The sequence below is a fragment of the Somniosus microcephalus genome, chromosome 12 (assembly GCF_052327205.1).
Source record: "Somniosus microcephalus isolate GS21.2 chromosome 12, FLI_Smic_1.0, whole genome shotgun sequence".
Taxonomy (NCBI): domain Eukaryota; kingdom Metazoa; phylum Chordata; class Chondrichthyes; order Squaliformes; family Somniosidae; genus Somniosus; species Somniosus microcephalus.
This window is the reverse complement of record NC_140998.1, coordinates 25,734,787-26,311,502: the sequence shown is the minus strand read 5'-3', so window position 1 is coordinate 26,311,502 and position 576,716 is coordinate 25,734,787. Positions and strand designations below refer to the sequence as shown.

Genomic DNA, 576,716 nt, shown 5'->3' with positions numbered 1-576,716 from the left:
CTCTAAATCATTCTGAGAGGAAGGAATTACTTTAAACGCTGATATTTCATTTGTCAAAAGGTTTTGACAGATGAAATATCAATCTGTGACATCACTTATTGCCGGGTGGCCCTTAATTGGCCTGCTGAGCCCGCTGGGTGGGCTCAACAAGGTCAATCAAGTCAAAATCGCATGGGTTGGCTAGAACTCGATGGAGGCGGGACTACAACCCCGAAAGTTGTAGTTCCGCCTCCTACCCAACTCCTCAAAGAAAATCAAGCCCTATGACTCTATCTGTTGAAGCCAAAGGGGTAGCACCACGTAGAAGCACACGTAAGAGAAAGCTGCCACATAAATAGTCACAAGGGTACTCACTTAGGTGTTCTGCTAGAAATCACTGTTAAATTTATGTACTTTTATTCTGTTGTAATAAATTACTGTCCTCTGAATGTTTGAACTCGTTGCCATATGTGTGGTCACAATTTGAAGTGGCACAGTGAAGGGTGAGGATGCCTTTTATGTCCAGCAATGATAGTGACAGTGCAAGGAATGCACAGATCATTGTAGAGATGCTCTATGGTGTTGCAGTGTGGTCATGGCAACCTTCATGTGCATGTGGCAGCCACATGTCTGTGCTGCTTAAATGTAGGTGAATCTGGCATTGATCAGGCCATCCCTGGCATCACAGGCAACAATGTGCTCGCGTGCTGGTCGCAATGGGTCAGGCTCCTCCTCCAGGTATTCCTCATCTGGGACCTCATTCTGCTCCTCCTCCTCCACTGAAGAGGCTGTGCGCTTTGCGCCTTGTTCCTCACCCAGCGCTAATCCTCGCTGCAGTGCGATGTTGTGCAGGGCACAGCAGACAACGATGATTCTCGAGATCCTGGCTGGTGCATACTGCAGGGCTCCACCAGATCTGCCCAGGCATCTGAAGCACTTTTTGAGCAACCCTATTGTTTGCTGTTTGAGTCTTCTGGTGAAAATGTGGCTTCGATTGTAACACTCCTCAAACTCGTTTGATGGCCTCCTAAACAGTGTCATTAGGCAAATCTTCAGGGGATAGTCGTTGTCTTCAAGGAGCCAGCTGGAAAGTTCGTTTGGCGGAGCGAAGAGCTGAGAGACAGTGGACTGGAGCAGGATGTAAGAGTCATGGCAGCTGCCAGGGAACTTGGCGCACACATGCAGGAAGCTCTTCCTATGGTTGCACACCAGCTGCACGTTAAGGGAGTGGAAGCCCTTGCGGTTGACAAATACTGCTGGGTTCTGATGGGGTGCTCCGATGGTCCTCTGCACCCATGGGAAGTCAGACAGATCGACAAAGCCTAGCACCCGCGCGGTAACACTTGCCTCATCAGTGGAAAAGTGGATATAATTGGTGGACTTGGCGAAGAAGGCATCGCTAACCTGCATGATGCATCTGTAGGCAGCCGACTGGGAGATGCCGCTACTGTCTGCTGTTGATCCCTAGAAAGAGCCTGACACAAAGAAGGTGACAGCCACTAGTAAGGCGTGTCCACCTGCTCCTCTGGGCTGCAGGTCTTAATCTAGCAATGTGCAAATGTCTGCGACTACCTCTCGCAAAAGTCTCAGCCTCCTTTGGCACTGCTGTTCAGTCATGTTGAGGAAGCTCATCCTCTGCCTGTAAACCCTGTGTTGAGGGTATCTCCTGCGGCGCGGTGCAGCCCTGCGCTGATGGCCGCTGCCCTGCGCAGCATCAGGTGGTTGAGGAGAAGGTTGGCACTTCTGTTGTTGGTGCCGCTGGTGTGCCTTGTTCTGCTGATGCTGCGACTGATCCTCTTCAGGTTCTGAGGACCAGGATGAGAGAGTATAAAGCGTTCCCATTCTGCTGTTATATAGGGCAGTTGAGGATGAGATGTTAGAAGCAGTCAGTCAATGAGGAGAAAGGTTATTCCAAGCAGGTGACAGAGCATATAGATTAGCACCACACACTTACAGCCTCAAGACAGATCAAATGTGTCTTCCAAATCCTGAAATCAGCAACCTCTGACATTTGAAAGTGAATAGATGTGAGAGTTCAGCTTTTATACTGCAGTTGCATCTGTGAACTATTCAGCTCGTTGGTACTCCTGACATACTCACCTGACGTGATCTCCGAACATCATGAAACCCATTGAAAATGTGGGAAATAGGAAAAGGCTGTCAAAAAGGCCTTCGATAAGGTCCCACACAAGAGGTTGGTGAACAAAATTAGGGCACATAGAATTGGGGGTAATATACTAGCATGGATTGCGAATTGGTTAACAGACAGAAAACAAAGAGTAGGGATAAACGGGTCTTTTTCAGGATGGCAGGCTGTGACTAGTGGGGTACCGCAAGGATCGGTGCTTGGGCCCCAGCTATTCACAATCTATATCAATGATTTGGATGAGGGGACTAAATGTAACATTTCCAAATTTGCTGATGATACAAAGCTAGGTGGCAGTGTCAGTTATGAAGAGGATATGGAGAGGTTTCAAGGGGATCTCGACAGGCTCAGTGAGTGGGCGAGAACATGGCAGATGGAATATAATGTGGATAAATGTGAAGTTATCCACTTTGGTAGAAAAAACAGAAAGGCAGAGTATTTCCTAAATGGTGAAAGATTGGGGAATGCAGATGCTCAAAGGGACCTGGGTGTCCTTGTACATGAGTCACTGAAAGTGAATGTGCAGGTGCAGCAAGCCATTAGGAAGGCAAATGGTATGCTGGCTTTCATTACAAGAGGATTTGAGTACAGGAGTAAAGAAGTCTTACTCCAATTGTATAGGGCCTTGGTGAGACCACACCTGGAGTACTGTGTACAGTTTTGGTCTCCTTACCTAAGGAAGGATATACTTGCCATAGAGGGAGTGCAACAAAGGTTCACAAGATTGACTCCTGGGATGGCAGGACTGTCGTATGAGAGTAAACTAGGCCTTGAGAAGAGATTGAGTAAACTAGGCCTGTATTCTCTTGAATTCAGAAGAATGGGAGAGGATCTCATTGAAGCATACAAAATTATTACAGGGCTTGATAGGGTGGATGCTGGGAGAATGTTTCCCTTGGCTGGGGAGTCTAGAACCAGGAGCCACAACCTCAGGATAAAGGGTAGGCCATTCAGGACTGAGATGAGGAGAAATTTCTTCACACACAGGATGGTGTATCTTTGGAATTCTCTACCCCAGAGGGCTGTGAAGGCTCAGTCATTGGGTATATTCAAAACAGAAGTCGATAGATTTCTGACTAGTAAGGGCATCAAGGGATATGGCGATAGGGCCGGTGAATGGAGTTGAGGCAGAAGATCAGCCATGATCTCATTGAATGGCGGAGCAGGCTCGAAGGGCCGAATGGCCTACTTCTGCTCCTATTTCTTATGTTCTTATTAAAATAGCAGTTAACAAGCACTTAACAAGGAGTTAAGTATCTTAAATCTCTCACCCGCCGCTTGGTGTCGGGTCTGTTCTGAAATCGCAGACCCGACACTTTGGAAACTCACACAGAGACGGGATTGCAGTGGGTTCCCAACGCGTCATCAACCAAATCGAATTTAGCAGCTGACCCACCTCCAAACCCGCCCTCTAAGCACCGGCAAAATCGTAGCCTTCATGTGTGAGCTTGGAAGGTGGGTATAGGAAGGCTATGTGACCACGGGTGGCATCACAGCCAATCCCAATTCTGCCCTCACCCAACGTCCACACTTTCCACCAGGAATGGCGATCGAGAGCAGGAACGCCGACTGATTTTTCTTTTCATGCTGCTGAGGGATGCAAAGGTCGTTTTGACATCTTAATTATAGAGAGTAGATAACACGGGACAGAGAAATAATCAAAGCTGGGACCTCCCTGCCCTATATAGTTAGAATGTTGTGGGTTCAAGTCCCACTCCAGAGACTTGAGCACAAAAATCTAGGCTGACACTCTAGCGCAGTACTGAGGGAGTGCTGCACTGTCGGAGGTGCTGTCTTTCGGATGAGACATTAAATCGAGGCCCCGTCTGCTCTCTCAGGTGGACGTAAAAGACGTAAACTAATTGAAGAAGAGCAGGGGAGTTCTCCCCGGTGTCCGGGCTAATATTTATCCCTCAATCAACATAACAAAAAAACAGATTATCTGGTCATTATCACATTGCTGTTTGTGGGAATTTACTGTGCACAAATTGGTTGCTGCGTTTCCCACATTACAACGGTGACTACACTTCAAAAAGTACTTCATTGGCTGCATAGCGCTTTGGGACGTCCTGCGGTCATGAAATGCAAGTTCTTTCTTTTCTAATAACAAAGGCGATACCAAGCAATCAGGGTGTCCCAACCCACCACAATTTAAGGGGTGATCTAATTGAGGTGTTTAAGATGATTAAAGGAGTTGATACGGTAGATAGAGAGAAACGATTTCCTCTGGTGGGGGAGTCCAGAACAAGGGGGCATAACCTTAAAATTAGAGCTAGGCCGTTCAGGGGTGATTGCCAGGAAGCACTTCTTCACACAAAGGATAATGGAAACCTGGAACTCACTCCCTCAAAAGGCTGTTAAGGTTGGAGGGGTCAATTGTAAATTTCAAAACTGAGATTGTTGCTTTTTGTTAGGCAAGGTTATTAAAGAGTTACGAAATCAAAGTGGGTAGATGGAGTTAAGATACTGATCAGCCAAGATCTAAATGAATGGTGGAACAAGCTCGAGGGGTTGAATGGCCTCCTCCTGTTCCGACGTTCCTAAAAGGTTCTCAGTTGATATCTTTAATTGAGAAACCACATGAAATGCCCTGGTTTCGAATCCAGCCCAGTTAGGACAATGATCCTTCTTTGTAACTACAGCACAGCGAGCAATAAATGTGTCCTTTTACCTCTGGGGTTTGGGTTTGAATCCAGACTGATGGACCTGAAAATCTTGCGTCTGCTAGGTGTTAAGGATCCTAAGTGAAATAGGTTTGATCAGTCTCAAGCCAGGTCCAATCAGAAATTCCTCACGACATAGTCCATTTAAAATGTATGAAATTGACCTGAAACTGACAAGCGGGTCGTTGGGGAAAAATGACTGCAGCTTTTAACCTTGGACTGAATAGTGCATTCCACCTCCGCAAGTAAGCTACTGATAATGGATGCTACTGTAAAGTAAAAACTGGGCAAAAATGTATTAATATTTATAACACTCGCATTGCTCCTAAAATGTAGAAATAAAAAAACATGTTTCCATTCAAAGGGGTGTCATTATGGCTCAGTGAAGTCACACAACAGTTAAAGCCAAACGGAATATAACCGTGTATTTTGTGAAGCTGCCATACAGTCTTTGCCACACACAAATATTTTGTGGCTGTCGGAACAGTTGGACCTGTGGTGGGAACAAAACTGTTCTGATGGGTCAGGTTGATTTTGCATTAACTCTGCGTTAGGGAGATATCAAGACTTCAGCCCACACAGAGAGGAATATTGCAGGAGTTGGCTGTTTCCTAACTTCAAAGCCCCATCAAGCAAAGGAAAGTTACTGTTATACTGATAGGATAGCAAAATACTGCAGATGTTGGAAATCCGAAATAACAACAGAAAATGCTGGAAAAACTCAGCAGGTCAGGCAACATCCTTAGAAGGGTTCGACCCGAAACGTCAACTCAAATTTCTCTCCACGGATGTTGCCTGACCTGCTGAGTTTTTCCAGCATTTTCTGTTGTTATTACTGTTATACTGAGACTGCTTGTAGTTGAGCCTGTGCGCTGTATTTTGGGTGAGTTCTGCGTTGAATGATCGGGAAGATTGTTGCTACTTGTAGAATAATTATATACACAGGATTTTATACAAAAGATTCTAATACAGAGATCTAATGCACAAGGCTAATAATACACGGGATTCTAATACACACGATTTGAATACACAGGATTCTAAGACGCGGGATTCTAATAAGCGGGAATTCATTACACAGGATTCTATTACACAGGATTCTAATGCACAGGAATCTAATACAAAGAGTTCCAACAGGCGGGATTCCAACAGGCGGGATGCAATTTTCTGACGTCGAAGGAGGCGGGTTTGGATGCGGGAAAGGCGGGAAAATTGGAAACAATGAGCGTGGGTTCGGAACCCGCCTCCGTGTGATTTTGCAGGGCGGGAAACGGTCCCACCTCCAGCTGGCCAGAACGCTTGTTAAGAGGCTTAAATGCTCGTTGAGGGCCCCTCTAAGCCTAGTTTGAGAGGCCCTCGTGATTTTTCGACCATTTCGGCGTGTTCCACAACCCTTCTAAACCACGCCAGCTAAACCTGGCGGGTTGACAAGTGGGTGGTCTCCTCACAGCTGCAGGTCCAACATTAAATCGTTTATTTCATCAGGGATTAGTTGCAGGTGGCAGAACTTTGCTTTAAAAGGTTTTTGAGCACTTTTAGCAGCACTTGCCTTCCAAAGTCGGAGGTGCTGCAGCTTGAATCTATCAACTGTGGGACCTCCTTGGAAGACCCTCTTCCCACTTGGACTGAGCGCTTCCCTAACGGAGGCATCTGCCAGCAGCATGGGAACCATTCATTTTCTTTCACCATGGATCTCAGATTCGGATGAGGAGCAGCCACGGCAGCAGCAGAACCGGGCAGCTCAGCAGCAGGAGCCCAAACCTCCTGCTCGCCCACCTGATGCTGCACAGGGCAGAAGGCACCAGCGCATCGAGGCACCTCACCGCAGGAGATACCCCCGACAGAGGGTTTACAGACAGAGGATGAGCTACCTCAACATGAGTGAGCAGCAGTGCCAAAGGAGGCTGAGACTTTCGCGAGAGGTTGTCCAAGAGATCTGCGGACTGCTGCAGAATGACCTGGCACCCAGAGGAGTGGGTGGACACCCCTTACCAGTGGCTGTCAAAGTCACCACCGCACTCAACTTCTTTGCCTCAGGCTCCTTCCAGGGATCATCAGCAGACATCAGCGGCATCTCCCAGTCGGCCGCCCACAGTTGCATCATGCAGGTTACCGATGCCGTTTTTGCTAAGGCCCACAATTACATCCAGTTCTCAAGGGATCAAGCATGTATAACCACGCGTTCAGTTGACTTTGCAAATATGGCAGGCATGCCAATGGTGCAGGGCATCATAGACTGCACACATGTGGCCCTTAGGGCACCCCATCAGAACCCAGCTATCTTTGTCAATCGCAAGGGCTTCCACTCCCTCAACGTACAGCTGGTGTGTAACCTCAAGAAGGAGTTCTTGCATGTTTGCGCCAAGTTCTGTGGTAGTTGCCATGACTCTTTCATCCTGCGGTACTCGAGTGTTCCTTCACTTTTCAATCTGCCAAACCAACTTAACAGATTGCTCCTTGGTGACAAAGGCTACCCCCTGAAGAAGTGGCTAATGACGCTGATCAGGAGGCCAGCTAACGAGGCTGAAGAGCACTACAATGCCAGCCACACTTCGACCAGGTCCATCATCGAGCAAACCATTGGGTTGTTGAAGATGCGATTCCGATGCCTTGACCGATCAGGTGGAGCCCTGCAGTATACACTATACAGGGTCTCCAGAATGATCGTGGTCTGCTGTGCACTGCACAACATGGCACAGCGTCGTGGCTTGCAGCTTCCTGATGAGCAAGTGGCTCAGTTCCAGCCCTCCTCAGATGAAGAGGAGGAGGAGGCTGAGGAGGAGGAGGATCTGGAGGAGGTGGAGGAGCAGGAGGAGCAGGAGGAGGTCAGAGTGCCGGTGTATCGACCAGCAGCAGTGGCAGCACGCGAGCACATGGCTGCCCGGGATGCAAGGGATGAACTTATCCTGGCCACATTTGCATAGGTTGCCCAAGTTGGCACATGTCCTTGGCTCCATCCTAAGACATCACTGACAACGGACATGACTCTCTGGCCTCCTTTCACTCAGGCCATTAACCTAACAATGCAAGTGTCGTGGAGCCCGCAATGTGGAGCTGCCTAAGGCGAAAGAACAGATGCCGTAACGCCAACATTTTGGCATCAAATCATTTTAATACTTTCCAACAGTGTAAAGTCTGTGGGTTGTGCAGTTAATAAATACACAGACTTCAGAAGTAACAAACAAACAGGTCTTTACTATTCGAAGGTCCGGGCAAATCTGCCCCAGCAATCATGCCACAACACTTATATACTGGTGTGGTCACTATCGGTATTACAGTATACAGAAGCCAACCAAATAGTGCCACCCGAAAGTAGTCCTCTTAAAGGTGAACGGTTACATTCAATAGTTCCCTTAAAGGTAGACGGGTACATACACTACAATCCTCCCTTTTTAGCTTATTACTTACTAAGTCCATAGTGAACATACATTCTAACATATATACAGGTTTATGTAAGACAGTTCATAGATTCAGTCTTTCTGGGGGTTTCCGGATTCTGTCAGGATAACGCCGCAGTGGTGTCGTCATTTCAGGCGGGCTAGGAGGTGCTTCTGGCAATGTCGATTCGGCTTGAAAAGCCGTGTCAGGTTCAGCTGACTCCAGTATCACTAGATCGGAAGTAGGTGTTCTGGGTATCTCAGTTTCAACATTCCCCGGATAAGGTGGTGAAGTCGGTGGCCTATTTGTGGCGGACCCTATGATTTGGTCAACATGGCGCCTTATTATATTGTCTCCAATGTCCACGGTGTACATCAATGGCCCCAGCCTTTTCCCAATAGTTCCAGGCTGCCATTTCTCAGTACGGTAGTCCCGGGCCAAAACTCGTTGACCGATCTGGAAAGATCTAGTGACCCTGTCGTTCATGCCCTGGAATTGCCGGTTCTCTACGTCTCTTCTGACGTTTGGTTTTAGTAAATCCAGCCGGCATCTTAGGCGTCTATTACAGAACATCATTGCGGGAGTTTGATTTGTGACCGCATGTGTCGCATTTCGGTATGCCAACAAAAAGCTATCCACCTTATGTTGCAGACTTATATTCTCATTACTCATGGCCTTTACGGCCTTCTTGAAGGTCTGGACAAACCTTTCAGCCAATCCATTTGAGGCGGGATGGTATGGGGCTGACGTGACACAAATTGTGGTCCATTATCAGAACAGATCTGTTCCGGCAGGCCATTCCGAGCAAACATAGTCCTTAACACTGCGATGGTTTTTTCCGTCGTGGTGGTGGTCATCTTAATTACTTCCGGCCACTTGGAGTGGGCATCCACCGCTATTAGAAACATCGAGTCCATAAATGGACCAGCAAAGTCGATGTGTACTCTTTGCCAAGGCGATGAGGGCCACTCCCATGGATGCAGAGGAGCCTGGGGTGGCGCGTTCTGAACCCTCTGACATCCTAGGCAGTTCTTCGTGATCTCCTCTATGTCTCTATCAATGCCTGGCCACCACACAAACGCTCTTGCTAGATTTTTCATCTTTACTCCCCCCAGATGTCCTTCGTGCAGCTCCTTTAGCACCTTCTTTTGGAGTTTGGGTGGAATCACCACTCTAGATCCACACATCAGGGTTCCTCGACACACTGACAGTTGTTCTTTCCTCTGTGCAAATGCTTGCAGTGTTGGTTCGCTCTGTGCTGGCCATCCCTCCACCGTTACATCATAGACTCGTGAAAGAGTCGGGTCATTCCTTGTCTCATTCTCAATCATTGAGTTTGTTATCGGTAGACACTCCACTATGGATGAGTGGAACAACTCTACTGGGTCCACTATACTCGCTTCTTCTACCATCGGCAATGGCAAACGTGACAACCCATCAGCATTTCCATGCTGTTTAGACCTTTTGTACTCAATTTCGTATTGGTGTGCCCCAAGTAACACGGACCACCTTTGTAACCTTTGTGCTGTCATGGTGGAAACGGCCTTATTTGGGTTGAATATGGACACCAACGGCTGGTGGTCTGTCAGCAATGTGAACTTTTTACATTGTAGGTAATGGTTGAATTTCTTCACGCCCCACACAAGACTGAGGGCCTCCCTATCTATTTGGGCGTAATTTCGCTCCGCGGGTGTCAATGATCGGGACGCGAAAGCCACTGGCCTTTCCGAGCCATTTGGTAGCCTATGCGAGAGTACTGCCCCAATTCCGTACGGGGAAGCATCGCAAGCTAGACGAAGGGGTAATGCTGGGTTGAAATGAGCCAACACTTCTTCAGAGGTAATCAACTCCTTGCTTCTGCGAAAAGCCTTTTTGCATTCTTCACTCCACTTCCATGGTGTTTCTTTCCGCAACAGGTCATTCAGCGGATGCAGTACCGTGGATAAATTTGGCAGAAACTTGTGATAGTAATTAATCAACCCCAAGAATGATCTTAACTGTGATACGTTTCCTGGAGCGGGGGCCTTCACAACCGCTTCTATCTTTTCGGGTGACTTATGCAGTCCCTCTCGGTCAATGACATGACCGCAGTATGAGATCCGTTTTTGGAAAAACTCACACTTCTTGCGATTAACCCGAAGGCCATACTCCTTCAACCTGGTGAGTACCAGTTTCAAATTCGTGAGGTGTTCTTCCTCATCTTTTCCCATGATTAAAATGTCATCTAAGTAGCACTGCGTGCTTGGAATTCCTTGTAACACCTGTTCCATGGCCCTCTGCCAAATTGCTGGCGCCGAAGCTACCCCAAAGACCAGTCTATTGTAGCGATACAAGCCTCTGTGAGTGTTGATGGTGAGGTACTGGCGTGACTCTTCCTCGACCTCCATCTGTAGATATGCTTGAGCCAGATCTATTTTCGTGAAATGTTTCCCTCCAGCCAACGAAGCAAAGATATCTTCAATCCGCGGAAGCGGGTATTGTACCGTGTGAAGCACCGGATTCACAGTAATCTTGAAATCTCCGCAGATACGGACCTTCCCTGGTCCCCCAGGCTTATTACTCGGTGAGGACTTCATGACGGGAACAATGGGCGTGGCCCACTCACTCCAGTCCACTTTTGACAGAACCCCTGATCGTTCAAGTTCTTCCAGTTCTGCCTCCACAGCTGGTCGTATTGCGTAGGGAACTGATCTGGCCTTAAAAAACTTTGGGCTTGCATTTTCTGCAATCTTAACCTTTGCTTTAATACCTCGCAGCGTTCCCAGTCCTTGCTGGAATACCTCCTTAGCTTCGTCCAATATTCTGGACAACCGTTCAGGTTTGACATCCTCTTTTTCGGAATCCACCGTCATGGTGTTTAGGGACTGCCAGTCCAATTTTATTTTTCGGATCCACTCCCGTCCCAGAAGTGGTGGTCCTCCCTCAGGCAATACATACAGGTCCAACCGGTGATGATCTTTATTCTTGTATCTCACCTTGACTTCTATCATTCCGATGGGGAATACTTTGTGCCCCGTGTATGTCTGTAGTACTAGTTCCGTATCCCGTAGTGGAATATGCTTGAAATATTTCTTATAGTCATGCTTATTCATGACCGTCAACGCCGATCCGGTGTCCACTTCCATTTTTACTTGGACCTTTGCAATCTGTAGCGTTATCCAGATAGTTTGTCGGTCAGCTTCATTGCTCACGTTGTGAATTCTCAGACTGTCCAGTCCTTTGCATTTGGAGTGTGAGACCGACTTCTGTTCCCTCAGACTCTTCTTAGTCACCTCTTGTACCTTTCCGTACCATTTTTGTGATGACTTCTTATTGTTGTACGTTGCTCCTGACCGGCATACCTTAGCTATGTGCCCGACCTTGCCACATTTCCTGCATTCTTGGTTTTTACCCCAGCATTGATTCTGGTCATGTGTTGTCTTCCCACAACGGTAGCATTTTATTGTGCTCGAAGTAATTTGGTCCACCCCTAGTGCCGCCGCCTTTAGCTGCATTTCCGCCGTTCCTTTCGCTGCGGCTTCATGCGATGCAGCTATGAGGACAGCCCTGTCCAGTGTGAGGTCATTTTCTTCCAGTAGTCGCTTCTGCGTTCCTTCTTTGGACAATCCGCATACGAACTTGTCACGCAGTGCCTCTGTCAGATTCCCTCCAAACTGGCAGTATTTCGCCAGCCTACGCAGTTCGACCAAGTATTCCGCATTGCTTTCGTCTTTCCTCTGCGTTCTTGCGTAGAATTTGAATCGTTCAGCCAGCATCAACGGTGTGGGGTTCAAGTGATCCTTCAGCACTGCTACAATATCATCGAAAGTCTGATCTGCCAGTTTAGCTGGTGAGAGAAGATTCTTCAACACCCCGAATGTTTTCGCACCCATCATGTTAAGTAAGGTTAAAGCTTTTTCCTTCTTAGCTATTTTGTTAGCCTTACAATGTATCTCAATACGTTCTACGTACGTGGCCCAGTCTTCTATCTCCGAATTGAACTCGTTGATGTCCGCCCGCTTAGGCATCTTTCTTTCCTTGGGTACAACACAAGTATTTCTTCAAGTATTCTTATTTATTTGTTTATTTCTAAGATGGCGGTTTCCCCGCGAAAATGGCGGTTTCCCGCTCTTTCCTTCTCGCCCCGCCCACTTCAATCGTCTTCCCCGCCTAATGGCGGCTTCCCGCGTTTCTTCCCTGGTGGAAGGGGTACGCTTTCCCCACAGCGGACAGGTTCAGCCGCTGGGCTGGCTTCCGCACAGCTCCCCTTACTCGGCTCTGTCTTTTCCTCCCGCCCGCACGGCTCTACCGGCGCTGGGTACACCCCGTTAACGGAGGACAGTTCAGCCGCTGGACTGGCTCTCGCGCAGTCTCTCACCCCGTTTTCGGCTGTGTCTCTCTCCCACTCCCGCACGTTCGGTTTTTGCCGGCTCTGAGTACCCCGTTGGTGGAGAACAGCTCAGCCGCTGGACTGGCTCCTCGCAGTCTCTCTCTCCGCACCCGGCTCTCACCCGCACGGTTCCCGTTCGCCTCCCCAGCCCTCTCGCAGACCGGTGTTTCCCTCCCCGGCTGCGGCTGGGTTTCTCTTCCCGCGCCTACTCGCAGGCTCAGCGCTTCGTGGCTGCGGTCGCTGCCCGAAGTTTTCCCGCCGATCGCGGTCCGGCTGTCACCCGACGCCGTTGGACCCGACTTTTGGCCGGCACAGCTCCCCCTCGACCGAGGTCGAGTGCTCTGCCCTTATCCTCCAGATACTTCTACACCTTCCCCTACTCACAGTCTCTTCGGCCGCCTTGTTTCTTGTTGGTCGGCTCACTCCGCACTGTGGCAGAAGGGTAGTCAGTGCCTGTTGCTGATACAGCTTTTGTTGTTAGTCTTCCTGCTTTCTGTTGTTGCAGCCTCGTGTTTTCTTTTGGTAGCACGACGAGGGCGGTTGTCTCTCTTCGACGCTCTTCATTGCTTTTGGTAATCTCGCCGCAGGGTACGATCGGACTCGTCGCCACTGTAAAGTCTGTGGGTTGTGCAGTTAATAAATACAGACTTCAGAAGTAACAAACAAACAGGTCTTTACTATTCGAAGGTCCGGGCGAATCTGCCCCAGCAATCATGCCACAACACTTATATACTGGTGTGGTCACTATCGGTATTACAGTATACAGAAGCCAACCAAATAGTGCCACCCGAAAGTAGTCCTCTTAAAGGTGAACGGTTACATTCAATAGTTCCCTTAAAGGTAGACGGGTACATACACTACAAACAGGGATGGCATTTCATCAATACACATAAACATTCACCCAATCTGCACACAGATCTGGAGGTTACATCCCTTGCCAGCTGTACCCACACAGCCTTGGTTTCTTTGGGAGGCCTCTTCCTCCCAGATGAGTGGAAGAGCACCTCCCCGCTAGCTGTCACCCCCTCAAACAACATTTGCAGCGCATCATCCTGCCTTGGAATTGGACATAGTGGTTTCTCAGAAAATGTTGCAGGTGGTGCACCATAGGCGGAAATCCTGTGGAATGATCCAAGGCAGCAAGAAGCCATAAAAAGAAACTGAAAAAGTGATGTCGGCAGAGGCGGGTTTCAGTCCCAAAACACTAATTGACCAAGGGCAACCCACACCTCTGAAATCAAGTGACTAATCATGGGAAAATCGCAATTTTTTGAAAACTATCAGTGGAGGCGGGTTTCAAACCCACCCAAACAGAAACCCACCTCCATCTTGCCTCCATTGGTAAAAATGCCCCCACAGGATTCTAATACACAGGATTCTAACGCACAGGATTCTAACACACAGGATTCTAATACACAGGATTCTAATACACAGGATTCTAATACACAGGATTCTAACACACAGGAATCTAATACACAGGATTCTAATACACAGGATTCTAACACACAGGATTCTAATACACAGGATTCTAACACACAGGATTCTAACACACAGGAATCTAATACACAGGATTCTAATACACAGGATTCTAACACACAGGATTCTAACGCACAGGATTCTAACGCACAGGAATCTAATACACAGGATTCTAACACATAGGATTCTAATACACAGGATTCTAATACACAGGATTCTAATACACAGGATTCTAATATACAAGATTCTAATACACAGGATTCTAACACACAGGATTCTAATACACAGGATTCTAACACACAGGATTCTAATACACAGGATTCTAACACACAGGATTCTAATACACAGGATTCTAATACACAGGATTCTAATACACAGGATTCTAACACACAGGATTCTAACACACAGGATTCTAATACACAGATTCTAATACACAGGATTCTAACACACAGGATTCTAACACATAGGATTCTAATACACAGGATTCTAACACACAGGATTCTAACACACAGGATTCTAACACACAGGATTCTAATACACAGGATTCTAACACATAGGATTCTAATACACAGGATTCTAACACACAGGATTCTAACACACAGGATTCTAATACACAGGATTCTAATACACAGGATTCTAACACACAGGATTCTAACACACAGGATTCTAATACACAGGATTCTAACACATAGGATTCTAATACACAGGATTCTAATACACAGGATTCTAATACACAGGATTCTAACACATAGGATTCTAATACACAGGATTCTAATACACAGGATTCTAATACACAGGATTCTAACACATAGGATTCTAATACACAGGATTCTAATACACAGGATTCTAATACACAGGATTCTAATACACAGGATATTAATAAAAAGATTTCTAATGCACAGGGATCTAATACACAGGATTCTAATACAAAGATTTCTAATACACAGGATTCTAATACAGAGGATTCTAATACACAGGATTCTAACACATAGGATTCTAATACACAGGATTCTAATGCACTGGATTCTAATACACAGGATTCTAATACATAGGATTCTAATACACAGGATTCTAATACACATGAGTCTAATACACAGGATATTAATAAAAAGATTTCTAATGCACAGGGATCTAATACACAGGATTCTAATACAAAGATTTCTAATACACAGGATTCTAATACAGAGGATTCTAATACACAGTATTCTAATATACAGGATTCTAACACACAGGATTCTAATACACAGGATTCTAATATACAGGATTCTAACACACAGGATTCTAATACACAGGATTCTAATATACAGAATTCAAATACACAGGATTCTAATATACAGGATTCAAATGCACAGGATTCTAATACACAAGATTCTAATACACAGGATTCAAATACACAGGATTCTAATATACAGGATTCAAATGCACAGGATTCTAATACACAGGATTCAAATACACAGGATTCTATTGCATGGGATTCAAATGCAATGATTCTAATAAACAGGATTCTATTGCACAGGATTCTAATACACAGGATTCTAATACACAGGATTCAAATACACAGGATTCTAATATGCGGCGTTATAATACACTAGATTCTAATACACGGGATTTTAATAGAGTGGATTCTAATATGCAGCATTCTGATACACATGATTCTAATACACAGGATTCAAATACACAGGATTCTAATATACAGGATTCTAATACAGGATTCTAAGACACAGGTTTCTAATGCACAAGATTCTAATCCACAGGATTCTAATTCACAGGATTCTAATACACATCAGTCTAATACACAGAAATCTAATACAAAGATTTCTAAAGCACAGGAATTTGCTACACAGGATTCTAATACATGGGATTTTAATACACAGGATTCTAATATGCGGCATTATAATACACTAGATTCTAATACACAGGATTTTAATAGAGTGGATTCTAATATGCAGCATTCTAATACACAAGATTCTAATACGTGGGATTTTAATACAGAGGACTCTAATACACAGGATTTGAATACACAGGATTCTAATACACAAGATTCTATTTCACAGGATTCTAATACACAAGATTCTAATACACAGGATTCTAATACAGAGGACTCTAATACACAGGATTTCAATAAACAGGATTCTAATACACAGGAATCTAATACACAGGGTCCTAATACACAGGATTTTAATACACAGGATTCTAATACACAAGATTCTAATACACTGGATACTAATACACAGAATTCTAATACACATGATCCTAATACACAGAATTCTAATACACATGATCCTAATACACAGGATTCCAATACACAGAATTCTATTACACAGGATTCTAATACACAGGATTCAAATGCACAGGATTCTAATACACAGGAATTTAATACACGGGATTCTAATACACAGGATTCTAATACACAAGATTCTTGTACACATGATTCTAATGCACAGGATTCTAATACATAGGATTCTAATACACAGGATTCTAATATACAGGATTCTAATACACAGGATTCTAATATACAAGATTCTAATACACAGGATTCTAATACACAGGATTCTAATATACAAGATTCTAATACACAGGATTCTAATACACAGGATTCTAATATACAAGATTCTAATACACAGGATTCTAATATACAGGATTCTAATATACAAGATTCTAATACACAGGATTCTAATATACAAGATTCTAATACACAGGATTCTAATATACAGGATTCTAATATACAAGATTCTAATACACTGGATTCTATTACACAGGATTCTATTACACAGGATTCTAATACACAGGATTCGAATACACAGGATTCTAATTCACAGAATTCTAATACACAGGATCCTAATACACAGGATTTGAATACACAGGGTTCTAATACACAAGATTCTAATACACAGGATTCTAATACACAGGTTTCCAATACACAGGATACTAATACACAGGTTTCCAATACACAGGATTCTAATACACAGGATTCTAAAAACCAGAGTTCTAATACACAGGATTCTAATTCAAGGAGTTCTAATACACAGGATTCTAATACACAGATTTCTAATACACAGTATTCTAATAAACATGATTCTATTAAACAGGATTCAAATATACAGGATTCTACACACACATCATTCTAATACACAGGATCCTAATATTCAGGATTCTAATACACAATAATCTAATACACAGGATTCTAATAAAGTGAGTCTAATACACAGGAATCTAATATAAAGATTTCTAAAACAGTGGATTTTAATAAACACAATTATAATACACAGGGTTCTAATACACAGGATTCTAAAAACCAATGTTCTAATACACAGGATTCTCATACACAGGATTCTAATACACAGGATTCTAATACACAGGATTCTCATACACAGGATTCGAATACACAGGATTCTCCTACACTGGATTCTAATACACATGATTCCAGTTCACATGATTCTAATACACAGGATTCTAATACACAGGATTCTCATACAAAGGATTCTAATGCACAGGATTCTAATGCACAGGATTCTAATACACAGGATTCTCATACACAGGATTCTAATAAACAGGATTCTCATAAACAGGATTCTAATACACAGGATTCTCATACACAGGATTCTAATACACATGATTCTCATACACAGAATTCTCATACACAGGATTCTCATACACAGGATTCTAATACACAGGATTCTCATACACAGGATTCTAATACACAGGATTCTAATACACAGGATTCTAATACACATGATTCTACTAAACAGGATTCTCATACACAGGATTCTAATACATATGATTCTAATACACATGACTCTAATACACAGGATTCTAATATACAGGATTCTAATACACAGGATTCTAATTCACCGGATTCTAATACACAAGATTCTAATATGCAGGATTCCAATGCACAGGATTCAAATACACAGGATTCTAATACACAGGATTCCAATACACAGAGTTCTAACAGACAGCTTTCTATGACACAGGATTCTATTACACAGGATGCTAATACACAGAATTCTAATACACAGGATTCTAATACACAGGATTATATTACACAAGATTCTAATACAAAAGATTCTAATACAGAGGACTCTAATACACAGGATTCTAATACACAAGATTCTAATACACTGGATACTATTACACAGAATTCTAATACACAGGACTCTAATACACAGGATTCTAATACACAGAATTCTAATACAGAGGACTCTAATACACAGGATTTGAATACACAGGATTCTAATTCACAGAATTCTAATACACAGGATCCTAATAAACAGGACTTGAATACACAAAATTCTAATATACAAGATTCTAACACACCAGATTCTAATACACAGGATTCTTGTAGACGTGATTCTAATGCGCAGAATTCTGATACATAGGATTCTAATATATAGGATGCTAATACACAGAATTCTAATACACAGGATTGTAATACACAGGATTCCAATACATTGGATTCTAATACACAGCATTCCAATACACCGGGTTCCAATACACATGGGGTCCCAATGTACTGGGGTTCCAATAGCTGAGGGTCCCAATATATAGGAGTCCTAATACACAGGGGTCCCAATACACAAGGTTCCAATACAGCGGGGTCCCAATACAAAAGGTTCCAATACACAGGAGTCCCAATACACAGGGTTCTAATACACAGGAGTCCCAATACACAGAGGTTCCAATACACAGGAGTCCCAATACACAGAGGATCCAATACACAGGAGTCCCAATACACAAGGGTCCCAATACACAGTCTTCCAATACACAGGGGGTCCCCATACATAGGGGTCCCAATACACAGGGGTCCCAATATACAGTGTTCCAATACACAGTGGTTCCAATACACAGGGGTTCCAATACACAGGATTCTAATACACAGGATTCTAATACACAGAGATCTAATACACAAGATTCCAATACACCAGACTCTAATACACAGGATTCTATTACACAGGATTCTAATACAAAAGTTTCTAATACACAAGATTCTAATACACTGGATTCTAATCAACAAACATCTAATACAATGGATTCTAACACACAGGATTCTAATACACAGGATTCTAATATACAAGATTCTAGTACACAGGAGTCTAATACACAGGATCCTAATACACAAGATTCTAATACACAGGATTCCTGTACACAGGATTCCTGTACACAGGATTCTAAAAACCAGAGTTCTAATACACAGGATTCTAATACACAGGATTCTAATACACAGGATTCTAAAAACCAGAGTTCTAATACACAGGATTCTAATACACAGGATTCGAATACACAGGATTCGAATACACAGGATTCTCCTACACTGGATTCTAATACACATGATTCTAATTCACATGATTCTAATACACAGGATTCTAATACACAGGATTCTCATACAAAGGATTCTAATACACAGGATTCTAATACACATGATTCTACTAAACAGGATTCTCATACACAGGATTCTAATACACAGGATTCTCATACACAGGGTTCTAATACACAGGATTGTCATACACAGGATTCTAATACACAGGATTCTAATAAACAGGATTCTCATACACAGGATTCTAATACACAGGATTCTCATACACAGGATTTTAATACACAAGATTCTATTAAACAGGATTCTAATACACAGGATTCTAATACACAGGATTCTAATACACAGGATTCAAATACACAGAGTTCTAACAGACAGCTTTCTATGACACAGGATTCTATTCCACAGGATGCTAAAACACAGAATTCTAATACACAGGATTCTAATACAAGGATTCTAATACACCGAGTTCTAACTGACAGCTTTCTATTACACAGGATCCTATTACACAGGATTTGAATACACATGGTTCTAATACACAGGATTATATTACACAAGATTCTAATATAAAGGATTCTAATACAGAGGACTCTAATACACAGGATTCTAATACACAGGATTCTAATACACATGATTCTACTAAACAGGATTCTCATACACAGGATTCTAATACATAGGATTCTAATACACATGATTCTAATACACAGGATTCGAATACACAGCATTCTAATACACAGGATAGTAATACACAGGATTCTAATTCACCGGATTCTAATACACAGGATTCAAATACACAGGATTCAAATACACAGAGTTCTAACAGACAGCTTTCTATGACACAGGGTTCTATTACACAGGATGCTAATACACAGAATTCTAATACACAGAATTCTAATACACAGGATTCTAATATAAGGATTCTAATACACAGAGTTGTAACTTACAGCTTTCTATTACACAGGATTCTATTACACAGGATTTGAATACACATGATTCTAATACACAGGATTATATTACACAAGATTCTAATACAAAAGATTCTAATATCGAGGACTCTAATACACAGCATTCTAATACACTGGATACTATTACACAGAATTCTAATACACAGGACTCTAATACACAGGATTCTAATACAAAGGATTCTAATACAGAGGACTCTAATACACAAGATTCGAATACACAGGATTCTAATTCACAGAATTCTAATACACAGGATCCTAATAAACAGGACTTGAATACACAAAATTCTAATATACAAGATTCTAATACACCAGATTCTAATACACAGGATTCTTGTAGACGTGATTCTAATGCGCAGAATTCTGATACATAGGATTCTAATATATAGGATGCTAATACACAGAATTCTAATATGCAGGATTGTAATACACAGGATTCCAATACATTGCATTCTAATACACAGCGTTCCAATACACTGGGTTCCAATACACATGGGGTCCCAATGTACTGGGGTTCCAATAGCTGAGGGTCCCAATATATAGGAGTCCTAATACACAGGGGTCCCAATACACAAGGTTCCAATACAGAGGGGTCCCAATACAAAAGGTTCCAATACACAGGAGTCCCAATACACAGGGTTCTAATACACAGGAGTCCCAATACACAGAGGTTCCAATACACAGTGTAAGGAATGACCCAGACTCTGCCTCGCCTCGCCACCAGAGGGCTCCATGAACTCTCTTAATTGTGTCCTTCTTTATTCATTATTGTATTCACCTGTGCATTGTTAAATGCCTACTATTTAAGTGGTATTCACTTTATGTTCTTTGCTCAGTCTTGGGTTGCACTGCCTGGAGATACCGTGTGCTGGTCTGCTTGCCTGTATTCTGTACTATTGTTATTTTGTTTATGTCAAGTAAAGTCTACCTTTATTTTGCAACCTTACCTCTGCCTCAGTTTGCCTTACTGCAGTTGGGTCCACCGAGTTCCGATCCTCACAGCAAGACTGAGCCAAAACATGGACCCAGCAGAGAAGGACCAATGGCCAAGACAAGTTTCTGAACAGCTACAACTTATTTTGAACGAACTGCAGTGTCTTGCCACGGCAGTCTTCCGAAACCAGAATCTGCTGGAGGGCCTCGTCATCACTTTCCATCAGAGCCAGAAACAGAGTCAGGTGATCCAAGCCGCTCCTGCACCGTTACCCGCTCCTACGGTTTCGCCTTCTCCTCTGAGAGAACCCCGATTACCTGCACCCGAGCGCTACGACGGTAACCCAGGAGGATGTCGAGGTTTCCTAATCCAGTGTTCCCTGGTTTTCCAACTGCAGGGTTCATTATTTCCCAGTGACTGTTCCCGAGTGGCCTACATCATTTCGCTACTTACCGGCAAGGCGCTTACCTGGGCTACAGCCGTCTGGGAACAGCAAACGCCGGTATGTTCGAACTACCAACTTTTCTCGGAAGAAATGAGAAGGGTTTTTGATCACCCTGTCAGTGGGAGAGAAGCATCTAACAGACTACTTCGGTTTCGCCAGGGGGTTCGTAGTGTTGCGGACTACGCTATTGAGTTTCGCACTCTCGCTGCTGAAAGCCAATGGAATTCGGAGGCGCTCATCGCCACTTTTCGCCACGGTCTCACGGATGAGATCAAGGACGAACTGGCTTCCAGGGATCCGGTGAGTGATTTGGAGTCTCTTTTTGATATCTCCGTTCGTGTGGATAATCGGCTCCGTGAGAGGCGAAGAGAACGCCACTCCTTTTTCACTCCGTTTCCAGAGACCAGAGCTTTTCCTGCTTCGAAGCCATCTGAGAACCTCCGAGCCATCCCGAGTCCATCTTTGACCGATCCAGAGGAGCCCATGCAGGTGGGAGTAACCCGCCTCTCGCAGCCCGAACATGATCGCCGAATGAGAGAGGGATCTTGTCTCTGTTGTGGGAGAGCTGGCCACTTCCGCTCTTCCTGTCCTGATTTGGTGGGAAAAGCCAGGGCTCATCCAGGACGGAGGGACCTGAGATGAGCATAACCATCCCTTCCGACCACACTGTTTCTAGGGTTTTGCTGGCATCCTCCCTTTTCTGGGACAATCAACAATATGATCTTAAGGCCATGGTGGATTCGGGGTCTGATGGTAACTTCATAGATCTGGGGTTAGCTAAACAGCTCAAGATTCCCCTGACCCATCCTGATCACCCCCTCACTGTTGTTGCCCTGGATGGAAGACCCCTGGGTTCTGGAACCGTTCACCATTATACTGCCCCTCTGTGTTTGGGCGTGGAAGGACAACATTTTGAGACCATCCAATTCTCCCTTATCCACTCTTCCCAGTTTCCATTAATTCTGGGTTACCCTTGGTTGGCCTGCCATAATCCTCGCTTAGATTGGGCCACCGGCCGGCTTACGGAATGGGGCTCCGCCTGCCATACTACCTGTCTTCGCGCCAAGTCTCCTTCCCAGCCCCAGGAGTTCCCATCACGCTCTGAATTGTCCCGAGTGCCACCCGAGTATGAGGATCTAAAAGAGGTCTTCAGTAAGGTTCGAGCCACATCACTTCCCCCTCATAGGCCATATGACTGTGCCGTTGACCTCCTGCCTGGGACATGCCCACCTAGGGGTAGGATCTTTTCCCTTTCTGCTCCTGAGACCGCCGCCATGGAGGAGTATGTCCGTGATGCCCTCACCGTTGGCTTCATCCGTCCGTCCACCTCTCCTGCTGGTGCCGGTTTTTTCTTCGTGAGTAAGAAAGATGGAGGTCTCCGTCCCTGCATCGACTACCGTGGCCTTAACCGGATTACTATAAAGAACCGTTATCCTCTTCCACTCATGTCGACGGCCTTCGAGCTACTTCAGGGAGCCACGGTCTTCACTAAATTGGACCTCCGCAACGCCTACAACCTCATCCGCGTCCGCGAAGGGGACGAGTGGAAGACGGCATTCAATACACCCACTGGGCACTATGAGTACCTGGTTATGCCCTTTGGATTGACCAACGCCCCTGCTGTGTTCCAGGCGCTCATCAACGACGTTCTCCGAGACATGCTGAATCGCTTTGTTTTTGTCTACCTGGATGACATTCTCATTTTCTCCAAAACTCTTCACGATCATGTCCGGCATGTAAGACAAGTCCTGCAACTTTTGTTTAACAACCACTTGTTTGTCAAGGCGGAGAAGTGTGAATTTCACGTTTCCACAGTTTCATTTCTGGGCTTCATCATCTCCAGCGGTAACATCCAAATGGACCCTGGCAAGACCCAAGCTGTCCGAGATTGGCCACCACCCACCTCTCTCAAACAGGTGCAACGTTTCTTGGGATTTGCTAACTTCTATCGGAGGTTCATCAGAAACTTCGGCACCATTGCTGCCCCTCTTAACGCCCTCACCAGGATCGCCTCTACCCGGTTCAGTTGGTCCGCTGAGGCTGCGCAGGCTTTCGAGGATCTCAAGTGGCGCTTCACGTCTGCTCCTGTCCTCGTTATTCCGGATCCCTCACGCCCCTTCATTGTCGAGGTGGATGCCTCGGATATAGGAGTGGGCGCCGTTTTATCCCAACGGTCTAACGACAACAAACTGCACCCTTGCGCCTTTTTCTCTCGCCGACTCACTCCCGCTGAACGAAACTATGATATTGGGAACAGGGAATTACTGGCAGTTAAGTTGGCACTGGAGGAGTGGAGACATTGGTTGGAGGGGTCTAAACACCCGTTCATTGTCTGGACTGACCATAAGAATCTGGCCTATATCCAGGAGGCCAAACGACTTAACTCTCGTCAAGCTCGCTGGGCACTGTTTTTTAATCGTTTTGACTTTGTCCTATCATATCGTCCAGGTTCCAAGAATCTCAAGCCTGATGCTCTCTCCAGGCAATTTGATCCACCCGAGCGGGAGAGACAACCAGAACCTATTATTTCTACTTCCCGAATTGTAGCACCAGTTTGCTGGGGAATCGAGACGCTGGTCAGAAAGGCGCAACAGAGGGAGGCAGACCCTGGCAACGGCCCACCAGGTCGCCTTTTTGTTCCCAACACGGCACGCTCACAAGTCCTGCAGTGGGGGCATTCATCGCGACTCACCGGTCATCCAGGCGCATCCAGGACGCTGGAGTTTCTTCGTAGAAGGTTCTGGTGGCCCACCATGGAGAAGGACGTAAAGGCGTTCGTGGCAGCTTGTGCCATTTGTGCACGAAACAAGAACCCTCGATCTCGCCCCCAGGGTTTGCTGCATCCTCTCCCCATTCCCACTCGTCCCTGGTCACACCTCTCGGTGGATTTCATCACAGGCCTTCCACCATCTCAAGGCAACACGGTCATTCTGGTCATCGTAGATCGCTTCTCCAAAGCCTGTCGTTTTCTGCCCTTGCCCAAGCTTCCCTCAGCCCAAGAGACAGCCGAGCTCGTGGTCCAGCATGTTTTCAGGTTATTCGGTTTGCCCCTTGACATCGTTTCTGACCGTGGTCCACAATTCGCCTCCCGGTTTTGGAAAGCCTTCTACAAGCTCATTGGAGCTACTGTCAGTTTTTCCTCGGGTTTCCACCCTCAGTCGAACGGTCAAACAGAACGAATCAACCAAGACCTGGAGACGACCCTGAGGTGTCTCGTGTCCGCTAACCCTGCGACCTGGAGTCGTCACATCGCCTGGGCTGAGTACGCGCACAACACGTTGCGCTGCTCCCCCACAGGACTGTCGCCGTTCGAGTGCCAGTTCGGTTTTCAACCCCCACTGTTCCAGGAGCAGGAGCTCGAGGTGGGGGTTCCGTCCGCGGAGAGGTTTGTCCAGCGTTGTCGGCGGACCTGGAGGAGAGCGCGGCTGGCCTTGCAACGAGCTTCTCGACAACGGCAGATCCAGGCCAACAAGCGGCGCAGACCGGCTCCTTCATTCCGTTCTGGTCAGAGGGTCTGGCTTTCTACGCAGGATCTCCCGCTGCGAGTGGAGTCCCGCAAGCTGGCGCCTCGTTTCATCGGCCCCTTCATGGTGTTGAGAAAGGTCAACCCGGTGTCCTACCGTCTCCAGCTACCCCGCTCCATGCGGATTCATCCTACCTTCCATGTCTCCCGGCTTCGGCCAGTGGCCAGCAGTTCCCTGGCGCCCGCCACGAGGCCTCCTCCTGCTCCCCGCATCATCGACGGCCAGCCTGCTTACACGGTCCGTCGCCTGATGGAATCTCGCCGGGTTCGCGGGGGCCTCCAGTTCCTGGTGGACTGGGAGGGATATGGTCCGGAGGAACGCTCTTGGGTCCCGGACCGAGACATCCTGGATCGCGATTTAGTACGGAATTTTTTTTCGTCGTCACCATGGACCTTCTGGGGGAACGTCAGGGGCCGTTCCTAGCGGGGGGGTTCTGTAAGGAATGACCCAGACTCTGCCTCGCCTCGCCACCAGAGGGCTCCATGAACTCTCTTAATTGTGTCCTTCTTTATTCATTATTGTATTCACCTGTGCATTGTTAAATGCCTACTATTTAAGTGGTATTCACTTTATGTTCTTTGCTCAGTCTTGAGTTGCACTGCCTGGAGATACCTTGTGCTGGTCTGCTTGCCTGTATTCTGTACTATTGTTATTTTGTTTATGTCAAGTAAAGTCTACCTTTATTTTGCAACCTTACCTCTGCCTCAGTTTGCCTTACTGCAGTTGGGTCCACCGAGTTCCGATCCTCACACACAGGAGTCCCAATACACAAGGGTCCCAATACACAGTGTTCCAATACACAGGGGGTACCCATACACAGGGGTCCCAATACACAGGGGTCCCAATACACAGGGGTCCCAATATACAGTGTTCCAATACACAGTGGTTCCAATACACAGGGGTTCCAATACACAGGATTCTAATACACAGGATTCTAATACACAGAGATCTAATACACAAGATTCCAATACACCAGACTCTAATACACAGGATTCTATTACACAGGATTCTAATACAAAAGTTTCTAATACACAAGATTCTAATACACTGGATTCTAATCAACAAACATCTAATACAATCGATTCTAACACACAGGATTCTAATACACAGGATTCTAATATACAAGATTCTAATACACAGGAATCTTGTACACGTGACTCTAATGCGCAGGATTCTAATACATAGGATTCTAATATATAGGATTCTAATACACAGGATTCGAATACACCAGATTCTAATACACACGATTCCAATACACAAGATTCTAATACACAAGATTCTAATACACAGGATTCTAATACACAGGATTCTGATACACAGGATTCTCCTACACTGGATTCTAATACACAGGATTCTGTTACGCAGGATTCTAATACACAAGTTTCTAATACACAAGATTCTAATACACTGGATTCTAATCAACAAAGATCTAATACAATGTATTTTAACACACAGGATTCTAAAACACAGGATTCTAATATACAAGATTCTAATATACAGGATTCTAATACACAGGTTTCTAAGACACAGGATTCTTGTATATAGGATGCTAATATACAGGATTCGAATATACAGGATTCTATTATACAGGATTATATTACACACGATTCCAATACACAGGGTTCTAATACACAGGATTCTAATAGACAGGATTCTAATACACAAGATTCTAATACACAGGATTCTAATACAAAGGATTCTAAAAAACTTGATTCTAAGATACAGAGATCTAAAACACAGGAATTTAATACACGGAATTCTAATACACAGGATTGTAATACACAGGATTCTAATACATTGGATTCTAATACACCGGGTTCCAATACACAGGGGTCCCAATGTACTGGGGTTCCAATATATGGGGGGACCCAATATACAGTAGTCCTAATACACAGTGTTCCAATACACAGGGGGTCCCAATACACACAATACACAGTGTTCCAATACACAGGAGTCCCAATACACAGGGGTCCCAATACACAAGGGTCCCAATACACAGTTTTCCAATACACAGGGGGTCCCAATACACAGGGGTCCCAATACACAGTGTTCCAATACACAGGGGGTCCCAATACACAGGGGTTCCAATACACTGGATTCTAACACACAGGATTCTAAAACACAGGATTCTAATATACAAGATTCTAATACACAGGATCCTAATACACAGGATTAGAAGACACAGGATTCTTCTATATAGGATGCTAATACACAGGATTCGAATATACAGGATTCTATTATACAGGATTCTAACACACCAGAATCTAATACACAAGATTCTAAAACACAGGATTCTAATACACAAGTTTCTAATACACAAGATTCTAATACACTGGATTCTAATCAACAAACATCTAATACAATGGATTCTAACACACAGGATTCTAATACACAGGATTCTAATATACAAGATTCTAATACACAGGAATCTTGTACACGTGACTCTAATGCGCAGGATTCTAATACATAGGATTCTAATATATAGGATTCTAATATATAGGATTCTAATACACAGGATTCGAATACACCAGATTCTAATACACACGATTCCAATACACAAGATTCTAATACACAGGATTCTAATACACAGGATTCTAATACACAGGATTCTGATACACAGGATTCTCCTACACTGGATTCTAATACACAGGATTCTGTTACGCAGGATTCTAATACACAAGTTTCTAATACACAAGATTCTAATACACTGGATTCTAATCAACAAAGATCTAATACAATGTATTTTAACACACAGGATTCTAAAACACAGGATTCTAATATACAAGATTCTAATATACAGGATTCTAATACACAGGTTTCTAAGACACAGGATTCTTGTATATAGGATGCTAATATACAGGATTCGAATATACAGGATTCTATTATACAGGATTATATTACACACGATTCCAATACACAGGGTTCTAATACACAGGATTCTAATAGACAGGATTCTAATACACAAGATTCTAATACACAGGATTCTAATACAAAGGATTCTAAAAAACTTGATTCTAAGATACAGAGATCTAAAACACAGGAATTTAATACACGGAATTCTAATACACAGGATTGTAATACACAGGATTCTAATACATTGGATTCTAATACACAGCATTCCAATACACCGGGTTCCAATACACAGGGGTCCCAATGTACTGGGGTTCCAATATATGGGGGGACCCAATATACAGTAGTCCTAATACACAGTGTTCCAATACACAGGGGGTCCCAATACACACAATACACAGTGTTCCAATACACAGGAGTCCCAATACACAGGGGTCCCAATACACAAGGGTCCCAATACACAGTTTTCCAATACACAGGGGGTCCCAATACACAGGGGTCCCAATACACAGTGTTCCAATACACAGGGGTTCCAATACACTGGATTCTAACACACAGGATTCTAAAACACAGGATTCTAATATACAAGATTCTAATACACAGGATCCTAATACACAGGATTAGAAGACACAGGATTCTTCTATATAGGATGCTAATACACAGGATTCGAATATACAGGATTCTATTATACAGGATTCTAACACACCAGAATCTAATACACAAGATTCTAAAACACAGGATTCTAATACACAAGTTTCTAATACACAAGATTCTAATACACCAGATTCTAATACACAGGATTCTAATACACAAGATTCTAATATACAGGATTCTAATACACAGGATTCTGATACACTGGATTCTAATACACTGGATTCTAATACACTGGATTCTAATACACAGGATTCTAATACACCAGATTCTAATACACAAGATTCTAATACACAGGATTCTAATACACAGGATTCTAATACACAGGATTCCCAATACACATGGGTTCCAATACACAAGGGTCCCAATACACAGGGTTCCAATACACAGGATTCTAAAAGACAGGATTCTAATATACAAGATTCTAATACATAGGACTCTAATACACAGGATTCTAATACATAGGATTCCAGTATGTAGGATGCTAATACACAGGATTCAAATATACAGGATTCTATTATACAGGATTCTATTACACACAATTCCAATACACAAGATTCTAATACATAGGATTCTAATACATAGGATTCTGATACACAGGATTCTAATACACAGGATTCTGATACACAGGATTCTAATACACAGAGATCTAATACACAAGATTCCAATACACCAGATTCTAATACACAGGATTGTAATACACCAGATCCTAATACACAGGATTCTATTACACAGGGGCCTAGAAATTCAGTTGCGTTCGCCAGCCGTTAGCGCCATAAGAGGGGTAGATTTCGAGCGCTAGGCACTTAGCGCCCGGGCGCAGACCGATCTGCGCCTACGCCCAACTTCAGTTGACATTTAGCGCCGGCGCAAAGTGTTTGCGCGCGCTCAGCTGCGCGCGCAGCTTATGACGTCATTTCGTCGTGCAACACCGTTTGTGCGCCCCAAACCGGAACTTCAGTGGCGCCCGCCCAATGTGGGCGTGACGCTGTTAAGAACTGTGAAGTGGAACGCAGCAGAGGCCCTGCGGGCCTTGGGGAGCGCTAATTAAAGGGCACTTAGACTGAACTATAAAGGGCAGCCATTTTGCTGCAATGACTTTAGTGCTACGGATTTCTGGACAGAGACCAAGGAAGAGACCTTACTGAATTGGGCCAACATAGGAGAGGTATTTTTGGCTTCTGGCCAGAGCTTGCAAATTTGTCTCATTGTGATTTCACTGTTTGCAACTGTATTATGGGGGCTGCATGGGGTTCCAACCCTCACTTCCAGCATTATGTGCGAAGGGCTCGCAGACGCTGTGTGAGAGGGGCAGCCATGCCTAGACACAGAGGGGCCATCAGGCGTCGGCAACATAGGCCTTACCCACTCAGGGAATACCGCCAGCAGGTGTCCTATCTCACCATGACTGCCGCGCAGTGTGCTAAGAGGCTGCGCTTCAGAAGGGAGGTGGTTGCAGAGATCTGCCAGCTGCTTCACAGAGATCTGCGTCCACAGCTGATGTGCAGGACGTCTCTGTCGGTGGAAGTGAAGGTCACGGTGGCTCTGAACTTTTATGCAAGCGGCTCCTTCCAAGCCGCTGCTGGGGACATAGCGAACATCTCCCAGTTCGCCGTGCATCGCTGCATCCGGCAGGTCACCGATGCCCTTTTCGCAAGGAGACACCAATTCATCTCCTTCCCCATGACCCTAGAGAGGCAGGAGCAGCGTGCAGTCGGATTTGCGAGGATCGCCGACTTCCCCATGGTGCAGGGCGCCATTGACTGCACGCATGTGGCTATGCGGGCACCTATCGACAGTGCCGAGGATTACCGCAGCCGGAAGGGCTACCATTCCCTCAATGTACAGCTGGTGTGTGACCACAGGCAGCGCATCCTAGCTGTCAATGCCCGCTTTCCAGGAAGCAGCCACGATGCATTTATCCTGCGCCAGACTACTGTGGCTGACATGTTCCAGGCACAGCCTCCCCCAAGAGGATGGCTTATCGGTGACAAAGGCTATCCTTAGTGTACATGGCTCATGACCCCGCTCCGCGCGCCCAGGACCCCTGCTGAGGAGGCATACAACGAAAGCCATCAAGCCACAAGGAACATCATAGAGCAAACGATTGGCGTCCTCAAGCAATGGTTCCGCTGCCTGGATCGTTCCGGCGGATCTCTGCAGTATTCGCCGGATAGAGTCTCCCAGTTCGTCGTCGTTTGCTGCATGCTGCACAACCTGGCTATCCGCAGGACTCAGGCACTGCCACCTCACGTTGGACCACCACCTCAGGAGGATGAGCAGGAGGACCATGAGGAGGAGGAGGAGGAGGAGGAGGAGTACCAGCCCAGGAGGGAGCCACAAGGTCCAAGGGCCGTCCGTCGGCGGCTTATTGAACGACACTTCTAGGCCCCCTGTCAGGGAATGGCTTGTGGCAATGAACGCACCTGAATGCAGCCGCTCCGCAAGCCCTCAGCCGGTTAACGCAACAACCACTTGAAACATCACACATGGACAAGCTGAATAAATAAAAAGCTTTATTTAACAAACTCAGGGCCCTTCCCACATGAAACCCAAAAACAGACAAGACCCCCAAAAAACAGTCAAAAACATATCTCACTCCCACAACCTGGGGAGGAATAACAAAACTTGTCCATCCAAATGGCCTTCATCCTCGGCCTTACCAAGACAAACCCCCCCATAGAGAACACAAACACCCCCATATAAAAAAACATTTGCCTTCATCTTCGGCCTTACCAAAATAAACCCCCCCATAGAGAACACAAACACCCCCATATAAAAAACATTTGGCAACACACTCTACTTTGTGTGCCGAGAGGGCGAGTCCTTGTCCAGGCTTTTCCGGCCCCTGGCCGACCTGCTGCTCCGCCTCAACCTGGGCCCTGTGGGTGTTGCAAGGCTGGGGGAAGGCTCCTGAGGGGCACAATGCGTGATGGCAGATGCCCTTGGGGGTCGGCCTAGACGAGCTCCGGCCCTGGAGGGGCCGGCTGCTGACTGCTGCAGCTGTGGCTGGGCAGCATCAGTCTCTCCAGCAGCTCGTCGCAGCTTTGCTGGGGGAGTGGCAGTGGCGGCTGCAGCAATGGGGACAAGCTGGCTGATGCCAGGTGCTCGCTGGTCGCCAGAGACACTGGCAGTCGGCCGGGCTGGCACTGCAGCAAGCGCAGCAATCTGGTGAAGCCCAGACCGCTGTGCTGCAGCAGCGTGGCGGGTGCCCTGGCGATGCGTGCGTGACATAGCGAGTGTGGCAGCAGTGAGTGCCCGTACTGCCCTGGTCTGTGCCCGCATCAGACCAGCCAGTGACTGCACGGCACCACTCATCAACTCTGCACTCGCTGCCTGTGCTGCCCTGAAATCGGCCCGACTCGCGTCCTGTGATGCCCTGAATTCTTCGTGACCCCTGGCCTGTGCTGCCCCGAATTGTTCGTGACCCCTGGCCTGTGCTGCCGCGAGTTCTTCTAAACCCCTGGCCTGTGAGGCCCCGAAATCGGCCACACTATGAGCCAGGGACTCAATGGCCTCAGGCAACCGTCCCACAACCCCCATGAACTCGGTGTGCCGACGATCCGAGTCCGCGGATATTTGATCAAGGAGGCGCACCTCCTGGGCGAGGACCGTCTCCGGACTGGAGGCCGGACTCTCCCTCTGGGGAGATGGCCGCCGAGCTGCCCGACCCTTCCCGCGTGGCTGGACGCCACTGGGCACAGGAGCTACACTCCCCTGCAACACTTCCCCCCTCTGGGGAGAAGGCAGCCGTGCTGCCCGACCCTTCCCGCGTGGCTGGACGCCACTGGGCACAGGAGCTACACCCCCCTGCAACACTTCCCCCTGGCTCTCCTCCAGGCAAGACGTGTCCCCTCCATTGCCATCCCCTGGCCCGGATGAGGGTTCCCCCGATGTGCCGCCTTCCTCTTGCTCCTCGTCGTCCTCCTCTTCCGAGGGACTGACACTCGCAGCCTCAGGGACCTCCTCCTCACCAGCTGAAAGCAGGAAGGCACAAGAGTAGCTTTAGAGTGAGGACAGGGCGTCAGCGAGGGAGGCATGAGTGGTGGCATTATGCGCATTGGTCGGACAGTGGCAAAGGATGTAGATCTGAAGCGCAAGGGGAACGAGAGAGGTCCAAACGCTCATGTCCTTACCATTGGGGCCCAGCACAGGGTCGGCATCTCCAATTGCAACGGGGGCCAATCACCCGGGCACCCATGAGTCGACCCACGCGCTCCTCCAGGTCACTGAGCTCCTGGAACTGGGCACGGCCTCCCCCGGTGACAGTCCGGCTCTTCAGATTCTGGGCCAGCTTGGCCTGCAAGAGAAAGGACGGCCTCTAAGTACAGTGTGGTGCCCTGTTGTTGTGTGCACTGCCTCCCATGGTCGAATAGCTTGGCCAGTGTGGTGCCCTGTTGTTGTGTGCACTGCCTCCCATGGTGGAATAGCTTGGCCAGTGTGGTGCCCTGTTGTTGTGTGCACTGCCTCCCATGGTCGAATAGCTTGGCCAGTGTGTAAAGTGCAGAAAGTGCTATTGATGTTCATGCCAGTGCCATAGCTGCTGGAGGAGGGCTGGCCATTAGGCCTTTGAGGCCCCTTTGCCCATAATGTGAGGTGCACATGCAAGGATGAGGAGGACAATGGAAAGGGTACTCACCCTGACCAACCGAGTGAGGTCGTTAAACTTTTTCCGGCATTGGTCACCAGTCCTGGGGACATCGCTGTTGGCTGTGACCCTCTGGGCGATTTCCCTCCAGGCTCTCCTGTACAGCCTCTTGGGAGCCTTCTTGCCACTGTCCGGGCACAAGATATCTCTTCTCTTCTCCAAACCCCTAAGCAGCACCTTCAAATCATGGGCAGAGAAGCGCTGCGCTCGCTCACGGGCCCTCTGCATCGTTGCTGGCGCTATTTCTCTCCAGCAGCAGTGTTTAGGCCTAGCTGGAGGGCTGCAGTATCCAGGGCGTGGCAGCAGACCAAGTCAACCCTTCCCCCTTTAAGAGCTGGCCGGCGCCAGGGTGTCTGCTGTCAATCAAAACATGACCGCACCTGCGCTGCGCCCGGCCTCGGCGGTATCAGTCCGTACCGCCGGCTTAGCGCCTAAAGATAGGGGTGCAACGCCAGTTTTAGCGCTCGAGCAAACTCCTTGGCCAAAGCTACTGAATATCGGCGAAGTGGCCTCCACTTTCCGGCGGGCGCAAACTTTAGCGCCCGCCCGACTTTACCGCCCCAAAAGTGGCTATACTGAATTTCTAGGCCAGGATTCTAATACACAACTTTCTAATACACAAGGTTCTAATACACTGGATTCTAATCAACAAAGATCTAATACAATGGATTCTAACACAGGATTATAATACATAGGATTCTAATATATAGGATGCTAATACACAGGATTCGAATATACAGGATTCTATTATATAGGATTCTATTACACAGGATTCTATTACACATGATTCCAATACACAAGAGTCTAATACACAGGATTCTGATACACTGGATTCTAAAACACAGGATTCTAACACACAAGATTCTAATACACAGGATTCTAATACAAAGGATTCTAAAAAACTTGATTCTAAGACACAGAGATCTAAAACACAGGAGTTTAATACACAGAATTCTAATACACAGGATTGTAATACACAGGATTCTAATACATTGGATTCTAATACACAGTGTTCCAATACACCGGGTTCCAATACACAGGGGTCCCAATGTACTGGGGTTCCAATATATGGGGGTCCCAATATACAGGAGTCCTAATACACAGGGGTCCCAATACACAAGGTTCCAATACACAGGGGCCCCAATGTACTGGGGTTCCAATATATGGGGGTCCCAATATACAGGAGTCCCAATGCACAGGGGTCCCAATACACAAGGTTCCAATTCACAGGAGTCCCAATACACAGGAGTCCCAATACACAGGGTGCTAATACACAAGAGTCCAAATACACAGGAGTTCCAATACACAGGGGGACCCAATACACAGGTGTCCCAATACACAGGGGGTCCCAATGCACAGGGGTCCCAATACACAGGGGTCCCAATATAGAGTGTTCCAATACACAGGGGTTCCAATACACAGGGTTCCAATACACAGGATTCTAATACACAGGATTCTGGTACACTGGATTCTAATACACAGGATTCTAATACACCAGATTCTAATACACAGGATTCTAATACACAGGATTCTAATGCACAAGATTCCAATACACTGGATCCTAATACACAGGATTCTGTTACACAGGATTCTAAGACACATGTTTCTAATAAACAGGATTCTAATACACAGGATACTAATACACAGGATTCTAATGCACAAGATTCCAATACATTGGATCCTAATACACAGGATTCTGTTACACAGGATTCTAATACACATGTTTCTAATAAACAGGATTCTAATACACAGGATTCTGATACACAGGATTCTAATACACAGGATTCTAATATACAAGATTCTAATACACAGGGTTCTAATACATAGGATTCTAATACACGAGATTCTAATTTATAGGATGCTAATACACAGGATTTGAATATAAAGGATTCTATTTTACAGGATTCTATTACACATGATTCCAATACACAAGATTCTAACACACAGGATATTAATACACAGGATTCTGATACACTGGATTCTAATAAACAGCATTCTAATACACCAGATTCTAATACACAGGATTCTAATACACAAGATTCTAATACACAGGGGTTCCAATACACAGGGTTCCAATACACAGGATTCTAAAACACAGGATCCTAATATAAAAGATTCTAATACACAGGATTCTAATACACAGGATTCTAATACATGAGAGTCTAATACAGAGGATTCTTGTACACATGATTCTAATGCACAGGATTCTAATACATAGGATTCCAGTATATAGGATGCTAATACACAGGATTCGAATATACAGGATTCTATTATACAGGATTCTATTACACACGATTCCAATACACAAGATTCTAATACACAAGATTCCAATACTGTGGATTCTAATACACAGGATTCTAATACACCAGATCCTAATACACAGCGTTCTATTACACAGGATTCTAATACACAAGTTTCTAATACACAAGATTCTAATACACTGGATTCTAATCAACAAGGATCTAATACAATGGATTCAACACACAGGATTCTAATACACAGGATTCTAATATACAAGATTCTAATACACAGGAATCTTGTACACGTGACTCTAATGCGCAGGATTCTAATACATAGGATTCTAATATATAGGATTCTAATATATAGGATTCTAATACACAGGATTCGAATACACCAGATTCTAATACACACGATTCCAATACACAAGATTCTAATACACAGGATTCTAATACACAGGATTCTAATACACAGGATTCTAACGCACAGGAATCTAATACATAGGATTCTAATACACAGGATTCTAACACATAGGATTCTAATACACAGGATTCTAACACACAGGATTCTAACGCACAGGATTCTAACGCACAGGAATCTAATACACAGGATTCTAATACACAGGATTCTGATACACTGGATTCTAATACACTGGATTCTAATACACAGTGTTCCAATACACAGGGCACCCCAATACACAGGTGTCCCAATACACAGGGGTTCCAATACACAAGGGTCCCAATACACAGGGTTCCAATACACAGGGTTCCAATACACAGGATCCTAATATACAAGATTCTAATACACAGGATTCTAATACACGAGAGTCTAATACAGAGGATTCTAATCCACAAGATTCCAATATACCGGATTCTAATACACAGGATTCTAATACACTGGATCCTAATACACAGGATTCTATTACACAGGATTCTAATACACAAGTTTCTAATACACAAGATTCTAATATACCGGATTCTAATCAACAAAGATCTAATACAATGGATTCAACACACAGGATTCTAATACATAGGATTCTAATATATAGGATGCTAATAAACAGGATTTGAATATACAGGATTCTATTATATAGGATTCTATTACACACAATTCCAATACACAAGATTCTAATACACAGGATTCTAATACACAGGATTCTGATACACAGGATTCTAATACACAGAATTCTAATACACTAGATTCGAATACACAGGATTCTAATACACAATATTCTAATACACAGGAGTCTAATACAAAGGATTCTAAAAAAAACTTGATTCCACAACACAGAGATCTAAAACAGAGGAATTTAATACACACATTTCTAATACACAGGATTGTAATACACAGGATTCTAATACATTGGATTCTAATACAAAGCGTTCCAATACACCGGGTTCCAATACACAGGAGTCCTAATACACAGGGGTCCCAATACACAAGGTTCCAATACACAGGAGTCCCAATACACGGGAGTCCCAATACACAGGGTGCTAATACACAAGAGTCCAAATACACAGGGGTTCCAATACACAGGGGGACCCAATACACAGGTGTCCCAATACACAGGGGGTCCCAATGCACAGGGGTCCCAATACACAGGGGTCCCAATATAGAGTGTTCCAATACACAGGGGTTCCAATACACAGGGTTCCAATACACAGGATTCTAATACACAGGATTCTGGTACACTGGATTCTAATACACAGGATTCTAATACACCAGATTCTAATACACAGGATTCTAATACACAGGATTCTAATGCACAAGATTCCAATACATTGGATCCTAATACACAGGATTCTGTTACACAGGATTCTAATACACATGTTTCTAATAAACAGGATTCTAATACACAGGATACTAATACACATGATTCTAATGCACAAGATTCTAATACATTGGATCCTAATACACAGGATTCTGTTACACAGGATTCTAATACACAAGATTCTAATACACAGGATTCTAATACATAGGATTCTAATACACGAGATTCTAATACACAGGATTCTTGTACACATGATTCTAATGCGCAGGATTCTAATACATAGGATTCTAATTTATAGGATGCTAATACACAGGATTTGAATATACAGGATTCTATTATACAGGATTCTATTACACATGATTCAAATGCACAAGATTCTAACACACAGGATATTAATACACAGGATTCTGATACACTGGATTCTAATAAACAGCATTCTAATACACCAGATTCTAATACACAGGATTCTAATACACAAGATTCTAATATACAGGATATTAATACACAGCATTCTGATACACTGGATTCTAATAAACAGCATTCTAATACACCAGATTCTAATACACAGGATTCTAATACATAAGATTCTAATACACAGGGGTTCCAATACACAGGGTTCCAATACACAGGATTCTAAAACACAGGATCCTAATATACAAGAATCTAATACACAGGATTCGAATACACAGGATTCTAATACACGAGAGTCTAATACACAGGATTCTTGTACTCATGATTCTAATGCACAGGATTCTAATACATAGGATTCCAGTATATAGGATGCTAATACACAGGATTTGAATATACAGGATTCTATTATACAGGATTCTATTACACACGATTCCAATACACAAGATTCTAATACACAGGATTCTAATACACAGGATTCTGATACTCTGGATTCTAATACACAGGATTCTAATACACAGGATTCTAAAACACAGAGATCTAATACACAAGATTCCAATACACCAGATTCTAATACACAGGATTCTAATACATCGGATCCTAATACACAGGATTCTATTACACAGGATTCTAATACACAAGTTTCTAATACACAAGATTCTAATACACCGGATTCTAATCAACAAAGATCTAATACAATGGATTCAACACACAGGTTTCTAATACATAGGATTCTAATATATAGGATGCTAATACACAGGATTTGAATATACAGGATTCTATTATACAGGATTCTATTACACACAATTCCAATACAGAAGATTCTAATACACAGGATTCTAATACACAGGATTCTGATAAACTGGATTCTAATACACAATGTTCCAATACACCAGGTTCCAATACACAGGGCACCCCAATACACAGGAGTGCCAATACACAGGGGTTCCAATACACAAGGGTCCCAATACACAGGGGTCCCAATACACAGTGTTCCAATACACATGGGTCCCAATACACAGGGTTCCAATACACAGGGTTCCAATACACAGGGGGTTCCAATACACATGGGTCCCAATACACAGGGTTCCAATACACAGGGGCCTAGAAATTCAGTTGCGTTCGCCAGCCGTTAGCACCATAAGAGGGGTAGATTTCGAGCGCTAGGCAGTTAGCGCCCGGGCGCAGTCCGATCTGCGCCTACACCCAACTTCAGTTGACATTTAGCGCCGGCGCAAAGTGTTTGCGCGCGCTCAGCTGCGCGCGCAGCTTATGACGTCATTTCGTCGTGCAACGCCGTTTGTGCGCCCCAAACCGGAACTTCAGTGGCGCCCGCCCAATGTGGGCGTGGCGCTGTTAAGAACTGTGAAGTGGAACGCAGCAGAGGCCCTGCGGGCCTCGGGGAGCGCTAATTAAAGGGCACTTAGACTGAACTATAAAGGGCAGCCATTTTGCTGCAATGACTTTAGTGCTACGGATTTCTGGACAGAGACCAAGGAAGAGACCTTACTGAATTGGGCCAACATAGGAGAGGTATTTTTGGCTTCTGGCCAGAGCTTGCAAATTTGTCTCATTGTGATTTCACTGTTTGCAAGTATATTATGGGGGCTGCATGGGGTTCCAACCCTCAGTTCCAGCATTATGTGCGAAGGGCTCGCAGACGCTGTGTGAGAGGGGCAGCCATGCCTAGACGCAGAGGGGCCTTCAGGCGTCGGCAACGTAGGCCTTACCCACTCAGGGAATACCGCCAGCAGGTGTCCTATCTCACCATGACTGCCGCGCAGTGTGTTAAGAGGCTGCGCTTCAGAAGGGAGGTGGTTGCAGAGATCTGCCAGCTGCTTCACAGAGATCTGCGTCCACAGCTGATGTGCAGGACGTCTCTGTCGGTGGAAATGAAGGTCACGGTGGCTCTGAACTTTTATGCAAGCGGCTCCTTCCAAGCCGCTGCTGGGGACATAGCGAACATCTCCCAGTTCGCCGTGCATCGCTGCATCCGGCAGGTCACCGATGCCCTTTTCGCAAGGAGACACCAATTCATCTCCTTCCCCATGACCCTAGAGAGGCAGGAGCAGCGTGCAGTCGGATTTGCGAGGATCGCCGACTTCCCCATGGTGCAGGGCGCCATTGACTGCACGCATGTGGCTATGCGGGCACCTATCGACAATGCCGAGGATTACCGCAACCGGAAGGGCTACCATTCCCTCAATGTACAGCTGGTGTGTGACCACAGGCAGCGCATCCTAGCTGTCAATGCCCGCTTTCCAGGAAGCAGCCACGATGCATTTATCCTGCGCCAGACTACTGTGGCTGACATGTTCCAGGCACAGCCTCCCCCAAGAGGATGGCTTATCGGTGACAAAGGCTATCCTTTGTGTACATGGCTCATGACCCCGCTCCGCGCGCCCAGGACCCCTGCTGAGGAGGCATACAACGAAAGCCATCAAGCCACAAGGAACATCATAGAGCAAACGATTGGCGTCCTCAAGCAACGGTTCCGCTGCCTGGATCGTTCCGGCGGATCTCTACAGTATTCGCCGGATAGAGTCTCCCAGTTCGTCGTCGTTTGCTGCATGCTGCACAACCTGGCTATCCGCAGGACTCAGGCACTGCCACCTCACGTTGGACCACCACCTCAGGAGGACGAGCAGGAGGACCATGAGGAGGAGGAGGAGGAGGAGGAGGAGTACCAGCCCAGGAGGGAGCCACAAGGTCCAAGGGCCGTCCGTCGGCGGCTTATTGAACGACACTTCTAGGCCCCCTGTCAGGGAATGGCTTGTGGCAATGAACGCACCTGAATGCAGCTGCTCCGCAAGCCCTCAGCCGGTTAACGCAACAACCACTTGAAACATCACACATGGACAAGCTGAATAAATAAAAAGCTTTATTTAACAAACTCAGGGCCCTTCCCACATGAAACCCAAAAACAGACAAGACCCCCAAAAAACAGTCAAAAACATATCTCACTCCCACAACCTGGGGAGGAATAACAAAACTTGTCCATCCAAATGGCCTTCATCCTCGGCCTTACCAAGACAAACCCCCCCATAGAGAACACAAACACCCCCATATAAAAAAACATTTGCCTTCATCTTCGGCCTTACCAAAATAAACCCCCCCATAGAGAACACAAACACCCCCATATAAAAAACATTTGGCAACACACTCTACTTTGTGTGCCGAGAGGGCGAGTCCTTGTCCAGGCTTTTCCGGCCCCTGGCCGACCTGCTGCTCCGCCTCAACCTGGGCCCTGTGGGTGTTGCAAGGCTGGGGGAAGGCTCCTGAGGGGCACATTGCGTGACGGCAGATGCCCTTGGGGGTCGGCCTAGACGAGCTCCGGCCCTGGAGGGGCCGGCTGCTGACTGCTGCAGCTGTGGCTGGGCAGCATCAGTCTCTCCAGCAGCTCGTCGCAGCTTTGCTGGGGGAGTGGCAGTGGCGGCTGCAGCAATGGGGGCAAGCTGGCTGATGCCAGGCGCTCGCTGGTCGCCAGAGACACTGGCAGTCGGCCGGCCTGGCACTGCAGCAAGCGCAGCAATCTGGTGAAGCCCAGACCGCTGTGCTGCAGCAGCGTGGCGGGTGCCCTGGCGATGCGTGCGTGACACAGCGAGTGTGGCAGCAGTGAGTGCCCGTACTGCCCTGGTCTGTGCCCGCATCAGACCAGCCAGTGACTGCACGGCACCACTCATCAACTCTGCACTCGCTGCCTGTGCTGCCCTGAAATCGGCCCGACTCGCGTCCTGTGATGACCTGAATTCTTCGTGACCCCTGGCCTGTGCTGCCCCGAATTGTTCGTGACCCCTGGCCTGTGCTGCTGCGAGTTCTTCTAAACCCCTGGCCTGTGAGGCCCCGAAATCGGCCACACTATGAGCCAGGGACTCAATGGCCTCAGGCAACCATCCCACAACCCCCATGAACTCGGTGTGCCGACGATCCGAGTCCGCGGACATTTGATCAAGGAGGCGCACCTCCTGGGCGAGGACCGTCTCCGGACTGGAGGCCGGACTCTCCCTCTGGGGAGAAGGCCGCCGAGCTGCCCGACCCTTCCCGCGTGGCTGGACGCCACTGGGCCCAGCAACTGCACTCCCCTGCAACACTTCCCCCCTCTGGGGAGAAGGCCGCCGAGCTGGCCAACCCTTCCCGCGTGGCAGGATGCCACTGGGCACAGGAGCTACACTCCCCTGCAACACTTCCCCCCTCTGGGGAGAAGGCAGCCGTGCTGCCCGACCCTTCCCGCGTGGCTGGACGCCACTGGGCACAGGATCTACACCCCCCTGCAACACTTCCCCCTGGCTCTCCTCCAGGCAAGACGTGTCCCCTCCATTGCCATCCCCTGGCGCGGATGAGGGTTCCCCCGATGTGCCGCCTTCCTCTTGCTCCTCGTCGTCCTCCTCTTCCGAGGGACTGACACTCGCAGCCTCAGGGACCTCCTCCTCACCAGCTGAAAGCAGGAAGGCACAAGAGTAGCTTTAGAGTGAGGACAGGGCGTCAGCGAGGGAGGCATGAGTGGTGGCATTATGCGCATTGGTCGGACAGTGGCAAAGGATGTAGATCTGAAGCGCAAGGGGAACGAGAGAGGTCCAAACGCTCATGTCCTTACCATTGGGGCCCAGCACAGGGTCGGCATCTCCAATTGCAACGGGGGCCAATCACCCGGGCACCCATGAGTCGACCCACGCGCTCCTCCAGGTCACTGAGCTCCTGGAACTGGGCACGGCCTCCCCCAGTGACAGTCCGGCTCTTCAGATTCTGGGCCAGCTTGGCCTGCAAGAGAAAGGACGGCCTCTAAGTACAGTGTGGTGCCCTGTTGTTGTGTGCACTGCCTCCCATGGTCGAATAGCTTGGCCAGTGTGGTGCCCTGTTGTTGTGTGCACTGCCTCCCATGGTGGAATAGCTTGGCCAGTGTGGTGCCCTGTTGTTGTGTGCACTGCCTCCCATGGTCGAATAGCTTGGCCAGTGTGTAAAGTGCAGAAAGTGCTATTGATGTTCATGCCAGTGCCATAGCTGCTGGAGGAGGGCTGGCCATTAGGCCTTTGAGGCCCCTTTGCCCATAATGTGAGGTGCACCTGCAAGGATGAGGAGGACAATGGAAAGGGTACTCACCCTGACCAACCGAGTGAGGTCGTTAAACTTTTTCCGGCATTGGTCACCAGTCCTGGGGACATCGCTGTTGGCTGTGACCCTCTGGGCGATTTCCCTCCAGGCTCTCCTGTACAGCCTCTTGGGAGCCTTCTTGCCACTGTCCGGGCACAAGATATCTCTTCTCTTCTCCAAACCCCTAAGCAGCACCTTCAAATCATGGGCAGAGAAGCGCTGCGCTCGCTCACGGGCCCTCTGCATCGTTGCTGGCGCTATTTCTCTCCAGCAGCAGTGTTTAGGCCTAGCTGGAGGGCTGCAGTATCCAGGGCGTGGCAGCAGACCAAGTCGACCCTTCCCCCTTTAAGAGCTGGCCGGCGCCAGGGTGTCTGCTGTCAATCAAAACATGACCGCACCTGCGCTGCGCCCGGCCTCGGCGGTATCAGTCTGCACCGTCGGCTTAGCGCCTAAAGATAGGGGTGCAACGCCAGTTTTAGCGCTCGAGCAAACTCCTTGGCCAAAGCTACTGAATATCGGCGAAGTGGCCTCCACTTTCCGGCGGGCGCAAACTTTAGCGCCCGCCCGAATTTACTGCCCCAAAAGTGGCTATACTGAATTTCTAGGCCAGGGTTCCAATACACAGTGTACCAATACACAGGGTTCCAATACACATGGGTTCCAATACACAGGGCTCCAATACACAGTGTTCCAATACACGGGGTTCCAATACACAGGATTCTAAAACACAGGATCCTAATATACAAGATTCTAATACACAGGATTCTAATACACGAGAGTCTAATACAGAGGATTCTAATACACAGGATTCTGATACACTGGATTCTAATACACAGGATTCTAATGCACAGGATTCTAAAACACAGAGATCTAATACACAAGATTCCAATACACCGGATTCTAATACACAGGATTCTAATACACTGGATCCTAATACACTGGATCCTAATACACAGGATTCTATTACACAGGATTCTAATACACAAGTTTCTAATACACAAGATTCTAATACACCGGATTCTAATCAACAAAGATCTAATACAATGGATTCAACACACAGGATTCTAATACATTGGATTCTAATATATAGGATGCTAATACACAGGATTTGAATATACAGGATTCTATTATACAGGATTCTATTACACACAATTCCAATACACAAAATTCTAATACACAGGATTCTAATACACAGGATTCTAATACACAGGATTCTGATACACAGGATTCTAATACACTAGATTCTAATACACAGGATTCTAATACACAATATTCTAATACACAGGAGTCTAATACAAAGGATTCTAAATAAACTTGATTCCACGACACAGAGATCTGATACACAGGAATTTAATACACAGATTTCTAATACACAGGATTGTAATACACAGGATTCTAATACATTGGATGCTAATACACAGCATTCCAATACACCGGGTTCCAATAGACAGGGCACCCCAATACACAGTGTACCAATGCACAGGGGTTCCAATACACAGGGGTCCCAATACACAGGGTTCCAATACACAGGGGTTCCAATACACAGTGTTCCAAGACACAGGGGTTCCAATACACAGGGTTCCAATACACAGGGTTCCAATACAAAGGATTCCAATACACAGGGTTCCAATACACAGGGGGTTCCAATACACAGGGTTCCAATGCACAGGCGTCCCAATACAGAGGGTCCCAATACACAGGGTTCCAATACACAGGGTTCCAATACACAGAGGTCCCAATACACAGGGTTCCAATACACAGGGGTCCCAATACACAGGGTTCCAATACACAGGGGTCCCAATACACAGGGTTCCAATACACAGGGGTCCCAATACACAGGGTTCCAATACACAGGGGTCCCAATACACAGGATTCTAATACACAATATTCTAATACACAGGAGTCTAATACAAAGGATTCTAAAAAAACTTGATTCCACGACACAGAGATCTAAAACACAGGAATTTAATACACAGATTTCTAATACACAGGATTGTAATACACAGGATTCTAATACATTGGATTCTAATACACATCGTTCCAATACACAGGGCACCCCAATACACAGTGTACCAATGCACAGGGGTTCCAATACACAGGGGTCCCAATACACAGGGTTCCAATACACAGGGGTTCCAATACACAGTGTTCCAATACACAGGGGTTCCAATACACAGGGTTCCAATACACAGTGTTCCAATACAAAGGATTCCAATACATAGGGTTCCAATACACAGGGTTCCAATACACAGGGGTCCCAATACACAGGGTTCCAATACACATGGTTCCAATACACAGGGGTCCCAATACACAGGATTCTAATACACAATATTCTAATACACAGGAGTCTAATACAAAGGATTCTAAAAAAACTTGATTCTACGACACAGAGATCTAAAACACAGGAATTTAATACACAGATTTCTAATACACAGGATTGTAATACACAGGATTCTAATACATTGGATTCTAATACACAGCGTTCCAATACACCGGGTTCCAATACACAGGGCACCCCAATACACAGTGTACCAATGCACAGGGGTTCCAATACACAGGGGTCCCAATACACAGGGTTCCAATACACAGGGGTTCCAATACACAGTGTTCCAATACACAGGGGTTCCAATACACAGGGGGTTCCAATACACAGGGTTCCAATACACAGGCGTCCCAATACACAGGGTCCCAATACACAGGGTTCCAATACACAGGGTTCCAATACACAGAGGTCCCAATACACAGGGTTCCAATACACAGGGGTCCCAATACATAGGGTGCCAATACGCAGGGTTCAACTACACAGGGTTCCAATACACAGGGGCCCCATTACACAGGGGTCCCAATACACAGGGTTCCAATACACAGGGGTCCCAATACACAGGGTTCCAATACACAGGGGTTCCAATACACAGTGTTCCAATACACAGGGGTTCCAATACACAGGGGTCCCAATACACAGGGGTCCCAACACACAGGGGTTCCAATACACAGTGTTCCAATACACAGGGGTCCCAATACACAGGGTTCCAATACACAGGGGTCCCAATACACAGGGTTCCAATACACAGGGTCCCAATACACAGGGTTCCAATACTCAGGGTTCCAATACACTGGGGTCCCAATACACAGGGTTCCAATACACAGGGGTCCCAATACACTGTTTCCCAATACACAGAGTTCCAATACACAGGGTTCCAATACACAAGATTCCAATACACAGGGGTTCCAATACACAGTGTTCCAATACACAGGATTCCAATACACAGGGGTTGGAATACACAGGGTTCCAATACACAGGGGTTCCAACACACAGGGGTTCCAACACACAGGGGTCCCAATACACAGGGGTCCCAATACACAGGGGTTCCAATACACAGGGGTTCCAATACGCAGGGGTTCCAATACACAGGGGTTCCAATACACAGGGTTCCAATACACAGGGCACCCCAATACACAGGATTCCAATACACAGGGGTTAGAATACACAGCATTCCAATACACAGGGTTCCAATACAGAGGGGTTCCAATACACAGGGGTTCCAATACAGAGGGTTCCAATACAGAGGGGTTCCAATACACAGGGGTCCCAATACACAGGGGTTCCAATACACAGTGTTCCAATACACAGGGGTCCCAATACAGAGCGTTCCAATACACAGGGTTCCAATACACAGGGGTTCCAATACACAGGGTTCCAATACACAGGGTTCTAATACACAGGATTCTAAGACACAGGATACTTGTATATAGGATGCTAATACACAGGGTTTGAATAGACAGGATTCTATTATACAGGATTTTATTACACACGATTTCAATACACAAGATTCTAATACACAGGATTCTAATACACAGGATTCTGATACACTGGATTCTAATATACAAGATTCTAATGCACAGGATTCCAATACACAAGATTCTAATACACAAGATTCTAATACTTAGGGTTTTAAAACACAGGATTCTAATACACAAGTTTCTAATACAAAGATTCTAATACACCAGATTCTAACACACAGGATTCTAATACACAAGATTCTAATACACAGTATTCTAATACACAGGATTCTAATACACAGGATTCTGATACACTGGATTCTAATAGACAGGATGCTAATACACCAGATTCTAATACACAGGATTCTAATACACAAGATTCAATACACAGGATTCTAATACACAAGATACTAATACGCAAGATTCTAATACACAGGATTCTAATACAAAGATTCTAAAAAACTTGATTCTAAGACACAGAGATCTAAAACACAGGAATTTAATACACAGAATTCTAATACACAGGAATGTAATACACAGGATTCTAATACATTGGATTCTAGTACACAGCATTCCAATACACCGGGTTCCAATACACAACGGTCCCAATGTACTAACATTCCAATATATGGGGGTCCCAATATACAGGAGTGCTAATACACAGGGGTCCCAATACACAAGGTTCCAATACACAGGAGTCCCAATACACAGGGTTCTAATACACAGAAGTCCCAATACACAGGGGTCCCAGTACATAGGGGTCCCAATACACAGTATTCTAATGCACAGGAGTCCCAATACACATGGGTTCCAATATACAAGGGTTCCAATACACAGGGTTCCAATACACAGGATTCTAAAAGACAGGATTCTAATATACAAGATTCTAATACACAGGATTCTAATACACCGGATCCTAATACACAGGATTCTAATACACAAGTTTCCAATACACAAGGTTCTAATACACTGGATTCTAATCAACAAAGATCTAATACCATGGATTCTAACACACAGGATTCTTGTATATAGGATGCTAATACACAGGATTCGAATATACAGGATTCTATTATACAGGATTCTATTACACATGATTCCAATACACAAGATTCTAACACACAGGATTCTAATACATAGGATTCTAATACACAAGATTCAATACACAGGATTCTAATACACAAGATACTAATACGCAAGATTCTAATACACAGGATTCTAATACAAAGATTCTAAAAAACTTGATTCTAAGACACAGAGATCTAAAACACAGGAATTTAATACACAGAATTCTAATACACAGGAATGTAATACACAGGATTCTAATACATTGGATTCTAGTACACAGCATTCCAATACACCGGGTTCCAATACACAACGGTCCCAATGTACTAACATTCCAATATATGGGGGTCCCAATATACAGGAGTGCTAATACACAGGGGTCCCAATACACAAGGTTCCAATACACAGGAGTCCCAATACACAGGGTTCTAATACACAGAAGTCCCAATACACAGGGGTCCCAGTACATAGGGGTCCCAATACACAGTATTCTAATGCACAGGAGTCCCAATACACATGGGTTCCAATATACAAGGGTTCCAATACACAGGGTTCCAATACACAGGATTCTAAAAGACAGGATTCTAATATACAAGATTCTAATACACAGGATTCTAATACACAGGATTCTAATACACAGAGATCTAATACACAAGATTCCAATACACCGGATTCTAATACACAGGATTCTAATACACCGGATCCTAATACACAGGATTCTAATACACAAGTTTCTAATACACAAGGTTCTAATACACTGGATTCTAATCAACAAAGATCTAATACCATGGATTCTAACACACAGGATTCTTGTATATAGGATGCTAATACACAGGATTCGAATATACAGGATTCTATTATACAGGATTCTATTACACATGATTCCAATACACAAGATTCTAACACACAGGATTCTAATACATAGGATTCTAATACACCAGATGCTAATACACAGGATTCTAATACACAATATTCTAATACACAGGATTCTAATACACAGGATTCTAATACATAGGATTCTAATGCACAGGATTCTTGTATATAGGATGCTAATACACAGGGTTCGAATATACAGGATTCTATTATACAGGATTCTATTACACATGATTCCAATACACAAGATTCTAATAAACAGGATTCTAATACACAGGATTCTGATACACTGTATTCTAATACACAGGATTCTAATACACCAGATTCTAATACACAGGATTCTTATACACAAGATTCTAATACACAGGATTCTAATACACAGGATTCTAATACACAGGATTCTAATACACTGGATTCTTGTATATAGGATGCTAATACACAGGATTCGAATATACAGGATTCTATTATAGAGGATTCTATTACACATGATTCCAATACACAAGATTCTAATACACAGGATTCTAACACACAGGATTCTGATTCACTGGATTCTAATACACAGGATTCTTATACAATCGATTCTAATACACAGGATTCTAATACACAAGATTCTAATACACAAGATTCTAATACACAGGATTCTAATACACAGGATTCTAATGCACAAGATTCTAATACACAGGATTCTAATATAGAAGATTCTAATACACAGGATCCTAATACACAGGATTCTAATACACAGGATTCTAATACATGAGATTCTAATACACAGGGTTCTTGTACACATGATTCTAATGCAGACGATACTAATACATAGGATTCAAATATATAGGATGCTAATACACAGGATTCGAATATACAGGATGCTATTATACAGGAATTTATTACACATGATTCCAATACACAAAATTCTAATACACAGGATTCTAATACACAGGATTCTGATACACTGAATTCTGATACACAGGATTCTAAAACACAGGATTCAAATACACAAGATTCTAATACACAGGATTCTAATACAAAGGATTCTAAAAAAATTGATTCTAAGACACAGAGATCTAAAACACAGGAATTTAATAAACAGAATTCTAATACACAGGATTGTAATACACAGTATTCTAATACATTGGATTCTAATACACAGCGTTCCAATACACTGCATTCTAATACACAGGGGCAGCAATGTACTGGGGTTCCAATATATGGGGGTCCCAATATACAGGAGCCCTAATACACAGGGGTCCCAGTACACAAGGTTCCAATACACAGGAGTCGCAATACACAGGAGTCCCAATACACAGGGGTTCCAATACACAGGTGTCCCAATACACAGGGGGTCCCAATACACAGGGGTCCCAATACACAGGGGTCCCAATACACAGGGGTCCCAATATAGTGTTCCAATACACAGGGGTTCCAATACACAGGATTCCAATACACTGGATCCTAATACACAGGATTCTATTGCACAGAATTCTAATACACAGGATTCTAATACACAGGATTCTAATACACAGGATTCTAATACACTGGATTCTAATACATGAGATTCTAATACACAGGATTCTTGTACACATGATTCTAATGTGCAGGATTCTAATACATCGGATTCTAATATATAGGATGCTAATACACAGGATGCAAATATACAGGATTCTATTACACATGATTCCAATACACAAGATTCCAATACACAGGATTCTAATACATAGGATTCTGATACACTGGATTCTAATACACACTGGATTCTAATACACAGCATTCTAATACACAAGATTCTAATACACAAGATTCTAATACACAGGGGTTCCAATACACAGGGTTCCAATACACAGGATTCTAAAACACAGGATTCTAATATACAAGATTCTAATACACAGGATTCTAATACACAGGATTCTAATACACGAGAGTCTAATACACAGGATTCTTGTACACATGATTCTAATGCACAGGATTCTAATACATAGGAATCCAGTATATAGGATGCTAATACACAGGATTTGAATATACAGAATTCTATTATACATGATTCTATTACACATGATTCCAATACACAAGATTGTAATACACAGGATTCTGATACACAGGATTCTGATACACACTGGATTCTAATACATAGGATTCTGATACACAGGATTCTAATACATAGGATTCTAATACACAGGATTCTAATACACAAGAGATCTAATACACAAGATTCCAATACACCGGATTCTAATACACAAGATTCCAATACACCGGATTCTAATACACAGGATTCTAATACACAGGATTCTATTACACAGGATGCTAATACACAAGTTTCTAATACACAAGATTCTAATGCACCGGATTCTAATCAACAGAGATCTAATACAATGGATTCTAACACACAGGATTCTAATACATAGGATTCTAATATATAGGATACCAATACACAGGATTTGAATATACAGGATTCTATTACACACGATTCCAATACACAAGATTCTAATACGCAGGATTCTAATACACAGGATTCTAATACAAAGGATTCTAAAAAAAACTTGATTCTAAGACACAGAAATCTAAAACACAGGAATTTAATACACAGAATTCTAATACACAGGATTGTAATACACAGGATGCTAATACATTGGATTCTAATACACAGTGTTCCAATACACCGGGTTCCAATACACAGGGGTCCCAATGTACTGGGGTTCCAATATATGGGGGTCCCAATATACAGGAGTCCTAATACACAGAGGTTCCAATACATAAGGGTCCCAATAAACAGTGTTCCAATACACAGGGCGTCCCAATACACAGGGGTCCCAATACACAGGGTTCTAATACACAGGAGTCCCAATACACAGGGGTTCCAATGCACAAGGGTCCCAAGACACAGTATTCCAATACACAGTATTCCAATACACAGGGGTCCCAATGTAATGGGGTTCCAATATATGGGTGTCCCAATATACCGGAGTCCTAATACACAGGGGTCCCAATACACAAGGTTCCAATACACAAGAGTCCCAATACACAGGGTTCTAATACACAGGAGTCCCAATACACAGGGGTTCCAATACACAAGGGTCCCAATACACTGGGTTCCAATACACAGGGGTCCCAATGTACTGGGGTTCCAATATATGGGGGTCCCAATATACAGGAGTCCTAATACACAGGGGGTCCCAATACACAGGGGACCCAATACACAGGTGTCCCAATACACAGGGGGCCCAATACACAGGGGTCCCAATATACAGTGTTCCAATATACAGGGGTTCCAATACACAGGGTTCCAATACACAGGATTCTAATACACAGGATTCTGGAACACTGGATTCTAATACACAGGATTCTAATGCACAAGATTCCAATACATTGGATCCTAATACACAGGATTCTATTACACAGGATTCTAATACACAAGTTTCTAATAAACAGGATTCTAATACACAGGATTCTAATATACAAGATTCTAATAAACAGGATTCTAATACAGAGGATTCTAATACACAGGATTCTAATACATAGGATTCTGATACACGAGATTCTAATATGCAGGATTCTTGTACACATGATTCTAATGCGCAGGATTCTAAGACATAGGATTCTAATTTATAGGATGCTAATACACAGGATTCGAATATACAGGATTCTATTATACAGGATTCTATTACACATGATTCCAATACACAAGATTCTAATACACCAGATTCTAATACACAGGGGTTCCAATACACAGGGTTCCAATACACAGGATTCTAAAACACAGGATTCTAATATACAAGATTCTAATACACAGGATTCTAATACACAGGATTCTAATACACGAGAGTCTAATACAGAGGATTCTTGGAGACATGATTCTAATGCACAGGATTCTAATACATAGGATTCCAGTATATAGGATGCTAATACACAGGATTTGAATATACAGGATTCTATTATACAGGATTCTATTGCACACAATTCCAATACACAAGATTCTAATACACAAGATTCCAATACTGTGGATTCTAATACACAGGATTCTAATACACCAGATCCTAATACACAGCGTTCTATTACACAGGATTCTAATACACAAGTTTCTAATACACAAGATTCTAATACACTGGATTCTAATCAACAAGGATCTAATACAATGGATTCAACACACAGGATTCTAATAAATAGGATTCTAATATATGGATGCTAATACACAGGATTCGAATATACAGGATTCTATTAAACAGGATTCTATTACACACAATTCCAATACACAGGATTCTAATACACAGGATTCTGATACACTGGATTCTAATACACAGGATTCTAATGCACAAGATTCTAATACACAGGAGTCTAATACAAAGGATTCTAAAAAACTTGATTCCACGACACAGAGATCTAAAACACAGTAATTTAATACACAGCATTCTAATACACAGGATTGTAATACACAGGATTCTAATACATTGGATTCTAATACACAGTGTTCCAATACATCGGCTTCCAATACACAGGGTGCCCCAATACACAGGAGTCCCAATACACAGGGGTTCCAATACACAAGGGTCCCAATACACAGTGTTCCAATACACAGGGTCCCAATACACAGGGTTCCAATACACACAGTTCCAATACACAGGGTTCCAATACACAGGGTTCCAATACACAGAGTTCCAATACATAGGGGTCCCAATACACAGGGGTCCCAATACACAGGGGTCCCAAGACACAGGGGTCCCAATACACAGAGTTCCAATACACAGGGTTCCAATACACAGGGTTCCAATACACATGGTTCCAATATACAGGGTTCCAATACACAGGGGTTCCATTACACAAGGGTCCCAATACACTGGGTTCCAATACACAGGGGTCCCAATGTACTGGGGTTCCAATATACGGGGGTCCCAATATACAGGAGTCCTAATACACAGGGGTCCCAATGCACAAGGTTCCAATACACAGGGGTCCCAATGTACTGGGGTTCCAATATATGGGGGTCCCAATATACAGGAGTCCTAATACACAGGGGTCCCAATACACAAGGTTCCAATACACAGGAGTCCCAATACACAGGGTTCTAATACAGAAGAGACCAAATACACAGGTGTTCCAATACACAGGGGGACCCAATACACAGGTGTCCCAATACACAGGGGGTCCCAATACACAGGGGTCCCAATACACAGGGGTCCCAATATACAGTGTTCCAATACACAGGGGTTCCAATACACAGGGTTCCAATACACAGGGTTCCAATACACTGGATTCCAATACACTGGATTCTAATACACAGGATTCTGGTACACTGGATTCTAATACACAGGATTCTAATGCACAAGATTCCAATACATTGGATTCTGATACACGAGATTCTAATACACAGGGTTCATGTACACATGATTCTAATGTGCAGGATTCTAAGACATAGGATTCTAATTTATAGGATGCTAATACACAGGATTTGAATATACAGGATACTATTATACAGGATTCTATTACACATGATTCCAATACACAAGATTCTAATACACAGCATTCTAATACACCAGATTCTAATACACAGGATTCTAATACACAAGATTCCAATACACAGGGTTCCAATACACAGGATTCTAAAACACAGGATTCTAATATACAAGATTCTAATAAACAGGATTCTAATACACAGGATTCTAATACACGAGAGTCTAATACAGAGGATTCTTGTACACATGATTCTAATGCACAGGATTCTAATACATAGGATTCCAGTATATAGGATGCTAATACACAGGATTCGAATATACAGGATTCTATTATACAGGGTTCTATTGCACACAATTCCAATACACAAGATTCTAATACACAGGATTCTAATGCACAGGATTCTGATAGAGAGGATTCTAATACACAAGTTTCTAATACACAAGATTCTAATACACCTGATTCTAATCAACAAGGATCTAATAAAATGGATTCAACACACAGGATTCTAATACATAGGATTCTAATATATAGGATGCTAATACACAGGATTCGAATATACAGGATTCTATTAAACAGGATTCTATTACACACAATTCCAATACACAGGATTCTAATACATAGGATTCTGATACACTGGATTCTAATACACAAGATTCTAATACACAAGATTCTAATACACAAGATTCTAATACACAGGATTGTAATACACAGGATTCTAATACATTGGATTCTAATACACAGTGTTCCAATACACCGGCTTCCAATACACAGGGCGCCCCAATACACAGGAGTCCCAATACACAGAGGTTCCAATACACAGTGTTCCAATACACAGGGTCCCAATACACAGGGTTCCAATACACAGGATTCCAATACACAAGGTTCCAATACACAGGGTTCCAATACACAGGGGTTCCAATACACAGGGGTTCCAATACACAGGGTTCCAATACACAGGGGTTCCAATACACAGGGGTTCCAATACACAGGGTTCCAATACACAGGGTTCCAATACATAGGAGTTCCAATACACAGGGCTTCCAATACACAGGATTCCAATACACAGGATTCCAATACACATGATTCCAATACACATGTGTCCCAATACACAGGGGTCCCAATACACAGGGTCCCAATACACAAGGATTCCAATACACAGAGGTCCCAATACACAGGGGTTCCAATACACAGAGGTCCCAATACTTAGGGCGGGCCTAGAGCTGCAGGCTGAGTGCAATTGCATTGAGTTTAAGCAGACTTTGGTAAGTGGCAGAAAAAGTCTTTTAAGTGCATTTACTGAATTTTAGTGAGTAAAAAAGTGAATTATTTGAAGTAAGTTTCATTTTTTAGAGTAAATTAAGCTGTTGGGGAGTTGAAACCGGAAGTAGAATCCGGGTATAAAAAGGGGCGGGCTTAGAGCTGCAGGCTGAGTGCAATCGCATTGAGTTTAAGCAGACTTTGGTAAGTGGCAGAGTTCGGGCAAGTGGGAGATGAGGGGGTGCTTGTTGCTCTGTTTTGCTTCCCTCTCTCAGGCTAATCCAATGCTGCGGATGTGGAGCAGTGAGACAATTCAACCAGACAGGTCCCCCAGACAGCTTCCACGAGGGAGGTTGGTGATCAGCTGGTTGGTAGGTTCTCTTCCTTCTCTTCTATACCTTTAAGTTGGTAAGTCCTATTAAATAGTGGTGTAATATTATCATCTATATCGGGGCAGAGGGTCTTCATAACTAATAATAAGAAATGTAATTAATTACACAGATATGGGTGAACAGGTGATGTGTCACTGTTGCGAAATGTGGGAGCTGGTGGACCCCATTGAGGCTCACAGTGACTACATTTGAGATAAGTGTTTGCTGCTAGAGGAACTCAAGCTCCATGTTAAAGAGCTTGAGAGCGAGCTTCAGACACTGCGACACATCAGGGAGGGGGAGAAGTTCCTGGATTCTATGTTTCAGGAGGTGGTCACACCTATGAAATTAATTACTGCAGATGTAGTCCATGGTCAGGGACAGGACGGTGTGACTACAAGTGAGGAAGGTACAGGGATCCAGGATGTAGTGTTGAAGGAGCCGCAGCCCTTGCTCTTATCAAGCAGGATTGAGGTTCTTACTCCCTGTGAGGGCAGGAGTGGGGACTGCAGGGAGGATGAGCAACCTGGCCACAGCACTGTGGTACAGGGGGCCATTCAAGTGGAGGGAGTAAAAAGAAATGTTGTAGCGGTAGGGGATAGTATCATTAGAGGGATAGATAGGGTTCTCTGCAGTCAAGAGCGGGAGTCCCGAAGGCTGTGTTGCCTGCCCGGTGCCAGGGTTAAGGACATCTCTTCTGGGCTGGAAAGAAACTTGGAGTGGGAGGGGGAGGATCCAGTTGTCATGGTCCATGTTGGTACAAACGACGTAGATAGGACAAGGAAGAAGGTTCTGTTAAAGGAGTATGAGCAGCTAGGGGTCAAATTAAAAAACAGAACCTCAAGGGTAATAATCTCTGGGTTATTACCTGAGCCACGAGCGAATTTGGCTAGGATAAATAAAATTAAAGAGTTAAATGCGTGGCTCAAAGACTGGTGTGGGAGAAATGGGTTTTGCTTCTTGGGACACTGGCACCAATACTGGGACAGGAGGGAGCTGTTCCGTTGGGACGGACTCCACTTGGCCAGTGCTGGGACTAGAGTCCTGGCGAATCATATGACTAGGGCTGTAGAGAGGGCTTTAAACTAATTAGTGGGGGGGGGGGGGAGGTTTCTAGAGAGCAAATAACAGAAATGACAACGGAGAAGGTCATAGACTTAGGTAGCAGTGGGGAAATTAAAAAACAGAACATGTCAGGAAGGGACAGAAGGTATGGAATAAAAGGTAAAGTAGTAAAAGGGGAAAAAACAGGAACTAAGTATCACAAAACATATTTGAAAGTTCTTTATCTGAATGCACGTAGCATTCGTAACAAAATGAATGAGTTAACGGCACAAATAACTACATATGGGCATGATCTTGTGGCCATTACAGAAACATGGCTGCAGGGTGACCATGACTGGGAATTAAACATACCAGGTTATTTAACAATCAGGAAGGACAGGCAGGAAGGAAGGGGAGGTGGGGTGGCTATGTTAATAAAGGAAGGAATCACTATAATACAGAGAAATGATATTAGGTCAAAGGAGCAGGATAGTGAAACAGTTTGGGTAGAGATAAGGAATAATAAGGGGAAAAACACTAGTGGGCGTAGTCTATAGGCCTCCAAACAGTTGCAACTCTGTTGGACGGAGTATTAATCAGGAAATAGTTGAGGCTTGTAATAAGGGAACAGCTATAATTATGGGGGGTTTTAACTTTCATATTAACTGGACAAATCAAATTGGGCAGAGCAGCCTTGAGTGTATTAGGGATGGGTTTCTTGAGCAGTATGTAACTGAACCGACCAGGGGGCAAGCAACCTTAGATTTGGTCCTGTGTAATGAGACAGGATTAATTAAAAATGTCCTAGTAAAGGATCCCCTTGGAATGAGTGACCATAACATGGTTGAATTCCATATTCAAGTAGAGGGTGAGAAGGTTGGATCTCAAACAAGCGTACTGAGCTTGAATAAAGGAGACTATGAAGGTATGAGAGCGGAATTGATTAGAGTGGACTGGGAAAATAGATTAAAGGGTAAGATGGTACATGATCAGTGGTGTACATTTAAGGAGTTATTTTACAACTTCCAAAAAATATATATTCCACCGAGGAAAAAAGGGTGTAAAAGAAAAGATAGCCATCCGTGGCTAAGTAAAGTAATTAATGATAGTATCCGACTAAAACAAGGGCATGTAAGGTAGCCAAATCTAGTGGGAGGATAGAAGATTGGGAAGTCTTTAAAAGACAGCAAAAAATAATTAAAAGATTGATTAAGAAAGGGAAGATAGATTATGAAAGTAAATTAGCAAAAAATATAAAAATGGATAGCAAAAGTTTCTATAGTTATATAAAAATAAAAAGGGTGGCTAAAGTAAATGTTGGTCCCTTCAAGGATGAGACTGGGAAATTAATGGTGGGAAACATGGAGATGGCAAAAACGCTGAACAAATATTTTGTATCAGTCTTTACGGTAGAGGACACTAAGAATATCCCAACACTGGACAAACAGGGGGCTCTAGGGGGAGAGGAGCTAAATACGATTAAAATCACTAAGGAAGTGGTACTTGGTAAAATAATGGGACTTAAACCGGATAAATCCCCTGGACCTGATGGCTTACATCCTAGGGTCTTGAGGGAAGTGGCGGTAGGGATTGTGGATGCATTGGTAATAATTTTCCAAAACTCCCTGGACTCAGCAAAGGTCCCGGCAGATTGGAAAACTGCTAATGTAACACCCTTATTTAAAAAGGGTAGTAGGCAGAAGGCTGGAAACTATAGACCTGTTAGCCTAACATCTGTGGTTGGTAAAATGTTAGAGTCCATTATTAAGGAGACAGTAACGGGACATTTGGATAAACATAATTTAATAGGACAAACTCAGCATTGTTTCATGAAGGATAAGTTATGTTTGACAAATTTGCTTGAGTTCTTTGAGGAAGTAACATACAGGGTGGATAAAGGAGAACCAGTGGACGTAGTGTATTTAGACTGCTAAAATTATCGACAAGAGGGATTTCATCACTCTCGTGTCTTGCATTCTGAGATCCTCCTGGTCCTCTGAGGATGGTGATAGTTATGTCAAAGGGACAAAACTGTCGGGGGGTGGGGGGACGGGGGGTGCTGGGTACCATAAGAGGCATGATCAATAATTCAAGATATACCTTTTATATCCAATGGCAGTAACCCTAATGATCAATAGCTTAATGACACAGGTTATTCACCAAGTAGTCAACCGTTAGTATTGCTCATTATGGCTACTGCTGTTAGATGCACAAGGTATATCTTGGACTTTAGTCATAGTTACTATCGTACTCCCCCCACCCACCATCCCGCCCCCCCCCCCCACCACCACACCTGAACCACCAACTAATTCTTCCTTTGCATTACTCTTGCCACCTTCTTTTTCTGGGGTACAGTATTCTGTTGACACCATCCTAGGTTGACACCAAATCTTCCCTTTTCTACCTTACCCCTGTGCGTGAACTCAGGAGAGTTCTCCCAAGGAGCCTAGGCCATACGCCCACAAGCAATATTCATGAAGTCACAACAGGCGAGGCTCCACACAATATGTAGGTTCCTTCCAGACAGGAAAACAAAATACAATAACAAGAGATTACTGAGAGACACCAATTTAGCAATGTCCTGATGGGTAGGATGGGCTTAGCTGCATGGGATGCTTAGCAGCATTCTGCAGTTGTTTTAAACTAGTTATACTCCAGCAATACCTCTGCACAGACTTTCAATTCTGCCAATCTTTGCCTAAGCTGGTTGGACTTGGGTACGTAGGATGTGCCCCTATGGGGAGAGAGTGTCTAGGTCAACAGGGATTCTACAGTTTGGAAACTCGGAAACATAGTGATGGGTTTCTGCGCCCGTCGGATATCCAGCTGACCAAATTGGCCAGTAACCAATTATAGTCCCCTTTATAACAGTAAAGATCACGTGTAGTCCCGGTGATTTGTTACCACTTAGATCTGTTCAGAAAACTAGTAATTTCACTGCCTCTGGGACTTATGCAAATTTGTGTTACTTGAGTGGTAAACAGTATTACACCCATTAAGTGTAGAAATTTCTTACATTTGTTATGGGCTGTCGCACTGCACCAATCACTTGCCCTAACAATGTGACAATTTTAAAGAGTACATTGGCGCTTTAACTAGATGCTGTATTTTAAAATTTGAATTCAAGTCCATTCTGACAGGCTGCAGTGTAAACGATCACAGCACATCTCCCATCTACAGGATTAATAGGGGCTGTTCCTTCTACAATATCTTGCACAAATTCATTATTTTTCATTTCCAGCTTGGAGGAGAGAGAAACCTTCAGGCTTATACCAAAGTGGAGCAGGAATTAATGGCGCTGATAATTCAGTGTGAATTCCTATTTTTTTTCTGAAACATTTTTGTTGTTTCAGCTCCATTTTTAAGCCTTCCCCTCTCTGCACACCATGAACCACTCTTTGGCCCGGAATGAAGTACCCCCCAGGCATCTGTCAAAACCACTCTGAAGCTGATTACTAAAGGGGAGGACCAGTAGCCTGCAGTTCTCCTCCATCTTCCCCCTGAGGGCGGAGGTGACTCCCACCAAGAGAAAGAAAGAAAGAACTTGCATTTATATAGCGCCTTTCATGACCTCAGGAGGGCCCAAATCGCATCACAGCCAATGAAGTACTTTTGAAGTGTAGTCACTATTGTAATGGAGGAAACACGGCAGCCAATTTATGCAAAGCAAGCTCCCACAAACAGCAATGTGATAATGACCAGATCATAGAATCATAGAAATTTGTTTGTTCCTGTTCCCTTTCCCCATTTCCTTATTCTTGTTCTTTTCCTTTCTGGGAGAGTGCAAGGAGGAGAAGAAGAGTCCTTTTCTTTTTCTTTTGACATCTGATAAGTGTACTCCGCTTCATAGAATCATAGAAATTTACAGCACAGAAGGAGGCCATTCAGCCCATCTTATCCGTGCCGGCCAACAAAAAGCTATCCAGCCTAATCCCACTTTCCAGCACTTGGTCCGTATCCTTGTAGGTTACGGCACTTCAAGTGCACATCCAAACACTTTTTAAATGTGACGAGGGTCTCTGCCTCTACCACCCTTTCAGGCAGTGAGTTCCAGACCCCCACCACCCTCGGGGTGAAAACATTTCTCCTCAAACCCCCTCTAATCCTCCTACCAATTACTTTAAATCTATCCCCCCTGGTTATTGATCCCTCTGCTAAGGGAAATAGATCCTTCCTATCCACTCTACCTAGGCCCCTCATAATTTTATACACCTCAATTAGGTCTCCCCTCAACCTCCAAAGAAGTTGTGTTCCAAAGAAAACAACCCCAGCCTATCCAATCTTTCCTCATAGCTAAAATTCCCCAGCCCAGGCTGTGGTGTATGTGCTTTTAAGAGCCCCTGGCCTAGAAATTCGGTAGGCTTAGCGCCGCTTTTGAGGCGCTAGAGGGCCTAGCGCCGGAGTTATGGCCAGTTTGGAAATTGAGTGGGTCCCTAAATCGGCGTTAGGCCATTAGCGCTGCGCCGGCACCGATGACGTCATCGGTGTGCGCAGCGTCCCGGTTGCCATGGTAACCCGCCCGAACTCCGAAATTGACTTGTGGCCGCCTCGCCCGTGGCAGCCGCAAGCAACGTTCTGGCAGAGGTGCCTTACTGGACTTTGCGCCGGCGCATTAAAGGCCCCGCGGCGGCCGGCCGCTTTCCTGCCGGCCGCCTGGCCGCAGCTCCCTCCCCGGACTTCTCCCCCCCCCCCCCCCCCCGGGACAGATGCAAGCCCGGCACTTGTCCGAGGTGCCGGGCTCATTTTTACAATGATTTTCGCGGGCCGCGGCCGGGTGCAGGCAGCTCCTCCTTAAGGGAAGGAGGAGGCCTGCACTTCCCGAACCTGCCGCACCGCAGCGGGCGCCGCAGCGCCGGAATAGCGCCGCAATTCAGCGCGTAGCGCCAGTTTTCAGGCGCAAACAGCTTTCAGCAGCGCCGGCAGCCGTTTGGGCGCAGAACTAGTGAATTTTTGGCCCGCCCAGCGCGACTTAGCTCCGGCACTAACTTCCGGCGCTAAAGCCGTCGCTGCGCCAAAACCCAATTTCTAGGCCCCTGTATACTGTAATGCCGGTAATGGCCACTCGGGCTATATAAGCCTATATAGTGTCTTGTATCTGTTAGTTCACCTCCAGACTTTGTTCAGTAAACACCTGTGAAACCTACTCCTGCATTCCGTGTCTCCATTAACACACGGATACAACAGTGGCGACGAATTGGAAACGGACTTACCTGCAATTCGGCAGCACCTCAAGGAGATCGATTCCTCAGACGAAAGTCGAAGAAAAACAAGAAAGAAAAGAGAAAAGGTAAAGGCTGTGGTTTCACCGGCTGGCCGAGCTGCTGGCAGGTACTGCAGTGGTCCTTCCTGGGCGGCGGGCTGGGGCTCCATCGGCTGGCTCTGCAGCGGAGCCGAGCAGTGAAGGCGGAGGTAAACAGAGACAGAGGGGCGGAGCACTCGGGAGACGGTCGGCGCTGCAAAGCAGGTCGGCGTTCGGACCAAGCAGAGGGAGGGAAAAGTCCCAGAGAGTCCGGCGGGAACGAGACTCCACCGATTGGAAAAAAAAACCTATGTAAATAAAAACCGCGGAGAACAGCGTTGTCAGCAGCAGCAGCGGGAAAGCGCGGGAAGCGCCATTTTTTTCTGCAGGGAAGAAAGGAAAGCGCGGGAGGCGTGATTTTTTTTCCAGGATGCCTAAGGCTGGCAATATTAATGCTTTCGATAGCGATATAGAGGATTGGACCACATATGTGGAAAGAGTGGAGGTATATTGCACAGCAAATGAAATAGAAGATAATAAAAAGGCATCAGTACTTCTAAATCTAATGGGCGCAAGGACATACGGGCTGTTACGAAACTTAATCACTCCAGCCAAACCAAAGGACAAGAATTTTAAAGAGATTGTTGATACCCTACAGGAGCACTTAAACCCAACACCGCTGCTGATAGCGGAACGATTCAAATTCTTCAAGAGGAATCAGCACAAGAATGAAAGTAACACTGATTACCTCACCGAATTAAGGAAGCTGTCAAAGCACTGCCAATTCGGGGCAGGACTGGCAGATTCTCTTCGAGACAAATTCGTCTGCGGTCTCTCAAGTGAAGGAACACAGAAAAGGCTACTTTCTGAGAAAGATTTGACACTGGACAAGGCTTTCAGTATGGCTGTATCATACGAAGCAGCCACAAGAGGAGCTGCAGAGATACAGCAAAAGCCACAGGACTTCAGCACCCATGAAATGACACAGGGTTTCGAGAGATGTTATCGCTGCGGCAGATCCACCCATGACCAGAGGGACTGCTGGTTCAAGGACAAAGCATGCAGGCAATGCGGAAAGATTGGACACATTGCACGTGTATGCCGATCTGGACACAAAAAATCCACGGACAGGAAAAAAATCAATAAGGAAAAGTACAGAAAGGTACAAATGATGATGGACAGTAGCTCCGAAGACCAGAAGAGCGATAGCGACTCCGGAAACAAGAGACTAAGCTGTCTCAAATTACATAATGTAATTGCCAAAGAAGATTACCAGACCATTTGGGTTACCCTCACAATAGCGGGGTCCCCAGTTAAAATGGAGCTAGATACAGGATCAGCTCTGACCGTCATAAGTCGACGGGATTACGAGCGGCTATTTCCGCATATACCTTTGAAAGACACATCCATTATCTTGAAAACATATACGGGGCAGAAAGTATACCCCAAAGGGAAAATAAAGGTGCCTGTTGTATACAACGGCAAGGAAATACAGAAGTTGTATTTATACGTTCTGCAAGATGGTGGTCCACCGCTGTTGGGACGTGAATGGATCAGGAAGATACGTTTAGACTGGCACTCCATTCAGGCACTGACTGTGACCAGTAAGAAAAAAAATGATGATGACGTCATACCTGAACGATTAAAAGACATCTTGGCCAATGCCAAGGAAGTGTTTCAACAGGAACTAGGAACCTTGAAAGGCGTCACCGCCTCAATAAAAGTGGAAGATGCGACAATTCCCAAGTTTTTTAAGGCAAGGCCGGTGCCATACGCAATTCGTCCAGCAGTCGAGGCAGAGCTGGAGAATTTGGAAAAGGCAGGCGTATTATCCAAGATAGATTGGAGCGAGTGGGCAACACCCATCGTCCCGGTCATGAAGAAAATGTTGAATAATGATAAATCTGAAGAACAGAGAAAAATTCGCATCTGTGGGGACTTCAAGGTGACTGTAAACCCGGTCCTTCACACGGTACAGTATCCTCTTCCGAGGATAGAAGATATTTTCGCCTCACTATCCGGAGGAAAACGTTTCACCAAAATTGACTTGGCTCAGGCATATCTACAGATGGAGGTTGAAGAGGCCTCTAAAAAGTATCTCACGATAAATACACACAAAGGCCTGTACCAGTACAATCGACTGGTTTTCGGACTGGCATCAGCTCCAGCTATCTGGCAAAGAGCTATGGAGCAAGTCCTCCAAGAGATTCCGGGGACTCAATGCTACCTAGACGACATCCTTGTAACAGGAGAAAACGACAACGAGCACCTTGCCAATTTGGAGCAGGTGCTCACTAGGTTGAGAGAACGGGGCCTACGAGCAAATCGCCCCAAGTGCGAATTTTTCCAGAAACAAATATCATATTGTGGCCACATAATTAACGAGGAAGGGTTGCATAAGTCACCTGAAAAAATTGAAGCGGTCATAAAAGCCCCAGCACCTGAAAATGTCTCACAATTAAGGTCGTTCCTGGGATTGATAAATTACTATCATAAATTTTTACCGAACTTGTCAACTCTTCTGCACCCTCTTAACGAACTGCTACAAACGGGAGTAATTTGGAAATGGAGCGAAGACTGTAAACGTGCCTTCCATAAATGCAAAGGCTTGATCACGTCCAAGGAAGTTTTGGCTCATTACAACCCATCACTGCCAATCAGACTGGCGTGCGATGCATCCCCTTACGGCGTAGGAGCGGTATTATCGCATAGATTCCCTGATGGCTCGGAGCGGCCGATAGCTTTTGCGTCACGCTCATTGAACTCAGCTGAGCGTAACTATGCCCAGATCGACAGGGAAGCACTTAGCCTGGTATGGGGAGTGAAGAAATTCAACCATTACCTACACGGACAAAAATTTACCTTGTTGACTGACCATCAACCCCTCGTCTCCATATTCAACCCTAAAAAGGGTGTTCCCATTATGACAGCGCAAAGGCTACAGAGGTGGTCCCTTTACCTAGGGGCACACCAATATGACATAGAATACAAAGGATCAAAACAGCATGGGAATGCTGACGGTTTATCGCACCTACCGTTGCCAACGGTAGAAGAGGCACCTACAGTGGACCCAGTGGAGATGTTCCACTCAACCATAGTGGAATGTCTACCAGTAACAAATTCTGCCATTGAAAAGGAAACAAGGAATGACCTGACTCTCTCACGAGTCTACGATTTAACGGTGAAGGGATGGCCAGCACATGGCGAACCACTGTTGCCAGCATTCTCGCAAAGAAGAGAACAGCTGTCAGTGTGCCGAGGAACCTTGATGTGTGGATCCAGAGTGGTGATTCCACCCAAACTCCAGGATAAAGTGCTAAAGGAGCTTCACGAGGGGCATCTGGGTGGAGTGAAAATGAAGAACCTAGCCAGAACGTTTGTGTGGCGGCCAGGTATCGATGGAGACATCGAAGAAATGACCAAGAGCTGCCTAGGATGCCAGAAGGTCCAAAACGCCCCACCACAAGCCCCTCTACATCCATGGGAGTGGCCCTCATCTCCATGGCAAAGGGTACATATCGACTTTGCTGGTCCATTTATGGACTCAATGTTCTTAATCGTGGTTGATGCACACTCCAAGTGGCCAGAGGTAATAAAGATGTCCTCCACCACCACGGAAAAAACCATCACAGTATTAAGGACCATATTTGCCAGGAATGGGCTGCCTGAACAGATCTGTTCTGATAATGGACCGCAATTTGTGTCCGAAGAATTCAGGAAGTTCTTAAAAAACAATGGGGTTAAGCACTGCACGTCCGCCCCATACCATCCCGCCACCAATGGATTGGCTGAAAGGTTTGTCCAGACCTTCAAGAAGGCCATAAAGGCCATGGGTAATGAAGACATAAAACTTCAGCATAAGGTAAATAACTTCTTGTTTGCATACAGGAATGCAACACATGTGGTTACAAACCGAACTCCCGCCATGATGTTCTTCAATAGAAGCCTAAGATGCCAGCTGGATTTGATCAAGCCAAACATCAGAAGGGACGTGGAGAACCGGCAATTTCAAGGTATGAATGAAAGGCCAACTAGAACCTTCCAGATAGGTCAACAAGTTTTGGCCCGGGACTACCGTACCGAGAAATGGCAGCCTGGAACTATTTGCACACGACTAGGACCGCTGATGTATACCGTGGACATTGGAGAAAGCATAATAAGGCACCATGCTGACCAGATCCTAGAGTCCTCCGAAAAGGGACAACCTACACCACAACTCTATACGCCTAATGATGAAGCAGAGATACCCATAGTATCTACCTCCGATCCAGTGATACTGGAACCAGATGAACCCGACACTGGCATTCAAGCCGAATCGACCTTGCCAAAAGAACCTACTACACCACCGAGGCGTTATCCAGACTGAGTCAGGAAGCCTCCAGAGAGACTGACTTATAATTGATTAACTGCAGCAAATGTGTAGATTATTGTTCTTGTAATATGTTAATTAATGATTACTTAAAATATTATGTACTGGTTGTCTAAAAGGGGAGGAATTGTGATGTATGTGCCTTTAAGAGCCCCTGTATACTATAATGCCGGTAATGGCCACTCGGGCTATATAAGCCTATATAGTGTCTTGTATCTGTTAGTTCACCTCCAGACTTTGTTCAGTAAACACCTGTGAAACCTACTCCTGCATTCCGTGTCTCCATTAACACACGGATACAACACAGGCGACATCCTCGTAAATCTCCTCTGCACCCTCTCTAGTGCAATCACATCCTTCCTCTAATGTGATCAGAACTGCATGCAGTATTCTAGCTGCGGCCTAACTAGTGTTTTATACAGTTCAAGCATAATCTCCCTGCTATTATATTCTATGCCTTGGCTAATAAAGGCAAGTATCCCCTATGCCTTCTTAACCACCTTATCTACCTGTCCTGCTACCTTCAGGGATCTGTTGACATGCACTCCAAGGTCCCTCTGATCCTCTGCACTTCTCAGTGTCCTACCATTTATAGTGTATTCCTTTACCTTGTTAGCCCTCCCCAAATGCATTACCTCACACTTTTCCGGATTGAATTCCATTTGCCACTGTTCTGCCCACCTGACCAATCCATTGATATCTTCCTGCAGTCTACAGCTTTTTTCTTCAGTATCAACCACACAGCCAATTTTCGTATCATCTGTAAACTTCTTAATCATACCCCCTACATTCAAGTCTAAATCATTGATACATACCACAAAAAGCAAGGGACCTAGTACTGAGCCCTGCGGAACCCCACTGGAAACAGCCTTCCCGTCACAAAAACACCCTTCGACCATTATCCTTTTGTGATGAAATATTCCATTCATCACTGCCTGTGACTGTGGTCGGTTTCAGGTTTCCCCTCACCATTGTATTGTATATCATCACTGCCTGTGACTGTGGTTGGTTTCAGGTTTCTCCTCACCATTGTATTGTATATTGGAATGTATGGAATGTACTGTGTGTAGGGCTCCGCCCATACCTGGCCTCTATGTAAGCAAGCAGTCTGGCCTCATATCCAGTACTGCTGACCTCCAGATGGAAGACACCTCTCTCCACTGCGTGTTATCTTCTAAGTTAATAAAAGCCTTGTTTTGTTTCGCTAACATCGAGTCTCGGGGTTATTGAGGCACATCAATTTTATTAACTTATTTTTCAACACAATGGATCAACTCCTGAAACCCGAACGTTTGGATTTGGATCAGCATGCTCCGGACGCATCAGCATGCTTCGGACACTGGTTTATGTGTATGGAATTCTTCCTGGACAATTCCGCAGCCGTCAAAGACGCTACGGACGCTGCGAGTATGAAACTCGGAATTCTGCGGAATTGGGTAAGCCACCGGGTTTACCCCCTCATCCAAGACGCCGACACGTACCTGGCCGCCTGCGACATCTTAAAGGCGCATTACCAGCAGCCTACGAATGAGGTGTATGCTAGGCATCTGCGCGCCACTCGCGCACAGCGACCTGGGGAATCGGTGGAGGAGTTCCTAGGCACCCTGAAAATGCTTGGCAAAGACTGCAAGTGCCGAGATGTAAAAGCCGCAGTGTACACCGACGAGCTTGTTCGCGATGCCTTTATCACAGGCCTCAGCTCCACTTACATCCGGCAAAGACTGCTGGAAAAAACGGGATTGGACCTGAAACAGGCTGCGGACACCGTGCGATCCCTGGATGTGGCCCAGAGAAACTTGGACGCCTACTCTTCAGCCCGCGCCGTCCACGCCGCCACGTGTGCACCAAGGGCGCCGCCATCTTGGAAGGCATCTTCCCCGCCCGGCAGCCCGACACCGTCGGGGCCCCGCTCTCCCCCCAGAAGCCCTACGACAGCCGCGACGCGTCGGGGACCCAACTGCTACTTCTGCGGGCAGCCAAAGCACACCAGAAACCTGTGCCCGGCGAAAGGCACCACCTGCTTTAAGTGCGGTAAGAAGGGGCACTTCAGGAAGGTGTGCAGAGGGAACCCCGCCGGAAAACCAAAACCCGCCACCGCCGCGTGTGCGCCGTGGGAGCGGCCATCTTGGACGCCATCTTGCCCGACCTCGTGGGGTCCGCCATCTTGTGAGCAGACAGCGTGGACGCCATCTTGTCTCGATCAGGGCCCTACAGTGGCATCGGTCACAGTGGACCAGACCAGGCCCCACCCGCTATCCAAATCAATGGTGGACATCGAGGTAAACGGGTGCGGGGTTAAATGTTTAATTGACAGTGGAAGCACGGAGAGTTTTATCCACCCTGAACTGGCACAACAACTCTCCCTAAAGGTGGTCCCTACTCGGGGTACCATCTCTATGGCTGATAAAACCCAGACATCGACCATTCTGGGTTACTGCACGGTACAATTGTCCGTTAACGGGACGGTATACGATAATTTTAAAGTATTAATCATGAAGAATCTATGCGCGAGCGTGATCTTGGGCCTGGATTTCCAGTGCAACCACCAAAGCATCACGCTCAAGTACGGTGGGTCCCAGCCGCCCCTCACAGTGTGCGGCCTGGCTACCCTGAAGGTAAAGCCGCCTTCGCTATTCGCAAACCTTACCCCTAGCTGCCGGCCAATAGCGACCAAAAGCAGGAGGTACAGCTGGGAGGACAGGCGGTTTATCGCGACCGAGGTAGACAGGCTCCTGAAAGAGCGCATTATTGAATGCAGCAATAGCCCGTGGCGTGCCCAAGTGGTGGTGGTAAGGGGTAGCGAGAAGAAACGGATGGTGATCGACTATAGCCAAACGATCAACAGGTACACCCAACTAGACGCCTACCCGCTACCCCGCATATCAGAAATGGTGAACCAAATCGCCCAATACCGGGTGTTCTCCACCATCGACCTCAAGTCAGCATACCACCAGCTCCCGATCAGACCAGAGGACCGCCCGTACACCGCCTTCGAGGTGAACGGACGCCTCTACCAATTCCTCAGAGTCCCCTTTGGGGTGACGAATGGGGCCTCGGTCTTCCAGAGGGAGATGGATCGCATGGTCGATGACCACCACTTGCAGGCAACCTTCCCCTACCTCGACAACGTCACCATCTGCGGTCACAACCAGCAGGATCACGACTCGAACCTCGAGAGGTTCCTGAAAACCGCACAAAAACTCAACCTCACCTACAACGAGGACAAGTGCGTTTTCAACACCACGCGCCTCTGCATACTAGGCAGCGTGGTGGAGAATGGGGAAATCGGACCAGACCCCGACCGATTGCGCCCCCTACGGGAGCTGCCCCTGCCCAACACTCCCAAAGCCCTGAAAAGGTGCCTGGGGTTATTTTCATATTATTCCCAATGGGTCCCCAACTACTCCAACAAAGCCCGCCCCCTCTTGAAAGCATCCTCTTTTCCGCTCTCTGCTGAGGCCCACGCCGCCTTCAAAAGCATTAAGCAGGATATTGAGTGGGCCACGCTACAGGCAGTGGACGAGAACACTCCATTTCAAGTGGAAAGTGATGCGTCTGACTTTGCCTTGGCGGCCACCCTCAACCAGACGGGGCGGCCCGTAGCTTTCTTCTCGAGGACCCTCCAAGGGCCCGAGATCAGACACTCCTCCGTGGAAAAGGAGGCCCAAGCCATCGTGGAGGCAGTGCGCCACTGGCGCCACTACCTAGCCGGCAAACGCTTCACCCTACTTACCGACCAGCGGTCGGTAGCGTTTATGTTCAATAATAAACAGAGGGGGAAGATCAAAAATGATAAGATTCTTAGGTGGCGGATCGAGCTCTCCACCTTCGAGTATGACATCATTTACCGGCCAGGGGCCCTTAACGAATCCCCAGATGCCCTCTCACGAGGGATGTGTACCAGCGCCACCGGGGATCGGCTACAGACCCTCCACAACGACCTCTGCCACCCAGGGGTCACGCGGCTGTTCCACTTCATAAAGTCCCGCAACTTACCCTACTCGATTGAGGAAGTTCGGTCTCTGACCAGGAACTGCCGCACTTGCGCTGAGTGCAAGCCTCGGTTCTACCACCCTGATAGAGCCCACTTAATCAAAGCTACACGGCCCTTTGAGCGGCTCAGCTTAGATTTCAAGGGCCCCCTCCCGTCCGTCGACCGCAATGTTTACTTCCTGAACATTGTGGATGAATACTCCCAGTTCCCATTCGCCTTCCCCTGCCCAGACATGACCAGCGCCACGGTCATTAAATGCCTCAACAGCCTGTTCTGCCTGTTCGGTATGCCAAGCTACATCCACACGGATAGGGGGGCGTCCTTCATGAGTGAAGAGCTACGCCAGTACGTGCTGTCCAGGGGTATCGCCACGAGCCGTACCACCAGCTACAACCCCCGGGGTAACGGTCAAGTGGAGCGAGAGAACGGGACAGTATGGAAAGCAGTCACTCTAGCTCTAAGGACCAAGGGCCTCCCTATCTCCCGCTGGCAGGAAGTCCTCTCAGATGTGCTCCATTCGATACGGTCGCTATTGTGTACTGCCACTAATGCCACGCCTCATGAACGAATGTTTGTCTTTCCCCGGAAATCCACCTCAGGCGTATCCATGCCGTCATGGCTCTCCACCCCAGGTCCGGTATTCGTGCGAAGGCATGTGAGGGGCCATAAGACGGACCCTCTCGTGGAGTCAGTGCACCTACTCCACGCCAACCCCCAATACGCGTATGTCCGGCACGCCGACGGAAGGGAGGACACCGTGTCAATAAAAGACGTCACCCCAGCCGGTAACGACAACAACCACGGCAATAGCAGCAACAACGACCACAGCAACTCTTACCCACCCACTACTCTTTCATCACCCCCGGAAGAACATCGACCAATGGCACCCCTACCAACTACCCCTTCAACAACCCTGGCGGCACCCCCGGCAGAGACCCAGGAGGCCACCGGGGACACCCAGCCGACACCCGCGACACCACAACAGCCACGTCGGTCGCAGAGGACTACCAAACCCCCGAACAGACTAAATCTATAGAAGGGGTGAATGTGATGAAATATTCCATTCATCACTGCCTGTGACTGTGGTTGGTTTCAGGTTTCCCCTCACCATTGTATTGTATATCATCACTGCCTGTGACTGTGGTTGGTTTCAGGTTTCTCCTCACCATTGTATTGTATATTGGAATGTATGGAATGTACTGTGTGTAGGGCTCCGCCCATACCTGGCCTCTATGTAAGCAAGCAGTCTGGCCTCATATCCAGTACTGCTGACCTCCAGATGGAAGACACCTCTCTCCACTGCGTGTTATCTTCTAAGTTAATAAAAGCCTTGTTTTGTTTCGCTAACATCGAGTCTCGGGATCATTGAGGTACATCACTTTTATTTCCTGCCTCTGAGCCAATTTCGGATCCAACTTGCCATTTTGCCTTGGATCCCATGGGCTTTTACTTTCGTGATCAGTCTGCCATGCGGGACCTTATCAAAAGCCTTGCTAAAATCCATACAGATTACATCAAACACACTACCCTCATCGACCCTCCTTGTTACCTCATCGAAAAATTCATAAACAGATAATCTGCTTTAGTAATGTTGGCCAGGACACTGGGGAGAACGCCCCTGCTCTTCTTCAAATAGTGCCGTGGGATCTCTTACATCCATCTGAGACCTCGGTTTAATGTCTCATCCGAAACATGGCACGCCTGAAGTGTGCGCCTAGGCTACGTGCTCAAGTCTCCGGAGTGGGTCTTGAACCTACAACCTTTTGACTCAGAGCACTTTTAACATAGAATAAAGTCCCAAGGTGCTTCACAGAGGGGTAAGGAAAACTGGGAGTCAATGTAGGTCAACAAGGGCGAAGCGTAATGAACGAGCGGGATTTGGTACAGGCTAGGATCCAGGCAGCAGAGTTTGTTGCCGGTTTGACTCTCTGCCCCCTTGTCACCTTCCCACAGAACTGCCCACCCGCCCCCCTATTTTCCGCCCTGGCGCCTCCTCTGGATCACACACCTCCTGAACGGGTAGTTCGGGCAGCGTGTTTCTTGCACAGCACAAATCCCGCTCATGGCTGGTTGGTCACCAGAAGACGCACAAGAACACCCCAGCTACAGATTCCCCGGCTGATTTTTTGTTGTTGCTTCCCTCAAAGGGCGACAGGTTGGTGCCGGCTCTTAAACATAAACATTTTTAGGGGGATCCCCCCCACCCGCAATCAACCAAAATAGACAGAACAAAAACGACATTCGAAACCATTTAGTTTTTTTTTTAGCAGAGGTCCCAGCAGTGAGACTGCCTCTTTAAAATAGAGTCACAGGAATGCCGTCTCCTTTTGGAAAGCGTGTGAATTAGAACAGCAATTAGGGGCTTATTAGGGGCCTGATGCGATGCATAACTTGTGTGTTGCTGGTCTTGGCCAAAATGGCCCAGGTCTTCACCGCAAACCCCAGCTGAGAATAGACCGAGCCATTGTCTTGTCTAATTATTCTGAATGGGCCTTCTTTTTTGTTCTCGTTCGGCATGGCTGTCCGATTGCTTTTACCAGGCCGCTCGTTGCATCCGCGTTGGAAGTGTGCTAATTAAAGGAGAAACAGCCGCAGTAATTATGTCAGGTCTGGTTAAAATGACAACAATGCGGAATATTATTTTTATGCAACGTTTGTGTAAGCCCCCGGTTTTAAAATCTCATTAAGTGAGAAACGGTCCGCGCAGGGAAGCTCACTGCACGTCACACTTACTTACTTTCCTGATTTAAACAAGTGCGTGGAATAAACCTTGGCTCCTGGATGGTGTGGACATGCTGTTATTGTGCTAATTACCACTCTTCATACGGACCACTGCCCTTGCTCGATTGGCAAGTGAGGTGTACGCCTATCTCTTTGGGAAGTCTTGGCTGGGTCGTGGCAAGGTATGTCACTTCACACAGTTTCTTTTTAAGTCACTGACATGTTTTTGAAAGCTAAGCTTATTTTCTGTTTTAAGTCCCTCGGGTTTATTCTTTAATTCAAATCTCTGCTGTACAGCATCATCAGTGTTCCCGTTCGGTTGTGAGCCTTGAGGGATGTTCAGAGTGAAATATTAATCCAGTGAATAAACGATTTTCTGGCGACTTGACTCACCTATTGGAATATTTCCAAGGCGCAATTGAGATTTCCCACAAAGGGAGTTCACGATCTGAGCTGAGCAGTTACTTCAGTTGCCTCGGCCCTAAGTTCTGGAATTTCCTCCTTTTAAGGCGCTCCTTAACACCTACCTCTCTGACCAAGCTTTTGGTCCCCTGTCCTAATATCTCCTTACGTGGCTCGGTGTCAGATTTTGTTTGATAATTGCTCCTGAAGTGTTAAAGGTGCTATGTAAATGCAAGTTGTTGTAGCAAGCGGTGCCCATTGTGTAAGATACCACCAAGAGGGAGAGAGTGCAAGGGATGAATCAAGCAGTATTAGTTAGATAACACTAAACTTGAGCTTTAAAGGCAGCGGATCGTAGGAAGAAGGTAATTAGAAAGCTCTGTGGCTTTGAGGATTTGGGGGGGAAATGGGTTATAGTAAGAGTGATGTGCCTCAATGAATCCGAGACTCAACGTTAACGGAGCAAAGCAAGGCTTTTATTAACTCAGAAAGTAATACACAGTGGAGAAGTGTCTCTCATCCAGAGATCTGCTGTACTGCCTGTGAGACACGCTGGGGCCTGCTCAAGTAGGGGCCAGGTATGGGCGGAGCCCTACACAATACAATACAGGTAAGGAAATGAAACTGAAACTAAACTCCCCTGCTTGTCACAGTCACAGGCACAATCAAACACAGAGAATACAGAGTGCCTGATGAATGGCATATTTCATCACATTCACCCCTTCTACAGATTTAGTCTGTTCGGGGGTTTGATAGTCCTCTGTGACCGACGTAGCTGTTGTGGTGCCGCGGGTGTCGGCTGGGTGTCCCCGGTGGCCTCCTGGGTCTCTGCCGTGGGCGCCGCCAGGGTTGTTGAAGGGGTAGTTGGTGGGGGCACCGTTGGTCGATGTTCTTCCGGGGGTGGATGGGTAAGAGTTGCTGTGATCGTTGTTGCTGTTGTTGTCGTGGTTGTTGTCGTTACCGGCTGGGGCGACGTCTTTTATGGGCACGGTGTCCTCCCTTCCGTCGGCGTGCCGGACATACGCGTATTGGGGGTTGGCGTGGAGTAGGTGCACTGACCCCACGAGAGGGTCCGTCTTGTGGCCCCTCACATGCCTTCGTACAAATACCGGACCTGGGGTGGAGAGCCATGACGGCATGGATACGCCTGAGGTGAATTTCCGGGGGAAGACAAACATTCGTTCATGAGGCGTGGCAGTACACAATAGCGACCGTATCGAATGGAGCACATCTGGGAGGACTTCCTGCCAGCGGGAGATAGGGAGGCCCTTGGTCCTTAGAGCTAGAGTGACTGCGTTCCATACTGTCCCGTTCTCTCGCTCCACCTGGCCGTTACCCTGGGGGTTGTAGCTGGTGGTACGGCTCGTGGCGATCCCCCTGGACAGCATGTACTGGCGTAGCTCTTCACTCATGAAGGACGCCCCCCTATCCGTATGAATGTAGCTCGGCATACCGAACAGGCAGAACAGGCTGTTGAGGCATTTAATGACCGTGGCGCTGGTCATGTCTGGGCAGGGGAAGGCGAATGGGAAACGGGAGTATTCGTCCACAATGTTCAGGAAGTAAACATTGCGGTCGACTGACGGGAGGGGGCCCTTGAAACCTAAGCTGAGCCGCTCAAAGGGCCGTGTAGCTTTGATTAAGTGGGCTCTATCTGGGCGGTAGAACCGAGGCTTGCACTCAGCGCAAGTGCGGCAGTTCCTGGTCAGAGACCGAACTTCCTCAATCGAGTAGGGTAAGTTGCGGGACTTTATGAAGTGGAACAGCCGTGTGACCCCTGGGTGGCAGAGGTCGTTGTGGAGGGTCTGTAGCTGATCCCCGGTGGCGCTGGCATACATCCCTCGTGAGAGGGCGTCGGGGGATTCGTTAAGGGCCCCTGGCCAGTAAATGATGTCATACTCGAAGGTGGAGAGCTTGATCCGCCACCTGAGAATCTTATCACTTTTAATCTTCCCCTTCTGTTTATTATTAAACATAAACGCTACCGACCGCTGGTCGGTAAGTAGGGTGAAGCATTTGCCGGCTAGGTAGTGGCGCCAGTGGCGCACTGCCTCCACGATGGCTTGGGCCTCCTTTTCCACGGAGGAGTGTCTGATCTCGGGCCCTTGGAGGGTCCTCAAGAAGAAAGCTACGGGCCGCCCCGCCTGGTTGAGGGTGGCCGCCAAGGCAAAGTCAGACGCATCACTTTCCACTTGAAAGGGAGTGTTCTCGTCCACTGCCTGTAGCGTGGCCCGTTCAATATCCCGCTTAATGCTTTTGAAGGCGGCGTGGGCCTCAGCAGAGAGCGGAAAAGAGGATGCTTTCAAGAGGGGGCGGGCTTTGTCGGAGTAGTTGGGGACCCATTGGGCATAATAAGAAAATAACCCCAGGCACCTTTTCAGGGCTTTGGGAGTGTTGGGCAGGGGCAGCTCCCGTAGGGGGCGCAATCGGTCGGGGTCTGGTCCGATTTCCCCATTCTCTACCACGCTGCCTAGTATGCAGAGGCGCGTGGTGTTGAAAACGCACTTGTCCTCGTTGTAAGTGAGGTTGAGTTTTTGTGCGGTTTTCAGGAACCTCTCGAGGTTCGAGTCGTGATCCTGCTGGTTGTGACCGCAGATGTTGACATTGTCGAGGTAGGGGAAGGTTGCCTGCAAGTGGTGGTCATCGACCATGCGGTCCATCTCCCTCTGGAAGACCGAGACCCCATTCGTCACCCCAAAGGGGACTCTGAGGAATTGGTAGAGGCGTCCGTTCGCCTCGAAGGCGGTGTACGGGCGGTCCTCTGGTCTGATAGGGAGCTGGTGGTACGCTGACCTGAGGTCGATGGTGGAGAACACCCGGTATTGGGCAATTTGGTTCACCATTTCTGATATGCGGGGTAGCGGGTAGGCGTCTAGTTGGGTGTACATGTTGATCGTTTGGCTATAGTCGATCACCATCCGTTTCTTCTCGCTACCCCTCACCACCACCACTTGGGCGCGCCACGGGCTGTTGCTGCGTTCAATAACGCGCTCCCTCAGCAGCCTGTCCACCTCGGTCGCGATAAACCGCCTGTCCTCCCAGCTGTACCTCCTGCTTTTGGTCGCTATTGGCCGGCAGTTGGGAGTAAGGTTCGCGAATAGCGAAGGCGGCTTTACCTTCAGGGTAGCCAGACCGCACACTGTGAGGGGCGGCTGGGACCCACCGTAATTGAGCGTGATGCTTTGGTGGTGGCACTGGAAATCCAGGCCCAAGATCACGCTCGCACATAGACTCTTCATGATTAGTAATTTAAAATTATCGTATACAGTTCCGTTAACGGACAATTGTACCGCGCAGTAACCCATAATGGTCGATGTCTGGGTTTTATCAGCCATAGAGATGGTACCCCGAGCAGGGACCACCGTTAGAGAGAGTTGTTGTGCTAGTTCAGGGTGGATAAAACTCTCCGTGCTTCCACTGTCAATTAAACATTTAACCCCGCACCCGTTTACCTCGATGTCCACCATTGATTTGGATAGCGGGTGCGGTCTGGTCTGGTCCACTGTGACCGATGCCACTGTAGGGCCCTGATCGAGACAAGATGGCGTCCACGCTGTCTGCTCACAAGATGGCGGACCCCACGAGGTCGGGCAAGATGGCGTCCAAGATGGCCGCTCCCACGGCGCACACGCGGCGGTGGCGGGTTTTCCAGCGGGGTTCCCTCTGCACACCTTCCCGAAGTGCCCCTTCTTACCGCACTTAAAGCAGGTGGTGCCTTTCGCCGGGCACAGGTTTCTGGTGTGCTTCGGCTGCCCGCAGAAGTAGCAGTTGGGGCCCCGACGCGTCGCGGCTGTCGTAGGGCTTCTGGGGGGAGAGCGGGGCCCCGACGGTGTCGGGCTGCCGGGCGGGGAAGATGCCTTCCAAGATGGCGGCGCCCTTGGTGCACACGTGATGGCGTGGGCGGCGCGGGCTGAAGAGTAGGCGTCCGAGTTTCTCTGGGCCACATCCAGGGATCGCGCTGTGTCCACAGCCTGTTTCAGGTCCATTCCCGTTTTTTCCAGTAGTCTCTGCCGGATGTAAGTGGAGCTGAGGCCTGTGATAAAGGCATCACGAACAAGCTCGTCAGTGTACACTGCGGCTTTTACATCTTGGCACTTGCAGTCTTTGCCAAGCGTTTTCAGGGTGACTAGGAACTCATCCAGCGATTTTCCCAGGTCGCTGTGTGCGAGTAGCGAGCAGATGCCTAGCGTACACCTCGTTCGTAGGCTGCTGGTAATGCGCCTTTAGGATGTCGCAGGCGGCCGGGTACGTGTCGGCGTCTTGGATGAGGGGGTAAACCCGGTGGCTTAGCCAATTCCGCAGGATTCCGAGTTTCATACTTTCAGCGTCCGTAGCGTCTGTGATGGCTGCGGAATTGTCCAGGAAGAATTCCATACACTTAAACCAGTGTCCAAATCGTGCCGATGCGTCCGAAGCATGCGGGTCCAAATCCAAACGTTCGGGTTTCAAGAGTTGATCCATTGCGTTGAAAATTGAGTTAATAAAATTGATGTGCCTCAATGAATCCAAGACTCAACGTTAACGGAGCAAAGCAAGGCTTTTATTAACTCAGAAAGTAATACACAGTGGAGAAGTGTCTCTCATCCAGAGATCTGCTGTACTGCCTGTGAGACACGCTGGGGCCTGCTTAAGTAGGGGCCAGGTATGGGCGGAGCCCTACACACAATACAATACAATACAGGTAAGGAAATGAAACTGAAACTAAACTCCCCTGCTTGTCACAGTCACAGGCACAATCAAACACGGAGAATACAGAGTGCCTGATGAATGGCATATTTCATCACAGAGATGGTGTACTGAGGCTCGAGGGCCTATTCCGTGCGGCCAGCCTGGCGAGGCACTCGCAGGGAGCGCCATGACGAGTGCACTGCCCGCCATTTCCGTCATGCATTTCCTCCGAGAGACACTCCCTGCTGGGAGTACAGGAACATGGAATCAACCCTCTCATTTCAACACAGTGAGTATGCAGAGCGGACACCATGTTTGAAGCTGATGAGGAACAAGAGGGAGGGGGGGGGGGAGTCTCAGTTTAAAGCAGCAATATTGTTATCAAAATTAAAAGTGTTCTGCCAAACCCATTCTCTGGGGTTTTAATATGACAATGCCAATCTGAGCTAAGCACTGCTTCACAAACCAATATTGTGTGCAAGGGAACTTATCATGGCAAAAATGCTGTACTATTGTTCCACTGTTCCCTATTCCTAGGTATAGTGCCCATTAAAGCCGTACTATGCAATAAAAATTTAAGCGGCATAAAACTATTTTATGTATTGGCTATCTTAATTCTTCTTTAAGCTCCTTAAAAAGATAATTGCTTAATGACTGTTGTAATGCTTCAAGTATTTTAATTAGACCTTTTCCCATTGCCCTCCTTGAGGGGTCAGGTCCAGTAACAACAACAACAGCAACCTGTATTTATACAGCGCCTTTAACATAGTAAAACATCCCAAGGCGCTGCACAGGAGTATTAAAAGACACAAAATTTGACATCGAGCCACATAAGGATAAATTAGGGCAGGTGACCAAAAGCTTGGTCAAAGAGGTACGTTTTAAGGAGTGTCTTAAAGGAGGAAAGAGACGGGGAGAGGCAGAGGGGTTTAGGCAGGGAATTCCAGAGCTTAGGGCCTCGGCAACAGAAGTCACGGCCACCAATGGTTGAACGATTATAATCAGGGATGTTCAAGAGGGCAGAATTAGAGGAGCGCAGATATCTTTGGGGGGGGGGTGGTGGTTGTGGGGCTGGAGGAGATTACAGAGATAGGGAGGGGCGAGGCCATGGAGGGATTTGAAAACAAGGATGAGAATTTCTAAATCGAGGCGTTGCTTAACCGGGAGCCAATGTAGGTCAGCGAGCACATGGGTGATGGGTGAACGGGACTTGGTGCGAGTCAGGACGCGGGCAGTCGAGTTTTGGATCACCTCAAGTTTACGTAGGGTAGAATGTGGGAGGCCAGCCAGGAGTGCGTTGGAATAGTCAAGTCTAGAGGTAACAAAGGCCTAGATGAGGGTTTCAGCAGCGGATGAGCTGAGGCAAGGGCCGAGACGGGTGATGTTAGAGGTAGAAATAGGCGGTCTTCGTTATGCTGCGGATATGTGGTCAGAAGCTCATTTCAGGGTCAAATATGACACCAAGGTTGTGAACAGTGTGGTTCAGCCTCAGACAGATGTTAGGGAGAGGGATGGAGTCAGTGGCTAGGGAAGGGAGTTTGTGGCGGGGACTGAAAACAATGGCTTTGGTCTTCCCAATATTTAACAGACATGATACTGAGATAAACACATCTGTTGTTGAAACTTCACGAAGCATACCGCTATAGCTCCAATTCTCCTCTCCATTTCCTCTCCTTTAATCATAAATGAACCAAAATGACCAGGGTCTAGATCCAGGAGCAACCCTATCAGCTTCCATTAGTTTATTTCTAAATGGTTGTAAATTGGGAGGTTGGTGTTGGATTAAGTACGAGAACATAGGAATTAGAGTAGGCCCGCTGCCTGCCCTGATCAATTGCCAGGTTTTCTTTGAGGAGCCAAGTAGGCCATATCTCATTTTTTCTCTTTCTCTATCCTCTGCTCCCTCCTGACTCAAGAATTTATCTAATTTCATTTTGATTGTTTTAACTGAATCAAGATTTACTGCACTAGGCAGCAGTCTATTATATAAACCAACTCTACCCATGAAGAAGTTTTTCCTTAAGTCAATGGCTTCAAAACGGCTAGTTAGATGCAGTCTGAAAGCAAATAGGAAGAGGCTTAGGCCATTCAGCCCCTTGAGCCTGTTCTACCATTCAGTTAGATCATGGCTGATCTGTATCTTACCTCCATGCACCCACTTTAGTTCCGCAATCCTTAATATCCTTTCCCAACAAAAATCTAACAATCTCAATTTTGAAATTTTCAGTTGACCCCTAGCCTCAATAGTGTTTTGGGGGAAGAGAGTTCAGATTTCCACTACCCTTTGTGTGAAGTTCTTCCTGACATCACCACTGAACAGCCTAGCTCTAATTTTAAGGTTATGCCCCTTGTACTGGACTGCCCCACCAGAGGAATTATTTTGTTTCTATCTACCTATGGACTAATAAAGGAGAGCCAGCACGGATTTGTTAGGGAAAATCGTGTTTGACTAACTTGATTGAATTTTTTGATGAGGTAACAGAGAGGGTGGATGAGGGCAGTGCAGTTGATGTGTATATGGACTTTCAAAAGGCATTTGATAAAGTACTGCATATTAGCTTGGTAGCAAAATTGAAGCCCATGGGATAAAAGGGGCAGTAGCAGCGTGGATACAAAATTGGCTAAAGGATAGAAAACAGAAGTTGTGGTAAATGGCTATTTTTCAGACTGGAGGGAGGTTTACAGTGGCGTTTCCCAAGGTTCAGTACTAGGGCCACTGCTGTTTCTGATATACATTAATGACCTAGACTTGGGGTACAGGGCACAATTTTGATATTTGCAGATGACACGAAACTTGGAAGTGTAGTAAACACCGAGGAAGATAGTAATAGACTTCGAGAGACATAGACCGGCTGGTGGGATGGGCGGACACATGGCCAATGAAATTCAATGCAGAGAAGTGTGAGGCGATACGTTTTGGTAGGAGGAATGAGGAGGGACAATAAATGGTAGAATTTTAAAGGGAATGGAAGAAGAGAGAGACCTGGGGGTGTTTGTCCACAAATCTTTGGCAGGACAGGTTAACAAAGCAGTTAACAAAGCATATGGGATCCTGGGCTTTACAAATAGAGGCACAGAGTACAAGAGCCAGGAGGTTAGCCTAAACCTATATAAAACACTAGTTCGGCCCCAGCTAAAGTATTATGTCCAGTTCTGGGCACCGCACTTCAGGAAGGACATGAAGGCTTTGGAGAGGGTACAGAAGAGATTTACTAGAATGGTACCAGGGATGAGGGATTATAGTTACATGGATAGACTGGAGAAGCTGGAGTTGTTCTGCTTGGAGCAGAGAAGGCTAGAGCTGTTTAAAATCACGAAGGGTTTAGATAGAGTAAATAAAGAGAAACTGTTTCCAATGGCTGAAGAATCGATAACCAGAGGGCACAGATTTAAGGTGATTGGCAAAAGAACCAGAGGCGACATGAGGAAAAACTTTTTTACGCAACGAGTGGTTAGGATTTGGAACGCGCTGCCTGATAGGGCGGTGGAGGCTGATACAATAGTAGCCTTCAAAAGGGAATTGGATAAATACTTGAAGGAGAATTTTTTTTTAGAGATATGGGGAAAGAGCGAGGGAGTGGGATTAACTGGATTGCTCTTTGAAAGAGCCGGCACAGACTCGATGGGCCGAATGGCCGCCTTCTGTGCTGTACTATTCTATGATTCTATCATTCTATCCTATCAAATCCTTTAATAATTTTAAACACCTCAATTAGATTACCTCTTCACCTTCTGTACTCAAGAGAATACCAGCCTCATAATTTAACCCTTTTAGCCCAGGTATCATTCTGGTGAATCTGTGCTACTTTATAAATACTTTGTGCAATGCCTCTCCTCTAACGTCACAAAGTTTCACCCACTGAAATCATGAATGGGGATCTAGGGATCTCTGCCCAGTACCCAGTCTCTCTATTCATAATCTCAGTAACACACTCTACAGTACGTTCCAAGGTGGTGGCATATCTTGGGATTCATCTTCACAAACCATTGAACTCTGCTCTGAATTTCTGATATTATCCCAAATCCTCGACGTGTTCCAGCTTTGTTGCACATTCCATAGTGTGTGACATCCCATTTAAATCACACTCATCCTTGTACATCTTAATCAAAGCATGCAGGGAACTTTGTGTAAGCTCCGTTCCTGTGCGGAGCCTGACCACTGGTGAGCATGGCAGCAGCGAAGATGGGGCTACATTATCGGAGCTCCAACTTTCCGATGTTCGCTCACTGCTGGGAGTGGAGTCTCACCAAATTACCCCTGATGTGTGAAATATTAACTAGATTTAAAAAAAAGAAATTCAAGGCGTCAATCATTTATTTCTCTCCAGATTACAATCACATTTTTTTCAAAATTGTATATATTTATAAACTGCTTGAAACTTTGCTGTTAGAGTTTATGGCAACTTGCAAATATGTTTTATTTATGTACCATACAACAACAGCTTGCATTTATGTAGCGTCTTTAATATTGTGTTTTTTTTATATTCATTCATGGGATGTGGGCGTCGCTGGCAAGGCCAGCATTAATTCCTCATCCCTAATTGCCCTCGAGAAGGTGGTGGTGAGCCGCCTTCTTGAACCACTGCAGTCCGTGTGGTGAAGGTGCTCCCACAGCGCTGTTAGGGAGTTCCAGGATTTTGACCCAGCGACGATGAAGGAATGGCGATATATTTCCAAGTCAGGATGGTGTGTGACTTGGATGGGAACTTAGAGGTGGTGGTGTTCCCATGCACCTGCTGCCCTTGTTCTTCCACGTGGTAGACATCGCAGGTTTGGGAGGTACTGTTGAAGAAGCCTTGGCGAGTTGCTGCAGTGCATCTTGTAGATGGTACACACTGCAGCCACGGTGCACCAGTGATGGAGGGAGTGAATGTTAAAGGTGGTGGCTGGGGTGCCAATCAAGCGGGCTGTTTTGTCCTGGATGGTTTCGAGCTTCTTGAGTGTTGTTGGAGCTGTACCCATCCAGCCAAGTGGAGAGTATTCCATCACACTCCTGACTTGTCCTTTGTAGGTGGTGGAAAGGCTTTAGGGAGTTAGGTGAGCTTGGTCAAAGAGGTAGGTTTTAAGGAGCATCTTAAAGGAGGCGAGAGTGGTAGAGATGTGGAGAGGTTCAGGGGGGGAATTCCAGCACTTAGGGCCTAGGCAGTTGAAGGCACGGCCGCCAATGGGGGACTGGGCTGTAACTATTTGCAACACCAGAGTTCTAATTGGTCCCCTTGGAGGACAAGACCAGATTTCTGATTGATTGGTCCCCTTGGAGGACAAGACACACCCAACAGTTTTTCTGGAATGTGTAATTAGATCCTGACTGCTGGAGTAATCAAGATATTTGCAACGTGCAATTTGATCCATTCATTGTGACAGCCAGGCTGAGGAAGCCCCTACTGTTTTCAAAGAACAGACCGGGCTCACCCTCCCGGGTGAGGACCTTCTCTCCCCCCACCAAGAAGTTCCTGACCTTCTCCCCCCTTTCATATATGGGGCATTGTGTGTTACGGATTGTTAACAGATTTATTGGGTATGAAGTCAATAATGACAGTGTCCTGACTTTCGGATTTCAGACAGTCCAATGATGTCACTTGCCACACACGTGCCGGGCCTTCTGAAAAATCAGTAATGTCTAGGGGGAGGAGAGGGAGAACATGGTGCAAGTGAGGTTGGAAGAACGTCAACCACGTCTAACGGAGGGGGGAGAACGTGATCCGTCTTCCCATCTGGATCATCATTCTTGTTCTCATCCCATCCACCCCCTTTGGACCTGGATCACATTCTTCCCCCATCCCCATTGTGCTCTCTGTGCTCTCCCCACCCCCGCTCCCCCCCACCTCCGAGTTCCTGACCTTCTCTCCCCCGAGTTCCTGACCTTCTCTCATTCCCCCCTCCGATCCCCTCCCCTCCCCCCTCCGATCCGATCCCCCCCCCTCCGGCCCGCCATTTCCACCCGGGGGGGGGGGGAGCGGGCGCGATCGCTCCAGGAATACGCACAGACAGTAAGCGGCGTAGAAGCTCCGGCCCCTGTAGCTGCAGAGCCCGAGTCTGGTCCCCACACCCAGACTCCCACCCCGAGGCCGCAGCCGACTGCTCCCTCTCCGATAGGACAAGGGCCCTCTGGTGCGCGTGCGCGGCCGCAGCGTTGGGCGCGCATGCACGGCGCCGGTGGGAGCGGGTCGGTGTTTAGGCTCCGCCCCCATGTTTGTGCAAATAATCACTCCGATTAAAATTGGAAGAGGCCAGAATTGGAGGAGCGCTGATATCTCGGAGGTTTATGAGGCTGCAGGAGGTTACAGAGATAGGGAGGGAGGCGAGGCCCAAGGAGGGATTTGAAAACAAGGATGAGAATTTTAAAAATCGAGGCATTGCCGGACCGGGAGCCAATGTAGGTCAGCGAGTACAGCAGGTTCATCAACATCTGTAAAGAGACAAGGCAGGTTAACACTTCAGGTGTACACTCTTCAGTAGAACCGGAAACTGAGATAATTGAGGCCCTTTATAGGACTGAATGGAACAAAGATGGAGAGGGGAGAACAGCAAGTGAAAGTATCTGCTTTCATAAATAAACAATTAATAAGTGTATTCGTTTTTTGTTAAATGCTGGAAAAAGGTGAAGCAGCACTACATGATATACAATAGTCACCGCAGTCAGACAGTGAAGATGCATTGGAAAGACGAGAAGGACATGAAAATAACTCCAAAATCAAAGACAGTGAATGGGAGAACTGGGAAGGAAAACGAGGGAGATGTGAAGTTGTTCAAGATAGTGTTCACACTCGAGGGCTGCAGATTGCCGAGGAGGAAGATGAGATACTGCTTTTGAACTTGGTGCTGAGTTTGGTTGGAACATAGCAGGAGGCCAAAGATTAACGGGTTGGGTAGAAAATGGGAGGAATAGTTGAAGTGGGGTGCCACAGGGTTTCAGGATCATACTCGGGGAGAGAATAGAACTGGTCACTAAAACAATCACCCAAACTACATTTGGGGCTGGATTTTGATACTGGAGGCAGGACTCCCACTTTTGGGGTTGTAGTCCCGCCTCCATCGAGTTGTGGCCAACCCACGCGATTTTCCCTTGATTGACCTTGTTGAGCCCGCCCAGGGGCTCAGCAGGCCAATTAAGGACCACCCGGCAACAGGTGACGTCACAGATTGAAATTTCATCGGTCAAGACCTTTTGACAGATGAAATATCAGCGTTTGACAGCTCTTTGAAGCTGTCAAACACTGACAATCTGTACACAAAGTTAATTCCTTCCTCTCAGGCTGATTTAGAGATCTCTCCGGAACAGAAAGCAGAGGCTGCAACTTTTGACAGCTCGCGGCCATTCTGCTTTCTGTGCCGGTGAGATGAGGGACTCCCGAGACCTGAAGGAAGGAAGGCTGTAAAGGTAATTAAACTTCTTTAAACACTTTACACACACCAAACACACTTACCTCTGCACTCATGCACCCATCACTCACCTGAACACCGGACATCTCGAACCCTCCAAGCCCTTCAGCCCGACGGTCTGCTTCGCTAACTTGGCGTGGTTTGGAGCCGTCGGGAATCCCACACTTCAGGGATAAAAATAGGGATTAGGCTTAAAAACTACCTGTTAACCGGCAGTTAACTGGCACCAATCCCCTTCCCGCCTCGGGGAGGCGGCTCCCAGCACAGGTCGGGTATCCGCCTCCTTTGAAACTGGCATGGTGGCGGGTTGGGTGCGGGATGGGTTTGTGCCCCCCGATTTCGCAATTTTAACCCCCCACACGCCTCCAATCCTGCCTCCACGGCCCAATGAAAATCTCCCCCCCCCCCCCCCCCCCAAGAGTAGAGGAGACCTCCCCACGAGCAGTGAATACAGTATACTGGATTGGAGGAAGTACACATGAACTGAAGGAGTGTTAGGGGCCCTGAACGATGCTGTGGAAAGAGGGAAATGGGCAGCAGTTGCACAGAAAATGCCAGGGTGTTGGCAGAAAGAAGCGACGGTGATGGAAGAGCGAAAGGAGAGCATCGTGGAGGAAATAGTTGCCCCGGAGAGCAGAGGGGAAGACGTGCTAAGCCGGTGGGCTTGGGTCATAGATGATAGAAAAGGCTTAAGGGCTAGGTTAATGTGAGTTTTACTCAGGGTTAGTTTTATTCTAAGCTAAATACAGGAATGTGCCACGGAAATGGTTAAACTGTACGATTTCCATTGGTAAGTCACTAGCTGCAGAACTGATTACCGCCACAGTGTTAGAGCTTGTGTGTGATTCTATTCCAGATTAAAGATCAGACAATTCTCGGTAGGCAGTTTAATCCAGATTTTCTATTTCAGGAATGCAAAGATCGAGCGCCACAAATGCAAACGGGTTATCTAGGTTTTGAACTAAAAGTCGAGATTAAATTGCCTCGCCGTGCATATTTCTATTGTTTTGTGTGAAACGTTTAAAATAAATTAAAGCAGCGATATTGGTAACACCTGTTCATAAAACTTAATTTTTAGATTTTTTTTTGCTTCCCCTCCTCTCCTGAAGACGGTACGGTTGCTAAGACAGTCACTGGCCCGGAATTCGCAGTCCGGATGTCGGCGAACTGGCAGCGTTCGCTGTCATTCCACCTTTGAAACTGACCGCAAAGTCGGGATTTGGCGCAGGCGGAAACCCTGAAGTTGGGTTCTGCCATTCACAGCTCCGACACAGGCTGCGCTGTGCCCCTCCTCCCCCCGCACCCCCCACACAGACCCGGCAATCAGTGAAATCTCTCAAATCAGGGACACTGACGGAAATTTCGGCTCTTCCGCAGTAATTACGCTGTTAAATTCCCCACTAAAAGTCAGACCCAAAGGGATTAGATGTAACTGGAGTTTTAACAGCGTATTGACTGCTAAACAAAGGTTAGGGGCCTGAAAAACAAATTTTAATTTTGTGTAGTGTGAAATTTGTCCATTTTAATAAAAATTTATAGTTTTAAGAAACTTTAAAAAAAAAGTGACTTTGATCCCAATCCAGAAGAAGCGTGAGGCTATTCCTGGAAATTTCTGAATCTCCAAACCAGCCACTCACATATTTCAACCAGTACGTTTGAATACCTTCCTTCTCCATTCCCCTTTGGTTCTCCCAGTGAGAATCCTCAGTCTCCTTATCCATGTTTCCCATTCACCCACCAGTAGAAACAATCTTTCAATATACCCAGAGTAAAGTCTCCAGGTTTCACTCCCCGCTTTACTGGCTGCTCCTCTCGGTGCCGCTCGCACTCGCCATGCTGCTGCTGTTCCCAACTCTGCAGGCGGTTCTGGGCCCCACGCCCACCCCCATTCCTCAGTCTCCCTCTCCCCACCGTCGCCTCCCCGTCCCGCCTGAGCCCCAATCACCCTGATCCCCAGCCTCCCTTTCTCCCCCACCCCAGCCCTAATCGTCCGACCCCCAGTCTCCTTCTCACCCCACCTGAGCCCCAATCACCACCAGCCTCCTCCCCGCCCCCGACTCTAGTCTCGTCACACTCTCTCTCTCCCCCTTGAGCCCCCATCCCACTACCCTCAGTCCTATCTCCCTCTCGGCCCCGAGTCCTGTCACCCTCTTCCCCCGGCCCTGAGCGCCCTGTAATCCCCTCTCCATCAATGCCCCAATCTTCTGTCTTCAATCCCCCTTTACCCTCTACCAGCACAGCACCGCCAATTTCCCCGGCATCTCTCTCTCTCTCTCTCTCCCTCTCCCCCTGGACCACTGGCAGTTTCTCCACCAGCTGCTCCCACTTCTGGAGGTCACCCCTATCTGCCAGAAATGACCTCTTTAACCCGTCCCCACCACCCCAATATTCTTCAAGCTGACATGAGGTGGGTCCTGACACGGGGTGAAGTCACCGAGCAGGAGATACTTTGGAATTCAAAAGTGAGGAAGTGGTGCTTCAGTTATACAGAGCCTTGGTCAGACCCTGTATGGAGTACTACGATCAGTTTTGGACAAGAGTCTCAGGAAATGTTTATTGGCCTTGGAGGGGATATGTAGGAAATGCGGCAGCCAAATTGCACACAGCAAGGTCCCACAAGCAATGTGATAAATGACCGGATATTGGCCCTCAGAAATTCGGGTTGGGGGCTTCCCGCAGGTGCAAGCCCCCGATCTGCACTTACCTTGCGCGCCGGCCGTTGAGCTTAGGCCCGCGTGGGATTCCGATCCGGGGCCTGGTCCAGCTGCCGGCACGCAGTGCTTGCGTATCCCAGGGGCGCAGTTAGTTCGATGCGTCCCCTGGGATCACGTGGGCCATGGGGAGCCAATCGGAGCAGGGAAAAAGCAGGTAATTACAGACCTGTAAGCCTTACATCAGTTGTGGGCAAAATGCTGGAGTCCATCATTAAGGATGAAATAGCGGAGCACTTAGCAAATGGGGACAGGATAGGACAGAGTCAACATGGATTTACAAAGGGTAAATCGTGCTTGACTAATCTATTGGAATTTTTTGAGGGAGTAACTGGTAGAATAGATGGGGGAGAGCCAGTAGATGTGGTGTACCTGGACTTCCAAAAGGCCTTCGATAAGGTCCCACATAAAAGATTAGCATGGAAAATTGAGGCTCATGGGATAAAGGGGAAAGTTTTGGCGTGGATAGGGAACTGGCTGTCAGATAGAAAACAGAGAGTTGGAATAAACGGCTCATTTTCTGAATGGCAGGCAGTAACAAGTGGGGTACCACAGGGATCTGTCCTGGGCCCCCAGCTGTTCACAATTTACATTAATGACCTGGATCAGGGAGTCAGATGCAGCATTTCCAAATTTGCAGACGACACTAAACTAGGAGGTGGGGTGGGCTCAGAGGAAGAGACCAGGAAGCTCCAGAGCGATTTGGACAGACTGGGCGATTGGGCGGATAAATGGCAGATGCACTATAATGTGGACAAGTGCGAAGTTATCCACCTTGGGTGCAAGAACGGGAGGGCAAATTATTATTTAAATGGCAATAGATTGGGAGAGGGGGAAGTACAGAGAGACCTGGGTGTTCTTGTACACCAGTCACTGAAGGCGAGCATGCAGGTGCAACAGGCGGTCAAGAAGGCAAACGGTATGCTGGCCTTCATAGCAAAAGGGTTAGAATACAGGAACAGGGATACCTTGCTGCAGCTGTACAGGGCACTGGTGAGACCACACCTCGAGTACTGTGTACAGTTTTGGTCGCCTCATCTGAGGAAGGATGTTCTTGCCATGGAGGGGGTGCAGCGGCAATTCACCAGGCTGATACCAGGAATGGCGGGAATGACCTATGAGGAGAGACTATGTAGTTTAGGGATGTACACACTGGAGTTTAGAAGATTGAGAGGGGACCTCATAGAAGTGTATAAAATTCTGACAGGTCTAGACAGACTGGATGCAGAAGGAATGTTTCCCTTGGCGGGTGAGAACAGAACTAGAGGACATAATTTAAGGATAAGGGCTAAACCATTTAGGACAGAGATGAGGGGGAATTTCTTCACTCAGAGAGTGGTGAACCTGTGGAACTCATTGCCACAGAGGGCAGTGTACGCCAGCTCATTAAATATATTTAAGAGGGAATTAGATATATTTCTACGGGCAAAAGGGGTTAAGGGTTACGGAGAGAAGGCGGGGACGGGATACTGAATTAAAGGATCAGCCATGATCTCATTAAATGGCGGAGCAGGCACGAAGGGCCGAATGGCCTACTCCTGCTCCTATCTTCTATGTATCTATGTATCTATGTATTCATAAGATTGACAGAAAGAGCTGTCAAGACTTATAAATACTACGGCCCCAAAACAGCACTAAATCTTCAAATAAATTTTTAAAAAACATCACATTTTTTAAATAAACTATAAATTACATGAAATAACTATTTTAAACAATAATTTAAATTTTTGAAAAAAATAATTTTATTTTCTAACAGGGCTAAAAATAAACTTACCTTGCTTTAAAGTATTTAAAAATAATAAACCTGTGGAAAAAATGTTTTAATTTTAATTAATTCACCACTGACCTTGTAAAAAGCAGGCCTTACAACTGCTTTTTAAATGTCTAACTTCTGCAGACTTACCCTCCCGGGAAAACCTGCAAAAAACCCCGAAGTTCGATGCGCACGTGCAGCCTCTCCTGTGCACGCGTTCGAACTCTGAACCCCTTCTTTCAGAGGATCGGAAGTGCCGGTTTCCCGCGCATCCGCAGTGCATGCAGGAAACCGGCACTTCCATTGGGCCTACGGGTGAGTACCCCGTGCGTACTCACCCGTGGAGACCCGAATTTCTGGGCCAATATGTTTTAGTGATGTTGGTTGAGGGATAAATATTGACCAGGACACTGGGGAGAACTCCCCTGCACTTCTTCGAAATAGTGCCATGGGATCTTTTACATCCACCTGAGAGAGCAGATGGGGCCTTGCTTTAACGTGCCCTTCGAAAAATGGCACCTCCGACAGTGCAGCACTCCCCCAGCACTGCACTGGAGTGTCAGCCTAGATTATATGCTCAAGTCTCTGGAGTGGGACTTGAACCCACGACCTTCTAACGCAGAAATGGGAGTGCTGCCACTGAGCCACAGCTGACAGTGACAAAGTGTATACACAGTGACAAGATAAATGACCAACCTGCAGGCCAGTGTAAGTAACCATGCACTATGCAGCTAAGTTGTATTATAATAGCTTGAGGTCTGAAGCTGTGCGGCGAGGCTTTCAATTGTATACTGAATCTTAAATTTGTTAGGACTTGGCATGGGTGACCAGTAAATATGGAACCAGTTGACAGGTAACATTTTGTGGTATACAATTTGAGTCGTCTACCACATAGTTAAAGTGCATCACTCTCTGTATCTATTCCCAGATCCTCCAGCTAATGTACACAGCGTTGAACCGGGTCATGACCTTTTTCCAATAATGGTACACTACCCTGGAGTGCCTTAAAAAGGGCAACCTTCCTTATCCACCTCATATTACAGCACTTCCACTTTGCCAGCCATGGAACAAGGGGTCAATGCTGCACTGCTCCATCACTTGCCTCAAGATCAGATTTCCTTTCACTCCATTTTTGCCATGCAGTTCTCCTGCTTAAGTAAAGCTTATTAAAGGGTTGTAATGCAATTTCAGTATGTCTAAAGTCCCTAATATTACCCCCGACCTATATGGCCACTTATCTGTATTGTCAGATCTATATTGTATTGTGATTGTGACAAAGGTAAACTATCCCTCCTTGTCCTTCTCGACCTGTCTGCAGCCTTTGACACGGTTGACCACTCCATCTTTCTCCAAGGCCTCTCCGCCATCGTCCAGCTGGATGAGACTGCACTCGCCTGGTTCCATTCTTATCTATCTAATCGTAGCCAGAAAATCACCTGCAATGGCTTCTCTTCCCACTCCTGCATCGTTACCTCTGGGGTCCCCCAAAGATCTATCCTTGCCCCCTCCTATTTCTCATCTACATGCTGCCCCTTTGGCAACATCATCCAAAAACACAGCGTCAGTTTCCACATATACACTGACGACACACAGCTCTACCTCATCACCACTCCTCTCGACCCCTCCACAGTCTACATTGTCAGACTGCTGGTCCGACATCCAGTACTGGATGAGCAGGAATTTTCTCCAATTAATTATTGGGAAGACCGAAGCCATTGTTTTCGGTCCCCGCCACAAACTCCGTTCCCTAGCCACCGACTCCATCGTCTCCCTAGCATCTGTCTGAGGCTGAACCACACTGTTCGCAACCTTGGTGTCATATTTGACCCTGAAATGAGCTTCCGACCACATATCCGTGGCATAACTAAGACTGCCTATTTCCACCTCCGTAACATCGCCCATCTCCACCCCTGCCTCAGCTCATCCGCTGCTGAAACCCTCATCCATGCCTTTATTACCTCCAGTCTTGGCTGACTGGCCTCCCACGTTCTACCCTACGTAAACTTGAGGTCATCCAAAACTCTGCTGCCCGTGTCCTAACTCGCACCAAGTCCTGTTCACCCATCACCCCTGTGCTCACTGACCGCCATTGGCTCCCGGTTAAGCAACACCTTGATTTCAAAATGCTCATCCTTGTTTTCAAATCTCTCCATGGCCCATGGCCTCACCCCTCCCTATCTCTCTAATCTCCTTCAGCCCCACAAACCCCCCTCCGCACCCCCCCCCCCGAGATATCTGCGCTCCTCAAATTCTGCCCCTTTGAGCATCCCTAATTATAATCGCTCAACCATCAGTGGCCGTGCCTTCAGCTGCCTATGCGCTAAGCTATGGAACTCCCTCCCTAAGCTTCTCAGTCTCTCTTAAGTCTCATACCTCCTTTAAGATGCTCCTTAAAACCTACTGCTTTGACCAAGCTTTTGGTCATCTGCCCGAATTTCTTCTTATGTGGCTCGGTGTCAAATTTTTGACTCATAACACTCCTGTGTAGCGCCTTGGGACATTTTACTACATTAAAGGTGCTATATAAATGCAAGTTATTCTTGTCATAAATGTCATCCTTCGGATGCAATGTTAAACTGAAACCTCGTCTACTTGTTTAAGTGTTTCTGGTCTATGTTAAAAGATCACATGGCACAATTTGAAGCAGCACAGGGATTTCCTGGCCAACATTTCTCCCGCAAGCATCATCGCCAGGAGCAGAGTAACTGATCATTGATCTCATTGCTGTTTGTGGGATGTTGCTGTGTGAAAAATGGCTGTTGCTTTTGACAATGTAATAAATTACTACACTTCAAAGTATCACATTACATAGCATTTACAGCACAGAAACAGGCCATTTGGCCCAACAGGTGCATGCCGGTGTTTATGCTCCACACGAGCCTCCTCCCACCTTGCTTTATCTAATCCTATCAGCATATCCTTCTGTTCCTTTCTCCCTCATGTGTTTATCTAGATTCCCCTTAAATGCGTCTACACTATTCACCTCAACTACTCCCTGTGGTAGCGAGTTCCACATTCTAACCACTCTCCGAGTAAAAATATGTTTCTCCTGAATTCCCTATTGGATTTATTAGTGACTACCTTATATTTATGATCCCTAGTTTTGGACTCCCCCACAAGTGGAAACATCTTCTCTACATCTACCCTATCAAACCCTTTCATAATCTTAAAGACCTCTATCACCCCTCAGTTTTCTCTTTTCTAGAGAAAAGAGACTCCGCCTGTTCAACCTTTCCTAATAGGTATATCCTCTCGGTTCTGATATTCTTACAGAAATGGTTTGCAACTTTTCCAGTGCCTCCATATCCTTTTTGTCATATGAACAGAACTGAGGACAGTACTTTAAGTGTGGTCTAACCAAGGTTTTATACAAGTTTAACATAACTTCTCTGCTTTACAATTCTATTCCTCTAGAATAGTAGTTCATTGCATGCGAAGTACCTTGAGATATTTAAAAAGCGATAAGGTGCTATATAAATGGAAGTCAGTCTTTCTATCAATGGAAGAGCTGGGAAAAAACAAAAGTGTTTATCTACAAGGTTTGTAGAGGAGAATGGACACCCACTGAATTTTAAGAGATTCCATCAGAATACAGCAAAGATTAGTTGTTTGATCAAGTCATCATGATAAATCGTCAAACCTTTCACCTTCTAATCCTTTGTACTAAGTAAGATCTACTCTTGGGAGAGCAGCAAATCCTGTGCAAATTTATTTCCACCATAAAACACAGCATTAGCCTCAATAAATGATTGGGCGGCTGACTGCTTAACTGAAAAACCACTGTAAGATTCGAAAATTTTCAGCAAAAATCACGCAAGAAAACTGGATAAAATAAGACTGTTTATTGACCAAAGTAAGCTTGCACAGAAAAACCTTTGATAAAAGGGCATACAAAATGGCCGCCAGGCCCCGTGATCAGTTTCTGAACCAGTTTATTTCTGTTACTGCAAGCTAGACAGGCTTGTGCATTGAAGACCGTAAACCCGCGAAAGCCAGTATCTGGGAACCGAAACTCAGAGCAACAGCATACATATTCAATGGATTATAAGTACAGGATGGGGCCCATCAAGATATGGGCGGACAATGTAAAAACACTTATACCCATTTATTGTACAAAGGAAAAACCGTTTAGCAGCCATCAAGGAAAATGTCCGGACCGATCAATATGCGAACCGAGCCGCGGTGACAATGCAAAGGACATTAACAGACATTATCGGCCAGGAAGGCCAGTTCAAGTTATCACCGGCTCCGTTACAAGACAAAGCGCCCCTGCAGAGATCTCTGCCCGCCAAAATTAATACAAAGACAGGACTATGATTTGGCGGGAGATAAGACTGTCCCAAAAGAGTATAACTATGGATTGAAAGTCCATCTAAGTTACTTCTTCACTGCTACGGCTTCTTGTTGGGCGACTTCAGGCTTCCATTTCTTCAAGAACTTTCTTCTACGAGGAACGAATGAAGGGCGGACGGTGCCCGGATCGGCGCCTCTTCCACTTCGGCAGATCGATGAAAACGTTTTCGTCTTTTTAAAGACGGACGGTTTCGGAAAAAGGACAACGTGGCCGGTGTTCAGCCAAACAAGGCTCGGCCACGACGAGAAGACGACAAGGGTGGCCCGGGTACTGGGGTCGGGAGATCATCGACGACCCAGGCCGACGGAAAAGAAACCCTCTGGAGAACCGGCGATCGATGCCACAAGATTCTCCCATGTGCATAACCTGCATCTAGGTCTACTCCACGAACAAAAATCCACGACAGGCCTAGTGGATCTCAACCTTGACGAGCGCTCATCGAGGCTGGGTCTACCCCACCGCCTCGAGGGAGGAGAGAATATCGACTGCGCCAGAAGCTTCCAATCCACGTGACGACGGGAAGCGGTGCCAAAAAGGCTGCGAACCCCTTTTATTCGATTTCGAGAGTGGTGAGCATGATCCCAAGTTCCCCAGGTCGAAACTTAGTTTAGGTATAGGGGAGGGAGTTAAGGGAAATCGTAATGTGTTTCCCCTTTTTCAATGTGCCGTGTGTTCCCCATTTCCATAGAGTCAAGTTCATAAATTTGTGCATGATTGTAGTTACTTTAATCTGTGCCTATGACATGTATTTTGTAATGCTTCAAACTGTTCAAAAATAAAAGCATCCATTTCGTGCTATTCAGCCTGGTCTATTGAGTCCTCTTCTCTGCACTACTGTTCTCTGCATCTAAGTCCAAGGTCTCGAACCGTAGGGGGGGGTGGGTCGAACCACTCAAGGGTAATTCTTGCACGAAGCCTGGCAGGGGGCCAGAACGGGCAAGAGAGCAGGAAAAAAAAAACCTACACTTAGCAACAGGTGCAAGAAGCCCGGCCACAGACCAAACGTCCCTGTTGCTTAGCAACAAGTGCACGAACCCTGATTACACAGCCACAAATCCAGGAACGGCCACTAATATGAAGTAAAACTTACCTGAACCTACTCCTGAATTTTGCCAGTTAACAGAGATTTCCGGTTATTTAGGTGCCGGTAAATCGAGAGTTTCCTGTACTACACTCTCAACCATTTTAAACATTATTCAGACTTTAATTTCAAATAGTGTCCGTGGGTTTCCAGAAAGGGAACAATGAAGCTGTGGAGTCTCACTCCCACTGGTATTAAATTGTTCCTAGAGGTTTTCAAAAACATTTTCATTTAGCTTAGCAGTATTTTTGTGCCAGTCTTGACATCCACACTCCTGTTAGTTGTATCACGCAACTAACAGGACGGTAGAAGGCGATCTCGGTCTTTCTTCATCTAGCATTGGCCAAGTTCCGATGAAAGCCATTCCACTATTCTTGATCATGTTGATCATGCTGGTTCACTACTTCATGGCTCAAGAATGTTTGTACATTTCGCACACCTACCCTGCCATTCAATCATAACTTCTCAAAGACCAATACAAGAATTCCCAAACACAACCGAGTTACAATGCCCTCTTACTCTGCTTTTTAAAAAAAAATTTGCTCACATTTCCTTTGTCTTTTCTTCTCCCTCTCTTAATCCACTCCCTTTCTTTCCCTCTCTCTTAATCCACTCCCTTTCTTTCCCTCTCTATTTCTATTTCTGTCTCTAATTTGACTCTAATTCACCAGAGTTGCTCGCCGCTGTTTGCTCTGTTTCTTTCTCTACCCTTTTGTTTCAATGGTTAAGGAGATAGACCGTTGGGCACAACGTTCATGAGGTTCCTGACTGCGCCATAATCAATTTGCATTTCCAGCAATTTGCAGCGCAAACAGTGCGATCTGAAGGGTGAGGAAAAAAGTCCAGTTCAAGTCACGAAAATTGCTGGAGTGGTACCTCAGGCTACAGGACGATATAGACAGGATGGTTAGATGGGCAGAACAGTGGCAAATGGAATTTAACCCTGAAAAGTGTGAGGTGATGCATTTTGGGAGGACAAACAAGGCAAGGGAATACACAATGAATGGTAGGATCCTAGGAAGGACAGAGGATCAGAGGGACCTTGGTGTGAACATAAGAACATAAGAAATAGGAGCCAGGAGTAGGCCAATCGGCCCCTCGAGCCTGCTCCACCATTCAATAAGATCATGGCTGATCTGATCCTAACCTCAAATCTTCTATCACTGTGCATCCACCCGAACCCATGTGATCTCCCAGGAGAGGCGAAAAACCAGATAAAGACCCAATGGCCAATTTGGGAGAAAAAAATCTGGGAAGTTCCTCTCCGACCCATCTAGGCGATTGAAATTCTTCCAGGAGATCACTCTGTCCCTATATTTTCTACAGTACTTACCTTCTGTAAAGGCGACCTCCACCCCAGCCAGGAACAGGAATAAAACCATCTCCTGAAATCTAACACAGAATTAGAACACAGTAGGAGCAGAACCAGGCTACACGGCCCCTGGGCCCACTCCACTACCCACAGGGCCATGACCATTCCGAACCTAGACTCATGTCCAATTTCCTGCCCGCTCCCCGTAACCCTTAATTCCCTTTACTTCTAGGAAACTGTCTATTTCTGTTTTAAATTTATTTAATGATGTAGCTACCACAGCTTTCTGGGGCAGCAAATTCCACAAACCTACCACCCTCTGAGTGAAGAAGTTTCTCCTCATCTCAGTTTTGAAAGAGCAGCCCCTTATTTTAAGATTATGCCCCCTAGTTCTAGTTTCACCCATCATTGGGAACATCCTCACCGCATCCACCCGATCAAGCCCCTTTACAATCTTATATGTTTCAATAAGATCGCCTCTCATTCTTCTGAACTCCAATGAGTAGAGTCCCAATCTACTCAACCTCTCCTCATATGACCACCCCCTCATCCCCGGGATTAACCGAGTGAACCTTCTTTGTACTGACTCGAGAGCAAGTATGTCTTTTCTTAAGTATGGACACCAAAACTGTATGCAGTATTCCAGGTGCGGTCTCACCAATACCTTGTACAACTGCAGCAATACCTCCCTGTTTTTATATTCCATCCCCCTAGCAATAAAAGCCAACATTCCATTGGCCTTCTTAATCACTTGCTGCACCTGCATACTAACTTTTTGAGTTTCGTGCACCAGGACCCCCAGATCCCTTTGTACTACAGTACTTTCCAGTTTCTTGCCATTAAGATAATAACTTGCTCTATGATTTTTCCTGCCAAAGTGCATAACCTCACACTTTCCAGTATTGTATTCCATCTGCCAAATCTCTGCCCACTTACTTAGCCTGTCTATGTCCCTTTGCAGGTTTTTTATGTCCTCCTCACTCACTACTTTCCGTCCCATCTTTGTATCATCTGCAAACTTTGATATGTTACACTCGGTCCCCTCCTCCAAATCGTTAATATAGATTGTAAAGAGTTGGGGACCCAGCACTGACCCCTGCGGAACACCACTAGTTACTGGTTGCCAATCTGAGAACGAACCATTTATCCCAACTCTCTGCTTTCTGTTAGAGAGCCAATCCTCCACCCACGCCAGAATATTACCCCCAATCCCGTGATTTTTTATCTTGAGCAATAATCTTTTGTGTGGCACCTTGTCAAATGCCTTTTGGAAGTCTAAATACACTACGTCCACTGGTTCTCCTTTATCCACCCTGTATGTTACTTCTCAAAAAACTCCAGCAAATTTGTCAAACATGACTTCCCCTTCATGAAACCATGCTGAGTTTGTCCTATTAAATTATGTTTATCCAAATGTCCCGTTACTGTCTCCTTAATAATGGACTCTAACATTTTACCAACCACAGATGTTAGGCTAACAGGTCTATAGTTTCCAGCCTTCTGCCTACTACCCTTTTTAAATAAGGGTGTTACATTAGCAGTTTTCCAATCTGCCGGGACCTTTGCTGAGTCCAGTGAGTTTTGGAAAATTATTACCAATGCATCCACAATCCCTACCGCTACTTCCCTCAAGACCCTAGGATGCAAGCCATCACGTCCAGGGGATTTATCCGCCTTGAGTCCCATTATTTTACCAAGTACCACTTCCTTAGTGATCTTAATCGTATTTCGTTCCTCCCCCCCCCTAGAGCCCCCTGTTTGTCCAGTGTTGGGATATTCTTAGTGTCCTCTACTGTAAAGACTGATACAAAATAATTGTTCAGTGTTTTTGCCATCTCCATGTTTCCCACCATTAATTTCCCGGTCTCATCCTCTAAGGGACCAACATTTACTTTAGCCACCTTTTTTCTTTTTATATAACTATAGAAACTTTTACTGTCTGTTTTTATATTTTTTGCTAATTTACTTTCATAATCTATCTTCCCTTTCTTAATCAATCTTTTAGTTATTTTTTGCTGTCTTTTAAAGACTTCCCAATCTTCCATCCTCCCACTAGATTTGGCTACCTTATATGCCCTTGTTTTTAGTCGGATACTATCCTTAATTACTTTACTTAGCCACGGATGGCTATCTTTTCTTTTACACCCTTTTTTCCTCAGTGGAATATATATTTTTTGGAAGTTGTAAAATAACTCCTTAAATGTACACCACTGATCATGTACCGTCTTACCCTTTAATCTATTTTCCCAGTCCACTCTAATCAATTCCGCTCTCATACCTTCATAGTCTCCTTTATTCAAGCTCAGCACGCTTGTTTGAGATCCAACCTTCTCACCCTCTAATTGAATATGGAATTCAACCATGTTATGGTCACTCATTCCAAGGGGATCCTTTACTAGGACATTTTTAATTAATCCTGTCTCATTACACAGGACCAAATCTAAGGTTGCTTGCCCCCTGGTCGGTTCAGTTACATACTGCTCAAGAAACCCATCCCGAATACACTCAATGAACTCATCCTCAAGGCTGCTCTGCCCAATTTGATTTGTCCAGTTAATATGATAATTAAAATCCCCCATAATTATAGCTGTTCCCTTATTACAAGCCTCAACTATTTCCTGATTAATATTCCGTCCAACAGAGTTGCAACTGTTCGGAGGCCTATAGACTACACCCACTAGTGTTTTTCTCCCCTTATTATTCCTTATCTCCACCCAAACTGTTTCACTTTCCTGCTCCTTTGACCCAATATCATTTCTCTGTATTATAGTGATTCCTTCCTTTATTAACATAGCCACCCCACCTCCTCTCCCTTCCTGCCTGTCCTTCCTGATTGTTAAATAACCTGGTATGTTTAATTCCCAGTCTTGGTCACCCTGCAGCCATGTTTCTGTAATGGCCACAAGATCATACCCATATGTCGTTATTTGTGCCGTTAACTCATTCATTTTGTTACGAATGCTACGTGCATTCAGATAAAGAACTTTCAAATATGTTTTGTAACACTTAGTTCCTGTTTTTTCCCTTTTTAGTACTTTACTTTTTGCTCCATACCTTCTGTCCCTTCCTGACGCATTCTGTTTTTTAATTCCCCCACTGCTACCTAAGTCTATGACCTTCTCTGTTGTCATTTCTATTATTTGCTCTCTAGAAACCTCCCCCCCACTAATTAGTTTAAAGCCCTCTCTACAGCCCTAGTTATATGATTCGCCAGGACTCTAGTCCCAGCACTGGCCAAGTGGAGTCCGTCCCAACGGAACAGCTCCCTCCTGTCCCAGTATTGGTGCCAGTGTCCCAAGAAGCAAAACCCATTTCTCCCACACCAGTCTTTGAGCCACGCATTTAACTCTTTAATTTTATTTATCCTAGCCAAATTCGCTCGTGGCTCAGGTAATAACCCAGAGATTATTACCCTTGAGGTTCTGTTTTTTAATTTGACCCCTAGCTGCTCATACTCCTTTAACAGAACCTTCTTCCTTGTCCTATCTACGTCGTTTGTACCAACATGGACCACGACAACTGGATCCTCCCCCTCCCACTCCAAGTTTCTTTCCAGCCCAGAAGAGATGTCCTTAACCCTGGCACCGGGCAGGCAACACAGCCTTCGGGACTCCCGCTCTTGACTGCAGAGAACCCTATCTATCCCCCTAATGATACTATCCCCTACCACTACAACATTTCTTTTTACGCCCTCCACTTGAATGGCCCCCTGTACCACGGTGCTGTGGCCAGGTTGCTCATCCTCCCTGCAGTCCCCGCTCCCGCCCTCACAGGGAGTAAGAACCTCGATCCTGCTGGACAAGAACAAGGGCTGCGTCTCCTTCAACACTACATCCTGGATCCCTGTACCTTCCTCACTCGTAGTCACACCGTCCTGTCCCTGACCACGGACTACATCTGCAGTAATTAACTTCATAGGTGTGACCATCTCCTGAAACAGAGTCCAGGAACTTCTCCCCCTCCCTGATGTGTCGCAGTGTCTGAAGCTCGGTCTCAAGCTCCATAACATGGAACTTGAGTTCCTCTAGCAGCAAACACTTGTCGCAGATGTAATCACCGTGAGCCTCAATGGGGACCACCGGCTCCCACATCCCGCAACAGTAACACATCACCTGCTCCATTCTATATAATTAATTAAATTTCTTATTATTAGTTATGAAGACCCTGCCTGGATATAGATGATAATGTCACACCACTGTTCAAAGGACTTACCAACTTAAAGGTATAAAAGGGAAGAGAAGGAAGAAAACCAACCAACCAGCTGATCACCAACCTCCTCCTTGAATACTGTCTGTGGGGCCTGTTTGGTTGACTCGTCTCGCTGCTCCGCCTCCGCAGTGTTGTCCAAGCCTGGGAGTGGGGAACAAAACAGAGCAAAAAACACACCCTCACCTCCCACTTATCCGAACTCTCCCACTTAGCAAAACTCCAGCACCACTCAATGCACAAGGCACATGTGCATGTACATAGATCCCTGAAGGCAGCAGGACAGGTAGATAAGGTGGTTAAGAAGGCATATGGGATACTTGCCTTCATTAGCCGAGGCATAGAATATAAGAGCAGGGAGGTTATGATGGAGCTGTACAAAACGCTAGTTAGGCCACAGCTGGAATACTGTGTGCCATTCTGGTCGCCACACTATAGGAGGAATGTGATTGCATTGGAGAGGGTGCAGAGGAGATTCACCAGGATGTTACCTGGGCTGGAGCGCTTCAGCTATGAAGAGAGACTGGACAGGCTGGGGTTGTTTTCCTTAGAGCAGAGAAGGCTGAGGGGGGACCTGATTGAGCTGTACAAAATTATGAGGGGCATAGATAGGGTAGATAGAAAGGAACTTTTCCCCTTAGTAGAGGGGTCAATAACCAGGGGACATAGTTTCAAGGTAAGGGGCAGGAGGTTTAAGAGGGGATTTGAGGAAAAACTTTTTCACCCAGAGGGTGGTTGGAATCTGGAACTCTCTGCCTGAAAGGGTGGTAGAGGCAGGAACCCTCACAACATTCAAGAAGCATTTAGATGAGCACTTGAAATGCCATAGCATACAAGGCTACGGACCAAGTGCTGGAAAATGGGATTAGAATAGACGGGGCTTGATGGCCGGCGTGGACACGATGGGTCGAAGGGCCTCTTTCTGTGCTGTATAACTCTATGACTCCGTTCGTCATTTCTGGGCCATTACATTTGGAATTAAGGTTAGCAAATTCACCTAAAATTTTGCTCCAGCCTATCCTTTTTTCTGTACCTTTCACTTATTCTCCACCAGGTTCTTTGCCTTCACTCCTCCTCCTCCTCCTCCTGAAGGCAGACCCTCATATTGAGATACATTTCCCCAGATGCTGGTAACCCTTGCTACCTTGTCCACACGGCTCTTCGCTAGGAAATACAAGAGAAGCAAATCGGGTCGAATGTGTATATTTCTAAGGGCTGTGTTCAAATGATCAAGAGAAGTGTTTTTTTTTAAATAATGCACATTTATTAATTCAAAAATAAAATATATAGTAGAAACATTCCACTCATTTGTGCACAAGGCCGCTCATGAAAGTAGGTCCTGTTTCACATTTCTTAAAAAAAAAACCTGGAAAAAACTAAGCTTGAGACTAATACTTAGAACATCAACGGTCTGTTAAAGATCATTTGAAGGGGTGGAGGGAGGCCTCAATGATTCATACAATCGAGGCAAAGTGTTCAATCCTTTTACAAGTAATCACTTAAGACCTAAGCTCCTCGTGTTTGGGATGTCTCCAGACCCCTTCATAGGTCAAAGTTTCCAGCAAGTTTCTCCAGTCTGGTCCTATGACTTCATGCCAGCCCTTAGTCCTAAACATTAGACTTCAGCTCAGCCTTGTGCATCACTTACCAAGGCTGCAATTACATCCTTAAAGGATGGTCTCCATTATACCAGAAGCCTGCAGTGAGCAAACCCAAATAATGAGGTGATGAGATTGGGCTGAACAGAATCGTTTGCAACAATGTTTGAAATTGGATATGAAAAGTTGGGCTCCCTGCGCCCCCCTCCCCGAAGTGACACCTATCTCGGTTGTGTGACAATGTCATCAAGTATATCACTTGTTTATCTGCATGTCCTCCACCTGAAATATAAAATCTTGGATCAAAATTTGGTTTAAAATATATTTGCTTTCTTAATACTATCCGCCCCCCTCCCCCCACCTAAAATTCAATAGTCCACTTACGCAATTTGCACCCCACCTGAATTATACCTCCTGCGGGTCAATCACAGGGCATAACTTTGGTAGCCATGAAGAAGGCAGATGTGGCCCAGGGGAGGAAAGGAGAATAAAAATCAAGAAAAGTCTTCCATCTCAAGTTATTCAGTTACTAATTAAATGAATCTTAATGTTTACTTGTGATACCGAAAGAATAAAATTCAGTGGGATATTGAAAGTTATTCCCCTTGCAAAGCAGACATAAACCCTTCATCTAATCAAAACTGCTTACCCCACTGTCACTGTACACCAATAATGCACTCTTAGATATCATTACTGCTTCAGAAAATCTCTCACCCGCTTTCTCCAGATCAAAAAAGGTCTTAGGCCGAACAGAATTAATTTTAATTGCTTTGTAATGAAGCTGGGTATGTTATTTGTTCACTTTAAAACAAAATGTCATCAAAGTTTTATTTTGTTTGGTAGTCACAGTTCCGCAACATTTAGGTGGGAAATGTAATTAAAGTCAGCACGAATTATTATTTTTGGACCTTTCAATCTAAACCTTTCTCTGTTGATCTATCATTCCTTAGGGTACCACTGCGGTACACAATCCTCTCAACAGAGCTTTGATATACTCTATCACTATATATAGATAACACATACACTGCAATGTGTTACAGTACAAGGCAGCAATGCAGTAAAGGCTTGAGATGGCCTTACAAACCACGAGAGGGAATTGTGATTGGTCTACTAACATCACCTCAAACCACGAAGCTCGTTACATCTTTCGAAACATGCTCCATTTTGCGTTATTCTGTATAATATACACAGGTGGGATTCATGGAAAGCAGTTTTATTCCATCTCCAGGCAATTTTTTTTGTTATTCTACCCCCACCAGGTGTACTATTATTTATTACACAAAGATGGACATGTGCTGATAGAATCACATGTCTTGAACTAAAGTGCTATTGTTCTGCGTAACCTCAACTGCAACATCAGGATTGACTTCACTGCATGTTACAGGGGAGTAGCAGACCCTATATATACTATGGGAAATACATCTAGATTAGTACACCACAATATAATGATCTCGCTATTTGACATTCACATGAGAAACCAAATCCTGTCCCTTCTACATCAGCCAAGTATCAATTGTAGTCTCCATTTCCATTTAAAAACAATTCGCCTTATAGGCTAAAAGATAAGTTCTCCGCAAAATGTGATCTTGTGTTGCTCTATTATATAGGCAGTTTGAACAGATGACACGTGGGGGATTAGCCGATAAAGGCATCTGTAGATCGGCAACGGACAGTAACTGTCTCTGAACAAGTGCTTGGTCTGCTTGCAAAAGCAAGTGGTTGGAATGTTACAGCTACTTCTTGGGCCGCTCCAAAATGTTTAAGAATTTTCCTCTGGTCATTTCTCGTGCTGAAAAACAAAATTTTGCAAGAACGTAAGACCCACAGATTAGTCAAACAATAGCCTGACATATGTTATGCTCGGAGTCATATCGGTCAGTCAACATTCCAGACTCCTGTCCCACCAGTAGAATCGACCCAGAGGTGGTATACAGTTAGGTGGGCTTGGCCCTGAAAGACCTCAAATTGGACTGTAGCCCTTGATCAAACAAAGCTAAAGAAGCCTCCTTGCTGATTAGTCAGTTGGGAGGGAGGAGGGTGGTAGGTAGTAATCGGTACTCCTCCATATTCACAGTGTCAGCTCCATTCCAAGCACCTCTGATAATTATGCAGTCCACGTCAGCTTACAGGAGGACCTGGTCAAGATTTAGGCTTGGACTGATGAGTTGCAGGAAACATTCACGCCACGTTAATACCAGATAATGACCATCTCCAACAAGAAAAAGCTCAATCACCTTCTGATCATCAATGGCACCACCATCGCCAAGTGCCCTAGCATCAACATCCTGTGGGTCACCACTGACCAGAAGCTTAATTGGACCAGCAATATCAACAACGTGGTTACAAGAGCAGGGCAGAGGCTGGGTAATCTGCAGCAAGTGAATTACCTCCTGATGTCAAGGCTTCTCCATCAAGTCGGGACAGTGATGGAATTTTTGTTTTGGTTCCTGGGATGTGGGCGTCACTGGCAAGGCCAGCATTTATTGCCTGTGGTGGTGTGTCACCTACTTGAACCGCTGCAGTCCGTCTGGTGAAGGTACTCCCACAGTGCTGTTAGGGAGGGAGTTCCAGGATTTTGACCCAGCGGCGATGAAGGATCGGCAATATACTTCCAAGTCAGGATGGTGTGTGACTTGGAGGGGAACTTGCAGGTGGTGGTGTTCCCATGCGTCTGCTGCCCTTGTCCTTCTAGGTGGTAGAGGTCGGGATTTGGGAGGTGCTGCCGAAGAAGCCTTGGCGAGTTGCTGCAGTGCATCTTGTAGATGGTACACACTGCAGCCATGGTGGAGGGAGTGAATGTTTCAGGTGGTGAATGGGCTTTGTCCTGGATGGTTTTGAGTTTCTTGAGTGTTGTTGGAGCTGCACTCATCCAGGCAAGTGGAGAGTATTCCATCACACTCCTCACTTGTGCACTGTAGCTGGTGGAAAGGCTTTGGGGAGTCAGGAGGTGAGACACTCACTGCAGAATACCCAGCCTCTGACCTGTTCTTGTTGCCACAGTATTGATGTGGCTGGTCCAGTTCAGTTTCTGGTCAATACTCACCATTCGCCTGGAAAGGTGCAGCCACGACACTCAAGAAGCTTCACATGATCCAGGATAGAGCAGTTCACTTGTGCAGTCCCCCCGCCACTGCATTCAATATCTACCCCTTTTGCCACTGGCGCATTGTGGCTGCAGTATGTGTTATCTACAGTTGCATTGCAGCAACTCAACAAGGTTAGCTTGACGGCATCTCCCAGCTCCTGACCTCTCCCACCAAGAAGGACAAGAGTAGCACTGTTACGGGAACACCATTACCTGCAAGTTCCCCCCCAAGTCGCATACCATTCCAACTTTAATATATACCACTGTCACTGAGTCAAGCTGCTGAAATTCCTTACCTAACACCATCAGCACACGGACTGCAGCAGTTCAGGAGAAAACCCACCACCACCTTCCGAGGGCAGCTACGGATGGGCAATAAAAATGCGGCTTTGCAAGCACTGCCTTTTTCTGGAAGGAAAAAACCCAATATAATCTGTATAGCAGGAGGTCTCCGTAAATTAATTCCCAAATTCAAGGGGGGTGCTTACCAAGAACAGGTAAGATCTCCAAATGCAGAAAATTCCACAATTTCTCTCTCACTGTTTTGCAGAGAAGTCAAAGAAGCTCCAATCACAATCTTGCAATTATAAATTTAGACCCTCAGACTTTCTAACTGTAGAATTATAGGCTGGGTTTTTCCACTTCTGTGCAGATCTACCCATTAAAGTGAATGAGCAGATAATCACGAGCGACGGCACAAAAGCATACAATCAATCATAGAATCTCACAGCACAGAAGGAGGCCATTCGGTCCATCGTGCCTCTGCCGACTCTGAAAGAGTATCCAATTATTCCCACTCCTCTGCTATAGATTCAATCATAGAATCTTACAGCACAGAAAGTCCTGGCCACAATGTATACTTTTCCTGCTCAAACCTTACATGTGAACTGCTCTCCCACCCCCCCCCCCCCCACCCCCCATCCAAAAAAACAGTGCTATTTTACTAGTCACTTAATGCTGTACATCTTCTGTTCCCATGTCAGTCTGAGCTATTTCACTATTTCACCGACATGACATGGCTTCTGTCATAGTCAACAGCACCAATTACACAACGATAAGACAAAACATAAAATAACGATAAAACAAAAAACCATACAGAACAGAGCAGAGGGAGCTTTAGTGTATCAGCAACCTAAGAATACCTGCACAGGGGAGTACTCCATCCAGCACTGGGTGCAAGAAGTGGAAAAGTCTTCCATTCCACAGCACTGACATACCTCATTTTCAAAGGCAAAAAAAAAAATCAAATATGTCTTCTGTGAGGGGAAGATGTTAACTTACCTAATCGAAGATATAGTAAAATTAGTGATTTTATTGCGGCCTTACTACTTCTTCAGTTTAGGCCGCCTTTCAGGTTGCTGTACAACTATCTGAAATTAGGGGTTATTGACAGGCAGCTTTCAAGTTCCCAGCACGAAGAGGAAAAGGTCAGCTTGTTTTTCAATCAGCTGTCAAGTGTTAGTCAATAATCGGACTCCTGCCACTGGCACCTGTCAACAAACATGGAGGGGACAGTGTTGTATCTGTCAATAACTGCCAACACCAATTACATTGGTGTGGAGTTTCCTCAGTGCGCAGGACAGCTAGAGCTCCAAGGTGGCCTTTGTAACCACCAAATCTCTTCCCAGTCTGACGCTTTCAAGGCAAAAACTTTAAATAATTAACAGGTAAATGGGAGCAAGACGCAAGGTGAAAATATGCTCGGAGGCTTTGGATGACATAATAAACCATAGTGGCGAAATCTGAGCAACCTAGTGTCATTAACTAAACCCAAAGAACGTGTTGCATCTGGTTTACTACCAATGTCTTCTCATGCAATAACTTTTCAATATAGGGTACAGAGTATGGTGCTTCTGGTACTGGGCTTGCAAACCACAACACAGCAATGTAATTTGTGGGCTGGCACCAGAAGAATGACCACGAAAGCTGTCGAATTTTCACAAAACCTCATCGGGATCACTAATGTCTTTCCTTCAGGGAAGGAAGGCTACCCCCACCCCACCTCCCGACCAAGTCTGAACTACACGTGACTCCAATCCCACACTACCTGATTGAATCTTAATGCCTCGGAAGCACCCTAGCCATTTGTAAACACAATCATTAGGCACGCAGTGATTCAAGGTGGCAACCTGCCACCACCTTCTCATGGCAACTAGGAGTGGGCAATAAATGCCGGCCTCGCCCACATCCAGAGGAAGAGAAAACTGCGTAGAATTTGGTTTTGTAGTTGTGATCAGGTACCTGCAGCACAGCCAATCACTTACTCTACACCAGGAGGTTCTCAACCGCGAGTTGATTTCAGGGGTCCACCAGTTGGTTTGTCCCATCAATATACAGGGGAGACTACTGATGTTTACGGCATAGACATCAGCAGTCTCTCCTGTTATACTGAGATGGGTGGAATAGTCTCGGCGATACAAAGACTGTGCATGTGCAGTCAATTCAGGTTCTTCCTGTTGGACTCCATATGTTAGGTTAGACAAGTCCCTTTGCGTGTTACTGACTTTTACAGAGAATGCGCGCGCCATGTGGCCTTCGAGGAGGGGAAGAGGGGGGGGCGGTAATAAAGAGACTTCCCGGTCTCTGGGCCTGCGGCAAAGCCTTGATAATCGAGACTCTCTCCTTCAATGTCTTCAGTCTGAGTTAATAAAATAGCTGAAGGCGTTATCACGATTTTTAGTTCTCACCAGCAACAAGTTTCACATTAAGTAAAACAAAAAAAATATATATGCTTAATTGTATAACTAATTTTTATACAGGAAAAACACTTTTGTTGTATTACAGGTGGTCTGCAAAATTTTTATAACAGGGGAGGGGGGTCCTCGGAAGCAAAAAGGTGGAGAAGCCCTGTTCTACACCATGTTTCTGGTCAGTTAAAAGCAGAGAGGGCAATAAGCAGGTGTACGATTAGAGTACAATTTCTGCACGTGGTTTATTGTTTTATGTAGCCATTTTAATGTTTGATTTAATTGCTCCCCCCTGTACCCTAACATTCAAAATCTTTGACTTTCTTTATAAATCCCTGCATGCCTATGGGTTTGCCTCACCCCAACTCTGCCCTATGTTTCTGCCCATGCAATGTGATCCTCTGACTCTGCCCCCATGTGCATCCCTTGCCTTCTAGGGCTTCTCATTCAGCGACAGAGCTTTCAGCCAACCCTCTGGAACTCCCTCCCCCAAAGCTCTTCATCTTGCTACTTCTCTCTTTGTCGTTAAAAGCTTCCTCAAAACCTATTATTATTAATCATAGATGCAGTCAACTTTCCAAATCCCTCTACTACCATTCGTTCCACTCGCTCCAATGCAAAGTGCTCCGGGACATTTTATTATGTTATAGATGTCACACGTTGTGTTGTACCATCCTGTTCCCACAGAAGAAAATATTTCATTGAAAAGTAATAACTGTTGCTATATATCATGGAGGACAGACATTAGCTGCCAATACACTGCACTAATCTAATCAAGATGTTTCCATTGCATTACAAGTCGTGGCGTCAGTATGATTACTGACAGCAAGTTAAGTTGTATTTTTTATAGTCAACAGGGAACTTGTATTAAAAAAATTAGACATTTTTTCAGCATCAATACCTCAGACACAATTGCTGGAAGGTTCCTTGGGGGTTTTCCTGATTGGCTACCGTAACTTTGACAGAAATTGCAGAAAAATCGCATAAACTAGGTTTCCGCCGATCTTCCACCGAAGTTATGACGGCTGATCGGGAGAGCCCTTGAGGAAAATCCTGGCGTAGGTTGGCGAACCTCAGAATATCAAGGTTTGTGATGTAAAACTTCAGTTCCTCAAAAAGATACCAGTTTATTTTGAATGAAGATATACATGTAAAAAAAAATCATGGAGATTAATGAAATATTATTTAATAGATGGTGAGGAGGGATGCACATTGATAGTGACACGACTATTGTTCGCATGTCCCTCGCTAAGGGTACATTTTTACTACATCTGTAGCAGGTTTTGCTTTGTATAAAGTTATATAGTGTGAATCCAGCTTGAATCTGGAGCCAGAGTCAAACCCAGCATTGAAGTGAAACGGAGTGAGGCTCCCTGGAGAAGAAGGAAGTCTCACTCCATTTCCGACTTACACGACACACACTCAGCATTGGTATGAAGCCACAACTGCTTCCTTTTATTTTATTCGTTCGTGGGGTAAGGGCGTCACTGGCAAGGCCAGCATTTATTGCCCATCCCTAGTTGCCCTTGAGAAGATGGTGGTGAGCCGCCTCCTTGAACCGCTGCAGTCCATCTGGTGAAGGTACTCCCACAGTGGTGTTAGGGAGGGAGTTCCAGGATGTTGACCCAGCGACATAAGAACATAAGAAGTAGGAGCAGTAGGCCATACGGCCCCTCGGGCCTGCTCCGCCATTCAATAGGATCATGGCTGATCCGAATCTAGACTCACGTCCACTTCCCTGCCCTCTCCCCGTAACCCCCAATTCCCTTATCTGCTAGGAAACTGTCTATCTCCGATTTAAATTTATTTAATGTTGCAGCTTCCACCACTCTTTGGGGTCGCAAATTCCATAGATTTACTACCCTCCAAGTGAAGAAGTGTCTCCTCATCTCAGTTTTGAAAGGGCAGCCCCTTATTCTAAGATTATGCCCCCTAGTTCTAGTCTCACCCATCAGTGGAAACATCCTCACCGCATCCACCCGATCAAGCCCCTTCACAATCTTATATGTTTCGATAAGATCGCCTCTCATTCTTCTGAATTCCAATGAGTAGAGGCCCAACCTACTCAACCTTTCCTCATAAGTCAACCCCCTCATCTCCAGAATCAACCGAGTGAACCTTCTCTGAATCGCCTCGAGAGCAAGTATATCTTAAATATGGAAACCAAAACTGCATGCAGAAATCCAGGTGTGGCCTCACCAATACCCTGTATAACTGCAGCAAGACTTCCCTGTTTTTATACTCCATCCCCCTTGCAATAAAAGCCAAGATTCCATTGGCCTTCCTGATCACCTGCTGCACCTGCATACTAACTTTTTGTGTTTCATGCACGATGAAGGAGCGGCGATATACTTCTAAGTCAGGATGGTGTGTGACTTGGAGGAGAACTTGGAGGTGATGGTGTTCCCATGCGCCTGCTGCCCTTGTCCTTCTAGGTGGTAGAGGTCGCGGGTTTTGGAGGTGCTGTCGAAGAAGCCTTGGCGAGTTGTTGCACTGCATCTTGTAGATGATACACACTGTAGCCACGGTGCGCCGGTGGTGGAGGGAGTGCCAATCAAATGGGCTACTTTGTCCTGGATGGTGTCGAGCTTCTTGTTGTTGGAGCTTCACTCATCCAGGCAAGTGGAGAGTATTCCATCACACTCCTGACTTGTGCCTTGTAGATGGTGGAAAGGCTTTGGGGAGTCAGGAGGTGAGACACTCGCCGCAGAATACCCAGCCTCTGACCTGCTCTTGTAGCCACAGTATTTATGTAACTGGTCGAGTTAAGTTTCTGGTCAATGTTGACCCCCCAGGATGTTGATGGTGGGGGATTTGGCGATGATAATGCTGTTGAATATCAAGGAGCGGTGGTTAGACTCTCTCTTGTTGGAGACAGTCATTGCCTGGCACTTGTGTGACGCGAATGTTACTTGCCACTTATCAGCCTGAATGTCGTCCAGGTCTTGCTACATGCGGGCACGGATTGCTTCATTATCTGAGGAGTTGCGAATGGAACTGGACACTGCAATCAGTGAAGATTCCCATTTCTGACCCCGTGATGGAGGGAAGGTCACTGATGAAGCAGCTATAGATGGCTGGGCCTATAACACTGCTCTGAGGAACTCCTGCAGTGATGTCCTGAGGCTGAGATGATTGTCCCCCAACAACCACAACCATCTTCCTTTGCGCCAGGTATGACTCCAGCCAGTGGAGAGTTTCCCCCCTGATTCCCATTGACTTCAATCTTACTAGGGCTCCTTGATGCCACACTCAGTCAAATGTTGCCCTGATGTCACTCTCACCTCTGGAATTCAGCTCTTTTGTCCATATTTGGACCAAGGCTGTAATGAGGTCTGGAGCTGAGTGATCCTGGTGGACCCCAAACTGAGCATCGGTGAGCAGGTTATTGGTGAGTAAGTGCCACTTGATAGCACTGTCAATGACGCCTTCCATCACTTTGTTTAGTTCCCATAGTGTAAATGGTTCCTTGGTCTCTGTGGTCATTTAATTCCAGTCATAGATGTCCCATAATCTTTTGGCCTGAGGCAAGAAACTATTTTAAGAAAACCTGAACAAATCGGTGCTTTGGTACGTAGAAGACTACAACCTACTGTAACAGATCACAGGCTCTCATATAGTGTGTATTTTAACAGCTCCATCATTAACAGAGAATATATAAGATACTGTGGCGGTACCACTGGTTGTCCCTTATATTGAGATACATAATTCCCTTTAACTTACTTATGTATGTATAACTTACCTGTTGGAGCTGTTGCCCCTTTAACTTACCTGTTTGGCCGTTGCCCCTATAAGAGGCGACCTAACGCGCTGACGTCACACATCACGTGACGCACGCGCGCCGGCCGCCGGCCCGACTCGGTCTTCCAAGACGGCCGCCGGCACAGCCCAGCCTACCGCGACTTCGGCCGCATCGGCCAGCCGACGGGAGCGACGCGATCTTCCGCCCCCGCGGCAAGCACCGGCACAACCCGGCCTCGCAATCTCGGCCTCAACGGCCAGCCTCCGTACCGGGAGACGCACTGACGCAACGATGCGGTCACGTGATGCCCAAAGCGCGGGAACACACAGCAGAGCGTGATGACGTCATCACGCTCCCCACAGGACTGCGAACTCAGTCCTCGTGGAGTCCCCGCTGGGACAAGACCTACACCACGGTGCTCCTACAGTCAGTCATCTTACCTGCTGTAATTAGCCTATTCCTGTAAATAAACAACTTGTTAATAGTTCGTCGAAGTCAAACTCTCTTATTTAGTGGCGATCTACACGAACCGCTACAATACCTTCTTTATTACGTACCATAATCTTTGTAGTATGGTTTCCAAAGAGGGCAACAGAGATAGGATCTACAGTACTGAAAAATATCTTTAGAGTAACGCACCTTGATAAATGTTTGTGGGGCGAAATAGTTCTAAATGAACATAAGGATATAACACTGAGGCTAATAGATAGTTCAGTGGATTTATCCAGTGAGCAGCAAGGCCATACTTACAGCCCCAGGTTCAATCCTCAGTCTGTGCTGGGTTTGCTGATCTCAGTGGGGGAGAGCGGGGAGCGGTGGGACGGCTGTAATTGGCCTCTGCTACTGGATTAAGGAGGGTTCTTGTGCCTGATGGCTAGTCAGCAACTCCTGCTGGAAGTGTGCCTGTGGGCATCAGGTGAAGGCAAAATGTGCTGCCCCCTCAGTCAAATAACCTGCAGAAACTAACTGCTGAGGCTGACACATGACTACCTGTTGAGCTACTAGACGAGTTCTGGGGTCCATGGAACCATACCCCTGCTTAAAAGTCAACATTCTCAGGAAGAGAAAGGAGGTGAAAAAATGTTCAAGAATAAAAAAATAGTAAAAGCACTTATCCATCATTTAGGAAAATGCTGCCTCTAAATATCATAGCAATGGAGGCCATCTGCACCCCAAACCACTATTAATACCAAATAAAGACACTGTTAATAATCAGTATTCTCTCACCAAGTGTATTTTTTTAATAGAAATGCACACTGCTGTTAGCTATGTTAAATCAGAATTTGTTACAAAGAAAAACGGGATTAATTCCGCAGTAACCTGAATTGATTTTATCATCTGCATCCTGAGATTAGATTGCAGCCTTGAACTAACTGTCTGGTATTGGTTTTTAATAATATATATGGTCTCATTTTGTACGTGGGCCTTTGATTCCATTTTTGAGTCATACTCTAGTCTTTTTGTTTTCTAGTGACAGTGCAGGTTATTTAACTTAATGCCCTATGTTCACCAAAAAAGCATGAAATACCTTCCGACTCCAACAAAAGGGTGTCAGTTGTTTAATCTGCTGTTGAGTACCAGGATTGTCCGTCAGTACATACAGTTCTTACAAGAATATACAGTCCCCACTGTTTATAGCGGGTGCGTTGGGTGTTAATACGTTTTGCCCATGAGTGTTAAAACCAAAAACCAACATTTTTTTTTAAAAACAGGAAGTCTCCACTTAGCAACTGCCTCTCGTAATTGTTAGCAGTTACATCCAGAATCTCATCACTAAGGTAATCATACTTTAACGAGGTGCGAACAACTGACTGAAACTGCTCGAGGACCAGGCTCTGGCTGAAATTAACAATGTTTAAATTGGTAAGTATAGGATAAATACTTAGCGAACTGCCCGAAATAGTCGGCGCGCTTAATATGCCTTTGTAATTGCCTCCTACAGTAATGGCAAATAGTTAGCGCCATTTGCCCAATGTAGGCAAGTGCCCCGATAAGAGTGGACGGTATAAGTGGGGACTGTATTTAAAACTGTGACGGTACAACTTGCATCATACATGATTACATTTTTTTAAAAGTTATCCCCTAGATTGGTTGCTACTCTGAAACTTCATCTGGTTACTGGTTAGTACTAACTAACTTTTCACCTGGTCAGAAACAGACCGTTCTCTAGTTATAATCTGTTTCTAAAACAATCAAATCTACCCCTACCCTCCGTCCACCTCCACCCCACCCCCCTCCAAAAAAAACTGGATGCATAGCAGATTAAGGTTGGTCTAAAGGAGGGCTTGGATTAGCTAAGAGCCTTCATGAAATTCACAAACTCGACTTCACTGCTTTGTTTCACATGGTCGCAGCTGCAAAGGCTGGAGGATCACAAGCAACATTTTAATTTCAAAAAACACAATGGCCCTGAATTTGCGGGCGGAGACGTACCCAGAAGAATACGCCTCTGAACCGAAAATAAAATCCAAACTTATCGGGTGTCTCCGGAGCTTTGGACTCTTCGGGTCCTGGCCCTGCAGGCGTACGCCTGCGTAAAGGCCCACGGATTCCGGAGCACATGCGGTTCACAAGCGTCCCTGGGATCACATGGGCCAAGCCAAGCAATCAAAAAGGGGGATTCCTATGATGCTTATGGGGATTCCATTACGTATGGAAACCCCGTAAGCATTAATAGAAATCCCCAGATAAATAAGAATTCACACCACTTAAGCAAAAAATAAATGATCGCATGTTCAAAATTAGTTAAAAGACCCTTTATTAAGCAGTTAAATAAATTAAAAAAAATTCAAAATATAAATTAACATTTTAAAACTTAACTAAATTAATTTTAAATGTATGTGAATGTTTAAATAATTTAAAATTTTTATTTTAACATTTATTTTAACCCTTATGCTGGCAAAAGGGAGCCTTATGCCTGCTTTTACCAGGCGCAAGGGTTTTGTGGGCATTTGCTAGGCAATAGTTGGGCAAATAGCTCAACCCTGTGCCAGCGAAAGTGATTTTGTAGCAGATGTGAAGGATCTGTCCAAGCGAAACTTGATAGATCGCAAGTTCTGGGTCGCAGCGCATGCGGAATCCCGGAACTTGCGGGGCCATTTTGAAGCCTTCCGTGTGCGTACGCTGTCGGAAGCACCGTAATTTCAGGCCCAATAATTCAATTGCCGAATCTAAAAGGACATTCAGATCCAAATGTAGACAACCTGACGAGACACTAACAAACAACAGGGTGCCAACTAATTATCCTCCGGTCCCGGAGGAGCCATTTTGTGAATTCTGCAAAGAACCATTCAAACAAGATAAATTCACAAATGGCCATCAGAAATGTAGTGGGGAGCTGAGGATGGAAGGCCATTGAAGGATGATACCTGGAGTCGTGTTTTTACAGGTCAAAACCATGCCTAAATCTTATGGATGGTTATTCGTTATTCAAAAAGGCAAAATCATTCTCTAAGTGCCTTGTAATACTGAATTTTTGGGAGTCAGTCATGGGTAAGAGCAAGAGAGGGGGAGAGGGAGATAGGAGGGGAGCGAGAGAGAGGAGAGGAGCGGGAGATATAGGAGGGGAGAGAGAAAGAGGAGAGGGGGGGAAATAGGAGGGGAGCGAGAGAGAGGAGAGGAGTGGGAGATATAGGAGGGGAGAGAGAGAGGAGGGGAGAGGAGAGAGGGAGGAGTGGGGGGGAGGAAGAGAAAAAGAAGGCAGTCATGCGGGTTGGGGGGAGAGAGAGGGAACGAGTGGGAGAGGAGTAGAGAGAAGAAAGAGAGAACAACATGACTATCTTGGCCTCTGCTATAAGTACATCACTTGCTGGCTGATCAAGGTGAATGTCACATCTCCTATCCAGAGGAGGCCAAATATTACATAATATGTCCAATACCATTGCAACTATAATATACTGTACAATGTAATGAACAACTACAAACTTATAAACTGGTGTGGCTTACAAAATGTTTCTAAAACTAAAAATGTAACTGGCAATCTATTGATGATTGACTCCCTGATAACTGAAGTGTTGATGTGACTTATACACAAGATTTTATGGCACAAATGTTCACAGTTTTTGAAGCAATCCCCAAGTATGTTTTTCTCACACCACCTGCTGTCTATTCTAATTATACAGCGGCATAAACAGTCAAATCAGAGGTTTATTATCCAATATTTTAACTGCACTGTGGCTTTTAGTTCATAAATTATTCTTACTCTAAGCTAATGTTTTCATAGTAATAATGCTAGAATACACTTGCATTTTCCAGCTGCTATTTTTGTCTTATTTTCAAATTAACATCTGCGGTAGCTTTTTAAAGGCCAAAGACGTTGGGACTAGTGAACGTGTTAAGAAATAAGATATTTAATTATGATTTAGTTGAGAGGAGCTAAATTGACTAATAGCAATCTAAAAAGCATTATGAATACTTCACCTTGGGGTGTCCATCACTGGGTTAAACATGATGCTAATTGGAAACGGGCTGATTAATAACTCTCTGTCCTGTCTATTCAAATAACACTTAACAAAATAATCAGTGGCGGCTGGCCACCAATTTCCCTAAAAGGAATTAAGCCATCAGAATTAACTGATAGGAAACAAATGAAGATGACCTGTAATTACTAAGCTGGTAAAGTAATTATCATATTACAGAAAATTATTCCTGATGAAAATCTTGTAAAACCGTGCCGCTCTTTTCGTGAGCCTGGTCCACCCAATTCCAGGTCTGTCACCCACTTATAACTCAAGAATATTTTAGCTTTTTTTTTATCTGCCCGCCCGCCCCCACCCACCCACCCCGAGGCTCTTTTGGGGTATGGGTATTTGCTATATATAAATATAAAAAACTGTAATTATAAATGCTAATTATTAATCAGTTAAAACCTCTCTATTTTTGCTTTGAAATTTAAAAAAATAAGGGATGTATGAGAGGATTCGGTGGGTTAAAATAACACTGCATGCATAAAAAGAGTGAGTAATGCAGACCTGGTGCTTGATTTTTTTTTTCTGTAGGCAACCATGATGTAGCCGATCTGGTTTCTAACACAGGATTGATTTTATTGGTGTACTGAATTTTTTTTTAAAGAAAAACAACTTACAGTTAATAGCACCGTCTACGTGACAAACATCCCAAGGAGCTTTACCAGATTTCAGAGGACACCGAGCAGGAAGTGGGAGAGAAGTCGCAGCAGGTCTGCTGAGTTTTGATGGGGCTTTTGAAGGAATTGAAGAGCGTTCCACAGTGCAGAGGCGTGGCAACTAAATGCTCTGGCACAGACGGTGGACTGGAAGAAAGGGGAACACACAGGAGACCAGAGTTGGAAGAGGGACGGTCGTAGGACTGGAGAAACGCGGAGGAAGGACGGAGTGAAGCTGTTGGATGGGTTTGAATACTAGTCAAGGAGTTTGAAGTTGATGCACCGGGGACAGGGGCTTTATTGGCTCCTAGGTGTTGTGGCATTGGAGGTGCTGGCAAAAGGAGCACTGCTTTTTTGTATACTGTGTGCGTCTGTGTACTATGAGCTGACCTTGTGCCATCATATAATTCCGTTCAGATGCTGTCTTAAACTGTGTGTATCATTATACTGTGCTTTTCTATAATAACACATATTCTCATATTAGAGAAATTGCTTTCTTTTATCCTGGGAATTAATCTCTACTGTCTATGAAATTACTTAAACAGAATGACATAGAAAATACAGCACAGAAACAGGCCATTCGGCCCAGCTATTCTGTGCTGGTGTTTATACTCCACAGTAGTCTCCTCCCATTCGATCTACCTCATCTCAGCCTTTCAGCATATCTTTCTATTTCCTTTTCTCTCATGTACTCGTCTAGTTTCCCTTTGAAAGCTATTTGCCTCAACCACTTCCTGTGGTAGCGAGTTCCACATTCTAACCACTTTGACTAAAGAGATTTCCCCTAATTTATGGCCCCTAGTTTTGGATTGTCCCACAAGTAGAAACATTCTCTCCACATCTACCCTGTCGAACCCATTCATAATTTTAAAGACCTCTATCTGGTCTCCTCTAAGTCTTCGCTTTTCTAAAGAAAAAAGCTCCAACATGTACAATTTTTTCCAATAGCTGTAATCTCTCAGTTCTGGTACCATCCTTATAAATCTTTTTTGCACTTTCACCAGTGCTTCTATGTCCTTTTTATAGTATGGAGGTCAGAACTGTGCGCAGTATGGAGATCAGAACTGTGCGCAGTATAAGTGTGGCCTGACCAGGGTCCTATGCAAGTTTAACATAACTTCACTACTTTTGAATTCTATAACCCCTAGAAATAAATCCCAGTGTTGTTAGCATTTTTAATTGTTTTGCTGACCTGCGATGCTGCTTTTAATGATTTGTTTGTGAAGGAATAGCCATGATTCAGAGAAATACACGATACCATGAACAGAGTACTGATATTATTAATACAGAATATACTGGGTTTAAAAATCTAAAACCTCAGAGACACAGGCTGTAAATAGAGAACCAGCTTCTGAGATAAGGATCAGTTGATGACAAAGTTGTAAACAAGCTTTGAAATGGGAATTAGTTAAATATACTAAAACAATGAAAGATTGAAGCAAACCATTGGTGCTTCCAAAAGGTCTAGGGCTAGATTTTCAGTATAGGCAGTTTTGGGGCGCTAACCTTAGCGCCCGCCCGAAGTTAGCGCCCGCCCCAAAGTAGCGCCCCGTTGCCGGGAATTCAGTGGCTTCGCCCTAAGAGGTTGGTGGAGCGCTAAAAGAGGCGTTCCACTACTCTCTTTAGGCGCTAAGCCGGCGGTCCAGAGGGATAGCGCCCAGGCGGGGCGCAGCACGGGTGCGGTCATTTTTGCACTGACAGCAGACCCCGTGGTGCCGACCAGCTCTTAAAGGGGGAAGGGACGAATTGGTCTGCTGCCACGCCCTGCACACTGCAGCCTTGCAAAGAGGCCTCAACACTACTGCTCAGCCCCAGGGAGTCATGGCAACGCCAGAGAAGGCCCGTCAGCGTGCCCTGCGCTTCTCAGAGGGTGATCTGGACATCATGCTCACAGCTCTGGAGGTGAGGCGCAAGATCTTGTTTCCAGACAGTGGGAGGAATCCAACCCACCACGACTACACCAAAGCCTGGAAGCAGATCGCCCAGAGGGTGACGTTCACCGGCGAGGCCCCCAGGACCCACACACAATGCCGTAAGAAGTACAACGATCTGACCAGGATTGTGAGGGTGAGTAGCCTTTCCAGTCTCCTCCTCATTCTTGCATGTACACCTGACATGATGGGCAAAGGGACCTGAAAGTCCTTTTGGCCAGCCCTCAGCCAGCAGCATTGGGACAGTCATGAGCATCAAATGGCCATTCGGCACTCTACACTTTGGCCAAGCTATTCCACCATGGGAGGCAGTGCACACTACATCAGGGCTTCACTCTGTCCAAGCTATTCCACCATGGGAGGCAGTGCACACTACATCAGGGCTTCACTCTGTCCAAGCTATTCCACCATGGGAGGCAGTGCACACTACATCAGGGCTTCACTCTGTCCAAGCTATTCCACCATGGGAGGCAGTGCACACTACATCAGGGCTTCACTCTGTCCAAGCTATTCCACCATGGGAGGCAGTGCTCACTACATCAGGGCTTCACTCTGTCCAAGCTATTCCACCATGGGAGGCAGTGCACACTACATCAGGGCTTCACTCTGTCCAAGCTATTCCACCATGGGAGGCAGTGCACACTACATCAGGGCTTCACTCTGTCCAAGCTATTCCACCATGGGAGGCAGTGCACACTACATCAGGGCTTCACTGCGCACTTACAGCCCGTCCTTTCTCTTGCAGGCTAAAGTAGCGTTTAATCGCCAGGCCCGTGCCAGGGGTGGCCGCGCCAAGCTGCAGAAGCTCACTCGGCTGGAGGAGCGCGTGTGTGTGCTCATGGGAGCACGTGTGATTGTCCCCACAGCGTGCGGTGTATCCGACCCTCCACTGCCCGGCAATGGTAAGGACCTCGCCTTTTGGCCCTCTCGCGTCGCACTGGCCCATCCGAGCTACCTCCTTTGCCACTGTCCCACCAATGCGCTGAATCCCACCAGTCCTAACTCCCTCGCTGACGCCGTCTCCTCACTCTGAAGCTACTCTTGTGCATTCCTGCTTTCAGCTGGTGACGACCAGGACCCTGAGGCTGCCAGTGACAGCACCTCCAACCAGGAGGAGGAGGAGGAGCAAGCCGGACCTTCGGGGGAACAGTCACGTCCCGCAGGAGAGGAGGAAATGCTCGACACCTCCTCACTGGACGAGTGCCTGGAGGAACTGTCGCAGGGCAATGCAGCTTCTGGGACCAGTGGCGTCCAGCCACCCAGCAGCCGTGCGCGTGGCCCGCGGCCTTCCCCCCAAAGGGGGGAAGGATCAGAGGGGAGTGCTGCTGCTCGGCACACTCGCCGTCACCAACGCGGCAAGGGTCCCCTAGTTCGGCCCCCTCCTCCCCAGCGGGAGAGTCGCGACTCCAGTCCGGACACCTTCACTTCGGAGGAGGTGCGGAAGCTCGATCAGATGGCCGACGACTCGGACCGGCGCCACACGGAGCTCATGAGCGTGGTGGGGCGCATGCCTGAGGCCATCGAGTCGCTGGCGACCAGTGTGCGCGAGTTCAGGGCAGCAACTGCCGCGACTGGCCGCATGCTAACTGATGCCGTCAAGACCCTGGCGGATGTGATGCACGCGCACACCAGGACCACAGGGCCACTCACTGCTGCCACACGCGCTGTCTCAGGCAGGCATCGCCAGGGCAGGCGCCGCGCTGGACCATCCCAGCAAGCCGGCCGTCGGCTGATTGCTGCGGATCCTGCAGTGCGGGCCCGGCCGAGTGCCACCGCGCCACAGCACCAGCCAGCGCATCCCAGACGCCAGCTGGCCCACATTGCACCATCCGTCGCCGCCATTCCCCCTCTGGGGCGTCAAGGGCAAGCGGCTGCAGCTGATGGTGGCCAGGCTCAGGCGCGCCACTCAGGAGACGGCCCCTCGAGGCCCAAACGCCGTGTAGGCCGCCCCCCAGCGGCATCTGGCGGAAGGGCATCTGAGCCTCAGGCGCCTTCCCCCAGCCTCGCAGCAGCCACTGGGCAGAGCTTGCGAAGGAGCAGCAGGCAGGGCAGGGGAGGCAAAATGCTGGCCAAGGTCTCGCCCTCGCGGGCCACTCAGTAGAGGGTGTGGCCAGCTTTCCTTTAATATGGCGGTGGCCATCTTTATTTTGCCCATGGTTGTGCTTTTGGAGGGCTTTTTTTTTGCGTTAGGCCGACGTTGAGGCCCGGTTTCAATAAAGGTGGAGTGGCTCCTCCCCAGTTTGTGGGAGTGAGTCGTTTGTTGGGCTTTTTGTGGGGCCCGTTTATTGTTTTTGGGGATTCATGTGGGAAGGGCTTTTCATTTTTGTTTAATAAAAAATTATCTTTATTCATGCAGTCTCCATGGTTGTTCTTCTTAGTGTTTGTTGGCTTCGCCGGCTGAGGGCTTGCGGAGCGGCTGCATTCATCTTCCCTCATGGCCCCTGGCCATTCCCTGACAGGGGGCTTAGAAGTACCGTGTAATAAGGTGGCGTCGTGCGGCCCTTGGCCCTGGTCGCTCCCTCCTGGGAACGTACTCCTGCTCCTCCTCCTCCTCCTCCTCCTCCTCCTCCTCATGCTCCTCCTCATGCTCCTCCTGCTCCTCCTCCTGAGGTGCTGGTCCAACGTCAGGTGGCAGTGCCTGAGTCCTGCGGATAGCCAGGTTGTGTAGCATGCAGCAAACCACCACAAATTGGGAGACCCGGTCCGGCGAATACTGGAGAGCTCCTCCGGAGCGATCAAGGCAGCGGAACCGCTGCTTGAGGACCCCAATAGTTAGCTCGATGATGTTGCGGGTGGTTTGATGGCTCTCGTTGTAGGCCTCTTCAGCAGCGGTCCTGGGCGCGCGGAGCGGGGTCATGAGCCAGGTGCACAAAGGATAGCCTTTGTCCCCGAGTAGCCATCCTCTTGGGGGAGGCTGTGCCTGGAACATGTCATGCACAGTACTCTGCCGCAGGATAAAGGCATCGTGGCTGCTGCCTGGGAAGCTGGCATTGACTGCCATGATGCGCTGCTTGTGGTCACAGACCAGCTGCACATTCAGAGAATGGTAGCCCTTCCTGTTGCGATACTGCTCGCCATGCTCCAGAGGGGCCCGCAAAGCCACATGCGTACAGTCAATGGCGCCCTGCACCAAGGGGAATTCCCCGAGTCTGGAAAATCCCAATGCGCGCTGATGCTGGCTCTCCAGGGCCATGGGGAAGGAGATGAATTGGCTTCTCCTTCTGAACAGTGCTTCGGTCACCTGGCGGATGCAGCGATGCGCGCCGTACTGGGAGATGTTTGCTATGTCCCCAGCAGCGTATTGGAAGGAGCCGGTGGCATAGAAGTTCAATGCCACTGTCACCTTCACTTCCACCGACAGAGACGTCCTGCACCTGAGCTTTGGCCGCAGATCTCGGCGAAGCAGGTGGCAGATCTCTGCAATCACCCCCTTCCGGAATCGGAGCCTTTTAACACATCGCGCGGCACTCATGTTTAGGTAGGAGCGCTGCTGGCGGTATAGCCTGACTGGGTAAGGCCTACGTGGCCGACGCCTGTAGCCCCCTCTGCCTCTAGCCAGGGCTGCCCCTCTCACAATACGTCTGCGAGCCCTACGGACATGGAGCTGCAGCTCCGCGTTGGCACCCCATGCAACCCCCATCAAATCCTGGCAAACACTCTAATTTCCAAATGGCCACTTGCAGCGCTGTTGCCTGAGTCCAAAAATACCTGGCTCTTGCTGCTTGAAACCAGTTAGCTATCCTCCTTGTTGTGTCTCCAGAAATGCGTTGCACAAGACTGTTTTCTGAAATAATGGATGGCCTTTATACTGGAGAGGACGTTCCCTTTAATTAGCGCCCCCCGGGGCCCGCGCTGGTTGTGTTGCGTTCCTTTTTCCAAACGCTCCGGCCGCCCGCCGCACAATGGGGCGGTCCGACTGAAGTTTGCAATCGGGGCGGCCAAAGGGCGTTGCACGAGGATGTGACGTCATTTTCTGCGCGCGCATCCGGGCGGGCGCTAAACTTTGCGCCGGCGCTAACGGGCAACTTAATTTGGGGCGGGGCGCAAACTGCGCTGCGCCCGGGCGCTACACGCATAGCGCCCGGAAATCACTTCTCTTAAGGCGCTAACTGCTGGCGCAAGCAACTGAAAATCTAGCCCCTAGAGTTTGGAGGTAATACAATGAGAAGACCCAGTTTAAAGTGTTAAGAGCTAACACGTAAAACAGAAACACAAACATTAAAAGAGGCATGTGCCTTTGAAAAGGCCACATCAAGTAAAACACCTGCTGGTCAAATAGTTTTATGTTAAACTTGGATGACAGGAACCATAAGATTAAATATGCAACCAATTGAGATAGCTAGAAAACAAGTAAACACACAGTTAAAGTGGTTTTGATTTACATATTGTAAATATAATACCAACAAGAAGGCTTTGAAAATATGACTTCAATAGAGACACCAAGCAATTGCATTGTGTTTGTATTGAACTTGGAGCAGTAAGGAGAGTCACAATGTCTGCTAAAAACCAGTAAAGCCAATATTAAGAATTGAATGAAGAATCTTCGATAAGAATGGCATCAAACAGAAACCATTGCTGTCATTGTTTTTATGATGGTTTTTGGAACACCTAAAGGTAGAGAAATAATTATGCATGTAATAGTTGAATTGATAGTAAGATAGAAAGCATTCAAACAGAGGTATCAATAAAGACAATTAGCTGACATCAGCGGAGAACATCAAAGAAGAAACCACTGCCAAAAGAGTATAAAACATAGACCTTTTCAACAGAAAGGCAGAACTCGCTGAACGGGCAAAGCGTTTCTCAACTCTTCAGAGGCAACTCTAAGTCTTTAACTATGAGTCTCAGGAAGTCAAAGTGGTTGATTTTGGTGGATGTTCTGGATTTAGAAATAAGTAAGAAATAAGAAATGTAACAAAGTAAAGATTTGAGAATAAGGATCTCTGAGAAATAAGAAATGTAAGCTAATTGTATTTTGAATTGTTAATATTGCGACTGATTCAACAGCTGTTAACTGAATGTCGGCTCTTAAATAAAACTATATATTTTTAGAATTGTCTCAAAGAGTAATTCTGTATAAACTCGCGAACCCAAATTCTGTACACTCTTTTGTAAGGAGTTGCAGAATTCTGGGGGGTATTCCGGACCCTCATAATATCCAGAAGGTTACAGTCTAGTTCAACTTATTAAAAGTACTATCTGGAGGACGGTAACATCTTCAGTCGTTCCTTTCCTTTAGGGAGAGATAGCCTGAACCTTTAGACCCATTTAAGCGTCTTATGGAATTCGGCTAGCTCTAACTTAAGTTGAGGGTGAACGTCTGGGGAATACGCCTGATCTGGGATAGCACAAAAGGGCTAGGACTGTAATTATCCCTTCATGTTCACCTGTATCTCTAGATCCCTTTGCTCTTCTATACCATTCAGTTTCTTATTTTCTGATGTTTCTGTTTTTCCTACCAAAGTGCATCACCTCATACTTATCTTTATTAAAGTTCATTTGCCACTTAACTGCCTTTCTAATGCATTATATTGCATTCCACCTCAGTGTTAGCCATACCCCACAGGTCAACATTAGTAGATAGCATGGAGTTTTGCTTCGTTATCTTTGGAGTTCCAGTAGAAATTGTCCAGAACTTTCCCTCGGGTAATTTAATAAGTGGGATATAATTCAGAACAGAGCAGTCAGTGGTCTATGGAAGAAGCAAGCTCGATGGGGCTAATAAATTTTATTCAATTCATGTTTTCTAATGTAACATGGTAAGAGAATAAATGTAACTTAAAAGTCTACAGATCTCACACATTGCAATATGCCAATACCATAAAATTATGACATCCTAACCCCCCACACGAGCAGGAGGTCCAATGATTACAATTTCGTATCCATCTTCTGACAGAGAGGAAGAAAACAGCATTCCCAAGAGATACATTCACAAATAGCCCCTTTGTATCAAGCCATTTTGCATTTGCAATTTAAGCTGCACAAGTAGTTTTTTTTGCCTAATATAAAAGTAAAATGATTTTGGAGCATGCAGGACTATTCAGAAGCATAATTGCATGCCGATCTCATTTCCTTTTGCTAAGACCTTAAGGGACAACTCCACCCATATTATAATTAGGGTTTCATTGAAATGCCATTTACTATTAGCAATGGTTAGTGACCAGTTAAGCAAAGCTGGTGGTATCACTGGTCTCTCCTCTAAGCTTCTGTGCGTTTTTTAAACTCTAAATGACCAAAAGACAGGAGGGGGTCAGTGAGCGCTCGGGCTGATCGCAGATCACAGTCCGGCGTTGTGAGATGGTGCAGTAGATGGTGAGGTCTTTGGATCCTGGTGCAGGTAGAGGGAGGTGCAGCAGCCAGTGAGGACACAGAGTCCTGCAGAGGGGATGAAACAGCTATTAGGGACTCAGGGTTCCTGGTGGGGATAGGGAAGATGTAGAGGTTGGTAGGTCAGGGGTTGTAGTGGCCGGTGCAGGCTTGTGATTTGAGCCGGGGGGGGGGGGAGCAGAGAAAGCGGAGGACAGGGGCTGCAGCAGGTCAAACTGCAGGGACGATAGCAAAATACTGCGGATGCTGGAAATCCGAAACAGCAACAGAAAATGCTGGAAAAACTCAGCAGGCCAGGCAACATCCGTAGAGAGAGAAATAGAGTCAACGTTTCAGGTCGAAACCCTTCGTCAGGACTGAAAAAACACAGGAAATGAAACAGATTAAAAGGTCAGTTTGGGGGCTGGGAAATGGGGATGAGAGAACAAAAGAGAAGTGAAGAGACATTAAGAGGTATTCAAAACCAGACGAGATGGTGATAGGACTAGTGGAGAGACAAAAGACGGCTCTAGATTAGGTGTGAAATGCGCTGGCAGAAGGAGAGACAGCTGCCATGTGGGAGAGAAAAAAAAGGGGGGAAGGGCCAAAACAAAGGTGTGGATAAAAAAATATATAAAAATGTAATGGGGGCCGAGGTTATGATCTGAAATTGTTGAACTCGATATTGAGTGCGGAAGGCTGCAAAGTGCCTAATCGGAAGATGAGGTGCTGTTCCTCAAGCTTACGCTGGTCAAACTGCAGCATTTGCTATTTAAATAAAACAGAACTTTCGTGCCTCCCCCATTTGCAGCGCAAAAGCTACCCGTAACTTGCTGGCTGCGACCATGACCAGATAACCTCCTCCAATTGGTGCCACATGTGGTCTGCAATCCTAAGCAGCAACGTTCCCTGCCACCCAGCACTTTCCACATGAAATGAGAGAAGAGACAACAGATATGTCCCAAAGCGCTTTGCAGCCAATTAAGTACTTATTGAAGTGCAGTCACCATTGTAATGTAGGAAACGCGGCAGCCAATTTGCGCACAGCAAGCTCCCGCAAACAGCAATGTGATAATGACCAGATAATCTGTTTAATCTTTTACGTTCTCCTGAGAGAGCAGACGGCACCTCTGATAGTGCAGCACTCCCTCAGCATTGCACTGGATTATCAGCCTGGATTTTTGTGCTCAAGTCTCTGGCGTGAGACTTGATCCCACAACCTTCTGACTCCGAGGCGAGAGCGCTACCCACTGAGCTACAGTTGACAGTAAGCAACACTAAGACAACAGAGACAGGCAATGGATAGCACATTTCCCTCAACGCACCGTAGGCAATGAGATCTGCTGGTTCTAAAAATGTCACTTACAAAAATGTGTCTCGTTTTTAATGTCAGGATCAGGTCCTTAGTAATTTGTTGGTGTCAACGACTTACATTTATACAGAGCTCATTATATATTAAGACATCTCAGAATCCTTTTGGGAGCAGTGGATAAGAGGGAGGACATCAAGCAGTAGGGAGAAAGGGAAGAGGGTTTTAAGGAGCTTTTTAAGGCAGGGAAGGAGGTGACGAAGTGGAGATGCTGAAGGGTGGAGATACAGTGGGTGAGGCACAGTGGCTGAAGGAATAGTTGCCGGCAGTGGATAGGTGGCATCAGTCGGAGGAAGGCCTGGGACAAAGTTGGTCGGTCGCAGGTGATGGAGTGTAGGGAAAGAGGTTCAGTGTCAGAGGAGCAGAAGGTATGCACAGAGACACTGGGCTAGAGCAGATCTAGGAGGCAGGATGGGTTTATCTCGTGGCAGGAGCTCAAGGCTTAACTCTCAATTATTTTACCTCAAGAATTTCAGGAATTCCCATTGTTCCTAGTGGGAAACAACTGGCTAATTTCAACCCAATTTGGAGGGAAAGCGTTAAGTAAGTCATAATTACGACTTCTTACTGGCAGGCTCCATTTCTCATGAAAATGGCAGGATTAATGGGATCCTGCACTATCCTGTATGGCAGTGATGGAAATTCGCATATCAATTAAACATTTTAATCAACAGAAAATTAAACAGCTACTAAGCCTCTTGTCATCAAGCCAGCTGTTATTTTACAGCATCGTAGACAGCTCATCTGATCATTAGAAGGAACGATGCTAACATTGGATTTAATAATAAACACTCAAATGTACTTAATCTGCACAAATTGGAGGCTTGATGAGCATAACATCAACAAGATGCTGAACCAGCATTTAAGCACCAATTTAACAATGGTTAAATGCACCCAAATTGTTCTCCTAATTTAGTACAATATTCAGCTCCAAATATAAATCTAATGGTACAGGCATCATCACTGTAAATAGTGATTTTTTTTTTCATTGTCAAAAAATAAACTATACTACTTTGAGCAGATTTGTGAACATTTTTAGTATTTAATGAATAGCTGTGTAAACCTGAATTGGATCCAAAGCACAGCCACTGGAGTATTAGCTTGATGTGCAGACGTGAGAGTCATCAACATGGACGCATCCACAATATCCCAATCCCCGAGGGAAATGCAGAATGGAAGCCATGTGTTTCTCACAGAGAGAAACCGTTGCCCCACTTGTTCGTGGATGCTTCCCTCTGCTGATTACATAATGGCAGCATGAGGGGGCAAATTAATCGGCACAGTCATATTCCAACTGATACTTTAAACTCTCTACTGTTGAGCAGCATTGTGGCACCAACATTGTGCAGTACTAACACACAGTGCCTGAGGAGTAGAGAGACTCTTCCCCATATAAACACTCTCCTCTCAGTAAGCATTTGATCTCAACAACTTGTATTTATATACTGCCTTTAACATATTAAAACATCCCAAGGAGTGACACCAAGCCTCATAAGGATAAATTAGGGCAGGTGACCAAAAGCTTGGTCAAAGAGGTAAATTTTAAGGAGCGTCTTAAAGGAGGAAAGAGAGGTAGCGAAGCGGAGAGATTTAGGCAGGGAATTCCAGAGCTTAGGGCCTAGGCAACAGAAGGCACGGCCACCAATGGTTGAGCGATTATAATCAGGGATGCTCAAGGGGGCAGAATTAGAGGAGCGCAGCTATCTCGGGAGGGGTGGGGGGGTTGTGGGGCTGAAGGAGATTACAGAGATAGGGAGGGGCGAGGCCATGGAGGGATTTGAAAACAAGGATGAGAATTTTGAAATCGAGGCGCTGCTTAACCAGGAGCCAATGTAGGTCAGCGAGCACAGGGGTGATGGGTGAACGGGACTTGGTGCGAGTTAGGACACAGGCAGCAGAGTTTTGGATGACCTCAAGTTTACGTAGAGTAGAATGTGGGAGGCCAGCCAGGAGTGCGTTGGAATAGTCAAATCTAGAGGTAACAAAGGCATGGATGAGGGTTTCAGCAGCGGATGTGTTGAGGCAAGGGCAGAGATGGGCAGTTACAGAGGTGGAAGTAGGCGGTCTTTGTTATGCTGCGGCTGTGTGGTCGGAAGCTCATTTGAGGGTCAAATATGACACCAAGGTTGCGAACAGTGTGGTTCAGCCTCGGGCAGATGTTAGGGAGAGGGATGGAGTCAGTGGCTAGGGAACGGAGTTTGTGGTGAGGACCGAAAACAATGGCTAAGGTCGTCCCAATATTTAATTGGAGAAAATTTTTGCTCATCCAGAACTGTATGTCGGACAAGCAGTCTGACAATTTAGAGACCGTGGAGGGGACGAGAGAAGTAGTAGTGAGGTAGAGCTGGGTGTCGTCAGTGTACATGTGGAAACTGAAGCTATGTTTTCGGATGATGTCGCCAAGGGGCAACATGTAGATGAGAAATAGGAGGGGGCCAAGGATAGATCCTTGGGGGACACCAGAGGTAATGATGCGGGGGCGGGAAGAGAAGCAGTTGCAGGTGATTCTCTGGCTACGATTAGATAGATAAGAATGGAACCAGGCGAGTGCCGTCCCACCCAGCTGGACGACGGTGGAGAGGCATTGGAGAATGATGGAGTGGTCAACCGTGTCAAAGGCTGCAGACAAGTCAAGAAGGACGAGGAGCGATAGTTTACCTTTGTCACAATCACAAAGGATGTCATTTGTGCCTTTGATAAAAGCCATTTCGGTACTGTGGGAAGGGCAGAAACCTGATTGAAGGTATTCAGACATGGAATTGCGGGAAAGATGGGCATGGATTTGGGAGGCGACAACACGTTCAAGGCCTTTGGAGAGGAAAGGGAGGTTGGAGATGGGGCGGTGGTTTGCAAGGACGGTGGGATCAAGGGTTTTTTTTTTTTGAGGAGGGGTGATGACGGTAGATTTGAGGGAGAGGGGGACAGTACCTGAGGAGAGAGAACCATTCACAATGTCAGCTAACATGGGAGCCAGAAAAGGAAGTTGGGTGGTCAGCAGTTTGGTGGGAATAGGGTCGAGGGAGCAGGAGATGGGTCTCGTGGACAAGATGAACGCAGAGAGGTCATGAAGGGAGATCGGAGAGAAACTGGAGAAAGATGTGAGTTCAGGGCTAGGGCAGGGGGGAACCTTGGAGGAAGTTTGGCCCGGTGGGCTAGGGGAAGGAAGGGAAGTGGCAGAGGCAGCTGAACAGATAGTCTCAATCTTAGAGACAAAGAAGTCCATGAGCTCCTCACACTTGTTATCAGAGGTGAGGGTGGTGGAGACAGGGGAGAGGGGTTTAAGAAGACGGTTAGCAGTAGAGAATAGGAGCCGGGGTTTATCTTTGCATTCCAGAATGATTCTGGAATAGTGAGCAGTTTTGGCAGACGAGAGCAGGACCTGATAATGCTTTATGTGGTCCAGCCAGATCTGGCGGTGAATGGCTAAACCAGTTGTCCGCCATATCCGTTCAAGTCTGCGTCCCTTGGACTTAAGTGAGTGAAGATGAGAGCCGTACCAGGGGGAACGGCCAGGATGAGAGGTGTTTTAGTAGGGACGAGGGCATCAAAGGTGGTGGTGAGGGTATGGTTGAGCAGATCGGTAGCTGCAGAAATGTAATGGTGAATGGAGGGCCAAAGGCTGGACAGTTGGGATTTCATAAGTGCGGTTGTAAGAGAGTTGAGAGAGAGTTTTTTCCAGGGACAGACACAGAAGGAAGTTGGGGGGCGGGGGGGGGGGGGGGGGGAAGGGGGATGTGGGTGGAGGAAATGGTCAGAGATGGCTTTATCTCCGATTGACACGATGGGAGTAGCGAGGCCACGAGAGATGGCGAGGTCCTCTATGTTACGGTGAGAATGTTCAAACCAGAGGCTTGCTACGAGAGGGAGGGAAGAAAAAAATAATTGGTGGATGAGTTGTCACCAGAGTACTTTTACACTTCTTCTAATGGCCGGCTGAAGAAGCAAAGGCTTAGGAACAAATGAGTGCATGAAAGAATGAAAATGTGACAATAATGGGTGTTCTTTGCACTGTTACTCTGCACCAAAAGTTCCATAAGTATAAAATTAAACATAAAACCAGAACTTGGTGAAGCCAGAGAGTGTAATGAGCTGAAGTGCCAATGGCTGCCTGGCTGTCACACTGTGATACCTTAGCAGCTGAGCTGTTCACGTCACAGACTCAAGCGTGTTACTGCACCAATGCACTGCCACTGCAAGGCCATGTAGCTTCAAGGTGGTTCCAATGCAACAGAAGATAAGATTATTGCACTGCGGCATCATATGGAGAATAATGATTACCCAGGAGTGATTAACAAGGTGGTAATTTATCAACAACAACTTGCATTTATATAGTGCCTTTAGCATAGTAAAACGTCCCAGGGCGCTTCACAGGAGCATTATCAAACACATTTTGACAGAGCCACATAAGGAGATATTAGGGCAGATGACAAAGGGGTAGGTTTTAAGGAGCGTCTTAAAAGAGGAAAGTGAGGTAGAGAGGGATAGAAGTTTAGGGAGGGAATTCCAGAGCTTAGGGCCTTGGCAGCTGAAGGCACGGCCACCAATGGTGGAGCGATTATAATCAGGGATGTTCAAGAGGCAGCGCAGAGATCTCCGGGGGGGCTGGAGGAGATTGCAGAGATAGGGAAGAGTGAGGTCATGGAGGGATTTGAAACAAGGATGAGAATTTTAAAATCGATGCGTTGCTTAACTGGGAGCCAAAGTAGGTCAGCGAGCACAGGGGTGATGGGACCTAAAGAACAGATGGTGGGTGGAGAAAGCACAGGAGATCCAGCAGCTAGCCAACAACCACGACGTGCGTGGATTCTTCAGCGCAGTCAAGACCATCTACGGCCCAAGCACCCAAGGCCCTACCCCACTGCGGGCCAAGAACAGAGAGGTACTCATCAAGGACAGAGAGGCAGTCAGTGCCCGCTGGAAAGGAGCACTTCGAAGATCTCCTTAACCGCGACTCTGTCTTCGATGCGAGTGTCCTCAACTCCATCCCGCAGCATGCAATCCGCCACCATCTCAGCACAACCCCAGCCCGGCATGAGGTTGAAAAGGTCATCCGACAACTGAAGAACAACAAGGCCTCAGGAGCTGATGGAATCCCCGCCAAGGCACTAAAGCATGGCGGAGAAGCACTACTGGCGCGAATTTATGAACTAATTTCTCTTATCTGGAAGGAGGAGAGCATGCCAGGGGATCTCAGAGATGCCGTAATTGTGACCATTTTCAAGAAAGGTGACAAGTCCGATTGCGGTAATTACAGAGGAGTTTACCTGCTGTCTGCCACAGGGAAAGTCATCGCAAGAATCCTCCTCAATCCCCTTCTCCCAGTGGCTGAAGAGCTCCTCCCAGAGCCACAATGCGGATTCCGCCCACTAAGGGGCACAATGGACATGATCTTCACCGTACGTCAATTACAAGAGAAATGCAGGGAACAGCACCAACCGCTGTACATGGCCTTCTTTGATCTCACAAAGGCCTTCGACACTGTCAACCGTGAGGGATTATGGAGCATCCTCCGATGGACGTGCCACATTGTCCGCATGCCCGATACGAGACTCCCAAAACAAGTGCTCTACTCGGAGCTCCGGCACGGCAAAAGAGCCCCAGGTGGGCAGAGGAAACGCTTTAAGGACACCCTCAAAGTCTCCTTGAAAAAGTGTAACATCCTCATCGACACCTGGGAATCCCTGGCCCAAAACCGCACAAAGTGGAGGAGAAGCATCCGGAATGCGCCGAACACCTCGGGTCTCTTCGCCGGGAGCAAGCGGAAGCCCAAGCGCAGGCAGCGCAAGGAGCGCACGTCAACCCAAGCACCCCCCCACAACCCGTCCCTTCAACCACTGTCTGCCCCACCTGTGACAGAGATTGTAGGTCCCGCACTGGACTCATCAGTCACCTGAGTACTCATTTTTAATGTGGAAGCAAGTCATCCTCGGTTCCGAGGGACTGCCCAAGAAGAAGAAGAAGAAGATGGGTGAACGGGACTTGGTGCAAGTTAGGACACAGGCAGCAGAGTTTTGGATGACCTCACGTTTTATGTAGGGTAGAATGTTGGAGAGCACCCAGGAGTGCATTGGAATAGTCAAGTCTAGAGGTAACAAAGGCATGGATGAGGGTTTCAGCAGCAGATGAGCTGAGGCAGGGGCGATTCAGACAGTTTACATAAAATTTTATAATCACTCAAATTAAATATGCGTACATTTTTTATTTTAGAATAATGGAAGCAATTAGAAGACTGCAATCTGTTGAGAAATTCAGCTGATTTCATATATATATATTTATTATTAAATGTTAGGTGTTCAAATGTTGCCACAAATGCCAAGCATGAAGCTGTCACACCTAAGGCGGCAAATCTAACACAGTCCTTCCAGAAGGAATTCAAGGTGTGATATTAAGGTACACAATAGTTTATAGCAAAAACAGTAGCAGTTGTATGCAGTGGAAGGTGCGCACATGCTCAACAAATGGTGCAGCTAACTCCCAAACAAGCTGCTTGATATTCTCAACTAACTGCCCACAGTCGAGTGCGTTTGATCACGTCTCACCAGACTACCCGAGTGTCACGGGATGGTGAGGGAGTGGGGTATCCAATCCCAACACCTTGCCCTGCCTGAATCACAACTGGCTCTTGCCGATCATGAAGTGACATTGACCCCACTTAAGCTCATCACCCACGTTGCCCAACACTTTCAAACCAAGATGTATGGAATAGGAGAACACAGGGGCAAAGAACAGATTGAATAAAAAACACACTCCCTGGTGTACCTTCAAAGCACCAGAGCTTACCATTATGTGACACAGTGGACAAAACATAAAGTAGAATATTAAGTAAAGGGACCACTGTTGTTCACAATTTATATTAACGATTTAGACTTGGGAATCAAAAACACAATTTCTAAATTTGCGGATGACACCAAATTGGGGGGGATAGTCAATACTGAGGAGGACTGCAACAAGTTATAGGAGGACATTAATAAACTTGCAGAATGGGCATATAATTGGCAAATGAAGTTCAACACAGATAAATGTGAGGTATTACATTTTGGTAGGAAGAATAGGGAGGTCGCTTATCACTTGGAGGGTGCGAGTCTAGGTGGGGTAGAGGAACAAAGGGATCTCGGAGTACAAATACACAAATCACTAAAAGTTGTGACACAGGTTAGCAAGGCCATAAAAAAGCAAACCAAGCAGTGGGGTTTATTTCTAGAGGGATAGAATTGAAAAGTAGTGAAGTTATGCTAAACCTGTATCGAACCTTGGTTAGACCACACTTAGAGTACTGCGTACAGTTCTGGTCGCCATATTATAAAAAGGACATAGAGGCACTGGCGAGGGTGCAGAGAAGATTTACAACGATGATACCAGAAATGCCAGGGTATACATATCAGGAAAGGATGAACAGGCTGGGTCTCTTTTCTCTTGAAAAAAGGCTGAGGGGTGACCTAATAGAGTGGATAGAGAGAGAATGTTTCCACTTGTGGGGAAGGCCATCAATATAAGATGGTCACCGAGAAATCAAATAGGGAATTCAGAAAAAACTTCTTTACCCAAAGAGTGGTGAGAATGTGGAACTCGCTACCACAGGGAGTGGTTGAAGCGAATCGTATAGATGCTTTTAAGGGGAGGCTAGACAAGCATATGAGAGAAAAGGGAATAGAGGATTATGCTGATAGATTTAGATGAGGAAAGACGGGAGGAGGCTCGTGTGCAGTGGTTGGGTCGAATGGCCTGTTTCTGTGCCATATACCCTATGTAATCCGATGTAGAATCACTAGCTACATAGTGGCTGTACAGCTAAGCATTCAAAATTTTCTTTGGCACAAAACAGGTTAAGTAGCAATGCAGAAAAAGACAGCACCCGCTATGTAGTTAAAATGCCATTTTGAGATGTTACAGTGTGTAATCTTTACTTAATGGATTTAAAGCCCATTCTCTCTGGACTGATACCGCAGGGTGTGCACAGTGGAGAGGAAAAGACAGCCCCTTCCTCTCCCTCGCCACCTGATTCTGATGTTTGTGTTCAGGATTCAATTACACCGTTATTGATACCTCACAACGATATTTAAAATGCAGACGTGAAGCCTGATTTCCCATGGGCCTGCTCCTCTTTATTTCAATGCTGGCGTCCCTGGGTGAATTCCTAAGGCGTCCATATTAATGGGTCTTCAGTCTGGATTCATTCATTAAACACTCTGCAAGGTTTATGATGCTATGATTATTAGCCGACAAGTCCTTGAATCTCAATTTACTTATGCAAATGTACGTTTTCTCCTTGAATTGTCTGAAAATATACTACAGCCTGATCCAGTAAACTCTCAAACTATATATGAACTAAAAGGTTTAAATTCATTTCTCCCCCTCCCCCGCCAACCCGAGAGATAAGCAGCTAATTTTTTGTTATTAGCCACAGTTATAATTTTATTTTATACGTGTAGTGTTGTATCGAATGTCAGTATTAACCCTTTTCAGGACTTCAGCTGAATTTATGCGCCAAAATTCAAAATAGTCCAAAGATTACATTGTTCAATTCCATTGAACAACAAACTAAGAGTAGACTTCCACTGCTAGCGGAATAGTAATTTGAGCACATAGTCTCAGAATAAGTGGTCGGCCATTTAGGACCAAAATAAGGAGAAATTTCTTCACTCAGAGGGTTGTGAATCTTTGGAATTCTCTGCCCCAGAGGGCTGTGGATGCTCAGTCGTTGAGAATATTCAAGGCAGAGATCAATAGATTTTTGGATACTAAGGGAACCAAGGGATATGGGGATAGGGTGGGAAGACGGAGTTGAGGTGGAAGATCAGCCATGATCTTATTGAATGGCGGAATTGGCTCGACAGGCCGAATGGCCTACTCCTGCTCTTATTTCTTATGTCCTTGAGAGAACAAATGCACGAGAGTGATTACCGAACAGTAATTGAGGGTTTCAGATAGCTTATAGATAAACCACTGGCTACCTCGGGCTCAGTTACATTCCACAATCTAATCAAGGCGTTCAGATGGCTTGTGTAAAGAATAATGGCTAGCTGGGAATGATTAGAATCATAAAGGAGAGGCCATTCAGCCCATCGCGACTGTGCTAACATTACAAGGCAGTAATGATAATAGAACGTGACAGGACCCCGAGTTGAGATTATAGACTCAAAGTCCACTCTCAGTTTGTTTTTTCACACAATTAAATGCTGTGAATTTCATGCCAATGGTTTGAAGTATTGGGTCTGTATATGCGACCAGTGGCTCCCAATGGGCTCTATGCAACTGATGGGTGAGAATGTTCACCATGCAGGATTTACATAACCCCTGCAAGGTTTAGTGCTAATCATAGCCGATTACTAGGAAATAATATAATTATAAATGAAAATGTAAATATATGAACCATCACCGACAGCAAATCATTTCTAGATATGATGGGGCTATCCTGCCACAATGAAGCTGGTAGCTAATAGAATAATGCTACTATTAACCATTTTAATTCAAACAAAGCTCTACTGTAAAACGTTTTCTTTCCTATTTGAGGGTCTCTCTAGGCCATGTATTGTAAAGGTGGGGGGGGGGGGGGGGTGGCGAGCAGGATTGCTTGCAACATGCATCGTTCCCGTAATGGAGGGATGGGAAAAAGAGGTGACCTGCTTTAATGCCTCTCAGTGCCATTCGGGTTTTTGTGAGCAGCTGGGGTGACTTGCAATTCTCCCTCCGGTACTCATTCCCTGGAAGAGCCAGCCTCTACTCAGCAAAGGATGGCAATGTAGGGAGTGCGGAATCAACTTATCAGCTTATTTTTCTGTGGCACAGTACACTGGAGCATCTTATTTTCCCCTCACTCCGAGTCAGAGACACAAGGACGGCTCCGTGTTTTAAACCTATGCTTTTCATTAATGGGCCTCGGAAATTTATTTACATGCTTCAGATAAAGAGCCATGGATTAACTTTTTTGATTGTGTTTTTGAAAACAAAAAGAAAAAAAAGAAAAGCATACAACTGGACAAATCATGCACAGCTGTACGGCAGAACGGCATCTCTTCATCATCTGGGACAAAATGAAGTCAGCCAAATGCAATTTCAGTTCCAAGAGCTTTGCCCATCTGGACACAAACTAAAACTCACTAATGGGTAAGCGACCTTGGCTATCCACATTCATTCATGATTAATGTAAGATGGAGCTGCCTGTCCTTTAAATAAACCCAAAAAGTGCAGCCAATCTGAGTTGGACTAGTCTGCAGTATCTTTGACACGTAGTACTTTCCATATTTGACAGCAGATTGTGCACAGACTTTGCGCTAGCTCTACATTTTATTTGACTCCGTGCATTGCTAACATAGGAGCATAGGGACAGGAGGAGGCCATTTAGCCCCTCGAGCCTGTTCCGCCATTCACTGAGATCGTGGCTGATCTGTATCTCAACTCCATCCACCTGCCTTGGCTCCATATCCTTTTATAGCCTTGTCCAGCTAAAATCTATTGTTCTCAGATTTAAAATTATTAATTGAGCTCGCATCTACTGCTTTCTGTGGGAGGGAGTTCCACATTTCCACCAGCCTTTGCATGAAGAAGTGTTTTCTAACTTCTCTCCTGAATGGCCTGGCTCTGATTTTAAGGTTATGTCCCCTTGTACTAGACTCCACCATCAGCAGGACTATTTGAAATGGGGCTCATCGCCTAAAATCTATAACTTTATCTTCACTTCATGTTTTTCTCAAAAGTTCATAGCGTTTAGGAGACATAATAACCTTTAAAAGGAGAAAGCTCATCCTGGGAGTGAAAAGCACCTTTTCTCCCCTCTTCGGCCAAAGGTATTGATGATTGCAAGGGTGCAGTTCCTCTAGCGCAGGCCACCCTTCAGATATCGCGCCTGTCACCGAGGGGGCCTTTACAGCTGAGCCCACACACATGCACTTTCCAGCACAACTCACTAGTGCAGAGACCAGTTTTGGCACCCCTACTGAAATCAGCTAAGTTAGGACACAATGGCAGCAGATTTACCAACTGAACCTTTGGGAATGAGTTAGTATTTTTAATCTAAATCGCCCCATGACACTTTAATAAAGAAAAATGTTAAATCTGGAGACAAGATATTTCTATTTATCCGAGTGAAAAGACTGAGAGAGTCATGGTGCTGGTCTCCTGGCTAGCAAGGATGCACTGGGATCGGATAGGCCCCTATCCACCTGACTGCCATTCCCACTACTGGATGATGATCTTCACATTGAAAAGTAAATATTACGTTCAGTAGCAGCTGAATTCCTATGATGCTGCATTTCCACTTGCAGAAGTAGGAACATGACCTCGGTGGTTGAGCTTTTTTATATCTAGTATTTCTTTAGGATGGCAATACTTCTCCTACTGCTCTGCCCCTCCCCACCCCAGAAAATGTCACCAGTTCTCTCCCCTTCAGCCCGGAAGACATTGAATCCTTGCTGGGTTATATTCCCTCGGTGCCAGTCAGGCTCCAATATCTCACCCAAGTGACCATTAGTCATGTGTGTGGTTCTTGCTAGATGCTTGTGCTGCCAAGCTATGTGATCACGGAAGGCATCATCACAGAGCCCAATCCTGTCCCAAATTGACATACGCCCATACATTTCCAGCAGGGATCACTGAATGGCAACTGGGTACAGGAATCACGCTCCATTTCATCCTCCCTCAACAAAAGAACCAAGTCCGATTGTGGTGACCCTATTACCATTCCGGCCAGCGAAACACAGCTGGAACCTTTCTGGTCTGTGTGGCTCAGCTACTTATTTGGGAAAACAAGATAAAGGACCATGTTTCCATAGTTAGAAGTGTTACAGGAAGGCCAATCGAGGCCACATTGGGTTCACACACTATCTTCTCACCTCTGGGATATGGGCTCAAATCTACTGAGGCTGATGGGATAAACCTCCTTTCTTTTTCATGGCTACAAGGGTCCTGCATCAAAGAAAGAACTTGCACTTGTAATAGCGCTTTTCACAACTTTATAACATCCCAAAGCACTTTACAGCCAATGAGGTACTTTTGAAGTGTAGTCACTGTTGTAATGTGGCAGCCAATTTGCGCACAGCAAGCTCCCACAAACAGCAACGTGATAATGACCAGATAATGCTTTAGTGATATCGACTGAGGGATAACTATCGGCCAAGACACCAGGGGTAACCCCTACTCGTCTTCAAAATAGTGCCATGTGACCTTTTGTATCCACCCGAGGGGGCAGCCAGGGCCTCGGTTTGATTTGTCCCTCAGCACTGCGCTGGAGTGTCAATCTAGATTTTTGTGCTCAAGTCTCTGGAGTGGGCCTTGAACCCACAACCTTCTGACTCCGAGGCGCGCGTGTTACCCACTGAGCCACAGTTGACACCAGGTAGTGAAGTCAACTACCCACAATTCAGCGCAAAATGCCATTAAATTGGCAGAGAAGCCATTGGGAGGAACTGAAAAGGTTAACAGATGCCGTAGGGGATGTTATTTTGAGGTTGAGGTTAAAGCATTTGGTTAGGGCAGAGTTATGGGATCTTTACCTTTCATCTGCCTCTAGTATACATGGAGTGCTGACACTAAGTGGAAAAGTATTCCAGTTCACAGCATATAGACCTAAATACAAAAATATATATATTTTTTTTTTAAAAAGGGAGAGAGAACCATATCTTCTCTATTTTCCATGGCAGTCTTCCTCTGCTGCACCTATGCCTAACAGCAGCTCACGCACCTCATTGAAACTTATAAAATTCTAACAGGACTAGACAGACTAGATGCAGGAAGGATGTTCCCGATGGCGGGGGAGTCCAGAACCAGGGGTCACAGTCTAAGGATAAGGGGTAAGCCATTTAGGACAGAGATGAGGAGGAATTTCTTCACCCAGAGAGTGGCGAACCTGTGGAATTCTCTACCACAGAAGGCAGTTGAGGCCTATTCATTAAATATATTCAAGAAGGAGTTGGATATATTTCTTAAGGCTAAAGGGATCAAGAGATATGGGGAGAAAGCAGGGACAGGGTACTGAATTTGGATGATCAGCCATGATCTCATTGAATGGCGGAGCAGGCTCGAGGGGCCGAATGGCCTACTCCTGCTCCTATCTTCTATGTTTCTATGTTTCTCATGTCAGAAGATAACAAACAATCTGGGGACCTCAATCAGATGCAAATAAATGAACGATTCAGATATCTTAGCTTATATTCATCCCTCAATACAGTTGTGGTTCATTGCTCTGTTGCAAAGTGCAACTAGGTTAACCAATTTTGTTTAGATATAATTTTTAAGATTGCGGAAATGTCTAGATTTACAATAAATAGCAGCTCTGACATGAAAAGAGCAGAGAAAAGGCTGAAAGATTCACAAGTAATCATTTGTGTGGACCTGTGTTTGCAAGAACCCATTATTTAGGCCCCTCCTACAATCGTAGATATAAAGGAAGTTGTTATAGAAAATCACAGTCCAAATCAGCTAAAAATGAGATGAACTGACCAAACCGAGGACTTCACTAATATAACAGCACTGCATTCCCTCAATCTCATAATGCCTAGCAGGCTGGCGGACATTCGAATAGGTGATTTATTTCTGAAGAGCTTCATTAGGAAGCCAGGAACACAAATTCACAAAAAGAAATCAGGGACCTAATGAATCCATTTCAGATCAAACCACACTCATTCCTCGGTTAATCCTCTTAGCCATCAGCTTCTCCTTTTTCTAATCTGATTCTCTGTGGAAAAATAAAAAGGATTTTTTTTTTTTATACGACAAACTGTTAAATGCCTGTGGAGGAAAGTTAAGCAGAGTAGATAAAAATCCCTCACAAATAGCTGATCCTCTTTGCCATTTAATTTGCATTCTGGGTGACTTAAAGGCATAAAATCTGCTCACTGACCACTGCCTTTAGCTGGAGGTCAAACTTAGAGAACAGGAGCAAGACTGACACAACATGTCCACACAAGCTTCTAAACAAACTCACACAGTAAAGGGAGTGTGGCATTTACCTTGGGGGCAGTTCTCAGAATAGAAAAATAATGGCAAATTAACAGCGCCCGACATTATCAATTCGCAAAAAAAAAGAGCAGTTTTTTGGCTAAGAAGAGATACGCTACGAGTTCCGATTCCCCACAAATTGCTGGGCAATTTACAATACTCCGCCATTAGCCTTGCAAAAATGAAAAAATTGCAACCTTGCTGTGAGCCTCCCCGCTGAAATGAATCGTGCGTCATGAAATTTACATTCTTAATGCAAATTAATCTTGCTGCAGCCATTTAGGGCTGCTAATTCATGTTGTAAGGACCCTGCTAATGACATGATTTATGGTTCTGACATGACTTACAACCTTGGCGGCCCAGAAAGGGACCAATGAAGCAGTGGCGTCTCACTCCAGCAGGTAGTGAATTGCTCCTATAGGTCTTTTAAACTTTTTATCTGACTTGGCAGTATCTTTGTGCCAGTCTTGTTCTGACGAAAGGTCATCGACCTGAAACGTTAACTCTGTTTCTCTCTTCACAGATGCTGCCTGACCCGCTGAGTATCTCCAGCGTTTTCTGTTTTTATTGCCATCCATAATCCTGTTCGTGTCAGATGGCAATAGTTTTCAGGATACACAGCTATTTCGACATGCAAATTAGATAGATTTCTTTCAGAAAATAATTTTGTGATATACAGGAAACTTTGTGCTATCCGGCACCGACGGGACCGAGCTGTTGCCGTTCCCTCAAAACTGCCAGACACACCAGCGTTAATGTTGAAACATACGGAGCTTTTCATCTCCGTATCTGACAACAAACACTGTTGCTTAGCAACAGCTTCTAAACAGTCAGCCCGTACCTTGGAAGCGTCTCTGTAGCTTAGCAACAGCTTCAGAGAGACTTTCCAGAGCCTGACTGTTGAAAAAAAAGCCACGAGAAGAAAAAAAAACTAACAAAACGGCTCCTGATTTTTGCCGGTGGCTCGAGCTTGCCGGACACTTAGCCTCCGGATAACACAAAGTTTCCTGTAGTATGTGAGTAATCCGAGATATGACTTGGTATGTGCAGCATGCTTGGAAGGAAGAAAGTGATTTTGGACCTATGGTCCTCAGATAATGAAGCAGTCTGTGCCCGCATGCAGCAAGACCTGGCTAACATTCAGGCTTGGGCTGATAAGTGGCAAGTAACATTCGCGCCACACAAGTGCCTGGCAATGACTATCTCCAACAAGAGAGAGTCGAGCCATCGCCCCTTGACATTCAACAGGATTGTCATCACCAAATCCCCCACCATCAACATCCTGGGAGTCACCATTGACCAGAAACTCAACTGGACCAGCCACATAAATATTGTGGCTACAAGAGCAGGTCAGAGGCTGGATATTCTGCAGCGAGTGACTCACCTGACTCCCCAAAGCCTTTCCACCATCTACAAGGCACAAGTCAGGAGTGTGATGGAATGCTCTGCACTTGCCTGGATGAGTGAAGCACCAACAACACCCAAGAAGCTCGACACCATCCAGGACAAAGCAGCCCACTTGATTGGCACCCCATCCACCACCTTAAACATTCACTCCCTCCGCCACCAGTGTACCGTGGCCGAGTGTGTACCATTTATAAGCCGCACGACAGCAACTCGCTAAGCCTTCTTCAGCAGCACCTCCCAAACCCGTGACCTCTACTACCTGCAAGTTCCCCTCCAAGTGACACACCATCCTGATTTGGAAATATATCATCGTTCCTTCATCGTCACTGGGTCAAAATCCTGAAACTCCCTCCCCAACGGCACTATGGGAGCACCTTCACCACACGGACTGCAGCAGTTCAAGAAGGCAGCTCACCACCATCTTCTCAAGGGCAATAAATGCTGGCCTTGCCAGCGATGCCCACATCCCGTGAATGAATGAATGAAAAAATTTGGTTCCCAAAGCTCTCCACCACTGGGTTTTCCTCAAGTCATTTCTGGACTAATTGATAGAGATTGTTGCTATGATTAGTCAACAACTCCATTATCGCTGTATCATGTGACTGCCAGGATGGTAGAAGGTGAACTAGATGGACCTTGGTCTTATTTCATCTAGCAATTCCTACGTTCCTATGAAAGCAGTTCCACTGTTCCTGATCATGATGGTCAGGGCCACTGGTTCTATACTTCATAGGTCACATTTCGCACATCTACCTTGCCATTCACTCAACTTCTCAAGGGCCAATACAGCAATTCCCAAACACAACTGGGTAACAAAGTCCTCTTCTTCTGCTTGTTCTTTTAAAAAACAGTTCTTACTTTTCCTTTCTGTCTCTTTTTTCCCTCTCTCTCTTAATCCCCTCCCTTTCTTTCCCCCTCTATTTCTCTTTCTGTATCTAATTTGACTCTAATTCACCCTATTTCCTTCTCCATCATTTGCTCTGTTTTGTTCTCTACCCTTTTGCTTCATTGGTTTAGGAGGTAGACCACTGGGCTCGACATTCACAAGGTCCCAGATGCGACAATGACAATGCTGCACCATTATTAATTTGTATTTCCAGCAATTTGCACCGCGATCTGACGGATGAGGTATAAAGTCCAATTAACGTCGCTCGCTGCAAGGTGCGTCATTCCTGCAATTTCTGGCCCACTATCAGCCTCTCATCCCCCACCCTCCATAAACTTCAACTCACCAAATTCTGCTGCCTGTATTCTATCTCAAAACCAAGGATTTTACTTTATTAAAGCAGCAACTTTGGGATAAGGAGAAGGGTGCAGAGGGCACAGCGCAATCCATAAAGAGGGAGCAGGCAAGTGCAGAACACCCCCTCACACACCTTGAAACATGCTTCAAGAAGGTAACACATTTTGAAGTTCAGATGGACCAAATAAGCTGCTTGAGTCTCCTCTTGTGGTTTATGATGTCATCTCACTCTTCGTCATGTTACAGTCTTGTACACACTCCATCCTGCGTGTTATCCTCTGTAACACACTCCATCCTTTGTGTCATCCTCTCTAACACACTCCAGCCTGTGTGTTAACCTCTCTAACACACTCCAGCCTGTGTGTCATCCTCTGTAACACACTCCAGCCTGTGTGTCATCCTCTCTAACACACTCCAGCCTGTGTGTCATCGTGTAACACACTCCAACCTGCGTGTTAACCTCTCTAACACACTCCAGCCTGTGTCATCCTCTCTAACACACTCCAGCCTGTGTCAACCTCTCTAACACACTCCAGCCTGTGTGTCATCCTCTCTAACACACTCCAGCCTGTGTTAACCTCTCTAACACACTCCAGCCTGTGTGTCATCCTCTGTAACACACTCCAGCCTGTGTGTCATCCTCTCTAACACATTCCAGCCTGTGTGTCATCCTCTCTAACACACTCCATCCTGTGTCATCCTCTCTAACACACTCCAGCCTGTGTGTCATCGTCTGTAACACACTCCAGCCTGTGTGTCATCCTCTCTAACACACTCCAGCCTGTGTGTGAACCTCTCTAACACACTCCAGCCTGTGTATTGTCCTTTATAACACGTTCCAGCCTGCATGTTATCCTCTATGCAACACACCAGCTTTTGTGTCATTCCATACACATGAAACAGTGAAGCTAATGAACTCTTTTGTACAGCTCTGGCATTTTGTGGTGTTTAATTCTTGTCACGGGCATGAGTCCCTCCCCCTCCCACTTTCTCCTGAGCTGTAATCTCCCTCACTAGGGCATGCACTGTCAGAAGGTTTTTTTTGTGAAAGAACATTCAATTACACGAATAAATTGTTGACTTTTGGTTCGGATTTGATTCAGCCCATCAGCAAATTTAATCCGTGTACTTTAGGTGAAACATTAGGAGCTGCTCTCAGCGTCAGTTAGAGAGAGAGAGAGAGACGTGGAGATGAGCTCTTTGCAGGCCACACTGGAAAACAGATGGGTCTGAGAATATCCATCTTGCTGACTCCTTTCACCGACTCTATTGTGTTACTTGAAATGCTCTTATTATGGTTCATAGTTGTGCCTGAGGCATTACTGAATTTAAACTTCAGTTTTATTTTTTTTTTTGCAAGGAATCCACCTATCTGTATTTTTGTAATGCTCTGTCTCCTCCATGTGTCTGCAGATACCTGTTTAGTTCACATGTTTATCGAAACAGCACAATTGAGGTGGCCACTCAGAATGTTTCAATGAAGTGAAGGATCTGCATTGGTGAACTATACATAAGTGGGTTTTTTTAAACAATGCAGATGTATAACAAGTGTGAGGAGCTCATGGACTTCTTTGTCTCTAAGATTGAGACTATCCGTTAGCTGCCTCTGCCACTTCCCTTCCTTCCCCTAGCCCACTGGGCCAAACTTCCTCTAAGGCTCCCCCCTGCCCTAGTCCAGAACTCGCATCTTTCTCCAGTTTCTCTCCGATCTCCCCTCATGACCTCTCTACGCTAATCTTGTCCATGAGACCCACCTCCTGCTCCCTCGACTATTCCCACCAAACTGCTGACCACCCAACTTGCTTTTCTGGCTCCCATGTTAGCTGATATTGTTAACAGTTCTCTCTCCTCAGGTACTGTCCCCCTCTCCCTCAAATCTGCCGTCATCACCCCTCTCCTCAAAAAACCAACCCTTGAGCCCACCGTCCTTGCAAACTACCGGCCCATCTCCAACCTCCCTTTCCTCTCCAAAGTCCTTGAATGTGTTGTCCCACTCCCAAATCCGTGCCCATCTTTCCCGCAAATCCGTGTTTAAATCCCTTCAATCAGGTTTCCGCCCTTGCCACAGTACCGAAACGGCTCTCATCAAAGTCACAAATGGCATCCTTTGTGACTGTGACAAAGGTAAACTATCCCTTCTCGTCCTTCTTGACTTGTCTGCAGCCTTTGACACAGTTGACCACTCCATCCTTCTCCAATGCCTCTCCACCGACATCCAGCTGGGTGGGACTGGTTCCATTCTTAGCTATCTAATCGTAGCCAGAGAATCACCTGCAACGGCTTCTCTTCCCGCTCCCGCATCATTACCTCTGGTGTCCCCCAAGGACCTGTCCTTGGCCCCCTCCTATTTCTCATCTACATGTTGCCCCTGATATACCTATCAATTCATCCAATGAAAAGCGACGAGTTAAGAAAGTAACTATAGGTTTTTATTGGCTAAATAACAGAGCCCACCCTCGTGGGTGATCGGATCCAACAAGGAGGAATACCAGCCAGTCGACCACCTTTATACCTGGGCGGGTAGGTGGAGCCATGGGCGGAGTCAGCAGTGGTCAGCCCAGGTATAACAGCGTGACAAGAGGCGACCTCGTATAGTGATACAACAGTGTGAACAGTGATAACGATATAACAGTGATAACTATAGTGTAACGATAGTGAACGACAAAAGTGGTTTACCACATTCACCCCTTGTTTAGATTTGAGTCCGGCGGGGTGAAGTGTACTACCAGTTCTGGTAAGTCAGTCTGTCCGGAGGCCTCGTAAGCCTTTCTGATGGTCGCAGCGGCGGTGTTGCATTCTCCGGTGTTGATGCTGGTGTCTGCGTGGTCGGCGAAGGCTCGTGGGGTTCCGGCATGCCGTCTACCTGCGCTGGAATTGGGGGGGGGGGGGGTGGGGGAGGTGGTGTCTCCGGAATGCCCGAGGGTGCGAGGTCTCGTAAGGAGACTGTGTCCTCCCGCCCGTCCGGGTAAGCCACATAGGCGTACTGGGGGTTGGCGTGCAGGAGGTTCACCTTCTCGACCAGGGGGTCCGTTTTATGGGTCCTCACGTGCTTTCGCAGCAGGACGGGCCCCGGGGAGGTCAGCCAGGTTGGTAGTGTGGTTCCCGTAGTCGACTTCCTGGGGAAAACAAACATTCGTTCATGGGGGGTGGCGTTAATGGCAGTGCAAAGTAGTGACCGGATGGAGTGCAGAGCTGCCGGGAGGACTTCCTGCCAGCGGGAGGTTGGGAGGCCCTTAGACTTTAAGGCTAAGGGGACGGCCTTCCATACCGTCGCGTTCTCTCTTTCCACCTGGCCGTTCCCTCGGGGGTTGTAGCTGGTGGTCCTGCTTGCAGCAATACCTCTTGCTAGTAGGAACTGACGGAGTTCCTCGCTCATGAAGGAGGAGCCCCGGTCACTATGTATATAGTTTGGGAACCCGAACAAGGCGAAGAGGTCGTTCAGGCATTTGATGACCGTGGTACTGGTCATGTCTGGGCAGGGGAAGGCAAAGGGGAAACGGGAGTACTCACCAACGATGTTGAGGAAGTACACATTACGGTCAGAGGACGGGAGGGGCCCCTTAAAGTCGATGCTCAGGCGCTCGAAGGGGCGGGTGGCCTTGATCAGGCTTGCTCTGTCCGGCCTAAAGAAGTGTGGTTTGCACTCGGCACAGGTCTGGCAGTTCCTGGTCATGGTCCAGACCTCCTCGATGGAGTATGGCAGGTTGCGGGCCTTAATGAAGTGGTAAAGTCTGGTGACCCCGGGGTGGCAGAGGTCGTTGTGGAGGGTCTGAAGTCTATCACTTTGCGCGCTGGCGCATGTAATTCGTGACAGAGCATCAGGGGGATCGTTCAGCTTACCTGGCCGGTACAAGATATCATAATCATAGGTGGATAGTTCGATTCTCCACCTCAATATCTTGTCATTCTTGATTTTGCCCCTCAGCTTGTTATTAAACATAAAAGCGACTGAACGCTGGTCGGTGAGGAGGGTAAATTGTTTGCCTGCCAGGTAATGCCTCCAGCGTCGTACCGCCTCCACAATCGCTTGGGCCTCCTTCTCGACCGACGAGTGTCGGATCTCAGGGCCCTGTAGGGTCCTTGAGAAGGCGGCCACTGGTCTCCCCTCCTGGTTAAGGGTAGCGGCTAGGGCGAAGTCGGATGCATCGCTCTCCACTTGGAAGGGGATGGACTCGTCCACTGCGTGCATTGTGGCCTTGGCGATGTCTCCCTTAATGAGGGAGAAGGCTGCGCACGCTTCCTCCGTAAGGGGAAAGGGTGTGGACTTCATGAGGGGTCTGGCTTTGTCTGCATAATTGGGCACCCATTGGGCATAGTAGGCGAAGAGCCCCAGGGTTCTCTTCAGAGCCTTTGGACAGTGGGGGAGGGGTAGCTCCATGAGGGGACGCATTCTTTCGGGGCCGATGACTCCGTTCTCTACTACACAGCCGAGGATGGCAAGGCGCGAGGTGTTAAACACACATTTCTCCTTATTGTAGGTGAGGTTCAGCCGTTGGGCCGTACGGAGGAATCTCTCCAGATTAACGTCATGGTCCTGCACCGGTCGCAGCCGCAGATGGTGACGTTATCTAGGTAGGGGAACGTGGCGTGCAGCCCGTTCTGGTCAACTATCCGGTCCATCTCCCTTTGGAAGACCGAAACCCCGTTGGTGACGCCGAAGGGAACCCTAAGGAAGTGGTAGAGGCGGCCGTTCGCCTCGAAGGCTGTATACTGGCGGTCCTCAGGGCGGATAGGGAGTTGGTGATAGGCCGACTTAAGGTCGATGGTGGAGAATACCCGGTACTGCGCAATCTGATTGACCATATCAGATATGCGGGGAAGGGGGTATGCGTCCAGCTGGGTGTACCTATTTATGGTCTGGCTGTAGTCGATGACCAGGCGGTTTTTATTGCCGGTCTTAACGACCACGACCTGGGCACGCCAGGGGCTGGTGCTCCCCTCGATGATGCCCTCCTTCAGGAGACGCTGCACCTCAGAGCTAATGAAAGCTCTGTCCCCGGCGCTGTACCGCCTGCTCTTGGTCGCGACGGGTTTGCAGTCGGGGGTGAGGTTAGCGAACAGGGAAGGTGGCGGGACCTTGAGGGTGGATAGGCCGCAGGTGTTACGCGGTGGGCGGTTTAAAATCTGTTGGTTGTCGACTGTGAGTGGGGGGAGGGGTCCGCCGTATGCTAGCGTGACGCTTTGGAGGTGGGATTGGAAGTCTAGCCCTAGTAGGACGGCGGCGCATAGCTGGGGAAGGACGAGGAGTTTAAAATTTTTATACTCCGTACCCTTAACCGATAGGGTCACAACACAGTAGCCGCTGATGTCTGTGGCGTGGGATCTCGATGCCATCGAGATCCGGTTGCACGTTGGCAGGACAGGGAGGGAGTAGTGGCTCACCGTGTCTGGGTGGATGAAACTCTCCGTGCTTCCGCTGTCGAACAGGCAGGTCGTGGCGTGGCCGTTTACTCTGATGTCCATCATTGACTTGGACAGGTGATGCGGGCGGGCTTGGTCCAGTGTGACGGAGGCTAGTGTATGGCTGAGCGAGTCGTTGTAGTCTGCGGGTGAGGCGGTAGTCGGGTCTAGAGGCACGGTGGCGGTCGAGCGTGGTGGGTAAAATGGCGTCTCCCACGAGGTTGGACAAAATGGCGGAGAAGATGGCTGCCCCCGTAACTCACATGAGGCACTGCTGGTGTCGGTTGCCTGTATCAAAGATGGCCACCCCCATGACTCACATGTGGGGGTGCTGGCCTCTGTTGCCTTGAAGGAAGATGGCCGCCCCCACAGCTCGCATGAGGCACTGCTGGCCTCTGATGATCCACCTCTGCAGGCCTTAGCGAAGTTGCCTTTCTTCATACAGTTTGAGCAGGTAGAGTTCCTGGCTGGGCAGCGCGACCTCGGGTGTTTCGCCTGGCCGCAGAAGCAGCAGCCGGCGGCCCGATCGCGGGGGTCCAATGTCGGAGCCGGTACCGGGGGTGGCGGTCTCGATCGGGTCCGGGACGCCGACGCTGAGGTAGGTCCCGGGGGGGTGCTGCGGGGGGTATCGCGGTCGGGGTCGGTCCCAAGTCCCAGGGTCGCGAGTTACAGTACCTTGAGTATGCCTCGAGGTCCCGATGGGCCACTTCTAGAGAGAGAGCAAGGGCTGCAGCTTTGTCCAGGTCGAGGTCCCTTGCTTCCAGTAGTCTTTGCCGCGAGTAGTCGGACCGCAGGCCTTTCACGAAGGCATCGCGGACATTGTCTTCGGTATTTTCTGCCGCCGTTACCGCTTTAAAGTTACAGTCTCTGCCGAGTGCTTGTAGCACCCGTAAAAATTCCTCCACGGGCTCTCCTGGCTGTTGCGGGCGGGATCTTATGAGGTGTCTGGCATACATGGAATTTACCGGGGTTTGGTACTGTCTTTTCAGCCGGTTGATGGCGTCCTCGTATGTTTTGAGGTCCCGGATGAGTGCGAATACTTTAGGGCTCACTTGGGCGTTCAGAACTCTTAGCATGGATTTCTGAGGCACGCCGGATTCTCCCAGGTAGGCTTCGAAGCAGCTCAGCCAGTGTTCAAAGTCGAGGGCTGAGTTTGCTGCCTGTGGATTTAGGTCCAGGTACGGTGGTCTGAGGGCTCGCAGCCAGGCAGGCTGCTGTGGCTGTTGTAGCTGGGCGTCTGGCTGGTCGCTTGGCTGGTCGTTTGACTGTCCAGGTGCCGACATTTTAAAATTTAGCCAATAAAATTGATATACCTATCAATTCATCCAATGAAAAGCGACGAGTTAAGAAAGTAACTATAGGTTTTTATTGGCTAAATAACAGAGCCCACCCTCGTGGGTGATCGGATCCAACAAGGAGGAATACCAGCCAGTCGACCACCTTTATACCTGGGCGGGTAGGTGGAGCCATGGGCGGAGTCAGCAGTGGTCAGCCCAGGTATAACAGCGTGACAAGAGGCGACCTCGTATAGTGATACAACAGTGTGAACAGTGATAACGATATAACAGTGATAACTATAGTGTAACGATAGTGAACGACAAAAGTGGTTTACCACAGCCCCTTGGTGACATCATCCACATGTACACTGACGACACCCAGCTCTACCTCATCACCACTTATCTCGACCCCTCCACAGTCTCTAAATTGTCAGACTGCTTGTCCGACATACAGTTCTGGATGAGCAGACATTTTCTCCAATTAAATATTGGGAAGACCGAAGCCATTGTTTTCAGTCCCTGCCACAAACTCCGTTCCCTAGCCACTGACTCCATCCCTCTTCCTAACATCTGTCTGAGGCTGAGTCACACTGTTCACAACCTTGGTGTCATATTTGACCCTGAAATGAGCTTCTGACCACATGTACGCACTAAGACCACCTATTTGCACTTCCGTAACATCGCCCGTCTCCATCCTTGCCTCAGCTCATCCGCTGCTGTAACCCTCATCCATATCTTTGTTACCTCTAGACTTGACTATTCCAACGCACTCCTGGCTGGCCTCCCACATTCTACCCTACGTAAACTTGAGGTGATCCAGAACTCGGCTGCCCGTGTCCTAACTCGCACCAAGTCCCGTTCACCCTCACCCTGTGCTCGCTGACCTACATTGGCTCCCGGTTAAGCAGTGCCTCGATTTCAAAATTCTCATCCTTGTTTTCAAATCCCTCCATGGCCTCGCCCCTCCCTATCTCTGTAATCTCCTTCAGCCCCACAACCCCCCCACCCCCGAGATATCTGCGCTCGAGCATCCCTGATTATAATCGCTCAACCATTGGTGGCCGTGTCTTCTGTTGCTCTGGAATTCCCTGCCTAAACCTCTCCGCCTCGCTACCTCTCTTTCCTCCTTTAAGACGCTCCTTAAAACATACCTCTTTGACCAAGCTTTTGGTCACCTGCCCTAATTTCTCCTTATGTGGCTCGGTGTCAAATTTTTTGTCTTATAATACTCCTGTGCAGCACCTTGGGACGTTTTACTATGTTAAAGGCGCTATATAAATACAAGCTGTTGTTGCTGTATATATTGGCGCAGAATGTGTACAAAGTACTCCTCAATCATCCATGAAAAGAGATAGATTTCAAATGCATATTAATTTTCCTATTTTTGGAAGGGGGAGGATGAAGGGCTATTCTGCAATATTACTGTTAGATGTAGTTTCTTGAAACAACTTTATGATTCCTCCCGTATTGCAGCATCCGCGTCATACACACATCTCAAGATGGCAGCTGGAGCAAGCAAACATTTGCCTGAAAATTATATATAAACAGGTTTGATCTAATCAAAATGTAAATTATTTGCTTTAAAAAAAAAAGTTTTAATGTTCAGGATCAGAATGACCCGAAAAGTGTGCCTCAACAGCGCAAGCCAATTGCCACTTTGGTCTATTAAAACCTCCTCAGAATTTCTTTTTAAAAAGACAGGAGCTAGCCAAAACCAACAAGTGTTTAACTATCAATGTATTCACAAGACCCAGGAGGGTAATCTGAATTCAATTACTATAAATAACATTAGTTGGAAAACAAGCAGAGGGCCCCTGAGGGACAAGGAGCCGTGATGACAAGCTGCAGCCTCTTGCTGCAGAACAATTCATTAGGCAGAGCGTAACAGATGTGCCACGTGCTTACTGAAACCCATCAATCCTACTGGGGATTCATGTAATTATTTGAGTTTCGAGTGGCAGGAGCCACCAGCGGCACAGCAGCTGCACGGGCACAGGGGACCCTCGTGTTTTAATCAGCGTCACTTAGACGGGCCCTCAGTGCACTTGACGCTAGCTTGATATGCAGTCAAGTGCAAATCCGAGCTGATAGCACAAGTAACTACCATCTAGATTTTATTTAAGAATTGTAAGAATTCACTAGTGCATTGCTCGTGCCCATCTGCCCGTGCAAGTCTGGAAGTGAGACGAATAAAAGCCAGAGTAACTCACCGAGTCAATTGGAATGCAGTGAACTGACAGGTTAATTAATGCAAGGAGAAATTGCATCAGGTACCATCCCAAGAAATGTAGATTTCTGTCCTACTCTAGTCACACTATGTGCCATTTTCCATCAATGTTGGGTAAAAGAGGAACCTATTCACGGGCCTCTGCCATTACTGCTCTGTAACCAGCAGCTACAGGAGCGGCTCAGGGCAGCTCCCCCGCAGATTAGTGCCTCCTCCCCTGGTCTCTGCAAGGCACCTCCTCAGGATGGCACAATGGGGAGAGCTCAGTGGAGCACCAATTTGCACACCACCATGCCCTAACTGCAAGACCAGTAACAATCGCAACTTTCCAATATCGTCGAGAAATAATTTAGGTACACTTGCGTCTACCGAATTATTACTGCGGTAACCAGTCACCGCACATCGTTAGACAAGGGCAGCAGGCACTTGGGAACACCATCACCTCCAAGTGCTCCTCCAAGGCACTTACCATCCTGACTTGGAAATATATCGGCGTTCCTTCATCATCGCTGGGTCAAAATCCTGGAACTCCCTCCCTAACAGCGCTGTGGGAGTACCTTCACCACACGGACTGCAGCAGTTCAAGAAGGCAGCTCACCACCATCTTCTCAAGGGCAACTAGGGATGGGCAATAAATATTGGCCTTGCCAGCGACGCCCACATCCCAGAACGAGTAAAAAAAAAATTAGTCTCACGATAGACTGGCATTAGGCAAGTTTGTTTTTACTTTCAGGCTTCCTTTCTTTCACCGGCCTTCGCTCTGGGATTGTGCCTCCATACAACATCTCACTCCTGGGGAAGTGGGTGAGCCACAGATTTCTTCATGAAAGTAGGAGGTCAAGAAATTTAAGACAAAAAAATGTCTTGGAAAGATATGCTGCTGATTTCATGGGAGTCGGTGGCGGGGGGGGTGGGGGAGGTGGCATTTCAGTTGATTGCCACCCCCCACCCCACAAGCAGGTGTCACAGCAAATGACAACGGCCAGTGCATTTTATGTAGCTGATGGATGATATCATCCCTGCCAAGGATTGTGGTGCAATTGCTGTAAATCATAATCTGGAGTTCATTACTGAGAAATAGCATTGTCAGCATATATACAAGTTAAATATATGTGTTGGAAGAGAGATAGAAAAATGCACTCAGTTCCTGACACAATTCCGAATCGTTCCTCCCTCCCCCAATAAACAAAGATGACAACTGACATTACAGGAAGATGATCTGTTCTGCCCACCAGCTCGTTGCCAACAGAATGCACATTCTATGACAAGCTACGGTATTTTATAGACATATTGGTTATCTGCAATGATAAATCCTAAATCTCTTTTCAGCCTTCCCATCCTATTCTGAATGCAAAAAGGAAATGGCAGGCAGGGGAAGGTCCTCGGGGTAACACTCCTCCTGTCGATAACTGCACCAAAAAAGTCAGTCTGAATGTAAAACAGGATTTAACATTGTGCACGCCCATTGGCGATTTCACTAAAATTAGTGACAGGAGGAATTTCACCTCCAGAAGATTTATGTTAGTGGATTGGAGGGCTCAAAGATAATTAGAGAACAGATCAAGATCTGCCTTTTGAATACTTCTACAGTCAGACCTGGAACACTGGGGCCGTTTTCATTATAACAGAGGGAATTGAGGGATGATTTGATAGAGGTGTGTAAAATTATGAAGGGGGTGAGACAGAGTAGAGAGAAACAAACTATTTCCAGAACAAGGGGACATAGGCAGAACATTAAATGAGAGAGAGTGCGGATAGAGAGCAGCAGGAACTTTTTTTTTTTTTTTTTTTTTACACAGAGTTGTGTGTCTGTGAAATGCACTAAGTTAATGAACTGGTGAATGAAATAGAGAGGATATCAACATTTCAGAATAGGTTGGATAGGTGGTTGCAGGAAAAAGGGAATAAAGGGATGTAGAAACAGTGCACATGGGATTAGGACTACGACTCGTCGGTTTCCACGTTGCTTCCTCGGTGTAATTCTGGCCGCTTTGCTTAAACTTTAGCAAGTAACTATTCCATGAACCTATAGATTGTTTCATGCACAGTTTTGGTCTCCTGATCTCAGGAAGGATATCCTTGCCTTGCAGGTTCACTAGTTTGATTCTTGGGATGAGAGGGTTGCCCTATGAGGAGAGATTGAATAGATTGGGCCTATGCTCTCTGGATTTTAGAAGAATGAGAGGTGATCTCATCGAAACATATAAGATTCTGAGGGGGATTGACAGGGTAGATGCTGAGAGATGGTTTCCCCTGGTTAGAACTAGGGGGCATAGTCTCGGAATATGGGGTCGGCCATTTAAGACCGAGATGAGGAGGAATTTCTTCATTCAAAGGGTTGTGAATCTTTGGAATTCTCTGCCCCAGAGGGCTGTGGAAGCTCAGTCGTTGAGCATATTCAAGGCCGAGATCAATAGATTTTTGGACTCTAGGGGAATCAAGTGATTGGGCGGGAAAGTGGAGTTGAGGTCGAAGATCAGCCGTGATCTTATTGAATGGCGGAGCAGGCTCGAGGGGCTGTACGGCCTACTCCTGCTCCTAATTCTTACATTCACACATTGAGTACTAAATTGAGTCTTATTTGATCGCCTTCAGGAGTTACCAAAATCTTAGAGACATGCCTTGAAAGTATTTTTCCAGTGTTTATTCGGCTCCAACTCTACTGCTGACTACTGATCAACTCAGTCAACAGCAGGCTCGAAGAGGCTGAATTGCCTTTTCTTGGTCCACACTAAGTACTTAAATATCCGTTGCAGCAGCTTTCAACAGACACTCTAACCCAGTTCCACCTGAAGACTACACTTGGTCTCAGCTCCCTGCGCGCAGTGCCACAGGAGATCAATATGTAAAAACACCTTGCTAAAATAAACATATGTTCCAAATGATATGGGGTTTTGATAGAGTAGATAGGGAGAAACTGTTTCCACTGGTTACTGACCCGACTGCCAGAGAACACAGTTTTAAGGTCATTAGCAAAAGAACCAGAGGGGAGAGGAGGTGAATTATTTTTTTAACGCAGCGAGCTGTTATGGTCTGGAATGCGCTGCCTGAAAGGCTGGTGGAAGCAGATTCAATAGTAACTTTCAAAAGGGAATTGGATAAATATTTGAAAAGGAAAAATGTGCAGGGCTACGGGGAAAGAGCGAGGGAGTGCGACTAACTGGAGAGCTCCTTCAAAGAGCCGGCACAGGCATGATGGGCTGAATGGCCTCATTCTGTGCTGTACGATTCTATATGATGTTGCACCAAAATATTGCCGCGAATATGCAGTCTCCAGAGAATACAAGCGCTACACCAGCAAAGACATGCCGATCCAGGCCGACTTGAACAACCTACCACCAACCCGTCTCAAATCTAGGCGGCCATTTTGGACCGTCGCCGAAGCCCTTCAGCGATCTCCCCCTCAGCCTTGATGACCGATGGCAAAATGCTTGGAAGAACTGTGACATACGGAATGGATTCCTTATAGAGGACCACATAGTACAACCTGAAGGATCAAACCTTCCTCGCAAACAGTGGACAACCATCAACCGCCTCAGAACTAGTCATGGTAGATGCTGCCACCTTCTCTATAGATGGAAGGTTAAAGCATCCCCATCATGCGACTGTGGAGCTCCTAATCGGACCCTGGAGCACATCACTGAGCACTGCCCACAGAGGAAATTCGCAGGCAGCCTACAAGATATCCACGCTGTTACACCGGAAGCTTTGGCCTGGATATCCAACTTAAGATGTTGACATTTGATTTACTTTGCTACTACCATACGAACGAAGACGACCAGCAAAAAAATCAAAAATACCAAACACTGCGGGTGGCTGAGTTTACCACTGTAAAAATTAAACCCTGGCAATGGTCCTGGAAAGCACTGCACACACTCGGTCACCTCTATCCAGGGGATCTTAAATTCTAAATATCACTGAGCGAAAATTAAATGGAAAACATTTGGAACATTTGTTGCTTCGGAATAAAACCAGAATAGTGCCCATTTCTTTTTTCAGATATTTACCCAATTCCTTTTTAAAAGCCATTATGAATTCTGCCAACACCGCTGTTCGATGTACTATTAACCTCCTCCATGAAAACCTTTCCTGATTTCTGCCTTCATTCTTTTGACGATGTCCTTAAATTTATGCCTCCTCGTTACCGACTCACCGACCAGCGAAAATAGCTCCATTGTTGGACTATGAATAAATAACCATTTTTTAAATAGTCTAAAGAAGGAATGTGTCCTAAAGGTCCTGATCTCTCTGGATTCTTTATTTTTATTCATGAGCACTTTTTTTGTAAAGGAAGTTCAGTTGGATCTTTTGGTGAAATTGGACGGCCTCAATCTATTTCCTAATCCGCACCGATTCACAACGCGATCTCATCACTTGCCGCTGTTTTTCGATCTTACTCAAAAAAGGTCACAAAGATGGCTAGTTAGAGAAACTGAAATAGATATTAAATAGTTGACTAGCATCTGCACCATTCTAGCCCTGACTCTAAGAACTTGATGCGGATACTAACTGGAAAAAGTGGGAAGTGTTCCATTCCCAGGCAATAGAGGCTCAATCAAATAACCACATTCGCCAGGAGCTCCAGGGAAAGACTGCAAGAGTCCTCCTCAATGTATATCTGGTGTTGAACTAAAGCATCTCATTAAATTATCTGGGAAAGAGGGGATCCTATCTCAACAACAACTTGCATTTATACAGTGCCTTTAACATAGTAAAACGTCCCAAGGTGCTTCACAGGAGCGTTGTCAAACAAAATTTGACACAGAGCCACATAAGGAGATATTGGGACAGCTGACCAAAATTTTGGTCAGAGGTAGGTTTTAAGGAGTCTCTTAAAGGAGGAGGGAGAGCTGAAGAGGCAAAGAGATGTACGGAGGGAATTCCAGAGCTTAAGGCCTAGGCGGCTGAAGGCACGGCCGCCAATGGTGGAGCGATGAAAATTGGGGATGCGCAAGAGGCCAGAATTGGAGGAGCGCAGAAATCTCGGAGGGATGTAGGGCTGGAGGAGGTTACAGAGGTAGAGAGGGGTGAGGCCATGGAGGGATTTGAAAACAAGGATTAGAATTTTAAAATTGAGGCGTTGCTAGGCCGGGAGTTGAGATGGGATGCATCCTAGGATGTTGAGGAAAGTTAAGGAGGAAATCGCGGCGGTAGTGGCCATAATCTTCCAATCCCCCTTAGATACGGGGGTGGTACCAGAGGACTGGAGAATTGCAAATGTTACACCCTTGTTCAAAAAAAGGGTGTAAGGATAAACCCAGCAACTACAGGCCAGTCAGTTTAACCTCGGTAGTGGGGAAGCTTTTAGAAACAATAATCAGGGACAAAATTAAGAGTCACTTGAACAAGTTAATTAAGGAAAGCCAGCACGGATTTGTTAAAGGCAAATCGTGTTTAACCAACTTGATCGAGTTTTTTGATGAGGTAACAGAGAGAGTTGATGAGGGCAATGTGGTTGACGTGGTGTACATGAACTTCCAAAAGGCGTTCGACAAAGTGCCACATAATAGGCTTGCCAGCAAAGTTGAAGCCAATGGAATAAAAGGGACAGTGGCTGCATGGATACGAAATTGGCTAAGTGACAAAAAAAGAAAGTAGTGGTGAACGGTTGTTTTTCGGACTGGAGGACGGTATACAGTGGTGTTCCCCAGGGGTAGGTACTAGGACCACTGCTTTTCTTGATATATATTAATGACTTGGACTTGAATGTACAGGGCACAATTTCAAAATTTGCAGATGACACAAAACTTGGAAGTATAGTGAAGCGAGGATAGTGATAGACTTCAAGAAGACATAGACAGGCTGGTGAAATGGGCGGATACGTGGCAGATGAAATTTAACGCAGAAAAGTGCAAAGTGATACATTTGGTAGGAAGAACGAGGAGAGGCAACATAAACTAAAGGGTACAATCCTAAAGTGGGTGCATGAACAGAGAGACCTGGGGGTATATATGCATGAGGGGTCTAGACAGAGTAGATAAAGAGGAACTGTTCCCATTGCAGACGGGTCGAGAACCAGAGGACACAGATTTAAGGTGATTGGCAAAAGAACCAAAGGTGTCACGAGGAAAAACTTTTTTACGCAGCGAGTGGTTAGGATTTGGAATGCACTGCCTGAAAGAGTGCTGGAGGCAGATTCAATCGTGGCTTTCAAAAGGGAATTTGATAAGTACCTGAAGGAAAGAAATTTGCAGGGTTACGGGAAAAGGGCGGGGGAGTGGGACTAGCTGAAGTGCTCTTGCAGAGAGCCGGCATGGGCTCGACGGGCCCGAATGGCCTCCTTCTGTGCTTGTAACCATTCAATGAGCCAATGTAGGTCAGCGAGCACAGGGGTGATGGATGAACAGGACTTGATGGGAGTTAAGATACGGGCAGCAGAGTTTTGGATGAGCTCAAGTTTACGGAGCGTGCAAGGTGGGAGGCCGGCCTGGGGAGTGTTGGAATAATCGAGTCTAGGGGTAACATACAGAAAGAGAGAGTCTGGAAAGGGGTAAACTTACTTACGTAATCCATATTCAGAGGAAATCCTGTCAAAAACAAACATGATCTTGGAAGTCAAACACGTGTCGCAATTGTATTTGTGGAAAACATCTTCTGGGTTACTAAGCATACTCAATACTTTTAAAGAAATATTTTTTACTTTTGAAAAAGTGCATACATGGTTATGTGACTAATGCAACACTGTATATCTTGGGACACGCAAAGGCCTAGGAGAATTTGGGATTTGCAGGTGAGAATGGGGAGGGAAAGTTTTCATCCACCCTCAAAACAAAAACAAAAAAAGCGGAAATCAGGAAAAAAACAACTTTAATAACCCCTACTGTAAAGTCTGTGGGTTGTACAGTTAATAACGACACAGACTTCAGGAATAACAAACAACAGGTCTTTACTATTCGAAGGTCAGGGCGAATCTGCCCAAGGAATCATGCCACAACACTTATATACCGGTGTGGTCACCGTCGGTATTACAGTATACAGAAGCCAAACAAGTAGTGCCACACCTAAAGTAGTTCTCTTAAAGGTGAACGGTTACATACAATAGTTCTCTTAAAGGTAGACGGGTACATACACTACAATCCTCCCTTTTTAGCTTATTACATACAGAGTCCCCATTAAACATAACATATCTTCAACTTCATATAAAACAATTTACAGACATAGTCTCGGTGGGAAAGTTCACAGGTTCAGTCTCTGCGGGAACAGTTCACAGATTCAGTCTCTGATCTTGACTCGGTCCGAACAACATCTCTTTGGTGTAGATGGTTCACATTGCTAGCGTGACTCCTCCATATCCTTTTCTTGACGTAACAGCTTGAACTTTCGTCCTGCTGAACCAGCAGTGCTGACTTTTACAACAACTGGGTTGCCTTGATATTTTCCTACTTCCCAACTGATTTAACTCCTTTCGTAGGGTCCACGCATGATCTGGTAGAAGTGATAATATTTGCGATAGTTATCATCTTCTGCTTCTTCTTTTTCTTTTCTGCTTTTTGGAGACTCTCGGGGCTCCCTTATCAGCTGCCAGCTGTAGCGCCACCAACTCTCTATGTTCCTTCGACTTTAAGTGCTTCATCCTGATTTCGGCACTTTGGGAGTTTTCAATCACAAACTGGGCAGACCACATCCTCGTAATATTCAGTGTCACTCAACAGGTCATGGTAATATTCGGGTTCGTCCTGAGTTAGGCCAGCGAGAGGGCCTTCTACTTCCTCCTTACCCATCTGGACGTTAGCTGACTGTGGTTCCTTCCCTAGACATCTTTCTTGAAAAGACTTCTTCATGCATTCATCTTCAACCCGCTCTTCCTGGGTTTCCTGCAAATCCTTCACTAATGACCTCATTTGTGATTTCAACACTTCCCCTTCCCTCGGGGATTGATTGATCGGGCTATTCAATCCTTCTACTGGAGCAGCTGTTTCAACATTCTGTTGTTCACATAGACGCGATTCAGCGTACTTTTGGCATCCCAGTAAAGTCTGTTTTGCAACCTCAGCTATTTCCCAAACTTTTGAGAGCTCCGGACTCCTTCCCGTTGAAGATTGAAGCTCGTGTTCAGATTGTTCCCATTGCAGAGTCTTTTCCCTCAGCATATGAAGGAGTTGGCTGACCGTTAACTCTTCCACAGGAACACTGTGGATCAGAGTCTTCTCCATTTCATCCACCTTTTCCTCCAATGCTTCCACCTTCTGTTCCTCTTGTACTTTGGCTTTCAGCGCTCGGAAAAGTTGCGCCCTGATGCTCTCTAGCTCATGTTCAGGGACCATTCTTACAGTCTCTGTGTTTCTTACAGTTTCCTTTTCTTCCACTGAAAGGATTCCCAGTTGAATCTGTTCTTCAAGTTGTTGAACCTCGGACATTGCCGCCTCATATTTGTCTTGGGTTTCCTTCAATATTTTTATGAGTTCTTGGACATCTTGTCTTTCATGTTCTGCCATGTCTTTCACCTCTAATTTCTCATCTATGGATGGAACTTCTACCGATGAGTCTGTCTTGGCCTTGAGCTCATCAAGAATTTCCTGCAGCCTTTGGACTTCTTGCTCATGTTCAACCTTTAGTTGTTCATATGCTTCTACTGAAACTAGCTTTTCGGAGGTTGCCGAGTTAACCCCCTCCAGAATTGTAGCCTGGGCCTGTTCATACTGTTCTTTCAACTTCTCACACTCTGCTTGTCGTAGAGAAGAACTGGAATAACATCCTGGCTTCCTGAAGATTCCTCTTCATTTGCTTCTTTCGCAATTTCCTGTTGGAGTTCAGCCAAGGTTGCTATGCTATCTGCCTCTCGAAGTCTCACTGCCATCAAATCTTCTTTATTCCTGCAGTCTATCTCAGCCATTTTCCGATTACTTTCATTTAACTGAGTGAGTAGTCCCTTATTCTGGGCTGAGAGATATTGCACCTTCTCATGTAGACCATAGCACTCCTTCTCTGCTCGACATAGCTGGTTACTGCTGATTTGGTTCTGTGTTTCAAGTTCCAACATCCTTTGCTTAGCTTCTTTCAGTTTCGCCCCTATAAGCTCCTCTTGCAACATGGCCACATTATTCACATCAGGTAAAGAAGCGTTTCTCTTTTCCATGTCCAAGATTTTTTTCTGCATATCTTTAAGTGCACACTGCGATTCAGCTTCTCTTAACCTTGCTTGCACTAGCTCCGTCTCCAATTGCAGAATAAAATCCTCAGTGTAGCGTGGTTTGCCTTTATGCTGTATCTCTAGATCATGCAAATATTCTAACTCCTGAACATCATAAGGGAGATGTGATCGGTAATTGGTCACGATGGCTCTATGGTCGCTCTTTGCTTGAGCTAGCTGCCTCTGCTGTCTTTCCAGATTCTCCCATTCGGTGTCCCAGAACTTTTCCATTGTTTTCATCTCTTGTACGAGACGGTAACTCAACTGTTCTAATTGTTGTCGTACTTTGAAATAAGTTTGAGTCCGAGTTCGGTGTTCTTCCGTCGTGGATAAGTCCTTAACTTGAACAGGCTCAGAATTCTCTGTCAAACTGGAGTTCTGCTCTGAAGCTTTATTCTTCTCGGTAGCATAAGCCTTTATGCATGTCTTCGTTTTCTCCACCATAGTCGGCAAGTTCATTTTAGCCTTGTCTTCCATATTTGAGTTGGTCTTATCGTCATCCGTTTCAGAATCTGAGCTGATAGCTTGCACCGAGTCCTCACTCATTATGGCTTTTAGATAGTGCCATTCCATGTCTATTTTCTTGATCCACTCTCGTCCTAGAAGTGGTGGTCCTCCCTCAGATAATACGTACAAGTTCATTCTTGGGTGTTCTTTACCCCTATCTCTCACCTTGACTCTTATCTTCCCCATGGGGTATACCTTATGCCCCGTGTATGTCTGCAATACGAACTTGGTATTTCTTAAGGGTATGTGAGAGAATAGCCGGTGGTAGTCCCTTCGATTTATGACTGATAGAGCTGATCCAGTGTCCAACTCCATTCTTACTTGGACTCCAGCTATTTTTAGTATGACCCAGATAGTTTGTAGGTCAGCTTCCTTACTCACATTGTGAATTCTCAGACTACCCAGCGCCTGGCTGTTTGGGTCCGAGTCTGAATTCTGTTCGTCTGAACTCTTCTCAGCCACCTTGTGTACCTTGTTGTACTTTTCTTGTGGTGGCTTCCTTTGGTTGTTGGTCTTCTTCCCTGACCGGCATACCTTAGCGATGTGACCCAGTTTGCCACATTTCCTACATTCTTGGTTCTTAAACCAGCATTGATTCTGGTCGTGTGTTGTCTTCCCACAACGATAGCATTTTGTTGTACTTGAGGTAATTTGGTCCACCCAGAGTGCCGCCGCCTTTAGCTGCATTTCCGCTGTTCCTTTCGCTGCGGCTTCGTGCGATGCGGCTATAAGGACAGCCCTGTCAAGTACGAGGTCGTTCTCTTCGAGTAGTCGCTTTTGTGTCCCTTCCTTGGACAATCCGCATACGAACTTGTCTCGCAGTGCCTCTGTCAGATTCCCTCCGAACTGGCAGCATTTCGCTAGCCTACGCAGTTCGACCAAATATTCCGCGTTGCTTTCGTCTTTCCGTTGCGTTCTTGCATAGAATTTGAATCGTTCAGCCAACATCAACGGTGTGGGGTTCAAGTGGTCCTTCAGAACAGCCACAATCCCTTCGAAAGTCTGATCCGCCGGTTTAGCTGGTGCTAGTAGATGCTTCAAGAGCCCGTATGTCTTTGCGCCCATCGAGTTTAGCAATGTTATCGCTTTGTCGTCTTCCTCTATTTTGTTGGCTTCACAATAGATCTCGATGCGTTCCACGTACGTGGCCCAGTCTTCTATCTCAGAATTAAAATCGTTAATATTCCCTCGCTTAGGCATCTTCCTTTCCTTGGGAGCAGCACAAGTATTTCTTTAAATTCTTATTTATTATTTATTTATTTCTAAGATGGCGGTTTTTCCCGCGAAAATGGCGGTTTCCCGCTCTTTCCTTCTCTCCCCGCCCCTTCAATGGCGGTCTCCCGCGTCTGTCATCTTCTCCGCCTAATGGCGGCTTCCCGCGTTTCTTCCCTGGTGGGAGGGGTACGCTTTCCCCACAGCGGACAGGTTCAGCCGCTGGCTGGCTTCCGCACAGCTCCCCTTACTCGGCTCTGTCTTTCTCTCCCGCTCGCACGGCTCTACCGGCGCTGGGTACCCCGTTCACGGAGAACAGTTCAGCCGCTGGACTGGCTCTCGCGCAGTCTCTCTCCCCTTGCTCGGCTCTGTCTCTCTCTCCCCCACGTTCGGCTCTACCGGCGCTGGGTACCCCGTTGGTGGAGAACAGTTCAGTCGCTGGACTGGCTCTCGCGCAGCCTCCTTTGGTCGGCTCTGCCTCTCCCACACGCCCGGCTCCCGTTCGCCTCCCAGCCCTCACGCAGTCCGGTGCTTCCCTCCCAGGCTGCGGCTGAGTTTCTCTCTTCCCGCGCCTGCTCCCGGTCTCAGCGCTTCGTGGCTTCGGTCGCTGCCCAGCTTTTCCCGCCGATCGCGGTCCGGCTATCTCACGACGCCGTTGGACCCGCCTTCCTGACCAGCTCTGCTCCCCCTCGACCGTGGTCAAGTGCACAGCCCTTATCCTCCGGATTTCGTTACACTTTCCCCTACTCACAGTCTCCGCGGCCGCCTTGTTTCCTGCTGATCGGCTCACTCCGCACCGTGGTAGAAGGGTAGTCAGTGCCTGTTGCTGATGGAAGCTTTTGTTGCTAAAGTCTTCCTCCTTTCTATTGCTGCAGCCTCGTGTTTTCTTCCAGCAGAACGACGAGGGCGGTTGCCTCTCTTCGACGCTCTTTAGTTGCTTTGGTAGTCTTGCCGCAGGGTACGATCGGACTCGTCGCCACTGTAAAGTCTGTGGGTTGTACAGTTAATAACGACACAGACTTCAGGAATAACAAACAACAGGTCTTTACTATTCAAAGGTCAGGGCGAATCTGCCCAAGGAATCATGCCACAACACTTATATACCGGTGTGGTCACCGTCGGTATTACAGTATACAGAAGCCAAACAAGTAGTGCCACACCTAAAGTAGTTCTCTTAAAGGTGAACGGTTACATACAATAGTTCTCTTAAAGGTAGACGGGTACCAACAGCACAGCTGAGATTAAGGTGCCCCCATAAATGTAATTCTAAATACATCGTTAAAATGGTCTGTAAATTTGTACTGCAGGCAGATTACTCTACGTGCAGTACAGATTTACAGAACAATTTTTATATCAGAGTGGTCTGCTTGGCGAAAATTATTTCCTTTAATATGTTCACTGGAGCCACTGGCCAGTGCCTTGAAACGACTTCCAAGGATTCTCCATCAAAATAAAGGAGCAAACTAAATATTTTGCTGTATTTGCCATGAAGGTAGGCTCAAATGTATGCCACAGCACAATCAAAGGAACTGCACTTTAAAGGAACAAGTCTTTTTCTTTTAGTTTTGCTGTTAACTTGCCACAAGCCAGTCGAAGAGAAAGTTCAGAAAACAGTACAGCTGCAAATTCGAGGCAGTGGTGCCACCTTGTGTTGACAACTCACACTGCAGCAATCAATTCCTCGGAGTTTACAGTTTTTAAAAAAAAATTACGCAGCTGGGTGTCTGGCATACACGAAGAACCATCACCATGCTTAAAAGTCTCCAATTCATGATTCCCATTTACACAATATGGAATGTACAATCTCTCCCTGTGGGGACACATTCCACTTATCCAAGACCAGTTAACTTCAGTGCAGATGGGCAGAACGAAAGCTTAGGGTTCCCCAAGTGTGCGCAGGGGTACCATTAAAACGTAAGCAACTAAAATTAGAGTAGATCACTGGTATGCTTACTGGTTGTCCAACTAGGACCGCCCTAATCATTCAGGTTTTTCTCCTGCAGGGTTATCTGGAGCACAGTGGGAAGAATCACAGCCCCCGTCAGTAGCAGGTCTACACCTGCTGGTTCCATTAGTTAGCCAGGCTGGCTGGTCAGTTATCGATAGTGCCCTGGAGTACTGTGGGTCTACCTGGCTCAGGTATCAAGTACCAGGTCTGGCACAGAGGGTTGACTTGGTTCCAAACTTTCAGCATCAGGCATGTCATCTCGGAGCCACCTCAACCCGAGATCCTACTTGCCTCCCCCGAAAGGAGGATATTTGAATAGAATGGATCTTTAAATAACAGAACCAGCATACCCACCACTCTTCCTGTCATCCCGTGGTACCACCAGCATCAGCCTTGGCTCAGTGGGTGGCACTCTCGCCTCTGAGTTAGAAGGTCGTGGGTTCATAGTCCCACTCCAGAGACTTGAGCACGTAATCCAGGCGGACACTCCCAGTGCAGTGCTGAGGGAGCGCTGCACTGTCGGAGGTGACGTCTTTCGGATGAAACATTAAACCAAGGCCCCCATCTTCTTTCTCCGGTGGTTGCAAAAGATCCCACGGCACTGTTCGAAGAGGAGCTTGGTGAGTTTTCACCGGTGGCCTGGGCAATATTTATCCTTCAACCAACAGATTATCCCTACATTACAACAGTGACTTCACTTCAAAAGGTACTTAATTAGCTGCAAAGTTCTTTGGGTAATCCCCAGATGGTGAAAGGCGCTATATAAATACAAGTTCTCTCTTCTTCTATCCTCCTGCAAATATGTTGTGACAAAACTATAGTGTGACTTCACAAAATATACGCATTTTTCTGAGGAAGTTTAAAGAAAAATGAAACCAAAATAGTACGCCAGACCCTTAATTCCCTACACAATGGAATCTGTCTGTTCAACCATGTCCAAAGTTATCCTTCCTAACTCTTGTACTGCTGTTGATATGCTTTATTAATATATAATTATGATTAATGATGGGTAATGACAGGTATGTGGGAGTGATTTAAAGGCCACAATCTAGTTTTAGGTTTTGACGACGCTTGCAGTTTGCTTTTGTAGTTTAAGATGCCATCTCAACCCCTCAACGAGATTACTGCTGGATAAATCACTTCTGGAAATCCATTAAACTCTATGGCCCAGAAATTCGGGTCCCAACGCGCGAGTACGCACGGGGTACTCACCCATAGGCCCAACAAAAGTGCCGGTTTCCTGCATGCACTGCGCATGCGCGGGAAACCAGCACTTCCATTCCCCTGAAAGAAGGGGTTGACAGGTCGAATGCGTGCGCCGGAGAGGCAGCGCGTGCGCATCGAACTTACGGTTCTTTTGCAGGTTTCTCCGGGAGGGTAAGTCTCCAGCAGTTACACTTTTAAAAAGCAGTCGCAAGGCCTGCTTTTAACAAGGTAAGTGGTGAATTAATTAAAATTAAAACATTTCTTCCACAGGTTTATTATTTTTAAATACTTTAAAGAAAGATAAGTTTATTTTTAGCCCTGTTACAAAATGTAATTAATTTTTTCCAAAAATTTAAATTATTGTTTAAAATAGTTATTTCATGTAATTTATAGTTATTTAAAAAATGTGATTTTTTAAAAATTTATTTGAAGTTTTTACTGATGTTTTGGGGCTTATAGTATTTATGGTTTTGACAGCTCTTCCTGTCAAACTTATGAATCAAGCATTCCCTGCTACCATTGGCTCTCCATGGCCCACATGATCCCAGGGGATGCTTCGAACTAACTGCGCCCTTGGGATACGCAAGCACTGCGCGCTGGCAGTTGGAGGAGGCCCAGGATCGGAATCCCACGCGGCCCCACAGCACAATGGCCGGCGCGCTAGGTAAGTGCAGGTCGGGGGCTTGCGCCCGCGGGAAGCCCCCGACACAAATTTCTGGGCCAATATGATATCTATAGTGTCAGCTGTGGCTCAGTTGGTAGCACCCTCGCCTCCGAATCCGAGTTGTGGGTTCAAGTCCCACTCCAGAGACTTGAGCACAAAAATCCAGCCCGACACTCCCAGTACTGAGGGAGTGCTTCACTGTCGGAGGTGCTGTCTTTTGGACGAGACGTTAAATCGTAGCCCCATCTGCTTTTTCAGGTGGACTTTCTTTCAAGCGGCCATAGAATTTCCTGTTAATCAACTACTAACCGTTTCTCAATAAACTTGCAGTAATTATGTTCTGATCACTATTCCTTCGCCATCACACATTGACATGGAGTGCACCTTCAGTCACCGTCCACATTATTAAAGCTGCCCCAGAACAGTTTCAACACGGTAATCTATTTTTGGGTTCATATTACAGTTGCAAACCTTACAAGCATTGCTCTGACAACTTAGGAAATCAACTAAACTGCTCAATTAAATTACTGCCTTGTAATCATTCCCAGGGATCCATTATTCTCCATATTATTATACCCTCATGTGAATCATGATACATATTACTCTGCAATGCTGACAATACAAAAGCTTTGTGCAATCTTCAATCAGTATCATGTCAGCATTACCTTTAATCATCATTAGCACTTTTTAATCTTGAGATTATAATATCTATTTAATAAAATGTCTTCATCATGGCCCAGACACTGGTCATTTTTCTTCCTCTTCATTGTTAAGTTAGTGCTTTTCTAGTTTCTATTTTGTAACCAATCATACTATGCAAACCTTTCCCCCCCCCCCCACAATAATATTCCACCAAAAGCATTATTCCTGGGAGACATACCCACCGGGACTGCTTTTCACGTGCCCCACCATATATAGAAACATAGAAGATAGGAGCAGGAGTCGGCCATTCGGCCCCTCGAGCCTGTTCCGCCATTTAATGAGCTCATGGCTGATCATCCAAATTCAGTACAATAGCAAAATACTGCAGATGCTGGAAATCCAAAATAACAACAGAAAATGCTGGAAAAACTCAGCAGGCCAGGCAACATCCGTGGAGGGAAATCAGAGTCGACGTTTCGGATCTAACTGGAAAGGAAATGAAATAGATCGAAAGGCAGGGCTGAGAGAATAAAAAATGTGAAGAGACATTAAGAGGTATTCAAAACGAGACGAGATGGCGATAGGACAAATTCAGTACCCTGTCCCTGCTTTCTCCCCAAAACAAAATGTAATTGCCTAACACGTATGCAAAAAAATTCACAATCGCGCGCATAAACTTGGCTCCAACAACTTCTCACCATCCCACCCCGCCCACCTAACCCCCAACTCCACCTCCACGTTTGACTCCAGTTAATTGGGGTGAATTAGTGCCATGCTCTAGAGCCAGGACTGAAAAAACTGGCTCCTTCCCTCATATAAAAACACTGGCCCCACCATCGCTCAGGTGGGGACCTTCTCAGCCAACAGGTTCAGTTCTTGAGTGTATTAGTTATCTTTTGTTAATATGCTGATATTTTAGATATCACCACAAGGTCCACATTATACAGCACCCACTGTACCAGCTCGCCTTCAGAGGTCAGCCCGAATGCTTGCTTTTCACTTTCCCCTCACACCATGAAGAAGCATGAATCTCAATGCCATTTGTATGCGCCACGCCTAAACGTCAGTGGCACCTGTACTCTTGATGTATGCCATGATGTGCCAACGCCCGTGAGCGCACATAAGAACATAAGAAATAGGAGCAGGAGTAGGCCATACGGCCCCTCGAGCTTGCTCCGCCATTCAATAACCTCAACTCCACTTTCCCGCCCGATCCCCACATCCCTCGATTCCCCTAGAGTCCAAAAATCTATCGATCTCAGCCTTGAATATACTCAATGACTCAGCCCTCTGGGGTAGAGAATTCCAAAGATTCACAACCCTCTGAGTGAAGAAATTTCTCCTCATTTCAGTCTGAAATGGCCGACCCCTTATCCTGAGACTATGCCTCCTAGTTCTAGACACTCCAGCCAGGGGAAACAGCCTCTCCGCATCTTATATATTTAAAAGCTGGGGGAGCCCGGCTTTGCCAGGGCTGTTTTGGGCCGGGCGGTTTAAATCGAGTGCCAGGCTTTGGGGCCTCTCTGTGTCCTTCTGTGAATCTGCTGCCGGGCAACATTTTAAATCGAGTCCCAGGCTTTTGGGCCCTGTCTGTGTCCCTCTCTCAATCTGCTGCCGGGCAACATTTCTACCTTTTAATACCTTGAAAGATGAAAGTGAAAGTACTTATAAAACATTTTTGGTAAATCTTATGTTATTTTTAAAAGAGATACTAACTTTTTCAAAGCTGGATGATCAAAGTAGTTTGAGCTGGAAGCAGTGAAACAATGGCTGCCACATCCCTGAGATGAAAACGATTAGTCCCGCCCACACACACACACCGATTAGCCAACCATCAGGGGACCGTACTGTAGGATTGGTCAATCGTGACGGCACAGGATTGGTCGAACCTTGACGTCAGTCAATCAATGCTAAGTAGCAGATAATGAGTTTAATTTTGAAGGTTTTTTGCATAAGACGCGAACAATTTTCGTCCGACCGAAAAGTAAATACGCTTACGACCGTCCCGGAACCGTAAGCTTTCTTTGGAGGTAACGCGCGCGTAGGTAGGCTCTATAACTTTCGATCGCATAGCCGGACAGACGCACACCCGAGGACAGACAGACAGAAGGACAGGCAGATAGACAGACAGAACGACCCGTTTATATATATAGGTAGATAGATGAGATCACCTCTCATTCCTCAAAACTCCAGAGAGTATAGGCCCAATCTACTCAATCTCTCCTCATAGGACAACCCTCTCATCCCAGGAATCAATCTAGTGAACCTTTGTTCCACCCCCTCTAAGGCAAGTATATCCTTCCTTAGGTACGGAGACCAAAACTGTACTCCAGGTGTGATCTCACCAAAGCCCTGTACAATTGCAGCAAGACTTCCTTACTCTTGTACTCCAACCCCCTTTGCAATAAAGGCCAACATACCATTTGCCTTCCTAATTGCTTGCTATACCTGCATGTTAACTTTCTGTGTTTTATGTACGAGGACACCAAAATCCTTCTGCACACCAACATTTAACAGTTTCTCACCATTTAAAAAATATTCTGTTTTTCTATTCTTCCTACCAAAGTGAATAATCTCACATTTCCCCACATTATACTCCATCGGCCACTTTCTTGCACACTCACTTAACCTGTCTATATCGCTTTGCCGACTCGGTGTCCTCCTCACAGCTTACTTTCCCACCTATAACAGTTTGTTGTGGAAGCCGATTCATCTTTGCTGCACTGTTTCAACCAATGTTTCAATGAAGTATCTGGTTGCACCTTAATCCTGTCACCACCTTCACTTCAAAATAGAATGGGGAAAATTGGAATTGCCATAACCGACTCCTCATCACGAAAACACGGATGATAATATGGCAAACAAAGAGAGGACCGATAGCAGAAGGAAGTGCTGTTACTAGGCAGCAACAGCCCATAACCAACACCAGCTACGCTCTCCAAGCAGTCTATGGTCTATCACCTGCATATAAAACTGCCATTAATTTTTTGTATGGCCCAGAACTATCAGGTTCATCAAGCTTGCAATATTATAACTACATATAATGATTTCCAATAGAAAACATACACTTACATTCGTCCAGTCCTAGCTGGTAAGCAAGATTCTGTAGACCTCGTACCTTCTCCATTAAGTTAGCGGTAGTAAGACTTCCCAACTCTGTGATAAAGACGACAATTTACGACGATACGTTATATAGAACAGTGATGGCAAACCCGTATCAGGTTTATTCAAAGTGACAAGTAGGAGAAAAGCGCAAAGACACAACTTGGCATGTGACCTAAAGCACAATTTAATTTAAATGCTGTTTCAAAACCAATGCAACTTTTGCAATGTACATGTCCCATTTCTGACTGCACAACAACAGAACATTCTTAAAAGAAATCTATACAAAAGGAAGGAAAGCCATTCATTTCCATCTGGATTTTATGATCTCCCAGTACAAAACATCCCAAGGCGTTTTACAATGAAGAAACAGACGCCAAACAGTCATGGCAAAATTAAGACAACATGAGGTAGAAAAGAAAGGTTTTAAATTGGGAGAGGAGGGGGAAGGCACACAATACAACTTGCATATTTAAGGAGGATTGAAAAATTGTGGCCAGTGCCTCTGCTATCTCCTCTCTCCCTTCTGTCCAGCCTAGGGTGCATGTCATCAGGGCTTAAAGACTTATCCACCTTGAATAATGCTAATTTAAAAAAAAAACGATTTCTTCTCTACAATTAGAGTGTGATGGAATACTCTCCATTTGCCATTTGCCTGGATGAGTGCAGCTCCAACAACACTCAAGAAGCTCGACACCATCCAGGACAAAGCAGCCCGCTTGATTGGCACCCCATCCACCACCTTAAACATTCACTCCCTCCACCACCGGCGCACCGTGGCTGCAGTGTGTATCATCTACAAGATGCACTGCAGCAACTCACCAAGGCTTCTTCGGCAGCACCTCCCAAACCCTCGACTTCTTCCACCTAGAAGGACAAGGGCAGCAGGCGCATGGGAACACCACCACCTCCAAGTTCCCCTCCAAGTCACACACCATCCTGACTTAGAAGTATATCGCCGATCCTTCATCGTCGCTGGGTCAAGATCCTGGTACTCCCTCCCTAACAACACTGTGGGAGTACCTTCACCACACGGACTGCAGCGGTTCAAGAAGGCGGCTCACCACCACCTTCTCAAGGGCAATTAGGGATGGGCAATAAATGCTGGTCTTGCCAGTGATGCCCACATCCCATAAACGAATAAAAAAAAAAGGTGCATTAGTTGTTACCTATCCTTCTCAAGTACATCTATATTCTCCCTGTGTAAAAACTAATACTAAATATTGAATTAATATCTCCACCATACATTCACCCTTCAAAATTCTGAGTAGGTCAACCTTCTCTTTAACTAATCTTTTCCTTTCTATTTGCTTATGAAAGCCCTTTTATATTACCTGCTAGTTCTTAATGTATTCCCTTTTAGCACTCTATATCTCCCTTTTCACCTCCCTGCTACACTTTCTATATTCTTCATGATTATCTTTAGTATTCCGAGCCCTAACTTTATCATATGCCTCCCTTGTAAAGAGTTTTGGGACATTTTGAGGTTGTGAAAGGTGCATAAGAACATAAGAACATAAGAAATAGGAGCAGGAGTAGGCCTGCTCCGCCATTCACAATTCACAATTCAAATCGCTTTATTGGCATGATAAGTTACATCTTATGTTGCCAAAGCATCAAAATACATTTATGGTTGAGCACATAAACGCAGTTCTATTCATACAGTGTATAAACAGGTATATCCCTGAGTGTATAAATATACATTCGCATTGTTTATATATATTCTTTTCTTAGTTTACTGGTTGTCCCTCTGTTCATGGCAAGCTGTAACATAGTGTGCCGCCAGTGTTACACAGCTTCTCTCCTCTCCCAGTAGGAATGGGAGTTTTTGGTTGTCATTCAGATTTCTGAATTCAGGGCATATTTGTGAGAATTTTTGGTAGAAATTCTCCCTGATGCCCTGATATTTTCCACAGGCTGTGAGGAAGTGCATCTCTGTCTCCACTACTCCCTGACTGCAGTGAGAGCATATCCTGTCTTCTCTTGGCAGCCTGGTCTGCCTTTTTCGATCGCTAGGCTATGTTCGCTAAGTCTGTACCTTGTCAAGGTTCTTCTCAGTTTGTTATCTTTTACCATGGTCAGGTAATCAGCTATGTTGTATTGTCTGTTTAGGGCCAAGTAGCAATTGAGTTTGCTTTGGGTTTTTGTTGTTTCTGCCCAATATGTCAGATATTTTTCCTTTTGCTTAGCGACGATTGTGTTGGGTCGAATTCTTTGTGTTACCCTGTCACTGTCCTGGGGCTGGTTATTGTTAGTATTGTTAGTAGTTACTTCACTGAGTCCCAGGACTAGTTGACTGAGGGTATTCTTCTTTATGGTCAGCTCTTGGCATTTCAGGGCGTCGTAGTGATAGCATTGGGGGTTGCTCATTTGTAGGTGATTCCAAAATTTGGTGGCTCTTTTTTGGATAGTGATTATTAATGGATATTGGCCTAGTTCCGCCCTGCATGCATTGTTTACTGTTTTCCTTTGAGTCCGGAGGATACTTTTACAGAATTCTGCATGTAGGATCTCAATTGGGTGTTTGTCCCATTTTGCAAATTCTTGTTGAGTTAGCGGTCCCCATACCTCACTGCCATAGAGTGCAATTGGTTCAATTACTGATTTGAAAATTTTGAACCAAATGCTAATTGGGATTTCTATTTGGATTGATTTTTTGATGGCATAGAAAGCCCTTCTTGCTTTCTCTTTCAGTTCATTCACAGCCAGTTTGAAGTTTCCCGTAGAACTGATTTTTAAGCCCAAGTATGTGTAGTTAGTGGTTTGTTCAATTTTGGTTGTTCCTACTGTGAAATTTATTTTGGATCATGGCTGATCTGAATCTAGACTCACGTCCACTTCCCTGCCCTCTCCTCGTAACCCCTAATTCCCTTATCTGCTAGGAAAATGTCTATCTCCATTTTAAATGTATTTAATGTCACAGCTTCCACAGCTCTCTGAGGTAGCAAATTCCATAGATTTACTACCCTCTGAGTGAAGAAGTTTCTCCTCATCTCAGTTTTGAAAGGGCAGCCCCTTATTCTAAGATTATGCCCCCTAGTTCTAGTCTCACCCATCAGTGGAAACATCCTCCCCGCATCCACCCGATCAAGCCCCCTCACAATCTTATATGTTTCGATAAGATCGCCTCTCATTCTTCTGAACTCCAATGAGTAGAGTCCCAACCTACTCAACCTTTCCTCATACGTCAACCCCCTCATCTCTGGAATCAACCGAGTGAACCTTCTCTTTCTTTCTTTATAGCTCCAATCTATAACACCATACATTAGTACTCCAAAGCTTTGTACCACTAAACCACCCTAAATTGTCCAGCAGCTAATTAATGGAGCGTTTAAACACAGTAAATACCTTTCAGCATGTCGATATCATCTTTCTCGAGCTCGGCCATCCATTTGGGTGGAGAGCTGGTAATAGGCTACAGAAAAAATAGAAATTAGTCTTAATTGGTATATAGAAACATAGAAGATAGGAGCAGGAGTAGGCCATTCGGCCCTTCGAGCCTGCTCCGCCATTCAATGTGATCATGGCTGATCATCCAATTCAGTACCCTTTTCCCCATATCCCTTGATCCCTTTAGCCTCAAGAAATATATCCAACTCTTTCTTGAATATATTTAATGAACTGGCCTCCACCGCCCTCTGTGGCAGAGAATTCCACAGGTTCACCACTCTCTGGGTGAAGAAGTTCCTCCTCATTTCAGTCCTAAATGGCTTACCCCTTATCCTTAGACTATGACCCCTGGTTCTGGACTCCCCGGCCATCAGAAACATCCTTCCTACATCTAGTCTGTCCAGACCTGACAGAATTTTATAGGTTTCGATGAGATCCCCTCTCAATCTTCTAAACTCCAGTGAGTATAAGCCCAATCGACACAATCTCTCCTCATACGTCATTCCTGCCATCCCAGGTGGTGAATCTTCGCTGCACTCCCTCCATGGCAAGAACGTCCTTCCTCAGGTAAGGTGACCAAAACTGCACACAATACTCAAGGTGTGGTCTCACCAAGGCCCTGTACAACTGTAGCAAGACATCCTTGTTCCTGTACTCGAACCCTCTTGCTACGAAGACCAACATACCATTTGCCTTCTTAACCGCCTGCTGCACCTGCATGCTTACCTTCAGCGACTGGTGCACAAGGACCCCCAGGTCACTTTGCACTTCCCCTTCTCCCAATCTATTGCCATTCAAATAATAATCTGCCTTCCTGTTTTTGCCACCAAAGTGGATAACCTCACATTTATCCACATTATAGTGCATTTGCCATGTTTCTGCCCAATCACCCAACCTGTCCAAATCGTACTGGAGTTTCCCGACATCCTCCTCGCAGCTTACCCTCCCGCCCAGCTTTGTGTCGTCTGCAAAGTTGAAGATATTACATCCAATTCCCTTGTCCAGATCATTAATATATATTGTGAACAGCTGGGGTCCTAGGACCGATCCTTGCGGTACCCCACTAGTCACTGCCTGCCACTCGGAAAACGACCCGTTTATTCCAACTCTTTGCTTTCTGTCCGCCAACCAGTTCTCTATCCAAGTCAATACCTTGCCCCCAATCCCATGTGCCTTGATTTTGCACACTAATCTCTTATGTGGGACCTTATCGAAAGCCTTCTGAAAGTCCAAATACACCACATCCACTGGTTCTCCCTTATCTATTTTACCAGTTACATCCTCAAAAAATTCCAGTAGATTAGTCAAGCACGATTTACCTTTTGTAAATCCATGTTGACTTTGTCCGATCCTGTCACTGCTTTCCAAGTGCTCTGCTATTACATCTTTTATAATGGACTCTAGCATTTTCCCCACTACCGATGTCAGGCTTACCGGTCTATAATTCCCTGCTTTTTCTCGACCACCTTTTTTGAATAGTGGGGTAACACTATTGTTACTTTGTGGGGTAAGTACCTTACAACTGATACTTTGTTGAAGTTTACATTTTGCTTCTATTAAAACAGTTTGAGGGAACGGGCGGCACGGTGAATTAACACTGCATTTTCACCTCTGGGATTGATGCCCATATCCACGCAGGATAGTCAGATGAAACCCATCTCGCTGGGTGTGTCATGGTGAGAGTCAAGAAAGGGAGAAAACACCCTACAACCTTATAGGAGGAGAGGAGATGGAAGCTGTGTTACAGAGCTGTTCATCTCTGTGGTATTATCTACAAGGGAGTTTCAAATCGATATTGTTGGTACTAGAAAGTCGAGAGAGAAAGAATTACAGGTCACCCTTGCAACAGCCAGTGTTCAAGATTGAAGTAAGGTCTTGGGGTGTTTATAGTGGTGCCATAACAGAATGTTTAGATTATAACTGTGACGGTCACAACAACAAGGGCACTGCAAATTACGTGAAAGGTTGTCGATGTACATATGTTGTAGAGAAATGTAAACTTGTGTGTGTAAGAATCGGCTGAAGGACTGTGCATTGACCAGAGTCTACCATATAAGGCAATGCCAGTTCCAGTTTGATAGGAGAAAAACAGTGTATAAAAATGAAGCTTTTGTGTTAAGTTTTAGAAGAGAGAAACATACAAGGATGAGCGCATGCCTACGTTCAAATCTGCTGACAAAACTCCACGTGTAAACTGCGTTATACTCTGAAGAAATTATACTCCACTTTTAGATTGTTCTTATGGTTATAATCACCTCAATTTTTCTACTTCAACATAAGACTGAATTTGTTACTTCTGAAGTGAACAACGGAAGATTGTTTAAAACATATCTATATATATAAATCGGTCGATCTGTCTGTCTGTCTGTCATTCTGTCTGTCATTCTGTCTGTCATCGCCTGTGCGTCTGTCGGGCTATGCGCTCGAAAGTTACAGGGCGTACCTACGCGCGCGTTACCTCCAAAGAAAGCTTACGCTTCTGAGACGGTTTTAAGCGTATTTACGTTTCGGCCGGGCTAAAATCGCGCCCGCGGTATCTGAAAAACCTTCAACGTTCCGCTCATTAGCATCTCATTATCCGCTCATTAGCGACAGAGTGACCTCGAGGTTGACCAATCGTACGGCGGCTTGCTGCCGCGTGCGGCCGGGCCCTCCTACGGTCGAGTGACGGGACGATTGACCAATCCTACGCTTTGGTCACCTGACGGTCGACCAATCGGTGCGTGTGTGGGCGGGCCTTATCGTTCTGAACCGAGGTGAGTAGTCGCCATCTTGCTTCCATTCTTTTTCCTGCTTTCTGCGTCTTTCTTTTCAAATATACTTTTCCAGCAAAATAAAATTCAATTTATTAAATTCTTTTAAAATAAATCACTCATTTGTAAATATTTTATCTCACCTGAACATTCTTTTTCCTACCTTTGCCCGTTTTTTTTCTTAGGCCTGAAAGCCTGGGCCTTTCTTGCCCAGCCAGGCCCGAGCTAGGTAACTGGGCTGCTGCTAAGCTCCTCACCACCCTTCCCCAACCGCCCCCCCCGTGTCACGTTACCCGGGGCAACGGCGTCAGCCACGAGGGTCAGGGTGTGCATGCAGCAGGAGCAGGTGAGACTCTGTTCCGCGCTCGGCTCGGGCGGGGGGGGGGGGGGGGGCGGGGCTCTCGAGAGTGCGGATCGGGTTACCCCGGCAACGGGAGTGCGGGCCGGCTGGGGCTTGGAGAGCGCGGCTCTCGGCCGGGGGGGGGGGGGGGGGGGCGGGGCTTGGAGAGCGCGGCTCTCGGCCGGGGGGGGGGGCGGGGCATGGAGAGCGCGGCTCTCGGCCGGGGGGGGGCGGGGCATGGAGAGCGCGGCTCTCGGCCGGGGGGGGGCGGGGCTCGGAGAGCGCGGCTCTCGGCCGGGGGGGGGGCGGGGCTCGGAGAGCGCGGCTCTCAGCCGGGGGGGGGGCGGGGCTCGGAGAGCGCGGCTCTCGGCCGGGGGGGGGGGGGGGGCGGGGCTCGGAGAGCTGGGCTCTCGGCAGTGTGGGGCGGCGCAGCAGGGTTACCACAGCAACCGGGCGTGGCCGTGCCTGTCTCTCAGCCTCAAGCCCTCCCTTCCTTCCCCCCCTCCCTTCCCCCCCCGCTTCCCCCTTCCATTCCCCCCGCCCTCCCTTCCACCCCGCCCCCCCTTCCCCCCCGCCCTCCCTTCCCCCCCACCCGCGCGCTCTCTCTACCCCCCAGTCGCTCTCTCTCTACCCCCCAGTCGCTCTCTCTCTCCCCCCCCCCCCAGTCGCTCTCTCTCTCTCTCTCTTCCAACAACAACATGCCCTCAAAAAAGCCTCGGCACCGCCAGGCACTTCAGCTAGTCTATATATATAAAGGAATCGATCTGTCTGTCTGTCCTTCTGTCTGTTCTCACGTGTGCGTCTGTCCGGCTATGCGCTCGAAAGTTATAGAGCGTACCTACGCGCGCGTTACCTCCGAAGAAAGCTTACGGTTCCAGGACGCTCGTAAGCGTATTTACTTTTCGGTCGGACGAAAATTGTTCGCGCCTTATGCAAAAAACCTTCAAAATTAAACTCATTATCTGCTAGCATTGATTGACTGACGTCAAGGTTCGACCAATCCTGTGCCGTCACGATTGACCAATCCTACAGTACGGTCCCCTGATGGTTGGCCAATCGGTGTGTGTGTGTGTGGGCGGGACTAATCGTTTTCATCTCAGGGATCTGGCAGCCATTGTTTCACTGCCATTACTTCAGTTTCCAGCTCAAACTACTCTATCCAGCTTTGAAAAAGTTAGTATCTCTTTTAAAAATAACATAAGATTTACCAAAAATGTTTTATAAGTACTTTCACTTTCATCTTTCAAGGTTTTAAAAAGGTAGAAATGTTGCCCGGCAGCAGATTCACAGAGTGACAGACAGACAGGGCCTGAAAGCCTGGTACTCGATTTAAAATGTTGCCCGGCAGGAGATTCACAGAGGGACACAGAAAGGCCCCAAAGCCTCGCACTCGATTTAAACCGCCCGGCCCAAAACAGCCCTGGCAAAGCCGGGCTCCCCCCAGCTAGTATATATATGAAAAAAGAAAATACATCCGATCTACATTATTCCAATACAGGTTAGTAATCCCTTATCCGAAACCCTTGGGACCAGATGTGTTTCGGAATTCGGAATTTTTCGGATTTCAGAACCATAGGGGTATCTGCAGCTCTTTTTGACATTTTCACAGTGAAATTAAACTCAAAATCACAAAATAACAAAAAATATCAGAGAGCAGCAGACGCACGTGTGCCTGGTAGCAGCGCTGAGACACAACTGACGCCTCACACCTGCGTGGGTCAAGCATCGGCCGCGTCGGGTCATGTTTGGCGCCACTCGGGTCATGTCGTGCACACGAGTGACGCTCCACGAAAAACTTTCGGTTTTCAAGAGCTTTTCGAATTTCGGACTTGCGGATAAAGGGTTGTGGACCTGTAGTATGTTTAATTTTATTTTTTATTGCTTTTGGCAAGGTTTCATTTCAATGGAATAAAAAATGCACATCTATTCATATATTTGCACTGGACACTACAGAACCTGGAATGTAGCAAGACTGAGATTTCACTGTTCAAATAGGAGCCAAGCATTTCACAAACTGTCTACAATTATGGAGGTGAAATCCCTCCTGTCAATAACTTTAGCAAGCAGAATATCCTGCTCCAACAGGGATTCTGATTTTGTACAAAATTACTTACTATTTATTGCAAGAATCCCCCCATTGTTTTTGGTCTGCACTCAAATGGTAGAACACTATAATGACAGAGGCTAGCAATACAAACTACATTATATTTAATAATTTATCAGGACATCAAATTGCACAAAGCTACTTACACTTTTGAAAGATGCTGCAAATTCCGCTACCCCCGGCACTGAAAGAGACAATGAGATAGAAATACATTTCTTTGGGTGAATTTTTATTTTTATATCACTGTGAGAAGTGCCAGTACTGAAGAACAGAATACTGTTCCACTTTGGGGACTCCCAAGGCAGGTATAGCACAGGATAAAGGCAGGAAAACTCTCTTTTCTCTGTCCCAACATTGTGCTCCAATATCAGGACACCCCTTCAGTGCTAGTGTGAATTTTCCCAGTGTCTCACACCAACAATCTCACCTCTGAATGAAACCACCAAATTCGGTCCAGCTCTGCACACTAGGAACTGGGTTTGGACCTCCCAAACGTATTTCACCTAGGACCCTTACAACCAGCTGAGACAGGAGACTTTCATCGCCAACAGTCTGAATAGTACACTAACCTACTCCACTGCCTCTATATGGAATACACTTGAATAATGACATGCCTTGGCGCACCATCTTGCCGTCCGGAGGAGGCGGGGGTCCCCAATGGAGGGCTCTCTACACGGGAGTCCTCCCTTTACCTATTGCGGACTTGGCCTGGAGGGTGTTGCACGGAGGAGTCCCGTGCAATAAAGTTTTAAGAAGGTTCACAGACTCCCAGGCCGCCTGCCTTTTCTGCGGCCTGGAGGAATCCGTGTTCCATGTTTATATTGAATGAGAGAGGTTGCAGCCTCTCTTCCATTATTTGAAGGGGCTGTTCCTCGATTTTTGGCTGCACTTCAGTCCCACGCTCCTGATCTTTGGTCGCCCAGTGCGGAGGGGAGCAGGCAGGTCGGGGGACCTCCTCGTGGGACTGCTCCTGGGCCTGGCCAAAGTGACCATCAACTGGTACAGGCAACGGGCGGTCGAGGGGGTCGTTCGGCCCGACCGCCTGCCTCTCTTCCGCGGCCACGTTCGCACCCGGGTGGCCCTGGAGATGGAGCACGCGGTGTCCGCCGGTACGCTCGAGGCCTTCCGCGATTGGTGGGCATTGCAGGGACTGGAGTGCATTATCACCACTGGCAATTAAATTTGAATTAAATTTATTAAGTTTCCTTTAATGTATTTTTGTTAATTTACAGTTTATTGTTTGTACCAAAAGAGTACACTTGAATAACAATACACTTTATACACTATTAAGTTTATCTTAGTTACCTCTTATATTGCTGACAAAATAAAAGTATGGCAAATATTTCTGCTCCAACCTTTCATCCAAAGTGGTAGCATACATTTCTATAGGTCTCCACTGTCATTTGTAGCAAGTTAAGAAACATCTTTTGCTACAATGCGTACCGTTCAGCCCCTACAACTCCCTGTGGCTGTTCAACCCCATAGTGCTGCTGTGGAATGCGACTCCCCTGTGGCATCCAATCTACTCATAAGAATATAAGAATTAGGAGCAGGAGTAGGCCACACGGCCCCTGGAGCCTGCTCCGCCATTCGATAAGATCACGGCTGATCTTCGACTTCAACTCCACTTTCCCACCCTATCCCCATATCCCTTGATTCCCCTAAAGTCCAAAAATCTATCGATCTCAGCATTCCACAGCAGCACTATACATTGTCCTGTGGGCTGTGCCATTTACTCGCTGTGGCTCTCCCATGGCATGCACAGTTCGCTCCATGGACTGTTATGCTCACTCCATAGATGTTGCACCGTTTGCATCATGTGATACTCCTGTGAGATCCCATAGTTAATCTATGTGGGGCTCCTGTGTGGTGCATTGTAGGCTCCATTACCTTCTGCACTGAATTGCTCAATCTGAGCTAACCCTTTTATATCTAAAAGCATCGGAAGTATTCTACAGGTTTTTAAATCATTACAAAACATAAGAACATAAGAAATAGGAGCAGGAATAGGCCACTTGGCCCCTCGAGCCTGCTCCGCCATTCAATAAGATCATGGCTGATCTTGGGCTCAAAGCCACTTCCCCGCCCGCTCCCCATAACCCTTCATTCCCTTATCTTGCAAAAATCTGTCTATCTCCACCTTAACTGTATTTAATGACCCAGCCTCCACAGCTCTCTGGGGCAGAGAATTCCACAGATTTACGACCCTCTGAGAGAAGAAATTCCTCCTCATCTCAGTTCTAAAAGGGCGACCCTTTATTCTGAAACTATGCCCCCGAGTTCTAGATTTCCCCTCGAGGGGAGACATCCTCTCTGCATCTACCTTGTCGAGCCCCTTCAGTATCTTATATGTTTCAATAAGATCACCTCTCATTCTTCTAAATTCCAATGAGAATAGGCCCAACCTGCTCAACCTTTCTTCATAAGTCAACCCCCTCATCTCAGGAATCAACCGAGTGAATCGTCTCTGAACTGCCTCCAATGCAAGTATATCCTTCCTTAAATAAGGAGACCAAAACTGTACGCAGTACTCCAGGTGTGGTCTCACCAATACCCTATACAGTTGTAGCAGGACTTCCCTGCTTTTATACTCCAACCCCCTTGCAATAAAGGCCAACATTCCCTTTTTGATTACTTGCTGTGCCTGCATGCTAACTTTTTGTGTTTCATGCACAAGGACCCCCAGGTCCCTCTGAACTGTAGCATTCTCTCTCCATTTAAATAATAATTTGTTCTTTTATTTTTCCTGCCAAAGTGGATAACCTCGCACTTTCCCACATTATACTCCATCTGCCAAATGTTTGCCCACTCACTTAGCCTGTCTATATCCCTTTGCAGATTCTTTGAGTCCTCTGCACAACTTGCTTTCCCACCCATCTTTGTATCATCCGCAAACTTGGCTACATTACACTCGGTCCCTTCATCCAAGTCATTAATGTAGATTGTAAATAGTTGAGGGCCCAGCACCGATCCCTGTGGCACCCCACTAGTTACCGTTTGCCAACCGGAAAATGACCCATTTATCCCGACTCTCTGCTCTCTGTTAGTTAGCCAATCCTCTATCCATGCTAATATATTACCCCCAACTCCGTGAGCTCTTATCTTATGCAGTAACCTTTTTATGTGGCTTACTTTGTTCTGGCCATAAATCTGGTGAAGCTCGATCTAGTTTCTCAAAGCTCAGCAAAGACTGCTCCAAATCTGCACCTGATGGCAAAGAAACAGAATATAAATAAGAGGCCGGAAGGATTCAGGCCATATATTACACAGACACACTTTGATGGCCCAGTGGCATTAATATATTGACAGTAAGGCTGTAGTGGAATAATGTATTCCCCACCATCATTCTGGCCCCAGAAGGAGAGAAAAATCAGACCAGGAGTTATTACACTCAAACTGTCGCAGCTAGCATTTGAAACCGCAGACTCCTTTCACAATCCCATACCCAATTTTCAGAACGCCAATACTGGATTTAAGTGGAGAAAACACGAGTGCTGTAATAATACCTTAGCCCTTAAGGTCTACAGAAAACTTTGTAATTACCACTGAATCTCTCTCAGTCTTGATGTCTTATAGCTTTCTTGTAACAGAGAGGATACAGCGCCACCTCTGGAGCAGGAAAGAATAACAGGAATTACCACAACAGCATTACCCATTCATTCATTTCAATATACTGGGGAAGTGAATGTTACCAACTCAAGGATTTTAATACATAACCAATAAATTGCCTGTGGCGATGCTCACGGTCAACTTACAAAGATAAGTTTTTTTTTATACACAAGATAGTGACAGACAGACTTCAGAAACTTGGTCCAAACCACAAACTACTGGCTACAACTACATCGTTGACAGGCATTTTAAATGTTTAGATGGACAGTTTCAATGTTAAGCATTGACTTAAAAGCATGACCAACGCAGGAAGATACAGATCTGCTCATGGCTGATCTGTATCTTAACTCCATTTACCTGCCTTGGTTCCATATCCCTTAATACCCTTGCCTAACAAAAATCTACCAATCTCAGTTTTGAAATTTTCAATTAACCCCCTAGCCTCAAGTTTTTTGGGGGAAAGAGTTCCAGATTTCCACTACCCTTTGTGTGAAGTGGTGCTTCCAAACATCACCCCTCGTCTTCGGGTGAAGTGGGGTTACATGGCAGCGGTTAAATGGACCAGGGCATGCAGATGTAATTCAGTAACCATTTAAAAGGTCATGCATTCTGGCCTTATTTCTGTCCTACGATTACATTCTATGCCCACATTTAGCATCTTCATTAGAGAGAGCGTCAAATTACAGCATAGCAAATTTGCATAGACAGTTTCCATTATACATGGGGGCATACAGCATATTTTTAATATTAATAAACTAGTCAATCTCTCATGGCATTGCACTGAGGGAGCCAAGACCAAGCATAGTCTTCAGGTGAAGCAGGGTTAAAGGACAGAAGCTTGCTGTAGCGCAGCAATCAACAAGCGCCAATAAGACAATTAACTACATAGCCAAAACAGTAGAATACAAGTCAAAGGAGCTAATGATCGAACTTTACAGTGCTCTGGTCAGACCGCACCTTGAACACTGTTTCCAGTTCTAGTCAAGTGCTGGAGGTTGTGCAGAAAAAAAGCCACAAGGTTGATCCCCAGCATCAAGAGTCTGAAGCTTGGGCTTTTAGCATTGAAAGGAGTTGTCTGAGAGGTGATCTTACAGAGGTATGTAAGATTGTATGGAAAAAATTAACTCAGAATATTACTTTAAATTAAACTGATGTAATAGAATCAGTGGACACGGATTGAAACTGGTCATTTTGGAAGGAAAAATGAGGAGGCAATATAAACTAAATGGTACAGTTTTAAAAGGGATACAGGAACAGAGAGACCTGGGGCTTCACATACACAAATCATTGAAGGTTAATAAAGCTGTTAAAAAAGCATATGGGAGCCGTGACTTTATATAGTTATAGAGTACAAAAGCAAGGAAGTTATGGTAAACTTTTATAAATCACTGGTTAAGACTTCAGCTGAAGTATTGTCCCCCATTCTGGGAGGGAAAGCAGTGAGTGAGGAGGACATAAAAAAACTGCAAAAGGACATAGACAGGCTAAGTGAGTGGGCAGAGATTTGGCAGATGCAATATAATGTTGGAAAGTGTGAGGTTATGCACTTTGGCAGAAAAAATCAAAGAGCAAGTTATTATCTAAATGGAGAGAAACTGCAAAGTGCTACAGTACAAAGGGATCTGGGGGCCCTGGTGCATGAAACACAAAAAGTTAGTATGCAGGTGCAGCAGGTGATCAGGAAGGCCAATGGAATCTTGACTTTTATTGCAAGGGGGATGGAGTATAAAAACAGGGAAGTCTTGCTGCAGTTATACAGGGTATTGGTGAGGCCACACCTGGAATACTGCGTGCAGTTTTGGTTTCCATATTTAAGAAAAGATATGCTTGCTCTCGAGGCGGTTCAGAGAAGGTTCACTCGGTTGATTCCAGAGATGAGGGGGTTGACGTATGAGGAAAGGTTGAGTAGGTTGGGACTCTACTCATTGGAGTTCAGAAGAATGAGAGGCGATCTTATCGAAACATATAAGATTGTGAGGGGGCTTGATCGGGTGGATGCGGTGAGGATGTTTCCACTGATGGGTGAGATTAGAACTAGGGGGCATAATCTTAGAATAAGGGGCTGCCCTTTCAAAACTGAGATGAGGAGAAACTTCTTCACTCAGAGAGCTGTGGAAGTTGCAACATTAAATAAATTTAAAATGGAGATAGACATTTTCCTAGCAGATAAGGGAATTAGGGGTTACGGGAAGAGGGCAGGGAAGTGGACGTGAGTCTAGGTTCAGATCAACCATGATCCTATTGAATGGCGGAGCAGGCCCGAGGGGCCGTATGGCCTACTCCTGCTCCTATTTCTTATGTTCTTATGTAGGATGTCAGGACCTTGGAGAGTGCACAGAGATTTACTGGAATGGTACGAGGGATGAGCAACTTCAGTTATGTGGAGAGACTAGAGAAGATCTCTTTAAAGCAGAGAAGGTTAATAGAGGTGTTTAAAATCATTAGGGGTTTTGATACAGTAGATAGGGAGAAATTATTTCCACTGGCAGGAGGGTCAGTAACCAAAGGAAACAGATTTAAGAAAATTGGCAAAAATGGGGGAGGGGAAATATAAGAACTATTTTTAAAGCACAGCGACTCTTTATGATCTGGGCAGGGGTGGGGAAAATACAAGAATTATTTTTAAAACAGTGACTTATGATGATCTAGAATGCATTGCCTAAAAGGGTGGTGGAAAATAGAATTGGATATATACTTAAAAAGAAAAATGTGCAGGGCTGTGGGGAAAAAGTAGGGGAGTGCGACTAATTGGATAGCTCTTTCAAAGAGCCGGCACAGGTGTGATAGTCCGAATGTGTAGTACAATTCTATGATTTTAAGACCATCAAGAAATATCATAGAACATCAAGAAATTCTTCTTCAAACAAAGAGTTATCAAGCGGAATAAGGCAATGCAGGCAAAAACCCTGGAATAATGCAAGAAATAATTAGATGCTACAATGGGAGGGGGGTTAAAGAGTGGCCTTAGGATCTCTCTGGATGAATGAATCATGATGAACCGAATGACATTCTACACTCATAATAATATTGCAATGCCACTGGAAGGCGAAAAATAGACCTGTCACTTTCCAACAATATAACTTTAGTTTGGGGAAATATAACCCTACTTGGAAATAAGTCACTCGGGCTGGAGGAAAGTATATTTAAATAAGTTTTAACCCCCCTTTTAAAGTCATCAACCTCACTCCCCATAGTGACAGCTGAGGGAGGGGGCGGGGGGGGGGGGGGGTTGCTGTGGTTACCCGCCAACATCTTAAAAGAGAGAAAAAAATAACACAAGACAATTTTGGGGGGGAAAATAAAAAGACATTTTTTTCCTTTTCTCCTATCTCCCTTCGGAAGGGCTGAAGTAGCCGGCTGGCAAGGAGGGGCGTCAGCTGGCAACTCTCTCTCTTTCACTCACTCTCAAAAGCAAATTAGAATTTACCCGCACTCGGCGACGCCATCTTCTCAGCACCATCACCTGACCCGCACGTCAGCAAGAGGGAAAAAAAACCGCCACGACATTAATTTTTCAAATGCCGCTATTATTTCTGATTTTAAATAGTAGATGTACGGAGAGGTATTATTTAAAAAATATATTTATATTTTTTTTATATATATATTAGCCATCGAAGTCTCGCGAGATCTGCCGCGGCTCCTTGAGGAGGGGGCGGGGCTGGGGCTGTAGGACCCTAAGGCCACGTGGGGCAGAAACGCGCCAATCGGCGTGGAGAAGGGAAGTGGCCCCGCCCTCTCCCCGGGGGCGGGATCGGCGGACGGACTGTGGCTGTGAAGCGGCGTCCTGCCTGCCTGGTTGGGTCGGGTGTTTGTCGGCTTCGCGATGGCCGCGATGCTCAGGACAGCTTTCAAGCGCAAGGTAAACTGGCAGAACGAAGTGGCCGGGAGGAGGGGGAAAATTAAAAAAATAATAAAAAGGTTTTTCTTTTCCCCTCGGGGTGTGTGTAGAATGTTCCAGTCTCACATTCGGAACCAACGGCCGTCTTTGCAGTCAGTTTATGAAAATCTAAAGTTTCCTGTGCAAAAAAAAATATTCGCTGCACGACTTATTAAATTGTTTGCAAGTGTTTTATTTTGCAATGTAAAGCAATATTTTTTCCTTTCCATTTTGCTCTCTTTAACCCCCCCCCCCTTCAACCACCCAATGCAGGAAAAAACAAACTTCTATTTATATATTTTTCAATTCAATCACCGATTGGTTTCACTTCGCGTTATAGTTTTCTGCATCGATTTGTTTGATGCCCCCTCTTTTTATTCCCTCCTTTGCCCTCTACAGGGGGATGAAGTCGCCATCTGTCTGTGTGCAGAGAATTTGTTTTAAATGTGTAGGTAGACCCTGTCCCAAGTCTCTGTTTCCAGTGGCCTTTCTTTGTCGTTGTGCCCGTGTCTTTAATGATCAGGATATTAATTGCAGTTGATTTGCAATCAGTCACTGCTTCCCTGAAATAAAGATTCAAATAGTCTGATTTTTTGCGGGGGGCTCTGTTGTGATTGTAACATGTTGCTTGCTGAGGCCGGAGGACACTTTTTTTGAGGTTGTAAGGTTTCAAAGTTAACTTTCTTAACTACAAACTTCCTAATTCTAATGATTGATGTCCAACAGTGCTATTTAATGCCTTTTTTTTGTTCCTCTTGTAGTTTGCGCTAGATTTCTTTACTCAGCCTGTACATTGCATAACCCTGGAAACTGTCCTGTAGGTCAATTTTAGTGGGCGGCTTCCGGAGCGCTCTACTTATTGGCTGAAACATGCTGGAAAGGTTTGTCCTTGGTTCACTGCTGTACGGCATCCTTTTTACTTTTTTTCTTGCCCACCTCATCCTTTGGGGAATTTGTGGAACAGTTTCAGGGATCCCACTCTCGCAATCTAATATTATAAGTGAGGAGGTTTAATGTGGAATAACAACAGAAAATGCTGGAAAAACTCAGCAGGCCAGGCAACATCCGTGGAGAGAAATTACAGTCGACGTTTCGGGTCTAACCCTTTTTTGTCAAAACTGGAAGGGAAATGAAATAGATCGAAAGGCAGGACTGGGAGGGAACAAAAGAAGTGGAGAGACATTAAGAGGTATTCAAAACGAGACGCGATGGTGATAGGGGACTAGTGGAGACAAAAGACGGCTCAGATTAGGTGTGAAATGGTCTGGCAGAATGAGCGACAGCTGCCATGTGAGAGAGAGAGAAAAAAAGGAAGGAGGGGGGGGGGGGGGGGAAACTGAAACCAAGGGGTGGATAAAAAATGTAATAGGGGCCGAGGTTATGATCTGAAATTGTTGAACTCGATATTGAGTCCGGAAGGCTGCAAAGTGCCTAATTGGAAGATGAGGTGCTGTTCCTCGAGTTTACATTGAGCTTCTGTGGAACAATGCACGTGGACGGTGAAGGTGAATGTGGTTTTTTTTTAAGGTGGGAAGGGGAAGAGCGTATTCACCTTAATTCTGTCAAGTTGCTTTTATTTCTAAATGGTCATAATGGAATCAAATTAAAAATTTTGACTCCCTTTATTTAAAAAAAATTCATAAACTTCAAAACTGACTAGCTTATTTCACTGTGACCTGAGTAAAGTGGTAACATTTTGGATCCCCAGGAATCTAAAACTTCACCCTGCGTTTATCTACATTAAAAACACCTGTATGCAAATCACTCGAAGCATAATTTTAATAAAAATAGGCAAAGTTTAAATTGCAATAGGTACTGCAACACTAGCAGAGACACTAGCAGTCAAGGTGTGTAGGTTCGAGCACTATCCGAACTGGGGTCATGAAGCAGCCATGCATTACATTTACACCTTATCTGAGGAAGGATGTTCTTGCCATGGAGGGAGTGCAGCAAAGATTCACCAGACTGATACCTGGGATGGCAGGAATGACGTATGAGGAGAGATTGGGTCGATTGGGCTTATACTTACTGGAGTTTAGAAGAATGAGAGGGGATCTCATTGAAACTTATAAAATTCTAACAGGACTAGACAGACTAGATGCAGGAAGGATGTTCCTGATGGCCGGAGAGTCCAGAATCAGGGGTCCCAGTCTAAGGATAAGGGGTGAGCCATTTAGGACAGAGATGAGGAGGAATTTCTTCACCCAGAGAGTGGTGAACCTGTGGAATTCTCTACCACAGAAGGCAGTTGAGGCCAATTCATTAAATATATTCAAGAAGGAGTTGGATATATTTCTTAAGGCTAAAGGGATCAAGGGATATGGAGAGAAGGCAGGGCCAGGGTACTGAATTTGGATGATCAGCCATGATCTCATTGAATGGCAGAGCAGGCTCGAGGGGCCGAATGGCCTACTCCTGCTCCTATCTTCTATGTTTCAGTGACTTGGAACCTCCCCTTTTTATATTTGGTTGATTTGAAGTCCTCTTCATATAACTTTTCCGTTTCCACATATCCTTTTCATCTCTTCACAGAGCAAACTGTCTTCTTTATTCAGACCTGGTGGTCTGTAGCAAACCCCTGCAGTTAGCTTTGGGTTTTTCCGCAGTAAAGATGTCTAACCAGGCTAGATCATTGTGTAACTTTCACTTCCCACAGGATCAACTTCTTTAACTTCCCAGATGCCCCTGACACCAGAGTTACACTGCCTATATTCTTGAACACACTAGATCCCTGTAAGTTGCATTCGCATCCTCCAGCGTCACCTGTGTTTTTGATATAGTTACTACATTGTAGTTCCCCACTACCACTACAGCTTAGAGTTCAAACATTTTTGTTCCTAATGCTTCTGGGGGTGGGATGTATCTTGCTGTTACGTCGCCTCCGTTCTTGGACTGCCATCCCACCCCATGTCTGCCTGTTACTAGTATTTGGTTTATGTATGTCGGAGTTAACTGTCTTTGTACCTGCCTAATTGTTGCCTTCCCCTCTCCAATCTTTCTCACCTGGGATCCATTTTTCTCTCCGCCCTCTTCCACCTCCCCCACCCATCTAGTTTAAATGATACTCGATAGCTGTTTCAATCCTATCCAATTTAAAGGATACTTGACCATTATCTCAATATACCTTGCTAAGCCCCTGGTTTTGAAGTGCAGCTCGTCACTCCTGTACCAGATATTTCTGTCCTGACAATGTTCCCAGCTACTTATGAAAGTAGCATCATTATTTTCCAGCCCAGTTACCAGCCACTTATTTACATCCTCAGTTTTCCAGAAGTATATGGCAAAAAACATTTTGTATCCTGCCTTGCAGTTTCAAGGTGGTCTTTGGATTCGTGCCTTTTTACAGCCTCTATTATTTGTCCCTATGTTGTTAACCCCGACAAGGTTTGACTCCAGTAGGTCTCTTCCTGTCCCCTCCAGTTTTCCTGACCTGTGTGCTCTGCTTGCCTGTTCACCTTCCCAAACAGAGAGTTCCCTACAACTGCAGTCTCTTTATACCTTTTCGGTCTGCATCTTTGTCCCAGTTACCTTCTCTGGTTTTTTGGCTACTTCTTCTTCCATGACCTGTTTTCCTTCTGGGTTATTGGACAGTGCCTGGTGTCTGGTTTATTATAATCCACTGAGTAGCTTCACTGGCTTTCTGTTACTTTTCCAACCTTAACCCATCCAATATCCCCATTTCCTTGGCTTGAGCTTATCCAAAACTCCACTGCCCATATCCTAACTCAGCCCTGTGCTCACTGACCTACATTGGCTCCCGGTCCTGCAACGCCTCAATTTTAAAACTATCCTTATTCTCAACTCCCTCCATGGCCTTGCCCCTCCTTATCTCTGTAACTGCCTCCAGCCCTACAACCCTCAGGTCTCTGCGCATTTCTGATTTTAATCGCTCCACCATTGGCAGTCGTGCCTTCAGCTGCCTGGGCTCTAAGCTCTGGAATTTGCTACCTAAAGAACCTCTCTACCTCTCTCTCTTGTTTAAGAGACTCCTTAAAAGCTACCTCTTTTACCAAGCTTTTGGTCAGCTGTCCCAATATCTCCTTATGTGGCTGTGTCAAATTTTGTTTGATAATGCTCCTGTGGAGCACCTTGGGACGTTTTAATATGTTAGAGGTGCTATATATATGCAAGTTGTTTTTCCCCTCAGCTTGGTACTTGCCCCTTTCCGGGCAGCCTTGTACCGGTGTGTACCAGTCTCCTCCACCTATCCCTATTGCATTACGCTCAAGATCCAGTGCTAGCCCCACCATTTCACTGACCTGTGATGACACTTACTGAGTCTTGTTCTATCTCCTCCGCCCCCCCCCCCTCCCCCCCCCCAATAATCCATCACTTTTGTCTGCCACGAAGAGTTAAAGCCTTAAGCTTTTTGATCTCTCAATTTTTACATCTCTTTTCCACTAATTGCACCTGCCTTTTATATGTTCCAGTCTCACAGCAAGCACATCTCCATCTTAATGTCACTGGTGCCAGCTGTGGCTCAGTGGGTAGCACACTTGCCTCTGAGTCAGAAGGTTGTGGGTTCAAATCCCACTCCAGGGACTTGAGCACATAAAGCTAGGCTGACACTCCTAGCTGCACTGTCGGAGCTGCCGTCTTTCGGATGAGACGTTAAACCGAGGCCCTGTCTGCGCTCTCAGGTGGATGTAAAAGATGCCATGGCACTATTTCAAAAAGAGCAGGGGAGTCATCCCTGGTGTCCTGGCCAATATTTATCCCTCAACCAACATAACAAAAACAGATTATCTGGTCATTATCACATTGCTGTTTGTAGGAGCTTGCTGTGCTCAAATTGGCTGCCGCGTTTCCTACATTACAACAGTGACTCCACTTCAAAAGTACTTTCATTATAAAGCACTTTGAGGCATCCGGTGGTCCATGTACAGCAGGCACCTCAAAGCACTGGAGAGGTACCACCAACGCTGCCTCCGCAAATCCTGCAAATCTATTGGCAGGATAGGCGCACCAACGTCAGTGTTCTTGCTCAGGCCAACATCCCCAGCATCGAAGCTCTGACCACGCTCAATCAGCTCCGATGGACGGGTCACATTGTCCGCATGCCCAATATGAGACTCCCAAAACAAGTGCTCTATTCGGAGCTCTGGCATGGCAAGAGAGCCCCAGGTGGGCAGAGGAAACACTTCAAGGGCACCCTCAAAGCTTCCTTGAAAAAGTGCAACATCCCCATCAACACCTGGGAATCCCTGGCCCAAGACCGCACAAAGTGGAGGAGAAGCATCCGGGAAGGCGCCGAACACCTCAAGTCTCTTCGCCGGGAGCAAGCGCAAGGAGCGCACGTCAACCCAAGCACCCCACCCACCCGCCCCTTCAACCACCGTCTGCCCCACCTGTGACAGAGACTGTAGGTCCTGCATTGGACTCATCAGTCACCTGAGAACTCATTTTTAATGTGGAAGCAAGTCATCCTCAGTTCCGAGGGACTGCCTAAGAAGAAGGTCGTGAAAGGCGCTGTATAAATGCAAGTCTTTCTCGAGTATCTTACTTTAAATTTCACTTCTCGGGTGCTCCTTTAATTCTCCTGTGTTTTTAGTTACCTGGGCCCTGCTCCAAGGGTTTGGGAGAATGGAGCTCTCCCAGGATGAAGACTTCAATTGCTTTTAAAAACCTTTACCTTCAAATACTAATAGTTACAATTGAAGCCTGTCGGCCACTTCCAAAATAAAAGGAGCACTCCAGAGCTGTGACGTGGAAAAGAAGCACCTGAGAGATTGTGTGGAGGCTTAAGCGATATGTTGCCAGTTTCTTATTCTTAGCCATCTGTGCTTTGGTGCTGTCTGACTGCTGTTGAAGATTGTGGCGTTTCGATTGAGAAGCAACCGTACCAGTGGACAAAGTTCTGGTGGGTGTCGGTGGTTCACTGGCTGTTTCGGTGCCTCAGTGCACTATGTTGTGGGGTTTCGGTGATTCTGAGCTCCAAGTCTTTGTTTAGTGCAGGCACAGAATACGGGTGACATACTTATTTCCCCACCATCACCAGGAAAGGGATGTTGGTCAGATACCTGGTAACAGCCTGCCTGTTGCCTTGGCTGTAAAATAGCATGGGAAAGGAAAGTTTTAAAATAGGCAAAAAATAAACTTTGGTTTTTATAGGGGACTTTGTCCATCCACAGGATTAAAGCTGCATATTTATGGTCCCAATTTCATATCTTAATAAGCAGTTAATCAGAATTGTTCATTGAGGTTTCAAGGTCACTGCTTTTGGCGAGGGAAAGATTTTTAATTTGTTCCTGGGATGTGGGCATCGCTGGCAAGGCCAGCATTTATTGCCCGTCCCTAATTGCCCTCGAGAAGGTGGTGGTGAGCCGCCGCCTTGAACCGCTGCAGCAGGTACTCCCACAGTGCTGTTAGGGAGGGAGTTCCAGGATTTTGACCCAGCGATAGTCTTTAACTTGATGGGGAACTTGGAGGTGGTGGTGTTCCCATGCACCTGCTGCCCTTGTTCTTCTAGGTGGAAGAGGTCGCGGGTTTGGGAGGTGCTGCCGAAGAAGCCTTGGCGAGTTGCTGCAGTTCATCTTGTAGATGATGCACACTGCAGCCACAGTGTGCCGGTGGTGCTGGGAGCGAATGTTTTAGGTGGTGGATGGTGTCAAGCTTCTTCAGTGTTGGAGCTGCATTCATCCAGGCAAGTGGAGAGTATTCCACCACACTCCTTACTTGTGCCTTGTAGATGGTGGAAAGACTTTGGGGAGTCAGGAGGTGAGACACTCACCGCAGAATACCTAGCCTCTGACCTGCCCTTGAAACCACAGTATTTATGTGGCTGGTCCAGTTAAGTTTCTGGTCAATGGTGACCCCCCATCCCCCCCAGGATGTTAATGGTGGGGGATTCGGCGATGGTAATGCCGTTGAATGTCATGAGGCAGTGGTTAGACTCTCTTGTTGGAGATTGTCATTGACTGGCACTTGTGTAGCGCAAATGTTACTTGCTACTTATCAGCTGAAGCCTGAATACAAGGCTATGGACCAAATGCTGGAAAATGGGATTAGATTAGACAGGGCTTGATGGCCGGCGTGGACGCGATGGGCCGAAGGGCCTCTTTCTGTGCTGTATAACTTTATGACTCTATGACTATGAATGTCATCCAGGTCTTGCATTCGGGCATGGACTGCTTCATTATCTGAGGAATTACGACTGGAACTGAACATTGCAATCATCAGCGAACATCCCCATTTCAGAACTTATGATGGAGGGAAGGTCATTGATGAAGCAGCTGAAGATGGTTAGGCCCAGGACACTGACCCAAGGAACTCCTGCTGTGATGTTCTGGGGCTGTGATGATTGACCTTCAATAACTACAACCATCTTCCTTTGTACTAGGTATGTCTCCAGCCAGTGGAGAGTTTTCCTCCTGATTCCCATTGACTTCAATTTTACTAGGGCTCCTTGATGCCACACTTGGTCAAATGCTGCCTTGATGTCAAAGGCAGTCACTCTCGCCTCTGGAATTCAGCTCTTCCGTTCATGTTTGGACCAAGGCTGTAATGAGGTCAGGAGCGGAGTGGTCCTGGCAGAGCCCAAACTGAGCATTGCTGAGTAAGTGCCGCTTGATAGCACTGTCGACGACACCTTCTATCACTTTGCTGATAATTGAGAGTAGACTGATGGAACGGCAATTGGCTGGATTGGATTTGTCCTGCTTTTTGTGGACCGAACATACCTAGGCAGTTTTCCACATTGTCGGGTAGATGCCAGTGTTGTAGCTGTACTGGAACAGCTTGGCTAGAGGGACGGCTAGTTCTGGAGCACAAGTCTTCAGCACGATAGCTGGGTTGTTGTCTGGTCCCGCAGCCTTTGCTGTATCCAGTGCACTCGGCCGTTTCTTGATATCACGTGGAGTGAATCGAATTGGCTGAAGACTGGCTTCTGTGACGGTAGGGACCTCAGGAGGAGGCTGATATGGATCAGCCACTCGGCACTTCTGGTTGAAGATGGTTGCAAGATAACACAAATAATGTGTCCTTTGTTTATAAATGATTAAAAGCTTTACAGCATGATGCCTCTTTTAAAACGTTTCTGTCCGTTAACTAATCCTCAATCCATGTGAGTATATTACCCCCAATCCCATGAGCCCTAATTTTGTTTAATAACCTCTTGTGTGGCACCTTATCGAATGCCTTCTGAAAATCCAAATACACTACATCCACTGGTCCCCCCTTATCTATTCTGCTAGTTACAACCTCAAAAAACTAACAGAGCTGGGTGTCATCAACATGTGTGAGAAAGCTGACCCCCGTATCTAGGATAAACGGGTCATTTTTGGGTTGGCAGGCTGTAACTAGTGGGGTACTGCAAGGATCAGTGCTTGGGCCTCGGCTAGTCACAATCTATATCAATGATTTGGATCGGGGACCAAATGTAATATCCAAGTTTGCCGATGATACAAAGCTGGGTGGGAATGTGAGGAGGAGGAGGCTTCAAGGGGATATAGACAGGCTAAGTGAGTGGGCAAGAACATGGCAAATGGAATATAATGTGGAGAAATGTGAAGTTATCCACTTTGGTAGGAAAAATAGAAAAGCAGAGTGTTTTTTAAATGGTGAGAGATTGGGAAATGTTGGTGTTCAGAGGGACCTGGGTGTCCTTGTACACGAATCACTGAAAGTTAACATGCAGGTACAGCAAGCAATCAGGAAAGCAAATGGTATGTTGGCCTTTATTACAAGAGGATTTGAGTATAAGAGTAAAGATGTCTTACTGCAATTATATAGCGCCCTGGTGAGACCACACCTGGAGTATTGTGTACAGTTTTGGTCTCCCTACCTAAGGAAGGATATACCTGCCATGGAGAGAGTGCAACAAAGGTTCACCGGACTGGTTCCTGGGATGGGGGGATTGTCCTATGAGGAGAGATTGAGTAGACTAGGCCTATAGTCTCTAGAGTTTAGAAGAATGAGAGGTGATCTCATTGAAACAAACAAAATTCTTGCAGGGCTTAACAGGGTAGATGCAGGGAGGATGTTTCCCCCGACTGGGGAGTCTAGAACCAGGGGTCACAGTCTCAGAATAAAGGGTCGGCCATTTAGGACTGAGATGAGAAATTTCTTCACCGAGGGTGGTGAATCTTTGGAATTCTCTACCCCAGAGGGCTGTGGAGGATTAGTCGCTGAGTATATTCAAGACTTTTGAATATTAAGGGAATCAAGGGATATGGGGATAGTGCGGGAAGGTGGAGATGAGGTAGAAGATCAGCCATGATCTTATTGAATGGCGGAGCAGGCTCAAAGGGCCAAATGGCCTACTCCTGCTCCTTATGTTCTTTGACATGGTCAACCATATCCTCCTCCTCCACTATCGAGCTCGTGGCACTGCCTTCACTTGGTTCCACTCTTAGCTACCCAGTCATAGCCAGAGCATCTCCAGCAGTGGCTTCTCTTTTTCCCCTGCCGCAACATTACCTCTGGAGTCCTTCAATGATCTGTCCTTGGCTCCCTCTTCCTCATCTACTTGCTGCCTCTTGGCAACGTCATCCGCAGATACGGGGGTCAGCTTTCTCACGCATGTTGATGACACCCAGCTCTACCTCTTCACCACCTCTCTCGACCCCTCTATTGCCTGTGTGTTGTGAGACTGCTTGTCCTACATCCAGTCTTGGATGAGCTGCAATTTCCTCTAGTTAAACATTGAGAAGGTCAAAGGTATTGTCGTTGGCCCCTGCCAGAAACTCCAACTCCATACTCTTGACCTCAATTCAATCTTTCTCCCTGGCCTCTCTTCTGGTGAAGCAGACTGTTTGCAACCTCGGCCTTCTACACAACCCCGAGTTGAGCTTCCATATCCTCTCCATTACATCATCGCTTCCACCTCTTCTTAGGCAGTCCCTCGGAACCGAGGATGACTTGCTTCCACACTAAGAATGAGTTCTCGGGTGACTGAGTCCAATGCGGGACAGGACCTACAGTCTCTGTCACAGGTGGGGTTGTCCATGAGGGCCCTGACGTTCCAGGTCCCTAACTTCATTTTAAAGGGTGGAAGATGCCTGTGCGTGAATTCTTTTATCGTGGGGTGGCCGTTGCACACCAGCTACCACACGGGCTTGACAGAGCAAGGTCTTGGTCCAATGGCAAGGGGATCCAAGACACTTGGAGACCAGGCTCTGCTACATCGGCCCAGCACACACACAAACATACTCCTACTGTCCTCCCTCCTTCCTGCAGGTCCTCTCTGCCTGGGTTTCGTAGGATGCATTGTGGTCCTCCCAACCCTGCTGCTGACAGGCACGTTAAGAGTTTTAGATTTATCTATGTCTACACATATTGTGGTTTTCTTAAACAGGAGAATAAATGGTATAACAAATGCTGGAAAATGATATAGAACACTGCAGGATTCCGTGCAGCGGGAGTTATTTTTTTTAATCAAACTTATATATAAAATAAAATGTTGATGTGTAGCTGTCACGCTCCGTCTTAAAAATCTTTGTTGTTCAAAACAGCATTCTTGCCCAGCAGAGCTGACTCGCAACCTCTTGTTTGTGTTGACTTTCAGTGCAGCCGGTTTATAATTACGGAGGCAGAATGTCACTCGAGGAGATTGGCGTCGTTGCCCCCGGATAACACGCGCAAGCGATGGTCTGCGAGATCATAAACGCCTCATTAGTGCCAGCCTCCCATGGCCCACATGTGGCAGCTCCTGATCAGACCCAGGACTCCTCACAATGCGCCAGGTTGGAGGAATAAAAACAAACAGGAGCTCTTTGCTCGTCTTTCTTTCTTCGCTGCTTCGCGGACATTGTTGGCGCTGCTGGTGAAATGTTGGGACCTCTGCAGTATTGCCTGCCTCTCCTACCTCAGCCCATCTACTGCTAAAACCCTCATCCATGCTTTTCTCACCTCTATATTTCATTGAGGTCCTAGCTGGCCTTCCATCCTCCATTAACCTCAGTTCATCCAAGGTCTGCTGCCTGCCCCTATTGTATCCACACCAAGTCCCGCTCGCCCATCACCCCTGTTCTTGCTGACCTACATTGGCTCCTGGTCTCCCAACGCCTCAAATTTAAAATGCTCAACCTAGTGTTTAAATCCCTTCAGGGCCTTGTCCTTCCCTATCTCTGACTTCTTCCAGCCCTACAACAACTAATAAGTCAAATTTTCTCCATGGGATTTGTGGATTTTCGCTGGTGTTTTAGGAATCGCATTTCCTCTTTTTTTTTCTGTAAATCACAAGCCAGCAGTCTTGCTTATCGACTTTTCTGCTGTTTTGAAGTTCGGGTTAACGAATTTACTTCCAGATTTTTTCACGTAATTTTATTCTAAAGGAAGCACCTTATCCCTCAAACTCTACTCACCAATTCAAGTAACTGAAATATCTGATCTGTACTTATATACCTTGTGTGGCTATGTAAGTGGATTTTGTTTTTGGGGATCAAGAGTTTTCTGAAGGCTGAAAAAACCAAATCGTAATGTTACAATGTATATGTAGTGTGTATACAATGTGTATATAGGTTAGTGTAAAATAATTTCTCTTCCTGATATACTGTACCACTTCCTGAGTTTCGGTACTTTTTGAAGTTGGGATCTAGATTTTTCAATTTCCATTCTATTTAAAATAAATGGGCTGCAATAACATTGATTTGGAAAATTTAGGTTCTGGTTTAAAGCTTGGGAATATTATGGTGCATCTTCAATAACCCTAGTTGAACTTGCCAAAAATCTTCAGGTTTGTAAAATGTGCAGGTTACTGATCTGCCATCTATAGGGTGATGGGACACTTAACATAGACACGTAATCAATGATGGGTAAGACATAATCTAGACTGACACTCCCAGTGCAGTGCTGAGGGAGTGCTGCATTGTCGGAGGTGCCGTCTTTTGGCTGAGATGTTAAACCGAGGCCCCGTCTGCGCTCTCGGGTGGACGTAAAAGATCCCATGGCACTATTTCGAACGAGCAGGGGGAGTTATCCCCAGTGTCCTGGCCAATATTCATCCCTCAATCAACTAACAAAAACAGATTATCTGGTCATTATCACATTGTGGGAGCTTGCTGTGTGTAGTTGACATTTCCTACATTATAACAGTGACTACAGTTCAGAAGTACTTCATTGGCTGTCAGGTGTTTTCAGACATCCTGAGGTGGTGATAAAGCGCTATATAAATGCAAGTCTTTTTTATTTGTGCTTACTGTTTCTCCTACACACGGAATTCCCAATCTATCGTAGGTAGGTGGCGAGCTGCCCCCAGGCACTTTACTCTTCAACAAGGAGGGGCAATTAGAAGAAACTCACCGAGATATATGGTGTGCACCTTCTGGTTTCAAAATGACACAAGCAGATCAAATTTGAAAGTTTAAAAAAAAAAAAAGCTCTTAGCCCCTACAGAGCAGCTAATGAAAATGATGGCCAAGGAAAAGATTGAGAAAAGCTACAAAGAGAGATTAGAAAGGCTGAGAGGAGTGTGAGCAGATCCACCATGTGTTGGAGATGGGGAGGGGAAAGAGACAAAATTCAGAGTTTTCTATGTAGCTGGGACAGTGATGGGGAATTTTTTGTGCAGTGTGATGTATAATGTTCTTTTCTACCTTTTTGTTCTAGATCGTTCCATCATTGGGACGTATGTGCTACTCATCATCTCCGGTAAGTTCGAGCCAAATCCAGCTGCCCTGTCAGGCTTGTTCAAAGAAAATGGTTGTTTGGTGTTGACTTATCAACATTTTTTTTCTTGTTCTGCCCTCCTCTCTCGATTTCCTGGTGTTAAGTGATGCTAACTGCTCCAGTTGCTTTGAATGTTGTGCCTGGTCCTGAACTGTAGGAACCTAGGAACAGGAGTAGGCCATTGAGCCCCTCGAGCCTGCTCCATCATTCAATGAGATCATGGCTGATCTGCGACCTAATTCCATATACCCGCCTTTGGCCCATATCCTTTAATACCTTTTTAGTTAACAAAAATTTATCAATCTCAGGATTTAAAATTAACAATTGACCCAGCATCAATTGCTGTTTGTGGAAGAGAGTTCCAAACTTCTACCACCCTTTGTGTGTAGAAGTGTTTCCTAATTTCACTCCTGAAAGATCTGGCTCTGAATTTTAGACTCTGCCCCCAGTCCTAGCATCCCCAAACAGCAGAAATAGTTTCTCTCTATCTATCTACCCAACTATATTGTTGATGACGGAGCCCTGTGTGCAAGCAGTTAATTTTACGCTGCTGGGCTCTTTATTGCTTATGAACGAAGCTTTTATGCATGCGTGGTTTGCTTGCTTTGCACTTTATGTTGGGAGGAAGGTTTGATTGAAAGTAACCAAAGTTAATAAATGTTAAAATTCCTCACCAAGTGACAAGATTACTTTGCAAATAAGTTTCAAGCAAGGTTAATACTTTACCAATGGTGAACACTTTTGCTAATGGAGCAAATACCTGGTGTAAACTCTCCCCTCCATTTTATAAATTTTTGTACCTCCTCCAGTCCTGGTTTCTGTCATTCCCCAGCTGCTCCTATGTTGCAGCACCTTTTCTGCTCCTTGACCTGGCTGGATGAATAGGAAACTTGGATCAAATTTAAAAACGCTTACAAAAAGCATTTAGCACATAGAGCAGCTAGATTGATTCCTGGGATGAGAGGGTTGTCCTATGAGGAGAGATTGTTTTTTCACTCGAACAGCTGGCAACATAAAGGCTTTTACTGAGCATATTTAGAAGCAAGAGTATAGTTGGGACTGGGGTGGGGCAGCTAAGAGTTGAGAGACAAGTTTGTGGTAGTGAGGGAATCTCACACTGCCTCAATAAGTGCCTTTGGCTCAGTTTTCACAATTGGCTATTGGGATTGTCAAGGTGTAATCAGCTTTAACCCTTTTCTTTGTTTCTCTCAGTAATAAAATGTCCACAAGCTGAAGTACTGCAGTACAGACTCTTCCACTAGAGGGACATGTTCTTCAGTGACTTTTTAACAATGTATCTCTATGTACTTTATGGAACTCACTGGGAACATATAGTGGCAGGAAATGGGTACTGTGGCTGAGACTCCCACCAAGCAAAACCTTTGCCTTGTGAAAATAGCTGAACTGCTGTTTGGACCTTATTATTTATTGGGAAAGGTGAAGTTCTTTGTTGGAAGGGGGGGGCGAGGAGATGATTTATTTTTGCCATTAACAGAAATGTTAAGGCTCTAGTATGTTTCCACAAAGGATTGGGTTACCTCTCTGGGAGCTGGTTTCTTGAATTCTCTAAAATGTTTGCTGGGTCAATGAGACGTAGCTGAGGTGGGGGAGGGAGGGAGGGTCTCTGGAAAATTTAAATTTGTTTGAAAACCTGTGACTTTGGCTGTAGAACAACTTGAAATGATCAGAGCTTCCAGTTCGAAAGCGAGATGGAGAAATAGATTAATTTACACCAAATATAAGTGAGTTTTGGTTTGTGAAGAATAGAGACTCCTGCTTTAAACTAGTACAAATCTCCCCATATGAATTATTAGTTGTCTGTCTCCTCTGAACTGGCTGTTTCTAGTTTGGTGGGGAAGCTGGTTATGAGAATTATTTTTTAAAATTTTAAAATTGGATTTAAAAAATATTGATCAGCTTGTGCTTGGTGTGATGCAATTCTTCAGGTGAGCTTTATCGATTTGCTCATTTGCGTTTTCTTGTTGGAATTCCCCTCCCCTCTTGCCCCTCAATTTCCCCCCCCCCCCCCCCCAAAAGACAATGCATGCATTTAGCTGGTTATGTTTTGCTGTGCATTTGAAATCTCTTTTCCCCCCCCCCACAAAACAGCGTGGACTCCTACCAATCCACCTCTGCAGAGTAGTTACACCGTCGTGTTCAAAACTGTTTGCACTCCAGTGCAAATAGTGTGTTTGTGAAACGTGTGCCACCTGTGCTGCAAAAATGGAAAATCTCACCCGTTGCATATGTTCCATTTTGAGCATTGGTATTCTTTCAATCCAATTTTCTTCAATTCTCACGAGCAGCTTCCCCTCCGAACCAGGAGTAGCCGTCTGAGTAACCAGCCAGCAAATTCATTAGGAATTATTGTACTAGGTTAAGCAGGGCTTGCTCTCTCTCTCTCTTTCTCTTCACAAAACAAAGCACAGATCTGCCAAGCCTCACTTATTTTCAGTGTAAAAGAATTTTTGTTAGAAAAATAAACCCTTTTCTGTCTCGCTTTAGAACTGGCTCATTTCAAGTTGTCCTGCAGCCAATGGGTTTCAAGCTACTTTCATCTTCCAGGGATCCGAGGAGCGATGGTGCTGAGGCTTTATTGTGTTGAGGAAGGAAAGTCCTTGATTTGTGTACATCCCATGAAACCTTGCTCCTCCAATTGAAAAAAAATATATTGAAATGTATGTTAAAATTGTCTGTATTGTGATTCTGCTGCCAACCGTCTGCAAGTTAAAACTATCTGGCTGTAATTTGCGGCTCCTACAGGTGCGTACGAGGTGTGTACGCGCCCGTAAAGGCTGCGCAAGTTCCGGGTTCAGGCATGCGAAGTGCATGCGCAAGAACCTGGAACTTGCGATCTGTCAAGACAGATCATCTGCATCCCCGGGAAAAGAGCATCCCCGGGCAGAGTTGGGCTATTTGCCCATACACCTGGTAAAAGCAGGCATGCGAGAGTTTAAAAAAACATTTTTTAATTTATACATTAAAAAACATGTACAATAAGGTAAGTTTATTTTTATCCCTTTAAACATTTGAATTTATTTTTCTAAAAAATTTAATTTTTGTTTTAAATATTTAATTAAATTGCATTTTAATTAATTCTAAATATGTAAAAAAAAAAATTGATGTATTTTTTGGGGTACTTCCATTCATGCTTATGCGGTTTCCGCACATACGGAATCCCCATAAGCATGAATGGGAGCCCCTTTCATTCATTGGGCCGGCCCATGTGATCCCAGGGGCACTTGCGAACCGCGTGCGCCCCTCAGATATGAGGGCCTCTGCCCACGCGTACCCAGAGAGGCCCAGGACCACGAGTCTCCGTACCTCCCGGACCACCAGATACATGGGCATTTTATTTGCGGATCGGAGGCATTTCCCCACGGGAAGCCTCCGACCCCCAAATTCAGGGCCGTCGAGTTTTTTTTTCGTTTATGGGATGTGGGCGTCGCTGGCAAGTCCAGCATTTATTGCCCTTGAGAAGGTGGTGGTGAGCTGCGCCTTGAACCGCTGCAGTCCTTGTGGTGAAGGTACTCCCACAGTGTTAGGGAGGGAGTTCCAGGATTTTGACCCAGCGACGATGAAGGATCGGTGATATACTTCTAAGTCGGGATGGTGTGTGACTTGGAGGGGAACTTGGAGGTGGTGGTGTTCCCATGCGCCTGCTGCCCTTGTCCTTCTACGTGGAAGAGGTCGTGGCTTTGGGGGGTGCTGCAGAAGAAGCTGGTGGTGGAGGGAGTGAATGTTTTTAAGGTGGTGGATGGGGTGCTAATCAAGCGGGCTGCTTTGTCCTGAATGGTGTCGAGCTTCTTGAGTGTTGTTGGAGCTGCACCCATCCAGGCAAGTGGAGACTATTCCATCACACTCCTGACTTGTGCCTTGTAGCTGGTGGAAAGGCTTTGGGGAGTCAGGAGGTGAGACGCACGCCGCAGAATACCCAGCCTCTGACCTGCTCGTTGCCACAGTTAAGTTTCTGGTCAATGGTGACCCCGCAGGATATTGATGGTGGGGAGGATTCGGCGATGGTAATGCCGTTGAATGTCATGGGGTGGTCATTCGACTCTCACTTGTTGGAGATAGTCGTTGCCTGGCACTTCTGTGGCGCGAATGTTACCTGCCACTTATCAGCCCAAGCCTGAACGTTGTCCAGGTCTTGTTGTATGTGGGCATGGACTGCTTCATTATCTGAGGAGTTGTGAATGGCACGAAAGTAGTGTTCCTCTCTTGGGCTACCATTTTTAATGGGGTAGGGCTGACTGTGCTTTGTCTTTATGTTGCCGCCCATTTGCAGACTGACCCAGTTTTGTTTTGCAGCCAACAACAAAATTATTTATTGATGGGAAATTTATTGAATCAAACACCTCCGAATGGCTCGACATCCACAACCCTGTAAGTATCTTGTGTTTTTATGTTTGACTTTAAGTACAAAATCTAGATGACTTAGTTATACAGCATGTAGCTGAATAACCTAGCCCATGCAGGTTATCGGGAGAGGCGAGATGGTGCTAAGGCTTTATTGTGTTGAGGAAAAGTCCTTGAATTGTGTACATGCTGTGAAACCTTGCACTTCGAATTTAGTTTTTTTTAAAAAGTTATTTTGCATGCATGCTGAAATGTACAGAGTCTTAACCTCCGAGTACTCTGGGGTGGAGGAAGGAAAGTGGTAAATCTTGAAGGAGCGGTATGTTAATAAGCTGTGATGACAAGTGTGCTGGAGGACCAGCACAAGGCACAGTGGAATGGTTGCTCACAGACTTTTGCTATCTGTGAGGAAGTGCCTACCTTCTGCGAGGTGTCTCCCTGTTGCAGCAGCAACGCAAATCCATGGAGTTTATCCTCCCACTTCATGGCAGAGTGCCCCGCAGTGCTGCCATTGAACCATTTTGCAGTTCTGTCGAGCGTGCAGCTGCATCCAAGTTGCCGTATGTGTTGGCAGTTCGGACATGTAAACAGACGGGTGAGAAGTTTATGACTTGTGAATGTTTTCACTTTTTCACTTTTCTCAAATGCAGACTGCTTTCACCTATGGTGGAAATTCAAGGATTCTGTGCGATAACTTTTCCTGCTATTTCCTGACATTACTGCTTCTAGGCAACAAATGAGGTGATTGGCAAAGTCCCGAAGGCCACGCAGGAGGAGATGCTTGCTGCTGTGAACTCCTGTCAACGGACTTACACCTCGTGGTCAGAGACATCAGTGTTGAGTCGACAGCAGATCTTTCTAAAGTATCAGCAACTGATCAAAGACAACATGGTAAGCGATGCAGTACAGATGTGTTAAAGAATTGAATATTTCAGGGAAGCCTTAAATTTGAGGGAGCGTGGCGGGGTGGGTGAATCCTGTGAGCAAACAAATGACCGTTGGTGGCACAGAATTGTTTGCCAGTCTTTCTCATGTTTACCAGTCCCTTAGTGAGAAAGTTTGTGAATGCTCTTTTGAAGGGAAGAGTCCCTCTAACTTCCTGGGCCATGTGTCTACTGATTTCCAGGGCAGTGTCCTCACTTCAGTAGAGCTCTGAAGCAGCCGCTTGGAGCTGCACAAGAACAAGCTAAGAATGGTGTATCCAAAAATACCTGAGGGGTAATTTTAACCTCACTCTCCCGACAGGAAATTCACACCCCACCCGATTTTTACCTCCCGTTGACTTTTAACGGAAAGTAAAACGGTCAGCTGACCCGATCTTGTCGTTTTCCCACCGGGCAGGTTGGATTAAAATTACCTCCCAATTCTTTCCGTCTCACTTTCCGTTTGCCCGCCCCCTCGGCATCTTTCTATGGCAGTGCAGTGGAGCTTGGGGCTCAAGTCCTCATCTCCCCATTCCCTGGCTGAGTGTTTTGCCATACCTGTGTTCTTCTCTCCTGGTTATAATCACTTTTTAAAGCTAGGGTGCAAAAAATTATCTCTTTTCCCCCCCCCCCACCACCTCCAGAATGATGTATTCAAACAGGGCATCTTTTTACTTTATTAACAGACTGAAATCGCCAAGCTCATCACAATGGAGCAAGGAAAAACCCTGGCAGATGCTGAAGGAGATGTTTTCAGAGGCTTGCGTGAGTAATGTGTAGAGCCCTAAGTAAAGGGATGCATTTCAATGATTTCCTCCAAAATTTAGTGTTCATAAATTTCCCAAATCACAAAGATAAAAGACAGGTGAGAAGTCATTCGGCCCACCTCCAAAATAATCTATGGGGTCGCCCACCCCCCCCCCCCCCCCCCTGCCCAACCTATGTTACTAACTTCCTTTTGAATGATTCCAGAATCCTAATTTCGTTCCCAAATATCTTAGTTTTGGAAAAATCAATAAAAATTAGTTTTTTTTCTCTTTTTTAGTTTGAGCCTTTTTTTCCCCCCAAGAATCTATTTTGGTTGTTTCTTTTGTGCAACTCAAAAAGGCAGTAAGAAATGTGGAGGCTTTATTCGTCCTCCGTGCCACACTTAGTGATCTCTTTGCTTTTCCCCCTACAGAGGTTGTTGAGCACACTTGCAGTATCACGTCGCTCATGTTGGGTGAGACCTTGCCCTCCATCACCAAAGACATGGACACGTTCACTTATCGTCTGCCAATAGGGGTGTGTGCTGGCATCACTCCCTTTAACTTCCCAGCCATGATTCCACTCTGGATGTACCCTATGGCTTTGGTGTGCGGAAACACCTACCTGCTCAAGCCTTCGGAGCGGGTGCCGGGAGCAGCCATGTTGCTGGCCAAGTTATTGCAGGACTCTGGAGCTCCAGATGGAACCCTTAATATTATCCATGGACGGCACGATGGTAAGAACATTCAGCATTTCTGTAAATGGTTTATAAAGCTAGTTGAAGTTGACCACCAATTCCTTAATGTCAAACGTCTTATCTGTTGCTTCACAAATGGTTCGGGTTGCAGTGACAGGGTATATAACTATGGTATTGAAAGTTCCCATTACTAGGAGATTCTAAGTGAGGCGAGGTTGGCCACAGATCTAACGAAAGTTGCTTTTCCAGTTCACCACAAGACCAGTGTAAAATTGGAATAGACCCTTATAAAGTCGTATAAAGATTGGCTAGCCAACATGTTTGAGTTGTGATGGCCACAGCATGTCTTTATCCTTATGTTCTCCAACTATTCCTCTGTGTTTCCATGTACATAAAAGGAAGTTGGATTATTATCCTTGGGTTTTTAGCCAGTCTAGCAGTGTTGGTGCAGATGGAGCTCCAGTGTAATGTCCATCATGGGTTGTATGGCACAGTCCAGTACATTGAAGAACTTCTCTTTGAGGCTCTTGATGTGAAGTAGTATAGAAAATTCCCTAGAACGCAGCCTATAACGATTTTCTCTCTCATTATTTAGAGAGCGTAGAGGAGAAAGTGGCATTTTAATACAGTATTTGTTAGCTTTAAATATATCAATTAGTTGTGTGGAGTAATGAATTGCTGCTTATTTTTCTCGCACAGGATGTGCTTGTCTACAATGGTTTTGAAATTCAAGCAGAAAAAAAACTCCAACACCTTTGGTACTGCAGTAACATGTCTCCAAGTCTTTCTGTGCTCCCCTCAGTCAATCCTGCAACCTGAATTGTTGCCTCCAGCTGCACCTTGTTTGCTGTGTAATATGGCATGGCAAGAAATAAAGGGAATAATGTAATGCCTTTTGTCTTTCACTTTCTTTTCAGCTGTGAATTTCATTTGCGACCATCCCGCTATCCGGGCCATCAGCTTTGTCGGTTCCAATCAAGCAGGAGAGTACATCTACACAAGGGGCTCCAAAAATGGCAAGCGAGTGCAATCAAACATGGTGATTAGCCTTTTCATTCCCCTGCATTTGGACTTTTTTCTGGTTCTCTTCCAGAGCAGCTACACCAAGTACAAATCTCCTATTTCCTCTCTCTCTCTTTCCCCCCCCCCCCCCCCCACCCTCCCAATTGTATTGAGATTAATTAAATTATCTTTTCCCTTTCTTTCCTTCCCCCCCCCCCCCCCCCCCCCCCCATAGATGTTATAACTTTTCCTTTTAATAGGATTGTGTTATTAGATTCGTAAGGGGAAAAATTGGGTTGCTTTGTGCCTCTCATTAGCGCCCCCACAAATCCCCATGTGCTTCCAGTAACGTTCCACTTCCTGCTTGGGATGCTACTAATGAATTTCCGGCAGAGGGGCGTTAACTTGTTTGGGGCGCTAAAATTAGCCTGAACTTTTTACCAGCAGTTCGTCCCTGCTTCCAGCAACCTGACCCATTTCATATGTAGTTTATACCGAGGATGCTGATCTCACTGTCTTATTTGGCGTAGTACCTGATTTGAGATGACAACAGCAGGGCTGAGGGGTTAGTTCATTTCTATTTTTTTTTTAAACTGTAGTTTAAATTAAAATCAATTGATAGGCCTGGTTGTCATGGCGATGGAGCTTTCTGATGCCTTCACATGCCCCTAATCTACAGTCTATTGAATCAGACATTCCCTCAATGAGTCAGTTCATGTTGATAATTGGGGCACTCAGTCGAGCAGCATTGATGTATTTTCTCACTCCCTTCCTTGTTTGCAGTTGCAGTGTGACATTTTACAAAGGCCTGCAAAATGTCTTATCCAAACTCACACCTGTTCATGCCACGTACTTCTGCGCATAAGCTACTAAAGAGGCTGGGGGAAAGAGGAGGAGGAGGAGATGATGGTGGTAAAGTGCTCATGTGACTGCTCTAGTGGGAGAGAGAATTTCTCAAAGAACAGCTAGTACATGGGTTTGTTTTCTGAGCATACTCTTGGGAAGTTGTGCAGTGCATTGAAGTCCCAACGTGTGGCCGTGAAGGTTTGATTTCCTGTCCTCCCACCATGTTGCTAAGTTCCAGTTCTCTGTTGTGCTGTAGTAGGGAGGTGTCAAGTGCAGGCCAGGTGACTCTCTGTAGGAAACTAGGGGGGCGGGGGGAAGGAGGAGGAGTGTGAATCACAAGAAACATGGCCCCTAGACTCTGCCACTCGAGCAACATGGGTGATAGTCTGGGAGTAAGTGATCCAGCCACCTCTTGGCTGCAGGACATGTCTGGCCTGTGGAAGAACATCATAACAATCTTCTAATAAAATACAAAGACTACTCCAAACTGCAGATGGCAAGTGACCAACCTTTCTCTGTATGGTAGTGCAGAAGAGGTTATTTAGTGTGACGGCTCTGTTTTTCCAAGTTCTTCTACTAGTATGCTAGTTCTGGGCATTTAATCCCACCAATTCCTGCCAGTGCTGTGGGAGAGAAAAAAAGCATAAGAGATTCTTGCCTCCAATAGTGTGGAATGATTTAAGCCTGTTTTTTGCCAAGAAGCCACTTGCAGAGTACAGGAAGATACCTCCAGTCCACCTTTTTCCTTTATCTGTGAATTCCTTGTAGGGTGCTAAGAACCACGGAGTCGTGATGCCTGATGCTAACAAGGAGAACACTCTGAATCAGCTGGTCGGCGCAGCTTTTGGCGCAGCTGGGCAGCGTTGTATGGCTCTGTCTACCGCTGTCCTGGTCGGGGAAGCTAGAAACTGGCTGCCTGAACTGGTGGAAAGGGCAAAGAAACTGAGAGTCAATGCAGGTGCAGTTATACTTTTAATTGTTTAATGCAATGGAAGTATGAGGGAAATGATTTAAAAGTGATCCTGTGTGGTCCTGGAGCCAAGACGTGGAATACAGGGGCAGTTGGACGGACTGCATGGCCTGTTCGTGCTGTCACACTCTTGTCCTTCGTATTTGCATAGCAACCATGTGAAACAGACGTTCCAGAATATTTACAAAGCATGCTTCCCCACACCTCCCACTTCCTTCATTCTGCGGGTATGGGCGTCACTGGCATTTATTGCCCATCCCTAGTTGTCCTTGAGAAGGTGGTGGTGGGCTGCCTTCTTGAATCGCTGCAGTCCCTGTAGTGAAGGTACTCCCACAATGCTGTTGAGTAGGGAGTTCTGGGATTTTAACCCAGCGACAATGAAGAAACGCCAGAAATTGACTCCTGGTATATTCTGACTTGGTCAGAGATTTCTTTTCTCAAAGTTACTCCATTTGATCTTTTGGTCTCATTGAGGAATTAATCAAAATGGCTGTTTTAAGTTCTCCTTTCTGACAAAATGGAGTTGATCTTACTGGGTGAAGGGATTTTATTAAATATATACAAGCATTATTACTGTACACACTTAAGGTAATTAAACAGTATGAACGTGGCTTTTATTTACTGGCTCCCCTGACTCTGCTGGTGGCAATACTTTCTATTCGAGATTGTGATGGGGGTGGAGGAGTGAGGAAGAGGAACGTGCTGCTTATGTGAAATAATAACAGAAAATGCTGGAAAAACTCAGCAGGTCAGGCAGCATCCGTGGAGAGAGAAACAGAGTTAACGTTTCAGGTCGAAGACCTTTCATCCGAACTGGAAAAAAGCAGGAAATGGAAAGCAAACTTAGGGGCTGGGAAAAGGGGGAGGGGATGAAAGAACAAAAGGGAAGGTCAGTGATAGGATAGAAAGCAGGAGAGATTAAGAGACATTGAGAGACATTAAGAGATATTCAAGGCAAGAGGAGGTGGTAATGGGATAGGTTAAGGAACAAAGGATGGCTCTAGATGAAATGTGAATTGCGCTGGCAGAATGAAGGACAGCTGAAGGGAGGGAAGAAAAAAAGGCAAAAAAAAAGAAAATGTGATAGGGGCCGAGGTTATGATCTGAAATTGTTGAACTGAGTCCAGAGGGCTGTAGAGTGCCTAATCGGAAGATGAGGTGCTGTTCCTCGAGCTTACGCTGAGCTTCCGTGGAACAATGCAAGAAGCCGAGGACGGTGAGGTCTGAGTGGGAATGGAGCGGTGAATTAAAGTGACAGGCGACCGGAAGCTCGGGGTCCCCCTTACGGACTGAACGGAGGTGTTCTGCAAAGCGGTCACCCAATCTGCGTTTGGTCTCCCCAATGTAGAGGAGACCACTTATTATGTGCTCTGATTACTACCCTGTCCGAGGGGCTGCTCTATATTCCTCCCACATTTTGTAAGGGAAAGGGAGTTCATTTGGTTAACTGTGTGTAATTTTATTTTTCTTCTCTCCGACCCCAGGTGACCAGCCAGGCTCCGACATTGGCCCTCTCATCTCCCCTCAGGCAAAGGCCCGCGTGTGTGACCTGGTTCAGAGCGGAGTGGATGAGGGCGCTAAGCTGCTGCTGGATGGCCGGAAGATCCACGTGAAAGGATATGAAAACGGCAACTTCGTGGGACCCACCGTCCTTGCCGGAGTAACGGTGAGAAGGCCAGTGCTTTTTGTCGGCAATCATTTGGACACAAGACCCACTTTTTAAGTTGTATAGTTCTTTGCTGCTCAAAATGGCCACACATGTCCAAGCCAGCTATCGCTCATCACAAAGAAAGGTTGCACGGTGGTTTAACCTTCATATCCTCTACCTTACAACTGAATCATTTGGTAATTTGCACTAAAGCAATTGGCAGGTATTTGTTGGCAGTGACCCTGGGCATGCTCTGAATTCCATGTATGTTCCAGCAATTGAACAGCATGTTTAAATTTACTGGATGGGAGAGGCTTTAATAAATGAGAGAATTGCTTTATCCAATTACTAAAACTGTGGAAAAGGAAATTGTGATGCCACTCTTCAAAAAAGGAGACTGGGATAAGTCAGAATATTGTAGGCCAGTTGGTTTTATTTAAGTTGTTAGTGTACAACTCGAGCCTATTGTATGGAATTAAATTATGAGGCACTTGAAGAAGCATGAGCTTATCAGGGCTAGTTAGTCAGAATAACTAAAGGGCACGTCATGCTTGATCAACCTTTATAGAATTCTTTTCAAGAAATAATAGGATAAAGGAAATGTAATATATGTGATTTATATGAATTTTCAAAAAGTGTTTGATAAGGTAGGATGTGAGGGACTTGTGGCAAAAATGACACAGGATTAGGAGGAATGTGGCCACATGGATAGAGAGATAGTTGGTGGGTGAAAGAGGGTGGGGTGGGGTCTGTGTTGGGGTCGCTCTTTCATGAAAATAAAAGATATACATAATGACCTGAACGGAGGGAACAATTTCAATTTGCCGATGACATCAAAGTGGGAGCAATGGCAAATTATGAGGATTGTAAAAGACTGCAGGACATAGATAAGCTAGAAGGATGGGTACATAGGTGGCAGTGCAGTTAAATGCAGAGGAAAGACGAAAATAATACATGGAAGTAAAAACAGAATGACACTTTAAATGGTAAGATTTCAAATAGAACAGAGCAACAGAAAAACCTTATGCAGATTCACTGGCCATTAAACGTGGCAGATAAGTCGATAAGGCCATAAAAAGGCAAATGGAAATTTTTTTGTACATTGAGACCAACGTTCCCCCTAAGCTGCGCGTGGCTGCACATCGATCGGAGGTCCCGCGCAGGCTGCTCAGCAGCTGTTGCCGCTGGAAAAGATACCGCGCGTGCACGGTAGCAAGAGGCCACGCACAGAAAAATAATTCGAGGGAACATAGCTTGAGACGTAGAATACAAAAGCAAGGAGGTGATGTTGAACTTTTACAAAACTTCAGTTAGGCTGTTGGATGGAGTCTGTGTACAGTCTGGGCACCTCTTTATAGGGAAAGTAGAAAGCCGTGTAGATTCACTCAGATATTACTGGGGATGAGGGGTTACAATTATAAAGGGAGAGTTGAGAAGTTGGGACCTTTTCCTAGAGCTGTGGTGGATAAAGGGTGACCTGATGAGAGGTTTTTAAGAATCTGAAGGGTTATGATAAGGTAAATAGTGATGGCTTGTTTCCACAGGCTGGCAAAACCGTAATAAGAGGGCACAAATTTAAGATGGTCACAAAAAAGTAGAGAGGATAGAAAAAAGAAAATCTTTACACAGAGAATGTAAAGAGTATGTGAAATTCTTTGCCACAAGTCTTTGTTGAAGCAGAGTTCATAAATACTTTTAAAAGGGAGGTAGATAGTTGCCTGCAAAAAAGAAAACTAATAAAAGGTATGTAGACCAAGTAGAACCAGACTAGTTTGTAAGTGTGACGCAAAGAGTGGCAACAGGAAGTGCGCACAGACGTAAGATTTTTATCAAGATGTATTCTCTCTATTTTGTTCCGTTTTCTCCATAGCCTCAAATGAAGTGCTATACTGAGGAGATATTTGGACCGGTCCTAGTCGTCCTTGAAGCAGACACACTAGACGAAGCTGTTGATATCATCAACCAGAACCCATACGGAAACGGCACTGCCATCTTCACCACGAACGGTGCCACAGCCCGTAAATACACACACCAAGTTGATGTGGGCCAGGTATATTTTCAAACGTAACTCCACGGGTTTTCAGAATGGGGCTACCCGGGTTTATTTGAACTGGTCTCCAGGCAGCTGACTTGGCTGGGAGCCGGTCACACCTGTTGGTGGATGAATGCATGATTTGATTTTAATTATTGATCAAGCAGTGCTATCCTATTGCAACGTTTCTAGTATTACACATCCTGGCTATTACCTGTGCTGTGTTGAGTTGGTTTCTAGGAAGTGCTCGAGAAGCCCAGCTCTCTCTCTCTCTCGTCTACCAGCAGAATGTCCTGCGTTAGAGAGGAAGTTAGAGCAATGTATGACCACGTGACCTTCCTGGAGTGAAGGCATGTTTCATTTAGGCCGGCCAAGTTATTATAACTGAGAGCTTGAGAACCTTGTGTGTTTTTCTGTATGTAAGAGGATATTAAACCAAGGGATTAATTGTCTGCTCTAGGCTCTTTAAATTATAGTTCCTGTGGTTTTATTGTGTAAGCTGCTGTACTCTCATTTAATCAGGACTATTTTAGTTGTTTTCATAATATAAGAATTAGGAGCAGGAGTCGGCCATACAGCCCCTCGAACCTGCTCCGCCATTCAATAAGATCATGGGTGATCTTCGACCTCAACTCTACTAATGAAATATGTAATCTCCAACATCACTGTTATAATGTCAATCCCGTAAGCGAAATGACCGTTTAATTTGTATCTCCTTCCTTAGTTGAAAGGGCAGACTGACCTGAAGTTAGACCTACACCAATGTTTGTCTAGAAATGTCAAGGCCAGCTGGCTTTCTTTTCCCCTCTTTTTTCTCCTCTTTCCCTCCTCTCATTCCACCCCCTAACCTCTCCGATAAGCATCTGTCCTCTGCTTCGCGCTTCCCAATGACTGCATGTTTAAAGTAGAAACCTACCACGTGGGAATCGCAGACAGGAATCCACGGCCTGCTCCGAGATGGGTGCTGTCTGTAATTTGACACAAGTCTGTTTGACGGAGCTACGTGCTTTGCCCAGTTTGATAAATTGTGGCTTTTTTTCAATTGTTCTGTTCAGATTGGAGTGAACGTGCCTATCCCAGTCCCACTGCCCATGTTCTCATTCACTGGATCAAGAGGCTCATTCAGGGGTGATACCAACTTCTATGGCAAGCAGGTATGTGTGTTGGTCCCTAAACTAGAACATGTTAAGCAGCAGTAATGAAGCAGAGGTAACCTTCACGAGACGAAACCTTTCAACCAGCTGCTCTTTGGTAAAACTGAGTGGGGCCCCTGTTCCACTAGGGAAGTGCAGTGGGGTGGACTGGGGATTTCCAACTCTGTCTGCTGCAGTCCTGACTCTGTCTCGGACTCTGAGGTCGGGGGGGAGGGCAGGCGCCCCCACAACTTCCAGTGTTAGTAGGGCATCCACCCTGGCGAGGGACCAGGAATTTATCAGTGACACCGAGCCAGTAGGTTTCAGAACTATCCATTCTGGTTGGAGAGCCTTCAAAATTATATTTTAAAAGAAACGATAAAGCCACAGCTGCATTTATGAGCGCCACTTCCACCAGGATCTGGTCCTGGCTCTCAAGTCACAAGAACACCTGCATTACGTGTACGGCAGACATGCTTCGTGTTGGTGGCGACAGAACTGGTCAGAAGTCAGCTTGCCAGCTCTGGTTGGCCATATTCCTGGAGGTTTCATCACGTGACCTCCTACCTCCAAACACTCCCACCATTGGCCGCTCGACATGTCCATCCTCGTGGTACACCGCCATCCCACGGCCAATCGGAAAGTGAATAGACTCCTGATTACCCGATTGGATGATTCCTCACTGTCAGTCAACAGCCTTTATTCCCATGTCTGATTTTTTTTTTTTTTTTAATAATTAATAAACAAAAGTATTCAGAATTTTTTAAAACACTTTATTGCCCCTATGATTTTTCTGCTGGGTTTGCTCGCAGCCGTGTCCTGGAGATTCGGCGCCAATCCTGGAGAGTTGGCAACCCTAGTCGGAAGCGGATCATGCAATTTGAAAACACTGGTGCGCAGGCTGATGCATAGATTTCAACAGCTTGGTGCCTGAAATAATACTGAGCATGCAACCTTTAACTGGTTTGCTTTTCAACTTTATCCCAGGGTATTCAGTTCTACACTCAAATAAAGACCGTCACATCCCAGTGGAAGGAAGAAGATTCGACCGTAACCAGACCATCTGTTGTCATGCCAACGATGGGGCGCTAAGTTCTCGTCACTGAAATGGCAAGCTGCATGTTCAACATGCTCCTCCGTACTGACCTTTCGGATCTGACCTTTGGAGAATTTGGGCGGGAGTGGGTGGGCGGGAGCAACGTGATCCTGTGTGGCCCTTCCACCTGACCTGGAAGAGGCGCATACACCATTGAAAAGGGCGTGTGGTAAGAGGGAATGGAAGGGAAAATATGGAGAATTTTTTTCCCCCACTTTGAATATTCTCAGCAATTTTGAACATCAACTTCAAATTGCTAAATACCGTCCCAACTTAGTGAGTGGTTTTTATCTGCTGCAAAAATCCTCATTCATAGTTATACAGCACAAAGAGGCCCTTCAGCCCATCGTGTCCATGCCAGCTATCAAGCCCTGTCTATTCTAATCCCATTTTCCAGCACTTGGTCCATAGCCTTGTATGCTATGGCGTTTCAAGTGCTCATCTAAATGCTTCTTGAATGTTGAGGGTTCCTGCCTCTACCACCCTTTCAGGCAGTGAGTTCCAGATTCCAAGCACCCTCTGGGTGAAAGTTTTTTTTCCACAAATCCCCTCTAAACCTCCTGCCCCTTACCTTGAAACTATGCCCCCTGGTTATTGGCCCCTCTACTAAGGGGAAAAGTTCCTTTCTATCTATGCCCCTCATAATTTTGTATATCTCAACCAGGTCCCCCCTCAGCCTTCTCTGCTCTAAGGAAAACAACCCCAGCCTGTCCAGTCTCTTCATAGCTGAAGTGCTCCAGCCCAGGTAACATCCTGGTGAATCTCCTCTGCACCCTTTCCAATGCAATCACATCCTTCCTACAGTGTGGTGACCAGAACTGTACACAGTATTCCAGCTGTGGCCTAACTAACATTTTGTACAGCTCCATCATAACCTCCCTGCTCTTTCCTTCATTAGCCGAGGCATAGAATATAAGTATCCCATATGCCTTTTTAACCACCTTATCTAGCTGTCCTGCTGCCTTCAGGGATCTATGTACATGCACACCAAGGTCCCTCTGTCCTTCCTAGGATCCTACCATTCATTGTGTATTCCCTTGCCTTGTTAGTTCTCCCAAAATGCATCACCTCACACTTTTCAGGGTTAAATGCCATTTGCCACTGTTCTGCCCATTCTAACCAACCCATCTATATCGTCCTGTAGCCTGAGGCTTCCCTCCTCGCTATTTACCACCCCACCAATTTTCGTGTCATCTGCGAACTTACTGATCATACCTCCTACATTCATATCGAAATCATTAATATATATATACACTACAAACAGCAAGGGACCCAGCACCAATCCCTGCGGTACACCACTGGACACAGGCTTCCAGTCACAAAAACAACCTTTGACCATCACCCTCTGCCTTCTGCCACTAAGCCAATTTTGGATCCAGTGTGCCAAGTTGCCCTGGATCCCATGGGCTCTTACCTTCTTGACCAGTCTCCCATGCGGGACTTTGTCGAAAGCCTTACTAAAGTCCATGTAGACCACATCAACTACATTATCTTCATCCACACACCTAGTCACCCCCTCAAAAAATTCAATCAAATTGGTCAGACATGATCTCCCCCTGACAAAGCCATGCTGACTATCCTTGATTAATCCTTGCCTCTCCAAGTGGAGACTAATTCTGTCCCTCAGAATTTTTCCAATAATTTCCCTACCACTGATGTTAGGCTCACTGGCCTGTAATTCCCTGGTTTATCCCTACTACCCTTCTTGAACAATGGTACTACGTTAGCTGTCCTCCAGTCCTCTGGCACCTCCCCTGTGGCCAGAGAGGTTCTGAAAATTTGTGTCCGAGCCCCTGCAATCTCCTCCCTTGCCTCACAGCAGCCTGGGATACATCTCGTCTGGGCCTGGGGATTTATCCACTTTTAAGCTCGTTGGAACCGCTAGTACCTCCTCCCTCAATACTAATTTGTTCAAGTATATCACAATCCCCCTGCCTGATTTCTATGCCTACATCACCCTTCTCCATAGTGAACACCGATGCAAAATATTCATTTAAAACCTCACCCACATCTGGCTCTACACACAGATTGCCACTTTGGTCCCTAATGGGTCCTACTCTTTCCCTGGTTATCCTCTTGCCCTTAATATACTTATAAAACACCTTGGGATTTTCCTTTATTTTGCCCGCCAGTGTTTTTTCATGCCCCCTCTTTGCTCTCCTAATTTCTTTAAGTACCCCCCTGCACTTTCTATACTCCTAGGGCTTTCACTGTTTTTAGTCCTTTGTATCTGCCAAAAGCCTCCCTTTTTTTTCCTAATCCATTCTCGTATATCCCTTGACATCCAGGGTTCCCTGGGCTTGTTGGTCTCACCCTTGACCTTTACGTGTTGCCGTTGTACTCTATATTTCCTTTCTGAAAGACTCCCATTGCTCCGATGTGGATTTTCTTACAAGTAGCTGATCCCAGTCCACTTTGGCCAGATCCTGCCTCATATTAAAATTGGCCTTCCCCCAATTTAGAACCTTTATTTCCGGTCCATCTTTGTCTTTTTCCATGACTACCTTAAATCTCACCGAATTATGGTCACTCACCAAAATGCACTCCTATTGATACTTCTACCACTTGCCCGGCTACATTCCCTAGAATTAGGTCCAGTACCGCCCCCTCTCTTGTGGGGCTTTCTACATGCTGGCTCAAAAAGCTCTCCTGGATGCACTTTAAGAATTCTACACCCTCTAAGCCTTTCACACTCTGACTATCCCAGTTAATATTGGGGAAGTTGAAATCCCCTACTATTACCCTATTATTTCTACACTTCTGAGATTTGCCTACATATCTGTTCCTCTATCTCCCCCTGACTGTTTGGGGGCCTATAGTACACACCCAGCAAAGTGCTTGCCCCCTTTTTGTTCTTAAGATCTACCCATATGGCCTCATTAGAAGAACCTGCTAAGATATCATCCCTCCTTACAGCAGTAATTGACTCCTTGATTAATATTGCGACACCCCCTCTTTTACCCCCCCTCTGTCTCGCCCGAAGATTCTATACCCCGGAATATTGAGCTGCCAGTCTTGCCCCTCCCTCAACCATGTCTCTGATAGCAACAATATCATACTCCCATGTGTTCATCAACACCTTCAATTCATCTACCTTACTCGCAAGACACCTTGCATTAAAATAAATGCCATCTAGCCTTGCCATACTCCCTTGTGCTGTTACATATTTGCTCTGCCTTCCAGGCTGACTTGTTTTTTCCTCTGTTTGGCTGTGCACCACCCCCTACTATAGCCCCACTCCGTATCTCATCCCCCTGCCAAGTTAGTTTAAACCCCCCTCCCAACAGTACTAGCAAACCTCCCCGCAAGGATGTTGGTCCGGTTCAGGTGCAACCCGGCCGACTTGTACAGGTCCCACCTTCCCCAGAAGCAGACCCAGTGATTCAGGAAACTAAAGCCCTCCCTCCTGCACCAACTCTTTAGCCATGCACTCTATCCTCCTATTCCTATACTCACTAGCACGTGGCACCGGGAGTAATCTGGAGATTACAACCTTTGAGGTCCTGCTTTTTAACCTGCTACCTAGCTCCCTAAATTCTTGTTGCAGGACCTCATCCCTCTTTCTACCCATGTCGTTGGTACCAATGTGAACCATGACCTCTGACTGTTTGCCCTCCCCCTTCAGAATGCCCTGCAGCCGTTCAGTGACATCCTTGACCCTGGCACCAGGGAGGCTATATACCATCCTGGAGCCACATCTGCGGCCACAGAAACGTCTCTGTTTCCCTTACGATAGAATCCCCTATCACTATTGCTCTCATTCTTTTTCCTCCCCTCCTGTGCAGCTGAGCCACTCGTAGTGTCACGGACTTGGCTCTTGCTGCAATCCCCAAAGAAACTATCTCCCCCATCAGTATCCAAAACAGAAAATCTGTCGGCGAGGGCGATGGACCCAGGGGACTTCTGCACTACCTTCCTAGTTCTTTTACTCTGTCTGCCTGTGCACTCTGTACCTGCGGTGTGACCACCTTGTTAAACGTGCTATCCACGAAGATCTCAGCTTTGCGGATGCTCCACAGTGACTCCAGCCGCAGCTCCAGCTCCAAAATGTGGATTTCGAGTAGCTGCAGCTGGAGACACTTCCTGCACATGTGTTCGCCCTAGACACCTAAAGTGTCCCTGACTTCCAACTTAGCACAGGAGGAGCACTCCACGCTGGCGAGCTGCCCTGCCATGTCCTACCCTTAATTAACTCCCTTTAAATTAAAGAATATTAAATACATTAGGGACCTTACTTCCCTTTAAACACTACGTACTCTAAACTAGAGACCTTACTTTTACTTTAATAACTGGAATGTAGAAATACTCACTGCTGGTTCTTTGTCCCTTCTTGTGCAGCTTTTTAGCTCCTGCTCTCCTGGAAGCTGACAAAGATGGAAAAAGAAAGGAACACCTCCCTCACCAAACTCGCAGCTTAACACTCTGTTCCGATCTGCACTCCGTGACAAACAGCACTCTAGCCTCCCTTATTTATACTGCTGAGATTTAAATAAAGGAGCTCTCTGGCGGTTACAGAAGCAGATTAGACCACTTAATTAATAAATTCCAATCATGTAGCACACATCTAGATATAAACACAGCAAAATGTTAAACAAAAATATCTTTTTTTCCCTTCTCAATTTGAACCACTACTTGTCCAGTTTACTTTTTTCCCCCAAAATATGATTTACACACACGAGAAAGTAATCTGACTGATCTTGTAGCTTGTTGAGGGTGTAACTTAAAGCTAGCTGACTTGTATGCATCCTAAAATGATCTGTCTGCGAGTTGCTTTGATTAATACGCAATCCTTTAAATTAGCTCTAAACCAATGCGGACTCACTAGGTGGAAAGAAAACCATATTGTTACACTAATTCTGAGCTGTTTCTTGCTCTAATTGAAGGATTCCGTGCACAGTTACCTTTACTGGGTTGATGAAAGGCAAATGTAACGACAATTTTTCTGTATAAAATGCACTTTTTTTTAGTCATGAAAAATGTGATTAGGTTTAGAAGTCTGAAGTGCTTTACCTTCATAATTCTTATCAATAAAAAGATCCTAAATTGGGTGCCTCAGACAAGTGACGGTGTGCTCTGACAACATGAGTTAGAAATGAGCTCTGGCAGTGGCTCCGTTACTTATCCAGTGAGTCACACGGACCAGAAAGGTCCCAAAATTGGGACGCTGTTCTCTGCCGAATTGGCAGATCCCACCTGAGGCAGCAGTTGGGCCATTACAGCTGCATAAGGGAGAGAGAAGTCAGCAGGGTTCCAGCTCTTTATCAGTATGCAGCAATCCTGCTGGAGGTGTGGATAGCGAGTTCTGATCAACTAATACACATCTATATATAAACACAGCAAATGTTACAACAAAAATCTAATATTTTCCTCCCATTTGAACCACTACTTGCTCAGTTTACTTTTTTCAACATTGGACTTGGCTGTTAATTCTCCAATTCAGTCAAATAGCTGCTATTGCTCATTGTCGAGATTCATGTGGTACTAAAATGCAGGTGGAGCCCATCAAACTAGACTCCAGCAAGGAGTCGATGCCTTCAGGACAAACTAAACGAAATGGGTAATACTCCTTCGTAGCAAGGGAAACCAAGAAACAGTAATGTAGTAAAAGGCACTAATTCACCACTGGGATTTTTAATGTTGGTTTTTATTTGCATCCCTATTCACGATCTGTTTCAAACACGCACAACTGACTCTCAATGCCACAGAATTCAAAAAATAAACTGACGGCAAGCATCCCTTTGTTGTCGTGTCTAATGAGATGGGGGTGCCATTGTGTGACTGGATTATTAGATGGACAGCACTTTCTGCTCCTGATATAACTGATGTAATGCTATCTTTGAGCAGTCAATGTGATTTTGTACCTAAGGGAAATTGCTAATGTGGACAAATTAGCTGTGTAGTGAAATCTGGCTTGAAGTGTGCCGTATATAACACTGGATAAACTGGTTGGGTTTCCCCCCTTCAAATTGGGGGGGGGGGGGGGGGGGGGAAATCACTTGACTATGTGAATTCCTGTTTATGTTTGGGCATGACTCACCTGTGACTGATCATGTAGAACATACTTGCTGCAAGTTGACAAATTAAACTTTTTATAAATGCTTTGTGATTTTATTTTTAAATGGTTGTCAAAACATTCAGGATTTTCCTCTTTGCATCATTTGAATGAAATGCTTTTATTTATAATCTTAAAATCAAGGTTTCTGGGGTCTTCAGAAGTGCACAGATTTTCTCAAGTTTACATGGACAAAAATCATTGGAGTTGGCATTTAAAATTCTTCCTGTAGCTTTCCTGACAGTGCGGTTAGTAAAGGTCATGTGTAATTGAGCTGTGCAGACCAAAAGGTCTCGAGTCTATTTCCTGCTCCATGCTGGGTTAGCCAATCTCAGCTAGGGCTGCAATTGGGGCTCAGCAATTGGCCTGAGTACGCCCCCGATTATCAAAATCCATGACAAGGCCTTGGACAACATGGACCACTTTCCATACCTCAGGAGCCTACTGTCAAGAAGGGCAGACGTCGATGACTAAGTCCAACACCGCCTTCAGTGTGCCAGTGCAGCCTTCGGTCGCCTAAGGAAGCGAGTGTTTGAAGACCAGAACCTCAAACCCGGCACCGAACTTATGGTCTACAGAGCACTAGTAATACCCGCCCTCCTGTATGCCTCAGAGACATGGACCATGTACAGCAGGCACCTCAAAGCACTGGAGAGATACCACCGATACTGCCTCCGCAAGATCCTGCAAATCCATTGGCAGGATAGGCGCACCAACGTCCGTGTTCTCGCTCAGGCCAACATCCCCAGCATTGAAGCTTTGACCACGCTCGCTCAGCTCCGATGGACGGGTCACATCATCCGCATGCCCAATACGAGACTCCCAAAACAAACGCTCTACTCTGAGCTCCGACACGGCAAGAGAGCCCCAGGTGGGCAGAGGAAACGCTTCAAGGACACCCTCAAAGCCTCCTTGAAAAAGTGCAACATCCCCACCGACACCTGGGAATCCCTGGCCCAAGACCGCACAAAGTGGAGGAGAAGCATCTGGGAAGGCGCCGAACACCGAGTCTCTTCGCCAGGAGCAAGCGGAAGCCAAGCGCAAGCACCCCACTGACCCCTTCAACCACCGTCTGCCCCACCTGTGACGGAGGCTGTACGTCCCGCATTGGACTTGTCACCTGAGAACTCACTTTTAATGTGAAAGCGAGTCATCTTCGGTTCCGAGGGACTGCCGAAGAAGAATAAATGAATACGCCTGACCTCGGAAAGGGAAAACAGCCAGGGTTCCCTCTCCTGATCTCTATCCAGAAACCCCTGCTTGAAAGCATATGAGAGTGGATGTTGGGAAGGAACGGGATAGGATTGCCTGAGTTTTCACCCGCTCCCCGTCTCCCAATCATACAATTGGGGGAAAACCCAATGACACTCACTGTCTAGGCCCACACTTGAAGAATGGCCACTTGGGTAAGGTTCTGGGAGGTTGCCAGTGGAACCATATCCCATCAAGAGTTGGTGCCTTCAAGAGATGAGGGGAGAAAACTAGCATACTTTAAAAAAAAACACCACCTATAATCTGCACTCTGATCTCTCATTCTCAGCCTCTTACACTGTTCCAACGAAGCTCAAAATAAGTTCTAGGAACAGCACCTCGTCTTTTGATTAGGCACTTTACAGCCTTCTTTAAAGTATGTGCTAAGGCATAAAAATCAAAGTGGAAAAATATTTTCACCAAAAATTTTATGCACAATTTTTAAATTGCATTTCTAATTTCATGATTCTTTCTAATACACATTTTGGGATGCTAATACAATATAAAACTGCTGCTTGGTTCTTGTATAATTTATTTTGACTGCAGAATATCTGGTAATATAATTTCTTTTGCCTGTTGAAGATCTGGAACGGTGATGAACTGGCTTGATTCCGGCTCAGCGGGAGCCTGGGTGATAAAGGTGGGATTGTGGTTCTCCTCTCGAGTGCTGCGAAGGGAATAAAGTGATCTTTGAGTCAGACTTTTCAAATGAGAGACAAAATCACATAGGACCAAGAATAAGCCATTAGAATTGTGCAGAGCCCCTGAATAGACCTAGTTCTCATCTTCCTGAATTACTACCCCACCTAGAATGTTCATTAATTTCTTGAGATTAATATGATTAAATAGGGCTCATCACTGGTGCAATGTTCTGTTGATGTTTTACTTCGATATGCAAATGCAATTTTTTTTTTGTATGCTGAGTGTCTCCTCTCAATGGTGACACGGAAAACAACCCTCGCGTACCACCCAATGATTGGTTTTAGAGTAGATTTGATTGCGGTGTAGGAAGAGCTAAGAAATGGGAAGAAAATTTTAGTTTTAGGAAGGTACTGTACTGGCCATGAAGGATATCGTACTTTGACTGGTTGGTGATGTTTTCCGCCTCAGTAGGGATTAGTGGTTCACCTTAGAGAAATTGTGATTCACTCACCTTCCATATATTGTGATTCACTCCCACCTTGAAGCTCATTCTCCAGTGTAATGTCAACCATAAATGGCCTGTGTCTTGGGGAAACCAAAAAAGAGGCAAGCTTTGCTCTTTTTATAAAAATAAAAAAAAAAACCTGCAACTTTGGAAGTTTCCCTGACCACCCAATAATGCACCTGCCATGTCTTTAGTGGCAGTGCAAGTTCGTCCTCTGGTAATGAGGGGCCATCTGGGTGGGAGAAGGGTGGAAAAATGGAGGTTCAGGAAAATCGCCATGTTCAGGCTACCACCATCTACCTGTGGGTATCTCAATCATTTGTAATCCTGCATCCCTCAATGTGGCAACTCTTAATTAATTACTACGCTCATGAAAATACATAACTAAATTACATCCACACAGCGGTCAGAGAATAAAATTAAACCATTTGCAAATTTCTGTTACGTTTTATGGTCTGATCCTTACCTAGCTTCTGTCACCTTTATGGTCACTACTCCCTCAGGAGGAGCGGAGAAGACCAGACTTCTGTTGGATTGTTTCCTATTTGGAATACAAGTAAATGAGAGATTCAATATACGCACTTTTTAACTCCAGAGCATTAAATACTATCCTACTGAATAAGCAAGAATTCCACAGGCAACTAAACAAATGTACCAATTTATGCAATAAGAATTTTTTAAAATATGTATAATGTATATTTTTAGTAATCCATTGGTGAGAAAATTAACTATTAATATTAGTGTCTGCCATGGCTCAGTTGGTCACACCCTCAGCTGCGTCAGAAGGTTCTGGGTTCAAGTCCCACTCCAGAGACTTCAGCACAAAAATCTAGGCTGACATTCCAGTTCAGTACTGAGGGAGTGCTGCACTATCAAAGGTGCTGTCTTTCAGATGAGACATTAAACTGAAGCCCCATCTGCTCTCTCAGGTGGATGTAAAAGATCCCATGGCACTATTTTGAAGAAGAGCAGGGAGTTATCCCTGGTGTCCTGGCCAATATTTATCCCTCAATCAACATCACTAAAACAGATCTGGTCATTATCACATTGTTGTGTGCAAATTGGCTACCGTTTTTCCTACATTACAACAGTGACTACACTTCCAAAAAAAAAAAGTACTTCATTGGCTGTAAAGCGACTTGGGAAGTCTGGTGATTGTGAAAGGCGCTATATAAATGCAAGTTTTTTTTTTAGTGAGTTCGTTCAGCACCCCCTTTGGGAAAGGGGGTATTTCCCCACACCCTCTTTGCTCTTCTTCGCCCCAATATAAAGTGTGTCACTTGCTAAACTGGTGGAATGGATGCAGAGACAGTGCTGGAACATTGAAGGAGTATCAGAAGGTAACTAAAATAACAACTTGTATTTATATAGCGCCTTTAACGTAGAAAAACGTCCCAAGGTGCTGCACAGGAGTATTTTGACAAAGAATTTGACACCGAGCCACAAGGGTAAATTAGGGCAGGTGACCAAAAGCTTGGTCAAAGAGGTAGATTTTAAGGAGCGTCTTACAGGAGGAAAGAGAGGTTTAGGCAGGGAATTCCAGAGCTTATAGCCTAGGCGACAGAAGGCACCAATGGTTGAGCGATTATAATCAGGGATGCTCGAGAGGGCAGAATTAGAGGAGCGCAGATATCAAGGAGGGGGGGGGGGTTTGTGGGGCTGAAGGAGATTACAGAGATAGGGAGGGGCGAGGCCATGGAGGGATTTGAAAACAAGAATGAGAATTTTGAAATCGAGGCGCTGCTTAACTGGGAGCCAATGTAGGTCAGCAAGCACAGGGGAGATGGACAAACGGGACTTGGTGCGAGTTAGGACACGGGCAGCCGAGTTTTGGATGACCTCAAGTTTACGTAGGGTAGAATGTGGGAGGCCAGGCAGGAGGGCATTGGAATAGTTAAGTCTAGAGGTAACAAAGACATGGATGAGGATTTCAGCAGCGGATGAGCTGAGGCAAGGGCGAGGACAGGCGATGTTACGAAGGTGGAAATAGGCGGTCTTAGTTACGCTGCGGATGTGTGGTCGGAAGCTCATTTCAAGGTCAAATATGACACCAAATTTGCGAACAGTGGTTCAGTCTCAGACAGATGTTAGGGAGAGGAATGGAGTTTGTGGCGTGGACCGAAAACAATGGCTTTGGTCTTCCCAATATTTAATTGGAGAAACCATAATCAATATACAGCACACATCTACATACAGTATGAAGCACACTGAAGTCGAGTTATTTTGTGTACACATTGACCACCTTACAGATTTCTGCGGCAGTTTCAACCCTCGGCTGCCATTCACAGTGAGCTAGATGACAACAATGTATGCACTTCTCTTTCACAATCGGCTAATACTGTTGAACCCAATGCTGACCTGATCTTTACAAGAATGTCTGACTTGTTGGTGAAAAGGCAAGAGAGAAGCAATAAAATCATAATTTCTGAGCAATAAAAGATTTAACCTCACTAGAGCAGCATTTTGGGCAGATATTGGGAGATTATTTTTTATTTTTCAGTTTTCACTTTCTACCTTTTCCACTCCAAGTGATAGTTGGGTGACCAGCTCCCTTTATAAGTGTTAGCTCCCTATCTCTGGCTCTTTTCAAAGTAATGGCCACCTATCCCTACAGATTGACATAGGGACAGTGTGTGCATTATTGCAACTTCATTTAAATATTACAATGAAGCTCCCGTCTGGGATCAGTAACTTTCCTAATGGCCCACCAATTGAACATCACCTGTCAGAAAATATACCCAATTTTCACAATTCAATGAGCAATGCCTTTGTCTCTATCAATGTGAAATTTTATTTCTACAGAGTGACTGTTACCAACGACCGGAAGCTGCACAGAAGCATACTGCGCATTAATCTGGAAGCTTCAACGACCAGAAGCATGATGTTTCTGCTTTTTTTAACGAGCCCGCTCCCTTCCCGGCTTTTATTAACGAGCCCGCTCCCTTCCCGGCTTTTATTAACGAGCCCGCTCCCTTCCCGGCTTTTTTTAACGAGCCCGCAACCGTCCCGGCTTTTTTTAACGAGCCCGCTCCCTTCCCGGCTTTTATTAACGAGCCCGCTCCCTTCCCGGCTTTTTTTAACAAGCCCGCTCCCGTAACAAACTAGAAGCGCTCAAGCGCAGAACACTTCTAGGAAGCTTCCGGTTCGTTGGCAGCAGTCACGTCCTTATTTTAATCGCAGGAATTGCTGGATTGGTTTAAAATTATCTACTTTACTATTATAATAAAATTTCCAGCTCTCTGCTATAGGTTTAAGAAAGTAAGATCAGCTCTTTAAAATGGTCAACATATAAACTTATGTTACTTTGTTTTTAAATTCATTCTCAGGATGTGGGCATCTCTGGCAAGGCCAGCATATATTTCCCATCCTAGTTGCCCTTGAGAAGGTGGTGGTGAGCCGCCTTCTCGAACTACTGCAGCCCTTGTGGTGAAGGTGCTTCCACAATGCGTTTAGGTAGGGAGTTACAGAATCTTTGACCCAGCGACGATGAAGGAACAATGGCGATATGTCCAAGTCAGGATGATGTGTGACCTGCAGGGGAACTTAGAGGTGATCGTGCTCCCACGCACCTGTTGTCCTTTTAGGTGGTGGAAGTCGTGGGTTTGGGAGGGGCTGCTGAAGAAGCCTTGGCAAATTGCTGCAGTGCATCCTGTAGACAGCAGACACTGCAGCCACTGGTGATGGAAAGGTGGTGTTTAAGGTGGTGAATGAAGTGATCAAGCGGGCTGCTTTGTCCTGGTTGGTGTCGAGCTTCGAGAGTACTGTTGTGGCTGCACTCATTCAGGCAAGTGGAGTGTTTCCATCACACACCTGATTTGTGCCTTGTGTGATGAAATATTCCATTCATCACTGCCTGTGACTGTGGTTGGTTTCAGTTTCACTTCCCTTACCTCTGTCCCGTTTCCTCACCATTGTATTGTACTATGTGTAGGGCTCCGCCCATACCTGGCCCCTATGTAAGCTGGCCCAGCCTGCAGCACATCCAGTACGGCAGAGCTCTGGATGGAAGATACCTCTCTCCTGTGTGTTACCTTCTTAAGTCAATAAAAGCCTTGTTTTGTTTCGCTAACATCGAGTCTCGGATTTATTGAGGCACATCAATTTTATTGACTTAATTTTCAACACAATGGATCAACTCTTGAAACCCGAACGTTTGGATTTGGACCAGCATGCTTCGGACGCATCGGCACGCTTCGGACACTGGTCTATGTGTATGGAATTCTTCCTGGACAATTCCGCAGCCGTCAAAGGCGCTACGGACGCTGCGAGTATGAAACTCAGAATTCTGCGGAATTGGGTAAGCCACCGGGTTTACCCCCTCATCCAAGACGCCGACACGTACCTGGCCGCCTGCGACATCTTAAAGGCGCATTACCAGCAGCCTACGAATGAGGTGTATGCTAGGCATCTGCTCGCTACTCACGCACAGCGACCTGGGGAATCGGTGGAGGAGTTCCTAGGCACCCTGAAAACGCTTGGCAAAGACTGCAAGTGCCAAGATGTAAAAGCCGCAGTGTACACTGACGAGCTTGTTCGCGATGCCTTTATCACAGGCCTCAGCTCCACTTACATCCGGCAGAGACTGCTGGAAAAAACAGGATTGGACCTGAAACAGGCTGCGGACACAGCGCAATCCCTGGATGTGGCCCAGAGAAACTCGGACGCCTACTCTTCAGCACGCGCCGTCCACGCCGCCACGTGCGCACCAAGGGCGCCGCCATCTTGGAAGGCATCTTCCCCGCCCGGCAGCCCGACACCGTCGGGGCCCCGCTCTCCCCCCAGAAGCCCTACGACAGCCGCGACGCGTCGGGGACCCAACTGCTACTTCTGCGGGCAGCCGAAGCACACCAGAAACCTGTGCCCGGCGAAAGGCACCACCTGCTTTAAGTGCAGTAAGAAGGGGCACTTCGGGAAGGTGTGCAGAGGGAACCCCGCCGGAAAACCCGCCACCGCCGCGTGTGCGCCGTGGGAGCGGCCATCTTGGACGCCATCTTGCCCGACCTCGTGGGGTCCGCCATCTTATGAGCAGACAGCGTGGACGCCATCTTGTCTCGATCAGGGCCCTACAGTGGCATCGGTCACAGTGGACCAGACCAGGCCGCACCCGCTATCCAAATCAATGGTGGACATCGAGGTAAACGGGTGCGGGGTTAAATGTTTAATTGACAGTGGAAGCACGGAGAGTTTTATCCACCCTGAACTGGCACAACAACTCTCCCTAAAGGTGGTCCCTACTCGGGGTACCATCTCTATGGCTGATAAAACCCAGACATCGACCATTATGGGTTACTGCACGGTACAATTGTCCATTAACGGAACTGTATACGATAATTTTAAAGTATTAATCATGAAGAATCTATGTGCGAGCGTGATCTTGGGCCTGGATTTCCAGTGCAACCACCAAAGCATCACGCTCAAGTACGGTGGGTCCCAGCCGCCCCTCACAGTGTGCGGCCTGGCTACCCTGAAGGTAAAGCCGCCTTCGCTATTCGCGAACCTTACCCCTAACAGCCGGCTAATAGCGACCAAAAGCAGGAGGTACAGCTGGGAGGACAGGCGGTTTATCGCGACCGAGGTAGACAGGCTCCTGAAAGAGCGCATTATTGAATGCAGCAATAGCCCGTGGCGTGCCCAAGTGGTGGTGGTAAGGGGTAGCGAGAAGAAACGGATGGTGATCCACTATAGCCAAACGATCAACAGGTACACCCAACTAGACGCCTACCCGCTACCCCGCATATCAGAAATGGTGAACCAAATCGCCCAATACCGGGTGTTCTCCACCATCGACCTCAAGTCAGCGTACCACCAGCTCCCTATCAGACCAGAGGACCGCCCGTACACCGCCTTCGAGGCGAACGGACGCCTCTACCAATTCCTCAGAGTCCCCTTTGGGGTGACGAATGGGGTCTCGGTCTTCCAGAGGGAGATGGATCGCATGGTCGATGACCACCACTTACAGGCAACCTTCCCCTACCTCGACAACGTCACCATCTGCGGTCACAACCAGCAGGATCACGACTCGAACCTCGAGAGGTTCCTGAAAACCGAACAAAAACTCAACCTCACCTACAAGGAGGACAAGTGCGTTTTCAACACCACGCGCCTCTGCATACTAGGCAGCGTGGTGGAGAATGGGGAAATCGGACCAGACCCCGACTGATTGCGCCCCCTACGGGAGCTGCCCCTGCCCAACACTCCCAAAGCCCTGAAAAGGTGCCTGGGGTTATTTTCTTATTATTCCCAATGGGTCCCCAACTACTCCGACAAAGCCCGCCCCCTCTTGAAAGCATCCTCTTTTCCGCTCTCTGCTGAGGCCCACGCCGCCTTCAAAAGCATTAAGCAGGATATTGAGCGGGCCACGCTACAGGCAGTGGACGAGAACACTCCATTTCAAGTGGAAAGTGATGCGTCTGACTTTGCCTTGGCGGCCACCCTCAACCAGGCGGGCGGCCCGTAGCTTTCTTCTCGAGGACCCTCCAAGGGCCCGAGATCAGACACTCGTGGAGGCAGTGCGCCACTGGCGCCACTACCTAGCCGGCAAACGCTTCACCCTACTTACCGACCAGCGGTCGGTAGCGTTTATGTTCAATAATAAACAGAGGGGGAAGATCAAAAATGATAAGATTCTTAGGTGGCGGATCGAGCTCTCCACCTTCGAGTATGACATCATTTACCGGCCAGGGGCCCTTAACGAATCCCCTGACGCCCTCTCACGAGGGATGTGTGCCAGCGCCACCGGGGATCGGCTACAGACCCTCCACCACGACCTCTGCCACCCAGGGGTCACGCGGCTGTTCCACTTCATAAAGTCCCGCAACTTACCCTACTCGATTGAGGAAGTTCGTTCTCTGACCAGGAACTGCCGCACTTGCGCTGAGTGCAAGCCTCGGTTCTACCGCCCAGATAGAGCCCACTTAATCAAAGCTACACGGCCCTTTGAGCGGCTCAGCTTAGATTTCAAGGGCCCCCTCCCCTCCGTCGACCGCAATGTTTACTTCCTGAACATTGTGGACGAATACTCCCGGTTCCCATTCGCCTTCCCCTGCCCAGACATGACCAGCGCCACGGTCATTAAATGCCTCAACAGCCTGTTCTGCCTGTTCGGTATGCCGAGCTACATCCATACGGATAGGGGGGCGTCCTTCATGAGTGAAGAGCTACGCCAGTACATGCTGTACAGGGGGATCGCCACGAGCCGTACCACCAGCTACAACCCCCGGGGTAACAGTCAAGTGGAGCGAGAGAACGGGACAGTATGGAAAGCAGTCACTCTAGCTCTAAGGACCAAGGGCCTCCCTATCTCCCGCTGGCAGGAAGTCCTCCCAGATGTGCTCCATTCGATACGGTCGCTATTGTGTACTGCCACTAATGCCACGCCTCGTGAACGAATGTTTGTCTTTCCCCGGAAATCCACCTCGGGCGTATCCATGCCGTCATGGCTCTCCACCCCAGGTCCGGTATTCGTGCGAAGGCATGTGAGGGGCCACAAGACGGACCCTCTCGTGGAGCCAGTGCACCTACTCCACACCAACCCCCAATACGCGTATGTCCGGCACGCCGACGGAAGGGAGGACACCGTGTCCATAAAAGACGTCGCCCCAGCCGGTAACGACAACAACCACGACAATAGCAGCAACAACGATCACAGCAACTCTTACCCACCCACTACTCTTTCATCACCCCCGGAAGAACATCGACCAACGGCACCCCCACCAACTACCCCTTCAACAACCCTGGCGGCACCCCCGGCAGAGACCCAGGAGGCCACCGGGGACACCCAGCCGACACCCGCAGCACCACAACAGCCACGGCGGTCGCAGAGGACTATCAAACCCCCGAACAGACTAAATCTATAGAAGGGGTGAATGTGATGAAATATTCCATTCATCACTGCCTGTGACTGTGGTTGGTTTCAGTTTCACTTCCCTTACCTCTGTCCCGTTTCTTCACCATTGTATTGTACTATGTGTAGGGCTCCGCCCATACCTGGCCCATTGTATTGTACTATGTGTAGGGCTCCGCCCATACCTGGCCCCTATGTAAGCTGGCCCAGCCTGCAGCACATCCAGTATGGCAGAGCTCTGGATGGAAGATACCTCTCTCCTGTGTGTTACCTTCTTAAGTCAATAAAAGCCTTGTTTTGTTTCGCTAACATCGAGTCTCGGATTTATTGAGGCACATCACCTTGTAGGTGGTGGAAAGGCTTTGGGGAGTCAGGTGAGCCACTCACCACAGAATATCAAGCTTCTGCCCTGCTCTAGTAGCCACAGCATTTATGTGGCTGATGCAGTAGAGTTTCTGCACAATGGCATCTCCCATGATGTTGATGGTGGGGGACCTGGCGATGGTCATGCCAATGAATGTCATGGGGACGTGGTTAGCCTCTCTCTTGTTGGAGATAGTCATTGCCTGGCACTTGCATGTTGCACAATGTTACTTGCCACTTATCAGCCCAAGCCTGGATGCTATCCAGGTCTTGCTATATACGGGCATGGACTGCTTCATTCTCTGACGGATTAGGAATAGAGCCGAACACTGCAAACATCAGCACATAGACTGCGGGTCATGTTTATATGCTGACAATTTTAAAGAGTTGACCTTGATGAACACATAAGCATAGAGTCTGATAATTCAAAGGTGTTTTTTGCTCTGAGAATTGGAATTATCCAATCATTTGAATTAAGCACCATGAATAACAATAAAGTGGGAATTTAGTGCTAAAAAAAATGAATTATCAGATAATTTGAATAAGCAAGTTAAGAGTGGACTGTATTAGGTATTTTGGCGATTAAAGAATAAGATACAACCCAAGTGAAAACTGAACAAAATGACCAAAAGAAGTGAAATAGGTGGGGGGGTTGGGGGGTGCGGGAAGTGAGGCCAAGAACAATTTGGAGTGGAAAATACATAGCACTGTGGAGCATGCCTCAGTGTACAGTGTGATGGTACTATATAGGCCACCGTTTGAGCATTGCAGCTCAATCTGATGTTCTGGAGGTCATGGTCAGGGTGTCACCTTTCAGTTCAACATACAGTACCTATTTGTTTTCAATCCATTCATCTTTGCAAACAGTAGGCGTAGGACTTTCTCTTTCTGCTCCCAAGTTAAGTCAGAGATATTCACTTTTCCAACTTGAAAGCTTCAAAAAAAAACAACCGTATAGTTTTATTTATGACAGTCGATATCAAGGTTATTTTGCATTTTTTACTCTCCTTCTCTCCAGGCAGGAAAGCAAGCAGCTTTATAACACACCTCAGTTTGGAAAGGCTGAGCTGCTGATGTTTGAATCTAGACCAGCATTCAACCAACTGAACTACCTGGTCCTCTACTCATGCTGCCCTGTACCCAATTGAGAGTAGCGTGGAGCAGCTCACCCTTTGATATTTTTCCTTCTCCCTCTGAAAAAACACACAAGAGCTGAAATTCCATGGGGATTCTGCTGGTCTCGTGCTGTAACTCTGGTGGAAGACTGGCAGAACCCACTGGAAAATGGCACCAACCCGTTTACGATAGGTCTCAGCCATTTATGCACAGAGTTCCCACACGACCTAATGCGGGGCGGAACGTCCGTCTGCCCCTTACTTAGGCACTCGCATCAGAAGGGGTGTGGTGGAGGGCAAGGACTCCCAGTCCTGAGAGTTCACATGCCCTCAGACTACAGGGCACCTAGCATTATACTGGGGGCCAGTACGCTGAGGGAGACGAGGCGTACTGACCTTCAATCTTCGGCCCCACTGATGAGGAGGGGGGCGTGCAGGCCAGGACCCCCGAAGAGGAGTTTTCTTTAAACGAGCAGCCCCCTTACAAAGGAGTTGGCGGGGGACTCAGATTCTGTTGTGGTGGGGGGGGGACATGTCCCACCTAGCCAGCCACTTACACCTCACTTTTCTCGTAGCGCACCCAAATGTGCCTTAGATATTCTCTCAGTGCTGATCACTCCCATAAGTGGTCTCTGTGTCTTACGTTCAGGAGTGTGTCCATGTTGCCCAATAGCTCATTTATAGGCTGATGTAACTGGATATAACAAGAGGACCCCCTTGTGATCTGATCTAGACATCCTGTCTTTCGCACATGCCCTCATGTGCACGTCTCCAATCTTTTCAAACTAGGACTGAAAAACACTTGGTGAGACAAGGCCAGACGCAAATCATTAAGCTGTTTTATTTCATAGAACATAAGCAAATACCACTTACCTTCACTGAATTTCACTTCTCTCCTCCAAAAATGGGAAGAAGAAAAAATAATCCACTCACCCTGTCCCTTTTGTGAACTGCTGCCACTACAACAACTTGTAGTTATATAGTGTGTCCCTGTCAGAGAACGTCTCAGAGCACTTTACAAGGTGGAAGAGAGGTATGCCAAGCGGATACGAGAAGGGACTAAGGGAGAATGGCCAAAGAAAGGTTTTAGAGGAAGTGAGAGAGGTAGCAAGGTGGAATGCTTTTGGAAAACAGTTCAAAAGAGCCATATTGGCTAAAAGATCAGCTTCCAATGGCGCCCTGCATGGGGTGGGGGCAGAGTACTCATCTGGGGCCAGAGTCATCTGGAGTTGGAGGAGTGGAGGATTTGGATGAAACACTTTCCTTCCTGTGCTAGAGAAACATCGCGGGCTGGATCTTGCTAGAGCGGGGCATCTCACAGTGTGTCCTGTTACATAGGATATACAGCACAGAAACAGGCCATTCAGCCCAACCAGTCCAAGCCTCCTCCCGTCTAGCCAAGCTTATGCTCCACTCAAGCCTCCTCCTGTCTTTCCTCATCTAACTATCAGCATAACCCTCTATTCCCTTCTCCCTCATATGCTTATCGTGCCTCCCCTTAAATCCATCTATACTATTCGCTAAGTCTACTGTTAGTTAGACTTCTTTTCCTGCATCTTTCAGCTCAAAATCTTTTTGCTCTGTGACTTGCTAGAAGTGCGAGCTGATAACGGCGCAGCGATGGCAAGACAACAGAGTGTCTGGGACCTCAGTGAACAATGGGACCAACAGTGTACCTCCTTAACCATTGAGATTTAAGGAATGAGAAAGAGTCAGAGGAGCGACGGAGGAGGAGGGCGAATTAGAGTCAAATCAGGTACAGAAAGTGAAATAAAGAGAGGGGAAGAAAGATTGGATTGACAGAGAAAATAGACAGAAAGGAAAAGTAAGAATTTAAAAAAAAATTACATTTTTAAAAATCTCCAAGAACAATTTACCACCTGAAGGAATGAGACTCCACAGTTTAAATTGTTCAGTTTCTGGATCAGAGAGGTTGATTGGCATTGCATTAACAATTATGATGTCATTAAAAAAGTACTTTAATTGTTAATTACCAGACTTAAGTTTCTGTGGCGAGTTTAATGGGCAATTAAAATCCAGCAACTTCTTAAAAATAACACTGTAGGTGGAGGACAAGGTGCCTGTTGTGAGAAGCAAACTGCGGAGCGACGTAAATTGACCAGCAAGTTCTGGAGATTCATAATTTGCGGTATATGTCTTCATCCCCTGAATTTACTGGCCGATTTGCACATTAATAAAGGTGAACATTTCTAAATTCCGGGCCAAGATTGGGAATTGCAAGTGCACGTTTCCAATCCGTGGCAGCTTTAACACTGTTGGAAACAGGCAATTCAAAAGATTCAAGAAACAGCTAGGAAATCTGAGCTCATAGTCAATATCACTGTATATGTGGCGTCACACAAAGTAAAATAAGCTTAAGAACATTGACGTACCACTTAGCGGCTTCTTCCATATCTTGGTACACACAATTTGTGCTATACTCATTTTTGTTAAAGGTCCGGATTTTGGGATAATCCTCTATGCCAGCATTTGCCTTCAGCATTAGTTTCTGATATGCGATTTGAGCCGCCTGCTTATAGTGAGCCCGACTGTAGAGGATCTGCTGCTTCACTTCGGCTAGGGCTTGCAGGAAAAACATTTCCACGTCAGTGCGCTGGTCCAGGATGTTTTTGGCCAGCTTCTTCACTCTGTTCATCTCTTTGTCTTTCAACTTAATCACTGCCCCCAGCCTAGCAATCTCTACCTGGCTGGTTGCCAGTTTAATTTCGGTTTCTCGTTTGGTCTTCTGATTTGCTGCCTCAAACTCAGATGCCATGTGTCCCAATGCGTTCTCCAGGTTCTCCACTTTCCTTTGAAGCTCATAGATCTTTTCTCTCTGTTGCCTCATGACTGATGCGTTTTCCTTCACTAATAGCTCATTAGTTTCCTAGAATGAGAAGCAAGCTGGTTTTAATGTCAATTGATTGTGAAACATATACTCTTACAAAAATATACACAAGCACTCGAGAGAGTGCAAGAGTAAAGGCAATAAGCTATGAAGTAAGATTAGAGAAGTCTAAGCTCTACAGTCTAGAAGGAAGGCAGTTGAGGGTGACTTTATTGAGGTAGATAAAATATTAAATGGTACAGAGAACTCAAAAGATTACTAGAAATTAGCCAGAAAGCATGGCATGGGGATACAACTTTAAATTAGAATATAAGAACATATGAAATAGGAGCTGGAGGTGGCCATTTGGCCCTTCGAGCCTGCTCCACCATTCAACAAGATCATGGCTGATCTTCTACCTCAACTCCACCTTCCCACACTATCCCCATATCAATTAATTCCCTTGGTTCCCAAAAATTTGTCGACCTCTGTCTTGAATATACTCAATGACTGAGCATCCACAGCTCTGGGGTAGAGAATTCCAAAGATTCACCACCCTCTGAGTGAAGAAATTTCTCCTCATCTCAGTCCTAAATGGCCGGCCCCTTATTCTGAGACTGTGTCCCCTGGTTCTAGATATTTGTCACATTAATAAAAAGAATTAAACAATAACAATTGAATGTTTAAAATACCATTGTTAGATCAAACCACCAGGAAGCACTGCAGTGAGGGATACTCTCTCCCCAAAATCCTATTCTAACCTCCAGAATGTGTATTTTGGCTGACATTGAAATTAAGAAGATAATAATATAGCAGAGCATTGCAGTCCAACTGACAGGACTAAACTCAATCACCTAGCTTAGGTCTGGATCTCTAACCTTGCAGCTATGGCCCCTTTCCCAATTATAGGATTCCCATCAGTTCTGTTTACGGAGTTGAGTTTTACAAACAGCAGAAGCTTTGCTTGGTCTTTAATGTGTGCAACACCTTTTCACTGGCGAGCTGTGTGCTTTTCTCTTCTAGAGTCTTGTGGCTCTTCCTCATATATTCTTCCTCTATCTTGTAGATCTTCACGGTCTCATTTAGTCTTACATTTTCTTTAAAGACACAACGAGCCCTTTCATTTAGATTCCTGTGGGATGAAGGGAGCAGGATTTGAATAACTACAGAACTAATCCACACTTACAAGGTCTTGGTTTGGCATGAAAGCATTATCACAGAAAGGAAAATATCTACATGTTTATCAGCATCTCTCTGCCTTTAAAACTGCTGGTCATAGGCAATAGGCCCATCAAGTCTGTGCCGGTGACTTTCTACACATGACCCACCTGGACTAATCCCATTCTTCTGCTCGCTGCCCTATCATATTCCTCTTTATTGAGCAACCATTTAAAAAAATTATGGACTCTGCTTCAACAATAGAGTTGTTAAGTGTTTATCTACAGCTAGAGGTGGATACAAGCAATATTAACACCAATTAGGGCTTCTATCAATACAATAGGTCATTGTACAGTCTCTGGAGTACCAGCAATTATTTAAGCCATCATGGACCAGATATTACAAGGTCTTGAACACATGTTTTGTCAATGACATTTTGATCACTGCTAGTTCACAAGAGGAACACTAAAAATTTAGATGAGGTACTCATCAGATTAGAGCATTAGGGAATTTGTACGGAGCTAGTTTATGTAAGAGTTTGGAGGATTTGGTGAATGCTGAGAGTTTACACTCTACAACTGAAAAGGCAGCCAAACCTAAAAATGAATCTGAAGTGAGGTCTTTCCTGGTCGTTTTAAATTATTATAGGAGACTTTGTGTTGCCTCTCCACTATCCTACAGCACAGAAACCGGCATGAGCTCCTGCAAACAGAGAATATTTGGTTTCTCGAGAAAACACTAATGCAATTGCTGGACAATGGAGTTTCAATGTACTGCAGCACAAGGAAATTACTGTACTTAGCTAAAGTTTGTGATGCTTCATCATATATCGTGGACACAGTAATCTCTCGCATGATGGAAAATGCAGAAGCGACCAGTTGCCTTTGCTTCCAGGGTGCCAACCAGCAGCGAACCAAAAGTAGGCCCACATTGAAAAGGAGGTTCTTGTGGAGTGAATCTTCTTAGGCAGTCCCTCGGAACCGAAGATGACTTGCTTCCACATTAAAAATGAGTTCTTAGGTGACTGATGAGTCCAATGCGGGACCTACAGTCTCTGTCACAGGTGGGGCAGACGGTGGTCGAAGGGGCGGGTGGGTGGGGTGCTTGGGTTGACGTGCGCTCCTTCCGCTGTTTGCGCTTGGCTTCCGCTTGCTCCCGGCGAAGAGACTCGAGGTACTCAGCGCCTTCCCGGATGCTTCTCCTCCACTTTGTACGGTCTTGGGCCAGAGATTCCCAGGTGTCGGTGGGGATGTTGCACTTTTTCAAGGAGGCTTTGAGGGTGTCCTTGAAGCATTTCCTCTGCCCACCTGGGGCTCTGTTGCCGTGTCGGAGCTCCGAGTAGAGCGCTTGTTTTGGGAGTCTCGTATCGGGCATGCGGACGATGTGACCCGTCCATCGGAGCTGATCAAGCGTGGTCAAAGTTTCGATGCTGGGGACGTTGGCCTGAGCGAGAACACTGATTTGCAGGATTTTGCAGAGGCAGCGTTGGTGGTACCTCTCCAGTGCTTTGAGGTGCCTGCTGTACATGGTCCATGTCTCTGAGGCATACAGGAGGGCAGGTATTACTACTGCTCTGTAGACCATGAGCTTAGTGCCGGGTTTGAGATTCTGGTCTTCAAACACTCTCTTCCTCAGGCGACCGAAGGCTGCACTGGCATACTGAAGGCGGTGTTGGACTTCGTCATCGACGTCTGCCCTTGTTGACAGTAGGCTCCCGAGTGACTGATCACAAACCATATGTTGGGGCCCAAGTAAATTGTCCCTACTTTTGCTGCCTTGAGGATATAACACTAGGCCTTAATTTTGTTGGCATAGAAATTACAGAATTGTGTGTCATAGATCAGCTAACATGCAAAGGCTGATGCTCTCGCAAGGTTACCAAGAAAATACTTGGAACTTTCACAGAAGTGCCAACGCCTTCTATTTCCACTTATTCAAATGAAATGCCCATTTTGGCAAAGGACATATCTGGGAGGAACATAAAAATTCAGTACTTGTCTGGGTATGAGACTATAGGACAGAAATTCCAAGGCGGTGCTGCTAGTGCAGACTCTTACTACAATCAGGGCATCCATGTTGCAGCCCTTTCTCCAACCTGCATTCATGTCTACCAAGATTATGTCAGCAGCAAAGGCTGACAATTTCTAACCTTTTATATCAAATATGGGTATATTAAATGGGCAGTCACACAGGTAAGAAAAAGAAGACATTCGCTCTTATTTGACCAGAAGAAAATAATCATCAAAGAGTTGGAGTTCAAGGTGGTGATATCGCACCTATAGAGAACTAGATTACCAAGGGATCAACATGAGGAATACCGTGCCATGTGATTCATGAGGCACTGGCCAGAGGTCATCTCTGTGGCCTGGTCTTGATAAAGACATTGAGGAAATGGTCCACATAGATCTTGTGGAGAAGGATCAGTGCTGGGTAGTGGGTAGTTATTCAAAATGGTTAGAGAATTTCCCGTGTGTAGTGTATGTAACCTGTACTACCTTAAGAGGATACCTTAAGGTGAAGGACTACTTTTTAACAGCTCCTGTACATTGTAGTACCGGTAGTGACCACACCGGTATATAAACCCTGTGGAGTAATATGTATCTCAGTTCCCGCTCTGACCCTCAATCACTAAAGACCTGTTTAGTTACTCTCTGTTGTCTGTGTCGTGTTATTCATAATAACTGCACTTGTAAACACAGACTCAACAGTGGCGACGAGTCTGATCGAACCTAGCAGCAGTTTTGCATCACCTCCCCCAGTACTGAATCTGGGGTACATTGGAAGGAGGCTGCGTCCTGGAACACGGACGTTGACCAAGGGCATCCGCCCTCAGCATCCTGCAGAGCGGTGCATCGCAAGGGAGGCCATCGAGAACCGGGCTTGGGTTTCTGGCCACGAAGTCCAGCATAAGGGCTGGCTACAGGTAGTGCGCAACCCTTCTAAGGCAGCGGCGGGTAAGCCCGATCGAGCGGCGCGGGGGAAGACGGCCGAGCTTGTCGGAGGGAGAAGGGGAGGAAAGCATAGAGGGCGGAGAACAAGACCGCAGCTGGTGTCAGGGGCCGGACTGCAATCGTGGGGCAGAGACGCACAGCAGCCAGAAAGGCGCTCCATTGCCACGAGGACCGCAGAAAGCGGCGTGGCAACAACAACAATAACAACAGCAGCTCAAGGAAGCGCACATACAGGGAAAAACAAGTGCAGGAAGGACCGCTGTGAGACGTGGGCAGCAGCAGCGCGGGAAAAGACGCCATCTTGAGCCAGCGGAGAAGAAGACGAGCGCGGGAGCCGCCATCTTAAATTTTTTTTAAAATAATATCCGAAGGGAAAGAAGAAACTCAGCTAGGATGCCGAAAACAGGCAACATTACTGCATTCGACAACGATGTGGAAGATTGGTCCACTTATGTGGAACGCATCGAAGTTTATTGTAGAGCGAATGAAGTGCCGGATGATAAGAAAGCACTAACCCTATTAAACTTGATGGGTGCGAAGACGTACAGGTTATTGAGGAACCTGGTAACCCCAGATAAACCGGTAGAAAAAAGTTTCATGGATATTGTTGCTATCCTGCAGGAGCACCTAAACCCTACACCGCTGCTGATAGCAGAACGATTTAAATTCTACAAGAGGAATCAGCATAAAGATGAGAGTAACGCTGATTACCTTACGGAATTATGCAAGCTATCAAAGCACTGTCAGTTCGGAGCAGGACTGGCAGATTCCCTACGGGACAAATTCGTCTGCGGTCTCCTGAGCGAAGGAACCCAGAAAAGGCTACTCTCAGAGAAAGAGTTGACACTGGACAAGGCTTTCAGCGTGGCCGTATCGTACGAAGGAGCAGCACGGGGAGCTGTGGAAATACAGCAAAAGCCACCTGAATTCAGCACCAATGAAATGGCATTGGGTGCAGTAAAGTGCTATCGTTGCGGTAGGACAACGCATGACCAGAACCAGTGCTGGTTCAAAGACAAAGAATGCAGGCAATGTGGCAAACTTGGTCACATAGCGAGAGTCTGCCGGTCAGGAAAGAAGACCAACAGCAAAAAGTCACCGCAGGAGAAGTACAAAAATGTACATAAAGTGACAGAGAACAGTTCGGATGAACAGAAGACTGATTCAGACTCCAGCCGCAAGGAACTGGGTTGTCTGAAGATACATAATGTGGGCAACACAGCAGACCACCAAACTATCTGGGTCATGCTCAAGATAGCAGGAGTCCAAGTGAAGATGGAATTGGACACAGGATCGGCCTTAACGGTCATAAATAAGCAAGACTACAAAAGGTTATTCTCGCACATTCCCCTGAGGGATACGAAGATTGTATTGAAAACATACACGGGGCAAAAAGTATACCCCAAAGGAAAAATAAAAGTAAACGTGGTCTACAATGGTAAAGAAAGTCAGGAAATGGACTTATATGTGTTACCTGATGGAGGTCCGCCACTATTAGGACGTGAATGGATCCGGAAAATACAACTGGATTGGCATTCCATACGAGCACTGACTGTGGATGCCAGTAAGGAGGACGACGTCAAACCTGGACGACTGTCCAAAATCTTAGACGATGCTAAGGTGTTCCAACAGGGACTTGGGACACTGAAAGGAATTACTGCAACCATCAAGGTTGAAGAAAATGCAAGCCCAAAATTTTTCAAAGCCAGAGCCTTATGCGATACGACCTGCTGTGGAAGCAGAGCTGGAAGGGTTAGAATGTTCAGGAGTACTGTCCAAAGTGGACTGGAGCGAGTGGGCTAGACCCATTGTTCCGGTCATGAAGCGATCGTTGAGCAACACGCCTGGTGAACCTAGGAAGGTTCACATCTGTGGTGAATTCAAAGTCACTGTTAATCCAGTTCTTCACACAGTGCAATATCCGCTTCCGCGGATTGAAGATATCTTCGCTTCGCTATCTGGCAGCAAGCACTTCACCAAGATAGACCTGGCGCAGGCGTACCTGCAGATGGAAGTTGATGAAGTGTCGAGACAGTATCTCATGATCAACACGCCTAAGGGCTTATATCAGTATAATAGGCTGGTTTTTGGAGTGGCATCGGCTCCGGCTATTTGGCAACGGGCCATGGAACAGGTCTTGCAGGGAATTCCAGGGACACAGTGTTACTTGGATGACATCCTGGTTACAGGAGATAACGATAGTGATCACCTCGCGAATTTGGAACAGGTGCTCATCAGATTGAAAGAATATGGGCTAAGAGCTAATCGCCAGAAATGCGAGTTTTTTCAGAAGCAAATTTCGTACTGCGGCCACGTTATTGGCAAGGAGGGGTTACATAAGTCCCCTGACAAGATTGAGGCAGTCAAGGCTCCAGCACCGGAAAATGTGTCACAGTTGAGGTCGTTCCTCGGGCTGGTTAACTACTACCACAAGTTTTTACCAAATTTATCTACGGTGTTACACCCACTAAACACCCTCTTGCAAATGGGAATACCATGGAAGTGGAGCGATGACTGTAAGCGGGCTTTTCAGAAGAGCAAGGCGTTGATCACGTCTAAGGAAGTGTTGGCTCACTTTAACCCAACGCTACTTATTCGGTTGGCTTGTGATGCATCTCCCTATGGTATCGGGGCGGTGCTCTCACATAGGTTTCCAGATGGCTCGGAAAGGCCAGTCGTTTTTGCATCCAGATCATTGACCTCCGCTGAGCGCAACTATGCTCAGATAGATAGGGAGGCCCTCAGCCTCGTGTGGGGAGTGAAGAAATTTAACCACTACCTGCACGGACAACAGTTTACACTGCTGACAGATCATCAACCATTGGTTTCTGTAAAGTCTGTGTGTTCTAGTTGTAATTAATAACACACAGGCTACAAGATTAAAGTTCAACAGGTCTTTACTGGTTGGAGGTCAGGACTATCTGAAATACATCTTACTACACAGTGCTTATATACCGGTGGTCACCACCGGTATTACGTATACAGCAGCCAGAGAAAGTAGTACATCTCTTAAGGTGGAACAGGCTTAAGTTCTCTTAAGGTGGAACAGGTTACATACACCACAATCCTCCCTTTTTAGCTTAATAGTCATATCCCCATTTAACATAACATCATAACATATATACATATATAACTTCAGGTATAAACAGTTCAAAGGTTCAGTCTCTCCGGAGGCCTTCTGATTCGATCTGGATAACGCCTTTCAGTGGTCTCTGATTCTTGTTGCTGAGGTGACTCTGCTTGTTGGTTCCCTATGTATTGGACGTCATCATCAGGTACAGTCCCTGCCGAGGTAGATGCTTCAGGTTCATTAACGTCTTCCACAGTTGTCTCTGTCGCAACCATGGGTTCGACTCTTGCTCTTGATTCTACCAGTTGATCCGCATGACGCCTTATCACATTGTTACCAATATCTACTGTGTACATCAGAGGTCCTTGTCTGGCCCGAATTGTTCCAGGCTGCCATTTTTCGTTTCCATAGCCCCTTGCCAACACTGGTTGTCCTACTTCGAAACTTCGAGTGGACTTGTTATTAATATGCCGGAACTGTTTGTTTTCCACTTCCCTCCGCACGTTTGGTTTTAACAAGTCCAACCTGGACCGCAACCTCCTGTTATAAAACATCATGGCAGGACTTTGGTTAGTCACTGCATGAGCGGCGTTTCGATACGCCATTAGGAAATTGTCCACCTTGTGCTGTAGCGGAATCTGATCATCGTTCATGGCCTTTATTGCCTTTTTGAATGTTTGGACAAATCTCTCGGCCAACCTGTTTGTCGCCGGGTGATATGGGGCAGAGGTATAATGTTTCACCCCATTCTTCTTTAAGAATTTTTGGAATTCTTCCGACACGAACTGTGGTCCGTTGTCCGAACAGATCTGTTCTGGCAATCCGTTCCTTGCGAATATTGTTCTTAACACCGCAATTGTCTTTTCTGAAGTAGTGGTATTCATCTTGATCACTTCTGGCCATTTGGAATGTGCGTCCACCGCAATTAGGAACATGGAGTCCATGAATGGACCAGCAAAGTCAATATGTACGCGTTGCCATGGGGCTGAAGGCCATTCCCATGGGTGTAGTGGTGCGATCGGAGGTGCATTTTGCACTTTTTGGCACCCAGCGCAGCTTTTCGTCAACTCCTCTATCTGTTGGTCAATACCCGGCCACCATACATAAGCCCTAGCAAGACTTTTCATCTTAACTCCCCCCAGATGACCTTCATGCAGTTCTTTTAGAACTCTTTCCCTTAACTTGGGAGGAATAATCACTCTTGTCCCGTACATCAAAGTACCATGGCAGACGGACAGCTGGTCTCGCCTTGCCGAGAATGCCGGTAACAGAGGATCACCACGTGTTGGCCATCCTTTCACTGTCACCTCGTAGACTCTGGACAGTGTCGGGTCGTTCCTGGTTTCTCTTTCAATACTTGCATTGGTGACTGGTAAACACTCGATGATGGTCGAATGAAATAACTCAACAGGGTCAACTTTCATTGTTTCTTCTTCTTCAGGTAGTGGCAGGCGCGACAGCCCATCAGCATTGCCATGCTGCTTCGTACCTTTGAATTCTATTTGATATTGATGTGCCCCTAGGAAAAGGGACCATCTCTGGAGACGCTGTGCTGTCATCACTGAAACACCCTTCTTAGGGTTAAAAATGGATACCAACGGCTGATGGTCTGTCAGAAGTGTGAATTTTTGGCCCTGCAGGTAATGATTAAACTTCTTCACTCCCCATACAAGGCTGAGAGCCTCCCTATCGATCTGCGCATAGTTGCGCTCAGCGGAGGTCAATGATCTGGATGCAAACGCGACTGGCCTTTCCGTGCCATTTGGCAACTTGTGTGAGAGTACTGCCCCAATACCATATGGAGAAGCATCACAAGCCAACCGAATAGGCAGTGTCGGGTTGAAGTGAGCCAACACTTCCTCTGAGGTGATCAATTCTTTGCTTTTGCGAAATGCCTTCTTACAGTTTTCGCTCCATTCCCATGGTACCCCCTTCTGTAAAAGAGCATTTAGCGGGTGCAGTACCGTGGATAGATTTGGTAGAAATTTATGGTAATAGTTAATCAATCCTAGAAATGACCTCAACTGAGAGACATTATCCGGAGCGGGAGCCTTTACAACAGCCTCTATCTTGTCAGGAGACTTATGAAGCCCCTCCCGGTCAATGACATGACCACAGTACGAGATCCGCTTCTGGAAGAACTCGCATTTCTGCCGATTAACTCTAAGTCCATACTCTTTCAGTCTGTTGAGCACCAGTTCCAAGTTTGCGAGGTGTTCTTCATCACCATCACCTGTAATCAGAATATCGTCCAGGTAACATTGTGTGCCTGGAATTCCCTGTAATACCTGCTCCATGGCCCTCTGCCAAATTGCTGGAGCCGATGCCACTCCAAAAACCAGCCTATTGTACCGGTACAAACCTCGATGCGTGTTGATCGTGAAGTATTGGCGTGACTCTTCTTCAACCTCCATCTGCAAGTACGCCTGCGCCAGGTCTATCTTGGTGAAGTGTTTCCCTCCCGACAACGAAGCAAAAATATCCTCAATCCGCGGAAGCGGATACTGCACCGTGTGAAGCACCGGATTAACGGCGATTTTGAAATCTCCACAGATGCGAACCTTCCCTGGTTCTCCTGGCTTGTTGCTCGAAGGACGTTTCATAACGGGAACAATCACTCCAATCTACCTTAGACAGTACACCTGAACGTTCTAGCGCTTCCAGTTCCGCTTCTACAGTAGGTCGTATTGCATAGGGTACCGGTCTGGCTTTAAAAAATTTTGGTTGTGCATGTTCATCAATCTTGATGTTTGCCGTAATTCCTCTCAGTGTTCCCAGTCCCTGCTGGAACACCTCTTTAGCATCATCCAATATTCTGGACAATCGTTTAGGTTTGACATCTGTTTCCCCGGAATCTACCGTTAGTGCCTTCAAAGAGTGCCAGTCCATATTCATTTTCCTAATCCACTCCCATCCCAGTAGTGGTGGACCTCCTTCAGGTAGCACATATAAGTCCATTACTTGGCTTTCTTCACCCTTGTGGACCACTTTTACCTCTATCTTTCCGACGGGGTACACTCTTTGCCCCGTGTAGGTTTTCAATATAATCTCCGTATCCCGTAGGGGAATATCACAGATCACAGAAACCCCACAGTGCAGATAGAGGCCATTTCGGCCCATCGAGCCTGCACCGACACATATCCCACCCTATCCCCGTAACCCCACGTATTTAATCCCCCTAACACTAAGGGTCAATTTATCATAGCCAATCAACCTAACCCGCACATCTTTGGACTGTGGGAGGAAACCGGAGCACCCGGAGGAAACCCACGCAAACACGGGGAGAATGTGCAAACTCCACACAGACAGTCACCCGAGGCCGGATTCGAACCCGGGTCCCTGGCGCTGTGAGGCAACAGTGCTAACCACTATGCCACCGTGCTGCCCCTGAATATGTTGGAATAACCTTTTGTAATCTTTCTTATTCATGACCGTCAATGCCGATCCAGTGTCCAATTCCATCTTTACTTGGACTCCTGCTATCTGAAGGGTGACCCAAATTGTCTGGAGATCTGCATCCTTACCAACGTTGTGTACTCTTAAGCTACCCAGTTCATTACTGCTAGCGTCTGAATCTGACTTCTGTTCGGTCGAACTGTTCTTTGTCACCTTGTGTACCTGTGGTAAACCACTGTTTGTATTCCACTGTGTACATGCCTGGACATGCCTCGGCTGACTCCTCCCACAAGTCCTAGTATAAAGGTGACTGCTCCCCAGCCCTTTGTATTTCTGGACCGGTCAACCACTCGAGGCAGATAGCGCATCAGTACCTTTATGTATTTTCCTTGCGGTGACTTTTTGTTGCTGGTCTTCTTTCCTGACCGGCATACTTTAGCTATGTGGCCAAGCCTACCACACGTTCTGCATTCTTGGTTTTTAAACCAACACTGGTTCTGATCGTGCGTTGTCTTTCCGCAACGATAACATTTTACAGTACTCAAACCCAATTTATTTGTACTGAGTTCCGGTGACCATAGCTGCATTACTGCCGTGCCTCTCGCTGCGGCTTCGTGTGCTGCTGCCATAGTGACCGCTTTCTCAAGCGTCAGCTCATTCTCCTCGAGCAATCGCTTTTGTGTATCTTCTTTTAATAAACCACACACAAATTTATCTCGTAGCGCCTCTGTCAATCTCGTTCCGAATTGACAGTACTTTGCTAGCTTACGCAATTCCATTAAATATTCAGCATTGCTTTCATCCTTCAGCCGCCTTCTGCTGTAAAATTTAAATCGTTCCGCTAGCATCAGCGGCGTGGGGTTTAGGTGATTTTTCAGGACAGTAACAATCTCCTCGAACGTCTTATCCGCCGGTTCATCTGGTGATACAAGGTGTTTCAATTGCCCGTATGTCTTCGCACCCATTAAGTTTAATAATGTTAGTGCTTTCTCTGCATCTGGGATTTTATTTGCTTTACAATAATTTTGTATGCGTTCTACATACATAGCCCAATCTTCGATGTCACTATCAAAGGTATTAATGTTCCCATGTTTAGGCATCGTTGCAATTTAATTTCTTTTTATTTTTATCCAAGATGGCAGCTTCCGCGCTCTTTTCTTCATCCTCCGCCTACAAAATGGCGGTTTTCCCGCGCTTGGCGGTCTTCACCCTTCCCCCGACGCTGTCTCCGCTTCACCACGGCTCTCGCGCCTTCAGTTGCCCCCAGACGCTGTGCCTTTTTAGCCCGAATGCAGCCCGGCCCTTATCTCCGGTCGCGATCGATCTCACCGCCCTTATTCCTCCGTCTTCCCTCCCCGTCTGTACAGCCAACGTGGCCGATTTTCTGGTCGCGTCGCTGCCCGGCTTACCCACTACCGAGGTAGAAAGAAGATAGCTGACAGCCGCTGATGGAGGCTTCGAGTTCAGGGTGTCTTCTGCACTCTGGTTTCTCGATGTCTGCTGCGCGACGTGTCTTCCAGCAGGGTGATGAGGGTGGAAACCTCTCTTCGACGTTCGTTCAGTGGACGAAGCCGCCGTGGATATAACTGCCGCAGGGTAAGAATCTGACTCGTCGCCACTGTAAAGTCTGTGTGTTCTAGTTGTAATTAATAACACACAGGCTACAAGATTAAAGTTCAACAGGTCTTTACTGGTTGGAGGTCAGGACTATCTGAAATACATCTTACTACACAGTGCTTATATACCGGTGGTCACCACCGGTATTACGTATACAGCAGCCAGAGAAAGTAGTACATCTCTTAAGGTGGAACAGGCTTAAGTTCTCTTAAGGTGGAACAGGTTACATACACCACAGTTTCCATATTCAATCCTAAGAAGGGTGTTCCGGTAATGACGGCGCAGAGGCTTCAGAGATGGTCTTTTTTCCTAGGGGCACATCAATACGATATTGAGTTCAAAGGTACAAAGCAACATGGTAATGCTGATGGGCTGTCGCGCCTGCCACTACCTACAGCGGAAGAGGCACCGGCAGTTGATCCTGTCGAGATATTCCACTCGACCATCATCGAATGCTTGCCAGTCACCAATGCGGGTATTGAGAGAGAGACCCGAAATGACCCAACACTGTCTCGGGTCTACGATTTGACGGTGAAGGGATGGCCAGCACATGGCAAACCACTGTTACCAGCATTCTCAGCCAGACGAGAACAGCTGTCCGTATGTCAAGGAACACTGATGTATGGAACAAGGGTGGTTATTCCTCCTAAATCCCGGGAGAGAGTCTTAAAAGAATTGCATGAAGGTCATCTGGGGGGAGTCAAGATGAAAAGCCTTGCTAGGGCTTGTGTGGTGGCCAGGTATAGACAAACAAATAGAGGACCTGACAAAAAGCTGCTCAGGGTGTCAAAAAGTTCAGAATGCACCTCCAATTGCACCGCTGCATCCGTGGGAATGGCCTTCAGCTCCATGGCAATGCGTGCATATTGACTTTGCAGGTCCATTCATGGATTCCATGTTTTTGATAGCAGTAGACGCACACTCTAAATGGCCAGAAGTGATCAAGATGTCGACCACTACCACTGAGAAGACGATTGCAGTCTTGAGAACTATATTTGCGAGGAATGGATTGCCCGAGCAAATTTGTTCAGACAACGGACCACAGTTCGTGTCAGAAGAATTCCAGAAATTCATGAAAAAGAATGGGGTGAAACACTATACATCTGCCCCATACCATCCGGCTACAAATGGGTTGGCCGAGAGATTTGTACAAACATTCAAAAAGGCAATAAAGGCCATGTGTGAAGATCATATTCCACTACAACACAAGGTGGACAATTTCCTAATGGCATATCGAAACGCCACGCATGCAGTGACAAATCAAAGCCCTGCCATCATGTTCTATAACAGAAGGTTGCGGTCCCGGTTGGATTTGTTAAAACCCAATGTGAGACGGGAAGTTGAACACAAGCAATTCCAACACATAAATGAAAAGGCCACTCGGAGTTTTGAAATAGGACAACCAGTGTTGGCCAGGGACTATAGAAATGATAAATGGCAACCTGGAACAATTTGTGCACGGCAGGGGCCTTTGATGTACACGGTAGACACTGGGGAGAACGTAATACGACGTCATGCTGTCCAACTTGTGGGATCAAGAACAAGGGTCAACCCCATGTCTCCGGCAGAGACACCAGTTGAAGAATTTATTGAGCCTGTAGCATCTACCTCGGACTCGGTTGTATTAGATGATGTTGAATCCATAGAAGATCAATTGAATGAGTCACCCCAGCAACGGGAACAAGAGATCCCTGAAAGGCGTTATCCGGCACGGATCCGGAAGCCTCCTCAGAGACTGAACCTTTGAATATTCATTGTGTGTAAATTGTATATATATGTATATATATTCATGTACTGTATTAATGGGGTGTCCACTGTTAAGCTAAAAGGGGAGGAATTGTAGTGTATGTAACCTGTACTACCTTAAGAGGATACCTTAAGGTGAAGGACTACTTTTTAACAGCTCCTGTACATTGTACCGGTAGTGACCACACCGGTATATAAACCCTGTGGAGTAATATGTATCTCAGTTCCCGCTCTGACCCTCAATCACTAAAGACCTGTTTAGTTACTCTCTGTTGTCTGTCGTGTTATTCATAATAACTGCACTTGTAAACACAGACTCAACACCGTGACTCTTAAAAAACCATCAGAATCCTTCAAAATGTATTTTCATCATATATTTCAGAGGATGCAGTCTCTGACAATGGGCTACCTTTCATAACTGTGAAGTTTTCCAAATTCGTAAAAGTAAATGGAGTTAAATATGTCCGTGTTCTGTCATACCGCTCTGTTTTGAATGGGGACACAGAAAGACCAGAACACACATTTAAACAGCATGTGTGTTTGAAACATTCTTTGGTAAATTTTCTACTGATTTAGACACTCTGCATACTGTAGCGGGATGTTCGACTGCTGGATTGTTTTTAAAAAGTGCCAGCTGAAGAACCATTTCAGCTTGACTTGGCCAGTGGGGTTGCAGCAAAAGAAGACCAGCGGAAGGCTCAGCATGACAAGTGACGAGTGAACTTCAAAGGAACTTGTGATACATCAATGAGTGCGAGTGAAAGGTTGGAAGGAAGAGGAGTGGTTTGATGGTATGATACTGGGATCTTGGACTCATTTGGTTCAGGTGGGAGAGCAAGTCCAGCATATAAATGCACGTGGATCATTTGATTTTATCAAACGTGATGACCATTTAGGATCTGGAAGATGCTCCAGATGAAATGAAAGAACTTTCCTGCTCAGAGCTGCTGCTCGGTTTGTTTTTTTTAAATAACCCATGTAGATATCATCATAGCATTAAATGGGGATGAGTGAGTATTATTGAGTGGGATACAAGTGGTCTGTCTCTGCTGGGTTTATTGTCTATGCGCCAGTACGAAGATACAAGTCTGTAATGAGAGTCATTAACAAGTACATCTACGGATTGGAATAAAATGCCTTTCTTTCCCGTTCCTGTAGCCTTGTGGGACAGGAGTTCACAGGCCTGGCATGGTTTTCCTGACATAAATACACTTCTGTGTGCACTGCCCTTTATGTCTCTACATGCTGGATTGACAGTGTTGCCTTATTTACAGGGAATCCATCCGGGGAAAATGTATCAACCGTAGCTCTCGCCTCTGAGTCAGAAGGTCGTGCGTTGAAGTCCCAATCCAGAGACATGAACATAAAATCTAGGCTGACACTCCAGTGCAGTACTGAGGGAGTGCTGCACTGTAGGAGGTGCCGTCTTTCAGATGAGACATTAAACCAAGAGTCTGCTCTCAGATGGACATAAAAGATCCCACGGCACTATTCGAAGAAGAGCAGGGGAGTTCTCCCCGGTATCCTGGCCAATATTCATCCCTCAACCGACACCTAAAAACAGATTATCTGGTCATTACCTCATTGCTGTTTGTGGGAGCTTGCTGTGTGCATTTTGGCTGCCGCGTTTCCTATATTTACAACAGTGACTACACTTCAAAAGTACTTCATTGGCTGTAAAGCGCTTTGGGACGTCCTGAAGTCGTCAAAGGCGCTATAAAACTGCAAGTCTTTCTTTGTACCAGGAATAAAAATAGTGGAAGCACCTCATCAGTGGGTTCAGTGCTCCCTTTTTGTCCCTAGTTTCAAAGAGCTCTCTTATGCTCCCAGAATCCAAAATGGTGCCTTGAGATACATGCGCTACTCAAATGATGTCATGGCTGACATCTAACAGGCTGTACTTACTCATTGCTTAGCAACATTCTAGTACAACCATTTATTGCTTACATACTTTTCTAAATGAAACTTCACCTATGTGTTTATGAAGAAAATTTATCAAGATCTGGCAGCCTTGCGGCCAAAAACTTACATAATAGCTTCAGTGTGAGCCTGCTCAGTCAGCTGAATTAGTTTCTGCTCTGCCTCCCTCTCCAAACGGACCTAAAAGTGAAAAAAGCAATATTAATAGTCGCATAAACACGGACACCTCATTGAAGCTCAAAGCTTGCCCTTTGTTGCTTTTTCAACAAACAGTTATAATGCACTGTGATCAAGTACCAACTCTTTATTTTCTTTCTGTTGATTTTATTGAATGTAGAATTCGCTGCCATTTTTGAAGCAGAGTTGCATTGCTTCTTTTTAAAAAGGGAATTAGAAAGTTGCTTGAAAAAGAGAACTATTGCAAGCAGGTGAGTGGCATTCGACTAGATAGCTCATATGGAGAAAATTACTGGCACAGATTGGATGAGTTGGTTGGGCGAGTCGGTTGAGCCCAACAGTGTGAGGGATTGTCGATAGAGCTACAGCCGGTATCTCGGGCATCAAAGGCAGAAGATGCCAGAAATACCCATTAGGTGCGTCAGCATCTGAGGAGAGGAAAGACAGATTAGCGTTTCGGGTCAAGACCCTTTGTCCGACCAGTCTGGTAAAAGGACCCAACCCTAAAATTCAACCCGTCTCAGCTCTTTCAGATACTGACAGACTCTGCTGTGTACTTCCAGCATTTTCTCATTTATTTCCAGTTTCCAGCATTTTCTGTAAATCTTCAGTGACCAACTGTTTTCAATGGTGTGTTATTTCAACTCCCTTGCACTGGAAGGCTCAGTAGCTCCTCCAAGTCAGTACTCATTGTTCAAAACCCATAAAAGGAATAGATATGTTGTTACAGTATTATCTTTCCATTTCATTTTGAAACATTTTATATTCACTTCCTTCTTTCACGCTCTTCTTGCAGCTTGCACTGTTCCCAACCAAGAGCTTTATACACCCAGGCTTCTGCAAATGTCATTTTTGAGCTACCCACTGAGGAGCAAGGTGACTCAACCGTTGATCTCCCCCCCCCCCCCCGCCACTGTCTGGAAGACCCTGGCCTTCGTTTTGGCCGCAGCTGACAATGAGAGGTCACCATGCCGGGACATATGAGGGGAGGAGAGAAAGGAAGAGTATGCATCCTATTGCCTCATGAGCACTGTATGCCACCAGCCACCCTGTACCTTACTGTTATACACTTTACTGAGTCCCATTAAGACATGTGTGAGGCTGAAATGAATCAGTTACAGGCTAGCTTTTTGGCTCCCGTTCACGTACCTTTTCTTCAAAAAACTTGCTTTCCAGTTGTCTCAGTGTTTCTTTGTGTTCTTTGTTTGCTGTGTTCATGGTGTCCTTTATCTGAGAAAACAAAATTAAAAAAAAAAATCTGAGAAAACATTTCTTTTGTTCTCTGTCTCCCTTTTATCACACCTGAAGTTTCCATCCCTGTACCAGACATCTATTTCAAGTGACAGCACGTTTCAGATGAGACGTTTTTATTTTCTGATGCTCGCATAGATGGAATTGAGAAAGTGCAGAAGAGCAGATGTCTGTTCGATATTTTATACAATATTGATAAATCTGTATAAAAATATTCACTATTTCTCTATATTCACTGTAGTGTCGGCTTTGGCTCTGGGCAGCACTCTCACCTCTGAGTGGGTTCAAGTCCCACTCCAGAGACTTGAGCACAAAAATCTAGGCTGACACTCCCAGTGCAGTATTGAGGGAGTGCTGCACTGTCGGAGGTGCCCTCTTTCGGACGAGACGTTAAACCGAGGCTCAGTCTGCCCTCTCAAGTAGATGCAAGAGATCCCATGGCACCATTTTGAAGAGCAGGGGACCTCTCCCAAGTGTCCTGGCCAATATTCATCCCTCAACCAACATCACTAACACTGATCATCTGGTCATTTATCTCGTTGCTGTTTGTGGGAGCTTGCTGTGTGCAAATTGGCTGCTGTGTTTCCTACATTACAACAGTGACTACATTTCAGAAGCACTGCATTGGCTGTAAAGCGCTTTGGGATGTCTGGTGGTTGTGAAAGGCGCTATATAAATACAAGTCTTTCTTTTTACTCAGCTCTCAGCCAAGTCAGCTGCACGGAGACCAATTCAAATACATCCTGAGATTGTGAAAGGTGCGAAAAAATGAAAGTCTTACGGGGAAACAACTGGTTACCACTCAGCACCTCCCCACAGCTGTGCATCCAAGACCGGGAAAGCTCCTCCTGTTGTGCATGTATATTCTGATGGCACCACCTGAAAATGCTCAGTTCGAATGCAAAAGCAGTAACATATAGTACAACATAAATGAAACATTTTAAACAGCAACTGGAACTAGTTGGAAAAGATTGAATGGGAATTTATTTTAAGCTCCCTAAAAAAACTTTTCACTTATCAAAAGCTACAAACTATTATTTAACCAGAAGAAACAAATTTTCCCACCTCCTCCAATGTTCTCTCCTTACCCAGCTCTCGTCTGTAGTTGGCAACTCATGTTATTTACTGTTGTATAGGTAGTCCTGGCATTCCAGTAGTTTGTCATTGTGGCCATTCTCCATATATTATTATGGAAGGCGAGTCCAATCTAAAGAGGGTGGCCAAAGATGAGATCTTTGGATGCACCCGAGGTGATGGTGCAGGGGTGGGAAAAGCTGTTGCAGGAGGTGTGCTTGCTGCTTTGGGACTAGCAAGAGTGGGACCAAGCGAGGACAATGCTATGGAACTGGACCACAGAGGAGGGCCACTGGAGGTGGATGGAGTGGTCAACCTGGTTGAATGCCTCAGAGAGGTGTAAAAGGACAAGGTGGGAGAGCTTACCACAGTAGCTTGGCACAGTTACACAGTCACAGAGGATGCTGTTGATGACGCGGACCAGGGCAATCTGGGTTCTGTAGCTAGGACGGAAACTGGACTGGAAGGATTCGATGGGAGAGATGGGCATGGAGCTGGATCTCCATGACATGTTCAAGGACCTCAGAGGAAAGGCAAGCTGGAAAATAAAGTCTGCTTGTCGGACAGGAGGGGTTGGTAACCATAGTATTGAAGGGAGGATGGATGGAGCCTGGGGAAAGGGTGCTTTGACGACATCTGCGAGCATTGGGCTCAGGAGAGGTAGATGTGTAGTGAACAGATCCCCTGCCTATCCTTTTAGCCACCGATGGTGGGTGGGAAGAGAGAATAGGAAAAAATATTGTAAAAAAAAATGGAGTATCGCCATCGAACAAAAAAAAAAATTAATAATACTTGCATTAATATAACTTTCAAATTGAAACTTCTCAAAGCGATTCACATAATGATGTACTTTTTGCACACCAATGACAATTGTTAATTTTTTTTTTATTCGTTTATGGGATCTGGGTGTCGCTGGCAAGGCCAGCATTTATTGCCCACCCCTAATTGCCCTCGAGAAGGTGTTGGTCAGCCGCCTTCTTGAACCGTTGCAGTCCGTGTGGTGAAGGTACTCCCACAGTGCTGTTAGGTAGGGAGTTCCAGAATTTTGACCCTGCGACGATGAAGGATCGGCGATATACTTCTAAGTTAGGATGGTGTGTGACTTGGAGGGGCAACTTGGAGGTGGCGGTGTTCCCATGCGCCTGCTGTTCTTGACCTTCTAAGTGGAAGAGGTCACAGGTTTGGGAGGTGCTGCCGAAGAAGCCTTGGAAAGTTGCTGCAGTGCATCTTGTAGATGGTACACACTGCAGCCATGGTGGAGGGAGTGAATGTTTAAGGTGGTGGATGGGGTGCCAATCAAGCGGCTGCTTTGTCCTGGATGGTGTCGAGCTTCTTGAGTGTTGTTGGAGCTGCACCCATCCAGGCAAGTAGAGAGTATTCCATCGCACTCCTTACTTGTGCCTTGTAGATGGTGGAAAGGCTTTGGGGAGTCAGGAGGTGAGACACTCGCCGCAGAATACCCAGCCTCTGACCTGCTCTTGTTGCCACAGTATTTATGTGGCTGGTCCAGTTAAGTTTCTGGTCAATGGTGACCCCCAGTATGTTAATGGTGGGGGATTCGGCGATAGTAATGCCGTTGAATGTCAAGGGGAGGTGGTTAGTCTCTCACTTTTTGGAGATAGTCATTGCCTGGCACTTCTGTGGTGCGATTGTTACCTGCTACTTATCAGCCCAAGCCTGAACATCGTCCAGGTCTTGTTACATGCGGGCATGGACTGCTTCATTATCTGAGGAGCTGCGAATGGCACTCAACACTGTGCAGTCATCAGCCATTTCTGAACTTATGATGGAGGGAAGGATATTGATGAAGCAGCTGAAGATGGTTGGGCCTAGGACACTGCCCTGAGGAACTCCTGCAGCGATGTCCTGGGGCTGTGATGATTGACCTTCAACCACCACAACCATCTTCCTTTGTGCTAGGTATGACTCCAGCCAGCGGAGAGTTTCCCCCCCCCTGATTCCCCTTGACTTCAGTTTTACGAAGGCTCCTTGATGCCACACTTGGTCAAATGCTGCCTTGATGTCAAGGGCAGTCACTCTCACCTCACCTCTGGAATTCAGCTCCTTTGTCCATGTTTGGACCAAGGCTGTAACGAGGTTGGGAGCAGAGTGGTCTTGGCGGAACCCAAACTGGGTTTCAGTGAGCAGGTTATTGGTAAGTGCCGCTTAATAGCACTGTCGATGACACCTTCCATCACTTTGCTGATAATTGACAGTAGACTGATGAGGTGGTAATTGGCCGGATTTGTCCTGCTTTTTGTGGACAGGACATACCCGGGCAGCTTTCCACATTGTCGGATAGATGCCAGTGTTGTAGCTGTACTGGAACAGCTAGTTCTGGAGCACAGATTTTCAGCACGATAGCCGGGATGTTGTCCGGGCCCATAGCCTTTGCTGTATCCAGTGCGCTCAGCCGTTTCTTGATATCACGTGGGCGGCTGAAGACTGGCTTCTGTGATGGTGGGGACCTGAGGAGTAGGCCGATATGGATCATCCACTCGGCACTTCTGGCTGAAGATGATTGCACCAGCTTTTGCACTCACGTGCTGGGCTCCACCATCATTGAGGATGGGGATATTCATGGAGCCTCCTCCTCCTCCCGTTACTTGTTTAATGGTCCACCACCATTCACGACTGGATGTGAAAGGACTGCAGAGCTTTGATCTGATCTGTTGATTGTGGGATTGCTTAGCATGCTGCTGCCGCTTTTTAGCATGCATGTAGTCCTGTGTTGCAGCTTCCCCAGGTTGGCACCTCATTTTTAGATACGCCTGGCAAGCTCTTCTACACTCCTTATTGGACCAGGGTTGGTCCCCTAGCTTGATGGTAATGGTAGAGTGAGGGATATGCAATGCCATGAGGTTATAGATGGAATACAATTCTGCTGCTGCTGATGGCCCACAGCGCCTCATGGATGCCCAGTTTTGAGCTATCCCATTTAGCACAGTGGTAGTGCCCCACAACATGATGGAGGGTGTCCTCAGTGTGAAGACGGGACTTCGTCTTCACAATGACTGTGCGGTAGTCACTAGTACCAATACTGTCATGGACAGATGCATCTGCGACAGGTAGGCCATTTCAGAGGGCAATTAAGACTCAATCACATTGCTGTGGGTCTGGAGTCACATATAGGCCAGACCAGGTAAGGATGGCAGATTAATTTAATTAACTGAATTTAAATTCCCCAGCTGGCGTGGTGGGATTTGAACTCATGTCTCTGGATTACTAGCCCAGTGACATTACCACTACGCTACCATTCCCGTTAATGGCCTGTGATCCCCTTATACAGTCCCCAACAGCAGAAGAATGGCACAATGGAGGGCAACAATGAAAGATGGTACTGCTGCAAATATAATTTAGTCTACAACATGATAATAATTAGCAGGCTGTCTAAATTATTTTATTTTTAGTGTTTTTACTTTAACATTGAATTATTAGTTTCCAATTGAATTTCATCAACACAGAGGAGGCAGCAGCTTCACATACCATTACTGATCTCGCTTCCATATGTACATACATAAACAAACAAGGAAACCTAAAATAGACTCACATCATCCAATTCGTTTTCCAGGAAAACTTGTTTCTTCCTAAACTCCTTGACCCTGGTCAGTTCCCCTTGAATCAGCTGTATTTCTTTTGTCTTTTGCAACACTTTGTTTTGCAGACGCTCGGTCTGTTCGGCGTGGGTTTCGGTCTGTAGGAAGATGGAGATGTGAGAGCAAGCTCGGCTAACTGTGATTGCAGTGCATGTCTTCACAGATCGTGCACTGCACTCCTTTTAAGTGTAGGGGATTTTTTTCCCCCCATAATTATGGATGCAATTATATTCAGGGTATACACCTGTAACAGCAGGGTGTTGCATGTAGGATTAATCATGGTGGATTGATATCAATGCAAATCTACTACTCCTGCTAATCTGCCACTGGTATCAATGTGCTGCACCTTTCCAGCCACCTGCAGTCTGGTTCCACTTCCTGAGCAGCACATAGCACAACAAATGTATGCTCTCGGACAAGGGGACATAACCTTAAATCAGAGCCAGGCCATTCTGGAGAAAAGTTAGGAAACACTTCTTCACGCAAAGGCTGGTGGAAGTGTGGAACTCCCTCCCACAGAAAGCAGTAGATGCTAACTCAATTAATCATTTTAAATGTGAGATCGACAGATTTATTTGCTAGCCAAGGGTAAAAAGGATATGGAGCCAAGGCATGTGGCTGGAGTTAAGATACAGATCAGCCTTGATCTCATTGAATGGTGTAACAGGCTCGAGGGGCTGAATGACCTCCTCCTGTTCCTGTGCTCACTGTATCTAATAGAACCATAGAACAATAGACATTTACAGCGCAGAAAAAGGCTATTCAGCCCATTATGTCTGTTCCAGCTCTTTGCTAGAGCAATCCAAAAACTAATCTCACTGACCCACGCATTGCCTATAGCCCTATAACTTCACCTGCCTCAAATATTTATCCATTTCTCCCTAAAAGTGCAACGGTCGCTGCCTCCACCACTCCCTGTGGCAAGGCATTCCATGTTCGAACAACCCTTTGAGCAAAGACATTTCTCCAGACATACTGTGACTTGTGCTCTATCCCTCCGGCTGTACATCGCACAATCCAGTTAGCTTTTGTTACTGCGGCCACACACCGTGCTGTTGGTTTCGATGAGCTATCCACCAATCCCCCCTCCCCCGGATCCCTCTCGTAGAACCATAAAACTATACAGCACAGAATGAGACACATCATGTCTGCACTGGCTCTTTGCTCGAATAATCCAGTCCATAGTCCTGTTCTCTCCCTGTATCTTCTACTGCTTTAAATATTTATCTACGCTTCCTTTAAAAGATCCAATCGTCCCTGCCTCAACTGCTGCCCGTGACAAAGTGCTCTTTGCTATAACAACTCGAGTAAAGACATTTCTCCGAACCAGGATCCTCGCTCTCAGTGACTATTTTAAATGGGTGACCTTTTGTCCTTAACTCCCCAACCAGAGAAAATAGTCCCGCTCTCCTAATTCTAGCAAAATCCTTCCCAATATTTGAAAAACCTCTTTGTATCTCTTCTTAGCCTTCTCTCGTCCAGTGGATATAGTCTCCAGTGTCTCAGCTTCTCCTCATCATTGTATTTGCTCATCCCTGGTATCCGGAATGGAGGAAGGAAGGAAGGAACCATCCAGATTTGCATTCACTCAGTGGTGATCAGTGAAAATGTTCTTTCCAGAATCCTCTTGCTCCACATTGTCAGATCATTTCCTACCTGGAACCGTTTACCCAAGAGAAAGAACTTCTGGATTCTATGATGGAGTCCGTTCCAGTGGGAATAACTACATCATGTCAGACTTATTTCAAATTTGCCACTAATGGAAAAACGATGATACATGTAGCAGTTTATACCTGATGCGCCTCAATAACTTCAAGGCTCAAAGTTAACTGGATAAAACAAGGCTTTTATTAGCAAAGAAAGATGCCTGTGTCTTCACCTAGCATTCTGCTTTTCTGCTGCAAGACAAGCCTGGGCTTGTCTTAAGTAGGGCCAGGTATGGGCGGAGCCGACACACCCAATGGGGAGAAAGGGGGCAGTGCACTATATACGATACAAGGTAAAAACACAGGAGCAGGCAATACAAACACAGGAGCAGGCAATACAATATATATAGTTAAATACAGAGTCTGATGAATGACATATTTCATCACATTCACCCCTTCTACAGATTTAGTCTGTCCGGGGGTGTAATAGTCCTCTGTGACCGACGTAACGGTTGCGGTGTTGCGGGTGCCGGCTGGGTGTCCCAGGTGACCTCCTGGGTCTCTGCCGGGGGCGTTGAAGGAGTAGGTGGTGGGGGTACCGTTGGCTGGTGTTCTTCCGGGGGTGATGAAAGAATAGTGGGTGGAGTGGGTGGGTAATAGTTGTTGTGGTCGTTGTCGTTGTCGCTGTTGTTACCGGCTGGGGCGAGGTCTTTTATGGACACAGTGTCCTCCCGTCCATCGGCATGCCGGACATACGCATATTGTGGGTTGGCGTAGAGCAGGTGCACTGGCTCCACGAGAGGGTCCGTCTTGTGGCCCCTCACATGCTTCCGCAAAAGTACCGGACCTGGGGTGGAGAGCCATGACGGTATGGATACGCCTGAGGTGGATTTCCGGGGAAACACAAACATTAGCTCATGAGGCATGGCATTAGTGGCGGTACACAATAGTGACCGTATTGAGTGGAGCACATCTGGGAGGACTTCCTGCCAGCGGGAGATAGGGAGGCCCTTGGTCCTTAGAGTTAGAGTGACTGCCCTCCATACTGTCCCGTTCTCTCGCTCCACCTGACCGTTACCCCGGGGGTTGTAGCTGGTGGTACGGCTCGTGGCAATCCCCTTGGACAGCATGTACTGGCGTAGCTCTTCACTCATGAAGGACGCCCTCCTATCCGTGTGGATATAGCTTGGCATACCGAACAGGCAGAACAGGCTGTTGAGGCATTTAATGACCGTGGCGCTGGTCATGTCTGGGCAGGGGAAGGCGAATGGGAACCGGGAGTATTCGTCCACAATGTTCAGGAAGTAAACATTGCGGTCGACGGACGGGAGGGGGCCCTTGAAATCTAAGCTAAGCCGCTCAAAGGGCCGTGTAGCTTTGATTAGGTGGGCTCTATCAGGGCGGTAGAACCGAGGCTTGCACTCAGCGCAAGTGCGGCAGTTCCTGGTCAGAGACCGAACTTCCTCAATCGAGTAGGGTAAGTTGCGGGACTTTATGAAGTGGAACAGCCGTGTGACCCCTGGGTGGCAGAGGTCGTTGTGGAGGGTCTGTAGCTGATCCCCGGTGGCGTTGGCACACATCCCTCGTGAGAGGGCGTCGGGGGATTCGTTAAGGGCCCCCGGCCGGTATATGATGTCGTACTCGAAGGTGGAGAGCTCGATCCGCCACCTATGAATCTTATCATTTTTAATCTTCCCCCTCTGTTTATTATTGAACATAAACGCTACCGACCGCTGGTCGGTAAGTAGGGTGAAGCGTTTGCTGGCTAAGTAGTGCCGCCAGTGGCGCACTGCCTCCACGATGGCTTGGGCCTCCTTTTCCACGGAGGAGTGTCTGATCTCGGGCCCCTGGAGGGTCCTCGAGAAGAAAGCTACGGGCCGCCCCGCCTGGTTGAGGGTGGCCGCCAAGGCAAAGTCAGACGCATCACTTTCCACTTGAAAGGGAGTGTTCTCGTCCACTGCCTGTAGCGTGGCCCGCTCAATATCCTGCTTAATGCTTTTGAAGGCAGCATGGGCCTCAGCAGAGAGCGGGAGAGGATGCTTTCAAGAGGGGGCGGGCTTTATCGGAGTAGTTAGGGACCCATTGGGCATAATACGAGAATAACCCCAGGCACCTTTTCAGGGCTTTGGGAGTGTTGGGCAGGGGCAGCTCCCGTAGGGGGCGCAATCGGTCGGGGTCTGGTCCGATTTCCCCATTCTCCACCACGCTGCCTAGTATGCAGAGGCGCGTGGTGTTGAAAACGCACTTGTCCTCATTGTAAGTGAGGTTGAGTTTTTGTGCGGTTTTCAGAAACCTCGCGAGGTTTGAGTCATGGTCCTGTTGGTTGTGGCCGCAGATGGTGACGTTGTCGAGATAGGGGAAGGTTGCCTGCAAGTGGTGGTCATCGACCATGCGGTCCATCTCCCTCTGAAAGACCGAGACCCCATTCGTCACCCCAAAGGGGACTCTGAGGAACTGGTAGAGGCGTCCGTTTGCCTCGAAGGCAGTGTACGAACGGTCCTCTGGTCTGATAGGGAGCTGGTGGTATGCTGACTTGAGGACGATAGTGGAGAACACCCGGTATTGGGCAATTTGGTTCACCATCTCGGATATGCGGGGTAGCGGGTAGGCGTCTAGTTGGGTATAGATGTTGACTGTTTGACTATAGTCAATCACCATCCGCTTCTTCTCGCTACCCCTCACCACCACCACTTGGGCGTGCCACGGGCTATTGCTGCGTTCAATAATGCGCTCTTTCAGGAGCCTGTCTACCTCGGTCGCGATAAACCGCCTGTCCTCCCAGCTGTACCTCCTGCTTTTGGTCGCTATTGGCCGGCAGTTAGGGGTAAGGTTCGCGAATAGCGAAGGCGGCTTTACCTTCAGGGTAGCCAGACCGCACACTGTGAGGGGCGGCTGGGACCCACCGAAATTGAGCGTGATGCTTTGGTGGTGGCACTGAAAATCCAGGCCCAAGATCACGCTCACACATAAATCCTTCATAATTAACAGTTTAAAATTATTATATACAGTGCCTTTAACGGACAATCGTACCGCGCAGTAACCCGCAATAGTCGATATCTGGGTTTTGTCGGCCATAGAGATCGTGCCCGGAGTAGGGACTATAGTTAGAGAGAGTCGTTGTACCAGACCAGGGTGAACGAAGCTCTCCGTGCTCCTGCTGTCAATTAAACATTTAACCTTGCACCCGTTTACCTCGATGTCCACCATCGATTTGGATAGTGGGTGCGGTCTGGACTGGTCCACTGTGATCGACGCCACTGTAGGGCCCTGATCGGGACAAGATGGTGGGCCACACGAGGCCGGGTAAGATGGCGTCCATGATGTCTGCTCGCGAGATGGCGGACCCCACGAGGTCGGACAAGATGGCGTCCAAGATGGCCGCTCCCACGGCGCGCACGCGGCGGTGGCGGGTTTGCCTGCGGGGTTCCCTCTGCACACCTTCCCAAAGTGCCCCTTCTTACCGCACTTACAGCAGGTGGTGCCTTTCGCCGGGCACAGGTTCCTGGTGTGCTTCGGCTGCCCGCAGAAGTAGCATTTGGGGCCCCGATGCGTCGCGGCGGTCGTAGGGCTTCTGGGGGGAGAGCAGGGCCCCGACGGTGTTGGGCTACCGGGCGGGGAAGATGTCTTCCAACATGGCGGCGCCCTTGGTGCGTACGAGGCGGCGTGGGCCGTGCGGCCTGAAGAGTAGGAGTCAGAGTTCTTCTGAGCCACATCCAGCGATCGCGCTGTGTCCACAGTCTGTGTCAGATCCAGGCCAGTTTTCTCTAGCAGTCTCTGCCGGATGTAATTAGAGCTAAGGCCTGCAATAAAGGCATCCCGAATAAGCTCGTCTGTGTAAACCGTGGCTTTCACGTCTTTGCATTTGCAGTCTTTGCCAAGCACTTTTAGGGTGACTAGAAAGTCCTCTAGCGACTCGCCGGGTCGCTGTGTGCGGGTAGCAAGCAGATGCCTGGCGTACACCTCGTTGGTAGGCCACTGATAGTGGGCCTTTAGAATGTTGCAGGCATCCAGGTAGGTGGCGGCGTCTTGGATGAGTGGAAAAACCCAGTGGCTTACCCGATTCTGCAGGATCCCGAGTTTCACATCTCCGGTGGCTCTAGAGGCTGTGACGGCTTCGGAGTTGGCCATAAAAAATTCCAAGCACTGGAACCAGTGTCCAAACCGTGCCGATGCATCCGAAGCATGCGGGTCCAAATCCAAGCATTCCGGTTTCAAAAGTTGATCCATCGTTGAAAGTTTGCTAATAAAATTGATGCGCCTCAATAACTTCAAGGCTCAAAGTTAACTGGATAAAACAAGGCTTTTATTAGCAAAGAAAGATGCCTGTGTCTTCACCTAGCATTCTGCTGTTCTCCTGCAAGACAAGCCTGGGCTTGTCTTAAGTAGGGCCAGGTATGGGCGGAGCTGACACACCCAATGGGGAGAAAGGGGGCGGTGCACTATATACGATACAAGGTAAAAACACAGGAGCAGGCAATACAAACACAGGAGCAGGCAATACAATATATATAGTTAAATACAGAGTCTGATGAATGACATATTTCATCACAATACCTTTCAAAACAAAGTCATATTTGCTACTTTTATTTTAGGTACGCTTTGCCATTGCTGCAAATCGGGATGCTAAAAGCAGCAAATTTCCATTACAGCCTCATTTTTGTTTTGGCTTTTCTTAATAGTTTTTGAACACTTTTTTGCTCTCGCACACAAACCTAGATGGGGGGCAGGGGGTGGGGGGCTGGTCAGAACTGCTCCCCCTGCTCTTGGCTAGTAGAAGGCGCTCTAAGAGAACAGCAGTCACCCCTTCCTCCAAGTCTCTCATTTTCCTTTTCACTTCCACTTGATGTTGTGCTGATGACAGGGCAGGTCATCAACTTTGTCGGGTGGGTTATCTGAAGCCTTTGTACTTTTTGAGATTGACGTTAGCCTTCTATGCCACCGAGCCTATCTGTCTAATCAGAATATCACAACTTCACTTTACAATGCGGGATTGCTGGGAATACATCAACACAACCTTATATATAGGCATATTTCCAAATGTTACAGTGCCCTTCCTTTTAAGAACATAAGAACATAAGAAATAGGAGCAGGAATAGGCCACTGGGCCCCTCGAGCCTGCTCCGCCATTCAATAAGATCATGGCTGATCTTGGGCTCAAAGCCACTTCCCCGCCCACTCCCCATAACCCTTCACTCCCTTATCTTGTAAAAATCTGTCTATCTCCACCTTAAACGTATTTAATGACCCAGCCTCCACAGCTCTCTGGGGCAGAGAATTCCACAGATTTACGACCCTCTGAGAGAAGAAATTCCTCCTCATTTCAGTTCTAAAAGGGCGACCCTTTATTCTAAAACTGTGCCCCCGAGTTCTAGATTTCCCCACGAGGGGGAAACATCCTCTCTGCATCTACCTTGTCGAGCCCCCTCAGTATCTTATATGTTTCATGAAGATCACCTCTCATTCTTCTAAATTCCAATGAGTGTAGGCCCAGCCTGCTCAACCTTTCCTCATAAGTCAACCCCCTCATCTCTGGAATTAACCTAGTGAATCGTCTCTGAACTGCCTCCAATGCAAGTATATCCTTCCTTAAATAAGGAGACCAAAACTGTACGCAGTACTCCAGGTGTGGTCTCACCAATACCCTGTACAGTTGTAGCAGGACTTCCCTGCTTTTATACTCCAACCCCTTTGAAATAAAGGCCAACATTCCATTTGCCTTTTTGATTACTTGCTGTACCTGCATGCTAACTTTTTGTGCTTCATGTACAAGGACCCCCCAGGTCCCTCTGAACTGTAGCATTTTGTAATCTCTCGCTATTTAAATAATCATTTGTTTTTTTATTTTTCCTGCCAAAGTGGATAACCTCGCACTTTCCCACATTATACTCCATCTGCCAAATGTTTGCCCACTCACTTAGCCTGTCTATATCCCTTTGCAGATTCTTTGAGTCCTCTGCACAACTTGCTTTCCCACCCATCTTTGTATCATCCGCAAACTTGGCTACATTACACTTGGTCCCTTCATCCAAGTCATTAATGTAGATTGTAAATAGTTGAGGCCCCAGCAGCGATCCCTGATAAACCCCACTAGTTACCGTTTGCGAACCGGAAAATGACCCACTACTCTCGTGGAAAATCAAAAATTATCATAGAATCATAGAAATTTACAGCACAGGAGGCCATTCAGCCCATCTTGTCCATGCCGGCCGACAAAGAGCTATCCACCCTAATCCCACTTTCCAGTACTTGGTCCATAGCCCTGTAGGTTACGGCACTTCAAGTGCATGTCCAAGTACTTTTTAAATGTGATGAGGGTTTCTGCCACTACCACCCTTTCAGGCAGTGAGTTCCAGACCCCCACCACCCTCTGGGTGAAAAAATGTCTCCTCAACTCCCCTCTAAACCTTCTACCAATTACTTTAAATCTATGCCCCCTAGTTTTTGACCCTTCTGCTAAGGGAAATAGGTCCTTCTTATCCACTCTATCTAGGCCCCTCATAATTTTATACACCTCAATTAGGTCTCCCCTCAGCCTCCTCTGTTGCAAAGAAAACAACCCCAGCCTATCCAATCTTTCCTCATAGCTAAAATTCCCCAGCCCAGGCAACATCCTCGTAAATCTCCTCTGCACCCTCTCTAGTGCAATCACATCTTTCCTGTAATGTGGTGACCAGAACTGTACACAGTACTCTAGCTGTGGCCTAACTAGTGTTTTATACAGTTCAAGCATAACCCCCCTGCTCTTATATTCTATGCCTCGGCTAATAAAGGCAAGTATCCCATATGCCTTCTTAACCATCTTATCGACCTGTGCTGCTACCTTCAGGGATCTGTGGACATGCACGCCAAGGTCCCTCTGATCCTCTGCACTTCTCAGTGTCCTACCATTTATTGTGTATTCCCTTGCCTTGTTAGCCCTCCCCAAATGCATTACCTCACACTTCTCTGGATTGAATTCCATTTGCCACTGTTCTGCCCACCTGACCAGTCCATTAATATCTTCCTGCAAAATTGGTTTCACAGAATCATAGAATGATACAACACAGAAGGAGGCCATTTGGCCCACCGTGACTGTGCCAGCTCTTTGGTAGGGCTATCCAATTAAACCCACTCCCCTGCTCTTTCCCTCCAGCCCTGTAAATGTTTTCACTTCAAGTATATATCCAATTCTCTTCTGAATGTTACTATTAAATCTGCTTCCACCACCCTTTCCGTCAGTGCTTTCCCAATCACAACAACACGCTGTGTAAAAATATGTTTCCTCATGTCGCCTCTGGTTCTTTATCAATCACCTTAAATCTGTGTCCCCTGGTTACTGACCCTTCTGCCACTGGAAACAGCTTCTCCTTATTTACTCTATCAAAACCATTCATGATTTTGAACAGCTCTATCAAATCTCCTCTCAACCTTCTCTGCTCTAAGGAGAATAACCACAACTTCTCTAGTCTCTCCATATAACTGAAGTCCCTCGTCCCTGGTACCATTCTAATAAATCTCCTCTGCACCCTCTCCAAGGCTTTGACATCCTTCCTAAAGTGTGGTGCCCAGAATTGGCCACAATACTTCAGCCGAGGCCTAACCAGTCTTTTCCTTGAACTTTTGCAAGTTACGAGCCCCATAAGTACAACTATAACTGGAAAAACAGCAGACTCTTACCATTTTCTTATTGTCCTTATTTGCTTGTTGTTTTTCATCCACTACCTGCTGTTGCAGTTTGCTGATCTGTAAAACACAAACACCTTCAATTACATTGAAAAGAATCACTTGCAAATTTCAGTCACCTTTTAATTTTCCTTCCCTTCCTGCAGGCAAGTTCCTGACAACCTCCCTAATGGCATGGCTCAGGTCATGTTAATTCCCCAACACGCTCACCATCATGCCACCCAGATTACTTTAATTGATCAAAGTAAGAAAGACTACTTGGGAACACAGGAACAGGAGTAGGCCATTCAGCCCCTCGAGTCTGCTCCGTCATTCAATTAGATCATGGCTGATCTGCACCTCAACTCCATTTACCCACCTTTGCCCCATATCCCTTGATACCCTTACCTAACAAAAATCTATCATTCCCAATCTTGAAAGCTCCAATTAGCCCAGCATCCACAGCTATTTGGGGAGAGAGTTACGGATTTCTACTACCCTTTGTGTGAAAAAGTGCACCCTGATTTTTCTCCTGAATGGCCTAGACCTAATTTTAAGATTAGGTCCCCTTGTTCTCGATTCCCCCACCAGAAAAAATAGTTTCTTTGCATCTATCCTATCAAATCCTTTTAACATTTTAAAGACATCAATCAGATCACTGCTCAATCTTCTATACTCCAGGGAATACAAGCCAAGCTTATGCAACCTGTCCGTATAATTGAACCCTGTAAGCCCCGGTGTCATTCTGGTGAAACAACGCTGCACCCCCTCCGAGGCCAATCTATCCACCCTGAGGTGCGGTGCCCAGAACTGAACGCAGTGCTCCAGAGTGGGTCTGACCAAGGCTCTATACTACTTAAACATCACTTCCTCCCCTTTGTATTCCAGCCCTCTTGAGATAAAGGCCAACAGTCCATTGGCTTTTTTGATTTCTTTTTGTACCTGTCTACTAGCTTTTAATGATTTGTGTACTCAGACTCCCAAATCTCTTTGCTCCTCTACAGTTCCTAGTTTCTCAGCATTTGAAGATACTCCAATTTATCTTCCTCGGGTCCAAAGTGGATAACCTCACACGTGCCCTCACTGAACTCCATTTGCCATAGTTTTGCCCACTGCGGTTAATCTGTCTATGTCGCTTTACAACTTCCTGCTCCCATCTACAATACTTACAAAGTCTACTTGTGGCTCACACTATTGAACACTGGAGTCCCAGCCCTTTACATAGCTCTGTAGGTTCACTCAGTCAGGCACATTTGGTGAAGCAAATCTGATAACCAGTGGGATTGAGGTGTGATACATTAGTGCGACTTGAGCGTCCCATCTTCCTGGAGTTCCCACAGATCTTCCACCAAGGTTACGGGAGAACCCGGCTGAAATGCAACCCCTTGGCTTCTAAATGTCATCTAAACCAAGAGAATTTGTCACGACATTGAATATTCTCTCAAACATATTCTCTTTACAACAAATACATAGAACTATTTCCCCCCTAGCTTTTCTTGCTTGCTTTATCCACTGGGAGTTCCTATCTGGCAATTCCATCAACATTTTTGTTTCTTACTACTGCCAGCCCTGTCAGTCGTGGCTCAGTGGGCAGCACTCTCACCTCTGAGTCAGAAGGTTGTGGGTTCACAGTCCCACTCCAGAGATTTGAGCACAAAAATCTAGGCTGACACTCCAGTGCTGTACTGAGGGAGTACTGCACTGTCGGAGGTACCATCTTTCGGATGAGATGTTAAACCGAGGCCCCGTCTGCTCCCTCAGGTGGATGTAAAAGATCCCATGGCACTATTTCGAGGAAGAGCAGAGGAGTTATCCCTGGTGTCCTGGCCAAAAGTTATGCCTCAATCAACATCACTAAAAAAAAAACAATGTGGTCATTATCACATTTGCTGTGCGCAAATTGGCTGCTGCGTTTCTTACTTTACAACCGTGACTACACTTCAAAAATGTACTTAATTGGTTGTAAAGCACTTTGGGACATACTGAGGTCGTGAAAGGTACTACATAAATGCAAGTCTTTCTTTCTTTAACTCATCAATTTGGTTTGTGAGTTTATGTCACATTGAAAGTTTTTTTTCTTTTTAATAATATATAACTATGGCACTATATTGAGGGAAGAACATACAAGAAAATAGGATTTTACTGAAAACATTGATGTCTGTTATGACAATTACTGGTTGATCAAGTGGTGTAGCATTTGATGCTCCCGTGGATTGGCCACTGAACGTTAGAATGCAAGTTCATGCCTGCAATTCCCCAGACAATAAATTCCTGATCTGGACAATGCCATCAATGAGATGCACCAAGCAAAGGCTTGGCATGTCCCATAAGTGGGTTGCTCTCTCAGTGCCCAACTAAAGAGGCCTTAGTGTAGGCCTCAAAGCAGTTGGCAAAATGGCCGTGTGTCATGGAGAGTTGTAATGGGGGTGGGGAGAAGATTCGATAATATTAAGATTAAACGATATTAAGTTTTAAAATTTTCAAGAAAACAGTCATGATTATTACCATTGTCTCTTTATCCAAGTCCTGTTTCTTTAAAAATGAGATCACTTCCATGGCATCCCTCTCTACTTGAAACCGATCATTCATTAAGGTTTCATTGGTTCTGGCAAGCGTTCGTGCTGTATCACGGTATTCCACTCGCGACTTCTCCATCACATTCAGTCTTGATTCCCACAAAGCAGCATTTGCCATTGCCTTCTCTATATCTGGTTCCACGGGAATTTTTGGATCAGGCTTTTCATCCTTACTTCCTTTCCTTAATAGGTAAACAAACATTTCTAAAGAAGTACTTTAAAAAAAAAAGCTAACAGTTTGTTGAGTAAATCCACAAGTCCAGGAGCTCTTGCTCCCTTCTAGATCAGCTGGAAAGACACACAGGTGCACCCACCATGTCCGTCAATGTCTTATAATTCCCAGGAAATGGGTCAGAATGATAGGTCGGTGGGAATGCACGAATGCATTTTGGACAGCTTGTCCAAGTGCAAAATATCAGGCCTAGCAAAGTAGCAAGAATGTTGGCCTGTTGCAAATAATGGAGCTTTATGCCATAAATGAGTAACTGAGGTCTATCTCTCGCTAATTTTCTCCATTCTTCTCTGAAGTGACTCATACAGGTGTACGATCCAATGAGTGTGTCAATGCTTGGTGCCTCATCCAAGTTCACATTCTTCATGTGTGTGCCTAAATCACTGAATTTTGCCAGGCTAGTTGATTATAGAGGGCCCATGACCAACATCTATATGCACATTTTTTACCAGGGAGGGAAACATTGAAGGTACAGTCTTCAGACTGTCTTTGGCCAGCAATTATGGTATTTCTAAATTATTTCCCCCCTCCCAATTATGCTCCAATTTTTTCCCCTTTGCTCCTGAAGGCAGCAACTCAAGTTGGAGCATGAGTTGAGGGCCTTACATAACCTCATCAGAGTGCCCACTGCTACTATTGACTATGATATCATAGTGAAGGACTGGGAGCAGTTCTCCAACTCTTCATCTAGCAAATATATGTGGCACAGGCAGAAAATCCTAGCGAGAGAAAAGGGCATAAAACAAATTCCTAGAAAGAAAGGAATTAAATGTTGTCCTCATTACGATACATTAAATTAACAATTTAAAAAAAGCATTTGTCTATTAGGTTACAGAAAAACATAAACAAGCACTGAGTTATTGCAATTTGCATCATGCCCCCATTCATTTGCTACTATGATGGAATCAAATGTCTATGATGCAGTGAGCCAACAGAAGATGCTCAGTTGCTTGACATAGGATCAGTGCAAGAATAATTGGCCATACATTGTAATTTCAACTGGTAGGCATTCTTCCAAATAACCAGACCTTCCTTGTATTCTATGCTGGTTGCCATGTCTCCACACAATCCTTGCATTCGTAACAAAATAGACGAGTTAATGGCACAAATAACTACATATGGGTATGATCTTGTGGCCATTACAGAAACATGGCTGCAGGGTGACAATGCCTGGGAATTAAACATACCAGGTTATTTAACGATCAGGAAGGACAGGCAGGAAGGAAGGAGAGGTGGGGTGGCTATGTTAATAAAGGAAGGAATCACTGTAATACAGAGAAATGATATTGGGTCAAAAGATCAGCATAATGAAACAGTTTGGGTGGAGATAAGGAATAATAAGGGGAAAAAAACACTAGTGGGCGTAGTCTATAGGCCTCCGAACAGTTGCAACTCTGTTGGACGGAGTATCAATCAGGAAGTAGTTGAGGCTTGTAATAAGGGAACATCTATAATTATGGGGGATTTTAACGATCATATTAATTGGACAAATCAAATTGGGCAGGGCTGCCTTGAGGATGAGTTCATTGAGTGTATTATGGATGGGTTTCTTGAGCAGTATGTAACTGAACCGACCAGGGGGCAAGCAACCTTAGATCTGGTCCTGTGTAACGAGACAGGATTAATTAAAAATGTCCTAGTAAAGGATCCCCTTGGAATGAGTGACCATAACATGGTTGAATTCCATATTCAATTAGAGGGTGAGAAGGTTGGATCTCAAACAAGCGTGCTAAGCTTGAATAAAGGAAACTATGAAAGTATGAGAGCGGAATTGAGTAGAGTGGATTGGGAAAATAGATTAAAGGGTAAGACGATACATGATCAGTGGTGTACATTTAAGGAGTTATTTTACAACTTCCAAAAAATATATATTCCACTGAGAAGAAAAGGGTGTAAAAGAAAAGACAGCCATCCGTGGCTAAGTAAAGAAATTAAGGATAGTATTCGACTAAAAACAAGGGCATATAAGGTAGCCAAATCTAGTGGGAGGATAGAGGATTGGGAAAACTTTAAAAGACAGCAAAAAATAACAAAAAGATTGATTAAGAAAGGGAAGATAGATTATGAAAGTAAATTAGCAAAAAATATAAAAACAGATAGTAAGAGTTTTTATAGTTATATAAAAAGAAAAAGGGTGGCTAAAGTAAATCCCTTAGAGGATGAGACCGGGAAATTAATGGTGGGAAATATGGAGATGGCAAAAACACTGAATGAATATTTTGTATCAGTCTTTACAGTAGAAGACACTAAGAATATCCCAACACTGGACAAACAGGGAGCTATGGGGGGGGGGAGGAGCTAAACACGATCAAAATCACTAAGGAAGTGGTACTCGGTAAAATAATGGGACTCAAAGCGGATAAATCACCTGGACCTGATGGCTTACATCCTAGGGTCTTGAGGGAAGTGGCGGTAGGGATTGTGGATGCATTGGTAATAATTTTCCAAAACTCCCTGGACTCAGCAAAGGTCCCGGCAGACTGGAAAACTGCTAATGTAACACCCTTATTTAAAAAGGGCAGTAGACAGAAGGCTGGAAACTATAGTTTAGCCTAACATCTGTGGTAGGTAAAATTTTGGAGTCCATTATTAAGGAGACAGTAACAGGACATTTGGATAATCATAATTTAATAGGACAAAGTCAGCATGGTTTTATGAAGGGGAAGTCATGTTTGACAAATTTGCTGGAGTTCTTTGAGGAAGTAACATATAGGGTGGATAAAGGGGAACCAGTGGACGTAGTGTATTTAGACTTCCAAAAGGCATTTGACAAGGTGCCACACAAAAGATTATTGCTTAAGATAAAAAATCACGGGATTGGGGGTAATATTCTGGCATGGCTAGAGGATTGGCTATCTAACAGAAGGCAGAGAGTTGGGATAAATGGCTCATTCTCAGACTGGCAATCAGTAACTAGTGGTGTTCCGCAGGGGTCAGTGCTGGGTTCCCAACTCTTTACAATCTATATTAACGATTTGGAGGAGGGGACCGAGTGTAACATATCAAAGTTTGCAGATGATACTAAGATGGGAGGGAAAGTAGTGAGTGAGGAGGACATAAAAAACCTGCTAGGGGACATAGACAGGCTAAGTAAGTGGGCAGAGATTTGGCAGATGGAATACAATACTGGAAAGTGTGAGGTTATGCACTTTGGCAAGAAAAATCGTAGAGCAAGTTATTATCTTAATGGCAAGAAACTGGAAAGTACTGAAGTACCAAGGGATCTGGGGGTCCTGGTGCACGAAACTCAAAAGGTTAGTATGCAGGTGCAGCAAGTGATTAAGAAGGCCAATGGAATGTTGGCTTTCATTGCTAGGGGGATAGAATATAAAAATAGGGAGGTATTGCTTCAGTTGTACAAGGTATTGGTGAGACCGCACCTGGAATACTGCGTACAGTTTTGGTGTCCATACTTAAGAAAGGACATACTTGCTCTCGAGTCAGTACAAAGAAGGTTCACTCGGTTAATCCCGGGGATGAGGGGATGGACATATGAGGAGAGGTTGAGTAGATTGGGACTCTACTCATTGGAGTTCAGAAGAATGAGAGGCGATCTTATTGAAACATATAAGATTGTGAAGGGGTTGGATCGGGTGGATGCGGGGAGGATGTTCCCGATGATGGGTGAAACTAGAACTAGGGGGCATAGTCTTAGAATAAGGGGCTGCTCTTTCAAAACTGAGATGAGGAGGAACTACTTCACTCAGAGGGTGGTAGGTCCATGGAATATGCTGCCCCAAAAAACTGTAGAAGCTACATCATTACATAAATTTAAAACAGAAATAGACAGTTTCCTAGAAGTAAAGGGAATTAAGGGTTACGGGGAGCGGGCAGGAATTTGGACATGAGTCTAGGTTCGGATCGGTCATGGCCCTGTGGGTAGCGGAGCGGGCCCAGGGGCCGTGTAGCCTGATCCTGCTCCTATTTCGTGTGTCTAATTCTATTAGATTCAGGAGATGGTTCTGTGATAGTAGATTGGCGGTTAGGATCAGATCAGCCATGATCTTATTGAATGGCGGAGCAGGCTCGAGGGGCCGATTGGCCTACTCCTGCTCCTATTTCTTATGTTCTTATGACAATACAAATTAATCTTTCTTAGTCTTTCGTATAAATATGTAGAAATAACAACATCACTTCTCTTGACAGAACTACTCTGACAAAGGGCCAAGCCCCAAATATCAACCTGTCTTTTCTTTTTTGCAGATGCTGAACAACATGCTACTTATTCCCAGGTATTTGTTTCAGTATTTGCAGGTGGGAGGTGATCTGTTTATTTGTACTTTATCATAAAAACCTGTGCCTCTCCCATCCTGCAATAACAATCCTTTTTAATAATGACCCGAAGGCTTCTTCAAGTCATAGTTTCAATGCAGAGAACAAAAAAAACATAAAGTTAGAAAGGAAAAACTTTAAAATTAGATATGCACTGGAGAGTGTGCAAAAAAGATTTACAAGGATGATACCAGAAATGCAAGTTTATGCCCATCAGGAAAGGATGAACAGGCTGGGTGTCTTTTCCTCTTGAAAAGAGAAAGCTGAGGGGTGTGACCTAATAGAGGTCTTTAAAATTATGAAAGGTTTTGATAGAGTGGACAGCGAGAGAGAGAGAGTGTGTGTTTCCACTTGTGGGGAACAGCAAAACTAGAGGTCATCAATACAAGATAGTCATCAAGAAATCCAATAGGGAATTCAGAAGAAACGTCTTTAGGTGCCACAGGGAGTAGTTGAGGCGAATAGTATGAATGCATTTAAGGGGAGGCTAGATCGGCATATGAGGGTGAAGGGAATAGAAGGCTATGCTGACAGTTAGATGAGAAAGGACGGGAGGAGGCTCGAATGGAGCATGGACCATTTGAGCCGAATAGCCTGTTTCTGTGCTGCAAGATTTAAAACTGTGCAAGTTACAAAATAAAAACAAAACGAAGGCAGGTTACCTCTTTCCTTTCTTGTTCGGCATGGCGGCGTGCAATGTCGCTTCGGAGCTGCTGAGCTGTGAGTATTGCTGCTGTGGAGAGTCTGCACTCCCTCACTCCAGGCCCTGTGGACACAGAAGCCTTTGCCCGTTACCCCGGGAAACGGGCTACACACGGTTTCGGTGACGTGCAACGCAAGAGGCGATGACGTCAAAGTCTGTGAGGTCACCCTCAGAGGCAATTCCACCCTTTATTTTAATTCCTATTAGTTGACGCAGCAATTTTAATGATTGTTTTTCCCCCTGTCTCTTTTTGACTGCATTGAGTTTCTAAAGAAAATAATGGAAGGAACCTCAAATTGCTATTTATTTGACAAAAAATGCCCGTGGTACTTTTTGTTCCTGGTTATGCATCTTATATATTTTTTTAAAGTATTCATTGATTGAGGATTAAGCGAATGGGTCGCTAAGTAAAGAAATAGGTTGGAGATACGCATCTGCTGGTTAGTAAGGGACCAGCGCAGCGTCCGTCACCATGGAAACGCGGACGGCCCACGCTCGGCGGCGCGCGTCAAAACGGGTGACGTCAGCGCAAGTTGCACGTGACGTTGGCACAAGTTCAGGCGGCTGGTTTGCGCAAATCGCTGGTGACGTAGGCGCTTTTCGCAGGCGCAGGCGGAGGTGGAGGTGGAGGCGGGTAGCGGGGAGCCGGCTTTTGGTCTGCCGGGAAGATGTGAGGAGCGTCAGATAGCGGTAAGTGCTGCCCGCCCTCAGGGAGTTTTGCTATTGTTCTGATGGTGTTTAGTGCAGTGAGGACAAGGTTGGAGAGCTGTCCTCTTGACACTATAGTTGGCCAATCCTCTACCCTTTATTTTTTTCTTTATATATATCCCATCCCTTTAAAAGGCAATTATGGATTCTGCTTCCACCACTGGTTGCTGCTAGGGCATTAACAATCTTCTGCATGTTTAAAATAAACTTCTCTCTTCCTCCTTTTGTTGACAGTTTTGAGGGCATACATTTCAAACTATCAGCTAGCAGATATTGTTTTGTTTGTTTTTCCCCATCCCAATAAAACAGTTAAATCAGAGCAGTCAACAGGAGGGAATTAATTGCTCGGAGTGAGAAGTGACTGGGCTGGAAGTTTCTTCTGCCTGAGGGGCAGAAAACTCTCTCGCCTCTCAGCAGCCACAAGTGTCAAACAGATCCATACTAAGACTGTGTGCCATCTGGGGAGATGAGGCTGCCGCGCCCTTGTAATTTGATTTCTCTTGTCACTTCTTTGCCCTGTTCATCACTTGTTTTAGTTTAAAAGTTTTACCCTACTGTGGGTTTCCCCCCCTGGTATATTTCACTCCTGATTTGATGCAAACGTGTTTGCAGACTGCATTAGCAATTCCCTCCTGTTGACTGCTCTGATGTAACTCTTTTATTGGGAGGGGGAATAAAGAAAACAATATCTGCCAGCTGGTAATTTGATTGCATAAATTTAAAACTGTCAACAAAAGGAGGAAAGGGAAGAGAAGTTTTTTTTTAATATGCAGAAGATTGTTAATGTCCTAGCAGAAACAGTGGTGGAAGCAGAATCTATAATTGCTTTTAAAGGGATGGGGATATACATATTTGAAAAAGAAAAACAATAAAGGGTAGAGGAATGGGACTAAGCAGATAGATCTTTCAAAGAGCTGGTGCTGGACTGCTGCAGTGTTATGTGGAAGTTATGTTTTCATTGGCAGAATGGAAGAAGGTCCTGTGGGTAGTTGCTCACTCAGACACAAGTCATTTATAATATGAAGGCAAGAACATTTGACCCTGTTGGAAGTATTTTAAGTCCCGTTCTCTTCCCCCCCCCCCCCCCCCCCCCCCCGGAGAGACATTATTGCTGCTTTTGGAAGAAATGTGGCCCCAAAGATCAAGGTGCCATTTTTAAATTGATTTATCTTTCATGATAGTGATGTTTCCTGAAATTATTTGGAAAAATAGCCTTGTGTTATGCATTTACAAACCGTGCCAGTGCCTCAAAGCTTTCCATATAATTCAGTGATGGTGACATATGCTGGTAGCTCTCCAGTAACTTGCCGTGTGGTACTCTTCATCCAGAATGTGAGTGTTGGCCAGCTAGTTGATCGTAGGGGCACCATAACTGAGCCTGATCCTGTCCCTGTTTTATTCAACAGTGATCACTTGATAAACATTGGAAGGGGCCCTGACTTACTTATTATCCCCACCTCTACTCTCAGCCACTGTCTGGGCTAAAACCAGAACAGACCATGAATCAAACTTGGGATGTTCCTGGAATATACGGATCAGTACCACATCACACAACATTTAGAACAGAGGAAGCTGAGGGGAGGTATAAAATTATGAGGGGCCTAGATAGAGTGGATAGGAAGGACCTATTTCCCTTAGCATAGAAGTCAATAACCAGGGGGCATAGATTTAAAGTAATTGGTAGAAGGATTAGAGGGGAGTTGAGGAGAACCTTTTTCACTCAGAGGGTGGTGGGGGTCTGGAACTCACTGCCTGAAAGGGTGGTAGAGGCAGAGACCCTCATCACATTTAAAAAGTGCTTGGATGTGCACTTGAAGTGCCGTAACCTACAGGGCTAGGGACCAGGAGCTGGAAAGTGGGATTAGGCTGGATCGCTCTTTTTTCGACCGGCACAGACACGGTGAGCTGAATGGCCTCCTTCTGTGCTGTAAATTTCTATGATTCTATTCATGCGCTGAGGCATTGGACGAGCTCTGATGATGTATCTCTAATGTTCTGTTTTTGTTCCTTGTTCGTCTTAACAGTATTGTGTTTTATTTTTAACTGTTGCAATGAGCAGTGACTCCCTTCCACCAGCTGAACTGCTCTTTTTCCCCCCCCTCTCCATGTCTGCAAGTAAGCTTGAGTGAGCAATGTGATTTTGACCATGTATGTCTGTCACTCATCGAACTGATTCTAATCCTAGAATACTACAGCACAGAATGAGGCCATTGAGTGTGCTGTGAGACAGGGAATGTTGGGAGAACAGAAGGAGCAGCAGCAGATTAGGGATGATCAGAGAATGTTAATGCAAATTTTCCCTCGGGTGGTTAGATTAATAAGATGGAGTCAATGCACATGGTCTATGGTGGGAATGAGCTTGATGGGCCTAGAGGCCATCTCTCATTATGTTTCTCATTTTCCTTCAACTAAAGTTGCTTTGAAGATGAGCTATGCAATTTACCTCCTTGGCCAGTCATAAATTTTAAAAGAAAATTCCTTGAAAGGTGCCAGTTTGACCGGTTTGTGCTGAGCTAGCGGATCTCAATCAGGGCAGCAGGTGGGGCACTAGAGTCGGCTGCCGCACCTCCTGAACTAGTGAGGGATAAAATCAGCCAGAACTCCAGGTCGTGCCCGCTACGCAGTGATCACCACTGGCATCCAGCACAGGTGAGAACGGGATCAAGACCTGTATTGATGTCTCTGACGGCTTAGTGGCTTGTCAACGCTCGCCGTCTAAGTTCACTGATTTAAGAAAGGTCACCCGATTGAGGTACTGGAGCAGCCTTCAGAAGATGAGAGGCAAGAGATTTTTTTTTTTAATGTACTGAGGGATAGCCCAGATAAAACAAACCCTATTCATCTCCATTGTGCTTTGTTTAGCTTTGACTCTTATTAATGCTGCAGTGTTGTCAAATGTTTTGCTATTAAAATCCCAATGACTTTGTGAGTAAATGCATTTGTGTAATATGAAAGAAAGACTTGCATTTATATAGTGCCTTTCAGGATGCCCCAAAGTGCTTTACAGCCAATGAAGTACTTTTTTTTTGAAAGTGTAGTCGCTGTTGTAATGTGGGAAACGTGGCAGCCAGTTTGCACACAGCAAGCTCCCACAAACAGCAATGTGACAATGACCAATACTATGTTTTAGTGATGTTGATTTGAAAGAAAAAAGAAAAACTTGCATTTATACAGCGCCTTTCACGACCACCGGACATCTCGAAGTGCTTTACTATTTGAAGTGGAGTCACTGTTGAAATGCGGCAGCCAATTTGCGCACAGCAAGGTCCCACAAACAGCAATGTGATAATGATCAAATAATCTGTTTTTGTTATGTTGATTGAGGGATTAATATTGGCCCAGACACCGGGGATAACTCCCCTGTTCTTCTTTGAAATAGTGTCATGGGATCTTTTACATCCACCTGAGAGAGCAGACGGGGCCTCGGTTTAACGTTTCATCCGAAAGATGGCACCTCCGACAGTGCGGCACTCCCTCAGCACTGCACTGGAGAGTCAGCCTAGATTTTTGTGCTGAAGTCTCTGGAGTGGGACTTGATCCCACAACCTTCTGACTCAGAGGCGAGGGTGCTACCCACTGAGCCACGGCTGACACTATATGTTACTAGGCTGTACAGAGCAGGATGGTCCCAGGTTTGGCCCAAAGTCGCTACCTATTTAGCTAATCTCTGGTGGGAAGACACTGCAATTGGCCTCTGACCCCAGGCTAGGAAGGGGAAAACTAGGGCATGGTTTCCGTCCCTGATGGCTATCTAGTGAGATCTGTTGGAACTGATGGCAGAACCGGGGTTACCTAGCTAGGCCCCTGACAGTTGAATAGCCCAACAACCATCATTGTTAAGACTTGCCCATTGGAAGTATTAGAGTTGCTGCCATCCATTGAACTGTATCTCAGAAGAAGCCATTGCCTTCAGGAGGGACGAGTGGTAAGTGGGGGAGGGCACGAGCAGCATTGCTTGTCAGACGGTTCTGAGAATGGCTATCTGTCTAATTTCCCCAACATTAACCTCCCTGACCTTTTTTATATTAATTCCTGCGATGTGGGCATCACTGGCAAGGCCAGCATTAATTGCCCTCGAAGGTGGTGGTGAGCAGCCTTGAACCACTGCAGTCCATGTGGTGAAGGTACTCCCACAGTGCTGATTGGGAGGGAGTTCCAGGATTCCATCACACTCCTGACTTGTGCCTTGTAGATGGTGGAAAGGCTTTGGGGAGTCAGGAGGTGAGACACTCACTGCAGAATACCCAGTCTCTGACCCGCTCTTGTGGTCGCATTATTTATGCTGCTGGTTCAGTTAAGTTTCTGGTCAATGATGACCCCCCAGGATGTTGATGGTGGGGAATTCGGTGATGGTAATGCCATTGAATGTCAAGGGGCGGTGGTTAGTCTCTCACTTGTTGGAGATAGTCATTGCCTGGCACTTGTGTGGCGCGAATGTTACCTGCCACTTATTAGCCCAAGCCTGACTGTCATCCAGGTCTTGTTGCATGCGGGCATGGACTGCTTCATTATCTGACGAGTTGTGTATGGCGCTGAACACTGTGTAGTCCTCAGCGAACATCGCCATTTCTGATCTTATGTTGGAAGGAAGGTCATTGATGAAGCAGCTGAAGATGGTTGAGCCCAGGACAGTGCCCTGAGGAACTCCTGCAGCAATGTCCTGGGGCTGAGATGATTGACCTCCAACAACCACAACCATCTGCCTTTGTGCTAGGTATGGCTCCAGCCAGTGGAGAGTTTACCCCCTGATTCCCATTGACTTCAATTTTACTACGGCTCCTTGATGCCACACTCGGTCAAATGCTGCCTTGATGTCAAGGGCAGTTACTCTCACCTCATCTCTGGAATTCAGCTCTTTTGTCCACGTTTGGACCAAGGCTGTAATGAGGTCGGGAGCCGAGTGGTCCTTGCGGAACCCAAACTGGGCATCAGTGAGCAGGTTAGTCATAGAGTCATAGTTATACAGCACGGATAGAGGCCCTTCGGCCCATCGTGTCCGTGCCGGCCATCAAGCCCTGTCTAATCTAATCCCATATTCCAGCATTTGGTCCGTAGCCTTGTATGTTATGGCATTTCAAGTGCTCATCCAAATGCTTCTTCAATGTTGTGAGGGTTCCTGCCTTCACAACCCTTTCAGGCAGTGAGTTCCAGACTCCAACCACCCTCTGGGTGAAAAAGTTCTTTCTCAAATCCCCTCTAAACCTCCCGCCCTTTACCTTGAATCTATGCCCCCTAGTTATTGACCCTTCTACTAAGGGAAAAAGCTCCTCTGTATCCATCCTATCTATGCCCCTCATAATTTTGTACACCTCAATCATGTCCCCCCTCAGCCTCCTCTGCTCCAAGGAAAACAAACCCAATCTGCCCAGTCTTTCTTCATAGCTGAAGCGCTCCAGCCCTGGTAACATCCTGGTGAATCTCCTCTGCACCCTCTCCAAAGCGATCACATCCTTCCTGTAGTGTGGCGACCAGAACTGCACACAGTATTCCAGCTGTGGCCTAACCAGTGTTTTATACAGCTCCATCATAACCTCCTTGCTCTTATATTCTATGCCTCGGCTAATAAAGGCAAGTATCCCATATGCCTTTTTTACCACCTTATCCACCTGTTCCGCCGCCTTCAGGGATCTGTGTACTTGCACACCCAGATCCCTCTGACCCTCCGTCTTGCCAAGGGTCTTGCCATTCATTGTGTATTCCCTTGCCTTGTTATTCCCCCCCAAAGTGCATCACCTCGCACTTTTCCGGGTTAAATTCCATTTGCCACTGTTCCGCCCATCTGACCAACCCATCTATATCGTCCTGCAGACTGAGGCTACCCTCCTCGCTATTTACCACCCTACCAATTTTTGTATCATCCGCGAACTTACTGATCATACCTTTTACATTCATATCCAAGTCATTAATGTAGACCACAAACAGCAAGGGACCCAGCACCGATCCCTGTGGCACCCCACTGGCCACAGGCTTCCAGTCACAAAAACAACCTTCGACCATCACCCTCTGCCTTCTGCCACTAAGCCAGTTTTGTATCCAATGTGCCAAGGCACCCTGGATTCCATGGGCTCTTACCTTCTTGACCAGTCTCCTGTGCGGGACTTTATCGAAGGCCTTACTGAAATCCATGTATACCACATCCACTGCGTTACCCTCATCCACACACCTAGTCACCCCCTCAAAAAATTCAATCAAATTAGTCAGACATGATCTTCCCTTGACAAAGCCATGTTGACTATCCCTGATTAATCCTTGTCTCTCCAAGTGGAGACTAATTTTGTCCCTCAGAATTTTTTCCAATAATTTTCCTACCACTGATGTTAGGCTCACTGGCCTGTAGTTCCCCGGTTTTTCTCTACTTCCCTTCTTGAATAATGGTACTACATTAGCGGTTCTCCAGTCCTCTGGCACATCCCCTGTGGCCAGAGAGGTCCTGAATATATGTGTTAGAGCCCCCGCAATCTCTTCCTTTGCCTCACACAGCAGCCTGGGATACATTTCATCCGGGCCTGGGGATTTATCCATTTTTAGGCCTGCTAAAACCGCCAATACCTCCTCCCTCTCGATGTTAATATGTTCGAGCATATCACAGTCCCCCTGCCCTATTTCTATGTCTACATCGTCCTCCTCCATAGTGAAAACAGATGCAAAAAATTCATTTAGAACCCCTCCTACATCTTCCGGCTCCACACACAGATTGCCACTTTTGTCCCTAATGGGCCCTATTTTTTCCCTAGTTATCCTCTTACCCTTAATATACTTATAAAACATCTTAGGATTTTGCTCGCCAGTGTTATTTCATGGCCCCTCCTTGATCTCCTAATTTCTTTTTTAAGTATCCCCCTGCACTTTTTGTACTCCTCTAGGGCTTCCTCCGTCTTTAGCCTTTTGTATCTGCCAAAAGCCCTCTTTTTTTTTTCCTAATCCATTCTCGTATATCCCCTGACATCCAAGGTTCCCTGTGGTTTTTGGAACCACCCTTGACCTTTACGGGAACATGTCACCATTGTATGATCTCAATCTCCCTTCTGAGCCTCCCATTGCTCCGATGCGGATTTTCCTACAAGTAGCTGACCCCAGTCCCTTTTGGCCAGATCCTGCCTTATCCTATTAAAATCGGCCTTCCCCCAATTTAGAACCTTTATTTCCGGCCCATCCCTGTCCTTTTCCATGACCACCTTAAATCTCACCATATTATGGTCACTGTCACCAAAGTGCTCACCTACTAGCACTTTTTCCACTTGGCCGGCCACATTCCCTAGAATTAGGTCCAGTACTGCCCCCTCTCTTGTAGGACTTTCTACATGCTGGCTCAAAAAGCTCTCCTGGATGCACTTTAAGAATTCTACACCCTCTGAGCCTTTCACACTTTGACTATCCCAGTTAATATTGGGGAAGTTGAAATCCTCCATTATTATTACCCTATTATTTGCACATTTCTCTGAGATTTGCCTACATATCTGTTCCTCTATCTCCCCCTGACTGTTTGGAGGCCTATAGTACACTCCCAGCAAAGTGCTTGCCCCCTTTTTGTTTTTAAGCTCCACCCATATGGCCTCATTAGAGGAACCTGCTAATATATCATCCCTCCTTACTGCAGTAATTGACTCCTTAATTAATATTGCGACACCCCCTCCTCTTTTACCTCCCCCTCTGTCTCGCCTGAAGATTCTGTACCCCGGAATATTGAGCTGCCAGTCTTGCCCCTCCCTCAACCATGTCTCCGTGATAGCAACAATATCATACTCCCATGTGTTTATCAACACCTTCAGTTCATCCACCTTATTTGCAAGACTCCTTGCATTAAAATAGATGCCATCCAGCCTTGCCCTTATATATTTGCCCTGTCTACCAAGCTGACTTGTTTTTTTCTCTATAATTGGCAGCACATCACCCCCTATTTCAGCTCCCCTCTGTATCCCATCCCCCTGCCAAGTTAGTTTAAACCGCCCCCCCCCCCCCCCCCCCGCCCCCCCAACAGTGCTAGCAAACCTCCCCGCAAGGATATTTGTCCCGCTCTGGTTCAGGTGCAACCCGTCCGACTTGTACAAGTCCCACCTTTCCCAGAAGCAGGCCCAGTGATCCAGGAAACTAAAACCCTCCCTCCTACACCAACTCTTTAGCCACGCATTCATCTGCACTATCCTCCTATTCCTATACTCACTAGCACGTGGCACTGGGAGTAATCCAGAGATTACAACCTTTGAGGTCCTGCCCTTTAATCTGTTACCTAGCTCCCTAAATTCTTGATGCAGGACCTCATCCCCCCCTTCCTACCTATGTCGTTGGTCCCAATGTGGACCACGACCTCTGCCTGTTCACCCTCCCCCTTAAGAATGTCCTGTAGCCGCTCAGTGACATCCATGACCCTGGCCCCAGGGAGGCAACAAACCATCCTGGAGTCACGTTTGCGGCCACAGAAACGCCTATCTGTTCCCCTTACGATAGAATCCCCTACCACTATTGCTCTCCCACTCTTTTTCCTCCCTTCCTGAGCAGCAGAAGCATCCCTGGTGCCAGGAAGCTGGCTGCTGCTGCCTTCCCCTGGTGAGTCATCCCCCTCAACAGTATCCAACTTGGTATACCTGTTTGAAAGGGGGATGTCCGCAGGGGTTCCCTGCACTTCCTGCCTGCCTCTGTTGCTCCGCCTGATGGTCACCCCCTGTGCAGCCCTACCCTGAGGCGTGAACAACTTGCTAAACGTGCTATCCATAACCCTCTCAGCATCGCGCATGCTCCAAAATTCATCCACCCGCAGCTCGAGCGCCGCAATGCGTTCTACAAGTAGCTGCAGCTGGATGCATTTCCCGCACACATGGTCGCCAGGGACACTGGCAGCGTCCCTGACTTCCCACATGGAGCAAGAGGAGCAGAACACGGGTCTGAACTCTCCTGCCATGACTTACTCCTTTAATTAATTAAAAAATTTATTCAATACCCGTTACAGGTATACTCTAGGGCGCTTTATTAACCAACTGTCCCCACTACACCACAGAGACCCTAGAAATTTAACGACAGAATTCAAGCTTGTATTGAAAAGAGAGAAAATACTCACCAACCAATCACTTATCTGCTACCTGCTGACGTCACACTTGGACTACTTTTTACCTCTCTCCTGGAACCTGGATTGGTATGCCTCTGACTGCTCCCTTTTAAGCCTTTAAGCTCTCCCGCCTCGGGCTGCTCCCGCGCAGGTCCGCTGCTTCTCCGGTCTCGGGGCTGTGGGCCTCGGTGCCTCTGACTGCTCCCTTTTAAGCCTTTAAGCTCTCCCGCCTCGGGCTGCTCCCGCGCAAGTCCACTGCTTCTCCAGTCTCGGGGCTGTGGGTTATTGGTGAGTAAGTGCCGCTTGATCGCACTGTCGATGACACCTTCCATCACCTTTGCTGATGATTGAGAGTAGACTGATGGGGCAGTAATTGGCCGGATTGGATTTGTCCTGCTTTTTGTGGAGAGGACATACCTAGGCAGTTTTCCACATTGTTGGGTAGCTGCCAATGTTGTAGCTGTACTGGAACAGCTAGAGCTGGAGGCGCGGCTAGAACTGTAACTGGTGATTTTCTTCTTGGGAATATTATGTACATAGAAACATAGACACATAGAAGATAGGAGCAGGAGTAGGCCATTCGGCCCCTCGAGCCTGCTCTGCCATTCAATGCGATCCTGGCTGATCATCCAAATTCAGTACCCTGTTCCTGCCTTCTCTCCATATCCCTTGATCCCTTTAGCCTTAAGAAATATATCCAACTCCTTCTTGAATATATTTAATGAATTGGCCTCAACTGCCACCTTTGGTAGAGAATTCCACAGGTTCACCACCCTCTGGGTGAAGAAATTCCTCCTCATCTCTGTCCTAAATGGCTTACCCCTTATCCTTAGACTGTGACCCCTGGTTCTGGACTCCCCAACCATCGGGAACATCCTTCCTGCATCTAGTCTGTCTAGTCCTGTTAGAATTTTATAAGTTTCAATGAGATCCCCTCTCATTCTTCTAAACTCCAGTGAGTACAAGCCCAGTCGATCCAATCTCTCCTCGTACATCATTCCTGCCATCCCAGGTATCAGCCTGGTGAATCTTCGCTGCACTCCTTCCATGGCAAGAACATCCTTCCTCAGATAAGGTGACCAAAACTGCACACAATACTCAAGATGTGGTCTCACCAAGGCCCTGTACAACTGCAGCAAGACATCCTTGTTCCTGTACTCAAACCCTCTCACTACTAAGGCCCACATACCATTTGCCTTCTTAACCTCCTGCTGTACCTGCATGCTTACTTTCAGCGACTGGTGCACAAGGATGCCCAGGTCTCGTTGCACTTCCCCTTCTCCCAATCTATTGCCATTCAGATAATACTCTGCCTTCCTGTTTTTGACACCAAGGTGGATAACCTCGCATTTATCCATGTTATATTGCATCTGCCATGCTTCTGCCCAATCACCCAACCTGTCCAAATCATACTGGAGTTTCTCGGCATCCTCCTCACAGCACACACGCCCACCCAGCTTTGTGTCGTCTGCAAACTTGGAGATATTACATCTAGTTCCCTCGTCCAGATCATTAATATATTTTGTGAATAGCTGGGGTCCAAGGACCGATCCCTGCGGTACCCCACTAGTCACTGCCTGCCACTTGGAAAAAGAGCCGTTTAGTCCAACTCTTTGCTTTCTGCCTGCGAACCAGTTCTCTATCCAAGTCAATACCTTGCCCCCAGTCCCATGTGCCTTAATTTTACACATTAATCTCTTATGCGGGATCTTATCGAAAGCCTTTTGAAAATCCAAATACACCACATCCACTGGTTCTCCCTTATCTATTTTACCAGTTACATCCTCAAAAAAGTCCAGTAGATTAGTCAAGCATGATTTACCTTTTGTAAATCCATGTTGACTTTGTCCGATCCGGTCATTTTTTTCCCAAGTGCTCTGCTATTACATCCTTTATAATGGACTCTAGCATTTTCCCCACTACCGATGTCAACCGGTCTGTAATTCCCCGTTTTCTCTCTACCACCCTTTTTGAACAGTGGGGTAACCTTAGCTACCCGCCAATCCATGGGTACTGTGCCAGAGTCTATCGAATTCTGGAAGATGACCAGCAATGCATCTACTATTTCTAGGGCCACTTCCTTAAGTACTCGTGGCTAACGAGGGAAATTAGGGACAGCATAAGATCCAAGGAGAGGACATATAAATTGGCCAGAAAAAGCAGTAAACCTGAGGATTGGGAGCAGTTTAGGATTCAACAAAGGAGGACAAAGGGATTAATTAAGAAGGGGAAAATAGAATATGAGAGTAAGCTTGCAGGGAACATAAAAACTGACTGTAAAAGCTTTTATAGATATGTGAAGAGAAAAAGATTGGTGAAGTCAAGGGTAGATCCCTTGCAGTCAGAATCAGGGGAATTTATAATGGGAAACAAAGAAATGGCAGACCAATTATCTATATATATAAATCGGTACATCTGTCTGTCATTCTGTCTGTCATCGCCTGTGCGTCTGTCGGGTATGCGCTCGAAAGTTACAGGGCGTACCTACGCGTGCGTTACCTCCAAAGAAAGCTTACGCTTCCGAGACGGTTTTAAGCGTATTTACGTTTCGGCCGGGCTAAAATCGCGCCCGCGGTATCCCAAAAACCTTAAACGTTCCGCTCATTAGCATCTCATTAGCGACAGAGTGACCTCGAGCTCGACCAATCGTACGCCGGGTTGCTGGCGTGTGCCGCCGGGCCAATTGGTGCGTGTGGGGCCGGGCCTTATCGTTCTGAACCGATGTGAGTCGCTGCCATCTTGATTCCAAACTTTTCCTTTCTTTTTCCCGCTTTTTGCGTCTTTAAAAAAAACATTGCTTTTAAAACACATATTGTTTTTTAAAAAAATGATTTAGAAACGAATTAACTTATCTAACCTCATTAATTTTCCTACCTTTCCCCGTTTTTCCAGGTAGGCCTCGAAGCCTCGGCTTCTCCTTCGCACCCACGTCCGAGCTAGGCACCTCCCGGCCCCACTCGAAGGCTGGAGGGGCCGAGCCTCAGCCCAGCGCCGCTAGGGTGCGCGCGCAGCAGGAGCTGAGACGCGGCGTCTCTCTCTGGCTCGGGCGGGGCTTGCTGAGCGTCAAGCGTCACCCTGGCAAACCGGCCCCCCCGGCCGTCTCGCACAGCCGCAATCGGCGGTCTTCACCTCGGGGGGGGGGGGGGGGCGGGGCGCGACCCTCGGGGGGGGGGGGGGGGGGGGGGGGGCCCCTGCCCTCCCTCCCCCCCCTTCCCTCCCCCCCCCCTTCTCCCTCCTCCCCCCCCTCCCTTCCTCCCCCCTCCCTTCCTCCCCCCTCACCTCCCTCCCCCTCCCTCCCCCCCCTCCCCTCCCCCCCCCTCCCTCCCCCCCCCCCTCCCTCCCCCCCCCTCCCTTCCCCCCCCTCCCTTTCCCCCCCCTCCCCTTCCCCCCCCTCCCTTCCCCCCCCTCCCTTCCCCCCCCCTTCTTCCTTCCCCCCCCCCCCCCAGTCGCTCGCTCTCTCTCTTCCAACAACACATGCCCTCGAAAAAGCCTCGGCACCGCCGGGCACTTCAGCTAGTATATATATATTTTGTTCTGTCTTCACAAAGGAGGACACAAATAACCTCCCAGAGATGTCGGGGATCATAGGGTCTGATGAAAGGGAGGAACTGAAAGAAATCAGTATTTGTAGGGAAATGGTGTTAAGGAAATTGATGGATTGAAGGCCGATAAATCCCCAGGGCCTGATAATCTACATCCTAGGGTACTTAAGGAAGTGGCCCTAGAAATAGGAGATTCATTGCTGATCATCTTCCAACATTCGATGAATCTGAACAGTACCCATCGATTGGAGGGTAGCTAATGTTACCCCACTAATCGAAAAAGGTGTAGAGAGAAAACGGGGAATTACAGACCGGTAAGCCTGACATCGGTAGTGGGGAAAATGCTAGAGTCCATTATCTATATAAGATTTGGTCGGTCTGTCTGGCTATACACTCAAAAGTTATAGAGCGTACCTACACATATGTTATATCAAAAGAAAGCTTATCATTAGGGGAGTTAATAGGCGTATTTTTTGGTCAGACAAAAATGTTCGGAAAGTATACAAACAAGGTTCAAAAAACGGCAAAATTCCGCTCATTAGCGTTGAGTGACGTGATGGTTCACCAATCATACAGGGGATAGCGTTGAGTGACGTGATGGTTGACCAATCAGTGCATCACAGGGGGGTGGGTTCATTGTGTGTGTGGGCAGGCCATCCTACAGAGGATAGCATTGAGTGACGTGATGGTTGACCAATCCTACAGTTGAGTGACCTGATGGTTGACCAATCGGTGGCGTCACGGGGGGCGTTTCATTGCGTGTGTGGGCGGGCCTAATCCTTCTGAGCTGAGGTGAGTGGCCGCCATCTTGATTCCTAACTATTGATTTATTTTTCCCACTTTCTGTGTGTTTATTTTGAAATATAGATTCCAGCAAAAAAAAGTTGGTTTTAAAAGAAAAAAAAATCCTTTTGCAAAGGGGACTCGGGCTTCCCCCCCCCTCGGCGGTGGATGAGCTGCCTGCAGGCCTCGGGCCTGAAAGCCTCGGCCTCTCCTCGCCAGCCACGCCCGAGCTAGGCACCGTCCGTCCCGCTGGGCCTGATTCCAAACCAGCGGCCCGCGATCACCGCCATCTTGGTAAAGGCTGACGCGGCGGGGCCGAGCGTAGCCATCGCCGCCATCTTGGTAAAGGCTGGCGGGCAGAGACAGCGAGCGCTGTGAACGTCGGCGGCGGCCCGGAGCGGGACCTGAGAGTCGGGCCGGGCTCACGCACTTGGCCGCACACCGGCCGGTCCTGAGGCGCTGATCCGCACACGGGGGCTTCGGCTCACCGCGTCGGGCTCGGAGGGAAGGAGAGGAGAGAGTGAGGGAGAGGAGAGTGAGGGAGAGGAGGGGGAGGGGGGAGGGAGGGAGGGAGGGAGACGAGAGAAGGAAAGAGAGGGGGAGAGAGGGTGAGGGGGAGGGAGGGAGAGAGAGAGAGTGAGTAAAGCAGGGGGAGGGAGAGAGAGAGGGTGAGGAGGGAAAGAGTGAGGGGGTGGGAGAGGGAGGGAGAGTTCGCCTTCCTTCCTTCCTTCGCAGGGTCCATCGGGCCAGGCCTGAGGCGCTCCTTCCCCCCCCTCTCTCTCCAGGCTAATCCCGAACTAAATCCAGCAGCCCCTCTCTCTCTCTTTTTCCCCCCCCCCATCTCTCTCTTTCTCCCCCCAGTCTCTCTCTCCTCCCCCCAGTCTCTCTCTCTCTCTCTCTCTCTCTCTCTCTCCCCCCTCCCCCTCTCTCTCTTTCCCCCCCCCCCCCCCCCCCCCACCCCCAGTCTCTCTCTCTCCCCCCCCCCCCCAGTCTCTCTCTCTCTCTCTCTCTCTCTTCCAACAACAACATGCCCTCAAAAAACCCTCGGCACCGCCGGGCACTCCAGCTAGTAAAAGATGTAATAGCAGAGCACTTGGAAAACAGTGACAGGATCGGACAAAGCCAACATGGATTTACAAAGGGTAAATCGTGCTTGACTAATCTACTGAATTTTTTGAGGATGCAACTGGTAAAATAGATAAGGGAGAACCAGTGGATGTGGTGTATTTGGACTTTCAGAAGGCTTTCGATAAGGTCCCGCATAAGAGATTAGCGTGTAAAGTTAAGCAGATGGGATTGGGGCAAGGTACTGACTTGGATAGAGAACTGGTTGGCAGACAGAAAGCAAAGAGTTGGAATAAATGGGTCTTTTTCCGAGTGGGCAGGCAGTGACTGGTGGGGTACCGCAGGATCGGTCCTAGGACCCCAGCTATTCACAATATATATTAATGATCTAGACAAGGGAACTAGATGTAATATCTCCAAATTTCCAGACGACACAAAGCTGGGTGGGCGTGTGTGCTGTGAGGAGGATGCTGAGAAACTCCAGGATGATTTGGACAGGTTGGGTGATTGGGCAGAAGCATGGCAGATGCAATATAACATGGATAAATGTGAGGTTATCCACTTTGGTAGCAAAAACAGGAAGGCAGATTATTATCTGAATGGCAGTAGATTGGGAGAAGGGGAAGTGCAACGAGACCTGGGTGTCCTTGTGCACCAGTCACTGAAGGTAAGCATGCAGGTGCAGCAGGCGGTTAAGAAGGCAAATGGTATGTTGGCCTTCGTAGCGAGAGGGTTTGAGTACAGGAACAAGGATGTCTTGCTGCAGTTATACAGGGCCTTGGTGAGACCACATCTTGAGTGTTGTGTGCAGTTTTGGTCGCCTTATCTGAGGAAGGATGTTCTTGCCATGGAAGGAGTTCAGCGAAGATTCACCAGACTGATACCTGGGATGGCAGGAATGATGTATGAGGAGAGATTGGATCGATTGGGCTTGTACTCGCTGGAGTTTAGAAGAATGAGAGGGGATCTCATTGAAACTTATCAAATTCTGACAGGACTGGACAGACTAGATGCAGGAAGAATGTTGCCGATGGTCGGGGAATCCAGAACCTGGGGTCACAGTCCAAGGGTAAGGGGTAGGCCATTTAGGACAGAAATTAGGAGGAATTTCTTCACCCAGAGAGTGGTGAACCTGTGGAATTCTCTACCACAGAAGGCAGTAGAGGCCAATTCATTCAATATATTCAAGAAGGAGTTGGATACATTTCTCAAGGCTAAAGGGATCAAGGGGTATGGGGAGAAAGCAGGGACCGGGTGCTGAATTTGGATGATCAGCCATGATCGCATTGAATGGCGGAGCAGGCTCGAGGGGCCGAATGGCCTACTCCTGCTCCTATCTTCTATCTTCTATGTTTCTATGTAGATTATCAGGCCCTGGGGATTTATCGGCCCTCAATCCCATCAATTTCCCTAACACCATTTCCCTACGAATACTGATTTTTATCAGTTCCTCCCTGTCATTAGACCCTATGTTCCCCGACCTCTTTGGTACAGCTTGTGGCTCTTTAATTTCTGTAAAAACATTGATACCGGAGAACGATCAAATAACAGCAAAGATGATTGTGGATTTTAAAACTCTATAAAGATAAGAAGAGAGGCTTGTAGAATTACACATTTTTATACACTCACTCTCTCTCCAGCACTCTCCAAAGAAAGGACATGTTTTGAGTTGTGAAACTGTTGAGGCATGGATACTAAAGGTGAATTGTAAATTGTTTTCTGTTGTCTCTGTTCTGTCTGGGAAGGTGCAGTTGTTTATCTCCTTTACTAATATTCTTTGAGAAACTGGAGCGAAGGGCCAAAACCCATAGTGCAGGACACCACCAAGGTTGAAAAGAGGAGGTGAATTGAGTAACTGTAGGTTATTGTTTCAATTTCTTTTCCACTTTCTCCTCTCGTACTCTTGTTGGGGTCTCCATAACAACCCTCTGGTATTTCACTCGAATGTCCGTTCTTAGTGTGGTCGGAGATCGAGTGTCAGTGGACTATTTGAGCGTGAGGGAATCCCAGCCCAGCCCAGATCAGTCATTGCCCAATGTCTACATACGGGGAATTTCCAGCAAGCGCTATTGGATAGTGGGCCCTCAGGACCACAAGCCCTGACAGATTTCTGCCCTTCCTAGCCTGTTGCAGTTTCAGTAGGAAACATTTCACTGACTTGAACACCAAAACTCCACAATCACTTAAAAAGCCTGCAGGAGTGTCACATGTCTATATTGAAGATTTAGTTGTGAAGTGATTGCAGCTTTAAGGCAGATCTTATGTTTTACCTTCTTTACGATTAACCGTCATTGCTGCTTTTGAGTAGTGGGCTGGATGTACAAGAATAAGCAGTAACTTAATGTGGTGAGCTGTGTTGTAGTTCTTTTGAAAAGAGAATGAAGAGTTGTCTGTGGTTAGAAGGTGTAAAAGGATGTAAACTGAAATCTAGGGCAAGAAATGATTATGATTTAGAAGATGTGAATCTTAGAATAATTGAGTTTTGGGAAGGGAGAAACTAGCTAGTCTTTGTGGGCTCAATAGCCTTTTAAAAATGCAAAACACCTTGTATCCGATGTTAGAACTCCAACTTATTCTCAGTAATCAGTGAATGCTTTGCCTCTTCACCCCTGACCTCCACAATGTGCATACTTTGTCAAAAGTTAATCTGAAAACTTCTTTAACTATTATTACTGTCAAAACCAAACGCGTAGTGTACTATGTATCTGCTATATGCTGATGCAGCTTGGGTTTACCCATTTAAAACCAGTAGGGTCAAGGTTAGGCAACAAACTGAACGATGCAGTACACAAGAGACAGTTTCTTTCCACAGCCAGTTATTGACGTTCTCCTGGTGGGTGTCACTGTTTTGAGCATCCTTTTCTGTTAAAGTTTGTATGCTTTTAGACCAGTATAATTTTATAACCACGAAAAAAAATTCTGTTAATCATACTCTGGCATTCACTCACTTATCTCCTGACGTTTTTATTTTCTGATGCTCGCATAGATGGAAGTGAGAAAGTGCAGAAAAGCAGATGATTGTTTGATATTTTATACAATGTTGATAAATTTGTATAAAAATTTTCACTTTCTCTATATTGACTGTAGTGTCGGCATTGGCTCTGGGCAGCACTCTCACCTCTGACTCGGAAGGTTGTGGGTCCAAGTCCCACTCCAGAGATTTGACCACAGAAATCTAGGCTGACACTCCCAGTGCAGTACTGAGGGAGTGCTGCACTGTCAGAGGTGCCGTCTTTCGACTGAGACGTTAAACCGAGGCCCCGTCTACCCTGAGGTGGAAGTAAAAGATCCCACGGCACTATTTCGAAGAAGAGCAGCGAGTTCTCCCCGGTGTCCTGGCCAATATTTATCCCTCAAATCAACATCACTAAAACATAGTATTTGTCATTGTCACATTGCTGTTTGTGGGAGCTTGCTGTGCGCAAATTGGCTGACTGTTTCCCACATTACAAGTGACTACACTTTTATTAAAAAAAAAAAAAAAAAAGAACTTAATTGACTTTAAAGCACCTTGGGGTGTCCTGAGGTTGTGAAAGGCGATATAGAAATGCAATTCTTTCATCTTCCACAAATGCATTTAGTCACAAAGCCATCTCGTGGCACTATTCAAAGAAGAGCACGGTACTTCTCCCCAATATTTATCTCTCAACCATCATTTGTTGATGTTTGTGGGACTTTGCAGTATGTAAATTGGCTGCCGCATTTCCTACATTACAATAGTGACTACACGTCACAATACTGATATTTCACTCAAGCGGTAAATTGAAAATTGTCGCCAATATCAGATCCCTGTCCTACCCCACCTCTCGGTATGGTTGAATAGCCTGTTGCTGATCACTGTGTAGACCTGCTCATGATGAATGGACACTTGGGTAGCGTAATTAGGGCTACAGATGCTCAGTGGGCAGCACTCTCGCCTCTGAGTCAGAAGGTTGTGGGTTCAAGTCCCACTCCAGAGACTTGAGCACAAAAATCTAGGCTGACGCTCCAGTGCAGTACTGAAGGAGTGCTGCACTGTCGCAGGTGCCGTCTTTCGGATGAGATGTTAAACCGAAGCCCCGTCTACTCTCTCGGGTGGATATAAAAGATCCCATGGCGCTATTTCGAAGAAGAGCAGGGGAGTTATCCCCAGTGTCCTGGCACAATATTTATCGCTCAATCAACATAACAAAAACAGATTTATTGGTCATTATCACATTGCTGTTTGTGGGAGCTTTTTTAAAATTCGTTTATGGGATGTGGGTGTCGCTGCCAATGCACTTTGGGGTGTCCTGAGGTCATGAAGGTGGTGGTGAGCCACCTTCTTGAGCCGCTGCAGTCCGTGTGGTGAAGGTGCTCCCACAGTGCTGTTAAGTAGGGAGTTCCAGGATTTTGACCCAACGATGATGCAGGATCGGTGATATACTTCTAAGTCAGGATGGTGTGTGACCTGGAGGGGAACGTGGAGGTGGTGGTGTTCCCATGCACCTGCTGCCCTTGTCCTTCTAGGTGGAAGAGGTCACGGGTTTGGGAGATGCTGCCGAAGAAGCCTTGGCGAGTTGCTGCAGTGTATCTTGTAGATGGTACACACTGCAGCCACGGTGCACTAGTGGTGGAGGTAGTGAATGTTTTTAAGGTGGTGGATGGGGTGCCAATCAAGCGGGCTGCTTTGTCCTGGATGGTGTCGAGCTTCTTGAGTGTTGTTGGAGCTGCACTCATCCAGGCAAGTGGAGAGTATTCCATCACACTCCTGACTTGTGCCTTGTAGATGGTGGAAAGGTTTTGGGGAGTCAGGAGGTGAGACACTCGCCGTAGAATAACTCGCTTCTGACCTGCTCTTGTTGCCACAGTATTTATGTGGCTGGTCCAGTTAAGTTTCTGGTCAATGGTGACCCCCCCAGGATGTTGATGGTGGGGGATTCAATGATGGTAATGCCGTTGAATGTCAAGGGGAGGTGGTTAGACTCTCGCTTGTTGGAGATAGTCATTGCCTGGCACTTGTGTGGCGCGAATGTTACCTGCCACTTATCAGCCCAAGCCTGAACGTCGTCCAGGTCTTGTTGCATGCGGGCATGGACTGCTTCATTATCTGAGGAGTTGTGAATGGCGCTGAACACTGTGCAGTCATCAGCGAACATCCCTATTTCTGACCTTATGTTGGACGGAAGGCAGCTGAAGATGGTTGGTCCTAGGACACTGCCCTGATCATAAGTTGTTTGGTGAGCCAGTTAAAAGAAACCGTTGCCAGCGGAAAGGGTTAACTCCTTTGCCGGTTTATAAGGCGGCGGAGCAAATATTCTTATGAACTAAACACTATACAGAACAGAAAAAACAAAAAAAAAGTAAGTTACATAATATTTCTCTTTGTTCTTCAGGTGCGTTTTCAAATGACTGTTAAAATACTGAATACAACTGGAGAAAAATTAGTTTTCACATTTAAACAAAACAAATCAAACTGCTTTGGAAAATTCACGATAGCAACCGTAACTCCAAGGTTAAATCTTAGACTAAACTTAATCTTTTGTTAACAAGCTTTTTGTTTTTCTCAGATTTTCCCCACCAGCTTAACTTAAGTTGTAGTTCAAAGTTTTTTTTTCATTCTGGGTGCACAATCTCATTTGCACATTCTTAAAACTTCCAAAATTCAAGACATGGCTACAAAGGGTTAAACGGCTTTTAGCAAAGAGAAGTGGGCAGAGGTAAAACAAACATAGCAGACACTTTCTTTTAAAGACAGACTTTCAGACAAAAGGAATACTGTAACTTAAACATTCATAGTCAGTAAAACTTTCACACACACACTGAAATTCCAGCATCCTCTAAGGGTCCTTTCACTCTGCAAATCTTGTGTTTTATTTGCCTCGGCACAGACATTAATAACTTCCATGTCGGTAAAACTTTAAGTTTCTCTTTTTTTCCCCCCTTCTTTTAAATCGGCGTCTCAGCAGCTTTTCCTGGCTATCCAAATCCCTCTGCTGAGTTTTTAGGTTGGTTCGCCTGCAACTTAGATTTTTTTCCCTTCTCTCTCTCCTGCACTTTATGCTGCATCTCCTTCAGACTCTCTATCAACTGTTCCCGGTGATACGCCAACGCCATTGTATTTCTGGTTTTACCTTTATCTCTCTCTCTCTCCCCTCTTTCAGGGAGTCTTCTACTTAATCTTATAGCGACGATCACAGGTGACCAAGTCCTTCTGGTCCCCACAACCGGAACCTTACAATTCCCAACTCTGTGATCCCACTTCTGACACCACTAAGATTTGGATCACAGGTCACACACAGATACCCAAAGGGTCTTAGGAGTTTTAAGGTATTTTATTAAAGAGCTGCAGATCAAAGCATAATCAGGTATTACATGATGTTAAGATAACTATAATAGACATACAACCCGTGACAGTAGAGAGCGATCTACGACCCCCGAAGCGGAATGCCACGATCGGACGGACGGTTGGTTAGATGCCCGATGAGACAGCATGGAGGTCTCGGGTCAGCGGATCTCTGCAGCCTGCAGCAGTAGTCACTTCTGTTAGTTCGTCCCTCGAGCTGTTGGAGGTCTTCAGTTATGAACCAGCATGGATCCACCTCGGAGGTTAAGCTTGATCAAGGTGCTGGGCATAAGCCAGCATTGATTCCCACCTCGAGGAAGCCTTCGCCCCTAGCTGTCTGACTATTTCCTTCTCGGTCCCCTATTTTATACTTCAATTCAATTCAATTTTATGTCATATATGCAGCAGACGTGTGTACTGCACAATGAAATGTTGATTTTTACGAGTCCTCCCAACATTGGAATAAATATGGCATAACAATGATAAAAATACTAATAGAAAGACAGTAATAATAAATAAAACAACAGTAATAAATTAATCGTTCATGAGTCTTATGGCCTGGGGGTAGAAGCTGTTTCGAAACCTGTTGGTACGAGACCGTATGCTTCAGTATCTCTTACCGGACGGGAGCAGGGCGAAGAGGTTGTGGCTGGGGTGACTCGCGTCTTTAATGATTCTCAGGGCCTTCCCCCGGCACCTCTCTGGGTAGATATCCTGCACAGCAGGTAGTTTAATTCTTATAGTATGTTGTGCAGCTTTCACCACCATCTGTAGAGCCTTGCGGTCTGTGGCGGTGCAGTTGCCATACCAGGTAGTGATGCAGCCGGACAGGATACTCTCGATGGTGCACCGGTAGAAGTTGGTGAGAATCTGGGGGGCCATTCCAAATTTCTTCAGTCTCCTGAGGAAGAACAGGCGTTGGCATGCCTTCTTGGTTACGACGTCGATGCGATGGGACCACGTTAAGTCCTCCGTAATGAATACATCCAGGAATTTGAAGCTGCTGACCCTCTCCACCTCAGCCCCTTCGATGTAGATTGGGGTGTGTCCCTCCCCCTGCCGCTTCCTGTAATCCACGATCATCTCCTTTGTTTTGCTGATGTTGAGGGAGAGGTTGTTGTACTTGCACCATTCTCCTAGGGCTCTTACCTTCTCCCTGTAGCCTGTCTCGTCGCCATCTGTGATCAGGCCTACAACGGTAGTGTCATCAGCAAACTTGATGATGGAGTTGAAGTTGTGCGTGGCCACGCAGTCGTGAGTAAACAGGGAGTACAGAAGGGGGCTGAGCACACAACCCTGGGGAGCTCCCGTGTTCAGGATCAGTGTGGAGGAGGTGTTTCTGCCTATTTTCACCACCTGGGGTCTTCCCGTCAGGAAGTCCAGGATCCAGTTGCATAGGGAGGTGTTAAGTCCTAGCTCACTGAGCTTGTTGACAAGCTTGGAGGGGATAATGGTATTGAATGCTGAACTATAATCAATGAACAACATTCTCACATAGGTGTTCCTCTTATCCAGGTGTGATAAGGCAGTGTGCAGTACAGTGGCGATGGCATCATCCCTAGATCTGTTTGGGCGGTAGGCAAATTGGAGTGGGTCCAGTGTGTCAGGTAGTAACGAGTTGATGTGGGTTTTGACCAGCCTCTCAAAGCACTTCATGATGACAGAAGTGAGTGCTATGGGGCGGTAGTCGTTTAAACAGGTTACTTTTGTTTTTTTGGGGACTGGAATAACCGATGTCATCTTGAAGCGGGTGGGGACTACAGACTGGTACAGTGAACGGTTGAATATATCCGTAAACACGGCTGCCAGCTGGTCAGCGCATGCTCTAAGGACACGCCCAGGGATTCCTTTATTTCGATGGGCTGGTGGTGGCCTGGTGTCAATCATTTTTACCCATCCCATTGTTCAATTACAAGGGAGAGGGTATCTCTGACAGCCTCCTCCCTGCCTCATGAGGTCATTTCCCTCTTTACCTCTGTCCTAAAGGTCTTGTTATGTTTCTTTATGACTTTCTGGTTCCATGTTGTCTTGTATTTTATGACTCCCTCATCACCTCTGTGTCCTGGTCTCGGCCATTTGTCGCTTGTGTTTGTTATCTGACCTTGCTGCACTTTATTGCTCTGTTCTATTTCTTACAACTTCAAAAAGTACTTCATTGGCTGTAAAGCGCTTTGGGACGTCCGGTGGTGGTGAAATGCGCTATAGAAATGCAAGTCTTTCTTTCTTTAAAACTGTGCATCAGGCTGCGTCCCATTTTTTTCCACAAGAGGGGGAGAAACTGGAAGTTTAGTTCTAACTATATTCAAACTGAGACGGGAAGGAGCAGACCTGGTGGGAGCGGAGCAGTTAAAAGGAGCAGTCCCGAGCGGCAGGAGCCCGAGACGTGAAGGAGAGGACCTGGTGAGCGCGGAGCAGTTAAAAGGAGCAGTCCCGAGCGGCAGGAGCCCGAGACGTGAAGGAGAGGACCTGGTGGGAGCGGAGCAGTTAAAAGGAGCAGTCCCGAGCAGCAGGAGCCCGAGACGTGAAGGAGAGGACCTGGTGGGAGCGGAGCAGTTAAAAGGAGCAGTCCCGAGCGGCAGGAGCCCGAGACGTGAAGGAGAGGACCTGGTGGGAGCGGAGCAGTCCCGAGCAGCAGGAGCCCGAGACGTGAAGGAGAGGACCTGGTGGGAGCGGAGCAGTTAAAAGGAGCAGTCCCGAGCAGCAGGAGCCTGAGACGTGAAGGAGAGGACCTGGTGGGAGCGGAGCAGTTAAAAGGAGCAGTCCCGAGCAGCAGGAGCCTGAGACGTGAAGGAGAGGACCTGGTGGGAGCGGAGCAGTTAAAAGGAGCAGTCCCGAGCAGCAGGAGCCCGAGACATGAAGGAGAAGACCTGGTGGGAGCGGAGCAGTTAAAAGGAGCAGTCCCGAGCGGCAGGAGCCCGAGACATGAAGGAGAAGACCTGGTGGGAGCGGAGCAGTTAAAAGGAGCAGTCCCGAGCGGCAGCAACTCAACAGAGGCAGTTTTTTAAAAAGTGGCGTCAGAGTAAAAAAAAAAAGTGACGTCGGCACAAGGGAAGGAGCTGATTGGTGAGTAGCTGGGGAGTGTTTTTTGCTAAGTTTTAAGTTTTTATTTCTGCTGGGTTTGTTCTTAGTCTATTAACTAGAGGCATGGCAGGGCAGCTCAGTCCCATGGAGTGCACATCCTGTGCCATGTGGGAAGTCCTGGACGCTTCGCGTTGCCTGGACGACCACGTGTGCAGGAAGTGTCGCCAGCTACAGCAACTCGAGCTCTGGGTTTCGGAGCTTGAGCGGCGGCTGGAGTCACTGCGGTGCATCCGTGAGGCTGAGAGTTACATGGATAGCACGTTTCTAGAGGTGGTCACCCCGCAGCATAAGAGTGTGCAGGCAGAGAGGGAATGGGTGATTGCCAGACAGAAGAAGAGCACCAGGCATTTGGTGCAGGAGTGTCCAGAGTGCATCTCGCTCTCCAACCAGTATTCTGTTCTGAGTACTGGTGAGGGCGATGGTTCCTCTGGGGAGTGCAGCCAGAGTCAAGTCCACGGCACCCTGGGTGGCTCGGCTGCACAGGGTGGGAGAAAAAAAGCGTGGAAGAGCAATAATAGTAGGGGATTCAATAGTTAGGGGAGCAGACAGGCGTTTCTGCGGCCGCAGACGTGACTCCAGGATGGTATGTTGCCTCCCTGGTGCCAGGGTCAAGGATGTCACTGAGCGGCTGCAGGACACGGGCATCGGCAGCAGCGGCAGGCGGAGCAGAGCGGCAGAGAGACTACAAAAGGCCCCAGAGGCTCAGGTAGGCCTCAGTGTGGCAGCAGCGGCAGGCGGAGCAGAGCGGCAGAGCGACTACAAAAGGCCCCAGAGGCTCAGGTAGGCCTCGGTGCGGCAGCGGCGGGAGGCGGAGCAGAGCGACTACAAAAGACCCCAGAGGCTCAGGTAGGCGTACCAATCTCCAATCTCGGGGAAGGAGAGAGGTAAAAAGTATTCGAGGTGTGACGTCACCACAAAACAGGTAGGTGATTGGTTGGAGTATTTCTCTCGTTTTAAAACTTTAAGTCTGTGGTTTATAGTTTTTAAAGTCTCTGTGGTGTAGCGGGGACAGTTTGTAAACCAGGGCCCTTAAATATATCATTTAACTGTAGTGAAATTGGTGGGATTCATTTAATTTTAATTAATTAGTTAAAGGGTAAGTCATGGCAGGACAGCCCAGCCCCGTAGTGTGCTCCTCCTGCTCTATGGGAAATCAGGGACGCTTCCTGTGTCCCTGATGACCATGTGTGCGGGAAGTGTGTCCAGCTGCAGTTACTGACAGACCTCATTGCGGCACTGGAGCTGCGGATGGATTCATTTTGGAGCATTCGCGATGCTGAGGACGTCGTGAATATCACATTTAGCGAGTTGGTCACACCGCAGGTAAAGGGTGTACAGGCAGGAAGGGAATGGGTGACCAGCAGGCAGAGTAAGAGGCGCAGGCAGGTAGTCCACGAATCTCCTGCGGCCATCCCCCTCTCCAACAGATATACCACTTTGAATACTGTTGGGGGGGGATGACTCCTCAGGGAAAGGCAGCAGCAGCCAACTTCCTGGCACCATGGGTGGCTCTGCTGCACAGGCTGGGAGGAAAGAGTGGAAGAGCTATAGTGATAGGGGACTCAATTGTAAGGGGAATAGATAGGCGTTTTTGCAGCCGCATTCGAGACTCCAGGATGGTGTGTTGCCTCCCTGGTGCAAGGGTCAAGGACGTCTCTGAGCGGCTGCAGAACATTTTGGAGGGGGAGGGCGAACAGCCAGTTGTCGTGGTGCACATAGGCACCAACGATATAGGTAAAAAACGGGATGAGGTCCTAAAAGCAGAATATAGGGAGTTAGGAGGTAAATTTAAAAAAATAGGACCTCAAAGGTAGTAATCTCAGGATTGCTACCAGTGCCACGTGCTAGTCAGAGTAGAAATAGGAGGATATTTCAAATGAATACGTGGCTAGAGGAATGGTGCAAGGAGGAGGGATTCAAATTCCTTGGACATTGGAATCGGTTCTGGGAGAGGTGGGACCAGTACAAACGGGACGGTTTGCACCTGGGTAGGGCCGGGACCGATGTCCTAGGGGGAGTGTTTGCTAGTGCTGTTCGGGGGAGTTTAAACTAAAATGGCAGGGGGTTGGGAACCTGAACAGGGAGACAGAGGAAAGGAAAACAGGGATAAAAGCAAAAGATAGGAAGGAGAAAAACAAAAGTGGCAGTCAGAGAAATCAACGGTTTAAATCAAACGTGGCCACAGTAAATAATAATTCTAATAGGTCTAAGAGCATTAAAAAAACAAGCCTGAAGCCTTTGTGTCTTAATGCGAGGAGCATTTGTAATAAGGTGGATGAATTGGCTGCGCAAATAGAGGTAAACGAATATGATTTAGTTGGGATTACGGAAACGTGGCTCAAGGATGGCCAAGACTGGGAACTCAACATCCAGGGGTATTCGATATTCAAGAAAGATGGGCAAAAAGGAAAGGGAGGTGGGGTAGCATTACTGGTTAAAGAAGAGATTAATACAATTGTAATGAAGGATATTAGCTCTGATGATGTGGAATCTGTATGGGTAGAATTGAGAAATACTAAGGGGAAAAAAACATTAGTGGGAGTGGTATATAGACCTCCAAACAGTAAGGCGGAGGTTGGGGATGGCATTAAAAGGGAAATTAAAGAAGCGTGCAATAAGGGCACAGCAGTCATCATGGGTGACTTTAATCTACATATAGATTGGGCCAACCAAATTAGTAACAATACTGTGGAGGAGGAATTCCTGGAGTGTTTACGGGATGGTTTCCTGGACCAATATGTCGAGGAACCAACCAGAGATCAGGCCATCTTAGACTGGGTATTATGTAACGAGAAAGGATTAATTAGCAATCTTGTTGTACGAGGCCCCTTGGGTCGAAGCGATCATAACATGATCGAATTCTTCATTAAGATGGAGAATGAAGTAGTTGACTCAGAGACAAGGGTCCTCAATTTAAATAAAGAAAACTACGATGGCCTGAGGAGCGAGTTGGGTAGGATTGATTGGGGAATGGCACTCAAAGGGTTGACAGTGGATAGGCAATGGCAAACATTCAAAGACCGAATGGATGAGCTACAGAATTTGTTCATCCCAGTTTGGCATAAAAATAAAACAAAAAAGGTGACTCAACCGTGGCTAACAAGGGAAATTAGGGATAGCATAAGACCCAAGGAGAGGACATATAAATTGGCTCAAAAAAGCAATAATCCTGAGGATTGGGAGCAGTTTAGGAGTCAACAAAGGAGGACAAAGGGATTAATTAAGAAAGGGAAAATAGAATATGAGAGTAAGCTTTCAGGGAACATAAAAACTGACTGTAAAAGCTTTTATAGATATGTGAAGAGAAAATGATTGGTGAAGTCAAGCGTAGGTCCCTTACAGTCAGAATCAGGGGAATTTATAATGGGAAACAAGGAAATGGCAGACCAACTAAATACATACTTTGGTTCTGTCTTCACAAAGGAGGACACAAATAACCTCCCAGAGATGCTGGGGAACATAGGGTCTGATGAAAGGGAGGAACTGAAAGAAATCAGTATTTGTAGGGAAATGGTGTTAGGAAAATTGATGGGACTGAAGGCCGATAAATCCCCAGGGCCTGATGGTCTACATCCCAGGGTACTTAAGGAAGTGGCCCTAGAGGTAGTAGATGCATTGCTGGTCATCTTCCAGAACTCAATAGACTCTGGAACGGTACCCATGGATTGGAGGGTAGCTAATGTTACCTCACTATTCAAAAAAGGTGGTAGAGAAAAAGCGGGGAATTATAGACCGGTAAGCCTGACATCGGTAGTGGGGAAAATGCTAGAGTCTATTATAAAAGATGTAATAGCAGAGCACTTGGAAAGCAGCGACAGGATCGGACAAAGACAACATGGATTTACAAAAGGTAAATCATGCTTGACTAATCTACTGGAATTTTTTGAGGATGTAACTGGTAAAATAGATAAGGGAGAACCAGTGGATGTGGTGTATTTGGACTTTCAGAAGGCTTTCAATAAGGTCCCACATAAGAGATTAGCATGCAAAATTAAGGCACATGGGATTGGGGGCAAGGTATTGACTTGGATAGAGAACTGGTTGGCGGACAGAAAGCAAAGAGTTGGAATAAACGGATCATTTTCCGAGTGGCAGGCAGTGACTAGTGGGGTACCGCAAGGATCGGTCCTAGGACCCCAGCTGTTCACACTATATATTAATGATCTGGACGAGGGAATTGGATGTAATATCTCCAAATTTGCAGACGACACAAAGCTGGGTAGGAGGGTAAGCTGTGAGGAGGATGTCGTGAAACTCCAGTACAATTTGGACAGGTTGGGTGATTGGGCAGAAACATGGCAAATGCACTATAATGTGGATAAATGTGAGGTTATCCACTTTGGTGGCAAAAACAGGAAGGCAGATTATTATTTGAATGGCAATAGATTGGGAGAAGGGGAAGTGCAAAGAGACCTGGGTGTTGTTGTGCACCAGTCGCTGAAGGTAAGCATGCAGGTGCAGCAGGCGGTTAAGAAGGCAAATGGTATGTTGGCCTTCGTAGCAAGAGGGTTCGAGTACAGGAACAAGGATGTCTTGCTACAGTTGTACAGGGCCTTGGTGAGACCGCACCTTGAGTATTGTGTGCAGTTTTGGTCACCTTACCTGAGGAAGGACGTTCTTGCCATGGAGGGAGTGCAGCGAAGATTCACCAGGCTGATACCTGGGATGGCAGGAATGACGTATGAGGAGAGATTGTGTCGATTGGACTTATACTCACTGGAGTTTAGAAGATTGAGAGGGGATCTCATCGAAACCTATAAAATTCTGTCAGGTCTGGACAGACTAGATGCAGGAAGGATGTTTCAGATGGCCGGGGAGTCCAGAACCAGGGGTCATAGTCTAAGGATAAGGGGTAGGACATTTAGGACTGAAATTAGGAGGAATTTCTTCACCCAGAGAGTGGTGAACCTGTGGAATTCTCTGCCACAGAGGGCGGTGGAGGCCAGTTCATTAAATATATTCAAGAAGGAGTTAGATATATTTCTTAATGCTCAAGGGATATGGGGAGAAGGCAGGGACAGGGTACTGAATTTGGATGATCAGCCATGATCTCATTGAATGGCGGAGCAGGCTCGAAGGGCCGAATGGCCTACTCCTGCTCCTATCTTCTATGTTTCTATATCGGTACCAATGACATAGGCAGAAAGAGGATGAGGTCCTGCAGGCAGACTTTAGGGAGCTAGGAGAGAGATTGAAAAGCAGGACCTCAAAGGTAGCAATCTCCGGATTACTCCCGGTGCCACGTGCTAGTGAGTACAGGAATAGGAGGATAGAACAGATGAATGCGTGGCTGGAGCAATGGTGCAGGAGGGAGGGCATTAGGTTCCTGAGGCAATGGGACCGTTTCTAGGGACAGTGGGACCCGTACAAGCCGGACGGGTTACACCACAACAGAGCCGGGAGAGGTTTGCTAGTGCTGTTGGGGAGGGTTTAAACTAGCCTGGCAGGGGGATGGGCACCAGCATATAGGAGTAGAAAAGAGGAATCGGGTGCATAAAAGAGTGTGTGTTGGATAGTATTAGAGGTGGAAGTAGTACCATATTAGATAGGAGCAGACTAAGAAAGACTACAAAAAATTCAAAAATGGGTTTAGAATGCATGTACGTAAACGCACAAATTGTGGTGAATAAGGTTGGTGAGCATATGATGTGGCAATAACGGAAACGTGGCTTAAAAACGGTGAGGACTTGGCACTTAATATTAAAAGGTACAAGGTGTTCAGAAAAGATAAAGAAGGAAAAAAGGGATGTGGGGTGCCAGTGCTAATTTAAGGAAGACATTGTAATGTTGGAAAGGGAGGATGTTCTTGAGGGGACAAGGACAGAATTCATTTGGTTAGAGTTGAGGAGCAAAAAGGGTATCATCACGTTATTGGGGGTATTCTATAGGCCTCCAAATAGTGAGAGGGAAGTAGAGGAGCAAAGATATGCAAGAGCTATAGAGTGGTGATATTGGGGGACTTTAATTACCCAAATATCGATTGGCATAATGCTAGGGTAAAGGGAAAGGAGGGGGAGGAATTTCTGAAATGTGTTCAGGAGAATTTCCTTGACCAATATGTTCTTGGCTGGATCTGGTGTTGAGGAATGAGGTGGGCCAGGTCGACCAAGTGTCTGTGGGAGAACACTTGGATACGACTGATCATCATATCATAAGATTTAGATTAGCAATGGAGAGGAGCAAGGATCAATCTGGAGTGGAACTTCTAAACTGGAATAGGACTAACTTCAGTGGGATGCAAAAGGATCTAGCCAGGGTAAAATGGAACCAAAGATTGACAGGAAAAACTGTAACGGAATAATGGGTGATCTTTAAGGGGGAGATGTTCCAAGTACAGGCTAGGTACATTCCAACAAGAGGGAAAGGTAAGGGAACCAAAGCAAGGGCTCCTTGGATGATGGAGATAGAGAAGATGATGAAACAAGAAAAAGAGGGTGTATGATGTGAAGGGATAATTACAAGTCCTAGCCCTTTTCGATCTACCCCAGATCAGGCATATTCCCCAGATGTTCGCCTTCAACTAAAGTTAGAGATAGCCGAATTCTATAAGATGCTTAATTGGGTCTAAAGGTCCAGGCTATCTCTCTCTCTCTCTCTCTCTCTCTCTCTCAAGGAATTGAATGACGTAAAGATGTTACCGTCCTCCAGATAGCACTTTTAATAAGTTTAACTAGACTGTAACCTTCCGGATATTATGAGGGTCCGGAAACCATCGCCCCCCCCCCAGAATCTGCAACTCCTCACCAAAAAGGGTACAGAATTTGAGTTTGATACAGAAATACTATTTGTGACAATTCTAAAAATATATAGATTTATTTAAGAGCCGACATAGTTAACAGCTGATAAGTCAATCGCGACTTTAACAGTTCAAAATACAAATAGCTTACATTTCTTATTCTCAGAGATCCTTATTCTCAAATCTTAACTTCGTACATTTTTACATTTCTATTATTCTTAATCCAGAATATCCACCAAAATCAAATAAGAGTACCTTTTTGATCCTCGAGACTCAAAGAATTAAAAACTTAGAGACTGCCTCTGAAGTTGAGAATCGCTTGCCCTTTCCAGCGACTTCTGACTTGCCATCTGAAAAGCTCTATTTTTATATCCTTTTTTTAGTGGTTTATTCTTTGAAGTTTTCTGATGATGTAAGCTAATTATCTCTAGTCATTCTCTATTGAATTCTTTTCTATTCTTACTGCCAATTCGACTGTTAGCTTGCAGACTTCTGTCTGTTGTATAGGTGTTTCAAAACTTATCATAAAATGGTTATAACTTATGTATCTATTTGATGCCATTCTTATCGAAGGTCTTCCGTTCAATTCTAAAATCACTTCTGCTGTTTGAAAGCAGACGTTGTGTCTACTAACTATTCCATTTTCAATACAAAAACCATGTGATTGCTTGGTGTCATCTATTGAAGTCATATTTTCAAAGTGTTCTGTTTGTACCTTTTACAACATGTAAATCAAAAACACTTCAACTAGGGTGTTTGTTTTCCTAGCCATCTTAGTTGGTTATATTACTGACTTATGTTTCCTGTCTTTCATTTGATGTTACTTTTATCAAAGGCACATGGTTTTTTAATATTCTGTGTTTCTGTTCGAAGTGTTAGTTTTTAACACTTTACTTGGGCATTGCAGTTGGTTCCAAACTGCAGACATTCTGGAAGCTGCAACTTGCTGTTTCAATAGGACCATTGTCTCAGTATTAACAATCAGTTCCCATTTCAAAAGCTTGTGTGGTGTTTACAACTTTTGTTCACAACTGATCTTATCTCAGAAGCCTGTATTCTGTTTGCAGCTTGTGCCGCCGAGGCTTTCCAGACTTTTAAACCCAGTATGTCATGTATTAATAATATCAGAAATCTGTTCATAGGATGGTGTATCTCTTGGAATATGCTATTCCTTTACAGATGTATGTCGGGTAAATTCTTCAAGGGCGAACCAGACCAAATACAATAAGTTGAGAGGGGATGTGAAGATGAAAATAAGATTGGCAAAGAGAAAATATGAGAGAATGGCGGTTAACATAAAAGGGAACCCAAAAATCTTCTACCGGCATGTAAACAGTAAGCGGGTAGTAAGAGGCAGGGTAGGGCCTATTCGAGACAAAGAAGGTGATATATGCTATGGGGTGCAGGGCAAGGCTAGAATACTCAATGAGTACTTTGTATCGGCGTTTACTAAGGAGGTGGATGCTGGCAAAATATCGGTAGAAGTGGAAAAGGTAGAAGCAATGAAGGGGTGAAAATTGATAGACAGGATGTACTAGAAAGGCTGGGTATGCTTAGAGTGGACAAGTTGGCTGGTCCAGATGGCTTGCATCCCAGGTTGCTAAGGGAATTGGGGGAGGAGATAGCGGAAGGGCATGCCATAATTTTCCAATCTTCCTGAGATACGGGGGAGGTGCCTGAGGATTGGAAAGTGGCAAATGTGACACCATTGTTCAAGAAAGGGTATAATGACAATCCTAGTAACTACAGGCCGGTCAGTTTAACATCAGTGGTGGGTAAAGTTTTAGAAACAATAATCAAGGAAAAAATTAACGGGCACTTGGAGAGGTTTAAGCTAATTAAGGAGAGCCAACACGGATTTGTAAAAGGCTAATCTAACCTAATTGAATTTTTTGACGAAGTAACAGGGAGGATTGATGAAGGGAATGCAATGGATGTTGTCTACATGGATTTTAGGAAGGTGTTTGAAAAGTACCACATAGAAGGCTGGTTAACAAAATTGAGGCTCATGGAATAGGTGGGTCAGTGGCAGCTTCGATAAGGAATTGGCTTAAGGAAAGAAAACAGCAAGTTGTGGTAAATGGCTTGTTTTTCAGACTGGAGGATGGTAGACAGTGGTGTTCCCCAAGGGTCAGTGCTAAGGCCACTGCTTTTTTTGATATATATAAATGACCTGGATATTGGAATACAGAGTAGAATTTCTAAATTTGCCGATGACGCCAAACGTGAGGGTATGGCAAACAGTGAGACTGATATCAATCGACTGCAACAGGACATAGAAAGGCTAGCAGAATGGGCAGACAAGTGGCAGATAGAATTTAATACAGAGAAGTGTGAGGTGATACATTTTGGCAGAATGAACAGGGAGAGGCAATATACGCTTAATGGCACCGTTTTAAAGAGTGTGCAGGGACAGAGGGACCTGGGAGTTGATGTGCATAGGTCCCTGAAGGTGGCAGGACATATTGAGAGAGTGGGTTAACAAAACATATGGGATCTTGGGTTTCATCAAAAGAGGTATTGAGTAAAGAAGTAGAGAAGTTATGCTGAACCTTTATAAAGCGCTGGTTAGGCCACAACTGGAGTATTGCGTCCAGTTCTGGTCACCACACTTTAGGAAGGATGTGAAGGCCCTTGAGAGGGTGCAGAGGAGATTTACCAGAATGGTATGGGGGATCTTAGCTACAAGGACAGGTTGGAGAAGTTGGATCTGTTTTCATTGGAGAAAAGGAGGTTGAGGGGTGATTTGATAGAGGTGTACAAGATTATGACGGTTTGGATAGGCTAGATGGGGAACGGCTGTTCCCACTAGTTGATGGTACAAGGCATAGGGGATTCCGATTTAAGGTTTTGGGCAAGAGATACAGGGGGGACGTGAGGAAAAACCTTTTTACGCAGCGAGTGGTGAGGACCCGGAACTCGCTGCCGACGGAAGTGGTGGAAGCGGAGACACTCAATGTTTTCAAGGGGAGACTGGATAGGCACTTGAGGGAAATAAACTTGCAGGGCTGCGGGGAATGTGACTGACTGGATTCTCTACAGAGAGCCGGCACGGACTCGATGGGCCAAATGGCCCCCTTCTGTGCCGTTCTGACTCTGACTAATGCATCATTGAGAAAGTTCTGGAATTGCATAGATTGCACCATTTTCACATTTGGCCTTGTGTCCAAAGTCGAGTAATGCATAAGCTATTCAAATACCAAAATCAATTGGCACAGCCATAGATTAGGGTAATTTTTACAGAAAGTATCTCACTAATCTGATCCTGTGCCACTGATGCATATCACAAGACAGAATGTACTTCAGGGATCAGGTAAGTGTAAAGAACATGCCAGTATGCACAGTTGTTTTTCTTGATACAGGAAACTTTGTGATATCCGGCACCGACGGGACCGAGCTGTTGCCGTCCCATCAAAACTGCCGGACAAACCAGCGCTAATGTTGAAACATACGGAGCTTTCCGTATCTGGCAACAAACCCTGTTGCTTAGCAACAGCTTCTAAACAGTCGGCCGTACCTTGCAAGCGTCTCTGTAGCTTAGCAACAGCTTCAGCGAGACCTTGCAGAGCCTGACTGGTGGAAAAAAAAAGCAACGAAAAGAAAAAAAAAACTAACGAAACGGCTCCTGATTTTTGCCGTTGGATCGAGCATTCTGGACAGTTAACCTCCGGATAAACCAAAGTTTACTGTAATGTACACTAGTGTTTCTATTCCTCCCTCTGTCTGTCCTATCCATACACTGCTCTCTGCAACCAAGGTTATTGAGATTACTTGCTCTGTGCTAAAGTTGCTTAGTAATTAATTTGGTGCAAGGTGCGACTTATTTGCTACCATCTATACATACAATATATTAAAAGTCTTGGCTTGTGTTTAACCCTTACTTCTTGTGAGGATATCTCTTTCAGTGTGGAAGTCAGTCTGCATTAATTTTGAGTTTACGTAGAATGTACAGCGCACAGAAACAGGCTGTTCGGCCCAACTGGTCCATGAGCTTCCTCCCACCTCTGTTCATCTAACCTCATCAACATAAACTTCTATTCCTTTCTTCCTCATGTCTGTCTAGCTTCTTCCCCTTAAATGCATCTATACTATTCGCCTCAACTCCCTGTGGTAGCGAGTTCCACATTCTAACCACTCTCTGGGTAAAGATATTGAGAGAGACAGAAAGCTCCTTTTTTTTTCCCCTGAGTGAACGGCAGTTGGTTTAGCCATACTCACTCATTTGTAGAGTTAAAGTAGGCTCATATCGAGGGTAAAGTTTGCATAATTTATTACTTTTGACATTACGAGGAGTGATCAGAAATAGGTGAAATTCTCTGTGAAAATGTTATTCTGTTAAGTCATCTACATAGAAACCTGGAAAAGGTTGTTTGGCTCAACCGGTCTACTTTGCTGTTTACCCCTGCACACGAGCAGTCCTGAGTGCCTGCTCTTTCCTCCAATCCCTTTATTCCCCTTTCCTTCAACTACCTACCTAACCTACTCTTAAATGTTGACATGATCTCTACTTCAATCACTAAACTCCACTGCCCCTCGACCCTTTTTAAACAAATGTTCCTCCTATTCTCTGTCCTAAAATCTCTTGCATTTAACATTGTATCTGTGTCCCTTCATTCTAGACCACTCAAACACTGGAAACACTTTCTCTATCTATTCTGTCCCATCCCTTCATAATTTTAAACGCCTAACAATTCATCCGGTAATCGCCTCTGTTCTAATGAAAACAGACCCATTTTCCCCCCAAAATCTTTCTTCATATTTGTAGTTCCTCATGCTAGGCTGCATCTTGGTGAATCCGTGCTATCCCCTCTCTTGCCTCAACATCTTCCTTATAGATTGGAGCCCAAAACTGTAAAAAACTACCAACACTACTCCAACTGTGATCTCACTAATGTGTAGATTCACCATTACATCTTAACTTTTATATTTTATACCTGTTGCCATAAAACCCAATACCCCATCAGCTTATTTATGGCCTTATTCCATTGAGGTGTTTTTAATGTCTTGTGAAACTGAACCCCCGAATCGCTCTGCTTTTGCACATCACCCAACCTTCCCCATCCAAAGTCATTATTACTTTTATTAAACTAAAATGTACCACCTCCCATTTACTGATATTGAATTCCATCTGCCACTTTTTTGCTCATTCCATCAATATCCCCTTCTCAGAATGATTTACTCCTATTTGCAAATTTGAAAACTACTCCATCTAGCCCTATATCCCAATTATTGATATACAAAGGAACAGTAGTCCCAGAATAGATCCCTATGGGACACCACTATGTATTTCCAACCACTTTGAGAAACTGCTTCTTAACACTTGCTCTCTGTCTCCTCCCTTCTAACCAGTATTTAATCCAGTTTGCTACTTACCCCAATTCCATACTCTTTGATCTTCTCCAATAGTCTCACACGTGGTACCTTGTGGTACCTTAGGCATCAGCTGTGGCTCAGTGGGTAGCACCCTCGCCTCTGAGTCAGAAGGTTGTGGGTTCATAGTCCCACTCCAGGAACTTGAGCACATAAATCTAGGCTGACACTCTCAGTGCAGTGCTGAGGGAGCGCTGCACTGTCGGAGGTGCCGTCTTTCGGATGAGACGTTAAACCGAGGCCCCGTCTGCTCTCTTGGGTGGATGTAAAAGATCCCATGGCCACTATTTCGAAGAAGAGCAGGGGAGTTATCCCCGGTGTCCTGGCCAATATTTATCCCTCAACCAACATAACCAAAAAAAACAGATTATCTGGTCATTATCACATTGCTGTTTGTGGGAGCTTGCTGTGCACAAATTACCTGCCGCATTTCCCACATTACAACAGTGACTCCGCTTCAAATAGTACTTCATTGGCTGTAAAGCGCTTTGAGACGTCCGGTGGTCATGAAAGGCACCATATAAATGCAATTCTTTCGTTCGTTCTTGCTTGCTTGTCAAAGGCTTTCTGAAAGTCCATTTCACCTCCTCAAAAATCTCTTATCAAGTTTGTCAAGCATTATCTGCCTGTCTGAAATCCGCGGTGACTGCTTCTAATCCACTTTGCCCTAAGGTGCGTGGGAGTGTGGCCTCGCATTAATCAAGAAGTCCTGCGCAGGGCGCTCACAAGCTGCAAGAGATACCGCGCAACAAATTTAAAGCGACCGCGCACAAAAAACATTAGAGGGAACATTGCTTCTAATTATTTTATTTTCATGTAGATAACAGGTAATTTCATCTTTAATTAAAGATTGCAATTTTTCTCTCTCCCACAGCCATTAAGCTGACTGACCTGTAATTACTGGGTTAACGCTGTCTCCTTTTTAAAAATAATTATTTAATTGCCCACTGTCCCATCTTCTGTTAGTAACCGAGTTGCTAATCTCGCCCATTTCCCCACCACGCAGCCATCCCGTGTTTTTTTTGAAGCCGCTGTAGTCCATTTGACAGTCCTGTCCCAAATCGTCATGCATCATCCTCCTCACAGGAAGCCAACACTTCAAACTTGTTGGAGAGGATCATTTGTTCTGGGTGCTTAGATTTTTATTTTTGTTTCCAGGCTGCATCTTGTGGGTGGTTTTTTTTTGGTTTGTTTTTGTTTTCTTCATAAGCTTGCTTAACATCGGGACAAATAATCTTGCAAGGCATCTTTAATTTGTTTGGCTGGTGAGCTGGGAGGGACAAATGCTGCAGGTTGGATCAGGTTTAGACCATACGCTTGTTGGGACAGCATGAAATTGCAATCAGAGCTTATCTTAACAGGGAGATCTTTTTGTGTCTTGATCAAACTGACCCCTAGTTTGGACTAGTCTGTGACATTCTGCATTGCCTCACTTAAGGAGAACGTAATAAGGATTTTTTTTTTCCAAAAGTGCTTTTTTTAAGGTGAAAGTCTTGCCATCATTAATTTTATTTGAAAGAATATAGGAACTATGTATAGTTGAAACTACGCCTGTCTGTCTGTCTCTCTCTCTCTCTCTGTCTCTGTCTACTACTTAAATACAGCTATGCAGCGTTCTAAACCCTGCTGGATTAATGAATATACTTGCTCTATTCGCTATTCAATTAAGTACATTGGTAATTGAACATCCATTTCTGTTAAAATGTAATTTTTGGAGAAGAGGCACGCATGTGGGAGCTGCCAATAATTGATCCACCTCCCCTCCCACCCAGCCTTTATGCAAACTTTGGGTGGTGGAGCGGGTAGAAAAATGACCCTCATGGGAGAGGCTGCCAACAAATAAACTTGGGTCAAAAATCAAGAGAGAGAAACTATTTTACAAAACTTGTTGTTTCAGATTAGATTCCAGAAGTGACCTCCGGGACCTCCATTGCCAACATTTCCTCCTCTAGCACAAGATGGAGTTCTTGAGGGGCCTCTTCGTTCTGGTGTCCCTTGTCGCCCTAGCTTGCATCACATCGTCAGAAGTAGATGTTTACAGCCCACAGTATGGCATTGGAAATCCGGATATCTTGCCTTCAAGGTTAACCTCTGTAAATATATCCAACGTGTTTTATGGAATCATGTTCGATGCCGGAAGCACTGGGACACGCATACACATCTACACTTTCATTCAGAAGAGTCCCGGTGAGTACGATGCATTTGCATTTCTACATGTGGTGAGGCTACTGGCTTATTGTGATTTGACGTCTTCCCTGATTTTTGTATTTCGCGCAGTTGAGTCTACATGTATTTAATGCTGCTGCCGGCAAATTGCTGGTAGTGTCCCGATTTATTTAAAAAAAAAAAATAAAAATAAAAAAATTGTTACTAAATGTACCATATTTCGTGACGGTATAGCAGGTTGTGGTAGAGTATTTGTAACTGTCTATGCCCACCTTAACCTGGCGACTAAACCCAAGGGAAGGTTGCTAATATATTTCTCCTTCCTTCCTAGTTCCACTTGTCTGCATATCATTGTCACTTTAGCTGTCGTTCGAAGCTGGTTGAGTTGAGGGACTTTTACAGTTGCTGTTCCACTTTTTTGTGAGAACAGCAGGACCCTCTCCTCCCATGCAACTCTTTTGCCCCCCCCATTTTATTTTTCCACCTGGTGCCACTCTCTGTAACATGGCGATTAGGCATATGGGAACCCGATATCTGGGATGCACACTTGCACACCAAGCCTTTCAATCCAAGCATTTTCTTTGGCTTGCTTTTGATATTACTGCCATGATGCTATTGACATTAGACCTGCTGAATCCGCTCCATGTAGTTAGTGGGCCAGAAGTGGCAGCTTTCAAGATTGACAAAGAATTGGCAGAAAAAATAAATGAGGGCACTTGTATTTCCCAAGTGCAGCTGATGGTGGGAGAACCACGTGTTTGCCATTGGCTGTATTCTCATAACGTAAAAGCTTCTTTAAATGTTTAGTATGGGTTTCATTCCTTTGCCTTTTTCCCCCTTTCACAAAATGGAAGAGCTCACTTCTATAAGGTAGTTCATGTACTGTTGACACAACTCACCTGGATAAGGCGCCGTGATCAAAGTGATGAGCAACTGAGACCAGTTGATCCTAATACAGGAAACTCTCGTTTAAACGGCACCTAAATATCCTGAATTCTCTATTAACCGGCAAAATTCTCACTCTGAAAACAACACCTCAATAACCGGCAATGTTGCCGAGTCCGAGTCTCCCGCGGTGGCCGAGTTAGTCAGTGGGGGTAGTTCTCCAAACTGCCACTACTCGGCTTCTTGGCGCTGTCGGAAGTCGGAACACCTCCATACCCCTGTAACAGGAGTCTGACTCTCCCGCGCTGCCGGTAGTCTCCTCTGATCCGCCATTTTACAGGGGTACTGTGTGTCTCCCACGCTGCTGGTAGTCATTACCCTCAGCTGGCAGTACTGTACTTAATCAAGCATCTTCCACCATCCATTTAACACAACATTCTGTAGAGTACCCAATTACTGTATACTGCACGTCTTGATTTTTAAAATTGTTCTTTGTTAAAAATAGCCTCGGTAGATAACCCTCTCCGTCATCCGGAATTTTTGATCAACCGGCAACACGCCGGTCCCATCGGTGCTGGATACCAAACCGTTTCCTGTATAATCATTTTGTCGTGAAGCAGGTTATCTTTTTATTAGCGCTTATTTTTTTGCTTTTGAGATTCCTGATTGCAACAAATAAATACACGTACACTTGCCTCTGTGTAGATTGGATCCTGTCCTTTCCTGTTGTATGTTTTAGGTATGCACATTTTAAACCCCAATCCCTCAATGGTCCTGTATATCTTTTTATTATGTTCTGTTGCAGTGAATGTTACTCACCCTCCTGCCATATTTAAAGAGATGATGACCCAGCCTTCCGTTCCTTTTAAATATTATTAACCTTATTCTCGCAAGCACGGAGAACTAAATACATACATTAAAGTTCTTGAGATTTATCACCAGCTAGGCTAGTAATGCAGCAATTTGGTGCACCAGATCAGTGCACTATAGTGATGGGACGTTGGCCTAGATTTTGCGGTAGAAATAACGGCGAGGCTATCGGCGCTCACCGTTATTAAGGAGTAAATCAGACAGCAACTTCCGGCGTTTTCACATGCGCAGTTAAACGTGGAAAACAGGAAGATGCCCTTGCTCCTCCAGAAGCTTTTCCACATCGGTACCTTGCTGAGAGACCCTGCATTCACATACATGAAGGGCAGGAATTTACGGTACTTACTGACTAAACATGCTAGAAAAAGTTAGGACTTGTCCATACAAGTGTAAGTGAAGTTTAAATGGCGTGATGAGTCTTAATTACTGCCAAACAGCCTCCCTGGCACTGAAAATTAAGTTTTATAAGTGTGGAGTCTCATTCCTTCAGATTTTAATTATTGTTGGAGATTTTTCTTTTTAAAATTTTAAATATATTTTTACTTCTTGATGTAAAAAGACTACTGAACACTTGGTTTGAGTATAAAACAAGGCTTTAATCAACTGTTTCAAAACCATGAGATTTCTAGTTACATCACTAGTTCCTGGTTACAGAAACATCCTGAGCAAGCTGGGCTCACGCCCGAGTATTTATACTCCTTGGGCGGCGCCACCAGCTGGCCGCCCAGTGTTACTTCATGAGTCATGATAAGACTCATGACATCTCTTTCTTTTTTTCTCTCTCTCTCTCAATCCTATATATCTTTGTCTCTTTCGCTTTCTGTACATGATTTTACATTGAATTGAATATTCTAACTTGCACTTTCTGATTTAGACTGCATGCCTCAGTAAGGATTCTTCAATCTGATTTGGTTGAGGAGACGCACCGTTGCTTTCCCTGTTCACACAGGTCCCAGATCCACTGTAGAGGGCGCTGCGCAGTTTCGGCTCCCTCATTATCGCAAATCACATTGCAAAAGCCCACAGAAAGTCTGTAGGTAAGTGTAATGAACAGCGAGCGCTGCTCATTCGCCGCTGACTGCAAAATCCAGGCCAATGGGTTTGTGCCCTCTTGACCCATCAAGTACAGAGTGAAATCGAGGAAGGGTATGGCTAGATTTGTGTACTTCCCAGTGGCTGGTCATGGATCACCAGTAGAGGGGAAAAAATCTGAAGGAAGGCTGCACCCACCCCCACCCCACCATCTATCCGCTGTGGAAAGTGAATGGCATGTGGAGATCAAAAGTAAAGGTTAGATTCCTGTGGCTCTATTCAAAGAAGAGAGAGAAGTTTTCTGGGTATCCTGACCAACATTCCTCCCTCAAAGGACATGACCAATAATAGATTAATTGGTCATTCATCTCATTGCTTTTGGTGGAATCTTGCTGAGCACAAAATGGTTCCTGTGTTTGCCTGCGTAAGTCGCTGCATTTCAAAGTAATTCATTGACTATGAAACCGTTTGAGTGATGTGATAAGATACTATGTAAAAGCAAGTTAGGTATCCAATCTGAGACGAGTGCTTTCCACAAAATTCACTGTACTCTACAAATAAGTAACACTTTTTTTTTTTTAAAACAGAACCCCCTCAATTGGACAGTGAAATCTTTGAATCAGTAAAACCTGGTCTGTCAGCCTACGTAGATGACCCTGAGCAGGTGGGCACTGCATTTCTCTCTGGGTGATTTGACTCACTTAGTTGCCTTGCAAATCACAGCCTTGCATAAGTTTGCATGTTCTGTAATATAATAAATCAGTGCACTCAAAAGCAACTGTAATGAAGCCAGCTGTCTCTCCAAATGTGACTTCAGATTGCTGGTTGATCTGGAAAATTGGAATTGTGTGCCAAACTGGAAAGGCAGATCTTTTAACACCTGTTCTAATAACCATGGGTAAAGATTAACGCTGTGCATTTTAACTGCTGTACGCAAGGGACGGAGTTCCAGCTGACCTCAGTGCAGAAGTGCAAGTTTGTGTGTTCCTGTTCCCTTTCCCCATTTCCTTATTCTTGTTCTTTTCCTTTCTGGGAGAGTGCAAGGAGAAGAAGAGTCCTTTCCTTTTTCTTTTGACATCTGATAAGTGTACTCCGCTTCATAGAATCATAGAAATTTACAGCACAGAAGGCCATTCAGCCCATCTTGTCCATGCTGGCCAACAAAGAGCTATTCAGCCTAATCCCACTTTCCAACACTTGATCCATTGCCTTGTAGGTTACGGTACTTCAAGTGCAGCAGGCGGTTCAGAAGGCAAATGGTATGTTGGCCTTCGTAGCGAGAGGATTCGAGTACAGGAGCAAGGATGTCTTGCTGCAGTTGTACAGGGCCTTGGTGAGACCACACCTTGAGTATTTGTGGCAGCCATTAAAAAAGCAACATGAACTGAACTCTGCTTACGGTCTCTGGATTATCTTTGCAAACGCAACATTTGGCGACAAGGATGGCTTTTGGTCACCTTATCTGAGGAAGGATGTTCTTGCCATGGAGGGAGTGCAGCGAAGATTCACCAGACTGATACCTGGGATGGCAGGAATGACGTATGAGGAGAGATTGGGTCGATTGGGCTTATATTTGCTGGAGTTTAGAAGAATGAGAGGGGATCTCATTGAAACTTATAAAATTCTAGCAGGACTAGACAGACTAGATGCAGGAAGGATGTTCCCGATGGCGGGGGAGTCCAGAACCAGGGGTCACAGTCTAAAGATAAGGGGTAAGCCATTTAGGACAGAGATGAGGAGGAATTTCTTCACCCAGAGAGTGGTGAACCTGTGGAATTCTCTACCACAGAAGGCAGTTGAGGCCAATTCATTAAATATATTCAAGAAGGAGTTAGATATATTTCTTAAGGCTAAAGGGATCAAGGGATATGGGGAGAAAGCAGGGACAGAGTACTGAATTTGGATGATCAGCCATGATCTCATTAAATGGCAGAGCAGGCTCGAGGGGCCGAATGGCCTACTCCTGCTCCTATCTTCTATGTTTCTATCCAAGTACTTTTTAAATGTGATGAGGGTTTCTGCCTCTACCACCCTTTCAGGCAGTGAGTTCGAGACCCCCACCACCCTCTGGGTGAAAAAATGTCTCCTCAAATCCCCTCTAAACCTCCTACTAATTACTTTAAATCTATGCCCCCTGGTTATCGACCCCTCTGCTAAGGGAAATAGGTTCTTCCTATCTACTCTATCTAGGCCCCTCATAATTTTATACACCTCAATTAAGTCTCCCCTCAGCCTCCTCTGTTCCAAAGAAAAACAAACCCAGCCAATCCAATCTTTCCTCATAGCTAAAATTCCCCAGTCCAGGCAACATCCTGGTAAATCTCCTCTGCACCCTCTGTAGTGCAAACACATCCTTCCTGTAATGTGGTGACCAGAACTACACGCAGTATTCTAGCTGTGGCCTAACTAGTGTTTTATCATCTTCTTCTTCAAAGCAAACGGCTGTGACGTGCCTGAACGACTATCGACCTGTCGCACTCACACCCATCATAATGAAGTGTTTCGAGAGACTGGTCCTGGCTCACATCAAAGCCAGTGTTCCTGCCTCTCTTGACCAACACCAGTTTGCCTATTGTGCAAACAGATCAACGGAGGATGCAATCACAACTGCTCTACACTCTGCACTGAATCACTTAGATGGTAAAGAGACCTACATCAGAATGCTGTTCATAGACTACAGCTCAGCATTCAACACTATCGTCCCCAACAAGCTGGCCACCAAACTCCACACTCTTGGCCTGAACACTTCCCTCTGCAACTGGACCCTGGACTTCCTAACAAACAGACCCCAGTCTGTCAAATTAGGTAACCACACCTCCGCTCCCCCCCCCCCCCCGACCCTGAACACGGGGGCCCCACAAGGATGTGTGCTGAGCCCCCTCCTCTACTCCCTCTTCACCCACGACTGTGTGGCTGTTCATGGTTCCAACACCATCATCAAGTTTGCGGATGATACCACGGTAGTAGGCCAGATCACCAACAATGATGAGTCAGCCTACAGGGAGGAGGTCCAGCATCTCATGAAGTGGTGCGCCGATAACAACCTGGCCCTTAACATCAAGAAAACCAAAGAAATCATTGTGGACTTCAGGAAGTCTAAAGGCGGAAGTCACACCCCCATCCACATCAATGGGGCTGTGGTGGAAAGGGTGGACAGCTTTAAGTTCCTCGGAGTCCACATCACGGAAGACCTCTCCTGGTCCCTCAATACCTCCTCTCTGGTGAAGAAGGCCCAGCAGCGCCTATATTTCCTAAGGAGGCTGAAGGGATGTAACCTGTCATCCCTGATCCCCTCTAACTTTTACCGCTGCATAATAGAGAGCATCCTGACGAACTGTATCACTTTTTGGTATGGCAGCTGTAGCTACTATGACCGGAAAGCCCTGCAGCGGGTAGTCAAAACTGCCCAATGCATTACCGGCACCCGGCTACCGACCATAGAGCACATATACCAGAAACACTGTTTACGGAGGTCACGGACCATCATCAAAGACCCTACCCACCCCAGCCACAGTCTGTTCGCCCTCCTGCCATCTGGGAGACGCTACAGATGCATTCGCACCCGTACGACCAGATTTAGGAACAGTTTCTTTCCCAGGGCTGTCATCCTACTGAACTCCACAAATAAACTCTAAAGCCTGCACATCTGCCAATGCACTTTATTATGGTTATGTTTATGTTAATGTATTACAAGCCAAATGAATGTTGAATGTTTAAATGTCTTAATCTAAATGTACACTCTCGGGAGCCGCAAGCCTACATTTCGTTGTACTGCACTTGTGCACGAACAATGACAATAAAGTTGATTACTATTATTATTATTCTTAGGCAGTCCCTCGGAACCGAGGATGACTTGCTTCCACACTAAAAATGAGTTCTCAGGTGCGGGACCTACAGTCTCTGTCACAGGTGGGGCAGACGGTGGTTGAAGGGGCATGTGGGTGGGGTGAGTTGGCTTTCCCTACCCCCTCTCTGCCGATCATACCTCCCCAGAGGTCTGTGTCCTTTCCAACTCTGGTGTTAAAGTCGCCAAGGAGGATCAGCTTGTCGCCCGCTGGGACTCGGGACAGGGATTGTTCGAGGTTGGAATAGAATTCCTCTTTGGTCTTGTCTGTGGCTTCCAGTGTTGGGGCGTACACTGATGACCGTAGCGCACTGGTTCCGGGCTAGGGGGAGCCGTAGAGTCATGAGGCATTAGTTTATTCCACAAGGGGAGTCTCTGAGACGTTCAACTAGCTCATTTTTTATGGCGAAGCCTTCCCCATGGAGGTGGCGTTCTTCTTCAGGTTTGCCTTTCCAGAAGAAGGTGTAACCACTGCCTTGCTCCTTGAGCTGACCTTCCCCTGCCCGCCGGGTCTCACTTAGGGCGGCGATGTCTATGTTGAAACGTCTGAGCTCCCGGGCAACGATAGCAGTACGGCGTTCTGGTCTGTCGCTGTTGGGGTTGTCCATGAGGGTCCTGACGTTCCAGGTCCCGAACTTCATTTTAAAGGGTGGAAGATGCCTGTGCGTGAATTATTTTAACGTGGGGTGTCCGTTACACGCCAGCTACCACACGGGCTTGACAGAGCAAGGTCTTGGTCCAATGGCAAGGGGATCCAAGACGATTGGAGACCAGGCTCTGCTACATCGGCCTAGCGCGCGCACAAACATACCCCTACTGTCCTCCTCCCTCCTTCCCGCAGGTCCTCTCTGCCTGGGCTAGTGTTTTATACAGTTCGAGCATAACCTCCCTGCTCTTATATTCTGTGCCTCGGCTAATAAAGGCAAGTATCCCATATTCCTTCTTAACCACCTTATCTACCTGTCCTGCTACCTTAAGGGATCTGTGGACATGCACCTCAAGCTCCCTCTGATCATCTGCACTTCTCAGTGTCCTACCCTTTATAGTGTATTCCCTTGCCTTGTTAGCCCTCCCCAAATGCATTACCTCACACTTCTCCGGATTAAATTCCATTTGCCACTGTTCTGCCCACTTAACCAGTCCATTGATATCTTCCTGCAGTCTGTAGCTTTTTTCATTATCAGCCACCAAGATTGGATAGGATAGGGTTGTTTTCTTTGGAACAGAGGAGGCAGAGGGGAGGTTCCCAAAGCTTTCCACCACTGGGGGTTTTCCTTGCCTCGTGTCTGAGTCTGTTGTAGACTTGTGGCTGCCATGATAAGTCAATGTCTCCATTTATTGTTGTATCACATGACCACCCGGATGGTAGATGACAAATTAGATGAAGCGTGGTCTTTTTTCATGTAGCAGTTCCTATGTTCTTTCCTTGGTTGAGGGCGGTGGGGTAAATTCCACAAGTCTCACAGTGCTTCACTAGTGGTATTCAATGCTTGTGTTTTTTTTTTGACAGGTGCAGTTCTGACAGCTCTTGTGTCCCTAGAAAAATATCAAGACCACTAGCTTGTGGCTGCAAAGGGGACAATGGACGGAATTGTTGAATCCAATCCCCAAAATAGCATGTAATTAGAAATGGAATTTGACTTAATGATCACAGCCATTGGTTTAGTGACCAAATATGTAGGTCTAGCTTGAGGGCTAGTGACTCTTGTGGTGTTTCCGTCATCATCTTGTAGAAGACTGACTGCATTTTAACGAATTACAAACAACTTTGAAATATAAAAAGGCATTGTGCAAAGACAAACAGTGCCTATCTTCATTAGCAACAAAGTGTTGACACGAGGCTTTGTTTATTGTGCTATGGTTTGATTCTGTGCCCCAGTAACCAGCTCTGGTACACTCAGTGAGTTGTGTCGAACAGACGGGGAGGCCTGTTGTTTAAAGTCCTGTGTTGTATTTTAGGGTGCGGAGACTGTGCGTGAACTACTGGACGTAGCAAAGCAGACAATACCATCAACTCACTGGCAAGCTACCCCTGTGGTACTAAAAGCCACGGCAGGACTGCGACTGCTTCCTGAGCAGAAAGCACAAGCTTTGCTATTAGAGGTGGGACCTTGTAATATATCGGTGCCATTGTAGAAACTCAGCAGCATTGATGCGGTGTTTACTTGTAATTGCATGAAAATAAACCAAATTCGGTATGCTGGGCCACTCTGGTGTCTTGGTATTAAACGTTTACAGGCAAGGCCACTGCTTTCATTTTCATGTGGTGGGGGGGGGGGGGGCAGAATCACAGAATGTGATCTCTCTTCCCCCCCCCTCTGCCCAAAATGCCAGTAAAATCCTGGAATCTCAAATGGAATTTGACTCTTTCAGTTACTGTGAATCAGTGGCCCTGTTTACAGGTTTTGCACCATTATCATCCAAGCTTTATAACACTTTGAAGACTAAAACGGTATGATGCCTGGAACTGTGCCATCTTATGAGGGAAAAGTATTGATTATGGCCGTGGAGAATTCCACAACCCAGACTGATTTGTCCTTTCGACTGAAGCAGCAGAAATCAATGCACTAACTAGATAGAGACGCGAGCGATCCATACTTTCATCCTTGCTCTATGCCGAATTAGCTGATTTAAATCAGACAGTGGTAGTCAGGTGGGGGGAAATCAGCCAGGTCTTCTCCTCCTCCTGGATTGCTGTCAACTGAAAAGTGCACCGTGTAGGAGAACTGGATCAGGCTCGCTGATGCTGCTCCCTGTGGTCAAACAGCTTGTTGACACTCGCTGTCCAGACCAGCAGGTATGCTGGTTTAGACTAGCTGGTTATGTCACTGGACTAGTAATCCAGAGGCCTGGATTATTTACCTAGAAAACCCGAGTTCAAAACCCACCATGGCAATTTGAGAATTTGAAAGCAGTTTAATTTTTTTTTAAATCTGGAAATAAAAAGTCTTTTATCAATAAAAGTGACCATGAAGCTGTCATAAAAACCCAACTTGTTCACTAATATCCTTTTTAGGGAATCAAATCTGCTGATATTACCCAGTCTGGCCTATATGTAACTCTGACTCTTAACTGCCCTCTGAAACGGCCTAACAAGCCACTCCGTTGTATCAAAGCACGAGTGGTTCAAGAATAAGGGCCATCACCACCACCTCAGGACAGCCAGGGATGGACAATAAATGCTGGCCTTGCTAGCAACATCCACATCCCGAGAATGAACTTGCTTGTGTGTGGTACTGAAGGGCAGCTGGCACTCGGGGGACTGTACCCCAGTAGGGAGGACCATTATCAGCAGAGATGGGAACAGAATTGGGGAGTGAGGGAATTGGGAGAATTTGTTTTTGTGGGGGGGGGGGGGGGGGAAGCACTATAAATGAGAATTTAACCTTGAAGGAGATGAAAAGAGATGGAAGAAACCATATGGGTATAGTGTAAAATAAATCTGTCATTGTACTAATGTGGGTATTCTCAATCTAGGTCCAGGAACTATTTGAAGATTCCCCTTTTCTAGTACCAGATGACTGTGTTAGTATAATGAATGGGACATATGAAGGTTGGTACCAAAATCCATAATGTGCCTTTTGTATTTTCTCTACAGTTGAAAATAATGTGTCTCTAACTGGGGGTTCGTGCCGGAGAATCTGCCATTTCCTGCTGGGATTGAAAGGGACCATCTAATTCCTCTAATTCTATGACCCTGTATAAATTTGATGAACAATTAATCGTCACTTGAAGTTATGCTGAGTTGTGATAATTCAAGTTGCAATGTGATTTAGACATTGATACTTTTATTATATTAGTGTTTGCTTCCTCAACAAACATGTGAAACCTACCCTCTTTAATGGCTTAGTGGACAAATGTGCATGGTTCTTGCTCCAAAGAATGTTATCCAAAGACAAGAGGTACTTCCGTATTGGATGCTGGTTTGTATTGGCCTTGGCTATGATGGCTCCTGTGGTCAATAGCCCCCTATACTCTCTGCTCAGACTTTTACATGAAGACCAGTCACTTGGGTGAGCTACTGGAAGCAGTTACTAACTGTAAAATCTTACTGCAGCATGTGTTGCTAGTTTCAATAGAGGATTGGTAAAGGGGAGGAAATGGAAAGGAAAACTGGAGGAGAAAAATAAAATAACAGATGCAATCAGAGTTTAATAATGTGCGGTAATCATCCGAAAACATAATGGCCCAGAAATTCGGGTCGGGGGCTTCCCGCAGGTGTAAGCCCCCGACCTGCACTTGCCTTGCGCGCCGGCCGTTGAGCTGTAGGGCCCCGTGGAATTCCGATCCGGGGCCTGGTCCAGCTGCCGGCGCGCAGTGCTTGCGTATCCCAGGGGCGCAGTTAGTTCGATGCGTCCCCTGGGATCACGTGGGCCATGGACAGCCAATCGGAGCAGGGAATACTCCATTCATAAGTCTTGACAGGAAGTGCTGTCAAGACTTATAAATACTACGGCCCCAAAATAGCACTAAACCTTCAAATACATTTTTTTTTTAAATCACATTTTTTAAATAAACTATAAATTACATTAAATAACTATTTTAAACAATAATTTAAATTTTTGAAAAAAATAATTTTATATTCTAACGGGGCTAAAAATAAACTTACCTTGCTTTAAAGTATTTAAAAATAATAAACCTGTGGAAAAAATGTTTTAATTTTAATTAATTCACCACTTACCTTGTAAAAAGCAGGCCTTACGCCTGCTTTTTAAATGTGTAAATTCTGCAGGCTTACCCTCCCGGGAAAACCTGTATTTAAAAAAAAAAAAAAAAAAACCCTAAGTTTGATGTGCACGCGCAGCCTCCCCCGCGCACGCGTTCGACCTCTGAACCTCTTCGTTCAGAGGAACGGAAGTGCCGGTCTCCCGCACATGCGCAGTGCATGCAGGAAACCGGCACTTCCATCGGGCCCACGGGTGAGTACCCAGCGCGTACTCACCTGTGGAGACCCGAATTTCTGGGCAATGTTGTGTTCCACACCCAGCTCTCCCAACCCCTCCACTGCCTCTCTGTTGTCAGACTGCTTGTCTGAAATCCAGTCCTGGATGAGCTGAAATTTCCTTCAATTAAACACTGGGACCACTGAAGCCTGTGTCTTCGGTCCCTGTCACAATTTCCATTCCCTAGCCACCGATTCCCTGCCTACTGTCTCAAGCTGAAGCAGGCTGTTAGCAACCTTGTGTTCTATTTGTCCCTGAGCTGAACTTCCGACCCCATATCCACTGCATCACAAAGACTGCCTACATTCAGCTCCGTAATATCTCACATCTCTGCCCTTGCCTTAGCCCATCTACTACTGAAACCCTCATCCATACTTTAGTTACCTCTAGACTCGACTGTCCCAATATTCTCCTGACTGACCTCCCATCTTCCACCCTCTATAAACTTAAGCTGATCCAATTCCATTCACCCATCACCCCTGTGCTTGCTGACTTACATTGGCTCCCGGTCCGGTCGATTTTGGTCACCTGTCTCCTTCTTTAGCTCAGTTTTAATCTTTACTTGATAACGCTCCTGTGAAGTGCCTTGGAACGTTTTACTACGTTAAAGGCGCTATATAAATGCGAGTTGTTGTAATGGTGAATTAATACCGTGGACTATTAATTCAATTACCCTTTGAAGATAGGACAGCAGCATTCAAGTTCTTTTTCCCCAATTATTAGGAACATAGGAACAGGAGTAGGCCATTCAGCCCCTCGAGCCTGTTCCGCCATTCAATGAGATCATGGCTGATCTGTGACCTATCTCCGTATATCCACCTTTGCCCCATATTCCTTAATACCTTTGGTAAACAGAAATCTATCAACCTCCGACTTAAAATTAACAATTGACCCAGCATCAACTGCTGTTTGCGGAAGAGAGTTCCAAACTTCTACCACCCTTTGTGTGTAGAAGTGTTCCCTAATTTCACTCCTGAAGCGGCTGGCTCTAATTTTTAGGCTATGTCCCATAGTCCTAGATTCCCCAACCAGTGGAATTTTAAACCCCCAAGGTGATTAAATAATTTGAAAAGTATTTACTAAAATGCTAAATATGTTTGTGTTCAAGGATTAGGGTAATTGGGCATTTCTCATTTCATGCTTCATCTGGTTCTTTTAACAAAGGTTTATTGTGATGATCAGCAATTACACCACCTTCCACAAAAAGCTCCTTTGAAAAGGCATGTTCATTCAGATCAAGGAAGGCTAATTAATTGGTTAGTTTTGTCAAATTTTGATTTGAATCCCTGAGCCAAACTCGGTGGAATTCACTCCACTTGTCTTGGTAATCTCCGGTTTCAATTTGTGCTATACAAAGTGCATAGCTACTTGGTGTACTGGTAAGCCCAAATTCGTTGACAATGTAAAAGTTTTCATGACCTTGGCCGTTGGTTCCCATGGATTGTGAAACCACTGAATAGTTTTGATTACCTTTGTTTATGAAAAGGAGGGTTTGGAACGGATTCAACAAAATAAAGTGGTTTCAGACTTTGGATCAGTGAGTTAACTATGAGGGAGCTGTAAGAGTTTTTACACAGAAAGACTTGCATTTCTATCGCGCCTTTCACGACCACCGGACATCCCAAAGCACTTTACAGCCAATTAAGTAATTTTGAAGTGCAGTCGCTGTTGTAATGTAGGAAATCAAAAAGCACAGAACCAGTGCTGACTCTTTGAAGGAACTATCCAATTAGTCCCACTCGCCTGCTCCTTCCCTGACAGTTTTTCCTTTTTCAAGTTTATATCCAATTCTTTTTTGAACGTTACGATTGAATCAGCTTCCACCACTCATTCAGGCAGTGCATTCTAGATCGTAACTACTTGCTGCATAATTAAATAAATAAATAAATTCTCCTCCTCCTCTCCTTCCCTCCCAACTTTTTTGCCAATTATCTTTTTATTGACTGGCAAGTGTTTGTACTGAGGGAAATGTGATCTAAAAAATCAATGGGGGTGCGTGCAGAAAGAACCCAAGGACGCGATTATAAGAAGATTAAAAAAAAACATAAACTAAATGTAACTTGATGAGTACATTAATTTCTGAGTATTTCAGCCAGGTTAATGGACCAATTCTTGATTCATTAGGGTAATGCTGGAAGTGCAGTGATCCAGTGAGTCCTGGAGGAAAAACTAAACAAAGGACCAAGTTGGGAGGGCTGAAGAGCTGCCCTCCTGTTCTTGTATAAAACTTTATATGGATATTTTAGTGTTTGTGCTGATTGTTGCATTTTATTTTTGCAGGAATTTTAGCCTGGATCACAATAAACTTCTTGACTGGTATGTGTGTGGTTTTTCATCTTCCCTGCCACCATCACCATTTTAACATTGAAATTTAACTACCGTTTGGAATTTCTTACGTGGCTAGAAAATGTTTTGGCCTTTTTTTCCTCATAGCTTTGCCACCCCATTAGCATCCAAAGGTTCACAATTCATGGCAGTTTATGCTGCCAGTTAATTTAGACCCATGCAACGGTAATCTTCCATAATTTAATCATAACAAAATTGCAAAATCTAGTGTTTCTCTGGGTTCTGCCAGAACTCCTAACGATCTCCTGGCTTTTGGAGCCATGCAACGCCTATTGAATAATCAAATCCAGTATTATGTTATTAACTGTATGTCAAAATGTAATCCAGCAGAACATTATGCATGGAAGGTGTGACTTCCCCATATTTGTCATCCACCATAACCCAATATTCTGACGCCCTGCCTCATTTTGCATTGGTGCCCAACAGTGGTGGCAAAGCAGTGACCGAGAGGAAGGAGAGGTTTTCAACAAAAAAAAAAATCAATCCAATATAAAGACAACCACTGGGATGGGTGGCAGAGATTACAGCTTCAGATGAATGACTGCTTTCGGTTTGTTCCTGAGTTTGTGGCATTCTCTGCCCCCTTTGTGATCTGTTGCCACACGTTCAGTTTTCTCTGTGTAATAGATTTAGGTGTTCTCAATATATAGTAGATTTTCCTACATTTACTGACGTGAAACAGTCCGTTCAAGTATAAACCTGGTTTCCTGCAAAACCTAAAAAGTAGGACCAGTGAATTTCTTCCATTTTCCACGCAGCCAATTCTGTTGCTATTACTAACCATAACTGTTTGTAATCGACATATTTCAAGTTGGAAACCAAGTTACAAACAAAGCAGCACCATGCTATTGTGAAAGGCTTAACCGCCTTGTGTTGGGATATAAACCTGATCAGTTACAGATAAATAAGGAACACATTGCTTACTCACTAATAATGTCCCTGAAATGATTCAGAATAACAGCCAAGTGATGAGGGTTTAAATATCAATGAATGCAAGTTTAAAAATGACAAAGTTGGGAATAAGAAAGGGAAATTGAAAGGAACCTTTTAGGTAAGGGGCTCCTCCGGTAAAGACCCCCTTTGATTTCTAAGTGATTACCTGGTTCCTAACTGTAATTCACAGGTTGACTACAGTGTAGGCCACAAACTGAAAACAGGACATTGGTGTATAAATCAGCAGAAGTAGTCGCCCAGAAACTTTAGGTAACCCATAGTTTGCCTACGTATTTTAAGCTGCGGTGAGAAGACTGGTTAACTGGGCTAAAGATCAATCAAAAATGGACAGGCTGATTGAGCCGAATGGCCTGCATTTCCAATTTAGTGTGCAAGTAAGGTGGTTTTTTTGTAAATGGAAGTTTTCTAGCAGCATTTTAAAACAGGAATTTGACACTTTTTTTTAAAATATAATTTCTAGGCCACTTGTACAGTGCGAATCAAAACACTGTCGGAATCCTGGACCTGGGGGGAGCTTCCACACAGATCACGTTCCTCCCTCAGGCTGAGGTAAGAAAAACCAAGAAGGGCCTGACCCAACCAGAAAGCAAACTTGTTAAATCTAGTAATGAGTGAATTTCCACCTTTTTTTATTTCCCCCCCCCCCCCCCACCCCAAACAAAAAAAAACTGATGTAAAACATGGTTATCCGTGGGGTGATGCACGTTTTCAGTTTCTACAAGTTGTAATATAGGCACTCGTGTGTACAGGTGACATCAGTACTGCAATCGGCAATTAAAGTTGTGTGTCTGTGAGTCTCTGGAGGGGTGAAGGAAGACATTCTATTGAGGCAAGATTTTCTGGATTTAATCTTTGACACCGTGCCCTTTCGTAATCGAGCGGGATGGTTTAGAGCACGCTCAAAGTTCAATCACTCTGACAAGTTATCTTGTAAACACACAGTAATATATTATGTTCCAGCTAGCCAAGTAGGTTCTTGTGTGTGAAGGATATATTCTACAAATGTTACATGCCTGATAGTTGGGACAAATAATTGTTTGGCCAAATTCATTTTATTGTGATATTCGAGGAAAGACATTCATTTCAATATCACTTTATAATGGGGTTTGGATATTTATTTGGGGGAAAAGCCTACCTGTTGTGCTTATCAGGTTGAGGGATATTAGTGCTTGTTTGTATATAAAGTCTGCAGTTCATCACATCTAAAGTTGGAAGGAATCCTTCTTGAAAGAGAGACTTGCATTTATATATCACGCCTTTCACGAGCTCCGGATGTCCGAAAGCGCTCTACAGCCAATCTTTTACAGCTTTTGAAGTGTAGGCACTGTTGTAACGTAGGAAACGCGGCAGACAATTTGCACACAGCAATGTGATAATTGCAGATCATTTTTCTTTTTAGTGATGTTGGCTGAGGGATTAAATATTGGCCAGGAGACCCTGTCGTGAGATTATTTACGTCCATTTGAGAGGGGAAGACAGTGTCCAACATCGCATCCGAAAGATGCTACCTTCGACAGTGCAGCACTCCCTCAGTACTGCAGTAGGGTGTCAGCCTAGATTTTGTGCTCCAGTGTCTGACTCTGAGCCGAGAGTACTACAAACTGAGCCAAGGTTGACCGACTAGAAAGCTTTACTTTATTTCCCCGCTGTAAAGAGACCTGCGTCCATCGCAATGCAAGTTGTAATGCTGCTTTTGCTGTCAAGTGATTCCAACACTACCACTTTGTTAACTGTACAGGGAGAAACATTCACTGCGCACTCACAAGCCAAAGAACAAGTCTTGTCCTGTTGTTGTTTTTGTTTTCCTTTTTTTTTTATCATTTAGATTTTCACCTTGGTCATATCACTCTAGTATACTGTGCTTGTGCCTCTGCAACTCGGGCTTGAATCAAACCCAATCTAATGCAACCCTATTCCTAGTGGGCATGAGTCCACCTCATGAAACTCTACACTTCAGCGCACATTCACACGTAATTATCAGCCTTGCTCAAATAGTGCATGCCCCAAAGAGGAATTGCATTTAACCTTTTCTGTTGAGTTGATGTGCTGTTTCTTTTTCAATCTTGCAGAGTACACTTCATGCTGCACCTGAAGAATATATCAGTTCCTTTGAAATGTTTGACAATTCCTACAAACTCTACACCCACAGGTGCGTTTCATAATACAGTACTAGCCTTTCAATAACGTTTGCAATAAAGGTACAACTGATTATATTCAGTGTTGGTAAGTGTGCTGTATTTGTTGGAGAATATTGGTGGTAGTTCTAGTTAATTGTTACTCTAGTGTTCTGTTACCACTTTCATGTGGAGTCAGGAGGAACAAGAGTGCTCCTCCACAGTACTACTGAGGGGCCGCTGCATGCCGCGATCGCTCCTCTCTCGTTCTCCGTCTCCCCTTGGACCTTCCCCCGCCCCCCCCCCCCCCCCTTTTCAAGACCTTCTGATGAACGCTGCCAGAGAGACAGGAGACCCAAATTGGATCCGTCGATGTGGGCCAGCCGCCCCTTGAGGTGAGACCGGTGCTGGTACCTTGACCCAATTATTCAGATGAAACCTGAAGCCCAATTTCAAGAGCCTCAGACCTACCTGTTCAGGCGCACGAATTGTTTCCAATGCCCATTTTGCAATGGCCTAGCAAATTTTTGCCCGTGTCTTTTGCTAGTTTGCACCTGTGCCCCTTCGACTGGCTGTTTTTAGTTTGGATTTTCTATACTATTGTATGTGTATCTCCTAAGGATGAAAGTCCAAGTTTCTCCATTTTTGGTATCATTTCTCAATCTTCTGAAGCTCAGGATCCATTTTGTGACTCTTATCTAAACCATTGCCACATCCTCCATATCTCCCTTACATCTAGGTGGTCAGACTAACTGACTCATGCTGGATTATTATTTCACAGATACTTGCAGCCTTCTGGTGTCTTGTTCAAATGGCTTCTTCCAATATGAGCATAACCAGTGTGGGGATTATCACAGCTGATCCTTACCTGTCCTCACTTAACAGGCGCACACGCACTTTCTAGCTGGGGTCAATTGATAATGACCAGGAAAGAGAACCTTTTTTTTTCTCTTTCTCGCCACCCCACCTCACCCCCACCCCTGCATCCCCATCCCCAGAATGACTTTTAGCCCAGGGACACTCAGTTCACTTGTAATGCTATAAGATCAACTAAGCCAGGTCACACCAGGGACTGAACCTGGGACCTTCCTGGTCAGCAAGGCTCTGTTCCATACCATTCCCCTTTGGGGAAGGCACTGGTGCATTTACAATGAGACTGCTGAAGCATTGCCAGGTTAACGACTCTATCTCAACCTACCTGAAGGACATAACTGCCAGACAGGGCCTGCAGCAGGTGGTGAGAGAACCAACACGAGGGGAAAACCTACTTGACCTTGTCCTCACCGATCTACCTGTTGCAGATGCATCTGTCCATGACTGCATTGGTAGGAGTGACCGCCCTGTGGAGACGAAGTCCCGTCTTCACACTGAGGACACCCTCCATCGTGTTGTGTGGCACAACCACCGTGCTAAATGGGATAGATTCAGAACAGATCTAGCAGCTCAAAACTGGGCATCCATGAGGAACTGTGGACCATCAGCAGCAGAAGAATTGTATTCCACCACAATCTGTAACCTCATGACCCGGCATATCCCTCACTCCACCATTACCATCAAGCCAGGGGACCAACCCTGGTTCAATGAAGAGTGCATAAGAGCATGCCAGGAGCAGCACCAGGTGTACCTAAAAATGAGGTGCCAATCTGGGGAAGCTACAACACAGGACTACATGCATACTAAACAGCGGTAGCAGCATGCTATAGACCGAGTTAAGCTATCCCACAACCAACGGATCCGATCAAACCTCTGCAGTCCTGCCACATCCAGTCATGAATGGTGGTGGACAATTAAACAAGAGGAGACTCCATGAATATCCCCATCCTCAATGATAGCGGAGCCCAGCACACAAGTGCAAAAGTCGAGGCTAAAGCGTTTGCAACCATCTTCAGCCAGAAGTGCCGTATCGGCCTACTCCCGAGATCCCCACCATCACAGAAACCAGTCTTCAGCCAATTCGATTCACTCCACGTGACATTAAAAAATGGCTGAGCATACTGGATACAGCAAAGACTATGGGCCCTGACAACATCTTGGCTGTCTTGCTGAAGACTTGTGCTCCAGAACTAGCTGCGCCTCTAGCCAAGCTCTTCCAGTACAGCTACAACACTGGCATCTACCCAACAATTAGAAAAACTGCCCAGGTATGTCCTATGCACAAATAGCAGGACAAATCCAATCTGGCCAATTACCGCCCGTCGGTCTACTCTCAATCATCAGCAAAGTGATGGAAGGTGTCGTCGACCATGCTATTAAGCGGCATTTACTCACCAATAACCTGCTCACCAATGCTCAGTTTGAGTTCCGCCAGAACCGCTCTGCTCCAGACCTCATTACAGCCTTGGTCCAAACATGGACAAAAGAGCTGAATTCCAGAGGTGAGGTGAGAATGACAGCCCTTGACATCAAGGCAACATTTGACCGAGTGTGGCATCAAGGAGCCCTAGTAAAATTGAAGTCAATGGGAATCAGGAAAAACTCTCCACTGGCTGGAGTCATACCTAGCACAAAGGAAGATGGTTGTGGTTGTTGGAGGTCAATCATCTCAGTCCCAGAACATTGCTGCAGGAGTTCCTCAGGGCAGTGTTCTGGGCCCAACCATCTTCAACTGCTTCATCAATATCCTTCCCTCCAACATAAGGTCAGAAATGGGGATTTTCACTGATGACTGCAGTGTTCAATTCCATTCGCAACTCTTCAGCTAATGAAGCAGCCCATGCCTGCATGCAGCAAGACCTGGACGACATTTAGGCTTGGGCTGATAAGTTGCAGGCAACATTCACGCCACACAAGTGGCAGGCAATGACCATCACCAACAAGAGAGAATCTAACCACCGCCCCTTGACATTCAATGGCCTAACCATCACTGAATCCCTCACCTTAAACATTGACTCCCTCCACCACCGGCGCACTGTGGCTGCAGTGTGTACCATCTACAAGATGCACTGCAGCAACTCGCCACGGCTTCTTCGGCAGCACCTCCCAAACCCGCGACCTCTACCACCTAGAAGGACAAGGGCAGCAGGCGCATGGGAACACCACCCCCTCCAAGTTCCCCTCCAAGTCGCACACCATCCTGACTTGGAAATATATCACTATTCCTTCATCGTCGCTGGGTCAAAATCCTGGAACTCTCTCCCTAATAGCACTGTGGGAGTACCTTCACCACACGGACTGCACCGGTTCAAGAAGGCGGCTCACCACCACCTTCTCGAGGGCAGTTGGGGATGTGCAATAAATGCTGGCCATGCCAGCGACGCCCACATCCCAGGAACAAATAAAACAACTGTAGGTTAGGGTCCCTCCTCCTTTGGCTCCCAGCTATTAATAGCAACAATCAACATTGAAACAAAATATTTTCATCTGCTTTTGCAGAAATAAAATTATAATGGATGTTCACGCCTTGTAACCTTTTTTGTATCTATTTTATCAATCACTATAATCTTATCAGTAGGATTCTTGTAGAAGATCCTGATATATTCTATATTCTTAACTATTAGTTATTTAGGTTTTGGATTGAAAGTAGCGAGACTGGCTGTACTGGGAGCTTTGGGTGCAAAAGGTAAGTGCAATCTTGTTTTGATTACTGCCTAAATATTTCTTGGTTATGTAGTTGAAAGAAAGATACCAGGTGCTAGACTTCTGCCCCGCTCCATTTGTTTCTCCGGATCATAATTGCACACCTTGATGCCTCATTGAGTTGGGAATCCTGGGAAACTTGTTGCCATTGGGCAGGGCTCAGTGAAGAAAGAAAAGAAAGACTTGCATTTATATAGCGTCCTTCACTACCTCAGGATGTCCCAAAGTGCTTTACAGCCAATGAAGTACTTTTGAAGTGTAGTCACTGCTGGAATGTAGGAAACGTGGCAGCCAATTTGTGCACAGCAAGCTCCCACAAACAGCAATGTGATAATGACCAGATAATCTGTTTGTGATCCATGATCAAGTATTCTGTCAAAGGAATGACCTTGAGACGAACCCTCGTGCCTCTATACTCTCGCTTTGTTGTTCATGTGCGATGTGAAAAATAAGTGGGTCCTTCCCTTACCCTTGGTAGGACTTTTAAACTGTGGATGATGTGAAATCTGGTATACGATTTGAACTTGGTTTCTGTTTAACCTTGTGTACTTTTGATTTATTTTTGTTGTATCTGCCCATTCTTCCTTTCAGTGGGCGAGAGCAGAAGGTACAGGAGTTCATGTTTACCACAGTTCTTGAAAGCTGAATGGAAATTTGGTGGAATCAACTACAAGTTTGGAGGAATGAAGGAAGGTAGGAAAATGCTGCCACTCAACTAGGCAATCCTGTGATTGCACAGAACTTAATTCGATATTCCCATAAAATGAACCTCGGTGCGAGATACTCTGTCATTCACCGTCATGCTACCAAATAAATTGGTTAGAGCTCCATGCCCATGGACATCCCTTCACCCAAAGAGCCAAGAGTATATCTTGCACATTATTATACCTGTTACCTCACACTTATTCCCCCACTGGTAAACCATCTAGCCTCCGTTCAGCATAGCTCCGCTCGGCACGGCTTAGCTCAAACCACCTTGTAGGGAACTGTAGGAGGTTGCCCGCTACCTCTCCAGGGTGTAACCAATTGATTTTGCACCACTGGGTGAAGTAAAAGAAAAACTAATGGTGTAGGACTTGTAATTGAGCAGGCTCGAATGGCCTATTCCTGCTCCTATTTCTTATGTTCTAATTGATATTGTAAGTTTAGGCCCTACACCATATCAACAGAGCACTTTTAAATGGCACTGGTTGGCCAACACGTCAAACTGGGCCACTTTTTTTTTCTTGTGATTTAAAAATATATTTTTTTTTTAAAAAGCATCTTTATAACTGGTGTAGTGCAGTGGAATGGCATCTCCGTTCAGTTAATGTGCATAAAACTGTTCGAGTTTGACTCTTGCAGTTAACAACAACATTGGATTACTGTCTTCTACTTCTCTTGGGAAGCCACTCTCTTGGTGGTGCTCTGGTGTAAGAATAGTATGTTGTGGTACTGTGCCATACAAATGAAAGCTGATTGATTCGTGGTCTGTGCTACGTCTGCTGACCTCTGTCATCATTGAGGGCCATTAAAAATTGCCTCCCATGTTCCAGGCTGGAGAAGGAATATCCAACCAAGGTTCCCATTTCTGATTGCTATCCCGTGAACCCCTGCTGAAAAGTGCGCGCGTGCATTAGGTGAGAGAACCTTACTCGGCTGTGATGCCCTCCATTGCCAAGTAGCCTAGGTTCGCACATGAAGAGCGGCTACTTGGGTGAGGTACTGTGGGCTGCAGCACCCGTGGAACCATTCCTTGGTGTGAATAGCAGCCTCCAGGATAGGAGGGGAGAAAATTCAGTCAGGGGGGTGTAAAATGTAAAAAAGAAAGGCTTGCATTTCTATAGCGCCTTTCACGACCTCAGGACGTCCCAAAGCGCTTTACAGCCAATGAAGTACTTTTGAAGTGTGGTCACTGTTACAATGTAGGAAACTCAGCAGCCAATTTGCGCACAGCAAGCTCCCACAAACAGCAATGTGATAATGACCAGATAATCAGTTTTTACTGATGTTGACTGAGGGATAAATATTGGCCAGGTCACCGGGGATAACGTCCCTACTCCTCAATGAAATAGCACTATAGGATCTTTTACGTTCACCTGAGAGAGCAGACGGGGCCTCGGTTTAACGTCTCATCCGAAAGACGGCACCTTCGACAGTGGCGCACTCCCTCAGCGCTGCACTGAGTGTCAGCCTAGGTTTTTGCGCTCAAGTCCATGGAGTGGGACTGTGAACCCACAACCTTCTGACTCCCAAGTGCTGCCAAAATGTAACTTGTACGCTGAATCGGATGGAATAACCTGTGTAAATGTATTTGCATTTGTAATCGCAGTTCCCTCAGGCTTCCACTCTTGCTACACTGAAGTTACGAAGGTGATCCGGAAGAAACTTGATCAGCAAGATGAAATTAAAAGCCGGAGTTTCTATGCCTTTTCGTATTACTATGATCGAGCTGTGGATGCAGGAATGATTGGTGAGTGAGCAGCTGAATTTTTTTTTTTGTCCTTTTGTTTTTCTACATATATCTGAAGCCTGTTTTCAAAAGCTTTATATGTCTTTTTTTGTTTTAGATGCTGAGAAGGGTGGCGTTATACTTGTGAAGGATTTTGAAATGAAAGCTGAAGAAGGTAAAAATAAATTATTCAGTCTCTGAAGTAGGAATATTCTGTGCTCCAGGCACCACGTTAAAAAGTTTGTAACCTCTCCTCCTTATCTAAATAGAACTGGTTGCCATAAGAACAGGCTTCAGGTAGCCACCACTCCGCCCCAGCAAGCAAGATTTTCCACAGTGCTTTACACTGCATCCTTTTGAGTGGACCGACGGGATTACATTACAACTCTTATTAAACAAAATTCCAAAGCAAGTTTTTATGGGGGGGCTGGGGAGGAAAGGGAGAAGGCGGCAGTCCGTTTCACTGTAAATGCTCTTTTCCGTTGGAGCATATTTTTTTTGTCAAAGCTTATTGTCTTCCTAAACAGATCGAAGTCATAATGACACAGATGGAGGCCATTTGGCCCATCGAGTCTGTGCCAGCTCTCTGTAGAGCAATCCAGTCAGTCCCATTCCCCCGCTCTATCCCCGTAGCCCTGCAAGTTTACATAAGAACATAAGAAGTAGGAGCAGACCATACGGCCCCTCGGGCCTGCTCCGCCATTCAATAGGATCATGGCTGATCCGAACCTAGGCTCACGTCCACTTCCCTGCCCGCTCCCCGTAACCCCTAATTCCCTTATCAGCTAGGAAACTGTCTATCTCCGTTTTAAATTTATTTAATGTCGCAGCTTCCACAGCTCTCTGAGGTAGCAAATTCCATAGATTTACTACCCTCTGAGTGAAGAAGTTTCTCCTCATCTCAGTTTTGAAAGGGCAGCCCCTTATTCTAAGATTATGCCCCCTAGTTCTAGTCTCACCCATCAGTGGAAACATCCTCCCCGCATCCACCCGATCAAGCCCCCTCACAATCTTATATGTTTCGATAAGATCGCCTCTCATTCTTCTGAATTCCAATGAGTAGAGGCCCAACCTACTCAACCTTTCCTCATAAGTCAACCCCCTCATCTCTGGAATCAACCGAGTGAACCTTCTCTGAACTGCCTCGAGAGCAAGTATATCTTAAATATGGAAACCAAAACTGTACGCAGTATTCCAGGTGTGGCCTCACCAGTACCCTGTATAACTGAAGCAAGACTTCCCTGCTTTTATACTCCATCCCCCTTGCAATAAAAGCCAAGATTCCATTGGCCTTCCTGATCACCTGCTGTACCTGCATACTAACCTTCTGTGTTTCATGCACCAGGACCCCCAGATCCCTTTGTACTGTAGCACTTTGCAGTTTCTCTCCATTTAGATAATAACTTGCTCTTTGATTTTTTCTGCCAAAGTGCATAACCTCACACTTTCCAACATTATATTCCATCTGCCAAATTTCTGCCCTTGTCTATGTCCTTTTGCAGGTTTTTTATGTCACAGAATCACAGAAACCCCACAGTGCAGATAGAGGCCATTTCGGCCCATCGAGCCTGCACCAACACATATCCCACCCGATCCCCGTAACCCCTACACCAACACATATCCCACCCTATCCCCGTAACCCCACGTATTTAATCCCCCTAACACTAAGGGTCAATTTATCATAACCAATCAACCTAACCCGCACATCTTTGGACTGTCCTCCTCACTCACTGCTTTCCCTCCCATCTTTGTATCATCGGCAAACTTGGATACGTTGCACTTGGTCCCCTCATCCACATCGTTAATATAGATTGTAAAGAGTTGGGGTCTCAGCACTGACCCATGCGGAACACCACTAGTTACTAATTGCCAACCTGAGAATGAACCATTTATCCCAACTCTCTTTTCTGTTAGATAGCCAATCTTCCACCCATGCCAGTATATTACCCCCAATCCTGTGATTTTTTATCTTGTGCAGTAATCTTTTGTGTGGCACCTTGTCAAATGCATTTTGGAAGTCCAAATACACCACATCCACTGGTTCCCCTTTATCCACCCTGTGTTACGTCCTCAAAGAATTCGAGCAAATTTGTCAAACATGACTTCCCCTTCATAAAACCATGCTGACTCTGTCCGATCAAATTATGCTTGTCCAAATGTCCTGTTACTGCTTCCTTAATAATGGACTCCAACGTTTTACCAACCACAGATGTTAGGCTAACTGGTCTATAGTTTCCAGCCTTTTGTCTACCTCCTGTTTTAAATAAGGGCGTTACATTAGCAGTTTTCCAATCTGCTGGGACCTTTCCTGAATCCAGGGAGTTTTGGAAAATTACCACCAATCCCTACCGCTACTTCTCTCAAGACCCTAGGATGTAAGCCATCAGGTCCAGGGGATTTATCCGCCTTAAGTCCCATTATCTTACCGAGTACCATCTCCTTAGTGATTTTAATCGCGTTTAGCTCCTCCACCTCCTCCCCCCCCCCCCCCCCCGATAGCCCCCTGTTTGTCCAGTGTTGGGATATTTTTAGTGTGCTCTACTGTAAAGACTGATACAAAATATTTGTTCAGCGTTTTTGCCATCTCCATGTTCCCCACGACTAAATTTCCCGGTCTCGTCCTCTAAGGGACCAACATTCACTTTAGCCACCCTTTTTCTTTTTATATAACTGTAGAAACTCTTGCTATCTGTTTTTATATTTTTTGCTAGTTTACTTTCACAATCTATCTTCCCTTTCTTAATTAATCTTTTAGTTATTGTTTGCTGGCTTTTAAATGCTTCCCAATCTTCTATCCTCCCACTAGATTTGGCCACTTTTATATGCCCTTGTTTTCAGTCGGATACTATCCTTTATTACTTTACTTAGCTACGGATGGCTGTCTTTTCTTTTACGCCCCTTTATCCTCAGTGGAATATATTTTTCTTGACAGTTGTGAAATATCTCCTTGAATGTACACCACTGCTCATGTACCGTCTTACACCTTAATCTATTTTCCCAGTCCACTTTAGTCAACTCTGCTCTCATATCTTCATAGTCTCATACCTTCATAGTCTCCTTTATTTAAGCTTAGTACACTGGTTTGAGATCCAACTCTCTCACCCTCCAACTGAATTTGGAATTCAACTATGTTATGGTCACTCATTCCAAGGGGATCCTTTACTAGGACATTTTTTATTAATCCTGTCTCATTACACAGGACCAGATCTAAGATTGCCTGCCCCCTGTTTGGCTCAGTAACATACTACTCAAGGAACCCATCCCTAATGCACTCTATGAACTCTTCCTCAAGGCTGCCCTGCCCAATTTGATTTGTCCAGTCAATATGAAAGTTAAAATCTCCCATGATTATAGCTGTTCCCTTATTACAAGCCCCAACTATTTCCTGATTGATACTCCGACCAACAGAGTTGCAACTGTTAGGAGGCCTATAGACTACGCCCACTAGTGACTTTTTCCCCTTATTATTCCTTATCTCCACCCAAACTGTTTCACTATCCTGATCCTTTGACCCAATATCATTTCTCACTATTGCAGTGATTCCATCCTTTATTAACATAGCCACCCCACCTCCCTTTCCTTCCTGTCTGTCCTTCCTAATAGTCAAATACCCCTGGATGTTTAGTTCCCAGTCATGGTCACCTTGCAGCCATGTTTCTGTAATGGCCACCAGATCATACCCATGTGTAGTTATTTGTACCGTCAACTCGTCTATTTTGTTACGAATGCTGCGTGCATTCAGATAAAGAACTTTTAAATATGTTTTCTGACAATTTATTCCTGCTTTTATCCCCTTTACTACTTTACCTTTATCTTTATATATTCTGTCCCTTCCTGACACGCTCTGGTTTTTAATTCCCCCACTGCTACCTTGCTCTATTGCCTTCTCTGCTGACATTTTTATTTTTCACTCTCTTGAAACCTCCCCCCCCACTAATTAGTTTAAAGCCCTCTCTACAGCCCTAGTTATTCGATTCGCCAGGATTCTAGTCCCAGCACTGGCCAAGTGAAGTCCGTCCCAACGGAACAGCTCTCTCCTGTCCCAGTACTGGTGCCAGTGTCCCAAGAAGCAAAACCCGTTTCTCCCACACCAGTCTTTGAGCCACGCATTTAACTCTGATTTTATTTACCCTAGCCAAATTTGCTTGTGGCTCAGGTAGTAATCCAGAGATTATTACCCTTGTGGTTCTGCTTTTTAATTTGGCCCCTAGCTGCTCATACTCCCTCAGCAGAACCTCTTTCCTTGTCCTATCTATGTCGTTGGTACCAGCATGGACCACGACAACTGGATCCTCCCCCTCCCACTCCGTGTTTCTCCAGCCCAGAGGAGATGTCCTTAACCCTGGCACCGGGCAGGCAACACAACCTTCGGGACTCTCGCTCTCGGCTGCAAAGAACTTTATCTATCCCCCTAATGATACTATCCCCTACCACTACAACATTTCTTTTTACTCCCCCCACTTGAATGGCCCCTCGTTCCACGGTGCTGTGGCCAGGTTGCTCATCCTCCCTGCAGTCCCCGTTCCCGTCCTCACAGGGAGCAAGAGCCTCGAACCTGTTGGACAAGAGCAAGGGCTGCAGCTCCTCCAACACTACCTCCTGGATCCCCGTACCTGCCTCACTCATAGTTACACCCTCCTGTCCCTGACCACGGACTACATCTGAATTAGTTAATCTAATTGGTGTGACTACTTCCTGGAATACAGAGTCCAGGTAACTCTCCCCCTCCCTGATGTGTCGTAGTGTTTGAAGCTCGGACTCTAGCTCATCAACACAGAGCTGGAGTTCCTCGAGCAGCCAGCACTTACTGCAAATGTGATTACTGTGAACATCAATGGTGTCCACCAGCTCTCACATATTGCAGCAGTAACACATCACCTGCTCTGCCATTCTATGTAATTAATTAAATTTATTATTATTATTTTTAAATACCCTCTGCCCCGATTCTAGATGATGAATATCACACCTCTATTTAATTGAACTTACCAACTTATAAAGGTTTAAAAGGGAAGGAAAAGTACTCGCCAATCACCTACCAGCTTGGCTGTGATGTCACTTTTGAATTCTGACCTCCCTTTGGAATGTTGCCTGTGGAGCCTGTTTAGGCTGCCTCGCCTCGCTGCTCCGACTCGACTCAACACCCGCTGCTGCTCCCGGCTGCCTTGACTGGGCCTCGCCTCGCTGCTCCGCCTCCGCGATGTCTGCTAATCCTGGGGCTGGCAGGGAAAACAAGGCCAGAAACAAAACAGAAACAGCACCTAACACCCCACTTACCCTAACTCTCTCACTTACCCAAACTCTTACGGCACTCTCTGTTTATTTCCCTCAAGTGCCTATCCAGTCTCCCTTGAAAACATTGAGTGTCTCCGCTTCCACCACTTCCGTCAGCAGCGAATTCCAGGTCGTCGTCACTCGCTGTGTAAAAAAGTTTTTCCTCACTTCCCCCCTGTATCTCTTGCCCAAAACCTTAAATCTGTGTCCCCTAGTCCTTGTACCATTAACTAATGGGAACAGCCTTTCCCCGCCTAGCCTATCCAAACCCGTCATAATCTTGTACACCTCTATCAAATCATCCCTCAACCTCCTTTGCTCTAATGAAAACAAATCCAGCTTCTCCCACCTGTCCTTGTAGCTAAGATCCCCATCCCTGGAACCATTCTGGTAAATCTCCTCTGCACCCTCTCAAGGGCCTTCACATCCTTCCTAAAGTGTGGTGACCAGAACTGGCTGCAATACTCCAGTTGTGGCCTAACCAGCGCTTTATAAAGGTTCAGCATAACTTCTCTACTTTTATACTCAACACCTCTATTTATGAAGCCCAAGATCCCATATGCTTTGTTAACCACTCTCGATATGTCCTGTATATAGCTAATGTTACCCCACTATTCAAAAAAGGTGGTAGAGAAAAAGTGGGGAATTATAGGCCGGTAAGCCTGACATCGGTAGTGGGGAAAATGCTAGAGTCTATTATAAAAGATGTAATAGCAGAGCACTTGGAAAGCAGTGACAGGATCGGACAAAGTCAACATGGATTTACGAAAGGTAAATCATGCTTGACTACTGGAATTTTTTGAGGATGTAACTGGTAAAATAGATACGGGAGAACCAGTGGATGTGGTGTATTTGGACTTTCAGAAGGCTTTCGATAAGGTCCCACATAAGAGATTAGCGCGTAAAGTTAAGGCACATGGGATTGGGGGCAAAGTACTGACTTGGATAGAGAACTGGTTGACGGACAGAAAGCAAAGAGTTGGAATAAACGGGTCGTTTTCCGAGTGGCAGGCAGTGACTAGTGGAGTACCGCAAGGATCGGTCCTAGGACCCCAGCTGTTCATAATATATATCAATGATCTGGACGAGGGAATTGGATGTAATATCTCCAAATTTGCAGACAACACAAAGCTGGGTGGGAGGGTAAGCTGTGAGGAGGATGTCGTGAAACTCCAGTACGATTTGGACAGGTTGGGTGATTGGGCAGAAACATGGCAAATGCACTATAATGTGGATAAATGTGAGGTTATCCACTTTGGTGGCAAAAACAGGAAGGCAAATTATTATTTGAATGGCAATAGATTGGGAGAAGGGGAAGTGCAAAGAGACCTGGGTGTTATTGTGCACCAGTCGCTGAAGGTAAGCATGCAGGTGCAGCAGGTGGTTAAGAAGGCAAATGGTATGTTGGCCTTCGTAGCAAGAGGGTTCGAGTACAGGAACAAGGATGTCTTGCTGCAGTTGTACAGGGCCTTGGTGAGACCACACCTTGAGTATTGTGTGCAGTTTTGGTCACCTTACCTGAGGAAGGACGTTCTTGCCATGGAGGGAGTGCAGCGACGATTCACCAGGCTGATACCTGGGATGGCAGGAATGATGTACGAGGAGAGATTGTGTCGATTGGGCTTATACTCACTGGAGTTTAGAAGATTGAGAGGGGATCTCATCGAAACCTATAAAATTCTGTCAGGTCTGGACAGACTAGATGCAGGAGGGATGTTTCTGATGGCCGGTGAGTCCAGAACCAGGGGTCATAGTCAAAGGATAAGGGGTAAGCCATTTAGGACTGAAATGAGGAGGAATTTCTTCACCCAGAGAGTGGTGAACCTGTGGAATTCTCTGCCACAGAGGGCGGTGGAGGCCAGTTCATTAAATATATTCAAGAAAGAGTTGGATATGTTTCTTGAGGCTAAAGGGATCAAGGGATATGGGGAGAAGGCAGGGACAGGGTACTGAATTTGGATGATCAGCCATGATCTCATTGAATGGCGGAGCAGGCTCGAATTGCCGAATGGCCTACTCCTGCTCCTATCTTCTATGTCACCTTCAGGAACTGACGCACATTAACTCCCAGGTCCCTCTGTCCCTGCACACACTTTAAAACTGTGCCATTAAGTGTATATTGCCTCTTCGTTCCTTGTGCCAAAATGCATCACCTCACACTTCTCTATTAAATTCCATCTGCCACTTGTCTGCCCATTCTGCTAGTCTTTCTATGCCCTGTTGCAGTCAATTGATATCATCATCACTGTTTGCCATACCCTCAAGTTTGGTGTCATCGGCAAATTTAGAAATTCCACTCTGTATTCCAATATCCAGGTCATTTATTTATATATATCAAAAAAGAGCAGTGGCCCCAGCACTGACCCTTGGGGAACACCACTGTCTACCATCCTCCAGTCTGAAAAGCAGCCATTTACCACAACTCGTTGTTTTCGATCCTTAAGCCAATTCCTTTTTCAAGCTGCCACTGACCCACCTATTCCATGAGCCTCAATGTTGTTAACTAGCCTTCTATGTGGTACTTTGTCAAACGCCTTCCAAAAATCCATGTAGACAACATCCACTGCATTCCCTTCATCAATCCTCTCTGTTACTTCATCAAAAAATTCAATTAGATTAATCAAACACGATCTTCCTTTTACAAATCCATGTTGGCTCTCCTTAATTAGCTTAAACCTCTCCAAGTGCCCGTTAATTTTTTCCTTGATTATTGTTTCTAAAACTTTACCCACCACTGATGTTAAACTGAAATAACAACAGAAAATGCTGGAAAAACTCAGCAGGCCAGGCAACATCCGTGGAGCGAAATTAGAGTCGACGTTTCGGGTCAAAACCCTTTATCAAGACTAAAGAGGCACAGGGAATGAAATAGATTAAAAGGCCAGGCTGGGAGAGAACAAAGAGAAGAGACATTAAGAGGTATTCAAAACGAGACGAGATGGTGATCGGACTAGTGGAGACAAAAGACAGCTCTAGATTAGGTGTGAAATGTGCTGGCAGACAGCTGCCATAACCTCGGCCCCTATTATTTTTACTTATTTTTTATCCACACCTTTGGTTTCCCCCCCCCTTTCCTTTTTTTTCCCTCTCTCCCACATGGCAGCTGTCTCCCATTCTGCCAGCACATTTCACACCTAACCTAGAGCCGTCTTTTGTCTCCACTGTCCTATCACCATCTCGTCTCGTTTTGAATACCTCTTAATGTCTCTTCTCTTTTGTTCTCTCCCAGCCTGGCCTCTTAATCTATTTCATTCCCTGTGCCTCGTTAGTCTTGATAAAGGGTTTTGACCCGAAACGTTGACTCTAATTTCTCTCCACGGATGTTGCCTGGCCTGCTGAGTTTTTCCAGCATTTTCTGTTCTTACTAATGTTAAACTGACCGGCCTGTAGTTACTAGGATTGTCCTTACACCCGTTCTTGAACAATGGTGTCACATTTGCCACTTTCCAATCCTCGGGCACCTCCCCCGGCAGTGACCAGAATAACCTTCCTAACCCAACTGTGGGAGCAGCTTCACCACACGGACTGCAGCGGTTCAAGGAGGCCCACCACTACCACCACCTCCAGGGCAACTAAGGATGGGCAGTACTTGCTGGCCTTGCCAGAGACACCCACATCCCGAGAATTATTATTTTTTTAAACCTGTTGAACACCTGTAACCAGTTAAATCTCTATTGCCCCCACCCCTCACCCCCAGTAGAGGTGACTCCCAAGTATGTGTTGGCAGGAGGAGCAGATACTATACTTGATCTTCGGTAAAAGGCCAAGAATCTTTTTCCGATACAGATGTGATGGATCTGCTGAGTATTTGGCATTTTTCTGTTACTATTTCAGATTTTTTTTTTTTTTTTAAACTTGTGCTGAAGTGTTATCCCATGGAGTGTCCCTTTTTCTTGTAAATGTTATATGCAATCTCCAAATTCTATAAATATGTATAAGTAATAATACAAATACATTTTCATAAACTATGTAGTCGTGCCCTTGATAGAGATGCAGAGGTACATAGCTTCCAGCAATAATACAAATTCAACTAAAAACTCCACAGGAATTGTCGGGCGGGAGCTTTTTTGGTAAACTTGAGTCGGTTCATGATTGTACATCATTCTTGCTCATTTACAACAATATAAATTTATTCCACTCGATTTAACATTTCCATAGAATTCTTTCTTGCCAACCGGCCTTAAACACCCCTGGGTTTTGTTAAGAAACCAGAACCTGTTTAAAGGATTACTCCATGAAAAAGCAACAAACCTTTTTTTTTTAATTTGAAAGCACAAGGTGTATGACTTGGAGCATTGTGCGTGATGCTGTCAAAACAAAAGCAAAGCTTAGCTTGTCTTTCTCCTTGAACACACCTTACACAGTTCTGGTGTCCAGATTACAAAAAGGATATGGAGACACTGGAGAAGGTGCAAAAACGATTGCACAGATGATACCAGAACTGAGAGGTTATAACTATGAACTAAAGACTGAACGGGCAGGGGGTCTTTTCTCTAGAAAAAAGGCTGATGGATGACCCAATAGAGGTCTTTAAAATCAAGTTTGCAGACGACACAAAGCTGGGTGGGCGTGTGTGCTGTGAGGAGGATGCTGAGAAACTCCAGTATGATTTGGACAGGTTGGGTGATTGGGCAGATGCAGTATAATGTGGATAAATGCGAGGTTATCCACTTTGGTGGCAAAAACAGGAAGGCAGATTATTATCTGAACGGCAATAGATTGGGAGAAGGGGAAGTGCAATGAGACCTGGGTGTCCTTGTGCACCAGTCGCTGAAGGTAAGCATGCAGGTGCAGCAGGCGGTTAAGAAGGCAAATGGTATGTTGGCCTTTGTAGCGAGAGGATTCGAGTACAGGAGCGAGGATGTCTTGCTGCAGTTGTACAGGGCCTTGGTGAGACCACACCTTGAGTGTTGTGTGCAGTTTTGGTCGCCTTATCTGAGGAAGGATGTTCTTGCCATGGAGGGAGTGCAGCGAAGATTAACCAGACTGATACCTGGGATGGCAGGAATGACGTATGAGGAGAGATTGGGTCGATTGGGCTTATACTCGCTGGAGTTTAGAAGAATGAGAGGGGATCTCATTGAAACTTATAAAATTCTAACAGGACTAGACAGACTAGATGCAGGAAGGATGTTCCTGATGGCAGGGGAGTCCAGAACCAGGGGTCACAGTCTAAAGATAAGGAGTAAGCCATTTAGGACAGAGATGAGGAGGAATTTCTTCACCCAGAGAGTGGTGAACCTGTGGAATTCTCCACCACAAAAGGCAGTTGAGGCCAATTCATTAAATATATTCAAGAAGGAGTTAGATATTGTGGTAAACCACTGTATTGTATATTGCCACCTCTGGGTGGCGCTGTGTATGGAGGCATGCCTCAGCTGACTCCACCCACCACTGTGTGGGTTTCGTTCAGACTTGTTCAGTCACTCACGAAGAAGCATGGTCTCTTCTTAGCTAATAAAAGCCTTATTCATCTCTTCTTTCGACTCGTCATCTCTTCTTCGACTCATCACCTTTTATGAAGTAATTGATAAGCGTATCAATTTTATTAGCTAAAAGTTAAATGGCGACACCTGAGGAGCAACAACAGCAACGGATACAGCAGACATTGCTGAGAGCCCTCAGACCACCACGCCTGGACCTCGACCCTCAAGAGGTGGGTGCATCAGCCAAGTTTGAACACTGGCTGAGCTGCTTTGAATCCTTCCTCGCAATCTCACAGGTTACAGAGGAGGATCACAAACTGAAAATTTTGACCGCCCAGGTGAGCCATCAAGTATATATGCTAATCCGGGACTCTAATACGTACGTGGCGGCCCTCGAGCTACTAAAAGGGCAATATACGCGCCCAGTGAACACAATTTACGCCCGACACCTCTTGGGATCCCGCAGGCAGCAACCGGGAGAATCGGTAGGGGCATTTGCACGGGCGCTACTGGCACTCTGCAGAGACTGCGATTGTAAAGCGGTAACGGCTGTGGAGCACGCGCAGGGACTCGCCTGTGATGCCTTCGTCAGGGGCCTCCAGTCAGACCACACCCGGCAGAGACTGCTAGAAAGCAAGGAACCCGACCTGAAGACGGCCATTGCCCTTGCGCTCTCGTTAGAGGAGGCCCACCGAAACCTCGAGGCATACCCCCGTAACGGCGCCGAGACATGGCAATCAAAACCGTGGGACACGGGACCGCCGCCCCCGGCACCAACCGCTGCAGCGACCCAACCGAGACAGCAGCCTCCGGTAAGAACTGCTTCGATGCCCAGTAACCAGGCCCAAAAATGCTATTTCTGTGGCCAGTTAAAACATCCCAGAGCGCACTGCCCAGCTAAGACAGCTACCTGCTCGGGCTGCGGGAAGAAAGGCCATTACGCTAACGCCTGCAAGGGGAAGCCAGCCAGCAGCGCAGCGTGCGGGCCGTGGGAGCAGCCATCTTATCCGCCATTTTGTGTACCCCCGGCCGCATGGCATCCGCCGCCATCGTATCCAACGCACTCAACCGCCATTTCGTCACCGGAACCGACCACCGTCTCGGCGGATGACTATAGTGACTCACTAAGCCACATACTGGCCTCCGTGACGCTGGATCAAGCCCTCCCTCACCATCTATCCAGCTCCATGATGGATATCGCGGTAAACGGCCGCGCCACCAGTTGCCTGATCGACAGCGGGAGCACAGAGAGTTTCGTCCACCCCGACACGGTACGTAGCCACTCCCTCACGATTCTGCCAACGCACCATCGCATTTCTATGGCGTCCAAGTCCCAGTCAATGGACATCAGCGGCTACTGTGTGGTGACCCTGTCAGTAGGGGGCACTGAATATAAAAAATTTAAACTGCTAGTCCTGCCCCGTCTTTGCGCTGCCGTCCTGCTAGGGTTGGATTTTCAGTGCCACCTTAAGAGTGTCACACTAGCATACGGTGGACCCCTCCCCCCACTCACAGTCTGCAACCAACAACTTTTAAATCGCCCGCTGCAAACCACCTGCAGCCTTTCCACATTAAAAGTCCCCCCCCCCTCCCCTGTTCGCTAACCTCACCCGCGACTGTAAACCCATCGCTACCAAAAGCAGGCGGTACAGTGCCGGGGACAGAGCTTTTATCAGCTCTGAGGTGGAGCGGCTATTGAAGGAGGGCATTATCGAAGGTAGCACTAGCCCCTGGCGAGCCCAGGTTGTAGTCGTTAAAACCACTGCAAAACGCCGCATGGTAATCGACTACAGCCAAACCATAAACCGGTACACCCAGCTGGACGCGTACCCCCTCCCTCGCATATCTGATATGGTCAATCAGATTGCGCAATACAAAGTATTCTCCACCATCGACCTTAAGTCAGCGTACCACCAGCTGCCCATCCGCCATGAGGACCGCCAGTATACTGCCTTCGAGGCAAACGGCCGCCTCTACCACTTCCTTAGGGTCCCCTTCGGCGTCACCAACGGGGTTTCGGTCTTCCAAAGGGAGATGGACCGAATGGTTGACCAGAACGCGCTGCGGGCAACCTTCCCCTATTTGGATAACGTCACCATCTGCGGCCACGACCAGCAGGACCACGACGTTAATCTAGCAAATTTCCTCCGTACGGCCCAACGGCTGAACCTAACGTACAATAAGGAAAAATGTATGTTTCACACCAAGCGCCTGGCCATCCTCGGCTGCGTGGTGGAGAACGGAGTCATCGGGCCCGACCCCGACAGAATGCGCCCCCTAATGGAGCTACCCCTTCCCCACTGCCAAAAAGCACTGAAGAGATGCCTGGGGTTTTTCTCCTACTACGCCCAGTGGGTGCCCCTCTATGCAGACAAAGCCAGGCCCCTCATCAAAGCCACCTCCTTCCCCCTGACACCAGAGGCGTGTGCAGCCTTCACTCTTATCAAGAACGATATCGCGAAGGCCGCAATGCACGCGGTGGATGAGTCCATCCCCTTCCAAGTGGAGAGCGATGCCTCCGACTTCGCCCTAGCCGCGACCCTTAACCAGGCGGGCAGACCCGTGGCCTTTTTCTCAAGGACCCTCCAGGGCCCCGAGACGAGACACTCCTCCGTCGAAAAGGAGGCCCAGGCTATTGTAGAAGCGGTGCGTCACTGGAGGCATTACCTGGCCGGGAAACGATTTACCCTGCTCACTGACCAGCGTTCAGTAGCTTTTATGTTTAATAATAAGCAGAGGGGTAAAATCAAGAACGACAAGATCTTGAGGTGGAGAATCGAACTCTCCACCTACAATTATGATATCTTGTATCGGCCAGGGAAACTCAATGAGCCCCCAGATGCCCTATCACGTGGTACATGCGCCAACGCGCAGAGTGATAGGCTGCAGTCCCTCCACAATGACCTCTGCCACCCGGGGGTCACCAGGTTTTTCCATTTTATCAAATCCCGTAACCTGCCCTACTCCATCGAGGAGGTCAGGACCATGACCAAGAGCTGCCAAATCTGCGCCGAGTGCAAACCGCACTTCTATAGGCCGGACAGAGCAAGCCTGATCAAGGCCACCCGCCCCTTCGAACGCCTGAGCGTCGATTTTAAAGGGCCCCTCCCCTCCGCTGACCGCAATGTGTACTTCCTCAACATAGTTGATGAGTACTCCCGTTTCCCCTTTGCCATCCCTTGCCCAGACATGACCAGTACCACGGTCATCAAGTGTCTGAATGACATCTTCGCTCTGTTCGGGTTCCCCAGCTATATACATAGCGACAGGGGCTCATCGTTCATGAGCGACGAACTTCGGCAGTACCTGCTAACAAGAGGTATCGCCACGAGCAGGACCACCAGTTACAACCCCCGGGGGAACGGCCAGGTGGAAAGGGAGAACGCGACGGTTTGGAAGGCAGTCCTCTTAGCACTAAAATCTAAGGGCCTTCCGACCTCCCGCTGGCAGGAGGTCCTCCCTGCAGCGCTCCACTCCATTCGGTCACTGCTTTGTACTGCCACTAATGCGACCCCTCATGAGAAAATGTTCGTTTTCCCCCGGAAGTCTACATCGGGAACCTCGCTACCGGCATGGTTGACTTCTCCTGGGCCCGTCCTACTGCGGAGGCACGTGAGGACGCATAAAACGGACCCCCTGGTCGAGCGGGTGCACCTCCTACACGCCAACCCCCAGTATGCCTGGGTGACATACCCAGACGGGCGGGAGGACACGGTCTCCATACGAGATCTCGCACCCTCGGGTACCCCTGAATTACCACCGTTATCCCCCTTACCACCGTTATCCCCCTTACCACTGTTATCCCCCACCACCCCTCCCAACCCAACCCCTGCAGATGGCATGCCAAAGCCCCAGGAATCTTCGCCAACCACCCAGACACCAGACCCGACGTCGGATGCTGCAACACCACCGCCGCCACCACGACGATCAGGACGTCAGACAAGGCCTCCTGATAGACTTAACTTGTAGTACCCTTCACCCCGCCGGACTTCACATTAAACAAGGGGTGAATGTGGTAAACCACTGTATTGTATATTGCCACCTCTGGGTGGCGCTGTGTATGGAGGCATGCCTCAGCTGACTCCACCCACCACTGTGTGGGTTTCGTTCAGACTTGTTCAGTCACTCACGAAGAAGCATGGTCTCTTCTTAGCTAATAAAAGCCTTATTCATCTCTTCTTTCGACTCGTCATCTCTTCTTCGACTCATCACCTTTTATGAAGTAATTGATAAACGTATCAGATATATTTCTTAAGGCTAAAGGGATCAAGGGATATGGGGAGAAGGCAGGGACAGGGTACTGAGTTTGGATGATCAACCATGATCTCATTGAATGGCGAAGTAGGCTCGAGGGGCTGAATGGCCTACTCCTGCTCCTATCTCCTATGTTTCTAAACAAGGGTTTGATAGGGAAGATGTTTCCACTTGTGGGGAGTCCAAAACTAGGGGTCATAAATATAAGATAGTCACTAATAAATCCAATAAGGAATTCAGGAGAAACTTCTTTACCCAGAGAGTGGTTAGAATGTGGAACTTGCCACCACACGGAGTAGTTGAAGCGAATAGCATCGATGCATTTAAGGGGAACCTAGATAAGTACATGGGGGAGAAAGGGACTGAAGGGTATGCTGATGGGAATAGATAAAGTAGGGTGGGAGGAGGCTCGTGTGGAGTGTAAATACTGGCATGGGCTAGTTGGGCCGACTGGCATGTTGTAAATTCTATGTACATAAGAAATAGGAGCAGGAGTAGGCCAATCGGCCCCTCGAGCCTGCTCCGCCATTCAATAAGGTCATGGCTGATCTGATCCTAACCACCAATCTACTATCACAGAACCATCTCCTGAATCTAACAGAATTAGACACACGAAATAGGAGCAGGATCAGGCTACACTGCCCCATGGCCTGCTCCGCTACCCACAGGGCCATGTCCGATCCGAACCTAGACTCATGTCCAAATTCCTGCCCGCTCCCCGTAACCCTTAATTCCCTTTACTTCTAGGAAACTGTCTATTTCTGTTTTAAATTTATGTAATGATGTAGCTTCTACAGCTTTTTGGGGCAGCATATTCCATGGACCTACCACCCTCTGAGTGAAGTAGTTCCTCCTCATCTCAGTTTTGAAAGAGCAGCCCCTTATTCTAAGACTATGCCCCCTAGTTCTAGTTTCACCCATCATCGGGAACATCCACCCGATCCGACCCCTTCACAATCTTATATGTTTCAATAAGATCGCCTCTCATTCTTCTGAACTCCAATGAGTAGAGTCCCAATCTACTCAACCTCTCCTCATATGTCCATCCCCTCATCCCCGGGATTAACCGAGTGAACCTTCTTTGTACTGACTCGAGAGCAAGTATGTCTTTTCTTAAGTATGGACACCAAAACTGGGTGCGGTCTCACCAATACCTTGTACAACTGAAGCAATACCTCCCTATTTTTATATTCTATCCCCCTAGCAATGAAAGCCAACATTCCATTGGCCTTCTTAATCACTTGCTGCACCTGCATACTAACCTTTTGAGTTTTGTGCACCAGGACCCCCAGATCCCTTTGTACTTCAGTACTTTCCAGTTTCTTGCCATTAAGATAATAACTTGCTCTACGATTTTTCCTGCCAAAGTGCATAACCTCACACTTTCCAGTATTGTATTTCATCTGCCAAATCTCTGCCCACTTACTTAGCCTGTCTATGTCCCCTTGCAGGTTTTTTATGTCCTCCTCACTCACTACTTTCCCATCCATCTTAGTATCATCTGCAAACTTTGATATGTTACACTCGGTCCCCTCCTCCAAATCGTAATACTTTTCCATAAACATAGTGCTCCTTAAAGGAGTCAAAACATGTATATTAAAAAAAATGTACAGGCAAGTGATGGCCAGCTGTGATGTTTTTGTAAACACAGTTGTTCTAAATAAATCCAAGTAAAATGGGAATCATTTGTTTTCCTGAAGCCTAATTATGAACTTTGAATTCCTCAGTATGCAAAGACTTAAATGAAGCATCCACAGGCAGTCCCTTTCTATGCATGGATCTAACGTACATCACTGCCTTACTCAAGGAAGGGTTTGGATTCTACGATAACACAGAACTGCAGGTAAACATGGCGCCTATTCTAACTTCACTTATAGGCATGCTATACGCAGATAAGAAAAGTTGCTAGTGGCTCAATTTGGGGTTTCACAGTAAATGGGTCCTTTCGTTATTGGGTTTATAAAGTGTAGTCCGAGACTATTAATAATGCAGGTACTGGGGAGGGAGTATCAACGCTATTTTACATATTAACCAGGCAAGCCCAAAGAATAAACCATCATCTCATTCAGGATATAGGAATCACCTACTCTTTATTTCCGAGGTGGCCATTAGCAATTGAAAACCGCAATCATCTTGTGAAATGCGTCGATCAAATCCACCCATTTTCAATGTACATTATCTGGTGTTCAATGCATATAATATTGGTGCATTGCCAATTTAAAAACCCTGCTTTTTCAGGTTTTATGTCCTTTTTACCATTTTTTAAAAGAGAAATAAGTATGGTGGGGGGTGGGGTGGAGGAGAAAGAGATTAGGACCTTCGCTAAATCCAGGTAAATGCAGAGAAGACCGTTGAAAGTGGATTTTATTTTGAATAATGATAAAACCCAAAATGACCAAGGAACTTAAAGGCATACGAGCTAAATGATAAATAACCCACAATATTTACAGTTCAAGGACACTCACTTAATCCCGAGATGGGATTTCTAAATTAAGAGTAAAATTGAAGAATCTATGGCTGTTGCTGTGACTCCTTCCACTCCAATTGCGCCCCAGCTTGTCTGCCTTTTGAGACTTGCTCTGGATGGAGGTTTGTTTTGTGGCAGCATTTCTCATCCTTGCACTTATTGTTTTCACAGCTGGCCAAGAAAGTCAATAATATAGAAACTAGCTGGGCACTAGGAGCAGCGTTCCACCTCATCCAGTCACTGAAGACTACTCTATGAATTTTAAAAATATAAAACAGAATAAAATACAGGGCTACTGATGCGCATGATTGTGTTACTATTTAAAAGTATGAATGCTGTGATTTGTACCTGCTGAGAGAGAAAGTAATTCCAAACTGGATTCCACCCACCGAAAACAATCCGGCGAAGATGTGTCTCAGTAGTCATCTCACCTTCGACGTGGGTCTCCCATTGTTTCACGAGGAAGAGGGGGGGGGAAAGGGCAAACGCTATATTTTTGATGATTCTCATGGATTAAATGATTGGAAAAATAAACACTATAGAAATGTCTATGGACTTGCAAAAAATAGATATTTTTACAGTGGTATTGCCATCTTTTATTGTGGAAATCCTCCTTGGTCCCAAAACCTCGCACAGGGTGATAATTGTGCAATACTCTGCTCTTCTATTGCAGTTTGGGAGCAAGTTTGATGTGCTCCAATCCTTTGTAGTATTAACAATTTAATTTGATTAGTGCTCCCACTCTAACTGGAAATCATAAATCTTTATGAAAAGAAAATGAAGCTGTAGATTTGTTTAAAACCTTGATTAAATACAGCCGATTTTTTAATAGGAGGAACAAACCATGATTACTGTTCTAGTGATATTATGACTAAAGACGTGTTAACATTTTTAAATTACCATGATGTTCAAAAATTACATCTTGCACCAAAGCACCAGATTTGATCACAAATCTAGATATCTTAAATAATAGAAGCTAGATCTTGAAGTTGATGGGGATGTTCTTAGCGTGAAAATTGTAAGGGCTCTGGAATGTAAAACCCTCCTATTGAGAACCAGTTTTGCCTGTGCCTGCAGAGAAAGGTAGCGAGCAGGAGGCATTTTAACCTCACCTGTGAAGAACTACTATAGGACGCTGCTGCCCTCGGCCAATTTTGCACACTACCTAGTGACCTGTTAGTCACTTTATCTTCTTGAACCTGTTTTCATTTGGATTCCAGGAGACGAGCATCTAAGTGACCTGTCTGGAGGTGGCAGGGAGGGGGAAGAGAGAGGTCATTTAAAGCAAGTAAACACTGAGGGGTGGGGAAAGTACTGTCCCTTCAGTACCACAAATATTTATTCCAATTTAGAATTTCAATTGCAGCCTTGAAAGATGGGTCACTTTTAGCCTCAATGTATACATTTAAAAAGTAACTTTTGGACAAGTTTGAATTTCATAAGAGGGTTCAAATGAAGTATCTCCACCACCCTGGTAGATGCAAGGTCCTGCCTTAAGTAGACACTGTCATCTCTGTTACATAACCTGCTGCTAAGTTGCAGCACTGTGAGGTTGTTGCTGTCCTACTGTTTCTGTAAGACCTCTCGGGTTGCTGATTACCATGCTGTTGTTCTGCAGTATTTTAAATCTAAAGGTAAGAGCTGTAGCAAAAAGTAGTACAGGTTGAGTGTCCAAAATAAGACATGTAATGCAAAAAAAATCTTTCCTGTTTCCTCCCCCACTTTCTCCTGAATCCGGACTCCGGGACGGTTGGTGGCAGGGTCGTCCGGAATCTGTAAAATGTTCTGGAATCTGGGCACCCGGAGGGAGGCTTACCAAAACCCGGAAATATCACAACCTGGGCCCAGGCATTTCCGGACTCGGAACGTGTTTCTGATGTCCGAAGTCCGGAAATATTGTAACCTTGGGCTCGGGTGTTTCCGGACATCAGAAACACGTTCCCAAGTCCGGCTCAGCCTCGGTCCCGAGGTCGCTGGATTCGGGACGCTCAATCTGTACTGGAAATACTAATCAGCTGTTAAAGTCACCCAGTTTAATTCAAATATTTCACTTGTAGCCACATGGATGATGTACCACTCGTAATCCAAACAATGCCAGAAAGTTGTCAAATTTGACTATCTTTTACATTAGCATTTTTGTTAAACATGTTGGCAAGAGTAAGGTTCAAACTATTTATAGATCACCTGGTCTATACAGCTGGCCACTGGGGGCCCAGCTCACCAGATTGACGGCTGTGGCACTCGTGTCCAATCACTGTCTCGGCAACTTAACTCCACTCTCAAATTGAAAATGACCCTGCTCGCAGTCCAGCCTTCAACCAACTTTAAACTCATGGTTCTGAAAAGCAGGAGCACACTTTTGGCAGAGAGATAAACACGCACATGGCTGCTGTGTACCAACTCCTTGCAGTTGTACTTCATGTCTCTGAGCTCCAGAATTTGCTAGCTCCTGTGGTACGATTCTTGCTTTTTAAAAAAAAAAAAAATGTATATTGCACATTATTTAATTGCATGATGATGGCTGTAATTAATGCGTATTTTATATAACTGGTCACTTGCAGTGATTTTGCTTTATTGAAAGGGATTCAGGACATCTACACACACACTTTCATGTTCCAAATGTCTGACATACATGTGATGTAAATTATCAAATGTTTTATCATAAACTATCTACATATTCAGAATTTTTTTAATTAAAAGTGAATATTGGATAATATACATGCTGCTGGCTCTGTCATCATTGCTTTCTGCCAGAATACTTAGAACAAGGGCGAGAATCTGCATTCTCACCTATCCTATAGGTACGAGCTTTTAGCAGATGACTCTGAAAACCAGGCAACTCCATCGCGTCTGTGCTGGTGTCCCATTTGAACTTGGTCTCTGCAACTTGAAAGCTATGTAGATTGATGGTAATATAGAATATACATGGCTCCCGAGACTCCACACATGCAGCAGAGCTTGGATGACCCTGCTTTATTGATAGTTTTCCTCTTGAATTTGAATGATGTCAACTAGAATATCTGCAATTTCTTTTAATGATTGGTTTAAAAAAAAAAAAAAAACTTGTTTCATTAAAATAAATGAGTAGATTGTACACATGTAAGGTGGTGGGCTGTTTGTGTTGCAACATGCTGTGACCCAGAGTGGCTAGACATAACTTCTTAGCTGCACTTCTTAACCCATGGAGGCTAAATATTTATCTTTAATTCTTCTGGAAGAGAGTTCTATACGCAGGGGATGCTTTATCAGAAATTCAGGCATGCAAAGTCATAAAGCAGTGAACCTTTTGTTTTACCCTATTTCAATCCAGTAAAATAATGTCCCACATATTAATGTTGATTGACTTGTACTAAAAATTTCATTTTGTCTTTGAATAAAGAAAATTGCACGTTACATCTGTTACCTATTCTTTACAAACTGGTCCATAGTAACATCATACTAGCATTTTTTTAAAAACACAAACACTGTTTCTAAGTCTCTCTGCTCTGCTGTGTATGGCACAACTGGAGATATAAATGGGGAAGGAAAGCAAAATAACAACCCTAAATACCAAATGACTGAGGTTACATACTATTGGATGTAATATCTCCAAATTTGCAGACGACACAAAGCTGGGTGGGAGGGTATGCTGCGAGGAGGATGTCGGGAAACTCCAGTACGATTTGGACAGGTTGGGTGATTGGGCAGAAACATGGCAAATGCACTACAATGTGGATAAATGTGAGGTTATCCACTTTGGTGGCAAAAACAGGAAGGCAGATTATTTGAATGGCAATAGATTGGGAGAAGGGGAAGTGCAGAGACCTGGGTGTCCTTGTGCACCAGTTGCTGAAGGTAAGCATGCAGGTGCAGCAGGCGGTTAAGAAGGCAAATGGTATGTTGGCCTTCGTAGCAAGAGGGTTCAAGGATGTCTTGCTACAGTTGTACAGGGCCTTGGTGAGACCGCACCTTGAGTATTGTGTGCAGTTTTGGTCACCTTACCTGAGGAAGGATGTTCTTGCCATGGAGGGAGTGCAGCGAAGATTCACCAGGCTGATACCTGGGATGGCAGGAATGACATACGAGGAGAGATTGTGTCGATTGGGCTTATACTCGCTGGAGTTTAGAAGATTGAGAAGGGATCTCATTGAAACATATAAAATTCTGTCAGGTCTGGACAGACTAGATGCAGGAAGGATGTTTCTGATGGCCGGGGAGTCCAGAACCAGGGGTCATAGTCTAAGGATAAGGGGTAAGCCATTTAGGACTGAAATGAGGAGGAATTTCTTCACCCAGAGAGTGGTGGACCTGTGGAATTCTCTGCCACAGAGGGCAGTGGAGGCCAGTTCATTAAATATATTCAAGAGTGAGTTGGATATGTTTCTTGAGGCTGAAGGGATCAAGGGATATGGGGAAAAGGCAGGGACAGGGTACTGAATTTGGATGATCAGCCATGATCACATTGAATGGTGGAGCAGGCTCGAAGGGCCAAATGGCCTACTCCTGCTCCTATCTTCTATGTTACTAAATAGTGAAATGAAATTCTTATAAGCCCATTTAAATTAATAGCTGTAGTGCTAGTTGAGCACCAACCCACTCATTCTGAACTGTAGATAGCAGATCAAAGGGTAGACTTGTGTGCGCACACAATAGCTGGGGTGTGTCTCACTGGGCTATGCAATCACTTTAATATCCTCAAAGTATTGTGAATGAATTTCACTATTTTATAAACCCAAATAAGACATGTAATGCAAAAAAAGCAGATCTTTCCTATTTCCTCCCCCACTTTCTCCTATAGAGTATTCTAGGTAACTGCTGCTGGTAGAATTATAACAATGTCATAGAACTTAAGCGAAGACCACAATTGTTGGGATGTGTCTAAAACTTGAAGGAAAGCTACAGCACTAATGTTAGTCTGCAAGAATTAGTGCAATGGTCATAAATAAACTGTTTAAAAAAAAATACTAGTACAATGTTCCCATGGCCTAGTTTGTAAGAGATATGGTCAACCACTGCAATGGGTAATTTTGTTGATTGAAGCATAAAATAAAATTTTTAGTACAAGTCAATCAACATATTTCAATATGTAGGATGTAATGTTACTGGATTGAAATATGACAAAACAAAAACAGATTTCTGATCCTGAAACAAATCACATTTCTTTAGCTGAAGAGCGACTTCAAAAGCAAGCTATGCTGTGTGCTGGTTCCAGAATTATTTAATAGGGTAGAACAGGTGGAGGAAAAAAAAACCTCTTGCTGCTTTGGCAGGGTGATCCGTAAAACATTAGCAACAGGTATTGTAATAAAATAATTGCATTTACATAGTGATTTATATTAAAACAGGACAATGAATTTGCATTTTAAGTGCAGTGACTTTTCATAATAGCAACCATTAAGCTGTTGCCCAGATAACAGACATCTAGATATCAAGTTGACAAAAACCTCAACACAGACAAAATTAGAAAATACGGTCTTCATCTGTTCAATGCTTGCAATCCATAGCATTCAGGAAGATCATTAAGTTGAACTTTGAAACATAGAAGATAGGAGCAGGAGTAGGCCATTTGGCCCCTCGAGCCTGCTCCACCATTTAATGAGATCATGGCTGATCATCCAAATTCAGTACCCTGTCCCTGCCTTCTCTCCATATCCCTTGATCCCTTTAGCCTTAAGAAATATATCCAACTCCTTCTTGAATATATTTAATGAATTGGCCTCTACTGCCTTCTGTGGCAGAGAATTCCACAGGTTCACCACTCTCTGGGTGAAGAAATTCCTCATTTCAGTCCTAAATGGCCTACCTCTTATCCTTCGACTATGACCCCTGGTTCTGGACTCCCTGACCATCGGGAACATCCTTCCTGCATCTAGTCCTGTTAGAATTTTATAAGTTTCAATGAGATCCCCTCTCATTCTTCTAAACTCCAGCGAATATAAGCCCAATCGACCCAATCTCTCCTCATACGTCATTCCTGCCATCCCAGGTATCAGCCTGGTGAATCTTCGCTGCACTCCTTCCATGGCAAGAACGTCCTTCCTCAGATAAGGCAACCAAAACTGCACACAATACTCAAGGTGCGGTCTCACCAAGGCCCTGTACAACTGTATCCTGCTCTAATATGAAATGTAAGATGTGGAAATTCAGACTTGGCACAACACAAGTCCTCAGATGGACTTTGCCTGAGTGATCATGTAATTGGGGTTTACCTTGGCAACATCTGAAGGGGTCGGTTAATTTGCAGTCTTGCCAGTTTAGGAAGCCTGCTGTTCTGTGGCCGCTCACTTCAGTAGTTTTGTCACTTCTGAAGATACCACCTGCACTATCAGCCCAATAGTTACCATGTATTTACATCAAAATTAATAAGATTACAAATAGCAAAACAAGTATTACTTTTCTGTCCATTTTATTTTCTGTAATTTCACTTTTGTGCCTTTAAAACAAGTCATTTGTAAGCAGCAGTGTATAGTAGCCCTCTTATGGTATCTCTGTAATAGGTTTGCTTTCTCACTCTCACCGTAATATTTGTATTGACCTGGGCTGCATGAGGTACAACAGGGATTTTCTGAAGCCCAGTAATAGTCCAACTTACACCGCCACCCCTGAAGTCCTTCCATACTGTTCAGACAGAACAAGTATACTCCCTTCCCATAAGCAAATGAGTGATGTGAGCGCACACTGTAACCTCTAGCAGGGCTGTTGAATACTAGAAGATTTAAGCATTCAATTGACATACCAACTTTTTCACTTCTTTAATCCATTTGTTAAGATTTCCAAGTCTGAATGAACTTGTATTTTTCTTTTAGATCTAACAATGCACTGGATTGTCACAAACCACGAGACAAGCCTCACCAGCGAGTGGGCGTTTGGGTCGATCTAACTATTTGCGGACAGCACACACCATTCACCACCCACGCTGTGTGGTGCTCTGTGACAGACTGTACCATTGGATGCAGGCTGGCAAGGGATTTTTTGAGATTGCTCAAATCAGTCCAATATTTACCATGTATTCAGTTCAAAAGTAATAAATTACAAGAGATTACAAATCAGTCCTTTAGAGCAAAGGCAGGGACCTAAGGCAAAACTTCACAGCAGCCAGAACTCGCAGCATCCTCCGGAGACAGAAGAAATCCAGGGCAGTCGCAGATCACAATTCACTTACTGACAAATGCCATGATTTGCTCCTGGAAAACAATGGAACGTTATTAGTTTTTAAAAAATCATAGACGCCACTTTTACTCGAATGCTTTTTTCTTCATTAGAACGCACTTTTTTCAATCTTTGAAATGACAGGGCCACAAACCTGGGACAACCTGCCCACAGGCCTCCGTCAATGTCATTCTAAGGTGGCCTCTAGGTGGTGTGCAAGAGCAACGTTGGATGATGCGACTCCAGACTTTTTCTGTACCCTTTAATACTTTTACTCTTTTGAGTGTTTAACTAATTAACAATAGCCACCAGTGCTAATGCATTCCATATTCTGTTAAACCTTTGTGTAAAAACACGTGTTTTAATCTCCCCTTTATTCTTCTAGTACCAAACCCAAGTTTATCTGCCCTTTGTTACCAATTGATAGACCAGTGGAAATAATCTTTCGGTATTCAAACCCTTGTCTTATTCCATACCTCACATCCTTACAACGTGTAGCAAAACTGGCTTCATTGATTACCTTAATAGGTACAACGGCATTTGTCACGTTTAGGCCAAGGCTCCTCAGCAAGACCATTGGTATACTTTTGGTGGAATACAGCCTCTTCAGCAGGTCTATTGCAGCCATGATAGGGAGATTATGTCTCTGACGCTCGGTTTCAAATGCATTCAGGTGTTTGGTGGACCCTGGATGAACAAGGGGAAGACTGTGACTCAGCAGTCAAAACAGTGTGGTCAACTCAGTTAATGTCGCTCGGAAGAGAAAGTTATCATTGTAGGGGATGAAAAGCATTATAAATAATAGATGGAAGGCTGGCGAGAGCAGCAGATTATAAATTATTGCCCCTTTCCCTCCATGATATGGCTTGAAATCCGGCCTAATAAGCAGGTTTGTATTATCTTTTTAACTACTAAAAGAAAGCAGCCCAACTCCTAGATAGCTACTGGGTAAAGCATTCATCCACACTAGTGCTATTGCCTGAAGGTGCCAGGTTCCATTTCTAAGCTGAACTGATATCAGTTGGGGTGCTGAAGATGGCATCAGCATCCCTGGGCTAGGGAGTGGGAATCGAAACAAAACAATTAATCCAGTGTCGCTGATCACTATCCGCTGGCATTGGGCAGCGTGCATGGGCGTGAATGTCGGGTGACGACAGGGGCAAGCGTGGCTGTGATGCCCTCCGCAGTCAAAGAGCCAGGTTTGGGAGGGAGGCATGGACAGACCACACACACACACATCCCACCACGAGCAGCTAGGTGACCGGTTCTCACACAGCCACTGTTGGGAGGGAAAAAGTCTTTAAAAAGAAAAAAAAAACTTGCATTTTTACAGCGCCTTTCACGACCATCGGATGTCCCAAAGCATATTACAGCCAATGAAGTACTTTTTGAAGTGTAGTCACTGTTGTAATGTAGGAAATGCGGCAGCCAATTTGCGCACAGCAAGCTCCCACAAACAGCAATGTGATAATGACCAGATAATCTGTTTTTGTTAGTGATGTTGACTGAGGGATAAATATTGGCCAGGATAAAATGTAAAAGTGGGGTATCCAAGATTCCAAACACTGGAACCTACATTGCAAAGTCCAGAAGCATTTAGCCCCTTAAAGTGAAAATGCTTAGAAAGATAACCAGATGTTCTCTGCCTGCCATCTCCACCCAAAATAACCCAATGCAGACTTACACTATACAGAGACATAAAGGTTCCCCTACCTAGATCTTTGCCATCGAAGGCCGCCTCGCTGAGATGTTGCGAGAGACTGGCTACGTCCCCGAAGCCCAGATTGACTCCCTGGCCCGCTAATGGGTGAACTCTGTGAGCAGCATCACTACCGAGAGAGAAATTACAGGTCAAGAGAAGATTTAATACTAGATTGAAACCATCTGCCCTACCAGGTCACTAGATCGAGGGACCCAGTTACATCAAGGCAGCCTGGCTTTATTTGCAACATTTCTAATTGAGGAAGGGAAATCAGAGGTTAACACAAAGTGCTTAACACAGTATTTGCTGTTCAAACTCAAATTCAAGGTTCGCATTTATTTAGGAATTGTCACTCGGTATATTTACAAGGAGTTTTTTATCATCGTAAATGATGGTGACTTCATTAGAGGAGGACCTAGCTTCCAAATTATAGCTTTCGCTTCTCAAAAAAAGACGAAGTTTTCCACAGTATTAAAGGGCCAATTTTCAAAATTCCATTACATTCACTAATTGCTTCGGATTCCAAATCAGGGCTTGAGCCCCGGACCTTCAGTAACAATCCCGATTCAACTCAAATCAAATGCAGGCAGGTTCGAGCCTTGTGCTTACCCAACAATGGTCACTACAATTCAAAATAATTCATTGTACGTGAAGCATTTTGAGATATTTGAGGTGATTAGACGCTATATAAATGCAAGTCTTTACATTAACAGTGAGCGTTTGTTTAATTTCATAGTGAACAACAATTTGCATTTATATAGCGCCTTTCACAGTAAAAGTCACCCGGCGCTTCACAGAAGCGATTATCAAACAAAATTTGACACCGAGCCACCTATGGGGATATTAGGACAGGTGACCAAAAGCTTGGTTTTAAAGGAGCGTCTTAATGGAGGAAAGAGAGGTGGAGAGGTTTAGGCAGGGAATTCCAGAGCTTAGGGTCCAGGCAGCTGAATGAATCTGCACGATCGCACGTTAGAACTGGCTCAGGGGTGGAGCAGATACCCGGAGCACCCAACGTGCCGTGCTGCGGATTGGTAAAGTGCAAGAATTTGCCAAAGGGCAGCTTCAGATTTCTGATGTCCTGATGCGAGGAGGCACAGAGCAAAGATCAAATGCTTTGCTGAAGAAATCAGAAGGAGAGCCATCCAGAGTCGGATCTTGCGCACCACCTCCCAGTGGCCAGCATTGGCTAAGACCTGGAAAGCAAGTTGGCTTCCTAAACTCTCAGCCTCAGGTGGGTCACGGCGCAAGGAGATAGGGGGAGAGAAAAAAAAAAAATTACCCATTGTCTTACCCGATGAGGGCAACTCGTGATCCAACATAATTAGTGGCGTGTCCCAGCCCGAGTGGAAACATAGCCCTGCTTTTTGAGTCGATGTGGGCCACGCTTGGCGGCAGCTGGCGTACGGACGAGCCCGATGGCGTCAGGAACATAAAAGCTGTCCTGAACATGGTGCTGGCAGTGTCAATGAATTCAGAGTGATTCTCATTAGTCCACTATACAAAACAAAGTCAGAAAATATCATTCAATAAAAATTCTTCTTCTTGAGGAAACCATGTCATAATTCAGGATTTTTGCCCTATTCACAAGTTAGACCACACTTGGAGTACTGTGAACAGTTCATTACTCCATATTATAAAAAGGATATAGAGGCATTGGAGAAGGTGCAAAAAATGTTTACGAAAATGATACCAGAACTGAGATTATACCCATCAGGAAAGATTAAACAGGCTGGGGCTCTTTTCTATGTAAAAGAGAAGACTGAGGGGTGACCTGATTAAGATTATGAAAGGGATTGATAGAATAGACGTAGAGAAGATTTTTCCATTTCCAGGCGAGACCAGAACTAGGAGCCATAAACATACAATAGTCACTAATAAATCCAGTAGGGAATCCAGGAGAAACTTCTTTACCCAGAGAGTGGTTAGAATGTGGAACTCGCTACCACAGGGAGCAGTTGAGGTGAATAGCGTAGATGCATTCAAGGGGAAGCTGGATAAGCACAGGAGGGAGAAAGGAATAGAAGGACATGTTGATAGGGTGGGAGGAGGCTTGTGTGGAGCATAAACACTGGCGTGGACCTGTTGGGCCGAATGGCCGGTTTCTGTGCTGTAAATACTTTGTAAATAGTCAAAAACACATTTGTTGCAAGTTTAGGTTTTGCCTTACATATTCGATCAGGTACAGTGGTGCAAAGTCACTCCTATAAGCAGTCAGAGCATCTTACATATAGGGCTGTGCCCATATTGCTCAATATCTAACTGTACAACAGCGTAACCCAGGGTGTAACAATGCTAGTCCCCTGTGATCTGAACTGGATATTCGTGTCTTTCGCATGTGTGCTCCTCCAATCTCTTTGAAGGTGGACTGAGAAAACACTCGAGTTGAGGCCAGGTACGAATTGTTGAGCTGTTCTATTTCACAGTATGTGAATATAAAGAGCAACAGTGACGGCTGGATTCACTTATTTCAATCGGTTCAACTTGCTTTGGTGTAATACTACAAAATAACGAACATGCCACACTATCCCACATCAGTGGGTTGTCTTGCTTGATTTTTAAAAAAACTCCAACTGCTCTGGCTTGCAACATCCTCACAGCCTTACTGGGCCTGCCTCTAAATTTGTGTGAATACATGCTGCTTTAAAAAACCAACATTAAGATTTCCCCCCCAAATCCTTTCGGTAGAAAACTGGTCAAAAAGCCATGCCAAAAAGCACATCAACCTCAAAATAAAATTGAACCGTAGATCAAGACACTGACTGTATACAGTGTCGGGGAATAATAAAACTGTGGGCAATCTTCCACATACCGAATTGCTGATTTCGTCCATGATGATGTAGCAGAATCAAGTGGAGGCCAAGTATCTCCCATTAGGCAGGGAGGGAAGTGCACATCCGAGAATGTCCAAGCAAGGACGGAATTTGGCTTGGCTGTGATGCCCCCCCGAGGACAAACAGCCCACCAATACTCAACGGTCTAGACGCTCAGTCTCAAGAGACCGGTGCCAGAGGGCTACCAGCCCAGTAGAACCATGCCGCTGCACGAGTCAATACCCAAAATAAAAGGATGGATAAAATATTTGGATTGCGTCTCCAGCCTGCCTTCGCAGCAGGGGAACATTCACAGTTCGGGAGAGCTCAAGGCTAAATAAAAAAGGAAACCGACACAAGCTGTGCTGTATAGTAGGACATGGATTTGCAGTGTGCGTCTTCACAGGAGTCCATTTAAAACATAAAACATGACCGCTTTTTAAAAAATTCGCAGCAACAGAAGCTTCCATTCCTTTTCCCTCAATTTTCTATCTTCCTCTCCTGAAGGTGGTGACTCTTGCTGGAAGCTTGCCTTGTGGTTGCCATTTCATTACCTCACATACGTGGGCATTTTGCAGGGGAGAGTCTGTACAGTAAGTGTCGAGAGCCTGCATTTTTTAATTACCGCTGATAAAACTGTCCATGGTGTTGCCCACGGCCATTTGATGAATAGAATAGGTGGCAATAAATTAGAGAGGAAGACGTCAGAAACTTGCTCCACAGTGCCACCTATTGGCCAGAACCTGCAACTACATTGTTACAGGCAAAGGTTTACATACAGGATATTCATAGACAGTTTCAATGTTAAATGCGGACATAAAAACATGATCAAAAATTATGACCACAGGAAATTAGACAGACACAGTTAATAATAATATACATAGACGGATGGGCATCAGAACCCAGCCTGACTATATGCATGCACATTCCAGGAAGGGTGGACAGTAATCAGAAGCAGCAACCCCAGTTGGCTTTCCCCCCTTTCTGAACTCTGAACTGGGCGACCCCAGCTGTACATTCCACTTACAAAAGCTGAATTGATGGCGTCCACGAACGTCTCTTCGTTCATGCTGAGCAAGTCGGATGCGTGCTGGTGGGAAGTCGACCACACCAAGGAACTGAGATTATCGGAGAGCTGGAGAAACACAGAAAGAGAGGCTTAAGGATTGTGTCAGAAGCACATCGCATAAACATCCTCATGTCGGGATATCAAAATGCATCACCCTAATCTTGGACAGTGATTAGATTATTATGTGAACAGACGATCACCCACCAACTGTGTCACAGCTCCCACAAGAACGGACAGAATAATTGATTTGCGACTCGTTAATGCCCAGGCGTTGAACTCCTTGCACTCTGTGCGCAGGTGAACTGTGCAAGGTGTGAAACGTGGGGGGGGGGGGGGGGGGGGGGAGAGACAGTGCTGCTGCAAATCAATGGGACATTACGCCATTTGGACCAAATGTTGGTATATAATAAAAACAGAAAAATGTTGGAAGTACACAGCAGTATCGGTCAGAATCTGTGTACCTTCTGCAGGGTGATCTGCACCCGAAACCTTTGCTTAACTTTTCTCTACAGATTATAGGGCCTGGTGTGCATTTCCAACTCTTTATTTCATATCGATTGCATTTGCAAGTTCCCTCCCACCCCCACCCATTATTGATTGATTCAAGTGCAAATTAGACAGATTTCTTTCAGAAAATAACATGTTGGGGATACAGTATATGAGTAATTTGAGACATGATGTGTGGTGAGTGTAACATGTTTGGGAGGAACAGATGACTTTGGACCTCTGGTTCCCAGAGCTCTCCACCACTGGGGGTTTTCCTCGCCTCATGTCTGGGCCTGTTGTAGACTAATTAATAGAGATTGCTTGCTATGATTGGTCAACAACTCCATTATCGTTGGATCATGCGACTACCAGGATGGTAGATGGCGAACTAGATGAACTTTGATCTTTTTTCGTCTAGCAATCCCTATGTTTGTAGGGTTGGCATTGGTTCATGTACCTGTTTAAAGATGAACACGCTACCACAAGGAGTAGTCGAGGTGAATAGCTTGGATGCATTTAAGGGGAAGCTACATAAACACATGAGGAAGAAAGGAATAGAAGGATATGTTGATGGGGTTAGATGAAGAGGGGTGGGATGAGGCGCGTATGGAGCATAAACAACAGCATGGACCTTTTGGGGCAAATGGCCTGTTTCTAGGCTGTAAATACTAATGGAAGGATTGTACTACCGGGAACATTGTAATCAAGGGTCTGTGACTTTATGACAAACCCCTTTAGTGCAGCGGTTACAGAAAGTCCGCATCATTTAGTTCAAAAAAGAAATTTAAGTTAAAGTGAAGTGTACCGGAAGCATTGCGATTGGTCCAGTCACCAGGAACCGCTGCCAAGCCACATTGTTGTCAGTAGGCTAAGGATTTAAAAGAAGAAGAATAGTTAGAAGCAATGACATTCTGTTTGTGATCATTCTCTTCAGCAACTCACCCCCACCCCCTCGCCCCCCACAATCACATCAGTCACACTCGCCGCCCTGGCCATTTACAGCAATGCAGCAGCCCGCTTCGAGAAGCGGGTAGACTGGCCGCAGCAACCTCACACTTCACCTACAAGTGAAATGGTCATCCTGGAAAAACCACAGATACGTGTCAATCACCCCAAATATATTCCCAGCAGTGAGCAAGGACAAAAGGGGTCTACTTACCTCAGCAAGACGAAGGGTAGCAACCACAGCAGACTGATCGTACTTCCACTGCACGGTCTGAATGTCGGCAGACTGCCGTACCATTGAGTTTGGACCGTCTGCTCCAATCTATTTGAAGGAGAGATACAGCCCTTTAATGTAGTAAAGCTAAATTGAACAGCAAGCAATCATTTAATCAACACCATGGAGTGATTAGTGACCCCCCTCCCCCAACCCAGATCCTTTAGTTTAAGTACGAGAGCCAAGCAGGTTCTCTCTCAGTTTTGACATTACATTTTTGATGGGACAAGAGTAAACTTACTTCTGGGGTAACTGGATAGTGTAATCAGTGAATACATTGTGCGTTAATGAAGTACAGTATAGATGTGGAAGAGGGTGTGTGGAACTTTAGCTCTTAGCGGCTAGTTTCAGAACAGCACTGTTAGAGAGCAGGTCATCTCCACCTCTCCCACTCTCCCTAACAGAAGGAAGGGAGGTTGTGCAGGAGGGATGGGAAATGAGAAAAACAGAATTTTTCAGCTTCAGGGAAATGGGAGAAAGCACCCTCCAGTGGTGGGGGGGGGGGGAATGCACCACGTGGTGTGGGACTCAACAATACCCTCCTCCCAACAGCACAGAGCAGGAAAGGCCCAAGCTCAAAACCAGGGCTGTGTGGAGTTGGCCAATCTCAGCCAGGCGGTGCCAGGGACATTACAGCAGGCCTTCATATCCCCAAGCTAGGAAGGGAGAAGTAAAAACAAGGAAGCACGGACAATTGGCCAAGTTTCACGTCATGAAGTATGTACGAGCGGATTCCAAGTGAGGGCAGGATCAGGCTCGGCTGTGATATCCGACCAATCGAGGGGCCTGCCAACATATTCTGTCGCATGTAACGAATGGCTACTTGGGCATGGTACCAGAGGGGCAGCAGTGCCCATTGTAGGGTACTCCAACATGAAGGGGCACCTTTAGTTAAGAGAACATTGGAAGTACAATGTAAAAATAAAAACATTTCATGTTCTCCACAGCTGAGAGTTTTAGGGGTTCACTGTTGCTCACCAGTAACTTTGTCTGCAGTTTACTCCCGTCATCCAGTTCGACATGCACCCATGGGTTGGTGTCAGCTGACAAGTAGGGTCCTGGCCATGTGTAGTTCACCACTCTGCTCCTGTATAACACATGCACCCTGTCTGAGAAAAATAGCACCAAGCTAAACCACAAACCATTTTATCCTTGTCTCTCTGCATTTTCACCACCTCCCCCGGAGTTGCCTCGCATCCGTGCTCTCTCGCCCATGGGAAGGGTTCCGAACTCGCACCAAGTCCCGTTCACCCATTACCCCTGTGCTCGCTGACCTACATTGGCTCCCGGTTAAGCAATGCCTCGATTTTAAAATTCTCATCCTTGTTTTCAAATTCCTCCAAGGCCTCACCCCTCCCCATCTCTGTAACCGCCTCCAGCCCTACAACCCTACGAGATATCTGTGCTCCCCTAATTCTGGCCCCTCATCCCCGATTTTAATCGCTCCACCATTGGTGGCCGTGCCTTCAGCTGCCCAGGCCCTAAGCTCTGGAATTCCCTCCCTAAATCACTCCGCCTCTCTACCTCTCTTTCCTCCTTAAACCCTACCTCTTTGACCAAGCTTTTGGTCACCTGCCTTAATATCTCCTTATGTGGCTCGGTGTAAAATTTTGTTTGAGAACACTCCCGTGTACAGTTTTGGTCTCCTTACCTAGGGAAGGACATACTTGCCTTAGAGGGAATGCAACAAAGGTTCACTAGACTGATTCCTGGGATGGGGGGATTGTCCTATGAGGAGAGATTGAGTAGACTAGGCCTATATTTCCTTGAATTTAGAAGGATGAAACATATAAAATTCTTAAGGGGCTTGACAGGGTAGATGCTGAGAGGATGTTTCCCCTGGCTGGGGAGTCTAGAACCAGGGGTCACAGTCTCAGAATAAGGGGTCGGCCATTTAGGACTGAGATGAGGAGCAATTTCTTCACTCAGAGGGTGGTGAATCTTTGGAATTCTCTACCCCAGAGGGCTGTGGAGGCTCAGTCGTTGAGTATATTCAAGGCAGAGATCGATAGATATTTAGATATTATGGGAATCAAGGGATATGGGGATAGTGTGGGAAAGTGGAGATGAGTTAGATCAGCCATGATCTCATTGAATGGCGGAGCAGGCTCGAAGGGGCCAAATGGCCTACTCCTGCTCCTAATTCTTATGTTCTCATTTGAAGGGCCTTGGGACATTTTACTATGTTAAAGGTGCTATATAAATGCAAATTGTTGTTGTTTGTGACAATAGTTCCAAATGCTTTGTGACATCACTCCCAGTGGCTTTGTGACATCACTCCCAAGAAATGCAACACCTGTGTCAGCATCAACCACAGGAAGGTTGAGGGGCTGGGCTGAGTTTTTGACCCCATATTCTCTCCATCACCAAGACTGCCTACTTCCACCTCCGTAACATCATCAGTCACCGCCCCTGCCTCAGCAACCCTCATCCATGTCTTTGTTACCTCTAGACTCAACTATTTCAATGATTTCCTGTCCGGCCTCCCACCTTGCACCCTCCAAAAACTTGAACTCATCCAAAACTCCGCTGCCCATGTCCTAACTCACACCAAGTCCCATTTACCCATCTCCCCTGTGCTTGCTGACCTACATTGGCTCCCAGTCCGGCAACATCTCGATTTAAAAATTCTCATCCTTGTTTTCAAATCCCTCTATGGCCTCGTCCCCTCCCTATCTCTGTAACCTCCTCCAGCCCTACAACTCTCCGAGACCTCTGCGCTCCTCTAATTCTGGCTTCTTGCGCATCCTCGATTTTCATCAGTCCACCATTGGCGGCCGTGCCTTGAGCTGATGGGCCCTAAGCTCTGGAATTTCATCCCTAAACCTCTCCGCCTCTCTCTCCTTAAAGCCTATCACTTTGACCAAGCTTTTGGTCACCCGTCCTAATGTCTTATGTGGCTCAGTGTCAAATTTTGTTTGATAACGCTCCTGTGAAGCGCCTTGGGACATAAGAACATAAGAAATAGGAGTAGGCCATTAAGCCCCTCGAGCCTGCTCCGCCATTCAACTAAGATCATGGCTGATCTGATCTTGGCCTCAACTCCACTTTTCTGCCTGTTCCCCATAACCCTCGACTCCCCTATAGTTCAAAAATCTCTCCATCTCAGCCTTGAATATACTCAATGAATCAGCTCTCTAGGGTAGAGAATTCCAAAGATTCACGATCCTCAGAGAAGAAATTCCTCCTCATCTCTGTCTTAAATGGTCGATCCCTTATTCTGAAACTATGCCTAGTTCTAGATTCCCCCACGAGGGGAAACATCCTCTCAGCATCTACCCTGTCAAGCCCCCTCAGAATCTTATATGTTTCAATAAGATCCCCTCTCATTCTTCTAAACTCCAATGCGTATAGGCCCAACCTGCTCAACCTTTCTTAATGCAAGTATATCCCTTCTTAAATAAGGAGGCCAAAACTGTACGCAGTACTCCAGGTGTGGTCTCACCAACGCCCTGTACAGTTGTAGCAGGACTTCCCTACTTTTATACTCCATCCTCCTTGCAATAAAGGTCAACATTCCATTGGCCTTCCTAATTACTTGCTGTACCTGCATGCTAACTTCTTGTGTTTCCTGTACGAGGACACCCAGATCCCTCTGTACCGCAGCATTATGTAGTCTCTCTCCATTTAAATAATATTTTGCTTTTCTATTCTTCCTACCAAAGGGGATAACCTCACGTTTTCCCACATTATACACCAGTTGCCAAATTTTTGCCCACTCACTTAACTTATCTGTATCCCTTTGCAGACTCCGTGTTCTCCTCACAACTTGCTTTCCCACCTATCTTTGTATCGTCAGCAAATTTGGCTACAGTACACTCGGTCCCTTCATCCAAGTCATTAATATAGATTGTAGATAGTTGAGGCCCCAGCACTGATCCCTGTGGCACCCCACTAGTTACAGTTTGCCAACCTGAAAATGACCCATTTATCCTGACGCCCTGTTTTCTGTTAGTTAGCCAATCCTCTATCCATGCTAATATATTACCCCCAACACCATGAACGCTTATCTTGTGCAATAAGCTTTTATGTGGCACCTTATCGAATGCCTTTTGGAAATCCAAATGCACTACATCTACTAGTTCCCCTTTATCCACCCTGCTCGTTAAATCCTCAAAGAACTCTAATAAATTTGTCAAACACGATTTCCCTTTCATAAAACCATGTTGACTCTGCTTGACTGTATTATGATTTTCTAAATGCCCTGCTATTACTTCCTTAATAATGGATTCCAGCATTTTCCCAATGACCGATGTTAGGCTAACTGGCCTATAGTTTCCTCCGTTCTGTCTCCCTCCTTTCTTGAATAGGGGAGTTACATTTGCGGTTTTCCAATCCGCTGGGACCTTTCCAGAGTCTAGGGAATTTTGGTAGATTACAACCAATGCATCCACTATCTCCGCAGCCACTTCTTTTAAGACCCTAGGATGCAGGCCATCAGGTCCAGGGGACTTGTCAGTGTTTAGTCCCATTAGTTTGCCTAGTACTTTTCCCTCTAGTGATAGTGATTGTTTTAAGTTCCTCCCTCCCTTTTGCCCCTTGATTTTCCACTATTATTGGGATGCTTTTAGTGTCTTCTACTGTGAAGACAGATACAAAATATTTGTTCAACGTCTCTGCCATTTCCTTGTTTCCCATTATTAATTCCCCAGACTCATCCCCTAAGGGACCAACACTTACGTTAGCTACTCTCTTCCTTTTTATATACAGGTAGACTATCCTTTATCCGAACTTCCGAAAACCTCTAAAAACCGAAAGTTTTTTCGTTCAGCTTAAGTCATGCGCACGACATGACCAGAGTGGCGCACGACTTACGCTGAGCAGGGCAGAGGGTCACAGAGTTCCCTCCTGGGTAGGAGATTGCAGGCCGAGCCGGGCAGTGTGAAGGAGGTACCGGGAGAGTGAACCCGACAATACAGCAGCCCGTCCGATATTCTTTTCTCCCCCCGACCCGAACCGCGGCCCGTCCGATATTCTTTTCTTCCCCCCCCCCCACCCGACCCGACCCCCGACCCGTCCGATATTCTTTTCTCCCCCCCCCCCCACCCGACCCGACCCAAACCGCAGCCCGTCCGATATTATTTTCTCCCCCCTGACTCCCCCCCCCCCCCGACCCGACCCGACCCCCGACCCACCCCCAACCTGATTTGCGGGCCAGCTTAGTAGGAGTCAGCCGATATCCAGCTTTCCAGAGAAGCAGGAAGGGGAATGAGACACAGAACAGTCGCAAGAGGTAGCCTGAACTTTTAAAATTTATATTAAATACAAATTTCCCAGTCTTATAATAATACCTTCTGAAATCCGAAAAATTCCAAAAACCGAAACTCAGCTGGTCCCAAGGCTTTCGGATAAGGGATAGTGTACCTGTACTTGTAGAAGCTCCCACTGTCTGTTTTTATATTTCTTGCTAGTTTACACTCAATCTATTTTCTCCCTTTTCACTATGTTAAAGGCACTGTATAAATACAAGTTGTTGTTGGTTGAGAGGCAGAGTAAACTTTCTCTCGGCTCTGCCCCGGCATCAAGTAGAGCCCCCTCTATTGAATCAGGGTGAAATTTCCAGCTCTCACAGCAGACTTCCTCATGCCCTCCGAGGAGCAAGGTAGTCAACGTACTGCCAATTTGAGTTGAATTATTTTGTTACATGGGCCATGCCTAGTAGGAATGGGGCTGAGACCAATCCAATTTTGTATAGGACACCAACAGCTGGAGGCTTTCATCTCATCAGTCTGAGCTGAACTAAAACCAATTGATCCTCGTAGTTTCCCCATTCATTAATTTCCGAAATGAACAACTACTCTATAACGGTAATACAGGAGGCATCCCGTGATGTCATAGGGCAATGGGACCACCTGGTGCAGTATTGGGTCATTCAAGAAGGTCCCAGATTCGATTCCTGGTCTGAGTTAGCAGATCTCAGCCAAATAGCTGGAGGGTCGCTACATTTAGCCTCAGTGCCGCAAGGCTACAATGGTGGAAAAAGAAAATCAGCAAAGATTCCCGCTCCTGATTACTAGCAAGGGACCCTTCCTGTGAGTGTGAAGAGGATTGGGCTCAACTGTGACGCTCCCTCCCCCTGATTAGACAGTCTGCTGGCAGTCACTGTTCAAGAAAAAAAAGAAAGACTTGTATTTATATACAATGTTCCTTTAATATTTTTTTGGGTGCGCAGCCCCTCGGCTGAGATCTGCTCCCTCAGACTGGGAATTAAATCTGGGACCTTCTTGACCCAATACTGCACCAGGTGGTCCCATTGCCCTATGACATCATGCGATGCCTCCTGTATTGCAGTTATAGAGTAATTGTATTAAGGGGCCTATTCAAAATACCGCGCATGCGCAGTTTTTCCCATTTAGAAGCCAGTGAGCCAGCTGCGTGGGAGCTCCAGAACGCTGCAAGGCCGCACGGCTTAAATGGAACATTGTTTACAAAGCGCCTTTCACGATCTGAGGATGTCCCAAAGTACTTTACAGCCAATGAAGCACTTTTGAAGTGTAGTTACTGTTGTGATGTAGGAAAATGCAGTAGCCAACTTGTGCACAGCAAGACACCATGAACAGCAATGAGATAATGACCAGATAATCTGTTTTAGTGATGTTGGTTGAGGGATAAATATTGGCCCCAGGACACCGGGGAGAACTCCCCTGCTCTTCTTCGAAATAGTGCCGTGGGATCTTTTGCGTTCACCTAAGAGGGCAGACAGAGCCTCAGTTTAACTTCTCATCCGAAAGACTGACACTAAGCTGAGATACTGCAGGGTGGGTGAAACTCATGGAACCACACGAGTCAGCACCTTTGGAAAGGAGGCGAAAAAATCCAAGTGGGAGAGAAACTACAAGAACACCTTTGGCGCATTGTTTCCACGTTTCACCTCACAGCACTGCAATTACCTCAACAACCTGGTTCTGAAAACTTTTAGAACATCTTAGCTTCAAGGTTAACACCTACCAGCAGCGGCAGCCAGCCGTTTAGATAAAGCTGACAATATCACATCATTCTCAACGATGAAGCCCATGTCCTCCAACAGGTTAGCTTTATCAAAGGTAATCATTGCATCCGAGCATTCATCCCAAACCTGAGGAGAAAACACTAGAATTTCAGTCGCTGTTCACTCTCAATATAGCACTTAATGATGAAGCAACCGAACACGGCATAAGCTAAACACGCAAGGAAGGAACAAGGAACATTCAGCCCGTTCAGTTCAGCTTGTCAGTTAGGACCATCTACAGGTCCATTTTCATGTCTTCCCCCCCACCGCCCCCATACCCCTCTACCACTTGTTGAATTAGGATTCTTCTTTTTTTATCTCGTGAATGCTTCAAACAAGTCCACGTTCTCCGCACAAGAATGTCTCAGGTAGTTACTGTTCAAGTTACATTTAGCTTGCAGTCATCTTATGAGTGTTCCATTTGGCTCCCATCTCACATTTAAGCATGAAGAGCTTCCTATCTTTACCACCAAATCCCTTCAGGAATTTCTAAAACCCTGATTAGGTCTCCATTTTTCCTTCCCAGTTTTTGTTCTTTCCCCAGTTCATTAATTAGAAAGACTTGCATTTATATAGCGACTTTCACGACCACCAGGCGTCTCAAAGCACTTTACAGCCAATGAAGTACTTTTGGAGTGTAGTCACTGTTGTAATGTGTGAAACGCAGCAGTCAATTGGCGCACAGCAAGCTCCCACAAACAGCAATGTGATACTGACCAGATAATCTGTTTTTGTTATGTTGATTGAGGGATAAATATTGGCCAGGACACCGGGGATCTTCTGATGGACCCTGCTCTTCTTCGAAATAGTGCCATGGGATCTTCCACAACCACCTTAGAGAGCAGACGGGGCCTCGGTTTAACGTCTCATCCGAAAGACGGCACCTCCGACAGTGCAGCACTGCACTGGAGTGTCAGCCTAGATTTATGTGCTCCAGTCTCTTGAGTGGGATTTGAATCCACAACTCAGACTCAGAGGCGAGTGTGCTACCCACTGAGCCACAGCTGACACGAGTTAGGTGACAAGATCAGATAAGGAAGATTTCGGTGATTATTTGGGCACACAGACTATACTGCCCTTTCTTCCATTTTCTCCCATTACCGATCCTCTCCTAAGGTCTCAGATTCTTACGGTTCCACAGACATAGGCCCTCATGTGCCTCATCTAAGTGTCCATTCTTGACGCGAGCCTGGAGGGTGATTGTTGGGGAGAGTGGGAAATGGGATCATGATTATTGCTGAGCTGGATCCTGTCCTCAGATGATGTCCATCATCAAATGCTTCCATCAAGGTTCAGTGGATAGCGCCAGTAGTGGTAACTCCAGCTGTTTTATCCCCTCCCTAGCCAAGGGTTGCTGAGGCCAATTGCAACCCCCATCCCCCCACCCAAGAACAGGTAACTCAGCACAGATCCTCCTGCAATCTTCTCCCCTCAGCTCAAGGCATTGACTCCTTGCTGCAGCGAGGTTCCACGGGTGCCAATCACCTTCTGCCACGTGCCCGAGTGGCCATTATTTATATGTGAGCCTCAACAGTGAATAGCACAGGGGGCTTATCCACTGAACCTGAACCTATCCCCAACCAAAGTCCACATAGGGGTCTTCAGCCAGTGATCAGGAGCAGGAGCCCCAATTTCATAATCAATACATCATAGAAGAATTAAGGTCAATTATAGCACTGCTGATGTCGCCTTGGCTGAGATCAGCTGTCTCCTCACAGTCCAGAGGTTGAACCATGAACCTTCCTGGTGTATATGGCTCAGCTCCTCAATGGTCAAACTCGCTAAGCCATCACTGGAGCTTTAATCTAACCTTAAAAACATACTGAACACAAAAAATACTGTTGAAAATGAGTCAGGTAAAAATCCCCCCCCCCCCCCCAAACGCAACAATGGGATTTACCTGCATTCTCTTGAACGGCTTGTACCTCATGTTGCATATACGATCCCAAGCTCCAAAACCTACAGAGAAGTGAAAGTGATAGAAACGTTAAGCTGAAACAAGGAGGTCTTTCTTTTTGTATTGTGTGCAGTCTGTACAGTGCACAAGAGCAAAGCAAAGCAACTGTGTTATTGGGAAATGAAAGTGTTCAATGCTGTGATCAGATGTAAAGCATATGGCAGCACGGTGGCATAGTGGTTAGCACTGTTGCCTCACAGCGCCAGGGACCCAGGTTCGAATCCGGCCTCGGGTGACTGTCTGTGTGGAGTTTGCACATTCTCCCCGTGTTTGCGTGGGTTTTCTCCGGGTGCTCCGGTTTCCTCCCACAGTCCAAAGATGTGCGGGTTAGGTTGATTGGCTATGATAAATTGACCCTTAGTGTTAGGGGGATTAAATACGTGGGGTTACGGGGATCGGGTGGGATATGTGTCGGTGCAGGCTCGATGGGCCGAAATGGCCTCTATCTGCACTGTGGGGTTTCTGTGATATGGAAAAACATAGGGAGAAAGGAATTCTCTGGCACCCTTGGCCTTTACCTTGATGAGCACAAATAAGAGAACATCTTCGGAGCGAAGAAGCAACTTGGCTTTTTACTGCTTGCATAAAGGCAGGCTGGTAAGAGCAAAGATTGAAGTACACCCTCTAGCTACTCAGGCAGGCATCACAACACTAGCAAGCTAACCCAACTGCATTCCTCAACAGCATGGACTAGCCCGAGTACTCTGCTCTGCTACCTCCCTCCAAATGAATAATTACAGCACAACACACTGGAATAAGTGTGCGAAGGGTTAACTGGAACATACGGTTTAAGAAAACCGCAGTGCCTGGAGTGAGTGCGCTCACTCGGTTACTGTACAATTCTGGTAGCTTTCCATCTGTTCTCTTATTTCCAGCCTCCAGTAATAGGATCTTTTTCTCCGATAGATTCTGATCATAAGCTGCAGAGAAATAAAGACAGCAAGCGTAATATAAGTATTCATTTGAATGTTATTATATATAACTATATACAAGACTGTCACTGTATAAAGATCATTCAAAATGTTTTTTTTTAAGAAAACAGTAATCATGTTACATTTCACAACAGTTAATTTACAAGATATATTATTAACCAGACTCAGTTGTAACATACTTCAGGCTTGATGTGACATGCACTTTAACTCAGAGCAACCAGTGACTACACTTTAAAAAGTACTTAATTGGCTGTAAAGCGCTTTGCAACATCCTGAGGTTATGAAAGACGTTATATAAATGCAAGTCTTTCTTTCTTAGCAGTCAAAGGGTGGGGCCGATTAGGGACCAAAATAGAGATCTTCTTATGGAGGCAGAGGGCCTGGCTGAGGTACGAAATGAGAACTTTGCATCTGTCTTCAGTAGAGAAGAGGATGCTACCAACCCTTCAACATCTCCAACTTCCACCTCACAACATTATTCCCACAGCACATAGAGATCTTGATGCAACTGGCTCAGACGCGCTGGATTGGACTCGGCTGTGATCCTCCAGAGAACGGTCCGGTAACCAAAAGGTTGTTGATGCCCCATGAAATCATACCCCAGCATGAAATACCTGCAGGGAATTAACTTATATTTCTATGAATATAAAAGTATAACCTACTTGGAGGCATCACACTTTTAAAAATAAAGATTAATAGAACTATTCAGTATAAATCAAAGGACAACATTTTGACACTATAGGTCGCTGGTCAGACCGCATCTCCAGTTTTCGTCCCTCCACATAGTGGGTGATATTAATGGCCTTCAAAAAGGTCCAGGGGAGAGCTACAAGAATGATTCCCAGCTTAAAGAACCTCAGCTACTCAGATAGGCTCAAGGTCCTTGGTCTATTTACTTTAGAGCAGCATAGATTTAGAGGTGACCTGATGGAGGTCAATAAAATAATTGAAGGGCTGGGGGATAGCATCCCTATGGACAAACTATTCCAGTTTAACAGATTGGGAAGGACCAGGGGAATCACTAGTTTAAACTATGGAAGAGTAGGAAGACTGGATGTTAGGCGCTGCTTCTTTTCCCCATTGAATTGTGAGCCTCTGGAATATATTACTGGTGTGGTGGGTGCTGACTCTCTGAAATGCCTTCAAGAGGGAGCTGGACCGGTTTCTGACTGGGGCAGAGATCGCATCATATAGAAGGTAAGGGTCTTTATAGATAACATTTGGTCCATGTGATCTTCAGGACTGCTTTTGATCACTTGAGGTTCAGAGAGGAATTTTCCAGTGTACTTTTTTCACTTATTGGGTTTTTTCTGTTTTTTTTGCCTCCCAGTAGATTACATGGCTGGGGGGGGGGGGGGGAAAGAAGTGTTTAGTCATGATGGTCCAGCCATCATGGTGTGGGGCAGAAATAACAGCAGAAAATGCTGGAAATACTCAGCAGGCCAGGCAGCATCCATGGAGAGAGAAACAGAGTTAACGTTTCAGGTCTGGGACCCTTCATCAGAACTGGAAAAAGCTGGAGATGTAACAGATATTAAGCAGGTGCGGGGGGGGGGGGGGGGGGTTAGGAGGGGAGGAAGGAATTGAAAGAACATATTGTGCTTATGTAAGAGGCAGGAAAAATAAAATGTTGCAAATGGGAATGGCAAAATCATACAACATGAAAAATGGGGGCAGGGATTATCTGAAATTGTTGAACTCAATGTTGAGTCCGGCAGGCTTGATGGTCTCTTCCAGCCTGTAGGTTTCATATGTAACAGAGCTGCGTGAATTTGAATGGTTGGGACACAGCCCCACTCTCTGATCATAGTGTCAGCTGTGGCTCAGTGGGCAGCACTCTCACCTCTGAGTCAAAAGGTTGTGAGTTCACTGTCCCACTCCAGAGATTTGAGCACAAAAATTTGGGCTGACACTCGCAGTGCAGTACTGATGGAGTACTGCACTGTTGGAGGTGCCGTCTTTCAGGTGGACGTGAAAGATCCCACGGCACAATTTCACAGAAGAGCAGGGGAGTTTTCCCAGTGTCCTGGTGCAAAAGTAAGGAAGTTATGCTTAGTCAACACTGAAAACAGATGATGATCTGATCATTATCACATTACTATTTGTGGGAGCTTGCTGTGCGCAAATTGGCTGCCGCATTTCCTACATTACAACACTTCAAAAATTACTTCATTGGCTGCAAAGTGCTTTGGTGGTCGTGAAAGGCGCTATAGAAATAGAAACATAGAAGATAGGAGGAGTAGTAGGCCATTCGGCCCCTCGAGCCTACAAATGTTTCTTTTTTTATATATAGGTCCCGCTTTTAATGCTTCTCCAATGCTGGCTGCTCCATACGCTCCTCACAACCTGCCCTCTATCAGTGGGCCCCCCGAGTCCTACCCAGAGCGCAGGCCATGGCAGTGCCAACCATCCCACCGCCGGAGATGACCACATCGTACAGCTCCGGAGGCCCGGACTCCCGCTCCTCCCGGCCGGAGGAGCACCTCCGGCTGCCGGTGCCCGGCAGCCAAACCCGTGCCCGGGCACGAAGGCCACAAACCAGCCCGACTCCCCTGCACAGACTCATAGCAACGAGCTCGCCAGCCGAGTGAAATCCATGGGAACGGTCACCTTCCACCAGCGGGGCAAGATGGCGGTGCGGGGCGGAAGTGCCTGCAGCTTCAGCCAATCATAATACGCTATGTGCAGGTGCACTTCCGGTTATGCGTAGTAGCCCAGTCCAGGAGTATTTGTGGCTGGTATATTCCCATGTTTTGGTTGAGAATAAGTTTCATTGCCGGATTCCATCTGATGTGTCTCTTATTGGATGCAAATATGTCCAGAAATAAATTCTGGCATGCATACACCATAGAAAAAATTGCAGGGACATGGGGAAAAGAGCAGGGGGGGAGGGGGACTAACTGGAATGCTCTTCGAAAGAGGCAGCGCAGACCCGATGGGCCGAATCACCTCCTTTCTTCCCCCCCATAAACCAGCCATCCCACTGGCGATAGCCGTGGTTCAGTGGGTAGCTCTCTCGCCTCTGAGTCAGAAGCTTGTGGGCTCAAGCCCCACTCAAGGGACTTGAGCACATAATCCAGACTGACATTCCCAGTGCAGTACAGGGAGAGTGCTGCACTGTCGGAGGTGTCATCTTTCGGATGAGACGTCAAACTGAGGCCCCATCTGCCTTGTCAGGTGGATGTAAAAAATCCCATTTTGAAGACGAGTTCTCCCCAGCATACTGGCCAATATATGTCTCTCAACCAACATCACAAATAGATTCATAGAACTTTCATGTAAATTATTTAAATAAATTATTACATTTTATTAACAGCACATAAACTGGCCATTCGGCCCAACAGGTCCACACAGGCCTTCTCCCACCCCTCTTCATCGAACCCCAATTATCTGATCATTTAATATAATATACAAAAGCAAAATACAGCAGATGCTGGAAATCTGAAATAAAAATAGAAAATGCTGAAAATACTCAGCAGGTCAGGCAGCATCTGTGGAGAAAGAAACAGTTAACCTTTGCCTTTCACAACCTCAGGATGTCCCAAAGTGCTTTACAGCCAGTTAAGTACTTTTGAAGTGTAGTCAATGTTATAATGTAGGAAACTACCCTTTATGTGAAGAAGTGTTTCCTGAGATCACCCCTGAACGGCCTAGCTCTAATTTTAAGGTTATGTCGCCTTGTTCTGGACTCTCCCACCACAGGGAATAGTTTCTCTTTCTCTATCCTGTCAAACCCTTCAATCATCTAAAACATTTCAGTTAGATCACTCCTGATTCTTCTGTACTCGTGGATTTCAGGTAACGACATAGAGTGGCCTGAAGGATGATTTGATCACTTCTCTCTCAGAATCTCGCACTCCTTCCCTGGGATCACTTGTCCAATCTTTTGGTAATCAAAGTGCTAAATGTCGAGATTCCAAGGTGCTGCTGGATAGGGAATGGTGTGCTTTGGGACAGAAGAAGAAAGTGACTAATTGATGGTACAAGGTCTAGGGGGCACAGATTTAAGGTTTTGGGCAAGAGAGGCAGGGGAGATGTGAGGAAAAACTTTTTTACGCAGCGAGTGGTGAGGACCTGGAACTCGCTGCCGACGGAAGTGGTGGAAGCGGACACACTCAATGTTTTCAAGGGGAGACTGGAACAGGCACTTGAGGGAAATAAACTTGCAGGGCTACGGAGATAGAGCGAGGGAATGGGACTGACTGGATTGCTCTACAGAGAGCCGGCACGGACTCGATGGGCTGAATGGCCTCCTTCTGTGCCGTTATGACTTCATGACTTCATGACCTATCACCAGAACCGTAAAAAGTTACAGATGTAACAGGTTTCAAGCAAGTACAGAGGCAGGGGAAAGAACAAAAGGGAAGGTTTGTGATAGGGTGGAAGGCAGGAGTGATTAAATAACAAAAGAGATTATGGTGCACGGCAAAAGGGGATGGCAATGGGGCAATAAAAGAAACAAAAGATGGGTCTAGAGGAGCTGAAAATATGATAACCCGATCTAATCATTTATCTGATTGATGTTTGTGGGAGCTGGCTGTGTGCAAATTGGCTGCTTTACAACAGTGACCACACTTCAAAAGTACTTCATCGGCTGTAAAGCGCTTTGGGACGTCCTGTGGTGGTGAACTGCGCCACATAAAATGCCAGGTGTCCTGGACAATATTTATCCCTCCATCAGCATCAACTACATCAATTTGTATTTATATAGCGCCTTTAACGTAGTAAAACATCCCAAGGTGCTGCACAGGAGTATTTTAAGACAAAAAATTTGACACCGATCCACATAAGGATAAATTAGGGCAGATGACGGAGATGAGGAGGAATTTCTTCTCTCAGAGAGTTGGGAAAATTTGGAATTCTCTACCCCAGAGAGCTGTGGAGGCGGAGTCATTGAATATATTCAAGACGGAGATTGACAGGCATTTGAACTACAAGGGAGTCGAGGGGTATGGGAAGAGAGCGGGAAAGTGGTGTTGAGGCCAAGATTGGATCAACCATGATCTTATTGAATGGTGGAGCAGGCTCGAGGGGCCGATTGGCTTACTCCTGCTCCTGTTTCTTATGTTCTTATGACCAAAAGCTTGGTCAAAGAGGTAGGTTTTAAGGAGCATCTTAAAGGAGGAAAGAGAGGTAGCGAGGCGGACAGATTTAGGCAGGGAATTCCAGAGCTTAGGGCCTAGGCAACAGAAAGCACGGCCACCAAAGGTTGAGCGATTATAATCAGGGATCTTCAAGAGGGCAGAATTAGAGGAGCGCAGATATCTCGGGGGTTGTTGGGGGGGGGGGGCTGAAGGAGATTACAGAGATAGGAAGGGGCGAGGCCCTGGAGAGATTTGAAAACAAGGATGAGAATTTTGAAATCCAGGCACTGCTTAACCGGGAGTCAACGTAGGTCAGCATCAATAAAACAGATGATCTGGTCATTATCACATTGCTGTTTGTGGGAGCTTGCTGTGCGCGAATTGGCTGCCGCCTTTCCTACATGACAAGTGACTAAGCGCCAAAAAAAGTACTTTATTCATTTTTTCTCCCCTTAATTAAGGTTTTTTCTTCTTTTACGCCGCCCCATAGCTGGGGGGGGGGGACCATCACCACCCCATTACTGTGTCCAGTTCTGGCTGGGCTATGTATAGACTGTCCGTGGACACGATAAGAAGACTGGGGTGTGATGCTACACTTCATCTTAGCCAAAAGGCCGAGAAGTGGCTGTGAAGCAGCTTCGGGGCGTCTTAAGGTCGTGAACTGCGCTGTGGCAATGCAAGTCTTTCCCTTTACTACGAAGCCCCCTTTGGTGCATTGAAAGAATTGCTGAATGGAAGTGGGCGGGAGGAAGGTGAGCACGTGGCATAAGAGAGCCAATCACAGCCTGCGCGGCCCCCAACCCATCCAGCGGAAGCCGATTGGTGCCTGGGTGGAGGGGCGTGGCCAGGTCGAGATTGACGTCCCGCTCACCCAATCGGCACCGAGGTGGGTGCGGCAATCTCCGCCAATCAGCGCAGCGGGAGGCGGTGCTCAGGGTTGCCCGCTCGGGTCAGGCCTCGGTTTTCTGGTTCGAAGATGCCGGTGTCGCACGGATTGACCTTTCTCACTCATTCGCACCTTGGAGACCGGCTCCGGAGCAGCCAGCAGCCGCGGAGCAGGGAGCGGGCGGAGGCGCCAGAGAAAGGCGGCGGTGGCGGCTGGCTGCCTGAGGTGAGCGCGGAGCGGAGCGGCCATCACCCCGGGCAATCTGAACAAGCGACACATTGCCCGAGCTCATTAATACCCGGACACCGCGCCCGGGCGGGGCTGGGTGCCCGGGTCTTCAGTTAGTCCGGGCTGCCGACCGCGAGGGTTGATTTCCCACCGCCGCCCCTCCCCCGGTACCAGGCTGCTGTTGGAGCGGCCCGGCTTCCAGGCCTCGGGCCCGGTTGTTTTCGGTTGCCATGGTAACACTGTCATGGCTCATTTGGTTTGATTGCTGCCTGGTGATTGTATGTATGTACGTGTGTGTAAGCGTGTGTGTAAATGCGTGTGTGTAAGCATGTGTGTAAATGTGTATGTGTGTAAGTGTGTGTAAATTGTGTGTGTAAATGTGTATGTGTGTAAGTGTGTGTAAATTGTGTGTGTAAATGTGTGTAAGCGTGTGTAAATGTGTGTAAGCGCGTGTGTGCAAGCGTGTGTGTGTCTAAGCGTAAGCGTGTGTGTCTGTCTAAGCGTGTGTGTCTCAGCGTGTGTCTCAGCGTGTGTGTGTCTGTCAACGTGTGTCTAAGCATGCGTGCGTCTCAGCGTGCGTGTGTGTCTCAGCGTGCGTGTGTGTAAGGGTATGTCTGAGCGTGCGAGCGAGCGTGTCAGCGTGTGTGTGTAAGCATGTGTGTGTAAGCGCGTGGGTGTAAGAGCGTGTGTACGCGTGTAAGCGCGTGTGTGTGTGTAAGCCAGCGTGCGTGTCTGAGCGCGTGCGTGTCTGAGCGCGTGCGTGTCTGAGCGCGTGCGCATCAGCGTGTGCATGCGAGCGTGCGTGAGCGCGTGAGCGAGCGTGCGTAAGCGCGTGTAAATGTGCGTGTGTATGTAAATGTGTGTATGTAAATGTGTGTGTGTGCGTGAGCGTGTGTCTCACCGCGTGTGTGTCTCACCGCGTGTGTGTGTGCGACTGAGCGTGTGTCTGTGTGTGAGCCAGCGTGTGTGTGTAAGCGCGTTTGTGCGCGCGTGTAAGCGTGTGTCAGCGTGTGCGTGTCAGCGTGCGTAAGCATGTGCAAGCGTGCATGTGTGAGCGTGAGCGAGCGTGTGCGTGTGAGCGTGCGTCAGCATGTGACTGAGTGTAAGCGTGTGTGTAAACGTCTAAGCGCGTGTGTAAGCACGCGTAAGAGCGTGCGTGTAAGTGTGCGTGTAAGTGTGTGCATGTGTAAGCGTGAGTGTGTAAGCGCGTGTCAGCGTGTGTGTGTGTAAGCGCGTGTGTAAGAGCGTGTACACATGTAAGCACGTGTGTACGCCTGCGTGTACGCCTGCGTGTAAGCGTGTCAGCGTGTGTGTGTCAGCGTGTCAGCATGTGTGTGTGCGTGTGTAAGCGCGTGTGTAAGAGCGTGTACACATGTAAGCGCGTGTGTACGCCTGCGTGTCAGCGCGTGTGTCAGCGCGTGTCAGCGTGTCAGCGCGTGTGTGAGCATGTGCGTGTGTGAGCGTGTGTGTAAGCGTCTGTGTGTGTGCGTCTGTGTCAGCGTGTGCGTGTATGCGTGTAAGCGCGCGTGTAAGCGTACATGTGTGAGTGAGCGTGTGAGTGAGCGTGTGCAAGCGCGCGTGTGTAAGCACGCGTGTGTCAGCATGTGTGTAAGAGCGTGTGTGTACGCGTGTAAGCGCGTGTGTGTGTAAGCCAGCGTGTAAGCGTGCGAGCATGCGTGTCTGAGCATGTGCATGCGTGCGTCTGCGAGCGTGTGTGAGCGCGTGTGAGCGAGCGTGCGTAAGCGCGTGTAAATGTGCGTGCGTAAGCGCGTGTAAATGTGCGTGTGTATGTAAATGTGCGTGTAAGCGTGTGTAAACGTGCGTGTGTAAACGTGTGTGCAAGCGTGCGTGCGTAAGCGTGCGTGTGCGAGCATGTGTGTGTGTGTCTGACCGTGTGTGTGTGTGTCTGACCGTGTGTGTGTGTGTCTGACCGTGTGTGTGTGTGTGTCTGACCGTGTGTGTGTGTGTGTGTCTGACCGTGTGTGTGTGTGTGTGTCTCACCGTGTGTGTGTGTGTGTGTCTGACCGTGTGTGTGTGTGTCTGACCGTGTGTGTGTGTGTCTGACCGTGTGTGTGTGTGTGTGTCTGACCGTGTGTGTGTGTGTGTGTCTGACCGTGTGTGTGTGTGTGTGTCTGACCGTGTGTGTGTGTGTGTCTGACCGTGTGTGTGTGTGTGTGTGTGTGTGTCTGACCGTGTGTGTGTGTGTGTCTGACCGTGTGTGTGTGTGTGTGTCTGACCGTGTGTGTGTGTGTCTGACCGTGTGTGTGTGTGTGTCTGACCGTGTGTGTGTGTGTGTCTGACCGTGTGTGTGTGTGTGTCTGACCGTGTGTGTGTGTGTGTCTGACCGTGTGTGTGTGTGTCTGACCGTGTGTGTGTGTGTGTGTGTGTGTGTGTGTGTCTGACCGTGTGTGTGTGTGTGTGTCTGACCGTGTGTGTGTGTGTGTCTGACCGTGTGTGTGTGTGTCTGACCGTGTGTGTGTGTGTCTGACCGTGTGTGTGTGTGTCTGACCGTGTGTGTGTGTGTCTGACCGTGTGTGTGTGTGTCTGACCGTGTGTGTGTGTGTCTGACCGTGTGTGTGTGTGTCTGACCGTGTGTGTGTGTGTCTGACCGTGTGTGTGTGTGTCTGACCGTGTGTGTGTGTGTCTGACCGTGTGTGTGTGTGTGTCTGACCGTGTGTGTGTGTGTGTCTGACCGTGTGTGTGTGTGTCTGACCGTGCGTGTGTGTGTCTGACCGTGCGTGTGTGTGTCTGACCGTGCGTGTGTGTGTCTGTGTCTGACCGTGTGTGTGTGTGTCTGACCGTGTGTGTGTGTGTCTGACCGTGTGTGTGTGTGTGTGTGTGTCTGACCGTGTGTGTGTGTGTGTCTGACCGTGTGTGTGTGTGTGTGTGTGTCTGACCGTGTGTGTGTGTGTCTGACCGTGTGTGTGTGTGTGTCTGACCGTGTGTGTGTGTGTCTGTGAGCGTGCGTGTGTGTGAGCGTGTCTGTGTGTGAGCCAGCGTGTGTGTGTAAGCGCGTTTGTGCATCTGTGTAAGCGTGCGTGTGTAAGCATGTGCGTGTCAGCGTGTGCGTGTGTCAGCGTGCGTGTGTAAGCGTGTGCAAGCGTGCATGTGTGAGCGTGAGTGAGTGTGCGTGTGACTGAGTGTAAGCGTGTGTGTAAACGTCTAAGCGCGTGTGTAAGCACGCGTGCGTGTAAGTGTGCGTGTAAGCGTGTGCATGTGTAAGCGTGAGTGTGTCAGCGTGTGTGTGCGTGTGTAAGTGTGTGTAAGCGCGTGTGTAAGAGCGTGTGTACACGTGAGCGTGTGTGTGAGCATGTGTGAGCGTGTGTGTGTCAGCGTGCGAGCGTGTAAATGTGTGTGTAAGCGCGTGTGCATGTGCATGTGCAAGCGTGCGTGTGCAAGCATGTGTCTAAGCGTGTGTGTCTAAGCCTGAGTGTCTGTGCGTCTAAGTGTCTGTGCGTCTAAGTGTCTGTGCGTCTAAGTGTGTGTGTCTAAGTGTGTGTGTCTAAGCGCGTGTGTGTGTATGTCAGCGTGTGTCTAAGCGAGCGTGTGTGTGTGTCTGTAAGGGTGTGTCTAAGCGTGCGTGTGTGTCTAAGCGTGCGTGTCAGTGCGCGCGTGAGCGTGCGACTGAGCGTGTGTGTGTGAGCGTCGGTGTGTGTAAGCGTCTGTGTAAGCGCGCGTGTGCATGTAAGCGTGTGTCAGCGTATGCGTGTAAGCGTACGTGTGTGAGCGTGTGTGTGAGTGAGCGTGTGTAAGCGCAAGCGTGTAAGCGCGCGTGTGTAAGCACGCGTGTGTGTCAGCGTGTGTAAGCATGTGTGTAAGAGCATGTGTGTACGCGTGTAAGCCAGTGTGTGAGCGTGCGTGTCTGCGCGTGTCTGAGCCCGTGCGTGTGTGTCTGAGCGGTGCGCGTCAGCATGTGCATGCGTGCGTGTGTGTGCGAGCGTATGTAAATGTGCGTGTGTAAGCGTGTGTAAACATGTGTGTGTAAGCGTGTGTGTGTGTAAGCATGTGTAAATGTGTGTGCGTGTGCAAGCATGTGTAAGCGTGTGTCTAAGCATATGTCTAAGCGTGTGTTTGTAAGCGTGTGTGTCTGTGTGTGCGTGCGCGTGTCAGCGTGCGTGTGTAAGTGTGCGACTGAGCATGTGTCAGCGTGCGTGTGTAAGTGTGCGACTGAGCGTGTGTCTGTGTGTGAGCCAGTGTGTATGTGAGTGTGTGTGTAAGCGCGTTTGTGCGCCTGTGTAAGCATGCGCGTGTGTCAGCGTGTGCGTGTCAGCGTGCGTGTGTAAGCATGTGCAAGCGAGCGTGAGTGAGCGTGCGTGTGCGTGTGTCAGCGTGCGTGTCAGCGTGTGACTGAGTAAACGTCTGTGTAAGCACGCGTGTAAGAGCGTGTGTGTAAGCGTGTATGTGCGTGTAAGCGTGTGCATGTGTAAGCGTGAGTGTCAGCATGTGTGTACGCATGTAAGCGTGTGTCAGCGCGTGAGCGCGTGTGTGAGCGCGCGTGTGAGCGCGCATGAGTGAGCGCGCGTGTGAATGAATGAGTGTGTGTATATGAGTGTGTGTGTCTGTGAGTGTGTGTGTGAGAATGTGTGTGAGTGTGTGAATAAGTGAGTGTGTGAATGTGTGGTGTGTGTGTGAATAAGTGAGTGTGAATGTGTGTGTGTGTGAATAAGAGTGTGTGTAAATGAGTGTGTGTGTAAATGAATGCGCGTGTAAATGAATGTGTGTGTGTGCGTGTGTAAGCGTGTGTGTCGGCATGTGCGTCAGTGTGTGTCAGTGTATGCGTGTAAGCGCGCGTGTGTAAGTGCGCGCATGTAAGCGTGTGCAAGCGTGCATGTGTGAGCGTGTCTGTGCGCGTGCGTCAGCGTACGTAAGTGTGCGACTGTGAGCCTGTGTGTGTAATAGTGTGAGTATGTGTGTAAGCGTGTAAGCGCGTGTATAAGCCTGCATGTGTGTGTACGTAAGTGTGTGCGTAAGCGTGTGTGTAAGCATGTGCATGTGTGTAAGCATGTGCGTGTGTGCGTATACGTGCGTGTGTCTGAGCGTGTGCGCGCGCACGTGTCAGTGTGTCAGCGTGTGTGTCAGCGTGCTTGTGCGTGTAAGTGTGTGCATGTGCAAGCATGTGCATGCGTGCATGTGTAAGCATGTGTATCTGTGAGCGTGTCTGTGAGCGTGTATGAGCGTGTGCGTGTGTAAGTGTGTGTGACTGTGCATGTGAGTAAGCGTGTGTGTGTCTGTGTAAGCACCTGTGTCAGCGTGTGTGTGCGTGTAAGCGTATGTGTGCGTGTAAGCAAGAGTAAGCGTGTGTGCATGCGCGTGCGCATGTACATGTGTGCGCGCGTGTGTAAGCATGTGCATATGTGTGTGTAAGCGCAAGCCTGCGTGTGTCAGCGTGTGTAAGCGTCTGTGTCTGTGTGTGTGTATAAGCGTGTACGTGTGTGTGAGCGTGTGTAAGCATGTGTGTGCGTATAAGCGCGTGAGCGCATGTGTGAGCATGTGTGTGCGCGCGTGTCTGAGCACGTGTGTCAGCGTGCGCGCGTGTGCGAGTGCATAAGCATGCGTGTAAGCCTGCGTGTCCGTGTGTGTAAGCGTCTGTGAGCGCGCGTGTCAGCGTGTGCATGCGTGCGTGTCTGTGAGCGTGCGTGAGCATGCGTGCGCGAGTGTGTGTGAGCGAGCCTGCGTAAGCGTGTGTAAATGTGCGTGCGTAAGCGTGTGTATGTAAATGTGCGTGCGTAAGCGTGTATGTAAATGTGTGTGCGTAAGCGTGTGTATGTAAGCGTGCGTGTGCAAGCATGTGTGTAAGCGTGTGTCTAAGCGTAAGTGTGTGTAAGCATGTGTATCTAACCATGTGTGTCTGTAAGCGCGTGTGTCTGTAAGCGTGTTTGTGTGTGCGTGCGCGTGTCAGCACGCATGTGAGCGTGTAAGCGTGTGCGCACGTGTAAGCGTGCCTGTGTAAGCGCGTGAGAGCGTGCGTGTGTAAGTGTGCGACTGTGTAAGCGTGTGTGCATGTGTGTAAGTGCATGTGCGTGCGCGTGTGTAAGCGTGCGTATAAGCGTGTGAGCGTGTGTAAGCATGTGCGTGTGCGTATAAGCACGTGTGTGTGAGCGTGCGAGTGAGCGCATGAGTGTGTGTAAGTGTGTGTCAGTGTGTGCATATAAGCGCGTGTGTGAGCGCGTGTGTGTAAGCGTGTGTGTCAACCTGCGTGTCAGCGTGTGTGTGTAAGCGTCTGTGTACGCGTGCGTGTGTGCGTATAAGCGCGTGTGTGTCAGCGTGTGTGTGTAAGTGTGTGTAAGCGTCGGTGTAAATGTGTAAGTGTGTGTCTGTGTGTGTGTAAATGAGTGTGTGTGTGTAAGTGAGTGTGAGTGTGAATGTGTGTGTAAATGAATGCGAGTGTGTGAATGTGTGTGAATAAGAGTGTGTGTAAATGAATGCGTGTAAATGAATGTGTGAATGTGTGTCAGCGTAAGCGTGTGTGTGCATGTAAGCATGTGCGTGTCAGCGTGCGTCAGTATGCGTGTAAGCGCGCGTGTGCAAGCGTGTCTGAGCGTGTGTGTGAGCGTGCGTGCATAAGTGTGCGACTGTGTGTGTGTGTCTGTGAGTCTGTGAGTGTAAGCGTGTGTGAGCATGTGTGTAAGTGTGTGTGCGTGTGAGTGTAAGCGTGTGTTTGTCTGTAAACGTCTGTAAGCACGTGTGTGTGTAAGCATGTGTGTCAGCACGCGTGTAAGCGCGTGTGTCAGCACGCGTGTAAGCGCGTGTGTGTACACGTGTAAGGGCGTGTGTAAGTCTGTGTGTGTCAGCGTGTGTGTGCGTAAGCGTGTGCGCAAGCGTGTGTGTCTGCGTGTGCATGCGTGCATGTGTAAGCATGCGTGTCTGAGCGTGTGCGTGTGTGACTGTGAGCATGTGTGTAAGCGTGAGTCTGTGTAAGCATCTGTCCGTGTGTGTGCATGTAAGCGTGTGTGCGTGTGTAAGCAAGAGTAAGTGTGTGTCAGCGTGTGTCAGCGCGCGCGCGTGTATGTAAGCGTTGTCTGTGTAAGCGTGCGTGTGTCAGCGTGTGTAAGCGTTCTTGTGTGTAAGCATGCGTGTGTGTAAGCATGTGTGTAAGCGCAAGCCTGCGTGTCAGTGTGTGTGTGTAAGCGTCTGTGTCTGTGTAAGTGTGTATAAGCGTCTGTGTAAGCATGTGCGTGTGTCTGCGTATAAGCGCGTGTGTGAACATGAGCGCATGTGTGTGTGTGTGAGCGCGTGTGTCTGAGCACGTACGTGTGTCAGCGTGTGCGAGTGTGTAAGCGTGTGTGTGCGTGTAAGCCTGTGTGTCAGCGTGTGTGTGTAAGCGTCTGTGTATGTGTGCGTGTGTGTAAGCATGTGAGCGTGTATGTGTGTGTGTGTAAATATGTGCATGTGTGTGTGTCAGCGTGTGTGTGTAAATGTATGTGTGTAAGTGTGTGTAAGTGCGCGTGTGTAAATGCGTGTAAGTGTGTCTGTGTGTGTGTGTAAATGTGTGTGTGTAACTGTGTAAATCTGAGTATGTGTGTGTAAATGAGTAAATGAATGTGTAAATGTGCGTGTAAATGAATGTGTGTGTGTAAATGAATGTGTATATGTGTGTAAATGAGTGTGTGTATGTGTGTGTGAATGAGTGTGTAAATGAATGCGTGTGTAAATGAATGTGTGTGAATGTGTATCAGCATGTGCGCGTGTGTCAGTGTATGCGTGTAAGTGCGCGCATGTAAGCGTGTGCAAGCGTGCATGTGTAAGCGTGTCTGAGCGTGCGTGCGTAAGTGTGCGACTGTGTGTGTGAGCCTGTGAGTGTGAGCATGTGTGTAAGTGTGTGCGTGAGTGTAAGCGTGTGTGTAAGCGTGTGTAAGTGCATGTGTGTCAGCGCGCGTGTAAGCATGTGTGTGCAAGCGCGTGCATGTGTGTAAGCGCGTGTAAGCTTGCGTGTCAGCGTGTGAGCGTGTGCGTGTGAGCATGTGTGTCTGAGCGTGTGTGCGCGCGCGTGTGCGTAAGCCTGTGTGTGTCAGCGTGTGCATGCGTGCATGTGTAAGCATATGTGTGTGCGTGTGTAAGTGCGTGTGTGACTGTGTGTGTGTAAGCATGTGTGTAAGCGTGTGTGTCTAAGCGTCTGTCAACGTGTGTGTGTGCATGTGTGTAAGCGCATGTGTGCGTGTGTAAGCAAGAGTCAGCGTGTGTGTCTGCGTGTGTCAGTGCGTGCGTGTGTACGTGTGTGCGCGCGCGTGTCAGCGTGTGTGCATGTGTAAGCGTTCTTGTGTGTAAGCGTTCTTGTGTAAGCGTGTGCATACGTGTGTGTAAGCGCAAGCCTGCGTGTGTGTGTGTAAGCGTGTGTAAGCGTCTGTGTGTATAAGCGTGTGTGTATAAGCGTGTGTAAGCATGTACGTGTGTGTGCGTGTGAGCGCGTGTCTGAGCGCGTACGTGTGTGTCAGCGTGTGTGTAAGCGTGTGCGTGCATGTGTGTGTAAGCCTGCGTGTCAGCGTGTGTGTAAGTGTGTGTAAGCGTCTGTGTGCGTGTGTGTAAGCGTGTGAGCGTGTATGTGAGCGTGCGTGAACGTGTGTGTGTGTAAACATGTGCGTGTGTGTGTGTCAGCGTGTGTCTCGGCGTGTGTGTGTAAGCGTGTGTAAGTGCGTGTGTGTGTAAATATGTGTGTAAGTGTGTGTGTAAATGCGTGTAAGTGTAAGTGTGTCTGTGTGTAAATGAGCGTGTGTAAATGAATGTGTGTGCAAGTGTGTGTGCGTAAATGTGTGTGTGTAACTGAGTGTGTGTGTGTAACTGTAAATGAACGTGTGTGTAAATGTAAATGAATGTGTAAATGAGTGTGTGCGTGTAAATGAATGTGAGTGTGTGTAAATGAATGTGTATATGTGTGTAAATGAATGTATGAGTGTGTGAGTGAGTGTGTGTGAATGAATGTGTGTGTGTGAATGTGTGTGAGAGAATGTGTGTGTGTGAATGAGAATGTGTTTGTGTGTGTGAACGAGTGTGTAAATGAGTGAGTGTGTAAACGAGTGAGTGTGTAAATGAATGAGTGTGTGTGTAAGTGTGCGTGTGTTTCCAGATTATCCCAAACCCAACAACAGTCCCACCTTGAGTTAAAGTGAAATAAAAAATTACGATGTCGATACAAAAGCAAAATACTGTGGATGCTGGAAAACTGAAATAAGAACAGAAAATGCTGGGAATACACAGCCGGTCAGGCAGCATCTGTGGAGAGAGAGAAACAGTTAACGTTTCAGGTTGATGACCTTTCGTCAGAGCTGGAAAAAGTTAGAGATGTAACAGATGCTGCCTGACCTAAGAACATAAGAAATAGGAGCAGGAGTAGGCCATTCGGCCCCTCGAGCCTGCGCTGCCATTTAATGAGATCATGGCTGATCATCCAAATTCAGTACCCTGTCCCTGCCTTCTCCCCATATCCCTTGATCCCTTTAGCCTTAAGAAATATATCCAACTCCTTCTTGAATATATTTAATGAATTGGCCTCCACTGCCTTCTGTGGTAGAGAATTCCACAGGTTCACCACTCTCTGGGTGAAGAAATTCCTCCTTATCTCAGTCCTAAATGGCTTACCCCTTATCCTTAGACTGTGACCCCTGGCTCTGGACTCCCCGACCATCGGGAACATCCTTCCTGCATCTAGTCTGTCTAGTCCTGTTAGAATTTTATACGTTTCAATGAGATCCCCTCTCATTCTTCTAAACTCCAGCGAGTACAAGCCCAATCGACCCAATCTCTCCTCATACGTCATTCCTGCTATCCCAGGTATCAGTCTGGTGAATCTTCGCTGCACTCCCTCCATGGCAAGAACATCCTTCCTCAGATAAGGCGACCAAAACTGCACACAATACTCAAGGTGTGGTCTCACCAAGGCCCTGCACAACTGCAGCAAGACATCCTTGTTCCTGTACTCGAACCCTTTCGCTACGAAGGCCAACATACCATTTGCCGCCTTAACCGCCTGCTGCACCTGCATGCTTACCTTCAGCGACTGGTGCACAAGGACACCCAGGTCTCGTTGCACTTCCCCTTCTCCCAATCTATTGCCGTTCAGATAATCTGCCTTCCTGTTTTTGCCACCAAAGTGGATAACCTCGCATTTATCCACATTATACTGCATCTGCCATGCTTCTGCCCAATCACCCAACCTGTCCAAATCATACTGGAGTTTCTCGGCATCCTCCTCACAGCACACACGCCCACCCAGCTTTGTGTCGTCTACAAACTTGGAGATATTACATCTAGTTCCCTCGTCTAGTTCATTTATACATATTGTGAATAGCTGGGGTCCTAGGACCGATCCCTGCGGTACCCCACTAGTCACTGCCTGCCACTCGGAAAAAGAGCCGTTTATTCCAACTCTTTGCTTCCTGTCTGCCAACCAGTTCTCTATCCAAGTCAGTACCTTGCCCCCAATCCCATGTGCCTTAACTTTACACGCTAATCTCTTATGCGGGACCTTATCGAAAGCCTTCTGAAAGTCCAAATACACCACATCCACTGGTTCTCCCTTATCTATTCTACCAGTTACATCCTCAAAAAATTCCAGTAGATTAGTCAAGCACGATTTACCTTTTGTAAATCCATGTTGACTTTGTCTGATCCTGTCACTGTTTTCCAAGTGCTCTGCTATTACATTTTTTATAATGGACTCTAGCATTTTCCCCACTACCGATGTCAGGCTTACCGGTCTATAATTCCCCGTTTTCTCTCTACCACCTTTTTTCAATAGTGGGGTAACATTAGCTACCCTCCAATCCATGGGAACTGTTCCAGAGTCTATCGAATTTTGGAAGATGACCAGCAATGCATCTACTATATCTAGGGCCACTACCTTAAGTACCCTAGGATGTAGATTATCGGGCCCTGGGGATTTATCGGCCTTCAATCCCATCAATTTCCCTAACACCATTTCCCTACAAATACTGATTTATTTCAGTTCCTCCCTCTCATTAGACCCTATGTTCCCCGACATCTCTGGGAGGTTATTTGTGTCCTCCTTTGTGAAGCTGATCTTCTCCCTCAACTCCATTCACCGGCCCTATCGCCATATCCCTTGATGCCCTTACTAGTCAGAAATCTATCGACTTCTGTTTTGAATATACCCAATGACTGAGCCTCCACAGCCCTCTGGGGTAGAGAATTCCAAAGATTCACCACCCTCTGTGTGAAGAAATTTCTTCTCATCTCAGTCTTGAATGGTCTACCCTTTATCCTGAGGCTGTGGCCCCTGGTTCCAGACTCCCCAGCCAAGGGAAACATTCTCCCAGCATCCACCCTATCAAGCCCTGTAATAATTTTGTATGCTTCAATGAGATCCCCTCTCATTCTTCTGAATTCAAGAGAATACAGGCCTAGTTTACTCAATCTCTTCTCATACGACAGTCCCGCCATCCCAGGAATCAATCTCGTGAACCTTCGTTGCACTCCCTCTATGGCAAGTATATCCTTCCTTAGGTAAGGAGATCAAAATTGTACACAGTACTCCAGGTGTGGTCTCACCGAGGCCCTATATAATTGGAGTAAGACTTCTTTACTCCTGTACTCAAATCTTCTTGTAATGAAGGCCTTTGCCTTCCTAATGGCTTGCTGCACCTGCACATTCACTTTCAGTGACTCATGTACAAGGACACCCAGGTCCCTTTGAGCATCTGCATTCCCCAATCTTTCACCATTTAGGAAATACTCTGTCTTTCTGTTGATGTCACTAGTAGTCTGCAGTCCGGAGAATATTTATGCAAATGCAGCTGTGTTTTGGTTGTGGACTTTCCCTTTAAGGCCATTGCTGCAATACTCCCGCTGTGGCTAAATCTGCACATCCTGAGGCAAATTAGCAGCTACTTGCTTGTGGAGGAGGAAGAGTTTCTATAGATTGGCGGCTGCTTGTCAATCCCTGGCTCCTCCCTTTGGGGGAGCGGTCACCTCATGAAGGTCAGATAGAGCAGAATGAAATTGCTGGCTTTAAAAAAAATACTTTACCCATCAAAATGCCATTACAGTAGTATGATGGTGTTATTGGCACAGATTTGTTTTGAACGAAATCAACTTTTTAAAAATTATTAGTACTTGGGGTGTGGATGACACTGGTAAGGCATTATTTATTGCCCATCCCCAGTTGTCCTAAGGACATGAAGCGTCAACTGCATAGTGTGGGACTGGAGTACAGGAAACTCGATTTACCAGCACCTAAATAACCGTAAATCTCTGTTAACCGGCAAAATTCAGGAGTAGGTTCAGGTAAGTTTTATTTCATATTAGTAGCCGTTCCTGGATCTGTGGCTGTGTAACCGGGGTTCCTGCACCTGTTGCTAAGCAACAGGGACGCCTGGATCTTGTGGCCGGGGTTCCTGCACCTGTTGCTAAGCAACAGGGACGCCTGGATCTTGTGGCCAGGGTTCCTGCACCTGTTGCTAAGCAACAGGGATGCCTGGATTTGTTGCTGTGTACGGGGCTCTCGTACCTTTTACTATACCTCTCTGTAATCTGGACTTTTTGATAAACCGGCACCACGCCGGTCCCGTCGGTGCCGGATAAAAAAGAGTTTCCTGTACATCTAGGCCAGACAAAAGTAGACGTGGCAGGATCCTTCCCTGGGTTTTTACAACAATCTTTCAGCTTTTATAGTCAATTTATTCTGGCACCAGCTCACAAATGACCAGACTACACTCACAATTTGCCATGCAAAGACTTTGACGTCCCGGCCTCTGGCCTGCTAGTCCATTACCACAACCGCTGGGCTACCTAATGTACCTGATAAATTTGGGACATTTATTATAATGAGTAAATCTTTACAAATTGTAGCTTTAGGGTATTGTAGATCTGAACAAGGTTGATAAATTTGCTCAGGACAATCACTCAAAGTATCTGATGACTACAAATCTGAAGAATATGAATATTATATATCTACAAAACGAAAATACTGCAGATGCTGGAAATCTGAAATAAAAACAAAGTGCTGGAGATACTCAGCAGGTCAGGCAGCATCGGTGGAGAGAGAAACCGAGTGAACGTTTCGGGTCGATGACCTTTCATCAAAACTGGAAAAAAGCAGGAAATGGAACAGATTTTTCAGCAAGTGAAGAGGCTGGGAAAGGGGGGAGGGGATGAAGGAACAAAAGGGAAGGTCTGTGATAGGCTGGAAGGCGAGAGAGATATTCAAGGCAAAAGGAGATGGTAATGGAACAGGTTAAGAAACAGAGGATGGCTCTAGATGAAGTGTAAATATTATATATCTTACTGTTAAGCCTAAAATTATTTGGATAGTGCCAAAAAGTAACTATAATAAAAGTATAATATCCTCGTAATGCACAAAAGGTCAGTTTATGTCTGAAAGAGAAATTGGATGAAGGTCCGACTCCCACACGCAAAATTAATATGCTGTTATTACAGATTTACAACGTTCACGGTTTATCAGTGATAACTGCTGTATGATCTTTCAGCAGGATTTGTCTGAACGTGATCTAGACTCCAGCGACGAATCTCCTACCCCTGGGTTTAACAGGAGCGGTAAAGATGAATTCATGGAGTTTCTGAGGCAAGATCACGATGCGTTTGACAAGCAGTACTATGAAGGGCTTGTGACCTTAAAGAACTCCTGTCGGCAGAGGCTGCTGGTGCTGGGCATGCAGTATGAGCGGCAGAAAAATAAGTATAACGTGGAGCATAAGGGTGACGTGAAAAGGTCGGGACTGATGGAGGAACGGGATAAGTTCTTCACAATTAATGAAGGACGAACTCTTGGGAAGAATAGTCCCTGCAAGGTGCATTCATTTGGGTGAGTCTATTGTGGTTAATGTAAATGAATCTATCCAGTTTGGGGAAATGATTTGCCCCTCAATTCAAAACACATTAATTTAGCCCCTTTTGATCGCCCTTGGTGCTTCAACAACAACTTGCATTTACATAGCGCCTTTAACATAGCAAAAGGTCCCAAGGCTCTTAACAAGAGCGTTGTCAGTAAAACCATTTTTGACACTGAGCCACAGAAGGAGATATCGGGACAGATAACCAAAAGCTGGGTCAAAGACGTAGTATTTAAGGAGCATCCTACAGGAGGAGAGAGAGGCGGAGAGGTTTAGGGAGGGAATTCCAGAGCTTAGGGCCGAGGCAGCTGAAAGCACGGCCGCCAGGGGTGGAGCGATTGAAATCGGGGATGCACATATAAGATTCACACTCTTGGAGCCATTAACGTTCCATGATCCTACTTAACAAATTTAAAAAAAAGTTCACTGCTAAACTCTGAAGCAAAATATTTTTTGCTAATAACTGACCTCATATGGCAGCTTGTTGATGCATCACTTTGGAGCTCTTGTGCTCTGCACCGCTGATTGCAAGGATGTGGGTTTGTACTCGTGAATCGTGGCCATGAACCCAATCCTTATGTGACAGCATGTGGGAATTTCAGTGAATGTTTACAAACAGTACAGAGAACTGACATTAAATGTGGCTGGGTGCTTTTAGTCCAAGATTCCATTGTAGTTGTTCATTCCTTTGTTAACAGTGTATAAGAACATAAAAAATAGGAGCAGGAGTAGGCCATTCGGCCCTTCGAGCCTGCTCCGCCATTCAATTAGATCATGGCTGATCTTTTACCTGTTGTCTTTTATATACTGCAAAAATAACACTGCAACTTTGTTTTATCTATATTCCCTCCCCATCCCATTATCTCTGACTGCCCTTCAGTCAGGGAAGCAAGGACATTGGACCTGAAACCTGCCCGCAGTAAATGACAATGCAGCTAAGTAATAAATCGATGAGAGGTACGTTTCTGCTAGCAGGACCACTTTCTCTTCTTTTCGCACTGTGCCCTTCAACACGCCCTACCTAGGATTTTCAAACTGGGAATTCGTTCCGACTCCATCGCATTTCCAAATCGGATGATACCAAGTGTATAGTCGTGTACATATCACATCTATATAGTCCCTGGACCATATATACCAGTGTCAAACAAGCCTGACTATTTTATTCATTGTTTATCTTACTGTCAGCTCTTTTTTTATTTCTCTATCAGAAACACAATGATGAGAAATTCCTACTCTACGAATGAACTGTGCAGTTTATCTGATTTGGAGGTGAATGTTAAAAAGGATCATTCCCAGCTGAAGAAGTCCAGCAGACCTAAGAGTGCTACTTCAGATTGGATCTCGCAGATTACAGGTGAAACATTTCCCAAATGTATTAACTACACAGTACCAAGCTTTTCAAAGCAAGCAAAATATTTTTTGTCAGAAAGAGAAGTTTAAGAGTCGCACATGGAAAAATACACACGTTTCAGGGGCATTTTATGTCCAAATACCCTTTAGCATTATACCAAAGTCTCTAGTAGCTCTGCTACAATTAACAATTGGGGGAGGGGGAAGTTATTACTATTTCCACAAAGATTAACATAAAGAAAGAAATCTGGGGCTGGATTTTCCTTCACTGTGCCACCTAAAATCAGGTGGGATAGTGGTGGAAAATGCAGGAAAATCAGGTAGTGAGGCTTACTGCTACATTCCTGCCACAAACTCAATTTCCTTCCCTCCAACTCTGCTGGGATGGCTGCCAGCTGCCGCATGCAAATACCGCCGTGATCTCCGCCAGCCCTAGGAACGGCCAAGAGAAACGTGGCAGTAGGCCCGGGGGCAGCAGTGGTAACGATTGTCACGTCGACCACATATCCACGCCATCACTAAGACCGCCTATTTCCGCCTCCGTAACATCGCCCAACTCCTCCCCTGCCTCGGCTGCTGAAACCCTAATCCATGCCTTTGTTACCTCTCGACTTGACTATTCCAACGCACTCCTGGCCGGGCTCCCACGTTCTACCCTACGTAAACTTGAGGTCATCCAAAACTCTGCTGCCCCTGTCTTAACTCGCACCAAGTTCCATTCACCCATCTCCCCTGTGCTCACTGACCTGCATTGGCTTCCGGTTAAGCCTCGATTTTAAAATTCTCATCCTTGTTTTCAAATCCCTCCACGGCCTCGCCCCATTCTATTCTGTAATCTCCTCCAGCCCTACAACCCTCCGAGATATCTGCACTCCTCTAATTCTGGCCTCTTGAGCATCCTCGATTTTAATTGCTCCATCACTAGTGCCTTCAGCTGCCAAGGCCCTAAGCTCTGGAATTCCCTCCCCAAACCTCTCCACCTCTTTCCTTCTTCAAGACGCTCCTTAAAACCTACCCATTCTCCCTAATATCTCTATGTGGCTCGGTGTCTAATGTTGTTTGATAACACTCCTGTGAAGTGCCTTGGGATTTTTACTACGTTAAAGGCGTTCTATAAATACAAGCTGTTGTTGTTGTTGTCATCTACAGAAAGGACCTTTATTCAGTAATGTATAACCTGAGATGAATGAAAAGGGAGTCACATTTTCTCATGTGCAATGCACCACCAGATTATTCCAGATCTCACACTCTGTAGATCAGATTTGTAAAGAAATTACATCTTTACTACTAATCATTGCTAGAGCGTTGTTACGCTTGTGGAAAAAATATGGGTTTGAGCCACAGGAAAACATAGAAACATAGAAGATAGGAGCAGGAGTAGGCCATTCGGCCCCTCGAGCCTGCTCCGCCATTCAATGAGATCATGGTTGATCGTCCAAACTCAGTACCCTGTCCCTGCCTTCTCCCCATATCCCTTGATCCCTTTAGCATTAAGAAATATATCTAACTCCTTCTTGAATATATTTAATGAATTGGCCTCTACTGCCTTCTGTGGTAGAGAATTCCACAGGTTCACCACTCTCTGGGTGAAGAAATTCCTCCTCATCTCTGTCCTAAATGGCTTACCCCTTATCTTTAGACTGTGACCCCTGGTTCTGGACTCCCCGCCATCGAGAACATCCTTCCTGCATCTAGTCTGTCTAGTCCTGTTAGAATTTTATAAGTTTCAATGAGATCCCCTCTCATTCTTCTAAACTCTAGCGAGTATAAGCCCAATCGACCCAATCTCTCCTCATACATCATTCCTGCCATCCCAGGTATCAGTCTGGTGAATCTTCGCTGCACTCGATCCATGGCAAGAACATCCTTCCTCAGATAAGGCGACCAAAACTGCACACAATACTCAAGGTGTGGTCTCACTAAGGCCCTGTACAACTGCAGCACGACACCCTTGTTCCTGTACTCGAACCCTCTCGCTACGAAGGCCAACATACGATTTGCCTTCTTAACCACCTGCATGCTTACCTTCAGCGACTGGTGCACAAGGACACCCAGGTCTCGTTGCACTTCCCCTTCTCCCAATCTATTGCCGTTCAGATAATAATCTGCCTTCCTGTTTTTGCCACCAAAGTGGATAACCTCGCATTTATCCACATTATACTGCATCTGCCATGCATCTGCCCAATCACCCAACCTGTCTAAATCATACTGGAGTTTCTCGGCATCCTCCTCACAGCACACATGCCCACCCAGCTTTGTGTCGTCTGCAAACTTGGAGATATTACATCTAGTTCTCTCGTCTAGATCATTAATACATATTGTGAATAGCTGGGGTCCTAGGACCGATCCCTGCGGTACCCCACTAGTCACTGCCTGCCACTTGGAAAAAGAGCCGTTTATTCCAACTCTTTGCTTCCTGTCTGCCAACCAGTTCTCTATCCAAGTCAATACCTTGCCCCCAATCCCATGTGCCTTAACTTTACACACTAATCTCTTATGCGGGACCTTATCGAAAGCCTTCTGAAAGTCCAAATACACCACATCCACTGGTTCTCCCTTATCTATTCTACCAGTTACATCCTCAAAAAATTCCAGTAGATTAGTCAAGCACGATTTACCTTTTGTAAATCCATGTTGACTTTGTCCGATCCTGTCACTGTTTTCCAAGTGCTCTGCTATTCTATCTTTTATAATGGACTCTAGCATTTTCCCCACTACCGATGTCAGGCTTACTGGTCTATAATTCCCCGTTTTCTCTCTACCACCTTTTTTGAACAGTGGGGTAAAAAGAGGGCAAAAAAAGGAAACTCGGGAGGAATATCCAGTGTAGGAATCAAGAGAACCCCAAACTCTGCTGCTTTCAATGCAGAAGCATTGAGGAACAAGGAGTCAGCCATACCAACATATCTCCGAGATGATTTGTCATCAATGTTAAAACGCAGCTGGGATGACAAAATGTGTAATAGGTGATGGATGGTGCAGTGACTACACAAACTCCCAATTAATATTAGAGAGAAAGGACATAACAGTGGCTGGTGTGATGAAGTGAAGAGTTCACACTAGTTCAGCAGGGGTGTTCTTCTGAGTTTGGTGGTTGTTGCAGGGGAATAGAGGGAGCATTACTTTGCAGGTGGCCTTAGCTGACCTGGGTGCATTTGATATCCAAAGTGGAAAGGTATTCTGATTCAGATGACATTCCTCCCCTTGCTTGGCATAAAAGTAACCAAAAAGGTCATAAATATAAGATAGTCATTAAAAAATCCAGTAAGGAATTCAGGAGAAATGTCTTTACCCTGAGAGTCATTAGAATGTGTAACTTGCTACCACATGGAGTGGTTGAGGCGAATGGCATAGATGCATTTAAGAGGACGCTAGATAAGTACACGAGGAAGAAAGGAATAGAGGGTTATGCTGATAGAGTTAGATGATGAAAGACGGGAGGAGGCTCGAGTAGAGCATAAACGCCGGCATGGGCTGGTTGGGCCGAATGGCCTGTTTCTGTGCTGTATATTCTATGTAATCAGTGATTTTTGGGTCTTTTAATACCCTGGGAAGAACTTGTGTAGCGCCCATCGCTGTTGCATTGCTCTGTACGCACTTTCTTACTGAATTGTTTTTGTGCAGTCCCTCAGCCATTCAACATGACGATGCGGGAAGGTCAAAAGAAGAGACAGCTTCTCGGATCCAGGCTGGCGCTGGAAATAGAGAAGGAGCTAGCGGAAAGACAGAAGAAGGAAGAGGCCGAATGCCAGAAGAAATTCCGAGCTCTTCCCGTACCCGCTCATGTTTATCTGCAACTTTATGATGAAATGAATGAACGGAATGAGGAAAAAAGAAGGAAAGAAACCGAGAAGCGGAGAGAGTTTCTGCTGTCCATACAGAAACCGTTTAATTTTACAGAGAGGGAGGAAGGGAGGAAGGAGAAGCTGAAGCTGCAGCTCGGTACAGTGGTGCCAGAAACAGAGAAGACGGAAAAACAGATAAAGAAAATTCCACGATCCGTTCAGGATCCGACAGTAAGCGAGAAACTAAAAGGTAAGCTGAATAACTGACTACAATATGCATTTGCAATGAACGGTCTATATTGTGCTGAAGTATTCTGGTCATGCTGCACATTGGGAGCTGCAACAGAATTCCCTATGGCACAGAACATCTCCAGATGGGATGGTAACCTGATCTCCAGCATCTGCCCTATGCAGCTCTTGCCTCGAAATAGGAGCTTTCTTGAGAGCAGTCAGTGGGAGAATTGAGGGTAGGGAATGTAAATCTGTTTTTTTTTTTTTCTCTCATTGCGGTTTTGTTTCTGGCCTTTGCTCTGTCCGTGTCTCTTCCAGTGTACAAGATGGCTGAGATTGGAAATTTGCTGCATGGGAAATCTCAAGAACAAACCAACACGCAAACATAACATAGAAACATAGAAGATAGGAGCAGGAGTAGGCCATTCGGCCCTTCGAGCCTGCTCCGCCATTCAACGAGATCATGGCTGATCATCCAAACCCTAGCACCCGGTCCCTACACCGACAGCCATCCCACCCAAGCCCTATCCCCGTAACCCCATGTATTTAATCCCCCCTAACACTAAGGGCCAATTTTTATCATGGCCAATCAACCTAACCCGCACATCTTTGGACTGTGGGAGGAAACCGGAGCACCCGGAGAAAACCCACGCAAACACTGGGAGAATGTGCAAACTCCACACAGACAGTCGAGGCCGGATTTGAACCCGGGTCCCTGGCGCTGAGGGGCAACAGTGCTAACCACTATGCCACCGTACTGCAAGCTGTCCATTATACAGCTGTTGAAATCCAACACACCTCGCAGTGCATTAGAGAATTAATTATTAATAGCCCTCTGCCAGCCCCAACGGAGTGGCACTTAAGGACATTCTTAGCTGAAATTCAGAACTGATTGAGCTGAAATCTTGGACAACTATCCCTATCAGGAGAGACCAGGCCTCTGCTTAGCAACTCTCCATAACAGCACAACTGAGATCCAAATTGTGCAGCATTGGGTCTGAACCTTTGCTTACCCCCTCCCCATGATATCACGTATCGACACTACAAAGTGCACCGACAAGTATTTCTCTATTTAAATGCATTTTTTTTTCTATCTCTTTCTTAAAGAAGAGGAACTGTACAGAAAGATCCGGATACAAATGCGAGCTGTGGACTTGCTCAAAAGTGCTACCTCACCTATAGATCTTCATCCATACAAAAAAGAGCTAGCCACAACAAGCTCTATGAAAGCAAGACTGGAGAAGCTGGGATTCCTGGAAGAAGGACCAACGTTCAAGCCGAGAATAAATCCAGAAGTTCCCGACTATTCAAAACTCTACAAAGTGTTTCAGCGAGAAGCCAGAAGAAGGAAGGAGATGAAGGAGCCGACAAAATGTGTGCCCTTTGAACTCCATACGTCAAAGTTGCCACCACGGCAAAGTTATACAAGTGAAGTCGTATCAAAGGTAAGTTTTTCACCGCAGTGCCGCCGTTTGGAAGATTCTGTCAAAACTTGACGTATTTTAAGAAATAATGCCAGCAGCCTTATACACACCAGGAATCCCTATCTGGATACATGGGGGTAGATCTCGTCCTCACTTGCTGGGCTGTAATTTGGCAGTGCGGATTGCCTGCCCCTAATAGAACCCGCCTGGGCTTCATGCCATTGATTGTGCCATTTCTCCAGGGTTTCTGCCAATCTTCCGCCGAAGGTACGGCGGATGAGCGGGGAAATCCCCATGGAACAGGCAATAATAAAGAAAGAAGAAATATATCTGCACCATTCCCAGACCACACATGTAACATAAAGCTGGCTGTAGGATATAACTCTGGTGAGCAAAATTGTCTGAGGCACTGGAACACGCCACACTGAAAGTAAGAAACAGAGAGTTTGTACTTTTCAACTTAAAATGTAAACTATCCAGCGGCTCAGAGGCTAAGTGTGCTGCCTGATGTGGTATCTAAACCATATAGATCTGGAAGGTCCTAGCTTCAGTACGTGATTTGTGCGGAGTTAGCTACTCTCAATTGGAGCGGAGATAACGATGCCAAAATTGATCTTGTGGATCAGACAATCGGATTCCTGCACAGTAAACCCTGGTGAGCACAGTATGGAAAAGGAGCTGAGAACTCATTAACATCATTTTCAAAACTGTAATGAGCGTGCACCACCTTGTCACCGAGAGCCTTAAGCAGCAGCAGCGTAACTCCATTGTTTTTAAAAAAAAAAAAAAAAACTAGCTCGATGATCCTGGCGTTAAGGAAGCGCAAGGCAAAATCTCCAGCCCGCCCACCATGTCATACATGTGCACTTGGTGCAAAATGTCCTCTGTATTCCCATATTCGCTTCACAGTACCCTACTACCCAGATATTATCTTGTGTACAGTCTATTCTTGGTTCAAACTTGCTTAATTCAAATCATCTAAATCGATTTTTTTTTGTACTATTGTGCTGTGTTATTTACATGGCTTAATTCAAATGATTGGATGATTCAGGTTTCTTTTTATGCAAAGAATGACTGAATTATCAGCAGTAGACTATGTAATCAAATATTGGGGATCAGATGGTGACTGACCTTAACTGAAGCCCTCGATTCAGATTGCATACTTGTGGCTCCCTTTGGTGTACACAACATTCATTTAACTGCACTTAATTATCCCCACTTTTGTGCAAGTACAATTATTTGTCCTTATTTCTTATTAAAAATTGTTGCTTTCTTATAAAAATCTCACATTAAATAATTATATGATACTGCATCATTTTTTCAAGCGTAAAACGGTTACCTTTATGTCACGTTTACAGGATTCTCATAAAACAAAGTCTCACTTGACTAGAAGCAATTACTTCAGTGGGATTCGTTCACTATCTCCTGATACGCTGCCCACCTATACGACAGATGCTGCAAGAAAAAGGCAATCGGCTGTCAGGTAAAACAAAATTGGAAGTTAAGCAAAAGCGTCATGATAGATGCACCCCCGCTTTCTTTTCAATACATTGAAAATAAATTACCAAATGATGGATTGTGAAGTCCGCCTCACAGATGGCTTATGCAATGTGTCCCATGGATCAGGAATTAAGTTAAGAAAACCTGGCTGAGCTGGATCCGTGTTGAGATGTTCTAGCATCTCGCTACTCTGAGCAATTTGCCTCTTACTGAGCCGTATAGAATCATAGAATGATAGCACAGAAGGAGTCCATTCGGCCCACCGTGCCTGTGCCGGCTCTTTGAAAGAGCTAATCCCACTCTGCTCTTTCCCCATAGCCCTGAAAATGTTCCCGCTTCAAGTATTTATCCAATTCTCTTTTGAAAGTTGTCATTGACTGCTTCCACCACTAGTTCAGGCAGTGCATTTCAGATCACGACTCGCTGTGTTTATAAAAAAAAAAAAAAAAAAAGGTTTTCATGTCGCCTCTGGTTCGTTTGCTGATTGCCTTAAATCTGTGTCTGCTGGTTATCAACCCTTCTGCCACTGCAAACAGTTTCTCTCCGGGGCCTAACCAGTGTTTTATAAAGGTTTATTAACATAACTTCCTTGCTTTTGTATTCTGTGCCTCTATGTATAAAGGCAAGGGTCCCATATGCCTTTTTAACAGCCGCCTTAACTTGTCCTGCCACCTTCAAAGGCTTGTGTAAGTACAGTCTCAAGTCGCTCTGATCCTGCACCCCCTTTAAAATTGTACCATTTAGTTTATATTGCCTCCTTATTCTTCCTGCCAAAATAAATCACGTCACACTTCTCTGTGTTAAATTTCATCTGCCATGTGTTTGCCCATTTCATCAATCTATCCGTGTCCTCCTGAAGTCTGTTGCTATCCTCCTCACTATTTACTACGGTTCCAAGTTGCAAACTTTGAAATGATGCCCTGTATATCCAAGTCCAGGTCATGAATATATATCAAAAAGAGCAGTGGCCCTAATACTGACCCCTGGGGCACTCTTCCCTCCAGTCTGGAAAAAAAACTGCTCATCTCTACTCTCTGCTTTCTGTCCCTTAGTCAATTTCATATCCACGCAGCCACTGCCCCTTTGATCCCATGTGCTTCCATTTTGCTGACAAATCTATCAAATGCCTTTTGAAAGCCCATATCCATAACATCAACTGCATTACCCTCATCCACCCTATCCATTACTTCATCAAAGAACTCAAATCAAGTTCGTCAAACATGATTTGCCTTTAACAAATCCATGCTGGCTTTCAATTATTGGCCCAGAAATTCGGGTCGGGGGCTTCCCACGGGTGCAAGCCCCCGACCTGCACTTACCTTGCGCGCCGGCAGTTGAGCTCTGGGCTCCCGTGGAATTCCGCTCCGGGACCTGCTCCAACTCCTGGCGCGCTGTGCTTGCGTGTCCCAGGGGCGTAGTTAGTGCGATGCGTCCCCTGGGATCACGTGAGCCATGGGCAGCCAATCCGAGGAGGGAAAAGCCCATTCATAAGATTGACAGGAAGACCTGTCTAAGCTTATGAATATACGGGCCCCAAAATAACAGTAAACCTTCAAATAATTTTTTTTTTAAATCACACTTTTTAAATAAACTATAAATTACATTAAATAACTATTTTAAACAATAATTTAAATTTTTGAAAAAAATAATTTTATAAAAAAAGTGGCTAAAAATAAACTTACCTTGCTTTAAAGTATTTAAAAATAATAAACCTGTGGAAAAAATGTTTTAATTTTAATTAATTGACCACTTACCTTTTAAAATGCTGGCCTTACGCCTGGTTTTTACATTTCTAAAATCTAAAGACTTACCCTCACGGAAAAACCTGTATTAAAAAAAAACGTAAGTTCAAAGCGCACGCACAGACTCCCGCGCGCACGCATTCAACCTCTGAACCCCTTTGTTCAGAGGAACGGAAGTGCCGGTTTCCCGCGCATGCGCAGTGCACGCAGGAAACCGGCACTTCCATCGGGTCCACGCGTGAGTACCCCGTGCGTACTCACCCGTGGAGACCCAAATTTCTGGGCCACAAACTCATATTTTTCCAAGTGCCAATTAATTTTATCCCGGATTATTGTGTCTTAAAGTTCCCCCACCACCGCCGTTGGGCTGACTGGCCTGTATTTGCCGGGTTTATGTCCCTCCCATTTTTTGACCAGGGTTGTAACATTTGCAACCCTCCCATCCTCTGGCACCACTCCCACATCGAAGGAGAATTGGAGGATTGTGGCAGAGCCTCTGCAATTTCCATCCTTGCTTCACTCAGCAACCTAGGATGCATCCCATCCGGACTGGATGAATCTTCCACTTTGTGCGGTGCCAACCTTTTAAGGAGCTCCTCTTTATTTTTATCCTATCCAATTTCTCTACCTCCTCCTTCACTGACATTGGCAGCATCCTCTTCTTTACTGAATACAGATGCAAAGTACTCATTTAGTGCTCTCTACCTCCATAAGAATCTCTTTTTTTGGTCCTTATTCAGCCCCACCCTTCCTTTGACTACCTTTTTACTATTTATATGTTTATAAAAGACTTTTGGGTTCCCTTTTACCCACTAATCTATTCTCATACACACACTCTCTGCCCCTCATTTCCTTTTTTCACTTCTCCGCTGTACTTTTTGTATTCAGCTTGGTTCTCTATTGAACCTGACATTTAACATGAGCCTTTTTCTGTTCCATTTTAATCGCTATATCTTTAGTCATCCAGGGAACTCTAACTCGTGGGAGTGTGTCTAGTCTGTACCCAAACTATCTCTTTGAAGACCTCCCGTTGCTTATTTACTGTTCTACCTGCCAATCTTTGATGCCAATCCACAGGGGCCGTGTAGCCTGATCCTGCTCCTATTTCGTGTGTCTAATTCTGTTAGATTCAGGAGATGGTTCTGTGATAGTAGATTGGCGGTTAGGATCAGATCAGCCATGATCTTATTGAATGGCGGAGCAGGCTCGAGGGGCCGATTGGCCTACTCCTGCTCCTATTTCTTATGTTAGGTCTCTTTTCAAGTCACTGAAATTAGCTCTATATTCATAGAATCCGTTTTACAGCATAGAGGGAGGCCATTCAGGCCATCACATCTATCCATTTCATCTAGTTCCCCTGCTCTTTCCCCATGACCCTTTTACATTTCTTACAAAATGAAAACATTTGTGGAACTCAAAGTGGAAGAGGCACTGGGCCTTGACAACATGCACCCTAGAAATCGGAGGGGGAGTAGCCAAAAACAATTAATACTTGTATAACTGCCAATTGAAACGTTTATAACAACAATTTGCACTTTTATATAGCGCCTTTAACGTAGGCTTCGGTCTTCCCAATATTTAATTGGAGGAAATTTCTGCTCATCCAAGTCCTTGGAGTGGGATTTGAACCCGCAACCTTCTGACTCAGGCGAGTGTGCTACCCACTGAGCCACAGCTGGCACTGACAGGGATGGAGAGGTTCAAACATGGTGCATGAAAGATGGACACGGATTTGGGAGGTGACCACACGTTCGCGGACTTTGGAGAGGAAAGGGAGGTGGGAGATGGGCCTGGCCTGCTGAGTGTTCCCAGCATTTTCTGTTAATATTTCAGATTTCCAGCATCCGCAGTATTTGCCTTTGTATTGGAGATGCGGCGGCAGTTTGCAAGGGCAGAGGGGTCAATGATGAGTTTTTTTTGAGGCGGGGAGGGGGACAGTACCTGAGGAGAGGGAATCGTTAACAATATTAGCTAACATGGGGGCCAGGGAGGTTGGGTGGTCAGCAGTTTGGTGGGAATAGGGTCGAGTGAGCAGGACGTGGGTCTCCTAGACAAGAGGCAACCAACAACACTCACTTGTATAACAGACTACAACAGTAGGTGGCATTTTACACTTGTACAGCAGCCAATAACAACCTAGACTTAACTAGCAGCCAAATACAACTTAAACTTCTGAAACATTCAACAACAACTTATATAGCAACCAACAACTTGTAGCACCCAACAGCAACAATTTATACATACTTGTATAATAGCCAACGACAACTTGCACTTGTATAGCCAGCAACATCACCTTAAACTTGTATAACTGCCAACAACAACTTAATGATATAGCAGCCAAATACACCTTACACTTATGAAACATCCAACAACTTACACTTGCAAGGCAGCCAACAACAACTTACATTTGTTATCGGCCAACTACAATTTACATTTATAGAGCAGCCAGCAACAACTGGCACTAACAGCTAAAAACTTGCACTTGTATAGCAGCCAACTATAACTATACTTGTATCATAGAATCGTAGAAATTTACGGTACAGAGTCCATTCAGCCCATTGTATCTGTGCCGGCCGAAAAAGAGACATCTGGCCTAATCCCACTTTCTAGCTTTTGGTCCGTAGCACCTTTCCTATAACAAATGTCCCACCGTGCATTCCAGGATTTTGGAGAGCACTGAGCACGAAATGGGAGAAGTTACAGGAGATGATTAAAGGCAGAGTAGAAGCAGAAAGTTTTGAGGAGCATTTTGAAGGTGGGATGTGTGGTGGAGGGATTTAGGAATAGAGTTCAAGAGCACAGACTTGATGGCAGAAGGTTCTAGCTCCTGAGGGTGGAGTGTGAGGGCTAGTGATATACAATAGACCAGAATCAGAAGAGAGGAAAGCACATGCTGAGTGTAGGGCTAAAGAACGTGATAGAGGTGGGGTGGAATGGGGCCATGAAGGCATCTTAAAAACGAGAATAAGGATCTTAAAGTCAGTGAACCATTGGAGATGGGCAAGGACAGGACCGAAAGGTGTGGGACTTGGTATAGGATAGCATACGATTGGCAGAGTGATGGATAAATTGAGTTTCTACAATGTGGAGCTGTGGCGCTGAGGAGGCAGGTGAGGAGCACTGGAGAAATCAAGCCTCGAGTTGGTAAAAACATGATTGACACCTTCTGCGACAGTGGGGTGAGTTAGCAACATAGACGATGTTATGGAGGTGCAAATGGTTGGTCTTGGTGACGGACTGGATGTCAATTTGAAGTTCCGCTCCGCTCAGGGTCAAGCAGAACACCAATGTTGTGCATCAGCCTGAATGAGCAGGCAGGAAGGGGAATGGGCACCACGGGGGTAATTTTAACCTCCAAAAATAGGTGGGTTTGGATTGGGTGAAAAGTTAACATTTTAAACCCGACTCCAAATCGCCTCGAACCTTCCCATTTCCGATTTTAACAGAGGCGGGGTGGGTGACCAATCCGCTCTCGGGAGGCGGGTCAGTTGGTGAAACCTTTAAGGGAGACTGCGTGCCTCCATTTTAACAACCACCCCCAACCCCCGACAGCAATCCCTTCCCCCAACCACCAACTCCACCCCTCCGCGATCTCTCCCACCCCTCCGTGATCTCGCCCACCCCCACCACTAAAACCCCCTCCGAGATCTCTCTCTACCTGTTCCTCCGCTGTGTGCTTGTGCTGCAGGCTTTCCCGCCCGACAGCCAGCCTGTCAGGCAAGAAACCTGGAGAAAATTTTTTAACTGGAGACCAGAGATCAAATAACATGTCCTTCCTCTTGGTGGGGAAATAGGGTGTGGCATACAAAGAAAGAAAATACTGCAAAAATAAGAAAATTAAGACTCCTACACTTGCCCGTCATTTGCTCTGCATCTCCATTCTGCTGTGGTGATCCTTCCAGCTACTTAGGCTAAGATCTGATAAAACTAGCATGGAAGATGTGTGGCAGAAAGGCTAGGAAAGCAAATCCATGTTTGGGTCAGGACAAAACCACTTTAGCATCAGGAAAGCATTGCTGTGTTTGATTTGAAAATAGCCCTTTGAATAGGTGATCTGATTTTTATCCCGTAGAAAATCCCTGGAAGAACGGGATAAGCAGGAACTGGAGAAAGCTCAATGGATGGAGAGGTACAAGATGAATACCCAAGACATAAGCAAAACATTATTGTTGCGGGCTAAAGCTATGGACCCTCATCAAAGCCTAGCAGAGAGCTACAAAGAAACATTGAAGCAGTATAGGTTTGTACGGTTCTTGCTGTACCACTTTTTAGCTGTATAGATATACATAAGAACATAAGAAATAGGAGCAGGAGTAGGCCAATCGGCCCCTCGAGCCTGCTCCACCATTCAATAAGATCATGGCTGATCTGATCCTAACCTCAAATCTACTATCACTCTCCATTCCACCCGAACCCATGTGATCTCCCGGGAGAGGCGAAAAACCAGATTAAAAAACCCAATGGTCAATTTGGGAGAAAAAATCTGGGAAATTCCTCTCCGACCCATCTGATAAGATGTATCACTGTCAATAGCAGATGATAAAACAGCTTATCTACTATGTACATTATTAATAGCAATTGGACACGATTTATATTCTCTGTTCAGCTGGCTGTAAAGATCACATGGCATTATTTCAGAGACAAGCAGGAGAGCTGTGCCAGTGTTGCCTGACATTCCTCTGTCAACCAACACCATCAAAGACAGATTAACTGGTCCTTCATCTCGCTTGTAGTTTGAGACCTTGCTGTGCGCAAATTCTAATGAATCAGTTGTCACTTCAACTTCAGGCAGACAGACCTCAAGAGGAAGAAGGAGTACAAGAAGGAACTGGAGGAGATGAGGAGACGAGTCCGCAGCAGACCCTACCTCTTCGAACAGGTCACTCAGGTAAGGGAGTAAATGGCTATGGGTAATAAAAGCACAAAGCTACATATACTTGTCAAGGTGGCACTGAGACACCCAACTTGCATTTTTTCGCAATAACGTTGACTGGAAATGAGACTAAACAGGTCTGTTATGGGTTCCGGTGGATGTTTGAAACCAGGTAAACTAGATAAGAGCGACCACTAGCTACCATACATACACTTGTTTACCTCCAAATTCCTTCTTTCTGCTCCTCTCCTGAACATGGTGGCTTAGACTGCAGTACCATCCCACGGCCAGAGCAGCTCTCTGGTACCTCTTCCCAGCAGCAATGACAGTTGAAAGTCTGAGCAATGACAGTTTGGGTGCATCTTTGGTATATATGCCTCCATGGAGTTGGACGGGGAGTGGGAGATGAAGAATGAGAGGTCACAAGATGGCTGCTGAGCACAAGGGCCAAGCCCAGGGTCACTGAGCCCAGTTTCAGCACCACTTGTCCCCCTCCCCACTGCAAATCTTTGAAAAGATTTTCTACTGGGCTTCTCCAACCAGTGCTGGTTTAGAGGTTAAAAACGCCATCTTTGAATATTTCGGACCGGTAAGATCCCACGTATAATCTTTGACCTAGCTGATCTCGGCATAGTGGTACTACAATTGGAAAGAGAAAATCCACCAGGTTTCCCACTCTGATCTTGATCTAAATACACCTGCAGTTATGGCCGTCGGGTGAGCACAGGGTTAGGGTCAGTTGTGATGGCCTCCACGGTCGAACAGCCTGCAGACGCTCACTGTCAAGGTTCACACTGGAAGAATGGCCACTTGAGTGAGGTGCCCGAAGGTGACCAACACCTACCACCAGTAAAACTATTAACCAACAAAGGAAGTCAATCCATTCCGGCAGAAAAAGGAGACTATTGGAGAGACAATTAAAGAAAAGATTGAAAATTATTTAAATTCACCATCTACATGCGAAAGTGTGCCACTGATCTTTGCTCAGCGCAAAAATGTTCATTTTCTTTTCTTTAGAAAAATGCCACGTCGGAGGCTGAGAGACGATACCGTGAAACATTGCGGCAAGCTGGGGTGGATGAAGAATTTGTCTGGGACAAAGGAAGAAATGCAGAGGGTATTCCTCTTCCATTATCCGATGATGAAGACAGGAGCTTTGATAGCGACTACAGGTAGACCGTCTGTGGCATAAGTATTACAGGGTACTGGGTTATGACGGGGCGCCGGGTTATGACGGGGCGCCGGGTTATGACGGGGCGCCGGGTTATGACGGGGCGCCGGGTTATTACAGGGTACTGGCAAAATAACTGAATTGAGAATTACTGGTGCATCAATGGAGTTATTGCAAGAAATAAATCTCATCGCTGGGAAGTAGGAGGAGGGGGGAAAGAGCGTTGTGGGGAGGGCGAGGAGGATGGGGGGAAAAGGGCAGGGGGGGTGGGGTTCACGGGAACAAATGAAACAAACTGCAGGAGATGCACAGCAGTGCTGCTATTTCCCTGGTTTCCTGCCTTCCCTTTGCCATTCAGGGCAGTTCCAGATCAGTCCCTGATACATGTAAGATTCTGAGGGGGATTGACAGGGTAGATGCTGAGAGGTTGTTTCCCTTGGCTGGTGAGTCTCAAACTAGGGGGGCATAGTCTAAGGATAAGGGGTCAGCCATTTAAGACTGAGATGAGGAGGAATTTCTTCACTCAGAGGGTTGGGAATCTTTGGGATTTTCAGCCCCAAAGGGCTATGGATGCTCAGACATTGAGAATATTTAAGGCTGAGAAAGATAGATTTTTGGACTCCAGAGGAATTAAGGGATATGGGGATCAGGGGGGAAAGTGGAGTTGAGGCCGAAGATCAGCCATGATCTTATTGAATGGCGGAGCAGGCTCGAGGGGCTGTATGGCCTACTCCTGCTCCTACTTATGTTCTGATGCACCCATAACTAATGTCAGATGCCCCTTGGTGTAAGAGAACAAAAATGGTAGGTCTCCATGAGAACATAAGAACATAAGACGTAGGAGCAGGAGTAGGCCATTTGGCCCCTCGAGCCTGCTCCGCCATTCAATGAGATCATGGCTGATCTGATCTTGGCCTCAACTCCATTTTCTGCCCGCTCCCCATAACCCTTGACTCCCCTGTTTTTCAAAAATCTGGCTGTCTCCGCCTTGAATATATTCAATGACTCCGCCTCCACAGCTCTCTGGGGTAGAGAATTCCAAAGATTCACGACCCTCTGAGAGAAGAAATTCCTCATCTCCGCTTTAAATGGGCGACCCCTTATTCTGAAACTATGCCCCCTAGTTCTAGATTCCCCCACGAGGGGAAACACCCTCTCTGTATCTACCCTGTCAAGCCCTCTCAGAATCTTCTATGTTCTTCTCAGAATATCCAACTCCAGGATGATTTGGACAGGTTGGGTGATTGGGCAGAAGCATGGCAGATGCAATATAACGTGGATAAATGCGAGGTTATCCACTTTGGTGTCAAAAACAGGAAGGCAGATTATTATCTGAATGGCAATAGATTGGGAGAAGGGGAAGTGCAACGAGACCTGGGTGTCCTTGTGCACCAGTCGCTGAAGGTAAGCATGCAGGGGCAGCAGGCGGTTAAGAAGGCAAATGGTATGTTGGCCTTCGTAGCGAGAGGGTTTGAGTACAGGAACAAGGATGTCTTGCTGCAGTTGTACAGGGCCTTGGTGAGACCACATCTTGAGTATTGTGTGCAGTTTTGGTCGCCTTATCTGAGTAAGGATGTTCTTGCCATGGAAGGAGTTCAGCGAAGATTCACCAGGCTGATACCTGGGATGGCAGGAATGACTTATGAGGAGAGATTGGGTCGATTGGGCTTATACTCGCTGGAGTTTAGAAGAATGAGAGGGGGTCTCATTGAAGCTTATAAAATTCTGACAGGACTGGACAGACTAGATGCAGGAAGGATGTTCCCGATGGTCGGGGAGTCCAGAATCAGGGGTCACAGTCTAAGGATAAGGGGTAAGTAATTTAGGACAGAAATGAGGAGGAATTTCTTCACCCAGAGAGTGGTGAATCTGTGAAATTCTCTACCACAGAAGGCAGTAGAGGCCAATTCATTAAATATATTCAAGAAGGAGTTAGATATATTTCTTAAGGCTAAAGGGATCAAGGGGTATGGGGAGAAGGCAGGGACAGGGTACTGAATTTGGATGATCAGCCATGATCGCATTGAATGGCGGAGCAGGCTCGAGGGGCCGAATGGCCTACTCCTGCTCCTATCTTCTATGTTTCTATATGTTTCAATAAGATCACCTCTCATTCTTCTAAACTCCAATGAGTATCGGCACAACCTGCTCAACCTTTCCTCATAAGACAACCCCTTCATCACAGGAATCAATCTAGTGAACCTTCTCTGAACTGCCTCCAATGCAAGTATATCCTTCCTTAAATAAGGAGACTAAAATTGTGCACAGTACTCTAGGTGTGGTCTCACCAACGCCCTGTATAGTTGTAGCAAGACTTCCCTACTTTTATACTCCATCCCCCTTGCAATAAAGGCCAACATTCCATTTGCCTTCCTAATTACTTGCTGTACCTGCATGCTAACGTTTTGTGTTTCCCTGAGGGAAATAACAGTAAAAGTTAGGTTGTATCCTGTCAGATAGCAGATTTTACACTTTTTTTCCCCAAAGATTTCACAGATGGGGTGGGATGGAAAGAGATGCGTGGAATTTCCACGGGGGTTCTCTGGCAGGAGATCAACGGTGGCTCTGGAGAAACGGCGTAAATGGTTAAAAACGGGTGTTTACGTCATTTCTTGTGTGTTTCTGCCAATCGTCATCCTAAAGTTACATCAGGAGAACCCCACTGAAGCTCAGGGCCAGTGTTTTCAATGTAAAATACCACTAACACCAGTGTATCCTTCCCCTTTTAAATCGGGTCTGAAGAGTAGGACGCTGGCTCGCTGCAGCCCATTACGAGTTCCTGATTTTATTCTGGCTATCTGGGAGACATGGGGAGATAATAGGCTGGTAACCCCAAGGGAAAGACCACCTTTGAGGTATGCAACACATGAGAATTCAGCAATGGTAATGCCGTTGAATGTCAAGGGGTGTTGGTTAGACTCTCTCTGGTTGAAGATAGTCATTGCCTGGCACTTGTGTGGCGAGAATGTTATTTGCCCAAGCCTGAATGTTGTCCAGGTGTTGCTGCATGTGGTCATGCACGGCTTCATTATCTGGGCAGTTGCGAATGGAATTGAACACTGTGCAATCATCAGCGAACATCCCCACTTCTGGCCTTACGATGGAGGGAAGGTCATTGATAAAACAGCTGAGGATGGTTGGGCCTAGGACACTGCCCTGAGGAACTCCTGCAGCGATATCCTGGGGCTGAGATGATTGACCTCCAACAACCACAACCATCTTCCTTTGTGCTAGGTATGACTCCAGCCAGTGGAGAGTTTTCCCCCAATTCCCATTAACTTCAGTTTTACTAGGACTCCTTGATGCCACATTCTGTCAAATGCTTCCTTGATGATAAGGGCAGTCACTCTCGCCTCACCTCTAGAATTCAGCTCTTTTGTCCATGTTTGGATTGAGGTCTGGAGTGGAGTGGTCCTGGCGGAACTCAAACTGAGCATCGGTAATTAAGTGCTGCTTGATAGCACTGTCGACGACGCCTTCCATCATTTTGCTGATAATTGAGAGTAGACTGATGGGGCGGTAATTGACGAGATTGGATTTGTCCTGTTTCTTGTGAATAGGACATACCAGTTTTCCAAATTGTCAGGTAGATGCCAGTGTTGTAGCTGTACTGGAACAGCTTGGCTCGAGGCGCAGCTAGTTCTGGAGCACAAGTATTCAGCGCGATAGCCGGGATGTCGGGGCCCATAGACTTTGTTGTATCCAGTGCGCTCAGCCGTTTCTCGATCGCGTGCAGTGAATCGAATTGGCTGAAGATTGGCTTCTGTGATGGTGGGGTCCTGAGGAGGAGACCGAGATGGATCATCCACTTGGCACTTCTGGCTGAAGATGGTTGCAAACACTTCAGCCTTATCTTTTGCACTCGCGTGCTGGGCTCCGCCATCACTGAGGATGGGGATATTCATGGCGCTTTTTTCCTCCTGCAAGTTGTTTTATTGTCCGCCGCCATTCAGGACGGCAGAGCCTTGATCTGATCTGTCGATAGTGGGATCGCTTAGTTCTGGCTATAGCATGCTGCTTTTGCTGTTTTGCATGCATGTAGTCCAGTGTTGCAGCTTCCCCAGGTTGGCACCTCATTTTTAGGTAACACTTAGTGCTGCTCCTGGCATACTCTTCTGCACTCCTCATTGAACCAGAGTTGGTCCCGTGGCTTGATGGTACTGGTAGAGTGAGGGATATGCCAGGCCATGAGGTTACAGATTGTGGTGGAGTATAATTCTGCTGCTGCTGATGGTCCACAGCGCCTCATGGATGCCCAGTTTGAGCTGCTAGATCTGTTATGAATCTATCCCATTTAGCACGGTGGTAGTGCCACACAACACGATGGAGGGTGTCCTCAGTGTGAAGACGGGTCATCATCTCCAAGGGCTGTGCGGTGGTCACTGCTACCATGCTGCCATGGACAGATGCATCTGCAACAGGTAGATTTTTCCCTGGTGTTGGTGTCCTCGCCACCTGCTGCAGATGCAGTCTGGCAGTTATGTACTTCAGGATTCAGCCAGCTCGGTCAGTAGTGGTGCTACCAAGTCACTATTGGTGATGGACATTGAAGTCCCCCACCCAGAGTACATTCTGTGCCCTTGCTACTCTCAGTGCTTCTTCCAAGTGGTGTCCAACCTGGAGGAATACTGCTTTATCAGCTGAGGGAGGACGGTAGGTGGCAATCAGTAGGAGGTTTCCTTGCCTATGCTTGACCTGAAGCCATCAGACCTCATGGGGTCCAGAGTCAATGATGAGGACTCCCAGGGCCACTCCTTCCTTACTGTTTACCACTGTAGCACCACCTCTGGTGGGTCTGTCCTGCTGATGGGACAGGACATACCCAGGGATGGTGATGGTCTGGGACATTGGCTGAAAGGTATGATTCTGTGAGTATGACTATGCCAGGCTGTTGCTTGTGTGACAGCTCTCCCAATTTTGACACAAGTCCCCAGATGTTAGAGAGGAGGACTTTGCAGGGTCGACTGGGCTGGGTGTGCCGTTGTCATGTCTGAAGTCGGTGCCGAGCGGTCTGTCTGGTTTTATTCTTATTGTTTTCTGTAGCAGTTTGTTACAAATGAGTGCCTTGCTTGGCCATTTCAGAGGGCGGTTCAGAGTCAACCACATTGCTGTGGGTCTGGAGTTACATATAGGCCAGACCAGGTAAGGGTGGCAGATTTCCTTCCCTAAAGGCTATTAGTGAAGCAAATGGGTTTTTACAACAATCCAATGGCTTCATGGTCACCATTACTGATACGAGCTTTTTATTCCAGATTTATTAAATTAACCGAATTTAAAGTCCCCAGATTTTAACTCCTGTCTCCGGGTCATTAGTCCAGGCCTCTGGATTACTGGTCCAGTTACATAACATAACCATTATGCTACCATTCCTGAATTAAAGCTGCATCTGCATTAGTTACAATGAACAGAGAACTGTAAAATAATCTGTATTTTAGGAACAGGAGTAGGCCATTCATCGTCTCAAGCCTGCTCCGCCCTTCAGTTAGATCATGGCCGATTTGTAACTCCACTCCCTTTACCCACCTTAGCTTCATATCCCTTGATACTCTTACCTAACAACATTGATCGCCCCAATTTTCACAGCATCCATAGTGTTTTGGGGTGATAATTCCAGATTTCTACTACCCTTGGTGTGGAAAAGGTGCTTCCTGGATTCCCTCTTAAATGGCCTGGCTCTAATTTTCAGATGATGTCCCCTTGTTCTACATTTCCCCCACCAGAGGAAATAGTTTCTTTGTATCTACCCTATCGAACCCCTTTATTATTTTAAACACATCAATCACATTACTCCTCAATCTTCTTTGATTATCTTTTGTGGTAAACAGGACACTCAGTGCTAAGTCATTGATCTAGGGATAACAACAGAAAATGCTGGAAAAACTCAGGTGGTCAGGCAACATCCGTGGAGAGAAATTTGAGGGACTTTGTGTGTCACGAATGGGAACTACTCAACTGGCTGATTCAGTTCTGCTCACTTGGCAGGGTGCCAATTTGACATGTTTAATACGGAGGCTTGAGTTTTTTTAGTAAAATTCAGTTCTGAGTTTCCAAAATGGCAAACTGTGACAAGCTTTAGACAGCTGGATTTTCCTGGGAAAAAGAGATCTCCATCTTAAATATGGCAATTTAGCATCACTAATGGGATGGATTTCCTATTCAACTGATCCTGTTGAGGATCCCATTCATGTTACTTGGCTCTAGTGAAGAACTAGACGGGCAACCTGTTTTTATTTTTCTCCGTAGCAGAGCAAAGCACGAGAGTGACGGAACGTGTGAGTCTTTGGAAAGTATCAAATCAGTGGAAGATGAAGAAGAAAATAATATTCAGAACAGGGATGAAGGTGAAGTGAATGGAGAACAAGAGGACAGTTCTAACTCTGACAAGCAAAATAGTCTGGACTCTTATGTAAGACAAAATTCAACCTGTGAATAGTACTAAATTCTGTACTTCAGTTAAAGGAGTAGTATCATATTACTTTTAAGGATTTCTTTTGTTGCCTTTGTGCCTCGTGAGATGTCATGTCTTGTATTGAAACGATTGTGGTCTCTGGCTTAGATAGTTTAACAAACATAATAGGGAGCCTATTACCCAAGTGTCTGGGAGATATGTCACTTCAGAAACCTAGCACATACACCTTCAAATATGCTGCCAGCAAGAGCAGAGACAGTATTGATGAACCACTTGAGTTTCACTTTGACCAGTTAATGTAATGTTTCTCGAGCTGTATGCCCAAAACACTCTTACCTTATTTATGTATTTAAATTTTTAAGTTTTGTGTCTGGTGTATGTTTGTAGGACATAAATGTTCAGGAAATCCCTGCTGGGCGTGGATAATGTCCATAATGCAGGAAGCAAAGTATGCTGTTTTCTTCAAATGTCTCATTGCCTAAAAACAAAAAAAAATACTATCCCAGAACAAGGCCTTTCATGCTGGCTGTTCTTTCAATTAGTCCAACTCCTCTGCTCTTTCCCCACAGCCCTGCAAATTTCTCCTATCCTTAAAATAAGAATCATTCTAATTCTTTACATTTTTTATTTGCAAAGTACATCTCCTGAATAAGCAACCAATCAAATCACCTGAAAAAGTTAATCACACTCCTTTCAGCACCCACCCTATTACATAGTGGTAAAAATCAATTTATAATATAAACCTACAAAAATCACATCCATAATTCTCCATCCCATCTTTCAATAACTGAAGAAACTACAGCACTCCCCGTTTACAGTCTGCTCCCTTCCCACAGTTTGATTTAGCTTCGCCTTAAAAGATATTTTTCAGGCTTCTACACACACATGCCATGACTACTCCTCAACCTCTTGCAAATGCACAGCTTTCAGTTCTAGCTCAAAGAAGCAAGCTTCTTCTCCTCTGGCTATGGTTTGTTGAATCCTGTTAGGCCACTAGTTACTAGGATATGGACACAGGAAGGAATATTTCTTGGCTTAAAATGTCCACCTGGCAACTTTTAGTGGAAATCTTTTTTAAAATATTGAATAGTTATTCAGAATTTAAAAAAAAAAAGTTTTCATTTTAATTGGAAACACTTCACCCTTCATGTCTGACTCCAATGTTTAAAAAAAAAAATGAAATTAGAAGAAAATAATCCTTTATTGCTGTGGAAACCGCAAAGAGTAAGATTTAAAGAATGAGTCAGGCCTCACAAACACAAGTCAGAATTGGAAAGAGTAAGCTGCAAGTTAAATTGAGATCTTAGTGTATAACTAAGTTGAGGCAGCAATGCTGTTAGATTATTGCGAGGGATAAGGAGGTACACTCCAGCTATTTTCCTTTTATTCATTTTTAAATTATTTTTGCCTTGCACTAAGAGGCTCTGGCCACAGTAGCAACAGTGCTGTTTTCTGTTGTTCCCTTAACAACTTGCATTTATATAGCGTCTTTGACATAGTAAAATGTCCCAAGGCGCTTCACAGGAGCGTTATCAAATCTCCTCCAGGGCACGAGCTGCAGTAACCCCAGCTCTTTACTGTCAGAAGCTGCCTCTATTTTTCCCCACAAATTCCTCAATTTTATTTCTGAAATTCACTTCCTCAGATGAGGGGGAAGCAATAATTTTGTTTCTTTACCTTTTATTATAGTTTAAATATTAAAATTAGTTTGTGTTCAGTAAGTTTTCATTTATATTAGGTTATTTTGTTTATTGCTTGCATTGATTGTGTTTGGATCCCATTTTTAAACTGGCAAATTTCTCCACTTTATAACCAACTAAGACTGATTCTCATGTGAATGCCTTTGCAAATCATTACAGTGTGAAAATTGTGAGGTCTGTTTACTGCATTTTCACCTTTGTGCTTTAAGTTCAGTATCTTGGAAGTTTTCTGAATGAGCCTCTTGGTACAGAATGCAAAGAGGCCAATAACTACAGTACACCGTTCCCTATAAGCTGTAAGCTGTGTGGCCACACCTAAAAAAAAAAATTAGGGGAACATTGCTGTACATTTGTTTAAAATCCAGTTTTCTGCCTACAATTTTTTCTTGTTGCTGTCAAAGTGTTGCAATTTACAGTTACAAATTATCTTGGAAAATTGCACTTTATACAGTGGACATCACTTATGATAAATGTATGTCAAATGGTGTCAACTCACTCCGTTTTCCATGGTGTGTATAAATCGTAAATTGATTCTGCTCAGTTATATTAATATAGCTCAAAATTTGGATTCCGATAACACTTACAAGTTTAGAATCTTTTTATTTTTACAGGAAAATAAATTCAGATGCCAAATGCACAGAATGGAGCAACCTATATGTGGACCATTGTAGTTCTGCTCCGTTATTGCTGTGTCTGTTTCACACCTGTTCATTGAGCAAGACTGATACTGATTTTAACAAAATATCTCACTCTGGAAAAACAAGTACCATTCTATCTATATAAATAAATAAAATTACATCTAGTCACTGTATTTCCATCATTCCTTTCTCTGGGATCTGATTAGCTTCTAGTAACCACAAGCTCATAATATATTTACCAAGAAATAAATCCCCCTTTCTTTCCTCTCATTCACCACAGGGAATGCCCTGGTATCAATTCCCCTCAGCTGGCCCCAGCTTCCTTTCACCTGGCCTATTGGGTATCACCGAGTTATCTCTTCCTAGCCAAGCTCCAATGACGGATAGCCTGGCTGTAGCCCCTCACCGCTTGCAAGCCACAACTCCCACTTTCTCCCAGTTTCTATCGCACCCTTGTGTTGCAGCATCTCCTGAACAAGCACCAGTTAGAGCCATAGCCAATATCTCTGCTCAGTCCCCTTCCATTCAGTGCTGCAGGACAGTGCTCTGGTGATTCTACATGCTGTGGCAGGCTATAGCTTCACATCTCCAATGCCAGCCTCAACAATATTAGCAAAAGACAGTAAATCCGGGTACTTCCTCAGGCAGGAGAAACAAAAAATTAAAGTGATGGGGATAAACACCAACAGGGACTTGGTTGGGCCGTTTCCGTGTTGTAATTTCTATGTCATTCTCCTGTGGCTCCTAGCATTCTGTTAGAGCTACATTAGCAGACACTCAGGAGCAAGCACCTGTACTCTTGGGTGAATAAGAAAGCAAAAGAAGAAAGGAAACATTGTATAAAAGCAGGAAATGTATTCCTTTGTGCTGCAGTTCAGAAGCATTGCTTTCCACTTCTTCATGGGTTGGGTCTATTACCAATTTATACGTCAATGTTGGCCCCGGCATCACCTGCAGTTCAACAGCTTTTTGACTCAATATACCTTGGACATCAACTACAATTCTGCACGTAATATTACAAACATGTTCTGCATGGCACTTAGTGGCAGTCCCAGAAATCACCCAGATTACAGAACTGTGAAGGATGTCAATACATAGGACAATAGCTTGAATTTCAATCATAATCTCACTGGGATTGAAGAAGACCGACACCAAAACCAAATTCTGAAACTGTGGAAAGACATCATTTTCATTTATCATTATCGTGCATTTCTAAAGCACTCATTACAGACCAAGAAATGTCTCAAAGCACTTTCCAGAGCGGTGGATCACAGGTGGAGGAAGTGGGTCAGAAGATCCTGGTGCTTCTGTTGCTCCCTGGTCCAAGCAGAGTTAGGTGTTCTCCACCAGAGTGGTGCTGGAGTGCAAAGGAAGGAAAGAAAGCAAAACCAGCCAGGTCTCCTGCTCCTGTGGATGTCGGGTGAGGACACAGTCAAGTGCCACAGCCTTCCAATACTGTAGCCCAGTATGGGTTACAACATAAAAGGGTTACCAACAGCGTCGCAAAATTGATTTTTTTAAAAACCTCGTACATAGAAAGGTAAACAAAAACATTTCAGATTTACAGTAAATTTATTAAATGGACGTTAGTACCTATTAAATTGTCAAAACGCAAAACTGTCTGCTCCACAGTGCCCCAGTCCATCAGCGAGGGCAGAGACAGGCACAGGTCTCTTAACAAGACAGAACTCGGGGGAACAATTACACAAATGCAAACTGAACCCCCAAAAAAACTCAAGAGACATTTCAGGCTTCGGCAATGGCCAAAAATAAAACTCAATGCTGCTACCACAATCGGTCAATATTCCGGATTTCTGAAAGGGAATCCCAATAGTTTCACGCAGTAGAAAATTCCTTAACGTGGAATATCACAACTTGAAACTCAAGTGATGACTGATAATTTAGACGGTAATTGCCATCTCTCAGAGAATGACAAGCCAGGGTTTGAGGGGTGGTCAGATGCCTCCATTATGGTGCACAATATATACATGGCAGAGAATTTTTTTCACAATCCGTTTTCTAAATTCTGCAGCACCATGTTTCTGAAACAGTAACTTCTTGTATTTCGAATTTTCTCTCCCAAAAGTGCCAACTTATGCTGGGAGGGCACAATTCCATGGGCTCCAGCCACCCTCCTGTTCCTCATCCAAGTGACAATTCTTCATTCGTGAGCCAGGCTATTCCTCCAATAGGGGCGTCACAGCCCAGCCCGATTCGGTTATCACCTGGCACTCCGATTTCATCAGGGAGTCACTGAATAGTGATCAGGAACCGCCTCCTCAGCTGATCTGGTCAACAGATACAGCACTACTACCACTAGTGATTGGGATTAGCTAACTCAGCAAGAACAGGGTTGAGCCTTGGACCTTTTGGTCTGTATGGCACACTAAGCAAACCTTCATCCACCAAGACTAGTGGAGAAATAGTTTTTCGTTCGTATTTTGTTCTATCTTGCTCGATATCATTTCTCGCCCCTTCCCACTTCATGGCACCAACCACTTCCCTGAGCCACACGAAGATTTGTTTCCAAGACTTCCCTCAGTGCCGGCAAGAATGTGGAGGTGGAGGGTAGCTTTCCCTTTGACTTTCTGTTCCTTTGGGGGCAGGAAGCACCTGCCTTTGTTACCCGCCTCTTCAATACAATTTGGTCCAGAACAGGGGCTCACAGTGTGGAGGAGATCGCAGGAAAATCTGAGCTGTACTACTCCCTAGAGCAGCAAAGCGGAATTTGGACGTGCCACCCCTACCACGTTACGTTTGAGAGGTCAGGCTCTCCAAGTATTCGGAATGCAGGTTACAGGACTGGAGGCATAACCATCTTTTATTTAATGTGAAGTATAGCAAAAACTCAATTGCACATAGCGTACTAGTATTTCATACACACGCAGCATTCGGACCCAATTCTAGGTAAGGGGGGTTGGAAGACATTTTAGGAACGTGCACAGAAAGCCTTCACTGAAATCCATCACTAAACCTGTTGGTTCACCGGGAAGGCAAAGTCGGCAGCTCGAGCCCTCGTAGCCACAGGCGACCACCTTCTTCAGGCTTGCTCCTGCTCCCGGGATGGTGGTGATGCACAGCTCAGGGGATGGCAAGAGCAGCTTCGCCGGAACGAAACCTCACAGAGCAACTTTTTTGAGCAAGGGCAACGGAGGACAGGATATGCAGAGGATTCCACCAACACCAGATCTACAGGTTGGGCCATCGTGAAGATCACTAGCCAACTAGGTTCACTGTAGAGCAGCAAGTGAAATTAAATGGCTCATTGTTAATAAATACCGGACGATTCCTTTTCTTTGCTGCTCCAGGGAATAAAGTGGTCAAGATTTGCATAATTTCCTTCACGCAAGATGTCATCAGGATCTTGCACCCACGGGTAAATAGTTCAGGAAGAACGAGAGAAAAAAGAACTAACCCACCATTACTGCTCTCAACGTTGATTTCTTGCAAACTCACAGGCGAACCTGTGCCCAGGTTAGTCATTTTAGTAAACCCATGTGAGAGGCGGTCAAGCGGGACCGTCTCGCTCTCCGAGGAGCGGCTTCCATTTTGCGTCATCCTTTAACCATTGTGGAACGCACGACCTTCAAAAAAAAAAAAAGAGGACCCACAGGCATTCAGTGTAGTAACACGGTGACTACTTCCTCGTAAGAATGTCCTGTGGTCGCTATGGTAACTAGATGGTGCGGCTGGGGTAGAACTACAACGGATGCCGTGGTTGTGGTGCTGGAAACTGAAGGAGAGCTCTCGGGTAATACTTCTGGCAGAAAAAAAAGAAAATATACAATCATTTTCATTAGATCTCCTCCTAAATGGGTTAAATTCTGAGGGCAGGTTGCATAGACTAGGAACATAACAAATAGGAGCAGGAGTCGGCCCCTCGAGCCTGCGCCGCCATTCAATAAGATCATGGCCTCAACTCCACTTTCCTGCCTGCTCCCCATAACCCTTGACTCCCCTGTTTTTCAAAAATCTGTCCCTCTCCACCTTGAATATATTCAATGACTCCGCCTCCACAGCTCTCTGGGGTAGAGAATTCCACAGATTCACGACCCTCAGAGAAGAAATTCCTCCTCATCTCCGTCTTAAATGGGCGACCCCTTATTCTGAAATGACTAGGCTTGTCTTCCCTGGATTACAGAAGATTAAGGGGGTGATCTAATTGAGGTGCTTAAGCTGATTAAAAGGAGTTGATAGGGTAGAGAGAGAGAAACTATTTCCTCTGGTGAGGGAGTCCAGAACAAGGGGGCACAACCAATGTTCCCTCCAATTTCTTTTGGGTGCGCAGCCCATTCAAACCTCCGCGCATGCGCAGTTTTTCCATTTGGAAACCGGCAAGCGGCCTGTGTGGGAGCTTCAGACAGTTGTGATAGCTGCGCAGCAAGACGGGAACACTGGGCGTAACCTTAATATTAGAGCTAGGCCGTTCAGAGGTGATGTCAAGAAGCACTTCTTGCACAGAAAAGGGTAGTGGAAATCTGGAACACTCTGCCCCCAAAAAGTTGGGCGGTCTACCAGGAAGGCACCAAGCGAAGGAGCAACTGCTTGTTCAACAGGAGGGAGGGAGGGAACAATCATAGAGCCAGTCAGACCAGGCCAGTCCTAGGTAGGCAGCTACAGAGTAGCAACCATTCAGGAACCCCGGGAGCAGGTTTTCCAGCATACCTTTGAGGTGAGGAAAAGTGCACGACGCTGGAGGGGGTGGGTGAAAGCCAGAACAAATAAAAAATAAATGGTACAAACAAAATATATAAACTTAATTTTTTTTTAAAACTCAAGCTGTAAATGTGATTGTGCATGTACCCTCCTCTGCTCCAAGTATATTGTGTGGCAACACCAAAGGCTGTGCTTCCAGGCTTGATGGCGTCGCCACAGTAGCCGTAGTTACTGAAAGTCCAGCGGGTATCTCTGGCTCATTTTGCACACCAGCGTCAGCCAGTGCATTGGCTTTTGAAGATACAATGATGAGAATGGTAAGGTTAGCACTTTAAAAAACTGCTGTCTACGAGAAACCATCTTCACAAAGATATGGTGGGCACATTCTTCTGCCAGAAATAGCATTAGTTTCCCAATCCCATTGAAAGACAACTGGCAGGAGGGACAAGGACTTAGCCTTCATTTCTCAGATGACCTAATATTTTGTTACAGAGATAGACACAGGTGCTCCTCTGATGGCTCGCTGAGTCTATCCATACAGACCATGAAGGTCCTACATTCAATCCTCATTCTCTAATAAGTAAACTGATCTCAGTTAGGGTAAGGGGCACGAGAATTGGAATCAAACAACAGGCTTCTTCAACAGCACCTCCCAAACCCACCTAGAAGGACAAGGGCAGCAGGTTCATGAGAACACCACCACCTCCAAGTTCCCCTCCAAATCACACACCATCCTGACTTGGAAATATATCACCGTTCCTTCATCGTTGCTGGGTCAAAATCCTGGAACTCCCTCCCTAACAGCACTGTGGGAGCACCTTCCCCATGCGGACTGCAGTGGTTCAAGGCGGCGGCTCACCACGACCTTCTCAAGGGCAATAAATACCGGCCTTACCAGCAACGCCCACATCCCAGGAATGAATATTTAAAAAAACTTACATTTACATAGTGCCTCTAACGTAGATGAATGTCCCAATTTGTGGGGGGGGGGGGGGGGGGGGGGAATATATATTTTGGCCAGAGTGCCCACGCCTGCCTGTTGCAATCTCTGCTGGCACACCCTGCCCCCCGCTAAGTCAAACAGCCCATCACTGGCTTCCAAGGATCGCACATGAGTAATGGCCACTTTGAGGACAACCAGAATCTGTGAATATACACACTACATGTTAATTTTAACTAAAATAACGGAAAAAGGTGGAAATACTCAGCAGGCCAGGCAGCATCTGTGGAGAGAGAAACAGAGTTAACGTTTCAGGTCTGGGATCCTTCATCAGAACTGGAAAAGGCTGGAGATGTAACAGATATTAAACAGGTGCAGAGACAGGGGCGGGGGGGGGGGGGGGGGGTTTAGATGGGGAGGAAGGAATTGAAAGAACATCCTGTACTTTTCAATTCCTCCCTTCCCACTGTCCAGGGCCCCAAACACCCCTTCCAGGTGAAACAGCGATTTACTTGTACTTCTTGCAATCTAGTATACTGTATTCGCTGCTCACGATGCGGTCTCCTCTACATTGGGGAGACCAAACGCAGATTGGGCGACCGCTTTGCGGAACACCTCCGTTCAGTCCGTACGGGTGACCCTGAGCTTCCGGTCGCCTGTCACTTTAATTCACCGCTTCACTCCCGCTCTGATCTCTCTGTCCTCGGGCTATTGCATTGTTCCAATGAAGCTCAACGTAAGCTCGAGGAACAGCACCTCATCTTTCGATTGGGCACTTTACAGCCTGCCGGACTCAACATTGAGTTCAACAATTTCAGATAATTATCCCTGCCCCCATTTTTCATGCTGTATGATTTTTGCCACTCCTATTTACAACATTTTATCTTTCCTGCCTCTTACAAAAGTACAGGATGTTCTTTCAATTCCTTCCTCCCCTCCTAAACCCCACCCCCTCCCCCTGTCTCTGCACCGGCTTAATATCTGTTACATCTCCAGCTTTTTCCAGTTCTGATGAAGGGTCCCAGACCTGAAACGTTAACTCTGTTTCTCTCTCCACGGATGCTGCCTGGCCTGCTGAGTATTTCCAGCTTTTTCTGTTGTTATTTCAGGTTTCCAGCATCTGCAGTATTTTGCTATCGTATTAATGTTAATTTTAACACTCTTCCCACCACTCAAAAAAAAAAAATTAAGTTGTTTTCTCTCACCCACATTTCATACGGGATTACTAGTTTTAACACTGCCTCTTCTATTCCGATTTTCTCCAGAATTCGATCACGTAAAGTGGCTGGCACCATGAAAGGTTTTCCTTATAGGGTCCGAAATAAAAAAAGTCACCCAGCAGCCAAACTCTCACTATTAAGCTTCCCTTCGAATTCACAGCTCAACCAAAAGTTATCATTAGTTATGATCTGGAATGCACTGCCTGAAAAGGTGGTGGACGCAGATTCAAAAGCAACTTTCAAAAGGGAATTGGATAAATATATATTTGAAAAGGAAATATTGCAGGGCTATGGGGAAAGAGCAGGGGAGTGGGACTAATTGGATAGCTCTTTCAAAGAGCTGGCACAGGCATGACAGGCCGAATGGCCCCATTTTGTGCTGTATGAAAAGTGACAGATTGTCGTCACTTCTTATTTAAGCCAGTACAAACCTGTATCAAATAAAATTTACAGGAACGGCAAACCAACTCTGTCCAGGTTAGAGAGCCGCCTACATAAGAACATAAGAAATAGGAGCTTTGTATCGTCGACGGTTTTAGATTCACCTCATGCTGTTATTAACTAGTCTACCCCAATGGCTCAATGAACAAATGCGGCTCAAGGGGTGGTTCTGACCAAGGAGACCCTCGTCTGTGCCGTTAGTGGATCTCAGCCAAGGAAACAGTTCGGATGATGGGATTGGCCTCACGGATCCTGGGGTAAGAAAAGGGTTAAATAAATTTTAAAAACAGTTTCTTCTTTATATTGCTATCGGTGACCTGTTGGAAAGGGTATAGGTGCCCGTTGGTTGAGAACAGGATTGAGATCGGCCTCGATGCTGCCCGATAATCAACATCTAGGGTCACACATGAAGAATGGCCACCTAGGCACAGTACCAGGGGCCTCCCTGGCCCCGCGAAACCTTGCATTACCCGGGCTTTTGGGAGTGGGGCAAAGGGAGAGAATAGAGGAGGGAGTGGGTGGTGTAAGTAAAAGGATTGCATTAACCATCCTTCCCAGAGTAACGAGATGAAATCTCATCTCAGCTTCTCCTCTGTGCCGGGTGTCGCAAGTTTGCGTTAAGGCAACCTTGTTCCTAGCGCAGCGTAATTTAAGATGAACTGACCGTGGATCGTCAGTCTCAAAAGGACACATGGACAGCTAGTTTCTGAAATAAGGGGGGGGGGGGGGGGCGGGGGTGGAAATCACACTGGTGCAGTTAGGGATTGGTCTTCTGAGTTGGGGGTGGGGTGGAGGTCAAAGCACAGGCAGAGTAAAGGTAACTTCTATCTGCATGTGTACCTGATCTTCAAATGCTCGATGACTGAATACAACTGGGTTTAATAAGTGGGAAAATGTTCCCTTCCCCAGCACGGAGATCCCTCACCGAATGCACCTTCCCCCCCACCCCCCCCCCACACACACACACACACCTGTGGCTTCTTCCTGGTCACTGAGGGGCACGAGGACGTTGTGGTATTTCCGCATGTGGACATTCCTGCTGCCGCTCTGAGAGAAAGTCTTCCCGCAGATGCTACACCGGTAAGGCTTCTCACCTTTAATTCAAATAAACATTTAATAATAAAAGGCTTTTGACGGGGCATTCGCTTTGGGATCTTGCTGTGCATTTTCTTTTTTGTTTCACCGCCATTTATGTGCAGCACTTTCTACTGTCAGCAAGACCCCCCCCCCCCCGCCCCCAACTCTGTACACAAGTATTTTTATGCCCCTCTCCCCACTGATAACCTGGCCAGTTGAAACATGAAGCTAGAAGCGACTTGATGTGAGTTAGGATGCAGGCAGCAGAGTTTCGGATAAGCTGAAGTTTCACAAGAGTGTGGAGGATGGGAGGCCGGCCAGCAGAGCACTGGGATAGTCGAGCCTCGAGCTGGCAAAGGCACGGACAAGGGGTTGAGCAGCAGATGGGCCGAGGCAGCGACAGTGGTGGGCCATGTTACGGAGGTGGAAGTAGGCGGTCTTTGTGACGAGCGGGATGTGGGGTCGGAGGCTCAGCTCAGGGGGTCGAATAGGACGCCGAGGTTGCCAACGGTCTGATTCACCCGGAGACAGTGGCCAGGGAGGGAAATGGAATCAGTGGCGAGGGGCAGAGTCTGTAGCGGGGTGGCTTCCGTCTTCCCAACGTTTTAACTGGAGGAAATTGCGGCTAGTCTACAACTCTAGGCTCTCTCTGGACGGATGAAGGTGGGCCGAATGGCCACCTTCGTCTGTAACTATCTTGTGATTTTGTGAGGCTACATGACAGAAACCTGCCAGCGATTGTAGAACAAGACAGGCAGCAGAGGAGGAGCAGCAGCAAGCGCAGAATAATGGACGTGGAGGGAGGGCTAAAGAGATGGAAATGAGCTATTGCAAACTATTTCCCTTTAACCGGGCATTCTTCACAAGTGCCACTATGGAGGGCAATCGGCTCCTCTTCCAATTTAACTTCTTCTGGTCCTGTGCCAGAACCGCCCTTCCCACAGCAAGCACAAGAGCTTCAGTACCCGAGTGTACGACCATGTGTTTCCGAAGACTGGAGTATTCTGTAAAACAGCGCCCGCAGCTTCCTGCTTCACAAACAAATGGCTTCTCTCCTAACGAAAGGAAAACACAACAAGTTATCGTCCAACCCAAAATAGAAATACGTGCCGGGATTTTCTACGAGGGAGTTAGGGGAGTAGCGACTCCTGCTTTTACTTCAGTGAAACAGCCATTTCCCGCCATGGGCACGGTGAATCGTAAGAACTCTGCGGAAACGCTCCCCCACAGTGTTTACTTAGGATTGGCCACTTGGTACCTAATAGAGGGATCCCCAATAGCTCAGCCTTAGTGTAGGGTTTGGTCGTGTAGTGGTTATGGTACTGGACTCGCAACTCAGAGGTTACTCGTTCAATTCCCACCATGGGAACTTATGAATTTGAATTGAATGGTAATTTATGGGTTCGCACAAAATAAAATTACCATAAGAAAAAGAAAGACTTGCATTTATATATCATGCCTCTCAGGACCTCCAATGAAGTACTTTTGAAGCGTACTCACTGTTGTAATGTAGGAAACGGGTCAGCCAATTTGCGCACAGCAAGCTCCCACAAACAGTAATGAAATAAAGGGCCAGATCGTACGTTTTAGGATCCACTGTTGTGTTGTAAAAACCCAACTGGTTCACGTACGTACTTTGGGGAATGGAACCAGCCACCGTTCTGGCCGACAAGTGCCTCTAGTCCCACACTGCGGAGCTGGCGCTTCACGCCCTCTGTGTTGTTAGCTGGTTAAAACAGTGAGTAACTGAGCAGAAAGATTCTGGGTTCAATTCTAATCTGTGGTGAATTAGCTCTCAGGTGGGGCTAATGGCTCAACACCTCTGAATTGGGAAAGGGGGGAGTGGGGGTGAAAAATATCGATCTGGAGTCCCCACCCATGATTGCTGTCTAGTGACCCCTGGAAGTGTGTGTGTGTGTGACTGTCAGGTGTAGGCGCTGCTGGTTGAATAGCCTGCCTCACCATCAAGCCTTCCACATGAACCACGGCCACTTGGACTAGATAGCAGAGGGCGACAGGTGCCTATAGACTCATGAGGACTTGAGAGAAGGGGAGAAAAAAATTGGCAAGAAGCAAAAAGGAGAGAAGGAAAAACAGGATGAATTAAAAGATGTCGCGAGGGCTTAACGTAATTTATATCTCAGGAATAAGGTTGATCAAACAATAGTGGGGAGCAGCAAGGAGATTGCATCTGTGTTACATGTAACCAAATTATAAATCTGGTCTTTATAAAACGCCCAACTTACGGTCACTACACCGAGTGGGACAAAAATTATTTTCTGCCAAACAGTGGTGAGACAGAGCACTGGAGCCCCTTGCATATCTTTCCATGTGGTACTCGGTTTGTTGAATGTTCCACAGCTACACCCTTCCACCCCCACCGGACACACACTCTACAACTTCAAACCAGCTTTTCTTTTTCGTTACAACAGTTTTAACTGAACGAGCAGCAAGCTGACTCTCGGGAGCCCCTTAATCAGAGAAGGGCAGCTCATGGGGCAGGAGCGGGCGCACTGCTCTCACACAAAGATGTGCCACCCAAACATCTGGCCGACAACTCAAACTTGCTCCGATTCGTTAAAACTGTATAAAGTCGCGTGCTAATTCCGGTCGGTACCAGTGTGAATTCGCATGTGGTTCTTTAAGTTGCCTGCTGTTGTAAACTTCTTCCCGCAGTCGTCCTCGGGGCAGGTGTAGGGCTTCTCGCCGTTATGTGTCCTCATGTGGACCTTCAACCTCTGGAGTACGTAGAAACTCTTCCCACATCCCTCCTTTGGGCAGGCGAAGGAGCGATCGTTCCTGTGGAAAGACAGGATTTACGTGGTGGAAGGGAATGGCCACCAAAAACTACGTACAGCCAGCAACAGAGGGCGATGCGGTGGCGGAGCACACTGGCAAGTCCAACGTAAGCGGTAAGATGAGGGAACGTGCCCAGTTAGGTTTGTAATCGTAACCATTCGGTTGGGGTGAGATGCTACACGAAAGGGAGGAATTGCTCCCCAGACTTGTACACCTCCTAGTGAGTCTATATATTGTACCACATAGTAAAGGCCTCGGGATGGGTTCTCCCCCTGCTCTCTTGGCCTGTGGCACCACACACCACAAGGAAGGAGAGAACATTTCCAAGTAAAAAAAAACCACCCTGCCCTCCCAACAACATACAAACCCATGGTTTGTGACTTGATTGGCAGCCCATCCACCACCTTAAACATCTGCAACTTCTACCACCTAGAAGGACAAGGGCAGCAGGTGCATGGGAACACCATCACCTCCAAGTTCCCCTCCAATTTACACACCAGCCTGACTTGGAAATATATCGGCCATTCCTTCATTGTCGCTGGGTCAAAATCCTGGAACTCCCTCCCTAACAGCACTGCAAGAAGTCACACAACACCAGGTTATAGTCCAACAGCTTTATTTGAAATCACAAGCTTTCGGAGCGCTGCAGGTGAAGTCTTCACCGGACGAAGGAGCAGTGCTCCGAAAGCTTGTGATTTCAAATAAAGCTGTCGGACTATAACCTGGTGTTGTGTGACTTCTTGCATTTGTCCACCCCAGTCCAACACCGGCATCTCCACACCAACAGCACTGTGGGAGTACCTTCACCACACGGACTGCTGCGGTTCAAGAAGGCGGCTTACCGTCAACTTCTCAAGGGTAATTACGGATGGGCAATAAATGCTGGCCTTGCCAGCGACGCCCACATCCCAGGGACGAATAATAAAAAAGAACTAAGTTTTGAAACTCACTTGTGTGTTTTCAGGTGATACTTCAGGTGTGCGTGCCAGAGGAAGGTCCTGCTACATCCTTCGTAAGAGCACTTTAGGGTCTTCTCGCTCCGCGCAGTGCCGTGTCGGTCAGGCGTCGCGTCTTCCTTACAGCTGGGTGCGTTGCAGCTGTTCACGGGCTCTCCTGGGGACGGACATCACACATCACAACTGCAGCCTCGGATATCTGCACTCAGTCTAGGAGATGGGGGAACGGGTAGGTTTTCCTCTGGCCGCTACCGGTTATAAACATAACGCGTAGATTGTGGGAGTCTCAACAGTTGGTCTCGGCGCCCCCTGGACTAGACTGTGAGGGGCAGCCAAAAAATAAGGTTGGTTGGTGTCTCCTCACTGATATCATTGGTTGTAAAGCGCTTTGGGGCATCCCGAGGTGGCCGAAAGGCGCTATAGGAATGCAAGTTCTTTCTTTTACATTTGGGAAGATGTACGGGGATAGGGGAGAAACCAAACCCAAGGCCTCACTGCTGACAAAATATCCAGGTGACCCTGCTGAAAAGGGAGGGTGGGGGGGGGGGGGGGTGAAGCACCCATGAACAGTGGGCGAGGAGAGGGTCAGGTGGGCACAGCGGCGATACCCTCCCCCCAGTGAAATCACCCTCCATGCTCGGACGCAAAGGACTGCCCCTCATGCGAGATATTCGAGGGCAGCCCATAAAAACAAGTCAGCATCTTCAGGAGAGATGGGGGGGGGGGGGGGGGGGGGGCTGAACAAAACAACTGAGTGACGACAGAAACAGAAAATGAACGAGAGAGAAGAGGAGGGTAAAATGAATAACTAATACGATCTGAAGGCCAAAGGTTAAAATAATTAAAATTTTTGATAAGGAAACTCTTGATTTACCGGCACCTAAATAACCGGAAATCTCTGTTAACCGGCAAAATTCAGGAGTAGGTTCAGGTAAGTTTTACTTCATATTAGTGGCCGTTCCTGGAGCTGTGGCTGTGTAATCGGGGTTCCTGCACCTGTTGCTAAGCAACAGCGACGCTTGGTCTGTGGCCGGGGTTCCTACAGCTGTTGCTAAGCAACAGGGAAGCCTGGATTTGTTGCTGTGTACGGGGCTCTCGTACCTTTTAACTATACCTCTCTGTAATCCGGACTTTTTGATAAACCAGCACCACGCCGGTCCCGTCGGTGCCGGATAAAAAAAGTTTCCTGTACTTGCTGCGAGATGCAATTTCCAGGCAAATAATTTCATCATGGGGGGTGCGGGGGAGGATTAAGTACCAGCATATATAGAAGAAAAGATAATACTGTTGGTACCTTTTGAATCCTTCGCCAATTGTGCCCTGGTCGCAGCTACGAGACTGTCATGCGCCAGCTCCTGAACGCGGAGGTACCACGGAGTGCTCCCATCTGCGTTTTCACCGGAGGTTGTCCCGCTCCCAGCATCAGGCGCCTCGGCTCGGGCCGGCACCGCAGGGTCGGAGGCAGAGGGATCACCTGGGGGGAAAAAACAAACTTGCATTTATATAGCGCCTTTCACAACCTCAGAACATCCCAAAGCGCTTTACAGCCAATGAAGTACTTTTTGAAGTGCAGTCACTGTTGTAATGTAGGAAACATGGCAGCCAATTTGCGCACAGCAAGCTCCCACTAACAGCAATGTGATAATGACCAGATATTCTGTTTTTTATGTTATGTTGATTGAGGGATAAATATTGGCCCCAGGACACCGGGGATAACTCCCCCTGCTCTTCTTCTAAATAGTGCCGTGGGATCTTTTATGTCCATCTGCGAGAGCAGACGGGGCCTCGGTTTAACGTCTCATCCGAAAGACGGCACCTCCGACAGTGCAGCACTCCCACAGCACTGCACTGGATTGTTAGCCTAGATTTTGTGCTCAAGTCTCTGGAGTGGGACTTGAACCCCCAACTTTCTGAAAGACCATGGTTTTAAAAAAAAAAGGAAAATTTTAATCCAACTCAGCACGGGGAGGGGAAAAGCTAAAAGGGCGCAAGTGGGCACAATGCAGTGCACAGAAGTGCCCAGCATGCTGTGCCGTGCAACAGCGGAAGCGGGTTCACACGAGGTTGAGGAGTTCCTGCTCTTAGCCGTGCTGATGCGAGGAGGCGTTCAGCAGAGGTTAGGTACAGTACTTGCCCATAGCCGAGGAAGGAAATCCCTCGAGGGAGAGAGCTGCGCCTCCTAGTGACTGGGTTCAGAACAGCACTGGCTGAAGCCGAGGAGCGAGTCCCTGGCCTTACCTGGTGCATGGCTACAGCAAGACCCAAAGAGGGGGAACAAGATTTTTTTTTTTTTAAATTCAACTAAAATACTGTTTAAATAAAGTGGGGGGTTCCTCCATTTACGCTGCCTCAACAGCACAGCTTAATCCCAATCTATGAACAGCACCCCAAGCTGCATACAACATTCGGTCTTCCTGCACCAACCATCCTTTCCAAGTGAAACTGTCCTCATTGATGAATCCACTTCTGAACTGGCTGGCTGACTACTGACGGAGCTGTCTGGTGCTGCTCCTTAAAGCCCCGTGGCGATAGTAACTCATGTGGGAGCTGTAGTAACTCATGTGGGAGCTGTAGTATTGCAAGTCCTGGCAGTCCTACGGTACCCAGCCCAAGTCCCTGTACTTAACGTGCGAGCCTAGGCAGCGAGTCCGAGGAAGCTATTGAACCGGAGGGGGCATCACGTGATCCTTCCTTCACCCAATGGGATCACTAGATGGCGATCAGGAGCTCAAATTGTGGCCCTGGGGGACTGGGGGCAATTGCAGCACGCCTGGGACTGACTGGCCTGACTGCAATCAAACGAGGGGTCAAATGAGACACCTCCCGGGTCTATATTTACCCACTGTGGGAGCTGGCTCAGAGCTTTCAGATTTTAAACGCGGTTGCATTTCTCCTCTGCTTTGCACTCATGCCCATACAGCCCCAGGTCCAAAGACTGCACTAGAGTCACAAATAACCACCCCTCGCTAGCTCAGTGGGTAATCTGCACCACCCAATAATGAAATGGCACAAAGCCACACAAGCCAGGAATGTCCAAGATTCAATTCCCCAGCCTCTGCCGAGTTGGCTAATCCCAGCGTCTTGGGTTGGGTGCAGGTGGAGACAGAAACTCTGCCAGGGATCCTGCTCCTGATCCTTCTCCAGTGATGCCATCACCACCACTACCCTGCTGCAAAGTGCACGTGTGTAGGAATCAGGCTCGGCTGTGATTCACAATCAAACAGCCCGCTGACACCCACTGTCAAGGCCTACTTGGGCGAGGTGGGGGAGGGTTGAACGGTCCCCCCAGCAAGTAGCAGCATCTTCAGGAGACAAAGACAATCACGGTGGTGGTGGGGAGGGGACGACATTAAAATCATATTTTTTTCTTTTTTTTTAAATTGGTGATTTGCTAATTGCAAGATTCCCTATTTAAATGTCCTCAGCACCCTAAGCTGATTTGCTGATCAGAAAGGTGGTACAGGAAACTTTGTGCTATCTGGCACCGACGGGACCGAGCTGTTGCCGTTCCCTCAAAACTGCCGGACACACCAGCGTTAATGTTGAAACATACGGAGATTTTGATCTCCATATCTGGCAACAAACCCTGTTGCTTAGCAACAGCTTCTAAACAGTCGGCCGTACTCTCTGTAGCTTAGCAACAGCTTCAGCGAGACCTTGCAGAGCTTGACTGTTGAGAAAAAACTAATGAAACGGCTCCTGATTTTTGCCAGTGGCTCGAGCTTGCCGGACATTTAGCCTCCGGATAAACCAAAGTTTCCTGTATAATGAAAGTCTGTTTTAAACCAAATCCTTACCAAACCAGCTGCAGGGGTTTGTTGTAATCTTATTATGCAAGTGGGTTTGAAAGCGACTAATTGAAACAATCAGGCCATTATATTAATGCAGGGCAGAGCTGGACTGCACATCCTGGCAATGAAGCTGGGAAAGAATAAGTTAATTGTGACCGGCGACACTTAGAGTGCTGAACACAGAGGGGCAGATAACAGAACAGCACACGTTTAGGGAACAAATACTGCAGATCCTTTCATATTTAAAAATATACCACTGTACACCAGAGACAATCAATAGAAGCCTAAATAATTACATACTATTACATAGCATTTACAGCACAGAAACCGGCCATTCAGCACAACAGGTCCACGCTGGTGTTTATGCTCCACACAAGCCTCCTCCCGCCCTATCAACATGTCCTTCTATTCCTTTCTCCCTCCTGTGCTTATCCAGCTTCCCACTGAATGCATCTACGCTATTCACCTCAACTACTCCTTGTGGTAGCGAGTTCCACATTCTAACCACTCTCGGGGTAAAGAAGTTTCTCCTGAATTCCCGATTGGATTTATTAGTGACTATAGTATATTTATGACCCCTAGTTCTGGTCTCCTCCGCAAGTGGAAACACCTTCGCTACGTCTACCCTAACAAACCCCTTCATAATCTCGATTAGGTCTTCTCTTTTCTAGCGAAAAGAGCCCCAGCCTGTTCAATCTTTCCTGATGGGTATAACCTCTCAGTTCTGATATCATTCTAGTAAATCTGTTTTGCACCTTCTCCAGTGCCTCTATATCCTTTTTATAATATGGAGACATGAATTGTTCGCAGTACTCCAAGTGCGGTCTAACCAAGATTCTATACAAGTTTAATATAACTTCTCTGCTTTTCAATTCTATCCCTCTAGAAATGAACCCCAGTGCTTTTTTTAATGGCCTTATTAACCCGCGTCGCTACTTTTAATGACTTGTGTATCATTTAACCCCAGATCCCTCTGCTCCTCTATTCCATTTAGACACTTATTTTCAAGGAGTATGTGACCTCCTTATTCTTCCTACCAAAATGCACCACCTCACACTTGTCTATATTGAAGCTCATTTGCCAATTACACACCCATTCTGCAAGTTTATTAATGTCTTCCTGTATTCTGTTGCAGTCCCCCTCTGTAAGAACTACACCCACCCAACTGGGTGTCATTCACAAATTTTGAAATTGTATTTCCGATTCCCAAGTCCAAATCATTTATGTAAATGGTGAACAACAGCATCGATCCTGGTGGAAGACCACTTCCCACCCTTTGTCAGTCTGAGTAGCTACCTTTAACCCCGACTCTGTTTGGTTTTGGAGCCAGCTTGCTATCCATTCTGCTACTTGTCCCCCGACTCCACTTGTTCTGACCTTAGTCGTGAGTCTACTATGCGGTACCTTATCGAAGGCCTGTTGCTCAGTTCCTTTTGCTGCTAGTAATGTGAAGAATGCTTGTCACCTCTTTTCAATAAAATGGTTGAAAAAAATATAGTTCTTATAATAATAGAATTTTTTTTTAAAGTAAGGATTTGGACTCCCCTAATGAGCCCTGTTGCAAAGTACACCGGTGCAGACATCAAACAAGGAAAGGATGCATGGCCTCTGGCCCCACAATTAAATACCCGGCTGCCACTTTCTCTACTCTCACACCTGAAAAATGGCCTCTACTATTAAGAGGCTTCCATCATCCATATCCAAACCACAAGACCCTGTTGTGCTAGGTCAGTACGTCCGACCTTTTATCACCCGAGTGGTGGGCCAGGTCTTTGTGACTCAACCAACAAATGGTGGGGGGATAAGAGTTTAAGGAAGTAGATTTTGAGTTGCGTTGAATTTTGATTAAACGTCCAACTTCCAATCTTTCTTGCATGCCTTTCCATCCTTGGACCACACGATGTAATTCCTCCCGTCTCTTGCGCTCTCTCGCATTCTTCCCTCGCCCCCACATCTTTCACCTGTTTGTCTGCTCCTCTCCAAATCTGTCCTTTCACTTCTCTATCAAACTGGCCATTATATTCGGAGAGGCCACGGGAGGTCTGGTGTAATAAGGGGCGTTTGGCATATTGTTGGGTTGGAATATAGGAAGCATTGGCTCAAAGTCAACAGTGGACATCCAAAGTGGAACACCAACCCGTCGCATATCACTGGCATCGTCACTGTAATAAGTACAACTTAAAAAAAAAAAAACATATACATATATATTACCTGCTACTTTATAGAGTCTCTCCCATCCCTACTTCGGAGGTTTCTGTTCCACTTACCCGAGGCTGGGACTTTGTTGTCTAACGTGCTCTCACTGGCTTTGGTTGGACGCAAACATCGGACAGCACCGTGTTCTGGCTCCTCGAACCCTTCTCCTAAGGGTATAAAAGTATTCTGGACAAACTGTACCAGCAACTGTAAACAAAACGGGTCAGGACATCAGCCTCTAGATCCAAACACGCGACATTTCAATGGCAATGTTACTGACAACCGGTGGTATAATAGAAATAAAATTAAGACAAGACTGAGTAAACAATTCAAAAGTTACTTTATGTCATAGCCCTGGAACTATCTGAAGCCATCTCTCATTTGCAGTCAAGGCTGGTTTATGTCTCGCTACATGATAAGGCGTCAGCAGTGCCGCCTCGAAGTCAGAAGGTTGTGGGTTCAAGCCCCACTCGCCAGAGTACGTTGAACAATGGAAGAGGGTGGTGTGGTTCACTTTATCAAAGAGCCAAATGACCTCCTTCTGTGCTGTACGATTTTATGACATCAAACACTGCAGAGAGGTTGAGGTCAACAAGGAGTTACAGAGGATGTCAATTGTGACTTTGGCGAGGTGAGTTCTGATGCTGCGAGTGAGAAACTGGAGAAGTTGAGAAGGGGGCGGGGGTGGAGTATGGGGAGGTAGCAGAAGAAGCAGATGCTGTACAAATGGTCTCAGGTTTACAAAGAAATCCATGGGCTCTTCGTAGTGGAGTTAACCGTGGAGCGGGTGGCAGAAAGGGGTTTGAAAAGGTAGATTCTCCTTGCCTTCCAACAAGTGTGGCATCAAGGAGCCCTAGTAAAACTGAAGTCAATGGGAATCAGGGGGAAAACACTCCACTGGCTGGAGTCATACCTAGCACAAAGGAAGATGGTGGTGGTGATTGAAGGTCAATCATCACAGCCCCCAGGACATCGCTGCAGGAGTTCCTCAGGGCAGTGTCCTAGGCCCAACCATCTTCAGCTGCTTCATCAATGACCTTCCCTCCAACATAAGATCAGAAATGGGGATGTTCGCTGATGACTACACAGTGTTCAGCGCCATACACAACTCCTCAGATAATGAAGCAGTCCATGCTCGCATGCAACAAGACCTGGACGACATTCAGGCTTGGGCTGATAAGTGGCAGGTAACATTCGCGCCACAGAAGTGCCAGGCAATGACTATCTCCAACAAGCGAGAGTCTCACCACCGCCCCTTGACATTCAATGGCATTACTATCGCCGAATCCCCCACCAACATCATCCTGGGATCACCATTCACCAGAAACTTAACTGGACCGGCCACATAAATACTGTGGCAACAAGAGCAAGTCAGAGGCTGGGTATTCTGCGGCGAGTGTCTCACCTCCTGACTCCCCAAAGTCTTTCCACCATCTATAAAGGCACAAGTAAGGAGTGTGATGGAATACTCTCTACTTGCCTGGATGAGTGCAGCTCCAACACTCAGGAAGCTCGACACCATCCAGGACAAAGCAGCCCGTTTGGTTGGCACCCCATCCACCACCTTAAACATTCACTCCCTCCACCACCGGCGCACCGTGGCTGCAGTGTGTACCAGCTACAAGATGCACTGCAGCAACTCGCCAAGGCTTCTTCGGCAGCATCTCCCAAACCCATGACCTCTTCCACCTAGAAGGACAAGGGTAGCAGGCACATGGGAACACCAGCACCTCCAAGTTCCCCTCCAAGTCACACACCATCCTGACTTAGAAGTATATCGCCAATCCTTCATCGTCGCTGGGTCAAAATCCTAGAACTCCCTCCCTAACAGCACTGTGGGAGTACCTTCACCACACGGACTGTAGCGGTTCAAGGCGGCGGCTCACCACCACCTTCTCAAGGGCAATTGGGGATGGGCAATAAATGCTGGCCTTGCCAACGAGCCCACATCCCATGAACAAATTTTTAAAAACTTGCATTCATATAGCACCTTTAATGTAGCAAAATGTCCCAAGGCGCTTCACAAGAGCGTGATCAATCAAAATTCTAGTGATCCTGGAGTAGTGGTAGTAGTAGTTGGATTCAGCTGACGGGAGTGGATATGGTAATGCCCGACATGGTAAGGCCAAATCTGGCAGCGAATGATTAGATCAGTTGTGTGCTTCTTGCGTTTGACTTCGTGTCAGCCTTGGCTCAGTGGGTAGCACTTTCGCCTCAGAGTCAGGAAGTCATGGGCTCAAGTCCCACTCCAGAGACTTGAGTTCATAATCCATGCGGACACTTCAGTGCAGTCCTGACGGAGGGGCCGTCTTTCCGATGAGACGTTAGAAGAATCATAGAATGGCTTTCTTCCGTGCTGTAACCATTGGGCCCGTGCCGAGACTCAGCTCGTCGCACTCCTCCGCCCTTTCCACGTAGCTTGCTGTGTAATAAAGTTTTTTCTTCTGTCGCCTTTGGTTCTTCTGTGTCCTCTGGTTCTTAACCCTTCTGCCAATGGGAACAGTTTCTCTCTATCTACTCTTCTAGACCCCTCATGATTTTAAACACCTCTATCAAATCTCCTCTCAACCTTCTCTGCTCCAAGGAGAACAACCCCAGCTTCTCCTATCAAAGTAACTGAAGTCCCTCATTCCTGGAATCATTCTTGTAAATCTTTTCTGCGCCCTCTCCAAGGCCTTCACATCCTTCCTGAAGTGTGGTGCCCAGAATTGGACACAATACTCCAGTTGGGACCGAACCAGCGTTTTATGCAGGTTCATCATACTTTCCACACTTTTGTACTCTCTCTCTCTATTTATGAAGTCCAGGGTCCCATAAGCCTTCTTAACTGCTTTCCCAACCTGCCCTGCCACCTTCAACAATTTGTGCACACATACCCCCAGGTCTCTCTGTTCATGCACCCCCTTTAGGATTCTACCCTTTACTTTAGTCTTTCGGATGAGACGTTAAACCGAGGCCCCGTCTGCTCTCTCAGGTGGATGTAAAAGATCCCATGGCACTATTTCGAAGAAGAGCAGGGGAGTTATCCTCAATGTCCTGGCCAATATTTATCCCCCAACCAACATCACTAAAACAGATTATCTGGTCATTAGCACATTGCTGTTTGTGGGAGCTTGCTGTGCGCAAATTGGCTGCCGCGTTTCCCACATTACAGCAGTGACTCCACTTCAAAAGTACTTCATTGGCTGTAAAGCGCTTTGAGACATCCAGTGGTCGTGAAAGGCGCTATATAAATGTAAGTCTTTCTTTATATGCCCTCTCCTCATTCTTTCTACCAAAATGCTTCACTTCACACTTTTCTGTGTTAAATCTGCCACGTGTCCGCCCATTCCACCAGCCTGTCGCTGTCTTCCTGAAGTCTATCACTCTCCTCCTCACTGTTCACTATACTTCCAAGTTTTGTGTCATCTGTAAATTTTGAAATTGTGCCCTGTACACCCACGTCCAAGTCATTAAACCGATGCCCCATCTGCCCTCTCGGGTGGATGTAAAAGATCCCGTGGCATTATTCACTGAAGAGCAAGGGCGTTATCCCCGGTGTCCTGGCCAATATTTACCCCTCGATCAACATCACAAACAGATTATCTGGTCATTATCACATTGCTGTTTGTGAGAGCTTGCTGTGCGCAGATTGGCTGACGCGTTTCCCACATTACAACAGTGACTACACCTCAAAAGTACTTCATTAGCTGTAAAGTGCTTTGGGACATCCTGAGATCACGAACGGTGCTATCTAATTGCAAGTCTTTTTATGAGGGAAAAGATTGCCATTTATCATATCTCTCAAACATACATAGAATGATTTTGAATTATAGGCAATGTTGTTCTGTAAACAAACAAAGCAACAGACCGAGATCCCGCTCCTAATCACTAGCCAGTGACCCTCTTCTAGAAGAGGTCTGTATGCGGGGTCACTGGTTCAGGATAGGATCAGGTCCAGCTGTAATGTCCCCAGCATTCACCGCCTTGGTTACGCATGAAGAAAGATTTGGATTTCTATAGCCCCTTTCATGACCTCAGGACGTCCGAAGTACTTTTGAAGTGGAGTCATGGTTATAATGTAGGGAAACACGGCAGCCAATTTGCGGACAGCAGGATCCCACAAACAGCAATGTGATAAATGACCGGATATATCTGTTTTTTAGTGATGTTGGTTGAGGGATAAATATTGGACAGGACACCGGGGAGAACTCCCCCTGCTCTTCTTCGATATAGTGCCACGGGATCTTTTATATCCACCCAAGAGAGCAGACAAGGCCTTGGTTTAACATCTCATCCGAGAGACCGCGAAAGTGGGAATGACAAAGCTGTCAAGTGTGTGCTCATTCTTCAAGGCAAGGGGTTTTCACTGAACAATCCAATAAATATAAACTGCAACCTTGAGCCAATAAATTGAAAAAGGCATTGCAACTCACCTCAGGCCTGGATTCTAGTTCATCTGACAACATAGATTCAGCCTCGGGTTTCTGTAAAGAAAAGCACACCATTTTTTTTAAAGCTTTAAGAATAAAAATGGTGGCTCCTTTGACGGGTCAGCAGCACGCTCGATCGCTGAGCTACGCAGCGCAGGCAGCCGACGGGTTTAATCCCTGGTCTGTGCCGAGTTAGCTAGAATTTCAGTAGGGGGGCGCTGCAATTTACCTCAGCACCCTGGGTTAGGGAAAAGGGGCGGGGAAAAAGAGATTTAAAAAAAGTCAGCCAAGACTCCCACTCCCGATCCCTACCCGCTTACCCTTGCTGGAAATGTTTGCGTGTGCGATGACTGGAAGGACATGATCACGATGCTCTTTGCTTGAAAAGCATGACAACACTCACCGACAAGGCACACACAAGCAGAATGATCTCTTGGGAGAGGTAGCGTAGAAGGTAACAGAACTGTATCCCACTAAGGATAGGTGTCAGCCGTGACTCGGTGGCACACAGACCTCTGCTCAAACGTCCAAAACCTCGGGAACTGCAAAGGAGCGTCCCAGGGCAATTAACCTTTCCACTGTGCTTCCCTGGATTCTGCTGGAGACATGCTCCTACCCACACCCTTAACCACCCCCCACAACCACTAGGCCCTGAGCTCTGGAATTCCCTCCCTAAACCTCTCCGCCTCTCTCTCCTCCTTTAAGACACTCCTTAAAACCTACCTCTATCTCCTTATGTGGCTTGGTGTCGATTTTTTGTTTGATAACGCTCCTGTGAAGCACCTTGGGACGTTTTACTATGTTAAAACCGCAGTATAAATGCAAGCCGTTGCTGTTGTGGTTAAAAGGGAACATTTCCAAGCACAAGCCTGTGTTCCACCGCTCTGTGGCAATGAACGCTGGAGAGCCCATACGCTGCACCTCACTGGCCAGTGTTACAACTCCTGTCATCAAGGGCTTGGTGCATTTTGTTCTCGGGTAGATCCCTGGGATTTTCCCATCCCAGTTCCAAATGTTGGCAGATCTGTGGATTCTTATATCGTGTCTTGACAACAACCATTTGCATTCATATAGCATCTTTAACGTATTAAGACATCCCAAGGCGCTAAAATATAGGACATATCAAATTCACATACGGGATCATAGAATCGTACTGCATAGAAGGGGGCCATTCGGCCCATTGTACCTGTGCCGGCTCTTTGAAAGACCTACATAATTAGTCCCACTCCCCTGATTTTTCCCCACAGCCCTGCAATTTTTTCCTTTTCAAATACTGTCCTGGTCATTATTTATCCCTCAATCAACATCACTAAAAGAGATTATCTAGTCATTATCACATTGCTGTTTGTGGGAGCTTACTGTGCAAATTGGCTGCCGTGTTTCCTACATTACAACAGTGACTCCACTTCATTGGCTCTAAAGCGCTTTGGGACGTCTGGTGGTCGTGAAAGGCGCTATATAAATGCAAGCCTTCCTTCCTTTTCGGACTAATTTCGACTCACTCGGTTTAGTCTAGTCTTGCTAATCCTAGATACAGTATTCTGCACGTTCGTCATTATACCTTCAAAAGTAGCATCAGATTAACATGTTCTGTGTCATCTAAAATCACACCTTTTTGGATTCACACACAATCTTTTCAAAGGCAACTCTTACCTCAATCATATGAGAAGAGGTTTTCTTTGGTGAAGCTTCTTTGCATTAACACTCTCTACTGATCTTCATGCGCTTCCTGGGGTGTCCTCGCTGAAAAAGAAGAAAAATTAATTCGAAATCTCTATACAAACTAAATTTAACTAAACTGGGGTTTTCTTGGGCTCCTCAAGGCGCGGGAAGTCAGTGCTAGGGGACAGAACACTTCCCATTTCAGACACCCAACGTCAGCATCAAGCGCTCTATTCCCAGGTCAGGCGTGGCACAGTCCCTGTACTCTACCCCAAACAACTTGCCTCAGCCCCACTCTCAGAAAAACGCCCTCTCGACTGCATCGCTGTGGCATTTTCCCCCAAACCAGCCATCCCTAAACACTGGCATCAGCCACGGCTCAGTGGGTAGCACTCTCTCGCATCCGAGTCAGAAGGTTGTGGGTTCAAGCCCCTCTCCAGAGAATTGAGCACATACTCCAGGCTGCCACTCCCAGTGCAGTACTGAGGGAGTGCTGCACTGTCAAGACGTGCCGTCTCTCGGATGAGACGCTAAACCGAGGCCCCGTCTCCCCTCGCAGGTGGATGTAAAAGATCCCATGGCACTATTTGAAGAGGAGTAGGGGAGTTTCCTGGCCAATATTTATACCTTAACCGACATCACCAAAACAGAGAACCTGGTCATTAGCCCGCTGCTGTTTGTGGGAGCTTGCTGTGCACAAATTGGCTGCTACATTTCCTACATTCCAAAAGTAACTATACTTCAAAAGTAATTAATTGGCTGTGAAGTAATTTGGGGCATTAGGAGGACATTAAAGGCACTGTTTGAATGCCAGTTCTTTCTTTCAATTCAAAATAAATTAACCACTATTATCAAAAACAATCTTGGACGGTTCCAGGTTCACTCCAGTCAGTACGGAGTTTACTGATCTCAACAAGGGCAAACTAGTGGACTACAGTTAGCCTCAGTATACCTTTGGCTAGAGAATGTAGATGCGGGGGGGGGGGGGGGGGGGGAAATGGGTGATCAGCCAAGGGTCCCACTTCTGATCACTGTCCTGCAGCTTGTACGAGAACACATGGATGTTGGTGAGGACAGTATCAGGGCTGATTACGATGCCTTCACCTCCCCCACAAGGCCAAATAGCCTGCTGACACTCAGTGTCAAGGGTCACACTTGAATAATGGCCACTTGGGTGAGGTAGCAGAGATCAGAAGAAACAGAGGAACCGTGCCCCCAACAATGTCCTTTTGAGGGGAAAGTTAGCGAGAAGAAGATAAACGGCTTTTTAAATAAAAGCTCCGAATCTTGAGGCTTTTTGATCTGGTTTTCCGCTTATTACAGGAGACTGCATGGCACCCAAGGGAGTGGGGAGTCACTTGACCTGATGTAGAAGGCATCACAACTGTACGGATCAAGCTACAGGGACCAGATGGTCTTTTCCTGTCCGACCTTTTTCATCTCAATTATCTCCGCTCTCTATAGAATCTGACAGCACAGAAGGATACCATTTGACCCATCGTCAACCCTTTGAAAGAGCTGTCCAATTAGTCCCACACCCCTGCTCTTTCCCCCTTTTGAAAGTTACTATTGAATTTGCTTCCACCTTTCTTGGAGTGCATTCCAGATCATAACAACTCACTCCGTTAAAAAAAATTCTTATCTCCCCTCTGATTCTTTTGCCAATTATCTTAAATCCGTGTCTTCTGGTTATCAACCCATCTGTCAGCGGAAACAGTTTCTCCCTATTTACTCTATCAAAACTTTTCTGAGGACCTCTATTAAATCTCCCCGTAGCCTTCGCTGCTCTAAAGGAGCGCAACCCCAGCTTCTCTAGTCTCTCCACGAAACTGAAGACCCTGGCACCATTCTGGTAAATCTCCCCTGCTTTCACCCCACTTCACTTGAAGACGACACTTCGTGCTACTTCCACAGGCCCAGTCTCACGCAGAAGATTGCTTGGTAAGGTTTTTTTCAAAAAAAATAAAGTCTTGCATTTATATAGGATGTCACGAAGCGCTTTACAGGCAATTAAGTACTTTTGAAGTCATCGTTGCAATGTAGGAAACGCTGCAGCCAATTTACATACAACCAGCAATAACGTACAGATAAAAAGAAAAAAGACTTGCATTTATATAGCACCTTTCACGACCATCCAAAGCGCTTTACAGCCAAATGAAGTACTTTTTGAAGTGTAGTCACTGTTGTAACATAGGAAATCTATTTTGTTATGTTGATTGAGGGATAAATATTGGAAATAACTTCCCTTGCTCTTCTTCGGAATAGTGCCATGGAATCTTTTACGTCCACCTGAGAGAGAAAAAGTGTATACGGGGCCTCGCTTTAACGTCTCATCCGAAAGACAGCACCTCTGACAGTGCAGCACTCCCTCAACATAGAAGATAGTAGCAGGAGTAGGCCATTCGGCCCCTCGAGCCTGCTCCGCCATTCAGTGAGATCATGGCTGATCATCCAAATTCAGTACCCGGTTCCTGCCTTCTCCCCATATCCTCAAGCACTGCACTGGAGTGTCAGCCTGGACTTTTGTGCCCGAGTCCCCTGGAGTGGGACTGTGAACCTACAACCTTCTGAGCCACTTCGGAATAAAAAATTAAATCCCCATTACAGGAAAAGTGCAGGTGATTAAAGGGGTAGGGGGTGGGGGGAATCCAGAAAAACCTAAAGAAAAACCCCCCAAGGCAACTAATTCCATTGGGGCGGGGGGGGGGGGGGGGAAGGTATTAAAAAAAACACTGATAGATATCAAAGCACATTTGTTGATTCTCATTCAGCAGGCGCTGTGAATTAAAATGCTGGCACAGCAGGCAGAAGGTCAGAGCAGACTCACACAGCCAGGAGGAGCGGAGCCTCCTGAGACAGGGCCTTCACCTCCTCTTCCTCCTCCCATGGCCTGGGGCTAACTGCCCGCAGTCTTCAACGCCCAGCCCAACCAGGCCTCTTAACCGACTCGTGGGGTCGGCGGCAGGAGCGCACTTTGCCCCCGAGCGGGAGCAGGGGGAAGGGAGATAGCAGACGCGCCTGCGCCGATTGCCGCCACTCTTGCGCCTGCGCGACAACAGCCGCCGCCGCGGCATTCCGGCTCACGGCAAGCCAAGCAGCACAAGCCGCACGCCAACACCTGTCGAAACGCGTTTTCTTTACCACCACCACTGTTTCTTAAAGCGAGGGGGGGGGAAACCCAAGAGAGTGGTTCTCGAACATCCCAGATTATAATCGCTCAATCTTTGTGCCTTCTGTTGCTGAGGCCCTAAGCTCTGGAATTTCCTATCTAAACCTCTCCCCCTCTCTTTCCTCCTTTAAGACGCTCCTTAAAACCCCAACTCTTTGACCAAGCTTTTGGTCACCTGCCCTAATTTATCCTTATGTGGATCGGTGTCAAATTTTTTGTCTTAAAATACTCCTGTACAGCGCCTTGGGATGTTTTACTACGTTAAAGGCGCTATATAAATACAAGTTCTTGTTGTTCTGATTTGCAATGCACGGTCTCAAAAGGGCGATGGAAACAGATTCAGTAGTAACTTTCAAAAAAGGGGAATTGGGTAAATACTTGAATGAGGAAAAACAATAGCAGGGCTACGGGGAAAGTGCGGCGAATTGGACAGCTCTTTCAAAGAGCCGGCACAGGCATAATGGGCCGAATGGCCTCCCTCTGTGCTGTATCATTCTATGATTCTATGAAAAATGATTTTAAATGATTTAGCTACTGTTAAAAATACATAAATGTTAGATACAAAATTTTCATGCACCAAGTATAATTCTTATAATTTTTTTTTAGTTAAACAGCTACAAAGTCCCCCGCTGATAGTCTGGTAACTAACTGCCAGCTAACTGCGCTGTCAGAAGAGGTGCTACAATTGATCAGCGTAAACTCGAGGAACAGCACCTCATCTTCCAATTAGGCACTTTACAGCCTTCCAGACTCAATATCGAGTTCAACAATTTCAGATCATAACCTCGGCCCCTATTATATTTTATCCACACTTTTGGTTTGTGCCTTTTCCTTTTTTTTCTCTCTCTCTCTGCCAGCGCATTTCACACTTCATCTAGAGCCATCCTTTGTCTCTTGACCTGTCCTATTACCATCTCGTCTCACCTTGAATATCTCTTAATGTCTCTTCTTTCATCCCCTCCCCCATTTCCCAGCCCCCAAACTGCCTTTTAATCTGTTTCATTTCCTGCCTTTTTCTCTCAATTCTGTAGAAGGGTTTCGACCCGAAACATTGACTCTGTTTCTCTCTCCACGGATGTTGCCTGGCCTGCTGAGTTTTTCCAGCGTTTTCTGTTGTTATTTCGGATTTCCAGCATCCACAGTATTTTGCTATCCTACAATTGATCCCTTGGATGAAGAAGGGCAGATTAGCCAGACTTCTCACTCCTGATTGCTATCCAGTGATCCCTAGTGGAAGTGTGTGTGTGAACATCAGATCAGGCTCAGCTGTGACATTCCCGCTGGTTGAATAGGCAATCCACATTAATTGTACCGGCTCACACAAATAACTAGCTGCTTAAGCTAGGTACTCAGTTGGCAATCAGTGCCAGTGGAAACATATCTCAGCAAAGAGTCCGCAGCTACTGGAGATGGAGCACGCTTGAGGCCTTCCACGACCGGTGAGCACCGCAGGGACTGGAGTGCATCATCACCCCCGGAAACAACATTTTAATTTGATTTGTTAAGTTTCCTTTTACTTGCTTTTTTTTAAAGTTACCGTCCTTATTGGTTGTGCCGCTTTAAAACGGTGGCACATGCTGAAACTTAATTAGGCAACTGCCTGAAATAAAAAGAGTCAGCGAGGACTCGACGGGTACGTTTGCGCTCGGGTGGCCCTGGAGATGGAGCACGCGGTGTCTGCCGGCACGCTTCGAGGCTTTCCGCGACCAGTGGGCACCGGAGGGACTGGAGTGCATCGTCACCCCCGAGGATAACATTTTAATTTAATTTGTTAAGTTTCCTTTTAAACTTTTTTGTTAAGTTACAGTTTTTAACGGCTGTGCCCCTTTAAAAAGGGGGCACATGCTTGACTTTTAATTGGCAATTGCCAGTAACAAAAAGAGTCAGCAAGGAGTCGAGCCTTTCGCAGGGGGCAGGAGAAAAGTGGCAAAGTACTTAAAGGGAGTTCTGTTATTTATCTCTCTCCCGACCTAATTTTGAAGAATTATATATAATAAAAAACATATGTGTCTATTATATATGTGCCTGCCTAAATATATACATAATAAGTGTATAACCTATGTCTTAAATGTGCAGATCATATAAACTTATGAAGTTGATACAAGTTAATACAACTTCAAAATTCTCATCATTGTCTACAAATCATCCATGGCTTTATTCCCCCTACCTTTGTAACCTTCTCTAGCCTTGCTTTCCCCCTCACACTCTCCTCTCTTTCAGCTATTTTCTCATTACTAAAGCCTCTCATCCTTTGTATTATCTCACAGAGTCTCTTCTACACCCTTTCCATGGCGTTGGCATCCTTCCTAAAGTAAGGTGTCCAGTTTTGGGCACAATATTGTAACTGTAGACTAACCAATGATTTGTACAGGTTTAGCATTACCTCTTTGCTATTGTACTTTATGTACCTATTTATTAAATCTAGGATCCCATATTTTTTTTTACAACATTATCACCTTGCATTTCTCCACATTAAATTCAATCTGACATCTATCTGTCCAATCTGCTAACCTATGAACTCCCAAAGTCACTTATAGTCCTCTTTACAGTTAAACCTTACATCCTATTTTTGTGTAGATTTTAAATTTATATTGTATCTACTATACTTAAGCAATCAGGAAGAAAAATAACCCCACAGACATTTGTTATATGGAAAATTAAACATGACGCCTTTTCTATGAATAAATGAAATATCTAAATGTTGGTACCAGTACTTTAGAAATAATAAATCGACTGTATTCTGATAGTTGTATGTCATTAGCACCTGTTGTGTTCTTAAATGGTTGATGCCACCTTTTTTTGTGTGAACCACTGCTCCATGGCATATACCCTTCATGCAATATGCTCAAAGGGACCTGGGTGTCCTTGTACATGAGTCACTGAAAGTGAATGTGCAGGTGCAGCAAGCCATTAGGAAGGCAAATGGTATACTGGCCTTCATTACAAGAGGATCTGAGTACAGGAGTAAAGAAGTCTTACTCCAATTATATAGGGTCTTGGTGAGACCACACCTGGAGTACTGTGTACAATTTTGGTCTCCTTACCTAAGGAAGGATATACTTGCCATAGAGGGAGTGCAATGAAGGTTCACGAGATTGATTCCTGGGATGGTGGGATTGTCGTATGAGAAGAGATTGAGTAAACTAGGCCTGTATTCTCTTGAATTCAGAAGAATGAGAGGGGATCTCATTGAAGCATACAAAAGTATTACAGGGCTTGATAGGATGGATGCTGGGAGAATGTTTCCCTGAGCTGGGGAGTCTAGAACCAGGGGCCACAGCCTCAGGATAAAGGGTAGGACATTCAGGACTGAGATGAGAAGAAATTTCTTCACACAGAGGGTGGTGAATCTTTGGAATTCTCTACCCCAGAGGGCTGTGCAGGCTCAGTCATTGGGTATTTTCAAAACAGAAGTCGATAGATTTCTGACTAGTAAGGGCATCAAGGGATATGGCGATAGGGCCGGTGAATGGAGTTGAGGGAGAAGATCAGCCATGATCTCATTGAATGGCGGAGCAGGCTCGAAGGGCCGACTCCTGCTCCTATTTCTTATGTTCTTAATACTTAAAAGTGTATGAGATCAGCCAGATGAACAGGGTTTTATTTACTCAAAACATGAACATCATTTAGGTTTTACTCTTCACAAGATAGATATGGATGAGGAAGTCTATTTGACCATTTTACATTATCCGTCCAAGACAAACCTACAGTCCTCACCCCCATCACAGCATTTGTTTATTAAATGATTCCAGGGTTTTTGCTAAATCTACTAACAGGCTTATATCTCTCTCAACTTCACCTTTAGCTATTTCACTCTAAGTGGAGTATTTAAAGAAAGACTTGCATTTATATAGCACCTTTCACAACCTCAGGATGCCCTAAAGTGCTTTACAGCCAATGGAGTACTTTTTTTGAAGGGTAGTCACTGTTGTAATCTTTTGATTTTGGGTGATTAAACAAAATGACTGTAACTAATAAAACTTTAAATAAACCTTAACAAATTAAATTAAAATTTAATTGGCTGGGGTGATAATGCACTCCAGTCCCCGCGGCGTCCACCGGTCGCAGAAAGCCTCGAGCGTGCCGGCGGACACCACGTGCTCCATCTCCAGGGCCACCCGGGCGCGAACATAGCCGCGGAAGAGAGGCAGGCAGTCGGGCCGAATGACCCCCTTAGTCACTGTTGTAATGTAGGAAACGTCGCAGCCAATTTGCGCACAGCAAGCTCCCACAAACACCATGTGATAGTGACCAGATAATCTGTTTTAGTGATGTTGATTGAGGGATAAATGTTGGCCAGGACACCGGGGATAACTCCCGTGCTCTTCTTCGACATAGTGCTATGGGATCTTTTACGTCCACCTGAGAAAGCAGATGGGACCTCAGTTTAAGGTCTCATCCGAAAGACAGCACCTCTGACAGTGCAGCACTCCCTCAGTCCTGTACTAGTCAACCTAGATTTTTGTGCTCAAGTCTCTGAAGTGGGACTTGAACCCACAACCTTCTGACTCACCATCTTCTCACTTACAATACATTATACTTCTCACATACAATACATTATACTTGTCCATATTAAATTTGATTTGTCGTTGTTCCACTCACTTTCATATTTTGTCTGGGCTGCCTCTTCAGATTCAACTGTCCCTCCTATTTGGCATCATCTGTGAATTTGACCAGTATGCATTAGACTTGTGAATGCAAGGCATTAATAGAAATTAGAAATAGTAAAAGTCCCAACATCAATTCTTAGAACACTCCACACAGGGCTTCTCCCCTGCCAATACCTTCCCAAGTGCACACTGTTGCTATCCTTCAGTTAATTTCTTATCCATTTCCAGGCTGTACCTTGAATCCATGCTGCTTTAACAGCAACTTATTCTTATGCAGTACCTTTAATGTAGTGAAATGCTCCTTGGTGCTTGACAGAGGAGCTGATTGGAAATTGAGCACGGAGAAGGTTAGGTATGATAATCAAAGGCAAGATTGAAGAGAAAGGTTTTGAGGGAGGTTACTGAAGGTGGAAAGAGAACACAAGGCTGAGATGGCTAAAGGCTCTACCACCAATGTGGATTGAAGGGAGATGGGAATACATAGTAGTTCAGACTTAGAAGAATGGTTGTTTCAAGCTGGTACTTAACCAGTGGAGGGCACCGAGAACTGGGGCAATGACTGAGTGGGACTTAATACAGGATTTGACACGGGTGGCAGAGTTCTGAATGAGTTGGAGCTCCTGTAGGAAGGAGCTAGGAAATTAACTGGGGTAGCAGTGAAAGAATTGAGTCTGAAGGCAACTCATGTCTGGATGCGGGTTTCAGCAGCGATGTAGGTGAAAGAGGGATGGAGGCAGCTGATGGTCCAGTGGTGGACATAGTCAGTCTTGATGATTGTCCAGGTGTAGGGTCTGAGGCTCAGCACTGGGTTGAGGAGGGTGCTGAGGGTGTATGCTGTTGAGTTCAGTCAGAGCTAGATAAATCCTAAGTAGCAGCTTTCCATGGAATACTTTGTCAGAGGCTTTATGGAAGTCTTGTTATCCCACATTATCTGAGGAAGGATGTTCTTGCATGGAGGGAGTGCAGCGAAGATTCACCAGACTGATACCTGGGATGGCAGGAATGATGTATGAGGAGACATTGGGTCGATTGGGCTTATACTCGCTGGAGTTTAGAAGAATGAGAGGGGATCTCATTGAAACTTATAAAATTCTGACAGGACTAGACAGACTAGATGCAGGAAGGATGTTCCCGATGGCGGGGGAGTCCAGAACCAGGGGTCACAGACTAAAGATAAGGGGTAAGCCATTTAGGACAGAGATTAGGAGGAATTTCTTCACCCAGAAAGTGGTGAACCTGTGGAATTCTCTACCACAGAAGGCAGCTGAGACCAATTCATTAAATATATTCAAGAAGGAGTTAGATATATTTCTTAAGGCTAAAGTGATCAAGGGATATGGGGAGAAAGCAGGGACAGGGGCCTAGAAATTCAGTCGCGTTTGCGCCCACTTATTGGCTAAAGAGTGGTTTGCGCCGGAAGTTTTTTAGTGCCCGAAATTCAGTTGGTCCCTAAAATCGACGTTAGCCGGTAGCGCTGCGCCGGCACCGATGACGTCATCGGTTAGCGCAGCGCCCCGGTTCCAACGCAATTCCGTGCCGACGGCCAAATTCAGTTGCGGCCGCCTCGCCCGTAGCGGCCGCAAACAGCGTTTGAAAAACGGGGCCTTGCAGCTCCGAGAGGCCGGCGCATAAAGGTGGAGGGGCGGGCGGCCGCTTTCCCGGCGGCCGCCTGGCCGCACCTCCCTCCCCGGACTCCTGCACCACCCCCCCGCGTCATTGGTGTCTGACTCCCGCGAGCCCGGCACTTCTCCGTGGTGCCGGGCTCATTCGCCGGGGGAATCCAGCGGCGATCTCACGGCTGCAGGCAGCTCCTCCTTAAGAGAAGGAGGAGGCCTGCAGTACCCCAGCCTGCCGCACCGCATCGGGTGCCGCAGCGGCAGCTGGACGCCTGAAATTGACTTTCATCGCCCCAAGCGAGGCGGCCAAACCCTGCAATAGCGCCCGCCTCCGTCTTGGGGCGCCGCAACTGAATTTCAGGCGGGCGCTACGGGAATCCGGGCGAGCACTAAATTTCGGGCGCTAAAGACCTGGCGCGGCGATAGCGAATTTCTAGGCCAGGGTACTGAATTTGGATGATCAGCCATGATCTCATTAAATGGCGGAGCAGGTTCGAGGGGCCGAATGGCCTACTCCTGCTCCTTTCTTCTATGTTTCTATATTATAGGCTTTCCACAGTCCACTTGTGACATAATTTCCTCAAAGAAAACTCGAGAGGTTCGTTGAGATGGTTGTTATTTACTACAGGACTAGGCTATTATCATTGGGGTAAAGCTCAAGTTTACTCCTGATAATCAATTCCATGATTTTACCCAGTATTGATGCAAGACTCATGGGTCTACATTTGTCTGAGTCTATTTTGTCACCCTTTTTAAAAATGGGCACTATGTTAGTCTGCTTCCAATCTAGTGGATCACCCAGCATTCATCACCTCCCTCATAACGACCCTCAGTAATATAATCTCTTCCTTGCTTTAGTCCCCAAGGATAAATACCATCAGTCCTGGGTGATTATTTGTCTTTTAGCCCTTTTAGCTATCTAGCACCTCCATCTGTTGAGGTAATTTCTTCCACTTGGATTGTTACTAATTATGGAGAGCATGTTTCTCATGTCTTCCCTCGTGAATACTTGGAGGAAGTAATGATTTAATATAGTCACAGTTTTATGCTCCGCCGCAGTCGGAAAGCCCTAGTGCAGGATCTGCTGTGGGTGGCGAAGATTGGAATGAGTTGGAATTTGTGTAGGGTTGGATCTTGGAGGCTTCTGTGACTGCCCTCTTTCTATTATAGTACTGGCGTCTTGGGTCTGGAGCTACGCTCATATCCTGATTCCTCTTAGCCCCTTTGACCAGCCTTGTAACATGTTTATGATTTTTATTTTTCAGTATTCATTCTACTGGTTCCCCTCATCCCTCATCCTTCTCCCTTCAGGACTCGTAGCATTCATTTTTTCTCCATACAGGAAACTCTCGATTTACCGGCACCCAAACAACCAGAAATCTCGGTTACCCGGCAAAATTCAAGAGTAGGTTCAGTTAAGTTTTTCTTCAGATTAGTGGCTGTTTCTTGATTCTTGGCTGTGTAATCGGGGGTTCCTGCACTTGTTGCTAAGCAACAGGGACGCTTGGTCTGTGGCCGGGCTTCTTGCACCTGTTGCTAAGCAACAGGGAAGCCTGGATTTGTTGCTGTGTACGGAGCTCTCGTACCTTTTAACTATAACGCTCTGAAATCCGGACTTTTTGATAAACCGGCACCACACTGGTCTCGTCGGTGCCGGATAAAAAAAGAGTTTCCTGTACATTGTTTCAGCTCTAGGTCAGAAGGTTGTGGGTTCAAGACCCACTCCAGAGACAAAAGTCTAGGCTGCCGGAAGTGCCATCTTTCACATGAGTTGTTAAACCGAGACCCTGTCTGCTCTCTCAAGTGGACATAAAAGATCCCATGGCACTATTTTGAAGAAGAGCAGGGGAGTTAACCCCGGTGTCCTGGCCAATATTTATCCCTCAATCAACATCACTAAAACAGATGATCTGGTCATTATCACATTGCTGTTTGTGAGAGCCTGCTGTGCCGTGTTTTCTACATTACAACAGTGACTACACTTCAAAAAGTACTTCATTAGCTGTAAAGCGCTTTGGGACATCCTGAGGTCATGAAAGTCTTTCTTTCTTTTCACACTAAGTTGGACTCACTCTGTTTAGTCTAGTCTTGCTAATCCTAGATACAGTATTGTGCATGTGCAGCATTATACCTTCAAAAGTATTCCACTAAAGTGGTGATGAAAAACAAACCCTCTGAATCAATTTTATTACACTCTTCCCTCCTTATAAGACACAAGAAAAAAATGCATCTGTAAAATTTAGCTATTGAGCATTAAAATTAATAAGAGGCTTGAAACTGAGTGCTTATAGTTTATATTTTTCTGTAAGCAGAAGTTGAATAGTTCAACAAAAATATATAAATGACAGAGACAATACATATAAAGTGATTAAACATTTTGATTAAGTTAGATTTCAATTGCTCCATCATTGGTGGCCGTTCCTTCAGCTGCCTAGGCCCTAAACTCTGGAATTCCCTCCTTAAACCTCTCTGTCCCTATTTCCTCCTTTAAAACACTCCTTAAAGCCTACCTGTCACTGCAGCAACTCGCCAAGGCTTCTTCGGCAGCACCTCCCAAAGCCGCGACCTCTTCCACCTAGAAGGACAAGGGCAGCAGGCGCATGGGAACACCACCACCTGCAAGTTCCCCTCCAAGTCACACACCATCCTGACTTGGAAGTATATTGGCTGATCCTTCATCGTCGCTGGGTCAACATCCTGGAACTCCCTCCCTAACAGTACTGTGGGAGCACCTTCACCACACTCACACCTGGAGTACTGAATTACATTTCTGGTCACGGTGATGTAAGTGGTGACTATAGGTTATTTGTTCAGGCCCCACTCCAGGTCTTGAACATATAGAGGGTGATTTTAACCCTACTCGCCCAGCAGAAACCTGGGCAGTTAAAATTGCCCTGGCTCCTACCTGTCCGAAAGCTACCCTGATCACAACATCTGCAATTTTAACCTGCTTCTCCTGAGCGGGCAGCAAGGACGCGCGCCCGGAGCCAACAGGGTCCTTCTTTACACAGGCGTGTTGCGGCCCGCTGACATCATTGAGACCCGACTGTCATTTTAACTCAGGCCCGAGCGGGGCAATCCACCTGGAGTTAAAATCGGGGCCTATATATAATCTGGGCCACTTCAATGCAGTACCGAGGGAGTGCTGCACTGTTGGAGGTGCTGTCATTCAAATAAAGTGTTAAGCCTGTTCCGATGGATGTAAAAGCTGCCAAGGCACTGTTTGCAGAAGAGCAGGAAGTTCTCCCAGTGTTATGGTTAACGTTCCGTCCTCAATCATCACCACCAAAAGCAGATTAACTGGTTATTTATCCTATTTGCCATTTGTGCGCCCTTGCTGTGCAGAAACATCAAAAATAATGTGGCAGTTAACTTGTGAGTGTTTTGGAGTCCTGAGGATGTGATATGCACTATGTAAATATCAGTTCTTTCTTTCTACCAAACCAACCCCTAGAGGGGGGTAGAGGAGGTTCCAATGTTAAAGGGAGGAGCTGACTCTTCTTGTTGGCAATCGCCAATTTAAAGTTCAGCATGCGCCCCCCCCCTTTTTAAAGGGGCACAACCAATAAGGACTGTAACTTAAAAACAAATTAAAAGGAAACTTAACAAATTAAATTAACAAATTCCGGTCGCGGAAGGCCTCGAGCATGCCGGCGGACACCGCGTGCTCCATCTCCAGGGCCACCCGGGCGCGAACGTGGCCGCGGAAGAGAGGCAGGCAGTCGGGCCGAATGATTCCCCTCGACCACCCGCTGCCTGGACCTATCGATGGCCACCTTGGCCAGGGGGGAGGGGCTGTAGGGAAATAGATTAGCTGGAGATCCTCAGCTTCATAAAAATAGTTTCCTCAGAGGGGACCTTATGAAGGTATGCAGGGTACTTACTGGGTCACTCAATAAGCCAAGCCAACAGGACAAGAAAGAAAGAGTTGCATTTCTATAGCACCTTTAATGACCTCAGGAAGTCCCAAAGCACTTTACACCCAATGAAGTGTTGTCACTGTTGTAATGAAGGAAACGTGACAGCCAATTTGCGCACAGCAAGGTCCAACAAGTATCAATGAGATAGTGACCTGATCATCTGGTTTTAGGTGTTGGTTGAGGGAATAATACTGGCTAGGACACTGGAGAGAATTCCCTGCTCTTAGTGCCATGGGATCTTTTATGCCCATGTGAGAGAGCAGACAGGGTCCTCGGTTTAACGTCTCATCTGAAAGAAGTCAGCTACCAACAGTACAGCACTCCCTCAGTGCTGGCACTGGAGTGTCAGCATAGATTTAGTGCTCAAGTGTCTGGAATGGGACTTGAACCCACAACCTTCTGACTCCAGAGCAAGTGTGCTACCCACTAAGCCACAGGTTCAGGGTTGGGAAGGGCAAGTTTATTTGTTAGGACAGACACTAAAAAGTATTTTTTTCCACACTGTGGGTAACCTGAGTTGGAACTCAAATATTTTATTGAAAAAAAATCATAGACTAGCTAATTTTGATTGCAATTGAAAAAATACCAGTCAATATCATAATGACATAAGAACATAAGAAAAAGAAGTGGGAGTCGGCCATTCGGCCCTTTGAACCTGCTCCGCCATTCAATAAGATCATGGCTGATCTTCTACCTCAGCTCCACCTTCCTGCCCGATCTCCATATCCCTTGATTCCCTCAATATCCCAAAATCTATCGATCTCTGTCTTGAATATACTTAACAACTGAGCCTCCACAGCCCTCTGGGGTAGAGAATTCCAAAGATTCACCACCCTTTGAGTGAAGAAAGTTCTCCTCATCTCAGTCCTAAATGGCCGACCCCTTATTCTGAGACTGTGACACCTGGTTCTAGACTCCCCAGCCAGGGGAAACATTCTCCCAGCATCTACTCTTGTCAAGCCCCTTAAAAATTTTAATTACGTTTCAATGAGATCACCTCTCATTCTTCTAAACTCGAGAGAACATAGGCCTAGTCTACTCAATCTCTCCTCATAGGACAATCCCCTAATCCCAGGAACCAGTCTGGTGAACCTTCGTTGCACTCCCTGTAAGGCAAGTATATCCTTCCTTAGGTAAGGAGACCAAAACTGTACACAGTTCTGATGAAGGGTCATCGACCTGAAATGTTGGGCTGGATTTTCTCAGCCCCAAGGAGGCGGGTATGGAGGCGGGACTGCCAGTAAAGTAGCAGAAAGTGGGGGCGGATGGCAAACCCGCCCCCATCTCGTCTCGTGCCCTTTTGCCAGTGTAATATATGTACCTTTAAGAGAGGAACTATCTTTTACAGCCCCTGTATACTGCAGTACCAGTAGTGACCACACCTGTATATAACACCGTGTAGTAATTTGTACAGTTAGTTCCAGCATACCCTCTGTTCAGTAAACACCTGTTATTACCGTTCTCCTGCAGTCCGTGTGTTATTTGTACGCGGACACTACAGTGGCGACGAGCAGGTTCGAACTCACCTGCGGTGCTGCATCGCCTCGCGGGGATCCATCCCTGAGGGGAGGCTTCTTGGAGGTCGGGGCCAGGGCGGCGGGCGGCGGCCGCGGGCAACCACCCAGTGATCCATCGGAGTTCAGAGAGTCGCAGGGGAGGCTGTGGAGAGCTGGGCTTGGTTCTCCAGTCAGGGTGTTCCAGCGGGTCGGGCTGGTAGCGGGTAGTGCGCTGACCCTTCCCAGACTGCGGCGGGCTGCAGCTCGATCGAGCGGCTCTGCAAGGGGGCCGAGCAGCGTCGTCGGGAAGAAAAAGAGAGAGAGAGGGTGGAGCGCACAGGGCGCGGCCGGTGCTCAAGAGCCGGGCAGCGTTAAAGAAAATAAAAAAGGGGGAAGGAAAAGAGAAGCGCAGTGGACAGCGTCGAAGAAGAATAAAACTAAGAAAATTAATTAACAAAAGAGAGACGCGCAGAAAGCCGCAAGGCGCCGCCATTTGCCACGAGGACCGCCAAGAGCGGCGTTGGCAGCAGCGCAAGGGAAGCGCGCGAAATCCACAGGGCACCGCCATTACTATTTAGAACACTAGTAGCAGCGTTGGCAGCAGCGGGGGAAGAAGGAAAAGTGCGGGAGGCGCCATTTTAATCCATTGGGGAAGAAGGAAAAGCGCGGGAGGCGCCATTTTAAACCACCCCAGATGCCGAAGAGTGGCAGCATCACTGCTTTCGACAACGAAATAGAAGACTGGACCACGTATGTGGAAAGAATTGAAGTGTACTGCAAGGCAAATGAGGTGGCCGATGAAAATAAGGCGTCGGTATTATTGAATTTGATGGGCGCGAGAACGTACGGCCTATTGCGGAATTTAATTACCCCAGCTAAACCAATGGAGAAAAGCTTTGAAGAGATTGTCAATATCTTACAGGAACATCTAAACCCTACACCGCTGCTGATAGCAGAAAGATTCAAGTTCCATAAAAGAAACCAGCACAAAGACGAAAGTAATGCTGACTATCTTACGGAACTACACAAGTTATCGAAACACTGCCAGTTCGGAGCAGGACTGGCAGATACCTTAAGGGGTAAGTTTGTCTGCGGGCTCCAGAGTGAAGGAACCCAGAAACGACTACTTTCGGAAAAGGACCTTACACTAGAAAAGGCTTTCAGCGTTGCAGTATCCTACGAAGCAGCAGCACGGGGAGCTGCGGAAATACAACAGAAACCGCAAGAATATAGCACCAATGAAAAGGCATATGGAGCAGAAAAGTGCTATCGCTGCGGCAGAACAACCCATGACCAGAAGGATTGCTGGTTTAAGGACAAAGTATGCAGGCAATGTGGAAAAGTGGGACACATAGCACGAGTCTGCAGGTCGGGAAAGAAAACCAACACTAAAAGAACTACTAAGGAAAAGTACAAGAAAGTACAAAAGATGACGGACAGTAGTTCAGAAGATCAGAAGAGTGATAATGACTCCGGGAGCAGGAGACTAAGTTGTCTAAAGTTGCACAATGTGATCGCAAAGGAGGATCACCAAATCATTTGGGTCACCCCCATGATAGCAGGGCCCCAAGTAAAGATGGAATTGGACACAGGATCAGCCCTAACAGTCATGAATCGACGAGACTACGAGCGGCTATTCTCACACATACCCTTGAAGGACACGTCCATTGCCTTGAAGACATATACGGGGCAAAAAGTCTACCCCAGAGGAAAAATAAGGGCGCCCGTTAAATACAACGGCAAGGAAACACAGAAACTGTATCTATATATACTACAAGATGGAGGACCACCATTATTGGGACGTGAATGGATCCGAAAAATACAATTGGATTGGCATTCCATTCAGGCGCTAACTGGGGCTGACAAAAAGGATGACGACGTCACACCTGGACGACTGTCAAAAATTCTAACTGACGTGAAAGAGGTGTTCCAGCAAGGACTTGGGACTCTAAAAGGCGTAACGGCAATGATAAAAATTGAAGATAACGCAAACCCAAAATTTTTTAAGGCCAGACCGGTACCATATGCGATCCGCCCAGCCGTCGAAGCAGAGTTGGAGAGTCTGCAGCGTTCGGGTGTGCTGTCCAAGGTGGACTGGAGCGAGTGGGCCACACCCATCGTTCCTGTAATGAAGAAATCATTGAGCAGCACGCCTGGGGAGCCGAAGAAGGTTCGCATCTGTGGGGACTTTAAGGTAACTGTGAACCCAGTCCTTCACACAGTACAGTATCCACTTCCACGGATAGAAGATATTTTCGCCTCACTATCTGGAGGGAAACACTTTACGAAGATTGATCTGGCCCAAGCGTATCTACAAATGGAGGTAGAAGAAGCATCTAGAAAATACCTCACGATAAACACTCACAAAGGTCTTTACCAGTACAACCGACTGGTATTCGGGGTAGCATCAGCTCCGGCTATTTGGCAGAGGGCGATGGAACAAGTCCTGCAAGGGATCCCGGGGACCCAGTGTTATTTGGACGACATCCTGGTTACGGGCAAAAATGACAGTGAACACCTTGCCAACCTGGAGCAGGTGCTCACTAGATTACAAGAATATGGGCTACGAGCCAACCGCCCCAAATGCGAGTTTTTCAGGAAAAAAATCTCGTATTGTGGCCACGTGATTGATGAAGAGGGGTTACATAAGTCCCCAGACAAGATTGAGGCAGTAGTCAAGGCTCCAGCACCGGAAAATGTGTCGCAACTGAGGTCGTTCCTCGAGTTGGTGAACTACTACCATAAGTTCTTGCCAAATTTGTCTACAATTCTGCACCCACTGAACGCCCTGCTGCAAACTGGAGTAGCATGGAAATGGAGTGATGAGTGTAAGCGTGCCTTTCAGAAATGTAAATGCCTAATCACTTCAAAAGAAGTATTGGCCCACTACAACCCAACACTACCGATTCGGTTGGCATGTGATGCGTCTCCCTACGGCATTGGAGCGGTGCTGTCGCACAAATTCCTTGATGGTTCAGAGAGGCCAATAGCCTTTGCGTCACGCTCGTTAACCTCAGCCGAGCGTAACTACGCCCAGATTGACAGGGAGGCCCTCAGCCTGGTGTGGGGGGTGAAGAAGTTCAATCACTATCTGCACGGGCAGAAATTCACCTTACTGACTGATCACCAGCCTCTCGTCTCCATTTTTAACCCAAAGAAGGGCGTTCCAGTGATGACGGCGCAACGGCTGCAAAGATGGTCCCTTTTTCTAGGGGCACATCAATACAAAATAGAGTATAAGGGCACGAAACAGCATGGAAACGCTGATGGGCTGTCGCGCCTGCCGCTGCCTACGGTGGAGGAAGCACCTGCCGTAGACCCTGTTGAGATATTCCATTCGACCATAGTCGAATGTTTACCTGTTACAAACTCAAGTATAGAGAAGGAAACCCGAAATGACCCGACACTCTCTCTGGTCTATGATTTGACGGTGAAGGGATGGCCAGCACATGGCGACTCACTGTTGCCAGCATTCTCGCCAAGGAGAGAACAGCTGTCAGTGTGCCGGGGGGACCTTGATGTGTGGATCCCGAGTGGTAATTCCACCCAAGTTGAGAGATAGAGTGCTCAATGAGCTTCATGAGGGTCATCTGGGAGGGGTGAAAATGAAGAGCCTAGCCAGGGCGTTTGTGTGGTGGCCAGGAATCGATAAAGAAATCGAGGAAATGACCAAGAGCTGCACAGGATGCCAGAAAGTCCAAAACGCTCCACCACAGGCCCCGCTACACCCATGGGAGTGGCCCTCATCTCCATGGCAACGGGTACACATTGATTTTGCTGGTCCATTTATGGACTCAATGTTTTTAATCGCCGTGGATGCACATTCAAAATGGCCAGAGGTCATCAAAATGTCCTCCACCACCACGGAGAAAACTATTGCAGTCCTACGGACCATCTTCGCCAGGAATGGCTTGCCAGAACAGATTTGCTCCGACAATGGACCACAGTTTGTGTCCGAGGTTTTTGAGGAATAATGGGGTAAAGCATTACACATCCGCCCTATATCATCCAGCCACAAATGGAGTGGCTGAGAGGTTTGTTCAAACCTTTAAAAAAGCAATAAAGGCGATGTATAACGACAACATACCACTGCAACACAAGGTGGATAATTTCTTGTTTGCTTACCGGAATGCGACACATGCAGTCACCAACCAAGCTCCAGCCATGATGTTCTTTAACCAAAGGTTAAGATGTCGCCTGGATTTGCTCAAACCAAACATAAGATGAGATGTTGAGAATAAGCAATTCCAGCACATCAATGAGAAGCCAACCAGGAGCTTCAAGATAGGGCAACCAGTCTTGGCCCGCAACTACCGAACAGAAAAATGGCAGCCAGGAACGATATGCACACGGCAGGGACCACTAATGTACACAGTGGACGTTGGAGAGAGCATCGTGAGACGCCATGCTGACCAGATTCTAGAGTCACAGGAACAAGTCAAACCCATGCCACGATCATACGCACCTGGTGATGAACCCGATGTACAGATTGCGTCTACCTCAGAATCAGTGGTATTGGAAGCTGACGAACCAACCAATGACAATGAGCCAGAATCGACTCCGCCGCAAGAACAGGATACTCGAGAAAGGCGCTATCCAGACAGGATCAGGAAGCCTCCTCAAAGACTGAATTTATAAATGATTACTTTCAGCTGATGTATATAGTACAAAGAAAATTGTAATTGTAATTAGTTAGTATTTAATTGTTAAATGAATGTTATGTACTGTTTATCTAAAAGGGGAGGGATTGTAATGTATGCACCTTTAAGAGAGGAACTATCTTTTACAGCCCCTGTATACTGCAGTACCAGTAGTGACCACACCTGTATATAACACCGTGTAGTAATTTGTACAGTTAGTTCCAGCATACCCTCTGTTCAGTAAACACCTGTTATTACCGTTCTCCTGCAGTCCGTGTGTTATTTATACGCGGACACTACAGCCAGGAGGCGGGTAGATGTGCTGCTTCGGGTCCTGTCTCCTGGAGGCGGGAAAGGGATTAAATCCTTTTAACTGCCTGTTAACAGGTAGTTAACAGGCAGAAAAAAGGATTAGTGCCATTTTACCTTCTCAGGTGAAGGCTTCCTGACCTCGGAGAACCCCGCTGGGTTGCAGGAGACGTAGAGGAGGTCTGTGGGGGTCGGAGGCACCTGAAAGTAAGATGTAGAGGTGAGTGATGGGTGCAAGTGTGGAGTGATAAGTATGGAAGGTGAGTGCTAAGTGTTAAAAAATGTTCACTTACCTTGTTTTCTGCCTATAGCCTTCAACCACCCTGGATCGGGAGACCCGACATCTTCCTTGTCGATTTCACAGACTGGCTGTTGGATCCTCCGAACCAACAGCCATCTGAAACCTACAAAGTTGAAAGCCTTGATGAGTCCTGAACACAAGGACTCATAAAACTACAGAGAATGTCAGCGCCGACCTGTATGGCTGCTGTTTTTACGAGCTCCTCCCCAACTGGTATTTTAATGTTGTATTTAATGTATTTATTTTTATTTAATGTATTTAATGTATTTAATATTGTATTTTAATATATCGTACTGTTAGTTTTTAGTATTCTACTGTTTAGTATTTAGCACTCTAGTTTTAGTATTAGTAATTTAGTTGTTTTTTAAAAAATATTCTACTGTTTAACCGACCTGTATGGCTGCTGTTTTATGAGCTCCCCAACTGGTATTTTAACGTTGTATTTAATGTTGTATTTTAATATATCGTACTGTTAGTTTTTTAGTATTCTGCTGTTTAGTATTTAGCATTCTAGTTTTAGTATTAGTAGTTTAGTTTTTTTTTAATATTCTACTGTTTAACCGACCTGTATGGCTTATGAGGATAGCCGCTGTTTTACGAGTTCGTCCACAACTTTCCACTTTATTTATTATTTTATTGTTATTATTAAACAATTTTGTAAGTACTGTTTCTTCACTTATCCGCTACGACCGTCAATCACTTCTGGACATAAGATCGTCCGGAGATATAGGACCTACCCCCGATTTTTCGAACTGGGATTCTGCTGCTACTACCATCTACCCTCCCACCTGCTTACCTGACTTCATTCCTGTGATCAGGAAGCGACGACGGCGCAAGCGGGGCAGACGAGCAGGTGCATTAGTGAAGCTGAGGCGACGTGAACACCACCCCCCCCCCCCTTCCGAGTATTCTCCTGGCGAATGTGCAGTCATTGGACAATAAGCTGGATGAACTCAGAGGGAGGCTCACCTTCCAGCGAGACATTAAGAACTGCAATGTCTTGATTTTTACTGAGACTTGGCTTGATCCATCGACACCAGCTTCGGCCATTCAACCAGAGGGATTCAACATTCACCGGCTAGACCGAACAAAGGACTCGGGGAAAAATAGAGGGGGTGGAGTATGCTTTATGATCAACAATTCTTGGTGTTCCGACGTGGAACTACTTACATCTTCTTGTTCACCTGATCTTGAACACCTGATGATCAAATGCCGACCCTTCTACCTCCCGAGAGAGATCTCATCCGTGATCATTACAGCGGTGTATATTCCACCACAGGCCGACGCAAATAGGGCACTAAACGAGCTGTATGGGACCATTAGCAGGCTTGAAACTTCCCATCCAGAGGCTGCATTCATCGTGGCTGGCGATTTCAACAAAGCCAATCTGAAGAAAGTACTGCCTAAATACCATCAGCATATCACCTGCCCAACGCGAGCCAAGAACACACTAGATCACGTTTACACTCCATTCCGGGATGGATACAAGGCCCTCCCCCGCCCTCCCTTCGGCAAATCAGATCACGACTCCATCCTGCTGCTACCCACCTATAGGCAGAAACTGAAACAGGAAAAGCCTGTGATGAGATCTCTACAACGCTGGTCGGATCAATCAGACGCTATGTTACAAGACTGTTTTGATTCCACTGACTGGGATATGTTTCGGAATGCCTCGGACAATGACATCAACACATATACAGATTCAGTCATTAGTTTCATAAACAAGTGCATAGACGACGTTGTTCCGAGGATTGTTGTACGAACATTTCCCAACCAGAAACCATGGGTAAATGGCAATATCCGTGCTATGCTAAAAGCACGGTCCATCGCATTCAACTCTGGGGACATGGATGAGTACAAGAAATCAAGGTACGACCTCAGAAAAACCATCAAAAATGCAAAAAGACAATACACGGACAAAGTGGAATCACACTATCATAGCTCAGATTCGCAAAGGATGTGGAGTGGACTACAATCTATTACAGACTACAAAGGGAAACCCAACTGTGTCATGCCCAGCAATGCCTCTCTCCCGGATGAGCTTAACACTTTTTACGCCCGGTTTGAGGCCAACAACAACTGGCCTGTTACAAGGGCGCCCGCGGCTCAGGACGACCGGGTCTTCTCAATCTCCGTGGCTGACGTGAGCAAGACCTTTAAGAGAGTGAACACCCACAAAGCACCCGGTCCAGATGGAATCCCTGGGCGTGTCCTTAGAGCATGCGCTGACCAGCTGGCAGCCGTGTTTACGGATATATTCAACCGTTCACTGTACCAGTCTGTAGTCCCCACCCGCTTCAAGATGACATCGGTTATTCCAGTCCCCAAAAAAACAAAAGTAACCTGTTTAAACGACTACCGCCCCATAGCACTCACTTCTGTCATCATGGAGTGCTTTGAGAGGCTGGTCAAAACCCACATCAACTCCTTACTAACTGACACACTGGACCCACTCCAATTTGCCTACCGCCCAAACAGATCTAGGGATGATGCCATCGCCACTGTACTGCATACTGCCTGATCACACCTGGATAAGAGAAACACCTATGTGAGAATGTTGTTCATTGATTATAGTTCAGCATTCAATACCATTATCCCCTCCAAGCTTGTCAACAAGCTCAGTGAGCTAGGACTTAACACCTCCCTATGCAACTGGACCCTGGACTTCCTGACGGGAAGACCCCAGGTGGTGAAAATAGGCAGAAACACCTCCTCCACACTGATCCTGAACACGGGAGCTCCCCAGGGTTGTGTGCTCAGCCCCCTTCTGTACTCCCTGTTTACTCACGACTGCGTGGCCACACACAACTTCAACTCCATCATCAAGTTTGCTGATGACACTACCGTTGTAGGCCTGATCACAGATGGCGATGAGACAGGCTACAGGGAGGAGGTAAGAGCCCTAGGAGAATGGTGCAAGTACAACAACCTCTCCCTCAACATCAGCAAAACAAAGGAGATGATCGTGGATTACAGGAAGTGGCAGGGGGAGGGACACACCCCAATCTACATCGAAGGGGCTGAGGTGGAGAGGGTCAGCAGCTTCAAATTCCTGGGTGTATTCATTACGGAGGACTTAACGTGGTCCCATCACATCGACGTCGTAAGAAAGAAGGCATGCCAACGCCTGTTCTTCCTCAGGAGACTGAAGAAATTTGGAATGGCCCCCCAGATTCTCACCAACTTCTACCGGTGCACCATCGAGAGTATCCTGTCCGGCTGCATCACTACCTGGTATGGCAACTGCACCGCCACAGACCGCAAGGCTCTACAGATGGTAGTGAAAGCTGCACAACACACTATAGGAATTAAACTACCTGCTGTCCAGGATATCTACCCCGAGAGGTGCCGGGGGAAGGCCCTGAGAATCATTAAAGACGTGAGTCACCCCAGCCACAACCTCTTCGCCCTGCTCCCATCCGGTAAGAGATACCGAAGCATACGGTCTCGTACCAACAGGTTTCGAAGCAGCTTCTACCCCCAGGCCATAAGACTCATGAACGATTAATTTATTATTATTTATTACTGTTGTTTTATTTATTATTACTGTCTTTCTATTAGTATTTCTATTAGTATTTTTATCATTGTTATGCCATATTTATTCCAATGTTGGGAGGACTCGTAAAAATCAACATTTCATTGTGCAGTACACACGTCTGCTGCATATATGACAAATAAAATTGAATTGAATTGAATTGAATTGAATTGAGTGTTTGACAGCTTCACAGAGCTGTCAAATGTTGACATTTCTTCTTTCAAGAAGTCTTGACAGATGGCACGTCAGACGATGACGTGCTCTGTCAGTGACTTCCTCCCTAACCAGTCTGCTGAGCCCGCAGGGCGGGCTTAACAAAGTCAATCAGGGGAAAATCCCTCTGATTGGTCAGACGATGATGGAGGCGGAACATTGACACGACAAGCAGCTGTCCCGCCTCCAACTCATCTCCATTGAGAAAATCCAGCCTGTTAACTCTGTTTCTCTCTCCACAGATGCTGCCTGACCTGCTGAGTATTTCCAGCGTTTTCTGTTTTTATCACAGTACTCCAGGTGTGGTCTCACCAACAATGTGCCCTCTAATTTTTTTTTCTGTGCGCAGTCCCTTTAAATTTGCTGTGCAGCCGATGCATGCACGGGATCTTCCAGTGGCAGCAGCTTGTGAGCGGCCTGCATGGGACCTCCCAATTGATGCGCGGCCGCATGCCTACGCGCCTTAGAGTACACTATTCCCAATTGCTCACCAACACCCAATATAATTGCAGTAAAACTTCTTTACTCTTGTGCTCCAATCCTTTTGTAATAAAGGCTAACGTACCAATTTCTATACCTGCATGTTAACCTTCAGTGATTCGTGTACAAGGACACCCAGGTCCCTCTGAACACCAACATTTCCCAATCTCTCACCATTTAAAATGTACTCTGCTTTTCTATTTTTCCTACCACAGTGGATAACTTCACATTTCCCCACATTATATTCCATCTGCCACATTCTTGCCCACTCACTTAAACTGTCTATATCCCTTTGCAGCTCCTTTGCGTCCCCTTCACAACTTACATTCCCACCTAACTTTGTATCATCAGCAAACTTGGATACATTACGCTCAGTCCCCTCATCTAAGTCATTCATATAGATTGTAAGTAGCTGAGGCCCATGCACTGATCCTTGTGGTACGCCGCTAGTTACAGTCTGCCAACCCGAAAATGACCTGTTTATTCATGCTCTCTGTTTTCTGTCTGTTAAACAATCCTCAATCCATGTTAATATATTACCCCCAATCCCATGAGCCCTAATTTTGTGTAATAACCTCTTATTGAATGCTTTTTGAAAATCGAAATATACTGTATCCCCCTTACCTATCCTGCTAGTTACAACCTCAAAATAAGCATGCAGGTGCAGTAGGCGGTTAAGAAGGCAAATGGTATGTTGGCCTTCATAGCGAGAGGATTCGAGTACAGGAGCAAGGATGTCTTGCTGCAGTTGTACAGGGCCTTGGTGAGACCACACCTTTTGTGTACAGTTTTGGTCGCCTTATCTGAGGAAGGATGTTCTTGCCATGGAGAGCGTGCAGCGAAAATTCACCAGACTGATACCTGGGATGGCAGGAATGACATAGGAAGAGAGATTGGGTCGATTAGGCTTATATTCGCTAGAGTTTAGAAGAATGAGAGGGGACCTCATTGAAACTTATAAAATTCTAACAGGACTAGACAGACTAGATGCAGGAAGGATGTTGCTGATGGCCGGTGAGTCCAGAACCAGGGGTCACAGTCTAAGGATAAGGGGTAAGCCATTTAGGACTGAGATGAGGAGAAATTTCTTCACCCAGAGAGTGGTGAACCTGTGGAATTCTCTACCACAGAAGGCAGTTGAGGCCAACTTATTAAATAATATTCAAGAAGGAGTTGGATATATTTCTTAAGGCTAAAGGGATCAAGGGATATGGGGAGAAAGCAGGGACAGGGTACTGAAATTGGATGATCAGCCATGATCTCATTAAATGGCGGAACAGGCTCGAGGGGCCAAATGGCCTACTCCTGCTCCTATCTTCTATGTTTCTATGTTTCTATCAGGGGGAAAACTCTCCACTGGCTGGAGTCATACCTAGCACAAAGGAAGATGGTTGTAGTTGTTGAAGGTCAATCATCTCAGCCCCAGGACATTGCTGCTGGGGTTCCTCAGGGCAGTGTCCTGGGCCCAACCATCATCAATGCTTCATCAATGACCTTTCCTCCATTATAAGGTCAGAAGTGGGGATGTTCACTGATGATTGCACAGTTCCATTCGCAACTCGTCAGATAATGAAGCAGTCTGTGCCTGCGTGCAGCAAGACCTGGACGACATTCAGGCTTGGGCTGATAAGTGGCAAGTACCATTCGCGACACTCAAGTACCAGGCAATGACTATCACCAACAAAAGATTGTCTAACCACCGCCCCTTGACATTCAATGGCATTACCATCGTTGAATCCCCCACCATCAACAAACTGGGGGTCACCATTGACCAGAAACTTAACTGGATCAGCCACATAAATACTGTGGCTACAAGAGCAGGTCAGAGGCTGGATGATCTGCAGCGAGTGTCTCATCTCCTGACTCCCCAAAGCCTTTCCACCATCTACAAGGCATAAGTCAGGAATGTGATGGAATACTCTCCACTTGCAGATCCAACAACACCCAAGAAGCTCGACACCATCCAGGACAAAGCAGCCTATTTGATTGGCATCCCATCCACCACTTTAAACATTCACTCCCTCCACCACGGCGCACTGTGGCTGCAGTGTGTATCATCTACAAGATGCACTGCAGCAACTAGCCAAGGCTTCTTCGACAGCACCTCTCAAACCCATGACCTCTACCACCTAGAAGGACAAGGGCAGCAGGTGCATCGGAACACCACCACCTCCAAATTCCCCGCCAAGTCGCACACCATCCTGACCTGGAAATATATCGCTATTTCTTCATCGTCGCTGGATCAAAATCCTAGAACTCCCGCCCTAAGAGCACTATGGGAGTACCTTCACCACAAGGACTGCAGCAAGTCAAGAAAGTGGCTCACCACCACCTTCTCAAGAGCAACTAGGGATGGGCAATAAATGCTGGCCTTGCCAGTGACGCCCACATCCCAGGAATGAATAAAACAGAACTCTAACAGATTTGTCAAACATGATTTCTCTTTCATAAATCCACGTTGACTCTGCCCAATCATATTATGATTTTCTAAGTGTCCTGTTACCACATCCTTAATAATGGATTCCAGCATTTTCACTACTCCTGATGTCAGGCTAACTGGCCTATAGTTCCCTGTTTTCTCTCTCCATCCTTTCTTGAATAGCGGGGTTACATTTGCTACCTTCCAATCTGCGGAGACCGTTCTAGAATCTATGGAATTCTGGAAGATCATAGAAACATAGAAGATAGGAGCAGTAGTAGGCCATTCGGCCCTCGAGCCTGTTCTGCCATTTAATGAGATCATGGCTGATCATCCAAATTCAGTACCCTGTCCCTGCTTTCTCCCCATATCCCTTGATCCCTTTAGCCTCAAGAAATATATCTAACTCCTTCTTGAATATATTTAATGAATTGGCCTCAACTGCCTTGTGTGGTAGAGAATTCCACAGATTCACCACTCTCTGGGTGAAGAAATTCCTCCTCATCTCAGTCCTAAATGGCTGACCCCTTATCCTTAGACTGTGACCCCTGGTTCTGGACTCTTCCACCATCGGGAACATCCTTCCTGCATCTAGTCTGTCTAGTTCTGTTAGAATTTTATACGTTTCAATGAGATCCCCTCTCATTCTTCTAAACTCTAACGAATATAAGCCTAATCGACCCAATCTCTCCTCATACATCATTCCTGCCATCCCAGGTATCAGTCTGGTGAATCTTCGCTGCACTCTCTCCATGGCAAGAACAGCCTTCCTCAGATAAGGCGACCAAAACTGCACACAATACTCAAGGTGTGGTCTCACCAAGGCCCTGTACAACTGTAGCAAGACATCCTTGCTCCTGTACTCGAATCCTCTCGCTATGAAGGCCGAGGTCGTCACGACCCATAAAAATATCAGGACATACCCCAACCAGAAACCCTGGATGAACGGAGAGGTCCGCTCGCTGTTGAAAGCACGCGACGCAGCATTTAAATCTGGCGACGCGGCGGCTTACAGTGCAGCTAGGACCAACCTAAAAAAGGGTATCAGGACTGCCAAAAGGAAACAGACACTGCGGATAGAGGATCATTTCCACAACAACTCGGACCCCCGGCGCATGTGGCAAGGCATCCAGTCCATCACTGACTACAAGGGCAAAAACACCAGCCCCCCCGGTTATCGATGCCTCCCTTCCGGAGGAGCTTAACAACTTCTACGCTCGCTTCGACAGGGACAACAGGGAGCCGGCTACCAAAGCCTTGCCACCCCCGGAAGACCAGGTGCTCACTCTGTCGACCTCCGACGTAAGGGGTGTTCTACGCAGAGTGAACACACGAAAGGCTGCTAGACCGGATAGCATCCCTGGACGGGTACTCAAGGAATGTGCTGATCAGCTGGCTGATGTCTTCACCGCCATCTTCAATCTGTCATTGGCCCAGGCAGTAGTCCCTACATGCTTCAAGACCGCTACCATTATTCCTGTGCCAAAACAAACGGCTGTGACGTGCCTGAACGACTATCGACCTGTCGCACTCACACCCATCATAATGAAGTGTTTCGAGAGACTGGTCCTAGCTCACATCAAAGCCAGTGTTCCCGCCTCTCTTGACCAACACCAGTTTGCCTATCGTGCAAACAGATCAACGGAGGATGCAATCACAACTGCTCTACACTCGGCACTGAATCACTTAGATGGTAAAGAGACCTACATCAGAATGCTGTTCATAGACTACAGCTCAGCATTCAACACTATCGTCCCCAACAAGCTGGCCACCAAACTCCACACTCTTGGCCTGAACACTTCCCTCTGCAACTGGACCCTGGACTTCCTAACAAACAGACCCCAGTCTGTCAAATTAGGTAACCACACCTCCCCCCCCCGCCTGACCCTGACCCTGAACACGGGGGCCCCACAAGGATGTGTGCTGAGCCCTCTCCTCTACTCCCTCTTCACCCACGACTGTGTGGCTGTTCATGGTTCCAACACCATCATCAAGTTTGCGGATGATACCACGGTAGTAGGCCAGATCACCAACAATGATGAGTCAGCCTACAGGGAGGAGGTCCAGCATCTCATGAAGTGGTGCACCGATAACAACCTGGCCCTTAACATCAAGAAAACCAAAGAAATCATTGTGGACTTCAGGAAGTCTAAAGGCGGAAGTCACACCCCCATCCACATCAATGGGGCTGTGGTGGAAAGGGTGGACAGCTTTAAGTTCCTCGGAGTCCACATCACGGAAGACCTCTCCTGGTCCCTCAATACCGCACAGATCACAGATCACAGAAACTCCACAGTGCAGATAGAGGCCATTTCGGCCCATCGAGCCTGCACCGACACATATCCCACCCAATCCCCGTAACCCCTACACCAACACCAACACATATCCCACCCTATCCCTGTAACCCCATGTATTTAACCCCCCTAACACTAAGGGTCAATTTATCATAGCCAATCAACCTAACCGGCCCAGCAGCGCCTATATTTCCTAAGGAGGCTGAAGGGATGTAACCTGTCACCCCTGATCCTCTCTAACTTTTACCGCTGCACAATAGAGAGCATCCTGACAAACTGTATCACAGTATGGTATGGCAGCTGTAGCTACTATGACCGGAAAGCCCTGCAGCGAGTAGTCAAAACTGCCCAACGCATTACCGGCACCCGGCTACCGACCATAGAGCACATATACCAGAAACGCTGTTTACGGAGGTCACAGTCCATCATCAAAGACCCTACCCACCCCAGCCACAGTCTGTTCGCCCTCCTGCCATCTGGGAGACGCTACAGATGCATTCGCACCCGTACGACCAGATTTAGGAACAGCTTCTTTCCCAGGGCTGTCATCCTACTGAACTCCACAAATAAACTCTAAAGCCTGCACATCTGCCAATGCACTTTATTATGGTTATGTTTATGTTAATGTATTACAAGCCAAATGTATGTTGAATGTTTAAATGTCTTAATCTAAATGTACACTCTCGGGAGCCGCAAGCCTACATTTCGTTGTACTGCACTTGTGCACTAACAATGACAATAAAGTTGATTTGATTTTGATTGATTTGAACATACCATTTGCCTTCTTAACTGCCTGCTGCACCTGCATGCTTACCTTCAGCGACTGGTGCACAAGGACACCCAGGCCTCATTGCACTTCCCCTTTTCACAATCTATTGCCATTCAGATAATAATCTGTCTTCCTGTTTTTGCCACCGAAGTGGATAACCTCGCATTATCCACATTATACTGCATTTGCCATGCATCTGCCCAATCACCCAACCTGTCCAAATCATACTGGAGTTTCTCTGCATCCGCCTTACAGCACACACACCCACCCAGCTTTGTGTTGTCTGTAAACTTGGAGATATTACATCTAGTTCCCGCGTCTAGATCATTTATATATATTGTGAATAGCTGGGGTCCTAGCACCGATCCCTGCGGTACCCCACTAGTCACTGCCTGCCACTCGGAAAAAGACCCGCTTATTCCAACTCTTTGCTTCCTGTCTGCCAACCAGTTCTCTATCCAAGACAGTACCTTACCCCCAATCCCATGTGCTTTAACTTTGCATGCTAATCTCTTATGCGGGACCTTATTGAAAGCCTTCTGAAAGTCCAAATACACCACATCCACTGGTTCTCCCTTATCTATTCAACAAGTTACATCCTCAAAAAATTCCAGTAGATTAGTCAAGCACGATTTACCTTTTGTAAATCCATGTTGACTTTGTCCGATCCTGTCACTGTTTTCCAAGTGCTCTGCTATTACATCTTTTATAATGGACTCTAGCATTTTCCCCACTACCGATGTCAGGCTTACTGGTCTATAATTCCCCATTTTCTCTCTACCACCTTTTTAAAATAGTGGGGTTACATTAGCTATCCTCCAATCCATGGGAACTGTTCCAGAGTCTATAGAATTTTGCATCTACTATTTCTAGGGCCACTTCCGTAAGTACCCTAGGATGTAGATTATCAGGCCCTGGGGATTTATCGGCCTTCAATCCTGTCAATTTCCCTAACACCATTTCCCTACAAATACTGATTTCATTCAATTCCTCCCTCTCATTAGACCCTATGTTCCCCAACATCTCTGGGAGGTTATATGTGTCCTCCTTTGTGAGGACAGAACCAAAGTATGTATTTAATTGGTCTGCCATTTCTTTGTTCCCCATTATAAATTCCCCTGATTCTGACTGCAAGGGACCTGCGCTTGGCTTCACTAATCTTTTTCTCTTCACATATCTATAGAAGCTTTTACAGTCAGTTTTTATGTTCCCTGCAAGCTTACTTTCATAATCTATTTTCCCCATCTTAATTCATCCTTTGTCCTCCTTTGCTGAATCCTAAACTGCTCCCAATCCTCAGGTTTGCTGCTTTTTCTGGCCAAAGTACATGTCCTCTCCTTGGATCTTATGCTATCCCTAATTTCCCTTGTTAGCTACGGTTGAGTCACCTTTTTTGTTTTATTTTTATGCCAAAAAGTGATGAACAAATTCTGTATATCCATGCGATCTTTAAATGTTTGCCATTGCCTATCCCCCGTCAACCCTTTAAGTAACGTTCCCGGATCCATCCTAGGCAACTCGTGCCTCATACCATCGTAGTTTCCTTTATTTAAATTCAGGACCCTACTCTCTGAGTCAACTACTTCACTCTCCATCTTAATGAAGAATTCTATCATATTATGATCGCTCCTCCCTAAGGGGCCTCGCACAACAAGATTGCTAATTAATCCTATCTCATTACATAATACCCAGTCTAAGATGGCCTGATCTCTAGTTGGTTCCTCGACATATTGGTCCAGGAAACCATCCCGTATACACTCTAGGAATTCCTCCTCCACAGTATTGTTACTAATTTGGTTAGCCCAATCTATATGTAGATTAAAGTCACCCATGAAACTGCTGTGCCCTTATTGCACGCATCTCTAATTTCCTGTTTAATGCCATCCCCAACCTCAGCATTACTGTTTGGAGGTCTGTATACAACTTCCACTAACATTTTCTGCCCCTTGGTATTTCTCAGCTCTACCCATACAGATTGCAGATCATCAGAGCTAATATCCTTCCATACTATTGTGTTAATCTCTTTAACCAGCAATGCTACCCCACCTCCTTTTACTTATTCCCTGTCCTTCCTGAATATTGAATACCCCTGGATGTTGAATTCCCAGTCTTAGTCACCCTAGGGCCATGTCTCCGTAATCCCAATTATATCATATCTTTTACATCTATTTGCGCAGCTAATTCATCCACCTTATTTTGAATGCTCCTCGCATTAAGACACAAAGCCTTCATGCTTGATTTTTTAACACTCTTAGTCCTTTTAGAATTATTATTTACTGTGGCCCTGTTTGATTTATACCCTTGATTTCGCTGCCTTCCACTTTTGCTTTTCTCCTTCCTGCCTTTTGTTTCTATCCTTGCTTCCCTTTCCTTTGTCTCCCTGCACAGGTTCCCAACCCCCTGCCATTTTAATTTAAACCCTCCCCAACAGCACTAGCAAACACTCCCGCTAGGACATCGGTTCCAGTCCCACCCAGGTGCAAACCGTCCAGTTTGTACTGGTCCCACCTCCCCCAGAACCGGTTCCAATGTCCCTGGAATTTGAATCCCTCCCCCTTGCACCATTCCTCTAGCCACGTATTCATCTGAAATATCCTTCTATTTCTACTCTGACTAGCACGTGGCACTGGTAGCAATCCTGAGATTACTACCTTTGAGGTTGTATTTTTAAATTTACCTCCTAACTCCCTATATTCAGCTTTTAGGACCTCATCCCGTTTTTTACTTATATCGTTGGTACCTATATGCACCACAACAACTGGCTGTTCACCCTCCCCTTTCAGAATGCCCTACAGCTGCCCTGAGACATCCTTGACCCTTGCAGCAGGGAGGCAACATACCATCCTGGAGTCTCATTTGCAACCGCAGAAATGCCTATCTATTCCCCTTACAATAGAATCCCCTATCACTATAGCTCTCCCGCTTTTTTTCCTTCCATCCTGTGCAGCAGGACCACCCATGGTGCCAGGAATTTGGCTGCTGCTGCCTTCCCCCAATAAGCCATCTCCTTCAACAATATCCAAAGTGGTATATCTGTTTGAAAGGGGGATGGCCACAGGGGACCCCTGCACTACCTGCCTGCGCCTACTACAATGCCTGGTGGTCACCCATTCCCTTCCTGCCTGTGCAGCCTTTACCTGCGGTGTGACCAACTCCCTAAACGTGCTATCCACGATGTTCTCAGCATCGCGAATGCTCCAGTATGTATCCATTCACAGCTCCAGCACCACAATGCAGTCTGTCAGTAGCTGCAACTGGATACACTTCCCACACACATGGTCGTCAGGGACACAGGAAGTGTCCCTGATTTCCCACATAGTGCAGGAGGAGCATGCCACGGGGCCGAGCTGTGCTGCTATGACTTACCCTTTAATTAATTCAAATTAAATTAAATCAAATCAATACCACTAATTACTCTACACTTAAATGATATACTCAAGGGCCCTTGTTTACTAGCACTCCCCACTACACAATAGAGACCCTAGAAACTATAAACAACAAAAATTAAGTTTGGAAAAAAGCGAGAAAGAGAGAAATACCAACCAATCACTTACCTGCTTTCTGGTGATGTCACACTTCGATTACTTTTTACTTCTCTCTCTCCCCGCTCCTTACGTCCTTGGTCTCTGCGCTCAGTCTCCACCCAGGGCCGCTCTCGCTGCTGCCGCCGGTGAGTCAAAACCCATGCATCCACTATCTCTATAGCCACTTCTTTTAAAACCCCACGATGTAGGCCAATCAGGTTCAGGGGATTGATCGGCTTTCAGTGGCATTAATTTCTCCAGTACTATTTCTTTACTAATACTAATTTCTTTAAGTTCCTCATTCTCACTAGACCCTTGGTTCCCCACTATTTCTGGAATGTTATTTGCATCTTCTACCATGAAGACAGATACAAAGTATTTGTTTAATAACATTTCCTTAATCACCATTATAATTTCTCCTGTCTCTGCCTGTAAGGGACCAAAATTTACTTTCGCTAATCTCATCCTTTTTACATACCAATACAGGCTTTTACACTCTGTTTTTATGTCTCTTGCTAGTTTACTCTCATATTCTATTTTCCCTTTCTTTATCAATTTCTTGGTCATCCTTTGCTGAATTCTAAAATCCTCCCAATCCTCAGGCTTACTACTCTTTTGAACCACATTATAAGTCTTTTCCTTTAATCTAATGCTATCTTTAACTTCTCTTAGCCACGGTTGGACCACTTTTCCCATGAAGTTTTTATTCCTTAAGGGAATGTATATTTGTTGTGAATCATGAATTATTTCTTTAGATGTTTTCCATTGTTTATCTACTGTCATATATTTTAATCTAGTTTCCCAATCTATCAGCCAACTCACCCCTCATATCTATGTCATTTGCTTTGTTCATATTTAAGACCCTATTTTGAAACTTAACTAAATCAGTCTCAAACTCAATAGAAAATGTTATATTATGATCAATCTTCCCAAGAGGCTCCTTTACTACAAGGTTATTATGACTGTCTCATTCCACAATACTAGATCTAAAATAGCCCGTTTCCTAGTTGGTTCCTCAACATACTGATCTAGAAAACTATCTTGAATGCATTCCATGAACTTGCCCTCCACACTATTACTGCAAATTTGTTTTTGCCCAGTCTATATAAAGATTAAAGTCCCCCCATGATTATTGAATTGCCCTTGTTACATGCACCTCTAATTTCCTGATTTATACTGTGCCCGACACTACAACCGCTGTTAGGGGAACTATAAATTACACCCACCAATGTGTCCTACCCCTTATTGTTTCTTAGTTCCACCCAAACTGATTCTACATCTTGATTTTCTGAGCTAAGATTCCTTCTCTCTACTGTATATATCCCATCCTTTATTATCAGGGCTACCCCACACCCCCATGCCTATCTCTTCTAAAAGTCAAGTATCCTGGAATATTTAGTTCCCAACCTTGGCCACTCTGCAACCATGTCTCGGTAATAGCTATTAGATCAAACCCATTTATTTCTATTCGTGCTATTACTTCAACCCATGATATGGGTAGATTCAGATTAAGCACTGAATATATTCACACATAGTTTCCTTGCAAGTTTTCACAATATACAAAATATACAATATTTGCTCTTAGATCATTAATTTTGTGCCCACCAGATGGATGGCTTGGTCATACATACAACAATGACATCAATTTGTATTTATGTAGTGCCGTTAATGTAGTAAAACATCCCAAGGCACTTCACAGGAGCATTATAAAACAAAATTTGACACCGAACCATATAAGGGGATATTAGGGCAGATGGAGCGTCTTAAAGGAGAAGAGGGAGGTAGAGAGGCGGAGCGATTTAGGGAGGGAATTCCAGAGCTTAGGGCCTAGACAGCTGAAAGCACGGCCACCAATGGCGGAGCGATTAAAATCAGGGATGCTCAATGGCCAGAATTAGAGGAGCGCAGAGATCTCGGAGGGTTGTGGGCAATGTACTCTTTAAGCTGCACGGCCATGCAGCATTCCAGAGATCCTGGGCAGCTGGTGTGCCGGCTTTTAAATTTAAAAAAACGCGCATGTGCGGACTTTTGAATGGAGCGCGCAGCCCGTTAAAAGGGCCGCATGGCCCAAAAAAAGTTACGGGGTACATTGGTTGTGGGGCTGGAGGAGATTACAGAGATAGGGAGGGGCGAGGCCATGGAGGGATTTGAAAAACAAGGATGAGTATTTTAAAAATCGGGGCGCTGCTTAACCGGGAGCTGATGGGTGAACAGGACTTGGTGCGAGTTAGGACACAGGCAGCAGAGGTTTGGATGACCTCAATTTTACGGAGGGTAGAATGTGGGAGGCCGGCCAGGAGTGCGGGGAATTGTCAAGCCTAGAGGTAACAAAGGCATGGACGAGGGTTTCAGCAGCAGATGAGCTGAGGCGGGGGCGGAGTCGGGCGATGTTGCGGAGGTGGTGATGGCGCGGATATGTGGTCAGAAGCTCATCTCAGGGTCAAATATGACACTGTGGCGTTGCCACATTGGGGAAACACTGTGTGTATATGTAGATAAACCTGTATAATCCCCTTTTAACTGCTGTATTCCCCTCCCCCCACAAGACAGTTGCAAGCTGAGAGGAATAAGGCACGTTCAGACTTGCCTGCTGCTGAGAGAAAGTAAACCAATCAGGTTCCAGCAGGTGACCAATCCGTGAGTCATCACAGGTTCGCGGGCTTCACGAATTCAGTACTGTATTGTGAGAGTTGGAGTAAAGACCTATTTCTTGTAGCTCGCTGTGTTGCCTATTTCTTTACGCGGGAGACCGTAGTCCCCCACATTGGTGACCCCGAATGTTGGCGGCCGAAGCCCCCGACTCACGCAGCCCTACAGAGGCCAGCAACGACCTGATGGCAACCAGCAGCAGCCTGATGTCGGCCGGCGCTGCGTCCTTGAAGCTCCCCACCTTCTGGGAACACCAAGCACCAGCTTGGTTCGCGCACTCGGAGGCCCAATTCATCCTTCGCAGGGTTCAAGACGATGAAGAAAGGTACCTCCACGTAGTCTCAGCACTAGCAAGCTCTACCGCCGCTGAAGTTCTCAACCTGCTGGGGAACCCACCACAGACCGGCAAGTACTCAACCATTAAGGGCCGCTTGCTGCAGGCTTACGGCCTGTCCGGGGAGGAGAGGACCCGCAGGCTTCTCTCACTACCAGGCCTCGGCGATTTTACCCCGACCCAGTTGATGAGCCGGATGCTTGCGCTCCTGGGCTCTGAACCGCAGTGCTTCTTGTTTCGGGCCCTTTTCCTCAGCCTGCTTCCTCAGCAGGTACAGACTGCCCTCGCGGGGTCCCCGATCACGGACTGCGTACAACTGGCAGCCGCCGCGGACAAAGTCTTCGCCGTCGCCCAACTCGGCTGTGCAGCCGCGAGGCTCCCCGACACCACCGAGCGCGCGCCGCCACGCCAGGCCGCAGAACTATGCTACTACCACGCGCGTTTCGGCCACAAGGCCCAACGCTGCAGAGCACCCTGCTCTTTCGATCAAACCAAGATGGCCGCCCGGACCAACGCACCAACTCCGCGCCGCCGCCTAGGCCCGCTTGACCGCACCCCCGCCGCCACGATGGCCATCGGCACCGCAGGTAAACTGCTGTACATGACCGACTCTCTTTCAGGGCGCAGATTCCTTTGCGACACCGGAGCCCAATGCAGCATAATTCCTGCCTCCCAGCTCGACATCCAGGCAGGCCGCAGCGGCCCACCCCTCGTGGCGGCAAATGGCGCAGCCATCGCTACTTTTGGAAAGCGACGGGCCGAGGTTTGTTTCAACGGCCAGCGATTTACGTGGGATTTCGTGATGGCCTCGGTGGCACATACCTTGCTGGGCGCCGATTTTCTTTGCGCCCACGGACTCCTGGTCGACGTCCGCGACAGGCGCCTGATCGACGCAGCAACTTTCGCTTCACTGGCCTGCCAGCAGAGCAACAGCCTGGCCCTCGTCGGGTCCTGCTCCGCCCCGGCGCATGACGACTACGCCCGCCTACTCGCAGATTTCCCGAGGCTCACACAACCGACTTTCTCAGCCGTGGCAGCCAAGCATGGGGTCGAGCACCACATCGCCACTACGGGACCACCAGTGTTCGCTCGAGCCAGACGCCTGGACACAGCCAAGATGGCGGTGGCCAAGGAAGAATTTGCCACAATGGAAAAACTGGGCATCATCCGCCGCTCGAACAGCCCTTGGTCGTCCCCCCTCCATATTGTGCCCAAGCCGGGCGGTGGCTGGCGCCCCTGCGGCGACTACAGACGGCTCAACGACGCCACCACGCCCGATAGATAACGCATTCCGCACATCCAAGACTTCTCGTCACACCTAGCAGGAAAGTCCGTCTTTTCCAAGGTCGACCTGATTCGCGGCTACCATCAGGTCTCCGTCCACCACGCAGACATCCAGAAGGCGGCGGTCATCACCCCCTTCGGACTGTTCGAGTTCCTGCGCATGCCCTTCGGGCTTAAGAACGCCGCACAGGCCTTCCAACGGCTCATGGACTCCGTCCTACGGGACCTGAGCTTCCTGTTCATCTATCTGGACGATATCCTCGTGGCCAGCACCAGCAAGGCCGAGCACATCGCGCATTTGCGCTCCCTTTTCCAGCGCCTCAGCCAACACGGGCTAATCGTCAACCCGGCCAAATGCCAGTTCGGAGCAGCCCAAATTGACTTTCTCGGCCACAGAATCTCGCCAAGGGGAGCCATTCCCCTACCTTCCAAGGTGCAGGCGGTGGCGGACTTTCCCCAGCCCACCTCGGTCAAGGCGCTGCAGGAATTTTTGGGGATGGTCAATTTCTATCACCGGTTCGTGCCCAAGGCTGCCGCACTCATGCGCCCCCTCTACGAAGCCACCAGGGGCAAAACAGGTAAAGAGCAACACACCTGGTCCAGCGAGATGGCGACAGCCTTCCACCAGACCAAAAGCGCCTTGGCCAATGCCACACTACTGGCCCACCCCATCCCGGGCACCAAGACCGCCCTCACCACGGATGCCTCGGATTACGCCGTTGGCACCGTCCAGCAACAGTGGGTCGAAGGCGCGTGGCAGCCACTGGCATTTTTCAGCCGACAGCTGCGCAAGAACGAGCAGGCCTACAGCACGTTCGACAGAGAGCTCCTGGCCCTGTTCCTGGCAATCCAGCACTTCCGTTTCCTCCTGGAAGGCTGGCCGTTCACCGCATTCGTGGACCACAAGCCGCTCACTTTCGCCATGGCCAAAGTAACCGAACCCTGGTCCGCGCGCCAACAGCGCCAACTCAACTTCATCTCGGAGTTCACTACGGACATCCGCCACGTCGCCGGCAAGGACAATTTGGTGGCCGATTGCCTCTCAAGACCCTCGCTCCACGCAGTGCACCTGGGCGTCGACTACGCCAGCATGGCGAGAGACCAGGCCACCGACGCGGAGATCCAGGCCCTCAGGACGTCAACTACCAGCCTCACCCTGGCCGACATCCACTTCCACGCAGCCGGCACAACCCTCCTGTGCGACGTCTCAGTCCCCTCCCCTAGGCCGGTCGTCCCATCCGCCTGGCGCAAGCGAGTTTTCGACATCATCCACGGCCTCTCACATCCAGGGATGCGTGCGTCTCAGAAACTTATGTCCGCCAAGTTCGTCTGGCCTGGACTCCACAAGGATGTGAGAGACTGGACCAACACATGCGTGGCGTGTCAGCGCGCTAAGGTCCAGCAGCACACCAAGGCGCCATTGGAGTGTTTCCCGGTGCCCGAGAGGCGTTGCGACCACGTCCACGTCGATCTGGTAGGCCCCTTGCCGCCGTCGCACAGTTTTACACACCTGCTCACAATCGTCGGCCGCACCACCAGATGGCCCGAGGTGGTTCCCCTCGCCTCCACCACCACGACCAATGTCGCGCGAGCATTCGTCTCGACATGGGTGGCCCGGTTCGGCGTGCCGACCGACATATCCTCGGACAGAGGCCCCCAGTTCACCTCCCACTTGTGGAATGCCATCACTGCCGGCCTCGGCACCAAGTTGCACAGGACAACAGCCTACCACCCGCAGGCCAACGGGCTCTGCGAGCGCTTTCATCGTTCTTTGAAAGCCTCCCTCCGCGCCAGCCTGGCCAACACCAGCTGGATCGACAAACTACCCTGGGTTCTCCTGGGATTGCGCACCGCGCCCAAAGAGGACCTCCGCGGCCGAGGTGGTCTACGGCCAACCGCTCAGAGTACCAGGCGACTTCCTCCCCCTGACAACGGAGCCGTGGTCGGCCGCCAGACAGCCGACGAACCAACCGGCCGACCTCCCAGACAGCCCTCCTCACACGCCAGATGGCTACTACAGCCGCTACGGCCGCTTGGTCAAACCCCCGCAGAGACTGACTTTTACAGTTAACGAGGATTCTGGGGGGGCGTATATGGCGTCGCCACATTGGGGAAACACTGTGTGTATGTAGATAAACCTGTATAATCCCCTTTTAACTGCTGTATTCCCCTCCCCCCGCAAGACAGTTGCAAGCTGAGAGGAATAAGGCACGTTCAGACTTGCCTGCTGCTGAGAGAAAGTAAACCAATCAGGTTCCAGCAGGTGACCAATCCGTGAGTCATCACAGGTTCGCGGGCTTCACGAATTCAGTACTGTATTGTGAGAGTTGGAGTAAAGACCTATTTCTTGTAGCTCGCTGTGTTGCCTATTTCTTTACGCGGGAGACCGTAGTCCCCCACAACACCAAGGTTGCTAACGGTCTGGTTCAGCTTCAGACAGTTTCCAGGGAGAGGGGTGGAGTCGTTGGCTAGGGAACAGAGTTTGTGACTTGGACCGAAGACATTGGCTTCGGTCTTCCCAATATTTAGTTGGAGGAATATTTTGCTCATCCAGTACTGGGTGTGGGAGAAGCATAAACAAAACATTGTTCTTGAATGCGCTGTGTTTAACAAGAAAGTGGTACATTAACATATCAAAATATATTTGAATGAAAACAAGGATGCATGTAAAAGCATAAGTAGACTGTCAGGCTTATTAGTTTTGGAACAGTAGCATTTTCAGCCCAGCTTCGGATCATGTGACAAGGGGTGTGTGTGTCTCACATGACCTCCTGCCTCCACCTGTCCCACCCAGTCAGTCATCTCGAATATTTTAGAGCTAATAAACAAAAGTGTTCAAAGAAAATGAAACAAAAACACATTTTCTTTTAATGCCCCTATGTTTGCTCACAACAGTGATCAGGAGATTACTCCTTACTTCCTGGAAACTCCAGGACAATCCTGGACGGTTGGCATCCCAACCCCACCTTACCCACACTAAGCAACCTCCATAGAAAAGAAAGAAAGGACTTGCATTTATATAGCACCTTTCACGACCACCGGACGTCTCCAAAGCGCTTTACAGCCAATGAAGTACTTTTGAAGTGGAGTCACTGTTGTAATGTGGGAAACGCAGCAGCCAATTTGCACACAGCAAGCTCCCACAAACAGCAATGTGATAATGACAGATAATCTGTTTCTGTTATGTTGGTTGAGGGATAAATATTGACCCCGGATACCAGGGATAACTCCCCTGCTCTTCTTTGAAATAGCACCTTGGGATCTTTTTGTCCACCTGAGAGAGCAGATGTCTCATCCGAAAGACGGCACCTCTGACATCGCAGCGCTCCCTCAGCGCTGCACTGGAGTGTCGGCCTAGCTTTATGTGCTCAAGTCCCTGGAGTGGGATTTGAACCCACAACCTTCTGACTAGTTGGCAAGTGTGCTACCCACTGAGCCACAGCTGACACTTTCATCATAGAAGAGCAGGGGAGTTATCCCTGGTGTCCTGGGGCCAATATTTTATCCCTCAACCAACATCGTTTAAAAGATGGTCATTATCACATTGCTGTTCTGTGGGAGCTTGCTTTGCGCAAATTGGCTGCTGCGTTTCCCACATTACAACAGTGACTCCACTTCAAAAGTACTTCATTGGCTGTAAAGTGCTTTGGGACTTCCGGTGGTCGTGAAAGATGCTATATAAATGCAAGTCTTTTTTTTTTCCGTTGCAGCAGCTGAGAGAAGCAAGAAAGCTCTGCATCCCTTTCTCTGTGCAAACCTCTCAGGTTAAACGTCAGCGACAGGAAAGTAAACAACCGCATGGGAAGAAGGGAAGGGAATAGCCAACTCTGCCTAACATTTCCCTACCCAACCCTTGCAAAAGCGTTACATTATAATATAATTTTACACCTTATTTATGATGTGAGTCCCATTTATAAGCAACATTGGGGGGTGGTTACGTTACATAGATAAATAAAATTAAGTGCTCAAGATCCAGATAGGAACAAGAGTAGGCCATTGAGCCTGTTCCGCCATTCAATGACATCACGGTCAAGAGTGGAAGAAACTAATATAGACTAGATCGACAGAAAGACTTGCATTTATATAGCGCCTTTCACAACTACCGGATGTCCCAAAGAGCTTTACAGCCAATGAAGTACTTTTGAAGTGTAGTCACTGTTGTAATGTAGGAAACAGGGCAGCGAATCTGTGCACAGCAAGCGCCCACAAACAGCAATGAAACAAGTGACAGGATAATCTGCTTTTAGTGATGTTGATTGAGGGATAAATATCGGCCAGGACACCAGGAGTAACTCCCCTGCTCTTCTTTGAAATAGTGGCCATGGGATCTTTTACGTTCTTACCTTACAGGGCAGACAGGGCCTCGGTTTAACATCTCATCTGAAAGACGGCACCTCCGACAGTGCAGCACTCCCTCAGCACTGCACTGGGAGTGTCAGCAAGTCTCTGAGAGTGGGGACTTGAACCCACAACCTTCTGACTCAGAGACGGGAGTGCCACGGCTGACACGGCTATAGTTATATAAGAGAACAATCTCTTCCCAGTAATAATTACTCGAAAACATGGCCCATATCTGTGGAATTTGGAATTCTGTGGCGGTTGCTACAATGTAACCGGTAAAAATGTAACAAAACCTGTGACTGAAAAATAACAAATTAACTCCCATCACATCAGAATCATTTGAGACCAAACACATCAATGTGGAAAGAGATGAAGTGATTTTTTTTTGCTCCCTCCCTTATAGTTGCATCACATATATTTGTAGTACAATAGGGTGGAAAAAAAAGCCAACCATCTATTTCCAGCAGGCGTTGGTTATGAAGGGGGTGTGGATTTTTTTTAAAAAAAGGCTTAACTCATAAAAGCAAACAAATTGTAACTGAGATCAGTCCTATTCTTAAAAAAAATAAATGAAATCATTGCAGCGTTAAACAATAATAATAAACGTGTCAAGTAGGTAAGGTTTTGTTTTTTTTAATGAAAGGGGTTGAAGTGGCGAAGCTTTCGGTGGCGGCTCGTGTATTTCCGTCTTTTTCCGGATGGCTACATGAAGATGGAATCTCCCAGTAAGAACTGGTTGCAACCGGTTGTTAGATTTTTTTTGTGTGTGAGGGAAAAGACGAGCAGCAGTGAAAAGCTTCCCACATTTACTCCAGGATCTATATATATTAACACATCCTGCTGCATTTTCCAAAGCTTTCAGATGAGGTAAAAAAGAAAGGGGGGGGGGGGAAGAGAGGTAAAAAGGGAAAAAAAAAAGAACCATCCTCTTTAAGTTTGCACAGGATTGCTTATGAAAAGATAATTTATTTTCAACTCCAGCTTTGTAAGAGAGAGGAGAAAAATAACCAGCACAAGAGAGGAAAACAAAATATATATATATATCATCATTATTGGAACAACTGTTGCCAAGTGAGCGCTTCTTGCTAAAGACCAAAGATACTTTCTATTTTGCTCCAGGTTTGGGAGAGAGCGGGGGGGAGGGAGGAGGCAGCTTTTATTTTTTTTATTTTTTCATCTGTGATAAATCGCAACTCAATTAAGGAGAATCTCGAGGAGGGATTTCTAATCATTAGGTAAGTGGACCAGTTCTCTCTTTGCTTTATAACCGGCAGAGGTTTTTTTTTTAGGGGGGTACGGGGCCTGTATTTTGGCCTTCAGCACGCTTAGGGGAGTGTCTTTCATTTTCACTATATTTCCTTGGAGGGAGGGTAATCAGCCCAAAAAAAACCCCACGAGTTCTATGTGTTTTTAAAAATATATTTAGACTTTTATTATTCATTGCAAAATAATTTTGACTTTTGTTTTGCATTTATTCTGGTGATTACCCTCACTCACTGTTGTTTCCCTCCCCTTAAAGAAAAAGACTTGTTTGAAATCCGTCTGCATGCACAACGAGTCGTTTGTTTTTTTTAAAAGCTGTGCGGTTTCAAAAAAAAATAAAGCTTTTTAAAAATATAGATAGGGCTGGAACGCATCCTCGGAATGATTAATAAAGACTTTAAAGTGCATCTTTTATTTACATTTTTGAAAATCTTGGAAGTACTGGCGTGAAGCGATACCATGTGTTAACCTTATTTTTGAGGGGGGGTTGTATATGTTAAAGTATTTCTTACCCGCTTTTGTCTTTAAAAAAAAATAGTTTGCAACTTTTGTTGCCTCCTCATTCGCTTAAATTTCGCACCTTTTGTAGTGTTTTGGACGTGTGCTGTTGAAGTGGTTCAGAATAATGCGATTCTCTAACCTTTCCTTTTGATTTGTGTTTGTGCAGTGTTATATTTGCACAGTATAGTAGTTCTTTTATGTAATTTCTTGGCAATCGTGCTGCTGTTTTTCTCTCTTTTTAAACAAAAACAGAAAAAGGAAACTTGTTTTCTGCTAAGGGACCGTGTCCTAAATTTACTTAGTAAAAACAAATGCGGATTAGTTATGGGCTTTGGGGTGGTGGTGGGGGGGAAGGGTGTAGAGATAATCGGTTCTGATTTATTTACCCTATTTTTGTGTGATTTTTTTTTTTGTTTGTGTTGATTCGAGACTCGTGTCTTTGCCATCGGTTGGGACTTGGATTGCGCGCTTTGGTGACGCTCCCTGGAGGTATTGTGAAATTGTTTTAAAACCACGTTTTGAACGTTGTAGATAAGGCAACCAAACTTGGGGGAAGTTGAGTTCCCGCCTTCCGGGCCCTTGTCTATTGGGTCTTTTTCTGAAGGTGTTTGTTTGCGCTGCGCCTTTGGCTGGCTCCTCAGCTGTCGATCTCGCTAGTAGGTTAGATTGTAGCAGATTCCCCCGCATGTTCACCGCGGGTAATATTAGAAAAACTTAAGTTGCGCTACCCAGTACACTTGGATTATGACTTGCTTAAAAGGCGACGGTTCCTTATGGTGCGTCAACCCAGCGGTTCTTTTTAGCTTTTCAAAATGGAAAAACTCGAGCATTATTAACCGGCTGGGCATTTCATTAAACTTTAGTGCAGCCCGTTTACGTTTTTATTTTAACTGCGTGATCTAAATAAATCTGATTATTTATGATTGTATCTATTTTCCTCCATTCTCTTGAAGACCGTGGATTGCTTCATGTTGGTTCATGACCCTATGGCTCCTTGTTTCATTCTTGGACTCTGTATGTGTGTGTGTGTGGGGCGGGGAGTGGGAGGAAGGAGAAAGACATCCTTGCCTGGTACAGCAGAGGGATCACTGGCTATTACACCAGCTGTGGCTCAGTGGGTAGCACTCTCGCCTCTGAGTCCAGAGACTTGAGCACACAAATCTAGGCTAACACTCCCAGTGCAGCGCTGAGCGTGTGCTGCACTGTCGGAGGTGCCGTCTTTCGGATGAGAGGTTAAACCGAGGACCGGTCTTTGGTGAATGCAAAAGATCCCATGACACTATTTTGAAAAAGAGCAGGGGAGTTGTCCCCGGTGTCCTGCCCAACATTTATCCCTCAATCAGCATCACAAAAACAGACTATCTGGTCATTTATCACATTGCTGTTTGTGCAAATTGACTACAACAGTGACTATACTTTAAAAGTACTTCATTGGCTGTAATGCACTTTGGGATGTCCCGAGGTCTTTTTTACTCGGGGCATGATTCCAGTCTAAAACTTGCCAGGTCGAATAGTTTAGCAAGGATAAGAAAAGTTGCATTTATAAAGCATCTTGTGTCTATTAGGCCCTCCCAAAGAACTCCCATGTCCAATAAATATTTTCAAAGTGCAATTACTGTTATGTAGGCAAAGGTGGCAGCCATTGATGAATGGGCAGTTTTTTTGGTGGTGTCAGCTAAGGGAGAGCTGCTGGCGAGTCTACTGGGAGAATTCCTTCCTCTCCAAATAGATGGGATCTTTTGAACATCCACTGTCGCTGCACGGGGCCTCATCAGTTTAACACCTTGTCTAAATGATGGCAATTCTAAATGATGGCAATTCTAACAATGCAGCAATCCCTCAGTATTAAATGTCAACCGATATTATGCGCTCCTGTCTTAAGTGGGGCTAGAACTCATGACCGTCCGATTCTGCTTTTACTCTAAGCCAATGGAAGAGTTCCTTGCACATCAGTGTTGTGTTGCAGTGTTGTCACTCTGCTTCTTTAGAAGATTGGTACCAATGAGCGATGGAAAATATAGTTAAGCCAGTATGCTTTAATTTTCTGATGTATTGCCTTGCCCCAAAAACTAACGGCACCAGTATTACTTCACCCTATTCTACAGCTCAAATTGCCTTCTCCGGACACAGCCCGAGTTTCAAAGGACAAAACTTGTAATTGTATTGCTGAGTTTTTTTTGCAATTCAAGTGGATGCAAATTTCAGATACTCATTATTATGTTTTACTGAAATTCTGGTGAAAATACTGCACTTTGTTTTGTTCCGGTGGAGGTAAAAGATCCCACCGCACTATCTGAAGAGGAGCAAGGGAGTTCTCCCTGGTGTCCCGGCCAACATTTATTTCTCAACCAACATCACAAACAGATTATCTGGTCATATCACATTCCTGTTTGTGGGACATTGCTGTGTGCAAATTGGCTGCGGCATTTCAAACATTACAACAGCGACTCCACTTCAAAAAGTGCTTTATTGGCTGTAAACGCTTTGGGGTGTCCCGAGGCCATGAAAGGTGCTTTAGAGATGTTAGTTCGGTCTTTTATTCTGATTTAAGGCAGTGAAGATTGGGATTGAAGTTGAGCGGAATGGCAGGGGGAATGATTGGATGGGAACAAGGGCATCGGAGGCAGCGGTAGAGCAAATCGGCAGTAGCGGAGGTGCCGTGATGGATGGGTGGGTGGAGGGGGAAGAGGGAATTTGAAGTTTGAGAGTGAATTAGTGAGGGAGCAAGAGAGAGTTTTTGTTCCGGGGTTGGATAGTGAAGGTAATGAGATTGGAGGATAGAATCTGGGTGGTAAAGAAGACGAAGGAGGAGGCTTGTAATTCAGAACCTCAGGCGTGGGAAGGCCGTGAGAGACGGGAGGGGTTTGGGTGCTGAGAGAGCGAGGTGTTGAGAGCTTATGTGGAGTGAATTCTATTTATCGAGAAGTTGGACAGGTGGCCTGGGGCATTTTAGGTGTAGGTTGAAATCAGCTAAGGATGTGGCATCATTTGGTACAGAGGGTAAAAGAGGGGGTCTTTTATGAGGAAGTCAGCGTAGGGCTTCAGAGGGTGACACACATGAGGGTTTTTAATTGAGGAGTGGAAGAGGGTGGGGTGGAAGTGGGAAGAGCCCAAGGTGGGACTCGTCTACACCACTTCAGTGGTTTGGTCAGGGAAAACAATGGAATTAGTGGTTGGCTGGGTGGGTCGGCTTCAGTGAGAGTGTCGTTCCCTATGAGGCAGGTTTCTGTACACCAGGGTAGATTAATCAGCGATGAGGTCATGGGTGCTCGGGGCCTTCACGAGGGATTGAAATTCTGGAGAATGATAAAGAATTGGGTGGGGGTGGGGTTTGAAGGAGCGAGCTGGGCGAGATGATTGGGAGCAGCAGGTGAGAACATTGGGCTTGCTGCTGTGGGCGAGCTGGTGCTAGATGTGGCAGTGAATGTCTAGAGAGGCTCTATGTCCCTCTTTCTAGAAATAGGAACAGCAACCTTATTGTGAGCAGCGTATGCTTGACACATCTGCCTTGGATATTGTAACTATTGATGTCCAGCAACAAAAGTTCTCGTCCTTGTTTACAGATCCCTCCGTGGCCTTGCTATCTCATTAAATGCCTACAACCCTCTGAGATCTCTGCGCTCCTCCAATTCTGGCCTCTTGCGCATCCCCGATTTCAATCGCTTCGCCATTGGCAGTCGTGCTTTCAGCTGCCTAGACCCTAAGATCTGGAATTCCCACCATAAACCTCTCCGCCTCTTTCTTCCTTGAAGACGCTCCTTTTAAAAGACTACCTCCTTGACCAAGCTTTTGATCATCTGTCCTGAAATCTCCTTGTGTGGCTCGGTGTCCAAATTTGCTCGATAACGCTCCTGTGAAGCGCCTTGGGACATTTTTATTATGTTGCAGGTGCTATATAAATGCGCGCAGTTGTAGAGCAAGAATCAGGAAAATGGTCTCTCATCCAGTCCTTACTTCAGGAAGAGCTACTGAGACATCCTGAAAATCAGTGAATCCGACATTCAGTCCTTTTCATGCGATATTGACTCAAACGACATACAACCAACATGATGAAATTTGGTAATGAAAGCAAATCAGCTGAAATTAAACTGCACTGTAACAATCACTTGAGACTCTGGAATGGAAAGTCGCAGTGATGGATCAGGATGAGAAATATGGAAGTAGTATTGGCTTAAATGGTTTAAAAAGTTTCATTTTAATGGGAGCACTTTAGCTTTTTTCAAATTTAGTTTAATCTGAATAAATGATTTACCTCCAGCATTCTATAACTTCAGTTGGATTTGTGTGTGTGTGTGTACGTACATTAAAGTAACAGTTTGAATCTTTTTTCCCCTTGCCTAACTAGCACACGTCGAAATAAGGAATTGGGTTCTACCAGCCTGCTAGGGTTTATAAGATTCTTAATTGAACTTGCCCACATATCCCAGTCCAAATTATTATTGATGGTTAACCAATCCGAGCTAGTCACACTAGGACTGCCGTATAACACGTGAGTGAAGTGTAACTCGGCTACTATTTACAAAGTTAGCCAAAGATGAAGTTGGACTTGCATGCGTTAACTAATTCTACTTTATTTATGAATTAACATTTATGATTAAATTAAAACTGTCACAATGTTAACTGTTGAGAATTACATAAAAGTAATTGGATATATACTATTAAGCGACAGAGCCTAAATAATTATAGGCACAACAGTAACTTAAGTGTATCACAGTATTGCAGAATCGGCCGAGTTTTGTTCAGTAATATAACGGTTATGTTCAGGGCCCAAGATTGCAGTACAGATTTACCAAGGTTAAGTTTATAGTCTGTTTTCAATGCATCACCGGTATCCAGGCCATCCCTTGGACATGACCATAAGATATACAATCTCGCCCTTTTGTAGCCATTTGGCTGTTGTGATGTGGGGCATTTATGCCTTCCTCTAGGATGCTCACTAGGGCTTCACTTCTGGGTGTGCCCATGAAGAGTTGTTTGCCATGGTCCTCATCTCTTCTTTGGTCCTCTCATCCTAGCTTAACTGCCCTTGCAGTCACGTTGTTTCTCTGTTAATATGCATGTTCCTCTCTGGCTTCGAAGAAAGTCCAGTATAAACAACGCAGAGAAATAAGTTACTGCACACTTTCTAATTTATTTCTGTTTCCTAAACTCTAAACATTATTGCTTTCACACTAGACACATTCTCTGTTTTTTGAAGTCTTGCTTCCAAAGCGTGCTCTAACCTTCTGAAACCTTGTCAGGAAACCATAATTTAGATGTTTAAAAACAGCTTGAAGAAGAACAGAGCTCCAATGTGTTGTGCTTCTTTCCTGTTTTGATTACTTAAATCATGATAAGAAAGACAGGCATCTGATATCAATAGTTTTTTTTCCAATGTTCTTCCTAGCTTATCTGCCACATTATTCCAGCTATACTGCTTTGACTGGTTTAGTTCATTTTTGGTACCAAGGACGTTAACTAAGAACATCTGTACTAGAATGTATGAATCCCTTCACTGCTGAAGGACTTCCAAGCATGTAAGGATTGACCCTCTGATTTCCCAGTGCGCCTGTAGAATGTCCCAATATGCATAGTTTTTCTACATCAAGGTGCAATGTTATTGATTGTAAGCAAATATGAGGAGAATTCTGAAGATTAATGGCAGCAGTAAGTCAATAAAGAGATGGTAGGAAGAAATTGACGACAAAAGATCCTAATAGCAATTCTACATTCATGTATTGAGAGTGAACAATAATCCTTTACTGACATTGATCTACCCAGCCCAGAGAAGAAGATGCTTTGCTAGACTTGAGGTATGTGGCGCATAACATTTCAGAAAGAGATATAAACAATCATGATCGCAACGCAAGATGAAAAGCTAAGATTATCCTCGGGTAGAAGTTCATGGTGTCACTTTATTACTGCCTTTTGGACCATACTTCATCCAGGAGGGGTTAAGTTAATGCTGGGAGTTCAAATGGCCAAGGCACCTACTGGACTGATGCAGGAGAAATTAAGGTGCAATCACATAAGGATGCAGCTCTTAAAACATGGTTATTTAGTATAGGCCAATAATCACAAAGCTTTGTGATGCTTTTAGCAAGGCCCTATATAATTGCACGAACAATTCAGTTTCCCAACTGTCCCCCACCCCGAGGCTCAAGTTGGCCAGCTCAGTATTTATCAAAATTGGTGCCTTGCGATCTATACTGCTCTGTACAACACCAGGCATGCAGTTTACACACTGAACTATCGGGAACTCTTGTCATTTACTTTCAATGGCTCGCAAACCAGTTGCTTTCTGTTCTATAACTAGGCATGGAGTACAGGACTGTGATTTTGTAATTAAAAATGGGTTACTCCACTGCCAAATGTTGATTTTTGTTTCACAATGCTGCCCACAGGATATCAATCCCAAGTCTCTTAAATAATGCAATCTAGAAAAGTTGAGGCTAATTGGTACACCTTTCGCGTGTGTTTTTTTCAGGTGGGGGGGTGGGGTTTAGTTTATTGCCATTGTGGGCTATTGGTCTGGGCCTGCCTTGGCACTGTGCATGAGGATATTTGAGTTGTGATACTTCTGTCTGAAGCCAGCTGCAATTAACAAGAATGCTCCATTTTGGATTGCTATCCTGTGGGCAGCACTGTGAAAATCAACATTTGGCAGTGGAGTGACCCATTTCTAATTATGAAATCACAGTCCTGTGCTCTTGCCTAGTTGTACAACAGAGAAAGCAACTGGTTTGCGAGCCACTGAAAGTAAATGACAAGAGTTCCCCGATAGTTCAGGTATAAAATGCATGCCTGGTGTTGTACTGAGCAGTATAGATCACAAGGCACCAATTTTGATTTATACTGAGCTGGCCGACTTGAGCCTCGGGGTGGAGGACAGTTGGGGAAACTCTAATTGTTCTTGCAATTATATAGGGCCTTGGTGAAACCACCTGGAGTATTGTGTACAGTTTTTGCCTCCTTACCTAAGGAAGGATAGACTTGCCTTACAGGGAGTGCCATGAAGATTCACTAGACTGATTCCTGGGATGGAGAGGTTGTCCTATGAGGAGAGACCTGAGAAGTCTAGGCCTATATTCCTTAGAATTTAGAAGAATGAGAGGTGATCTCATTGAAACATATAAAATTCTTCCAGGGCTTGACCGGGTGGGTGCTGGGAGGATGTTTCCCCAGCTGGGGAGTCTAGAACCAGGGGTCACAGTCTCCAAATACAGGATCAACCATTTAGGACTGAGATCAGAAATTTCTTCACTGAGGTTTGTGAATCTTAGGAATTCTCTGCCCCAGAGGGCTGTAGAGGCTCAACCGAAATCACCGAAACCCCACAGTGCAGATAGAGGCCATTTCGGCCCATCGAGCCTGCATGGACACATATCCCACCTGATCCCCGTAACCTCTACACCAACACATATCCCACCCTATCCCCGTAACCCCACGTATTTAATCCCCCTAACACTAAGGGTCAATTTATCATAGCCAATCAACCTAACCCGCACATCTTTGGACTGTGGGAGGAAACCCACGCAAACACGGGGAGAATGTGCAAACTCCACGCAGACAGTCGCCCGAGGCCGGATTCGAACCCGGGTCCCTGGCGCTGTGAGGCAACAGTGCTAACCACTATGCCACCGTGCTGCCATTGAGTATATTCAAGACCGAGATCGATGTAGACTTTTTGGATATTCAGGGATATGGGGCAAGGTGGAGTTGAGGTAGGAGATCAGCCATGATCTTATTGAATGGTGGAGCAGGCCTGAGGGGGCCGAATGGCTGACTCCTGCTCCTATTTCTTGTGTTCTTATGACCCTTGGCCTTGGGGAAGGGGGAAAATTAGACAGGGTTCATTCTCCTGATAGTGACCCAGTGACTCCTGCAGGTGCGCGCATGTGGGGAGAAAATATCTTAAGTGGCTACCTGCTGAGCCATTTACGTTCACTGACACGTAAACCAGTCACCAATTTCCAGAATCCTGGTGGACCCCAAAGAAATATTAAAGAAACAAAGGACATCTCAAAGCACTTCCCAGCCAATGAAATGCAGTCACATTTTGTAATGTAGGGAAGTGCGTCAATCAATTTGCGCACCGCAGGGTCCCACAAGCTGCAGTGAGACTAACGGCCGGATAATCTTTTGGGGGGGGGGGGGGGGTTTGTACCGCTGAGTTCTTTCCTTCCTCCCCGATTTAACGTGCACTAGTTCCCACATAAATTGAGGTGACGTTTTGTCACGTGGACTTTCATCGGCTACAGATTGACTTGCCAAATTCTGAATATCTCTTCGCCCCCCCTCATCCAAGAGATGTTCTCTGGCGTCGTTCTCCTTGGAGCAGAGAAGGCTAAGAGGAGATTTGATAGAGGTGTTTAAAATAATGAAGGGTTTATTGTTCAAGAAAGGGTGTAAGGACAAGCCTAGTAATTACAGGCCGGTCAGTTTAACATCAGTGGTGGGTAAAGTTTTAGAAACAATAATCAAGGAAAAAATTAACGGGCACTTGGAGAGGTTTAAACTAATTAAGGAGAGCCAACATGGATTTGTAAAAGGCAGATCATGTTTCACTAATCTAATTGAATTTTTTGACTAAGTAACACGGAGGATTGATGAAGGGAATGCAATGGATGTTGTCTACATGGATTTTAGGAAGGTGTTTGACAAAGTACCACATAGAAGGCTGGTTAACAAAATTGTGGCTCATGGAATAGGATTGTCAGTGGCAGCTTGGATGAGGAATTGGCTTAAGGACAGAAAACAGCGAGTTGTGGTAAATGGCTGTTTTTCAGACTGGAGGATGGTAGACAGTGGTGTTCCCCAAGGGTCAGTGCTGGGGCCACTGCTTTTTTTGATAATGACCTGGATATTGGAATACAGTAGAATTTCTAAATTTGCCGATGACACCAATCTTGGGGGTGTGGCAAACAGTGAGGATGATACCAATCGACTGCAACAGGACATAGAAAGGCTAGCAGAATGGGCAGACAAGTGGCAGATGGAATTTAATACAGAGAAGTGTGAGGTGATGCATTTTGGCAGAAGGAACAGGGAGAGGTAATATACACTTAATGGCACAGTTTTAAAGAGTGCGCAGGGACAGAGGGACCTGGGAGTTAATGTGCATAGGTCCCTGAAGGTGGCGGGACATATTGAGAGAGTGGTTAGCAAAGCATATGGGATCTTGGGCTTCATAAATAGAGGTATTGAGTACAAAAGTAGAGAAGTTATGCTGAACCTTTATAAAGCGCTGGTTAGGCCACAACTGGAGTATTGCGTCCAGTTCTGGTCACCACACTTTAGGAAGGATGTGAAGGCCCTTGAGAGGGTGCAGAGGAGATTTACCAGAATGGTTCCGGGGATGGGGGATCTTAGCTACAAGGACAGGTTGGAGAATCTGGATTTGTTTTCGTTAGAGCAAAGGAGGTTGAGGGATGATTTGATAGAGGTGTACAAGATTATGATGTGTTTGGATAGGCTAGACGGGGAAAGGCTGTTCCCACTAGTTGATGGTACAAGGACTAGGGGACACAGATTTAAGGTTTTGACCAAGAGATACAGGGAGGACGTGAGGAAAAACTTTTTTACGCAGCGATTGGTGAGGGCCTGGAACTCGCTGCCGACGGAAGTGGTGGAAGCGGAGACACTCAATGTTTTCAAGGGGAGACTGGATAGGCACTTGAGAGAAATAAACTTGCAGGGCTAAGGGGATAGAGCGGGGGAATGGGACTGACTGGATTGCTCTACAGAGAGCCGGCACGGACAGGATGGGCCGAATGGCCTCCTTCTGTGCCATTCTGACTCTGACTAGATTGAGTAAATGAAGAGAAACTGTTTCCAATGGTCGAAAGGTTAATAACCAGAGGGCATAGATTTATGGTGATTGTCAAAAGAACCAGAGGCAACATGAGAATTTTTTTGCACAAGTAGTTGGTTAGGATTTGGAATGCACTGCCTGCAAGGGTGGTGGAAACAGATTCTATATTGTATTGACCAGCTTTTAACGGATGTATTGTTTTCCAAAGGGAATTGGATAAATACTTGAAGGAGAAAAATTTGCTGGGATCTGGGGAAAAGAGCGGGGGAGTGGGACGAGCTGGATTGCTCTTCGAAAGAGCCGGCACAGACTCGATGGGCTGAATGGCCTCCTTCTGTGTATCATTCTATGATTCTATAGCGGCCAATAGCTAGTTAGAGCAATACAAAAACTCCCGCCAGGGTTTAGGCACGTGATGTTGATGGTGGGTAAAGGTTTTCACTGCTTGATTGCACACTGAGAGGTGAATACATCTGTTGGGTAAATGCAGAACGTGGGTGGTGACTCATGAGGGATAGCAACAGGGAGCGGTGAAAAGAAAGCCACAAATGCTGGAAAACTGGCTTGAGGGAAATGCCCAGCAGGTTGGTCAGCGTCTGAAAGAGAAAGACGAGTTGATGTTTCGAGTCCGACTCTCAACACCGAATTAGATCAAACTGGCGAGAGGTTAATTCTTCACGAGTCACACTCGAAATGTTAACACTTAACCTTTCTCTTCTTTCAGATGCTGATCAACCTGCTGTACATTTTATAACATTGTGTTTTTTGGAGAAATCAATGGTTGATCTTTCCATGCAAATTAACAGTACTGCACGCGCAACATGCTCCTGAGCAAGACCTGGCCTGTTTGTCCATAGACCTAGATCTGAGTCTCGTGAGTTTGCACTTGAGCACCTATGTTGAACAATTTATATTAAAAAAAAATGTAATGGGTGATGTGGCTTAACTCTGGCTTAAGACCAGTGCTCCTTGCTGTAGCAGTCTGGCATTACCATCTTTTATGGTCTAAGTGCCGTTATCCCAAAGGTAGAGATGCTAACTGGGAGCCCTTTTTATTTGGTACTTTGCCCAGGTGGCCCACTCGTAACTTATGTACTTTAGACAGAGTGTTTGACAGACATCACGGCCAAGTTTGATCCTGACCTCCCCAGGCATCCAGTGGTTTCCAACAAGATCACGAGATGATGATGATTCGGGGGTCGGGGGGGAGGTGGAACCTTGGTGTCTCGCGGCTGAAACAAGTCCTCGTATTACAACAGTAGCAGCACTGATATCAGAAGTGGCTTTGTTGCTGTAGCTTTGATTCCGTACAGTCCAATTAGGATATGAACTGACCAGCGGGGTCACATTTAAGTTGTACAGTATAAGGTCAGATCTAGGTTAGATGTCAGGAGGTGGCTCTTTCCCCAGAGAATAGTGGACCTCTGGGACTGGCTGCCGTCCCATGCGGTGATTGCTGATTCGCTCCTTCAAGCGAGAGCTGGGCCTATTACGGGCGGAGATCCCCGCTTACAGAAGGTAGGTACTGCAGGGAATTCAGGGCCAGCGTGATCTATTTATTAAAAAAGGGATGTGGGTTTTGCTGGCATTTATTGCCCATCCCCAGTTGCCCTCGAGAAGGTGGTGGTGAGCCGCCACCTTGAACCGCTGCAGTCCGTGTGGTGAAGGTACTCCCACAGTGCTGTTAGGGAGGGAGTTCCAGGATTTTGACTCGGCGACAATGAAGGAACGGCGATTTACTTTTTAGTCAGGATGGTGTGTGACTTGGAGGGGAACTTGGAGGTGGTGGTGTTCCCATGCGCCTGCTGCCCTTGTCCTTCTAGGTGGAAGAGGTCGCGGGTTTGGGAGGTGCTGCCGAAGAAGCCTTGGCGAGTTGCTGCAGTGCATCTTGTAGATGGCACACACTGCAGCCACGGTGTACCTGGACTAGTTTCGATCGCCTAGGTGGGTCAGAGAGGAATTTCACAGATTTTTTTCCCCCCAAATTGGCCTGGGTTCTTTACTGCGATAACAAAATACTGCGGATGCTGGAAATACGAAATAACAACAGAAAACGCTGGAAAAACTCAGCAGGCCAGGGCAGCATCTGTGGAGAGCGAAACGGAGTTAACGTTTCAGGTCGAAGACCTTTCGTCAGAACTGGAAAAAAGCAGGAAATGGAAAGCCAGTTTAGGGGCTGGGAAAAGGGGGAGGGGATGAAAGAACAAAAGGGAAGGTCAGTGATAGGACAGAAAGCAGGAGAGATTGAGAGACACTGAGAGACATTAAGAGATATTCAAGGCAAGAGGAGGTGGTAATGGGACAGGTTAAGAAACAAAAAGGATGGACTGTTGTTTTGCCTCTCCCAGGAGATCACGTGGTTTTGGGTGGGGTGGAGTGTATATAACGGCCCGGATTTTACAAGGCCTATGATTGCATTCGCCAAGTGCCCTGCAAGTTCCGGGTTTCCACATGCGCATGCGTGAAAACCCAGAACTTGTGATCTGTCAAGTTTCTCCAGATCGTCCGCATCCGCTGGATGTTCACTTTTTTTTGCTGGTGCAGAATTGGGCTATTTGTCCCAACTACTGCCCAGCGAATACCCACCAAACCCTTACGCCTGGTAAAAGCAGGCATAGGGCCGCCTTTTACCAGCGTAAGGGTTTAAATGTTAAAATAAATTAAAAAAATTAAAAAAAAAAAAAATGATTCAAGCATTCACTTGCATTTAAAATTAGTTTAGGTCAATTTTGTCCCGCTTAAATTTATTTAAAAAAAAATCACTTATTTTAATTGTTTAAAGGGTATTTTAATTAATTTTGAACCTGTGATCATTTATTTTTATTTCAGTGTTGTGAAATTGTATTTATTAGGTAATTTCTATTATGCTTATGGGGATTCCGTACGTAAATGGAATCCCCCCCCTTTGTCATTGTTGGCCTGGCTCACGTGAACGCAGGGACACTTGCGATCTGCATGTGCCCCCGGGATGCCTGGGCCGTATGCCTACAGGCCCAGGACCGCGAGAGTCTGGAGCCATCGGGTAAGTACGGAGTTCTCTTGCGGTTCGGGGGGGGGGGTGTTCACCTGCGGCAAGCCTCCGACTGCAATTTCCAGGCCAGTGTGATACACAAGGTATCACAATTGTGTGGGACAGGCTCGCTGGACCAAAGGGTCTTCACCCGTCCGTCATTGTTCGTAGTTCACTTTCCCAGGCAACGCTGTCCGTGCAGATGATCTGGTAAGCCAGATCAAACTTGACGCATGCTTCTGCGGTTTGCCCGTACAGATTCAGACTACTCCCTGTCGTTGGGAAAGTTTATCGGGTGGGGGGAGGTGGTGGTATCTTTTTCCCTTTTTGAGGCTGGGGTTGGGAGGCAGTTGGAGCAGCCTGGTGAGTTTAGTTTATGAATTTATTGCCTGGTTCCACAGCTGGCCTGTTTTTTTTTTTTCCTGGTTACAATGGAGGTTGGATAAACCGGAAAAATCGAGCCTGTACGAGAGTTTGCCCAACATGTGGCTTGCACTGTTGGAGGTGGGCGTGTCAACATTTTTAAACACTTAGGGGGGAAAGTTGGGTGAGTAGCACCACCTGTTAGCGCCTAAAGAGGCAGTCAGTGGCTGTAGCGCCACTGGCTGCGCCTCCCGCGATATTCAGCAGGGGCGCTAATGGTGGCATTAGCCATTTGCGCTGCGCCGCCACCGATGACGTCATCGGTGTGCGCAGCGCCCCGAACGCGATATTTGGTAGTGAACGCCGCTGTAGCGCCGATCGCTACCCGCGCCCAGTTCACGGGGGCCTCGCTGTGCCGGCAGAGGCGCAAGTTAAGGTGGAGGTGCGGGGCGGCTGCCTGCCAGCACCTCTGCCCCCTGGTCCCCCCCCCCCCCCCCGCGGCATTGCCGGCTGTTTCCCGAGAGCCCGGCACTTCTCCTCGGTGCCGGGCTCTTTTGCCGGCACTCGCGATCGGGGTTCGTGCTGTTGCGGGCCCCTCCCCCTTAACAGTGGGAGGAAGGCCTGCAGTACCGCAGCCACACACTGCGGCACGTTGCGCTGCGATATTCAGTTTCAGCGCCCCAAGAGGGATGCGGAGCGCCTCGAGCCTCGCCCCGTCTCCCTCTAGGGGCACTTCAACTGAATTTCTGACGATCGCTACAGCTTCGAACGCTGCGCAAAAACCAGCGCCCAGGCGAACTTGGCGCCAGTTTGGCGCCTCAACCTAATTTCTAGGCCTTAATCTCCTACTGTCTTTTTTCCACCTCCCCATTCCATATTCTATCTGCCCCATTGTCTTCATTCTGTTGATATTTGAATCTTTTAATTCATTTTTACACAGTTCCTGGCACCCCCCCAGCTCCTCAGATTTAAAATTCTCATCCTCGTGTTTAAATCCCTCCATGGCTTCACCGCATCCTAATTCTATCAGCCCCTCCCAGCACTTCAGTTTCACCCACCCCTCTGTTCCTGTGCTCCCTTCCTTTTTCTCTACCGTTGGCAGCGATGCCTTCGCCCGCATAAGCCCCGTGCTGTGGAATCCCTTCCCTCGCCTCCTTCTAGGGTGTCGGCCGTGGCTCAGTGGGCAGCACTCTCTCGCCTCTGATTCAGATGGTTGTGGGTTCAAGTCCTCACTCCAGAGACTTGAGCACAAAATCTAGGCTGACGCTCCCAGTGCAGTACGGCGATGCCGTGAATGAGACGTTAAACCGAGGCCCCGTCTGCGCGTTCAAGTGGACGTAAAAGATCCCGCGGCCACTATTTTGAAGAAGACCAAGGGAGTTTATCCCCAGTGTTCTGGCAACTATTAATCCCTCAATCAACATCACTGAAACAGATGACCTGGTCATTATCACATTGCTGTCTGTGGGAGCTTGCTGTGCACAAATTGGTTGTCACGTTTCCTACATTACAACAGTGGCTACACTCCAAAAAGTACTTCATTGGTTGTAAAAACACTTTGGGACATCCGGTGGTCATGAAAGGCGTTAAATAAATGCAAGTCTTTCTTTTAAGGCTCTCTTTAGAACTCTTCTTCTTTGACCAAGCTTTTGGCCACCCACACTTTCCTCCTTGGCGGCAGCTTTTCCCCTTGCGCCTCCGGTGCCGCACCGTGGGACACTTTCCTACGTTGAAGGCGCTGTACGGATGGCGGCGGTGGCAGCTGTTGTTGCTGCCGCTAACTCTGTTCCTGTGGCACTGCAGTGACGTGACTGTGTTGTGGACGTGGTTGATTTGCAGGTGGGTAACCCGCTGCTGCTGCCGATGTCTGTTGAGACCCGCAGTAATGTTTGGTTGTGCCCTTCATTGCTGAATTACCCTAGATATGGGTTAACGGTCCACTCCACTACGGGGAAAAGAGCAGGATTGTATTAAATCGGTTCTGTTTCTCCCTCTGCCAAGATTTTGATTTTGGTGTCTCGCATCTTGCGATTGGAGTCTTCTTGGGGCAGTCCCTTGGAACCGAGGATAGAAACATAGAAGATAGGAGCAGGAGCAGGCCATTCGGCCCCTTGAGCCTGTTCCACCATTTAATGAGATCATGGCTGATCATCCAAATTCAGTACCCTGTCCCTGCTTTCTCCCCATATCCCTTGATCCCTTTAGCCTTAAGAAATATATCTAACTCCTTCTTGAATATATTTAATGAATTGGCTTCAACTGTCTTCTGTGGTAGAGAATTCCACAGGTTCACCACTCTCTGGGTGAAGACATTCCTCCTCATCTCAGTCCTAAATGGCTTACCCCTTATCCTTAGACTGTGACCCCTGGTTCTGGACTCCCCCGCCTTGCTTCCACACTAAAAATTAGTTCTCGGGTGACTGAGTCCAATGCGGGACAGGACCTACAGTCTCTGTCTCAGGTGGGGCAGACGGTGGTTGAAGGGGCGGGTGGGTGGGGTGCTTGGGTTGACGTGCACTGCTTGCGCTCGACTTCCGCTTGCTCCCAGCGAAGAGACTCGAGGTGTTCGGCGCCTTTCCGGCGGCTTCTCCTCCACTTTGTGCGGTCTTGGGCCAGGGATTCCCAGGTGTCGGTTGGGGATGTTGCACTTTTTCAAGGAAGCTTTGAGGCTGTCCTTGAAGCGTTTCCTCTGCCCACATGGGGCTCTCTTGCCCGTGTGGGAGCTCCGAGTGGAGCGCTTGTTTTCGGGAGTCTCGTATCGAGCATGCGGACGATGTGGCCCGTCCATCAGAGTATTGCATGCTCGACCGACGTCATGACCTGCAGGCGCAGCAGGTCGTGGCGGTAGTGTTTAGCGCCGCCGTAAAAAGACAGGTCAATTTCGCATTTATACTGCCGGGCGCCAAGTGGAATTCTTCTGCCGCGCAAGGAACTCCTGTGTGTTTGGTGGGCACAGAAATCCCCATCTAATGGTTTTGAAAAAAATGTTTTGGAAGCGCAGGTTGTGGGTGTCTCACTAAGTTGGCTTGGGATATCCAGGGGACATTTGATGCTGAACTGGAGTTATACTCCACGCGGTCCCAAACCTAAGCGGTGTGAGCAGCAAATCCAGGGCTTTCACACCACTTTGTTGCGCAGTTAGGTCTGGACTCAGCTCTGGATTTGTACTGTAGCTTTAGCCCCAGTTGGTCCCACCCACCTGCACTTTCCCGTTTTTCAAAGCTACTATTGTATCTGCTTCCACCACCCTTTCAGGCAGTGCATTCCAGCTCGTAGAACCATACAAGATAGGAGCAGGCGTAGGCCATTCGGCCCCTCGAGCCTGCTCCGCCATTCAATGAGATCATGGCTGATCATCCAAACTCGTAACTCGCTGCGTTAAAAAAACCAACTTCCCTTTCCCACTAGGTTCTTTTGCCAATTATCTTAAACCTGTGTCCTCTGGGTTGTCGACCTTCCTGCCAGTGGTAAGTGTTTCTCCCTATTTACTCTACTCTATCAAGACCCTTCATAATTTTGAACACCTCGATTTAAATCTCCCCTTAACCTTCTCTGCTCTAAGGAGGATAATCACAGCTTCTCTAGCCCCTCCACATAACTGAAGCCCCTCATCCCTGGTACCGTTCTGCCTCCTTTCCAAAACCTTGACAGCCTTCCTAAATTGTGGTGCCCAGAATTGAACACCATACTCCAGCTGAGGCCGAACCCAGTGATTTATAAAAGTTAAGCATAACCTTGCTTCTTTACTCCTATGCCTCTATTTATAAAGCCGATGATCCCATATGCTTTTTTTTAACCGCCTCATCAACTTGTTCTGCCACCTTCAAAGATTTGTGTATGTAAACCCCAAGGTGTCTCTGTACCTGCACCCCCTTTGAAATTGCACTATTTAGTTTATATAGCTGCATGTGGGTGAACTCAGTACAGACCAAGGATTGAAGTTGGGTTTTTTCCTGTATGATCCTGTACCACAATAGGTAATGCATCGAACCACCAGCACATTATGTACAATAGGAGGAACTTGTTTTAATTCTTCCCTCCCCGGCTTGGGGGTGGGAGTGGGAGGTGGTGAAATCGTGCCGTTGTCTTGTTTTGAGCGTGATGAGTGCCAAGAAAGTATATGGTATACATCAGTGCTACTGACTGACTTTTTTTTGATATGATCCATGCCTCAATTAGATCTTGCACGAGGACTACTCCGAGGAGTGCCACAGGGAGTGATGGGCACAAGTCTGTACCTGTAACTCCCCATGCACTGTGCATAAATTGTCACGTACGTAAAGGTGTGGGCTGTGGCTCAGCGGGCAGCACTCTCGCCCCCGAGTCAGAACGTCGTGGGACTCCAGGGACTTGAGCACAAAAAATCCAGGCCGACACTCCAGTGCAGTACTGAGGGAGTGCTGCACTGTCTGAGGTGCCCGCCTTTCAGATGAGATGTTAAACCGAGGCCCCGTCTTCCCTTTCAGGTGAGCGTTCAAGATCACGTGGTGCTATTTCGAGGAAAAGCAGGGGAGTTCTCCCCGGTGTCCTGGCCAACATTTATCTCTTAACCAACGTCACTAAAACAGATCATCTGGTTATTATTTCATTGTTCGTGGGACCTTGCTGTGTGCAAATTGACTGTTGTGTTTCCTACATTAGAATGCTAATAATGACACTTAAGCTATTTCATTGGCTGTAAAGCTGGTGAAAGGGGCTATATACGTACAAGTTCTTTCTGGAAGGGGGGAGAGAGAGAGAAAGAAAGACAACAATTATAAATGAATGCAGCAACAAGATGAACGAGTATTGATGATTGGGAACTTGCCGGATGGGAGAGGTGGTGAGGTGGCAGAGAGAGGAATTGCAAAGCCCTACAATTTAATTGATTAATTTGTGGCAGAATATTTTAAAAAACCTCACAAAGGGAGCTTTCATTGGCAATTTTGTACGTGTCAATCTTTAATTAGGCACGTGTTGCATCTTTTAAAAGGGAAAAATTTGGATCCGTGTTTATGCAGGGAGTTATGACCTGGAATGCACTGCCTGTGAAAGGGGGGTGGAAACAGATTCAGTAGTAACTTTCGAAAGGGAATTGGATATATACTGGAAAAGGAAAAAGATTTGCAGGGCTACGGGGAAAGGGCAGGGGAGTGGGACTAATTGGACAGCTCTACCTAAGACACGATGGGCCGAATGGCGGCCTCCTCCTGTGCTGCATCATTCTGTGAACAACTTTTCTTGCTTGTGAATTTGTGTCACTAAAATGCTCTGGGGAAACTCTGTTTTACGTGTTGCAAGTATTGGGCCCGAGACCTTTTTTTTTTCCCTTACTGTCTCAAATAGTTTAAAGACTGGTTAGATTTCATGTTGTGTATTGGAACTAATTTAATCCTTGTGTGTCTTTTTTTAATGTTGGTGTTTTTCTGCAGATTTTTTTTATGTGCGTGGAACCAGTTTAGTTTTATTCAATGTCACATTTGATTGGCCAGCATTGCCTTCATCAGCCTCGGGCTGGGGTGGAACAATATTGCTTTCAATCGAATCCTGCAAGAATGTTTTGTGTGTTTTTAAATGTGGCGTGATGGATCAAACAGAGAGAGAAAATTCTGGCAAACACTCAAGCCGGACAGGCAGCATCTGTGGAGAGAGAAACGAGAGTTGACGTTTCAGGTTCTGATCGACCTGAAATGTTAACTCCTGTTTCTCACGCTCTCTGTCTTTGTCTCTCTCCACAGATGCTGTCTGACCTGCTGAGAATTTCCCAGCATTTTTTTTTCCTACTTTTATTTCTGATTTCCAGTATTCACAGTATTTTGCTTTTTTGTGTTGAGTGGTGGGGGGGGCGTGGTCAGACTCTGTTGTGATGACTGTCTTGGCCGAATAGCCTCTTATTTGGTGGGCTTATGTTTGGGGGGGAAAAACGAGCACTTGGATAGGTGCCAGTGTCTGGAGGACTTGTATACCTGGATGAGATGCCATTGTCAAGGGAGGATTTTGTTTTTATACAGTATATACTCCCCGAAGAACGTTTTTTTAAAGGAAGATTTGTTCTGAAGTTGCTGCTGACTTTTCGATCGGTGAGATGCATGTTATGCATTTTCTGACTTCTTTTTTTATGAAGGGGTTTTTATTTTAGTTTTGAATGTGGGGCAAGTTCGTGCATGGCGAATAACTGGACTGCAACCTCCCTTCAGACAAATCCGTTTGTGGAAAAGGGTGTCTCTAGGCGTGCTTAGCTGCTGGCAGTTCTACACCGGTACTACTGGTTTGGAATCTGGGGCTGCTCCCAGAAATGTTGCTCCGCATTCCCGGCGCTATCCTGAACGTGCAGGAATGGTTCTGAATCGGCCAATGTCCAATGCAGTGGTCTGCTGGCTGTGTGAAAGACTCGTCAACGCTCCCAACTACTATTGATTGCACAGGTAGAATGATATTAGACCTGTGGGGAAAGATTGAACAGGCTTGGGGCTCTTTTCTCTCTAGAAAAAAGACTGAGGGGTGACCTGATGGAGGTCTTTAAGAATATGAAAGGGTTTGATAGGGTAGATGTAGAGAAGATCCACTTGCAGAGGAAGACCAGAACTAGGGGCCATAAAAATAAGAGAGCAAACCTAAGAAAAATGATCCACTTTGATTACCCATCGGGTGTTCAAACTGGGATGGGGCCCAGACAAGAGCCCGACATCGGGCTTCCTCCTACAGGGCTGACCAAACCAGACTCTGCCAATTAAGATTGTGACCAGGCGAGAGTAAAGACGATTTGAACACAACCAACAGCGGTTAATCAACACTGGTTACCCTGGATAGGAAAGTTGCCGCCATTCCAAGGGCTCGGGGGCCACGAGAAGATTCTCCAAGTTGGTGTCAAAAAGGACATTGAGGAGAAGCACCTCTAGAAACAGTCAGAGAGACTGCGCTATCTAAAAACTGTCCGCAATTTCACTACCAGAGCCCCATGTTGTGGGTATGGAACCTAGTAGTAGTAGTACCACCGATGGTTGGTTATTTGTTATCGTTGATGTGCTGCTTGTTATGATAATGCATGTCTATTATAATAAAGCTTCGTACACATCAGATGATGATTTAAAGGGCGATTAACCGTAACCTCACAACGATGACTCGGTTTCGCCTCTACCTTGGTGGTGGCTTCCATGGTGAGACCTGTGCTGGCCGCCCGTATTCACGAAAGATCTACCCGGTCCTCCCTAACACCCGAGTACCGCAGCCCTCCTTGGCCTGTGATGATTCGCTGGACATTGACACCGTGGACGAAATAGGCACTCGCTCAGTGGGACCTATCCCACGAGTGTACCCAAATAGCCACTAATAAATCCAATAGGGAATTCAGGAGAAACCTCTACCTAGAGAGTGGTTAGAGTGTGGAACTTGCTACCACAGGGAGTGGCTGAGGCAAATAGCACAGATGCATTTAAAGGGAAGCTAGATCAGCACATGAAGGAGAAAGGAATAGAAGGATATGTAGATGGGGTTAGATGAAGAGGGGTGGGAGGAGGCGCGTGTGGAGCATCAACACTGGCATGAACCTGTTGGGCCGAATGGCCTGTTTCTGTGCTGTAAATACTATGTCACGGAGAGACTGCTTCTTATTCTGCCACATCTGATACTGACCCCCCCATCCCATAAGAGTTGCTTCTCCCCCTGACTGAGGTTAGGTTATACTGGTCAAGGCCACTACAGATTTTTTTTTTCTTGTTCAACTGGCTGTTGATGTGAGCCTGGATAGTGAGTGTTGCTAGCCTGTTTGGCTGTGGAAGGCATCATAGCTGAGACTTCTAGAAATGCAGGGGATTAATTAGACGGCAGCCTGACCTGATCATTGTGGTTTTGGTTTTTCATTTATTCCTTACTGTGGGTAGCACGCCCTCCTCCTGAGTCAGAAGGTTGTGGATTCAAGTCCCACTCCAGTGACTTGAGCACAAAAATCTAGGCTGACATTCCAATGCAATACTGAGAGAGAGTGCTGCACTGTCGGAGGTGCCATCTTTCGGATGAGACGTTAAATCGAAGTCAAGTCTGCTCTCGGGTGGATGTAAAAGGTCCCATGGCGTTATTTCGAAGAAGAGCAGGAGAGCTATCCCCGGTGTCCTGGCCAATATTTATTCCTCGACCAGTATGACCAAAACAGATTATCTGGTCATTATCACATTGTGGGAGCTTGCTGTGTGCAAATTGGCTGCTGCATTTCCTACAACAGTTCAAAAGTACTTCATTGGCTGTAAAGCACTTTGGGGCGTCCTGAGGTCGTGAAAGGCGCTATAGAAATGCAAGTTTTTAAAAAATGAGCTGCGATCACAGTCGAGCTCCAATTGGCAGGTTTGGATGCAAATGCGTGGAAATAGTCAAGGATAAAGTTACGGAGCTAAAAAAGGAATGTATGATCCATACTTCTGTATAGTACATTGTAAAACTTTGAGGAGCAGAGGGACTGAAGAATTAGATATACAAATCTTTAAAAATGAGTGAGCGGGCTGATAAAGATGTTTGTTACAAGAATGCGGAGTAATAGGTTTTATAAATCGGGGCGTAGAATACAACAACCACTTACATTTATATACCGCCTTTAATGTAAAACGTCTCGAGGCGCTTCACGGGAGTGTTCGCAAACAAAATTTGACACTAAGTTACACGGGATATTAGGAAAGGTGTCAGAGGTAGGTTTTAAGCAATGTCTTAAAGGAGGTAGAGAGGCTTGGAGCCCAGGCAGCTGAAGGCACGGCCGCCAGTGGTGGCACGATTTAAAAATCGGGGATGCGCAAGAGGCCAGAATTAGAGGAGTGCAGAAATCTTGGAGGGGTGTAGGGCTGGAGGAGGTTGCAGAGACGGGAATCGGGATGAGAATTTTAAAATCGAGGCGTTGCCAGACTGGTGGTCAGTGTGCGCGCAGTGGTAATGGGTGAACGGCACTTGGTGCGAGTTAGGATACGGGCAGCAGAGTAATAGCAAAGAGGTAATGCTAAACCTATACAAATCATTGGTTAGGTGGCAGTCAGAATATTGCATCCAATTTTGGGCACTTGTTTTTACTTTTTAAGAATGATGTTGAGACTGTGGAGAGGGAGCCAAAGAGATTCACTATGATGATGATTTCAACAATGCAAGGCTTGAGTAATAGAAATTAGAGACACTTTTCCCCTCTTTCCACCCCCCTCCCCTATTAGTATGGGGAGGATAAATAAAGAAGCAATATAAGAGATGATCAAACGTGGAGTTCTGATGATGTAAGTTGAGTAGGGGAGGGGGGGGTGGTGGGATGGTACGCTGGTCAGAAACTAGAAGGTATAAATTTAAGATCATCACAAGACTGGAGTGGTAGGACTTTATTTTAATGTCGAGGGTTGTTGGGACATGGAACCCCCCCTGCCAGAAACAGTTGTGAAGGAGAATCCATAATGGCTTTTAAAAGGGAAGTGGATAAATATTTAAAAAATCAATTTAAAAGCTATGGGTGGGGGGAGAGCAGGAGGATGGGACTAAGTGGACAGTTCTTTGAGCGAGCTGGCAGAGACACGATGGATCGAATGGCCTCCTGAGCTGTAGAATTGTACGATTCGAATCACTCGGTTTGAAGTACGCTGCAGGAGAATTGTATTTATGCCAACATCTGATGACCTGCAAATCCCATTCAGTGATTAAACTCCCCAGTGAAATTCTCCTTTTGAATGGTACTTCATTTTTGCATTTGGAAGTACCTGTCTGATTAAAAAAAAATTTGCAATATCAACCATCAAATAAAGAGAGAGCCATTTCGGTAACATCAATGTTGTATGTTGCTCCCCCCCCCCCCCCCCCCCCCCCAATCTCTGAAAGAAGTGTGCAAGAGTAAGTTGCTCCTCAATTGGGGGTGGGGGGAATCGACCAGGGTCTGTCTTAACTGCATTGCTCTCAATCTCTTGAGGATCTGTGGGCGCTGGGTACCCTGCACTTCAGCTCCAGTCTGCAGCGTGTGGTGTGACTTATTTTTAAACAAATAGGCAGCGAAATGCAGCGGGCTTATAAAGTGGAAATGTAACGCAGAGGGTGGAATAAAGGAGTGGAACCATTTCAAGTTGGCATCTCCTTAGGTGACTCTTTTGTAAATTGTGCCTTTTAAAATATTCTGTAATGGCTGATGTTGGATTTCTGTGCGTACGGGCCTGAATTTGCGATCGGATGCCTCCAATCATCAAATTTTCTACGCGTTTACCTGGTGGTGCGGGGGATACGGAGGCTTCGCGATCCTGGGCCTCTCCCTGGTAGAAATGCCTGGAGGCCCACGTATCCCAGGGGTGCAGGCGGTTCGCAAGCGCCCCATGGATCACGTGGGTTGGCTCAACCAATGAAAGAAGGGGATCCCCATTCATACTTTTGATAGTTCTGTACGTACAGAATCCCCATAAGTATGAATGGGGATGACTTAAAAAATACATTTTTTTAAAAAAAACCATTACATACATAAAATTATTTAAAATGGCATTTAATTAAATATTTTTAACATTAAATTTTTTGAAAAAAATTGTTTTAAAGGGGCTGAAAATAAACTTACTTATTGGACAGGTTTTTTTTAATGTATAAATGAGTGATGACATTTTATTTTTCTATTTTTTTAAAACTCTTCATGCTGGTAAAAGCAGGCCTTACGCCGGCTTTTACCAGGCGTAAGAATTCCACGGCCTTTCAGCGGGCGGAAGTTGGGCAAATAGCGCAAATCTCCACCCCCGGGGGCCCTTTTCCCAGGGATGCGGAGGATCTGTTGAAGATTCTTGACGGATCGCAAGTTCCGGGTTTTCTCACATGCCTAAACCCAGAACTTGCGCACCTCGTGCGGTTCGCAAAATACGGCCCTACATGTCCAAAAAGCAGCAAAGTTTTGCCAGCTGATTGGCAAACCTAGGTCTCCGAGTTAGCTTTTTCAGTTCCTGATGGAACTCGGGATATGGGGGGAATGAGATGGTGGCTACATTTTAGTATTACATTAGAAGGACTCTGGCAAGCTGAAAGTAAGTGATTAATCCAACCCAGATTTGGTTTCGTTTTCTCTGTGCTCCCATTGTTTTGTTTTTCTTGGCTGCACCGCATGTTAGCTATCAATAATGTGTCGGCCTTGGCACAGTTGGTAGCACTCTCGCCTCTGAGTCCGAGATGGTTGTGGTTTCAAGCCCCACTCCAGATATTTGAGCACATAATCCAGGCTGACACTCCAGTGCAGTACTCGAGGAGCGCTGCACTGTCGGATGTTGGAAGAACCGAGGCCCCGTCTGCCCCCTCTGACGCATGTGAAAGACTCAATAGCACTATTTCGAAGAAGAGCAGGGGCGTTCTCCTTGGTGTTCTGGCCAGTATTTACCCCTCAACCGACTTCACTGAAACAGATGACCTGGTCATTATCGCATTGCTGCTTGTGGGGCCATGCTATATGTGCAAATGGGCTGCCTTGTTTCCCAACATGGGAGGAGACAACATAGGTCCATGTATCCCTGTCCTCAGCAGATGAGCATGGACATGCACTTTTCCAGCAGAGATCACTGGACAGCGATTTTTGAATCGAATTTGTTTCCCATGTTGGGCCTCCAGCCTCGGAAAACCAAGGCAAACTAGTCTCCCTTTCTCCCCGCCCCCTCCCTCCCGGAGGTCATGAAAGGTGCATTTCTATAGCGCTTTTCATGACCTTGAGACATCCCAAAGCACTTTTACAGCCAATGAAGTACTTTCGAAGTGTGGCCACTGTTGTAGTATAGTATCCCAACGTGAATCAATGCCTTTGGGAGAAGAAAGAATAAAATGTGGTGGTGGGACAGAGAGGAAAAGGAGAAATAACATCCTGTCGTTTTTTTTGCCCCATTGTCTGATCCATTTTTCCTCTGTTGCAGGACCCCATGCCAACAATTATGACAACCGACCACCCTGCACGTCAGCTTCTGGACTTCAATCAGAAGCTCGACATTAACCTGCTGGATAATGTTGTAAATTGCTTGTACCATGGGGAGGGCCCGCAGGTAAGAATAAAACCGCTGGCTGGCGATCTTTCTCTTGGCTCTATATAAATTTTATTTTTTTAAGCAATTTTATTCATGCTTTGCTTTTTAAAAGAAGTAAATGATGGTCTGTGAATAAATTATGGTCCCACTAAGTTCAGTGCTTTTCTGTTTTCCCAGCAACGGATGGCACAAGAGATATTAACCCATTTAAAAGAGCATCCAGATGCTTGGACCAGGGTAGACACCATTCTCGAATTTTCCCAGAATATGAACACAAAGGTAAGTAAGATGCCAAAAAGAAAATTCCTAACTGGTTACAAAAACAATCCGAAGGGGAAATAAAAGACAACCCATTATACAGGAAACTTTCTGGTATCCGGCACCGACGGGACCGAGCTGGTGCCGTTCGATCAAAACTGCTGTAGAAACCAGCGCTAATGTTAAAACATAGGGAGCTCAGAGCTCCGTGTGAAGCAACAAACCCTGTTGCTTAGCAACAGCTTCAAAACAGTCGGCGCAGCTTGCAAGCGTCTAGCTGAAGCTGTTGCTTAGCTACAGAGACGCAGAGCCAGGACTGGAGAAAAGAAGCAACAAAAAAGAAAAAAAATGATCTGAACCGACTCCTGAATTTTGCCGTTAGATAGAGCTTTCCGGACATTTAACCTCCGGATAAACGAAAGTTTCCTGTATATTTTTTTTGTGGAAATAGGGTAGCTTTCAGTAATGCTGTAAAGCGCCTCGCTGCTTTTGCAAGTGGCGTCTTCAGAAGAATGCAAAAAGGAAATACTGAGGTGAGCTGTTAAATAGCAGCCGAAAGTGGGGCTGCTGAAACGACCAACAGAGACAGCGGATTGCTTGATGATAAACCCTTGCACTGTAGCCAGTTAACTCCAATTAGGTAATGGCTATTATTAAAATCCAATTACAGCTGCTCGCTTTAATTAACTTTTTAGACATATTTACATGGAAATCTTGAGCGAGAGAGAGAGAAAAAATCTCCCTTCGAGGAACACAAGAACAAGAGGAAGCCATTCAGCCCCTTGAGCCTGTTCTGCCATTCAACAACAACTTGTATTTATATAGCACCTTTAACGTAGTAAAACGTCCCGAAGGCGCTGCGCAGGAGTATTTTAAGACAAAAAAAATTGACCCCAATCCACACAAGGATAAATTAGGGCAGGTGACCAAAACCTTGGTCAAAGAGGTAGGTTTTAAGGAGCGTCTTAAAGGAGGAAAGAGAGGTAGCGAGGCGGACAGGTTTAGGCAGGGAATTCCAGAGCTTGGGTTGAGTTAGATCGTGGCTGATCTGTATCTTAACTCCGTCTACCCTTGGTTCTATAACCCTTCATACCCTTGGCTAACAAAAATCCATCAATCTCAGTTTTGAAATTTTCAGTTGACCCCCAGCCTCAAGAGCGTTTTGGGGGAAAGTGTTCCAGAATTCCACCAAAGAAAGACTTGCCTTTCACAACCTCAGGATGTCCCAAAGTGCTTTACAGCCAATTAAGTACTTTTGAAGTGTAGTCAATGTTGTAATGTAGGAAACTACCCTTTGTGTGAAGAAGTGTTTCCTGAGATCACCCCTGAACGGCCTAGCTCTAATTTTAAGGTTATGTCGCCTTGTTCTGGACTCTCCCACCACAGGGAATAGTTTCTCTTTCTCTACCCTGTCAAACCCTTCAATCATCTAAAACATTTCAGTTAGATCACTCCTGATTCTTCTGTACTCGTGGATTTTCAGGTAACGACATAGAGTGGCCTGAAGGATGATTTGATCACTTCTCTCTCAGAATCTCGCACTCCTTCCCTGGGATCACTTGTCCAATCTTTTGGTAATCAAAGTGCTAAATGTCGAGATTCCAAGGTGCTGCTGGATAGGGAATGGTATGCTTTGGGACAGAAGAAGAAAATGACTAGTTGATGGTACAAGGTCCAGGGGGCACAGATTTAAGGTTTTGGGCAAGAGATGCAGGGGAGATGTGAGGAAAAACCTTTTTACGCAGCGAGTGGTGAGGACCTGGAACTCGCTGCCGACGGAAGTGGTGGAAGCGGAGACACTCAATGTTTTCAAGGGGAGACTGGATAGGCGCCTGAGGGGAAATAAACTTGCAGGGCTACGGGGATAAGAGCGGAGGAATGGGACTGACTGGATTGCTCTACAGAGAGCCGGCACGGTCTCGATGGGCCGAATGGCCTCCTTCTGTGCCGTTATGACTTCATGACTATAAAAGTGTTAGCAATCTTTACCTTGTAAACCAGAGTTCTGTATGTTGGCAGCTTAAAATGGCTGTCTGTATGGACAGCTACTGGTGGGATGAGTTGGTGTGGGGGTGGGGGGCGGGTAGGAGAAACATGGCGTTGACTGTTGATGAACCGTAATTATTTGGTATGCATGCCAGAAGTAACTGATGGTAGGATGCATTGATGACCAATTTCCAGACTATTGGGTTGGGGGGGGGGGCTTTCCCTGCCGCTCTCCACGTTGAGAGTTATCGATCTCCTTCTGAAATGTCGTATTTCTGTCTTGCCCCACCCCCAGTGGGCTGCTGCCCATTTACTGGCTGCTCAGTAGCACGGACTTGAGATGTGATGCACTATCCGCTGCATCATCTTGGCCAGAAACGATTCAGGGAGACCTCCAAACTTTGTTGGGGGAAGGGGGGTGGATCAGAAGTGGTACAGTTACGTTTTGCATTCTTCTATATTATTAAAACAGCACTGATGGTTTTTTAAATCTTTGTTTCTCAGTACTATGCCTTGCAGATACTGGAAAATGTGATCAAAACTCGTTGGAAAATACTTCCGAGAAATCAGTGTGAAGGTAAGTTGTACAGTTTTCCTACTGTCTCCAGTGTGTGTGTTTTAAAAAAAAATCAGACACTTTATTAATATTTCTAACTTTTCCCCCCACTTTCCCCCTTGCAGGAATAAAAAAGTATGTTGTTGGCTTAATTATTAAAACATCTTCAGAGACCTTGGAGGTAAAGTAAAAATTATGTACTTTGAATATCATTTCAATGTTTTTTCTTGTTCATGTCTGATCCTTAACCCTGGAGATTTTGGTTCCTTGGCTAATCCTTTGAATTCTCTCTCGTCGTTCCATTTTTTTTCTGTCTCTCCTTCCCCTATTCAATTCAATTCAATTTTTATTTGTCATATATATGCAGCAGATGTGTGTACTGCACAATGAAATGTTGATTTTTTACGAGTCCTCCCAACATTGGAATAAATATGGCATAGCGATGATAAAAATACTAATAGAAATACAGTAATAATAAATAAAACAGTAATAAATAATAAATTATTCGTTCATGAGTCTTATGGCCTGGGGGTAGAAGCTGTTTCGAAACCTGCTGGTATGAGACCGTATACTTTGGTATCTTTTACCGGATGGGAGCAGGGCGAAGAGCTTGTGGCTGGGGTGGCTCGTGTCTCTGATGATTCTCAGGGCCTTCCCCCGGCACCTCTCGGGGTAGATATCCTGCACAGCAGGCAGTTTAATTCCTATAGTATCTTGTGCAGCTTTCACCACCATCTGTAGAGCCTTGCGGTCTGTGGCGGTGCAGTTGCCATACCAGGTAGTGATGCAGCCGGACAGGATACTCTCGATGGTGCACCGGTAGAAGTTGGTGAGAATCTGGGGGGACATTCCAAATTTCCTCAGTCTCCTGAGGAAGAACAGGCGTTGGCATGCCTTCTTTCTTACGACGTCGATGTGATGGGACCACGTTAAGTCCTCCGTAATGAATACACCCAGGAATCTGAAGCTGCTGACCCCCTCCACCTCAGCCCCTTCGATGTAGATTGGGGTGTGTCCCTCCCCCTGCCACTTTAGTCCTATGCTTCCATGTGCGGCTTCAGGGGGTGGGTGACCCAACAGACGAAACTCGAACATAAGAAGTAGGAGTAGGCCATTTGGCCCCTCGAGCCTGCTCCGCCATTCAATAAGATCACGACTGATCTGATTTTGGCCTCAGCTCCACTTTCCTGCCCGTTCCCCATAACCCTTGACTCCCCTGTCACTCAAAAATCTGTCTATCTCCACCTTGAATATACTCTGACTCCGCCTCCACAGCTCTCTGGGGTAGCGAATTCCAAAGATTCACGACCCTCAGAAGAAATTCTTCCTCCGTCTCCATTTTAAATGGGTGACCCCTTATTCTGAAACTATGCCCCCTAGTTCTAGATTTCCCCATGAGGGGAAACACCCTCCCTGCATCTACCCTGCCGAACCCCCCTCAGAATCTTATATTTCAATAAGATCACCTCTCATCTAAACTCCAATAAGTATAGGCCCAACCTTTCCTCATAAGACAACCCCTTCATCTCCGGAATCACCCGAGTGAACCTTCTCTGAACTGCCTCCAAAGCAAATATATCCTTTCTTAAATATGGAGACCAAAACTGTACGCAGTACTCTAGGTGTGGTCTTGCCAGCGCCCTGTAGCAGTTGTATCAAGACTTCCCCACTTTTATAACTCCAACCCCCTTGCAATAAAGGCCAACATTCCATTTGCCTCCCTGCTTGCTAACTTTCAGGGGGAAAAATTCAGTTGTTGGCGCCTTAAGAGGGCGCTAAGTGGGGCGCAAACCAACTAGCGCCCGGGTGCGGCACTGCCCACGCCTCCGCAAAATTCGGCGGGAGGTTAGTGGTGGCGCTAACCGGTTGCGCTGCTGGCGATGACGTCATTGGTGTGCGCAGCGCCCCGCTCACGCCCCGGCCGCGATCTTCGGGAGCGCCCCCTGATTTACCGACAGACGTTATGTCCAACAGGGTCAGGGGGGCGTACCTGCGGCCGGGGAGGCACAATTTAAAGGCGAGGTGCGGGGCGGCCATTTTTGTTGCTGGCTGCCTGCCTGCGATCCCGTCCCCGGCCTCCTGAACCCCCCCCCCCCCCCCCCCCCCCCGGAGTGCCGGCTGCACTCCAAGAGCCCGGCACTTCTCGAGTGCCGGGCTCTTTTGCCTGCATTCCCAATCCCCGTGCGCCCAGCTGGGCCCCAGGCCGCGCTGCACAAGGCCCCTCCCCTTTAAGAAGGGGAGGAAGGCCTGCAATACCGTGGCGCGACGTGTCGCAGCGCATGGCGCTGCAACACGTAGCGCTGTGATATTCACTCGCAGCGCCCCAAGAGGGATGCGGGGCGCCGCCAGTAGCATCCCGCTTCCCTCTTGGGGCGCAACCACTCCATGTCCGGCGTGGGGGCGCTAATTTTTCCAGGTTTAGTGTCCCGGCGAAGTTAGCAACTCAATTGGGGCGCTACTCAATTTTTAGCCCTCTGTTTCATGGACGAGGATCCCTCGACCGCAGCATTCTATAGTCTCTCTCCATTTAAATAATAATTTGGTTTTTTATTCTTCTTACCCATCTAATGAAACTGCAGGAATGAATGTCAGTCGGAGGGAGGAAAGGGAGGTTTTCATTGCTTTCACAAAATACGGGTTTTAAATATTGCGCGCAGAGCAGGCTGATTGACTGGGGTGGGGGCGGGGGGGTGACATCATAGTCGAGTCGGACCCTGTCCTTGGTTGGCATTCACACTTATGTGGCAATTTGGGGCAAGAACGCTGACTTTATTTTTTCCCCTTTAACCCACGGAGAAATTTCACCCACGTGTGATTATTTTTTTTCTAGAATGTTTTTTAAAAACAGAATGATTCATTCACGGGATGCGGGCATCTCTGGCAAGGCTGGTATTTATTGTACGCCCCTAATTGCCCCCGAGAAGGTGGCGGTGAGCCGCCGCCTTGAACCGCTGCAGTCCCGTGCGGTGAAGACACTCCCGCAGTAGTGTTGGGGAGGGAGTGCCAGGATTTTGACCCAGCGACGACGAAGGAATGGTGATATATTTCCAAGTCAGGATGGTGTGTGTAACTTGGAGGTGGCGGCGTTCCCATGCGCCTGCTGCCCTTGTCCTTCTAGGTGGAAGAGGTCGCGGGTTTGGGAGGTGCTGCCGAAGAAGCCTTGGCGAGTTGCTGCAGTGCATCTTGTAGATGGTACACACTGCAGCCACGGTACGTCGGTGGTGGAGGGAGTGAATGTCCATGTTAATTTAAAAATGAATGTTGAGGCTAAATAACTTCATTTTCAGGTTTTAATTAACATGTTTTTGTCTTTTCTTCTAGAAAGATAAAGTTTATCTTGGAAAACTGAATATGATTCTTGTCCAGGTTGGTAAAAGTTTGATGATGCAAACTTTTTTTAAAAAGTCTCTCTTTCTGAACAGTGTGTAAGCTCGTTGTAAATCTTGAAATGGTAATTAAGTCGACCCTTTGGTTTGAGATATTGCTGCGGTATGTTTTACCTTCTGGTCAGGGCTAACTGGTTTCTCTTTGACCCACCTGGGCGATGTACCTGGGACTGAGCGGGGTCTGTCTTGATCAGCTGCCCGGACATGTGCAAACGCAGCGCGGTGTGGATACTTCCTGCAACCACGTTCTTCCTGCCTTGCTCCCACCTTGGGAAGAAGCTTGGTTTCCATTTAGCGTTTGGTCTCCCGGTTACTGTTCTCCCTGTGGAGGGACGATGGGGAGATTGAATCCTCTGTCCCTACATCCAGGGTGCCACTGACGCTGTACTTTTTATTTAAAAAAAAAAAAAAAAATTTTAAACATAAAAACGTGAGTTGGTCATGGCACTCTCCAGTATGAAAACTTGAGCCATAACCAGGAAATCCCAGATTTGATGCCTGGTCTGTATCAGTTTCAAGTGGTATCGGCCGTGATGGGGATGTAAATGCAACAATTTAGCTGGGCTTACAAGGGGTAAATAGCCAGAGATCCCACTCCTCACGGTTGTACAGAGACCCTTGCTGTGGAAAGTAGACCCAAGCTTGGCTATGGTGCTCACAACACGGTGGAATAGCTGTCTAGGGAAATACGTGAAGAATGGCCACATGGGCGACATAATGTAGAACATAAGAAATAGGAGCAGGAGTAGGTCATTCGGCCCCTCGAGCCTGCTCCGCCATTCGATAAGATCATGGCTGATCTGATATTGGCCTCAACTCCACTTTCCCGCCCGTAGGGGACAGCTCGTGCCTGTGGCACTGGACCTCAACGTGATTCACTATCTTCAAGAGATGAAGGGAGAAAATTGGAAGCAGGGTGGGGCAGAAGAGGGAATTGGAAAGTGAGACTTTTATACTCTCCATAAAGAAAGGAGTCGTGTTGTATGCAGAAGTGTCCGATGACCGTTTGGCAACTCTACTCATAAGCCAGTTTAAGTACGGATTTTAAAGGCAGGTTCTCGTTTGTATGTCTGACTTCTCTCTCCGATCGCTAACCACCGCTATGTGTTTGCTATGCCGATCTGGTGAGAGCAGGTTCAGGCTGGGCTGCGATAGCACTCACGGTCGAATGACGCTCAGATGTCTCTGTGCTCACACACGGTAAAGAGGCACTTGGGTGAGGTATTGCAGGGAGGCTGCTACTGGTGGAACGACATCCCAGCGAGGCCTCAGCACCTTTTTAAAAAGGGGGGGTGGGGGGAGAGAAAGAGGGGCAACTTGGTATTCTCATTTTGAATCCCGATGGCATATTTTAAGTGGTGTATGACCTTGTTGGTGATGGGAACAGGATTTGCTCATTTTCTTTTATATATAATTCTTATTTTTAAGGAATCCAGCTTGACAGTACAAAATTTTCTGCGTTTTCTTTTATAAATTTCAGAAACTGCAGCTGTAAAAGGCAAGCAATTGCCGGCTGGCAACAGTGTTTCAGGTTAAGTCTGGTAAGAGAGAATAAGAACAAGCTGATTCTTTCCACAGGCCATATCCAACCTTCCTCACTGTCGACTCCGCTATTTGATCTCCTCCTGAGGCGAAGTTCTGCAAAAAAAATTCTTCCTCAGATTTCCCCTTCCCCCGCCCCCGAAGATAACCGAGCAAAACTCTGGAATATCAATCCATGTACAGCCTCCACTGTCCACTCCTGGCTGAAAGTTTTCCTCCGATAACAATTTTTTGGGAGGAGCAGCACAGCGACCGTTTGTGTTCAATAACCTACAGGTCACTTCTGAACCAGATGCTTTCTTTTCCGAGCAGTTGCTCGATACGCAGTGTTGTTTTTACTCGGGGCGTCTGTTCCACATAATCGCTGCTCTTGGAGGGGTGGGGAGGGGCGGTGGAGGGGAGGGTTGCTGGGTAGAAGCAACGTTCCTCCTGAGCTCTAGTTGGTCCGCTGCAGTTTCTTGAGCTGGATTTGGACCGAGTACCAAGTTGCACCAGAAGGTTGTCTCCTGCTTTATTTGCTGGTTTAGATCCTGTGGGGGAGTGCTTGGGTTTCCCAAATGAGGAGGGTGAAAGGGTGACCTGTTCTTGTTGGTAAACCAGTGCAGTTAAAGTCTATTGTTTATTTTTCCCTCCCTGTCATCGTCAAATGCTGACATTTGAAGTGGATTCAGACCTGCCTGTGGGTTTGCGAGTCTGGACCCACATCATAACCATTTTGTGACGGGTCCGATTAATACATCTAACTTCTGCTGTTGTAGCAGCGCTGATTTTTTTAAGCAATTTTACTCCTGGAAAAATTACTTTGGAGTAAACAAAATGCATCTTTTTCTGAGACTCTATGTTTAAAATGTTTTTCATGCGGAGCCTTTTTTTTGTTTATTGATTGACTGATCGCTTCTCTCGGGCCATGGAGACCTGAGGATTTGCAGTTGTAATCGCAACTTTCTTCCTTTACCCGCCCCCCCCCAATCCAATGCTGAAACCCTTGTACATGTCTTTGTCACCGCTAGACTTGACTGCACCACTACTCTGTGTTGGCCTCCTGTCCTCCTCCCTTCAGAAACTTGTCCAAAACTCTACCGCTCATGTCCTTTTTATCCCACTGTCTCAATGTTCCAGCAACCCCCCCCCCCCCCTCCAATATCCTTGCTGCACTACATTGGCTGTCTATCCCTTAATATGTTAAATTTAACATCTTGCCAATAAATCCCTCCCACAGGCTTACCCACTCTTGTCTCGGTGAGCTCCTCCAGCCCAAATACCTTTCCCAGATAGTCAACTATTTGGGATTTTGGCCTTCCATTCATTTCATTTCTTCCCCTACCCCCCCCCCCCCCCCCCATTCCCCTTTTTGCCCCACCAGTGGCCGTGTAGTGCTTTCAGTTGCACTGGTCTGCTCTCGGGAACACGCTCTGTGCTGTCGGCTTAGGTTACGTGCTTCAATCCGTTTGAACCCATAGCCCTTCTGCTTCCCGGTCAAGAGTGCTACCAAGTGAGCTAAGCTGACAACTTGAGCCGAGTGCCACTGTACATCCACAAAGTGCCCCCGCCGATTTGCATATACATTCAACTTGCGCTGATGTTGTACTGGAGAATTGCTTCCAAGAGGGGATCCTGTAATGCTGGCTACAGCTTCCTGTTCATACTGCAGGACGATTTCCAGCGCATCGGCTCCAGATTTGAACTGAACGCTTGCGTTTGCGCACGTGCAGTTCTCTTCCAAGTTCCAAACTGCGTTTTTTTTTTGCGGCGCCAGGATCAGCTTTGATGGGTCTGCGCAGGCCAGCAGAAGCGAACCCACTTTTAGTGGTCCACGTGGGATTTCCCCTCCCTCCCTCCTGCCTGACTCCGATGGCCCTTGAGGAGTAAGTCTGATGCCTCGTGGGGGAGGGGGCGGGCGGAAGGGGGAATGCACGTTGGGGCTCTTTTCAACCTCATCGAGAATCACAGCAACAGTCTCTGCCTCATCAAACACAATGGCTGATATAAGTGGCAGTCATGTGCTCAGCATTTCTGCCTGCCAAACTTGCCAGAAACAATGTACGGTGCTTACTGACTTTCCTGCTCTTTTGTTTAAACTTTTGTTGCGTTTTGCCCTTGGACGTGGCCCCCTCCAGCAAAGATTCCTCAAATGCAGCAGGAAACTTATTTCCACCAATTTAACTCCCACCACCCGATTTCTATTGTTATCCATTGGTTAAAAAAAAAAAAAATCTTTTTTTAACTAAAAAAGTTAAACCAGTTACTAGTGGTTGGTGGAAGTGATGCATGGCTGCATGGAATATGATATTCTCATTGAACAAGTGGACGTTGTATGTGTGTATATATACTGGGAATACACTTTGTAGATAAGGGATGTGGAATTTCTTTTTGGGTTTTTTATTTTAACATCATTCCTTTAATTAAAATTATTATTTTTTTTAATCCGCAGATCCTCAAACACGAATGGCCCAAAAACTGGCCCACGTTCATAAGTGATATAGTCGGTGCCAGCCGAACCAGTGAATCCCTGTGTCAGAACAACATGGTCATTTTAAAACTGCTGAGCGAAGAAGTGTTTGATTTCTCCAGCGGGCAGATGACGCAGGTGAAAGCCAAGCATTTAAAAGACAGGTGGGTGTGCCGACATGCCCAGGACTTGTCCCTGCCTTAGCTGAAGGTGGTGGCTCGAGCTGGGTGGGGGGGCGGAGGGGGTGGGTGGGGAAGAAGAAGAAGGGGTGGGGGGAAGAGGGGGGTACTATGCCACTCAGCTACTGTCTTGCACCTTTCCTCAAGCAGCCGGTCGTTGTCCTTGCGCAAGCTTGCTGTTGTGAGTATCGGCAGGCTGTTCAACTGTTGTGGGGGGGGGGGGGGGGGGGGGGGGAGGCTTGACTAGAGCCAGAGGCGTGTAGCACGATTTGTACCGAGGTGTGGAATGCACTGCCTTGAAAGGTTGGTGGAAGTAGATTCAATCGTGACTTTTTCCTCAAAAGGGGATTGGGGGATCGGTACTTGGAAAGGAAAGATTTGCAGGGCTATGGGGAAAGACCAGCGGGGGTGGGGAGTGGGATTAATTGGATAGCTCTTTCAAAGTGGCGGCACAAGCACGATGGACCGAATGGCCTCCTTTTCTGTGCTGAGTTAACAGAAATTGGGGGTGGGGTGAGCAGTGTTTCTCCCCCCTCTTTCCCCCCCCCCCCCCAAGGTGCGTGGGCTGCGCACCAATCGTCTGGTCCCGAACAGGCTGCTTACCAGCTGCTGTCGCTGGGAAAGATACCGCACATGCACGGCCGCAAATTTAAAAGGACCGCGTGCTAGAGGGTATGTGGCGTGGGGGTGGTAGGGTAGTGAAAGCGCCAGTATCTGCACAATAGATCATCGAACACAACAAGTCACCCTGCCTAACCAGAGACGAGCCTGAATCTGTCCTCGTATATGGACGCTTGCCACCGGAGGCCGCTGGACCAACGATTGGGAGCGGGAACTCTGGCTGCCGAACTATTTTTGGTTTCTTCCCCTCTCAACCCATGTCTCGGAGCACTGGTTATGGGTGTGCCCGCCACTTTGCGCTTTGCCATCTAATGGGGCAAAGTCTGGCTTCTTGTACCGTCATAGTTTGGTGGCAGGAATTGGTAAGCGAAAACCTGCAGCCTGACCGCTCAGCAACGAACACGTTTTTTTTAAAAAAAGGTGCTCCATTGTTCTGCCCTCTATTCCCGTTACCTTTTTATATGAAATTGTGTTTGATTTTTTTTCCCTTTTTCCTCCCACAGTATGTGCAATGAATTCTCTCAGATATTTCAGCTCTGTCAGTTTGTGATGGTGAGTAAATATTACTGGATCAAGTAGAAATGAAAAGTAGCCTTTCATCAGATTTAGCTCACTTTGAAGCATCAAAACCATCTTTCTCTTTCAGGTGCTGGTTGATCATCTGCCACATTTGGGGGTTTTTTTTAATTGAGATTTCTAGAGTCTTGTGCAGATGTTTTTTTTTCTTTTTGCGACGCCAGGTTATTTGTGTCCGATAATACTTTTTTAATGTTTTAAATAATTGCAGGAGAACTCCCAGAATGCCCCTTTAGTCCACGCAACACTGGAGACATTGCTGAGGTTCCTGAACTGGATCCCTTTAGGTTACATCTTCGAAACTAAACTCATCACCAGTTTGGTGTACAAGGTGAGATTTGCCGCTCGTTCCCCCCCTTACCCATAGAGTACAAAAGTAAGGAAGTTGTGATGAAACTTTTTATAAAAACACTGGTTCGGCCTCAACCGGACGGAGTATTGTGTCCAATTCTGGGCACCGCACTTTAGGAAGGACGTGAAGACCTTGGAGAGGGTGCAGGAAAGATTTTTTACGAGAATGGTTGCAGGGATGAGTGACTTCAATTACGTGGATAGACTGGAGAAGCTGGGGTTGTTCTTCTTGGAGCAGAGAAGGTTGAGAGGAGATTTGATAGAGGTGTTCAAAATCATGAGGGGGTCTGGACTGAGTAGATGGAGCGAAACTGTTCCCATTGGCGGAAGGGTCGAGAACCAGAGGACACAGATTTAAGGTGATTGGCAGAACCAAAGGCGACATGAGGAAAAACTTTTTTACTCAGCGAGTGGTTGGGATCTAGAATGCACTGCCTGAAAGGGTGGTGGAGGGCAGATTCAATCGTGGCTTTCAAAAGGGAATTGGATAAGTACCTGAAGGGGATAAAAGTTTGCAGGGCTACGGGGAAAGGGCGGGGGAGTGGGACTAGCTGAAGTGCTCTTGCAGAGAGCTGGCACGGGCTCGAAGGGCCGAATGGTCGCCTCCTGTGCTGTAACCATTCTATGATTCTACCTGGATGTTCGTGATATAACCTTTTGCTTAAACCAGTCTTGTGTTTTCTGGGGTTCCTTTTGGCTACCAGTGACTTTTGTTAAATGGGGAGCAATTTAGAATAAACAGGCGACGGGTGTGGATTATTATTTTTTTCCTTGGCAACTCCCATACCCTTTTGAGGAACCCCCCCCCCCCCCGGCCCCGGTGTAAATTGGATGTTGCATAGGGTTAGAGTAACGGTGTCCTGGCACCCTTTGTTATGCACGTCTAACTTGCCACCCTCTCTACATGCTAAGTGTGGCTGCAAAAATGGCAATTTGTGGGTAAATTGAGTATTCCGAATCTCGGTTTCAGTGGATTTCTGATCGCTCTGCCAAAACATGTCTCCAGAGGAGAGAATTTTACTTTGCCGTTAGCGTTGGTCACATGCGACCTGCCAAACCAGCCCTTGAAGCCCAGACGGTCCAGGCTTTTTTGTGCTTCTATTTCTTACTTGCTGATTTATCTTTTTATTTGAATTTTTATGGGCCTGGAGGTTTTGAAAGGGGCTGTTTTTAGCGCTGTTGCCTCGTTGATGAATAAATCTTGAATCTGAACACCCAGGGTTTATTGGTATCTATAACTGTGGAGATGCGTGCAAAGTAAATGTAAACTGATTTAAACCTTGTTTTGTAGCCGGCGAGGCTCCATGGTCTCCACCTGTGTGACCTGCAGAGGCAAACTGTGACATGGGGAAACCATGCCTTAGCGGTTAACTGGGGAGGTGCATCCTACCATTAAATCCATTCTAAACTTTCATCCATTCTGTTGTGCCCGCTGCACCCTCAAGTTCAAAGGACATGAATATGAGAGACAAGAACTGGCTTTATGGTTCCTTTTTGATGTACCAGAAGTTGATCAGAGCATTTTAGTGGGGAAAAAAGACTTGTATTTATCTAACAATTGCACATCATCCCACTCAATTAATTACCTTGGAATGCCGTGACTGTGTTCTGTAGGTAAGTGTTTTGCTCTGGAGTTCTGTTTCCACCCCCGCCCCCCCCCCCCCCCCCAAAAGGCTATGGATACAGGGTCACTTGAAATTTTGAGGACTGCGATCACTCGATGATTTTTGTTTTTGTTGGGTAAGGGTGTCAAGGGATGAGGATCAGAGGCGGGTACGGGTATTGAGGGATGAGGATCAGAGGCAGGTAGACTGACTGAGTGAGTGGGGTTGCAGATTCGCCATGATCTGATTGAATGTCCGAGCAGGCTCGAGGGGATGAATGGCCTACTCGTGTCCTTTTTGAATAGTGCAGTGGGATTTCTGTCGGTACAGTAACTTTTTTTAATGTGTTTTTGCACTGGCGTGTCGGCCTAGATTATGCGCTCAACAACAACAGCAACAACTTGCATTTACGTCGCGCTTTTTTAATGCGGGGGGGGGGGTGGGGGGAAGTCCCAAGGCATTTCACAGCCGAAGACGGTGGCTTTGGTCTTCCAGTACTTAACTGGAGGGAATTGTGGCTCATCCAAGACTAGCTGTTGGGACAAGCAATCTGACCTCGACCTCACCCAGACAGTGGAGGAGTCTAGAGTGATGGTGGAGAAGTAGAGCTGGGTGTTATTGTTGGCCTATGTCTGGAAGCTGGCCACGCAAGTCCAAGAATTCATCCCACAGTCTTCTCTCTCTCTCTCTCTCTCTCTCTCTCTCCGGGGTGCGAGTGATTCAAGGCTGACGCACTTGTACGCAATATGTGAGAAGTCTGTTGGTTAATTGTTTTGTATTATGATGATGCAATGATTTTGTTTTTTAACATTTGTGCACATTGAGAAATAGATTTGTGTAGTTCTAATCAATGTCTTGTGGCATTGCACATGGCAAGTGTACTCTTCAGGTGAAATGGGGTTAGAGGTTGGAGATAATTGGATAAGAACAAGGACATGTTCTTGTATTTGTATTTCCATTATAAATTTCTATGTCCACATTTATAATGGTTACAGCACATGTAAATTTGTCACATACGGAGTTTCCATTTATAAATTAGATACTGGAATTTATAATGGAAAAAGATGTATATAATTTTAACTCTACCTTTTTCCCCCTTTTTTTAACCTAGTTTCTGAATGTGCCCATGTTTCGAAATGTGACGTTGAAGTGTTTGACAGAGATTGCTGGCGTCAGTGTCAGTCAATATGATGAGCAGTTCGTCTCATTGTTTACATTAACACTCATTCAGCTCAAACAGGTACGTTGCAGCTCTTGTGGCCTGTCGGCATTTGTGACTCGGGTGCTGCCCCAGCAATGCCCAATCAGAGAAATCTCAGAACTGACTCTGTATGCGTGTGTGTAACGTGCCAACACTCGAGTCCATTCTGTCATTTGTCTATTGGCATCGAAAACATAGAAACCCAAATGCTAATTTCCAGGATTCAGTTTGGAGCCCAACCCTGACCTAGAATCATAGAAATTTACAGCACAGAAGGAGGCCATTCGGCCCATCGTGTCCGTGCCGGCCGACGAAGAGCTCTCCAGCCTAATCCCACTTCCCAGCTCTTGGTCCGTAGCCCTGCAGGTTACGGCACTTCAAGTGCATATCCAAGTACTTTTACCAAGTAAAGATGAGGGTTTCTGTCTCTACCACCCTTTCAGGCAGTGAGTTCCAGACCCCCACCACCCTCTGGGTGGAAAGAATTCTCCTCAACTCCCCTCTAATCCTTCTACCAATTACTTTAAATCTACGCCCCCTGGTTATTGACCCCTCTGCTCAGGGGAAATAGGTCCTTCCTATCCACTCTATCTAGGCCCCTCGTAATTTTATACACCTCAATTAAATCTCCCCTCAGTCTCCTCTGTTCCAAAGAAAACAACCCCAGCCTATCCAACCTTTCCTCATAGCTAAAATTCTCCAGTCCTGGCAACATCCTTGTAAATCTCCTCTGTACCCTATCTAGTGCAATCACATCCTTCCTGTGATGTGGTGACCAGAACTGCACGCAGCACTCTAGCTGTGGCCTAACTAGTGTTTTATTGACCTGCCTGTAATTCCCATCCTCGCCCCTCATTTTTTGTCTCTTTCTGTCTCCCCCGCCGATCAGACTAGCGCTCGTGCAGAGGATGCTCTGAAATAGATGGGTAAAGGTGTGACAGTTGGTAACGTAAAGTGACGATAAGATAGGAGAACGTATTTTTCGACTTGTTTTAATTTGGTGATGACGGAGCCCTTTCAGTTTGAAGTGTTATTCCTTATCCATGAGGTTGCCCTGCTTTCTCCTAACTCAGTGCCATAATTTGGAAAGGTTTTTTGCTGGCTTGCGATTGGTCGAATTGCCAGTAAAACGGGTTCAGCTTGCAGCACTTGAGTAGAGCCAATTTTGCTCAACGTGCTGTTCTGCCCAAGCCAAGACTTGGCATTGCAACAGAAAATGCTGGAAACACTCAGCAGGCCAGGCAGCATCCCTGGAGAGAGAAACAGAGTTAACATTTCAGGTCTGTGACCCTTCGTCGGAGCTGGAAAAAGTTAGAGATGTACTTGCAAAGGGGCCTGTCCTCTAACGACTGTACTAGTTTCAGTCATTTGCAATTACTGACACATTCCACTTGGGACCGTCAACAAAGGGCTTCATTGATCTCTATTCAGTTGCTCGTTTCACCCATTTCCACCAGTGCTCATTCATTTTAGAGGCTGAATTGTGACCCAAGACAATAAAAAGTAGTTTGGCTTTGTCTAATTGTGGATTTGGTTGTACGGTGATGTACCGATTCAATCTTCGAGCTCTATTCCCTTTCAGATGCTACCTGCGAATACTAACATTCGGCTTGCTTACGCAAATGGAAAGGACGATGAGCAGAACTTCATCCAGAATCTGAGTCTCTTCTTGTGCACTTTCTTGAAGGAGCATGGCACATTGGTAGAAAGGACACTGGAGCTCAGAGAGGCACTCTTGGATGTAAGTATAAGCATAAAAAGACTGGAAAGATGGGATTCTATGGTAACTTCTCTTCCCCCTCCTCTCTTTTCCCCCCCCAATCTCCAGCAACTCCTGCTAGCATTATGGTTCTACAGGTGCTGTTAACCATCTGGGACCTCAGCCTTTCCCCTTCCCTCCCTTTATCCCCCTTCCCTCCAGTAACTCCTGCTGGCATTATGGTTCTGTGGGTGCCCCCCGGGGACCTCCGCATAGTGACTGTTCTTGGTGTGAGACTCTAGACTGAGTATTGAAAGGACATTTAATCATGGAGAGTGTCCCTACTTTCACTTTCTAGCATGGGTCAATGGTGGGGCAAGTGGTTTGGCATGATGCAGCATCCCATGAGTTGCTACACTTTGTGTCGTGCGATGTAAAACTAGAAAATTAAAAGTAATATAAGGGTTAAGTCATGGCAGTAGAGCTCGGACCTGTGTCATGCTCCTCCTGTAACATGTGGGAAATCAGGGACGCTTCCTGTGTCCCTGACGACTATGTGTGCAGGAAGTGTGTCCAGCTGCAGCTCATGTGGGACCGCATGACGGCCCTTGAGCTGCAGGTGGACTCACTTTGGAGCATCCACGATTCTGAGAGGGGTGTGGATAGCACATTTAGTGAGTTGGTCACACCGCAGGTTAAGGCCAGCGTAGACAGTACATGGGTGACCAAAAGGCAGAGCAAGGGCAGGAAGGTAGTGCAGAAATCCCCTGGGGTTGTCTCCCTTAGCAACAGGTTCACCGCCTTAGGTACTGTTGTCGGGGGGGGGTGACACATCGGGGGAAGGCACCAGCAGCCAGGCTCATGGCACCATGACTGGCTCTGTTGCAAAGAAGGGAGGGAAAAAGAGTGGCAGGGCTATAGTAATAGGGGATTCGATTGTAAGGGGAATAGATAGGGGTTTCTGTGGTCGCGACCGAGACTCCAGGATGGTATGTTGCCTCCCTGGTGCAAGGGTCAAGGATGTCTCGGCGCGGGTGCAGAACATTCTGGAGGGGGAGGGGGAACAGCCAGTTGTCGTGATACATGTTGGTACCAACGACGTAGCTAAAAAAAGGGAAGAGGTCCTACAAGTAGAATTTAGGGAGTTAGGAGCCAAACTAAAAAGTAGGACCTCGAAGGTAGTAATCTCTGGATTACTACCAGTGCCACGTGCTAGTAAGAGTACAGAGAACAGGATAGTTAGGCTAAATACGTGGCTTGAGCAGTGGTGTAAGAGGGAGGGTTTTAAATTTTTGAGGCATTGGAACCAGTTTTGTGGTAGGTGTGACCTATACAAAAGGGACGGTCTACACCTGTGCAGAGATGGAACTGATGTTCTCGGGGTAATTTTTGATAAAGCAGTTCGGGAGCATTTAAACTAGTATGGCAGGGGGCTAGAAACCTATGTAGTGAAATAGAGGAAAATGAAAGGCAGACAGAAATAAATGATAAAAGGGTGAGGAACAAAAAACAAAGGGCCAAACTAATTCATAAAAAATGTGAGCATAAAAAAAGCCTGAGGGTTTTATACCTTAATGCGAGAAGCATCAGGAACAAGGTAGATGAATTAGCTGTGGAAATAGAGGTTAATAATTATGATCTAATTGGGATTACGGAAACATGGTTGCAGGGTGAGCAGGGCTGGGAGCTTAACATACAGGGGTATTCAGTATTTAGGAAGGATCGACAAGAAAGAAAGGGAGGAGGGGTAGCATTGCTAGTAAAAGAGGGGATAAATGCAATTGAAAGGAAGGATATTAACTCAGTTAATACAGAATCTATATGGGTGGAGCTAAGAAATAGCGAGGGGCGAAAAACATTAATAGGAGTGGTATATAGGCCTCCAAATAGTAAAATAGAGGTTAGGGAGGGCATCACGAGGGAAATTAGAGAAGCGTGCAATAAGAGCACAGCTGTCATCATAGGTGACTTTAACTTACATATAGATTGGACTAGCCTAATCAGTAAAAATAATGAGGAGGAGGAATTCCTTGAGTGTTTGAGGGATGGTTATCTGGATCAATATGTCGAGGAACCAACTCGGGAACAGGCTATATTGGACTGGGTACTGTGCAATGAGAAGGGACTAATCAGTAATCTTGTTGTACGGGGACCCTTGGGTCAGAGCGATCATAACATGATCGATTTCTCACTCGAAATGGAGAGCGAAGAAATTGACTCGGAGACTAAGGTCCTGAATTTAAACAAGGGGAATTATGATGCCATGAGACGGGAACTGAGTAGGTCTGAGTGGACAACGTTCCTGGGAGGACTGGAGGTAGATAAACAATGGCAAACATTTAAAGATAGAATGACAAAATTGCAAAAATTGTTTATACCAATCTGGCATAAAAGGAAATCTAAAAAGGTGACTCAACCGTGGATAACAGGGGAAATTAGAGACAGCGTAAAATCCAAAGATAGGGCGTATAAAATAGCCAAAAAAAGCGCCAGAGCGGAAGATTGGGAACAGTTTAAGATAGAGCAAAGGAGGGCAAAGGGCATAATCAAGAGGGGCAAAATAGCTTACGAAAACAAGCTGGCGGAAAATATAAAAACTAACTCCAAAAGCTTTTATAAGTATATCAAAAGGAAAAGACTGGTGAAAACCAAAGTTGGTCCATTGCAGTCAGATACGGGGGAATATATAATGGGAAATAAGGAAATGGCAGATCAACTAAATGCATACTTTGGGTCAGTCTTTACGAAGGAAGACACAAAAAACCTCCCTGGGATATCGGGAAAAATAGGGACATTGGCAAAGGAGGAACTGACGCAAATCAATATCTCTAAGGATATGGTGTTAAGGAAGCTAAAGGGATTGAAGGTGGACAAATCCCCAGGGCCTGATAACATGCATCCTAGGGTACTGAAGGAGGTGGCCCTAGAGATAGCGGATGCACTAAGGATGATTTTTCAGAATTCATTAGACTCGGGAACAGTACCGATGGATTGGAGGGTAGCTAACGTTACCCCACTATTCAAAAAGGGGGGTAGGGAAAAAGCAGGTAATTACAGACCTGTAAGCCTTACATCAGTTGTGGGCAAAATGCTGGAGTCCATCATTAAGGATGAAATAGCGGAGCACTTAGCAAATGGGGACAGGATAGGACAGAGTCAACATGGATTTACAAAGGGTAAATCGTGCTTGACTAATCTATTGGAATTTTTTGAGGGAGTAACTGGTAGAATAGATGGGGGAGAGCCAGTAGATGTGGTGTACCTGGACTTCCAAAAGGCCTTCGATAAGGTCCCACATAAAAGATTAGCATGGAAAATTGAGGCTCATGGGATAAAGGGGAAAGTTTTGGCGTGGATAGGGAACTGGCTGTCAGATAGAAAACAGAGAGTTGGAATAAACGGCTCATTTTCTGAATGGCAGGCAGTAACAAGTGGGGTACCACAGGGATCTGTCCTGGGCCCCCAGCTGTTCACAATTTACATTAATGACCTGGATCAGGGAGTCGGATGCAGCATTTCCAAATTTGCAGACGACACTAAACTAGGAGGGGGGGTGGGCTCAGAGGAAGAGACCAGGAAGCTCCAGAGCGATTTGGACAGACTGGGCGATTGGGCGGATAAATGGCAGATGCACTATAATGTGGACAAGTGCGAAGTTATCCACCTTGGGTGCAGGAACGGGAGGGCAAATTATTATTTAAATGGCAATAGATTGGGAGAGGGGGAAGTACAGAGAGACCTGGGTGTTCTTGTACACCAGTCACTGAAGGCGAGCATGCAGGTGCAACAGGCGGTCAAGAAGGCAAACGGTATGCTGGCCTTCATAGCAAAAGGGTTAGAATACAGGAACAGGGATACCTTGCTGCAGCTGTACAGGGCACTGGTGAGACCACACCTCGAGTACTGTGTACAGTTTTGGTCGCCTCATCTGAGGAAGGATGTTCTTGCCATGGAGGGGGTGCAGCGGCGATTCACCAGGCTGATACCAGGAATGGCGGGAATGACCTATGAGGAGAGACTATGTAGTTTAGGGATGTACACACTGGAGTTTAGAAGATTGAGAGGGGACCTCATAGAAGTGTATAAAATTCTGACAGGTCTAGACAGACTGGATGCAGAAGGAATGTTTCCCTTGGCGGGTGAGAACAGAACTAGAGGACATAATTTAAGGATAAGGGCTAAACCATTTAGGACAGAGATGAGGGGGAATTTCTTCACTCAGAGAGTGGTGAACCTGTGGAACTCATTGCCACAGAGGGCAGTGTACGCCAGCTCATTAAATATATTTAAGAGGGAATTAGATATATTTCTACGGGCAAAAGGGGTTAAGGGTTACGGAGAGAAGGCGGGGACGGGATACTGAATTAAAGGATCAGCCATGATCTCATCGAATGGCGGAGCAGGCACGAAGGGCCGAATGGCCTACTCCTGCTCCTATCTTCTATGTATCTATGTATCTATGTACTACCCAGGTACCATAATTTTTGCATAGCGAGTCCCGGCGGCAGTGAAAACGCCAGTTTCTGAAATTGAAACCAGTGGTTTCACGCACCTCGGCAGCAGAACGGCAAGCGAGTGGCAGGGCAGCGCACTGTGCCAGGGGAGAGGGACAGAAGGCTGGTGTGTGGAGAACGATTAGTATGAAGAGGAGAAAGACACTGAAGATCCTGGCAAATGGCCCTGCCATTATTTGCTTTTTTTTTGCAACAAATCCTTGGTCCGTGTCAATGGTTATTTCCCTCTGGTGATAAAATTGACCCATGGTATAATTTTTCTTTTTGTCTGCCCATACGATAAGTGATGGTACATGGTGCAGGTTGACTGTAGGAAAAGGAAGAAATATATATTTTTATGGAGGGATGCTGAAGAAATGTATATAATTATACCAATGGCTAATAGCAAGTATATCTTTGTTATGAGTAAATATTGAATCCAAGTAGATTAAGGGTTTTTGAATATTAAGGGAACCAGGGATATGGGGATAGTTGAGGTAGAAGATCAGCCATGATCTTATTGAATGGCGGAGCAGGCTCGAAGGGCCAAATGGCCGACTTCTGCTCTTATTTCTCATGTTCTTATGGTTTTTTTTTTTTTTTTTTTGTCTGTTTGTTGCGTCAGGGTTTACACTACATGATTCTGATATCGGAAGTGGAAGAGATAGAGATTTTTAAAATCTGTTTGGAATACTGGAACCATCTGGCGGGAGAGCTTTATCGCGAGAATCCCTTTTCCATCAGTGCCCCTCCTGCTCTGGGGAATCCTCACAGCGACGTCCCTCCTCGGAGGCAGATCTACCTACCAGTGCTATCAAAGGTGTGTAAGGTTTTAACAGGCACTGGAATATGCGCTTCCACATTGTAAAGAGCCAGTCTTGGATTAAGTCCACAGGCCGGGAGAGATCTATCCCATCCTGCTCTCTCTCTCTCTCTCTTTTTCTCTCGAAGGAAACAAAATTACAGAATACAATATAACCTTGCATCCTCATGCATTCCTTGAAGTGGCATTTCTTGTGTTCCCCTAATTATTAATTATTGAATATTAACGAGTGTTGATCTAAAATTCCTGTTTTAACGAAGATGCTACCCTGTTTTTAAATGAACCTCTGCTCATAAAGGTGTCCATAGCATTTGTTAATACAAGAAACTCTCGTTTAAACGGCACCTAAATATCCAGAATTCTCTATTAACCAGCAAAATTCATACTCCGAAAACACCTCAATAACCGAAAATGTTGCCGAGTCCGAGTCTCCCGCGGTGGCCGGGTTAGTCAGTGGGGGTAGTTCTCCAAACTGCTACTACTCAGCTTCTTGGCGCTGTCGGAAGTCGGAACACCTCAATAACAGGAGTCTGACTCTTTGTTAAAAATAGCCTCGGTAGATAACCCTCTCCGCCATCCGGAATTTTTAATCAACCGGCACCATCCCAGTCCTGTCGGTGCCGGATACCAGAGAGTTTCCTGTATCTCACACAATGGGTTTCGACCCAAATGTTGCTATCCTTTTATTTTCCTTCAGTTAGAATAATGGCACTTTGGACTGGCGGGGCGTGGTTAACTGAGCCTCACGGTATTCGAGCTGAATTTGGTTTTGTTTCCTCTCCTTTTTGACCTGCACGCAGGTGACCTGTCCCCAGGGTCTGACCCATCACTGAGGAGGTGCGCACAAATGACCCGGTGACGACGCGATCTGATTTGTTGGTTTGCTTCCCTCCTTGCTGGGATACATGTCCTTTCACTCTCTCGTCTGGCACAGAAGTATTTCAAACGTGTATGGTACATCGCGTTGTCTCTTTTTAATGCTGTGCGTTGCATGATGGCATTGAAGTGCACAGTTGACGCGGAATCGCCCTGGGTTACTGACCGCCTCCAGTGATGGTCACTGCCTCGCTGGATGGTTCAGTAACCCCCTCACCGTAATAACATAAAGACAAAGAACTAAATTAGAATGATAAAGGTTTAATTTTTAAAACTGAAGTGAAATCTATCCTTTTTCTAAACCTTCCCTCATCTTTCAAAAGTGCCATCGAGTTATTTATACTTCCCCTTTCGATCAACCTACGCTATACGATGCCAAGAGGGCAGTCAGTTGACCTGGTACCAGGACCAGTTTCTAATCAGTCATTCAAAGCTAAGACCTCCCTCCCCTCCCCACACGCAGGCAGAAACAGATTGGGTTGAAGTGTCCTTGCGCTAATTGTCTTTTGATTAAGCCTTAATAAGTTCATGGATTTTTTTTCTTTCAGGTGAGGCTTATAATGATCAGTCGAATGGCAAAACCGGAAGAGGTGCTTGTGGTGGAGAATGAGCAGGGAGAAGTAGTTCGAGAATTCATGAAAGACACAGACTCCATCAATTTGTACAAAACTATGAGGGAGACACTTGGTAGGTTTGAGACTTTGGTTTATTTTTAGTTTAACAGTTAGTGCAGAAGTTTTAGAATTGGTTCTGATCCATACAGGCCTGGAAGGCCCCCAACTTATAAAATTCTAACAGGACTGGACCGACTGGATGCAGGAAGGATGTTCCCGATGGCGGGGGAGTCCAGAACCAGGGGTCACAGTCTAAGGATAAGGGGTAAGCCATTTAGGACTGAGATGAGGAGGAATTTCTTCACCCAGAGAGTGGTGAACCTGTGGAATTCTCTACCACAGAAGGCAGCTGAGGCCAATTCATTAAATATATTCAAGAAGGAGTTAGATTAAGGCTAAAGGGATATGGGGAGAAGGCAGGGACAGGGTACTGAATTTGGATGATCAGCCATGATCTCATTAAATGGCGGAGCAGGCTCGAGGGGCCGAATGGCCTACTCCTGCTCCTATCTATGTTTCTAACTTGATCTTGTGGTTTTACCAAGTTAGTTGATCTCAGTTGGGGGGGGAAGCAGTTTGGGTATTGCAATTGGCCTCAATGTCTTTTTGGAGGGTTAGGGAAGGGGGGCGTACATGGAACCAGGGTTCCTACTCCCGATTGTTATCCAATGGTCAATTGGAAAGTGTGTGTGGATGTCTGATGGAAGGTGATGTAAAAAAGGAGTCTCACACATCAAGGAACTTTAAAGTAAGCTTTAAGCAACTTATAATTATACTATATACAAGAGCGGTCTTCACCATGCCTCTAGGAGAAGCCCTTTTACCATACTGAGCAGTTCAGTATTTATACTAGTCCAAACACAGGAAGTGACGTATGCACAGGAAGTGATGTATGCACAGAGTTCACAGGAAGTGATGTGCACATAACTTCATCCGGAAGTTAATTATTATTACATTCTTCCCTCCTGCGAGATTAGAAGGCTGTGGTCTTCCTTTTATTCCGCAGCCGCCGAACGAGGAAGAGTCACACCCGTTTGGGTTCCCGTCGTAGAGGATCTCTGGTCCGCTTACATGCTGTTGGCCATTGGTCAGAGTCTGTGTGGCCTGGATTACCCTGTGAAGGGTCGGGGAGATCATGGCTTCGTGTACGAGCCCCAATAGGTGCAGAGTCGATCTGTCTCTGTTCAGAGGGAGGTGCAGAGCTGGTCTGTGGTGGATCAGTACTTTGGTGCGCGGTACTGGGAGGGTCGCAACTTTGAGTACGGGGTTCTACCAGCACCAAGCTAGTTGGTGTCAGATCAGGATCCTGGAGAGGGGTACCCAGTAGGTTCCAAGAGGCTCCTGGTAAAATACCATCACTCGATGTCCCACTAGGTCCTGGTGGGCAGGGAGCCAGATCCCGTAATGATACGGTAGATTCTCAGCCGTCGGGATATCGTATGTATGCATAGGTGGGGTTGGCATCGGTTAGTTCGACCTCGTCTACGAGAGGGTCATTTTTAGACGTCCGAACGTATCTTCGGGGTAGTACAGGTCCAGGAGTAGTTAGCCATGACGGGAGGGATGTCCCATAAGATGAGCGACGCTGGAATCCAAAGAACCGCTCATGAGGTGTAGTATTTGTGGCTGTAGAAAGAAGGGACCGTATAGAGTGCAATGCATCCGGAAGCACTGCTTCCCATTGCTGGTTTGGTAGGCCCCGAGATCTTAAAGCAAGATGTACGGAATTCCAGATGATACCGTTATACCTCTCTACCTGCCCATTTCCGATGGGATGATATGGCGTCGTTTTGCTTGTAGCAATTCCCCGTTCTGAGAGGTAGTCCTTGAGTTCCCTTGACAAAGGATGGACCCCGATCCGAGTGAATGTAAGCCGCCATGCCACAGAGAAAATACCTGCTCAAGGCAGCAAATTACTGTGGACGCCAGCATATTGGAGCAGGGGAAGGCAAACGGAAAACGTGAATATTCATCAATCATGGTGAGCAAATATGTGTTCCGAGTTGAAGAGGGCACTGGGCCCTTAAAATCGATGCTAAGTCGTTGCATAGGTTGGGTTGCGTGTTGGAGCATACCATCTGAGGGGTGGAAGAACTGAGGTTTTAATTCTGCACAAAGCCGGCATTCTGAGCACATTTTCTTTACATCTCCAGTAGAAAAAGGGAGATTCTGTGATCGTACGAAATGTAGCATGCGCGTAACGCCAGGATGACACAATCCATTATGGACATCTATGAGAGTAGAGGATGACATAGTGGAGCAGAATGCTCGTGAGGGTATCCGGGGCCACATTCTCCTTGCCAGGTCGATAGTGAATGGTGTAACCAAAAGAGGCCAGTTCCATCCTCCAAAGCTGTATTTTATTCTTAATTTTGGTTCGTTTTCAATTATCGAGCATGAAGGTGACTGATCGCTGGTCCGTGATTAATGTAAAGTGCTGGCGAGCTAGGAAATGGTTCCACTTCCGTACCGCCTCTATGATGGCTGTGGCTTCCTTCTCAACCGGAGGATAATGTAGCTCGGCACCTTGTAAGGTCCTGGACATAAATGCTACAGGACGACCTTCCTGATTTAGAGTAGCCGAGATCGCCACCTCCACGGCATCACATTCGACTATGAAAGGGAGATTCTCATCGATGGAGTGAAGAGCCGCTTTCTCCAACTGTTTTTTTGAGAAGGTTAAAGGCTGCAACAGCCGCTGTTTCCAATGGAAATGATCTAGCATGCAGCAAGGGTTGGATTTTGTCTGAAAAATGAGGAATCCATTTAGCGTAGTATGCAAACAGACCGAGAGCCCGACGCAAAGAAGCCGGATTCTTAGGTGACGGGAGCTCTTGGAGCGGGCGAAGTCTTTCTGGGTCTGGCTTAATGATCCCATTGCCTACGCAGTAGCCAAGGATGTTGATGGTCGGTTGCGACTCAACAGATTTAGATTCATTCAAAGTTAAGTTACGGTGATGGAGGGCATCCCGAAATTTTTGGAGGTTGGTGTCGTGTTCCTGTTGATCGTGACCTGCAATAGTAATGTTATCAAGATAGGGAAAAGTGTCCCTTAAGTTTTCCTGCTTAACCAGGCCATCCATTGCCCGTTGGAAGACAGCCACTCCATTAGTAACCCCGAATGGGAGGCGACGAAATTGGTACAGCCGTCCATTAGCCTCAAAGGCCGTGTACTACTTATGAGACCTTTAAGGCTACCTGATGATAGGCACTTTTTAAATCGTAAGTTGAGAACACTTTGTATTCGGCCAGTTTATTAACCATATCATCAATGCGTGGCAATGGGTAGGCGTCCAAGTCAGTATATTGATTGATGGTTTGCGAATAATCAATGCATAGTCGTTGTTTGTGAGGTTTTAGAGGGTTCTTGACGATGACGACTTGAGCCCGCCAGGGCGACGAACATGGTTCGATGATATCCTCTGCTAAAAGTCGAAAGATTTCAGCCTCAATAAAAGATTGGTCTTCCTGACTAAAGCGCCGCGATTTCGTTATTATTGGTTTGCATCGAGGAGGGATACTGGCAAATAATGAGGGTTCATCAAGTGAAGCTGCTGATAATGCACAAAACGGTAATTTAGACAGTATATTAGAAATAGTAAGTCCAGGTTTGGATCCGCCGAACTCAATGGTGAGTTTCTTAGGGCTGGACTTTCAAAAACAGCATAAGATGAGATCACTACATAAGTCCTTGAGCACCGAAAGTCAGGTGGAGGGATACATGCGACCATTAAGTGTCATCATATCAATAATACAAAAGCCGGAGATTCTGGTATTAAGTGATGACAGCCATCGCAATTGCCTGGTCCGATGGGAAGATATGTAGTTTCAATTTCGCAACAATCTGTTCTCTAATGAAACTATCAGTACTTCCTGAGTCAATTAAGGCATCTAAGGTATGCCCATTAATTGAAACTTTTGTAGCTGCATGAAACAGGTTCTGTGGGCAAGCAGCTGTAATTGGTGTGGTTGCACAGAGAGTGGCTGAAACTCTAGGTGTGCTTCTTCGGGAGAGAGCTCGAGAGGAAGCTTGATAGGTCCTAGCCGGAGCATCTTGATAGGCCCTAATTGGGGCAGTTCGGTAGGCCTTAGCTGGATAGGCCCTCGTAGAGGCTCTTGATTGGCAAACTTTTGCAAAGTGTCCCTTTTTATCGCAATAACTGCAGATTGCATTGCGAGCAGGGCAGAATTTCCTAGGGTGAAAAGAATCTCCACAAAAGAAGCATTCCTTCCTAGATTGCCAAGAGGCTGCTAAAGTGGGGTCATCCTCCTCTTCATCAGGATTAGATTCCTCCATGATGGGGTTCACCTGAGGCCACTTGAATCGTCTGGTTGCAGTTACAGCAGCAGATCGAGATCTGGGCAGCTGATAGAGGTCTGCATTTTTCTTTGCCAAATCCAGAGAACAAGCCAGGTCAAAAGCCTTTTGTAGCTCAAGTGTTTTACTTTCTAGTAGACGCTGGCGTATAAATGGAGAGGCAATCCCGCAGATGAAAGCATCACGAATCATTTCTTCACGGTACAGCTCAGCCGAGGCTGCCTGAAAGTTACAATCTATGCTGAGCCTGCGAAGTTCTTGAAGGAATTCGCTAATCGATTCCCCTGGCCCTCGTCAGGCTGTGGCCAGTAGATGTCTAGCATAGACCTCATTTGCGGTCTTGGCATATAGTTTTTTAAGTGCCCGGATCACCTCATCGTAATTATCCCATTCATCAACATATTCAAACACTGTTGGGGTCACATAGTTGATAAATATCCTCAGTTTAGTAGAAGCATTCGCTTTACATTCATCAAGAAAATTCTCAAAAGTACGGTACCAATGCTTCCATACCCTGCCAGCTGCTGGTGCGTTTGGGTCCAAGTCCAGACGAGTAGGTTTAAGGATGTTTTCCATGATGGGTGGTTCCCTGGATCCTTAACTCCGAATTTGTCCAAAGGTCTAGTATTTGTGAGTGTAAATACTAAGTTGCTTAAATTGATGTAAAAAAGGAGTCTCACACATCAAGGAACTTTAAAGTAAGCTTTAAGCAACTTATAATTATACTATATACAAGAGCAGTCTTCACCATGCCTCTAGGAGAAGCCCTTTTACCATACTGAGCAGTTCAGTATTTATACTAGTCCAAACACAGGAAGTGACGTATGCACAGAGTTCACAGGAAGTGATGTACACATAACTTCATCCGGAAGTTATTTATTATTATTACATTAGGTTTGCGCTCAGTCGGTTAACCTCCCTCTGGTTAAGTAGCCTACACTTGCTCGCTTTGCAGGCTCTGCTGAGAGTTGGGTGAGATACTGGAGGGTGGTGGAGATATTCCCATCTTTGGAGGGAGTGGGTGGGGAACTTTAACTTTGGCTGTTCCCTGATTATGTCTCTTCCCTCCCTGTGGAGGTACCTGGCCACTGCGCAGCTTCTCCTCAAAGCAAAATGGGTGGGATTGGGGGCTGTGTTCCTGCAATCCCTGGGGAAGGAGAAGTATCGCTGGTTTGCTGACGGGCTGTGCCACTGCTCTGCCTGCTCCTCCAATCCTGAACGAGAAGATTAAGCTTCCGTGGGTGGCGTTACTCTGTTAATGGCGTCAAGTGAAAGGAATTGGTATTTTTTCTTTGTCTAAAACCTAGCGATGGATAAGCAGTGTAAAATGCTTGTCTGATTTATATAAATGCTACATGCTGATATAGGAGAATCTGAACATTGCTCTTCTCAAGTCAGCTTGGGTGTCTTAAAGACAACGAAATGGAGTTCAGAATTACAACCAAATTGAGGGGCTTGATGCTGCCATTGAATGAAAATTGGGTAAAAGCCACTTCATCATCACTCCTCTTGAGTACAATTGCACAAAACTTGAGCAGCACCCAAAAATAAAACCATCATTCCTGATCTGTGTTCTAAACACCCCAGCTGCCAAGTTCGCCGGTCCCTTGGGAGATGCCCTGTGCTGATGGGATTGTGGCTGCACCAGGCATGGGGAGTTAGTGAGAAACTCTGGGGATTACCTGAGTCTTTCGAAACTAGATGACTGTAAAACTAGTCGGGAGCGGCCACTTGTGCAGGCCAAGATTCTGTGATCTGGGTTTTCACCTGCGATTCCTCACGCACTGATATCCTGGCATCGTTCGCGTAGGTTAGCTACATTCTGCGGAGCTGTAGGAAATACAGATACGAAGAAAGACTTGAACAATTGGGGCTCTTTTTCGTTGTGATTACATGACGAAAATGATAGAAGTGTTTCAAATTATGGAAGAATGGGACAGGGTAGATAGAAGCAGGCGGTTTCCCGTAGTTGAGGGATCCAGAACAAGGGGCATCGATGCAAGATAAAATGCAAGGACACAACAAGAAGTTTCATTTTATATAGCATCTTTAACATGTTGTAAAACATCCCAAGGCTCTTCACAGGAACGTTATAAAACAAAATTTGACACTGAGCGAAATTAGGGCAAATGACCGAAAACTTGATCAAAGAGGTAGGTTTTAAAGGAGCGTCTTAAAGGAGGAAAGAGAGGCGGAGAGGTTTAGGAAGGGAATTCCAAAGCTTCGAGCCATGGCAGCTGCAGGCACGGCCGCCAATGGTGGAACGATTTAAAATTGGGGACGCTCAAGAGGGCCGAATTAGAGGAGCGCAGATATCTCGGTGGGGGGGGGGAAATTACAGAGATGGGGAGGGGCGAGACCATGGAGGGATTTGAAAACCAGGATGAGAATTTTAAAATTGAGGTAGTGGTGTGTGGTACTCCATGTGGTAGCGAATTCCATATTCTCTCCACTCCAACACTGTCCACGCACATTTAATTGAGAGGATGCAGACAACATATCGATTCTTGAAACACAAAGAAATGCAGGTGCGGTTTTAACCAGCGAGTCGTGGGCGACCCAATCACATCCCCGTTACCCCTTGCTAGCAATTGTAATTTGAGAACTCCCGGTGCCTCATCAGTGCAAGTAACGAGCTACGACAAAGATGGATCGCCACTCCCGCGGGACCCAGCTGTGTGCTTCTAGAACGTGAAGTCTCCGACTGCTTCAGTTTCAAGACGGGAAGTTTTATGCGCAGATATTGAAAAGGTCCAGCAATAGAAACTTATTTAGAGTGTTGTGAGGTTGTGAAATTCACTTCTAGGGTTATTGGTTGATGCAGCAAGTGTGTCAACTTTTTCAAGATTAAATTGGACAGGTAGATGAAGGACAAGGGGGTGAAGAGATATGGGAATGGGGCAGATGTGATTTAGAACTGGAAAGAAAACACCGACATGGACTGGTTGGGCCGAATGGCCTGTTTCCACGTGGTAATTTGTATGTATTTCTTCCTTTGCCCGCCATGCCTTGGATTGCTGCCGTGTACCTATAAGCAGATGATTATTGTATGGTGTTGAAGTCCTGGGAATGGGTCTCCAGACTCTCCTTTGGACTGTGGCACAATGTGACACTGGGGTGGGGGGGGGGGGGGGGTGCGATTGAAAGCAATGTTGGCCTCTGTGAATTATGGTCAGCCTTATGAAAGGACATCGCTATCTATTTTCCCCCATTCTTGATGCTTTGATCGGCTCTGTAAAGGGGCTCTAATGTCTTTTTTTCCACAGTTCTGACAAACCTCTACCAAAAATGTACAAATATTTTCTCTTGTCAGATGCTGACAGACATTGTATGCTTGCAATTTTTGCGTTTTAAAAAAAATCACTCTTATAGAGAGGAATGGTATATTTTCCATTCTGGGCATCCTTCGATTTGGAGTAATGCTCCCTCTCCTCTGTCCCAACAATGTGCCTCAGCCCCAAACTCGGGACAATGCACCAGTCTGACATTTTCCATACCAACCGTCCTGTGGAGATTGCCAAATTAGGGATAATTTGTGCTCTGGGCCCAGGCCCAAACTCATCTCGTGTAGAACCTTTGCAACTAGCTGAGGAGGATACCTTCTTCCTATCCTCCTCGGGCTGGATACAAACCCAGGTCCCAGAAATGAAAGGCTGTTGTCTTAACTCTCTATACCACCCAGTCTCCAGTCATTCTGATCTTAATATGCAGTGTGGTGCTTCACTTACTTGTCCCAGCGCTAATGTTGCCCTTGTTAACAATCGGTTGTGCCTCAACTTCCTTTATGAAGCGTTGAGAAGGACACGAAGGGCAATTCCAGAATTTGGAGCATTGGACAAAAAGGGACATAACCGTTGCCAAAAATAATTAATGAGAGAGGCGGGATGTGGTTCCCTGATCTCCTTTCCTTAGTGGTCGCATCTATGGAAGGAATTAACAAGAGTGTGAATCCTAAGTTTAAAGAGGCTTTTTTGTTGTTTTCCTGTTTCAGTGTACCTCACACATTTAGACTACGCTGACACTGAATGCATTATGACCGAGAAGCTGCACAACCAAGTGAACGGTACCGAATGGTCATGGAAGAACCTCAACACGCTTTGCTGGGCTATCGGCTCCATCAGTGGTGCGATGCACGAAGAGGACGAGAAACGCTTCCTCGTCACAGTCATCAAGGTCAGTCAGTGCTGGTGAATTCCTGTTCACGAGTATTGAGTAATGCTGTTTCAGAGGGTATAGCCATGGTCTGTTCCCTAGGGCATTCAGGGATTGGTAACCCCTTGAACATGAAATAAATAAGATGTGATGCCTTCATTCACTTGGCTCGTTTTACTTACCATTGTATCTATTCACTTTTTTTTGAAGGATTTGCTGGGTCTTTGTGAACAAAAACGTGGGAAGGATAACAAGGCTATTATTGCCTCCAATATAATGTACGTGGTGGGACAGTACCCCCGATTCCTGCGAGCTCACTGGAAGTTCCTGAAGACTGTGGTGAACAAACTCTTCGAGTTCATGCATGGTAAGTGAGTCTTGATATAAAGCCTGGCTTGTATTCGTGTGGAGCTCCTAGCTGCTGTGCAGGTTTGTTTACTCTGAATTTTTTTTTGACAATGCAACAGATTTTTGTGTTTCTGTCTGCAGAATAATGTATATGACTTCCAAATCAGGAAATTTATATTGTCAAATTTTACTCTACCAGTGCATTTAAATTTACTGTGAATTTACAGTTATTATATTTTCACAGATGTGTTTAAGCAGAAATAACTTTGTGCAAAAGTACTGTACCCTCTGAGAAGAATTTGTGTTGCTATTGCCCTGATTTTACAGGGGTTGGGTTCCAAAAAGGGTACATAGAACTGTGGTTGGAATGAAAATTTTCAGCTGTTCATAGCAGGGCAGATTAACAATGGCATTAGGTGTGATGGAATACTCTCCGCTTGCCTGGATGAGTGCAGCTCCAACAACACTCAAGAAGCTCGACGCCATCCAGGACAAAGCAGCCCGCTTGATTAGCACCCCATCCACCACCTTCAACATTCACTCCCTCCACCACCGGCGCACCGTGGCTGCAGTGTGTGCCATCTACAAGATGGACGGCAGCAACTCCCAAACCCGCGACCTCTTCCACCTAGAAGGTCAAGGGCAGCGGGTGCAGGGGAACACCACCACCTCCAAGTCGCACACCATTCTGACTTGGAAATATATCGCCGTTCCAGGATTTTGACCCAGCGACGATGAAGGAACTCCCTCCCTAACAGCGCTGTGGGAGCACCTTCGCCACAGGGACTGCAGCGGTTTAAGAAGGTGGCTCACCACCTTCTTGAGGGCAATTAGGGATGGGCAATAAATGCTGGCCTTGCCAGTGACGCCCACATCCCATGGGAAATGAGCCTTTCTGCACAATTCCATTGAATTGCATTAAGCGTGGAAATGTGATGCACTAAATTCTACTCTAATTAAACCCAAGTTTCAGAGCTGATACTCAGATTTTAAAAAAAATCTACAAATATGAAACTTTTAAAATTTAATTTGAAGCTAAATTCTCTCTTTTTTAAACCCCTTATTATTGCTTCACAGAAACACATGATGGTGTCCAGGACATGGCTTGTGACACATTCATTAAGATAGCACAGAAGTGCCGGCGCCACTTTGTGCAAGTGCAAGTGGGAGAGGTGATGCCTTTTATCGATGAGATCTTGACTAACATCAACACCATCATATGCGATCTGCAGCCTCATCAGGTAAGTGCTGTTGGCTAAAGCTGTAGGTGCTGTTATAATCCTAGTGAAGCGGGTTTCTGTGCGCAAATTGAAGGAGCTTTTTATATTTTAGAAGTGTAGCCAGCGGGTCTCCCTATGTCACCTGCTCTCCCTTGGTGTAAACTGCAGCTACCCTTGGGGGGGGGGGGGGGGAAACCATCGTAGCCCCACTGTAAATGTGCCATCAGATCAAAGGTGCCAGTTCCGTGACAGTCAGTGTGGGGAGTTGGGCCACCTTGTTTCCAGCTGCTCATCTGTTGGGTCTCGCTCAATGACCCTTGAGTGAAAGAGGAGAGTGATGTACGGAGCTCACTGTGTCTGTAGGCAGAAGTGAAGCAACTGAACAACATAAATAGAGTATGTCTGGGGGAAGAGAGGGAGAAGGAAAGTTTGGCTCAATTGTTCTGAAATACTGGCGGATCTCCCATGACCTTGCTGACGGTGAGTCAGATTGTTTTAAAAAGACAAGAATATTACACTGTAAAGCACAATGCATTATTCTGCTCGAGTGACGTTATGTCATTTTAATGCCACATACTCTAATTGCCGTTAAGTAAACACATTTTAATTGCGGATTGTAAGATGCTCGTTAATTTCAGGCTGAAGGCTAATGACTGGCTTTCTTTCTCTCGTCTGTAATAAAATGTAACTTTGATGTCTAGTGTGTGACAAAATGCAGACAAGGTGCATACAAAGTGGGTTAGACCTGCAAAAAAAAAACCAAAAAAAAAAACCCAATAATTTTAATTTGACAGTATCCTGAAAGTTGGTTTGAAAATGTGATGTGTATTTCACTTTATTAGTATCTTCATTATAGTATTTTAGTTTCATTTGATACAAATGAGATATGCAACAGGTTGGTGATTTTTACTAAAAGGCAATAGAATTGTAAGTAAATTTTGTCACCTAATTTGACAGGATCTTGTCCTGTGTAAGGTAGGCAACAGCACGCTTACCTTGTGCCATTTCCCCAACACGCTGCAAGGAATGTGGTCACAAGACCCAGAATTTCTCTCTTCCCAGGGTGAAAGGAAATATTTGGAGTTGCCTTTGACCACTGTTTCATGTCATTGGACAGCCAATTTGGGTAGGGGATACTGTGTAACGTCGGAGAAAGAAGCCTGAGGATTAATAGCTTCACACAATAGCAAAATACTGTGGATGCTAGAAATCTGAAATAACAACAGAAAATGCTGGAAACACTCAGCAGGCCAGGCAACATCCGTGGAGAGAGAAACAGAGTTAACGTTTCAGGTCTGGGACCCTTCATCAGAACTCAGGGTCCCAGACCTGAAACGTTAACTCTGTTTCTCTCTCCACGGATGCTGCCTGGCCTGCTGAGTGTTTGCAGCATTTTCTGTTGTTATTAATAGCTTCACGGCTTGGTAGTAGCGTGGCACATGATTCAACGCCAATCTCAATATTCTTTCATGGGGAAAATTAAGGCAACATTTTTCCCCCCCCCCCCCCCCCCCCCCCCCAACTTCAGGTTCACACGTTCTACGAAGCTGTTGGTTACATGATTGGAGCCCAAACTGATCAGACGGTCCAGGAGCATCTGATTGAAAAATACATGCTTTTGCCCAATCAGGTGTGGGACAGCATCATTCAGCAAGCAACAAAGGTGAGTTGGACAACTGATGGATAGGTCAGTTCAATTATACATTTGATGAGCGATCTACACCTGATTGGACTGTTGTCCTTTATGTTGGGCCATTAGGTTCATTAAATAATTGGAAGGTAACGCTCCCTGTTTCCTGTAATATTTTTCCATAGAAGTATTGTAAGAATCTAAATGTCTGAAATTGTGAACAAGCATAAAATCAAAATTGAAATACGGGTTACGGGAGAGCAAGACTGTCGTATGTATTAAATAGGAACAATTCTAAGCTCTGTGTGACATTAACATATTATAACAATGAGGCATTAAGTGCCCCTTTGTTTTGTTGATCTCCACAATTAGCAATTATGGTAGATATAACCTGCGGCTCCCTTTCTCTGCTACCGGCCATTTCCTTAAAACCCTCTCCTCTGACCCGCTCCACCCTCATTTCCCACCAAGTGCCAGGAGCTCATGGACTTCTTTACCACCAAGATTGAGACCATCTGTTCCGCTCCCTGTTCCCCTTGCCTGCCAAACCTCCCCAGGCTCCAGCCCTGAAACTTCCAGTTTCTCTCGCATCTCCCCTCATGGATGGGGTAGAGAAGACAGGATCATCGTAGAATCATAGAAATTTACAGCACAGAAGGAGGCCATTCGGCCCACCCTGTCCGTGCTGGCCAACAGAGCGATCCAGCCTAATCCCACTTTCCAGCTCTTGGTCCGTAGCCCTGTAGGTTACGGCAATTCAAGTGCATATCCAGGTACTTTTTAAATGTGATGAGAGTCTCTGCCTCCACCACCCTTTCAGGTAGTGAGTTCCAGACCCTCACCACCCTCTGGGTGAAAAGATTTCTACTCCAATCCCTTCTAAACCTCCTACCAATTACGTAGGATATACAGCACAGAAACAGGCCATTCGACCCAACCAGTCCATGCCGGCATTTATGCTCCACACGAGCCTCCTCCTGGTTTTTTCCTCATCTAAATCTATCCGCATAACCCTCTATTCCCTCCCTCGTATGCAAAGGGCTGTCTTCAGTGCTACACTCATGCATCTCTTAATATCTGGCTCTGAGCATCATAGGCAGAGGCAAGGTTGCATGTCATTTCTCTCAGCCAGAAGTGGTTGTGGGAGAGAGTAGAGATTCAAATCCTCAGAATTTAACGATGGTAAACTCTGGAGAGAATTTGCAGTTTTTGCCTCCCCCTTTTTGTTTTGCTCTCGACCTGAGCTCTAACTTCTTAATTAGAGTCGTCTTGTGACCTCTGGCTTGGTATAAGGCGAGTGGAAGATCGGTGCTTCCTCGCGTGAAAATTGGGGATGACGAGGATCATCATGCAGCTCGAGTGCCTTGAGGAGAGGCCTGAGCAGCTCTTGTTGCCTGTTCCTTCCGTTAGGCTGCAGAAGGAAGGAGAAAAACACAGCGGGTTAGGTGCAATGGGGAAGTGTTTTGTGCACTTTGCCTCCCTAATAGATGGGTCTATATTCTTTTGGAGTTTAGAAGAATGAGACGTGATCTCATTGAAATGTATGAAATTCTTAAGAGGGCTTGACTGGGTAGTTGCTGGAGAGTCTCGAACTAGGGGTCCCAGTCTTGGGATAAGGGGTCGGCCAATTAGGACTGAGATGAGAAATTTCTTCACCCAGGGTTGTGAGTCTGTGGAATTCTCTGCCCCAGAGGGCTGTGGTCCGTTTTCCTTATGGCCACCTGTGAAGTGTTTCTGGGAAATTCCCTTACAGGCTCTTTACGTAAATACAAGCTACTTCTGTAAACGGAGAAAGAAAAAGTAGATACAGAATACCAGTCAATGAGTATATTCAAGACTTGAGATCAGTAGATTTTTTTTTGGGGGGCACTAAGGGAATCAAGGGATATGGAGATAGGGCGGTAAAGTGGAGTTGATCTAGTTCGGCCGTGATCTTATTGAATGGCAGAGCAGGCCGTATGGCCGCCTCCTCCTATTTCTTGTGTTCTTATAATAGATGCGTATTCCATTTATGTACGTCTTTCTTCCTGAAGAACGTGGACATTCTGAAGGACGCGGAGACGGTGAAACAGCTTGGGAGTATCTTGAAGACCAACGTGAGAGCCTGCAAAGCGGTTGGACACCCATTTGTCATCCAGCTAGGGCGAATATATCTGGACATGCTCAACGTGTACAAGTGTTTGAGCGAGAATATCTCGGCTGCCATCCAGGCAAACGGTAAATCGTCGTTTTTTTTTTTTTTTGAGTTGGTGTGGGTGTTTAAGCAGGTTATTTCAAAATTCTCTTCTTTCCAGGGGAGTGGAAACCTGGAACTCTCTTCCACAAAATGCTGTTGAGGCTGGGGGTCAATTGAGAATTTTAAAACCGAGATTGATAGGGTTTTTTTTGGTTAGGCAAGGGTATAAAAGTTTACGGAACCAAGGTGAGTGAGTATATGGAGTTAAGATGCAGATCAGCTACGGTCTAATTGAATGGCAGAACAGACTCGAGGGGCTGAATGGCCTCCTCCTGTACCTTTCGATAGGAGGCTTGTCCAATTAGGGAAGGAAAACAAGGGTGTGATTATAGGCTTGGAATGGACTGGATTGGAAAGCTAAATAATGGGAGTTTACAAACCTTTCCTAGTAGGCTTGTTTAGTTATCATCACTTTTCATCTCAAAGCAGCTGCTAATCCTCAAACTCTTTGTCTGCTCCCAGCAACCACCAGGCTCAAAGCTGCGAGGCGTCCGTCATCTTTGGTTGCAGCCTGTTCTGTCGTACGATGAAGTGTTGCTGTGAGGCGGTGACGGACGAGGGACTCCTGGGGAGACTCTTGCGGTGTCTGACTGTGACACAGCTCAGGCTGAAGCCTGATACCTTTTCCGAGCAAGGGAAGATGTGTCACCAGGCAGGAGCCCCAAGAGGAGAAAAATCAAATTGCCGAATAAAATTTAACCTCCTTCCCAGTTCTCGCTCTTCCGCCCCCCCCCCCCCACCTCTCCTTGTTGGGGTACAGCAGAGAGAGAGCCCATGCAAGCAAGGGGAGGAAAAATAGTGGTAGGGGATTCAATAGTATGGGGAGCAGACGGGCGTTTCTGCAGCCGCAGACGTGACTCCAGGATGGTATGTTGTCTCCCTGGTGCCAGGGCCAAAGATGTCACCTAACGGCTGCAGAGCATTCTGGGGGGAAGAGGGTGAACAGCCAGATGTCGTGGTCCATATCGGTACCAATGACATAGATAAAAAGAGGGAATGAGGTCCTGCAGGCAGAGTTTAGGGAGCTAGGAGTCAGATTATAAAACAGGACCTCAAAGGTAGTAATCTCTGGATTACTCCCAGTGCCATGTACTAGTGAGTCCAGAAATAGGAGGACCGAGCAGATGAATGTGTGGCTGGAGAGATGGCGCAGGAGGGAGGGCTTTAGATTCCTGAGGCATTGGGATCGTTTCTGGGGGAGGTGGGAACTGTACAAGACGGAAGGGTTGCACCTTAACAGAGCCGGGACCAATATCCTCGCCCGGGGGGAGGGGGTGGGGGGGTTGCTAGTGCTGTTGGGGAGGGTTTAAACTAGCTTGGCAGGGGGATGGGAACCTAAGAATCGAGTCAGAGAAACTGGAATTGGAAAACATAAACATAGAAAGTAAATTGGAAGGACAGAGGAATCAAGGGCTAGATAGTAGTCAACAAGGAGGTTTGCCTGTACTAAATGGTATATACTTCAATGCAAGGAGTATAGCGAACAAGGCAGATGAGCTGAGGGCACAGGTAGATACTTGGGACTATGATATTATAGCTATTACAGAGATGTGGCTGAAGTAGGGGCAGGTATGGCAGCTGAACATTCCTGGTTACAGGATTTTCAGATGGGGTAGAGAGGGAGGTAAAAAGGGAGGGGGGGTGGTCGTGGTATTGATTAAAGAAACTATTACAGCTGTGAGGAGGGATGATATGTTGGAGCGATCATCAAACGAGGCCGCATGGGTCGAATTGAAAAACACAAAAGGGGCGATCACACTGCTGGGAGTGTACTACAGACCCCCAAACAGTGAGAGGGAGATAGAAGAGCAAATATGTAGACAAATTTCTGAGAAGTGCAAAAACTATAGGGCAGTAATAGTAGGGGATTTCAACAACTCCAATATTAACCGGGATAAAATTAGTGTGAAGGGTATAGAGGGTGTGGAATTCCTAAAATGCATCCAGGAACTTTTTTAGCCAGTATGTAGCAAGCCCAACAAGGGATGGGGCAGTTCTGGACTTAGTTTTAGGGAATGAAGCTGGGCAGGTAGAAGGCATATCAGTGGGGGAGCATTTTGGTGCTAGTGACCATAATTCAGTTAGATTTAAGGTAGTTATGAAAAAGGACAAAGATAGACCAGGAATAAAAATTCTAAATTGGGGAAAAGCAAATTTTGCTAAGCTCAGAGGGGATTTAGCCATAGTGGACTGGAAACCGCTACTTGAAGGTAAATCAGTGTCAGAGCAGTGGGAGGCATTAAAGGAGGAGATCCGGAGGGTTCAGACCAAACATGTGCCCTTAAAGAAAAAAGGTGGGACTAACAAATCTAGAGCCCCCTGGATGTCTAGGGACATACAGGGTAGGATAAAGAAAAAAAGGGAGGCGTATGACAGATACTGAGGGCTAAATACTCCAGAATCTTTAGAGGAGTACAGAAAGTGCAGGGGTGCAATTAAAAAGGATATTAGGAAAGCAAAGAGAGAGCATGAAAAATTCTTGGCAAGTAAAATCAAGGAAAACCCAAAGATGTTTTATAAATATATTAAGAGTAAGAGGATAACTAAAGAAAGGGTAGGGCCTATTGGAGATCATGAGGGTAATCTGTGTGTGGAGGCGGGAGACGTCGGTAGGGTTCTTAATGAATACTTTGCGTCTGTTTTCACGAAGGAGAGGGGCGAAGCAGACATTGCTATCGGGGAGGAGGAGTGTGAAATATTAGATGAAATAAACAGTGAGAGAGGAAGTATTAAGGGGTTTAGCAGCTTTAAAAGTGGATAAATCCCCAGGCCCGGATGAAATGTATCCCAGGCTGTGAAGTGAAGCAAAAAAGGAAATAGCAGAGGCCCTGACCATCATTTTCCAATCCTCTCTGGTTTCAGGTGTGGTACTGGAGGACTGCTAATGTGGTACCCTTGTTTAAAAGGGAGAAAAGGATAGACTGAGTAATTACAGGCCAGTCGGCCTAACCTTGGTGGTGGGAAAATTATTGGAAAGAATTCTGAAGGACAGGATAAATCTTCATTTAGAAAGACCTAGATTAATCAAGGATAGTCAGCACGGATTTGTTAAGGGAAGGTCATGTTTGACAAACTTGATTGAATTTTTTGAGGAAGTAACAAGGAGGGTAGATGAGGGTAGTGTGTTTGATGTAGTGTATATAGACTTTAGCAAGGCTTTTGATAAGGTTCCACATGGCAGACTGGTCACGAAGTTAAAAGGCCATGGGAATCCAGGGCAAAGTGTCAAGTTGGATTCAAAACTGGCTCGGAGACTGGAAGCAGTGGGTAATGGTTGATGGGTGTTTTTGTGACTGGAAGGCTGTTCCCAGTTGGGTTCCGCAGGGCTCAGTACTAGGTCCCTTGACTTTTGTGGTACATATCAATGATCTAGACTTGAATATAGGGGGTATGATTAAGAAGTTTGCAGATGATACTAAAATCGGCTGTGTGGTTGATGCTGAAGAAGGAAGCTGTAGACTGCAGGAAGATATCAATAAATTGGTCAGGTGGGCAGAACAGTGGCAAATGGAATTCAATCGGGAGAAGTGTGAGGTAATGCATTTGGGGAAGGCTAACAAGGAAAGGGAATGCACGTTAAATGGTAGGACACTGAGTAGTGTAGAGGAACAAAGGGACCTTGGAGTGCATGTCCACAGATCCCTGAAGGCAGCAGGCCAGGTAGATAAGGTGGTTAAGAAGGCACACGGAATGTTTGCCTTTATTAGCCGTGGCACAGAATACAAGAGCAGGGGGGTTATGCTTCAACTGTATAAAACACTAGTTAGGCCTCAGCTAGAGTACTGCGTGCAGTTCTGGTCACCACATTACAGGAAAGATGTGATTGCACTAGAGAGGGTACAGAGGAGATTTACAAGGATGTTGCCGGGAGTAGAGAATCTTAGCTCTGAGGAAAGACTGGATAGGCTGGGTCTGTTTTCCTTGGAACAGAGGAGGCTGAGGAGAGACCTTATTGAGGTGTATAAAATTATGAGGGGCCCAGATAAAGTGGATAGAAAGGACCTATTTCCCTTAGCAGAGGGGTCAAAAACCAGGGGGCACAGATTTAAAGTAATTGGTGGAAGATTTAGAGGGGATTTGAGGGGAAATTTCTTCACCCAGAGGGTGGTGGGGGTCTGGAACTCACTGCCTGAAAGGGTGGTAGAGGCAGGAACCCTAACCACATTTAAAAAGTACTTGGATGTGCACTTGGGATGCTGTAACCTGCAGGGCTACGGACCAAGAGCTGGGAAGTGGGATTAGGCTGGAGAGCTCTTTGTTGGCCGGCGCGGACACGATAGGCCGAAATGGCCTCCTTCCGTGCTGTAACTTTCTATGATTCTATGAAGACAAGACAAAACAAAATGGGCAAGATCGCTGACCGGATTATACAAGGGATGGCCATCTGATTCTGGTGACTACTCTTAATCTATATTTGTATATTCTTATCCCCTCCCCCCAAATTAGGCGAAGTAGTTACCAAGCAACCATTAATCAAAAGCATGAGAACGGTGAAGAGGGAGACGTTGAAGCTGATCTCTGGATGGGTGAGCCGGTCTTCAGACCCACAGCTGGTGAGTACAGTTGGCCCATCTTAACTCTGCCGTCCAGAACAACCCTACGCTCCTCTTCCATTTGAACTGTAAAAGATTTGTTTCCGCTGCCCTACCCCCAGAAGTCCATTTCACCTGTTGGTCGCTCTTTTCTGATCATTAATCCTGCTCTGGTCGGTCTCCTGGGCCTGTGTCCTCCTTGTCCTACTTGGACTGGTATTCTGTATCTGCTCGCTCTTTTTCCGTTTGCAAAAAGCAACTTGCGTTTACGTAAAGAGGCTGTAAAGGAATGTCCCAGCAACGCTTCACAAGTGGCCAGAAGGAAAACTGACCACAAGCCAGCAAGGGAGAATTAGGTTGAGTAACTGAGGGCTTGGCCAAAGAGATGGATTTTTGAAATAACAACTAGGTGCTGGAAACACTCAGCAGGTCAGGCAGCATCGAGGGGAGAGAGAGAGAGAAACAGAGTTAACGTTTTGGGTTGAACCCTTCGTCAGAACTGGAAAAGGTTAGGGAAGAGAGATTTTTAAGCAGGGGAAAGGAGGATTGGAGGAAAGAACAAGGGGAAGGTCTGTGATGGGATGGAAGGCAGGAGAGATTGACTGACAAAAGCAATGATAGTGCAAGGCAAAAGGAGAGGTAATGGGACAAGTTAAGAAACAAAAGATGACTCTAGATGAGGTGTGAATGATGATGGCAGAATCATCAACAGCTACCACGTGAGGAAACGGGAGAAAAATATAAAGAAATACACGGGCCAATTTATAGTCTGAAATTGTTGCACTCGATGTTGAGTCCAGAGGGCTGTAAAGTGCCTACTAGAAAGATGAGGTGTTGTTCCTCGAGCTTACGTTGAGCTTCATTGGAACAGTGTAAGAGGCCGAGGGCAGAGAGATCAGAGCGGGAGTGAAGCGGTGAATTAAAGTGACCGGCGATGGAAGCTCGGGGTCACCCTTATGGACTGAACGGAGGTGTTCCGCAAAGTGGTCACCCAATCTGCGTTTGGTCTCCCCAATGTAGAGGAGACCGCATCGTGAGCAGTGAATACAGTAGATTAAATTGTAAGAAGTACAAGTAAATCGCTGTTTCCCCTGGAAGGAGTGTTTGGGGCCTTGGATGGATTTTGAGAATGTTTTTAAAGGTGGAGAGAGAGTGAGTTTAGGAAGAAAATTCTGGAGAGTACACAGGCAATTCTCAGCTGTGGGGTGGGAAACAATGTACAAAAGGCCAGAGTCCGAGGAATGGTATGCTCAGTTGGGATATCGGGCTGAAGGAGATTTCAGTGCTCAGGTCATTTAGTGATTTGAAAATGGTTTTTTTTAATGTTGTGGTGGGGCATGGAGCCAATTAAGGTCAGCGAGGTTGCGAGTGATTACAGAGCAGAACCTATTGTGGTAGAGTTTGTGGAGGAAGGCAGGACCGCGCGTTCTAATGAGTTTCGGCAGTGATGTAGGAAATGGCACTGGCGGCATTGTGGAAGTAAGCGGTCCTTGTGATGTGTGGACTAAAATTAAGCTCGGGGGGTTGAACACCACGCCAAGGTAGCAAATGGCATGATTGCACTGGAGACATTGGGTGGAGAGGGGGATGGAATCAGTGGCAAGGGAGTGGAGTTTTTGGGTGGGTGCTGAAGACGATGGCTTTGTCTTCTGATGTTGAGCTGGAAGAAATTTTTGACATCAGCGGCTGATGCGTCTCGGATGAGGACAGATGGGCAGTCCACTTACGGTCACCAGTAGGCACTACAAGCCACCAAGCTTGATTTTTACCTCTAGATTTCCCTCTTTTTTTTCTCGCCCACTGGTGCCAAGGATATGCTGCAGTCATAACCTGTTCTCATTTCCCACTCTTGTGACCCTGAGGGTTAGTTATGTCATCCTCATCAACAAACAAAAAAGAAAATGGAGACACCATGCCAAGTTACCCAAGCACAACAGCTACACTCTCGCCCTCCTCTTTCTTGACTTCTTTCAGGTTGCGGAAAACTTTGTTCCCCCGCTGCTTGACGCGGTGCTGATCGACTACCAGAGGAATGTCCCTGCGGCTCGGGAGCCCGAAGTGTTGAGTACAATGGCCACGATCGTGAACAAACTGGAGAACCACATCACTGCGGAGGTCCCACAGATCTTCGACGCCTTGTTTGAGTGCACTCTGGACATGATCAACAAGGTAATTTTCAGTCTGATCGTAGGAAGCTTACTGCGTGTTTTGCAATCTGATCAGTATAATCCACATCGTTTGCAGAGTAAAAGAGTTGGGGTGGGGGGGGAAACAGTCGTCACTTGAGTTCAGGGGCTGGGACTAATTTCCTTCTCGACTCGGTTCTTGTTGCGGCCTCGGTTAATCCTTTAAATAACACCTTTTCGTAGTCTGTCTCGATGCTGGTTGAAGTCTGCCTGTGTCTCTTTGTATGTATAAATATGATAAATTAACAGTTCTGATGCAGGCGCTAATTTAAAAGTAAAATCATCTTGGACTGGCAGGTTTGGTTGACCAGCAATTTAGCCTTGATTCATTACGAAAATATAAAGTTTACTGAAATTGTATTTTCCCATAGTTTTTAGTTTTAATTCCTCGTAATGCGGTTTTCGAGATGGCAGACACAATCCTCTGGAGGGAAGTGAAATCCAATTTGTATAAAGATACTGAAGCTCCCTTCTGTTCAATCTCCAGCCTGTGTGGGCCAGGACTTTTGTTTCTGATTCTGATCCAGTGACTCCACCCCCCTACAGTGAATGTGCATGTTTATAGGTATTGGGTGAGGGCAGGATTGGCCTTAAATGCTTCTTAAAGTAGTAACCTCTGACGAGTGGAGAATGGCCACATGGGTTCTGTACAGGATGTTTCCTGACACTGGAGCCTTACCTCCACCCCAGTCACTGCCTTCAAGCAACAACAGGTAAAGGGGGGCAACAAAAACGGAGTGTTAAATTGTCATAGCTGAAGTACCATTGAATTATGACACAATAGAAGATGATATTTTATACTGTAATGGTATAAACCAAGTATTTACTGGTCCCGAACGAATGGAAACTTATCCCATTGTGCAGCTAATTCTAAAGCTGTTTTATTGGATAAATTCTATATTCCCTCGACTATATTCCTGTTACCACACATCTGGAGTCGGGTCCTGTGAATATTTATTAACCCTGTGGGTTAATCGCTTACCATTTCCCCATTTATGTTTTTGTAGCACTTTATGATGATGTTCTCATTGCTCCTTTGCCAGATTACAAACCAAACCACTGAACTTCTTTTTGTCCATTTGTTAAAAGTAACTTTTTGTTGTTGTTCAATTTTCTTTTCTAAATGGGTGGTGTAAATAGAGCACATAGTGGGGGAATTGTGCTGGTACCAATGGATTAGCACACTACCCTTTCACCTCGGGAGCTTGTATTCAACTCCAGCCCAGCCTGATGAGATGAACATCTCCACCTTTTCCTATGTGAAACAGGTTTGGATAATTTCAGTACCAATTCCTGGTAGCTGTGGATTCACTGCATGAAACCGCTCAGAACATGGGACACAGTGGCAGTTTAGTTCGGAGAGGCAATCGGTATAGCGAGTGTAGGAAATGCGCAACTCCACACTTGAGAAGTAAGGGGTAGTAATCCTGCCTGGCGAATAGTACAGCATCAAAGAAGATCTGTTGAGTAATTTTGGTAGTGAAGATTTTGTACCTTCCTTGCATACCTACCATTTTTGGTCATCATGCTTACTATTCAGCCGTCACTGGTTTGCAGGTCCCCTCAATGAGTGTCTGTGGGGGTCCAGCATGGAACATTAGAATGTAGCAGACTGGAAGAGTTCGTGACAGTCCAGTCCCAAAGCTGGAAAAAATATCATGCACCCTATCTCTTGCATCCTTCAATCACTTTCTGTGTCAAATATCTCTCCAGTTCCCTCTTGAATTTGCTGACACGATCTGTATGAATCTCCTCTCCAAACAGTCTATTCCATACATCCGCCCACCCTCTTGTGTTTTTTTAAAATTCGTTCCTGGGATGTGGGCATCGCTGGCAAGGTGAGCATTTATTGCCCATCCCTAATTGCCCTTGAGAAGGTAGTGGTGAGCCACCTTCTTGAACCGCTGCAGTCTGTGTGGTGAAGGTACTCCCTCAGTGCTGTTAGGGAGGGAGTTCAAGGATTTTGACCCAGCGATGATGAAGGAATGGCGATATATTTCCAAGTCAGGATGGTGTGTGACTTGGAGGGGAACTTGGAGGGGGTGGTGTTCCCATGCGCCTGCTGCCCTTGTCCTTCTAGGTGGCAGAGGTCGCGGGTTTGGGAGGTGCTGCCGAAGAAGCCTTGGTGAGTTGCTGCAGTGCATCTTCTAGATGGTACACACTGCAGCCACGGTGCGCCGGTGGTGGAGGGAGTGAATGTCTAAGTTGGTGGACGGGGTGCCGATCCAGTGGGGCTGCTTTGTCTTGGATGGTGTCGAGCTTCTTGAGTGTTGGAGCTGCACTCATCCAGGCAAGTGGAGAGTATTCCATCATGCTTGTCCCTTGTAGATGGTGGAAAAGCTTTGGGGAGTCAGGAGGTGAGACACTCGCTGCAGAATACCTAGCCTCTGACCTGCTCTTGTAACCACAGTATTTATGTAGCTGGTCCAGTTAAGTTTAGTAGTCTGTTGTGTTAAGTAGTTTGCACCCATGCCCCTTTGGCATAATCAGAAGCTTAACAACAAACATGTTATTGGGGTCTGAATTGTTTATATGATCTTAGAATCTTGAAAAGATTAGCATTGTTTCCAAGACCAAAAGAGTACTTGGCTGAGTGTGAGACCAGAATGGCAGCTCCTTATGTGCTTGCTACGCTTGTTAATCCCAAATTGTGTTTGCCCTAAAAAGTTCAAATTATACTGCGATCCAAATTAATTCACATTTGAATTAACAGGAGTAGACTGTAAATTAATTAGAGGTCTGTTTTAAATCTTAAAATTATGGCAATAATGTAATTTTTCGATATTGGATGATGCCACTTGCAGACTACAAAGATTTTAAATTATATAAAATTTCAAGTATTTAATTGTTTTTTCTTCCCCTCTAGGATTTTGAAGAGTATCCAGAGCACAGGACTAACTTCTTTCTGCTTCTTCAAGCAGTCAATAGTCACTGTTTCCCTGCCTTCCTGAACATACCTCCAGCCCAGTTCAAACTGGTCCTTGACTCCATTATCTGGGCTTTCAAACACACCATGAGGAATGTGGCCGATACAGGTACATCGTGCTGTGAGCTTTCTATTCCCACCTTCTCCCCCCCACCCCCCACCGTCTCTTCCCGTGTCACATGGCCTCTGCCATGCCAAATCCAACTAACAAGGACTTTACAAAGAATTTACAGCACCGAAACAGGCCATTCAGCCCCAACTGTTCTAAGCCGGTGTTTACGCTCCACGAGCCTCCTCCCACCTTACTTCTCTCGCCCTATCTGCTATCCCTCTGTTCCTTTCTTCCTCATTTTAATCTAGCTTCCCCTTATAGGCATCTATGCTATTTGCCTCAACTGCGCCTTGTGGTAGCCAGTTCCACATTCTCACCACTCTCTGGATAAAGAAGTTTCTCCTGAATTCCCTGTTGGATTTATAATTGACGATCTTATATTTATGGCCCTTAGTTTTGGTCGCCGCCCCCACAAGGTTTGTACTGCATCAGTGTTGTAACTGGATTCCTTGATGTGTTTGTTGCAGGGTTGTCTATTCTTTATACTCTACTACAGAACGTTGCACAGGAAGAGGCAGCTGCCCAGAGCTTTTACCAAACCTATTTCTGTGACATTCTCCAACATATATTCTCAGTGGTGACAGATACTTCGCACACTGCTGGTAAGTCAGACTTTAGTTCTTTTCGCTTTGGTCTTTTGTCCTGTTTACCGCCCCCCCCCCCCCCCCGCCCCAGATATTAATCCACTTTGGGGCTATTTGATTGGACCAGGAAGATTGCACAATGGATTCCCCCCCCCCCCCAATTCTTGGCTGAGTTACCTGATCTGAGCCCAGTGTAATGATGGAGACGTGCCATGGTTGCATATAGTTGGGGCGGGAATGGGTGAGGCTACTTGCTCTTGATTTCCCATTGGGTGTCTCGTACGGGAAAGCTCATGTGAGGGTAGGATTGGGTCTGGATGTGAATCCCTCTCTGGTTGAGGCTCATTGAAAAGAAAGAAAGAGAACTTGCATTTATATAGCGCCTTTCATGATCGCAGGATGTCCCGAAGCGCTTTACAGCCAATTAAGTACTTTGAGTTGTAGTCACTGTTTGTGATGTAGGAAACGCGGCAGCGCTCCCTCCACTGCGCTGGAGTATCTCTCTAGGTTTTGTGTTCCAGTCCCTAGAGTGGAACCTTCTGACTCGGGCGCGAGTGCTACCAACTGAGCCTCGGCTGACACGGATGTTGAAGGGCCCCTTGGGCGAGGTGTTGGAGAACGGGCAGTGTCTTTAGAACTGTATCCCAGGAGGAGGGGGTGGGGTTGGCGGGGGAACAGGAGGAATATATTGAATTGTGGGTGTACAGTTTGGATCTGACCACATTATTCGGTGGAACCTGATGGCTTTTCTTTTTAATTCCTCCTTTTCTAGGATTGACGATGCACGCTACCATCTTGGCATACATGTTCAGCTTAGTGGAGGATGGCAAGATCACCTTGTCTTTGAGCCCAGCCACTCCCAATGTTAATAACCAGATCTTCGTACAGGAGTTTGTGGCCAACCTGCTGAAAACTGCCTTTCCTCACCTTCAAGAGTGAGTACTGATTAGAGCGAGATGTGATGAGATTGGCCACCCAGGCAGGGAAGTTCTGGGCCTCGATCCCTGTTCTGTGCTGAGTTAGCGGATCGCGGCAGGGACGGTGGCAGAGGTGCTATAATGAGCCTCGGCCCTCTGGGTTAGGCAGGGTGAAAAAATTGGGCAGGGTTCCTGCCACTGGTCTCTACCCAACGACCTCTTGCTTGAAGTACGTCAAGGGAGGACCGGGCCAGTCTTGGTTCTTTTTTTTCTTTTACTTTTACTTTTTCTTTCACCCTCCTTTTTTCTACCTTGCTTGCTCTTTCTCTTTTTTTCTTTCTCTTTCCTTTCCTTCCCCCTCTGCCCCACTCGGGTGACTTTGAAATCTCTGTTGCTATGTAGCTTGCTGGCGACGGCTGTTCTTGACAACCTTGGTGCTGTGTTGTACTGAGTGCTTGTGGGAGTTCTTCGCCCCACCCCAGAGATTTTGATTGCAACTTCCTAATTTCATCATGTATTGGTGAAGTTATGGGGGCAATTTTAGCTTAAACCGCCCTTTGGGAAACTGGCTGAATCGGGAACAACGCTGGTTTTACATCCCGTTTGATCGATTTTACGCTCCATTGAAGTCATCGGAGAGTAATATCAGGCAGGGTGTAAATCCGGCGTTCCACCGATTTCCCCGCCAGTTTCCTGACCGACGGGTTGGGTTTTAATTATCCCCTGTAGGTCCAGTCTATTGGAGTCTTGTGTGTTGTGGTTTTTAGACTACTGAAATTCTAATTGTGAAGCTGGGAGACTGCATTCCATTCTCCCCAGATTTTTTTTTTATTCGTTCACGGGATGTGGGCGTCGCTGGCAAGGTCTGCATTTATTGCCCATCCCTAATTGCCCCTTGAGAAGGTGGTGGTGAGCCGCCGCCTTGAACCGCTGCAGTCCGTGTGGTGAAGGTGCTCCCACAGTGCTGTTAGGGAGGGAGTTCCAGGATTTTGACTCGGCGACGATGAAGGAACGGCCCGATATATTTCCAAGTCAGGATGGTGTGTGTGACTTGGAGGTGGTGGTGTTCCCATGCGCCTGCTGCCCTTGACCACCTAGGTGGTAGAGGTCAGGGGTTTTGGGAGGTGCTGCTGAAGAAACCTTTTAATTTATTGGCACTGAGACTGTTCTAAAACATACAGTAACATGAATCGATCAGTTGACGGTGGCTGTGTGAGCGTTGCTGGCCCCGGACTGAATATAAGGCGAGGGCACTGTTTGTTCATAATCACGCAATGCTTACTCACTAGGGAGGGGGGGAATTTAAGAGTCATAACACTTAGAGGGGCGAACTCTGGCACTTGTATAAATGTGTCGCACTAGGACCTGCCTAGGGCTCCATTTGAAACGGGGCTTAGAGTTCAAATAATTGGTTTGACGGGAGGGTGGCTGAATTGAGATTTATTTGCCCAAGTGCCTTGGAAGAGATGTCGAGTTGTGGGAGACGAGTGGGTAACTGATGCAGTCCAGTTGGGGATCCTTGCCGTGTGCACTCGGTAGATGCAGTTATGGGACGTGATCCACGCCCAGAGCTTGAGTTGAGTTACCGGTCCTGTAACTGGTGCTACTAACAGCATTGTGCGTTGTAGGTATTTGTCACCTGATATTTTTGAAATTTGATGCAGGGACGTTTTCCCCCCCCCTTAATTTACTTCTACGATCTGGACCAGAGCGAATTGTTCCGGTGTGAAATTTAATTGTGAGGCGGCAGCGTTGGAGTCACTAACTGTGATTGAAGAAATTGCAGCTGTTTTTTTTTTCTTTTTATCTATCCTCCTCTTGCTTTCTGTCTTCTATTTCTTTTTTTCATTGTCTCAATCCCTTTCTAATTCTCTCTTCTTTGTCCTTGTCTCTTTTTCTCTTCCCCCATTTTTTTCTTTCTAACCATCTGTGTTTTCTCATTGTTAGGGGGGAAAAAAACAGACTATGGAACTGGTTGTTATTGTGCTGTGATTTGCTGGTTTTCTTTTTTGGGACCAGCACGACTGCTGATTTGCACCTTTTTCTTATTTCCATACATAACGAGGCGTCTGTGTGTTTGTTCGACCCACAGAGTGCCCTTAACCTTGGTCACTGCTGACTGCCTGAATTTCTCCCTCCGTTCAGGTTTTTAGCTTGGTCAGATGTTAATAGTGGTTCGAGTCTGTGCGTGTTAGGATTTCACTACTTGGAATTGCAACGGAAATGGGACAGATATAAAAATGGATTGTTTTTAATGGTGTTTTTTTTAATATTATTTTTGCCTCCTCCAGTGCACAGATCAAAATTTTTGTGACTGGCCTGTTCAGCCTGAACCAAGACATTCCATCTTTCAAAGAACATCTGAGAGATTTCCTGGTACAGATAAAGGTAAGAATCGAATGCTGCAAGTCTCGATGCTGATGGGGGGGAAATGTAACAAAAGCATTGCACTTCACCTCTCGGAGCATTTTTGTCTCGTAGCTAAGCAACGTAATTATTTATAAACGAGAATGTGTGTTGCGATGCTGCTCCCAGCATATAACATGAGCTGCAACCTAGAGGTTCAGGACTAGATGGTTTTTCTTCCGCCACCTTAAAAAAGGGAAAAAGCATTCACGATCACCATAATTTTGCTCACTTTTACTCCAAAACCTTTTTATTGCATCCAAAACTCACCCATTCATTGTTTGAAGCACTCGGAGGTGTCGCTATATGATGAGGCACTGTATGAATGTAAATCAGTCAGCGCTGTTTAATAATCCATGTTTCAGTAGTAAGTATGCCTGGGGAAACCATAACCTTTAAGCCAACCCAAGTCATGAATGGACTCGCAGTTTGGGTACAATCGGGCTTGGCGGCTTTTTTTTCTCCCCTGATCCTTTCAACGTTTTAACTAGATTGTCGGCACTCGCTGAGTAAGATACTGCTGGGTGCCCAGCACTGAGGAGCTAACAGCCCAGCAGGAGTGGAGATTTACAGGACAGGAGGGAGGAAGACAAAAAACTCTACCTCTCCCCTCCCTCTCTCTCTCTTCTCTCCATTTTCTCTTTCTTTCTCTCTTTTCTCTTTTTTCCCCGCCCTCCCTACCTCCCCCTCTCATTCTTGCTCTCTCAGATCACATGCCTGAGAGTCTGGACTAGTGTGTGTTCTTTGCCCCGCTCCACCACGTGTAGCTCAGCCTTCAGCGTCCTGTCCTCTGAAATGATCTCCCTAAACTCCCACAACCTTCCCTCCATCTCTCACTCTCACTCTCACTCTCACTCTCTCTCTCTCTCTCTCTCTCTCTCTCCACTGTCAAAATCTGCCTCCCCTCCGGTCACTTCCCCATCCCATTCCTTTTCATAAGAACATAAGAATTAGGAGTAGGCCATTTGGCCCTTCGAGCCTGCTCCGCCATTTAATAAGATCATGGCTGATCTTCTACCTCAACTCCACTTTCCTGCACTATCCCCATATCCCTTAATTCTTTTAATATCCAAAATTCTATCGATCTCTGTCTTGAATATACTCAACGTGAGACTCCACAGCTCTCGGGTAGAGAATACCAAAGATTCACCACCCTCTGTGTGAAGACATTTCTCCTCCTCTCGGTCCTAAATGGCCGACCCCTTATTCTGAGACTGACACCTGGTTCTAGACTCCCCAGCCAGGGGAAACCTCCTCCCTGCATCTACCCTGTCAAGCCCTGTAAGAATTTTGTATGTTTCAATGAGATAATCTCTCATTCTTCTAAACTCTTGAGAATATAGGCCCAGTCTACTCAATCTCTCCTTGTAGGACAATCCCCCCCCCCCCATCCCAGGAACCAGTCTAGTGAACCTTTGTTGCACTCCCTTTATGGCAAGTATATCCTTCCTTAGGTAAGGAGACCAAAACTGTCCACAATACTCCAGGTGTGGTCTCACCAGGGCGCTATATAACTGCAGCAAGACAATCAACAATTAACTCAAATCCTCTTGCAATGAAGGCCAACATACCATTTGCTTTCCTAATTGCTTGCTGTACCTGCATGTTAACTTTGTGATTTTGTGTCTGAACACCAACATTTTCCAATCTCTCACCATTTAAAAATATACATTGCTTTTCTATTTTTCTGACCAAAGTAGATAACTTCACATTTTGCCACATTATATTCCATTTGCTGTGATCTTGCCCACTCACTCAGCCTGTCTAGATCCCCTTGAAGCCTCTTTGCATCCTCCTCACAACTTACATTCCCACTTAACTTTGTATCATCAGCAAACTTGGATATATTACATTTGATCCCCTCATCCAAATCATTGACATAGATTGTGAATAGCTGAGGCCCAAGCACTGATCCTTGTGGTACCCCACCAGCCTGCCAACCTGAAAATGACCTGTTTATTCCTACTCTTGTTTTCTGTCAGTTAACCAATCCTCAATCCATGCTGGTATATTGCCCCCAATCCCATGAGCTCTAAATTTGTTCAATAACCTCTTGTGTGGCACCTTATCGAATGCCTTCGGAAAATCCAAATACACCACACCCACTCGTTCCCCCTTATCTATTCTGCTAGTTACAACCTCAAAAAACTCTCAACGCGATTTCCCTTTCATTAAACCGTGTTGACTCTGCTCAATCCTATTATTATTTTCTAAGTGCCCTGTTACCACGTCCTTAATAATAGATTCTAGCATTTTCCCAACTACTGATGTCAGGCTAACTGGTCTGTAGTTCCCCGTTTTCTCTCTTCCCTCCTTTCTTAAATAGTGCGGTTACATTTGCTACCTTCCAATCCATGGGAACCGTTCTAGAATCAATGGAATTTTGGAAGATGACAGCCAATGCATCCACTATCTCTATAGCCACCTCTTTTAAAACCTTAGGATATAGGCCATCAGGTCCAGGGGATTTATTGGCTTTCAGTCCCATTAATTTCTCCAGTACTATTTTTTTTTACTAATACTAATTTCTTTCAGTTCTCCATTTCCAGGAGGTATTTTGCGTTTTCTTCCATGAAGACAGACACAAAGTATTTGTTTAATTTCTCCGCCATTTCCTTATTCCCCATTATAATTTCTCCTGTCTCAGCCTGTAAGGGTTCCACATTTACTTTCACTAACCTTTTTCTTTTTACATACCTATAAAAGCTTTTACAGTCTCTTTTATGTCTTTCGCTAGTTTACTCTCGTATTCTATTTTCCCTTTCTTTATCAATTTCTTGGTCCTTTGCTGAATTCTAAAATCCTCCCAATCCTCAGGCTTACTGCTCTTTTTGGCAACATTATAAGTCTCTTCTGTTGATCTAATACTATCTTTAACTTCTCTTGTTAGTCACGGTTGGACCACTTTTCCTGTGGGGTTTTTGTGCCTTAAAGGAATTTATATTTGTTATAAATTATGTATTGGTTCTTTAAATCATAGCCATTGCTTGTCTACAGTCATACCTTTTAATGCAGTTTCCCAATCTACCTCGGCCAACTCTCCCCTCATACCTACATAGTTTGCTTTGTTTAGATTGAAGACCCTAGTTTCGGATTTAACTAAATCACTTTCGAACTCAATATAAAGTTCTATCATATTATGGTCACTCTTCCCTAAAGACCCCTTTACTACAAGGTTATTAATTGACCCTTTCTCATTGCACAATACTAGATCTAAAATAGCCTGCTCCCTAGTTAGTTCCTCAACATACTGATCTAGAAAACTATCTTGTATACATTCCATGAATTCATCCTCCACACTATTACTGCAAATTTGGTTTGCCCAGTCTATATGTAGATTAAAGTTCCCCATGATTACTGTATTACCCCTGTTACATGCGCCTCTAATTTCCTGATTTATACTCTGCCCTACATTACAACTACTGTTTGGGGGCCTATAAACAACTCCCACCAATGTTTTCTGCCCCTTGCTGTTTCTGGGCTCCACCCAAACTGATTCTACTTCTTGATTTTCAGAGTTAAGATCCTTTCTCTCTACTGTCTTTATCCCATCCTTTATTATCAGGCCTCCTTTTCCATTTTGCCTAACTGTTCTAAAAGTTAGGTATCCTGGAATATTTCGTTCCCATTCTTGGTCACTTTGCAACCATGTCTTCGTAATGGCTATTAGATCAAACCTATTAATTTCAATCTCCGCTATTAATTCATCTATTTTGTTGCGAATGCTTCGTGCATTCAGATATAGTGCCTTTGACGTTTTTTTATTTTTCCCTGATATCACCTTAGTCACTGATGCCCTATTACCTTTGTTACTCTCTCTGTCCCTTCCTGACCCACTCTACCTATTTTTACCCAAAACTCTGCTGCTCCAGAGCCTTGACATTTCTCTTGCTGCTTTTAAATTTACTCTTTCCTGAATCCTCCCACCCCCCCCCCCTTTATTAGTTTAAAGCCCTGTCTACTGCCACAGTTATTCGTTTCGCCAGGACACTGGTTCCAGCCCAGTTTAAGTGGAGCTGGTTCCAACGGAACAGCTCCCTCTTTCCCCAGTACTGGTGCCAGGGTCCCATGAAACAAAATCCCTGCCTCCCACACCAATCTTTGAGCTATGCATTTAAACCTCTAATCTGCTTTTCCCTATGCCAATTGACGTGTGGCTCAGGTAACAATCCAGAGATTATTACTTTTGAGGTTCTGCTTTTTAATTTGGACCTCAACTCCTCAAACTCTCTCAGCAGAACCTCATTCCTAGTTCTACCTATGTCGTTGGTTCTTGCGTGAACCACGGCAACTGGATCCTCCCCTTCCCATTCGTAGTTCTTCTCCAGCCGTGAGGAGATGTCTTTAACCCTGCCACCGGGCAGGCAACACAACCTTCAGAATTCCCGGTCGCGGCACAGAGAACAGTATCTATCCCTCTGTTGCCTACCACAACCCTTTCACTCTCTCTTCCCTTCACAACCCCCCCCCCCCCCCCCCCCCAACTTGAATGGCCTCCTGTGCCATGGTCAGCTTGCTCATCCCTCCTTTTCCCTCATCCACACAGGCAGCAAGAACCTCATACCTGTCAGATAGGGCAAAGGCTGAGGCTCCTCCAGCACTGCACCTGGGGTCCCCTTACCTGCCTGAGTTGCCGTCACACCCTCCTGTTCCTGACCACTAACCAGGCCTGTACCACTACCTAACCTAAGGGGTGTGACTACCTCTTGGATCAAATTGTCCAGGTAACTCTCCCCATCCCTGATGCCCTCTTTCCTCCTCTTTTCCCCCCCCCCCCCCCCCCCCCCCGCAATGTCTGCACCTCAGACTCCAACAACTCTCAGCTGAAGTTCCTCAGGATGCAGGCACTTACTGCAAACGTGGTTGTCTGGGATCACAAACTTCCACATGCTGCAGTTGAGGCACACCACCTGCACTGCCATCTCGACATGCCCTTGTTCTGTGGTCCAGCCTGCCCTTTTTTTATAAAATCCATTGGAAGTTTCACTACATTGAAGGCCTTTATAGTTGTCACTGCATTCAAACAGTGCTTCAATATCCCCTCACCTTATTTAGCACCAAACATTCACCAGGAACATTTGAGGACAGAAAATGGTGGTGGGAAGGGGTGCCGAATCGCATGCCTTTAAGCTTGGGAGTTCTCAACGGAACCCGTACTGATCTTTTTATTTTCTACCGTTGTTAGGAATTTGGTGGTGAAGACACGTCGGACCTTTTCCTGGAGGAAAGAGAAACCGCCCTGCGCCAGGCCCAGGAAGAGAAGAGAAAGCTTCAAATGACCGTTCCTGGGATTTTAAACCCACACGAAATAGCAGAGGAGATGTGTGACTGAACAAACCCAAAGTGTTACACGAGAGGAGAGTGGTGGTGGGGGGAGGGGGCCGGGGGGGTGGGGGGGGGATGAATGAGGAAAGGACAGCGAGCGAGAGAATGCGTGTGAAAGGGATAGTAAATGGAACAAATCCACCATCCAGATGTGACGGGATTTTTTTTTTAAAAATTGAAATTCCAGTTTTTGTTTCCTCAGCTCAACTGCAGTTGGTTCAAGAGAGAGAAGATTTTTTATTTCGCAAAAAAAAAAATTCATTATTTTTCTCCCCGGGTTAGAATTATGTTTATAAATTGCGAACCTGTTGACCGCTTAATCTTACAGCCTTTATTCCTTATTTGGGCGAAGCGGTGTTGTACAACTTGCGCTATTTCAACATTTTAAAGCTATATTGGAGAACTTTTCAAAACATTCTATAGTTCGGTTTTTATATTAAACCCAGCCTGGCTGGCTTAACAAACATAATCTCTTCAGAACGCTTTTAAGTTGCAGTGTTTTGTGAAGAGGGAGGCAAAATACAAGATTCGACTGAATTGAACCTTTTTTTAAAACAGCCAGAGCAGAAGGGAAAGTCACCCATTTGCATATGTGCTGAGAATGATTTTTAAAATCTGGTTGCTTGAGCGTCGTTTATCGTTGATGTGAGTGAGCGTGTGTGGCTTGGGCGGGAGAGAGGGTGAGGTGTCCACTCGGTGTCGTTTATAACCTGCTCGTGCTAACTATGTATTTACGCTGTGAATTTCTCTACACGTGGTGCCTAGCTGCAAACAGTTCCCCTCATCCCTGTCTTTCCCACCTCCCCCAATCCAAAACAAAGAAAATGCCAGATGATCGTCACGAGTTAACGGGGTTGCCTCGGCTTTGTATCGTGTAGAAATTTGAAAGGAGACGGGTCCAGCGGTCAGGTACGGGTGCTGCTGTTGGCGGTTTTGAAGGGCGGGGATTTGGAAAGTTTAAATGAGTCGGCGCTCCAGTTTTTAAAGTAACGTTTCCTTTTGATGCCAAAAGTGCGGGTTTTCTTGCAACACTTTTTTTGTGTGTGTGTACGTGTAGTGTTTAGGGCACTTATCCACTCAGCTGTCGGGGGAAGGCACCACAGCTCAGCTGTGTGATGTAGCTGGGTGTAGCTGGCTTTCGTCTTGTAGAGAGCCTTGTGGTATTCCAGCTAACCCTCTACAGCGCACTTTGTTTTCTCTCCTCTCTCTCCCTCTCTCTTCCCCAAGTAGTATTGCTCCAAGTTCACCATTTCATAGAGCTTCCTGCTTTCGTACAGATTAAATTGTAAGAAATCTATGGCTCATACATATTTTGAATCATGGTTTTTAACCAACCGTCATAACTGTTTCAACCCACCCCACACACACGTCCAAAAAAAATGTTTTATGTCTTGCTCTGATTAAACCATACTTTTGGAAAAGAAAAAAAATCTGGTTAGAGGTGTATGGAGTAACGGATGGGTATCATTTGCCATTTTAAAATTGCCATTTCTTTTTGAAGGGCGGGGGACAGGGAAGACTAGTAATTCTGATGGAAACCTTCATGCTGGCTAGCTGCCAAGAAATGGGGGGGTGGGGTGGAAAGTGAGAATATACATCTGGATGTGAAAGACAGGACTTGCGTGTTTCAGCTTGTTCACTTACCTGCTGTCTCTTTTTTTTAAAAAAAAGTTAAACTACCTGTTTAATGGGTTAATTAAACGAATGAAGGAAACACTAGGTAGAAGGAGATTTTTGCCCCCCCCCTGCCAACAGTAGCTGTTAGATCCCAGCCGGTCAGGTTTGTGTGTTCTAACTGTCCGATCAGACTGGCGAGTTTCAGTACCCCACTCTCAGTTTGACGCTTTTGGGTATTTGCAGCATGCAACCTTGAGTTGCTGAGCAAAGATTTTTTTTAAGCGGGGAGTGGAGAGAGAAAGCGAGGGGTTGAGTGAGGGAATGTTGATTCTGAAGAACCAAACCAGTACAAACCGCTGTATTATCTCTCTTTCCCCCCCACCAATCGCTAGATTCAGTACTTTTCTTCACACACACTCATTCTGCTTTGGCAAGTATTGGTCTCTCTCTTTCTTCTCTTTCTTTTTCTTTCTCTCGCTTTCCTTCCAGCTCCAACAGCCCCCCCCCCCCCCCCCCCAAAAAAAATAAATAAGAGGGAGCGTTGGTTTGTGTGTTGCCTTGTTCACACAGCTTCCCCAATGGTAACTGGTCCAGTTTGATTTCCGATGTTAAGGTGCGAGTTAGTTGCTTGTTGAGAGGGAGGGAACAATCTTGTGCGTTTCCTGTTGCGGTCTGAGTGGTTCGTGCAGGACTCTCGACTCTCGCTCCCCTCTTTTTTTTTTTCCCTAGAATCAGGGAGGGAGGAGCTTGAAGCGGGTGGAATTAACTTCTAATATTTTTTAAAAAAATGAGCATAACCGTGACCTTTTTGGGAGGTGTTACATGACTGGTTTATAGTTCTTACTCCCCCTGTCCTTGGGGCAGGGTTACATAAAGTCATTATTTCACTAGCTATCTCCACTGCTTGCTATTAAAGATATTTCACCAGTGGCATATCAACAAGTCCAGAGGTTCCCCCCCTCACACACTATGGTGATAGATGTACTGAATGAATACAGTGCATTTTTAAACCATTAAGTGTACCATCCAAAATACTCAGTGGCACTCCTGTGTATGTAGTTGTGTGTGCAGTGGGCTATGCCTAAAAGAAAAAGGACTCCAAACTGGTCACTGGTATTTGCTCCAGGAGTAACCTTTTTATGTTTAGACGCAGGTGCTCTAAATCTCGATGCAGACCAGCCAGGACTTAAATGCGTAAGTCGTATTTTCACGCAGTTTTAATTCCATCACCTCCCAAAAAAAAAGGCTTTAAATTTGCCCCGGAATTTCTACAGCTGAGTTCTATGCTGGCATGACATTGTCCAATTAGTTGAGATTAAAAGGCTTTTTAAAAAAAAAAAAGTACTAAAAAAGACAATCGATTGGGACATTTGCATTTTAGTTTTAGACCGAGAGAAACAAAGATGGTGGATATTTTTATTTTAAAGCACCGTTCTTTTTCCCCCCCCCCCCCGGCCCCATTCACCTTGTCCCGTCTCAGTCAAGCTGTGCGGGTGGTGGGGGGGGGGGTTAATTTTGTGTACGTGGCAGTCAAAGCGAAATAACCTCCCTCAGTTCCACTAACATTGTGTTACACACGCAGTGAGACAGCGTTACACCCATTGTGTGTGTGTGTGACTGCAAATTCCGTTCTCTCGCGTGTATCGTCTGTTTGTTTATTGCTTTTGAGGAGGTGATTATGGACTGTCGTGTCTTTCAATACTTGTACAGAAAGTCTCGTTTAAGAATCTGTGTAATTTAACTGTATTACACTGTATCAGAAATGGTTTATTTTGGCAGAATTTGTAGCAGGAAATTGCAGCTAAACACAGAAGCCTGCAACCTCCTGCTATAGACTAAGTACCTCCCCTCTTTTTAAAAAAAAAAATAAAACCTGTACAGATTGTAATTAAGATGATTAGAATAGAAATGTTGACTTTTTTTAATAAAATAAGATTTTAGATAAATTTAGCCGGTAGTTCCATTTTACTGGTGGGTTTGTTGTGACGTTTTGTATTTTTGTTTTTGAAACTGACTTGTGCGCTTGCGTATATTCTGCCGCTTTTTGTTTTTGAACTATTCAGTTTTCCTCCGTGAGGAGTCGGCTAAATACAAAAGGACCTCTTTTTTTTTAAAGTAAGTGTGTCACTGTGGTTGACTTTGAGAAGTGTGTGTGTGTGTGTGCACTTAGTTTTTTTTTACGCCAAAATATATCATGAAGGATGTGATTGACTTTCTTTCTGGTAGATGCTGTAGTTTGCGGTCAAGCACTCAACGTATACAAGTTTGCATTAATTTTAACAGTCTTTCCTCCTTTCTCCCTCCCCCAACCCACCCCCACACACAAGTTGTAGCATTGCATACATTTGGACCAGTTGGTTTCTGGTCATTGAGGCCCATTCTGACTACTTTTTTGTAATTGTTTCGATTGGAACTTTTTTGGCGGGGGGGGGTAAGCGGGTGGCAAAGAACAGAGTAGAAATTAATTTCCTCCTACATCCGCTTAAGGGGCAAGGGACGGAGTCTAAAGTAGTGTTGTTCTAAACCGAGGCAGCTACTCTAGTTTGAGACTGGGATGAACAATGTGAGTTGGTGTTTTATTTGGGCGGGGTGGGGGCTGCTCCTTGTGCTGTTTGGAAAAACTGACATTATTCCAAATGTGCTTTTTCCGTGATTTTTTTTTTTTTCGCAGGAGCATTGCAGACCTATCTGGTATAGGAGAGTACCAAGTTGTATTTTATATATTAAAAGGAACGTCATTTTGGAAAGTGGCTACATTATAAACTTGGCTTCAATGGGAGCCAGCTGAGGCGTGCTACGCTGGATAAAGCCTATAAACGCTACATGAGCCCATAAATGTGTTACTGAGCTGACAATGAGCAGGCTTAATGCATGAAAATAAAGTGAATGGTTTTAATTTAGCAAGCAGCATGATTTTTTTGGTGTGTAAAGCTGTAGTATCCCACTAATCAATCTTAAAAAAAAAAACTTTAATGAATCTAGCAGAGAAGGATCCTCCTTTTATTTAAAAAAAAAAAAAAAAATTAAATATATATACAGTATTACAATACACTATATTACAGTTATCAAATTGAGGGGGTCATATTGTATAACTTAAAACTAGTGCAGAAATGCATCCATTTAAAATCCAGAGATTGGGTTGACATCTTAAATTCGCTTATGGTTTAGTGAGTGTTCTCATCGTTAACACAAACTGAAGCATTGCATTGCAGTGGCCAGAAAACCAAATCTCTTTTTATAATTGTGGGCGACGTAAGAAAACTACTAGGCACTTGGTCTAAGCGTTAAAGCTTTAATCAACTGTTTTACAACATGGAGGTCTAGTTGTGTCCTTCACTAGTCCCTGTTAAGAATGTCCTGCGCAAGCTGGGCCCGTGC

The 576,716-nt window shown here is 46.2% G+C and overlaps 8 protein-coding genes across 23 annotated transcripts; 4 read left to right on the top strand and 4 right to left on the bottom strand.

The window, feature by feature from the left end:
* Positions 1–102,098: 102,098 nt before the first annotated feature.
* Positions 102,099–186,342, bottom strand: lin52 (lin-52 DREAM MuvB core complex component). 3 transcript variants are annotated; one of them, XM_086002694.1, is made up of 6 exons: positions 186,218–186,338; positions 182,314–182,388; positions 179,328–179,365; positions 173,943–174,009; positions 170,565–170,648; positions 102,099–104,244 (listed from the first exon to the last, which is right to left on the bottom strand). In XM_086002694.1, the coding sequence occupies exons 1-6, from the start codon at positions 186,234–186,236 to the stop codon at positions 104,189–104,191; spliced, it is 339 nt and encodes a 112-aa protein (XP_085858820.1). In that variant the 5' UTR covers positions 186,237–186,338; the 3' UTR covers positions 102,099–104,188. The 3 variants fall into 3 exon arrangements, with proteins under 3 accessions (XP_085858820.1, XP_085858822.1, XP_085858821.1); XM_086002695.1 differs by lacking the exon at positions 102,099–104,244 and adding an exon at positions 139,575–140,366 and having other exon boundaries at positions 186,218–186,342; XM_086002696.1 differs by lacking the exon at positions 170,565–170,648 and having other exon boundaries at positions 186,218–186,342.
* A 167-nt stretch (positions 186,343–186,509) lies between these two features.
* aldh6a1 (aldehyde dehydrogenase 6 family, member A1) lies at positions 186,510–220,825 on the top strand. Of its 2 annotated transcripts, none has more exons than XM_086002679.1 (13): positions 186,510–186,649; positions 199,214–199,255; positions 203,585–203,659; positions 204,362–204,523; positions 205,242–205,320; positions 205,736–206,038; positions 206,917–207,038; positions 208,616–208,805; positions 210,302–210,483; positions 212,336–212,515; positions 213,553–213,651; positions 214,618–214,740; positions 219,065–220,825. In XM_086002679.1, exons 1-12 carry the CDS (start codon positions 186,614–186,616, stop codon positions 214,720–214,722), a joined length of 1,575 nt encoding a protein of 524 aa, XP_085858805.1. In that variant the 5' UTR covers positions 186,510–186,613; the 3' UTR covers positions 214,723–214,740; positions 219,065–220,825. The 2 variants fall into 2 exon arrangements, with proteins under 2 accessions (XP_085858805.1, XP_085858806.1); XM_086002680.1 differs by lacking the exon at positions 186,510–186,649 and adding an exon at positions 201,779–201,951 and having other exon boundaries at positions 199,229–199,255.
* LOC147109088 (basal body-orientation factor 1-like) lies at positions 220,353–274,630 on the bottom strand. The gene is made up of 11 exons (XM_086002678.1): positions 274,310–274,630; positions 269,073–269,325; positions 266,583–266,648; positions 257,235–257,378; positions 252,509–252,589; positions 251,292–251,362; positions 236,312–236,456; positions 234,891–235,384; positions 232,215–232,316; positions 223,643–223,717; positions 220,353–222,696 (listed from the first exon to the last, which is right to left on the bottom strand). The coding sequence occupies exons 1-11, from the start codon at positions 274,330–274,332 to the stop codon at positions 222,561–222,563; spliced, it is 1,590 nt and encodes a 529-aa protein (XP_085858804.1). The 5' UTR covers positions 274,333–274,630; the 3' UTR covers positions 220,353–222,560.
* Positions 274,631–274,941: 311 nt separating this feature from the next.
* Positions 274,942–356,274, top strand: entpd5a (ectonucleoside triphosphate diphosphohydrolase 5a). Of its 4 annotated transcripts, none has more exons than XM_086002683.1 (14): positions 274,942–275,040; positions 312,877–313,166; positions 316,520–316,596; positions 321,736–321,879; positions 323,254–323,329; positions 327,000–327,035; positions 328,480–328,568; positions 330,089–330,168; positions 333,631–333,692; positions 334,301–334,402; positions 336,021–336,161; positions 336,259–336,315; positions 352,819–352,934; positions 353,730–356,274. In XM_086002683.1, the coding sequence occupies exons 2-14, from the start codon at positions 312,938–312,940 to the stop codon at positions 353,814–353,816; spliced, it is 1,296 nt and encodes a 431-aa protein (XP_085858809.1). In that variant the 5' UTR covers positions 274,942–275,040; positions 312,877–312,937; the 3' UTR covers positions 353,817–356,274. The 4 variants fall into 4 exon arrangements, with proteins under 4 accessions (XP_085858809.1, XP_085858812.1, XP_085858810.1 ...); XM_086002686.1 differs by having other exon boundaries at positions 274,946–275,040; positions 312,882–313,166; XM_086002684.1 differs by lacking the exon at positions 274,942–275,040 and adding an exon at positions 277,693–277,839.
* coq6 (coenzyme Q6 monooxygenase) lies at positions 356,034–405,999 on the bottom strand. Of its 2 annotated transcripts, none has more exons than XM_086002682.1 (12): positions 405,982–405,999; positions 377,706–377,840; positions 376,864–376,922; positions 374,924–375,050; positions 368,954–369,084; positions 367,916–368,023; positions 367,562–367,624; positions 366,229–366,336; positions 363,683–363,885; positions 362,400–362,515; positions 361,207–361,373; positions 356,034–360,721 (listed from the first exon to the last, which is right to left on the bottom strand). In XM_086002682.1, the coding sequence occupies exons 3-12, from the start codon at positions 376,891–376,893 to the stop codon at positions 360,692–360,694; spliced, it is 1,083 nt and encodes a 360-aa protein (XP_085858808.1). In that variant the 5' UTR covers positions 376,894–376,922; positions 377,706–377,840; positions 405,982–405,999; the 3' UTR covers positions 356,034–360,691. The 2 variants fall into 2 exon arrangements, with proteins under 2 accessions (XP_085858808.1, XP_085858807.1); XM_086002681.1 differs by lacking the exon at positions 405,982–405,999 and adding an exon at positions 380,232–380,502.
* fam161b (FAM161 centrosomal protein B) lies at positions 383,839–422,839 on the top strand. Of its 4 annotated transcripts, none has more exons than XM_086002676.1 (11): positions 383,839–384,047; positions 397,490–397,824; positions 399,061–399,206; positions 402,827–403,237; positions 404,326–404,663; positions 406,001–406,125; positions 411,957–412,124; positions 412,673–412,772; positions 413,775–413,929; positions 420,175–420,334; positions 422,649–422,839. In XM_086002676.1, the coding sequence occupies exons 1-11, from the start codon at positions 383,913–383,915 to the stop codon at positions 422,706–422,708; spliced, it is 2,133 nt and encodes a 710-aa protein (XP_085858802.1). In that variant the 5' UTR covers positions 383,839–383,912; the 3' UTR covers positions 422,709–422,839. The 4 variants fall into 4 exon arrangements, with proteins under 4 accessions (XP_085858802.1, XP_085858801.1, XP_085858800.1 ...); XM_086002675.1 differs by having other exon boundaries at positions 383,841–384,047; positions 397,493–397,824; positions 420,172–420,334; XM_086002674.1 differs by having other exon boundaries at positions 383,841–384,047; positions 420,172–420,334.
* znf410 (zinc finger protein 410) lies at positions 406,011–449,882 on the bottom strand. 6 transcript variants are annotated; one of them, XM_086002688.1, is made up of 11 exons: positions 449,653–449,882; positions 446,817–446,906; positions 445,167–445,217; positions 440,823–440,958; positions 436,059–436,238; positions 434,759–434,921; positions 433,660–433,808; positions 431,975–432,064; positions 430,904–431,026; positions 430,037–430,184; positions 422,618–426,435 (listed from the first exon to the last, which is right to left on the bottom strand). In XM_086002688.1, the coding sequence occupies exons 2-11, from the start codon at positions 446,823–446,825 to the stop codon at positions 426,237–426,239; spliced, it is 1,248 nt and encodes a 415-aa protein (XP_085858814.1). In that variant the 5' UTR covers positions 446,826–446,906; positions 449,653–449,882; the 3' UTR covers positions 422,618–426,236. The 6 variants fall into 6 exon arrangements, with proteins under 6 accessions (XP_085858819.1, XP_085858814.1, XP_085858813.1 ...); XM_086002687.1 differs by having other exon boundaries at positions 433,627–433,808; positions 449,653–449,880; XM_086002693.1 differs by lacking the exons at positions 422,618–426,435; positions 430,037–430,184 and adding an exon at positions 406,011–406,097 and having other exon boundaries at positions 433,627–433,808; positions 449,653–449,878.
* Positions 449,883–489,348: 39,466 nt separating this feature from the next.
* On the top strand, positions 489,349–576,366 carry LOC147109083 (exportin-1-like). The gene is made up of 25 exons (XM_086002673.1): positions 489,349–489,963; positions 515,508–515,633; positions 515,793–515,894; positions 518,364–518,436; positions 518,541–518,596; positions 521,737–521,781; positions 525,775–525,956; positions 527,096–527,144; positions 527,380–527,499; positions 530,235–530,363; positions 531,907–532,065; positions 537,142–537,336; positions 538,764–538,902; positions 547,139–547,320; positions 547,510–547,666; positions 548,725–548,888; positions 550,396–550,530; positions 552,531–552,714; positions 557,180–557,286; positions 559,240–559,434; positions 562,318–562,486; positions 562,957–563,091; positions 563,846–564,008; positions 566,282–566,378; positions 571,582–576,366. The coding sequence occupies exons 2-25, from the start codon at positions 515,514–515,516 to the stop codon at positions 571,726–571,728; spliced, it is 3,204 nt and encodes a 1,067-aa protein (XP_085858799.1). The 5' UTR covers positions 489,349–489,963; positions 515,508–515,513; the 3' UTR covers positions 571,729–576,366.
* Positions 576,367–576,716: the final 350 nt, after the last annotated feature.

Coding starts and splice junctions, on each gene's coding strand:
- coq6 (XM_086002681.1), bottom strand. CDS start 380,418: ATGAGTCTGTGCAGGGGAGTCGGGCTGGTTTGTGGCCTTCGTGCCCGG. Junction 377,841..380,231: donor TGCCATGGCCTGCGCTCTGG/GTAGGACTCGGG, acceptor ATTTCTCTGCAG/CTTATGATCAGAATCTATCG. Junction 361,374..362,399: donor CTTCGATGGCAAAGATCTAG/GTAGGGGAACCT, acceptor TTGTTCATCCAG/GGTCCACCAAACACCTGAAT.
- entpd5a (XM_086002683.1), top strand. CDS start 312,938: ATGGAGTTCTTGAGGGGCCTCTTCGTTCTGGTGTCCCTTGTCGCCCTA. Junction 316,597..321,735: donor ACGTAGATGACCCTGAGCAG/GTGGGCACTGCA, acceptor GTTGTATTTTAG/GGTGCGGAGACTGTGCGTGA. Junction 330,169..333,630: donor TACAAACTCTACACCCACAG/GTGCGTTTCATA, acceptor CTTAACTATTAG/TTATTTAGGTTTTGGATTGA.
- LOC147109083 (XM_086002673.1), top strand. CDS start 515,514: ATGCCAACAATTATGACAACCGACCACCCTGCACGTCAGCTTCTGGAC. Junction 515,634..515,792: donor ACCATGGGGAGGGCCCGCAG/GTAAGAATAAAA, acceptor CTGTTTTCCCAG/CAACGGATGGCACAAGAGAT. Junction 538,903..547,138: donor AACTATGAGGGAGACACTTG/GTAGGTTTGAGA, acceptor TTCCTGTTTCAG/TGTACCTCACACATTTAGAC.
- fam161b (XM_086002674.1), top strand. CDS start 383,913: ATGCCGGTGTCGCACGGATTGACCTTTCTCACTCATTCGCACCTTGGA. Junction 404,664..406,000: donor CAAGTGAAGTCGTATCAAAG/GTAAGTTTTTCA, acceptor TCACGTTTACAG/GATTCTCATAAAACAAAGTC. Junction 406,126..411,956: donor AAAAGGCAATCGGCTGTCAG/GTAAAACAAAAT, acceptor TTTATCCCGTAG/AAAATCCCTGGAAGAACGGG.
- aldh6a1 (XM_086002679.1), top strand. CDS start 186,614: ATGGCCGCGATGCTCAGGACAGCTTTCAAGCGCAAG. Junction 203,660..204,361: donor GGCTCGACATCCACAACCCT/GTAAGTATCTTG, acceptor TACTGCTTCTAG/GCAACAAATGAGGTGATTGG. Junction 206,039..206,916: donor TATCCATGGACGGCACGATG/GTAAGAACATTC, acceptor CTTTCTTTTCAG/CTGTGAATTTCATTTGCGAC.
- lin52 (XM_086002694.1), bottom strand. Junction 179,366..182,313: donor AGATTTATGGCCAGAACAAA/GTAAGCCACATA, acceptor TGTCTCTTTCAG/TGCCGGGGGTAGCGGAATTT. Junction 174,010..179,327: donor TTGCAGCATCTTTCAAAAGT/GTAAGTAGCTTT, acceptor TTTTTTCTGTAG/CCTATTACCAGCTCTCCACC.
- LOC147109088 (XM_086002678.1), bottom strand. CDS start 274,332: ATGCCGAACAAGAAAGGAAAGAG. Junction 257,379..266,582: donor ATAAGGACAATAAGAAAATG/GTAAGAGTCTGC, acceptor ATCTTCCTACAG/ACCGAAACCCACGCCGAACA. Junction 223,718..232,214: donor AATGGATTGAAAACAAATAG/GTACTGTATGTT, acceptor TATTCCAAATAG/GAAACAATCCAACAGAAGTC.
- znf410 (XM_086002687.1), bottom strand. Junction 434,922..436,058: donor ATTGGCGAAGGATTCAAAAG/GTACCAACAGTA, acceptor GTCCGTCCCCAG/GAGAGCCCGTGAACAGCTGC. Junction 426,436..430,036: donor CTAGTTAATAACAGCATGAG/GTGAATCTAAAA, acceptor TTTTTCTGCCAG/AAGTATTACCCGAGAGCTCT.